At 42.6% G+C, this 569,852-nt stretch overlaps 163 non-coding genes across 163 annotated transcripts; all 163 read left to right on the forward strand.

Moving 5' to 3' along the window:
• Positions 1-202,128: 202,128 nt before the first annotated feature.
• TRNAK-UUU (transfer RNA lysine (anticodon UUU)) lies at positions 202,129-202,201 on the forward strand. Its single transcript has one exon. It is a non-coding gene; the product is annotated as a tRNA-Lys (tRNA).
• A 2,693-nt stretch (positions 202,202-204,894) lies between these two features.
• Positions 204,895-204,967, forward strand: TRNAK-UUU (transfer RNA lysine (anticodon UUU)). The gene has a single exon. It is a non-coding gene; the product is annotated as a tRNA-Lys (tRNA).
• Positions 204,968-205,816: 849 nt separating this feature from the next.
• Positions 205,817-205,889, forward strand: TRNAK-UUU (transfer RNA lysine (anticodon UUU)). Its single transcript has one exon. It is a non-coding gene; the product is annotated as a tRNA-Lys (tRNA).
• Positions 205,890-206,738: 849 nt separating this feature from the next.
• Positions 206,739-206,811, forward strand: TRNAK-UUU (transfer RNA lysine (anticodon UUU)). The gene has a single exon. It is a non-coding gene; the product is annotated as a tRNA-Lys (tRNA).
• Positions 206,812-207,660: 849 nt separating this feature from the next.
• Positions 207,661-207,733, forward strand: TRNAK-UUU (transfer RNA lysine (anticodon UUU)). The gene has a single exon. It is a non-coding gene; the product is annotated as a tRNA-Lys (tRNA).
• An 849-nt stretch (positions 207,734-208,582) lies between these two features.
• Positions 208,583-208,655, forward strand: TRNAK-UUU (transfer RNA lysine (anticodon UUU)). Its single transcript has one exon. It is a non-coding gene; the product is annotated as a tRNA-Lys (tRNA).
• An 849-nt stretch (positions 208,656-209,504) lies between these two features.
• TRNAK-UUU (transfer RNA lysine (anticodon UUU)) lies at positions 209,505-209,577 on the forward strand. Its single transcript has one exon. It is a non-coding gene; the product is annotated as a tRNA-Lys (tRNA).
• An 849-nt stretch (positions 209,578-210,426) lies between these two features.
• Positions 210,427-210,499, forward strand: TRNAK-UUU (transfer RNA lysine (anticodon UUU)). Its single transcript has one exon. It is a non-coding gene; the product is annotated as a tRNA-Lys (tRNA).
• Positions 210,500-212,270: 1,771 nt separating this feature from the next.
• On the forward strand, positions 212,271-212,343 carry TRNAK-UUU (transfer RNA lysine (anticodon UUU)). The gene has a single exon. It is a non-coding gene; the product is annotated as a tRNA-Lys (tRNA).
• Positions 212,344-213,192: 849 nt separating this feature from the next.
• On the forward strand, positions 213,193-213,265 carry TRNAK-UUU (transfer RNA lysine (anticodon UUU)). The gene has a single exon. It is a non-coding gene; the product is annotated as a tRNA-Lys (tRNA).
• An 849-nt stretch (positions 213,266-214,114) lies between these two features.
• TRNAK-UUU (transfer RNA lysine (anticodon UUU)) lies at positions 214,115-214,187 on the forward strand. The gene has a single exon. It is a non-coding gene; the product is annotated as a tRNA-Lys (tRNA).
• An 849-nt stretch (positions 214,188-215,036) lies between these two features.
• TRNAK-UUU (transfer RNA lysine (anticodon UUU)) lies at positions 215,037-215,109 on the forward strand. Its single transcript has one exon. It is a non-coding gene; the product is annotated as a tRNA-Lys (tRNA).
• Positions 215,110-215,958: 849 nt separating this feature from the next.
• On the forward strand, positions 215,959-216,031 carry TRNAK-UUU (transfer RNA lysine (anticodon UUU)). The gene has a single exon. It is a non-coding gene; the product is annotated as a tRNA-Lys (tRNA).
• An 849-nt stretch (positions 216,032-216,880) lies between these two features.
• Positions 216,881-216,953, forward strand: TRNAK-UUU (transfer RNA lysine (anticodon UUU)). The gene has a single exon. It is a non-coding gene; the product is annotated as a tRNA-Lys (tRNA).
• An 849-nt stretch (positions 216,954-217,802) lies between these two features.
• Positions 217,803-217,875, forward strand: TRNAK-UUU (transfer RNA lysine (anticodon UUU)). Its single transcript has one exon. It is a non-coding gene; the product is annotated as a tRNA-Lys (tRNA).
• Positions 217,876-219,646: 1,771 nt separating this feature from the next.
• Positions 219,647-219,719, forward strand: TRNAK-UUU (transfer RNA lysine (anticodon UUU)). The gene has a single exon. It is a non-coding gene; the product is annotated as a tRNA-Lys (tRNA).
• A 2,693-nt stretch (positions 219,720-222,412) lies between these two features.
• On the forward strand, positions 222,413-222,485 carry TRNAK-UUU (transfer RNA lysine (anticodon UUU)). Its single transcript has one exon. It is a non-coding gene; the product is annotated as a tRNA-Lys (tRNA).
• An 849-nt stretch (positions 222,486-223,334) lies between these two features.
• Positions 223,335-223,407, forward strand: TRNAK-UUU (transfer RNA lysine (anticodon UUU)). The gene has a single exon. It is a non-coding gene; the product is annotated as a tRNA-Lys (tRNA).
• An 849-nt stretch (positions 223,408-224,256) lies between these two features.
• TRNAK-UUU (transfer RNA lysine (anticodon UUU)) lies at positions 224,257-224,329 on the forward strand. The gene has a single exon. It is a non-coding gene; the product is annotated as a tRNA-Lys (tRNA).
• An 849-nt stretch (positions 224,330-225,178) lies between these two features.
• TRNAK-UUU (transfer RNA lysine (anticodon UUU)) lies at positions 225,179-225,251 on the forward strand. The gene has a single exon. It is a non-coding gene; the product is annotated as a tRNA-Lys (tRNA).
• An 849-nt stretch (positions 225,252-226,100) lies between these two features.
• Positions 226,101-226,173, forward strand: TRNAK-UUU (transfer RNA lysine (anticodon UUU)). The gene has a single exon. It is a non-coding gene; the product is annotated as a tRNA-Lys (tRNA).
• A 9,253-nt stretch (positions 226,174-235,426) lies between these two features.
• Positions 235,427-235,499, forward strand: TRNAK-UUU (transfer RNA lysine (anticodon UUU)). The gene has a single exon. It is a non-coding gene; the product is annotated as a tRNA-Lys (tRNA).
• An 849-nt stretch (positions 235,500-236,348) lies between these two features.
• On the forward strand, positions 236,349-236,421 carry TRNAK-UUU (transfer RNA lysine (anticodon UUU)). Its single transcript has one exon. It is a non-coding gene; the product is annotated as a tRNA-Lys (tRNA).
• An 849-nt stretch (positions 236,422-237,270) lies between these two features.
• TRNAK-UUU (transfer RNA lysine (anticodon UUU)) lies at positions 237,271-237,343 on the forward strand. The gene has a single exon. It is a non-coding gene; the product is annotated as a tRNA-Lys (tRNA).
• Positions 237,344-238,192: 849 nt separating this feature from the next.
• Positions 238,193-238,265, forward strand: TRNAK-UUU (transfer RNA lysine (anticodon UUU)). Its single transcript has one exon. It is a non-coding gene; the product is annotated as a tRNA-Lys (tRNA).
• An 849-nt stretch (positions 238,266-239,114) lies between these two features.
• Positions 239,115-239,187, forward strand: TRNAK-UUU (transfer RNA lysine (anticodon UUU)). Its single transcript has one exon. It is a non-coding gene; the product is annotated as a tRNA-Lys (tRNA).
• An 849-nt stretch (positions 239,188-240,036) lies between these two features.
• TRNAK-UUU (transfer RNA lysine (anticodon UUU)) lies at positions 240,037-240,109 on the forward strand. The gene has a single exon. It is a non-coding gene; the product is annotated as a tRNA-Lys (tRNA).
• Positions 240,110-240,958: 849 nt separating this feature from the next.
• TRNAK-UUU (transfer RNA lysine (anticodon UUU)) lies at positions 240,959-241,031 on the forward strand. The gene has a single exon. It is a non-coding gene; the product is annotated as a tRNA-Lys (tRNA).
• An 849-nt stretch (positions 241,032-241,880) lies between these two features.
• TRNAK-UUU (transfer RNA lysine (anticodon UUU)) lies at positions 241,881-241,953 on the forward strand. Its single transcript has one exon. It is a non-coding gene; the product is annotated as a tRNA-Lys (tRNA).
• Positions 241,954-242,802: 849 nt separating this feature from the next.
• TRNAK-UUU (transfer RNA lysine (anticodon UUU)) lies at positions 242,803-242,875 on the forward strand. Its single transcript has one exon. It is a non-coding gene; the product is annotated as a tRNA-Lys (tRNA).
• A 1,771-nt stretch (positions 242,876-244,646) lies between these two features.
• On the forward strand, positions 244,647-244,719 carry TRNAK-UUU (transfer RNA lysine (anticodon UUU)). The gene has a single exon. It is a non-coding gene; the product is annotated as a tRNA-Lys (tRNA).
• Positions 244,720-248,334: 3,615 nt separating this feature from the next.
• On the forward strand, positions 248,335-248,407 carry TRNAK-UUU (transfer RNA lysine (anticodon UUU)). The gene has a single exon. It is a non-coding gene; the product is annotated as a tRNA-Lys (tRNA).
• Positions 248,408-249,256: 849 nt separating this feature from the next.
• TRNAK-UUU (transfer RNA lysine (anticodon UUU)) lies at positions 249,257-249,329 on the forward strand. Its single transcript has one exon. It is a non-coding gene; the product is annotated as a tRNA-Lys (tRNA).
• An 860-nt stretch (positions 249,330-250,189) lies between these two features.
• On the forward strand, positions 250,190-250,262 carry TRNAK-UUU (transfer RNA lysine (anticodon UUU)). Its single transcript has one exon. It is a non-coding gene; the product is annotated as a tRNA-Lys (tRNA).
• An 849-nt stretch (positions 250,263-251,111) lies between these two features.
• TRNAK-UUU (transfer RNA lysine (anticodon UUU)) lies at positions 251,112-251,184 on the forward strand. Its single transcript has one exon. It is a non-coding gene; the product is annotated as a tRNA-Lys (tRNA).
• An 849-nt stretch (positions 251,185-252,033) lies between these two features.
• On the forward strand, positions 252,034-252,106 carry TRNAK-UUU (transfer RNA lysine (anticodon UUU)). The gene has a single exon. It is a non-coding gene; the product is annotated as a tRNA-Lys (tRNA).
• A 1,782-nt stretch (positions 252,107-253,888) lies between these two features.
• On the forward strand, positions 253,889-253,961 carry TRNAK-UUU (transfer RNA lysine (anticodon UUU)). The gene has a single exon. It is a non-coding gene; the product is annotated as a tRNA-Lys (tRNA).
• A 1,782-nt stretch (positions 253,962-255,743) lies between these two features.
• TRNAK-UUU (transfer RNA lysine (anticodon UUU)) lies at positions 255,744-255,816 on the forward strand. The gene has a single exon. It is a non-coding gene; the product is annotated as a tRNA-Lys (tRNA).
• Positions 255,817-257,587: 1,771 nt separating this feature from the next.
• On the forward strand, positions 257,588-257,660 carry TRNAK-UUU (transfer RNA lysine (anticodon UUU)). The gene has a single exon. It is a non-coding gene; the product is annotated as a tRNA-Lys (tRNA).
• Positions 257,661-258,509: 849 nt separating this feature from the next.
• TRNAK-UUU (transfer RNA lysine (anticodon UUU)) lies at positions 258,510-258,582 on the forward strand. Its single transcript has one exon. It is a non-coding gene; the product is annotated as a tRNA-Lys (tRNA).
• Positions 258,583-259,431: 849 nt separating this feature from the next.
• Positions 259,432-259,504, forward strand: TRNAK-UUU (transfer RNA lysine (anticodon UUU)). Its single transcript has one exon. It is a non-coding gene; the product is annotated as a tRNA-Lys (tRNA).
• Positions 259,505-260,353: 849 nt separating this feature from the next.
• Positions 260,354-260,426, forward strand: TRNAK-UUU (transfer RNA lysine (anticodon UUU)). The gene has a single exon. It is a non-coding gene; the product is annotated as a tRNA-Lys (tRNA).
• Positions 260,427-261,275: 849 nt separating this feature from the next.
• Positions 261,276-261,348, forward strand: TRNAK-UUU (transfer RNA lysine (anticodon UUU)). The gene has a single exon. It is a non-coding gene; the product is annotated as a tRNA-Lys (tRNA).
• An 849-nt stretch (positions 261,349-262,197) lies between these two features.
• On the forward strand, positions 262,198-262,270 carry TRNAK-UUU (transfer RNA lysine (anticodon UUU)). Its single transcript has one exon. It is a non-coding gene; the product is annotated as a tRNA-Lys (tRNA).
• A 1,782-nt stretch (positions 262,271-264,052) lies between these two features.
• On the forward strand, positions 264,053-264,125 carry TRNAK-UUU (transfer RNA lysine (anticodon UUU)). The gene has a single exon. It is a non-coding gene; the product is annotated as a tRNA-Lys (tRNA).
• An 849-nt stretch (positions 264,126-264,974) lies between these two features.
• On the forward strand, positions 264,975-265,047 carry TRNAK-UUU (transfer RNA lysine (anticodon UUU)). Its single transcript has one exon. It is a non-coding gene; the product is annotated as a tRNA-Lys (tRNA).
• A 1,771-nt stretch (positions 265,048-266,818) lies between these two features.
• Positions 266,819-266,891, forward strand: TRNAK-UUU (transfer RNA lysine (anticodon UUU)). Its single transcript has one exon. It is a non-coding gene; the product is annotated as a tRNA-Lys (tRNA).
• Positions 266,892-270,503: 3,612 nt separating this feature from the next.
• On the forward strand, positions 270,504-270,576 carry TRNAK-UUU (transfer RNA lysine (anticodon UUU)). The gene has a single exon. It is a non-coding gene; the product is annotated as a tRNA-Lys (tRNA).
• Positions 270,577-271,425: 849 nt separating this feature from the next.
• On the forward strand, positions 271,426-271,498 carry TRNAK-UUU (transfer RNA lysine (anticodon UUU)). The gene has a single exon. It is a non-coding gene; the product is annotated as a tRNA-Lys (tRNA).
• Positions 271,499-273,269: 1,771 nt separating this feature from the next.
• Positions 273,270-273,342, forward strand: TRNAK-UUU (transfer RNA lysine (anticodon UUU)). Its single transcript has one exon. It is a non-coding gene; the product is annotated as a tRNA-Lys (tRNA).
• An 849-nt stretch (positions 273,343-274,191) lies between these two features.
• On the forward strand, positions 274,192-274,264 carry TRNAK-UUU (transfer RNA lysine (anticodon UUU)). Its single transcript has one exon. It is a non-coding gene; the product is annotated as a tRNA-Lys (tRNA).
• A 1,771-nt stretch (positions 274,265-276,035) lies between these two features.
• Positions 276,036-276,108, forward strand: TRNAK-UUU (transfer RNA lysine (anticodon UUU)). Its single transcript has one exon. It is a non-coding gene; the product is annotated as a tRNA-Lys (tRNA).
• Positions 276,109-277,879: 1,771 nt separating this feature from the next.
• Positions 277,880-277,952, forward strand: TRNAK-UUU (transfer RNA lysine (anticodon UUU)). Its single transcript has one exon. It is a non-coding gene; the product is annotated as a tRNA-Lys (tRNA).
• A 1,770-nt stretch (positions 277,953-279,722) lies between these two features.
• TRNAK-UUU (transfer RNA lysine (anticodon UUU)) lies at positions 279,723-279,795 on the forward strand. Its single transcript has one exon. It is a non-coding gene; the product is annotated as a tRNA-Lys (tRNA).
• An 849-nt stretch (positions 279,796-280,644) lies between these two features.
• Positions 280,645-280,717, forward strand: TRNAK-UUU (transfer RNA lysine (anticodon UUU)). The gene has a single exon. It is a non-coding gene; the product is annotated as a tRNA-Lys (tRNA).
• A 4,733-nt stretch (positions 280,718-285,450) lies between these two features.
• TRNAK-UUU (transfer RNA lysine (anticodon UUU)) lies at positions 285,451-285,523 on the forward strand. Its single transcript has one exon. It is a non-coding gene; the product is annotated as a tRNA-Lys (tRNA).
• An 849-nt stretch (positions 285,524-286,372) lies between these two features.
• TRNAK-UUU (transfer RNA lysine (anticodon UUU)) lies at positions 286,373-286,445 on the forward strand. Its single transcript has one exon. It is a non-coding gene; the product is annotated as a tRNA-Lys (tRNA).
• Positions 286,446-288,216: 1,771 nt separating this feature from the next.
• On the forward strand, positions 288,217-288,289 carry TRNAK-UUU (transfer RNA lysine (anticodon UUU)). Its single transcript has one exon. It is a non-coding gene; the product is annotated as a tRNA-Lys (tRNA).
• An 849-nt stretch (positions 288,290-289,138) lies between these two features.
• Positions 289,139-289,211, forward strand: TRNAK-UUU (transfer RNA lysine (anticodon UUU)). Its single transcript has one exon. It is a non-coding gene; the product is annotated as a tRNA-Lys (tRNA).
• Positions 289,212-290,060: 849 nt separating this feature from the next.
• Positions 290,061-290,133, forward strand: TRNAK-UUU (transfer RNA lysine (anticodon UUU)). Its single transcript has one exon. It is a non-coding gene; the product is annotated as a tRNA-Lys (tRNA).
• Positions 290,134-290,982: 849 nt separating this feature from the next.
• Positions 290,983-291,055, forward strand: TRNAK-UUU (transfer RNA lysine (anticodon UUU)). The gene has a single exon. It is a non-coding gene; the product is annotated as a tRNA-Lys (tRNA).
• Positions 291,056-291,904: 849 nt separating this feature from the next.
• On the forward strand, positions 291,905-291,977 carry TRNAK-UUU (transfer RNA lysine (anticodon UUU)). Its single transcript has one exon. It is a non-coding gene; the product is annotated as a tRNA-Lys (tRNA).
• A 1,771-nt stretch (positions 291,978-293,748) lies between these two features.
• TRNAK-UUU (transfer RNA lysine (anticodon UUU)) lies at positions 293,749-293,821 on the forward strand. The gene has a single exon. It is a non-coding gene; the product is annotated as a tRNA-Lys (tRNA).
• An 849-nt stretch (positions 293,822-294,670) lies between these two features.
• On the forward strand, positions 294,671-294,743 carry TRNAK-UUU (transfer RNA lysine (anticodon UUU)). Its single transcript has one exon. It is a non-coding gene; the product is annotated as a tRNA-Lys (tRNA).
• Positions 294,744-295,592: 849 nt separating this feature from the next.
• Positions 295,593-295,665, forward strand: TRNAK-UUU (transfer RNA lysine (anticodon UUU)). The gene has a single exon. It is a non-coding gene; the product is annotated as a tRNA-Lys (tRNA).
• An 849-nt stretch (positions 295,666-296,514) lies between these two features.
• Positions 296,515-296,587, forward strand: TRNAK-UUU (transfer RNA lysine (anticodon UUU)). The gene has a single exon. It is a non-coding gene; the product is annotated as a tRNA-Lys (tRNA).
• An 849-nt stretch (positions 296,588-297,436) lies between these two features.
• Positions 297,437-297,509, forward strand: TRNAK-UUU (transfer RNA lysine (anticodon UUU)). Its single transcript has one exon. It is a non-coding gene; the product is annotated as a tRNA-Lys (tRNA).
• Positions 297,510-298,358: 849 nt separating this feature from the next.
• TRNAK-UUU (transfer RNA lysine (anticodon UUU)) lies at positions 298,359-298,431 on the forward strand. The gene has a single exon. It is a non-coding gene; the product is annotated as a tRNA-Lys (tRNA).
• An 849-nt stretch (positions 298,432-299,280) lies between these two features.
• TRNAK-UUU (transfer RNA lysine (anticodon UUU)) lies at positions 299,281-299,353 on the forward strand. The gene has a single exon. It is a non-coding gene; the product is annotated as a tRNA-Lys (tRNA).
• Positions 299,354-300,202: 849 nt separating this feature from the next.
• On the forward strand, positions 300,203-300,275 carry TRNAK-UUU (transfer RNA lysine (anticodon UUU)). Its single transcript has one exon. It is a non-coding gene; the product is annotated as a tRNA-Lys (tRNA).
• An 860-nt stretch (positions 300,276-301,135) lies between these two features.
• TRNAK-UUU (transfer RNA lysine (anticodon UUU)) lies at positions 301,136-301,208 on the forward strand. Its single transcript has one exon. It is a non-coding gene; the product is annotated as a tRNA-Lys (tRNA).
• A 2,693-nt stretch (positions 301,209-303,901) lies between these two features.
• TRNAK-UUU (transfer RNA lysine (anticodon UUU)) lies at positions 303,902-303,974 on the forward strand. Its single transcript has one exon. It is a non-coding gene; the product is annotated as a tRNA-Lys (tRNA).
• Positions 303,975-304,823: 849 nt separating this feature from the next.
• Positions 304,824-304,896, forward strand: TRNAK-UUU (transfer RNA lysine (anticodon UUU)). The gene has a single exon. It is a non-coding gene; the product is annotated as a tRNA-Lys (tRNA).
• An 849-nt stretch (positions 304,897-305,745) lies between these two features.
• TRNAK-UUU (transfer RNA lysine (anticodon UUU)) lies at positions 305,746-305,818 on the forward strand. Its single transcript has one exon. It is a non-coding gene; the product is annotated as a tRNA-Lys (tRNA).
• Positions 305,819-306,667: 849 nt separating this feature from the next.
• TRNAK-UUU (transfer RNA lysine (anticodon UUU)) lies at positions 306,668-306,740 on the forward strand. Its single transcript has one exon. It is a non-coding gene; the product is annotated as a tRNA-Lys (tRNA).
• An 849-nt stretch (positions 306,741-307,589) lies between these two features.
• On the forward strand, positions 307,590-307,662 carry TRNAK-UUU (transfer RNA lysine (anticodon UUU)). Its single transcript has one exon. It is a non-coding gene; the product is annotated as a tRNA-Lys (tRNA).
• A 2,692-nt stretch (positions 307,663-310,354) lies between these two features.
• TRNAK-UUU (transfer RNA lysine (anticodon UUU)) lies at positions 310,355-310,427 on the forward strand. Its single transcript has one exon. It is a non-coding gene; the product is annotated as a tRNA-Lys (tRNA).
• A 1,045-nt stretch (positions 310,428-311,472) lies between these two features.
• TRNAK-UUU (transfer RNA lysine (anticodon UUU)) lies at positions 311,473-311,545 on the forward strand. Its single transcript has one exon. It is a non-coding gene; the product is annotated as a tRNA-Lys (tRNA).
• Positions 311,546-312,394: 849 nt separating this feature from the next.
• Positions 312,395-312,467, forward strand: TRNAK-UUU (transfer RNA lysine (anticodon UUU)). Its single transcript has one exon. It is a non-coding gene; the product is annotated as a tRNA-Lys (tRNA).
• Positions 312,468-313,316: 849 nt separating this feature from the next.
• TRNAK-UUU (transfer RNA lysine (anticodon UUU)) lies at positions 313,317-313,389 on the forward strand. The gene has a single exon. It is a non-coding gene; the product is annotated as a tRNA-Lys (tRNA).
• Positions 313,390-315,159: 1,770 nt separating this feature from the next.
• TRNAK-UUU (transfer RNA lysine (anticodon UUU)) lies at positions 315,160-315,232 on the forward strand. The gene has a single exon. It is a non-coding gene; the product is annotated as a tRNA-Lys (tRNA).
• Positions 315,233-317,619: 2,387 nt separating this feature from the next.
• On the forward strand, positions 317,620-317,692 carry TRNAK-UUU (transfer RNA lysine (anticodon UUU)). Its single transcript has one exon. It is a non-coding gene; the product is annotated as a tRNA-Lys (tRNA).
• Positions 317,693-318,523: 831 nt separating this feature from the next.
• TRNAK-UUU (transfer RNA lysine (anticodon UUU)) lies at positions 318,524-318,596 on the forward strand. Its single transcript has one exon. It is a non-coding gene; the product is annotated as a tRNA-Lys (tRNA).
• A 2,674-nt stretch (positions 318,597-321,270) lies between these two features.
• Positions 321,271-321,343, forward strand: TRNAK-UUU (transfer RNA lysine (anticodon UUU)). The gene has a single exon. It is a non-coding gene; the product is annotated as a tRNA-Lys (tRNA).
• Positions 321,344-322,174: 831 nt separating this feature from the next.
• TRNAK-UUU (transfer RNA lysine (anticodon UUU)) lies at positions 322,175-322,247 on the forward strand. The gene has a single exon. It is a non-coding gene; the product is annotated as a tRNA-Lys (tRNA).
• A 1,771-nt stretch (positions 322,248-324,018) lies between these two features.
• On the forward strand, positions 324,019-324,091 carry TRNAK-UUU (transfer RNA lysine (anticodon UUU)). Its single transcript has one exon. It is a non-coding gene; the product is annotated as a tRNA-Lys (tRNA).
• An 849-nt stretch (positions 324,092-324,940) lies between these two features.
• On the forward strand, positions 324,941-325,013 carry TRNAK-UUU (transfer RNA lysine (anticodon UUU)). Its single transcript has one exon. It is a non-coding gene; the product is annotated as a tRNA-Lys (tRNA).
• A 1,752-nt stretch (positions 325,014-326,765) lies between these two features.
• Positions 326,766-326,838, forward strand: TRNAK-UUU (transfer RNA lysine (anticodon UUU)). Its single transcript has one exon. It is a non-coding gene; the product is annotated as a tRNA-Lys (tRNA).
• An 849-nt stretch (positions 326,839-327,687) lies between these two features.
• TRNAK-UUU (transfer RNA lysine (anticodon UUU)) lies at positions 327,688-327,760 on the forward strand. The gene has a single exon. It is a non-coding gene; the product is annotated as a tRNA-Lys (tRNA).
• Positions 327,761-328,591: 831 nt separating this feature from the next.
• Positions 328,592-328,664, forward strand: TRNAK-UUU (transfer RNA lysine (anticodon UUU)). The gene has a single exon. It is a non-coding gene; the product is annotated as a tRNA-Lys (tRNA).
• Positions 328,665-330,435: 1,771 nt separating this feature from the next.
• Positions 330,436-330,508, forward strand: TRNAK-UUU (transfer RNA lysine (anticodon UUU)). The gene has a single exon. It is a non-coding gene; the product is annotated as a tRNA-Lys (tRNA).
• Positions 330,509-333,201: 2,693 nt separating this feature from the next.
• TRNAK-UUU (transfer RNA lysine (anticodon UUU)) lies at positions 333,202-333,274 on the forward strand. The gene has a single exon. It is a non-coding gene; the product is annotated as a tRNA-Lys (tRNA).
• A 1,771-nt stretch (positions 333,275-335,045) lies between these two features.
• TRNAK-UUU (transfer RNA lysine (anticodon UUU)) lies at positions 335,046-335,118 on the forward strand. The gene has a single exon. It is a non-coding gene; the product is annotated as a tRNA-Lys (tRNA).
• A 1,781-nt stretch (positions 335,119-336,899) lies between these two features.
• Positions 336,900-336,972, forward strand: TRNAK-UUU (transfer RNA lysine (anticodon UUU)). The gene has a single exon. It is a non-coding gene; the product is annotated as a tRNA-Lys (tRNA).
• A 1,752-nt stretch (positions 336,973-338,724) lies between these two features.
• Positions 338,725-338,797, forward strand: TRNAK-UUU (transfer RNA lysine (anticodon UUU)). The gene has a single exon. It is a non-coding gene; the product is annotated as a tRNA-Lys (tRNA).
• A 1,770-nt stretch (positions 338,798-340,567) lies between these two features.
• TRNAK-UUU (transfer RNA lysine (anticodon UUU)) lies at positions 340,568-340,640 on the forward strand. The gene has a single exon. It is a non-coding gene; the product is annotated as a tRNA-Lys (tRNA).
• A 1,752-nt stretch (positions 340,641-342,392) lies between these two features.
• TRNAK-UUU (transfer RNA lysine (anticodon UUU)) lies at positions 342,393-342,465 on the forward strand. Its single transcript has one exon. It is a non-coding gene; the product is annotated as a tRNA-Lys (tRNA).
• A 2,673-nt stretch (positions 342,466-345,138) lies between these two features.
• On the forward strand, positions 345,139-345,211 carry TRNAK-UUU (transfer RNA lysine (anticodon UUU)). The gene has a single exon. It is a non-coding gene; the product is annotated as a tRNA-Lys (tRNA).
• Positions 345,212-346,982: 1,771 nt separating this feature from the next.
• Positions 346,983-347,055, forward strand: TRNAK-UUU (transfer RNA lysine (anticodon UUU)). The gene has a single exon. It is a non-coding gene; the product is annotated as a tRNA-Lys (tRNA).
• Positions 347,056-347,904: 849 nt separating this feature from the next.
• On the forward strand, positions 347,905-347,977 carry TRNAK-UUU (transfer RNA lysine (anticodon UUU)). The gene has a single exon. It is a non-coding gene; the product is annotated as a tRNA-Lys (tRNA).
• An 849-nt stretch (positions 347,978-348,826) lies between these two features.
• TRNAK-UUU (transfer RNA lysine (anticodon UUU)) lies at positions 348,827-348,899 on the forward strand. The gene has a single exon. It is a non-coding gene; the product is annotated as a tRNA-Lys (tRNA).
• Positions 348,900-349,748: 849 nt separating this feature from the next.
• On the forward strand, positions 349,749-349,821 carry TRNAK-UUU (transfer RNA lysine (anticodon UUU)). Its single transcript has one exon. It is a non-coding gene; the product is annotated as a tRNA-Lys (tRNA).
• Positions 349,822-350,670: 849 nt separating this feature from the next.
• TRNAK-UUU (transfer RNA lysine (anticodon UUU)) lies at positions 350,671-350,743 on the forward strand. The gene has a single exon. It is a non-coding gene; the product is annotated as a tRNA-Lys (tRNA).
• Positions 350,744-351,592: 849 nt separating this feature from the next.
• On the forward strand, positions 351,593-351,665 carry TRNAK-UUU (transfer RNA lysine (anticodon UUU)). The gene has a single exon. It is a non-coding gene; the product is annotated as a tRNA-Lys (tRNA).
• An 849-nt stretch (positions 351,666-352,514) lies between these two features.
• On the forward strand, positions 352,515-352,587 carry TRNAK-UUU (transfer RNA lysine (anticodon UUU)). The gene has a single exon. It is a non-coding gene; the product is annotated as a tRNA-Lys (tRNA).
• Positions 352,588-353,436: 849 nt separating this feature from the next.
• TRNAK-UUU (transfer RNA lysine (anticodon UUU)) lies at positions 353,437-353,509 on the forward strand. Its single transcript has one exon. It is a non-coding gene; the product is annotated as a tRNA-Lys (tRNA).
• An 849-nt stretch (positions 353,510-354,358) lies between these two features.
• TRNAK-UUU (transfer RNA lysine (anticodon UUU)) lies at positions 354,359-354,431 on the forward strand. Its single transcript has one exon. It is a non-coding gene; the product is annotated as a tRNA-Lys (tRNA).
• An 849-nt stretch (positions 354,432-355,280) lies between these two features.
• On the forward strand, positions 355,281-355,353 carry TRNAK-UUU (transfer RNA lysine (anticodon UUU)). The gene has a single exon. It is a non-coding gene; the product is annotated as a tRNA-Lys (tRNA).
• An 849-nt stretch (positions 355,354-356,202) lies between these two features.
• Positions 356,203-356,275, forward strand: TRNAK-UUU (transfer RNA lysine (anticodon UUU)). Its single transcript has one exon. It is a non-coding gene; the product is annotated as a tRNA-Lys (tRNA).
• Positions 356,276-357,124: 849 nt separating this feature from the next.
• TRNAK-UUU (transfer RNA lysine (anticodon UUU)) lies at positions 357,125-357,197 on the forward strand. Its single transcript has one exon. It is a non-coding gene; the product is annotated as a tRNA-Lys (tRNA).
• An 849-nt stretch (positions 357,198-358,046) lies between these two features.
• On the forward strand, positions 358,047-358,119 carry TRNAK-UUU (transfer RNA lysine (anticodon UUU)). The gene has a single exon. It is a non-coding gene; the product is annotated as a tRNA-Lys (tRNA).
• Positions 358,120-358,968: 849 nt separating this feature from the next.
• TRNAK-UUU (transfer RNA lysine (anticodon UUU)) lies at positions 358,969-359,041 on the forward strand. Its single transcript has one exon. It is a non-coding gene; the product is annotated as a tRNA-Lys (tRNA).
• An 849-nt stretch (positions 359,042-359,890) lies between these two features.
• TRNAK-UUU (transfer RNA lysine (anticodon UUU)) lies at positions 359,891-359,963 on the forward strand. The gene has a single exon. It is a non-coding gene; the product is annotated as a tRNA-Lys (tRNA).
• Positions 359,964-360,812: 849 nt separating this feature from the next.
• On the forward strand, positions 360,813-360,885 carry TRNAK-UUU (transfer RNA lysine (anticodon UUU)). The gene has a single exon. It is a non-coding gene; the product is annotated as a tRNA-Lys (tRNA).
• An 849-nt stretch (positions 360,886-361,734) lies between these two features.
• Positions 361,735-361,807, forward strand: TRNAK-UUU (transfer RNA lysine (anticodon UUU)). Its single transcript has one exon. It is a non-coding gene; the product is annotated as a tRNA-Lys (tRNA).
• An 849-nt stretch (positions 361,808-362,656) lies between these two features.
• On the forward strand, positions 362,657-362,729 carry TRNAK-UUU (transfer RNA lysine (anticodon UUU)). The gene has a single exon. It is a non-coding gene; the product is annotated as a tRNA-Lys (tRNA).
• An 849-nt stretch (positions 362,730-363,578) lies between these two features.
• TRNAK-UUU (transfer RNA lysine (anticodon UUU)) lies at positions 363,579-363,651 on the forward strand. The gene has a single exon. It is a non-coding gene; the product is annotated as a tRNA-Lys (tRNA).
• Positions 363,652-364,500: 849 nt separating this feature from the next.
• Positions 364,501-364,573, forward strand: TRNAK-UUU (transfer RNA lysine (anticodon UUU)). The gene has a single exon. It is a non-coding gene; the product is annotated as a tRNA-Lys (tRNA).
• Positions 364,574-365,422: 849 nt separating this feature from the next.
• Positions 365,423-365,495, forward strand: TRNAK-UUU (transfer RNA lysine (anticodon UUU)). The gene has a single exon. It is a non-coding gene; the product is annotated as a tRNA-Lys (tRNA).
• Positions 365,496-366,344: 849 nt separating this feature from the next.
• TRNAK-UUU (transfer RNA lysine (anticodon UUU)) lies at positions 366,345-366,417 on the forward strand. Its single transcript has one exon. It is a non-coding gene; the product is annotated as a tRNA-Lys (tRNA).
• Positions 366,418-367,266: 849 nt separating this feature from the next.
• Positions 367,267-367,339, forward strand: TRNAK-UUU (transfer RNA lysine (anticodon UUU)). Its single transcript has one exon. It is a non-coding gene; the product is annotated as a tRNA-Lys (tRNA).
• An 849-nt stretch (positions 367,340-368,188) lies between these two features.
• Positions 368,189-368,261, forward strand: TRNAK-UUU (transfer RNA lysine (anticodon UUU)). Its single transcript has one exon. It is a non-coding gene; the product is annotated as a tRNA-Lys (tRNA).
• Positions 368,262-369,110: 849 nt separating this feature from the next.
• TRNAK-UUU (transfer RNA lysine (anticodon UUU)) lies at positions 369,111-369,183 on the forward strand. The gene has a single exon. It is a non-coding gene; the product is annotated as a tRNA-Lys (tRNA).
• An 849-nt stretch (positions 369,184-370,032) lies between these two features.
• On the forward strand, positions 370,033-370,105 carry TRNAK-UUU (transfer RNA lysine (anticodon UUU)). Its single transcript has one exon. It is a non-coding gene; the product is annotated as a tRNA-Lys (tRNA).
• A 2,679-nt stretch (positions 370,106-372,784) lies between these two features.
• On the forward strand, positions 372,785-372,857 carry TRNAK-UUU (transfer RNA lysine (anticodon UUU)). The gene has a single exon. It is a non-coding gene; the product is annotated as a tRNA-Lys (tRNA).
• Positions 372,858-378,316: 5,459 nt separating this feature from the next.
• Positions 378,317-378,389, forward strand: TRNAK-UUU (transfer RNA lysine (anticodon UUU)). Its single transcript has one exon. It is a non-coding gene; the product is annotated as a tRNA-Lys (tRNA).
• Positions 378,390-379,239: 850 nt separating this feature from the next.
• On the forward strand, positions 379,240-379,312 carry TRNAK-UUU (transfer RNA lysine (anticodon UUU)). Its single transcript has one exon. It is a non-coding gene; the product is annotated as a tRNA-Lys (tRNA).
• An 853-nt stretch (positions 379,313-380,165) lies between these two features.
• Positions 380,166-380,238, forward strand: TRNAK-UUU (transfer RNA lysine (anticodon UUU)). The gene has a single exon. It is a non-coding gene; the product is annotated as a tRNA-Lys (tRNA).
• A 2,509-nt stretch (positions 380,239-382,747) lies between these two features.
• TRNAK-UUU (transfer RNA lysine (anticodon UUU)) lies at positions 382,748-382,820 on the forward strand. The gene has a single exon. It is a non-coding gene; the product is annotated as a tRNA-Lys (tRNA).
• An 849-nt stretch (positions 382,821-383,669) lies between these two features.
• On the forward strand, positions 383,670-383,742 carry TRNAK-UUU (transfer RNA lysine (anticodon UUU)). The gene has a single exon. It is a non-coding gene; the product is annotated as a tRNA-Lys (tRNA).
• Positions 383,743-384,591: 849 nt separating this feature from the next.
• TRNAK-UUU (transfer RNA lysine (anticodon UUU)) lies at positions 384,592-384,664 on the forward strand. Its single transcript has one exon. It is a non-coding gene; the product is annotated as a tRNA-Lys (tRNA).
• An 849-nt stretch (positions 384,665-385,513) lies between these two features.
• On the forward strand, positions 385,514-385,586 carry TRNAK-UUU (transfer RNA lysine (anticodon UUU)). Its single transcript has one exon. It is a non-coding gene; the product is annotated as a tRNA-Lys (tRNA).
• An 867-nt stretch (positions 385,587-386,453) lies between these two features.
• TRNAK-UUU (transfer RNA lysine (anticodon UUU)) lies at positions 386,454-386,526 on the forward strand. Its single transcript has one exon. It is a non-coding gene; the product is annotated as a tRNA-Lys (tRNA).
• Positions 386,527-387,375: 849 nt separating this feature from the next.
• On the forward strand, positions 387,376-387,448 carry TRNAK-UUU (transfer RNA lysine (anticodon UUU)). Its single transcript has one exon. It is a non-coding gene; the product is annotated as a tRNA-Lys (tRNA).
• An 849-nt stretch (positions 387,449-388,297) lies between these two features.
• On the forward strand, positions 388,298-388,370 carry TRNAK-UUU (transfer RNA lysine (anticodon UUU)). Its single transcript has one exon. It is a non-coding gene; the product is annotated as a tRNA-Lys (tRNA).
• An 848-nt stretch (positions 388,371-389,218) lies between these two features.
• TRNAK-UUU (transfer RNA lysine (anticodon UUU)) lies at positions 389,219-389,291 on the forward strand. The gene has a single exon. It is a non-coding gene; the product is annotated as a tRNA-Lys (tRNA).
• An 849-nt stretch (positions 389,292-390,140) lies between these two features.
• TRNAK-UUU (transfer RNA lysine (anticodon UUU)) lies at positions 390,141-390,213 on the forward strand. The gene has a single exon. It is a non-coding gene; the product is annotated as a tRNA-Lys (tRNA).
• An 849-nt stretch (positions 390,214-391,062) lies between these two features.
• TRNAK-UUU (transfer RNA lysine (anticodon UUU)) lies at positions 391,063-391,135 on the forward strand. The gene has a single exon. It is a non-coding gene; the product is annotated as a tRNA-Lys (tRNA).
• Positions 391,136-391,984: 849 nt separating this feature from the next.
• On the forward strand, positions 391,985-392,057 carry TRNAK-UUU (transfer RNA lysine (anticodon UUU)). Its single transcript has one exon. It is a non-coding gene; the product is annotated as a tRNA-Lys (tRNA).
• Positions 392,058-392,906: 849 nt separating this feature from the next.
• On the forward strand, positions 392,907-392,979 carry TRNAK-UUU (transfer RNA lysine (anticodon UUU)). Its single transcript has one exon. It is a non-coding gene; the product is annotated as a tRNA-Lys (tRNA).
• Positions 392,980-393,828: 849 nt separating this feature from the next.
• Positions 393,829-393,901, forward strand: TRNAK-UUU (transfer RNA lysine (anticodon UUU)). Its single transcript has one exon. It is a non-coding gene; the product is annotated as a tRNA-Lys (tRNA).
• Positions 393,902-394,750: 849 nt separating this feature from the next.
• TRNAK-UUU (transfer RNA lysine (anticodon UUU)) lies at positions 394,751-394,823 on the forward strand. Its single transcript has one exon. It is a non-coding gene; the product is annotated as a tRNA-Lys (tRNA).
• Positions 394,824-395,672: 849 nt separating this feature from the next.
• On the forward strand, positions 395,673-395,745 carry TRNAK-UUU (transfer RNA lysine (anticodon UUU)). Its single transcript has one exon. It is a non-coding gene; the product is annotated as a tRNA-Lys (tRNA).
• An 849-nt stretch (positions 395,746-396,594) lies between these two features.
• On the forward strand, positions 396,595-396,667 carry TRNAK-UUU (transfer RNA lysine (anticodon UUU)). Its single transcript has one exon. It is a non-coding gene; the product is annotated as a tRNA-Lys (tRNA).
• An 849-nt stretch (positions 396,668-397,516) lies between these two features.
• TRNAK-UUU (transfer RNA lysine (anticodon UUU)) lies at positions 397,517-397,589 on the forward strand. The gene has a single exon. It is a non-coding gene; the product is annotated as a tRNA-Lys (tRNA).
• An 849-nt stretch (positions 397,590-398,438) lies between these two features.
• TRNAK-UUU (transfer RNA lysine (anticodon UUU)) lies at positions 398,439-398,511 on the forward strand. The gene has a single exon. It is a non-coding gene; the product is annotated as a tRNA-Lys (tRNA).
• Positions 398,512-399,360: 849 nt separating this feature from the next.
• On the forward strand, positions 399,361-399,433 carry TRNAK-UUU (transfer RNA lysine (anticodon UUU)). The gene has a single exon. It is a non-coding gene; the product is annotated as a tRNA-Lys (tRNA).
• An 849-nt stretch (positions 399,434-400,282) lies between these two features.
• Positions 400,283-400,355, forward strand: TRNAK-UUU (transfer RNA lysine (anticodon UUU)). The gene has a single exon. It is a non-coding gene; the product is annotated as a tRNA-Lys (tRNA).
• Positions 400,356-401,204: 849 nt separating this feature from the next.
• TRNAK-UUU (transfer RNA lysine (anticodon UUU)) lies at positions 401,205-401,277 on the forward strand. Its single transcript has one exon. It is a non-coding gene; the product is annotated as a tRNA-Lys (tRNA).
• An 849-nt stretch (positions 401,278-402,126) lies between these two features.
• Positions 402,127-402,199, forward strand: TRNAK-UUU (transfer RNA lysine (anticodon UUU)). Its single transcript has one exon. It is a non-coding gene; the product is annotated as a tRNA-Lys (tRNA).
• Positions 402,200-403,048: 849 nt separating this feature from the next.
• TRNAK-UUU (transfer RNA lysine (anticodon UUU)) lies at positions 403,049-403,121 on the forward strand. Its single transcript has one exon. It is a non-coding gene; the product is annotated as a tRNA-Lys (tRNA).
• An 849-nt stretch (positions 403,122-403,970) lies between these two features.
• Positions 403,971-404,043, forward strand: TRNAK-UUU (transfer RNA lysine (anticodon UUU)). The gene has a single exon. It is a non-coding gene; the product is annotated as a tRNA-Lys (tRNA).
• An 849-nt stretch (positions 404,044-404,892) lies between these two features.
• On the forward strand, positions 404,893-404,965 carry TRNAK-UUU (transfer RNA lysine (anticodon UUU)). The gene has a single exon. It is a non-coding gene; the product is annotated as a tRNA-Lys (tRNA).
• An 849-nt stretch (positions 404,966-405,814) lies between these two features.
• TRNAK-UUU (transfer RNA lysine (anticodon UUU)) lies at positions 405,815-405,887 on the forward strand. Its single transcript has one exon. It is a non-coding gene; the product is annotated as a tRNA-Lys (tRNA).
• An 849-nt stretch (positions 405,888-406,736) lies between these two features.
• Positions 406,737-406,809, forward strand: TRNAK-UUU (transfer RNA lysine (anticodon UUU)). The gene has a single exon. It is a non-coding gene; the product is annotated as a tRNA-Lys (tRNA).
• An 849-nt stretch (positions 406,810-407,658) lies between these two features.
• On the forward strand, positions 407,659-407,731 carry TRNAK-UUU (transfer RNA lysine (anticodon UUU)). Its single transcript has one exon. It is a non-coding gene; the product is annotated as a tRNA-Lys (tRNA).
• Positions 407,732-416,873: 9,142 nt separating this feature from the next.
• Positions 416,874-416,946, forward strand: TRNAK-UUU (transfer RNA lysine (anticodon UUU)). The gene has a single exon. It is a non-coding gene; the product is annotated as a tRNA-Lys (tRNA).
• An 825-nt stretch (positions 416,947-417,771) lies between these two features.
• TRNAK-UUU (transfer RNA lysine (anticodon UUU)) lies at positions 417,772-417,844 on the forward strand. Its single transcript has one exon. It is a non-coding gene; the product is annotated as a tRNA-Lys (tRNA).
• Positions 417,845-418,663: 819 nt separating this feature from the next.
• On the forward strand, positions 418,664-418,736 carry TRNAK-UUU (transfer RNA lysine (anticodon UUU)). Its single transcript has one exon. It is a non-coding gene; the product is annotated as a tRNA-Lys (tRNA).
• Positions 418,737-419,585: 849 nt separating this feature from the next.
• TRNAK-UUU (transfer RNA lysine (anticodon UUU)) lies at positions 419,586-419,658 on the forward strand. The gene has a single exon. It is a non-coding gene; the product is annotated as a tRNA-Lys (tRNA).
• Positions 419,659-423,247: 3,589 nt separating this feature from the next.
• On the forward strand, positions 423,248-423,320 carry TRNAK-UUU (transfer RNA lysine (anticodon UUU)). The gene has a single exon. It is a non-coding gene; the product is annotated as a tRNA-Lys (tRNA).
• A 1,853-nt stretch (positions 423,321-425,173) lies between these two features.
• TRNAK-UUU (transfer RNA lysine (anticodon UUU)) lies at positions 425,174-425,246 on the forward strand. The gene has a single exon. It is a non-coding gene; the product is annotated as a tRNA-Lys (tRNA).
• Positions 425,247-426,647: 1,401 nt separating this feature from the next.
• Positions 426,648-426,720, forward strand: TRNAK-UUU (transfer RNA lysine (anticodon UUU)). The gene has a single exon. It is a non-coding gene; the product is annotated as a tRNA-Lys (tRNA).
• Positions 426,721-569,852: the final 143,132 nt, after the last annotated feature.

Below are 569,852 nucleotides of genomic sequence, written 5' to 3' on the forward strand. Positions count from 1 at the left end.
TACAAAATGAAAGTCATTAACCCCTTAAGGACTGAGCCAAATGTACACGTTGTGAACAAAACAAAACGTAAACAAAATCTGGCATTTGCGCTATATGTCTGTCCAACCGTAATTCACCTCTTTCATATTAAATGCACCCCCCCTTATTATATATCATTGTATTCAGGGGAACAGGGCTTTCATTTAATATCAAATGTTTAGCTATGAAACATAATTTAATATGAAACAAATGGGAGAAAATAAGAAATTTTGTTATTGTTTTAGTTCTACATGACATTTTAACTGTCAATGTCATAATACTGCTTGCTTTTACTGCAATAAAATACACATATTTGTATACAGCAAAGTCTCATGTATAAAACAGTACCCCCTATGTACAGGTTTTATGGTGTTTTGAAATATAGCACGTTACATTTGAAATTGAAATTTGCCAAATTGATTACGTTGCCTTTGGGACTGTATAATAGCCCAGGAATAACATTTACAGCCATAATGGCATGCCAGTTGCAATAGTAGACAGCCCAAGGTATTGCAAATGGGGTATGTCCAGTCTTTTTTAGTAGCCATTTGGTCACAAACACTGGTCAAAGTTAGTGTTAGTATTTGTTTGTGTGTGAAAAATGCAAAATATATATATATATTAATATCACAATACAGTTAGAACAAAATAACACACATCTATTATTTTTTTAATTTTATTTTTTTACGTATTTAAATTTTTTTATATTATATATAAATATATATATAACAATAATTATATATATATTTAATCAGTATCTGTCTACATGTAATTTGATATTAAATTTATATATATAATTATATATATATTAATAGTAAAATACACCTAGACAGCGTATGTGTGTGTATGTATATGTGTATATATATATATATATATATATATATATATATATATATATATATATATATATATGATCTAAGTATATATCTTGTTTTTACACTTATTTTACTTTACTTTATGTTAGTTCCAGCCAGCAGGGGGACTAGCTGTCATAACAGTTAGTCCCCCTGCTGGCAATGCCTGAGCCAGCTAACCCGGCCATGTGATTGTGAGGTCCTCGCAAGGACCTCACTCTCACATGGCCGGGGGGGTTGCTGGAGGATGGACGTGCCGCGGAGGGCTCCCTGGGAGTCCCCCCAACCACAATCCCACGCCGGCGACTGTGTAAGTAAAAAAAAAAACAGAGGGCCTACTATTATGCCCGGCGGCGTTTAGAGCCGCTTAAAATAGGGCGTAATAGTACGCCCTCCGGTCTTAAAGGGTTAAAAGAGAAGGCATAATGTACTATATTCACATGTATAAAATAATGTAAATGTTTACATTTAAATATTTAAAGAATATTCCTAATAAAAAAATATTGAGAAAGAGACATAGCTCCCATTCTGATGCAGTTAAAGGATCAAGTTCTGTATCGCTTGATCATTAAATACGCTGCAATCTGTTTCATATTTCCATTTAACAATCCCAAAAAATGTCTGGGCTTGGAACAAACTACCAAATCTACAATGCTGGGCTATCCCCATTGAGTAGCAGTCCCCAAGCTAAATATATACTAACCATTAAAATTTCAAACTAATTTGTTAAGATACATTTTTAATTTATTCTGCTGCACCTATATTTAAAATCTACTGCAATCAACTTTTTCTTATCTGCTTAGAATCTATGGTGTTTTGCACTTGTGTCTGAGAAACAGTCACAACCTATTTTTTTCTTATTGTCCTCTCTTTACCAATAATTCATACTTACTTCAAAGATGGCCTGATTTGTCTCCTGTGTTGTCTCTTATTCTGTGTTAGAACTTACATAGCATAGAATACATAACATAAATGCACACATTTAAAATACAATATGGTATATTCTCCTTCTCAGGCAGCATTTAGCACTGTGGAATACAATTGTAGAATATGCTAGCTTTAGTGTACCTATAATCTTAATTTTATTAATGACAAAGTCTCTCTTTGCTACAACTCCACAGCAGCACATTAACATAGAGAAAAAACAACCAATCAGAAAAAGAGTTAGGTTCAATAAAACTACCCCCCCCCCCACACACACACACTTTCAAGCTATGACAAAACAGAACAAAAGGCAATAAAAAACAATGTTGAGAAAATTTAAGTCCTAGGATATAATGAATGCAACAACATCCTCCATCCAAGAAGAAAAGTCATGGCATCATGGACAGACTCTAAGCTGAAACGAGAGAAACAGAATCGAAAGGGCTGGTTAGATGATGAAATGTACTCTGAACAAACATGCAGGCACCCAGTGCCACAACCAGAATAACCGTAATATACAGAGATCCCAACCCTTTATGTAAGAAGCGGTAACACGAACAAGTGACAGGAACCAGACGAACAAGGGTAGTGTAAATAGAGGTTGGAATGTGTATCTGAAGGTTTAATCATGGAAGAGCGATAAGAAGTCTAGATCCATGAGGTAATGGGAGCCTTTCTAACTGAAGATGAGCCGTCACTGGTTCTCTAACAAAAAAAAAATAGTATATGTGTTGCAATCGCCTGTAACCCAATAAAACTAAACATGGCTGCCAGTATCTCACGGAAGTGCGCAGTAGCCGAGATGGAGGAGGCGCTGGAGACCTTCTCTGTGGTCCTTGAGAGCCCGGGGAGTCAGAGGTGGCCAGTAGGAGAGGCTTCACAATGCCCGAGCAGGTGAATAGGACAAGTGTCACAAACAGAATAGTCGGGGCAGCACCCCATATATTACGGCAGTGGCAAGAAAGTGTATATAAATCTATGTATATAAATAGCCAAGCTAGGGTTGTCCATTGGCATTGGCCCAGTTAAAGCAGGCCAATCCTGGGGTACAGTCAATGCAGGCCAATCATGGGGAGCAGACAGAGCAGGCCAATCATGGGGCACAGTCAAAGCAGGCCAATTATAGGACAGTCAAAGCAGGCCAATTATGGGGCATAGAAAAGCAGGCCAATTATGAGGCACAGACAGAGCAGGCCAATTATGGGCAAATCTGAGCACCAACCTACAGGGGAAGCTATGCTCATATAGATTAGTGACCCCTTGGTGAATATATATGTCCCTCAAGGAGATATCCCAATTGTTGGGATGGGTGAGGAGGGTTAGGTGGGTGAGGGGGTGAAAGGGGGAGGGAGCACTATTAGTATATAGACTGTAATGAGTATAATAAACTAAGTTGCATTTTAATTTAAATGTAAACGAACAGAAGTTGTTCCTGAGTCACAAGAAATTGCTGACTTTCTTGTCAGTGTTGTTGAGAACACAGTGAGATTAACTAGGCCAAGCCAGAGGTAATAAAGAAAGCAGGGTTACTATACAGAAAAATACAGTACAAAGAAAAAACAGTGCCTGTTGGCACACAAGCCCCTCAGAAAACCAGACTACATCTAAGCTCCCAGTCAGGAGACAGATCCAGGGTGGGAAAAGCAGCCACGAGGCAACCTCACGTCCAAATGGATACTCCAGGACCTGCAGTTCCCATGTGGCGCCTTCGCTCCTCCCCCCTCCCCTTTGCACCAGGTGTAGGCAGGCTGCGGCAAATAAGCAAGATAATAAGCCGCGGGAGCCACACGTGGGGCTGCCTGAGACGTACTCCACGGCCCCGGCGCTCGGGGAATTGGGGGAGGCAGCTAGCCCGAGCAGGTACGAAATAACGGACACCATAAAATGCCAATGCAAAACACAGGATAGTAGGAACAGCGTTAGAAAATTGTGAATGAATGGACACAAAATAAAAACGCCAATGCAAAAAACAGGATAGTAGTAATAGCGTTACAAAAAATAAGAAGAGAAAACAGGAGAAGAAAAAAGGTGTAGGGTTAATTGTACTAAAGAGTGGGTTTCCCTCCTAATCTAGGGAAACACAAAAGGGAAAAGGTATACTACCAAATGACAGGTGTGTCACTAGAATAATAAAACTTAACTTTTAATAGTTATATAGACTAAAAAAGGTGAGGGTATTTGCTTATCACCCGTATGAAGTACATTTAAAAACGTCACATAGATATCTGTGTAGAACCCAACTGTAACCAAGGTCAAAAAGGTCAAAAGCTCATATCTGGTCAAAAGCTCATATCTTAATTAATATCCTGACAGTAATAGTCTTTGTTGTGTCATCTATGACCTGCACAATTCTAGGATACTTACCATACTTGTGATATATATTGTTCTAACGCTGTATTAACAGTACTAAGATTCCGTTATAATCGAGACTGAGTCTGCAGATAGCAAACTGTTCTTCAGCCATTTTTCTATACAACTGTACACTGCTGATATAGCTGCCAATTTCACGGAATTCTATTATAGATATCGTGTTCTATTTTAGTAACTTTAAAATATTAATAAATCATTTTTTGGTTACAGTTGGGTTCTACACAGATATCTATGTGCCGTTTTTAATCGTACTTCATACGGGTGATAAGCAAATACCCTCACCTTTTTAGTCTATATAACTATTAAAAGTTAAGTTTTATTATTCTAGCGACACACCTGTAATTTGGTAGTATACTTTTTCCCTTTTGCGTTTCCCTAGACTAGGAGAGAAACCCACTCTTTAGGACAATTCACTCTATTCCTTTTTTCTTCTCTTGTTTTCTCTTCTTATTTTTTTTGTAGATTTTTGGTGACGTTACTTCACTAGGGGTTAACTCCCACTTAGGAGAAACCTATTAGGTATCAGCTTACTTTTTGTTTTGTAGTAATAGCGTTAGAATAGTGATGAAAGAAAAATTATGGAAAATAGCTAACAGAAAAAAAGTAATTCCCAAGATGAGACACCAAACAACAGTCTCAAAAGAATATAGATTTAAATCAATCTTTAAAATAGAATAGAAACAATACAGGACAAAAGGAAAAAGTCACTAACATAAGGGATAAATCTATATAAATAATCACACAGCCACCCACTAAGAGCAGGAGCAGTGGTACTCTGACCTGTGCTTGATGTGGAGCAGCAAAGAAAGAGGGAGTTATGTGTGGGGAGGGGAGTTTTATTGTACCTAACTCTTTTTCTGATTGGTTGTTTTTTCTCTCTTTTAATGTGCTGCTGTGGAGTTCTAGTAAAGACAGACTTAAGCAAATGTGAAGCCTCCTGTCATGTTATAAAATTTTGAAGTTTCACTTGTAATAACAGTATAGTACAAAATAACAAGCAAGTTTAATATGTTATCTGTGAGATTTTTAAAACATGACATCATTGACACTGCATTTACTTGTATCTGTGTTGTTGCTTTTGTTGTTGTTTTGTTTATTTGTTTTACTCTTTTTCATCTTTCAAGAATTGCCATTAACCTTCAACTTGACATTGCAGTGCAATTTAAGTACAGTTTTATTGTCTCTTTTAGATGTACATTATTTTTTTATTTTTAGTGCAGCAATACAGATTTATTAGTACTGAGGGAAGATATATATTATATCATTATAGAGACAAATTAAAAAGACACATGGATAAACTGAAACCATGCAAGCCCCATTTTAGGAGATCTTATTTGGTACCTGTTTCACCACTGTTGAACTGTTGATCCATAAAACATATTATGATTATCGATAATAACAGCGTTTTACTTCAAGCTATTGCAGGACTGGTGAGCTTTCCTTTTTTATTTTTTATTTTTTTATTTTGCTTTTACAAATAAAACATCTTACATTGTGAACATTTGATAGATGAAAACAATATATAGCTTATACATCGTAGAGAAGCAAATGCCTATAATTTACATTTGTCACAAGTAGCCATACATGAATTTTTACATTAATTTTACATTTCTACACTTCTACAGTTGTATACTCCGGAGAAATGTTGTATTTGTATCTTGTATGTTGTACTTATTTTCCGTGTCACTCTCCTATTGTCTGTGTTTGCGTGTTTTTTCCCCTCCCTCGTGAGCCTTAATTAGTTTTTAGTTTTTAGAAAAGACTGCCACGGTTCCCAGGTGGCTGCGTAATGGTGTGATTTACCCAGCGTGGACATTCTCAGTTCTTCCATTCTGTTAATATTATCTATTTTCATGTACCATTCCCTTCTAGATGGTCTTTTGTTTGTTTTCCATTGACCCGCTATCACAGATTTCACAGCAGTTAGAAAGTAGAACATAAGTGAGCTTTTGAATTTGTTCAAGGATACAGGGATATTAAAAAATAATAGTGTTTCAGGGGTGAAGGATAGGGAGACACCACTGAGTTTTCCTGTGACCCTCGCCACTTCCCTACAGAATCCCTCTATCCTCCTGCATGTCCACCACATGTATTGGTACGTGCCTTGTTCCTTTTCGCATCTCCAACACATTGGTGAGTTGCTCGTGTTAAATTTGTTAGCATCTACGGGAGTGATATACCATTGTGTGAGAAACTTATTAGTTTCCTGCAACATTATGCTAGAATGTGATTTCATCATTTTAGTGAAAATCTTTAGCCAGATCTTGTCTTCTATCAGAGTCGAGAACCATGTTTGGTTCCTTATAGTGTACCAGGGGAGAGAGTGGTTTGTGCTTTCTTGTATTATTTGGTAACACGTGGTCACTATTTTAGTTTTTGGTGGGAGGGAGCACAGCTTCTCGAACTGCGTTTCCTCCCGGGGCCTCCATTGTAAAAGCCCTTCTTTGCTCAAGAAATGTTTTAGTTGGTGGTATTGGAAAGTTTGTGTCATTGTTGGGTGATTGGTGCCTGTTAGGTCCTTCAGAGGTACGATTCCATTTTCAGTGATTATGTCCCTTAATGTTACAATTTTGGCTCTTGACTTGGTAATATCAGTGCTTTGCATTATACCATCCCTGCCTGGTGGGAATATGGGGTTGTGGGATATGGGGTAGTTGGGTGAAGGGGTTGGTGTAAACTCCGTATGAAGGTGTATTTTTTTCCAAGTTTCAAGAGTAGCGGCTATTGTGGGGAGATCATGTGGTATTTTGCCCCCGCTGGTGGATAGGGTCCAGAGGAGTGCTTTTAGGGGTGTTTGTATTTGTGATTGTTCTATTTCGACCCACACCTTTTTGAATCCTTCTCTGGACCACTCTAATATCCTTCCCAAGTATATTGCCCTGTGATAGTTTTGGATGTTTGGACATCCCAAGCCTCCTTTCTCCTTGGGTTTAGTCAGTAAGTTGTGGCCTATCCGCGGACGTTTCTTTTGCCCAAATGAAAGATGTAAGCAATGTCTGGATCGTGCGGAAGAAGTCATTTGGAATGTGTATAGGGATAGTATTTAAGAGATACAGGATGCGTGGGAGTATATTCATTGAGATAATGTTTATACGTCCCATCCATCGGAAGTGGGGTTTATCCCATCTATCTAAGTCTTTCTTTATGGCTGATAGTAGGTCAGGGAAGTTCGCTTTATACAGAGTTTTGTATGTGTTGGTAATTTTTACCCCTAAATATTTAATGGAGTGATTTGCCTAGTGGAATGGGTATGCATGCCGCAGTCTTTGTACTTGATGGGAGGGTATGTTGATGTTTAGTATTTCACACTTGTCTATGTTGATTTTGAAGTTGGATAACTCGCTATATTTATTTAAGACCTTCGTTAAGTGGGGGAGACTGTTTAGTGGCTGTTCAATGGTGAATAATAAATCATCGGCAAAAGCCGAAACTTTGTACTCTTGTTTCTGGACCTTGATACCTTGTATGTTGGAGTGCTTGCGTACTGCCTGTAGGAGGGGTTCTAAGGATAAAATAAACAGGAGTGGTGATAACGGGCATCCCTGAAGGGTGCCATTGCTTATCTTGAATGGTCTGGAAAGTTGACCATTGACTTTTAGTCGGGCTGTGGGGTGGGAATATATTGCTTTGATCCATTGTAGCCATCTGTTTCCAAACCCCATCATCTCAAGTGTGGTTAAGAGGAAGGTCCAGTCCACCCTGTCAAAGGCCTTTTCTGCATCAATTGCCAGGAGTAAGGTCGGGATTTGTGTATGAGATGCGTGGTTAATCAAATTTATAATTTTGGAAGTGTTGTCTTTCGCTTCCCTTGCTGGAACAAAGCATGCCTGATTGGGGTGGACCATTCCTTGGAGAAAGGGTTTGAGCCTAGATGCCAGCATCTTAGTAAATATCTTGACGTCAACATTAATAAGAGATATCGGCCTATAGCTGGCGCAGTTCTCTAAGTCTTTCCCTGGTTTGGGCAAAAGTGGGATTTTTGCCTCTAATGCTTGGCTTGGTATATGATTGTGGTGTGGGATAGAGTTTATTGCCTCCAAAAGGTGTGAGTTAAGCTCAGTTTGGAGCGACTTGTAGTAGGTGGCTGAAAACCCGTCAGGGCCTGGACTTTTATTATGTGGGGTTTGTTTCAATGCCAGTCTAAGTTCATCTTGTTGCTATTGGGGGAAGTATTAAAGGGACACTATAGTCACCTGAACAACTTCAGCTTAATGAGGTTGTTCAGGTGAGTGCTACAGCTACCCGGAGCCTTTTTCTTACATTGGAAGCTTGGAACACCTCTTGTTGCAGTCAATCAGATGGCCACCAGAGGGACTTCCGAGTTCAGAGGCCCTAAAAAGGCCTCATTCACGTCTGATGTATTCACGCATGGGTGAATACTTCAGACGGGCTATCAGCACACAAAGCACTGTGAATGCACTTTGTGTGCTGAGGTTGTCAGCTCTGCTGTGGGAGTGGCTAGAGCTGGCAGCTGAAGCCCGAACCCACAGGGACTCTTTCTGTCCACAATAGTGGTTGAAGGGGGGGGGAGACCTACTCTCCTTCCCCCCGGCCCCCACCCCTGGGCGGCGGGTGGGGGCCATGAAGATAATGAGGGGGGGACCTACTGTCCTCCCCCTCTCCGGCCCCCACCCCTGTGTGGCGGGTGGGGGCCTTAAAAATAACAAAATTGGGGGGGACCTACTGTCCCCCCCGGCCCCCACCCCTGAGCGGTGGGTGGGGGCCCTAAAATTAAAAATAAGGGGGGGACCTACTGTCCCCCCCGGGCCCCCACCCCTGTGCGGTGGGTGGGGGCCCTAAAAATAACAATAGGGGGGTGACCTACTGTCCCCCCCACCCCTGAGCGGCGGGTGGGGGCCCTAAAATAAGAATAGGGGGGCCCTAAATTAAAAATAAGGACCTACTGTCCCACCCCTGTGTGGAGGAGAGCCGCGTGGTGAAGATGGCGTCGATTGGCTGTCTTCCAAGCCTTCACCGAGAACTTTCACTGTGTCTCGAAAGTATTTGTCCAGGCCGCCCGAGTTTTTGGGAGCTCCTTGATCCGGAGTGTTCAGGTTGGGGTTGGGTTTCTTTTTATTGCCCATTTTGTAGGTAAATGGAGGTTTTTAACCAGCTTTTTGTTGCCGCCGATGGGGAGCTTCGTTTATGTGCGTCCGCTCACATTAGGTGCTAGGCCACGCCCCCCCGACTGGTGAGCTTTCCTATCTGCTATTATGTAAAATAAGTAGAAACAGGAACATCTAGTTATCTTCCAAATTAAAGTTGTGTTATATTGAAAACCCCAATGGATCATTCTAACCATTAGTAACAATGCACAATATATTTCTTGCGAAGCTAAGACATAAATGTGTCACACTTAAGTTCAAGAAGCTCTAAATAAAATATATCAAGTAAGTTTGAATGTAAATTGTATACCACTTAGCACCTTAATTATATGAAATGTATCCCCAAAGAGAAATCAAGTGTAAATTGATTTTACATATAAGATGGTTGCTTAGATGAAAATATTTTCTCAACAAAGAAAATTTAAAAAATAAATTTCCTTTGCTAAGCAAATAGGTGGACTAAAAGATGTTTTTAATATATGAAAAAAATTGTTACATACTATTAGGTGGAACAAATTATTTTTAAATTGTTCATGACTCATTAATTTTAATCACATGCAATCTATTTTTATTTTTTTATTTTACTGGTTTAATACGTAAGGAATTATTGATTCTGCAAAGAAATATTGAGAGATGAAAGATGAATTGACTATTTCAATTTTGTGTAAGGGAAAATATTGAATGTATAGAGATGAAACCTAAGTTACAAAATTAGTTGATTTCTATTCCTAAATCAATAGAAAGGAATCCTTCAACATGACATGATTTTTAACCATGGTAATTTAGTACATTTTGCAAATTTCTGCTTACTATTTGCAAACATGCAGCCCTTGCTTTTTTATGAACTATAAATAAACAACAGGAACATAAATCTAAAGCTGATAATAAATGTGTAGAGTAGGATCAAAGAGGGGCCATACTAGACTGTGTCTTTAAAGCAGACAGCAGTTTAATAAAATCAATACTGATGGTGTCTTACAGTACTTTTTGTGTCTTTTATGGTACTCTAAAATTATGCCTTTCACTTACACCATTGCTTCTTTCATGTTTTACTTAGGCATAATGTAAAATTGATTTCCTCTGGGAATTCTCTTCATAGCATTAAAGAGTTTCAAAGCTATTATTATTTTTATGGTTTTTTTTTACACAATTTACTGTAAATATTGAATGATCTACTGTTTTATAGTAGAGCTTTTAATTTTAAAGGGTCAACTTCATGCCAAAAAATTTAATGTTAGATACTAGTCATCAGAAAAAAAGGTATTTTAAAGTATTTTCTTTTTAAAAAATTATGACAAAGAAAAACACTAACAGGTCAAACAAACTCTTGTGTGTGTTTAAATCTCTCTGATTTTCTTTTGTCACGTGATTTATTTTATTTTCTTCTACTGGGTGAGAATGAAAGAAAATGGCGCTGTGAATAAATATCATAAGGTGAAGAAAAAAAATTATAATTAGTTGTCTCACCACAGATATACAGATGAAACCTATGTTACGGAATTAGAAAATGTAATTATGTATTAGGAAGGTTAAATAAATAATATGAAGCAAAACTTGTTGCTGTCAAGAATCAAAACAATCTGCATTGCTGCAGCAGACTACTTTTTTGACAAATCCAGACATGTATTTTATATAGTAGAGAGTATAATGCAACAGCTTCAATAAAATTAATCATATTTGTCGTTATGTAAACTATTGTATTTGTTTGACATAATTATATGAATATGAATTATTATTGTTATGGTTACTGTATTATGGCTTTTTTACCTATGAAGCTAGCATTAAAGCAGAACTATAATTTCCATTCTTCTAAAATGACAATTCCATGCTCCTAGTCCACTTTTTTTTTATTTTTATTTTTTTTATTTTTTTTAAATAGCACAACCAACACAATGTTCCAGTGTCAAAGTATACACATAATTGATTTCCACTAAGTGGGTATCTCTACAATTCTGGTGTTTGTATTATGCTTCTGTCCTAGCTCAGCTCCCCTTGTCAGACTCAGATAGTGATTGGACATTCTGGTACTACAATGCCTGAAGATAAACCTAGAAGCCTTCATCTTGGCTCTTCCCAAATATTTGTTTTCTGCTATTTATTTCTGTAGCTCCTTACTAGTACTATATAACCGTGGCATATTCTCCAAACTACACACAAAATAGCTTGACCTGACCATTAGACTGTGTCTAGCCAATCCATACCTTATTCTGCACTTGTTGGCTCTAATGTATGTGATATGTGTGCATCCTCAAATTCATTGTATACATCATCCTTTTCAGTTGTTTTGTTTCTGATTAATGATTCCTCTAACTCCATATCTTAACTTAGTCCTTTTCTAGTAGTGGTTATTGCAAGTACACAAACTTCCCTATAACTGAATCTCATGAAACATTGCAGGCTTGTAGTCTCTTGATCTGTTGTGTCTGTAGCATGACAGTGTTGGATGTGGAAGGTGATTATGTGTTTATGATGATGACTCTTTGAGGGGTTGACTGTGACAGTATGAATGGGGGGTGACTGTGAAGGTTGGCTCTGACAGGGTGACCAGGTGTGCTTACTGTGTGAAGGTGAGTGTGGGGTTGGTAACCACGGCATTTTGAGTAAGTAAGTGTGTGAGGGGCAGGATAATTGTGCTGACTATGGCATGGTGAATGTGGAGGAGGAGTTCATGTGTGTGGAGAGACAGTCTTTTTGTGTCCACTCCCCCCACACACTATATTCATTTTTTTGCACACCTCCAGATTGCATTGTTTGAATGTAGGGGGCAATTATTAATTTATCTGTTGGTTCAATGAGCTTCCTGGTGGTTTGGTAGACCTAACTACAGATTGACACTTTCAGCTGAGTGAAGACTCATCTGAATTCACCCTTTTGGTCTCTGACCAGGAGGGAGTATCGTAAATAATCTGCACCCAGTGGGGGGTGCAGACCTGCTCTGAAAGCAACTCTGAAAGCAAGGAGCTCAGTAGATCATCCCACCAGCCCATGCAGCTACAGTGGGTCATAATAATTGAAATGGCTCTCCTATCTGGTACCCCAAATGAGTATATACAATGATTCTTCATTATATTTTAATAATTTCACAATTAGGAAATATAGAATTCTCCTATACTATTTAGGTATGTAATTAAACTGAAACATTGTAAATAACTATATAGTTATGGTCAGTGTTTACTTATGAAAAACTGCATACATTTAAACCTTTTGTGAAATGAATTTTTGACAAACATAATGGTAAACATACATTTAAAATTATATTCTAAGCACTGTAAATGTTTCATTACATCTATCTATCTGTCTGTCTGTCTGTCTATTTACATACGTGAAACCTTGCAGGAATTTTTGTTTTGTAGTTGATTAGAATATATTTAAACATGCAGCATCAGCACTTTATTATGTAGTGTCAGCATTCTCTCTTCTTTTTCCTTATTTATTTTGTATTCCTTGCTTTTTTTCATTAATTGCTGAATGTACCTGTACACATTGACCATTTGGATTAAATGCCTACATTTTCTTTGAAGTCCTTGAGTGCTAGCTTTTTTCTTGGAGGTTGTATCTATGTGCAGCTGAGCACCGGGCCAAAACTTAAAGAAGAGCTGGAGTTCAAAACTCCCATTGAACTGTATATATATATATATATATATATATATATATATATATATATACAGTTCAATAGTAAATATATAAATATAGAACATTTGGGAGATATAGCCTTTTTAGTAAAATAATGTTACAAAAAGGAGAAAGCATGGTTACAGTGATGGGGGGAATGGAGGGAATTTTTTTTATCTTCTCATTTTTCACAAACTCTGAGTGGACACCTGTATATTTTGTGTTTTTATATCTAGGAACAGTGTGTACCTGTAACATACCAGATAATGCTGCTAAATCTCACGGCCATTACTCTATCCAAATTCTCCTTGATCTTTCTCCTGGCTTTGACACTGTTGATCATCAACAGCGCTTTCTCATTCTCCATAATCTCGGTCTATCTGGATACTGCTCTCTCCTGGAGCTCCTCCTACATCTCCCAGCACGTTTTCAGTGTTTCTTTCTCTGGCTCTGCATCTTCTCCCTCTCTGTTGGCATTCCCCAAGATTCTCTCCTTGATCCCCTTCTGTTCTCTTGCTCCCTTGGTAAACTCATCAGCTCCTTTGACTTCCATTATCATTTATATATAGGTAACACACAAATCTACCTATCCTCTCCTAATCTCTCTCCGCCCATCTTGACTCGTGCCTCTGACTGCCTCTCCGCGATTTCCAACTGGATGGCTGCTCACTTCCCTAAACTCAACCTGTCCAAAACAGAACTTCTGGTCTTTCCTCCCTCAAGTGTTGCTACTCCCGTGTCTGTTTCCCTCCAAGTCAACAGCGCCACCATCACCTCTTTCTTGCAGGCTCGCTGCCTAGGTGTTCTCTTTGACTCTGACATCTCCTTCACCCCTCATGTCCAGTCAATCACCAAATCCTGCCTCTTCCATCTCAAAAACATAGCTTGCATCCTCCATGATTTTACACCAAACAAAGCTAAGGTGCTGGTCCATGCCATTGTTCTTTCTCGCCTTGACTACTGAAATCCCCTTCTCAGTGGTCTTACGTGTTACCAGATTGCACCGCATCAATTTATAATGAATGCGGCGGCACTGCTTATTTTCTTGTCCGCCCGCACTTCCCACGCCTCCCCCCTCTGTCAGTCCTGACATTGGCTTCCAGTTAGATTTAGGGCTCAATTTAAGATTCTGGTGCTTGCTTACAAGTCCCTAGATAATGCTGCTCCAACCTACCTATCCTCCCTAATACACAAATATGTCCCATTGAGGCCCCTGCGCTATGCCTAAGACCTATGCCCACATATTCCCACATCTGATGCTCACCTCCAAAACTTCTCTAGGGCTGCACATTTTCTGTGGAACTCCCTTCCCTTCTCCGTTAGCCTTTCACCCAGTCTTCAATCCTTCAAAAAATCTTTAAAAACACACTTCTTCAGGAAAGCATATCATAAACTGTTAGCGGGTTTTCATCCACCTCACCCCCCCATGACTTCTCTCCTGCAATTGTCAAAAATAACCTACTGAGTTCTTAGTGAATACTTTTCTAGCAACCTATTTTACTACCTTTACTTATATCCTTTGTGTCGCTATACCCCACTCCCTCTAGCATGTAAGCTCATTTAGCAGGGCCCTCAAACCCTCTGTTCCTGTGTGTCCATTTGTCTGGTTACAATTACATGTCTGGTAGTCCACCCATTGTACAGCATTATGGAATTTGCTGGTGCTATATAAATAATAAAATAATTATAACAGTTACAATTTGCCACAGAGTCTCCATGGTTGGCTGTCTGCTATAAAATGTTACAAGCAGGTAACAACAATTAGAAATAAGTACATTTCTGCATTTTGTATATATGTCCACTTTTGTGTGTGTCTCCATTTTAATGTACGTTTCTGCTGCTAGATAGTCTATGGATTCAAAGGACAACTGATATTGATATTAATTCATCAATCTAAGTCAATACCATAAACAATGTAATATACATGTTGAATGTTACTAAATATTGACATTTTGTTTCACTAATCCATCACAGTGATCTTTAAGCCTAGGCCTGGGATGTAGAATTGCTAACTCTGTAACCATCACAAGCTCCTAAACTATTTATTTATAAAATATTTTACCAGGAAAGATACATTGAGATTTCTCTCGTTTTCAAGTATGTCCTGGGTCCACAAATCATTGCATTGTTACAATTAGGGTACAATAAAATACAAAAACAATATTAATACAAAATAAATACAAAACTACTGAGAAACCTTCTCAACCATATACCTTAGATACAATATTAGGTATTTCTGTATTTGCCAGAATTTTCAGTTTGCGTCTTCTTACTGTAGTAGTGATGTATATGATTTATTATGTACCCCCACCTCTTATCTCTCTCTCTTAATAAAATACAGTAATATTACTGAGAAGTTATATTAGTAGAATAAACAATTCAATGTAGGTGGGCCACATGGGTACTCATGCAGGTAATGCACATGATTGGATTGGCAATTTAGATATTCATGCCTGGTCTGGAATGTGTGAGGTGGAGACCCAAAGTGCAACTAGCACAGTGACCACATTTGTGCATCACTTTTAGAGGAGTGAGCCAGTTCCTGTGTTCAACATTAGTTTAGATGGGCCACTCAACTCTTCACATTGTTTGATCTTTTATAAGTAATAATTGATTTTTCTTGGAACATATCCCAAATGTTTGGATCACCCTGCATAATTTTCTATTGCTTAAAATTGATGTACCTCAATTTACCTGCATGCTTTTATTAAGATGTAACAGACGATGTCCTGCCAGTCTTATGTTTTCTTCTCTGGGCCCACAGAAGCTCATCCTTAGTACATCTATGAACCCTATACACTATTTAATAATAATAACAAAGTATTTAACCAGGAAAGGTACGTTCAGATTACTCTGGTTTCCATGTACGTCCTGGGGATGTTACTTTTGAATAACATCCAGGGGGTGTTACTATTACTATTAACATTTGCTACATACATTCATTTTTGTACCCCCTAGTTACAAAATGTTTCTTTATCCTACTGACGTGGTGTACAAAAGTATCATTATCAGAGACAATTACTCTGATTACTAATTATAACTGACCCAAAACAACACATGAGAAAATAATGTATGCTCATGAACAAACACATTTTCAAACTGTGCCATATACAAATTGGCATACGAAGGAACAAATAATTTTGTTCTTCAAAATAAAACAAGTACTCTTTCTGATAGGGAACTCAAATACTACATTGTCTCAGACCCCAAGTTCAAGGTATTCAAAGCTTGCAGTGTAGCTTGGACAGCCCTATAATCTGGGATGTATACAGTCTGCTAACATCCATAGTAGAAAGGAAAACCATATCCAGGTAATTTGCAAATGACATCAGTTTGTCAATTAAATTTATTGTGTAATGGATAAAGGATCTCACATCAAACACCAGACTCTGCAAGAATCTGTCAACATAGATAAGAAGAGGTTGAAGCAATGGACCCCACTTTATATTTACTAATAAGGTGACCTTTGTGAAACTATGCAAAATGAATGTCAACAAAATAGTTCAGACATATAAAGAGAGAATTAATATTCCATTATATCATTGGGCTGGTTGTTCTTCCTTCTAGATCCCAACTTAGGAACTGATGAATGTTAGCAATGGATTGCTATTGTATGTATTTATTGCTGTTGTGTTAATATGTGATGGGATGAGTTTCAACTATTGGACAATAGAAATGTTCTTACTTTTTGGTGTGCTTCTTTGTGTATAATTGGTGAGATGGTATTATTTTTATAAACCTTTAAATAAAGATGTAATTGAAAGACGGCAACTTTAGACTTCATGTTTAAACCTGCCAGTGTTAATTACATAGACAGTGACTGACACTGTACCATCATAAGAACAATTAAGAATCTGACATGAAAATATATTGATTGTTCATGTTTAATGGAAATACAAAGGTCAGATGGCAATTGAAATTTTTCTCATACTAGCCTTGCCAAATCTATATAAATAGGTTGACAGGTCAGTTATTTTTTTTATTTAATGCAAGGTCAAGGCATACATTATTGTATATTGGTGTCTTATTTACTATGACCGAGTTTTATGATTTGATTTACACAAAAAATTCACACTAGCTCGAACATATTTGGCTTTTATCTAATCAACGCATAATGTAAAATTTGATATATTAATACATTTGTGTCATTCCTTTGATAAAATTTTATTTTTAAACATATTTAATTTTGTTTTACGCAATGACATATCCTGGTATTCTAAAGACAGCTTCTATTTGTAAAACATAGCTGTTCTAAATTTAGTCTGAGATTATGTGCATCTTGAAAGGTATAATTACAGTGCAGCAGTGTGATAATAAATGGTTATGCATGAACTCTTGACTGAAAAAGACCCCAGGGATTATGTTTTTGTGTAGTATTCATTCTTTTTTCCATTTGTTGAGAAACATATTTAACTTTCATTTTGTATATAAATATGGAAAATATTCAACTATACACATATACAATGTGTGATATACATTTTCCGTAAGAAAATATATGATATATTTAGCAGACAGATATGTTTTTTTCTCAGTTTTCATATGGTCATATTGAGCTGCAAAGTCAACACAGATAAAACAAAATGTATATGAAGAAATTAGATAGGTTTGAGCCAAAACTATAGTTTGTTATATAGAATAATGCTCATTAAGCAGATATACCCATGAGGGAAATAAAAGTATTTAGGTCTAGCTATGCCTTGTCCTTATCTGCCCCCCAAAACAACCAAACAGCCATACTTGTACTTTGATTTTTGTCCCTATGTAGACAAATGATCCACGTATTGAAACTCTATTCCAATGGCGGCTAGTTAACTTTATGCTGCTTTATTACACTAAATTGTTTTGGTGCCTAGAATGTTCCTTTAAGTTAGTTAAACTAGGGTAGGTGCATATTTCTAAAATCTGTGCTGTGAGTGATAAGCAGCACTATATAACTTTCTTATTCTTTATGCACATTTCTCATGTTCTTGAGTTCGTATAAGTTCTTATACGTTCTATAGTGAAACTGACAAGAAAAGACTAGGCTGCTTGTGTCAACTTTTGTAGCAGTATTTGATTATAAGGCTGTGTGGCAGTGGGTTTTCGGTCATTCATTACAATTATTGGTATAAGCAACGTCCTGCTACTCCTCCTTGTGGCCTTTTTCTTTGAGTTTTCAAATAAAACACACCTGCATCATTGATTGGAACAGTATGAGATTTGTTGAATGTCAGCTTGATCGTTGCTAGTGCTAACATAGATTACAGACAACACTTGCTACAAAAACAAGAAATACTTTACTTATTCAGATCACTTTATAACTAATCATATAAGTTACTACTATAATCGTGCTATCAATTGTAAGAAAGAAACAAAAAGATTGAGAGAAGAAATCAGCAAAATATTCACTGTTCAGCCACAACATTAAATCTGACTGAAATGCAACTTTGCACCTTGTTAGTGTAGGACCCACATAAGAGGTTTGCCTGACTCCCTCCTAAGAGTAGTGGGAGTTTGAGTGCAGGACTTATTTTTTGTGTATTTGATTTTCTTATTACAATAAATTAGGTAAGGTATATGAATGAGTGTGTTTTGTGTTAAGTAACACAACTTTATTTATCAAAAACACTTGCACTGCACATAGTGGAATGAACAAAATCTGGGATTTTCTTTCTCCAAATAGAAAACAAAATATATATGTATATTTACTGTCACCTCATCGGACCTTGACCAGTCTTTCTGTTGCTAAGCACTGGGCCATATTTTCAGCCTAATGTTATATTTCTGATTATACATTCAGCTCTTCTTTTACCAGATTAATATATTATATTCTCACCATTACAATTCTCACAGTATATAATTATGTATATGTGTTGTCTGTTATCACTACAATTGACCTCGTTCAGCCTTTTATGCTAGTAAGCACAGTGCTCAGGTTTTAACCTCACAACGTAATTGTGACAAACTTCCCTATGGGCCCTGCATGGAAACCTGTAAAACACTACCGAACTTGACCAACTGTTGGCACTAATTTCATAGAACTTCCATGGAAATCCCTAACCCCTGAACCAATCTGGGTGATTTTTGAATATGTTAGTAACCTAGATCGGGGCTATCAGGGGATGTAACTGTTGTAAGGTTTTCATGTGTTTGGGGGTATTTTGTTTTTTTTTGTTATATTGCCTGTTTCTGTACTGAGAGATAATTCAATTACATGTTTGTGTGCTCAGGTAATTATCTCTCAGGCACACGTGAGGAGTGTGTTAGATGTTTGTAACTAGTCTCCTCTCAGGCCTAGAGGGGAGGGATTATCCTGTTTTGTGTGGGTGTTATAGGCATGTTTGACTGTGTCTAAACTGTATAAAAGCAGGCCATCTGGCCAAATTAAAACATTCCAGCTTGTACTGCCAGAACTATGTGTTGTCTGGTTACTGGGAGAGGAAAGGGTTATTCTTTAGTCACTGTTCCAGTGTGGATGATTTAAGGGGAAAGTCCTTGTAAGGACTAGAGCTCCCAGGACTGAGTGTCATCCAGTGCCTGGTGGTGGATAGAGTGAGTTCCCCATTCGGCTCCAGGAGGGAGCGGTTCTAGGACCCCAGTCAAGCCACAGCGACTGTGGGCTGAAGTGCTGCTATTTGTCCCTTGTTCCAGCTAGGAAGCAGTCCTTGGCGGAAGGTACCCAGCCAGGGGTACAGGGAGCTTTGTTACAATAACATTCAGCACTCTTCACTGCAATAAAGGTATTGTATACTTGACATATAATTTGGGTTATGTAATCTTACTTAACCCTCACTAAAGTATAGGAATATGGGTGTTCATACCTTACCAAAGAACTTTATTCAACTTCTGTCGGTAAGCATTTGGTCCATGTTCAGTCACAAGACAGTTTTATTTATGTATCAAAGTTCAACCTTTGGTAGGCAATCCATATGTATTTTATTTTATATTCATCCACCACAGTGGTAATGTGGCAGGGGAGCTTACTCCTAATAGCATTGGAGTGGTACAAAAAAAACTCCCGTTATTTAAACATGCAGAGGGATTTGGGCTAGTGCGCATGTAACTCTTTTCTTTGGCTTTTATTGTATGTATTGGGGCTTATGTGTAGTATGGTCAATGCTGCCACCCAGGAGTAGTGGGACTCTGAGTGTAGGAATTATTTTTGTGAATATGTATTTGCTTTTGTATCACACAGTCATGATACAATACTGCTACCCACCAGTGGTGTATTCTGGTTTTGTGCTGCCCTAGGCATAACAAATTCGGCCACCCCTTCCAAATGTCTCTTCCTGACAGACACATGCCCTCATTGATGCATAGACTGACATACACTCACTTACAGATACACAGTCATTGTCACACACACTGTTTAACCAATACACACTTTCACTAAAAGGTACACATTCACACAGACATGCACACTCTCTCATTCACAGATACACTCACTCACAGTTACATACACACTCACATTCACCGACATACACACATTCACTGACAGACACATACACACTCACTGACAAGACACACATGCACATTCACTGACAGAAATGCATACACACTCACTGACAGATGCACACTCACTCAGTGTCAGACACACACACACTGGGGCACACATATACTCACTGACAGATACATACTGGCAAACACATATATACAACACTCACTGACAGACATATATGCACTCAGTGTCAGGCACACACATTGACTGACAGACACACATACACTAGCTGATAGACAGACACTAACAGATATACACATTCATTGACAGACGTACTCTCAGTGACAGACATACACTAACAGATATATACATTCACTGACAGACATACTCTCAGTGACAGACATGCATACACATACTGACAGACACACATACACACACTGACAGACACAGATACACATGCTGAAACACGGATACACACAATGACGCACGCATACACACACTGACAAATACACACTCTCAATGACAGATACACACTCACTGACAAGCACATATACACCCACTACACACACACAAACTCTCTAACACATACGCACACACTCACTAACACACTCTCACTAACAGACACACACTAACACAGTTACTAACAGACACACACTAACACACTCACCAACAGACACAAACACTAACACTCACTAACAGACACACACACACACACACACACACACACACAAACACACACAGTCATTGATCATTAGTGAGCATTGATTCTAGATCCCTTTATGTATGGCCTTAATGGTGGGGTTATATGATGAAACTAGTGGTACAAATATGTGTGTGTTTCTTTCTCTTTTTATTATAGTAGATACACATGTGATATTTGCAGAGCAGAGTGTATTTTCCTATTGATTGTCTTGGACTTACATAGTTTCTGTATGAATGACTAAGACATAGTTTTACGTGTTTATTGTGATTCTCAATGCAATAGAAGATGCAATGGTACCTTGAAGTTTGGTTGTGAAGGATACCTTTTTTGTATAAGATGGGTGGAAGCTGGAGCTATGTAAGTAGCTACGTATAGAAGTGGATTTTTTGCACACTGATGTATTAAGAGTGGAATTTAAGAATTCCATATCTAGTTATATTGATTGATGCAAAAATATATTTGTAACAGGGGCCCTCTGTATTCTCAGTGGTTATGGTGTTTCCCCTTGCTTCAGTGGTTATAGTGTGTTCCCCTTTTCTTGTTTTGTTGTAACAAAGGACTTTTTGTTACATTTAGTTTAGCCAAATGCTGCCAGTGGTGTTTTGCCGTTGAACGCCTGGAACCAAACTCGGACACTCAAAGGCACGAACACCGCTAGGACTTCCAGTGCATTCGGCTAAAACCCCACAAACAGAGTGCCGTTCGATATAAATAATCTACCGAACGCCCTTCAACACTACCTTGGCGCACAAATGGTTCTGTTCATCTATTCAGCCTCTATTTTAATCGTGGAAATAGACCAACCGCACAGCCCAATTCTCTAGAACTATTTGGGGCAGGAAAACATGTGTGTGGTTGGTCAAAGAGACTTCCATAAAATGTCCGAACCCCTGCTCTGATCTGGGTGAATTTGGGATATGTTGTTCACCCAGATAAGGGCTATCAGGGGGTGTACTATTTAGGAGGTTCACATATGTTTTTGGGGTGTTTTCAGAAAATAGATAAAAACTGTATTTTTCGTTTAGAGATAATTGAGTTGATACAGTAATTAACTCAAGTATCTCCTAAACAGAGGGGAGGGTTTGTGTACACTGTATGGGAGTGTCTACATGTAAGACTCTGAATTTATTGGTTTGTTAATTTTGTGTCCTGTGCCCCACAAGGTCCCCCTGGGCATCAGCCTTGTGGGGAAAAACGGTATAAAAACTCAAGCTGTTTAATAAACCTTCAGTCCTTCTTACCCTCAACTCACAGCCTTGTCTCATGTTGTAGGGAAATGCTATACCTGCTTTAATTACTAGCTCTTTTCAGAGCTCTGAAGAACTTGCTCCTCATAGCAAGCTACTAGGATGTCATATTGGTACTCCACAGCGCCCTTCCAGATTGGGGAAAAGGAAATCTAGGCGGTAAATACCCCGACTACTCCACGGGTGACCGTCACAATATTTAAAATCACTTTATTTCTTCTTTTCTTCATGCAAATGATGAATATGTCATTGATGTGGTGGTAGTATTTGTAAGTTTTGCAGTTTTGTGTTTAAGAAATATCTATCTCAAATCAGCCATGAACTGTTTGGCAGATTGTGGTGCCATTTTATGATTCATAGTGATGACTTGAGGGTCTATATGTTTTGTGCTAGTTATGAGTTAAGGGAAAATATGAATGTGAATTAATTCGATCTTCATGTGGGATGTTGCTTTACCAGGGTTCTACATCCATGGTTACAAGTAGGGTGGTGTCTGTAAGCTGTGTCATCTTGTTTGAAGCAGTTTGTTTTGGTGATCAGAGACTTGAGGATGATTTCCATGTCAGTCATTGTTTATTAAGTGCATCCATGCCTGTTTTTATAAATCTTCCTGGGTTTCCTTGATTATGAATTTTTAGTAACATATAGACGGTCCCCACGCAAGGATTTGTGGGTGCAAGCTGCTCACTCACAACTGGAGTTGGTGTTCGCATTGGAATTACATGGTGGGGATTGTGCAGTTCATGTTGGTAATTATTAGTTCTTAACATGTAGAAACCAGTATATGTTTTAAAAAAATGTATGAAATATTTTCCAATGGGGAAATAGTTGAAAACTGCCCATGTGGGTCACTGTGATCCCCACATTAGTATAAGAGAAATTTTATAGCTCATCCATCCACCCATTTGCTATATACCTTGAGTGAGGGCATGTTTGATAAAAAGGGCTTTTTCATGCTATGCAATATCAGTCAGAGGACTCTGACTGAACTTGCATAACACGGAGATTTCTCCACCTTACAAGCTCGTACTAAGCCAATCACCTAAGGGCTCATATGGATTATTTTGACTGTGTTTTTTTCCATATTTTTTATGCAATACATTTTTTATTTTGCATTTTAAAATTGTGGACAATATATATTTGTATGTTTGATTTGGTGGGCTGAAGAAAAGGAGATCAAAGAAGACACACAATATAAAGTGAGAAATTTAATTTTAAATGTCTACGTTTTTATACCAACTCACTATTATTAGGCTGAGGGGGTAGGAGATTCTACTTTCTCATTGTTTATTTTGATTATAGGGTCTTTGGCCAAGGCACAGAGGGGACACTATTTCCCCCCACATTATTATTTAAATGGAACCCTACCTTTAGGACATGCATGGAGGGTGTGCAGTGATCTGTGCACCCCATTTTAAATTTAATGGGGACAGGGGAGTATATGCTACTAGTGACTGGGCAGCAATAGCTGAACAGCCACTAGTCTTTAATTACAGCGAGCAGTCGCTGACTGCACACTGTTTATCACATTGCATACCACCACTTGCGACATGATAAGTGAGGGCCTGGGGAGGTCTAAAACCTTGTACCAATGTGACCCTCACAGGCTTATTTTTTAACTCTTTTATGTGGTGGCTGGCTAGCAAACCCTGTCTAGCATCCACATGACTAACCCCCGCAACACAGAAGTGTCCAGTTAAACAAATTTTATTTTGTTTACCGAATTTCAGCAGAACTTAGGTGGCACATTGCCTAATGTCAGAGATCACTAACAAAATTCTAAATCTGTATACATTGTATTCAGATGTACTGTAAAATATCTCTGTGCACACGTCTACCAATGATATGTATCAGCCTACATCAAATCCTCAAAGATTGTAAGCATGTTTGAGCAGGGCCTTTTTGCATATAAAATATCCCCTTTCTTCAATTGTAGAGTCCTGCAAAATATTTTTGCACCATATTAAATGCTAAAAAAAAAAATAACAATGATACATTTTAAAGCAAAATATATAAACGGGTTTATAAATTGTTTCAGGACAATACTTTTTTCTACATGACAATTCATCTTTAAATATCTTGGTAATCTAATCTGGCATGCATAAGAATCTTGGCATTATAACAGCTCTTAATTATGAGATGGTTTGACTCAAACTAAAATTCAAAATAACATGAAGATGTAAATGCAAGAATATGTCAGCATGAGAGATTCCAAACATGCCCAACATTGTCAGCTGAAGTTCAGTATCTCTTAACAACATTTTATAGATGCAGACTTGGCTGTCAAAGTATAATATGACCTCGTTGGCCAAAACAAGTGCAAATTATTCTATTTCTACAAACACAGATTTACTTTGCAGTGATTTACAAGTTGCCTTCAGTACACCTGTCAGAAGTTAAAAAAAACAAAAAGTAAACCTGCGGTTTGGGAGCATATTTTATGCTTGTGTTTCCATAGCAGTTGGTACTTAATTATATGCAAGTGCATGATTTGAGAACACATCCAATTTGTGAAGTAACAAATTGATTTTTATTTTAACTTATAAGACCTTATAAAACTGATTGACTGACTTTTTTATTTTTATTTTGAACTATAACTGTACATTAAACTGTCAATTTGATATGCTATTTTCTTTAGCTTATTCACGCTAAAATTGAACATTAACTCTTAATTAATCTGAATGTCAATTTAATATTATGCAAACTGTTACATTCCTGTTGATGATCAAAATCTAATATTAAACATTAATAAGTTTACAAAATCACAATTGTCCTTTAAGTAATTTCCTTTACATGTTATATGAGGCAAGAACCGCTTGCACCTCTATATTATAATTATATTGCAAATAGTTGATGGTAGAAATAATAAAGTCACTTCCATTACTATTATTGTTTTTTTTTTTTAATTATTATTATTATTATTATTATTATTATTATTATTATTATTACTTTTGATCAAACAGACAGAAATCCCTGCAGGCATGGAATAAAGTCAAAGTTTGGAGAACTGAATTCAAGTAATATAGCAATACTGGAGCATTAGTCTTACAGATTTGGGAATATTTGGAGAAACTTGTTCATTTCACTTATCTGTGGGTGGCTTCCACTCTGTTTTAATATAACTAGAAACTGACACATTGTCTCTGTAGGCAGAATTTTGTTCTTTTCTATCCCCTTATAATTTTCTTGTCACTGTTGTCCACTTGTCTACATTTCATATAATGCTTTAAGCTTAGACTGGATACAGGTCAAAATACTGACACTTAAGCTTTGTACTTTGAAAATTGTATTCACTCATGTTAATTTAAAACTAAGAAGTAACAAGATTTATTTAAGGTTAGTAATTTTCTGGTGTTGTGCTTTGAAGTCTCAATTTGTTTAACCCCTTAAGGACACATGACATGTGTGACATGTTATGATTCCCTTTTATTCCAGAAGTTTGGTCCTTAAGGGGTTTAACCCCTTAAGGACACATGACGTGTGTGACACGTCATGATTCCCTTTTATTCCAGAAGTTTGGTCATTAAGGGGTTAATAAAGTGTCATTTACTTATTGAAAAAAGTCCAAATATGGCCAGAATTGCTATTTCTAATGCTGAAGAGGCATTTCTGCTTTAGTGGTAACACAGAAAACAAAGACAGGCCATGAGGGATACAGGTAAGTGTCGAACTGTTCAAAAATGTTTTGACTCTTTACATTAGGACAGTTTCAGGAAACACCTGGCACCATAAACACTACAGTATTTACAGTTCCCCTCTACAGTATGGTTCTGTTTTACATAAGTAACTGAAGTGCTACAAGGAAATTAATCCTAGTGCTATACCATGAATAGTGTCTCAGAAGGGAAATAAACTATTATCGCCCCTCTGGATTTTTTAGCTTGTGCCGGTATTTTTATTTTCTGATTGAGAATGCACTGCAATACCGGCATGTGTATGGAGAAAGGCAGGGATAGGAAACAACATCTTATCCTTGCTTTTCTCTCTTGACTGAATCCACAGAGGAGTAGCACAAAATGCAGCCAGCAACTCCCAGATTGCAGAGACAGCCTACAGATCAGGTAAGTGAGGGAAGGAGGAGATAGCCTTCAGAACAGGTAAGTGAGGGATTGGTGGGTTGGAGACAGCCTACAGATCAGGTAAGTGGGGGATTGGGGGTGGAGATAGCCTACAGATCAGGTAAGTGAGGCATGAGGGGTGCAGTATACATATCAGGTAAGTGAGGGATGGGTGACAACCTACAGATCATGTAAGTGAGGCATGGGGGCAGCCTATAGATCAGGTAAGTGAGGGATGAGGGGAGCAGCCTACAGATCAGGTAAGTGAGAGATGGGGGGCAGCCTACAGATCAGATAAGTGAGGGATGAGGGGCAGTCTACAGATCAGGTAAGTTAGAGATGGGGCTGCAGCCTACATATCAGGTAATTGAAGGATGGGGTGGCAGCTTACAGATCATGTAAGTGAGGCATGGGGGGCAGCCTATAGATCAGGTAAGTGAGGGATGGGGGGTGCAGCCTACAGATCAGGTAAGTGAGAGATGGGGGGCAGCCTACAGATCAGGTAAGTGAGGTATGAGGGGGCAGCCTACAGATCAGGTAAGTTAGAGATGGGGTTGCAGCCTACAGATCATGTAAGTGAGGCATGGGGGGCAGCCTATAGATCAGGTAAGTGAGGGATGGGAGGTGCAGCCTACAGATCAGGTAAGTTAGAGATGGGGGATCCACCTACAGATCAGGTAAGTGAGGGATGGGGGAGGCAGCCTTTAGATCAGGTAAGTGAGGGATGGGGTGGAAGCCTACAGATCAGGTAAGTGAGGAATGGGGTGGCAGCCTACAGATCAGGTAAGTGAGGAATGGGGTGGCAGCCTACAGATCAGGTAAGTGAGGGATGGGGTGGCAGCCTACAGATCAGGTAAGTGAGGGATGGGGCCGACAGCCTACAGGAAAGGGCAGCAAGGAGTAGAAAGGTAAAGTAGGAGAAGAAGCACAAAGGAACAGAAATGAGCAGGAAGGGGCAGCAAAAAGTAGGAAGGGGCCGCAAGGAGCAGGAAGGGTCTGCAACGAACAGGAAGGGTCTGAAAGGAGCAGGAAGGGCCATCAAGGAGAAGGAAGGGTCAGCAAGGAGAAAGAAGGGTCAACAAGGAACAAGAAGGGCCAGCAAGGAGCAGGAAGGGGCAGCAGGAAAGGTCAGCAAGAAGTAGGAAGGGTCAGCAATGAGCTGGAAGGTAAAGCAGTAGAAAAGTAAAGTAGAAGGATCAGAAAGGAGTAGAAAGGGTCAGCAAGGAGCTGGAAAGGGCAACTAGGGGTAGGAAGGACAGAATAACACAAAGGTAAAGTAGGAGAAGGAGCAGAAAGAAGAAGGAACAGAAATGAGAAGGATGGGACATTAAGGAGCAGAAAGGGTCAGCGATGAGCTGGAAGGGGAAGAAGGAGCGCAAAGGTAAAGTAGAAGAAGGAGCAGGAAGGGACAGCAAGAAGCAAAAATGTAAAGTAGGAGAAGGAGCAGAAAGGGATCATAAAGATAAAGGAGCAGAAGGGTGCAAAAGAAGCAGAAAGTAGCAGAAAGCTAAAGGAGCCAATGATGAGAGAAAACAGTGTCAGAAGAAAAAGAAGACTGTGCCAAATTAAGGAGAAGAAAAGGAGATTGCAGCAGGAAGCACAAGTGAAGTGAACCCTCCACTTTATTATGGACACCACATCATAAAGCTTTGGTACCTGGGCCTGGCAAGGAAACTTTGGACCTTCTCATCTCCCCAGGTAAAAAAATATATCAGTTTTAATGGGTTTCCCTATTATTTAGGGAGTATCAGGAAGCACAGAGTGCCACTGGGTAGGGGTGCACTGATTGGCTAGAGCGATCAGCTGGCACTCTAAGCCAATCAGTAGCTCCCAATTCATAAAAAAAGTTAAACATTTTTATGAACTGGGAACTAGCGATTGGCTTAGAGTGTCAACTGACCACTATAGCCAATCTGCGGCACCCATGCCTGATGTCACTCTGCACTTCCTGATACTCCGTTTTGGAAGCCAAATACTACTGAGCGACCTGGAGATCTGGAGGTGGAGGAAGCCTTTGGGTTTAAACCATTTGAGAGCGGTTTAACCATATCCTAGCATTTTCATTTAGATGAAGTTGTTATGGTGACCAGAATGTTCCTTTAATTTGCTTAAATGAACACTATAGTGTCAGGAATACAAACATGTATTCCTGACAACATAGTTGGGAAAACGCTATTCACCCTGGCTTTATGTGATAATGACTATGTCCCTTCCCTTTCATGACACTGTCAAAAAAGGACCAAGCATGGATGTCATTACAATTATGCCCCTCTCCCCCCCTCCCCCTGGAAAAATTCAATGGCTTGGCTAGAAAAATTCAAATAGCCAATGGATATACATGTACATAAAAATATATATACTTAAAACTGTAGACCATTATAGGACATACAGAATATTAAAATAAAATCAATATAAAATAAGTTATATATAACAGTAGATACATAAAGCAATAAAACTGAGAAAGTAAGTATGGTTAATTATTGCTGTTTTTTATAAAAAATGTCTATGACTGATAGTTAAACTTAAAATGTATATGAATAGGAATAAATCATATAAAGGGGGGGTTAAAATATATATATATATTGAATAGGAAGGAATAGGATACATTCTTAAAAAGTTATAAAAAGTTAAAAAGGTCAAAATCTACATTCAGGCCTTTTGGGGACAGGGTTTTTAAATTAAAAACCCAATTCATTTTTTTTGGCCTACATTTTTTTTACGATCTCCACCTCTCCAAGGGATTTTTCATTTCTGAATTCCTATACATTTTAGATGCTTTGGATTTTTAGCATGGATTAGAAAAGGTTTTGATGCAGAGTGGTTGGGATAACCTTTGATAATATTGCGACAATGTTCTGCCAATCTTGTTTTTAAACATCGTGAGGTCATCCCAACGTATTGGAGGCCACAAGGGCACTCCAATAGGTATATTACATTTTTAGTAATACAACAGATGCGATCTCTAATTTCATAAGACATTTTAGTGTTAGTTGATATAAAGTGCCTAATTTTTTATTTTATAGTCTGATCTGTGCTTTTACATACCATACATTTATTACATTTAAAAAATACTTTGGCTTGTGGTAAGAAAGATGAGAAATGGCTGGTTTTAGTCTTAGTGTAGTTTGTGGTCAGAATAGATCTGAAATTTGGGGCACCTCTAAAAACGACATTAGGCTTATCTGGAAAAAAATCCTTTAAAATATCATCTGGTTTTAAAATGTGCCAAAGTTTATTAATGATTTTTCTCACATTATTACTTTGATTATCAAAATTAACAATGGACTCATATTGTTCTTAATTTATTTTATTCTAATTTTATTGTGTTTTGATCTCTTCTGGTCTTGTTACTCCAATTTGGAATTGTGTTGTTCTTTCCATGCTGCTTTGGAGTTCCACAGAGAGTGGAGATATGCTCAGAACTGCCTTCTGTTTGTAAGTGCATCCAATAAATCTCTTTTGTATTTTTATTACATACTTCACCATGTATGGCTTTCTTTATCCATTTCTTTAAAGATATATACCTACTTGAACTGTGCATTTGAAGCTACTATCAAGGTTCATACTTCATATACCCCAAGGGGGGTGAGAGGCCTGATTTGAACCTTTGTTTGTGAGTTTAATATCACTACCACCTATTCACTTATTGTATATCACAGTGTTATGCTATGATCTATATATTTTGTTTTTCTAGATTCTACTACAATTGTATATAGAATATTTCTACTCTGGTCTAATTTCCAGGTTGTATACATATGTTGTATGCTTATTGGATGTGGGTTCCACTTTGTCGTTTTTTGTTTCAAAATTAACAATGACTGGCATAAAAGTCGAGTTCTTATTATCTTTTACATTATAATCTAAGAGGTCTGATCTGTTTGTTTGGTAGATTGACGTTAAAGTTCTGTTCAAGTTATCTGCTGAATATTTTATAACAATACATTTTTCTTTAGGGTTCTGGGCTTGTTCTTTAAAATCTACTTCACATGAACAGTACCTTCTGAGATTGCTACTCCGGATAGTATATACTATCATCTTTTATTGGACTATCTATCTTGGACAGATATATTCAATAATTTATATTTTATTTTTTATTATTCTATGTATCTTATTTTATATTTATTTGCATTTTAGTACTCTTATTTTATCCCATTTTTTAAAAAAGTTTATCGAATTATTGAAGACCTATTTAAGGCATCTTATGTCGGTTTTAATATTCTCACCAGTGTCTTTTTAGAGTGGCACTAATCCTCTACATTTTTTTATATTTTGTACTTGCCTCCCTACTATAGGGATAGAGGGATCCCCTTCCTTTTGGAGGAAAGCTGCCTTAATTTCACTTTTTCCAGTTTGTTTTTATCAGCGCTGGTACAGATTGAGTATAGTGTACAGGAGGTTTATCTAATATTTTTAAATAATAAATTAATTTATTTTATTTTCTTTCATTTTCTTATTTATTCAATTTTCCTTCTCCAATTTGTGGAAGTAATTAGTTATTTTTTCCAATTTTCTATACCTGTGATTTTACATACCAGTCCATCTCCTATCATATTCAAGGCTTGACATATTTAACTTGGGTCTAAGAGACCAGACCCCAACTTAGGAGTTAGGATTGGTATTGCAAAAATTTCATGTGAGTGGGTGGAGCCAAGTGCCTGTGAAGCTCCCTATACTCGGCAACTAATCAGAGTTAATCTGAAGTCCAACAGAGCCATCCACGGATGTGAAAACTTGCCTCAACTCCCCTCAGTTGTGTACCACACGCTGATGCCATTTTCATACCAACAATCGGGTAAGAAAACCTGGCGAAGATCCAGAGCCTACCTTGAGCTCTGCACTGCAAGGGCCACACTGGCTGCACTGGAGGCAACAACAGCCACAGCTTCATATTCACCCCAGGCTCTGTGCATACTTTCCATGAAAGAAGTGGACACCATGGGCAGGAGATCTCAAAGGTCACAAACATTTGTGAACAAAGACACCCAGGATATTGGGGAAATGCTGCAATGCATGGCAACATCCTAGATGGCAGTCTCGCCAGACCACAGCTGAAGCCCCTGGAGAGGACATTCAAGACCTGAGGCAAGAGATACAGGGACTAAAAGAAACCATCCACACAATGCAGTTCTCTCCATCTTCTCTCACAACCATGGTGGGTTTATCTGACGATCAGTAATTTAAAGATAATCCAAGGTGAATTTCAAATTACAAATTTTCACAAATTTCACAAAACTGGTTCATGGATTGCAGGGTAAAACTTACCATGAAAAGTTAAAGGATCTTAACGTATAGCTTGGAGAAAAGACAAGACAGGGGGGATATGATATAAACATTTAAATATATGAAGGGAATCAAAACACTAAAGGAGGAGAGTATATCTAAAAGAAGAAAAACTACCACGACAAGAGGACATAGTCTTAAATTAGTGGAACAAAAGTTTAAAAATAATATCAGGAAGTATTATTATACTGAGAGAGTAGTAGATGCATGGAATAGCCATCCAGATGAAAAGATAGAGGTTAACACATTGAGGGAATTTAACCCCTTAAGGACCAAACCTCTGGAATAAAAGGGAATCATGACATGTCACACGTCATGTGTCCTTAAGGGGTTAAGCATGCATGGGATAGTTATATGGCTATCCTAGATACAAGAGATTAATGAAAGTATTAATAAATTTGGGCAGTGTAGATGGTCCAAATGGTCATTATCTGCCATCACTATTGATGTTTTTATGTTTAATTTTAACTCCAACATAGCTGATTTTGAAAAAAGTATTCAATTCAACTATTCTTCCATCTCATCTACTGAAACAAAAATTTTAAATTCACTTTGCATTCTTATTGAATTCCAGACAATTCTCACATTAGTATATAACCCTGTAAGATCCCTAATATATATGTTTGTATCATGCTTGTACATGTAATATAAAAAGGAAAAGGTTTGTTTTATATATTGCATTTCAATAAATGTTAATAGTTCTAATTTCCTTTCAATTTGTATTCTATGGTAAGACGTTTTGGTATGACATCATGAATTAAAAAATATAAAATAGCTTGTCATTCAAAAAGAACCTTTGAATAAATCTTTTTTAAGTCTCATACTTAATTTTTTTTGGAGGATTCCTTCAACAAATTGCAAGCTAAAACTGCAAGTAAAAAGTAAAGTAATCAATTTCATGGACTTCACAAAGCGGGTAATAGGTTCAAGAATTTCAATTCAAATAATCATCAACCAAATCTATGCCCTTGCTGTTGAAAAGGTTTATAACAAAAGATCTAAGTCCTTAGTTTGTATATTTTAATTCCCTTAATGGAGGCACAGATTTATTCAGAGAAATATGCACCTAACCTCTATTTGCATAATATGGAATATAATAGATTTAAAAATATATATATATAATTTCTTTACACAAGATATGCTTACAAATCAGTAACCTGTAAGTGGGCTTATTGTTATGAAAATTGAGAAAAATGCCTATCCTATAAAGACTTATAACATATTCACTTTTCTTTTGTTCTTTCTTAATTTAAAAATCTAGAACATTTTAACATTGTACATTTGTCATGCTTTATTTTGATGACTTTGCAGCACCCTATTTTGGTTAACCAGAAATGTGTCTATTTGCAGAATTATATATTTGGATTATTCGGGGTGTTATTATAGTTGCCCATTCTTCAATGCTATGTATGTTTATATGGTTGTAGAAAAGTCACTAAAGGTTAGTTGTAGATCAAATTAATGTATTTAGGGGTTTCCTTTCCAATACAATCTATGTTAATGAGAATAATCTTTGTAATAGAATCTTAGAAACTACTGTTAAGGACAGATTGATCAAATTGACAGTAAGCTGCAACCAGGGGTATGTGTTTGGGGGTCATTTCTGGGCTGGAGGACTAGACAACATCTGGCTCATTATACATTAAGATCCAGGAGATTTGGCATCTCTTGTACATATCAACCCACTCAAAGCCGGAGGGATAGGCACCATTATTGCAATTATCAGGTGAGGGTAGAGGGAAGGCCATCTACCAAGACTTACCTGATTTCATATGCGTCCTCTTTTTTAAGTTATTAACTTATTATTGATAGTGAGAGCTGATCAGATATTTCAGTAACATAGAGCAGATTGGCTGTCTCTAAGTATATGCTTGAGTCTCACAATCCCAAGCAGCCCTGTATTATTAAAGTATTTTACATTTTCTTTAAGGTCTATCAGTGTTATTTACTCATTGCCTTGGGCCCATGGTCTATGACACCCATATCTTTCAGTAACTTAACTTTGCTTAAACAATAATACCATGGTCAAATGGTCTGAATAATAATAAGATGCTTCAATGGAATGGGGGTTTTATTGCTGCACTTATGAGAGGCAATGTGATAAAAAGTTTGCTCAAAGGAAAATCTTTTAGCAATAAAACATCCTAATCTCCCCTTAGTTAGAGAAACTAAAACATTTTAAGAAAATAATTGTTGACTAAAGTTCTTTTTAGTGCTACTATCCATTTTCTTATTCTCTATTTCCTATTTATTATCAATTGTCTTAGTCTCATGAGTCTAGTAGAGAATCATTTGAATAGGATTCAGCAATAGTTTGAGTGTCACGTTGGGCAATAGAGGAGGAGAAAGAAAAATGTTTATAATAAGCTGTAAAATATTTAAACTGCAACTTCACATGTTACTTTTCTGTTTGCATTATCAGCATCAATGTATTTAATTTACCAAAGTCAGCATCATTTTATGTAGTGCTACAACACAGAATTTTTTTTTTTCTATTTTTAACAAGGACTTTTAATATATGCGAAAATTCACAGTATTTTTTTTTTTTTTCGGTAAGCCACAGGAAGAGATTTTCCTTTGCACAAAACTGAAAACCTGCTTCTCTTGAATGATCTTGAACAGGAGGGGGCTGTACAGCACAGCAGGGTTATGAATATAAAGGAGTATTGGTTCACCAGGACAATGTAAACGCAATTTCAAATAATATATGCCAAGGTAAGGAAAGAATTGCATAATCCTAATTGGTAGAATGTACATTGCCCCCCCCCCCAGACCATTTGTATCATAACAGAACATGTCTTAATAGAGCAATTGTAACATCAAGACAAAGATTTAAATATGTACACTTTTTAAAACTCTATACTGGTACGTAAGGGGGTGCTATATTGTAAAATAATCAATTATTAAATTAACTAAAAGAGCACTAATTTGTTCTCAAAAGGGCTAAGAGATTTACAAGACCCTTAGCTGTACTCATTGGATAAATTAACTGGCTACCAGACGGAAATACAATATAGCATCTGCCTTTAGTACTAGAAATGTACATACAATGTAGCAGTTAGATAGCCAGACTTTAGCTGAATCTCTAAAATAGAAACCTCCCTCTAACGTTAATGCAGAATAGACAAGGAGCTAGCTTCAATTTCAATACTACTGTGGGAATTGGGAAATATACAAAGGCTCAAATTGACCTACTAACATATGACTCATTGTGCACAGTATGTGAGATGCTACCTATATTGTACTACACTAGTGTTGTCGCGAACCCGAAATTTTCGGTTCGCGAACGGCGAACGCGAACTTCCTCAAATGTTCGCGAACCGGCGAACCGTGCGAACCGCCATTGACTTCAATGGGCAGGCGAATTTTAAAACCAACAGGGACTCTTTCTGGCCACAAAAGTGATGGAAAAGTTGTTTCAAGGGGACTAACACCTGGACTGTGGCATGCCGCAGGGGGATCCATGGCAAAACTCCCATGGAAAATTACACAGTTGATGCAGAGTCTGCTTTTAATCCATAAAGGGCAGAAATCACCTAACATTGACACCTGTCCTCAAAGCCCCTGATACACACTGACACAGAGCAGAATAGAGACTGTTCCCCGTCCTCAGAGACCATGATACACACTGACACAGAGCAGAATAGAGACTGTTACCCCTACATAGGGTCACTTGGCAGATATGGTGGGGTCGTGGGAGGGGGAGGATGACTTTCACCTCTTCCCCTGTTAGATTCCCGTTGTGCTGTGACATCACCCTTATACGCTGTGTAAAGCATACTATTTAATTTGATCAGCATGGCCACTTGAGTTTTTATAGTTTTCACGCTGCTTGTAGTTTATATATGGTTCACAAAAATCAAACAAACGATAAAGTAAACATGTAAGGATTCAGAATATTCTTTCAAACCCTTACACATTGTGTGTACATACTTTTTGTCTTAAGTTTGTGGCTTTAAAGAGGTTCACGTTGTTTCTATGATGTGCATAACATGTTCTTGTAAATGTTTGTTAAATTTTTCCTGGAATTGTAATTTTTGAATCTGAATAAAGATAGTCAAATCCCTGATACACACTGACACAGAGCGGAATAGAGACTGTTCCCCCTACATAGGAGCAGAATAGAGACTGTTCACCGTCCACAGAGACCATGATACACACTGACACAGAGCAGAATAGAGACTGTTCCCCCTACATAGGGTCACTTGGCAGATATGGATTGACACCTGTCCTCAGAGACCATGATACACACTGACACAGAGCAGAATAGAGACTGTTCCCCGTCCACAGAGACCATGATACACACTGACACAGAGCAGAATAGAGACTGTCCCCCCTACATAGGGTCACTTGGCAGGTATGGATTGACACCTGTCCTCAAAGCCCCTGATACACACTGACACAGAGCAGAATAGAGACTGTTCCCTGTCCACAGAGACCATGATACACACTGACACAGAGCAGAATAGAGACTGTTCACCGTCCACAGAGACCATGATATACACTGACACAGAGCAGAATAGAGACTGTTCCCCGTCCACAGAGACCATGATACACACTGACACAGAGCAGAATAGAGACTGTCCCCCCTACATAGGGTCACTTGGCAGGTATGGATTGACACCTGTCCTCAAAGCCCCTGATACACACTGACACAGAGCAGAATAGAGACTGTTCCCTGTCCACAGAGACCATGATACACACTGACACAGAGCAGAATAGAGACTGTTCACCGTCCACAGAGACCATGATACACACTGACACAGAGCAGAATAGAGACTGTTCCCCGTCCACAGAGACCATGATACACACTGACACGGAGCAGAATAGGGACTGTTCTCCCTACATAGGGTCACTTGGCAGGTATGGATTGACACCTGTCCTCAAAGCTCATGATACACACTGACACAGAGCAGAATAGAGACTGTTCCCTGTCCACAGAGACCATGATACACACTGACACAGAGCAGAATAGAGACTGTTCACCGTCCACAGAGACCATGATACACACTGACACAGAGCAGAATAGAGACTGTTCCCTGTCCACAGAGACCATGATACACACTGACACAGAGCAGAATAGGGACTATTCTCCCTACATAGGGTCACTTGGCAGGTATGGATTGACACCTGTCCTCAAAGCCCCTGATACACACTGACACAGAGCAGAATAGAGACTGTTCCCTGTCCACAGAGTCCATGATACACACTGACACAGAGCAGAATAGAGACTGTTCCCCGTCCACAGAGACCATGAAACACACTGACACAGAGCAGAATAGAGACTGTTCCCCGTCCACAGAGACCATGATACACACTGACACAGAGCTGAATAGGGACTGTTACCCCTACATAGGGTCACTTGGCAGGTATGGATTGACACCTGTCCTCAAAGCCCCTGATACACACTGACACAGAGCAGAATAGAGACTGTTCCCTGTCCACAGAGACCATGATACACACTGACACAGAGCAGAATAGAGACTGTTCACCGTCCACAGAGACCATGATACACACTGACACAGAGCAGAATAGAGACTGTTCCCCATCCACAGAGACCATGATACACACTGACACAGAGCAGAAAAGGGACTGTTCCCCCTACATAGGGTCACTTGGCAGGTATGGATTGACACCTGTCCTCAAAGCCCATGATACACACTGGGGGGAGCTACTGTCCTCCCCAACCACTGCGCGGTGGGTGGGGGCCATAAATCACAATGGGGGGACCTACTGTCCTCCCCCCCTCGGCCCCAACCCCTGCGCGGTGGGTGGGGGCCATAAATCACAATGGGGGGGCCTACTTTCCTCCCCCCGGCCCCCATCCCTGCGCGGTGGGTGGGGGGCATAAATCACAATGGGACGGACCTACAGATAGGAGTGGAGTATTGTTCATATCAGTTTAATACCTTCCGCATCTCCTATCAGTGGACGTGTATATGGCAGCCATTTTAGGAACCGCACACCTGGGACCCGAGCAAGGTCACCTCGTTCAAGCTGCTCTGGTTCCTTGATGAGCCAGCTGCCCATGAGTTAACATGTCCCGTGGAGAAGCACTCTGTCCTGTAAAGCCTCACCACAAAAAAATTAAATAAATAACAGCACTCGGAGTGGTGAGTTTAGTAAATGTTCATATCAGTTTAATACCTTCCGCGTCTCCTATCAGTGGACGTGTATATGGCAGCCATTTTAGGAACTGCACACCTGGGACCCGAGCAAGTTCACCTCGTTCAAGCTGCTCTGGTTCCTTGATGAGCCAGCTGCCCGTGAGTTAACATGTCCCGTGGAGAAGCACTCTGTCCTGTAAAGCCTCACCACAAAAAAATTTTATAAATAACAGCACTCGGAGTGGTGAGTTTAGTAAATGTTCATATCAGTTTAATACCTTCTGCGTCTCCTATCAGTGGACATGTATATGGCAGCCATTTTAGGAACCGCACACCTGGGACCCGAGCAAGGTCACCTCTTTCAACAGGCGACATGATTTGGCCCTGTAAAACTATCCTGGATATTCTCTACAAGTTCTATGGATATGGCATTGATTTATGTAACAGGGAGATGGAAGAAGATGCTTAGTCGGTCCTCTTACTTGAAATTTGTGGCACTGCGCGGGCAAGCTAATGTGCCACCAGATAGGAGTGGTGAGTTTAGTATTGTTCATATCAGTTTAATACCTTCCGCGTCTCCTATCAGAGGACATGTATATGGCAGCCATTTTAGGAACCGCACACCTGGGACCCGAGCAAGGTCACCTCTTTCAACAGGCGACATGATTTGGCCCTGTAAAACTATCCTGGATATTCTCTACAAGTTCTATGGATATGGCATTGATTTATGTAACAGGAAGATGGAAGAAGATGCTTGGTCGGTCCTCTTACTTGAAATTTGTGGCACTGCGCGGGCAAGCTAATGTGCCACCAGATAGGAGTGGTGAGTTTAGTATTGTTCATATCAGTTTAATACCCTCCGCTATCAGTGGACGTGTAAATGGCAGAGATTTTTAATTGTTGAATCACCTCCCCTTTTTAGGCCAAGGTGGGAAGATGCTTAGACCACTGGTATATTGGTGCCATCTTGGAGGATTTTTTTTTGGTTTGGTTTTTGAAGCCACAGTGCTGCACCAGTGGGCCTAAAAATTAGGCATGTACACATGCCTGAAAAATTTGGTATTGTTGCAGCCGCTGCTGTAGCAGCGGCCAGAAAAATTGATGTTTGTTTCACAGGCAGAAAGTGCCCTAAAACATGGCGGCTTGAACCCTAGTTGGTGGCGGATAAGTCACGCAAGTCAAACGTCATTCAGAGCTAAAATACAGCAGCGTGTGGACCATTTTTAGCCCAAGGCAGCTCATCTCATCAGGCCTTTTTTAATCGAATGTATCGCCCAGTGTCAGTCCCTTCGGGATCCATTCCTCATTCATCTTAATAAAGGTGAGGTAATCTAGACTTTTTTGACCTAGGCGACTTCTCTTCTCAGTGACAATACCTCCTGCTGCACTGAAGGTCCTTTCTGACAGGACACTTGAAGCGGGGCAGGCCAGAAGTTCTATCGCAAATTGGGATAGCTCAGGCCACAGGTCAAGCCTGCACACCCAGTAGTCAAGGGGTTCATCGCTCCTCAGAGTATCGATATCTGCAGTTAAGGCGAGGTAGTCTGCTACCTGTCGGTCGAGTCGCTCTCTGAGGGTGGATCCCGAAGGGCTGTGGCGATGCATAGGACTTAAAAAGGTCCGCATGTCCTCCATCAACAACACGTCTTTAAAGCGTCCTGTCCTTGCCGGCGTGGTCGTGGGAGGAGGAGGAGGATGACTTCCACCTCTCCCCCTGTTAGATTCCCGTTGTGCTGTGACATCACCCTTATACGCTGTGTAAAGCATACTTTTTAATTTATTTTGCAAATGCTGCATCCTTTCCGACTTGTTGTAATTCGGTAACATTTCCGCCACTTTCTGCTTATACCGGGGGTCTAGTAGCGTGGAAACCCAGTACAGGTCGTTCTCCTTCAGCCTTTTTATACGAGGGTCCCTCAACAGGCAGGACAGCATGAAAGACCCCATTTGCACAAGGTTGGATGCCGAGCTACTCATTTCCCGTTCCTCCTCCTCACTGATGTCATTGAAGGTATGTTCTTCCCCCCAGCCACGTACAACACCACGGGTACCAGATAGGTGACAACGAGCACCCTGGGATGCCTGTTGTGTTTGGTCTTGCTCCTCCTCCTCCTCCTCCTCAAAGCTACATTCCTCCTCTGACTCCTCTTCCTCACAATCCTCTTCCAGTGTTGCCGCAGTTCCAGCAAGCGATGCTGATAAGGCTGTTTCTGGTGGTGATGGTGACCACAACTCTTCCTCTTCCTCTTCACGCTCATCTACAGCCTGATCCAGCACTCTTCGCAGGGCACGCTCCAGGAAGAAAACAAATGGTATGATGTCGCTGATGGTGCTTTCGTTGCGACTGACTAGGTTTGTCACCTCCTCAAAAGGACGCATGAGCCTACAGGCATTGCGCATGAGCGTCCAGTAACGTGGCAAAAAAATTCCCAGCTCCCCAGAGGCTGTCATAGCACCCCGGTCATACAAATATTCATTAACAGCTTTTTCTTGTTGGAGCAGGCGGTCGAACATTAGGAGTGTGGAATTCCAACGTGTAGGGCTGTCGCAAATCAAGCGCCTCACTGGCATATTGTTTCGCCGCTGGATATCGGCAAAGTGAGCCATGGCCGTGTAGGAATGCCTGAAATGCCACACACCTTCCTGGCCTGCTTCAGGACGTCCTGTAAGCCTGTGTACTTATGCACAAAGCGTTGTACGATCAGATTACACACATGAGCCATGCTCGGCACATGTGTCAACTTGCCCAACTTCAATGCCGCTATCAAATTCTTTCCGTTGTCACACACCACTTTGCCGATATCCAGTTGCTGCGGAGTCAGCCACTTTTCCACCTGTGCGTTCAGGGTGGACAGGAGTGCTTGTCCGGTGTGACTCTCTGCTTTCAAGCAAGTCAAACCCAAGACGGCGTGACACTGCCGTATCCGGGATGTGGAATAGTACCTGGGGAGCTGGGAGGGTGCCGTTGATGTGGAGCAAGACGCAGCAGCACAAGAGGACTCAGCCGAGGAGGTTATGGAAGAGGATGGAGTAGGAGGAGTAGAGGAGGTGGCAGCAGGACTGCCTGCAATTCGTGGCGGTGTCACCAACTCCTCTGCAATGCCACGCATTCCTTGCTTGTCAGCCGTCAGCAGGTTTACCCAATGCGCAGTGTAGGTGATATACCTGCCCTGACCATGCTTTGCAGACCAGGTATCAGTGGTCAGATGGACCCTTGCCCCAACACTGTGTGCCAGACATGCCATGACTTCCTTTTGCACAATCGAGAACAAGTTGGGGATTGCCTTTTGTGAAAAGAAATTCCGGCCGGGTACCTTCCACTGCGGTGTCCCAATAGCTACAAATTTTTTGAACGCCTCAGACTCAACCAGATTGTATGGTAAAAGCTGGCGGGCTAATAGTTCGGACAAGCCAGCTGTCAGATGCTGTGCAAGGGGGTGACTTGGTGACATTGGCTTCTTACGCTCAAACATGTCCTTGACAGACACATGACTGTGGGCAGATGAGCGGGAACTGCTCAAGGCGGGAGACGGAGTGGCGGATGGTTGAGAGGGGGCAAGAAGGACAGCAGTGGTTGACGTGGCTGAAGATGCTAGACCAGGAGGAGGATGGTGGCTTAGAGTAGGCGTGCTGCTTGTACTCATGTGTTGATCCCATAGGCGTTTGTGATGTGAGATCATGTGCCTACGCAAAGCAGTTGTACCTAGGTGGGTGTTGGACCTCCCACGACTCAGTTTCCTTTGGCACAGGTTGCAAATGGCATTGCTGTTGTCCGAGGCAGACACACAAAAAAAATGCCACACTGCTGAGCTCTGCAATGACGGCATTCTGGTGGTGGACACAGCATGCGTTGATTGTCGTGCTGTCGGGCTAACACCGGGTGCCAATGCATGCTGTCTGACTGTGCCACTAGCTCCTTGCGACGACCCCCCCTGCTTCCAACTCATCTCCTCCTCCTCTCTGTCTCCCCATCTGAACTTTCGCCCTGTTCTTCTTCTTGCCGAGCGGGCACCCACGTGACATCCATGGACGCATCGTCATCATCAACCGCTTCGCTTGTATCTGACAACTCAGAAAAGGAAGCAGCAGCGGGTACAACATCATCATCATCACACCGTACCTCCATGTGTTTAATGCTGCCTGCCTGATACATATCCCTGTTATCTACATCCTCTAGCAATAATGGTTGCGTATCACTCATTTCTTCAAACGGGTGTGTGAATAACTCCTCTGACATACCAAGTAAAGCGGCTGTGGTGCTAGTTTTGGTGGTGGTGGCAGGCGGGTGAGTGGTATCTTGAGAGGTGCCTGAAGCTAAGCTGGAGGAGGATGGTGCGTCAAGGTTCCGAGCAGAGGCTGTACAAAATTGGGTGTCCTGTGTAAGCCAGTCAACTATGTCCTCAGAACTTTTCAAGTTCAGGGTACGTGGCTTCTGAAAACTGGGCATTATTCTAGGGCAAAAGGGAATCACAGCACCACGACCACGACGGCCCCTACGGGGTGGCCTGCCTCTGCCTGTCATTTTTTTTGGGATTAGTGGTACTATAAGTGCAAGCTACTGTGAGACCAGATATGATTGTCAATGTGCACTGGAACAGTTCTGCAGAGCACACACTGTAGGCCTGAGACACCCGCTTGAAGACAAGTAACTGCTATTCAATCTATAACAGTGAAAAACAAATTTTGGTTTTAAAAGCACGCTATAGAGACACCAGATATGATTGGCAATGTGCACTGGAACAGTTCTGCAGAGCACACACTGTAGGCCTGAGACACCCGCTTGAAGACAAGTAACTGCTATTCAATCTATAACAGTGAAAAACTAATTTTGTTTTTAAAAGCACGCTATAGAGACACCAGATATGATTGGCAATGTGCACTGGAACAGTTCTGCAGAGCACACACTGTAGGCCTGAGACACCCGCTTGAAGACAAGTAACTGCTATTCAATCTATAACAGTGAAAAACAAATTTTGGTTTTAAAAGCACGCTATAGAGACACCAGATATGATTGGCAATGTGCACTGGAACAGTTCTGCAGAGCACACACTGTAGGCCTGACACACCCGCTTGAAGACAAGTAACTGCTATTCAATCTATAACAGTGAAAAACAAATTTTGGTTTTAAAAGCACGCTATAGAGACACCAGATATGATTGGCAATGTGCACTGGAACAGTTCTGGAGAGCACACGCTGAAGGAAGGACTGACAGAGCCGCTTGAAGGACACTGACTGGCTGCTATTAGCTTACACTAGAAACCTTTTTTCTTTGTAAAAGCACGCTAAAGAGACACCAAATATGATTGGCAACTGTCAAAGCACGCTGGAACAGGTCTACAGAGCACACGCTGAAGTAGGCCTGACACCCAGACGCTTGCAGACAACTAACTGCTCTTCTATTACAGTGAAAAAAAAAGATTTCTTTTAAATCTAAAGCTTAAGCTATTGTAAAAACAGATATAAGTGGTGGCACTGGGCAAGAGGGCACAGTATCCACTGTGAACCTCACACAGAAGCTGGCAGGCAGGCAACTGCTCTTCTATTACAGTGGAAACAAAATTTTGGTTGTAAAAGCACGCTATAGAGACACCAGATATGAGTGGCAACTGTCAAAGTACGCTGGCAGGGTTGTGCAGGGCACACGCTGAAGGAAGGCCTGACAGAGCCGCTTGAAGGACACTGACTGGCTGCTATTAGCTTACACTGGAAACCTTTTTTCTTTGAAAAAGCACGCTATAAGAGACACCAGATATGAGTGGCAATTGTCAAAGTACGCTGGCAGGGTTGTGCAGGGCACACGCTGAAGGAAGGCCTGACAGAGCCGCTTGAAGGACACTGACTGGCTGCTATTAGCTTACACTGGAAACCTTTTTTCTTTGTAAAAGCACGCTATAGAGACACCAGATATGAGTGGCAATTGTCAAAGTACGCTGGCAGGGTTGTGCAGGGCACACGCTGAAGGAAGGCCTGACAGAGCCGCTTGAAGGACACTGACTGTCTGCTATTAGCTTACACTGGAAACCTTTTTTCTTTGTAAAAGCACGCTGAAGAGACACCAGATATGATTGGCAACTGTCAAAGCACGCTGGCACAGGTCTGCAGAGCACACGCTGAAGTAGGCCTGACACCCAGACGCTTGCAGACAACTAACTGATCTTCTATTACAGTGAAAAAAAATTATTTATTTTAAATCTAAAGCTTAAGCTATTGTTAAAACAGATATGAGTGGTGGCACTGGGCAAGAGAGCACAGTATCCACTGTGAACCTCACACAGAAGCTGGCAGGCAGGCAACTGCTCTTCTATTACAGTGGAAACAAAATTTTGGTTGTAAAAGCACGCTATAGAGACACCAGATATGAGTGGCAATTGTCAAAGTACGCTGGCAGGGTTGTGCAGGGCACACGCTGAAGGAAGGCCTGACAGAGCCGCTTGAAGGACACTGACTGGCTGCTATTAGCTTACACTGGAAACCTTTTTTCTTTGAAAAAGCACGCTATAGAGACACCAGATATGAGTGGCAATTGTCAAAGTACGCTGGCAGGGTTGTGCAGGGCACACGCTGAAGGAAGGCCTGACAGAGCCGCTTGAAGGACACTGACTGGCTGCTATTAGCTTACACTGGAAACCTTTTTTCTTTGTAAAAGCACGCTATAGAGACACCAGATATGAGTGGCAATTGTCAAAGTACGCTGGCAGGGTTGTGCAGGGCACACGCTGAAGGAAGGCCTGACAGAGCCGCTTGAAGGACACTGACTGGCTGCTATTAGCTTACACTGGAAACCTTTTTTCTTTGAAAAAGCACGCTATAGAGACACCAGATATGAGTGGCAAATGTCAAAGTACGCTGGCAGGGTTGTGCAGGGCACACGCTGAAGGAAGGCCTGACAGAGCCGCTTGAAGGACACTGACTGGCTGCTATTAGCTTACACTGGAAACCTTTTTTCTTTGTAAAAGCACGCTAAAGAGACACCAGATATGATGGGCAACTGTCAAAGCACTCTGGCACAGGTCTGCAGAGCACACGCTGAAGTAGGCCTGACACCCAGATGCTTGCAGACAACTAACTGATCTTCTATTACAGTGAAAAAAAATTATTTCTTTAAAATCTAAAGCTTAAGCTATTGTTAAAACAGATATGAGTGGTGGCACTGACTGTGCAAATGGGCAAGGCATCCAACCTGACACAGAAGCTGGCAGACAGGCAACTGCTCTTCTATTACAGTGAAAAAAATGATTTCTTTAAAATCTAAAGCTTAAGTTATTGTTAAAACAGATATGAGTGGTAGCACTGACTGTGCAAATGGGCAAGGCATCCAACCTGACACAGAAGCTGGCAGGCAGGCAAGTGCTCTTCTATTACAGTGAAAAAAAATGATTTCTTTAAAATCTAAAGCTTAAGTTATTGTTAAAACAGATATGAGTGGTGGCACTGACTGTGCAAATGGGCAAGGCATCCAACCTGACACAGAAGCTGGCAGGCAGGCAACTGCTCTTCTATTACAGTGAAAACAAATTATTTATTTTAAATCTAAAGCTTAACCAATTGTTAAAACAGATATGAGTGGTGGCACTGACTGTGCAAATGGGCAAGGCATCCAACCTGACACAGAAGCTGGCAGGCAGGCAACTGCTCTTCTATTACAGTGAAAAAATGATTTCTTTAAAATCTAAAGCTTAAGCTATTGTTAAAACAGATATGAGTGGTGGCACTGACTGTGCAAATGGGCAAGGCATCCAACCTGACACAGAAGCTAGCAGGCAGGCAACTGCTCTTCTATTACAGTGAAAAAAAATGATTTCTTTAAAATCTAAAGCTTAAGCTATTGTTAAAACAGATATGAGTGGTGGCACTGGGCAAGTAGGCACAGTATCCAATGTGAACCTCACACAGAAGCTGGCAGGCAGGCACCTGCAATTACATTACACAGGAAAAAAAAAAAGCAGCCTGATGTTATAGCCCTAAAAAGGGCTTTTTGGGGGGCTGTCCTTACAGCAGAGATCAGATGAGTCCTTCAGGATTGTAGTGGACACTGAATACCCTAGCCTAGCTATCAATTTCCCTATCTAATCAGCAGCAGCTAAACTTTCCCTCCTCTCACTAAGCATGCAGCTTCAGAATGAATCGAAAATGGATGCTGGGAGGGAGGTTGGAGGGTGTGGAAGGGAGGGAGTGCTGCTGATTGGCTGGAATGTGTCTGCTGACCAAGAGGCACAGGGTCAAAGTTTGCCCAATGATGACGAATAGGGGGCGGATCGAACCGCCCATGTGTTCGCCCGCGGCGGCGAACGCGAACACGCTAAGTTCGCCGGGAACTGTTCGCCGGCGGACAGTTCGGTACATCACTATACTACACATATTACATTCTGCCTGGGAGGTCTCACAATCTATTTGCCAAAGGATCTCCTTGTTGTGCAATTGAGCTCCCAAATTCTCCAAAATTATAACTTCCCACCCGTCAAAAAATCACTGCCTTTATGAACCCAAAGGACACACAATGCTTTGGTGGACATGGCTACCCAGACATTGCATTACCATTGCTAGGGAAGTCAGACCAGATCTACTATGGTAATAGTACCCCATTTTTGTTTTAATATTTTTAATTTATATATTCATATTTTGAGCTTTTTTAAGGTGCTCATTTCACAGGTAGAAGAGAATTAAAAAGGTATTATCTAACAATGCTGCAGTTGGTAAGTGACAGATTTATTTTAAACAAAATGGTTATTTATGCAAGAGGGTCCCAAAGACATCTACTCAGTGTTTATTTCCACCCCCATATGCTTCGAGTAGGTTACTAAAATGGTCAAAAGTTGAATTCTCCTATACGATTTACATGGGATTCTGAGAAAACCTGTTTGATTACTCCAGCCCTGGTTCCCTGCGCATTATGATTATAATAGATGGCATTCAAGTGGTCAAACGTATTCTGAAGAACTTTTTCTGCCATTTAGGAAAATGTTTATTTATGCTGCCTTAGCCACACTTGCTCTGGTTGTGATTTAGATCTCCCTACACCCTTCCTGAAAAAGAAGTCTAAAGATTTTTGGGTCACTTATTGCACAACGTGTTTGCTTTAGAAGAACTTATCTGCTGCTCTGTTAATTACCTGCCAGAATTAAAGTTCAATTAACATAGCAAGTGATTAAAAAAAAATTCTAAAGAAAACACACTGCTGTACGATAGGCTTGAAAATGAAACTTTGTTTTATGGAATCACATGTGGCAGTTCATGTGGCAGTTCAGCTCACCAAGTTTCAATTGCAGAAGAAGATTCAGAAGAAGATGCAGTTTACTGCAAAATATATACATATACAGAATATATATAGTACACTGGTAGGTGCCTTTTTACTGCCATTTAGTTTGCAGATCAAATGAGAAAAAGTTACCAATAGAAGGAAAAGAAGAGCAGTAATACATTTATATTTGAATATATTTATTAAATAATTAATATATACATATAAATTCATGTTTTACTGCTCCTAATTTTTTTCTCTCTCTTTCTTAAATTTTCTCACTTGATCTGTAAATAAAATCATCATTTAATGGCTGTCCCATACACATCAATCACAATCTTTCAAATAATTTGTCGCTTTTTTATAGCGCAGTGGGAATACCCCTGAATCATGCATCAAATGAACATGCTTATCCATTGCACAATAATTTGTTTTGTGACTAGTCTATATGGCAGTTTGGAGATTGGGAATTCAGACGCTCACCCGATCTGCCCAAATTCGGGTGAATTTCAGTTCACAACTAAATGAATCTCCATTTTTTAACAGTAAAACTGCGGGTGCATGTAAAATACGCTAAAACTGCAGCTGTAAGCTAAAGTAGCTTTGGTGTTTGAAGTAGCTCATTAAGATAGACAAAAACTGTTTAGTCAATTATTTTCTTCTCTCTTTCTCTCTCTCCCTAATATACAAATGTAGGCTTTTGACTACTGTATGTAATGAATTAAATTCCCTATGTTATGGCATTTTATTTTTTTATTTTTTTGTGAACTGAATAAATCAATTTGCAGCTTTGTTTGGTGGAGTGTGTAAATTGCTCTCTTGGTTCCATGCACTGCCATTTCATAAATCTGAGAATGATAGTAAAAAATCTTATACCAGACATTGAGGGGTATTGCTTCTGAAGATAAAATGACCTGATGTCTATTACATATAAAGATCACAACAATGAGTTTGATGAAAACTAATAATTTAAAAAAACATGAAAAAAAGAACCAATTTTAATCAAAACAAACAGTGTTCATCTACTTTATTAAATAATATAGCTATATCTCAGACACAGGACACCGAGGAGACTATTCATTTTTTATTTGTACATAAAAAAGTTCAGCAGTTTGACGTTTTTTAAGTTTTATGAACAAAATATTCGATATACGTTTACACCTAGGCATTCATAATAAAGTGATAAGAAAACCTGTTCTGCTTACTCTGTGATATAGAAAATAAACAGATTTTTGGTTGTGGTTCATCATTCATGCAAACCATCTGTCATCTTTGTTCTGCTGGCCCAAACAAAAATCTTGATGTTATTTGCATGTCTCTCATTAATGGATTTAAATCGAACTCTATGTATTTAAAGGGGAAAACAAACAGTTTAAGTTAGTTTATTTTGTATGAGCCATACATTTGTGTAATGCTGCTGTAAATGTAGGTAAAGGGGAACGTAAGGCAATGATTAGAGGATCGTTGATCTGGTTTTGAGATGCTGGTAGGACTGAAGGAATCAGAATAAAAAAAGGTTTGTAAGAAAAAATATTTATTAGTTTCACATTTAAAAACAATGAGTAGAATGATGACATGGGAGGACATGGGAGGAAAAAAACCATGCCCTATTGGATGATGAATAATAGGTGATCATTCCACTGTAATGGAACAAGAAAACATCTAAAAAGCCAATATGCTCTGAAATAGTCAAGAAACAAATTTATAATTATGATTATATGTGACGGTACTCACCATCACCAGGAACGTCAGACAGACTATTTATGTAGGTCAATGTACTATTCTTATGTTTTAGTCACACTTTTCTATGATAGATGCAGGGTGTTTGTAAACGTTTTACGATTGCTACCAACTAGGTGGACTTGGCTATGGAGTCTGTGTAGCGCCCTCTGTTGGTAGCAACGGCAATATGCACTAACTGAATAGCAAAGCTGGTTCTTTTGCATATTCTGCATGCTAGTTCCATTTGGAACTGGGTGTCCTGTGTGGATTATTCAGGATCCCAGTGACAGAGTCCACACACCTGTAGGCTGGTTGCAGGATCCCACTAGCCCTGGGATAAATCAAGTGAGCTAGGCATGAGAGCCTCGAGTGCCTTTGCAAAGGCAAATGCTATAATCACTGTAAGAAAAGCTGCAAAGGAATAGGTAGAGGGGACAATACTTGACTGTAAGAAGGGGTACATAAAAATAGGCATAGGGGATTATACCTGCCTTGAATAATGTCTGCAGCATAATAGGCAGAGGGGACAATACCTGCCTGGAAGGAGAGCTGTAGGGTGGATGGGTGGAAAAGCTCAAGGAAGGACCCCAGTCAAGCTGTGGTGACTGAGGCAGAAGCACTTCAGGATTTGGAGACAAACTGAATGTGAGGAGCAGAGGTACATATTTGATAGTAACTCCAAGGCCGTGAGCTTAAAGAGTTAATAAGCATCCCAATGAAATGCTGAGAGATTGGTAGTGGATGCATATTTCATGAAGGGAAAGATGAGGAGTTCAATTTTACAAAAAATAAGTTTTAGATAATGGGAAGACATCCAGTTAGAGATGGATGAGAGGTAGTTTGTAATGCAATCCAGAAGGCTAAGAGAGAAGTTAGGATAGGAAGGGTAAATCTGAGTATTGTAAGCATATTGATGGTATTGAAACCCAAAGCACTATTAAGGTTCCCAAGAGAGCAATGGAGAATAAAAGAGGACTTCGAATAGAACCTTGGGGAACAGTGGCAAGGAGGGGCACTGGTGAATGAGACAACTTAGAATTATAGCACAAAAATGTAAAACAGACAAAATAGCAATTGACAAAAAAGTGAAGGCAGCAGATATTGGATATAAAATATTGCATATAAACAAAAGCATGTGTAAAAGTATTAAAGCATTTGTGACGGACCATCTGCCAATCGATGCTCCTAGCGCTTACGAAGGCACCACACCGGATACCATAGCCACCGCAGACTCCACGAACCGCCGTAGCTTGGTTGGGGTCGCGCCGTCTCCTTCCCAACCTGGTCCAACCTCTGGACCTAGGACCGTGTGGGAAGGACCTCTCCTCCAGGAGGGTTTAGCTGAGAGAAGGACCTCTCCTACAGGAGGGTTTAGCTGAGAGAAGGACCTCTCCTACAGGAGAGTTTAGCTGTATAGCTGAAGAGAGAGCTCTTACAAGAGCTAGCAGTGTTATAGCAGGTATAGCTGTTCGCTACAACACGAGACGAGGCTGCGAGTTGAGGGTAAGAAGATCTGTTTAATGAGCACAAAGGCATTTCTTTTCTACACATTTTCAGGCCAGAGGCACACCCCCTGGACCTGATGGAACACAGGGACAAAAGGGACACAAACCAATGGAAACAATAATTAACACAGTAACACTCCCACATACAGTCAGCAAGCCCTCCCCTCCCCTGCCTGTGATATAATTAAGCTAGCTAATGGAATAACTTAATTATCCACAGGCAGAAAATGTAATTTTTTACCCTAAACACATAAAACACATATCCCCACAAATACATCCCTGGATAGCCCTGATCTGGGTGAACAACATATGCAAAAATCACCCAGATCAGTGCAGGGGTTCAAAAAAATTGTGGAAGTCACATTTGACCAACCGTACACACATTTTCATGCCCAAAACAGTTCCAGAGAATTAGGCTGTGCGGCCGGTCTATTTCCATTACTATGTTCCATTCGAATGCACGAACGGGGGCTGTTCGTACAAATAGTCAAAGTTAAAGTGGCGTTCGAATTGTCGAACGCACTTCGATTCTAACTGTTGAAGTTCCATAGAAGGTAAAGTGCAGCGGTGTTCGTGCCGTCGCGTGTCCGATTTGAGTTCCATGAACTCGACGGCAAAACACTGCTGGCCGCGTTCGGCTAAACAAGATGGCCGAAGTTTCCAAAATGCCATTTCAATAGTGCAAATCTTTTCCAATAATATTTAAAGGAGCATAAACAGTGTTTTAAAATCCAACATGCACAAACAGAGTTTTTAAACGGCAATACACCCCAGGGGCCATAGTCACAGGGCAGGAGGCTGGCAAGCAGGCCTCTCCAAAACCCAGTGGCGAAGTGCAATTCGTCACAGCATTATATAAAAGGCAATAGATCCATCATGTATGCATTTAGCCTGTTTTATGGCTTTCTTAAAGTGTGAACACCTATAAAAAATCTAAGGTATACTTAATTCACAAAGTTTTCTTTCCAACATGCTTGTTACATCAAGTACTTAATTAGTTAGAAGTAGAATTAATTAGCAGTGTATGCTAAATAGACATAACGTAAAATCAATAAGGTAATATAGTTCACAACTGGAAACCACTTTATCTTGTACTGCATTTTTCTAACCTCTCTGTTTCAGTGAATCACATCATTAAAAAGACATATATGTCAATAGGTTGATTCCAGTATCTCTCACAATCAGATTTCTTACAATCTGTATAGATTGATTGCGCAATATCAGCAAAAAAGGAACAGAGTAATCACTTGGACTAACTGTGATCATTGGCAGAAATATAAACTATATCTAACTGCTGGAGGAGGGTTTAGAGCACGTTTATCTCATTAATCGCAAATTAATCCTATGTGTACTTGCCTTAAATGTAAAATGTCTCTGCTTTTAGTAATTTATATATAAATAAAAAAAAATATTTTAGATTAAAAAAAGAAAATAAATTGGGGCCAAAGTTATCAAAGTGGGGCAATTAATATATGAAGAAACAAAAAATTTCGAACTAGCTTATTCTAAATATGAAGAATAAGGGGTGTAATACTAAAACAGCAATAATGAGCAATAAAAAGTAAAGCAAAGGGAGAAGTTAAAGACAAAAGAATGAAAAAAAAACATCTTATGGTTAATAAATGTGAGCAAAAGGGTAAGTCTGTTTTTTTTTTTTCCCAGTGTCGCATTATTTGTAGAGCTTTGCACCAAATAAAATCCACAATTTTAAAGCTCAGACACAATATAGACAAAATAGAGATGCTAAATATGAGTGCTTTCAATATAGACCATCATTTGTTTGTCAATCCTAAATTACATAGATGCATATCTTCCAACTGTCCCGAATTTGGCAGGACACTCCCAGATTCGTCCCTATGTCCATAACAATGCCCTCTTAAGCTGTCTCTCTTCTCTTCATAATAAAAATAATTATAGTTGGGAAGATTAATTTAGTACAATTTTTTACCAAATATGTTATACAATGGAAATAAAAGCAAACTACTGTTTTTTTTTTCTCTACTATCTTCCACTAGGTGTCCCCTCAACCTGAATTTAGACAAGAATATTTTTTTTTCCACATGGTTCATTTTATGAAACATTAAGAGGGTCATTCATTAAAGCGATAATATTCAGGAATTCAAAGTGAATTTCAAATGTAAGGCTAAAATAGTTAACCTTGAGAAATTCTCCATGTCAACAATACTTCTAGTTCAGCTACTTTGGCCTTAAATTTGAAATTCACTTTGAATTCCCAACAGTTCTCACCTTAGTGAACAACCCTGTAAGCAAAATAAAAGACCTGTTTCTTTTGTTTTTTACAATTGAGATGGATTGTCAAAAAAATTAATGTTCTGCTTTAAATGTTAACAATTTATTGATACAGTGCAGTTATTGCTTCTCTTGGTAAACCATATGTAAGCTTTAGCTTTACTGTGTGAAATATTTCCCCCTATTACAAATAATCATGTATATTTTCTTTGTTTGGTTAACAACTTCTCTTTGGCAGCGGCAGCCGATGCTTCAGGTGGATTTGCACTAGCAGCACTACCATTTTAAGCTGGGACAACTATAGCCTCTACTTTGTTACTAACTAAAACTCCTGGACCGCACTTGACTGCTCTACCTCCGTAGGTTCTTGACAGATAGACTAAACTGCAATGTTTTACATTGCAGGGTTAAAATGACAGGACCACTGCACTAAGACCACTTAAAGGCATACTCTGCTTTCCAAATACAAAATAAATAGACATCACTGTTTAGTAGATATTTTGTTCTTTGAGGGTATATCTAAAAACAGTTTGCAAAAGCTGCCAATCTGTTGTCTGCTGCCTTTAAAAGCCCTCCCCTTCTAACCCCGCCCAGACTTTCTGTGGTTATCCAAACACAGACATTGTAATGTGGCTCAATGAGAAGTCTTTGCAAGGCAGGTGCTTTGAGCAATTGCTGTTTCTTGAGTCTAGCTCCACTGAGCTAACCAAACCAGGAAGTAACAGGACTTGCTGTCTGTTTAAAAGCCAGGGGGTGTAACAATGTTCATTTATAAAAGTGTAAATTTTCATTGAAATCTAAATTTTTTTGAAAAATGAGAAAAATCGGGTGCACTCTTCACTCATCAAGCTTAACTGCTCTAAGGGCCTGGAATTTCCCTTTAATTGAGATGAAGTGGTCTGGGTGGCTTTAGTGGTCCTCTAGGGGAGCACTGTTAGCCTTGTTACCACTACTTATTGTGCACTTATGCACATCATCCTTAGTTTATGGCAAACTAATCACTGGTTTGGGAAGGAAAGAACATGGCTAAACTAATTCAGGTGGATAGTGCAGAAGTCTACTATGATTACGGTAAACTAATTACGTTTTAAAGATTGATTAATATATTTTAAGCCTTTACAGTAAGAATCTTGTAATGATCATATGTGTTCTAAAATGTTAAAAGAATTATGTACTGACAATCCTCAAATTGGATAAATGTATGGGATTACACAAATATCTTAACAATTTTTTTAAATGTTTCGTTTCTAAAAGAAACCAAAAAACAAACCAAATAAACAACAACAAAAACCATAGCAAACCACATTCTAGATTGGATTTGTCTTCTTCATAACTACATTCAGCATCTTCACAGCTGTTCGAAAAATAATCCCATTTGATTTTAAGATTACTCTATCCCACTGTAAATTGGAGTTGTTGCTTGGTAACATCATGCCATCTTGCTGGTAAGATGTTATTTTGGTGGATACATTTAAAGTGACACAAACAGTGATTACTATAGTTTCTCATCAGAAGTATAAATTTACTTTGGCTTTCTTGTGCTTTCATATAAATTTGAATCAGTGATAGAATAGTGTTCATTTCTTCTGTTGCAAAACCTGTTAAAACATCTGTAAGTTAAACTCTCTCTCTCTCTCTCTATATATATATATATACAAACACACATTATATATATATATATATATATATATATATATATATATATATACATATATACATAATACAAAACACTTGTTTCAATGTATATTTGTGCATGCAGGAAGTACACCCAAACATATAATTATAACTAATGTAATAAAAGTAACATTATATATATATATATATATATATATATATATAGAGCAAAAAAGTATTTATTAAAGTGATAAAACCGAACTTAATTAAACGGATACACTAATCACCAAAACAACTTCACTTAGTGAAGCTGTTTTAGTGTATATATCATGCCCCTACAGTCTCATTGCTCAGTTTCCTGCCATTTAGGATGTAAATAACTTTAGTTTTTTTTATTATAAAAATGTATATAATGCCAACATTTCCTGCAGCATTTTACAATCTTACGGCTCCCAACCTCACTCTGCGGCACGTGAGGGAGCTGAGCAGACAGTTCAGGGTGAGCTCTCCCTTGCCAGCCACCCGCCCGCCCTGCAACCAGCCCAGCAACCCGACTGGCAGCCCCACTAGACCCCGGGAGATAGAGAACCCCCCCAGCATAAATGTGTTAATGTGAGTGAGTGTGTGTGTGTGTGTGTGTGTATATGTCTGTCTGTTAGTGAGTGTGTCTGTTAGTGTGTATGAGCGTTAGTGTGTGAGTGTGTATGTCTGTTAGTGAGTGTGAGTGTGTCTGTTAGTTTGTGAGTGTGTGTATGTCTGTCTGTCCGTGTGTGTGTGTCTGTGTGTGTGTCTGTTAGTGAGTGTGTGTTTGTCTGTGTATGTGTATATGTCTGTATGTTAGTGAGTGTGAGTGTGAGTGTGTCTGTTATTAGTGTGTGTCAGTCTGTTAGTGTGTGTGTATATGTCTGTCTGTTAGTGTGTGTGAGTGTGTGTGTGTATGTCTGTTAGTGAGTGTGAGTGTGTCTGCTAGTGTGTGTGTGTCAGTCTGTTAGTGTGTGTGTGTGTGTGTGTGTATGTCTGTTAGTGAGTGTGTCTGTTAATGTGTGAGTGTGTGTATGTCTGTATGTTAGTGAGTGTGAGTGTGTCTTTTAGTGTGTAAGTGTGAGTGTTTCTGTTAGTGTGTGTGTGTGTGTGTATGTCTGTTAGTGAGTGTGTCTGTTAGTGTGTGAGTGTGTGTGTGTGTGTGTATGTCAGTGAGTGTGAGTGTGTCGGTTAGTGAGTGTGTGTGTCTGTTAGTGAGTGTGTGTGTTTCTGTTAGCTAATGTATGCGTATCTGTCAGTGAATGTGTGTATTTAGAAGGCGGGGTGGGGGGAAAGGTTGAGTGGGGGTGACAGGGGGGTGAGGGGGGCGACTGAGTTTTGTCCTGCCTAAGGCAGCACAAACCAGGATACACCACTGCACCTACCCACACAAAGATGGTGGTGCCCTGAATAAAGATCGGGGCATAAAATAAAGAATCAAAATAGGTAATATGGGGGGCTTAGGGGCATTTGGGGGTGACTAAGGGGTCAGTTGGATGTAGTGGAGGCGGGAGGGGGGTTAAAAAAAAAACGGGATTCGGCCATGACAGTGACGCTTTAACTGTAAAATATCAACTGCTGGATATTCGGATCACGTATTTAAGACATAGTTGTGCTTGCAACAAATAATACTCATTCTGTGGGGACCCATTTAGATTTACTTTTTTAGTATTCTTATTTTTTGTTATACATTTTAAAAAAAACATTTTCAATGTGTATATTTATATATTCTTTTTTTTTTTTTTACTAATTTTTCCAAATTTTTTGTATTTAGTATTTATATTATTATTTTTTTTATTTTTTTCTGCTTTCATTTTTTTTATTACTTTCATTTTTTTAATCTATTCTTCTTTTTCTTTTTCCAAATTCTTATGCCTTTATGGGACATGATGTTATACATTCCATTCCTTTTGGATATCCATGTATTTTTTTTAAATTGTACCACATTTATACTTAGATAGGAAAACATGTTATTACTAGCCTTTATGACATGCTGTGTATGTACAGGATCATGTTAGACTACCATGTCATACAATTATTGTATGTTCACAATTTGAATCTTTTGTGGTTATCTATGCTCAAGATGTTGACAATACACTGCTCTAATCTTTTTTCCATGCCTTTATGTTTACATTCAGTTGCTAGGGCAACCTTTGTAACCACTATTGGATTACTGGGAAATGTAGTTTGAGGAATTACTGCCCATTTTGAAATGTCCACCCATATTTAAGCGAGCATTTAATTGAGCAACGACCCCCATGAAAAAGGCTCCTGTTGCCAAAACAGTGGGTGTTATATGTGTCCCTCTCTCTCTCTCTCTGTGTTTACATAGACTAAGAGGCAAAACACTTTGTACAGTATCTTTTTTTTTGTATTTGCTTTGCATATTATTATTACTTTTGTTTACATTTTTGCAAATACTATATTGATTAATTTGTATTTGATTCCTTCGGTATTTAAGATGTATCTATTTGAAAAATAAATAAAAAATAAATAAAGTTTATTTTTATTTAAGCAAGTTGGTGTGCAGTTGGTATTTATTTGCATTAGTATATACATGTTTGACCACCAATACTACTGCATATTGTACTGGGTTGTGTGCCTCTATTTATGATAATTACTGTTTGCTAAGACTAAGGAATATAATTGGCCAATGAGACATTTAAACAACTTATAAACCATCACCTGTGTACACTCAAATATGAGAAATAATTTATAGACTAGTAAGGCCATTGTACTCTATTGTACTCCACGGAAACACTAAAACTAATGTAGAGACTGGTATTTTGGAGAGTTAGTGAAACTGATGCACTTTCAAACAAACAGGCAATATATATGAATTCAATGCTGTAAGGACACATGGCATGTGTTACATGTCATGATTCCCTTTTACTCCAGAAGTTTGGTCCTTAAGGGGTTAATGAATGTACACATAAATGATTGATAATCACAAACATGGGAACAAGATATGCTTTAATAATCTTTAAGAAATGATGCTTAATTGTTGCAATAATTCCTCGACCAATGCACTTTTCTGAGTGTGCTACAGGCATCATTTGGTCCTGGTTCACTTCTGCCTTATTGATCTGTGCTTGTATTTGAACTTTTTGAATGTGCTAACTGTGTCAATCGGAAGGCGAGTGATCTTAGAAAAAGGGGCGCTGCATGCTCGCTGTACTCCTCTACTTAAACAAATTTCCGCCTAACTTAGTTTCCTGTTCTGGCAGTGCCACATCATTAACCAGATTATATATACCCTTTTAGATGGAAAAGCTTTACACACCACTTGGTGAATAAACACTTATAGGATAACTTTACCTATATGTATCTCCCACAATGTAGAAAATAAAGGACTCCTCCTAGTCCTCACACAAATATAAACAAGATAAATATCTACAGAGGGGAAAATAAAAACAACTCATAGAGTAGTATATCAAAAACCAGTGAATTGTATGCTTTCAAGGTTGCACTCACATAGATTGATTGATTGCAGGCATGTCAAACAGTGTAAAGGTGATCTTCAAATAGTATGAACTACTCAGACTCCAAAAAGGGGGCATGTGGGAAATAAAAAATACACAATAATAAGTGCAGACTATAAGGACCAACAATTGCGCTGAATTAAATAGCACTTACAAACTAGAAGTGTCATTCAGGCATATAGAGATCTTAGAAGATTGTTGCTCCAGATATAGCAAAATGGCTTCTTGATGTAACAAACCAATTTATTGAGTACAAAAAAATAACAATAAAATCAAAATCAAAATCAAATAAACAAATAAAGATAAAAATTAAAAAGTCCCACAGGGGCCCAACCCTACGCGTTTCGTCCGGTGATCCGGACTTCCTCAGGGATATTGCAGTTAAGTCCTCACAGTGGAGTCAGTCTGATGCCTTTCTTTTTCGTCACGTCTTTTAAACCAGCGTTGCTGCTTTTTTTCGGGCAGTCAGCCAATCCCGCGTTGTGAAGCACAGCTGTGAATCATCACTCCGAGATTGGGTGACGTCACGCGTTGTTAGTGTGGATGGACGTGAGCGTATGCGTTCCATTCTTGCGTTCCACCCATATAAGGGTTCATACAGCGCATATTTATAATTAAGTTCATTCATACCTCTCCGAAATGTTTGCGGTTGGATAAAATATTACAAGAAAATAAAAGTTATTACAGTACAAATAAATTTAAGAATTCAATCTATTCTTTTAGACATGCACTAGTTTATAATCCGAGAAAAAGTATAAGTGGTCATTTTAGCTTTTACAGCTAATAGAAAATTTGTTTTTTGCAAAAAAGGTGCTCAAGTGATAATGAATTACAAAAGGTATAGTAAAAACAGCAATAGCAACAATAACAATGGATGATAATAGATAGCAGACCATGAATGACTGAATTTAAATGGAGAATCAATGGTAATTTAAATAAAAAACAATATAAAATGTATATTAAAATCTAATATTAAAAAATCTATATTAAAAAACTATGTTAAAAACTATATTAAAAAGCAGACCAAATCAAATTCAACGTTTAGGCCTCTGGGTTGTAAAGTTTTTAGTTTGTGGATCCAGTACCCTTCTCTTTTCCTTAACTTTAGCATAATGTCCCCCCCTCTCTCATCTAAAACAACTTGTTCTATAGCTAAAGAGAAGGGTACTGGATCCACAAACTAAAAAATTTACAACCCAGAGGCCTAAACGTTGAATTTGATTTGGTCTGCTTTTTAATATAGTTTTTAACATAGTTTTTTAATATAGATTTTTTAATATAGATTTTTTAATATTAGATTTTAATATACATTTTATATTGTTTTTTATTTAAATTACCATTGATTCTCCATTTAAATTCAGTCATTCATGGTCTGCTATCTATTATCATCCATTGTTATTGTTGCTATTGCTGTTTTTACTATACCTTTTGTAATTCATTATCACTTGAGCACCTTTTTTGCAAAAAACAAATTTTCTATTAGCTGTAAGAGCTAAAATGACCACTTTTTCTCAGATTTTTCTCGGATTATAAACTAGTGCATGTCTAAAAGAATAGATTGAATTCTTAAATTTATTTGTACTGTAATAACTTTTATTTTCTTGTAATATTTTATCCAACCGCAAACATTTCGGAGAGGTATGAATGAACTTAATTATATATATGCGCTGTATGAACCCTTATATGGGTGGAACGCAAGAATGGAACGCATACGCTCACGTCCATCCGCACTAACAATGCGTGACGTCACCCAATCTCGGAGTGATGATTCACAGCTGTGCTTCACAACGCCGGATTGGCTGACTGCCCGAAAAAAAGCAGCAAAGCTGGTTTAAAAGACGCGACGAAAAAGAAAGGCATCAGACTGACTCCACTGTGAGGACTTAACTGCAATACCCCTGAGGAAGTCCGGATCACCGGACGAAACGCGTAGGGTTGGAACCCTGTGGGACTTTTTATTTATTATCTTTATTTGTTTATTTGATTTTGATTTTGATTTTATTGTTATTTTTTTTACTCAATAAATTGGTTTGTTACATTAAGAAGCCGTTTTGCTATATCTGGAGCAACAATCTTCTGAGATCTCTATATGCCTGAATGACACTTCTAGTTTGTAAGTGCTATTTAATTCAGCGCAATTGTTGGTCCTTATAGTCTGCACTTATTATTGTGTATTTTTTGTTTCCCACATGCCCCCTTTTTGGAGTCTGAGGAGTTCATACTATTTGAAGATCACCTTTACACTGTTTGACATGCCTGCAATCAATCAATCTATGGTAGTGCCACATCATTGCTGCAAGCTCTTAATTAATATATAGAGAAATTGGTAGTAAATGCATGTACACTCACAAGCATAGAGTGGACGAAGTTCCACTAAGGACTATCCAGCTCTGGGAGGATCAGCCCGAGGTGAACGTGGGATCCACTGTGGATAAGTGGAAGGACTCACCACCACCAGCCGGTGACTCTCTAATTAGGCGGTTTAGGAGGATGCCTAAGGACTTGCACTGTCTGGGGCCTCGTGGCCATCTAAACTGCCTTAGGTCAGACTGTGTCGGGTCCTCGGTCAGTGACCGAGGACATAACACCAGGAGTGGGCCCGGCGTCTTGTTCTGTATGCCACTGGGTGCGAGGCCCCTCCAGTCTGCTTGGCTGGAGAGAGCCTGTGGCTGCCAGTCTGCAACTCTGCAGTGTGCAGAGCTGCAGACCATGTGCCTCGCGAGATTATCATTATTATATTGATATAGCACCAACAAATTCCATAGTGCTTTACAATGGGTGGACTAGCAAACATGTAACCAGAAAGTCTGACACACAGAAACAGAGGGGTTAAGGGCCCTACTCAATGAGCTTACATGCTAGAGGGAGTGGGGTAAAGTGACATAAAAGGTAAGGGAAGTATTAGGGAAGTAGATGGGTACAGTAGTATTCAATGAAGACATAGTGTGTTTTTTTTGAGCCATTAACAGTTTAATTGATATGCTTTTGTGAAATTGTGAGTTTTTAATGATTTTTTGAAGGAATAGCGACTGGGTGGGGGTTTAAAGGACAAGGGAAGGGAGTTCCCAATCAGAGCATTGCTGCGAGTTACCACGGCAACACACTAACTGGGTCTTGTGAGATACATATGCAAAATGCAGAGCTGCAGACCCGCGGGCATGGCCACCGTACCACCAGGGAGCCCACCGTACCACCAGGGAGCGTAAAAAATCCCCCCCCTCCCCGGAGAATTCCCCCTCTTTCACACTATCACCCACCTCCCACCTTTAAAAATCCAGACATTGTTAAATAGTATGATTTTTCAGTCCAAATGGCCTCGCAAACAGCCAGGCAGTTCTGCCCTTTTTAGTACAGGACAATTCAGACTTGTGAATTACCTCGTAATTGATGTAGGCTATTGTTTATAAGTTTGTTAGTGTTGACACTTTTCATTTGTGTCAAAAGTCTACTTTTACAACATATAATGGAATAGTCTTCATTTCATATGATGCAAAAACAGCAAGAAGGTCAAAACGAAGAGAAACACCTTTTTATTATAAAAGTGCTTGTTAAAGTGCTGCATAGAGAATGTTGAATTCACTTTCTGCTTGCTTTCATATTTGACTGATGATAGCGGAACAATCTATTAAATGAGGGAAGAGAAAACAATAGAAAATAACATCAAAAAATATGGGCAAGCTGGATGGAAAGATGAATATATTTTTTACAGCTGAAATGTGTCTTTAGCAGCTGCTACTGAAAAAACTACAAGGTGTCTAATTCATCCATATGCACCAGTTAATCTAAAAGCCTTTAAAAAAAAAAACATTTTTATTGTATTTTTGATAACTTTCATTGGCATTTCTTGCATTGTTTGTTATCCATGGATTTTTGTTTTATATTTGTGATATCAAAATATATATTTATCCTACCATATAAAGAAAATAAGTTGAGCTTGTACCTGCTTGAGAATTGTATTGTGTCACTATATTGTGTAGCAGAAATTATAATTGATGTCATCTAACTTATCTAAAAAACAAAGCAAATGCATACACTTAAACAATAGCCTTTGACCTCAAACAGAGAATTGTGTCACTAATTCAACTTCTTTTTTTCTAATATATGGGAAAACAAGGGTCTGGCTGCACTCACCTAAACATGCTTAAATGGGGTGCTGCTGGGGGCCAATAAGTACAGTAAAAATAGAAATCCAACGCACTCACTTAATAAACTAAACAGCTACTTTGATGCTGACAGATTTGACTAGTTTTATTAAAAACACGTAATCTAGGTAAAACATAATGGGGGTTTAGTTACACTATATGATCATACATTGCATAAGCCTGCCACAAACGTCAATGTACCCCATCTTTGGCAGGTCCTACTCTCACTGCCAACTGTCTACTAAATGAACTACTCACTTGGGGAAATCCTTCCATCTCGAGTTCTCTGCAGTACAAGGCTTAAATAGGGTCCTGAGATGAGACACCTGTGACAGGGGGCGGTGCAAAACCAAGGAGCTGGCTAGACTCCTAAATATATATATATGGGAAAACAAGGGGCTGGCTGCACTCACCTAAACATGCTTAAATGGGGTGCTGCTGGGGGCAAATAAGTACAGTAAAAATAGAAATCCAACGCACTCACTTATCAACTAAACAGCTACTTTGATGCTGACAAATTTGACTAGTTTTATTAAAAACACCTAATCTAGGCAAAAAATAATGGGGGTTTAGTTACACTATATGATCATACATTGCATAAGCCTGCCACAAACATCAATGTACCCCATCTTTGGCAGCCAGCTCCTTGGTTTTGCACCGCCCCCTGTCACAGGTGTCTCATCTCAGGACCCTATTTAAGCCTTGTACTGCAGAGAACTCGAGATGGAAGGATTTCCCCAAGTGAGTAGCTCATTTAATAGACAGTTGGCAGTGAGAGTAGGACCTGCCAAAGATGGGGTACATTGACGTTTGTTCTGGACCACCAAGGAAAATTTCTCCCCAGCATCCTCTCCGGCCAAGGATCAAGGTAAGGAAGAGGGATGGGGGAGTATGTAAGTTTTTGGGGTATTGTTCTGCCCCTTGTTTCCCTTCCTCACCCAGCAGTCCCTGCCCCTACCTCTTTTATACCCTGCAGTCCCTGCTCCCACCTCACCCAGAAGCCCCATGTCCCCACTCACGCCCTGCAGCCCCTGTCCCCCTCTCACCCTGCATCCCTTGCCCCCCTCTCAACCTGCAGCCTGTGCCCCCCTCTCACCATGCAGCCCCTGTCCCCCTCTTACACTGTAGCCCCTCCCCCTATTACCCTGCAGCCCCTGCCCTTCTCTTACCCTGCAACCCCTGCCCCCTATTACCCTGCAACCCCTGCAACCCCTGCCCCCTATTAGCCTGCAACCCCTGCCCCCCTTTTACCCTGCAGCCCTTAACCCCCTTTTACCCTGCAGCCCCTGCCCCATTTTACCCTGCAGCCCATGCCCCTCTTACCCTGCAGCCCCTGTCCCACTCATACGCTGCAGCCCCTGTCTCCCCTTCTCACCCAGCACCACCTGTCTACCCCTATCATCCAGCATCCCCTGTCTTCCCTTCTCACCCAGCATCCCCTGTATCCCCTTCTCACCTTGCAGCCCCTGACCCCCTCTTACTTTGCAGCCCCATGTCCCGATGCACTGCAGCCCCTGTCTCCCCCGCTCACCAAGCAGCCCCATGTCCCCTCTCACACCATGTAGCCCTATGGCCATTCTCACATTCTGCAACTCTTCCGCACTCTAGATCTCTTATTCTGCCCTCACACGACTTCCCCTATTGTCTCCCCCTCACACACACACGTGGCCTGCCTTGAGGGGTATTAAACAAATGTGCCCACTTTGGAGAGGCATGAATGTCATTGGTGATGACACAACATGCACCCTCTTGGGCCACGCCCCTCCTAGGGCTGCTCTGCATTTAAATGCCCAGGCTTAATATTTGTAACAAAAAAGAGAAAACACACCACTAATAATACATATACATGCAAACCTACTAGAAAAGTGTGCCCTCTAAAACACCAATAAAAAAGTAAAACAAAAACAGAAAAGTAGGAATGCCAAAAGAGTGAAGTAAGGTATAAATTAAAATATACAACCTTATATAATAACAGCGTAATGAACAATATCTGTAAAAAGATATATAAATCACACATAGAGTAATAAGAGTGTAAATGTATGGACACGCAGGATGTATATATTGAACTCACAAAATATAAGTGAATATTAGGCCCATCATCCTTAATCAGAAGTAGTCTTCAAAATAATATGTAGAAAATCTTCTTTAGTGCTTGTAAAATAAAGAAAACCAAGAGATAGTGCAGATGGTATTAAAACTTCAAAGAATTTATTACAAATTGCACTTACAAAGGTCCAAGTAAAAACAGCATATAATACACTGCAGGGTGGAGATAAGAGTACAGCAAGTAAGTCCCCAATGTAGTAATCCAACGCGTTTCGTCCACTGAACTTCCTCAGGGATTGTTGATATTCCTGGATTTGTACCAGTCCCTGCTCTCTTGTCTAGAACTAAAATAGAAAATAGAATAAATTATGAAGTTCTATTCAGGCTCAACAATAGCAAAAATGAAGAGTACTTTATATTAAAAAAAAAATGTATTGTGAGCCAAAGTAAAAAGAGAAAATAGTCTTAGTGCTCTTTTGTCTATTTTTTTAAAATCAGAAATCATCTGCACATGATTACAGAATTTCTTATTGTCCTTCAGGCTATATACATACAATATTGCAATTTCGATTAAAAGCATTTAGCCCTGTAAGTGCATATTTTATTTACACACATATTCTTATGCTTTATATATATATATATATAAATATATATATATATATATAATCTCAATGAGCAGGGATTGTTCTGCCCATTTTAAAGCTATGAGCAGCTCTGCACTTCTAACTTTTCACTATACCTTAAAGTGTTGCTGTTTGGAGCATTTTGCAGTATTCCAGGATATGCATAGTTTGTTGGGCGGGGGTGTTCTACTTGTGTGCTTTGAATAACTCTCTGTTTAAAAATAATTATGTGTATATAATCTGAATATTTAGAAAAAAAAGTATTTATTGATTGTCTGTATTTTACCATTTTAGCTTCACTTTCTTGGAGTCGGTAAAGCCTGCACTGGTGCTGAGAAAAAGATCCTCTGAACGAGCTGAATAACACTCAGTAACCAAAATATTATTATTATTATTATTATTATTATTATGTTATTATTTATATAGCGCCATCAAATTCCGCAGCGCTTTACAATGGGTGGACGAATGGACATGTAGTTGTAACCAGACAAGTTGGACACAAAGGAACAGAGGGGTTGAGGGCCCTGCTCAATGAGCTTACATGCTAGAGGGAGTGTGGTAAAGTGACACAAAAGGTAAGGATAGTATTAGACTAGTGACAGTTGCAAGAGATGAATCAGTTGGGAACTATTACCAGTTTAATTGATACGCTTTTATGAAGAATTAAGTAAAAATACTTAATTTTGAAGAAGTGGAGACTGGGTGAGCATCTAACGGAGGAGGGAAGCGAGTTCCACAGGAACGGTGCAGCCCTCGAGAAGTCTTGAAGGCGAGCATCAGAGGTGGGAGTACGGACAGAAGATAGATGTAAGTCTTCAGCAGATGGTAAGGGCCTAGAACTCTTAACTCACAACTCTTTTTACCAAAAGCATGGTTCATTACGCTGTTTAGTAGATTGAGATGATAGTGTGCAGACCTAACAATAATATGAAATCTTGCAGATATTTTCTAAACGAATACTAGGAATACAAGAAAGGCAGTTGCACTGGCTTGTGTGTCTTGAATGACAGACGGTAAATTAAAATGTACTATTTTACTAAAAATGTAAGCCAGAGGTCTAAGACACAACATAAGTATGTCAGCTAGGCCTGATTTGTGTGGTTAGCTGACCTAAAGTTAACAATGCAATCTAACAGATATGTTGCTAAAAGCAAGAGGACAGTGGTGGAACTGACAAGTGCAGATTACATTCAATAATTGTTTATTTATTCTATTGATAGAATAAATATACAGCAGACAAGCAAGGGAAAAGTATTGCATTCTTTTTTGCATGCAACAGTGTGAGCAACCGTATTTGCAGCTTAATTATTTTTTTATTAAGGTTATTCAAATACAATAGCTATGTTTTATTATTTGTGTAATATTATCATATTATTAGGTGAATTTAGAGGCTGCATGTTTATTTGACTTCTTTTATAATATGCTGGTGAAAGTGGAGTGACTCCCAGCATTCCTTCTACTATTAAGGAAAACTAAAGGTATCTTGTAAAATTAAAAAAGTAAACTTTGAATCTACCAAAAGAACTTGGCTTGCTGAAACATGACTGGTGCATAGTTGCCATTTGAGCATTCGAAACCTTGGACAAACCCCGCACATACCTTTCCCAATAAAACATGGACACTAGGGTATATGGGTAAAATTGTCCCCAGCTTTTATTAAATAGTAATAACTTAAAATAGAAAAAATAGGTCATTGCCCTATACCCCGCTTTCACATCCAAATCCTTCTGTTAGATATAAAAGGCAATGACCCCACTATAAATAACATATATATATTTATATATAACATTATTTGAACATGAACAAAAACTTAAAGTGCCATAATTTATTATAAATGAACCATGGTATGGGTATACCCAGATACCCCCACCCCACCAGGTTCTGAGCCACCAACAGGACTCGAAACCTACCAACTTACCAATAACCACGTTTAACCATTTCCATAACTTTCCCAATGGGGAGCCTAGTTCCTTTCTTTCAGCTCCCTATCCTGCCGCTGTGACAAAACAGGACAACCCAACTGTAAACCAAAACCCAAGGAGGGAGGGTGGGACAAACTCAGCCAGGTAGGCAAGTTAAAAGGGACGTTTCCAAGATGTCTACCTATTTATATAGCCCAACTCCTTACCCACAAGCAACCAATCCCAACTAGCTTCCTCCTATGCCCGCCTCCTAACCACTGTCAAGGCCCCTTTCCACTAAGCTGCGCTTTTGCTACATGGGGCTACATGACCGGTGTATAGTCGCCATGTGGGCATTCGGAACCTTGGACAAACCCCCCACATACCTTTCCCAATAAAACATGGACACTAGAGTATATGGGTAAAATTGTCCACAGCTTTTATTAAATAGTAATAACTTAACATAGAAAAATTAGGTCATTGCCCTATACCCGTCTTCATATCCGTATCCTTCTGTTAGATATAAAAGGTAATGACCCCACTATAAATAACATATATATATATAACATTATTCCAACATGAACAAAAACTTAAAGTGCCAACAATTTATTATAAATTAACCATGGTCAGGGTATAACCGGATACCCCTACCCCACCAGGTTCTGAGCCACCGACAGGACTCGAAACCTACCAACTTACCAATAACCACATTTACCCATTTCCATAACCTTCCTAATGGGGAGCCTATTTCCTCTCATTTCGCTCCCTATCCCACCACAAGCTCAGACCACCACGAAGAAACAGCACTTTCTGCAGCCCTTCCTGCCAACCCAGGTTCAGGAGGTCCCACCCCACTGCGGAGAGGTGAACTCCATCCGAATTATAGTACCCCCAACTCCCGATGCATTACTACCACCTCCCCCCCCCCCACTTTCTTAACAAAACTAGCCATCAAGCTATTTACCTTCCCCCGGCAGCGATCGATAGCCAAGGGTCGCACGCATGTCACCACTGCCGCCTATGCACCATCTCGGACCAGACCATCATTACCCCAGGAAGCATATTCCTCAGTCTATAAACGTACTGCTTCATACATTTTACCAGCTGACACTGCGGTATCAGGCCCAAATCATTCCCCCCTGCATGGAGAGCAAAAAAAAACAGACCTATCCCAACAGCTACCCTCCGAAACACAGCATCACATACATCCCCCCAATAACCAAACCATCGAAGTGCTAACTGGTCCATCAGAAAGCCCAACTGCTGCCCCTGAACTCAAGCTGCAGCCCTCCTCTTGGCCCAGAACACGAATGAATGCCCAATGATCCAGGTGACTTGTCCTAGGGAAACAAACAGAAACATCACCACCTACTCCCATCACCCTCAAGCTCCCCCCCATCTCAATCCAACATACCCAAACACACATATGAACTGAACCTGACCGAATCCCATCTCCCAATCCTTTTGACCCAAGCCCAACCGCGTGGCTTCCATAGCCACCCAATGCAGAAGGCATGAGTCCAAAAATGGCCAGCTTGTAACCCCAATTTCGCCAGTCCCAATCGAAAACCTTGGCAAACTGAAAGCGAGACAGGGAGGAACCGCATGAACGAGCAATTACCTTTCAACCGCGGGCCTCCTAGCTATGTACCGTGACACTGCGGTCACTGGGCATAATACAGAGTCCGGCAGTACACCCAGTGTCACATCCCTTCCCATGCCCCTGACATCGGTCTTGGACTGGGCCAAGAGAACAACGATCTTCCCTTCCTGCACGCGCACTCCAGACACCCTACCTCCTGTGCTCCAGGCACCACTGTCCGAAACCGGACCACTGCAATTGAGATAAAGCGTCAACTACCATGTTCAAATACCCTTGCACAGAAAACCACATTGAGCGACATGCAGAGCAAGACAAAGCGGCACAACAAACGTGCCACTGGCTTTGATGACGCAGACAGATTGTTTACCACGGGTATCACAGCCATGTTATCCGAGAGGAAGACTACCTTATGGTTTCGAAGCTTGTCACCCCATAACGCCAGCGCCACCACCAAAGGGAACAACTCAAAGAATGCCAAGTTACGAATGAGGGGGCTCTCACCCCATTCCGCCGGCCACCGCTCCGGTCACCAGAGGCCACCAAAATAAGCCCCAAAGCCCACGCTACCTGAAGCATCCGTGAAGAGCTTGAGCTCCTGAACCAAGACTCCCGCCTTCCGAAAGAACACGAACCATAAAAATCACGCAAAAATGCGTCCCACACTGTCAGATCAACCCGCATAAGTGACAACACCCTAATTAAATGGTGTTGTGACCGCACCCCCACTGTTGCCGTAGACAGACTCCGGCTAAAGATTCGCCTCATCGGAATCACCCAGGAGGCAAAGTTGAGCTTCCCGAGGAGTGATTGCAGTTGCTGAAGGGTCACCTCCGCAACGACTCCCCTCAGCCCCACTAGCATTTCCTGAGGCAGCCAACACTCCCCTCATACTGAATCAATTTCGAGACCCAAGAAACTGAGACACTCCGTCGGGCCCTCTGTCTTACCGGCCTCAAGCGGCACTCTGAACTGCCCCGCCACCCATTCGATGGTACGCAATAGGTAAAGACATGCCGATGAGTTTGCCGGTCCCACGCAGAAAAAAATCAACCAGGTAGTGCACCACCGACTTACTCCCTGCCTCCATCCTAACCACCCACTAAAAAAAAAAAAACTGAATGTCTCAGCAGCAGCACGAAATTGAACAGGCCATAGGAAGACACATGTTGATGAAATACCCCCCGTCAAAGTAACAACCCAGTAGGTGGTGACAGTCCAGGTGAACGGGAAGCAAGCGGAAAGCAGCCTCCACATCCACCTTGGCCATCAGGGCCCCAGGCCCAGCCTTCTTAACCAACTCGACTGCCTAGTCAAATGATGCATAGGAGACCGAGCACAGGTCCCTATCAATGTCGTCATTCACCGACCCTCCTTTCAGGTAGGGGAGTTGGTGAATGAGCCAAAATATCCCAGGCTCCTTCTTCGGAACCACCCCGAGAGGCGACACCCATAAGTTAGCCAGAGGAGGCACTACAAAAGGGCCCGCCATCCTGCCCAACTGCACCTCCTTCGCTAGCTTCTCCCACACCACCTCCGGGAACTACGCCACAGACTGTAGGTTGCACAACCCCTGTGACCGCTCTCTGTCCCGGAAAGGAATGAAGAAAGCCGATTTGAAACCTGCCCGCAGCAAGTCGGCCGCCACCTGATTACCGTAGCGGCTTAGCCACAGCACCAACGTGCCTAACTTTACTAGGGTTAGGCCCTAACACCCCCCACCGCTGCAGACCCCCATCATAGTACACTTGAAACATCTATTGAGTCCGTGCTTAAACCGACATGCGGACCCCCACTTGCATTGGCCCTTGTTAAAGAGCCAGCATAAGCCCTTTTGCAAGGCGGCCGAGGCAGACTGTCCCCTTGCGCCGTCTGTTGAAAGGGCTGCACCTTCTGCACCCTCATCAGCTTCATCCAGGGAGGCAGGTCCATCTGGTCCCACCTCATACCTGGATTAGCCGCCAGCCTCTGCCGAAACTGCTCGTCATACATACACCACACGATACCGCCGTATGTGCAGTAAGCTTCCCGCGGTAAGCTTCCCAGATGCCGTCCAAGTAGCAGAACAACGATGAACACAACCCTGGCGACTTCTAACCCAAGTTGCTGGCCAGGATGCAGAATGCCCTCAACCAATTCCCAAAGGATTTGGGTATCTTCCAAAACCTTTTCTGTTTTTCTTCCTCTTCCTTTTTCTCGTCTTTCTTGTTTTCATCCTTGAGCTTCTCCTCTAATGGGAGAAGCTAGAAAATTTAGCAAAACTCACCCTTCCATAATTTCTCCTTCACGTCCTGTTTCAGATGTACCTCTAATGGCCCCGCAAATGACACATACGCGTGCTTTCCCCCGTCAATTCGGCCCTCTCAGTCTCGACCTCAGCTGCCCCCACCTGGGCCATTCCCAGCACCTGATTCCGAGCTCGCCATGGCTCCCACCCCATGAGTCCACACCTGTCCCATGCAGCCCCCTGACTACCCCCCGCTCGCAAGTAAAGAAGCAGGGACTACAGTGTGTTCAGCAAAGTATGTGAATGAAGTGCAACGTCTGACTCACCATCCATGCCCCCTCCCGCCATGGATGGCCCAGGGGCTGCTCCACTGGATCAGGATGTGCCGCATCTGCTGCTTGTGTTTCAGCCGGGGAGTTCACCTGATGCCGAGACAGACCAGAAGAAGAATGACTCCGAGACCTGCAATGAAAATGAGAAGTCCTGGGCAGGGTGCACCGTTCCCAAGCAACCCCCCTGTCCAGGCTCTGTGAGCACCTGTCTGACACCAAGGCCTCCCGCTGGGAATCGATATACCTCCTCCCCCTGGGGCTACGGCTCCTGCCATCCTCCCTAGGAGACCAGCTCTGCCACCCCCGCCTGGGGTTCACAGAACATACGGATGCAGACCAGTGCTGCTGTGCAGAACCGGGAGAGGTACTGACACTCACCGACCCCCTATGGAACCTAACCCTGAGGGACCTACCATGTGACCGGCTCCTCCTGTGGCGCTGAGACCCACCTGCCAAAGTATGACCCATGGGGTCCACCTGCTCCCCAACCTGGCCCCTCGCTCCCCTGCCTGAGGCGCGGTCCAACTGACACGCCTGCCCCCAACCCTGGGCCATTGGCCCCTACCCATGGCCATCTGACCTTTCTCCCACCCGGTGATGTTCCCCCCTGCCTGAACCCCTCCCCAGCCTGTGGAGGGGGCTCACGCTGCACCCCCCCGCCTCACTGACAGAATCACTTTCCCCTTGGCCGGACGCCAAACTGCCCCCCCACTATACGCACTCACGGTTGCCAGCTGCCCCATTCCAGCTCCCCCTACTCCCAACCCGGCAAGATGGGACCCCCTGCCAACCCAGCCTCCCCCCACCCACCAGAGAGGACAACATAAGATCCCTTGGGGCCCTGAAACCTGCCCTCCCATCTACTCTCCCCAGGCACCCCCTTGACTCCCCCAGCCACACCAAGAGGACCACCAGAGAGAAACCCTGCCCTTGCCTGCCTGGTGGCTGGCCGTCTCCGGGTATACCTGGAACCGGAGGTAGCACCCGCACGGTCCTCTCTGTCTGGGGCAGCCGTCCCGGCTGGTGTTCCCGTGCCACGTGGTGATCCAGGGGGCCCTCCGGCACTCACGGAGGCCCCCACTCCAAGCACGGCACCAACACTCATGGAGGCCATGCTGCCTGTGTCCTGGGCCATAGTTCATCTGAAGGAGCCACTCCTAGGCTTCGGCGGCATGCCAAGAGGCAGAGCATCGACCATGCGGCCACCTCGCCTGCGTCCTGGTTCGTGGCCTGCTCCTGCCGCCTCCTCACCACCCTGTCTCACCATCTCAGGGGCCCGACCCCGGGCTTAGTCGACGTGGGGGCCTCCTGGCTCTGATAGGCCGACCGCCGCCATGTTCCTTTGCCTCCAGCACCGATCCCAGCTGGGCCCGAATCCACTCTGCTCCACGGTTCCTCGCCGTCATCCTGAGACCATCCATCCTGCAGGGGAGAGAAAAAGAAAAACCTACCAGGCCAAATGAGTGGACACACAAGGTGCACACAAACTCAGCCAGGTAGGCAAGTTAAAATTGACGTTTACAAGATGTCTACCTATTTATATAGCCACCAATCCCAACTAGCTTCCTCCTATGCCTGTCTCCTAACCGCTGTCAAGGCCCCTTTCCACTAAGCTGCGCTTTTGCTACATGGGGCTACAAGAGTGCTAAACTGTGAAATAATAAACAGCCCTACTAAATAGGCTGAATATGGCAATTTTGCAATGACAAGTATAGGACAAGTTTTGCTTTGTGAGCAAAGGCAAAAAATACAATACAGTACTACTGTATTATATTCTACACAAAATTAACTTGTAAAAGAGTGAGACAACTAACTCTCATAGAAACATTGCAATGTCATTTTTTGTCTTGTATGGTTTTTATTCTTGTATTTGCTGTAGACATAAAATGTAAAAGGCTTCTAAAATACATGGCTTCTCAAAGATAAAGTGAATACAAAGGATTGTATTTTTTAAGTAAATGTAACTTCATTGGCTTAGTATTGTAAAGCATTTCTTGTGGAAAATAGACCAATAAGGAATATTGATGAAATAATCTGTGGCTTTAAAGCTTGCTGAAGTGATTAATGTGTGAAGAGTTTCTTCCCTTTTTCCTTTTATAAAAGAGTCGATTTCAATGGAAATTGGCACTTTTATATTTTAGTCCTATTACACAACCAGGAGGTTATCTTCCTGCTTGTTTAACTCTGATGATATAAGCATGAGAGTTAGTTGCTTACTTAGAATAACTACCTTTGAAAAACATCTCAAATAACTTAATATGGACCAATGCCTCACCGAGAAGCCCATGAAAGGTTATTTGTGAGGATGTCTATGTGTGTATGAGGGTGATTGTCTGTAAGGTAGGTGACTGTGTTTAACCCCTTAAGGACACATGACGTGTGACATGTCATGATTCCCTTTTATTCCAGAAGTTTGGTCCTTAAGGGGTTAAAAAAGAATGCTTAAAATATTAAAATTGTACAGTTCCCATAGTAAAGGCATAGGCAAGCAACATACAAAATATATTGTATTTCAGTGATTATGGTGCTATAAAACTATGGATATCATTCCTCCTTATTGTATATTAAAATAATTTCATATAGTCTCCAATGGAGAGTTCTGTTTCTGGTTAGCTGGCCAAATCAAACATCTTCCAACTTATATTATTAGATATTTTTTGGAGGCACATGTAAAAGTGCTATCTATAATCCCTTTTTACACATGAATTTCAATATGAATACTTATTTGGAAAGTGATATCAATAAACCTAACACTAATAATTCCATTTGGATTATGCTTATTGGACATCCTCATCCATCCTTCAATCTCTATCTCTCTCTCTCTCTCTCTCTCTCTCTCTCTCTATCTCTGTAAAACAGCAATCTTTTGACAATTTACAATAACAATTAGTATTTTATTACTCCATGAATCAAAGGGCTTCATGCAGAAAATGCAATGCAAAGGCATAATAGTAAATGCAGCATGTCTTATGTTTACGGGTAGGTTGGCAGATATAAAATGAACAGAATTAAAACATAATCTGACAAATACTATTTCATTTTCCAAAAAATAATGCAATGGATTTCAGAGAACAATTGAAGAACAAAATAGATTGAGAGAAAACACTAGAAGTAGTTTCTTACCTAAAAGCAGAGGTTGGAAAACACCAGCATTTTATGTACTGTAGCAATGGACCCATTTTATTATTGCATGAGTGAGCCTGTAGGGTTACAGGGGAAAACAGCTTGACTCCAATGTAATGCATTTATTAACCCCTTAAGGACACATGACATGTGTGACATGTCATGATTCCCTTTTATTCCAGAAGTTTGGTCCTTAAGGGGTTAAAGGAATATGCAACTGGAGTTCAGGAATAATTTAATAATAATGCAAAGCAAAATAACTCACATGTTTGAGATTCAGAGGGCCAACAATAATCAGAAACAGTTATATTTTAAAGCCAACAAGATGGAATTATGACTTGGCAGAAATGTGAAATACATGTAAGAAAAAGAATCAAGAATAACACTGCTGTAGTAATGCTTAGCATTTCATAGTAGTGCTGAAGTCACATTAAATAGCCATGACTCCACATCATACTCAAGTATAGAGCAGACCAATTATTAGGTGGACATGACACAAGCGTCTTAATCATTAACATAACCATCAGAGCTGCCATCAGAAATTTTGGAACCCTTTACACAACTCAAATCCTGGACCCCCTTGAACGTCCTCCAAATCTGCTTACAGGCCAACTCCTTAGGTTGACCACAAAGATGCAGTGTATGTGTGTATTAGGGATACAGTGTGTGCATAGTGTATGCCGTGTTTGTAGAGTGTGTGTAGTGTGTATAGTGGATGCAGCATGTGTGTGTAGTTGATGCAGTATGTATGTGTATAGTGAGTACAGTGTCGGAGTATAGTAAATGTAGTGTGTGTATAGTCAGTGCAGTGTGTGTATAGTGGATGCAGTGTTTATGTGTGTAGTAGATGCAGTGTATGTGTGTGTGTGTAAGGAATGCAGTTTGTGTGTGTAGAGTTTATTTATGGTTTGTAGAGTGGGTGCACTTTGTGCATAGTGGATGTAATGTGTGTTTGTGAGGACCTGCCAGAGGTTGAAGTTAGGGTCTCCTGGGGTCTCACTATTCAGTCAGCTGTAGACCATGGATGCACATATATGTAGCAATATTTGCTATATACATATACCAGTATATGAACATTGAAAATTTAGGGTACTATGGGCAGCTTGGCCGCCATAAGGCTGCCTCTCAGCTTTACCCTCCTGATGGTGGCCCTGATCACTATCATAGAGCTATTTACACATTTTAAGTTGAATTTAAAATTTCAGGCCTTTGTAGGTAATTTGGAAAAAATCTGCAAGTCCAACATCTTTTCAGCTTATAACCAATATAAACTTTAGAACAGGCACTTTTCTTTTTAGAATACCAAATGGAATTTCTGTGAAGCAGCAACCCACGTGTGCACCCCAGCCTCCAGGGTATGTGTACAAACACAAAAACACCTTTAAAAAAAAAAGAAAAAAGAAAAAAGTGGAGCGCTTGTTAAATAACCCACAGGGTGGGGAAAAGTAACAGAATACCAATATTGCATATTTCCTCCAGTTCAATCTTTATACTTTTTTCTTAAAATTTATTTCAATCTTTTTTTGTACATGTGTGATTTCCCTTTAATAAACCAGTCCAGCAAATTCTATGCCGTGTGTTTCATAGTACATATGTAAAAGAAAAGATCAGAGAAACACACTCCCTAGTGCAAGTTTAAACACCATACAGGTAAATAATGTAACAGCAAAATTCACTTTTAAATGGAGTGATTTAAAACTGCTACACACAGTAAAATTGTGTTTTCTATAAGAGGTAGCACCTCCCCAAATTGATATAGACTCTCACAACTTTTATGTAGTAAATGATAACAGCACTTTATTACATTCAATGATTAAAAAAAGTCTTAGCAGCATACTTCTACGAGTATCACAGCATGTGCCAAGTCTCACAATAACAGCTTATAGTCCAAGGATGCGGCTCTTACTGCAGATACTGCACAGTTCCCAATCAGCTGCCCACATGGGATCACAAAAGAATACAAGACGCATTTCACCCTGTCCTGGACTTCTTTAGTTGTCATGTCACCCTTTGCCAGTTCTCTTCCTTAAATATGCCGATTTACTCCTCATAATTAAATATCCTAACTGGTGGTGTTTCTCATTTTTTCAGTTGCTGCTTAGTAACTATGTTCTAAAATGTATAATGTCCTTTGAATTCAGGTTGACTTCCTGACAATTCATAAATTAATATAATAAATAAATAAAGCTTTCTGCATATATTCTGCATTTTGCCAAAATATACATATAAATTAAAATATGTAAAATGTTTAACTCCTGCATTACAGCTACCATCAATTTCATTCACCAAACTACAATAACATGGCAGTCAAAAACTACAGAAACAGCAAACCTCATACATTTTACATACATATTATATTAATAAAGGTAGCTGAGGCAAGGTGCAATGAACTCAGTCAAACTAGATATTTTTTAAGCATGGCTGTTTTCACCTGAACGTTGTATCTGAGAAGTCAACTCCCAAGAATTCACTGTTTAATTAATAAAACACTTAGGCCAGGGGTGGCGAAAAGGTAGATACTCAGATGTTGCAGAACTACAACTCCCATGATGCTTTGCATGTCTTTAGAATGACAAAGCATCATGGAAGCTGTCGTTTTCAAACATCTGGGTATCTACCTTTTGTGTGCCCCTGTCTAAGGCATTATTATCCTTTCTTATCTCTTTCCATACAACATATTTTCTTTATAAAGTTCTCTTTCATGTCCCTGTATCTTCTAAAATTGTAATGTATTTCCAAATGTTTGCAATTCTGTTACAAGTTCTTTTCCTTTTTCTTTTAGAAGAATTTATGATGCTGCATCTAGTTGTTGGATTATGTCACATAAAAGTAATTTACACTAGAATTTCACGCTTTAGATGTTGATTTCTTTTGGGCAGCTTAGAATGATGATTTCTAATAGTATAGTTTTGTTGCATTACTATATTGAATGCAATCAACAAAGTAAAGCAAATATAGATATTTAAAATGCGTTTTTAAATGTTAGATATGTGTTTTATGATTGTAACACTATTAACATCATGTATTAAGATGTACTAATACGTTTCTTCTGCTGCAAAGTTATAATTTAATTTCCAGTGTTTATGCCTAGTTAAATTTATGCTTTGGGGTTAATAACGCATCCCAAATATGCTTAAGCAGAGAATAATTTTGAATGTAGTTTATGCAAATAGCGTCCTTTATATTAATAATCACTAACACCACAGACATATGCTTCAATCATGCATGTTCCATACAATAAAGGAAATAATATGCAGATGTAACTTTATTATAATTTGTTTTTACATACAATTTCAACATATTTGTTGTATTGTGATACAACAGTATACACCTTAGTATAAATTATATGTTTCAGTTGCCATCTTGCCCACTCACGTTTTGCTTGGCCTAGCAAGTGAGTGTCCTTCAGTGTGGAAAAAAAAACCTGTGCTCTATCATCTTCTTCCAACTGTTTCTGCAGAGGTAACAGGAAGATTAGGATCAGTTAGGCAGGTAAAAACACAATTAAAAGGTGTTTGAAAAAGGGGGAACAACGGCAGGGGTTATAAAATTGTATTATTTTTTTTTAGGATAGTGAACAAAAAGATGAGGACTAGTACCACAAACACATATTTGATTCATTCTTTTCTACGAAGAGTTAAAAAAAGACCTGCCACAGTTGGTGTGTAGCACTGTGTTCAAGCTGAGCGTTTCCTTTTGCCGACCTTTATTTCTGGTTTTATTCCCTGGGCGATGTAGATAGCTGTATATAAGTGTGATCGAGAATAAGTGGGGGCTTAGGTGGGTAGCTTAGCAGGTAGTCTGCTTTGAAACAGTATCTAGTGGTGAAACTGTATGGGTTTTTTTTCTATGTGGGAGTCAAGCTCTGGCTAGGTTGAAGGCTATGGGGAAGTTTCTTGCTCAGAGATAGGATACCTATATTGCGGTCCTAGTAGCAAGGGGGCAACTTGGTTTCATTTTCATCTCCATATATATCCTTTACTAGTTATATCAGATACCTGTCAGATTGCTATTACACAATATGGCAGTTCATTAAATAGGCTGCTCCACAGCTATGTTAAGAGGTAGAAGGTCTCTGAGTTTTAATTTAATTTTATTTACTTACTGAACCTTCTCTTTTATGTCATAGACAAGCTTTAGTTCACTATCTACGGCATTAGGGAGGTTCCATCAATATAGGGATATATACACTATGACTGTATCAGCAGGTGGGCGATCTGTGTTTACTCTAAGTTACTTAAATTAGCCCTATAAGATATCTGCAAGATAGTCTAATTTAGAGTGGAGTGCAGTGTTAGTCAACTACAGATTGAACTTTCTCTATATAATACTAAGATGTGAACTTATTGCCTCTCTAACTGAATCTTATCTGCCTATAACGACTACCCCCACCCTGCTAAGATTATTACTTCTCCTATAGTCTACTCTAGTTGAGGCTGGATGTTCAAATATATCTCTTTACATTGGGACTAGCTTATGAGCGTTCCTCCTAGTAACTGTATCCAAGTAGTTTACTTTAAACTTGGTCTTTATCAGTTACAAATGAGATACAATACATACCAGATCCTGACATGAGATTGTACACTGTGGTTTGGAGGGTTAGATTAATTTCTCTCACACTAAGCTATTATACAACTGCAAATACACACTACGTATATACCGTTTTCTTTAAAGATTTAATCAGGCATCTATCTATATGCAGAGTGTTTCTTCAATTCATATGTTTTGACCCCTGAAGCGTACTATTACTGATATATCGGTGTAGCAGTTTGATCTACCATACCCAGATTTTAAAGGTGTATTTTCACTTTGTTTTTTCACTCTTTGTTTTCACTGCTATCACAGCCACTATTTTTGTTTGTATGTCTATTCGGCTTAAATAAAGGTTATACCATTTATATATGAAGTTTTTATTTTGAAGGGATATACCTTGGTGGAGTGAATATCCACTCGTCCGTTTTCTGACGAGGTGGTCACTCCACTCTAGCTCTTTATTTTTGTTATAATTGTAATTCTGGGTTCACGCTCCTGGATATCTCCGTAACCTTAAAGGGATATCAGTGCGGACTCTGCACCGTAATCCCTTTCATCTTTTTATCTAAATCATGTAAACTAACACAACTTTATTCAGTAAAAATAGATGTTTGTGTTGGAAAATGGCCGAGGCTAGGCAAAAAAATACCATGGTCCCAAAAAGAAGGATTTTCTTTCCTTCAAAGAAAAAAAAAAAAAAAAAAACTTTAAATTGGTAAAATAGTCTCACTAGGATGAATAACAAAATACCTGCCAAGGGATAATCTTCTATCTCTTCTAGATACATAATAAAGCAAAAGGTAAAATCACACTGGGATCAATTACTCATGCTAGGCAAAAGGATTTTTCCCTTGACACCACAGTCCGCAAAGGAAGGATTTTTTTTCCGCCAGGCATACCTCCAAACAGTTAATAATAAAAAAATTAAAAATGTTTAAAAAACTTTTGTTTTAGGACAGTTCTTTTTTTTTTTATTGTGTGTTTTTTTTTTTTGTTTTTTTTTTTTTGCATGGTCCTGTTTATGAGTAGATTTACAGACAATAGTTTGCATTGGCCCCGAATATATATGTATAATGCTATCAAATCCCCTCTGAGGTACCATTTTTCAAAACTAAAGAGGTTAAATGTATTAACCTTTCTTCATAACTAAAATGTTCCATTCCTTTTTATTACTTTTGTTGCCTGTCTCTGCATTTTTTCTGTGCCATAATATTCTTCTTTAGAACAGGTGTCCAAAATTGGACAGCATATTCAAGGTGTGATCTTACCAGTGATTTAAAAAGAGGCAAAATTATATTGTCATCCTGAGAGTGAATGCTCATTTTTATACATGACAATACACTACTGGCCTAAGCCACTGCTGATTGACATTGCATATTGTTGATTAGTTTGTGGTCTATAACATTTCCCAAATCAATCTAGTGTGTTGTTATCCCTAATTCACTACCCTTTAGGGTGCACATTGCTTGTGCATTCTTTACCCTGAAGTGCATAACTTTGTGTTTACCTACCTACAATGTAATCTACAATGTGAGTGCCCAATCCCCCAATTTATGTAAATCCCTCTGCAGCAAAGTAATATCTTGCTCACATTGTATTGCTTTACAGAGTTTTGTGTTGTCTTCAAACACTAGAACATGACTTTCAATGCTTTATTTCAAGATCATTTATAAATATGATAAATAGAAGCAGCCAGTCCCAGAACAGAATGCTGAGTGACACCACTTCCCACTTTTGTCCAGCTTGAAAATATACCATTAATGACAACTATCTGTACTCTATTTTTAAGCCAATGTTCTACCCAATGAGAATACATTTCATTCTTTTAGTTTGAACTATTTCAAATTAACTTTCAATAGTTGCTGCACCTTGTCTTGAGTCATCAAATCACACTTTTTCTGCATTCTTTTAGTTTGAACTATTTCAAATGAACTTTCAATAGTTGCTGCACCTTGTCTTGAGTCATCAAATCACACTTTTTCTGCACATTTTTTGCAGCAAACATTTGCATATCTCTGGCCATAGGTTCTTCCTATAAAGTGTGGAGAAATAATTATTTCCTTTTCCATTACAAATATACAAAATATACATACATAAGGTGGAGCTGGTATAAATCTGTGAAAATAAAACAGCATAATCGTACAATATTGCCAGTACAGTTATATAAAGGTAATGAGATTTGGAGTGTCACTCACAAGTGAAGAGCCATTAGCTTCATATGGCTCTGATGGAAAGCGTAGTAGGACGCTTGGAAGAGGTCCAACTCCTATTACTCCTGGTCTGTGCTGTATACCTCTGGTAACCTGGACACAGGATGCTGGAGATATAGCTTGTAAAAGATGATAATTGTGAACATTGCTATCTGTGAAATATAACAATGTTTACATTTGTCAGTTATAATGTCTCAGTTAGACAACCACTAGAGGCACTTCTTTGTGATTACCTAATTTATTTAAAGTCTTCATGTTCAGTATTGCCAAATGCTATTAATATCTCTCTATGAGCACCTGGTTAGTTGAGTGTGGCAATAGTCAAGAAGGTGCTTTAGGTCTCCTATGCTTCTCTATGTATGGATTGGTCAAATATAACTCTTTAAAATAATCTCAAAACAGGCAAAGTGGGACCATGCTAGGTCAAACATGTATTTTATTTATTTTTTATTTTGAAAATTATGGCCAAATTATCTTAATAAGCACAGGGACATGTTAACATTACAAATACATATATTTATTATTAATGTATTTATTATTAGGTTAATGTGTCCCTTTAAAGCACTGAATGCTATAAATTCCACGGAGCACTGAAAATTAAGCATGATGGAAATGCAACATGTTATTGAGGCCACAAATTATCAATTAAATTAAGGATGTGTTGGAGGTCAGAGAAATGTGCAATGCAAGACTATAAAATCTGTTAAAGAAGCAGAACAGAAGGGATTGTATCACCTTATTTTGTTTATTAGTAAATCCCCATAGAAGAAGGCAATCTGAAATAGAAAAAGTCTAAAAAATAAGAACCTTTTGTCAGGAACATGGTAATTCTTCACAGAAGCTTTGATTAACAGGGTTGTGCTGCAGACATCTCCATAATGGCATTAAGTATTACCTAATTTAACATATTTAAGATACATGTATAAAGACAGAATATGATGGCAGCAGTTTTGTGGTGGGGAATATTCAGGGACCTCAAGGGGATTTGTTTATAAACTATTGCCAACAGAAGGGGTTTTGCACCTGTACTATGTTTTAAGCAAATTTTATGGTGTTCAGTCCCTGCTTAGATATTAATACCTATACACTTTTGTATGGAAGAGGATAAGACAAGAGTAAATAATGTGTTTCCTTGAATTATAAAATTCCTAAGCTACAACCAGGCCCGTCACTCCATGTGTTGAGCCTTGGCCGTGGCCATGCGGTATAACCACTGAGGCCACACGTTAAGGGGCCCATTGAGCGACCCATGCTCTTAGGGCCACTCCATGGCAATGAATTTCCAGGGGGCCTGGTCAACACTGTAGCGCTTTAAAAATGCGATCGGGCAACCTGTGATGAGGTCAGTGCTGGGAGCCGCGTGGGAGGAAGAGAGGAGGGAGTCAGAGTGGGAACTCTGACTCCCATCAGGCTGAGCCACCACTGGGCCCCAGGGAAGTCACCCTCCTGCATGTAAAAGGTAGGAAACAGGAGGGTGACTTTAACATTTTGCAAGTGTGTGTGTGTGTGTGTTAGTGTATGTGTGCGGGTGGGTCTCTGTGTATGTGTGTGTGTGTTTGTATGTGTGTGTGTGTGTATGTCTGTGTCTCTGTGTATGTATGTGTGTGTGTCTGTGTGTCTGTGTGTCTGTGTGTATGAGTTTGTGTTTGTTTGTATGAATGTGTGTGCATGTATGTATGTGTTTCTACATGTCTGTGTGTGTCTATGTGTGTCTGTATGTATGGGTCTATGTGTGTATGTGTGGGTGTTTGTATGTGTGTGTATGTGCGTCTATATGTATGTGTGTGTTTGTGTGTTTGCATGTTTCTGTGTATGTATGTATGTATGTATGTGTCTACATGTGTGTCTACATGACAGCTTGTGTGTCATGTGTGTGTCTATGTGTGGGGGTGGGGGTAGACGTATGGCGGGGCCCCGTGGTATCTAGTTATGCCTCTGGTGGTTTCATTGTATTGTTTGCTTATTTTTACTAGAAATTGTTAGCATTCTTATAACCAAATGCTCACTGTGTAACTATCTGTTAATTACCAGAATATAGATCATTTATATTACTACATATTTTAAATCTGACCCCCTTATCTTTTTACATATCACAATAAAATGCCCTAGTAACTACAAGAAAGCTCATAAACATTCAATTAACAAAACATTTACCTATTAAGCTTAATAGCCTGTGCATGTTCAACTTATCTTGTGAAGCAAATGTAAATTGTAGATTGTATGCATTTATGTTTTGTCACTATATAAATGTGACATAGTTATGTAAGCATTTATGCTACTCTATAAAATAAGAATATTCTTTGATTCATGTTTGAGGTACAAGTAACATGATCATGAATGTTAAAGAGCTAATTATTTAAGTTGTAATAGAAGGCACATTTTTGACAAACATAATTAATAGTAAAGAGCAACATTATTGCATGTTTAGCTGTGAAATTGAGTACATGATGCATTTGTGTATGTTCTCTTAAATTAGAGACCAAGGACAATTAACATAAAATCAAAGCCTATATATTCTTGATCATGCATTGGATGTCCAGTAAAATTAACACTTTATACTGATGATAACGAGGAAACCTGCTAGTAATAAGTAATCAGGATGCATGAAACCAGTAAATTAACTTTAAAGCTACTATTGTAGCAAGTGTTAAATAAATATGTTTGGAAATAATATTTTACCAATGTATAAACAAATCTAATGAGGATATTTGCAAAATATTTGTAGGATATTTTCAGCAGCTTTGAAACATGTATAGGATACATTTCAGTGGTTAAGTAGATTCTAATAAAAGCAAAATTAGGAATTCAGACACATAGTCGAACAGCATGTACTAACTCCAAAATCTGATAAGTGGAAAATGAAAAAAAGATATGTATAACACCCCTAGGGTAGATAAACTTAAAAGTTAATTTAATTTCTTATCTTTGAGATGCTAGAAAAATAAAAAAACGAGGATCATATCGTCAAAACAGTTTGACGACGACTGATGTTATTTTGAGAGCTCTTATTGGTATCTAAAATCAAATTATTATCAAATGAGACAATTATTGCAAAACAATTTTATTCCGCTAAAGCAGAAATTGCTTCAAGATAATATGAAAATACAGCATACTACATATTTCTAAATTTAATGGTATTACAATAATGCATTTCGGAATCTTTACAAATGTTTTGAAACGTTACTTCAATCCTTTTTTTTTTTTAATTGCTTTGCTTTAATGTGTAATGCCCTGATGTGCATTATACTTTAAGTCCCACTGATCACTTAAAAAAAAAAAAAAAGCTTAAAATAAACTTTTGCTTACCTGGAATCCAACGCAGGCAAAGCTAACGGGCTGCTCTCCACACCTCTTTGCAAAGTGTTTTCATAGAGATTTCTTAAAAAATAGCAGTAGCACACTATAAAATAACCCAATTGAAAAAAAAAAGGATATCCGGAAAACAAATCCCCTTGTAATGCAGACTTATTATAATACTGCGAGCAAGGCATGCCCACCATAATAAGAAGCAGTGACCAGAATTGTAGCAAACACATATCTGCACTGGGTATCAAACAAGAGTAGGGAGAGTAAAAAAAAAAACTAAATAAAACTGGGTTTTAAAGGACCACTCTAGGCACCCAGACCACTTCAGCTTAATGAGGTGGTCTGGGTGCCAGGTCCTTCTAGGGTTAACCCATTCTTTCATAAACATAGCAGTTTCAGAGAAACTGCTATGTTTATGAATGGGTTAAGCCTTCCCCCTATGTCCTCTAGTGGCTGTCTCACTGACAGCCGCTAGAGGCGCTTGCGTGATTCTCACTGTGAAAATCACAGTGAGAGCACGCAAGCGTCCATAGGAAAGCATTATGAATGCTTTCCTATGTGACCGGCTGAATGCGCGCGCAGCTTTTGCCGCGCGTGCGCATTCAGCCGACGGGGAGGATCGGAGGAGGAGAGCAGGAGGAGATCTCTCCGCCCAGCGCTGGAAAAAGGTAAGATTTAACCCCTTTCCCCTTTCCAGAGCCGGGCGGGAGGGGGTCCCTGAGGGTGGGGGCACCCTCAGGGCACTCTAGTGCCAGGAAAACGAGTATGCTTTCCTGGCACTAGAGTGGTCCTTTAAGAATCTGACATAACAATGCATGCCTGAATGGGTAATAAATCAATACAGGGAGTGCAGAATTATTAGGCAAGTTGTATTTTTGAGGATTAATTTTATTATTGAACAACAACCATGTTCTCAATGAACCCAAAAAACTCATTAATATCAAAGCTGAATATTTTTGGAAGTAGTTTTTAGTTTGTTTTTAGTTTTAGCTATTTTAGGGGGATATCTGTGTGTGCAGGTGACTATTATTGTGCATAATTATTAGGCAACTTAACAAAAAACAAATATATACCCATTTCAATTATTTATTTTTACCAGTAAAACCAATATAACATCTCAACATTCACAAATATACATTTCTGACATTCAAAAACAAAACAAAAACAAATCAGTGACCAATATAGCCGCCTTTCTTTGCAAGGACACTCAAAAGCCTGCCATCCATGGATTCTGTCAGTGTTTTGATCTGTTCACCATCAACATTGCGTGCAGCAGCAACCACAGCCTCCCAGACACTGTTCAGAGAGGTGTACTGTTTTCCCTCCTTGTAAATCTCACATTTGATGATGGACCAGAGGTTCTCAATGGGGTTCAGATCAGGTGAACAAGGAGGCCATGTCATTAGATTTTCTTCTTTTATACCCTTTCTTGCCAGCCACGCTGTGGAGTACTTGGACGCGTGTGATGGAGCATTGTCCTGCATGAAAATCATGTTTTTCTTGAAGGATGCAGACTTCTTCCTGTACCACTGCTTGAAGAAGGTGTCTTCCAGAAACTGGCAGTAGGACTGGGAGTTGAGCTTGACTCCATCCTCAACCCGAAAAGGCCCCACAAGCTCATCTTTGATGATACCAGCCCAAACCAGTACTCCACCTCCACCTTGCTGGCGTCTGAGTCGGACTGGAGCTCTCTGCCCTTTACCAATCCAGCCATGGGCCCATCCATCTGGCCCATCAAGACTCACTCTCATTTCATCAGTCCATAAAACCTTAGAAAAATCAGTCTTGTGATATTTCTTGGCCCAGTCTTGACGTTTCAGCTTGTGTGTCTTGTTCAGTGGTGGTCGTCTTTCAGCCTTTCTTACCTTGGCCATGTCTCTGAGTATTGCACACCTTGTGCTTTTGGGCACTGCAGTGATGTTGCAGCTCTGAAATATGGCCAAACTGGTGGCAAGTGGCATCTTGGCAGCTGCACGCTTGACTTTTCTCAGTTCATGGGCAGTTATTTTGCGCCTTGGTTTTTCCACACGCTTCTTGAGACCATGTTGACTATTTTGAATGAAACGCTTGATTGTTCGATGATCACGCTTCAGAAGCTTTGCAATTTTAAGAGTGCTGCATCCCTCTGCAAGATATCTCACTATTTTTGACTTTTCTGAGCCTGTCAAGTCCTTCTTTTGACCCATTTTGCCAAAGGAAAGGAAGTTGCCTAATAATTATGCACACCTGATATAGGGTGTTGATGTAATTAGACCACACCCCTTCTCATTACAGAGATGCACATCACCTAATATGCTTAATTGGTAGTAGGCTTTCGAGCCTATACAGCTTGGAGTAAGACAACATGCATAAAGAGGATGATGTGGTCAAAATACTCATTTGCCTAATAATTCTGCACTCCCTGTATATTCAAAATTAATGTTATTTAATAAATATATACACAACATATTCCAAGGTACATGTCTAATTGTTCACCCTATACAATCCTCTCAAGATACATGTCTAAGTATTAAACATACAACCATATATCGTACGTGTCTTCCTGAACATAAAAGACGTATTCTGTTCAACAGACATGGGAGGGATCCTATAGGGCGGGAAATATTCGCCTTCTGTCATTACTAAAATTAAGATTATTAGTACACTAAAGCTAATATAATCTTCAATTTTAGCACATAATATAATCTTCAATTTTAGCACATGACAGGAGGCTTCATATTTGCATTTTTAAAGCTTCGAATTGACTAATGTGAAGGAAGCATGAGATGTTTGTCGAAAGTAAAACGTCCTAAATGTATTCTCTCGCGTCCAATCTGTGCAGCGCATAATGTCGGTTAGGGAGGCGCCTGCCGTTAAGGCTTGGGAGGCTGCCGCCCCTCTGACCGAGTGCACTCCAAAGCAAGGTTCAACGCCGCTAACGATAATAGCCAGCGGACCCATCTAGCCAGTGTTGTCGTAGACACCGGTCCGTGAGGCCTTACGTATATCTCATTAGTGTCCTGACAACACCTAGTTTGGGGTCTGACCCAAAATACGGGTATGACACTGAAGATGAATCTGACTTAGTTCGTCTCGATATGGAAAAGGTAACTCCTTCCGGTGTGAGAGAGAAACCGCCCACCCGTCGAAACCTGCCACCCGTCGAAATGAGACGAGGCATAACCAGAGGGCCAGTTTGGCTGAGAGTTGTTTCATCGACAGATAGGGGTTGTCCGGCCATTCCCTAAGGAATTTCAGCACCACATCCACCTGCCAGAGGCGTGAATACTTGGGTGCTGGAGGTCTCGTTAATTTGGCACCCCGCAGTAGCCGACAAACCAGTGGATCTTGACCTACTGGTCTGCCTTGTACCAGAACGTGTGCCACCTATATGGCAGATCTGATCACATTGAGGGGTCGATATGATCGTCCCAGCGAAAGCAGATGAGATAGGTACTTAAGGATCAGTGAGACAGGGGCAGTAAAGGGACTGGAATCCCTTTCCACACACCAATCACTCCAGGTCGACCAGGCGGAAATATAGCATTTCCTGGTGCCGGGAGCCCATGAGTCCCATAGGAGGTCTTTAGTTGATTGTGATAGGCCGTGGACTGACCAGGATACCCTGAAATCGTCCAGGCCACTAGCGCCAGTTGTCCTTCCAGGACGAGGGAATGGGCGTCCCCTCGAGGTCTCGTCAGAAGTAGAGGGAAGGTAGGGAGTAGTAGGGGGTTTCCGTGAGACATCTCCAGGAGATCCGGGAACCACGGTTGGCTCTGCCAGAGGGGTGTTATGAGCAGGAGCGATATCTTGTGGGTGCGTGTGTATCGAAGCACCCTTGCTATCGTGGGATCCAGTGGTCGTATGAGTGACCGGTGCGTAGGTATCTCGCCTTCAGTCATTGCATTGCCCTGTAGTGTAGTGGGCCCGGGAATATCGCTTGTATGGAGGAGGATAGGAGTCCCACAATCCGGGCGAGTATCCTGAGAGGAATCGTATCCAACCTTAGAGCACGTCTGATATCTTTCCTTATAGAGGCGATCTTTGCAGTAGACAGACGCAGAACGCAGTTCTCCAAGTCGATGTCGAAACCGAGGAACTGGCCCGACTCAGAGGGAGAAGCGATCTTTGTCTGTGTACTACAAAACCCATGGATTCCAGAAAGTGAACGACAAATTTTGTCTGCAATCGTAGCCTGGATTCGCAAAGGATCAGCAAGTCTTCCAGGTATACGAGACATCGCACGCCCCAAATTTTCGCATGCGTGCCCTCACTGGTTTCAGTAACTTTGTGAGCACCACAGAGTCGTAAACTGCCATGTTTGTCCTCTCCACTGGAATCGGAGGAAACGTCGGCAATCTAGGGCAATGGATACTGACAAGTATGCGTCCTTGATGTCCAGATGTGTAAACCAGTCGTTATCGCTTAGGAGGTCTTGTAGAAGATGAATTTCCTCCATCTTGAAGTGTTTGTATACCATGTAGGAGTTCAATTGATGTAGTCTCCTAGCTTCTTCTTGGCCAGGAAAATATTGCTGAGAAAGCCTTCCCCTCCGGTGCATATTGAAATGCGCCATTCTTGAAGAGGGTGTGGATTTCCTTGTCCACGAGGCGTTCCTGTTCCTCCAGCATGCGTATTGGAGGTGAAGGGGCGACCTGAACAACTGTGATAAAAAACTCTATGACGTAGCCTTGTATTGTCTGGAGAACCCAGGCGTCTTTGGTAATTGTCTCCCAATTCTGTAAAACAGAGACAGGCTGCCGGTCATAAAATTGGAAATAGTTCGGTATGTAGGTGGACTCACTAGTAGATAAGCGGCCACGACCTCTGAAGCTTCTGGTTGTATCCGCGCCTCTGTAGGATGAGGTCCTTTGTGTAGTAGATGGGAGAAATATGAGGACTGTGTATACGATCTGGAACCTGTCGCCCAGAAGCGGCTGGTGGCTCGGTTCCGCTACCGACCAGTCCTCCCAAAAACACCTCTCCCCGTAGGGGTGTGGAAGACTTGTTTTAGCGAGGTTTGGGCTTAATTTAGTGTGGTGAAAAAATTCACATGTTTCTTGAGTTCTGCAATGAATGCTTCGTCAAATAGTAGGCCTTGTGCTTTTGGACCGAATTCTTTTGTTACTAAGTCCAAGAGTGTGTTGTCGATGCGGACCAGTGCAGGCTTGTGTCTTTCGGCGCATAGTGTGTCATTTGCGTTGCCCAGGAGGCATATCGAGCATTGAGCCCATTCTCTGATGGTGTTAGGGTTGAGTTGTGTACCCTGGTTGAGCGCCAGATCCGCAAAATAGAGCATCTTTGCAATTAGGCCTGGTAAATCAAGTACTTTATAGTGTGTCGACCTCAGGCCTTTCTCCCCACCATTGCGGGGGTTTTGTCCCGAGCGTGCAATGAAGACTACCACAGTGTTGTTGAACTCATGCGTAACTGCCACTTTGTCTGGTAGCAGTGGTCTGGGGTATTCAGCCTTGAGGCGTGCGCGTACTTCCATCTCCAGAGGGTTGCGCAGCCAATAGTGCACAAAACGTGCTAGGTGGTCCGGGAGGCTCCACTCTGAAGACCGCGGATGCAGGATGTTGCAGGGGTCGAAGAGTGGGGCCCCTTGTTCGTCCAGGAACGTTCCGTCTTCGGCTACTCTGGTTTAGTGCCGCTACTGCTATCTCTGCCTCAGCCGTCGTTACCGAGTAAGGTTTCCCTAACGTACTTCGAGGAAGTGTGGGGTAGGTCTTGCCATTCCTCTTCCTCAGATGGTGAGTCGTCTTCGTGCCACTCATCCACCATGTCCAAAGTGCGTGGTGGGTAATAGTCTTCTTTGTCGGAAGATTGTGGTGGATGGGGTTTGGATTCTCGGTGCTCCGTCCACTTGGTCTGTTCGATGGGCGTCTTGCCCTTGACCTTAGTGGCAGGGGGCTGGAGCCCTACCCTTGCCGTTTTGACTTGGAGACTTTTGGGCCTGAGGCCTCCATCAAGCAGTTTGGGGCAGAGCTCATAACAGAACCTTCTCCACTGAGGCCGCTACTGCAGCGTTTATCATTGCCTGGAAATCTTGGGAATTTATCATTGCCTGGAAAACATGACTCGTTCCCGTCCTGTTGGGAGATAGCGGCAGTCAGTGGGAGTAGTGTTGGAGGGTCAGCACGTAGGGGTGCTAGACTCCTGGTAGAACTGGGGATCACCCAGGTTAAATGGCTTGAATTGCCTGCTTTAGATTGTCTGAGTCTATGAATACTTGTGCCAAGTGTAGAGGGGTCACCTCTATTAGTTTAATCTGGCTACTGAGAGCCGTGGTGCAGGCATGACAGACTGGTAGTGGTCTGGTCTGTTGGTTTGTATGGAATGTTAGGGTATGAGTGCAAAGGTGTGTTTGCATGTAGTGTTGATGTTTGATTGCTTGGATATGTGCACATATACACTTACATATATATTTACACAGATACACAAACGCATTGAGACACACACACAGATACACAAACTGACACATTGACACACACACAGAAGCCTACTAACATACATAGATACACACTGACAAAACAGAGATTCATACTGACACTTACAAATGCATATAAACACACACACTGACATAGAAACACACTGACACACAGATACACACAGTGTAAATTAAAGGGCAATGACCTAAGTGCTGGTGTATTATTTTCTTTTCTACATACACACACACACACACACACACAGATACACACTGACACAAACACACAGATACACACTGATGCATACACATACAGATGTACACACATACACACAATTACATACACACACTGACACACAAAAACACATATAAACACAGTGACGCACATATACAAATACACATGTAAATATACTGACACAGAGATCACAGCCCCTCCATGTCATCCATTCCTTCCTCCCACAGCCCCTCCATGTGTCCTATTCTCTCCTCCCCCATCCTCTCTATGTGTCCCATTCCCTTCCCCCAACCCCTCCATGTGTCTCTCTTCCCTCCCCTCCCCTCCTGTACCTGCTCACTGCAATACTTGTCTGACCGGAAGTGCTCTATAAGTCACTTCAAGTCAGACAACTTGGCCACAGTACTCTTCTCCTGCTGGTAACCTGGCAACCAAGGGAACTGGGCATGTACAGCTTTACACTGGCCTTGAGGGTATGCCGGTGGCCCATTGTCGCAAGGGTAGCAGTTCCCTGTAGGTACACTACTGGGTGAGCCCCGGTGCAGCCACACAAGCTGCTTCAGTGGAATTCCCACCACTGCCAGTGGCAGCACTCTGACTCATTCAGTGAGTGATGGGAATTCGAGGCTGAATTTACCAAATGCTCTCTCATGAACTTTAACAGTTTTTAATCATTTAATTATTTAATATATTTCCAGAATGGCAAAGTCTTAAATTGTTATTTTGCAATGGTGGCCACTTGCTGGCTCCCACTCGTGATAGGAGGAATTCCAAAGCTCAATGGCAATTATAACAACTCTGGTATTTCTGCCAGTGGACAAACCGAAACACCACATGGATGAAATTTGGTTCGTCCAAAATGTTATTGTCAGATGGATTGATTTGGACACATTTTTTTTCTCTGTGCACAAATCTAGTGAGTAGTACAGCTGTGCTAGGTCTGATCTAATCTTTAGACATAAAGGTATCATAGATTAAGGTTAATGAATCTTGAATTCAGCAATAATGATGTTACTGTTAGATTGCTTTGTCAAAGATCTCTTCAACTTATGGTCCATTTTGTGAAAACATTTTATCTGCACTAGATGCTTACAGGATGAACAATCCAACAATTACATCTGGCTTGCTTTCACAATTTCAAACTCTAGCTTTTGTGTCTGTCCCTCTAGCTTTTGTGTCTGTGTATAACACACTGGAATATTTTAAGAAAATGCATGTGCTTGCCTAAGTACAACATCAGTCGTGTGTTGCTTGGCAGCATTTAGGCTTTAGGTGCTAATTTAATTTTGTCTCTTCAGCTCATTACAACATGTAGTCAAGTAGTGTTAAAATCAAGCTGGCATAGATGAACCTAATATGTAAATTTAAAGTGACAAACAGTTTCTTTCCTTTGGATTGCCCACCCCTTATGTTTTGATTTCTGTTGCCATTAGTCTGTTCATAAATATATTTGCCTTCCTTATCTGAAGATGTGACCAATAAAGTGTTTTACTTCATTTTTAATGATATTGCTTTCCTAAAGAGATGGGTTTTAAGGCACTTCTTAAACAATTGAAGACTAGGGGAGAGCTGGATGGCAGTAGGCAGGCTATTCAATAGAAAGGGAACAGCCCGCGAGAAGTCCTGCAAGTGTGAGTTGGCCGTACGGGTACAAGCAGTGGACAGGAGAGGATCATGGGCAGAGCGGAGAGACTGAGAAGGGGCATACCTATGGATCTGTGAAGAGATATAAGAGGCGCTAGAATTGTTCAGTGCTTCATAAGTATGGCTTGGCTCTTTAAGTTGACTCCTATAGGATACAGGAAGCCAATGTATATAATGTCTGCATTTGACTGCAGGGGTATGTTTGTATGGAATGTTAGGGTATGAGTGCAAGGGAGACAGAGGGGTGAGGTGTGAGAAGACTGAGGAAAATCAGTCTGGCGGCAGCATTCATTGCAGACTGTAGCGGGGCAATACGGCTTTTGGGAAAACCAATTAGGAGAGGGTTACAATAATATTACAATGATATAATTTGTATACTTGTGGATGGCAGTTTTTTGGTTCTTTTCAAAGAAAGGTTTTCAAATTGAACATTTTGTTTGACCATGTGCCAGATTGGTGCAGCTGAAATTCCATTGTAAAACCAAAATGTAACCGAACCGGGCAGCTTAATAGTGCAAAGGTTAACCGTGTGGATGCTGGCAAGAGCTTGATAGCACAAAAAAATAAATCAAAAAATATACATAAATAAATCAACATTTTAAAGAGCATGTGGGGGTCAATATGACTCCTACAATAGTAAAAGGAACGTGCCAAGTGACATGGTGTCTCCTTTAGTTCTGTGGTCAGTGGATGGGTGTCTGATTTATAAACCAGGCAGAACCTAATGTCTCCCCCAGCTCCCGCACATGGTTGCTGGGAGGGTTGATTATATTAATAACAATGGAGACCTCACTGGCAGAACTAAAATAGAGAAGGCACTGACGGACTCCCACAATGCTTTGCCAGCTGGCGATCAAGCATAGGCCCATCCTTGCAGGGTTGCATTTATCAGTGAGCAATGTTTGTATTTTTGAATGTAAGCATGTTTTTGTATGGAGTATGTGTGTGAATGTAGGGGTGTATTTGTGTGAAGTGTTGTATGATTTTATGTACTGTTGCCATTTGAAAGCAGTAGTTGACTTGTGTGTAGTGTTTGGTTTTGAATGTAGGGGTGAGTGTATGTAGTGTTGATGTTTGAATGCTGAGGTGTATTTGTGCATTTGAGTTTGAATTCTGAGATATATACTCATATATATATATATATATATATATATATATATATATATATATATATATATATATATATATATATATACACTGCCACACACACACTGATACACATGCACACACATATACAGACACACAGAAACACAAGGTTTCAAGTGTAGTGCCAATGTTACAGGGGATGGCACCACCCCAATGAAGATTCCTGAGGTTTCCCATCAGGGTAACCAACATCTTTCAACATTGTGAGGTATGAAATAGGGGTTGGATGCATGCCAGTTTTGCAATGAGTGGAAGTAGTGATGTGAGACATACTGGATAGCTCTCCTGATATTTGACCACAGACAGAATGTTTCCAAAGTGCTCTCAAGCAGACAGAACATTGTGATTTTATTTTTTTGCTGTGTGAGCAGATCCCATGATGTACTTAAACTACACTTATTTGGTCCTGTCTTTGGTGTTCCCAGAACTGGGACACCAGAGAACAGCCATTTAAATATCCTGTCAAGTCAAAGACAGTTAGTGATCGAGATCTAAGCATATTATCCTTCAAAGGTCAATAAAGTAAATGCAATTTAATTGTTTTATTAACATCTTAAAGCTAGGTCATACTTGAAAATGCCAAAAATATCATATTGTATACATGAATACCTGTATATACCATACCATGTAATGATGAAGAATAAATGAGGAGAAACTGATCAGTTAAACGCTAAACAGGCTCCATTATCAACACACTTTTCCCTATTTTTTTTTAAATAGTTAAGCATTCTGGACTTGATAACTTCTAATCATCTTTCACAAATTAATTTGAATTTATTTCCTGTTTTGAAGAATTATAAATATTACTTTAACCCCTTAAGGACACATGACATGTGTGACATGTCATGATTCCCTTTTATTCCAGAAGTTTGGTCCTTAAGGGGTTAAAGGAACTTGGAAAAAATGCACCCTTTATCTTTGAGTAGGGAAGAGATAGGAAGCATATATATAAACAAAAAAAAGAGATGCACTCTAAGGACTTATCAAGTGAAAAAAAGGGGGATTTATTCCAGTAGGTTTAACATAAAAAATTAACCAACGTTTCGAAACATCGGTTATTTTTTGATGTTATACCTACTGAACTAAATCCTCTTTTTTCACTTGATAAGTCCTCAGAGTGCATCTCTTTATTTTTGTTTATATATCTTCAACGTGGGATTACACTTAGGCAAAAAATTTGGATGATTTGTATATGTGTATATGTATATATATATATGTATATATATATATGTATCTAGAACACAGATGGAGAGCACACAATTTGTCAATGTACAATCTAAGTATATCCTAACATATCCTGCAAAGAATGAACATTTGCATTTGCTTGTTTTTGGCTTGTTAAAGAGTACATTTGGGCAGTTCAAATCAAAAGTCAGGAGAGATAATATTTCCACAGGGAAGTTTCAGGAGGAAAGCTTGTTTATCTGAAAATGTGTTTCATTCACTTCGAGGCATATTAGTCCAAGTTTTGTTGATGCACATGTTGTGAAGTTGACTTTCAAATAATTCTAAAAGAGAATTGCTATAAAATTAAATAAGAGCCCAAGTAGACAAACAGGCAATTTGCTAATTTACTAAATTATGTCAAGTTGTATTTATACTAATGCAAACACATGAAAATTTGTTGAAAATTTGATAAATTATCATTGAATAATAATATAAAAAAATATCCTAACAAGAAAATCATTAAACGTATGCAAGCAATGGCATACTTCACTCTATCTGGTAAATATCAAGGGGATATAAAACTAAACAACCTTTATTACTTAAAATTAATATGAAAGCATTAGATGATTTGTCTCACAGATCAGAGAGTATTTAAATGGTATTTACTTCATTATCAGATCCTCCTGCTAACAAATCTATAGGTGGTACAAAAGGTCATATCTTTAATAAAAAGCAAAAAATAATTTAAAAAAAAAAAAGGTGATTCAGTAAAAAGAAAATGTCAAAAATGTAATGGACACCTATATCTTAATCAATAATGTATTAGTGTGTTATGAACTTACCTTTGTAAAACTACAATTAGATAGAATTATCTAAAATATTTAGAATTAGAATCAGCTCAGCAGAAGCCAGAGACCAGAGGTCCAGCAGGGACTACGTAAGATAGCAAACTATTACTAAATGGTGTGTCCCATTCGGATTCACTTCCTGGCAGATTCACTTCCTCAGAGCTTCATACAGAGCACCGCACTGGAGACAGGAGCATAAATGAGAATACAAAGCCAAAGTGTCAGGATATCCAGAAATACAGATAGTCGGAACAAGTCAAGATCAAAAAACAGAAAATAATAAATAGAACGCGCTCTCGGATAATCTAAGTAAGTGCAAACCACCACAGGGCACAATACACTAGCAGGTTTGGGTTTGGCCCTGCTCATTGGCCAGAATGGGTCCTATGATGCCAGAAGGTGTGTGTGTGTCGAAAACGTGACGCTGCTTGCATGCTTACATCACAAGATTTTGTAGCGCTGTTCTGCAGTGGCCGGCTACCTCCGTTACATTGAACCCAGCCGCTACACCAGACGAAGCTCGAGGAAGAGGCACTGCAGATTAGGTGAGTAACCTCTCCCTTCTGCAGCATGACTGCACCATTCGGTGCGGCCACATAGCAGTTGCCAATCGGATGGGGATCTGTGCAAAAGCACTGTCAAATTACTGTCCAATCTCCTGATAAATGTAGATATTAATATATTTTCCTAAATTTGGCAGAGAGTCTCAAATCAGTTATTAGAACTTCTCCTTGGAACTTATTCATAAAGATCAAACACAGTTTGTCCCAAGGAGAGACATTGTGTGCAAAATGTTGAATATGATTAATCATCTAAATGCACAAACAGTACAATCAACATGCTTAGCTTTAGATGCTGAAAAAGCTTTCAACATGGTGGACTGGAGGTTTCTGGACTTGGTTTTGGAGAATTTTGGTCTGATTGGATTTTTTAAGGAAAGTACAATGATATTGTAATCAAATCCACAAGCTAGAGTAGTGGGGTATGTCACAGTATCTAACTGGTTTGATATAAGGAATGGGGCTCACTAAGTGTGTCCCCCGACACCACCTCTATATATCTTGACAATAGAACTTGTAGCAGCTGCAATTAGACTGAATTAATTAATGTATGGCTTGGAAAAATTTTAGGAGCACCATAAAATCAGCCTTTATGCAGATGATATCATTCTTACATTGACTAAGCCAACTGAGTCTAATCCACAGGTTTTAAAATTAATTACTGAATTTGGTAGGTACTCTGCTTATAAATTAAACATGCATAAAAGTAAAAAAAAAACATTTTTCATTTCCTTATTTATTATTTTTTGAAAATTTATCACAATAGACAATAAAGACTTACATTTAAAAAATATAAACAAAAGACAATATAACAATAAATACATTCCGACAGTTCTAGCACTCTAAGATACCAAATTTTTAATTGATTATCCTTAATTATCACCTTATTTATAAATTTGATGACATACCAAATTTAGTGTCTTCACTTTGACTTGAAAGAACCTTAAATAGCTTTTCACTGTCTATGACAAACCATGTAAACATAAAAACAAACAAACATAAAGTCATACTGTGAAGAGATCTATAAATCCTAACAGATAGTGCCTTACAATAGGGCTTGATATTTTCCCCTTTTCTTTTCCTTTTCTGCTACTTTCTCTCTTTTCTTCTCCCTTTTTAAAAAAAAATTAAATTACGCTATAAATAGCCAAAAGACGGCTTTATATAGAGATGCAAAATATAAAAACATTACAACCTTATGAATATATCAACAGTGTTAGCTCTCTAAGATGTAAAATTATTAAGACATTTTTCTAATCTGTCTCTATATTCATTAGTTATTTGTCATACTAAGTTAATCATCTTTGATTCTTCTCAAAAAAATGTTTTATTATTATTCACTACTTGTATTTAACAGTAATGTCCAATATACATACTGTTCTAAGATCGAATAATAGATACTATTATTTTCCTTATGTAGGGCTTAATTTTTTTACCCTTTCCTCCCATTGTTCTATTCTATAATTAGTATAGTTATCTTGTCTCAGGATTCCAATCTCCATTTTGCAATGGTTCAGGACCTGATAGTTTATCATATCCCAAGAGGGGGAATCAGATAATTTCCAGTATCTCGCTAATGTTGCTTTAGTCTCCGTTAAGATGTGAATCACTATATCTTTTTTGCTTCTTGAAATTCCTGGCCAACCCAGATGTAGTACAAAAGACCTACAGGTAAAGTCAAGATCTACTTTTATCACCTTTTGACCAAATTTTGCTACTTTATTCCATAGTTGACATAGTTGGGCAAGACCACCAGATGTGGACATAGTCTGCTCTAGATGAGCCACATCTCCAACACTTATATTGAGAGGATGGGTACATTTTTGCCAATTTAGTGGGGACATAATGCCATCTATTAATGATCTTATAATGACTTTCAGTTGAACACAATCAATTTTTTAGACTTAGAGATCAATATAATAGACACCAAAATTATAACTAAGAACCATTTCAAAGAAGTTGATGCTAATGGATACATCGGTAAGGAAAGCTGCCATCATGCCCCTTGGCTAATGAATGCCCCTAGGGGTCAATCCTGAGAATTAGGCAAAATTGCACAAATGATCAGGACTACATAACACAAGCAAACAAAATCAAAAAGCAGTTTCTACAAAAAGGATATGAGAAAATAAAACTCCAGACAGCTTTAGAAGATGAACTAAAAATTCCCAGAGAAAATACCTTGATCTATAAGGATAAGAAGAAAAATACAAAATGGGATGGTAACAATGTTCCATTTATATGTAGTTTTAAAGGAAACAATAGAAAAATAAACAATATTATCAATAGACATTGGCACATTCTGAAAGACGACCCTGTTCTGAAAAATATTTTACCAGATAAACCCAAAATAATTTACAGAGGGGCTAGAAATTTAAAAAGCACTTTAGTACAAAGTTGCAATAAAAATAAAACACCAGCCAATAAAACTTTTCTAAATATGAGTAAAGGTTTGTACGGATGCGGACAATGTCTGGCATGCAAAAAGCAAGAGAAGACATATCATAGATATGGAACACATTATAAACCAAAAATTCCAGATAAAAGATCATCTAACCTGTCACTCAAAGGGAGTAATCTATATTTTAAAATGCCCATGCAATCTCCTATATGTATGAACAATTCGCAATTTAAACACAAGAGTGGCCGAACATGAAAGAAACGTAAAGAATGGTGTAGAGACACATAGTGTCTCAAATCACTTTAAGAGAGCTCACAATTCAAACCCTGAGGGAATGTTCTTCAGTGCGATTAAACTGGTAAAAAAAAGATTGGAGAGGGGAGACTACATCAAAAAAATAGGAAGGGAGGAAATGAAATTCATTTATAACTTTAATACAATGATTCCACATGGATTGAACAATGATTTGAATTATGTCATTTTATGAACTAATATTGCTCTTCAAATATGCTTCTTCCCCCCTTATTAACTAGTTCTATCTAATTTTCTTTTTCTTTTTATAACAACTTTGCAATTTCTTAATTAACACCACTTTTTAAATGATGTATTCCGCTTTTTTAACTGAATTCCGTTTATATGCTCTTTTATTTCCAAGTTTTACAAAGAGTTAGCATTATGTTATTTTATGAATTACTGTTTTTTATATACTTATTTATTTCTTCAAAATGAAGATTAAAATGAATTTTATATGCCATCCACAATAGCCAAGAAATTGCAGCACTAATACAGCCTGCGTCATGCTGATTGAAAAAATAAATAAAATTGCACTGTATTGCTAACTGTAACAAATTGTATTCTGCAAATAAAGTTTAGCACAAACGCTGGAACGCACTTGCGTTCCACCGGAATGACGAATGCAGAAGTTGACATCCACACAATGAAACGCTGGAACGCACGTGCGTTCCACCGGAGTGACGAACGCGGAAGTCGATATACATGCTGGAACACACATTGTGTTCCACGAAACGCAACCCGGAAGCGGAAGTGAGGCGCACTGAACCTGGCAAGCGGGCAATTTAAAGCAAGAAGAGGAGAAAGGAAAACATCTGACAGCCAACTGAGGAAGCCTTTTTATAAGGCGAAACGCGTATTGGACTACTGTTATTGACTATCCAGTCTATCCAGACATTAATCTGGTACAAATTCTTTGATTTTACTTTATATCTTGATTTTTATTATTAATAAAGCACCTTTTTGGAACCAACCCCTCTGGATCTGGCATTATTATTGAGAGCCAGCCAAAAAAGGAAAAAGGGGCCACCAAATACTCCAAGAAAGGGAGCACAAAGCACAAAGCACAAAGCACTTTTAAAGAAACCACCAAGCCTTTAAGGAAAGAAAAAGGATTTGGACATCCTTGAATGGTCCAGAGGCGCATACCACCTGAGTCATATGAGGGTATGACTCTAGGCTTGTGAGTTATATTATCCTATTTTACATACTTTAATTTCTTGTTTACTGTGTTGCACTATTGCCTGTATAATTTTGTTTTACAGAACATTGACCGTATTGAATTTCTAGGAGCACCACCTTTTTATGTATGTATAAATCTTCTATATTGACTGTCAAAATATTGAAAGGTATATCCGTAATAATTGTATCCAGTATCTTAAGTCTCTTTTTCCAATTTTTCCACTGCAATAATAAATTATCCATAATTAGGCCTATGTTTATGTTATTTCTCTTTTGTAGACTCCAAAATATAGATAATAACTCTGGAGATCCCAGTCTTGTAGCTTATATTTTTGCCCAGGCTTCCTCTGTGGAGCTCTCCTTTAACGATATAATTAAATGAGCCAATGCGCATGTCTCATATGCCTCTAGAATATCTGGGACCCCCAACCCACCCTTTTTGGAATTCATATTTAGTATTTTTTTATTCACCCTCAGGTTTTTTTCCAGCCATATAAACTTCTCAAAAGCTGTCTGTATCATTGTAAGCCATGGTTTTGGAATTTTAAGAGGTATCATGCGGAATATATAGCTCCATTTGGGCATTAAGTATGATTTTACAACATTTATTCTCCCAATACATGATATCTCTGCAGTTCTTAAGTCTTTAAGTTGTTTATTTATTTGTTTCATCATAGGGAGAATATTGTTCTCTATGATTTTATTTGGGTTACTTGCTATTTTAATACCTAGATATTGCAAATGTTTCTTAGCCCAAGCGAAGTCATATTTATTCCCAATCTTGCCTCTATCTTCCTTACTTAGATTTTTTGCTAATATAGTTGTTTTATCTACATTCAACTTGAGATTGGAGTAACTAACAAATTCAGTTATAACTTTCATCAATTCATCCAATGATGGTACAGGATCTGTAATGGAGATTAGGACATCGTCCACATATAGTGATAATTTGTAGTCTTCTTGACCTATTCTGACTTCTTTAATCTTTAGGTTTTCCCTAATTTCACAGGCTAGAGGTTCGATATATAACAAATAAAGCAGCGGCGAGAGAGGGCATCCCTGTCGCGTCCCGTTGCTTATTTTAAACCAGTCAGATATTATACCTCTCCCTATAGTTCTAGCCCTTGGGTAAGAATATAAGGCCATTACAGCGTCCATTAGCCACCACCAAAACCAAAAGCCTTCATAGATGCTATCAGGAAGTCCCACTTGACCCTATCAAAGGCCTTCTCTGCGTCCAATGACAGGGCCAGAAATGGGACTCCTGAGTCGTTAGTGCTGTCTAGAATATCGATTATGTTTCTCACACTATTGCTGGAGAGTCTACCTTTTATGAAACCGACCTGATCTTTATGAATTAAGTAAGGTAAGACGGTTGGCATCCTGTTAGCTAGGATGCTAGCATATATCTTTATATCCGAATTTAGCAGAGAAATAGGTCTATAACTTCTTACTTGATCTGGTGGTTTATCTGGCTTATGTATAGGGATTATATTTGCATATAGCATTTCCTCCGGGATGACCTTTTCCTCCACAATTTTATTAAATACATTTTTCAAATGGACCACCAATTCTTCCTTAAATTGCTTATAAAATATATTAGGATAGCCATCCGGGCCTGGAGTTTTATTCTTTTTTAACGTGTCTATTGCCTCATTTATCTCTAATTCAGTGAAAGGTTTGTTGATACTATTAACCTGTTCTGCTGATAGCTGTTTCATCTTTTTATTTTTAAAATATGTTTCTGGATTGTTAAGTTGGTTAGGTAAGTTATATAGCTCTTGATAAAAATAGTTAAATGCTTTACCAACTTTTTCAGGGGTTAATTGTGGCCCTTCCTCAGTTATAATTTTCTGTATCATCGTGGTCATTCTATATCCTTTCACTTTATTTGTGAGCATTTTATTTGCCCCGTTACCTCTGTAATACCATTTTATTCTTAAGCGTTTTTTGGAGGTTTGCTGCCATAGAATTTAATTAATATTATCTTTAATTTTATCTATTTTCTCACTAATTTGTTTGGAGGGATTATCTTTATTAAGCCTTGTTAAAGCATTTAAAGAGATATGTAGGTCTGTCAAGGAGGAACTTCTACTCTTATTTCTTATTGAAACCATTTTGATAAAGTGCCCTCTCAGAACTGCCTTATAGGTGCAGCATACTATTAAATCTGATGTACCTTTATTTTGGTTATCTTCAAATAAACATTTTGTTAATTCTTTTACTTTCTCTATTTCTTGAGGATTTTTTTTAATAAGAGATCATTTAGCCTCCAACTGTTCCTTATTTTATTATCTGGGCTTATATTAAGGTCTAATATAACCGGGTTATGGTCTGACCAAGTGACTTCCTGAATTAGAACCTTCTTTATCTTAAGTGATATCTCTACTGTACCCAAGAATAGATCTAACCTTGAATATGTATAATGAACTTTTCAAAAGCAAGTAAAGTCCTTTTCTTGGGGGTGGTAAATTCTCCATATATCTAACAAACCATGTCTACCTACTAAAAGTTTAAGCTGGTTTGATGTTTTTTTACTTTTTTTATTTTGGATAACCCCTCCAAGTGAATTTCTATCTAGCATTTCATCCATAATGCAATTAAAGTCTCCCCCTATAAGGACCTTTCCTTTTTTAATATTATCTATTTTGTTTATTACCATTTGTATAAAACCAATAGGTTTAACATTAGGTGCATATAAATTTGCTATTGTATATACTTCATTTTGTATTTTACATATTACTATAGTGTATCTTCCGTTTTTATCTATGTCCTGATACATAATCTGTGTGTCTATATCACTGGTTACAAAAATGGCAACCCCACATTTTCTTTTATCCTCTAATGAAGAACATATTTTGATATTAAAAGTATTAGGAATAAATCTTTTAATATCTTTCCTTAACCAATGAGTTTCTTGCAACAATACTATTTTTGCTCTCTCTTTTTTAATATATTCAAATACCATGGATCTTTTATATGGATTATTTAAACCCTGTACGTTAAGTGTCAGAATTTTAACCATTGGGAGAGAGTAGGAGAATAGGACAAAGTCTCGGCACAGTCAACACAACAAAGAAAAAAAACCAACAACATATAGAACATAATAAAAACCATAATCCCTCATGTAGAAAATACATGAAACATCCCATCTCCAACCCCCTTTGTTGGGGACAGGAATCCACAACCTATTCCCTATGGTGCGGCATCCAAACTCCATCTAATGTTGGAGTAATATGGGGTTTAAGCCTCACCTCAGACTAGCGAGATGCAGTGTATCAGAGTTCAGAAGAGGATATCACAATGTAACGAGTAGGGATATAAAAGGGGATAGAGAGAGGGTAGGGGAGAAAAAGAAGTTCTTTCTACATTATATATTGTACAGCTTTATTAACTTATATATTTATATGCTATGATTATTTTCTTAACTTCAGAATGAACTATTTTATGATACTTCCTGTGTATTATCTTTATTAACAATAGCTTTTATTGTGACTATTTTCTTCTCCCTTTGCACCAACTCTGATTCCCTTTTATGTCTAATTCCTTAATTTAGTGTCAAACTATTTATTATTTCACAAGTTGATCACACTTATTGTCAAATTTTAACTCTTAACGTGTCCCCTGATCAAATGAAGCTCTTAAAATAGAGGTATGACTGGAACAATAACAAGATTGAATATCAAGGCATTTGAATTAAATCAGATTTAAATAAATTAATTGAAGCAAATAACAAATCATTATTAACACAATTTAAAGAAAATTTCCAGAAATGGAAAGGAAAATCTGGCTGGGCAGATTAAATACAATCTCAACATATCTAGTACCTAAATTAATGTACCTGTTTCACTCAATACCAGTGCCATCATCCTTACTTTCCCAGTTTAAAAAAAAAAAACTGTCTTTGTGTTGCGAGGTTAAATACCCAGAGTGTCATATAATACATTAATGAAAAAAGTTAAAGATTGAGGAATACATTTTCCAGATATATTCGACCCAAGCTGGAAGGCAATGGAAGATAAATCTAGCCCCAAAATATCATAGGACATGAGGACTGGTGTATGTTGCTATTGACCTGGCAGCAATAGCTACCCAGTTGCTAGTTTTTTTTTTATCATTAAAGCGAGCAGCCACTGGTTGCTCGTTGTTTAGTATACATGCTCACACTCATGTCATTTTGAGCAAAAACATAGGACAGGTATTTTATACCTCTCCATGACCATGCTTGTTTTGTTGTAAGTTGGGGCATGTATGCTAAACAGCAAACAGTCAACTTTGACAAATTTTGTTTAAGAAAAAAAGATTAAAAAATAAATTAACCAAACAAACCAAAAGGACACAAAATGGGCCAATCAATGTACTGCAAAATACATGCATGATTTTAAATCTAATTTATATATTTGAAAACCTTGTTTCTCAACCAGTGGTATGTGTAACCCGATTGTTTTGTGCACCAAAGGCAGAAGTTACACCAAGAGCTGGCTTGCTGGCCACGTTAGGGTCCTCCAAGAGATGGCCAACTCTGCGCAAAGGCAGAATAGGCACATGCTTACCCTGACAGCTGGTGCTTACTCTGACAAAATACAGCAAGGGAGAATGGTGGTGAAGGCGGTGAGGGAACTGTAATCTCCATGATCTTTCATCACTGCTCCCTTGCACATCCAGAGTGTCATCACTCTGACCCCAGTATCATGTGAAGCCCCACACTGGACCTCATGGAAAGGATCCCCACTGTACTCCAGGTAAAGGATTCACTCCACCTATTCTAAAGGTAGGCAAGCTGGGTAGACTTAAATAAAAAATAAATAAATTGTGAGTGGATGTGAGAGAATGTGTCAGTCAGAAAGTGTGTGCCTATCAGTAAATGTGTGTATTTATCAGTTTGTGTTAAAGCAGTGTTTGTCAATGAGTGTGTCTGTCAGTGTGTGTCAAATCAATGTATGTGTCAGTCAGTGAATGTGTATGTGTCTGGGAGTGTGTGTCAGCCAGTGAATACATGTGTTTATCAGTGTGTGTCAAATCAGTGAGAATGTGTATCAGTGGGTACTTTTTATTTAGGAAGGTAAGAAAAAACAAGAAGGGTTGTGGGCAGGGCCAGACTGGGGATACAAACCAGCCCTGGAAAAACAAAATCTATACCAGCCCCGCAGCACGGCGTGGGAAATAAAGGTTTTTAAACACACACAGACACACACATGCACCATGACAGACACAGACACACACATATACCATGACAGATGACAGATACACACACACCATGACAGACACACATACCATGACAGGCACACACACCATGACAGACACACACACATACCATGACAGACACACACATATCTTGACAGACACACACATTTATTGACAGACACACACGTCTTGACAGACACACACGTCTTGAGAAACACACACACACCTTGGCAGACACACACCATGACACATACACCTTGACAGAGACAGACACACACATCATGACACAGACACACCACATGACAGACAGACACACACACAAGGTGAGTAAAAACACTATTTTTAAACACACACAGACACCACGACAGATGACAGACACACACACTCCATGACAGACACACGCCTTGACACACACACACACGTAAACACCTTGGCAGACACACACACACCTTGACAGACACACACCATGACACAGACATACCATGACACAGACACATACACACACCATGACAGACAGACACACAAACACAAGGTGAGTAAAAACACTATTTTTAAACACACACAGACACACACACACACCATGACAGACACAGACACACACATATACCATGACAGATGACAGACACACACACACACACACACCATGACACAGACAGATTATGACACAGACACATACACCTTGACACAGACAGGCACACACACACACACCATGACACAGACAAACACACACACACACACCTTGACACACACACACACCATGACAGACACACACACACACACACCATGACAGACATACACACACCATGACAGACAGACAGACACACACCATGGCACAGACACAGACACACACTGACAGATTGAAATAATATAGCTACCTGTGAGGGACAGGAGTCTTGCAGAGCTGACAGCTAGGTCAGGTGTGCTGGCAGCCGCAGGGGGAGCTGGCTGTTCCGGTGCCCGCAGGGGGAAGTTGGCTCTTGGCTGTTCTGGCGGCCGCAGGGGGGAGCTGGCTGTTCCGGTGGCCGCAGGGGGAAGTTGGCTCCTGGCTGTTCCGGCGGCCGCAAGGGGGAGCTGGCTGTGTTGGCTCTGCTCCCACCGCGCAGTTTAATGAGACCGGATATTCCAGCACCGGTCTCATTAAGTAGCGCGTGAGGGCGGGGGAGCAGAGCCAACATGTATTCCTGACCTTATAGTGTTAACACCACCATTTAGCCCCCTCCATAAATATAGCAAAATCTTACTGTATTCAAGCCTGAAGCTGTATATCTGCATTCTGTTTGCCTCAGAAAAGCAAGCAGTCTGCTGACATCATCAGAAGTGGTAGTCTGATCCAATCACAGTGCTTCCCCATAGGATTGGCTGGGACTGCCAAATAGGCAGATCAGGGGCAGAGCAAGCACAATTCAAACAGAGCCCTGGCCAATCAGCATCTCCTCATAGAGATTAATTGAATCAATGAATCTCTATGAGGTAAGTTCAGTGTCTGCATGCAGAGGGAAGAGACAATGAATGTTTGGATGCATTTTATGCAGCCATGACCCAGGAAGGATCTCTAACAGCTACCTGAGGAGGGACCAGTGAAGTTATAACTAGGCTGTAAAAACCCTAAAATTAATTATTCTACTCACCAGAACAAATTCAATAAGCTGTAGTTGTTCTGGTGACTATAGTGTCCCTTTAAGTACCAGGAAAAGAAAAATAATGTAAAAATTATTTTACTAGTGAAGGAACTCATTTTATTCTTTATGTTGGTTTTTATAGTACACTAATAAATCGAGGAATGTACATTTAAAAAAATCGTTGACATTATTGCGGCACTGAAAAAATGAAAATTTAAATTCCTTTAATCAAAACATAGATATCTCTCTCCTTTTTTGTTTACTCTATATATTTCATCAACATTCTCCACTCTGTTCTAAAGGTTTTGTTTCAGGAATGTACTTAAACCTCTATACATAGTAAGACTATTTTCTTAGAAAACTGTCATGGGAACTGATAATTCAGAAAGGATATGCAGTCATTGGGTTCTGGTTTGATGTTCAATCTGTCACAAAGGACTTGTACTCTCTTATGTTCCCCAAGATAAAGAAAGCGTCCTGTTAAATATTGGTAATATATTACCTTGTTTTTCTTATTTTATGTGTGTATTCCTTTTATTCTTATAATTTGTTTGTCTTTTTCTTTTCTTTTTTTTTTATGACTTCCTTTATTACCAATTAACTATATAATTTGTTTGTACTTTTCGTGGAATGTGTGTTTATAAATGAATTACAATATTAGATTAGCACACTGGAGTTTGTATGGTTAATTAGAACTATGTGATTTACCAGGCAGACTAGATTTAGATAATGATTAATCAGTATGATAGAAAACTAGAGGATTCAAGGCTCTGTTTTACTTAATGCAAAAGAAATTCAGATGCATACTGAGAACAAATTTTAATTACTTTAAGTTCAAGAGAGAACTTAAACCCACTCAAAGAACAGTCAATGCTAACTCACTGTATGTAAGTGAAATTTCAAATTTAGAGGCAAAACAGCCCTATTTGAAAAAAAAACACTAAGTCAACTATGCTTGTTCAGCTATAAGGGTACAGGGTGCAAGAATATGGAGCAAATATAACAACTTCACTGAGGATTGAATCAGATCGGGACCATTTATATGCTGATGACTCCAAAGCTCCAAAATCAAGTGTCATAGAAAGTGGCTGAGCATTTTATTTCATGCCTGTATGTTTTATAAAATGTACCCAAATAAAAGCTTATTGGCTTTTACGTTGACCATTTGGTACTACCTGTCTGCTTCATTGTGCTACTGATTCTAAACATATGATTATTTGTAAGCTTTACCGTTGAATTAATTTAAACTACTGTATATAAATTACAAAATATTTTACAGCAGTGCCAATTAATTGGAATACAATTTTTCCTCCCAATTAGCACAATTTGTTGACAGTAAAAATGGGAACAGATTCATGCATCATTAGTTGGCAAGAGTTCTTGAAAACATTAATCACATGTAGTGAAATTTGATGCACATTGTCTTATGATGTGCATACAGTTTATTTGTTATTTGCCTTCCAAATAAACTTTTGTAGACAAGAAAGGATACATCTTAACTAAAAAAATATTTATGTTTCATGTTAGTAAATTTATACCTTAAAAATATTTTACCACTTCAAGGTTTTTTTTTGCTTTTTGTATATATATGTGTCAATAGAAATAAATTGGTTTGCCGAAGATAACAAATAGTGCACTGAGAACTTGTGTATCCTTCTTAGTCATGCTTGTCAACAGAAACAGTGGAGCCCATTTCTGAATTTTTACACACTCGTGGTTACACTCTTGTGCAGAATCACACTCCACTATTGCCTAGGATATTTTGGATAGTGCTTATTTATGTGAATGTATGCTGTGTTTGAGTAGAGTGTCAGCTATTAAATGCAAGGGTGTCATTTTTTATGTACCAGTATGTATGTGTATTTGTGTATATGAATAAAATGTGTATACACAGTGGGGTTTTTGTACAGGGTCACTGTGTGCATGTGAGAATATAGCTGTGTGTTAGTGTCAGAAGACTTGTGCATGCATGCAGATGTGTTTCTGTACTGCATGCATTTGCCTATCCCTGTCTTTCACTACTAGTGCACATCTTCCCATCTGCCCTCTTAGATCCCTTTTTATTTAGTAAATTTAGTAAACCAAGTTTAGCTGCCTCTATTTCTTTGGTTGTGCCTTGCTTCCATAAAAGATAATTAATAGCATTGTTATTGGCATAATGTATTTTATGTGTATCTGGGGTGGACAGATAACTCACAAGGCCTCCAGGCAACAGGTGACCAAGGGCCCCCCATTTGCCCTGCTCACATGTGCTCACCACCTACATACAAGCAATGCTGACATATACATATACATATACATCTGTCAAGGGTTTGTGAGTCTATTGCTGTTATTCATTCAATCCACTAGTCCTACTTCCAGATGTGCTGAATATAGTATTCCCTTTATGTAGAATTTTCCCAATATAATGGACGCAACGAGTCAGTATTCCCTTTATGTAGAGTTTTCCCAATATAATGGATGCAACCAGTCATATTTGGTAAAAGCAGCAATCTGAACTTTATTAGGCCACACTCAGATTTTTATGCAGTGCCCCTAGCATGGGGTTGCTAATACAAACTCACAGGGGCTTCCTTCCCACAAGCCATTATGTTTGAGAGATAATTGAGCTCCAATTAAGCTAATCCAATTATCTCTCAAATAGGAAAACTTACATACAATTTTTACATATCACAAAATTACATGACAACAGCATCGGAACCCTACAAAAAGTATATTCCCGATTAGCCTTGTTCTGAGCACACAACATATCAAAAAAGCACTCAGATCGGTTCAGTAAAACAAAAGTTATGTTCGTGCATATATAAACTGGCTGCCTGGTAGAGGTGGTATTGTCAATTTCAAAAGGGGTTAATTTTATTGTATGGGAGGGCAGCGTTTACAACCTAAATTTCTCTTTGTAGCTGGGACCCCAGCAGAGCTACTCTGTAAGGTGTGAGAAGTCGCACATAAGTGGCCTTGAAATCTGGTTTCAATATAAACTAACTCTCTTATTTGCCATTGTCTTGATTCCCTCTTAGATAAGGAGTCCTTTGATATGATCAAGCCTTGTGTTCCAATATCATATCCTAAAGAGATATTAATACCTATCCACAGATTTTATACTAATTTTATACTCAAGCCTCATTTTTATCAATTTTAGAATAAGACAAGCTCAATCTTCCAACCAAGCCTCAACATGATTTGCGAACAAGGGGACTCCATAGAATCTGTTGGGAATAATTCCATTCGAATGCAGGGAAACATTAGATGATACAAAGTATAATTAAGGGAACACGTGCGAGGAGTCCCATCTCCTGTCACAACCACCAATACAAATCAGACTTGAACCCTGGACTCTCAGATTAAAAGTTTGATGCTCTTCCGACAGAGATATACAGGATCCTGCTGAGTGTGTGGCTGCAGGTGCTCCATCCGTGCCTGGTAACATGTTGAAAAGCTACTCTCAGGTGATTAAAAAAGAGCCTCACAAACGGAAAACTACTTAGATTCACTTGCTTTAAATTTAATCTCATCTCTTCTGCTGGCTTACACACAAATTGCTGCAAATCATTATCATTTTGCACACCTTTAATCCTCAAGGTATCCAGGAGGTCTCCTTCCTCTTTGTGTATGTTGCTGGAAATGTCCTCTACGCAATCTATGCTTTCAGCTGCTCTGGACTTCAAATTCTCCCTTTAGTGAATAGCCTCTCTTGGGTGTACAAGAACTTTTTAAGCTTAAACCACACCTTTTCCCCTTGCTTTAAAGCAGGCTTCCCTAAACTCCAGCCATTCAGCAACATCTGGAGTTTGGGGAGCCTGCTTTAAAATGTCACTTTTAATTGGAGAAGAGTTGCTTACTCTGCACCAAATATTCATGTGTTCGTTATCTAAAAATCAAGAGAGTACTTAAGCAGGGGCTCAAACCCCAGACCCTCAGAATTTCTGATGAGTTTCCAACTGAGCTATCTGGAATCCTGCTGTGTATTGAAAAGTTACTTTCAGCTGATTGAAAAAGTAGGACTCAAATGTTAGAGCCCAAAACACTTCTATTTGCCAAAAGGAAGTTGGTGATGTTGAAAATGGACTCCAACACTAAAGTGAGTATTCCAAATGAAGTTCACATTTGTGGTTAAAAGAGCCAATCTGGAAATGTTCTCTAACTGCTTGTAAATGGAAGCTTTTCGGCCAGCTTACACACAAATTGCTGCAAATTTCTGTATTTCTGCACACCTTCACCCTTTGCTTGAGTGCTGACAAGTTGTTTCAAAGTATCTGGGAGGTTTATTTCCTCCTTTATGTATGATGCTGACTTCACATCCATTTCAAGGGGACAATTGGCCCTAGCCTTGCATGACTTTGTATTTTTCTTAAAGCACATTACTAGATCAGAATGACACTAAATCTGCCTTGAACAAGTAGACTTCCGTGTTTCAAGGTGAATGTCACATTTGCCATCCAAATAGTCAAACTGAAAATGTTCTCTTCGTTTTTAATTCAGCTACTCTGCCCCTAAATTTGAAATTTACTTGGAATTGTCACTTTAGTGAATAGTCCACCTTGGGTGTACCTTAACTTTTTAAGCTTAGACCAAGCTTTTTCCTCTTGCTTTCACCCTGCATCAAAAGCTCAAGTGTCGAAAGACTTGCAAGTGACATTTCTTAATATTGGTTATCTAAATATCATGAGAGTGCTCAAATAAGGAAATTATTTAATACATCCCTATGAGGAAAGTTCAGTGTCTCTATGCAGAGGGTGGAGACACTGAATGTCATCCCAGAAAGCACCTATAATAGCCATTTGAGGAGTGGCCTGTGGTGATAACTATAGGCTGTAATGTAAACACTGAATTTTCTCTGAAACACAGTGTTCACTGCAAAAAGTCTGAAGGGAATGATTGTGCTCACCAAAACAAATACAATAAGCTGCAATTGTTCTAGTGTTTATATTGTCCCTTGTCAGTATATTTATACTGGCAGACATTTTGTGTTATGACAAAAATTAAAAGTGTATACTGCCAGTCACCCTCAGAAAAGAGGTGACTCCATTTTGTAACAGAATGCTAAGACAGGCACAATATTTCTCTCTCTATCACTCTATTCATTCAAGTCTGAGCTAAAGAATTCAACTTAGGTATTAATCATATATAATTAGTACTATGTTAATAATATAGAATATTCATGGATATAATATCAATGAAGAAATTTCATATTATTACTAACGTTAGTGGAATATGTGTAATAGACATATGTGTAATCTTATAAAATAAAAAATAAAAGCTGCGCCAATAAAAAATGAGAGTCAGTCAATAAAAATAAAATAGTCCAAATAAAAGAGAAAGTCCAAATAAAATAAGTAAAGTCTTAGCTGAATAGATCTTCTTTAGATAAGATAGTCTATACAATGATGGATGGGGAACAGTGTCCTTGTTATCCTTCCTCAGGCAAATCCAATGATATGAAAAGATAAAACAAATAACCAAAATAGTGTAATATGTTCACTAGAGTGTAACAAATAAAGAAAGAATAGTATAGCACTCACATTTGATAGAGCTATAACTAGCTCTAGTATAGAAAGCGTACAGCGGTTTGGATCCCCGCTTGTAGGATATAATGCAGCTTTTCTTTTCTTCAAAGAAAAAATGCCACTCAAAGAGAATAAAAAGACACAACCAATAGTGTTCTCTGTATAAAATTGTGAAGAAATAAAATAAATAAATGAAATGGTACTCACAAGAATGGAGCAGGCTGACTGCTCCTTGATGATAGCGTAGGTGGAGTAATCCCCACCAAGGATTGCTTGGAGTCCAGAGGGAGAAAATGCCAGGTAAAAATAGAGTGTATATAAAGATTATTGGCACAAATGAAAAAGTGACCAAAAGAATCTTTAATATATAAAATGCACAATTTAAATGTCCATAAACGCGTTTTGCCTATAATGGCTTTATCAATATGGAATAAAACATATAACCTGGCAGGGTGACTTTAAATAGGGGTACAGATGTTTAGAAATGGCACCTAAAACAGAGGTTAGCCAATCAGATTGCAAGAAAATGAAATAAAAGAAAACATGAATAAATACACTTAAAATACACATGTAATGCTAGTATTCACTAATAAGTATTAGTGGCACTTTAATGCAAGTACCAAGCGTCAAAAACGAGTGTTATTTAACTTGGTAATTAATTTTGATGTGCGGTCACGTGGTCCGCTAGCCGCTATGGTTTATGGGGATTGAATTGTTATCAAGCGCATGCGCGCATGCGCACTTACGTGCGCGCGCATAACCGAATAGCCGGCTATATGGGGAGGAGAGCACACATTGGTGCGAACGCCGACCGCCAATGGCAAAAGGGTGGGTGGGGGTTATGTAAATAAGGTATCGGCTCGCACAGTAGCTGCGGCTGATAGGAATAGTAAAATTAAACCAACATATTAATGTGGGGAGGCAAATGAATAATATGGGGATAAGGATAAAGAGGATAAAATAAAGGGTAAATAAAAAGGTAAATAAATAAAAATACAAAAGCAAAAATAAAGGTACAGGAAATACTAATCACACATATGGGTAAAAATAAGTAAACAGTAATATAGAAAAAAAACTTATATAAAACATAGGATAAAACATTAACCCCTTAAGGACACATGACATGTGTGACATGTCATGATTCCCTTTTATTCCAGAAGTTTGGTCCTTAAGGGGTTAAAAAATATATTGGAAACCATAAGAACTAATAATACCATAAGAAGAAGCAAGATAAAAAGTCACAGAATAGCAAATAAAATTGAACAAATCAAAATCTGAATTTAAACCTTGGGGTATTAAGCTCATATATCCATTTCATTTCTATTCGTCCCAAGATGTTTTTAATGTCTCCTCCTCTCCAGGGGACAGAACATTTCTTGATACCCATACATTTTAACATTTTAGGATCTTTATTATGTTTAAGAAAATTTTTGGACACTGAATGATTCAGATATCCACTTTTAATGTTTCTGCAGTGTTCACTTATTCCTGTTGAACATATTGGAGGCCACAAGGGTATTCAAGCAGATAAATCATTTTTTGTAGTACAGTTGATAAAATCATCAATTTTGTAAACCTTATTTGTTACTTTGGAGGTAAATTCAGTTATTTTGGATGGTAGTGATGAATCAGTAGTTCTACAAACTATACATGATTTGCATTTGCAGAAACCTTTGATTTTAGGGAACAGGGATAAAGCCGGTTTCGTTTTTGTTTCTCTAGTAAAATTTTTAGTCAGGAAGGATTTAAAATTAGGAGCTCCTCTGAATACTATCTTAGGGCGTTCTGGTAAAATTTTATTAAGGGTGTCATCTTGTTTGAAAATATGCCAATGTTTTTCTATAATCTTTTTTATATTGCCACTTTTATTGTTAAAATCAAAAATAATAGGAAGGGGCATAGGTTCACCTGTATCTTTAGTTTTATATATTAAAAGTTCATCTCTGTCTTTGTGTTGAATATGATTGATTGCGTCTGTTAAGATTGATTCAGAGTAATTCTTTTCAATAAACTTAGTTTTAAAAAATGTGCTTGCTCATTAAAATCTTTCAAATCTGAACAGTTTTTGTGTAATCTTAAAATTTGGCTCTTGGGAGCACTATCCAGCCATGGTTGGTAATGACAACTGGATTTCTCAATTGCAGTGTTTACACAAACTTTCTTAAAAAATGTTTTAGTATGTATTTGTCCATTATTGCTAAAAATATTAAGATCTAAAAAATTGATTTGTTCTTTACTATATCCGTACGTTAAAATAATTCCTCTATTATTGATGTTAAGATAATTAATAAAAGAAATAAGACCATCTTCTGGACCTTCCCAGATAAAAAAGAGGTCATCAATGTATCTAAAATAGGAGACTAGGTTTGCCCTCCATGCATGATCACCAAAAATGGCTTCAGACTCCCAGTGTGCCATAAACAAATTTGCGTAGCTGGGGGCAAACCTAATCCCCATAGTTGTTCCCCTTTTTTGGAGATAAAAAGAGTTAAGAAACCAAAAATAGTTATTCTTTAAAATAATATTAATACCTTCAAGAATAAAATCTATTTGCATATCTGCTATCTTTCCTTCTGCTGTTAAAATCTCTTTAATTGCTTGTCAACCAATGTTATGAGGTGTAATAGTATAGAGAGATTGGACGTCACATGTAACAAGGATAAAATTAGATTTCCATTTACATTTTTTTAAAAAACTTTAGTAATGACATGGAGTCTTGTAGGTAAGATTTTAAATTTTCCAGTGCCATTCTATGAGGTCCCCCAGGACTTGAGAATAAAGACCACCTGCCTCCTCTCCCGGTAACTCTGGCTGAAGCATACCGGCTGCCACATCCTGCTCTGATCTGCGGAGATGTCTGGCCTTGGCTTCTGATATCCAGTACTCTTTTTACAATTCTTGTTTAGTTTTCTTGTTTCTGGTTTCTATTCCATGTCTGTTTTTCTTTATGCTGGGTTTTCTGGGTTAATTCCTTTATTCCGTTCCTGGAATTCCCAGTCTCTTGGATTCCTTTAAATGTTTGTTTTATGTTGCCACACCCGTTCATTTTCTATTAATCTTTTTGTTTCAGTTGGTTCCTGCAGGCAGTTGTTCCAAGTCCTCTGAACCTTTCTTGCAGGGAAGTGCTGTGTGTGTTTTATTATTGTTTATTTAGTCATGCATATCTAGGCAGATAGGAACCCACCTTAATTGGAGTACTTTGGTGCAGTGGTGGGCTGCATACATCTTGGCCATTTATGTATGTCTAAATCTCCAATGATTAACATATATAGCACTTAATTATGTCTCCTCTTGTTTTGCCTTGTATCTCTTGTCTTGTATTCCCAGTACATGTACAGTCCTGTCCTGCCCTGTTCTTGTTTTCCTCATGTCTTGTGTACATGTTCTGGGTTCTGTTTTCTGTCCTGCTTCGGTTCTGGGTTCTCCCAGTTTTGTTCTGTTTTCTTGTTTGGTGTCTATTCTAGTCTTACCTTGTTTCTGTACTGGATACATGTCTGCTGCAGAACCTCCTAATCCAGTTCCTGGGAGGTTTGCATATTGTCATCTGGCACCTGGAATCCATAGAAGCTGCATCAGGGCCGTGGTATGTGGCCACACAAATGCTGGTGCTCAACACCAGGGGGCATGTGGTTACCCTGCACCAGGCCCTGATAATCCAATCCCACTCAGTGACTCCTACTATCAAGATCAGGCATACTGGGTCCCGGTTATCGGACCACCACCCCTGACACCAGCGACGGTTTAGGGAGTCAAAGAGGAAAGGAGATTCTTATTCCGAGTGGGCCTGCAATTTGCACCAAACTGCATCGCATTGGGTGGAGGGTTGTCAAGCCGCAACAGGGGAAGAGGTTCTGCAGCTTTTTCTACTAGAACATTTCCTAGGATCCTTACAAGTGGGCCTGAAAGAGTGAGTTCGGGATAGATGACCACTCACCTTGCAGGCCGCAGTTCACTTGCCTGATGAATATACTGATTCCAGGGGCCAAGAACTGACTGCTGTGCGCCTTCGCCCCGAGCCGGCCCCTGTAAGACCCCCTCCTAGACCAAAATTCTGTGCTCCGGTTCCTACAGCCCCTGCCCGCTGTAGACCTCCTAGATCCCAGCAGAACCAATCCAGGATCAGGTGCCATGGCTGCCAACAATTGGGACACATCCAGAACAATTGTCCCCTTAAACCACTCAGATCCAACTGGGGGGCGATCACCAGCCCGGTTCCAACCTACCCCAGCTGCCCACTGTTTGTCTTCTTTATTCAAGTCCGAGGAATATCTAGGGGTCTTATATGAGGCTGACCCCATCCAGGTGTCGGCTCAGGACAATAGGCAACACCACCACCAAGAGGTCCTTGTCAACGGGCAACCAGCCCAGGGCCTACGAGACACTGGGGCCACGTTAACCCTTCTATAGCGACACTTGGTCTGCAACAATGACCGCACCAGAAAAACTGTTGCTGTCCGAGTAGCCCGAGGGGCCATCTATCGGCTTCCCACTGCCTGGGTTCATCTGAACTGGGGGGCCGGATCTGGCACTGTGCATGTGGGGATCATGGACAATCTACCAGCGGAAGTACTGTTGGACAACGACGTTGGGCCACTCACCTCTGCCTATGCTCCTGTCGCATCCGCCAATCCCGTCACCACCCGTGCCCAAGCCCCCACCGGTCAGGTAAGACAAAACTTGATGAAAACCATAGCCATGACGACCTTAGATGGGATACCCCAGAGGAGTTTGGAAGGGAGACTAGGACAGGCCCCTCCCTCCATAAGTATATATGTATATATGGGAAGGTATATATGGGAACAGGATAAGTTATATCGGGTGTCAAAAACCCGTAGCTCTGGAGTCACCCACTCACAGAAGCGCCAGTTGGTAGTCCCAAAGAAATACCGACTGGAGCTCCTCCAAATTGGGCATGACATCCCATTAGCAGGACACTTGGGAATGACTCGCACATCCCATCGAGTAACCCAGCACTTCTTTTGGCCGGGGTCTCCACGGATGTGTGACACTATTGTTAGACCTGCAATGCTTGTCAGAGGGTAAGGAAGTGGGGAGATCACCCCAAAGCAAAACTGCTATCTATGCCAATCATAGAAGAGCCGTTCAGCCGGATAGCAGTTGACCTGGTGGGGCCCCTCAAAAGACCTAGTTCATCCGGTAAACAATTTATACTTACCATGGTGGACTATGCCACCCGCTACCCCGAAGCCGTCGCTCTGCCCAATATCCAGGCGGACACTGTTGCCAGTGCATTAGTCGGAATATTCACCAGAGTGGGGTTTCCTAAAGAAATTCTATCAGACCAAGGGACCCAGTTAACCACCGAACTTACCCACTAGTTGTGCAAGGTCTGTAAGATTAAGTCCCTACTTAGTTCACCGTACCACCCCCAGACTAATGGCCTCTGTGAATGTTTCAACGCTACCCTTAAACAGATGTTGAAAACGTTCACAGATGAATACTGCGACTGGGAGTGATTTCTGCCTCATCTCATGTTTTATAATCGAGAGGTGCCACAGGAGTCCACTGGGTTTTCACCGTTCAGGCTGCTATATGGGCACTGGGAGGGAGCACTGGGAGGGAGACACAGAATGGGAGGGAACCCCCATAGTATCATTAGTATCATATGTAGTGGAGCTTCGGGACCGCATGGATTAGCTGACACAGATGGTTAAGAAAAACCTCCAGGCGGCCCAGGGGCGACAGAAGGTATGGTACGATCAGGGTGCCCGCCAACGTACGTTCCAGGTGGTGCAAAAGGTCTTAGTATTAAAACCCAACAAACAAGACAAACTGCAGGCAGCTTGGCAGGGTCCTTACAAGGTGGTAGACCAGCTCTGGGATACCACCTATGTAATTGCCAGTGACAAAGATGAGAGGGTTCATAAAGCCTTCCATGTCAACATGCTCAAGGAGTATCAAGAATGGCCGGAAGATATAACGGCCGTATGCGCCCCAGCCACAGACGATCCAGACAGCCTACCTTTACCCGATCTATTGAAAAGGAAGCCACAGACCGATCCCCTCAGTCAGCTAAAACTAGGGGACAGGCTAACACCCACAGAGAGGGAGCAAGTAAGCTAACTAATCACCAGTAAGAGCCCAACGTTCTCCCAAGAACCAGTTTTCACCATGCTAGCCTACCATCGGGTAGAGACCCCCGGACAAGCCCCACTCAGACAGCCCCCCTACCAGATCCCTGAAGCCGGAATGAGGGAAGAGATACAGGAAATGTTAAGGTTAGGGGTCATTGAACCCTCTGATAGTCCATGGGCCTCCCCAGTAGTCCTGGTACCAAAGAAAGATGGAACCACCCGGTTCTGTGTGGACTATCAGTGGTTAAATGACAAGACAGTGACCGATGCCTACCCTATGCCCAGAGTGGATGAATAACTAGATCATATCACCAGGGGATGATATCTGACCACCATTGACCTCTGCAAAGGGTACTGGCAGATTCCCCTGGCCGAGAAGGCTATTCCCAAGTCAGCCTTTGTTACCCCGTTTGGCTTGTACCAATTTAGAGTTATGCCATTCGGGATGGAAAACGCCCCAGTCACTATCCAACGCTTGGTGGATAGACTCCTTCATGGCTTCCAGGATTTTGCCTGTGCGTACCTGGACGACATCGCGATCTATAACGAGACCTGAGTGGAACACTTAAGGCAGATAGGGCCAGTGCTGGGTCAGATTTGGGCCGCTGGCCTAACTCTGAATCCAGAAAAATGTAATCGAGGCATGGCAGAAGTCCAATACTTGGGGCACCGGGTAGGGTGTGGGCAGCAGCGGCCAGAGCCCGCCAAGATAAAAGCTGTCGCTAACTGGCCCACACCCCCGACCAAGACCCAGGTCCTTGCCTTCCTAGGGACAGCCGGGTATCATAGATGTTTTGTACAGGACTACAGCACCCTAGCTAAACCCTTGACTGACCTCACGAAAAATAACTTACCCAGACAAGTCCTGTGGTCTCCCGCCTGTGAAACTGCCTTTCAAGCATTCAAATATGCTCTTGTACATGTCCCTGTCTTGGCTGCCACAGTCCCTAACAAACGTTTTATCATCCACACAGACGCTTCCATGTTCGGACTGGGGGCAGTCCTAAGCCAAGTTGGAGAGGATGGAGGAGAACACCCTGTCAACTATATCAGCCGAAAACTACTAACTCGGGAGGTGAGCTATGTGGCAGTTGAAAAGGAGTGCTTGGCTTTATTGTTGGCCCTGAAAAAGCTCACCCCATACTTGTACGAGCAAGAATTTACGCTAATAACAGTCCACAACCCATATGTCTTGTTGAATCGGGTTGCAGGAGACAATGGACGATTGCTGAGATGGAGCTTAGCGCTGCAGCCCTATAACTTCAACATCCAATACCACCCCGGTAAACTAAATGGCAACACCGATGGGTTGTCCCACCAGACAGAACTCAGAACTTAGTACCTAACCAGACGTCTGGACATCCTCAAGTTGACCCGAAAAGGATCAAACCGGGTCTGCCGGGGTGTTCCACAAGGAGGGAGCAATGAGGGAGCAATGTGATAGACCCTCTATCCCTAAATTTTAAACTTTTACACTCTTGTTCGTCTAAACCATTCGTCTGTAACAGATTCACATTTATTGTACTAATGGCCAGCCTTTTGTCTTGTGATTATGGCCCCTGTGACTCGTTTGGCTCTAAGGCACTGCTTCTGCCTCTTTAAATACTGTGGGAACAGATCTACATTTTTGAAGTGGCACTTCATATACAGCCGAAGTAGTCGAAGTGGCCGGCATTCGACCACGTGGCGGCGGCCATTTTATTCTGTCGAATGAGGTCAGCTAAAATTTACCTTCTCTGGACTTAGACTCTTCGACTGGAGTCGAACGCTGTTTGACAATTAGAATGGTACTTCAACATGGACTTTATGCACAAACTGCACCTGTTCGTGCATTCAAAGGGAACTTAGACATTGAAAATAAACCGGCCGCACAACCTAATTCTCTGGAACAGTTTTGGGCGTGAGAATGTGCGTGTGGTTGGTCAAAAGAGACTTCCAGGAATTTCCTGAACCCCTGTTCTGATCTGGGTGATTTTTAGATTTGTTCACCCAGATCAGGGCTATCGGGAGATGTAATATTTATGGGGATATGTTATGTTTTAGGATGTTTTCTGTACTTTGGGTAAAAACTTGTGTTTTTCGTTTGGAGATAATTGAGTTGATGCAGCAATTAACTTAATTATCTCCCAAAGAGAGGGGAGGGTTTGTGTACAGTATCTGGGGGTGTTCAAGTGCCCCACCCATTACTTTACCCTCAATCTAGAGTCTTGTCTCTTATTGGGGGAAACTGCTATACAGCTATCACACTAGCTCTTGTAAGAGCGTCTCTACTTGGATGCCTGCTGAAATGCTGTGAATACCCCTCACACTCGGGAGAAGGACACCCTCTAGTGGTGGGAACCCCTCTACTCATCGGGGTAAGTGCTACAGTGAGCACTAGGAGCATCGATTGTCGGAGGCGGTCCATCACACTCAATGACAGGCTTTTTCAGACAATGATCCTCCTTCACTACTCCGTTTGTATTTGGTGGAAATATGCCACCTCTCACATATAATGGGATGATCTTTTTGCAGGTAATTTCATAATCAAATAGCTATCTCAACTGAGAAAGCAGATTTCAGATGGAACCTGTACTGAATAAACTTTTGATTTTATCTTGCAGCATATTAGTAACTGCAGCTCATTCATTGTATTTTACTTGTTCTTATACGTATTAAGTGATGTAATAAAACTCCCCAAGAACAGGAATATTTGGAGTGATCAAGGTCTCTCTTTTATTCAAAGAGCATGGTTTCACTGCCATATATAGTGAGGAAAAAAGTATTTGATCCCCTGCAGATTTTGAATGTTTGTCCTCCTAATCTCAGCTCGTTACCTGTATAGAAGACAGAGGCAATCAATCAATCAGATTCCAAACTCTCCACCATGGCAAAGACCAAAGAGCTGTACAAGGATGTCAGGGACAAGATTATAAACCTACAGAAGGCTGGAATGGGCTACAAGACCATCGCCAAGCAGCTTGGAGAGAAGGTGACAAGAGTTGGTGCATTTATTTGCAAATGGAAAAAACACAAAATAACTGTCAGTCTCCCTTGTCACCTTCTGGTGCTTCATGCAAGATCTAACCTTGTGGAGTTTCAATGATCATGAAAACGATGAGGAATCAGCCCAGAACTACATGGGACAATCGTTTTAATGATCTCAAGGCAGCTGGGACCATAGTCACCAAGAAAACAATTGGTAACACACTACGCTGTGAATGACTGAAATCCTGCAGCGTCGGCAAGGTCCCTCTGCTCAAGAAGGCACATGTACAGGTCTGTCTGAAGATTGACAATGAACATCTGAATGATTCAGAGGAGGACTGGGTTAAAGTGTTGTGGTCAGATGAGACCAAAAGCAAGCTCTTTGGCATCAACTCAACTCGCTGTGTTTGGAGGAGGAGAAATGCTGTCTACAACCCCAAGAACACCATCACCAGCGTCAAATATAAAGGTGGAAACATTATGCTTTGGGGGTGTATTTCTGTTAATGGGACAGGACAACTGCACCGCATCAAAGAGATGATGGAAGGGGCCATGTACCATCAAATCTTGAGTGAGAACCACCCTCCCTCAACCTGGGCATTGAAAATAGGTTGTGGATGGGTATTTCAGCAAGAAAATGACCCAAAACACACAGCCAAGGCAACAAAGGAGTGGCTCAAGAAGAAGAACATTAAGGTCATGGAGTGGACTATCCAGTCTCTATACCTTAATCCCATAAAAAAAATCTGTGGTGGGAGCTGAAGGTTCGAGTTGCCAAACGTCAGCCTCGAAACCTTAATGACTTGGAGAGGATCTACAAAGAGGAGTGGGACAAAATCCCTCCTGAGATGTGTGCAAACCTGGTGGCCAACTACAAGAAACATCTGACCTCTGTGATTTCCAACAAGGGTTTTGCCACCAATTTTAAAGTCGAAGGGGTCAAATACTTATTTCACTCATTGACAGGCAAATCAATTTATAACTTTTTTTACATTCTTTTTTTGCGTTTTTTCAAGTTTTTTTTGTTATTCTGTCTCTCACTGTTAAAATACACCTACCATTAAAATGATAGACTGATCATTTATTTGTCGATGGGCAAACGTTCAAAATCAGCAGGGGATCAAATACTTTTTTCCCTCTTAGATATTTTGAGCAGTATTCAAATGTTCCCGTTGGTACGTGGCTACATAAGCTCTCAAATGTGTGAGAAGGAATATGATTCCCTATATTAGTATTTTTTTCTTACCATAACTTTATTACACTATATGTTTTTTTTCTCTTACATGTATATTGAATGAGAACTTAAAGAGAAATACCTGTTTGTTTTTATATTGATAAATGCATGAATAATCCTTCACACCAGTGTTTTTCCAAACAGTGCTCTACTTTTTTTTTTTCTGATACTGTAACAATATTTCTTCTAACAATCAGTCAACGTCTAACATAGACATGTTTAGCCTTTACACAATAAGTAAAATATGGTTATATACATATATCAATTCATTAATCAGTGATAGACATTACTCATACATAAAAGATAATAAATCTTCAAAAATGAATTACCAGGGAATCTTTTGTCCCTATTGGATTAATTTGATTTGATATTAATCAACTTTTCAATTATTTGAAATTCACCTTTATTTAAGATACATCTGAATGTATGCAGGTGAGATGGAATATTCCCGAGAAATAGCATTTCTTAAAAGGAAATGTATTTTAAAAGAAATGTTTCCCACAGGATCAATCCATCTTTTAAAAGGGCTGCTTTGTATCAAGGGGAAATATATTTTTGAGGTTTCAATGAGAGAGAACACATATTCTCTTGCATAGTTTTATCCTTTCAAATGCTTCTTTATTTCCCTATAGCTTCAAGCACAGCAATATTTATGGTGAAGTTCAATAATAATTATCCATACTAACACAAGGGACTAGACGTGATCTCTAAAGTTCTTATTCATAGCTGCAAATTAATATATGTTTAAAGAGTGTGTACTTCTTACCACTAGATGGTGCAATTCAGTCTTTTTTCAATATGAGTACTGAATAAGAAATGACCAGAAACCTGATTAAATAACTTCAAGAAAGTACACATTTCACCTCTAAGGTACACATGCAAAATATTTATTTTGCTGTTTTGGATATCTGTGGAACTATTTAACTTTTAATGATTTACATTCAATTTTGAGTTTAATTTGCACAACAAAGATTTTGCTTTGGAGTTGAGAAACACTTCATGCTGATGGAGTTTTCAAGTGAAGCTAAAATGTATGAACCTTCTATTGAGCAATCACAATAACTTTTGTTATATGCATGTATACCTCCCAGTTGTACCTATTTAGGAAGAAAAGTCAATATTGTGGACCTAAATCTCCCTGTCCCTCTTTTCCATTTTAATGTCCCTAGGAGCTCCATATTGTTGGTGTGTCTTAGTGTATAATAGAGCTTCACAGCAATAATACTCACAGTAATGTGTCTGTAAGCTACAATAAATGTGTTCAGAAATCAGTCAGTGTCAATAAGATACCTTAGTAGGTCATCTACAATTTTTCATAACAGCCCAGTCCATGACCACATGCCCGCTGCTAAAATTAGTGTCTCTCTTTGTCTATTTCAAATGTTAGGAGCTACGTGCATGAATCTTATAGTTTTATTAGTTGTAAAAAAAAAATCCTTTTGTGCGCACCACTATGGCCAAGATAAAGCAAATAAAGCTTAACAGAGCACATCTATGTTCAAAAACTTAAATAAATCAAATATGTTATGATGGTACAGCAAGTTTGAATAATGTTTTTTTTTAATATTAATTCAAAATTTCAGCAAATTGCACTTTCAGGAACAGCAAAATTTACTTAAATTGTTGGCCATCAGCAAGGTTTTTAAAGTAGACTTGTGCCAAACTATAATTCATCCAAAATCAGGCTGATCAGGCTGATCAGGCTAAAAGGACGACATTTCACTTTTTTTGAACGATCACACACCGGAATTTAATGGAAACTGGCTCACGTAAGCTAGAACATGCTACTTTAAATCGTACTTCAATGTGCCATTCCTGGTACCAGAAAAAGGGCGAATGGAATGGAGAAATGGGAGCAAATCAGCTTGTTTATTTACCTTGACAGACAAAAGAGTCTGCCTAAATGTGGGCTGGAACTCCTGTCCAACTAATAGGAAAAAGAAGAGGATGGTTAGGGGACAGCCACTAAATGTTGACAACTGACCAAGTGACAACTGACCAAGTGACAACTGACCAACAGAGGGAAAAAAGGAGCAGCAGTAAAACAATCTATACTTCCAAGAAGGATTCTTCTAAACAGTTTGACTGCAACTACTGAGGGAGATAGACCAGCAGTTATATTATTTGTATTATTCTTATTGTCCCTTGTGAGATAGCCTGGGTCATTGACACCTCTGTCGTCTGTCATTTTCACATATATAACATCTATAAATTCACCCCTCCTGAATTTCTCTTCTGCAAAAATCCTTATCCACTTCTCCTCATCTTCACCAGGCTTGATTATTGTAACTTGGCCTTCCACAACACTCCATTACTCTGAATAAACAAATCCAAAATGCTGCTGCTAATTTATTCTTTAACAAGCCCCATACAGCTGATGCCTGACTTCTTCTTCAAAAACTCAACTGTCTTCTGGTATGTCAGAGGTCTCTTATCAAATGTCTTATTGTCATGTTCAAAATCCTCCATAACTTTACTCCTTTTTTCCTCTCCTCACTCATGCTGCACTACAACGTCTTTTCCACTCGCCCAACTCTATTTTCCTTACCCAATCCCTACAGCCATGCACTCCTTCATGACTATACTTATTTCCCTCTTATCCCCATACCACATGCAATCTGCCACCTCACTTTCATCTTTCCACAAACTTCTAAAGGCACACCATCATTGCTCCATATATATTTGACCATACCACCCTGACATTTTTCCATCATCCTCAGCAGTGTGGCCATTACCCAGGCTCCTTCCTATTCCCCTGATGCAACTCCCTCATACAAATGCAAATTGCTTTCAGGCATATGACCCAACTATGTAAATTTAATTCACAATAAACAATATTTTCTTCAATTATCATCTTCCCTTCTCTTTATGGTTTTGACCAAGGGGCCCTCATGCTTATTATTGACTTTTTGTTATTCTATACTTGACGTACTATATTTGTCAGGGTGGCGGTCCGATGTCCGGAACCAAGACACAGTGTCCAGGCGGCGGAGCAGGACTGGGACCCAGTATGCCTGATGTTCAGAGTAGGAGTCACAGTGTGGAGGTGTATTAGCAGGGTCTGGTGCAGGGTAACCGCATGCCCCCTTGTGTTGAGCACCAGCGTTTGTGCAGCCACATACCAAGACCCTGAATCAGCTTCAGCGGATACCAGGAACTAGGAGCATGGAAATTAAGCAGACCTCCCAGGAGCTGAATAGGGAGGCTCTGCAGCAAGATTGTATCCAGTACTAGAAACAAGGCAAGACTAGAGATAGGCACCAAACATGAAAACAAGACAGAACTAATAGAACCCAGAACCAGAGAAGGCTAGTAAGCTAAACCCAAAACATATACACAAGACATGAGGAAAACAAACATAACATGGGCATGACTAGACAGGACTGTACATGGACTGGGATACAAACTAAAACAAGACAAGATAACATAGGCAAAACAAGAGGAGAATTAACTAAGTACTACATATGGAAATCATGGAGATTTAGTCACACTATATGATCATACATTGCATAAGCCTGCCAACAACGCCAATGTACCCCATATCTGGCAGGTCCTACACTGCCTAATGTATGCTAAAACAACCAAAAGACATATATAGCACTTACCTGCAAGAAAGGGCAGAAGCCTTGAGGAGCTGCCTGCAGGAACACTGAAACTGAGTGAATGATGGAAAACAAACGGGTGTGGCAACATAAAACAAACATTTAAATGAAACCTGGAGACTGGGAAATCCAGGGACAAACTATAGGAATGAACCCAGAAATCCCAGCATAAAGAAAACCAGACACAAACTAGAAAACAAAAAACCAAGAAAAACTAAACAAGAATTGTAACAAGAGTACTGGATACTAGAAGCCAAGGCCAGACATCTCCACAGAACAGAGCAGGACGTGACAATATTGAATTACTTTTATTTACTCATTGTTTTATATTTACTCCACGTTTAATGCATAGTGACTACAGAGCATTGCTTCTATTTACCATTTGCATTATATTTAAAGGGTACAATATAATGATTATTAAACAGTACTCCTCATAGTACTCCTGTTTTATTTTTTTATTATCTGTTTGGAGAAAGAAAAACCTTATTTAGTGATTGTGGTGGACTGTATCAAAGAAAAACATGCTCCTTTTACCTTGCCTGATTTATTGATTCTTTCGTGACACTAGGATTACCTGCTGTATCTGTGCTGAAACACACTAATGTGTTACAAGTGTTATATGCGTTCCACAGTGGAACTCACGCTATCAGCTGCCGCAAGTTTTCATTAAAATGATGTCAGTATATAAGAAGACACTCCGACGGATCAAGGTTATACATCCCTGAGGAAGCCCAGAACGGGACAAAACGCGTAGGATTTTAGGATTTCAACTTTTACTTGTCCACAGACTTTTTATTCCTTTTATTTTGGATCTGTGATCCTGATTGCTGCTGTATTATCTCTGGAAAATCTGGTTACCACTGTAACGTGGAGACATGCAATTAATCTTTTGATACATTGTAAGTGCAACTTGTAGAATACATTTGTTATATCTTTATACAGTCTACACTATCTCTCTTCTCTCCTTATATTTTGAGTTACTCAAGAAGACACACTTATACCAAGATCTCTAAGGCTGGAAGATTCCTTGTATTTATGCAATTACCCTAATATTGAGGGAGACACGCCTGAATTTACTACTTTCTAGTGAGTTTTCTACCACCCCACACCCTCTGCTTGTGCTTATTGTATTGCACCATATTTGTGTTTTATTCCACCAGATTTATGGTGCTTATGGTAGATTCTGCCGACTACTATACAGGTTGTATGATTTGTTACCACTTCTGGTGATTGTACACACATTTTTCCTTTTGGTTTTTCTCTTTGTATTACTTGTAACTTTGAGTGTCTCTAGGGAACACTTTAACCTAAGATGTCTTGTGTGCCTCAGAGCATACAGTTACCATTTTCTGTGTTTAATATACAGAATGCCTGAATTCCCATCTAAGAGTTACAGGATATGCAAGAAGGCCTATGTCCAGCATACATACTCACACTCATGTACATTTACAGGTCTCCGACTCTGTAGCTCAGATTATCACCAGGTAAGCAGCATTAGCAGCAGAAGCTCATGCAAGGCACACCTTGCCAGCTTGCAGTCCAAACTCCACCCCTATTTATTTTGTATGTATTTTTTTTGTAACAAAAAACATAAGTTAGAAATGTCCCACACTTCTCTTTACATTCTTTTTTTCCTTTTTCTTCCTTTTCTTTTTATCTTTATTTTGTTTTAAGTTTAAACACCATTGCCAAAAAGATAAAAAATGTATAAAAGATACAATTATATCCCATATTTCATTACTAATCAGCAGAAAGGTCGTTAATGACCAATGTATAAATATGACATATTATTAGGCAATAGACATGTAACATAACAAAAAAAAGAACAAACATATATAGGAACTGCAGTGAATAGGGCTCGATATCAAGTATGAGGAATTATATATCCAAGGGATTCCTATCTGACCTAGATGATATATGGAGGACATCTAATTACCCTAAACTGATAGGTTATCCTTATGTCAAACTATTTAAATTGTGTCTATAAAGCGCCCAAGGATGCCAGAAGTCACGGTAGGAAATAAACTGTCCAGAAGTGGTAATAAAATTACATTCCATTGTATATTGATAATCTATTTGTTTAAAGGTTTCTTTCCATGAAGGAGGAAGGGTAGATTTCCAGTTACGAGCTATAGATATCTTAAAGGCATAAAGTATATGAGTAATTGGATATCTGTGTTTTATCTCCATTATCAGGGAAATCTAAATTAAATAAGAGAAGAGGAGGAGTAAGTATTATGGTTTCATGAATTAAATCAGATATCAAAGATACTATAAGTGATTTGGTATCATTTAGTAGAGAACAAGTATACAATATATGAAGTGTTGTGCCAATCTCTTTCTGACATCACCAGCATATAGGTGAAGATGCTCCATACATTTTATGTAATTTGGAAGGAACCTGGAATCATCTATATAAAATCTTTAGATAGAGTTCTAACAAGGATATACAATGTATATATTTTTTTAAGTTGGATAGTATTTTGGTACCATTCATAAGGGGTATAATTTATATTAAGATCCTTTTCCCATTTCTCTATTGGTGAGATTTAATTTCGCAACTAAGCATGTTTGATGTAACCTTGCGATATCTGGAAATGAGATACTGCCTTTGTCGTATTTATTCTATAGGATCTTTTGGGATATTCTTGGGCGTTTATTTGCCCAAATAAAATTAGAAAATAATCTTTGAGATTGTAATATCTGATCATTTCCTATTCTAAAAGGTAGAGATCTGAATAAAAATAACAGTTTCGAAATAGAATACGCATTCACTACGTTCAGACACCCCAGCCATGAGATCTCAATTTTGCTCCACTTAGTCAGTTGTTTATGAATTAGAAAGTACAAATCTTCATAGTTAGGGTTTATTATTTTCTGACTACTAAAAGATAGTTTAATACCCAATACTCAATATATTCCAGGTTCCAATTAAATCGAAATTTAGATTTGAGTTGAGGTAGTTCAGCCTTGGATAGGTTTAAAACCATGATTTGAGTTTTCTTTATGTTTATTTTATAGTTTGAAATGTTTCCATAAGTTTCAATTACATTTAAAACTTCTGAAATAGAGGTTGAGGGCTTCACCAGGGACAGAAGTGCATCATCAGCAAATAAAGAGATTTTATAGTCACTTTATATTCTTTATCTTTGTTCCTAAGTTATTGTCTCTGCTTAAAAACTGTTTCATAGAAATAATTTGAGAAGAAATCACCAAATTTCTTGCCACAGCCCACCTTTACCCGAATACCCACTTCTCCATATGATGCTTAATACAAAGCAACTGTTATTTTTAAAAACTGTTCAGGGCACGTAAACATTACTTAGATACAGGTAAAAATCCAGTTTTATCTTTTAATTGCAAATTTTGATGAACAATTTCTAATATGACTCAGGATTGCAATTTGAGTATTCGCATAAAGCAAGTTTCCTCACTCATAACTGCCATTAATATTGCCCATTTAATTTTTATAACTTTTAAATTATACTATCTATGATAAAATAATGCATGTATTGCTTCCTAGTCCTCTTTAAACAAATCTACTAGGAATATTACTGAATGGAACGGCTTTAATTGGCTTTCTAAACTCTTGCAGAATTAATAGCCACAAGTCAAGGTTTTGTTTATCATCAATAAACAAAAAAATATTTTATAGCACTATGTTGTTTGTCGAATGTGCATTTATTTTATAAATAGCAGGTGAAATAGCTATGCCAAGGACTTTACAGAACTTCAGTATAGATGCAATATGAAAGAAAAACTCTTACATAACTTAGCCTTCTTAGCCTGCAGACTCACATTTTATTTCCTTCAAGACAAACATGTTGACATCAAAGACATTTTTCTTTTTTCTGACATCAAAGACTTTTCTTTGGTATAATTATAGTAACGTGCTATAATGTCAAGTGTAGACCATGTTAGATTCATTACTAATTGTCACATAAGATTTTGATTTTGTTACAAAAATTATGGTCATCTTGCTTTCTTCTGAAATGTTTATCATAACACAATGAAGATCACTTATTAAATCATTTTTTTCCAAAATGCTTGCAAGACTACTCACTTAAATCTGATTAGCATTTACAGTACAGACAGAAAATGAGTTGGAAGTGCCAATCTCTTTTCTAAAAAAACGGACACCATTAGAGACAGATTCACATTATTATTACTTATATAAAAAATAAACCACACTTAAATTGTAAAGTTTTAAACTATACTATGCATTCTATTTACCCACCAATGTGCACTGCAGGATGTACATTAATGATTATGTACCTTATTACAGTATACACCATACACCATATTCTATGTTGGTATGATCAAATGGTTAACCCCTTAAGGACACATGACATGTGTGACATGTCATGATTCCCTTTTCTTCCAGAAGTTTGGTCCTTAAGGGGTTAAAACAGGTTTTATTTACATTTTCAAAACACAAGTTAGAATTTTCTCAGTTAACCAAGTGGCAGTTAGTTTTATTTTATTTTTTTTATTATACAGAGTGACTCAATTTCAAAGTACAGTTTGAGAAGTCAACAACTTTTTAATAAATGTACCAATTTCAACTATATCAATGATATAAAATTAATGCTTAACAAATAGAGATTAGTGTGACCAGGTACAGAAGATTACATCTATTTGATGAGCTCCAGAGCTGTGAGTTTCACAAAGGCAGGCATTGCATTGTTCATAATGTTAGTAAATGTTTGAGGCTCTAACGCTTGAATGTCTGCACATATAGTCTCCTTGAGCTGCTCAAGTGTACATGGTTTGATCATGCACACCTTTTCCTTCAGATATCCCTACAGGAAGTAATCAGGAGCTGAAAAGTTGGGTGAATATGGCAGTCAATTAATCTGGGAATTTCTTGAAATTATCCCTCGCTGAACAGTTGTCTCAGGGGGTCCGTTGTGGCCCTGGATGTATGGGCAGTAGCCCCATCCTGATTAATTGTTTCAGGATTATTTTCTCATTGCCATTTTGAAAATAAATCTCTTCTCTTTGTACTCACTGTTTCTTCATTAAATTACCCAGGATTAATCTCCCAAGACTCCGTTATAATATATTCCTACAACAACAAAAATTAAACACTAACAAATGAGTAACTTACTTGTCAAATCCTACTCTGAAGTTGGGCCCACTGTGTAGTATCCATGAGCTCAGTTGAGGTGTTAAGGCAGAAGCTGATTAGATAGTCCATGGAGACAGGCTGAGATCTTTAACTGGGAAGTCAATTCATCATGAGTGAGTTATACAGGAGAAGAAGGTCGATCAGAAAAAAACAGTGGGGCCTAGCAGAACCTGTAGAAAAGAAATCACAGAAAAGCAAACCACATTAGGTTTTGACACATTAACAGTGCGAGGATGCATGCAAATTCACATGCATTATGTCCATCAGTGTCTTTTAAAGCTACATCCCAATAACATAATTATATTTTTATAAAAATATATCCATCAATCGTCTTTTCTTCCTATCAATCATCTCTTTTTTTTTTTTGGTGCCATATACGGAATTGAAAATCACTTAAAGGGAAACTCCAGTGCCAGGAAAACAATCCGTTTTCCTGGCACTGCAGGTTCCCTCTCCCTCCCACCCCCCAATCCCCGGTTGCTGAAGGGGTGAAAACCCCTTCAGTAACTTGCCTGAGGCAGCGACGATGTCCCACGTCGTAGCTTCTCCCTCCGCGCCGCTCCTCCTTCTGACTGCATCGGCCTGTGGGCGAGACTGATCCCGCCCACCGGCCGGGGAGACCTAATGCACATGCGCGGCAATGCCGCGCATGCGCATTAGCGCTCCCCATAGGAAAGCATTGAAAATGCATTTCAATGCTTTCCTATGGGAAAATGAGCAACGCTGGAGGTCCTCACACAGCGTGAGGACGTCCAGCGATGCTCCTGTGCTAGGAACCAGGAAGTGCCCTCTAGTGGCTGTCTAGCAGACAGCCACTAGAGGTGGAGTTAACCCTGCAAGGTAATTATTGCAGTTTATAAAAAAACTGCAATGATTACACTTGCAGGGTTAAGAGTAGTGGGAGTTGGCACCCAGACCACTCCAATTGGCAGAAATGGTCTGGGTGCCTGGCTTGTCCCTTTAATGAAATGGACATGCTCAGCAATTTCATGCTTTGGCTGGTTCGGGATTTAGCTACATTTCAGCTCAGAGTTCAGAAACTTGATAGAACAATCTGATCAGACCAAATTCAAAAAAGTTCAGCTCTGACTGAAATGAATCTCCAAGTCTAATAAATATTAAGATTTGTTCTGGACAGGAAAACTCAAAACATTTATGTTATACTGTTATATTGTATATCTTGCTACTCTAAGTGTATCAGAAGGGGAAAGGTCACACATAATGCATTTCAGACCTGCAGATTCTTAGACAACCTTTTATTGTGATGTATTACATAAAAAAAAGTGTTTTATATTTATCTATGCAAATATTATAACTTGTATGAAGTATTACTGAATAATGTCTAACACTATGTATCGTCTCAAATATGTACAAAGGATAAATGAATAAATGTCAATGACAAAATGTCCTTTAATTCACATCATTTTAGTTTTGTATGCATTTCCACAAGCAAAATGAAAATTGTGCCCCTTTATAATTCGTATGCATCAAGATGTTTCCAATACATGTCAAGTCTTGCTTTGGGGGAAATAACTTGGTAAAAAAAAAAAAAAGAGGTTAAATTGTAACCACATACAGGTCCTGATTATGAATGTTATTTAGCTGTTTCTGCTCTACACAGTTAAGCAATCATGATTACAATGTTCACCCTTAGTATGCTTTGCTTTAATTAAAAGGTATCATAAGATGGGCTGTTTGCTGTTCATCTGCAACAAATTAGTTAACTTAAACTATATAAACAAAGGAAGCAGAAAAGAACACAATTGGACTGATGTTTTAATTTAACTTTTAAAACTGCATTATCTCTGTGTCTTTGTGTAATTTGCCTAAATCTCCTCAATAAGACAGAAGGCATTCACAGATGCAGACCAAGTGGGTTGAATTGATAGAACGTGGTTGGCAGACAAGGTGCCATTCCTCTTTTTCCCCACCTGTGCTGAATCAGACGTCTTCTCTATGGAAACAGCTGCTGACATCAATATTTTAGCACTAACAGCCATTATAGGATTTACATGCCTAATGTCATCTTGTCTAATTTAAAGAACAGCAGTGTTAAACAGCAACTATTATTTTACATACTCCTTGCTCAAATATATCAATTTAGCTCAGCACATCAAATGTAAAAATCTTCACAGTTATAATACAAATGAATTAACTTAATAAACATTTGAATATGCAGGATACAATTAAATGGGAAATGTCTCTTTATTATGGTTATGTATTATTATATTTAATAGATATGTATTTGTGACATATTAAAAAGAAATCCACACCTTTATAATCTAACTAGGTGATTTCCTCTTAGCTACCTGTTAATCATTGTTATGAGCTTTCTCCTTTGCACCTGGTAATCAGCATATAGAGGAGAAGTTAAACAATTTGGAATGCTTGCTCTGTCTTTGCCTTGTTTGAACTGGATATAACATATTTTTGACACTTTTACATGTAAATTTCATAATTTGTTTGCCTCTTTTCTACCTTAATCATCATGTTTACATTTTCACAATTTTATAGCAATGTGATGGATTGGCGGGTGTGCTATGCCATCCTTGGGGACCCAGCTCTAAATGTAGGCAGACGGCATAGCACATCCCCGCCGTCCAGGGTATTTACCCGGTTGCCAGCAATCCCACATCAGTGATCACGGTTGGGGGACTCACCTGGCATCCCAGGGAGTCCCCCTGCTGCCATTCCAGCCATCCCGTGCCATGTGACCGTGAGGTCCTTGAGAGGACCTGATGATCACATTGACTGCATAGTCGTCCACAGCAGTGCCAGCAGGGGGAGTGCCAGGAATGACAGGTAGTCATATATATATTGATATCAAAATACATGTAGAACAAAATAATATATCTATATACATAAGTACACAAATATAGAAGAATCCATGCACTCTTGCTTAAAGTTAATAAATTGTATTAGTGATACTTGCCGGGTGCCAATTCCCATGGGGATGTAGATAGAACAAAAACAGAAGTAGCAGGGCTGCACTCACGGTCTTCAGTAGAAAAAGTATAAATTTATTCCATAAATTATAGCAAAATCGACGTTTCGGTCCACACAGGGACCTTCCTCAGGATCAAATGACATACATACAATAGACAAATATCGCCAATATATAGCAATGTTCTGGGCTTGATCAATACATCAGCTGGTTTCCACACTCCCTCCACGGATAGGTACTTTCCAGTTTAAAGTGCAAAAGGTACCTATCCGTGGAGGGAGTGTGGAAACCAGCTGATGTATTGATCAAGCCCAGGCAGGGGCACCACAAAGCGTTTGTGAGTAGCAGCTGGGTCTGCATATGCTCACTTTCTTAATCTTGTAAGAGGCTATTTTTACTATTATTGTTTTATCTAGGACTCCAACCCTTGAATGTGGCTAGGAGTGTTTTATGTCTAGGGTGCATAATAAATGTATTGAAGTGTTACTGTGCTTCACTATCATATGTTTTTATTTCCATATACATCTGAGTTGAAGTAATCCCAAGATCCTTCTGGGAGTTTGGATTTGATTTGCGCTCCACCTGCATAAGTATATTGTGTATTACAACGTAAGTGAAAGTGAAATTTTCTGCATTTTGTACACACACTAACACTTACACTAACGATATAATTGTTGTGATACATTTTACAGTTTTGAAACACTAATATTTGTGTTCAGCGAAGTCTCCCGAGTATAACAGTACCCCTCATGTAAAGGTTTTATGGTGTTTTCAAAAGTTACAGAGTCAAATATAAGGCTTGCGTTTCAGTTTTTTCACATTGAAATTCGCAGGTTGGTTACGTTGCCTTTGAGACCGTATGGTAGTCCATGATTGAAAATTACCCCCACGATGGCATACCATTTGCAATAGTAGACAACCCAAGGTATTGCAAATGGAACATGCCCAGTCTTTTTAAGTAGCCAATTAATCGCAAACACTGGCCAAAACTGACGTTCACATTAGTTTTTTGCATTTTTCACACACAAACAAATATTATCACTAACTTTGGCCAGTGTTTGTAACCAAGTGGCTTCTAAAAAAGACTGGACATACCCCATTTGCAATACCTTGGGTTGTCTACTATTGCAAATGGTATGCCATCATGGAGGTAATTTTCAATCATGGATTACCATACGGTCTCAAAGGCAACGTAACCAATCTGCGAATTTCAATGTGAAAAAAATGAAATATTTACCATGCTATATTTGACCCTGTTACTTTCCAAAATACCATAAAACCTGTACTTAGGGGGTACTGTTTTACACATGAGACATCGCTGAATACAAATATGTGTATTTTGTTGCAGTAAAACCAAACAGTATTATGACAATCACAGTTACAATGTCACGTAGAACTAAAAAATTTTTTCTTAAATTCAAATTTTCTCCAATTTTTAACATTTTATTCATATTATATTATGTTTCATACCAAAATATTTGATGTTAAATGAAATCCCTGTTTCCCCTGAATAAAATTATATATAATAAGTGTGGGTACACTTAATACGAGGTGAATTACATTTGAACAGACATATAATCAAATTCCAGATTTTGTTTATGTTTTGTTTTGATCACAACATGTACATTTGACTCAGTCCTTAAGGGGTTAATCTGTATATCGCATTTTACATTTCTCATTTTTTCATGTGTGTGTTTGCATGTATCATTAAGTTTGTTTGTGCGCATGGATCATGGTGTTTATTATTGCAAATTAAACAGGAAAAAACATATCACATTGACATAAGTATTCAGACACTTAACTCAGTGCTTAGTTGAAGCATCCTTGGCAGCAATTACAGCCCCTAGTCTTTTTTTGGTATGATTCAATAAGCTTTGCACACCTGGATTTTGGTTTCTGCCAGTAATCTCTGAAGATTCTTCCTAGCTATCATTGGTCTTTTGTTTCAGGTATTGTACCGGAGGATTGGAGGAAGGCAGATGTTGTTCCTATATTTAAAAAGGGTTCAAAATCCTTGCCTGGAAATTATAGACCTGTGAGCTTAACTTCTGTGACTGGGAAATTATTTGAAAGGCTATTAAGGGATAATATTCAGGAATTCATTGGGAATAACTGTGTTATTAACAATAATCAACATGGTTTTATGAAACATAGGTCATGTCAAACTAACCTAATTGCATTCTACGAAGAAGTAAGTAGAAATATAGATCAGGGTGTTGCAGTGGATGTGATCTACTTGGATTTTGCCAAGGCATTTGATACGGTTCCTCACAATAGGTTAGTCTGCAAACTAAAAGAAATTGGTCTAGATGAATATTCTTGTTCTTGGGTAGAACATTGGCTTAAGGATAGAGTACAGCGAGTTGTCATAAAAGGTAAATTTTCAAGCTGGACAAAAGTGGTAAATGGTGTCCCTCAGGGTTTTGTTTTGGGACCGCTTCTATTTAACATATTTATAAATGATCTTGAAATGGGCATTGAAAGCCATGTATCAGTGTTTGCAGATGACACAAAACTTTGTAAAGTAATAAAATGTGAGCAGGATATTGCCTTGCTGCAGAGGGCTTTGGATAGATTGGGGGACTGGGCACTAAAATGGCAGATGAAATTTAACGTAGAAAAATGCAAAGTTATGCACTTCGGGGTTAAGAATGCACAAGCAATTTACACCCTAAATGGTAGTGAACTAGGGATAACCACACACGAGAAGGATTTGGGAATTGTTATAGACAACAAATTAGGTAGCAATATGCAATGTCAATCTGCCGTTGCTAAGGCCAGTAAGGTTTTGTCATGTATAAATAGGGGCATAAATTCTCAAGATGAAAATATAATTTTGCCTCTTTATAAATCGCTGGTAAGACCACACCTTGAATATGCTGGGCAATTTTGGGCACCTGTTCTAAAGAAGGATATCATGGCACTAGAAAAAGTGCAGAGACGAGCTACAAAATTGATAAAAGGAATGGAGCATTTTAGTTATGAAGAAAGGTTAAAAAAATTAAATCTCTTCAGTTTGGAAAAACGGCGCCTTAGAGGGGATATGATAACATTATACAAATATATTCGGGGCCAGTACAAACCATTATCTGGAAATCTATTCATAAACAGGGCTATACATAGGACACAAGGTCACACATTTAGGCTTGAAGAAAGGAGATTTCATCTAAGGCAAAGAAAAGTTTTTTTTACAGTAAGAGCAATAAGGATATGGAATTCATTGCCGGAAGAGGTGGTTTTGTCAGAGTCTATACAGATGTTTAAATTGCAATTGGATAAATACTTGCAAAAACATAACATACAGGGATACAATTTCTAATTAGTGGGCTAATAGCTGCTTGATCCAAGGAGACATCTGACTGCTATTTTGGGGTCAAGAAGGAATTTTTTCCTAGTTTGTTGCAAAATTGGAAGTGCTTCAGACTGGGTTTTTTGCCTTCTTTTGGATCAACAGCAAAAGCATATGTGAGGAAGGCTGAACTTGATGGACGCAAGTCTCTTTTCAGCTATGTAACTATGTGACTATATGTGACTATGTGACTATGTGACACCATTTTCTGGTCTCTCCAGAGATGTGTGATGGTGTCCCAGTCTGTTCTCTGGCTGGGTAACTCAAGGGAATTAATTGAGTTGTCCCTAAACCACTCTTGCATTGTCTTAGCTTTGTGCTTGTGGTCATTGTCCTGTTAAAAGGTGACCTGTTGACAGAGTCTAAAGGTTCTGAGCACTCTGGAACATTTGTCACTAAGAATATTTCTATATTTTGCTGTGTTCTGTTTTCACTCAACCCTGGCCAGTCTACTAGGCCTTGCTACTGAAAAACACTGCAAAGCTTCATCGTTGTATAGTATTGCACAGGTGATGTGTGGTGCCTGATTTCCTCCAGACATGATGCTTTTTTTTCCATGTCTCGATTTTATTACTTTTTTCAGTAAAAGACCTAGAAAATGTGTACAAGAATGATATGTGCCACGATGGAGTAAATAACATTGTGCCAACATTGTAACTATCACAAAATGGGTTCCAATACAATTGTGCAAAGGATTTACAAGAAATACATTTGTAAAGTGAATAAAAGAGTAGTTGTCTTATACATTTAGCATAAGACACATATTGAAAACAGCATGGATACTAATAAACTTAAAGTTAGAGCAATTATTTGTATTATTATTATTTATAAAGCGCCAACAAGTTCTGTAGCGCTGTACAATGGGTGGACTAGCAGACAAGTATTTTTAACCAGACAAGTTGGGCACACAGGAACACAGTTATTGAGGGCCCTGCTCAATGAGCTTACATGCTAGAGGGAGTGGGGTAATGTCACACAAAAGGTAAGGGTAGGGTAGAAAAATAGGTTGCTAGGATATTCATTGAGGGCTTAGTGTTTTGTTTTGATGACAGTTGCAGGAGCGGAATCAGGGTGCAGGGAGGGAAAGCTGTTATTATTATTATTATTGTATTAATTATATAGCGCCAGCTGTACAATAGGTGGACCAATAGATACGTATTTGTAACCAGACAAATGGACGCACAGGAACAGAAGGGTTGAGGGCCCTGCTTAATGAGTGTAGCAGATGCTACCAGGGGTGTCCTAAAAGACTGTAATAATATTAAAATTTGTGTGTTGTTTCTGTTTCTATGGTTAAAATGTATGTGGGATTCGTATGATTGTTCGGTAGTTTCCATCCGTGCTCCATACGAATGTAAACTTCCGAACCAATAGACCACTCCAGAGAGAAGTGTGTACCTTATTAAGCGTTCACACTTCTCTAACCGCAGGTTAATCGGTACTTTAGTGATGTGTCTGGGTGGCCGCCGTTCGGTATACGAACACGTGGCGCGGCCATCTTTCGCACGAAAATCTCAGCGGTGCTTGGTCGTCGAGTGTCTGGAACTCAAATTGGACACTCAATTACCTGAACACCGCTGAGACCTCCATGGCTCCATAACTCCCGAACGGGAAGGCTAATCAACCTCCCTTTCGGTAGGTTCAAAGTACCGAACAAGGGGATTCATACGAATACAAGATTAATTGTGGATGGCAGTATTTGATGTGTGTTTTACCTCCCGAACGAAGACCGACAGCAGGACCAAAACCCATGGAACTCTTTTCGGATACCACCTCGTGTGCGGTCGGTCAAATTACAGCCTCCAGCTAACTCCCGAACCCCTGGTCCGATCTGGGTGATTTTGGGATATGTTAGTCAACCAGACCAGGGCTACCAGGGGGTACCCCCAGTATTATTGTAATTGCTTGTTTTGGGGTACATTCAGAACTTGGGGAAAACTACAGTATGTATAATGGGATTAAGTGTCATACTGAGGGGAGGAGATGTGTGGGAGGTAACGGTTACACTATTGGATACTGTACTGATTAATGTGAATCCCTCCCTTGCATGGGAGAATGCTTTATAAAGAGACTGTGTGGATTAAAAGTCAGTTCTGCTCCTGATGCTGTGTGTCATTCAGTCATTGGGATCTGTATGGGGATATTCATGGATTACTTTGTTTGCTGGAATTACTGCTTTATGGTGTTTTTACTACTTGTTCCTGAGCCTCACTGGGATCTATAGTGGAGTTAACCTGTGGAATACCAGGCCTCCGCTACAATGAGCTTACATGCCAGAGGGCATGAGGTATAGTGACACAAAGGGTATAAGTAGGGGTAATGAAATAGGTTGAGATGCCACACGTGCTAGAGGTGGGTGTGTCCGAAATGGAGATGAAGAAGACGAGCGTGGAGACAAGCTAACCACGCTGAAACTATCCAGCTGGATATGAAACTCGAGAGATCATAATAGTATTACAGCAATTCAAACAACACAAGCAAGTACTGACAGTATAACGATATATCGGACGCAGAGCTCCTTCGTAGGTTAAAGCATTTTCCTTTGGAAGTTACTGCTGGACGAGCATACAAGAGTATACAAAAAAAAAAAAACCCAGAAGGTCTTTCAAAGGATTATTGTAAAGTGGAAAAATCATGAGTACCACTGAATATACTGCAATACATCTGCATATAAATATTGGTCTTAGACAAAGCATATACAACAATTAGTTATAACTGAAAGCCATAATTTTTCAATGCATTTACTTAACTGTTAAGAAACGGTCGAAATTTAGATGAAAGTAATTTAATTAAGGCTACAATTAATCTAATCACCATAAGGCAGCAAAACTGATATTTGACAATTAAAACACAACATCAGAAGTTGTCAATTACTGAGAAAATAAGATGGTATTATTGAAATAAGAGAAAGCAAGAAGAAAAAGAAGATGTAAAGAGAGAAGAGGAGAAAATATTAACGAATTGAAATAAACCTCTTGAAGATTTGAAACTATTTTTACTTTTAGTAACAATAAATAAGGTTGATTATGATTTAATTAAAGCCCTATTGTTGTAGCTTCATCTAAGAAATAAAATGGCAACTACAAAAACTACTACGGAAAAAAAGAAGGAAATTAAATCAGTTCAGCCAACAGAAAAGAGACTATCTGGCTTTTTTACAACTCCTTCTAAAGATTCACAGGAACAGAAAATTGAATACTTGACACACCCGGTGAATACCTCCAATATTAATTTGGAAACTCCAACTGTTCAAACGCCATTACAATCTCATGTAACTGTTACAAGCAGTACACAAGATCAACTTAAACAATTGCTGGAGTCACAACTCAACATATCAAAACAAGATATGCTTAGAAGTTTTAACAATATCAAACAAGATATTAAAAAATTGCAGTATCAGTGGAAGAAGTGGAAAAAAAAATTGAAATGTTTGGGACTCAAATAAGTACAATTAAGACAACAATGCAGTGTTTATCAAACAATACTGAAAATGTTGAACAAAAAATAGCAGCTTTAGAAGATAGATCAAGAAAAAGTAACATAAGACTCAGAGGCGTGCCTGAAGACATTACTACAGAAAAATTAAAAGATTATCTATGTAACTTATTTAAAGAGGTTCTTCCTGAAATGTCTACAGTCGACTATCAAATAGAACATTTTCATTGAATTCGTAAACCTAATATAATTGCTTCGCATCTTCCAAGAGATGTGATAGTGAGTTTTTGCTCACTATCAGTAAAATATAATCTAATTAAAGCCAGCCGTACAAAACCCTGAACAAATCTTATCTCCAAAGACATAATTTTTTTGCAAGACTAATCTCATTTTACTAGGACTTGGAGAAAATCCTTCTCAACATTAACAGATTTCTTAAGAAAAAACGACATTAGATTCCAATGGGGCTTCCCGGCATCTTTAAAATTTATTTGGAGACAAGAAAAAATTTCATTTACTAACGTAAATGAAGCAAAGAGCTGGTAAGCCAAAATTAAAGATGAAAAATAAAAAGACTGCTGTGAGAGAAGAAACAAAGAACTTTTTTTTTTATGGTTCGCACCTATGGTAATGGAAGTATAAATTGTGTAAACTTCTCTTTTTGAATGGTGCAATATAAAGATTAGAGCTTTGAGCTCTTAACGATAAGGTTATAAGGTTGCTAAAACATAATTTTTTTGTGTATAAACGGTTAGACCACAAATATTGTTTTTATTTATGTATAAAGGGAGTTTCTAATTTACACACAATTAATTATTAAGGTCTGAAGGTTTCAATTGCAAAGTTGCACCTGTATAGTTGACACGCTGATAGTAAAATATAAAAAATTAACACAAAGAAAAGTTTGATGGGATAATAATTTATTAAAGGTTATATAATCAAAAAAATATAGACACTAATATAAATGAAGTTTAAAATTTAAAATAATAGTCTAACACAGGGGTAGGCAACCTACGGCACTAGTGCCATGCACGGCACTCGAGGTGTCTTTCCACGGCACTCAAGGCTGCTAGAGCCAAACAGGGTCTGGCCTATCAGGAGTCTCAGTGAAACTTCAGATATCTGCTAATACAAAGAGTTAGTGAAGGACAATCCTCAATTTATGCATTGCAGCACGTACAGGTAGTGATCTCAGATCACTTCCTCCCAGCACTTGTGAATGGGAATCCACACTGTAGTAGAGCAGCCCACAGCTGATGTTGCAGCTCCTGTCCTTGACCTGTACCTGCCCAAGCTGGTCCCCACCGGAACCCAGGGAAGCCACCCACACTGCTAGATATACACAGACCTGCAGAATAAGCCTTCCCTCATACAAATAATACAAACAGCCCACACACAAACATACACACAATCCCCACAAACGCAACACCACTAACAATCTACATACATGCACACAATCCCACATGCAGCCTCTCACATGCAAAACCCCAAACAGCCCCCATACACTACCTAACACACAATGTGACATATCCATCTACACACAATTCCACAAGCAGCCCTCATACACAGCCCACATTCATATGTATCATACACGATACCATAAACTACTAATGAACATATACAATATAATAGCTCATATACGCACAAATACAACAATACAAAGCAATTACAGTATAAATAACACAAGCAGAATACGGCAGCACACACACCTCAATTTAAAAAAATAGGATCGGCAGGGCCCTTTGAAGGAATTTGGGGGCCCCAAGCAAAATGGACATGGTGCCCTCCCCCCCCCCCCGCACGCAAAGCCTACAGGAACCACAGCATAGCCATACAGTTTAAGTTCACCCACACTTTATATAAATAAAAAAGGTTTACAGTGTAAATACTGCTGTTGCATATAATGTGCATAAAACTTGAACATTTTCAACAATTAAAAATTCCCTGTGTTCTCCTCATCTCCCCTTCTCCTCACCCCCCTCCCTGTGTTCTCCTCACCCCCCTCCCTGTGTTCTCCTCATCTCCCCTTCTCCTCACCCCCTCCCTGTGTTCTCCTCATCTCCCCTTCTCCTCACCCCCTCCCTGTGTTCTCCTCATCTCCCCTTCTCCTCACCCCCTCCCTGTGTTCTCCTCATCTCCCCTTCTCCTCAACCCCCTCCCTGTGTTCTCCTCATCTCCCCTTCTCCTCACCCCCTCCCTGTGTTCTCCTCATCTCCCCTTCTCCTCACCCCCCTCCCTGTGTTCTCCTCATCTCCCCTTCTCCTCACCCCCCTCTGTTCTCCTCATCTCCCCTTCTCCTCACTCCTAATCTCCCCTTCTCCTCACCTCCCCCTCCCTGTGTTCTCCTCATCTCCTCACCCCCCCCGTGTTCTTCTTACTCCTCCCCCTCCCTGTGTTCTTCTTACTCCTTCCCCCTCCCTATGTTCTTCTTTCTGCCCCATGTTCTTCTTACTCCTCCCCCTCCCTATGTTCTTCTTACTACTCCCCCCCATGTTCTTCTTACTACTTCTTACTTACTCCCCTCCCACCCTCCCTGTGTCCTTCTTATTCCCCTCCCCCTGTGTCCTTCTTATTCCCCTCCTCCTGTGTCATTCTTACTCCCCTCCCCGTGTCCTTTTTACTCCCCTCTCCGTGTCCTTTTTACTCCCCTCCCCCGTGTATGTTCTTTTTACTCCCCCCCCCACCCTCCGTTCTTCTCACCTCCCCTTCCCTGTAGCGTGGCCGAGCTCAGGGTGCACTTCCTGTCAGTCCGTCCGGGAACAAGAAACTGAATCTCCTGTACCGCGTGGTACTCGGCCGGACTGACAGGAGGAAGAGGAGCTCGGCCACGCTACAGGGAAGGGGAGGTGACAAGAGAGGCAGTGCTGCAGCCGCCTGAGGCTCTCTATAGAGCGCTCAGGTGGCTGCAGCCTTATAGGAAGCGCCGGCCCTGCTTGGGGGCCCAGGCCAGCTCGGGACCCAAAGCAATTGCTTGGTTAGCTTGCCTGGTAGCGACGAGCCTGAGGATCGGCACGCTACGGGACATAACAATCCTATATCGGCACAGTGCTGCTAAAAGGTTGCCTACCCCTGGTCTAACAAATACTATTTATTGCACAGTTAAAATAACCCAAATAGACTCACATTTTAGTAAAAGATAATAAGGTTAAATACATCCATAACTGCAATTATGGCAAACACTGATAAAATTGTTTTAATTTATGGTTGATGCACGCAAAGATATTATAAGATGAAAAGATACTTAACCCCTTAACCCCTTCAGGACCGGCCTGTTTTTGCGATGTTTGTACGTTAAGGACCAGAGCAGTTTTAACACTTTTGTGGTGTTTGTGTTTAGCTGTAATTTTACGCTCTCTCATTTACGGTTCCCATACAAGTTATATATTGTTTTTTTCAGGACAAAAGGGGCTTTCTTTACATACCATTATTTGTATTATGTCCAATATTGTATTTAAAAAAAATAATAAAATATGGTGAAAAATTAAAAAAAAAAACATGTTTTTGGACTTTTACTTGAAAAATCTTTTACTTATCTACAAAAGCTAATGAAAAAAACTGCTAAATAGATTCAAAATTTTGTCCCGAGTTTAAAAACACCCAGTGTTTACATGCTTTATTGCTTTTTTTTGCAAGTTATAGGCCTATAAATACAAGTAGGAAATTGCTGTTTCAATATATATATATTTTAAATGTATCAATAGTGACCTTGTAACACCGTTATCTGTCATAAATCCCCGATACACACCTAACATGTACATATTTTTTTTAAAGTAGACAACCCAGGGTATTCAAAATTGGGTATGTCCAGTTTTTTTTAGTAGCCACTTAGTCACAAACACTGGCCAAAGTTAGCATTTATATTTGTTTGTGTGTTAAAAATGCAAGAAACGCTAACTTTGGCCGGTGTTTGTGACTAAGTGGCTACTAAAAAAGGCTGAACATACCCCATTTGCAATACCTTGGGTTGTCTTCTTTTGCAAATGGTATGCAATCATGGGGCTAATTCTCATTCCTTGGCTACCATACACTCTCAAAGGCAACCTAACCAATCCGACAAATTTCAACAACAAAAAAAAGTAAAATCAAGCCTTATATTTGACCCTGTAACTTTCACAAACACTATAAAACCTCTACATGTGGGGTACTGTTATACTCAGGAGACTTCGCTGAACACAAATATTAGTGTATCAGAACAGTAAAATGTATCACAGCAATAATATCCTCAGTGAAAGTGCTGTTTGTGTGTGAAAAATGCAAAAAACTTCACTTTCACTGACAATATCATCGCTGTGATATGTTTTACTGTTTTGAAACACTAATATTTGTGTTCAGCGAAGTCTCCCGAGTAGAACAGTACCCCCATGTACAGGTTTTAGGGTGTCATAGAAAGTTACAGGGTTAAACACAGTGCTAGCAAATTAAATTATCTGGACTTTCGGCCTGGGTTGGCAGGCAGGTCCCTCAAATTGCAATCATTAAAATTACTTAATTAGGTAAAAATATTACATAAATACACATGTAGAATTTTAATATATATACATATTTATATATTTGACGTCTACGTGTATATTTATGAAATTATTTATGTAATTATGTATATGGACATATGTATATTTCGTATTGTTTTTATTTATTTATTTATACATAGATATATATATCATTACATTCTAAGTATATTTTGATATAAATATATATATATATATATCAAAATACTGTTAGAATAAAATTGCATATATAAATATTTTTTTATAATTATGAAAAATTATTTTTATTTTTTGTTATTTATTTTTATTAACATATTATTTGTATTTTATAATAATATATATATACCATATATATATTGTTTATATTCGTGTGTAATTTAAATATAAGTGTATTTTTATATTAATATACGTATATATAAATATAAAAATACACTTAATATGACATTATATATATATGATACATATACATATATTATATATAGATATAATACATGTGTATACATATCATATATATATATATATATATATACACATTTTATTTATTTTTACACTGATTTTACACTGTTTTTTTTTTTACTTTATTTTTTGGATTTTTCACTTGCAGGGAGACTGCCTGTCAGCACAGACAGTCCCCCTGCAGGCAGATACACAGACACCTATTGCGGTCATGTGATCGAGTGATCACATGGCCGTGGGGTCCTGATCTGCCGAGGGGGGACTGCCCGGGCAGACAGGCAGTCCCCCTGGACCGGGTGGAGCACTGATCGCCGCCGTGGGACCGACGGCGATCAGGTAAGTAGCCCCAGACCGTTATGACGGTTCAGGACCGTCAGCGGTCCAAACGCACGTTTTACCGCTGACGGTCCTGAACCGTCAGCGGTCCTGAAGGGGTTAAGGACCGGCCTGCTTTTGCGATGTTTGTACGTTAAGGACCAGAGCAGTTTTAACACTTTTGTGGTGTTTGTGTTTAGCTGTAATTTTCCGCTCTCTCATTTATGGTTCCCATACAAGTTATATATTGTTTTTTTCACGACGAGAAGGGCTTTCTTTACATACCATTATTTATATTATGTCATATATTGTATTTACAAAAATTTTTTTAAAAAATGGTGAAAAATTAAAAAAAAACCATATTTTTGGACTTTTACTTGAAAAATCTTTTACTTATCTACAAAAGCTAATGAAAAAAACTGCTAAATAGATTAAAAATGTTGTCCCGAGTTTAAAAACACCCAGTGTTTACATGCTTTATTGCTTTTTTTACAAGTTATAGGCCTATAAATACAAGTAGGAAATTGCTGTTTCAATATATATATATTTTAAATGTATCAATAGTGACATTGTAACACCGTGATCTGTCATAAATCCCCGAAACACACCAAACATGTACATATTTTTTTAAAGTAGACAACCCAGGGTATTCAAAATGGGGTATGTCCAGTCTTTTTTAGTAGCCACCTAGTCACAAACACTGGCCAAAGTTAGCATTTATATTTGTTTGTGTGTTAAAAATGCAAAAAACGCTAACTTTGGCCAGTGTTTGTGACTAGGTGGCTACTAAAAAAGGCTGAACATACCCCATTTGCAATACCTTGGGTTGTCTTCTTTTGCAAATGGTATGCCATCATGGGGCTAATTCTCATTCCTTGGCTACCATACGCTCTCAAAGGCAACTTAACCAATCTGACAAATTTCAATAAAAAAAAAAAGTAAAATCAAGCCTTATATTTGACCCTGTAACTTTCACAAACACTATAAAACCTCTACATGTGGGGTACTGTTATACTCAGGAGACTTCGCTGAACACAAATATTAGTGTATCAGAACAGTAAAATGTATCACAGCAATAATATCCTCAGTGAAAGTGCTGTTTGTGTGTGAAAAATGCAAAAAACTTCACTTTCACTGACAATATCATCGCTGTGATATGTTTTACTGTTTTGAAACACTAATATTTGTGTTCAGCGAAGTCTCCCGAGTAGAACAGTACCCCCATGTACAGGTTTTAGGGTGTCATAGAAAGTTACAGGGTTAAACACAGTGCTAGCAAATTAAATTATCTGGACTTTCGGCCTGGGTTGGCAGGCAGGTCCCTCAAATTGCAATCATTAAAATTACTTAATTAGGTAAAAATATTACATAAATACACATGTAGAATTTTAATATATATACATATTTATATATTTGACGTCTACGTGTATATTTATGAAATTATTTATGTAATTATGTATATGGACATATGTATATTTCGTATTGTTTTTATTTATTTATTTATACATAGATATATATATCATTACATTCTAAGTATATTTTGATATAAATATATATATATATATCAAAATACTGTTAGAATAAAATTGCATATATAAATATTTTTTTATAATTATGAAAAATTATTTTTATTTTTTGTTATTTATTTTTATTAACATATTATTTGTATTTTATAATAATATATATATACCATATATATATTGTTTATATTCGTGTGTAATTTAAATATAAGTGTATTTTTATATTAATATACGTATATATAAATATAAAAATACACTTAATATGACATTATATATATATGATACATATACATATATTATATATAAATATAATACATGTGTATACATATCATATATATATATATATATATATACACATTTTATTTATTTTTACACTGATTTTACACTGTTTTTTTTTTTACTTTATTTTTTGGATTTTTCACTTGCAGGGAGACTGCCTGTCAGCACAGACAGTCCCCCTGCAGGCAGATACACAGACACCTATTGCGGTCATGTGATCGAGTGATCACATGGCCGTGGGGTCCTGATCTGCCGAGGGGGGACTGCCCGGGCAGACAGGCAGTCCCCCTGGACCGGGTGGAGCACTGATCGCCGCCGTGGGACCGACGGCGATCAGGTAAGTAGCCCCAGACCGTTATGACGGTTCAGGACTGTCAGCGGTCCAAACGCACGTTTTACCGCTGACGGTCCTGAACCGTCAGCGGTCCTGAAGGGGTTAAGGACCGGCCTGCTTTTGCGATGTTTGTACGTTAAGGACCAGAGCAGTTTTAACACTTTTGTGGTGTTTGTGTTTAGCTGTAATTTTCCGCTCTCTCATTTATGGTTCCCATACAAGTTATATATTGTTTTTTTCACGACGAGAAGGGCTTTCTTTACATACCATTATTTATATTATGTCATATATTGTATTTACAAAAATTTTTTAAAAAAATGGTGAAAAATTAAAAAAAAACATATTTTTGGACTTTTACTTGAAAAATCTTTTACTTATCTACAAAAGCTAATGAAAAAAACTGCTAAATAGATTAAAAATGTTGTCCCGAGTTCCAGTGTTTACATGCTTTATTGCTTTTTTTTACAAGTTATAGGCCTATAAATACAAGTAGGAAATTGCTGTTTCAATATATATATATTTTAAATGTATCAATAGTGACATTGTAACACCGTGATCTGTCATAAATCCCCGAAACACACCAAACATGTACATATTTTTTTAAAGTAGACAACCCAGGGTATTCAAAATGGGGTATGTCCAGTCTTTTTTAGTAGCCACCTAGTCACAAACACTGGCCAAAGTTAGCATTTATATTTGTTTGTGTGTTAAAAATGCAAAAAACGCTAACTTTGGCCAGTGTTTGTGACTAGGTGGCTACTAAAAAAGGCTGAACATACCCCATTTGCAATACCTTGGGTTGTCTTCTTTTGCAAATGGTATGCCATCATGGGGCTAATTCTCATTCCTTGGCTACCATACGCTCTCAAAGGCAACTTAACCAATCTGACAAATTTCAATAAAAAAAAAAAGTAAAATCAAGCCTTATATTTGACCCTGTAACTTTCACAAACACTATAAAACCTCTACATGTGGGGTACTGTTATACTCAGGAGACTTCGCTGAACACAAATATTAGTGTATCAGAACAGTAAAATATATCACAGCAATAATATCCTCAGTGAAATAGCTGTTTGTGTGTGAAAAATGCAAAAAACTTCACTTTCACTGACAATATCATCGCTGTGATATGTTTTACTGTTTTGAAACACTAATATTTGTGTTCAGCGAAGTCTCTCGAGTAAAACAGTACCCCCATGTACAGGATTTAGGGTGTCATAGAAAGTTACAGAGTTAAACACAGTGCTAGCAAATTAAATTATCTGGACTTTCGGCCTGGGTTGGCAGGAAGGTCCCTCAAATTGCAATCATTAAAATTACTTTATTAAGTAAAAAATATTACATAAATACGCACGTATAATTTTAATATATATATACATATTTATATATTTGACGTCTACGTGTATATTTATGAAATTATTTATGTAATTATGTATGTGGACATATGTATATTTCGTATTATTTTTATTTATTTATTTATACATAGATATATATATATATCATTACATTCTAAGTGTATTTTGATATAAATATATATATATATATCTATATCAAAATACTGTTAGAATAAAATTGCATATATATATATAATTTTTTTTAATTATTAAAAATTATTTAAATTTTTTGTTATTTATTTTTATTAACATATTATTTGTATTTTATAATAATATATATATTCGTGTGTAATTTAAATATAAGTGTATTTTTATATTAATATACGTATATATAAATATAAAAATACACTTAGTATGACATTATATATATATGATATATATATGCATATATTATATATAGGTATCTATAGATATAATACATGTATGTATATATATCATATATATATATATATATATATATATATATATATATATATATATACATATTATTATATATTTTTTTTACACTGATTGCTATTTTTTTTTTACTTTATTTAATGATTTTTCACTTGCAGGGAGACTGCCTGTCAGCACAGACAGTCCCCCTGCAGGCAGACACATGGACCCCTATTGCGGTCATGTGATCGAGTGATCACATGGCCGTGGGGTCCTGATCTGCTGAGGGGGGACTGCCCGGGCAGACAGGCAACCCCCCTGGACCGGGAGGAGAGCTGATCGCCGCCGTGGGACCGACGGCGATCAGGTAAGTAGCCCCAGACCGTTATGACGGTTCAGGACCGTCAGCGGTCCAAACGCACGTTTTACCGCTGACGGTCCTGAACCGTCAGCAGTCCTGAAGGGGTTAAAGCCAAAGTGGAGCACAATGTGTTGATATTTTTTTTTCTTTTTTTTTTTATGATAAGTGGTATGAATATCAAATAGTATCATCTCATTCCGGACACATCTACTTAGTGTCTAAAATTAATAGACACAGTAAAGACTGATTCTCTAAATGAGAATTTATTGTCTTGTGCTATAAAAGGAGGATTTCCTCCTAAGATTTTAAATATATGTTTTTTATGTTACTATGTGTATGTTTTTGCAACAATGAGGAAAGACACTAGAGATTAAGGGGTAGAGAAGGATGCAAAGATGATTCGAGAAATAACATGATAAAAATGCTCACACTTAATGTTCAAGGTATGAACATGATAGCAAAAAGAGCTCTATTATATAAATTTTGAGTGAAAAGCAATTAGACTTATTATTTTTACAGGAAACCCACTGAAGGCAAACAGATAAACAAAATTGGGGAGAAAAAAGATTCCCGCTTATAATACATGCTTCTGATAAAGATAAAAAGAAATGTGGAGTTGCTATAGTATTTGGAGAAAAAATCAAGGTAGAAATTATTCATCAAGTACAAGATGTTAAAGGTAGATTTCTGGTGATATTATGTAAAATTAAACTCCATTTTCTTAACACTCTGAAACGTGTATCTTCCAAATTATTCACCAGCTTCCTATTTAAGAACTGTATTAGAAAAAATAGATGAAATTAAAGTGGGAAATGTAATATTAGCAGGAGACTTTAATGCAGTTTTAGATCCACAGATAGACAAAAAATTAATGAAAGGAAATAAACTAAATCAAATGGTGATGAAACAAGCTAACGCTTTAAGGAAAATTAAAGATGAATATAATTTATTTGACATTTGGAGAATCTATGACCCTAATGAAATGGACTATACGCATTTTTCTAGAGTCCACTTCTCCTACTCAAGATTAGACATGATCTGGGTAGATCCAAGTCTTATTGATATGATTAAAAACAAACATCCATGAAATAGTATGGACAGATCATAGTGGAGTGTTGTGTGAAATAGGTGTTTGTAAAGTTAAGAGGGAAACATATACCTGGTGCTTAAATGATAGTCTGCTCTGTTCTGAAATAAATAACATTTACATAGATAATCAATAATATAAAAAATTACTTTAAAGAAAATATCTCAGAAAATATTGATCCACCCACTTTTTGGTGCACCGTTAAGGCTGTAATAAGGGGTAATTTTATTAAGCTACAGAGTCAAGTTGACAAAAACACAATTTTATCTTACTTACACACTCAATTAAGAAATTTGATTCAAATTAATAAACAATCTCTGTCCCCTGATAACTATGAGAAAATATCAGTAGTGAAAGAAAACATAAAGCAAAAACTAATGGAAAGAACTGTTAAAAGCTTGGATAGATTAAAATTAAAATACTATTCTAAAGGCAATAAAGCTGATAAAATGCTATCCCAAAAACAAAAGGGACAGAATAAAGTGGAGAAACTAATAAATAATGGAAAATTAGCAACAACTCCTAAATAAATAGGAATGAATTTGACAGCAATTTATATAACATACCTCAAACCTCTACAGATGAAAATGCTGAAAGATATCTAGAAAGTATAAATAAGTTTCAACTAACAGTACCAGAGAATGAACTATTAAATAAGGACATAACTATGGATGAGATTATGAAAGTTATAAATGGGCTAGAAAGATCTAAAACACCAGGTCCAGATGGGTTCAGCAATTTGTTTTATAAAACATTTAAAGAATTACTTTGTCCTCATTTGATAAATGCTTTCAATACAGCTGCAAGTAGAGGATTCCTCCCAGCAGAGATGTTGAAAGCTAATATTTTGCCATTCTTAAAATATGATAAAAATCCTACCGACGGGGCGGGGCCGGGCCGCCGAGCTGAGCGGTCGCAAGACAGCTCGGCTCCTGCAACTGAGGCACAAATAGCCTATATACCGAGATTTTGGGGGAGATTTGCCGACACCTACCTGCGATCCTCGATGGAACCGGGCTACCTAGGATGAGGAGAGGCTTGCTCTCGAAGTTTAAGTCCCTCGGAGGCTGGGGCCCGCTGCGACAGGCGGGACCCATGCTGGCGGTGAGTGAAGCGGACGGCCGCCGCAACACTATCCTGCCCGACGGAGCCCGACATGCGTGGATCACAAGCGGGCCCGGTCCTGTTCCCCCCCCTCTGGACCGGGGGGGTGATCCCGGTCCAAGCCAAGCGAAGCCAAATTACGCTATGCAGCTCCCTGTGGAAGCGATGACAAGCAGACCCGAGACCCGATCACAAGATGGCGGAGACCATGTGCGCAGGACCAGCAATCTTGAGCACAGGGAGACCGACAACCACCATCTAATCCTGCACACGGGGTAATAAGGTTCACAAGCCCATTTCCATTAGCATTAATCATCCAAGTGCTAGGGTTGCAACAAATTCCACTGCCACTGATGCAAATCCACCATCATCTTCAGCAGATGCAAGTTTGGAGGCTAGCGTATCGCAACAACAAAGTAAAGTTCAGGATAACTGTGCGTGCCTTTAAGAATTTTAAATTTTATTTAAAGACAGATTTTTTGCTTTACAGTGTTCTTCTGTGCTACTGCTTGTATTTTGGAAATTGCAAGCTTTAGTATGTGGCTGCAGTTTACTGTACGGAGTGCACAGTGCCAAGGCACTCTTTGGATAGAGGCACATCAGTAGGGAGTGCAGCACTAGGCACCACCCCTTGCATTAGGCTCCACCTATGCGCCTCGCATTTAACTTTGCCTATCATACTCGGCGTCTTGGACAAAGCTAGCCCTGCTCAGGGGTAGACAAAGTAGCCCATCTGCCACTGAACCACCAGAGAAAAGGATTCTCCCTTCCCTAGCTCAAGGTAAACCTCAGGAAGGGGAGAATAATTTAGTGTGTTTTTATTTCAGTCTCTATCCCCCCCTGGAAGCCCCTATGTCCTAATAACCCTACCACAGCCCCTAGGCCCTGCTACAGCTCCTAAACCCCTACCACAAACCATATGCCCTACCACAGTACCTATGCCATACTTCAGCCCCTAACCCCCATACCCCAGCTCCTATGCCCCACTACAGCCCAGAACCACGCAATACCAACCCTTATACTACAGCTCCTATCTCCTTACTGCAGCCCATATACCCTGTCCATATATCCCTATGACTTACTACAGCTCCTATGCCCTACTACATACCCTAACTCACCTGTCAATGCCCCATGCCCTTCTACAGCTCCTAAACACCCAATACCAACCCCTCTACTTCAGCTGTTAACTCCTTACTGCAGCCCCTATCCCCCCTACTGCAGCCTTTTTAACCTTGCTGCAGCCCTTAACCCCCAATTGTAGCCCATATGCCCTACTACAACCATTTACCCCTACAACAGGACCTAACACTCCCCCTACTACAGTCCTTATGCCCCACTACTGCCCCTAAACACCAACTATCCCTATGCCCTATTACAGCACCTAACCTCCCTATGCTCCACTACAGCCCTTAACTACCTATACTACAGATCCTAACACCTTACTACATTCCTTAACCCCCTACTACAGCCTTTTTAAACAAACAGCATTATTATCCCAATTGCAGCCCATATCCCCATATGCCCGGATTCCACCAACTTCAGATCCAAACCACCCCACTCCAGACTGTATTTCCCCTACTACTGTCCCTTATGCCATACTACAGCCCTTATAATCAACACCAGCCACTATTGGTCCCCAGTGGGGGCCATACCACAGCTGCAATGGCCTACTACAGCCCCTTTACACCCAATACCCCCCAATACATTATGTATTTCCTTAATACAATCCATTACTCCCTACTACAGCCCCTATCACCCCACTACAGCTCACTACCAGTACCCCTCTTGAGATTAGGTCCTGGATCTACCCCTGGCACTGATAAGCTAGTTGAGCACAAATATGGCACTAATAAGCTATTTGGACACAAAGATGACACTAATTAGCTATTTCGAGACAAAGATGGCACTGATTAGCTATTTTGGGACAAAGATGGTGCTGGGAAGCTCTGTGGGGACAAAGATGGCACTGAGGACTTGGGCACAAAGATGATATCTATAAGCTTTTTGTTGGCAAATCAGGCTCTGTATGAAGTAGGTGACATGTTATCTGGTGAAGTTGGGGGGAAAAGAGGTGGAGTGGTTTTCATAGAAAATGGATGTGTCTAGAAGTGTTATGTTTGTGAAGGGGAGGGGTTAACAATATAGCCACACACACACACACACACCTGGGGGCAGGGATTTATTTACCACAAGGCAAACAAGGCATTTGCCTAGGGTGGTGCTTTCAGGGGGGCACCAAAAAATGCCACCCCAAGCTCCCAGACAAATGCCTGCTTGCCTTGTGTTCTAGGGCTGTCCACCTTACTGTGAGTGAGTGAGTGAGTGTAGCTGTCAGTGTGTGTCTGTGAAGGTGTGTGTGTCTTTCAGTGAAAATGGGTGTGCCTGTGAGTGTGTGTATGTCATTTTATGTGTATCTGAGTGTGTGCCTGTCAGTGAGTGGGTGTGTCAGTGTGTGTCTGTCAGTGAAAGTGTGTGTTGGTTAAACAGTGTGTGCTTATGACTGTATGTGTGTGCCAATGACTGTGTATCTGTCAGTGAGTGTATATCAGTGCATGTATCGATGAGGGCATGTGTCTGTCAGTTAAAAAAGTGGCCTTGACACGAATTGGGGGGGTCAAATTTAGATTTTGGGGGTGCCCGAATTTAGTCGTGCCTAGGGCAGCACAAATCCAAAATACACCACTGCCTGAGGGGCACCAAACATATTTTTGCACCTAGGTGTCAGTGACCCTGAATTGGTCCTGACTGCCAAGTCTACAATATGTGCCTGTTACCACCACAGATGCAGTTGGGAGATGCTGGCAGGGCATTGCTTTTACCTTCTGAAGGATGGTCACTACTTTTTCTGAGTGAAAAAAGAATAGACACTGGGCAAGTGACAACTTTGATAAATATTTTTGACAACATAATTAAATAAAAAAATTAGTTAAGTTTTCTCTTTTTTTAATTTAGATATATAAGGTCAATCTGGCATCACAGAAGTCGGAATTGGCATTGCAAAAATGGCTGCTATTGTGGAGAAGACAAGACCAGACAATATTGTAGCCCTTTTTTTTGTATGTCAGCACAATCATAGCATCAGGTTTCTGCTGTTCTGGCTGTCTGAATGGCTGTCCTAAATACGTTTTGTAACTGAAATTATGACAAAATGAACAGCAACATGAACTAAATTCTGTCCCAAAAAAATCTGTCAAAGTGCTTTGGAAGAACCAAAATGTTTTGCCTTACACAAGTCTAATATTCAAACAACATGAGCTAAGAAACAGATAGCTAATTGAGCTTTATTGCTTATGTTGTAAGGCCTGTACAGTGAACATATTATTCTATAATTTGGAATGACTAACAAAAGTATTTATTTTCCATACTAGGAACCTACATAGGATTACACAAAGTGTTGTGTGCATTCATTCTAATTCAGCCCATACGTGTTATGCTAAATAAACATCTCAAGTAAAAGAGATGAATAGTCATCCATGCATACAATGTATCTATATAATTTTAAATTGTTTATTTATTTTGATAGTTTTTGTTTTACATGATCTGCGTCATTATAATTGTCCCATTATTATTTTCTGAGAACAATCAGGCTGCAATGCATGTACTGTTATTTAATTTGTAAATAATTTACCCCACACAATCAATAAAAAAAAAGGTTTCTATGGAAGCAATTAGTAAATTAGTGTAGATGAAAGTTTTCTAAAAAGTCATTAAAAAGAAATAATTGACTGTGAAAACTGCTGGTGTGGAATCTCGTTAGAACTAAAATTGGATACTGTGTCATCCCATTTAATGTTGTTTGTTATATGTTAATGTCTCTTTGTCATTATAATGGAAAAGTATGCATTATGGGAAGATTATGTCATGAAGTGGTTTTGGAAGCAAACGTTATAAAACACAGGTGCAGTGGAGTATGGGTTAAACAGGGGAGACACTTTGTGCCCTGCCACTCTAGCTGCATACTTTGCATATGCTCTCAAATATTTATACTGGCCACTTAAAAAAAAAAAAAAAAACACAGGCAAACAAACATATACTAATAAAAGAAAATAGGAGTAAAACCACTATTTCATATGCACAACACCCTGTGTCTAAAATTGTAGATTATGCTAGCTTTAGTGTACCTATAATCTTAATTTTATTAATGACAGGAGGCGAGTATTTGCTTAAGTCTCTCTTTACTAGAACTCCACAGCAGCACAGAAAAACAACCAATCAGAAAAAAGTTAGGTACTATAAAACTCCCCTCCTCATGCATGATTTCCTCTTTCAAGCTGCAACAAAAACAGAACAAAAAGCAGAAAACATAATGGGGAGAAACGAAGTCCTAGATACGATGAATACAACGATGTCCACCATCCGAGAAGAACTGCCAAACCAGATAGTGTTGATGGACTGTAAACTGAAATGAGAGAAAAAAACAGAACCAAACAGGTTGATTATCCAATGAAAAAGTACTCTGAATAAACATGTGTGCACCCAATGTAAGAACCAAAATTACCTTAAAATGAAGATATCCCAACCCTACTTATGAAAATAAACATAGATATAAGAACAGGCGACAGGTAGCAGAGACAACAAAAAGAGTTGCATACGTACCTGATTAATCCAATTTTTTAACATAAAACAAGGGTGGGAAAAGAATGGGTGGGAAATACTCGCCTCCTGTCATTAATAAAATTAAGATTATAGGTACACTAAAGCTAGCATAATCTACAATTTTATAACATGACAGGAGGCTTCGTATTTGCTGTTTTAACGCTCAGTCAACAAATCCAATGCTGTTTGTTTTGCTGGTACCTATTCTCGGAGCTACCCGAGCAATCCTAAATGGACTTTCCAACTGCGATAGATGACAATACACCTATCGATGGAGACGCCAGCTGATGAAGTATCCCAAAAACTGAAAAAACATCGTCCGTTGACAGATCCATTAGACGTGGGGACGTAACCTGTTGCCTACCAGCTGGTCCATGAGCTGACAAGCCGCCCTATTAGCCATTTCCTTGCAGTTAAAAAAAGTCAAAAGTCGTATGCGGACTTAGGGCCGCGATAAGACACTGCCACCTTGTCTCAACTCTTGATGTGCAAGGTTGCTCCACCGATCGTGCCAGGGTCACCCGGCAACGCGGCCTTGCAGGTAGATCTTCAATCTCAAGGAATGTGCCTAAGTCCACCACCAAATCGCAATAGAACCAAGTAGGATCTTTCGTTCCCTCCTGGCCTACCTGGTGAGATGTCTCATCCGAGAAAACATTTCTAATGCACGCCAGAGTGTGGTCAAACTAGCCGTATCCTAAGTGATTCCAATATTCCAAGTGGACTGTGTAATCCTCGGATGCGGAAGGGGAAAGACTCCAAAAGGACGTCCATTCAGGGTTCCGAATTGATCACGTGAGAAGGAACGGTGGTCGATAGTGTTGTCGCGAACTCGAAATTTTCGGTTCGCGAACGGCGAACGTGAACTTCCGCAAATGTTCGCGAACCGGCGAACCGCGCGAACCGCTATTTACTTCAATGGGCAGGCGAATTTTAAAAACAACAGGGACTCTTTCTGGCCACAATAGTGATGGAAAAGTTGTTTCAAGGGGACTAACACCTGGACTGTGGCATGCCAGAGGGGGATCCATGGCAAAACTCCCATGGAAAATTGCACAGTTGATGCAGAGTCTGCTTTTAATCCATAAAGGGCAGAAATCACCTAACATTGACACCTGTCCTCAAAGCCCAGCCCTGATACACACTGACACAGAGCAGAATAGAGACTGTTCCCCCTACATAGGGTCACTTGGCAGATATGGATTGACACCTGTCCTCAAAACCCCTGATACACACTGACACAGAGCAGAATAGGGACTGTTCCCCCTACATAGGGTCACTTGGCAGATATGGATTGACACCTGTCCTCAAAACCCCTGATACACACTGACACAGAGCAGAATAGGGACTGTTCCCCCTACATAGGGTCACTTGGCAGATATGGATTGACACCTGTCCTCAAAACCCCTGATACACACTGACACAGAGCAGAATAGGGACTGTTCCCCCTACATAGGGTCACTTGGCAGATATGGATTGACACCTGTCCTCAAAACCCCTGATACACACTGACACAGAGCAGAATAGGGACTGTTCCCCCTACATAGGGTCACTTGGCAGATATGGATTGACACCTGTCCTCAAAACCCCTGATACACACTGACACAGAGCAGAATAGGGACTGTTCCCCCTACATAGGGTCACTTGGCAGATATGGATTGACACCTGTCCTCAAAACCCCTGATACACACTGACACAGAGCAGAATAGGGACTGTTCCCCCTACATAGGGTCACTTGGCAGATATGGATTGACACCTGTCCTCAAAACCCCTGATACACACTGACACAGAGCAGAATAGAGACTGTTCCCTGTCCACAGAGACCATGATACACACTGACACAGAGCAGAATAGAGACTGTTCACCGTCCACAGAGACCATGATACACACTGACACAGAGCAGAATAGAGACTGTCCCCCCTACATAGGGTCACTTGGCAGGTATGGATTGACACCTGTCCTCAAAGCCCCTGATACACACTGACACAGAGCAGAATAGGGACTGTTCCTCCTACATAGGGTCACTTGGCAGGTATGGATTGACACCTGTCCTCAAAACCCCTGATACACACTGACACAGAGCAGAATAGGGACTGTTCCCCCTACATAGGGTCACTTGGTGTCAGGATCGGGACAGGGATCCAACACGCAGAGTACAAACAGTAGCCAGATACGTATACCGGACCTTAGAATGGCCGGACTAACGTAAGTAGTACAGTATAGAATGGTCAAAGACAAGCCGAGGTCGAGGGTAACAGAAGACAGGTAAGCGAGAGACAAGCCGAATCAAGGGTAACAGAGATAAGCAGAGTAAGGTAAACATGCCGGGTCAAAACCAAAAGGGATAATAGAATACACAAGCACTGAGTGACTAGAACAAGCTAGAACCACGACAGGGCAATGAGCTAATGAAATAAGCTCTGTTAAATACCCTGTTCAGAACAGTAACCACGCCTCCGAGGCGTCCTGATTGGTCCTGCAGCAATTGAGTGACAGGTCGTTCCGGAGGAGTGTCCTGATGACAACTTCCTGCCTAGATGCTGTAAAAGGCAGTCACTCCCTCGCGGCCGGCCTTGCATGACCGGATAGACCGTGGGGAAGAGAGCCATCAGGCCGTCTGGATGAAGGAACAGCTAAGTCTCTACCTCTTTCGGAGGTAGAGACCACAGGTACCCTGACACTTGGCAGATATGGACTGACATCTGTCCTCAAAACCCCTGATACACACTGACACAGAGCAGAATAGGGACTGTTCCCCCTACATAGGGTCACTTGGCAGATATATATTGACACCTGTCCTCAAAACCCCTGATACACACTGACACAGAGCAGAATAGGGACTGTTCCCCCTACATAGGGTCACTTGGCAGATATGGATTGACACCTGTCCTCAAAACCCCTGATACACACTGACACAGAGCAGAATAGAGACTGTTCCCTGTCCACAGAGACCATGATACACACTGACACAGAGCAGAATAGAGACTGTTCACCGTCCACAGAGACCATGATACACACTGACACAGAGCAGAATAGAGACTGTCCCCCCTACATAGGGTCACTTGGCAGGTATGGATTGACACCTGTCCTCAAAGCCCCTGATACACACTGACACAGAGCAGAATAGGGACTGTTCCTCCTACATAGGGTCACTTGGCAGGTATGGATTGACACCTGTCCTCAAAGCCCCTGATACACACTGACACAGAGCAGAATAGGGACTGTTCCTCCTACATAGGGTCACTTGGCAGATATGGATTGACACCTGTCCTCAAAACCCCTGATACACACTGACACAGAGCAGAATAGGGACTGTTCCCTGTCCACAGATTCCATGATACACACTGACACAGAGCAGAATAGAGACTGTTCCCCGTCCACAGAGACCATGATACACACTAGTAGGGACTGTTACCCCTACATAGGGTCACTTGGCAGGTATGGATTGACACCTGTCCTCAAAGCCCCTGATACACACTGACACAGAGCAGAATAGGGACTGTTCCTCCTACATAGGGTCACTTGGCAGGTATGGATTGACACCTGTCCTCAAAGCCCCTGATACACACTGACACAGAGCAGAATAGGGACTGTTCCTCCTACATAGGGTCACTTGGCAGATATGGATTGACACCTGTCCTCAAAACCCCTGATACACACTGACACAGAGCAGAATAGGGACTGTTCCCTGTCCACAGATTCCATGATACACACTGACACAGAGCAGAATAGAGACTGTTCCCCGTCCACAGAGACCATGATACACACTAGTAGGGACTGTTACCCCTACATAGGGTCACTTGGCAGGTATGGATTGACACCTGTCCTCAAAGCCCATGATGCACACTGGGGGGAGCTACTGTCCTCCCCAACCCCTGCGCGGTGGGTGGGGGCCATAAATCACAATGGGGGGACCTACTGTCCTCCCCCCCTCGGCCCCAACCCCTGCGCGGTGGGTGGGGGCCATAAATCACAATGGGGGGACCTACTGTCCTCCCCCCCTCGGCCCCCACCCCTGCGCGGTGGGTGGGGGCCATAAATCACCCCACAGTGTTTGGTTCTAATGAGTGCAACGTAAATGGCTGCACAGGAGCTGGCCAACTGGAGAATTCAAAAGAGAAAACATGCACTGGAACTAATCGAGAAAGAGGAAAGACAGCCATACCAGATTCAGATGACAAAGCTGACACACAAGGGGTTAATTGAAATTGATACCGTGCCCGATCAGAACTTGACCCTAGAGGATCTGTCTGATTCTGTGTGGCAGCCTCAGGATTCTCAGCAGGATTGCATCTCAGAGAAAAGGGACACAACATCCCAACACAAGAGCCACCTTTTAGATCAGGACTGCCTTATATGCAAAGGGATGATAAACCCCCCAGGTGATGCTGACTTAAGCCAATGGGTAATTACCAAGAAACCAGAGAAAATATGGAAACACCATATAACTAATGGCAATCAACATTCTTCATGCATTGAAAAGAAGAACAAGAAATTGTATGATCCAGATACTAGACTCACAGATCCAGCAGACTCAAGTGTGTGGAAGGGATTCCTTCACATGTTCTCTATAAAGCAGTTTAAAGTTACAGCCACGCCAGAGTCTGGTTGTAGCAGTCATCTTTGCCAGGATTTAACAAAGGTGTTAACATCCGAAGGATGCATTTTGCAAGAGTCTGTTTGGGAATATGTGGATCGTATCTGGCCAGAGTGCACCAAGGACATGTGTGTGATCCGACTGAATCAAAGAACGTCAAGTGATGCAGTTTCATATGCTCGGCTGTATTCTTATCTTAATCGGAAGCTGAGATATGCAATCATCAGAAGTCATGGCATGGAGGCGTTCCTAGTGCCTCTACCTGCCGGCCAACCCATCCCTCAAAGATTGCGTCCTTTGGGAGGTCCAGGTTTGGAAGACAACCATCCTATTCTGCTTCTGATCTTGCTTCTTCCAAGCCATCCTTCCTGGACAGCTTATCCCAAAAAATCTTCCAAGAAACATAAAGAAGGTTTGGATATCCCAGATGATATTTTCTCTGACATATTAGCAGATGTTGAACAAGAGGAGAGACAAATGGCCGAGCAAGGGCTCCCTCCTCCAGGTTTCCCAAATTTTGAGCAGTGGAATCAGAATTCTGAGGATACAGGAGAGGAAGTTGGCATGCCTGAGATCATGAATATGCTCCAAAATTTGAGCAATGGCCTTCAGTTCCCAGGAGAATTCTCTGTAATTATAGGAGAGAGTCAGGGTGCTAATATTATGCCACCTCTCCATGTGCCAAATACTGTTCCAGCAGGTCTCCCATATCCCTCTTTTCCATTGTATCCAGAAGCAGCCTACCCTGGCTGGCATGGTATGTTGCCCCCTACTCATGCAGTAAATCCATTGTCCATTGACCCAGCCAATCTCTTCTCTTACCCGCTTTCACAAATAATACCACCTAACTTCTTATCTGATCAACATTTTACTGCAGGACCTCAACCTTTTGCATAAATGTTGTAGTTTTGTTATATTTACGTTTTTTGTTTTTTTTTAACTGTTATGTTTTAGCGAAATATTGAAAAAAATACATGTAATGTGCTGAACATCAAAGCTGAAATTTTAATTTGTCTCAGTAAATTGAAAGCCATACTTTCTATGGGAGTTTCAAATGTTCAATAATTGTTTTCTGAAGAAAGCATAACTGTTTGTTTTTAGCAAGCAACAACCCCATATTAAGCTATTTATTCACTGAACATCTATTTGTACTGAATTGAAAACTGAATGACAAAATGTAGGCAGAAAACGAATGATTTGAATATATTCTTCAAATACCAGAATTTTTTAATTTTTAGTTCACTACTATTCTGTGTTTAGTAATGTATAAGTGTGCCAGATGTGACAAGTTTACATAGGTTAATTATAGCCACTGTTATATCTGGGCTACAAATACATGCATTTTGGCAAACACCTCAAAGCCCATGTAAGCTTTGTGTTGTTGAATTTCAGTGATTTCTTTTATGTTGCATGTGTACAGTTGTACAGTAAAATGGGTAAAGCATGGGATATGTTTTTACATTTGTATACTAAAAATGTTAATATACGTTGAAAAAAAAAAAAAAAGGACGCATGAGCCTACAGGCATTGCGCATGAGCGTCCAGTAACGTGGCAAAAAAATTCCCAGCTCCCCAGAGGCTGTCCTAGCACCCCGGTCATACAAATATTCATTAACAGCTTTTTCTTGTTGGAGCAGGCGGTCGAACATTAGGAGTGTTGAATTCCAACGTGTACGGCTGTCGCAAATCAAGCGCCTCACTGGCATGTTGTTTCGCCGCTGGATATCGGCAAAGTGAGCCATGGCCGTGTAGGAACGCCTGAAATGGCCACACACCTTCCTGGCCTGCTTCAGGACGTCCTGTAAGCCTGTGTACTTATGCACAAAGCGTTGTACGATCAGATTACACACATGTGCCATGCACGGCACATGTGTCAACTTGCCCAACTTCAATGCCGCTATCAAATTTTTTCCATTGTCACACACCACTTTGCCGATATCCAGTTGCTGCGGAGTCAGCCACTTTTCCACCTGTGCGTTCATGGCGGACAGGAGTGCTTGTCCGGTGTGACTCTCTGCTTTCAAGCAAGTCAAACCCAAGACGGCGTGACACTGCCGTATCCGGGATGTGGAATAGTACCTGGGGAGCTGGGGGGGTGCCGTTGATGTGGAGCAAGAAGCAGCGGCACAAGAGGACTCAGCCGAGGAGGTTATGGAAGAGGATGGAGTAGGAGGAGTAGAGGAGGTGGCAGCAGGACTGCCTGCAATTCGTGGCGGTGTCACCAACTCCTCTGCAATGCCACGCATTCCTTGCTTGTCAGCCGTCAGCAGGTTTACCCAATGCGCAGTGTAGGTGATATACCTGCCCTGACCATGCTTTGCAGACCAGGTATCAGTGGTCAGATGGACCCTTGCCCCAACACTGTGTGCCAGACATGCCATGACTTCCTTTTGCACAATCGAGTACAAGTTGGGGATTGCCTTTTGTGAAAAGAAATTCCGGCCGGGTACCTTCCACTGCGGTGTCCCAATAGCTACAAATTTTTTGAACGCCTCAGACTCAACCAGATTGTATGGTAAAAGCTGGCGGGCTAATAGTTCGGACAAGCCAGCTGTCAGACGCTGGGCAAGGGGGTGACTTGGTGACATTGGCTTCTTACGCTCAAACATGTCCTTGACAGACACATGACTGTGGGCAGATGAGCGGGAACTGCTCAAGGCGGGAGACGGAGTGGCGGATGGTTGAGAGGGGGCAAGAAGGACAGCAGTGGTTGACGTGGCTGAAGATGCAGGACCAGGAGGAGGATGGCGGCTTAGAGTAGGCGTGCTGCTTGTACTCATGTGTTGATCCCATAGGCGTTTGTGATGTGAGATCATGTGCCTACGCAAAGCAGTTGTACCTAGGTGGGTGTTGGACCTCCCACGACTCAGTTTCCTTTGGCACAGGTTGCAAATGGCATCGCTGTTGTCAGAGGCAGACACACAAAACAATGCCACACTGCTGAGCTCTGCAATGACGGCGTTCTGGTGGTGGACACAGCATGCGTTGATTGGCGTGCTGTCGGGCTGACCCTGGGTGCCGATGCATGCTGTCTGACTGTGCCACTAGCTCTTTGTGACGACCCCCCCCTGCTTCCAACTCGTCTCCTCCTCCTCTCTGTCTCCCCATCTGAACTTTCGCCCTGTTCTTCTTCTTGCCGAGCGGGCACCCACGTGACATCCATGGACGCATCGTCATCATCAACCGCTTCGCTTGTATCTGACAACTCAGAAAAGGAAGCAGCAGCGGGTACAACATCATCATCATCACACCGTACCTCCATGTGTTTAATGCTGCCTGCCTGAGACATATCCCTGTTATCTACATCCTCTAGCAATAATGGTTGCGCATCACTCATTTCTTCAAACGGGTGTGTGAATAACTCCTCTGACATACCAAGTAAAGCGGCTGTGGTGCTAGTTTTGGTGGTGGCGGCAGGCGGGTGAGTGCTATCTTGAGAGGTGCCTGAAGCTAAGCTGGAGGAGGATGGTGCGTCAAGGTTCCGAGCAGAGGCTGTACAAAATTGGGTGTCCTGTGTAAGCCAGTCAACTATGTCCTCAGAACTTTTCAAGTTCAGGGTACGTGGCTTCTGAAAACTGGGCATTATTCTAGGGCAAAAGGGAATCACAGCACCACGACCACGACGGCCCCTGCGGGGTGGCCTGCCTCTGCCTGTCATTTTTTGGCGGATTAGTGGTACTATGCGTGCAAGCTACTGTGAGACCAGATATGATTGGCAATGTGAACTGTAACAGTTCTGCAGAGCACACACTGTAGGCCTGAGACACCCGCTTGAAGACAAGTAAATGCTATTCAATCTATAACAGTGAAAAATAAATTTTGGTTTTAAAAGCACGCTATAGAGACACCAGATATGATTGGCAATGTGCACTGGAACAGTTCTGCAGAGCACACACTGTAGGCCTGAGACACCCGCTTGAAGACAAGTAACTGCTATTCAATCTATGACAGTGAAAAATAAATTTTGGTTTTAAAAGCACGCTATAGAGACACCAGATATGATTGGCAATGTGCACTGGAACAGTTCTGCAGAGCACACGCTGAAGGAAGGACTGACAGAGCCGCTTGAAGACAAGTAACTGCTATTCAATCTATAACAGTGAAAAACAAATTTTGGTTTTAAAAGCACGCTATAGAGACACCAGATATGATTGGCAATGTGCACTGGAACAGTTCTGCAGAGCACACACTGTAGGCCTGAGACACCCGCTTGAAGACAAGTAACTGCTATTCAATCTATAACAGTGAAAAACAAATTTTGGTTTTAAAAGCACGCTATAGAGACACCAAATATGATTGGCAACTGTCAAAGCACGCTGGAACAGGTCTACAGAGCACACGCTGAAGTAGGCCTGACACCCAGACGCTTGCAGACAACTAACTGATCTTCTATTACAGTGAAAAAAAATGATTTCTTTAAAATCTAAAGCTTAAGCTATTGTTAAAACAGATATGAGTGGTGGCACTGACTGTGCAAATGGGCAAGGCATCCAACCTGACACAGAAGCTGGCAGGCAGGCAACTGCTCTTCTATTACAGTGAAAAAAAATTATTTATTTTAAATCTAAAGCTTAACCAATTGTTAAAACAGATATGAGTGGTGGCACTGGGCAAGTGGGCACAGTATCCAATGTGAACCTCACACAGAAGCTGGCAGGCAGGCAACTGCTCTTCTATTACAGTGAAAAAAAATATATATATTTTTTTAATATTTAGTTTTTATTGAAGGTTTTCAAGGTTATGATTCCAGTACATAGTTGGTTCATATAAGAAACATAACTGAGTATACAAAAGATGTATGGTTTGAGTTTTACAGTGGTTAGTAAAGTATCACAATGTCTATGTCTGTTTTAATTTACACTTTAACATTTCACTCTCATTGCACTGTGGTGGTCTGTTATTTCCTTCAGTAGGATATGTGGTAATATGAAAAATTAACTCAACAAATGTATTTACACAAACAGATTTTCAGACAACCACAGAGATTCCTCTTTAACGCTGTTATATATGTTGTTTCCTGTCAGGGTATAAAAATTCCTTTCTTGCACCAATCCCTCTTTTGGTACCTCTTATGTCTCTCGAGATTTCCCTCCCCTGTACCACTTATTCCAAACATCCCATACCTCTCTAAACTTTTCTGTGGCTTTAGCGGACTCAGTGGACATTTTCTCATAGATATAGAATTGTTGGACCTTGTCTATTAGTTGTTGTTTATTTGGGCACCTGTGTGATTTCCAATTTAAGGCAATTAGGTGTCTGGCAGCCATGAAGATTATACCTACTAGTTGGGTATGGTTCTGGTGGGTGTTATCGGGAAATCGCAATAGCAGGCAGGATGCCATGTCCATGGGGAAGTTGTTAATTGCGAGTTCAGTTAATAGGGTTTGAACGTCCCCCCAGAGCGGTTGTATCCCCTCACATTTCCACCATACGTGTGGCAAAGTCCCTTCTTCTATATCGCATCTCCAGCATTTGGATGAGACATCTGGATATATTTTGTGTAGCCTATCGGGGGTCATATACCACCTATAAAGTAATTTGCGGTGTGCTTCAATATGTGAGTAACACTTGGTCCACTTTCTGATCGCATTGAGGGCAAGAAGCCACTCCTCCTCAGTTAATGTGATTCCCCCCTCTGCTTCCCAATGTTGTTTGCATGCCAGTGGTTTCTGTGGGACTAGTTCTAGCAATGCCTTGTAGCAAAGTGAGAGGGCCTTGGGTTTCATTGGGGCAGTCCAACATCTGTGAGGTATTAATCTAGCTGCAATCGTAGTGGCAAGTGAGGTGGGTGCTGTAGTCTGAACGTGGGCTGTAATAGTGTGTTTCAATTGTAAGTAGGGGAAGATATCCTTTTCTGGGATTCCCCATTTAGCTTGTATATCGGGGAAGTCCATGATTTGTTGACTTTTACATATTTTATGAATTTGGGATATGCCCAACCGTGTCCATCTAGCTAGAGGAATTGTGGGGTTCACCGCTTGAAGTGCGGTTAGGGGAGCTTCTGGGTGGAAGAGCTTCTTCCAGCCCAGGGAGGACATGTAGATATCCCATACTCTGATCGATGCTTTTGTGGTAGGGTAAAGATCTACTTTAGGGCCTCTTAGGGAGCGTGGTGTCCACATGTAATTAGTTAGGGATGTGTGTTGGACTTGATCTTGTTCCATATCTACCCACTGTGTTGTTCCTCTTTGGGCGTGTAGGTGGATGTTCGTTGCGAGTAGAGAGGCTTTGTAATAAAGTCCAATGTTAGGTAGTCCTATTCCTCCCCTTTTTGTCGTCTGCTGTAAAAGGCCCAGGGGTAGTCTGGGTCTTTTGCCTCCCCAAATGAAGGAGCTACAAGTGGCCTGCAGTACTTTAAAGATTACAGTTTGGACCTCTATTGTGAGCATGCGGAATATGTACAATAACCTCGGTAGGAGCATCACCTTATAAGCATTTACACGGCCTAGCCATGACATTTTTGCGTTCTTCCATTTGTGCAATTCTGTATTGCACATATGTATGAGGGGCTTGTAATTGAGTTTTATTATATTGCTAACAGAGGTGGCGATTTTAACTCCTAAATATGTTATGGATGTCGACCTCCAGTCCAGGTCAAAGGAATTTTTAAGCGCAGTTACGGTCAGGTTTGATAAGTTGATCGGTAAGGCTTGCGTTTTTTCTTTGTTTAGGCGGTAATAAGAGACTGTACCGAAGTCGGTCAGTAATGTCAGCAGTTGGGGTAATGATTGTTCAGGATGTGAGATAGTAACAAAGATGTCGTCTGCGAACATCGCTAGACAGTATTCCCTGTCTTTCAGTTTGATGCCTGATATGGAGTGGTGTTGTCTTATCTTCCAAGCTAATGGTTCTAGGGAAAGTATGTATAGTAAAGGGGACAATGGGCATCCCTGACGTGTCCCATTTGTTATGTGGAATATTCGCGATAGGAAGCCTCCATGAGAGACCCTAGCGCTGGGTTTCGCGTATAGCGCCATTATCCCCTTGATAGCCCCTTCGGGGAATTGATATTTGCGTAATACCTCCGTCATGTACTGCCAGTTTAGCCTATCGAAGGCCTTTTCGGCGTCTAACGCTAGGAAAAGACCTCCGAGGCGCCCCTTTTCCATTCCCGCTATGATATTTAATACTTTCCTTGAGTTGTCGGAGCCCTGTCTACCCCTTACGAATCCCGACTGGTCATTGTGCACTAATTTTTGTAGGAGCGGTGCCAGCCGTTCGCTAAACAGTTTGGCATAGATTTTGGCATCACTATTAAGCAGTGAAATAGGCCTGAAGTTCTTACATTGGTCTTTGCTTTTGCCTGGTTTAGGAAGCGTGGATACGTGTGCCATTGTCACTTCTTCAGGCAATGCTCCCTCTTCTCTGCAGTGATTGAATATTGCCTGGAGAGGTTGAATTAGCGTGGGTAGGAAAGTACGATAATATATATTAGATAGACCATCAGGGCCTGGAGATTTGTGTGGTGGGAGTGCGGAGACCACTGAAGTGATCTCTTCTAATGTGAAGGGCTTATCAAGCTGTTCTGTGTCTGTGATAGATAGAGTTGGGAGGTCTATGCCTAATAGGAAGGTGTCAATGTCTGCTTTGGAGGGGCGGATGGTCTGTTGGTCATCTTTCAGGTTATAAAGTTTCTCATAATAGTGTGCAAATTCGTCTACTATTCCTTGTGGGTTTAGGATGGTGGCACCTTTGGGGTTTTTTATGGATGCTATCTTGGAGCTAGCAGCCCTCTGTTTTAATTGGGCGGCCAGCTTGGCTCCGGCTTTATTATCTGCTGCAAAAAAGCCATGTTTGTGCCTGTGTGTGAGAAAGGTCGTTTTTGCTCATTCCAGATCCCGTAATTGTGATTGTAATGATAATAGTTTAGCGTGAGTGGTTGCTGTGGGAGAATGCTTGTTCGAGTGTGTTAGGGCGGTTAATTCTGAAAGTATGGCCGTGTATGCTGCGAGCCTCTTTTTTTTTGCAAAGCTAGCATGCTTTATCAAACAGCCTCTTATGAAGGCTTTGTGTGCCAACCAGATTTGGGGGAGAGGAGAGTCCGGAGTCTTGTTCTCTTTAAAATAAAACTGTAGATCCTGTTCTATTTGCTTGACAATGTCAGGGTCTGTTAGTAGTCGTTCATTTAGTCTCCAGCTGGACCTTCCTGTGTTTGGGAATTGTTCTCTGAAATGTAACGTAATAGGGGCATGATCGGACCAAGTGATTAATCCTATATCGGTATGTTCAACTTTCATAAGGGAAGAGGAGTGTAATAGGAATCTATCAATTCTCGAGTAGCTATTATGAGCTGCGGTATGGCATGTATAATCCCTTTCCGTGGGATGATTAATTCGCCACGGATCTACGAGGTTGTGTGCATTTAATTTGTTGCGTATTGCCGTGGTCAGTTTGGACCTGCTCTTTAGTGTTTGTGCGGTCAGGTTCGGGCCTCCCGAGGAGTCTAAATCGCTATCCAACAAGAAGTTCGTGTCACCCCCAATTATTACTTCCCCTAGTGAGTGAGCATACATCAATCCCATCAAAACATCAACAAAATCACCTTGGTTAACATTAGGACCATAGACATTAATTATAGTGTATACATTATTATTCAAAGAGCATTGTAGGATAAGATAACGTCCTTGTTTATCCCCAATTTTGCGTATTAAGGAGAAGGCCACCTCTTTACTGATGAGGATAGATACTCCTCTCTTTTTCGCGGAGTAGCAGGAGTGGAAATCTATGGGATACTGTGGGGAATTAAATTTCGGTTGTTTACTCCATAAAAAATGGGTTTCTTGGTACAGCATTACATGGGCACCCAGTGATTTGGCTTCGCGTAAGGCTAAGCGGCGTTTATAAGGGGAATTTAACCCTTTGGCATTCAGGGAGCATATTTTGAGTGCCATCTAGGTGGTGGGTTTGGTTGTGGCCGTTCTGGTAGCTGGGGTGTCTTTTTTTTTTTTTTTTTTTTACGGTCATACCCCTGTCTATGGAGCCAGCTGGTGGTAGCGGCATGGGACTGATTATCCGTGGGTCTGATTTTGAAAGAAATAATATGCAAAAGGAAAAAAAAATCAATAAAACACTTGGACCTTAGGTCAACTATGTACATTATTCCGTTCACTGCGCCCTGGTAGTGCAGTGTCACTTATAACGGATTCTCTAGTGGCTCTGAGTCGCAGCCACTTGGGGTAAAGAATTTTGAATATCAGGTTTAACAGCAACAAAGGTAAAACGGTTGCTAAGTGTCGTAGGTTAGCTCTCGACAGGTGCGAGTAAGCTATAAGTCCGGCATGGTAGAATAAGGAAAGGATATGTGTGAATACAGTTTATGTATACGACCTGTCCTTTATATATGCAGTACAGTCCATGGGCAGTTAGGTGTCCTGGGCCTTCTTGTGGTAACTGTGTGAGCTCGTGGAGCGCAGCCTTTTCTGCCACTCGTTGTGGAGCTTGATTGTAGATCCGTTTTCTGTGGATCGGAGGTGGACATCGGGTAGAGGGATGTTCCAATCCTGCAACTGTTCCTTGCCCGATTCCGGATCAAGGATCTGGTTTTCTATGCCATTACGTTTGACCAGTAGTTTAGTCGGGAAGCCCCATTTATATTGCACCTCCGCTGCCCTTAGGGCCGCTGTAATGTGCGCAAAGGAGCGCCTTTTGATCATGGTTGCAGAGGATAAATCAATAAACAATTTAATTTGGGAGAATTGTCCAGGAGGCTGTGTCTGGCGTCTGGATGCTTGCATGATGCGCTCTTTCGTGGTAAAATAATGAATGCGTGTAATAACATCTCTCGGTATCGTTGTTGGCAGGTGCTTTGGCTTGGGGAGACGGTGTGTTCTATCCAAAATCAGTTCACTGTCAGTCAGAGTAGGGACATATGCCTTAAAGAGATCTTGCACATATTGGGACAGCTCCTGGGAGCTGATTGATTCTGGTACTCCCCGAATCCGAATGTTGTTACGGCGGTCTCTATCTTCGTGATCTGCAATTTTAGCTTCTAGGCGTTGAACTTTATCGCAGAGTGCTGTATGGGCTTCAGATAGACCATTATGTGCGTCAATTATGTCCTCTGCCTGTTCCTCCAGGCGAGCTGTCCTTTCACCCAGTGCATGTATGTCTGCCCTGATTTCTGCAGCAACTTGTTGTAAGTCTGTCTTAAAGGAGCATTGAAAGCCAGAGAGCATGTCATGTAGGGAGGCATTGGTGACCGGAGTGTGCATGTTGTCAGTGGTGTGATTAGACTCACCCATTGTTGCACACGTGGCTGGGGATTGAGGCCGGCCGGCGCCATTTTGTTCCTCTGCTCCACTCTTCGGCGACGCTGCTACTTGTAGTTGAAGCGTTTTCTGCTTGAATTTTTTGGCGACTTTAGTGGACATGGTGTTGTGAAGGTATACCTTCGTTTTGGGCTTGGTTGCCGGTAATTAAACGCTGTATTTTCACGCTGTTGCACCCGTCGACGGGAGAGCTCCGTGATCAGGCGACTGCTCTCATTCGCCGCTAAGCCACGCCCCCAAAAATATTTATTTTAAATGTAAAGCTTAACCAATTGTTAAAACAGATATGAGTGGTGGCACTGGGCAAGTAGGCACAGTATCCAATGTGAACCTCACACAGAAGCTGGCAGGCAGGCAACTGCTCTTCTATTACAGTGAAAAAAAAAAATTATTTTAAATGTAAAGCTTAACCAATTGTTAAAACAGATATGAGTGGTGGCACTGGGCAAGTAGGCACAGTATCCAATGTGAACCTCACACAGAAGCTGGCAGGCAGGCAACTGCTCTTCTATTACAGTGGAAACAAAATTTTGGTTGTAAAAGCACGCTATAGAGACACCAGATATGAGTGGCAACTGTCAAAGTACGCTGGCACAGGTCTGCAGAGCACACGCTAAAGTAGGCCTGACACCCAGACGCTTGCAGACAACTAACTGATCTTCTATTACAGTGAAAAAAAATGATTTCTTTAAAATCTAAAGCTTAAGCTATTGTTAAAACAGATATGAGTGGTGGCACTGACTGTGCAAATGGGCAAGGCATCCAATCTGACACAGAAGCTGGCAGGCAGGCAACTGCTCTTCTATTACAGTGAAAACAAATTATTTATTTTAAATCTAAAGCTTAACCAATTGTTAAAACAGATATGAGTGGTGGCACTGGGCAAGTGGGCACAGTATCAAATGTGAACCTCACACAGAAGCTGGCAGGCAGGCAACTGCTCTTCTATTACAGTGAAAAAAATTATTTATTTAAAATCTAAAGCTTAACCAATTGTTAAAACAGATATGAGTGGTGGCACTGGGCAAGTGGGCACAGTATCCAATGTGAACCTCACACAGAAGCTGGCAGGCAGGCAACTGCTCTTCTATTACAGTGAAAAAAATTATTTATTTAAAATCTAAAGCTTAACCAATTGTTAAAACAGATATGAGTGGTGGCACTGACTTTACAAATGGGCAAGGCATCCAACCTGACACAGAAGCTGGCAGGCAGGCAACTGCTCTTCTATTACAGTGAAAACAAATTATTTATTTTAAATGTAAAGCTTAACCAATTGTTAAAACTGATATGAGTGGTGGCACTGGCCAAATAGGCACAGTATCCAATGTGTACCTCACACAGAAGCTGGCAGGCAGGCACCTGCAATTACATTACACAGGAAAAAAAAAGCAGCCTGATGTTATAGCCCTAAAAAGGGCTTTTTGGGGTGCTGTCCTTACAGCAGAGATCAGATTAGTCCTTCAGGATTGTAGTGGACACTGAATACCCTAGCCTAGCTATCAATTTCCCTATCTAATCAGCAGCAGCTAAACTTAATTAGACCATATTAATCAAAGGGTTCACTATAGCATGGACACGATGTACTTGGCTCCAAACAAAGTAGAGGAGAGGATGGTTGAAAAAAAAAGGGGGGGGGGGCTTGTCTAAAAATGGTACATTTAGGGGCAATACCGCCAAAATGGGCTGAAGTGTTAGAATCGCTACACACAAGTAACTATCCAGCTTGTTGTATATTGTAGCTGTTATGTAAGCATCAAATGCTTCAAAGAACTAACTGCCAAATCATTCAATTACCAAAGTTATAGAAGTATGTTAAAAAACAATATCCGGTCACACAGTCACAGGCTGCCACTAACCTGTTAATGATTCCAAAACCCCTATATCCTGATGATGCTTCAAGGCAGCCTGCCTCGTAAACCCCACTTCCACGTCAAATAAAACAACCTCTTGCAGACTAACTCTCCCAGAACCTAAAATCAAATGTAGAACATCGGCACCAAAAGCGCTCGACAAGCGTTTCGGCTTAAGAATACGTCTTTGTTGAGAGCTAAGTGTCAAGTGCAGAAAATTGGACTAGTGGTTCAGATGGAGAATAACATGTATAAAAAGGGAGGGGGTCCTACCTTTATTGAACCTAAAGGGAAACAAAAATAGAAGGAATAAATAATAGAGAAGTAATGGCAAAAAATGATGTCTATCCAAATCATACACAAGGACATATATATATATATATATATATATATATATATATATATACAAACAGCAAAAAATCTGTATAAAGTCCAGCTAAACAAGCTGAAAAAATAATAAAGATGTTCACCTGCCTAAACAGTTGGCTGGCATCTACAGAGGTAAAACGTCAAGGGAGGGGAGACACAGAAAGGACCCCCCTCATTCCCTACTGCCGAACTCAAAGGTAAAGGCTATCCCTGTAATACCTCGGCACTGTGGGGCAGCCACCGGTCTCACGTCACTTGAAGCTTTATCATGCAAACTCCTCTAATCATATTCCACAACCCCAACGCAAAGGTGATTGGTACCACAAACTCAAATAGCATGAATCCTATTGGATCTATAAATTAAAAACCCTCTCTCCGCAGGGCTTGAATGAGGGCTTCTCCTTTTCTGATTTCCTATAGCCCATATAATTCTCTGATGGTGGTTCCTTTTGGGACATTATCCCTATACACCATTATTTTTAGAAACTGTAAATAGTCGATGCTTTGATGATAGACAAAGAAAGAGACGAGAAAAGATGGAGCCTTTAATGACTGGTATCTCCGTGTGGGGGTAACCCCTGTATAAAGTAGAATAGAAAAAAAAAGGAGAAAATTGGAGGTAACAGTACTAAATGGTTAAAAAACCGGGGAATCACTTTGATGGTATGGAAAATAAAGAAATGGATGGAATAAAACATCACTTTTAATCTTGTAGCTAAAAACCCTTAAATATAAGGGCTAGATATATATCTATTTAACACACTGGCACTCAAATACTAAATAAAGAAAATTAAGGTGAATAACATAAACTCAAATTGTGTAAATTGTAATGTCCAGAGATCGTCTTATTGCAGGACTTAACAATATTGTTTGCAGTTTAATACTGAAAAGTAAGTCTGGAATACAATTGTTATATAAATTCTTCAATATAACCTAAGTGGACAAAAGTAAGCAACTAAGAACAGGACTGTAATGTGGTAGTTAAATGGTTAACCACACTATCTAAAGGGTTTGTGTGTAAAACACACATTGTTCCAAGCAAGGAGATACTTTTAGCGAGGAACAGTGTCTAAATATTTATAACTCTAATGTCGGTCTGCTAGGTTGGCAACGGAATGTGAGGTTTCGTCAGGATAGCTTAAATCACTGATAGTTTAGTGTCCACGTAAACTGCCAGATAATTGATAACATTATCAGCCATAGAATGTGTGCACTGGCTACCGATATTTATACCTAAGAGCAGTCTGTCACAGCTATCTCTAGAGGTAACTGTGTAGCAGATACAGCTGATAGATTCAAGATGAATAGTATCAAAGAAATTGTAACAATATTGTTAAGACACTCACAGCTTAAACCGCCATTTAGCCGATCTTCCCCCTTTCAGAGACACAGGCTCTATTACAGTGGACCGCCAAACTCCCGAACAGAGTGCAAGGTAATGCGGTAAATCCACGAACAAAGAATCAGCCGAACTCCTTCCACGGCTAAAACAGGCAAAATAAATACTTCCAAGTAGCAATCCCCCCATACATGAGACCAAGCTCCGTCTTGAGGGTAAAACAGGAATCTGATTTAATGAGGGCTACCTGCCCGTTATTTATGCAGGTCTCCCACCTGGTGGACACTCCCCTAGGGGACCAGATGGAAGACTGGGACACATATCTTACAGTAGCCAATCACAGTGGCCCGGGTTTAAACACTCCCCTTTACACAAGTAAATCCCTCCTCTCTATCCTGGAGATAATTGGGAAGAAATCCAATTATCTGCAAGGATAGAGGCAAACCGCCATCTTACATTTTATATAAAAAAACACATAAAAAGGGGCGTGGCCGGACGCGGAGCTGAATGGACGTGCACTAATCCAGCTCCCTGAGCCCTGAGATACAATCCACAGCCCAAATAAGCATAACTCTTCACAAGGGGCTGTCCACAAGACACCAGGATCGAAATCTGGACCGCTTACCCGTTATTTCCGCGATTCCTCAGACCACAAGGACGAAACCGCGAGCCTCAAAATGGCGGCGGAATCAGAACCCACTAGCCCTGCTTCGTCTGTGGGCTCATGCAACACACAAACGCCCATACAGGACCAGGAGATAAAAGAACTACTGAGGAATCTACCTTCCAAAGCAGACCTGGCCAACATGATTGGGAAATTGGAGGCCTCCTTCCAGGCAAAGGTAGACGCAGTGGGGGCAGACATACAGCAAGTAAGCCTTAAAGTCACAGACCCCGAAGAGGAGAGGGATGTGATGCAAGCCCAAATTACAAATAACTCCTCTACACTGGAGGCTCACTCCCACACTCTATCTGCCTTTCAAAGACAACTAGATGACTTAGACAATAGGAGCCGCAGAAATAACTTAAGAATCAGGGGTCTCCCGGAAATACAGGGGGAAGATATAATGGCCACCCTGACAGACCTATTCAATCTTATCATAGGGGATCCCACTGATACCACCATTATAATGGACAGAGCACACAGATCACTACGTCCAAGAGGGGCTGTTTCTGAAGCACCACGCGATGTCATCTGCAAGCTTCACTACTTTACAGTAAAGGAGACCATAATCAGGGCACTCAGAGACACCTCCCAGCCTCTGCTTTTTCATGAACATCATATACAGATCTTTCCGGACCTTTCCTGGTTCACACTCCAAGCGAGGCGAGCCCTGAAACCCATTACAGAACACCTGCGCAACCGTAATATACGTTATAGATGGGGCTACCCCTTTGCTCTTATAGTTAATAGCAAGGGGACTACATATTCCATCGCATCCCACCAAGATGTCAGACCATTCTTACAGGCACTAGACTTACTGGATATAAATATCCTGGACTGGTATGTCCCACAACCTAACCAAGACGCTACCATCTTGCCCCAAAGACAAAGGTGGAACACTCCGGCTAAAAGGCGAAGAGCGGACCAGCGGTTCTTCTCCTCCAGAGGGCGAACTGCAGGGCCTCCAGGCAGGGACCTGCAACAAAATGCATAAGAACATCCACACACTGCTACTCCCCTTCCCCATACCTGACCGCCACTTATCCCTTCACAGATAATGGCAGCACAGAACAACGATACGCCCAAGATATGGTCACATAATAACGCAGGAGTGGCAGTGAATGCGGACGGAGAACTCCTAACTAGCGGACTTTGAACCGGACTCCCCCCTTCCTCCTCATTGCTACATCTACATTCCCCCAGGACACCGGGGACTACACCACATGGAGACAAAGGCAGAGATTACATATAGGAAGGCTTCAATGCCCCTGGGACTTTCACCACCAGCCATATGGACCGCCCCTGAAATAACTACCTACGCATGAAGGAGAGCACTTTGGATCACTCTATGAGCTTATCTTTCTGTCATGGGGGACACTGGCAGGTCACGGACTGATTCGTAAATAGCACACTAAGGGGATCCTGACACCCGACGGTTTCGTTTGGGACGAACATCAGGTCGTATGTCCCATCGCACCCTTACACTTAAAAGTGCAATTAACTACTGTATATAATGGTCGGACGTGTTGAATAGTTCACACCCGTCTGCATTTACTGTCACAACCTATAAATGGTATCTGTTGTTTTGGACCTGCTGTTACCCCAAACCTACCCCCTCCCTCTCTCGTTCCCTTTCCCCCTCCCCCCTCCACTCCCCCCCTCTATTTTCCTTGCCCTTTCCTTGTACCCCTTAACCCATGACCTCTTAAAGAAAATGCTTAACTTTTAAGGATTGTAATCTCGGGTTCTAGCCTAGCTACCTACCCGAATAGTTTGTGTGTCCTGACTCTTGCACAGAGACAGGATAAATATTGTACAAAGGTTTACCTTTTATTCAACACATTATATAGTTGTTGAATTAGCGTGGGTAGGAAAGTACGATAATATATATTAGATAGACCATCAGGGCCTGGAGATTTGTGTGGTGGGAGTGCGGAGACCACTGAAGTGATCTCTTCTAATGTGAAGGGCTTATCAAGCTGTTCTGTGTCTGTGATAGATAGAGTTGGGAGGTCTATGCCTAATAGGAAGGTGTCAATGTCTGCTTTGGAGGGGCGGATGGTCTGTTGGTCATCTTTCAGGTTATAAAGTTTCTCATAATAGTGTGCAAATGTGTCTACTATTCCTTGTGGGTTTAGGATGGTGGCACCTTTGGGGTTTTTTATGGATGCTATCTTGGAGCTAGCAGCCCTCTGTTTTAATTGGGCGGCCAGCTTGGCTCCGGCTTTATTATCTGCTGCAAAAAAGCCATGTTTGTGCCTGTGTGTGAGAAAGGTCATTTTTGCTAATTCCAGATCCCGTAATTGTGATTGTAATGATAATAGTTTAGCGTGAGTGGTTGCTGTGGGAGAATGCTTGTTCGAGTGTGTTAGGGCGGTTAATTCTGAAAGTATGGCCGTGTATGCTGCGAGCCTCTTTTTTTTTGCAAAGCTAGCATGCTTTATCAAACAGCCTCTTATGAAGGCTTTGTGTGCCAACCAGATTTGGGGGAGAGGAGAGTCCGGAGTCTTGTTCTCTTTAAAATAAAACTGTAGATCCTGTTCTATTTGCTTGACAATGTCAGGGTCTGTTAGTAGTCGTTCATTTAGTCTCCAGCTGGACCTTCCTGTGTTTGGGAATTGTTCTCTGAAATGTAACGTAATAGGGGCATGATCGGACCAAGTGATTAATCCTATATCGGTATGTTCAACTTTCATAAGGGAAGAGGAGTGTAATAGGAATCTATCAATTCTCGAGTAGCTATTATGAGCTGCGGTATGGCATGTATAATCCCTTTCCGTGGGATGATTAATTCGCCACGGATCTACGAGGTTGTGTGCATTTAATTTGTTGCGTATTGCCGTGGTCAGTTTGGACCTGCTCTTTAGTGTTTGTGCGGTCAGGTTCGGGCCTCCCGAGGAGTCTAAATCGCTATCCAACAAGAAGTTCGTGTCACCCCCAATTATTACTTCCCCTAGTGAGTGAGCATACATCAATCCCATCAAAACATCAACAAAATCACCTTGGTTAACATTAGGACCATAGACATTAATTATAGTGTATACATTATTATTCAAAGAGCATTGTAGGATAAGATAACGTCCTTGTTTATCCCCAATTTTGCGTATTAAGGAGAAGGCCACCTCTTTACTGATGAGGATAGATACTCCTCTCTTTTTCGCGGAGTAGCAGGAGTGGAAATCTATGGGATACTGTGGGGAATTAAATTTCGGTTGTTTACTCCATAAAAAATGGGTTTCTTGGTACAGCATTACATGGGCACCCAGTGATTTGGCTTCGCGTAAGGCTAAGCGGCGTTTATAAGGGGAATTTAACCCTTTGGCATTCAGGGAGCATATTTTGAGTGCCATCTAGGTGGTGGGTTTGGTTGTGGCCGTTCTGGTAGCTGGGGTGTCTTTTTTTTTTTTTTTTTTTACGGTCATACCCCTGTCTATGGAGCCAGCTGGTGGTAGCGGCATGGGACTGATTATCCGTGGGTCTGATTTTGAAAGAAATAATATGCAAAAGGAAAAAAAAATCAATAAAACACTTGGACCTTAGGTCAACTATGTACATTATTCCGTTCACTGCGCCCTGGTAGTGCAGTGTCACTTATAACGGATTCTCTAGTGGCTCTGAGTCGCAGCCACTTGGGGTAAAGAATTTTGAATATCAGGTTTAACAGCAACAAAGGTAAAACGGTTGCTAAGTGTCGTAGGTTAGCTCTCGACAGGTGCGAGTAAGCTATAAGTCCGGCATGGTAGAATAAGGAAAGGATATGTGTGAATACAGTTTATGTATACGACCTGTCCTTTATATATGCAGTACAGTCCATGGGCAGTTAGGTGTCCTGGGCCTTCTTGTGGTAACTGTGTGAGCTCGTGGAGCGCAGCCTTTTCTGCCACTCGTTGTGGAGCTTGATTGTAGATCCGTTTTCTGTGGATCGGAGGTGGACATCGGGTAGAGGGATGTTCCAATCCTGCAACTGTTCCTTGCCCGATTCCGGATCAAGGATCTGGTTTTCTATGCCATTACGTTTGACCAGTAGTTTAGTCGGGAAGCCCCATTTATATTGCACCTCCGCTGCCCTTAGGGCCGCTGTAATGTGCGCAAAGGAGCGCCTTTTGATCATGGTTGCAGAGGATAAATCAATAAACAATTTAATTTGGGAGAATTGTCCAGGAGGCTGTGTCTGGCGTCTGGATGCTTGCATGATGCGCTCTTTCGTGGTAAAATAATGAATGCGTGTAATAACATCTCTCGGTATCGTTGTTGGCAGGTGCTTTGGCTTGGGGAGACGGTGTGTTCTATCCAAAATCAGTTCACTGTCAGTCAGAGTAGGGACATATGCCTTAAAGAGATCTTGCACATATTGGGACAGCTCCTGGGAGCTGATTGATTCTGGTACTCCCCGAATCCGAATGTTGTTACGGCGGTCTCTATCTTCGTGATCTGCAATTTTAGCTTCTAGGCGTTGAACTTTATCGCAGAGTGCTGTATGGGCTTCAGATAGACCATTATGTGCGTCAATTATGTCCTCTGCCTGTTCCTCCAGGCGAGCTGTCCTTTCACCCAGTGCATGTATGTCTGCCCTGATTTCTGCAGCAACTTGTTGTAAGTCTGTCTTAAAGGAGCATTGAAAGCCAGAGAGCATGTCATGTAGGGAGGCATTGGTGACCGGAGTGTGCATGTTGTCAGTGGTGTGATTAGACTCACCCATTGTTGCACACGTGGCTGGGGATTGAGGCCGGCCGGCGCCATTTTGTTCCTCTGCTCCACTCTTCGGCGACGCTGCTACTTGTAGTTGAAGCGTTTTCTGCTTGAATTTTTTGGCGACTTTAGTGGACATGGTGTTGTGAAGGTATACCTTCGTTTTGGGCTTGGTTGCCGGTAATTAAACGCTGTATTTTCACGCTGTTGCACCCGTCGGCGGGAGAGCTCCGTGATCAGGCGACTGCTCTCATTCGCCGCTAAGCCACGCCCCCAAAAATATTTATTTTAAATGTAAAGCTTAACCAATTGTTAAAACAGATATGAGTGGTGGCACTGGGCAAGTAGGCACAGTATCCAATGTGAACCTCACACAGAAGCTGGCAGGCAGGCAACTGCTCTTCTATTACAGTGAAAAAAAAAAATTATTTTAAATGTAAAGCTTAACCAATTGTTAAAACAGATATGAGTGGTGGCACTGGGCAAGTAGGCACAGTATCCAATGTGAACCTCACACAGAAGCTGGCAGGCAGGCAACTGCTCTTCTATTACAGTGGAAACAAAATTTTGGTTGTAAAAGCACGCTATAGAGACACCAGATATGAGTGGCAACTGTCAAAGTACGCTGGCACAGGTCTGCAGAGCACACGCTAAAGTAGGCCTGACACCCAGACGCTTGCAGACAACTAACTGATCTTCTATTACAGTGAAAAAAAATGATTTCTTTAAAATCTAAAGCTTAAGCTATTGTTAAAACAGATATGAGTGGTGGCACTGACTGTGCAAATGGGCAAGGCATCCAATCTGACACAGAAGCTGGCAGGCAGGCAACTGCTCTTCTATTACAGTGAAAACAAATTATTTATTTTAAATCTAAAGCTTAACCAATTGTTAAAACAGATATGAGTGGTGGCACTGGGCAAGTGGGCACAGTATCAAATGTGAACCTCACACAGAAGCTGGCAGGCAGGCAACTGCTCTTCTATTACAGTGAAAAAAATTATTTATTTAAAATCTAAAGCTTAACCAATTGTTAAAACAGATATGAGTGGTGGCACTGGGCAAGTGGGCACAGTATCCAATGTGAACCTCACACAGAAGCTGGCAGGCAGGCAACTGCTCTTCTATTACAGTGAAAAAAATTATTTATTTAAAATCTAAAGCTTAACCAATTGTTAAAACAGATATGAGTGGTGGCACTGACTTTACAAATGGGCAAGGCATCCAACCTGACACAGAAGCTGGCAGGCAGGCAACTGCTCTTCTATTACAGTGAAAACAAATTATTTATTTTAAATGTAAAGCTTAACCAATTGTTAAAACTGATATGAGTGGTGGCACTGGCCAAATAGGCACAGTATCCAATGTGTACCTCACACAGAAGCTGGCAGGCAGGCACCTGCAATTACATTACACAGGAAAAAAAAAGCAGCCTGATGTTATAGCCCTAAAAAGGGCTTTTTGGGGTGCTGTCCTTACAGCAGAGATCAGATTAGTCCTTCAGGATTGTAGTGGACACTGAATACCCTAGCCTAGCTATCAATTTCCCTATCTAATCAGCAGCAGCTAAACTTAATTAGACCATATTAATCAAAGGGTTCACTATAGCATGGACACGATGTACTTGGCTCCAAACAAAGTAGAGGAGAGGATGGTTGAAAAAAAAAGGGGGGGGGGGCTTGTCTAAAAATGGTACATTTAGGGGCAATACCGCCAAAATGGGCTGAAGTGTTAGAATCGCTACACACAAGTAACTATCCAGCTTGTTGTATATTGTAGCTGTTATGTAAGCATCAAATGCTTCAAAGAACTAACTGCCAAATCATTCAATTACCAAAGTTATAGAAGTATGTTAAAAAACAATATCCGGTCACACAGTCACAGGCTGCCACTAACCTGTTAATGATTCCAAAACCCCTATATCCTGATGATGCTTCAAGGCAGCCTGCCTCGTAAACCCCACTTCCACGTCAAATAAAACAACCTCTTGCAGACTAACTCTCCCAGAACCTAAAATCAAATGTAGAACATCGGCACCAAAAGCGCTCGACAAGCGTTTCGGCTTAAGAATACGTCTTTGTTGAGAGCTAAGTGTCAAGTGCAGAAAATTGGACTAGTGGTTCAGATGGAGAATAACATGTATAAAAAGGGAGGGGGTCCTACCTTTATTGAACCTAAAGGGAAACAAAAATAGAAGGAATAAATAATAGAGAAGTAATGGCAAAAAATGATGTCTATCCAAATCATACACAAGGACATATATATATATATATATATATATATATATATATATATATATATATATATATATACAAACAGCAAAAAATCTGTATAAAGTCCAGCTAAACAAGCTGAAAAAATAATAAAGATGTTCACCTGCCTAAACAGTTGGCTGGCATCTACAGAGGTAAAACGTCAAGGGAGGGGAGACACAGAAAGGACCCCCCTCATTCCCTACTGCCGAACTCAAAGGTAAAGGCTATCCCTGTAATACCTCGGCACTGTGGGGCAGCCACCGGTCTCACGTCACTTGAAGCTTTATCATGCAAACTCCTCTAATCATATTCCACAACCCCAACGCAAAGGTGATTGGTACCACAAACTCAAATAGCATGAATCCTATTGGATCTATAAATTAAAAACCCTCTCTCCGCAGGGCTTGAATGAGGGCTTCTCCTTTTCTGATTTCCTATAGCCCATATAATTCTCTGATGGTGGTTCCTTTTGGGACATTATCCCTATACACCATTATTTTTAGAAACTGTAAATAGTCGATGCTTTGATGATAGACAAAGAAAGAGACGAGAAAAGATGGAGCCTTTAATGACTGGTATCTCCGTGTGGGGGTAACCCCTGTATAAAGTAGAATAGAAAAAAAAAGGAGAAAATTGGAGGTAACAGTACTAAATGGTTAAAAAACCGGGGAATCACTTTGATGGTATGGAAAATAAAGAAATGGATGGAATAAAACATCACTTTTAATCTTGTAGCTAAAAACCCTTAAATATAAGGGCTAGATATATATCTATTTAACACACTGGCACTCAAATACTAAATAAAGAAAATTAAGGTGAATAACATAAACTCAAATTGTGTAAATTGTAATGTCCAGAGATCGTCTTATTGCAGGACTTAACAATATTGTTTGCAGTTTAATACTGAAAAGTAAGTCTGGAATACAATTGTTATATAAATTCTTCAATATAACCTAAGTGGACAAAAGTAAGCAACTAAGAACAGGACTGTAATGTGGTAGTTAAATGGTTAACCACACTATCTAAAGGGTTTGTGTGTAAAACACACATTGTTCCAAGCAAGGAGATACTTTTAGCGAGGAACAGTGTCTAAATATTTATAACTCTAATGTCGGTCTGCTAGGTTGGCAACGGAATGTGAGGTTTCGTCAGGATAGCTTAAATCACTGATAGTTTAGTGTCCACGTAAACTGCCAGATAATTGATAACATTATCAGCCATAGAATGTGTGCACTGGCTACCGATATTTATACCTAAGAGCAGTCTGTCACAGCTATCTCTAGAGGTAACTGTGTAGCAGATACAGCTGATAGATTCAAGATGAATAGTATCAAAGAAATTGTAACAATATTGTTAAGACACTCACAGCTTAAACCGCCATTTAGCCGATCTTCCCCCTTTCAGAGACACAGGCTCTATTACAGTGGACCGCCAAACTCCCGAACAGAGTGCAAGGTAATGCGGTAAATCCACGAACAAAGAATCAGCCGAACTCCTTCCACGGCTAAAACAGGCAAAATAAATACTTCCAAGTAGCAATCCCCCCATACATGAGACCAAGCTCCGTCTTGAGGGTAAAACAGGAATCTGATTTAATGAGGGCTACCTGCCCGTTATTTATGCAGGTCTCCCACCTGGTGGACACTCCCCTAGGGGACCAGATGGAAGACTGGGACACATATCTTACAGTAGCCAATCACAGTGGCCCGGGTTTAAACACTCCCCTTTACACAAGTAAATCCCTCCTCTCTATCCTGGAGATAATTGGGAAGAAATCCAATTATCTGCAAGGATAGAGGCAAACCGCCATCTTACATTTTATATAAAAAAACACATAAAAAGGGGCGTGGCCGGACGCGGAGCTGAATGGACGTGCACTAATCCAGCTCCCTGAGCCCTGAGATACAATCCACAGCCCAAATAAGCATAACTCTTCACAAGGGGCTGTCCACAAGACACCAGGATCGAAATCTGGACCGCTTACCCGTTATTTCCGCGATTCCTCAGACCACGAGGACGAAACCGCAAGCCTCAAAATGGCGGCGGAATCAGAACCCACTAGCCCTGCTTCGTCTGTGGGCTCATGCAACACACAAACGCCCATACAGGACCAGGAGATAAAAGAACTACTGAGGAATCTACCTTCCAAAGCAGACCTGGCCAACATGATTGGGAAATTGGAGGCCTCCTTCCAGGCAAAGGTAGACGCAGTGGGGGCAGACATACAGCAAGTAAGCCTTAAAGTCACAGACCCCGAAGAGGAGAGGGATGTGATGCAAGCCCAAATTACAAATAACTCCTCTACACTGGAGGCTCACTCCCACACTCTATCTGCCTTTCAAAGACAACTAGATGACTTAGACAATAGGAGCCGCAGAAATAACTTAAGAATCAGGGGTCTCCCGGAAATACAGGGGGAAGATATAATGGCCACCCTGACAGACCTATTCAATCTTATCATAGGGGATCCCACTGATACCACCATTATAATGGACAGAGCACACAGATCACTACGTCCAAGAGGGGCTGTTTCTGAAGCACCACGCGATGTCATCTGCAAGCTTCACTACTTTACAGTAAAGGAGACCATAATCAGGGCACTCAGAGACACCTCCCAGCCTCTGCTTTTTCATGAACATCATATACAGATCTTTCCGGACCTTTCCTGGTTCACACTCCAAGCGAGGCGAGCCCTGAAACCCATTACAGAACACCTGCGCAACCGTAATATACGTTATAGATGGGGCTACCCCTTTGCTCTTATAGTTAATAGCAAGGGGACTACATATTCCATCGCATCCCACCAAGATGTCAGACCATTCTTACAGGCACTAGACTTACTGGATATAAATATCCTGGACTGGTATGTCCCACAACCTAACCAAGACGCTACCATCTTGCCCCAAAGACAAAGGTGGAACACTCCGGCTAAAAGGCGAAGAGCGGACCAGCGGTTCTTCTCCTCCAGAGGGCGAACTGCAGGGCCTCCAGGCAGGGACCTGCAACAAAATGCATAAGAACATCCACACACTGCTACTCCCCTTCCCCATACCTGACCGCCACTTATCCCTTCACAGATAATGGCAGCACAGAACAACGATACGCCCAAGATATGGTCACATAATAACGCAGGAGTGGCAGTGAATGCGGACGGAGAACTCCTAACTAGCGGACTTTGAACCGGACTCCCCCCTTCCTCCTCATTGCTACATCTACATTCCCCCAGGACACCGGGGACTACACCACATGGAGACAAAGGCAGAGATTACATATAGGAAGGCTTCAATGCCCCTGGGACTTTCACCACCAGCCATATGGACCGCCCCTGAAATAACTACCTACGCATGAAGGAGAGCACTTTGGATCACTCTATGAGCTTATCTTTCTGTCATGGGGGACACTGGCAGGTCACGGACTGATTCGTAAATAGCACACTAAGGGGATCCTGACACCCGACGGTTTCGTTTGGGACGAACATCAGGTCGTATGTCCCATCGCACCCTTACACTTAAAAGTGCAATTAACTACTGTATATAATGGTCGGACGTGTTGAATAGTTCACACCCGTCTGCATTTACTGTCACAACCTATAAATGGTATCTGTTGTTTTGGACCTGCTGTTACCCCAAACCTACCCCCTCCCTCTCTCGTTCCCTTTCCCCCTCCCCCCTCCACTCCCCCCCTCTATTTTCCTTGCCCTTTCCTTGTACCCCTTAACCCATGACCTCTTAAAGAAAATGCTTAACTTTTAAGGATTGTAATCTCGGGTTCTAGCCTAGCTACCTACCCGAATAGTTTGTGTGTCCTGACTCTTGCACAGAGACAGGATAAATATTGTACAAAGGTTTACCTTTTATTCAACACATTATATAGTTGTTCACTTGAACCTGACTTTAGCAACCGAGGGTAAACAACTTTGGAGCATCGGAGGGGAGGGTACGACAGGCCAACATCTCTCGATTTGAGGGTTGCTTGGCAAGAGCGCGTCCCTCCTCCGGCTCTACCTGTTAGACCATAAATAATTAGCAGTGGTGTCATTTACTTACAAGTTAACCACAAGGTAACACACACTGACTCACTAACTATATCACCCGCTTCCAACGTAGAACGACAGACAACTAGAATTCCACAAAAATAATTGACACAAAACAGCTTGCCATACCGATATCTAAATAACCGAATATAGAAATATGGCATCGATTAGAATTCACACACATAACGCCAGGGGATTGAACATCCCAGAGAAAAGAAAATTTGCACTCGCAGACTTTCAAAGACATAAAGCAGACATAGTATTTGTTCAGGAAACCCATTTCCGCAAGAACAACACTCCATCGTTACGAAATCGCAAATATCCATTAGGCTTTTTCAGTCACTACACGGAGGCAAAGGCAAGGGGGGTAGCCATCCTGTTAGGGAGGCAGGTTCCATTCCAGTTTACGGCTCAACAAACGAATGACTCAGGCAGATACATATTCCTTAAAGGGACACTGGGCAATACCAAGATCACTTTAGCCAACATTTACCTCCCCAATAAGAAACAATGCCAGGCATTAAGAAAAATAATCCGCAAGCTCTCAGACTTCCAGGAAGGTGTTTTAATACTGGGAGGAGATTTTAACATCTCCCCAGACAACACTTTAGACACTTCAGCCACCTCCACTTCCTACCTAGAACCAACCCGTAGACATCTAACAGAAATACTCCACCAAGCCAGACTCTATGACAGCTGGAGAGCATTGCACCCTACAGACAGGGATTATTCCTTTTGCTCCCCTCCTTCAGGTTCATACACCAGAATAGACATTATCTATATCCAACACAAACATCTCAGTTTAATTAAAGCAGCAAACTATGGCCTGATCACGTGGTCAGATCACGCCCCGCTAACTCTGGACCTAACAATTCCCACCATCCCACAGACCCAACCACAATGGAAACTAAATGACCTCCTTCTAAACAAACAGGATGTATTAGAAAAACTGAAGGTATGTGTTGAGGAGTATCTTGCAGATAACGCAAGAGAAGACACAAGACCCGAAATTGTCTGGGAAGCACACAAATGTGTGCTTAGAGGGGAATTAATTAAAATAGCAAAAGCCCAGAACAAATTACCAGAAGCCCGAATACGATCTCTAACCCGAGATATTCAAATTCTAGAAACCACACACCAGGCAGATATGTCATTACAAACATATAAAACACTGACCTCAAAAAGGACAGAATTGACTACCACGCTACAACTACACGCGAAACAATCACTTCGTAAAACTAGACACACATACCACACTCAAGGGGGAAAAAGTGGACGCCTACTGGCACAAGACTTATTACAACAAAGACAATCTACATTTATCTCAGACATAAGACGCCCTGACGGCTCTCTGAGCCAGAGGATGCCAGAAATAATGTCAACCTTTCATAGCTTCTACTCATCACTATACAATCTGAGGGACACACCAACACCCACGGACAAAATTCAAGAATTCCTCGCTAACAGAATAAAAAACACTATATCACGGAATATGGTAGAATTCCTGGATGGCCCTATAACAAAGGAAGAATTCCTGTCTGTGGTTAAACAAATACCCACTGGCAAAAGCCCTGGCCCGGATGGGTTCACGGGCAAATACTATAAGGTGATGGCACAGATGTTGGTAGAACCCTTCATCAGAGCATTCAACGCAAAAATTGACCCTTTAGCCGTCCCAACGGGATCCCTAGATGCTACCATAACCTTAATACCGAAGCCAGGTAAAGACCCCATGAATTGTGCGAGTTATAGACCAATATCCTTTATGAACGTGGACCTAAAACTCTTTACAAAAATGTTGGCGACTAGGTTAAAACCATTATTACCAGAACTCATTCACCCAGACCAAGCTAGGTTCGTGCCGGGGAGGGAGGCAAAAAATAACACCACTAAAATCATAAATATAATGCATTGGGCCAAAAAATTCAGAGTGCACTGCTAGCCATTGACGCTGAAAAGGCATTTGATAGAGTGGACTGGTCCCTAATGCAATCCACGATGGTTGGCATGGATAGACAGATTATACTCATCTACTACAGCCCGTATTCGCATAAATGGCCAACTAACAGAGGCAGTTAACATCAGGAATGGTACCAGGCAGGGATGCCCGCTATCACCGTTGATATTTATTTTGACTTTAGAACCATTCCTACAAGGCATACGAGACCACCCTCACATTAGGGGGATAACGATTGGGGAGGCGGAATGACTTACTTTTTACAATATCACATCCAACTCATACAATCCCACAGATCCTAACCGAGATGGAAATATACAGTGAAATATCTAACTTCCAAGCCAACCTAACGAAATGCGAGATTCTCCCCATATTCACCACACAAACCACAGACATATATCTCCAACAAAACTTTCATTTTACATGGACAACTAAATCAATTCAATATCTGGGGGTACACCTTCCCCATCACACTGGACAGCTATATGACCTAAATTTCCCACCACTCATGACCGCTATATCGAAAGACCTACAGACATGGCATAAGCCATGCTTTGTCTGGTTCTGTAGAATCAATATAATTAAAATGAATATCTTACCACGATTACTCTATTTGATGCAAACATTGCTGGTGATACTACCAAAAATATTCTTCACCAAAATCAAAGGCATCATCCAAGCTTTCATATGGGCACAAACAAAACCACGCTTAGCACACAAATTCTTAACAAAACCAAGGGAACGAGGGGGTATGGGTGTCCCAGACATAGAAGCATATCATGATGCCATACACATGACTAGGATATTTGAATGGACAAAGAAGCAGACAACACAACAATGGGTAGCGATAGAACAATCATATTCCACCGTGCCACTAGCCTCCCTTCCCTGGTATGAATCACACAGCACTCCTATGACGCAGAAACACCATCCCACAATTGTGGCCACTCTAAAAAGTTGGAAACGTATTAACAATACCGTACCTATATCCCCATACCACTCCCCACTTTACTACCTGACAAAAAAAAAACCTACTCCCGATGGGCTTTCCGAGACGCTTATATGAAATATACCAGAATGTATATCCCGTTACATTACAGGAGATAACGAGAGATAATTCCCTCATTCCACTGAGAGATCTTACACTTGGGAAACCTCCTACGGCTCTACAACAAATGCACTACGCATTACTACACTTTATGAAGGGACAACACTTAATTCCAGGGGGCAATAGGGAGCATACAGCTTTTGAAATCTTATGCACAACCCATCCTTTAAAACATAAATTGCTATCCACCATGTACAAGATGATTACAAACATAAGTGCCCCAAACAAACTAGACACACCAGATTATTCCTCGAATTTGGCAAATTAATTACAAATAAACTTAACAGGAGATCAATGGAAAATATTTTTACTAGAGCGCACAAAACTTCCATAGCCACTGTTTCCCAAGAAAGCAATTACAAGCGCATCACAAGATGGCATTACACTCCCTCGAAACTGAGCAAGATGTATCCGGAATCCAAAGATATATGTTGGAGGTGCAGCCAGTCGGGGGCAAATCACTCATATATCTGGTGGAAATGTCCGATTATAGAAAGGTATTGGGTCAGAATACATACACTTATACAGAGCATCACGAATGCCAAAATCCCCTTTACACCGGAACATTTGATTTTTCTCTTACCACCCCCAAACATAAGTTATAATAAATAGAATAAGCTAATCTCACAAATACTTATGGCAGCTAATCTTCTTATTCCAATTTACTGGAAACAAGCTAAAGCTCCTTCCATCAGGGAATGGATTGAAAAAGTGGAGGGCATTAAACAGATGGAGGAGTTCACTTATGCCGTGGTAAAAAAATTCTCTCAATACACACGAACCTGGCATCCTTGGATTTCCTTCATGGAAAAGGGCAAAAAGACAAAATAATCTCACTTTGAATGGGAAGGTAAACATAAGGTTGCACTGCTACACGCGTAACCATTGCGATTAAACGCAATTACACACACACGGAAACCACACATGACACGACACTTCTCAATAAGATAACTGGGATATGACCTGATGTTACTGATATATGTTGTATTTTATATAGCGACACCACTTAATATAGAGGAAATGATAATTAGAATGTGATATCACAATACCGATGATAGCACTTGAGATACTATGTAAATAAAATTACACCAAGTCTAGGAATGTACGCTGTTATCAAACGAATTTGAAAATATTTACAAACAGTTTAGTAAGTTAGAAATATGCATGTTATCTATATATCAATACTTGACTTTAAATATAATTTGTATGATGTTATGTCTGTACCTTACATATGACAATGTAACTCTTTACTTAAAAAACGAATAAAAAAATGTAAATACAAAAAAAGTAGTGGGTGGTGGGTGGTGGAGTTCCGTGCGGCAGACGGAGTGCTGTGGGAGAATTTATTGGTGCATGGAGGCTGTCGGGGAAGGCACATGGAATATAGAATTGTGGTGATGGCTGCGGTTGTGGTGGTCCCAGGGAGGGTGGCGAGTGGGGTCGGCATCGGTGCCGGGTGTGTCGGGGTGGAATCCGATGGGTGTTGGGGGATGTGGAGGCCACTTGTTGGCGGGCCGGGCTGGGGTGGGTGGGGGCTCCCTCGTGCTGGGTGTCGCTGGGTTCTAGCCGCGTGCGTTCCGCTGCGGCTCAGGGTGCGTTTCGGGGGTGCTTGCTCTCGGGAAACAGTGTGTGAAGATGCCGGCTTCGCGCGGCGATTCCTGGGGGCGGGCGCCTTTGGGGTGCATCCTGGGCCGCGGTGGGGCGCGTGCGGCCGGGGTCCGGTGGCATTCGGCACGGGGGGTCCTTGTTCGCTTCGGTCCGGCCAGCGGATGGTTTTTGCATCTTTTGGCACCCTTTGGACTCCGGTCCGGTGTGCCTGGTGCTGATGCTGGTTTTGTTTGCTGCCTTCTTTGGGACTATTGCAATTGTGGTTATTTTTATAGTTTTGTGTTCTGTGTGCCTTTTTTGACAGTTTTGTGTGCTGGTGGGTTTTCCTGTGGTGCTCTGTCTGTTGCGCAGAGTTTTGCTGCTCATCACTTATTATTTAACCCTTTGTGGGATTCTACATTTTGTATTGGTTCTTGCATTGCAGTAGTTCAGTAACCTTTACTAGAGTATTATCTCAGCAACCTGTGGACTCTACCTTCCTTAGATTATAGGAGGTAATGACCTGATTAGCTGATACATTTAAGAAGCGATCTTATATATCTTTATCCACATTTCTATTTCTATTTTTATTTTTTTCTTCACCTCTATTTTCCTTTTTTCTTTTATATTTGCCTGTCCACTGAGTCCTGTATATATTATTGATTCATTTCAATAAGCATTTCCTATAAACCATAATGCATGTATGCTCAGGTGGTTCTATAAACCATAATGCATGTATGCTCAGGTAGTCCTATAAACCATAATGCATGTATGCTCAGGCGGTTTTATAAACCATAATGCATGTATGCTCAGGCGGTTCTATAAACCATAATGCATGTATGCTCAGGTGGTCCTATAAACCATAATGCATGTATGCTCAGGTGGTTCTCTTTATTCTATAAATTATATTGGAGTCTGGTCCTTTAACTGTCACAAGTGCCTCATTACTGAGCCCTATTCAACCAGTGTACTGTAGAGAGCTGTGGAAAAATAAATGCTGCATGTAAGAGTTATTTAAAAAAAAACCAAAAAAAAAAAACAAAGAGCAGTCATTAGATTATTATTTCATGTTAGGTGCTTTTAAAATATTTCTGGGCTTTAAGGCCAGTTTGAAGTCAAATTCATTGTACTTTGTATAATACACATTTGTTTATATGTATAACCTCTTTTTTTCTGTGAAGTTTGATTTTTTTTCAAATACAGTTTTAATAATTCCGATATCAATCGTATACAAGAGGAATTTTGCTATGTACTATATATACTTACATCACCATGGATATAGGTTATATGAAGTAGTACGTATATGATGCTCACCTTTAATGTCGGGGATGACCCAACATTAGTGAAGTACCGAACTGTTCGCTGGCGAATAGTTCCCGGCGAACATAGCGTGTTCGCGTTCGCCACGGCGGACGCGAACATAGCGTGTTCGCGTTCGCCACGGCGGGCGAACACATGCGCGGTTCGATCCGCCCCCTATTCGTCATCATTGAGCAAACTTTGACCCTGTTCCTCACGGGCAGCAGACACATTCCAGCAAATTAGCAGCAGACCCTCCCTTCCAGACCCTCCCACCTCCCTCCCAGCATCAATTTTAGATTCATTCTGAAGCTGCATTCTTAGTGAGAGGAGGGAAAGTGTAGCTGCTGCTCATTAGATAGGGAAATTGATAGCTAGACTAGGGTATTCAGTGTCCACTACAGTCCTGTAGGACTCATCTGATCTCTGCTGTAAGAACAGCACCCCAAAAAGCCCTTTTTAGGGCTAGAACATCAGTCTGCTTTTTTTTTTTCTGTGTAATGTAATTGCAGTTGCCTGCCTGCCAGCTTCTGTGTCAGGCTCACAGTGGATACTGTGCCCACTTGCCATGTGCCACCACTCATATCTGGTGTCACAATAGCTTAAGCTTGCATTTAAAAGCAACAACAAAAAATTTCACTGTAATAGATTGAAGAGCAGTTAGTTGTCTGCCAGCTTCTGTGTCAGGCTCACAGTGGATACTGTGCCCACTTGCCCAGTGCCACCACTCATATATGGTGTGACTATAGCGTGCCTTTAAAAACAAAAAATGTTTTTCACTGTAAGCTAATAGCAGTTAGTTGTCTGCAAGCGTCTGGATGTCAGGTCCTCAGCGTGTACTCTGCCAACCTCAGCAAGTGCACTTTGCCACTCATATCTGGTGTGAATATAGCGTGCTTTTAAAAAGAAAAAAAGTGTTTCCACTGTAATAGATTGAATAGCAGTTAGTTGTCTGCCAGCTTCTGTGTCAGGCTCACAGTGGATACTGTGCCCACTTGCCCAGTGCCACCACTCATATCTGGTGTGACTATAGCGTGCCTTTAAAAACAAAAAAAAGTTTTTCACTGTAAGCTAATAGCAGTTAGTTGTCTGCAAGCGTCTGGGTGTCAGGCCTTCAGCGTGTACTCTGTCAACCTCAGCAAGTGCACTTTGCCACTCATATCTGGTGTGACTAAAGCGTGCCCTTAAAAACAAAAACAGTTTTTCACTGTAAGCTAATAGCAGTTAGTTGTCTGCCAGGTTTTGTGTCAGGCTCACAGTGGATACTGTGCCCACTTGCCCAGTGCCACCACTCATATATGGTGTGACTATAGCGTGCCTTTAAAAACAAAAAAAATTTTCACTGTAAGCTAATCGTAGTTAGTTTTCTGCAAGCGTCTGGGTGTCAGGCCTTCAGCGTGTACTCTGCCAACCTCAGCAAGTGCACTTTGCCACTCATATCTGGTGTGACTATAGCGTGCCCTTAAAAACAAAAAAAGTTTTTCACTGTAAGCTAATAGCAGTTAGTTGTCTGCCAGCTTCTGTGTCAGGCTCACAGTGAATACTGTGCCCACTTGCCCAGTGCCACCACTCATATATGGTGTGACTATAGCGTGCCTTTAAAAACAAAAAAAATTTTCACTGTAAGCTAATCGTAGTTAGTTTTCTGCAAGCGTCTGGGTGTCAGGCCTTCAGCGTGTACTCTGCCAACCTCAGCAAGTGCACTTTGCCACTCATATCTGGTGTGACTATAGCGTGCCTTTTAAAACAAAAAAAGTTTTTCACTGTAAGCTATTAGCAGTTAGTTGTCTGCAAGCGTCTGGGTGTCAGGCCTTCAGCGTGTACTCTGCCAACCTCAGCAAGTGCACTTTGCCACTCATATCTGGTGTGACTATAGCGTGCCCTTAAAAACAAAAAAAGTTTTTCACTGTAAGCTAATAGCAGTTAGTTGTCTGCCAGCTTCTGTGTCAGGCTCACAGTGAATACTGTGCCCACTTGCCCAGTGCCACCACTCATATATGGTGTGACTATAGCGTGCCTTTAAAAACAAAAAAAATTTTCACTGTAAGCTAATCGTAGTTAGTTTTCTGCAAGCGTCTGGGTGTCAGGCCTTCAGCGTGTACTCTGCCAACCTCAGCAAGTGCACTTTGCCACTCATATCTGGTGTGACTATAGCGTGCCTTTTAAAACAAAAAAAGTTTTTCACTGTAAGCTATTAGCAGTTAGTTGTCTGCAAGCGTCTGGGTGTCAGGCCTTCAGCGTGTACTCTGCCAACCTCTGCCAGTCCACTTTGCCACTCATATCAGGTGTGATAATAGCGTGCTTTTAAAAAGAAATTTTTTTTTTCCACTGTAATAGATTGAATAGCAGTTAGTTGTCTTCAAGCGGGTGTGTCAGGCCTACAGCGTGTACTCTGCCAACCTCTGCCACTGCACAGTGCCACTCATATCTGGTCTATGTCTCAGGCAGGCAGCATTACACACATGAACATACGGTGTGATGATGATGATGTTGTACTCGCTGCTGCTACCTTTGCTGAGTTGTCAGATACAAGTGAAGCGGTTGATGATGACGATGCGTCCATGGATGTCACGTGGGTGCCCGCTCGGCAAGAAGAAGAACAGGACAAAAGTTCAGATGGGGAGACAGAGAGGAGGAGGAGGAGACGAGTTGGAAGCAGGGGGAGGTTGTCGCAAGGAGCTAGTGGCACAGTCAGACAGCATGCATCGGCACCCGGGGTCAGCCCGACAGCACGCCAATCAACGCATGCTGTGTCCACCCCCAGAATGCCGTCATTGCAGAGCTCAGCAGTGTGGCATTTTTGTGTGTGTCTGCCTCTGACAACAGTGATGCCATTTGCAACCTGTGCCAAAAGAAACTGAGTCGTGGGAAGTCCAACACCTACCTAGGTACAACTGCTTTGCGAAGGCACATGATCGCACATCACAAACACCTATGGGATCAACACATGAGTACAAGCAGCACACAAACTCAAAGCCGCCATCCTTCTCCTGGTCCAGCATCTTCAGCCACGTCAACCATTGCTGTCCTCCTTGCCCCCTCTCAACCATCCGCCACTCCGTCTCTCGCCTTGAGCAGTTCCCGCTCATCTGCCCACAGTCAGGTGTCTGTTAAGGACATGTTTGAGCGTAAGAAGACAATGTCAGAAAGTCACCCCCTTGCCCAGCGTCTGACAGCTGGCTTGTCCGAACTATTAGCCCGCCAGCTTTTTTTTCTTTTTTTAATTCTTTATTTTTGCAGTGCAAAAAATCATAACAGCAGGCGTGTGGTGCGTGTGGTTTTCATAAATCCGTGCACATTTTTTAGTTAAATATGTCGAGATTGTCCACGTTTACACATTACACTGAGTATACAATTAAAATGTGGTCCTAGTTTAGCTGAGCAGGTCTAACGAAACCTTGGCCGCACAAAGCGTTATAAACTTGAATAGAAAACATCTTTAAGCCAACTATGTTTTCACTAAGCTTAGTGAATAACTAACATTAACGAGTCAGATTAAACGCACTCTGCACTCGAGGTATGATCTGTTTAAATGACCCCACTCTGGGCCCTAAATGGTAAAACGTTTCACATGGGCATACGAAAGGTACACATGGCAATTAAAATCAGAAAATATGTAAAACATTTTTAGATATACTGGAAATTAGTACACCAATACGATTAAGCACGTTGATTAATAAAATAAAGAAATGTTAATCTATCAAAGCGGCTTGAGAAAATATATGTTTAAAAAGATACAAAAATATCAAAATCTGCTTATAAAAAAGAAATACTGCCTTAAAATTCAAAATGCAAGTATGAATATTAGCACGCACAAGCTATCTACCAAATGTGAAAATTATTATTTAGCTTTTCTGGCAACTAAATGTAACATACTAAAGAGTTTACTATATTCAGTGCAATATCTCAAGGAAGTACTGGCTAAAAAATTAAATGCAAAACTAGCAAAGTTATAAAAAACTGTATTAAGTCGGTTGTTTTCTTTTTATCTGGTGAATAAAATGTTTCTACATTATATCACACAGCTATTTGTCGTCTTCAAAAAATTCTTCTTGTGGTTTTGTCTTTCTGTACTTTCAGGATTCATGTTTGCACGTTTTTTTAAAGAATTTGCCAGGAAGTTATTCCCCTCCTCTTGACACGATCAATGACCTGAGAGTCTCCGTAAGCAGGGTTGACCTGTTAGTCCCGTTTTCCATTCAAGTTGCACATGATGTCCCGGCTAGGTTTCTAGGGACAAATGTTGGAGCCTCGGCGTTGCCCCAATATGGAGGGAGCATGGAGTTTGTTGGAGGCTTCGATGTGAGTAGCGAGTCTGGGGGGAGACCCAGTTGCCCCAGGATTCCCTCTGCCTCCTGCATGTTGCGTACGGTATGCCTGGCGTACGCATGGCGACTTCTCGCTTCAGTAGTTAGGACACGCCCCCCCTAGCCCACCAGCTTTTACCATACAAGCTGGTGGAGTCTGAGGCGTTCAAAAATTTTTTAGCTATTGGGACACCGCAGTGGAAGGTACCTGACAAAATTTCTTTGCACAAAAGGCAATCCCCAACCTGTACTCGATTGTGCAAAAGGAAGTAATGGCATGTCTGGCACACTGTGTTGGGGCAAGGGTCCATCTGACCACTGATACCTGGTCTGCAAAGCATGGTCAGAGCAGGTATATCACCTACACTGCGCATTGGGTAAACCTGCTGATAGCTGCCAAGCATGGAATGCGTGGCTCTGCAGAGGAGTTGGTGACACCACCACGACTTGCAGGCAGGCCTGCTGCCACCTCCTCTACTCCTCCTACTCCATCCTCTTCCATAACCTCCTTGGCTAAGTCCTCTTCTGCTGCTGCGTCTTGCTCCACATCAACGGCACCCCCCAGCTCCCCAGGTACTATTCCACATCCCTATTCTGCTCTGTGTCAGTGTGTCTCAGGGGCTCTGAGGACAGGTGTCAATCCATATCTGCCAAGTGAACCTATGTAGGGGGAACAGTCTCTATTCTGCTCTGTGTCAGTGTGTATCATGGTCTCTGAGGACAGGTGTCAATCCATATCTGCCAAGTGACCCTATGTAGGCGGAACAGTCTCTATTCTGCTATGTGTCAGTGTGTATCAGGGATCCTTAGGATAGGTGTCAATCCATATCTGCCAAGTGACCCTATGTAGGAGGAACAGTCCCTATTCTGCTCTGGGTCAGTGTGTATCAGGGATCCTTAGGATAGGTGTCAATCCATATGACAAGTGACCCTATGTAGGGGGAATAGTCCCTATTCTGCTCTGTGTCAGTGTGTATCAGGGATCCTTAGGATAGGTGTAAATCCATATCTGCCAAGTGACCCTATGTAGGGAGAACAGTCCCTATTCTGCTCTGTGTCAGTGTGTATCAGGGATCCTTAGGATAGGTGTCAATCCATATATGACAAGTGACCCTATGTAGGGGGAATAGTCCCTAATCTGCTCTGTGTCAGTGTGTATCAGGGTCTCTGAGGACAGGTGTCAATCCATATGTCAAGGTGTCAATATGTCATATGTCAGGTGTCAATCCATATCCATTGTGATTTAGGAATGTTAGGTGATTTATGCCCTTTATGGATTAAAACCAGACTCTACATCAACTGTGGCATTTTCCATGGGAGTTTTGCCATGGATCCTGTCCAGAGTTCAAGTCCCTGTTTGGGCGCTCCCATGATTTTTAGATCACCAATGTTAAGAGGGGCTACCTGCAATTCTGTCGGCACTTAAGCGTTTGGTGCAGGTTAAGCCATTCTTCTCCACTGAAAAGTGACAATTCAAAGCAAGGGGAAAAAACATGGTCTAAGCTTAAAAAATGTTCTGGTTCACCAAATACATTTTAAATTTAAGGCAAGAGTAGCTGAATGGAAAACATAGGTTACTTAGAGAACATTTGTAGAAAATATTTCCAGTTTGGCTAATTTGACCGCAAGTTTGAAATTCACCTTGAATTCTTACTTTAGTGTTGAAGTCCATTTTCAACGTCGCCAACTTCCTTGTGGCAAATAGAAGGGTTTTGGGTCTACCGTTTAAGTCATGCGCGCTTAGATTTTCTCTCAGCACCCACATTCCAAACGCCTCACTTGCCACGCCTACCTTTATTTTTCCCACTGTCAAACATTCCTGTCTGCTCAAGCGCTGGGATCTACTTGTTCCAGACAGATTCAGTGTCTTTCTGATCTAGAAACGTGCTTTGAGAAAATGCAAAGTCAATTGTCTCCTTGAAATGGATGTGAAGTCAGCATCATACGCAAAGAGGAATTAGACCTCCTGGATACCTTGAAACAGCTTGTCAGCACTCAAGCAAGGGGTGAAGGTGTTGAAACTGACAATGATTTGCAGCAATTTGTGTGTAAGCCGGGAGAAGAGATTCAATTTACAAGCAGGTGAGCAGTGCAGCGCACAGTAGTTTTCTGGTTGACAGGCAGTGCTACGTTTTCAATCAGCCGAAAGTAGCTTTTCAATTGGACCATATTACCAGGCACGCACGGAGCGCCAGCAGAGCGACGCTCCAAGAGCCCGGATAGCTCAGTCGGTAGAGCATCAGACTTTTAATCTGAGGGTTCAAGTCCCTGTTCGGGTGCTCCTGTGATTTTTAGCTCACCAATGTAAAGAGGGGCTACCTGCAATTCTGTCGGCACTTAAGCGTTTGGTGCAGGTTAAGCCATTCTTCTCCACTGAAAAGTGACAATTCAAAGCAAGGGGAAAAGACATGGTCTAAGCTTAAAAAATGTTCTGGTACACGCAAAGGGGGTTATTCACCAAATACATTTTAAATTTAAGGCAAGAGTAGCTGAATGGAAAACATAGGTTACTTAGAGAACATTTGTAGAAAATATTTCCAGTTTGGCTAATTTGACCGCAAGTTTGAAATTCACCTTGAATTCTTACTTTAGTGTTGAAGTCCATTTTCAACGTCGCCAACTTCCTTGTGGCAAATAGAAGGGTTTTGGGTCTACCGTTTGAGTCATGCGCGCTTAGATTTTCTCTCAGCACCCACATTCCAAACGCCTCACTTGCCACGCCTACCTTTATTTTTCCCACTGTCAAACATTCCTGTCTGCTCAAGCGCTGGGATCTACTTGTTCCAGACAGATTCAGTGTCTTTCTGATCTAGAAACGTGCTTTGAGAAAATGCAAAGTCAATTGTCTCCTTGAAATGGATGTGAAGTCAGCATCATACGCAAAGAGGAAGGAGACCTCCCGGATACCTTGAAACAGCTTGTCAGCACTCAAGCAAGGGGTGAAGGTGTTGAAACTGACAATGATTTGCAGCAATTTGTGTGTAAGCAGGGAGAAGAGATTCAATTTACAAGCAGGTGAGCAGTGCAGCGCACAGTAGTTTTCTGGTTGACAGGCAGTGCTACGTTTTCAATCAGCCGAAAGTAGCTTTTCAATTGGACCATGTTACCAGGCACGCATGGAGCGCCAGCAGAGCGACGCTCCAAGAGCCCGGATAGCTCAGTCGGTAGAGCATCAGACTTTTAATCTGAGGGTCCAGGGTTCAAGTCCATGTTCGGGCGCTCCCATGATTTTTAGATCACCAATGTTAAGAGGGGCTACCTGCAATTCTGTCGGCACTTAAGCGTTTGGTGCAGGTTAAGCCATTCTTCTCCACTGAAAAGTGACAATTCAAAGCAAGGGGAAAAGACATGGTCTAAGCTTAAAAAATGTTCTGGTTAACCAAATACATTTTAAATTTAAGGCAAGAGTAGCTGAATGGAAAACATAGGTTACTTAGAGAACATTTGTAGAAAATATTTCCAGTTTGGCTAATTTGACCGCAAGTTTGAAATTCACCTTGAATTCTTACTTTAGTGTTGAAGTCCATTTTCAACGTCGCCAACTTCCTTGTGGCAAATAGAAGGGTTTCGGGTCTACCGTTTGAGTCATGCGCGCTTAGATTTTCTCTCAGCACCCACATTCCAAACGCCTCACTTGCCACGCCTACCTTTATTTTTCCCACTGTCAAACATTCCTGTCTGCTCAAGCGCTGGGATCTACTTGTTCCAGACAGATTCAGTGTCTTTCTGATCTAGAAACGTGCTTTGAGAAAATGCAAAGTCAATTGTCTCCTTGAAATGGATGTGAAGTCAGCATCATACGCAAAGAGGAAGGAGACCTCCCGGATACCTTGAAACAGCTTGTCAGCACTCAAGCAAGGGGTGAAGGTGTTGAAACTGACAATGATTTGCAGCAATTTGTGTGTAAGCCGGGAGAAGAGATTCAATTTACAAGCAGGTGAGCAGTGCAGCGCACAGTAGTTTTCTGGTTGACAGGCAGTGCTACGTTTTCAATCGGCCGAAAGTAGCTTTTCAATTGGACCATGTTACCAGGCACGCACGGAGCGCCAGCAGAGTGACACTCCAAGATCCCGGATAGCTCAGTCGGTAGAGCATCAGACTTTTAATCTGAGGGTCCAGGGTTCAAGTCCCTGTTTGGGCACTCCCATGTTTTTTAGATCACCAATGTTAAGAGGGGCTACCTGCAATTCTGTTGGCACTTAAGCGTTTGGTGCAGATTAAGCCATTCTTCTCCATTGAAAAGTGACAATTCAAAACAAGGGGAAAAGACATGGTCTAAGCTTAAAAAATGTTCTGGTTCACCAAATACATTTTAAATTTAAGGCAAGAGTAGCTGAATGGAAAACATAGGTTACTTAGAGAACATTTGTAGAAAATATTTCCAGTTTGGCTAATTTGACCGCAAGTTTGAAATTCACCTTGAATTCTTACCTTCTATTTGCCACAACGTCGCCAACTTCCTTGTGGCAAATAGAAGGGTTTCAGGTCTACCGTTTGAGTCATGCGCGCTTAGATTTTCTCTCAGCACCCACATTCCAAACGCCTCACTTGCCACGCCTACCTTTATTTTTCCCACTGTCAAACATTCCTGTCTGCTCAAGCGCTGGGATCTACTTGTTCCAGACAGATTCAGTGTCTTTCTGATCTAGAAACGTGCTTTGAGAAAATGCAAAGTCAATTGTCTCCTTGAAATGGATGTGAAGTCAGCATCATACGCAAAGAGGAAGGAGACCTCCCGGATACCTTGAAACAGCTTGTCAGCACTCAAGCAAGGGGTGAAGGTGTTGAAACTGACAATGATTTGCAGCAATTTGTGTGTAAGCCGGGAGAAGAGATTCAATTTACAAGCAGGTGAGCAGTGCAGCGCACAGTAGTTTTCTGGTTGACAGGCAGTGCTACGTTTTCAATCAGCCGAAAGTAGCTTTTCAATTGGACCATGTTACCAGGCACGCACGGAGCGCCAGCAGAGCGACGCTCTAAGAGCCCGGGTAGCTCAGTCGGTAGAGCATCAGACTTTTAATCTGAGGGTCCAGGGTTCAAGTCCCTGTTCGGGCGCTCCCATGATTTTTAGATCACCAATGTTAAGAGGGGCTACCTGCAATTCTGTTGGCACTTAAGCGTTTGGTGCAGGTTAAGCCATTCTTCTCCACTGAAAAGTGACAATTCAAAGCAAGGGGAAAAGACATGGTCTAAGTTTAAAAAATGTTCTGGTTCACCAAATACATTTTAAATTTAAGGCAAGAGTAGCTGAATGGAAAACATATGTTACTTAGAGAACATTTGTAGAAAATATTTCCAGTTTGGCTAATTTGACCGCAAGTTTGAAATTCACCTTGAATTCTTACTTTAGTGTTGAAGTCCATTTTCAACGTCGCCAACTTCCTTGTGGCAAATAGAAGGGTTTCGGGTCTACCGTTTGAGTCATGCGCGCTTAGATTTTCTCTCAGCACCCACATTCCAAACGCCTCACTTGCCACGCCTACCTTTATTTTTCCCACTGTCAAACATTCCTGTCTGCTCAAGCACTGGGATCTACTTGTTCCAGACAGATTCAGTGTCTTTCTGATCTAGAAACGTGCTTTGAGAAAATGCAAAGTCAATTGTCTCCTTGAAATGGATGTGAAGTCAGCATCATACGCAAAGAGGAAGGAGACCTCCCGGATACCTTGAAACAGCTTGTCAGCACTCAAGCAAGGGGTGAAGGTGTTGAAACTGACAATGATTTGCAGCAATTTGTGTGTAAGCCGGGAGAAGAGATTCAATTTACAAGCAGGTGAGCAGTGCAGCGCACAGTAGTTTTCTGGTTGACAGGCAGTGCTACGTTTTCAATCAGCCGAAGGTAGCTTTTCAATTGGACCATGTTACCAGGCACGCACGGAGCGCCAGCAGAGCGACGCTCCAAGAGCCCGGATAGCTCAGTCGGTAGAGCATCAGACTTTTAATCTGAGGGTCCAGGGTTCAAGTCCCTGTTCGGGTGCTCCCATGATTTTTAGATCACCAATGTTAAGAGGGGTTACCTGCAATTCTGTCGGCACTTAAGCGTTTGGTGCAGGTTAAGCCATTCTTCTCCACTGAAAAGTGACAATTCAAAGCAAGGGGAAAAGACATGGTCTAAGCTTAAAAAATGTTCTGGTTCACCAAATACATTTTAAATTTAAGGCAAGAGTAGCTGAATGGAAAACATAGGTTACTTAGAGAACATTTGTAGAAAATATTTCCAGTTTGGCTAATTTGACCGCAAGTTTGAAATTCACCTTGAATTCTTACTTTAGTGTTGAAGTCCATTTTCAACGTCGCCAACTTCCTTGTGGCAAATAGAAGGGTTTCGGGTCTACCGTTTGAGTCATGCGCGCTTAGATTTTCTCTCAGCACCCACATTCCAAACGCCTCACTTGCCACGCCTACCTTTATTTTTCCCACTGTCAAACATTCCTGTCTGCTCAAGCGCTGGGATCTACTTGTTCCAGACAGATTCAGTGTCTTTCTGATCTAGAAACGTGCTTTGAGAAAATGCAAAGTCAATTGTCTCCTTGAAATGGATGTGAAGTCAGCATCATACGCAAAGAGGAAGGAGAACTCCCGGATACCTTGAAACAGCTTGTCAGCACTCAAGCAAGGGGTGAAGGTGTTGAAACTGACAATGATTTGCAGCAATTTGTGTGTAAGCCGGGAGAAGAGATTCAATTTACAAGCAGGTGAGCAGTGCAGCGCACAGTAGTTTTCTGGTTGACAGGCAGTGCTACGTTTTCAATCAGCCGAAAGTAGCTTTTCAATTGGACCATGTTACCAGGCACGCACGGAGCGCCAGCCGAGCGACGCTCCAAGAGCCCGGATAGCTCAGTCGGTAGAGCATCAGACTTTTAATCTGAGGGTCCAGGGTTCAAGTCCCTGTTCGGCCGCTCCCATGATTTTTAGATCACCAATGTTAAGAGGGGCTACCTGCAATTCTGTCGGCACTTAAGCGTTTGGTGCAGGTTAAGCCATTCTTCTCCACTGAAAAGTGACAATTCAAAGCAAGGGGAAAAGACATGGTCTAAGCTTAAAAAATGTTCTGGTTCACCAAATACATTTTAAATTTAAGGCAAGAGTAGCTGAATGGAAAACATAGGTTACTTAGAGAACATTTGTAGAAAATATTTCCAGTTTGGCTAATTTGACCGCAAGTTTGAAATTCACCTTGAATTCTTACTTTAGTGTTGAAGTCCATTTTCAACGTCGCCAACTTCCTTGTGGCAAATAGAAGGGTTTCGGGTCTACCGTTTGAGTCATGCGCGCTTAGATTTTCTCTCAGCACCCACATTCCAAACGCCTCACTTGCCACGCCTACCTTTATTTTTCCCACTGTCAAACATTCCTGTCTGCTCAAGCGCTGGGATCTACTTGTTCCAGACAGATTCAGTGTCTTTCTGATCTAGAAACGTGCTTTGAGAAAATGCAAAGTCAATTGTCTCCTTGAAATGGATGTGAAGTCAGCATCATACGCAAAGAGGAAGGAGACCTCCCGGATACCTTGAAACAGCTTGTCAGCACTCAAGCAAGGGGTGAAGGTGTTGAAACTGACAATGATTTGCAGCAATTTGTGTGTAAGCCGGGAGAAGAGATTCAATTTACAAGCAGGTGAGCAGTGCAGCGCACAGTAGTTTTCTGGTTGACAGGCAGTGCTACGTTTTCAATCAGCCGAAAGTAGCTTTTCAATTGGACCATGTTACCAGGCACGCACGGAGCGCCAGCAGAGCGACGCTCCAAGAGCCCGGATAGCTCAGTCGGTAGAGCATCAGACTTTTAATCTGAGGGTCCAGGGTTCAAGTCCCTGTTCGGGCGCTCCCATGATTTTTAGATCACCAATGTTAAGAGGGGCTACCTGCAATTCTGTCGGCACTTAAGCGTTTGGTGCAGGTTAAGCCATTCTTCTCCACTGAAAAGTGACAATTCAAAGCAAGGGGAAAAGGCATGGTCTAAGCTTAAAAAATGTTCTGGTTCACCAAATACATTTTAAATTTAAGGCAAGAGTAGCTGAATGGAAAACATAGGTTACTTAGAGAACATTTGTAGAAAATATTTCCAGTTTGGCTAATTTGACCGCAAGTTTGAAATTCACCTTGAATTCTTACTTTAGTGTTGAAGTCCATTTTCAACGTCGCCAACTTCCTTGTGGCAAATAGAAGGGTTTCGGGTCTACCGTTTGAGTCATGCGCGCTTAGATTTTCTCTCAGCACCCACATTCCAAACGCCTCACTTGCCACGCCTACCTTTATTTTTCCCACTGTCAAACATTCCTGTCTGCTCAAGCGCTGGGATCTACTTGTTCCAGACAGATTCAGTGTCTTTCTGATCTAGAAACGTGCTTTGAGAAAATGCAAAGTCAATTGTCTCCTTGAAATGGATGTGAAGTCAGCATCATACGCAAAGAGGAAGGAGACCTCCCGGATACCTTGAAACAGCTTGTCAGCACTCAAGCAAGGGGTGAAGGTGTTGAAACTGACAATGATTTGCAGCAATTTGTGTGTAAGCCGGGAGAAGAGATTCAATTTACAAGCAGGTGAGCAGTGCAGCGCACAGTAGTTTTCTGGTTGACAGGCAGTGCTACGTTTTCAATCAGCCGAAAGTAGCTTTTCAATTGGACCATGTTACCAGGCACGCACGGAGCGCCAGCAGAGCGACGCTCCAAGAGCCCGGATAGCTCAGTCGGTAGAGCATCAGACTTTTAATCTGAGGGTCCAGGGTTCAAGTCCCTGTTCGGGCGCTCCCATGATTTTTAGATCACCAATGTTAAGAGGGGTTACCTGCAATTCTGTCGGCACTTAAGCGTTTGGTGCAGGTTAAGCCATTCTTCTCCACTGAAAAGTGACAATTCAAAGCAAGGGGAAAAGACATGGTCTAAGCTTAAAAAATGTTCTGGTTCACCAAATACATTTTAAATTTAAGGCAAGAGTAGCTGAATGGAAAACATAGGTTACTTAGAGAACATTTGTAGAAAATATTTCCAGTTTGGCTAATTTGACCGCAAGTTTGAAATTCACCTTGAATTCTTACTTTAGTGTTGAAGTCCATTTTCAACGTCGCCAACTTCCTTGTGGCAAATAGAAGGGTTTCGGGTCTACCGTTTGAGTCATGCGCGCTTAGATTTTCTCTCAGCACCCACATTCCAAACGCCTCACTTGCCACGCCTACCTTTATTTTTCCCACTGTCAAACATTCCTGTCTGCTCAAGCGCTGGGATCTACTTGTTCCAGACAGATTCAGTGTCTTTCTGATCTAGAAACGTGCTTTGAGAAAATGCAAAGTCAATTGTCTCCTTGAAATGGATGTGAAGTCAGCATCATACGCAAAGAGGAAGGAGAACTCCCGGATACCTTGAAACAGCTTGTCAGCACTCAAGCAAGGGGTGAAGGTGTTGAAACTGACAATGATTTGCAGCAATTTGTGTGTAAGCCGGGAGAAGAGATTCAATTTACAAGCAGGTGAGCAGTGCAGCGCACAGTAGTTTTCTGGTTGACAGGCAGTGCTACGTTTTCAATCAGCCGAAAGTAGCTTTTCAATTGGACCATGTTACCAGGCACGCACGGAGCGCCAGCAGAGCGACGCTCCAAGAGCCCGGATAGCTCAGTCGGTAGAGCATCAGACTTTTAATCTGAGGGTCCAGGGTTCAAGTCCCTGTTCGGGCGCTCCCATGATTTTTAGATCACCAATGTTAAGAGGGGCTACCTGCAATTCTGTCGGCACTTAAGCGTTTGGTGCAGGTTAAGCCATTCTTCTCCACTGAAAAGTGACAATTCAAAGCAAGGGGAAAAGACATGGTCTAAGCTTAAAAAATGTTCTGGTTCACCAAATACATTTTAAATTTAAGGCAAGAGTAGCTGAATGGAAAACATAGGTTACTTAGAGAACATTTGTAGAAAATATTTCCAGTTTGGCTAATTTGACCGCAAGTTTGAAATTCACCTTGAATTCTTACTTTAGTGTTGAAGTCCATTTTCAACGTCGCCAACTTCCTTGTGGCAAATAGAAGGGTTTCGGGTCTACCGTTTGAGTCATGCGCGCTTAGATTTTCTCTCAGCACCCACATTCCAAACGCCTCACTTGCCACGCCTACCTTTATTTTTCCCACTGTCAAACATTCCTGTCTGCTCAAGCGCTGGGATCTACTTGTTCCAGACAGATTCAGTGTCTTTCTGATCTAGAAACGTGCTTTGAGAAAATGCAAAGTCAATTGTCTCCTTGAAATGGATGTGAAGTCAGCATCATACGCAAAGAGGAAGGAGACCTCCCGGATACCTTGAAACAGCTTGTCAGCACTCAAGCAAGGGGTGAAGGTGTTGAAACTGACAATGATTTGCAGCAATTTGTGTGTAAGCCGGGAGAAGAGATTCAATTTACAAGCAGGTGAGCAGTGCAGCGCACAGTAGTTTTCTGGTTGACAGGCAGTGCTACGTTTTCAATCAGCCGAAAGTAGCTTTTCAATTGGACCATGTTACCAGGCACGCACGGAGCGCCAGCAGAGCGACGCTCCAAGAGCCCGGATAGCTCAGTCGGTAGAGCATCAGACTTTTAATCTGAGGGTCCAGGGTTCAAGTCCCTGTTCGGGCGCTCCCATGATTTTTAGATCACCAATGTTAAGAGGGGCTACCTGCAATTCTGTCGGCACTTAAGCGTTTGGTGCAGGTTAAGCCATTCTTCTCCACTGAAAAGTGACAATTCAAAGCAAGGGGAAAAGACATGGTCTAAGCTTAAAAAATGTTCTGGTTCACCAAATACATTTTAAATTTAAGGCAAGAGTAGCTGAATGGAAAACATAGGTTACTTAGAGAACATTTGTAGAAAATATTTCCAGTTTGGCTAATTTGACCGCAAGTTTGAAATTCACCTTGAATTCTTACTTTAGTGTTGAAGTCCATTTTCAACGTCGCCAACTTCCTTGTGGCAAATAGAAGGGTTTCGGGTCTACCGTTTGAGTCATGCGCGCTTAGATTTTCTCTCAGCACCCACATTCCAAACGCCTCACTTGCCACGCCTACCTTTATTTTTCCCACTGTCAAACATTCCTGTCTGCTCAAGCGCTGGGATCTACTTGTTCCAGACAGATTCAGTGTCTTTCTGATCTAGAAACGTGCTTTGAGAAAATGCAAAGTCAATTGTCTCCTTGAAATGGATGTGAAGTCAGCATCATACGCAAAGAGGAAGGAGACCTCCCGGATACCTTGAAACAGCTTGTCAGCACTCAAGCAAGGGGTGAAGGTGTTGAAACTGACAATGATTTGCAGCAATTTGTGTGTAAGCCGGGAGAAGAGATTCAATTTACAAGCAGGTGAGCAGTGCAGCGCACAGTAGTTTTCTGGTTGACAGGCAGTGCTACGTTTTCAATCAGCCGAAAGTAGCTTTTCAATTGGACCATGTTACCAGGCACGCACGGAGCGCCAGCAGAGCGACGCTCCAAGAGCCCGGATAGCTCAGTCGGTAGAGCATCAGACTTTTAATCTGAGGGTCCAGGGTTCAAGTCCCTGTTCGGGCGCTCCCATGATTTTTAGATCACCAATGTTAAGAGGGGCTACCTGCAATTCTGTCGGCACTTAAGCGTTTGGTGCAGGTTAAGCCATTCTTCTCCACTGAAAAGTGACAATTCAAAGCAAGGGGAAAAGACATGGTCTAAGCTTAAAAAATGTTCTGGTTCACCAAATACATTTTAAATTTAAGGCAAGAGTAGCTGAATGGAAAACATAGGTTACTTAGAGAACATTTGTAGAAAATATTTCCAGTTTGGCTAATTTGACCGCAAGTTTGAAATTCACCTTGAATTCTTACTTTAGTGTTGAAGTCCATTTTCAACGTCGCCAACTTCCTTGTGGCAAATAGAAGGGTTTCGGGTCTACCGTTTGAGTCATGCGCGCTTAGATTTTCTCTCAGCACCCACATTCCAAACGCCTCACTTGCCACGCCTACCTTTATTTTTCCCACTGTCAAACATTCCTGTCTGCTCAAGCGCTGGGATCTACTTGTTCCAGACAGATTCAGTGTCTTTCTGATCTAGAAACGTGCTTTGAGAAAATGCAAAGTCAATTGTCTCCTTGAAATGGATGTGAAGTCAGCATCATACGCAAAGAGGAAGGAGACCTCCCGGATACCTTGAAACAGCTTGTCAGCACTCAAGCAAGGGGTGAAGGTGTTGAAACTGACAATGATTTGCAGCAATTTGTGTGTAAGCCGGGAGAAGAGATTCAATTTACAAGCAGGTGAGCAGTGCAGCGCACAGTAGTTTTCTGGTTGACAGGCAGTGCTACGTTTTCAATCAGCCGAAAGTAGCTTTTCAATTGGACCATGTTACCAGGCACGCACGGAGCGCCAGCAGAGCGACGCTCCAAGAGCCCGGATAGCTCAGTCGGTAGAGCATCAGACTTTTAATCTGAGGGTCCAGGGTTCAAGTCCCTGTTCGGGCGCTCCCATGATTTTTAGATCACCAATGTTAAGAGGGGCTACCTGCAATTCTGTCGGCACTTAAGCGTTTGGTGCAGGTTAAGCCATTCTTCTCCACTGAAAAGTGACAATTCAAAGCAAGGGGAAAAGACATGGTCTAAGCTTAAAAAATGTTCTGGTTCACCAAATACATTTTAAATTTAAGGCAAGAGTAGCTGAATGGAAAACATAGGTTACTTAGAGAACATTTGTAGAAAATATTTCCAGTTTGGCTAATTTGACCGCAAGTTTGAAATTCACCTTGAATTCTTACTTTAGTGTTGAAGTCCATTTTCAACGTCGCCAACTTCCTTGTGGCAAATAGAAGGGTTTCGGGTCTACCGTTTGAGTCATGCGCGCTTAGATTTTCTCTCAGCACCCACATTCCAAACGCCTCACTTGCCACGCCTACCTTTATTTTTCCCACTGTCAAACATTCCTGTCTGCTCAAGCGCTGGGATCTACTTGTTCCAGACAGATTCAGTGTCTTTCTGATCTAGAAACGTGCTTTGAGAAAATGCAAAGTCAATTGTCTCCTTGAAATGGATGTGAAGTCAGCATCATACGCAAAGAGGAAGGAGACCTCCCGGATACCTTGAAACAGCTTGTCAGCACTCAAGCAAGGGGTGAAGGTGTTGAAACTGACAATGATTTGCAGCAATTTGTGTGTAAGCCGGGAGAAGAGATTCAATTTACAAGCAGGTGAGCAGTGCAGCGCACAGTAGTTTTCTGGTTGACAGGCAGTGCTACGTTTTCAATCAGCCGAAAGTAGCTTTTCAATTGGACCATGTTACCAGGCACGCACGGAGCGCCAGCAGAGCGACGCTCCAAGAGCCCGGATAGCTCAGTCGGTAGAGCATCAGACTTTTAATCTGAGGGTCCAGGGTTCAAGTCCCTGTTCGGGCGCTCCCATGATTTTTAGATCACCAATGTTAAGAGGGGCTACCTGCAATTCTGTCGGCACTTAAGCGTTTGGTGCAGGTTAAGCCATTCTTCTCCACTGAAAAGTGACAATTCAAAGCAAGGGGAAAAGACATGGTCTAAGCTTAAAAAATGTTCTGGTTCACCAAATACATTTTAAATTTAAGGCAAGAGTAGCTGAATGGAAAACATAGGTTACTTAGAGAACATTTGTAGAAAATATTTCCAGTTTGGCTAATTTGACCGCAAGTTTGAAATTCACCTTGAATTCTTACTTTAGTGTTGAAGTCCATTTTCAACGTCGCCAACTTCCTTGTGGCAAATAGAAGGGTTTCGGGTCTACCGTTTGAGTCATGCGCGCTTAGATTTTCTCTCAGCACCCACATTCCAAACGCCTCACTTGCCACGCCTACCTTTATTTTTCCCACTGTCAAACATTCCTGTCTGCTCAAGCGCTGGGATCTACTTGTTCCAGACAGATTCAGTGTCTTTCTGATCTAGAAACGTGCTTTGAGAAAATGCAAAGTCAATTGTCTCCTTGAAATGGATGTGAAGTCAGCATCATACGCAAAGAGGAAGGAGACCTCCCGGATACCTTGAAACAGCTTGTCAGCACTCAAGCAAGGGGTGAAGGTGTTGAAACTGACAATGATTTGCAGCAATTTGTGTGTAAGCCGGGAGAAGAGATTCAATTTACAAGCAGGTGAGCAGTGCAGCGCACAGTAGTTTTCTGGTTGACAGGCAGTGCTACGTTTTCAATCAGCCGAAAGTAGCTTTTCAATTAGACCATGTTACCAGGCACGCACGAAGCGCCAGCAGAGCGACGCTCCAAGAGCCTGGATAGCTCAGTCGGTAGAGCATCAGACTTTTAATCTGAGGGTCCAGGGTTCAAGTCCCTGTTCGGGTGCTCCCACGATTTTTAGATCACCAATGTTAAGAGGGGCTACCTGCAATTCTGTCGGCACTTAAGTGTTTGTTGCAGGTTAAGCCATTCTTCTCCACTGAAAAGTGACAATTCAAAGCAAGGGGAAAAGACATGGTCTAAGCTTAAAAAATTTTCTGGTTCACCAAATACATTTTAAATTTAAGGCAAGAGTAGCTGAATGGAAAACATAGGTTACTTAGAGAACATTTGTAGAAAATATTTCCAGTTTGGCTAATTTGACCGCAAGTTTGAAATTCACCTTGAATTCTTACTTTAGTGTTGAAGTCCATTTTCAACGTCGCCAACTTCCTTGTGGCAAATAGAAGGGTTTCGGGTCTACCGTTTGAGTCATGCGCGCTTAGATTTTCTCTCAGCACCCACATTCCAAACGCCTCACTTGCCACGCCTACCTTTATTTTTCCCATTGTCAAACATTCCTGTCTGCTCAAGCGCTGGGATCTACTTGTTCCAGACGGATTCAGTGTCTTTCTTATCTAGAAACGTGCTTTGAGAAAATGCAAAGTCAATTGTCTCCTTGAAATGGATGTGAAGTCAGCATCATACGCAAAGAGGAAGGAGACCTCCCGGATACCTTGAAACAGCTTGTCAGCACTCAAGCAAGGGGTGAAGGTGTTGAAACTGACAATGATTTGCAGCAATTTGTGTGTAAGCCGGGAGAAGAGATTCAATTTACAAGCAGGTGAGCAGTGCAGCGCACAGTAGTTTTCTGGTTGACAGGCAGTGCTACGTTTTCAATCAGCCGGAAGTAGCTTTTCAATTGGACCATGTTACCAGGCACGCATGGAGCGCCAGCAGAGCGATGCTCCAAGAGCCCGGATAGCTCAGTCGGTAGAGCATCAGACTTTTAATCTGAGGGCCCAGGGTTCAAGTCCCTGTTCGGGCGCTCCCATGATTTTTAGATCACCAATGTTAAGAGGTGCTACCTGCAATTCTGTCGGCACTTAAGCGTTTGTTGCAGGTTAAGCCTTTCTTCTCCACTGAAAAGTGACAATTCAAAGCAAGGGGAAAAGACATGGTCTAAGCATAAAAAATGTTCTGGTTCACCAAATACATTTTAAATTTAAGGCAAGAGTAGCTGAATGGAAAACATATGTTACTTAGAGAACATTTGTAGAAAATATTTCCAGTTTGGCTAATTTGACCGCAAGTTTGAAATTCACCTTGAATTTTTACTTTAGTGTTGAAGTCCATTTTCAACGTCGCCAACTTCCTTGTGGCAAATAGAAGGGTTTCGGGTCTACCGTTTGAGTCATGCGCGCTTAGATTTTCTCTCAGCACCCACATTCCAAACGCCTCACTTGCCACGCCTACCTTTATTTTTCCCACTGTCAAACATTCCTGTCTGCTCAAGCACTGGGATCTACTTGTTCCAGACAGATTCAGTGTCTTTCTGATCTAGAAACGTGCTTTGAGAAAATGCAAAGTCAATTATCTCCTTGAAATGGATGTGAAGTCAGCATCATACGCAAAGAGGAAGGAGACCTCCCGGATACCTTGAAACAGCTTGTCAGCACTCAAGCAAGGGGTGAAGGTGTTGAAACTGACAATGATTTGCAGCAATTTGTGTGTAAGCCGGGAGAAGAGATTCAATTTACAAGCAGGTGAGCAGTGCAGCTCACAGTAGTTTTCTGGTTGACAGGCAGTGCTACGTTTTCAATCAGCCGAAAGTAGCTTTTCAATTGGACCATGTTACCAGGCACGCACGGAGCGCCAGCAGAGCGACGCTCCAAGAGCCCGGATAGCTCAGTCGGTAGAGCATCAGACTTTTAATCTGAGGGTCCAGGGTTCAAGTCCCTGTTCGGGCGCTCCCATGATTTTTAGATCACCAATGTTAACAGGGGCTACCTGCAATTCTGTCGGCACTTAAGCGTTTGTTGCAGGTTAAGCCATTCTTCTCCACTGAAAAGTGACAATTCAAAGCAAGGGGAAAAGACATGGTCTAAGCTTAAAAAATGTTCTGGTTCACCAAATACATTTTAAATGTAAGGCAAGAGTAGCTGAATGGAAAACATATGTTACTTAGAGAACATTTGTAGAAAATATTTCCAGTTTGGCTAATTTGACCGCAAGTTTGAAATTCACCTTGAATTTTTACTTTAGTGTTGAAGTCCATTTTCAACGTCGCCAACTTCCTTGTGGCAAATAGAAGGGTTTCGGGTCTACCGTTTGAGTCATGCGCGCTTAGATTTTCTCTCAGCACCCACATTCCAAACGCCTCACTTGCCACGCCTACCTTTATTTTTTCCACTGTCAAACATTCCTGTCTGCTCAAGCACTGGGATCTACTTGTTCCAGACAGATTCAGTGTCTTTCTGATCTAGAAACGTGCTTTGAGAAAATGCAAAGTCAATTATCTCCTTGAAATGGATGTGAAGTCAGCATCATACGCAAAGAGGAAGGAGACCTCCCGGATACCTTGAAACAGCTTGTCAGCACTCAAGCAAGGGGTGAAGGTGTTGAAAGTGACAATGATTTGCAGCAATTTGTGTGTAAGCCGGGAGAAGAGATTCAATTTACAAGCAGGTGAGCAGTGCAGCGCACAGTAGTTTTCTGGTTGACAGGCAGTGCTACGTTTTCAATCAGCCGAAAGTAGCTTTTCAATTGGACCATGTTACCAGGCACGCACGGAGCGCCAGCAGAGCGACGCTCCAAGAGCCCGGATAGCTCAGTCGGTAGAGCATCAGACTTTTAATCTGAGGGTCCAGGGTTCAAGTCCCTGTTCGGGCGCTCCCATGATTTTTAGATCACCAATGTTAAGAGGGGCTACCTGCAATTCTGTCGGCACTTAAGTGTTTGTTGCAGGTTAAGCCATTCTTCTCCACTGAAAAGTGACAATTCAAAGCAAGGGGAAAAGACATGGTCTAAGCTTAAAACATTTTCTGGTTCACCAAATACATTTTAAATTTAAGGCAAGAGTAGCTGAATGGAAAACATAGGTTACTTAGAGAACATTTGTAGAAAATATTTCCAGTTTGGCTAATTTGACCGCAAGTTTGAAATTCACCTTGAATTTTTACTTTAGTGTTGAAGTCCATTTTCAACGTCGCCAACTTCCTTGTGGCAAATAGAAGGGTTTCGGGTCTACCGTTTGAGTCATGCGCGCTTAGATTTTCTCTCAGCACCCACATTCCAAACGCCTCACTTGCCACGCCTACCTTTATTTTTTCCACTGTCAAACATTCCTGTCTGCTCAAGCGCTGGGATCTACTTGTTCCAGACAGATTCAGTGTCTTTCTGATCTAGAAACGTGCTTTGAGAAAATGCAAAGTCAATTGTCTCCTTGAAATGGATGTGAAGTCAGCATCATACGCAAAGAGGAAGGAGACCTCCCGGATACCTTGAAACAGCTTGTCAGCACTCAAGCAAGGGGTGAAGGTGTTGAAACTGACAATGATTTGCAGCAATTTGTGTGTAAGCCGGGAGAAGAGATTCAATTTACAAGCAGGTGAGCAGTGCAGCTCACAGTAGTTTTCTGGTTGACAGGCAGTGCTACGTTTTCAATCAGCCGAAAGTAGCTTTTCAATTGGACCATGTTACCAGGCACGCACGGAGCGCCAGCAGAGCGACGCTCCAAGAGCCCGGATAGCTCAGTCGGTAGAGCATCAGACTTTTAATCTGAGGGTCCAGGGTTCAAGTCCCTGTTTGGGCGCTCCCATGATTTTTAGATCACCAATGTTAACAGGGGCTACCTGCAATTCTGTCGGCACTTAAGCGTTTGTTGCAGGTTAAGCCATTCTTCTCCACTGAAAAGTGACAATTCAAAGCAAGGGGAAAAGACATGGTCTAAGCTTAAAAAATGTTCTGGTTCACCAAATACATTTTAAATTTAAGGCAAGAGTAGCTGAATGGAAAACATATGTTACTTAGAGAACATTTGTAGAAAATATTTCCAGTTTGGCTAATTTGACCGCAAGTTTGAAATTCACCTTGAATTTTTACTTTAGTGTTGAAGTCCATTTTCAACGTCGCCAACTTCCTTGTGGCAAATAGAAGGGTTTCGGGTCTACCGTTTGAGTCATGCGCGCTTAGATTTTCTCTCAGCACCCACATTCCAAACGCCTCACTTGTCACGCCTACCTTTATTTTTTCCACTGTCAAACATTCCTGTCTGCTCAAGCACTGGGATCTACTTGTTCCAGACAGATTCAGTGTCTTTCTGATCTAGAAACGTGCTTTGAGAAAATGCAAAGTCAATTGTCTCCTTGAAATGGATGTGAAGTCAGCATCATACGCAAAGAGGAAGGAGACCTCCCGGATACCTTGAAACAGCTTGTCAGCACTCAAGCAAGGGGTGAAGGTGTTGAAACTGACAATGATTTGCAGCAATTTGTGTGTAAGCCGGGAGAAGAGATTCAATTTACAAGCAGGTGAGCAGTGCAGCGCACAGTAGTTTTCTGGTTGACAGGCAGTGCTACGTTTTCAATCAGCCGAAAGTAGCTTTTCAATTGGACCATGTTACCAGGCACGCACGGAGCGCCAGCAGAGCGACGCTCCAAGAGCCCGGATAGCTCAGTCGGTAGAGCATCAGACTTTTAATCTGAGGGTCCAGGGTTCAAGTCCCTGTTCGGGCGCTCCCATGATTTTTAGATCACCAATGTTAAGAGGGGCTACCTGCAATTCTGTCGGCACTTAAGCGTTTGGTGCAGGTTAAGCCATTCTTCTCCACTGAAAAGTGACAATTCAAAGCAAGGGGAAAAGACATGGTCTAAGCTTAAAAAATGTTCTGGTTCACCAAATACATTTTAAATTTAAGGCAAGAGTAGCTGAATGGAAAACATAGGTTACTTAGAGAACATTTGTAGAAAATATTTCCAGTTTGGCTAATTTGACCGCAAGTTTGAAATTCACCTTGAATTCTTACTTTAGTGTTGAAGTCCATTTTCAACGTCGCCAACTTCCTTGTGGCAAATAGAAGGGTTTCGGGTCTACCGTTTGAGTCATGCGCGCTTAGATTTTCTCTCAGCACCCACATTCCAAACGCCTCACTTGCCACGCCTACCTTTATTTTTCCCACTGTCAAACATTCCTGTCTGCTCAAGCGCTGGGATCTACTTGTTCCAGACAGATTCAGTGTCTTTCTGATCTAGAAACGTGCTTTGAGAAAATGCAAAGTCAATTGTCTCCTTGAAATGGATGTGAAGTCAGCATCATACGCAAAGAGGAAGGAGACCTCCCGGATACCTTGAAACAGCTTGTCAGCACTCAAGCAAGGGGTGAAGGTGTTGAAACTGACAATGATTTGCAGCAATTTGTGTGTAAGCCGGGAGAAGAGATTCAATTTACAAGCAGGTGAGCAGTGCAGCGCACAGTAGTTTTCTGGTTGACAGGCAGTGCTACGTTTTCAATCAGCCGAAAGTAGCTTTTCAATTGGACCATGTTACCAGGCACGCACGGAGCGCCAGCAGAGCGACGCTCCAAGAGCCCGGATAGCTCAGTCGGTAGAGCATCAGACTTTTAATCTGAGGGTCCAGGGTTCAAGTCCCTGTTTGGGCGCTCCCATGATTTTTAGATCACCAATGTTAAGAGGGGCTACCTGCAATTCTGTCGGCACTTAAGCGTTTGGTGCAGGTTAAGCCATTCTTCTCCACTGAAAAGTGACAATTCAAAGCAAGGGGAAAAGACATGGTCTAAGCTTAAAAAATGTTCTGGTTCACCAAATACATTTTAAATTTAAGGCAAGAGTAGCTGAATGGAAAACATAGGTTACTTAGAGAACATTTGTAGAAAATATTTCCAGTTTGGCTAATTTGACCGCAAGTTTGAAATTCACCTTGAATTCTTACTTTAGTGTTGAAGTCCATTTTCAACGTCGCCAACTTCCTTGTGGCAAATAGAAGGGTTTCGGGTCTACCGTTTGAGTCATGCGCGCTTAGATTTTCTCTCAGCACCCACATTCCAAACGCCTCACTTGCCACGCCTACCTTTATTTTTCCCACTGTCAAACATTCCTGTCTGCTCAAGCGCTGGGATCTACTTGTTCCAGACAGATTCAGTGTCTTTCTGATCTAGAAACGTGCTTTGAGAAAATGCAAAGTCAATTGTCTCCTTGAAATGGATGTGAAGTCAGCATCATACGCAAAGAGGAAGGAGACCTCCCGGATACCTTGAAACAGCTTGTCAGCACTCAAGCAAGGGGTGAAGGTGTTGAAACTGACAATGATTTGCAGCAATTTGTGTGTAAGCCGGGAGAAGAGATTCAATTTACAAGCAGGTGAGCAGTGCAGCGCACAGTAGTTTTCTGGTTGACAGGCAGTGCTACGTTTTCAATCAGCCGAAAGTAGCTTTTCAATTGGACCATGTTACCAGGCACGCACGGAGCGCCAGCAGAGCGACGCTCCAAGAGCCCGGATAGCTCAGTCGGTAGAGCATCAGACTTTTAATCTGAGGGTCCAGGGTTCAAGTCCCTGTTCGGGCGCTCCCATGATTTTTAGATCACCAATGTTAAGAGGGGCTACCTGCAATTCTGTCGGCACTTAAGCGTTTGGTGCAGGTTAAGCCATTCTTCTCCACTGAAAAGTGACAATTCAAAGCAAGGGGAAAAGACATGGTCTAAGCTTAAAAAATGTTCTGGTTCACCAAATACATTTTAAATTTAAGGCAAGAGTAGCTGAATGGAAAACATAGGTTACTTAGAGAACATTTGTAGAAAATATTTCCAGTTTGGCTAATTTGACCGCAAGTTTGAAATTCACCTTGAATTCTTACTTTAGTGTTGAAGTCCATTTTCAACGTCGCCAACTTCCTTGTGGCAAATAGAAGGGTTTCGGGTCTACCGTTTGAGTCATGCGCGCTTAGATTTTCTCTCAGCACCCACATTCCAAACGCCTCACTTGCCACGCCTACCTTTATTTTTCCCACTGTCAAACATTCCTGTCTGCTCAAGCGCTGGGATCTACTTGTTCCAGACAGATTCAGTGTCTTTCTGATCTAGAAACGTGCTTTGAGAAAATGCAAAGTCAATTGTCTCCTTGAAATGGATGTGAAGTCAGCATCATACGCAAAGAGGAAGGAGACCTCCCGGATACCTTGAAACAGCTTGTCAGCACTCAAGCAAGGGGTGAAGGTGTTGAAACTGACAATGATTTGCAGCAATTTGTGTGTAAGCCGGGAGAAGAGATTCAATTTACAAGCAGGTGAGCAGTGCAGCGCACAGTAGTTTTCTGGTTGACAGGCAGTGCTACGTTTTCAATCAGCCGAAAGTAGCTTTTCAATTGGACCATGTTACCAGGCACGCACGGAGCACCAGCAGAGCGACGCTCCAAGAGCCCGGGTAGCTCAGTCGGTAGAGCATCAGACTTTTAATCTGAGGGTCCAGGGTTCAAGTCCCTGTTCAGGTGCTCCCATGATTTTTAGATCACCAAGGTTAAGAGGGGCTACCTGCAATTCTGTCGGCACTTAAGTGTTTGGTGCAGGTTAAGCCATTCTTCTCCACTGAAAAGTGACAATTCAAAGCAAGGGGAAAAGACATGGTCTAAGCTTAAAAAATGTTCTGGTTCACCAAATACGTTTTAAATTTAAGGCAAGAGTAGCTGAATGGAAAACATAGGTTATTTAGAGAACATTTGTAGAAAATATTTCCAGTTTGGCTAATTTGACCGCAAGTTTGAAATTCACCTTGAATTCTTACTTTAGTGTTGAAGTCCATTTTCAACGTTGCCAACTTCCTTGTGGCAAATAGAAGGGTTTCGGGTCTACCGTTTGAGTCATGCGCGCTTAGATTTTCTCTCAGCACCCACATTCCAAACGCCTCACTTGCCACGCCTACCTTTATTTTTCCCACTGTCAAACATTCCTGTCTGCTCAAGCGCTGTGATCTACTTGTTCCAGACAGATTCAGTGTCTTTCTGATCTAGAAACGTGCTTTGAGAAAATGCAAAGTCAATTGTCTCCTTGAAATGGATGTGAAGTCAGCATCATACGCAAAGAGGAAGGAGACCTCCCAGATACCTTGAAACAGCTTGTCAGCACTCAAGCAAGGGGTGAAGGTGTTGAAACTGACAATGATTTGCAGCAATTTGTGTGTAAGCCGGGAGAAGAGATTCAATTTACAAGCAGGTGAGCAGTGCAGCGCACAGTAGTTTTCTGGTTGACAGGCAGTGCTACGTTTTCAATCAGCCGAAAGTAGCTTTTCAATTGGACCATGTTACCAGGCACGCACGGAGCGCCAGCAGAGCGACGCTCCAAGAGCCCGGATAGCTCAGTCGGTAGAGCATCAGACTTTTAATCTGAGGGTCCAGGGTTCAAGTCCCTGTTCGGGCGCTCCCATGATTTTTAGATCTTTTAGATCACCAATGTTAAGAGGGGCTACCTGCAATTCTGTCGGCACTTAAGCAGGTTAAGCCATTCTTCTCCACTGAAAAGTGACAATTCAAAGCAAGGGGAAAAGACATGGTCTAAGCTTAAAAAATGTTCTGGTTCACCAAATACATTTTAAATTTAAGGCAAGAGTAGCTGAATGGAAAACATAGGTTACTTAGAGAACATTTGTAGAAAATATTTCCAGTTTGGCTAATTTGACCGCAAGTTTGAAATTCACCTTGAATTCTTACTTTAGTGTTGAAGTCCATTTTCAACGTCGCCAACTTCCTTGTGGCAAATAGAAGGGTTTCGGGTCTACCGTTTGAGTCATGCGCGCTTAGATTTTCTCTCAGCACCCACATTCCAAACGCCTCACTTGCCACGCCTACCTTTATTTTTCCCACTGTCAAACATTCCTGTCTGCTCAAGCGCTGGGATCTACTTGTTCCAGACAGATTCAGTGTCTTTCTGATCTAGAAACGTGCTTTGAGAAAATGCAAAGTCAATTGTCTCCTTGAAATGGATGTGAAGTCAGCATCATACGCAAAGAGGAAGGAGACCTCCCGGATACCTTGAAACAGCTTGTCAGCACTCAAGCAAGGGGTGAAGGTGTTGAAACTGACAATGATTTGCAGCAATTTGTGTGTAAGCCGGGAGAAGAGATTCAATTTACAAGCAGGTGAGCAGTGCAGCGCACAGTAGTTTTCTGGTTGACAGGCAGTGCTACGTTTTCAATCAGCCGAAAGTAGCTTTTCAATTGGACCATGTTACCAGGCACGCACGGAGCACCAGCAGAGCGACGCTCCAAGAGCCCGGATAGCTCAGTCGGTAGAGCATCAGACTTTTAATCTGAGGGTCCAGGGTTCAAGTCCCTGTTCAGGCGCTCCCATGATTTTTAGATCACCAAGGTTAAGAGGGGCTACCTGCAATTCTGTCGGCACTTAAGTGTTTGGTGCAGGTTAAGCCATTCTTCTCCACTGAAAAGTGACAATTCAAAGCAAGGGGAAAAGACATGGTCTAAGCTTAAAAAATGTTCTGGTTCACCAAATACGTTTTAAATTTAAGGCAAGAGTAGCTGAATGGAAAACATAGGTTATTTAGAGAACATTTGTAGAAAATATTTCCACTTTGGCTAATTTGACCGCAAGTTTGAAATTCACCTTGAATTCTTACTTTAGTGTTGAAGTCCATTTTCAACGTCGCCAACTTCCTTGTGGCAAATAGAAGGGTTTCGGGTCTACCGTTTGAGTCATGCGCGCTTAGATTTTCTCTCAGCACCCACATTCCAAACGCCTCACTTGCCACGCCTACCTTTATTTTTCCCACTGTCAAACATTCCTGTCTGCTCAAGCGCTGGGATCTACTTGTTCCAGACAGATTCAGTGTCTTTCTGATCTAGAAACGTGCTTTGAGAAAATGCAAAGTCAATTGTCTCCTTGAAATGGATGTGAAGTCAGCATCATACGCAAAGAGGAAGGAGACCTCCCAGATACCTTGAAACAGCTTGTCAGCACTCAAGCAAGGGGTGAAGGTGTTGAAACTGACAATGATTTGCAGCAATTTGTGTGTAAGCCGGGAGAAGAGATTCAATTTACAAGCAGGTGAGCAGTGCAGCGCACAGTAGTTTTCTGGTTGACAGGCAGTGCTACGTTTTCAATCAGCCGAAAGTAGCTTTTCAATTGGACCATGTTACCAGGCACGCACGGAGCGCCAGCAGAGCGACGCTCCAAGAGCCCGGATAGCTCAGTCGGTAGAGCATCAGACTTTAAATCTGAGGGTCCAGGGTTCAAGTCCCTGTTCGGGCGCTCCCATGATTTTTAGATCTTTTAGATCACCAATGTTAAGAGGGGCTACCTGCAATTCTGTCGGCACTTAAGCAGGTTAAGCCATTCTTCTCCACTGAAAAGTGACAATTCAAAGCAAGGGGAAAAGACATGGTCTAAGCTTAAAAAATGTTCTGGTTCACCAAATACATTTTAAATTTAAGGCAAGAGTAGCTGAATGGAAAACATAGGTTACTTAGAGAACATTTGTAGAAAATATTTCCAGTTTGGCTAATTTGACCGCAAGTTTGAAATTCACCTTGAATTCTTACTTTAGTGTTGAAGTCCATTTTCAACGTCGCCAACTTCCTTGTGGCAAATAGAAGGGTTTCGGGTCTACCGTTTGAGTCATACGCGCTTAGATTTTCTCTCAGCACCCACATTCCAAACGCCTCACTTGCCACGCCTACCTTTATTTTTCCCACTGTCAAACATTCCTGTCTGCTCAAGCGCTGGGATCTACTTGTTCCAGACAGATTCAGTGTCTTTCTGATCTAGAAACGTGCTTTGAGAAAATGCAAAGTCAATTGTCTCCTTGAAATGGATGTGAAGTCAGCATCATACGCAAAGAGGAAGGAGACCTCCCGGATACCTTGAAACAGCTTGTCAGCACTCAAGCAAGGGGTGAAGGTGTTGAAACTGACAATGATTTGCAGCAATTTGTGTGTAAGCCGGGAGAAGAGATTCAATTTACAAGCAGGTGAGCAGTGCAGCGCACAGTAGTTTTCTGGTTGACAGGCAGTGCTACGTTTTCAATCAGCCGAAAGTAGCTTTTCAATTGGACCATGTTACCAGGCACGCACGGAGCGCCAGCCGAGCGACGCTCCAAGAGCCCGGATAGCTCAGTCGGTAGAGCATCAGACTTTTAATCTGAGGGTCCAGGGTTCAAGTCCCTGTTCGGGCGCTCCCATGATTTTTAGATCACCAATGTTAAGAGGGGCTACCTGCAATTCTGTCGGCACTTAAGCGTTTGGTGCAGGTTAAGCCATTCTTCTCCACTGAAAAGTGACAATTCAAAGCAAGGGGAAAAGACATGGTCTAAGCTTAAAAAATGTTCTGGTTCACCAAATACGTTTTAAATTTAAGGCAAGAGTAGCTGAATGGAAAACATAGGTTACTTAGAGAACATTTGTAGAAAATATTTCCAGTTTGGCTAATTTGACCGCAAGTTTGAAATTCACCTTGAATTCTTACTTTAGTGTTGAAGTCCATTTTCAACGTCGCCAACTTCCTTGTGGCAAATAGAAGGGTTTCGGGTCTACCGTTTGAGTCATGCGCGCTTAGATTTTCTCTCAGCACCCACATTCCAAACGCCTCACTTGCCACGCCTACCTTTATTTTTCCCACTGTCAAACATTCCTGTCTGCTCAAGCGCTGGGATCTACTTGTTCCAGACAGATTCAGTGTCTTTCTGATCTAGAAACGTGCTTTGAGAAAATGCAAAGTCAATTGTCTCCTTGAAATGGATGTGAAGTCAGCATCATACGCAAAGAGGAAGGAGACCTCCCAGATACCTTGAAACAGCTTGTCAGCACTCAAGCAAGGGGTGAAGGTGTTGAAACTGACAATGATTTGCAGCAATTTGTGTGTAAGCCGGGAGAAGAGATTCAATTTACAAGCAGGTGAGCAGTGCAGCGCACAGTAGTTTTCTGGTTGACAGGCAGTGCTACGTTTTCAATCAGCCGAAAGTAGCTTTTCAATTGGACCATGTTACCAGGCACGCACGGAGCGCCAGCAGAGCAACGCTCCAAGAGCCCGGATAGCTCAGTCGGTAGAGCATCAGACTTTTAATCTGAGGGTCCAGGGTTCAAGTCCCTGTTCGGGCGCTCCCATGATTTTTAGATCACCAATGTTAAGAGGGGCTACCTGCAATTCTGTCGGCATTTAAGCGTTTGGTGCAGGTTAAGCCATTCTTCTCCACTGAAAAGTGACAATTCAAAGCAAGGGGAAAAGACATGGTCTAAGCTTAAAAAATGTTCTGGTTCACCAAATACATTTTAAATTTAAGGCAAGAGTAGCTGAATGGAAAACATATGTTACTTAGAGAACATTTGTAGAAAATATTTCCAGTTTGGCTAATTTGACCACAAGTTTGAAATTCACCTTGAATTCTTACTTTAGTGTTGAAGTCCATTTTCAACGTCGCCAACTTCCTTGTGGCAAATAGAAGGGTTTCGGGTCTACCGTTTGAGTCATGCGCGCTTAGATTTTCTCTCAGCACCCACATTCCAAACGCCTCACTTGCCACGCCTACCTTTATTTTTCCCACTGTCAAACATTCCTGTCTGCTCAAGCGCTGGGATCTACTTGTTCCAGACAGATTCAGTGTCTTTCTGATCTAGAAACGTGCTTTGAGAAAATGCAAAGTCAATTGTCTCCTTGAAATGGATGTGAAGTCAGCATCATACGCAAAGAGGAAGGAGACCTCCCGGATACCTTGAAACAGCTTGTCAGCACTCAAGCAAGGGGTGAAGGTGTTGAAACTTACAATGATTTGCAGCAATTTGTGTGTAAGCCGGGAGAAGAGATTCAATTTACAAGCAGGTGAGCAGTGCAGCGCACAGTAGTTTTCTGGTTGACAGGCAGTGCTACGTTTTCAATCAGCCGAAAGTAGCTTTTCAATTGGACCATGTTACCAGGCACGCACGGAGCACCAGCAGAGCGACGCTCCAAGAGCCCGGATAGCTCAGTCGGTAGAGCATCAGACTTTTAATCTGAGGGTCCAGGGTTCAAGTCCCTGTTCGGGCGCTGCCATGATTTTTAGATCACCAATGTTAAGAGGGGCTACCTGCAATTCTGTCGGCACTTAAGCGTTTGGTGCAGGTTAAGCCATTCTTCTCCACTGAAAAGTGACAATTCAAAGCAAGGGGAAAAGACATGGTCTAAGCTTAAAAAATGTTCTGGTTCACCAAATACATTTTAAATTTAAGGCAAGAGTAGCTGAATGGAAAACATAGGTTACTTAGAGAACATTTGTAGAAAATATTTCCAGTTTGGCTAATTTGACCGCAAGTTTGAAATTCACCTTGAATTCTTACTTTAGTGTTGAAGTCCATTTTCAACGTCGCCAACTTCCTTGTGGCAAATAGAAGGGTTTCGGGTCTACCGTTTGAGTCATGCGCGCTTAGATTTTCTCTCAGCACCCACATTCCAAACGCCTCACTTGCCACGCCTACCTTTATTTTTCCCACTGTCAAACATTCCTGTCTGCTCAAGCGCTGGGATCTACTTGTTCCAGACAGATTCAGTGTCTTTCTGATCTAGAAACGTGCTTTGAGAAAATGCAAAGTCAATTGTGTCCTTGAAATGGATGTGAAGTCAGCATCATACGCAAAGAGGAAGGAGACCTCCCGGATACCTTGAAACAGCTTGTCAGCACTCAAGCAAGGGGTGAAGGTGTTGAAACTGACAATGATTTGCAGCAATTTGTGTGTAAGCCGGGAGAAGAGATTCAATTTACAAGCAGGTGAGCAGTGCAGCGCACAGTAGTTTTCTGGTTGACAGGCAGTGCTACGTTTTCAATCAGCCGAAAGTAGCTTTTCAATTGGACCATGTTACCAGGCACGCACGGAGCGCCAGCAGAGTGACGCTCCAAGAGCCCGGATAGCTCAGTCGGTAGAGCATCAGACTTTTAATCTGAGGGTCCAGGGTTCAAGTCCCTGTTCGGGCGCTCCCATGATTTTTAGATCACCAATGTTAAGAGGGGCTACCTGCAATTCTGTCGGCACTTAAGCGTTTGGTGCAGGTTAAGCCATTCTTCTCCACTGAAAAGTGACAATTCAAAGCAAGGGGAAAAGACATGGTCTAAGCTTAAAAAATGTTCTGGTTCACCAAATACATTTTAAATTTAAGGCAAGAGTAGCTGAATGGAAAACATAGGTTACTAAGAGAACATTTGTAGAAAATATTTCCAGTTTGGCTAATTTGACCGCAAGTTTGAAATTCACCTTGAATTCTTACTTTAGTGTTGAAGTCCATTTTCAACGTCGCCAACTTCCTTGTGGCAAATAGAAGGGTTTCGGGTCTACTGTTTGAGTCATGCGCGCTAAGATTTTCTCTCAGCACCCACATTCCAAACGCCTCACTTGCCACGCCTACCTTTATTTTTCCCACTGTCAAACATTCCTGTCTGCTCAAGCGCTGGGATCTACTTGTTCCAGACAGATTCAGTGTCTTTCTGATCTAGAAACGTGCTTTGAGAAAATGCAAAGTCAATTGTCTCCTTGAAATGGATGTGAAGTCAGCATCATACGCAAAGAGGAAGGAGACCTCCCGGATACCTTGAAACAGCTTGTCAGCACTCAAGCAAGGGGTGAAGGTGTTGAAACTGACAATGATTTGCAGCAATTTGTGTGTAAGCCGGGAGAAGAGATTCAATTTACAAGCAGGTGAGCAGTGCAGCGCACATTAGTTTTCTGGTTGACAGGCAGTGCTACGTTTTCAATCAGCCGAAAGAAGCTTTTCAATTGGACCATGTTACCAGGCACGCACGGAGCGCCAGCAGAGCAACGCTCCAAGAGCCCGGATAGCTCAGTCGGTAGAGCATCAGACTTTTAATCTGAGGGTCCAGGGTTCAAGTCCCTGTTCGGGCGCTCCCATGATTTTTAGATCACCAATGTTAAGAGGGGCTACCTGCAATTCTGTCGGCACTTAAGCGTTTGTTGCAGGTTAAGCCATTCTTCTCCACTGAAAAGTGACAATTCAAAGCAAGGGGAAAAGACATGGTCTAAGCTTAAAAAAATTTCTGGTTCACCAAATACATTTTAAATTTAAGGCAAGAGTAGCTGAATGGAAAACATAGGTTACTTAGAGAACATTTGTAGAAAATATTTCCAGTTTGGCTAATTTGACCACAAGTTTGAAATTCACCTTGAATTTTTACTTTAGTGTTGAAGTCCATTTTCAACGTCGCCAACTTCCTTGTGGCAAATAGAAGGGTTTCGGGTCTACCGTTTGAGTCATGCGCTCTTAGATTTTCTCTCAGCACCCACATTCCAAACGCCTCACTTGCCACGCCTACCTTTATTTTTTCCACTGTCAAACATTCCTGTCTGCTCAAGCACTGGGATCTACTTGTTCCAGACAGATTCAGTGTCTTTCTGATCTAGAAACGTGCTTTGAGAAAATGCAAAGTCAATTATCTCCTTGAAATGGATGTGAAGTCAGCATCATACGCAAAGAGGAAGGAGACCTCCCGGATACCTTGAAACAGCTTGTCAGCACTCAAGCAAGGGGTGAAGGTGTTGAAACTGACAATGATTTGCAGCAATTTGTGTGTAAGCCAGGAGAAGAGATTCAATTTACAAGCAGGTGAGCAGTGCAGCGCACAGTAGTTTTCTGGTTGACAGGCAGTGCTAAGTTTTCAATCAGCCGAAAGTAGCTTTTCAATTGGACCATGTTACCAGGCACGCTCGGAGCGCCAGCAGAGAGACGCTCCAAGAGCCCGGATAGCTCAGTCGGTAGAGCATCAGACTTTTTTATCTGAGGGTCCAGGGTTCAAGTCCCTGTTCGGGCGCTCCCACGATTTTTAGATCACCAATGTTAAGAGGGGCTACCTGCAATTCTGTCGGCACTTAAGTGTTTGTTGCAGGTTAAGCCATTCTTCTCCACTGAAAAGTGACAAGGGGAGAAGACATGGTCTAAGCTTAAAACATTTTCTGGTTCACCAAATACATTTTAAATTTAAGGCAAGAGTAGCTGAATGGAAAACATAGGTTACTTAGAGAACATTTGTAGAAAATATTTCCAGTTTGGCTAATTTGACCGCAAGTTTGAAATTCAACTTGAATTCTTACTTTAGTGTTGAAGTCCATTTTCAACGTCGCCAACTTCCTTGTGGCAAATAGAAGGGTTTCGGGTCTACCGTTTGAGTCATGCGTGCTTAGATTTTCTCTCAGCACCCACATTCCAAACGCCTCACTTGCCACACCTACCTTTATTTTTCCCATTGTCAAACATTCCTGTCTGCTCAAGCACTGGGATCTACTTGTTCCAGACAGATTCAGTGTCTTTCTGATCTAGAAACGTGCTTTGAGAAAATGCAAAGTCAATTGTCTCCTTGAAATGGATGTGAAGTCAGCATCATACGCAAAGAGGAAGGAGACCTCCCGGATACCTTGAAACAGCTTGTCAGCACTCAAGCAAGGGGTGAAGGTGTTGAAACTGACAATGATTTGCAGCAATTTGTGTGTAAGCCAGGAGAAGAGATTCAATTTACAAGCAGGTGAGCAGTGCAGCGCACAGTAGTTTTCTGGTTGACAGGCAGTGCTACGTTTTCAATCAGCCGAAAGTAGCTTTTCAATTGGACCATGTTACCAGGCACGCATGGAGCGCCAGCAGAGCAATGCTCCAAGAGCCCGGATAGCTCAGTCGGTAGAGCATTAGACTTTTAATCTGAGGGTTCAGGGTTCAAGTCCCTGTTCGGGCGCTCCCATGATTTTTAGTTCACCAATGTTAACAGGGGCTACCTGCAATTCTGTCGGCACTTAAGCGTTTGTTGCAGGTTAAGCCATTCTTCTCCACTGAAAAGTGACAATTCAAAGCAAGGGGAAAAGACATGGTCTAAGCTTAAAAAAATTTCTGGTTCACCAAATACATTTTAAATTTAAGGCAAGAGTAGCTGAATGGAAAACATAGGTTACTTAGAGAACATTTGTAGAAAATATTTCCAGTTTGGCTAATTTGACCGCAAGTTTGAAATTCACCTTGAATTCTTACTTTAGTGTTGAAGTCCATTTTCAACGTCGCCAACTTCCTTGTGGCAAATAGAAGGGTTTCGGGTCTACCGTTTGAGTCATGCGCGCTTAGATTTTCTCTCAGCACCCACATTCCAAACGCCTCACTTGCCACGCCTAACTTTATTTTTCCCACTGTCAAACATTCCTGTCTGCTCAAGCGCTGGGATCTACTTGTTCCAGACAGATTCAGTGTCTTTCTGATCTAGAAACGTGCTTTGAGAAAATGCAAAGTCAATTGTCTCCTTGAAATGGATGTGAAGTCAGCATCATACGCAAAGAGGAAGGAGACCTCCCGGATACCTTGAAACAGCTTGTCAGCACTCAAGCAAGGGGTGAAGGTGTTGAAACTGACAATGATTTGCAGCAATTTGTGTGTAAGCCAGGAGAAGAGATTCAATTTACAAGCAGGTGAGCAGTGCAGCGCACAGTAGTTTTCTGGTTGACAGGCAGTGCTACGTTTTCAATCAGCCGAAAGTAGCTTTTCAATTGGACCATGTTACCAGGCACGCACGGAGCGCCAGCAGAGCGACGCTCCAAGAGCCTGGATAGCTCAGTCGGTAGAGCATCAGACTTTTAATCTGAGGGTCCAGGGTTCAAGTCCCTGTTCGGGTGCTCCCACGATTTTTAGATCACCAATGTTAAGAGGGGCTACCTGCAATTCTGTCGGCACTTAAGTGTTTTGAGAGAAAAAACGGGTCGCAAGAGTATTCTGAGAACGGACAGCAACTGAAATAGCCTGCCCTTCGGTAGGTCCCCGCTCAGAACTCAAGCTGGTTTTAGCTCATCTTGTGCCATTACAGAGAGAACATATCTGAAGCATATCAGACTGGTCCCACCCATACGGGTAGTCCAGATCGGAAATGCCAGCAAGTTCTCTCTGCACGAGAGATACAGCAACCCCAGACGATCGTTTCAGCCTTGTTAGGCATCATCAGTGAGGCATAGCTAATATCTCTCTAGGCACCGTGAGCAAGGGGTCCACGTCTGGATTACCCTTTAAACTTATGGAGAGAAAAAACGGGTCGCAAGAGTATTCTGAGAACGGACAGCAACTGAAATAGCCTGCCCTTCGGTAGGTCCCCGCTCAGAACTCAAGCTGGTTTTAGCTCATCTTGTGCCATTACAGAGAGAACATATCTGAAGCATATCAGACTGGTCCCACCCATACGGGTAGTCCAGATCCGAAATGCCAGCAAGTTCTCTCTGCACGAGAGATACAGCAACCCCAGACGATCGTTTCAGCCTTGTTAGGCATCATCAGTGAGGCATAGCTAATATCTCTCTAGGCACCGTGAGCAAGGGGTCCACGTCTGGATTACCCTTTAAACTTATGGAGAGAAAAAACGGGTCGCAAGAGTATTCTGAGAACGGACAGCAACTGAAATAGCCTGCCATTCGGTAGGTCCCCGCTCAGAACTCAAGCTGGTTTTAGCTCATCTTGTGCCATTACAGAGAGAACATATCTGAAGCATATCAGACTGGTCCCACCCATACGGGTAGTCCAGATCCGAAATGCCAGCAAGTTCTCTCTGCACGAGAGATACAGCAACCCCAGACGATCGTTTCAGCCTTGTTAGGCATCATCAGTGAGGCATAGCTAATATCTCTCTAGGCACCGTGAGCAAGGGGTCCACGTCTGGATTACCCTTTAAACTTATGGAGAGAAAAAACGGGTCGCAAGAGTATTCTGAGAACGGACAGCAACTGAAATAGCCTGCCCTTCGGTAGGTCCCCGCTCAGAAGTCAAGCTGGTTTTAGCTCATCTTGTGCCATTACAGAGAGAACATATCTGAAGCATATCAGACTGGTCCCACCCATACGGGTAGTCCAGATCCGAAATGCCAGCAAGTTCTCTCTGCACGAGAGATACAGCAACCCCAGACGATCGTTTCAGCCTTGTTAGGCATCATCAGTGAGGCATAGCTAATATCTCTCTAGGCACCGTGAGCACTGATGATGCCTTACAAGGCTGAAACGATCGTCTGGGGTTGCTGTGTCTCTCGTGCAGATCGAACTTGCTGGCATTTCGGATCTGGACTGCCCGTATGGGTGGGACCAGTCTGATATGTTTCAGAGAAGTTCTCTCTGTAATGGCACAAGATGAGCAAAAAACAGCTTGAGAACTGAGCGGTGACCGACCGAAGGGCAGGCTATTTCAGTTGCTGCCCGTTCTCAGTATTCTCTTGCGACCCATTTTTTACTCTCCACAAGTTTAAGGGATAATCCAGACGTGGACCCCTTGCTCACGGTGCCTAGGGAGATATCAGCTATGCCTCACTGATGATGCCTTACAAGGCTGAAACGATCGTCTGGGGTTGCTGTGTCTCTCGTGCAGAGGGAACTTGCTGGCATTTTGGATCTGGACTGCCCGTATGGGTGGGACCAGTCTGATATGTTTCAGAGAAGTTCTCTCTGTAATGGCACAAGATGAGCAAAAAACAGCTTGAGAACTGAGCGGTGACCGACCGAAGGGCAGGCTATTTCAGTTGCTGCCCGTTCTCAGTATTCTCTTGCGACCCATTTTTTACTCTCCACAAGTTTAAGGGATAATCCAGACGTGGACCCCTTGCTCACGGTGCCTAGGGAGATATGAGCTATGCCTCACTGATGATGCCTTACAAGGCTGAAACGATCGTCTGGGGTTGCTGTGTCTCTCGTGCAGAGGGAACTTGCTGGCATTTCGGATCTGGACTGCCCGTATGGGTGGGACCAGTCTGATATGTTTCAGAGAAGTTCTCTCTGTAATGGCACAAGATGAGCAAAAAACAGCTTGAGAACTGAGCGGTGACCGACCGAAGGGCAGGCTATTTCAGTTGCTGCCCGTTCTCAGTATTCTCTTGCGACCCATTTTTTACTCTCCACAAGTTTAAGGGATAATCCAGACGTGGACCCCTTGCTCACGGTGCCTAGGGAGATATCAGCTATGCCTCACTGATGATGCCTTACAAGGCTGAAACGATCGTCTGGGGTTGCTGTGTCTCTCGTGCAGAGGGAACTTGCTGGCATTTCGGATCTGGACTGCCCGTATGGGTGGGACCAGTCTGATATGTTTCAGAGAAGTTCTCTCTGTAATGGCACAAGATGAGCAAAAAACAGCTTGAGAACTGAGCGGTGACCGACCGAAGGGCAGGCTATTTCAGTTGCTGCCCGTTCTCAGTATTCTCTTGCGACCCATTTTTTACTCTCCACAAGTTTAAGGGATAATCCAGACGTGGACCCCTTGCTCACGGTGCCTAGGGAGATTTCAGCTATGCCTCACTGATGATGCCTTACAAGGCTGAAACGATCGTCTGGGGTTGCTGTGTCTCTCGTGCAGAGGGAACTTGCTGGCATTTCAGATCTGGACTGCCCGTATGGGTGGGACCAGTCTGATATGTTTCAGAGAAGTTCTCTCTGTAATGGCACAAGATGAGCAAAAAACAGCTTGAGAACTGAGCGGTGACCGACCGAAGGGCAGGCTATTTCAGTTGCTGCCCGTTCTCAGTATTCTCTTGCGACCCATTTTTTACTCTCCACAAGTTTAAGGGATAATCCAGACGTGGACCCCTTGCTCACGGTGCCTAGGGAGATATCAGCTATGCCTCACTGATGATGCCTTACAAGGCTGAAACGATCGTCTGGGGTTGCTGTGTCTCTCGTGCAGAGGGAACTTGCTGGCATTTCGGATCTGGACTGCCCGTATGGGTGGGACCAGTCTGATATGTTTCAGAGAAGTTCTCTCTGTAATGGCACAAGATGAGCAAAAAACAGCTTGAGAACTGAGCGGTGACCGACCGAAGGGCAGGCTATTTCAGTTGCTGCCCGTTCTCAGTATTCTCTTGCGACCCATTTTTTACTCTCCACAAGTTTAAGGGATAATCCAGACGTGGACCCCTTGCTCACGGTGCCTAGGGAGATATCAGCTATGCCTCACTGATGATGCCTTACAAGGCTGAAACGATCGTCTGGGGTTGCTGTGTCTCTCGTGCAGAGGGAACTTGCTGGCATTTCGGATCTGGACTGCCCGTATGGGTGGGACCAGTCTGATATGTTTCAGAGAAGTTCTCTCTGTAATGGCACAAGATGAGCAAAAAACAGCTTGAGAACTGAGCGGTGACCGACCGAAGGGCAGGCTATTTCAGTTGCTGCCCGTTCTCAGTATTCTCTTGCGACCCATTTTTTACTCTCCACAAGTTTAAGGGATAATCCAGACGTGGACCCCTTGCTCACGGTGCCTAGGGAGATATCAGCTATGCCTCACTGATGATGCCTTACAAGGCTGAAACGATCGTCTGGGGTTGCTGTGTCTCTCGTGCAGAGGGAACTTGCTGGCATTTCGGATCTGGACTGCCCGTATGGGTGGGACCAGTCTGATATGTTTCAGAGAAGTTCTCTCTGTAATGGCACAAGATGAGCAAAAAACAGCTTGAGAACTGAGCGGTGACCGACCGAAGGGCAGGCTATTTCAGTTGCTGCCCGTTCTCAGTATTCTCTTGCGACCCATTTTTTACTCTGCACTTAAGTGTTTGTTGCAGGTTAAGCCATTCTTCTCCACTGAAAAGTGACAATTCAAAGCAAGGGGAGAAGACATGGTCTAAGCTTAAAAAATTTTCTGGTTCACCAAATACATTTTAAATTTAAGGCAAGAGTAGCTGAATGTAAAACATAGGTTACTTAGAGAACATTTGTAGAAAATATTTCCAGTTTGGCTAATTTGACCGCAAGTTTGAAATTCAACTTGAATTCTTACTTTAGTGTTGAAGTCCATTTTCAACGTCGCCAACTTCCTTGTGGCAAATAGAAGGGTTTCGGGTCTACCGTTTGAGTCATGCGCGCTTAGATTTTCTCTCAGCACCCACATTCCAAACGCCTCACTTGCCACACCTACCTTTATTTTTCCCATTGTCAAACATTCCTGTCTGCTCAAGCACTGGGATCTACTTGTTCCAGACAGATTCAGTGTCTTTCTGATCTAGAAACGTGCTTTGAGAAAATGCAAAGTCAATTGTCTCCTTGAAATAGATGTGAAGTCAGCATCATACGCAAAGAGGAAGGAGACCTCCCGGATACCTTGAAACAGCTTGTCAGCACTCAAGCAAGGGGTGAAGGTGTTGAAACTGACAATGATTTGCAGCAATTTGTGTGTAAGCCAGGAGAAGAGATTCAATTTACAAGCAGGTGAGCAGTGCAGCGCACAGTAGTTTTCTGGTTGACAGGCAGTGCTACGTTTTCAATCAGCCGAAAGTAGCTTTTCAATTGGACCATGTTACCAGGCACGCATGGAGCGCCAGCAGAGCGACGCTCCAAGAGCCCGGATAGCTCAGTCGGTAGAGCATCAGACTTTTAATCTGAGGGTCCAGGGTTCAAGTCCCTGTTCAGGTGCTCCCATGATTTTTAGATCACCAATGTTAAGAGGGGCTACCTGCAATTCTGTCGGCACTTAAGCGTTTGTTGCAGGTTAAGCCATTCTTCTCCACTGAAAAGTGACAATTCAAAGCAAGGGGAGAAGACATGATCTAAGCTTAAAAAAATTTCTGGTTCACCAAATACATTTTAAATTTAAGGCAAGAGTAGCTGAATGGAAAACATTTGTAGAAAATATTTCCAGTTTGGCTAATTTGACCGCAAGTTTGAAATTCAACTTGAATTCTTACTTTAGTGTTGAAGTCCATTTTCAACGTCGCCAACTTCCTTGTGGCAAATAGAAGGGTTTCGGGTCTACCGTTTGAGTCATGCGCGCTTAGATTTTCTCTCAGCACCCACATTCCAAACGCCTCACTTGCCACGCCTACCTTTATTTTTCCCACTGTCAAACATTCCTGTCTGCTCAAGCGCTGGGATCTACTTGTTCCAGACAGATTCAGTGTCTTTCTGATCTAGAAACGTGCTTTGAGAAAATGCAAAGTCAATTGTCTCCTTGAAATGGATGTGAAGTCAGCATCATACGCAAAGAGGAAGGAGACCTCCCGGATACCTTGAAACAGCTTGTCAGCACTCAAGGTGAAGGTGTTGAAACTGACAATGATTTGCAGCAATTTGTGTGTAAGCCAGGAGAAGAGATTCAATTTACAAGCAGGTGAGCAGTGCAGCGCACAGTAGTTTTCTGGTTGACAGGCAGTGCTACGTTTTCAATCAGCCGAAAGTAGCTTTTCAATTAGACCATGTTACCAGGCACGCACGAAGCGCCAGCAGAGCGACGCTCCAAGAGCCTGGATAGCTCAGTCGGTAGAGCATCAGACTTTTAATCTGAGGGTCCAGGGTTCAAGTCCCTGTTCGGGTGCTCCCACGATTTTTAGATCACCAATGTTAAGAGGGGCTACCTGCAATTCTGTCGGCACTTAAGTGTTTGTTGCAGGTTAAGCCATTCTTCTCCACTGAAAAGTGACAATTCAAAGCAAGGGGAGAAGACATGGTCTAAGCTTAAAAAATTTTCTGGTTCACCAAATACATTTTAAATTTAAGGCAAGAGTAGCTGAATGGAAAACATAGGTTACTTAGAGAACATTTGTAGAAAATATTTCCAGTTTGGCTAATTTGACCGCAAGTTTGAAATTCAACTTGAATTCTTACTTTAGTGTTGAAGTCCATTTTCAACGTCGCCAACTTCCTTGTGGCAAATAGAAGGGTTTCGGGTCTACCGTTTGAGTCATGCGCGCTTAGATTTTCTCTCAGCACCCACATTCCAAACGCCTCACTTGCCACACCTACCTTTATTTTTCCCATTGTCAAACATTCCTGTCTGCTCAAGCACTGGGATCTACTTGTTCCAGACGGATTCAGTGTCTTTCTTATCTAGAAACGTGCTTTGAGAAAATGCAAAGTCAATTGTCTCCTTGAAATGGATGTGAAGTCAGCATCATACGTAAAGAGGAAGGAGACCTCCCGGATACCTTGAAACAGCTTGTCAGCACTCAAGCAAGGGGTGAAGGTGTTGAAACTGACAATGATTTGCAGCAATTTGTGTGTAAGCCAGGAGAAGAGATTCAATTTACAAGCAGGTGAGCAGTGCAGCGCACAGTAGTTTTCTGGTTGACAGGCAGTGCTACGTTTTCAATCAGCCGGAAGTAGCTTTTCAATTGGACCATGTTACCAGGCACGCATGGAGCGCCAGCAGAGCGATGCTCCAAGAGCCCGGATAGCTCAGTCGGTAGAGCATCAGACTTTTAATCTGAGGGCCCAGGGTTCAAGTCCCTGTTCGGGCGCTCCCATGATTTTTAGATCACCAATGTTAAGAGGTGCTACCTGCAATTCTGTCGGCACTTAAGCGTTTGTTGCAGGTTAAGCCTTTCTTCTCCACTGAAAAGTGACAATTCAAAGCAAGGGGAAAAGACATGGTCTAAGCATAAAAAATGTTCTGGTTCACCAAATACATTTTAAATTTAAGGCAAGAGTAGCTGAATGGAAAACATATGTTACTTAGAGAACATTTGTAGAAAATATTTCCAGTTTGGCTAATTTGACCGCAAGTTTGAAATTCACCTTGAATTTTTACTTTAGTGTTGAAGTCCATTTTCAACGTCGCCAATTTCCTTGTGGCAAATAGAAGGGTTTCGGGTCTACCGTTTGAGTCATGCGCTCTTAGATTTTCTCTCAGCACCCACATTCCAAACGCCTCACTTGCCACGCCTACCTTTATTTTTCCCACTGTCAAACATTCCTGTCTGCTCAAGCACTGGGATCTACTTGTTCCAGACAGATTCAGTGTCTTTCTGATCTAGAAACGTGCTTTGAGAAAATGCAAAGTCAATTATCTCCTTGAAATGGATGTGAAGTCAGCATCATACGCAAAGAGGAAGGAGACCTCCCGGATACCTTGAAACAGCTTGTCAGCACTCAAGCAAGGGGTGAAGGTGTTGAAACTGACAATGATTTGCAGCAATTTGTGTGTAAGCCAGGAGAAGAGATTCAATTTACAAGCAGGTGAGCAGTGCAGCTCACAGTAGTTTTCTGGTTGACAGGCAGTGCTACGTTTTCAATCAGCCGAAAGTAGCTTTTCAATTGGACCATGTTACCAGGCACGCACGGAGCGCCAGCAGAGCGACGCTCCAAGAGCCCGGATAGCTCAGTCGGTAGAGCATCAGACTTTTAATCTGAGGGTCCAGGGTTCAAATCCCTGTTTGGGCGCTCCCATGATTTTTAGATCACCAATGTTAACAGGGGCTACCTGCAATTCTGTCGGCACTTAAGCGTTTGTTGCAGGTTAAGCCATTCTTCTCCACTGAAAAGTGACAATTCAAAGCAAGGGGAAAAGACATGGTCTAAGCTTAAAAAATGTTCTGGTTCACCAAATACATTTTAAATGTAAGGCAAGAGTAGCTGAATGGAAAACATATGTTACTTAGAGAACATTTGTAGAAAATATTTCCAGTTTGGCTAATTTGACCGCAAGTTTGAAATTCACCTTGAATTTTTACTTTAGTGTTGAAGTCCATTTTCAACGTCGCCAACTTCCTTGTGGCAAATAGAAGGGTTTCGGGTCTACCGTTTGAGTCATGCGCTCTTAGATTTTCTCTCAGCACCCACATTCCAAACGCCTCACTTGCCACGCCTACCTTTATTTTTTCCACTGTCAAACATTCCTGTCTGCTCAAGCACTGGGATCTACTTGTTCCAGACAGATTCAGTGTCTTTCTGATCTAGAAACGTGCTTTGAGAAAATGCAAAGTCAATTATCTCCTTGAAATGGATGTGAAGTCAGCATCATACGCAAAGAGGAAGGAGACCTCCCGGATACCTTGAAACAGCTTGTCAGCACTCAAGCAAGGGGTGAAGGTGTTGAAAGTGACAATGATTTGCAGCAATTTGTGTGTAAGCCAGGAGAAGAGATTCAATTTACAAGCAGGTGAGCAGTGCAGCGCACAGTAGTTTTCTGGTTGACAGGCAGTGCTACGTTTTCAATCAGCCGAAAGTAGCTTTTCAATTGGACCATGTTACCAGGCACGCACGGAGCGCCAGCAGAGCGACGCTCCAAGAGCCCGGATAGCTCAGTCGGTAGAGCATCAGACTTTTAATCTGAGGGTCCAGGGTTCAAGTCCCTGTTCGGGCGCTCCCACGATTTTTAGATCACCAATGTTAAGAGGGGCTACCTGCAATTCTGTCGGCACTTAAGTGTTTGTTGCAGGTTAAGCCATTCTTCTCCACTGAAAAGTGACAATTCAAAGCAAGGGGAGAAGACATGGTCTAAGCTTAAAACATTTTCTGGTTCACCAAATAAATTTTAAATTTAAGGCAAGAGTAGCTGAATGGAAAACATATGTTACTTAGAGAACATTTGTAGAAAATATTTCCAGTTTGGCTAATTTGACCGCAAGTTTGAAATTCACCTTGAATTTTTACTTTAGTGTTGAAGTCCATTTTCAACGTCGCCAACTTCCTTGTGGCAAATAGAAGGGTTTCGGGTCTACCGTTTGAGTCATGCGCTCTTAGATTTTCTCTCAGCACCCACATTCCAAACGCCTCACTTGCCACGCCTACCTTTATTTTTTCCACTGTCAAACATTCCTGTCTGCTCAAGCACTGGGATCTACTTGTTCCAGACAGATTCAGTGTCTTTCTGATCTAGAAACGTGCTTTGAGAAAATGCAAAGTCAATTGTCTCCTTGAAATGGATGTGAAGTCAGCATCATACGCAAAGAGGAAGGAGACCTCCCGGATACCTTGAAACAGCTTGTCAGCACTCAAGCAAGGGGTGAAGGTGTTGAAACTGACAATGATTTGCAGCAATTTGTGTGTAAGCCAGGAGAAGAGATTCAATTTACAAGCAGGTGAGCAGTGCAGCTCACAGTAGTTTTCTGGTTGACAGGCAGTGCTACGTTTTCAATCAGCCGAAAGTAGCTTTTCAATTGGACCATGTTACCAGGCACGCACGGAGCGCCAGCAGAGCGACGCTCCAAGAGCCCGGATAGCTCAGTCGGTAGAGCATCAGACTTTTAATCTGAGGGTCCAGGGTTCAAGTCCCTGTTTGGGCGCTCCCATGATTTTTAGATCACCAATGTTAACAGGGGCTACCTGCAATTCTGTCGGCACTTAAGCGTTTGTTGCAGGTTAAGCCATTCTTCTCCACTGAAAAGTGACAATTCAAAGCAAGGGGAAAAGACATGGTCTAAGCTTAAAAAATGTTCTGGTTCACCAAATACATTTTAAATTTAAGGCAAGAGTAGCTGAATGGAAAACATATGTTACTTAGAGAACATTTGTAGAAAATATTTCCAGTTTGGCTAATTTGACCGCAAGTTTGAAATTCACCTTGAATTTTTACTTTAGTGTTGAAGTCCATTTTCAACGTCGCCAACTTCCTTGTGGCAAATAGAAGGGTTTCGGGTCTACCGTTTGAGTCATGCGCTCTTAGATTTTCTCTCAGCACCCACATTCCAAACGCCTCACTTGTCACGCCTACCTTTATTTTTTCCACTGTCAAACATTCCTGTCTGCTCAAGCACTGGGATCTACTTGTTCCAGACAGATTCAGTGTCTTTCTGATCTAGAAACGTGCTTTGAGAAAATGCAAAGTCAATTATCTCCTTGAAATGGATGTGAAGTCAGCATCATACGCAAAGAGGAAGGAGACCTCCCGGATACCTTGAAACAGCTTGTCAGCACTCAAGCAAGGGGTGAAGGTGTTGAAACTGACAATGATTTGCAGCAATTTGTGTGTAAGCCAGGAGAAGAGATTCAATTTACAAGCAGGTGAGCAGTGCAGCGCACAGTAGTTTTCTGGTTGACAGGCAGTGCTACGTTTTCAATCAGCCGAAAGTAGCTTTTCAATTGGACCATGTTACCAGGCACGCACGGAGCGCCAGCAGAGCGACGCTCCAAGAGCCCGGATAGCTCAGTCGGTAGAGCATCAGACTTTTAATCTGAGGGTCCAGGGTTCAAGTCCCTGTTCGGGCGCTCCCACGATTTTTAGATCACCAATGTTAAGAGGGGCTACCTGCAATTCTGTCGGCACTTAAGTGTTTGTTGCAGGTTAAGCCATTCTTCTCCACTGAAAAGTGACAATTCAAAGCAAGGGGAGAAGACATGGTCTAAGCTTAAAACATTTTCTGGTTCACCAAATACATTTTAAATTTAAGGCAAGAGTAGCTGAATGGAAAACATATGTTACTTAGAGAACATTTGTAGAAAATATTTCCAGTTTGGCTAATTTGACCGCAAGTTTGAAATTCACCTTGAATTTTTACTTTAGTGTTGAAGTCCATTTTCAACGTCGCCAACTTCCTTGTGGCAAATAGAAGGGTTTCGGGTCTACCGTTTGAGTCATGCGCTCTTAGATTTTCTCTCAGCACCCACATTCCAAACGCCTCACTTGCCACGCCTACCTTTATTTTTTCCACTGTCAAACATTCCTGTCTGCTCAAGCACTGGGATCTACTTGTTCCAGACAGATTCAGTGTCTTTCTGATCTAGAAACGTGCTTTGAGAAAATGCAAAGTCAATTATCTCCTTGAAATGGATGTGAAGTCAGCATCATACGCAAAGAGGAAGGAGACCTCCCGGATACCTTGAAACAGCTTGTCAGCACTCAAGCAAGGGGTGAAGGTGTTGAAACTGACAATGATTTGCAGCAATTTGTGTGTAAGCCAGGAGAAGAGATTCAATTTACAAGCAGGTGAGCAGTGCAGCGCACAGTAGTTTTCTGGTTGACAGGCAGTGCTACGTTTTCAATCAGCCGAAAGTAGCTTTTCAATTGGACCATGTTACCAGGCACGCACGGAGCGCCAGCAGAGCGACGCTCCAAGAGCCCGGATAGCTCAGTCGGTAGAGCATCAGACTTTTAATCTGAGGGTCCAGGGTTCAAGTCCCTGTTCGGGCGCTCCCACGATTTTTAGATCACCAATGTTAAGAGGGGCTACCTGCAATTCTGTCGGCACTTAAGTGTTTGTTGCAGGTTAAGCCATTCTTCTCCACTGAAAAGTGACAATTCAAAGCAAGGGGAGAAGACATGGTCTAAGCTTAAAACATTTTCTGGTTCACCAAATACATTTTAAATTTAAGGCAAGAGTAGCTGAATGGAAAACATATGTTACTTAGAGAACATTTGTAGAAAATATTTCCAGTTTGGCTAATTTGACCGCAAGTTTGAAATTCACCTTGAATTTTTACTTTAGTGTTGAAGTCCATTTTCAACGTCGCCAACTTCCTTGTGGCAAATAGAAGGGTTTCGGGTCTACCGTTTGAGTCATGCGCTCTTAGATTTTCTCTCAGCACCCACATTCCAAACGCCTCACTTGCCACGCCTACCTTTATTTTTTCCACTGTCAAACATTCCTGTCTGCTCAAGCACTGGGATCTACTTGTTCCAGACAGATTCAGTGTCTTTCTGATCTAGAAACGTGCTTTGAGAAAATGCAAAGTCAATTATCTCCTTGAAATGGATGTGAAGTCAGCATCATACGCAAAGAGGAAGGAGACCTCCCGGATACCTTGAAACAGCTTGTCAGCACTCAAGCAAGGGGTGAAGGTGTTGAAACTGACAATGATTTGCAGCAATTTGTGTGTAAGCCAGGAGAAGAGATTCAATTTACAAGCAGGTGAGCAGTGCAGCGCACAGTAGTTTTCTGGTTGACAGGCAGTGCTACGTTTTCAATCAGCCGAAAGTAGCTTTTCAATTGGACCATGTTACCAGGCACGCACGGAGCGCCAGCAGAGCGACGCTCCAAGAGCCCGGATAGCTCAGTCGGTAGAGCATCAGACTTTTAATCTGAGGGTCCAGGGTTCAAGTCCCTGTTCGGGCGCTCCCACGATTTTTAGATCACCAATGTTAAGAGGGGCTACCTGCAATTCTGTCGGCACTTAAGTGTTTGTTGCAGGTTAAGCCATTCTTCTCCACTGAAAAGTGACAATTCAAAGCAAGGGGAGAAGACATGGTCTAAGCTTAAAACATTTTCTGGTTCACCAAATACATTTTAAATTTAAGGCAAGAGTAGCTGAATGGAAAACATATGTTACTTAGAGAACATTTGTAGAAAATATTTCCAGTTTGGCTAATTTGACCGCAAGTTTGAAATTCACCTTGAATTTTTACTTTAGTGTTGAAGTCCATTTTCAACGTCGCCAACTTCCTTGTGGCAAATAGAAGGGTTTCGGGTCTACCGTTTGAGTCATGCGCTCTTAGATTTTCTCTCAGCACCCACATTCCAAACGCCTCACTTGCCACGCCTACCTTTATTTTTTCCACTGTCAAACATTCCTGTCTGCTCAAGCACTGGGATCTACTTGTTCCAGACAGATTCAGTGTCTTTCTGATCTAGAAACGTGCTTTGAGAAAATGCAAAGTCAATTATCTCCTTGAAATGGATGTGAAGTCAGCATCATACGCAAAGAGGAAGGAGACCTCCCGGATACCTTGAAACAGCTTGTCAGCACTCAAGCAAGGGGTGAAGGTGTTGAAACTGACAATGATTTGCAGCAATTTGTGTGTAAGCCAGGAGAAGAGATTCAATTTACAAGCAGGTGAGCAGTGCAGCGCACAGTAGTTTTCTGGTTGACAGGCAGTGCTACGTTTTCAATCAGCCGAAAGTAGCTTTTCAATTGGACCATGTTACCAGGCACGCACGGAGCGCCAGCAGAGCGACGCTCCAAGAGCCCGGATAGCTCAGTCGGTAGAGCATCAGACTTTTAATCTGAGGGTCCAGGGTTCAAGTCCCTGTTTGGGCGCTCCCATGATTTTTAGATCACCAATGTTAACAGGGGCTACCTGCAATTCTGTCGGCACTTAAGCGTTTGTTGCAGGTTAAGCCATTCTTCTCCACTGAAAAGTGACAATTCAAAGCAAGGGGAAAAGACATGGTCTAAGCTTAAAAAATGTTCTGGTTCACCAAATACATTTTAAATTTAAGGCAAGAGTAGCTGAATGGAAAACATATGTTACTTAGAGAACATTTGTAGAAAATATTTCCAGTTTGGCTAATTTGACCGCAAGTTTGAAATTCACCTTGAATTTTTACTTTAGTGTTGAAGTCCATTTTCAACGTCGCCAACTTCCTTGTGGCAAATAGAAGGGTTTCGGGTCTACCGTTTGAGTCATGCGCTCTTAGATTTTCTCTCAGCACCCACATTCCAAACGCCTCACTTGTCACGCCTACCTTTATTTTTTCCACTGTCAAACATTCCTGTCTGCTCAAGCACTGGGATCTACTTGTTCCAGACAGATTCAGTGTCTTTCTGATCTAGAAACGTGCTTTGAGAAAATGCAAAGTCAATTATCTCCTTGAAATGGATGTGAAGTCAGCATCATACGCAAAGAGGAAGGAGACCTCCCGGATACCTTGAAACAGCTTGTCAGCACTCAAGCAAGGGGTGAAGGTGTTGAAACTGACAATGATTTGCAGCAATTTGTGTGTAAGCCAGGAGAAGAGATTCAATTTACAAGCAGGTGAGCAGTGCAGCGCACAGTAGTTTTCTGGTTGACAGGCAGTGCTACGTTTTCAATCAGCCGAAAGTAGCTTTTCAATTGGACCATGTTACCAGGCACGCACGGAGCGCCAGCAGAGCGACGCTCCAAGAGCCCGGATAGCTCAGTCGGTAGAGCATCAGACTTTTAATCTGAGGGTCCAGGGTTCAAGTCCCTGTTCGGGCGCTCCCACGATTTTTAGATCACCAATGTTAAGAGGGGCTACCTGCAATTCTGTCGGCACTTAAGTGTTTGTTGCAGGTTAAGCCATTCTTCTCCACTGAAAAGTGACAATTCAAAGCAAGGGGAGAAGACATGGTCTAAGCTTAAAACATTTTCTGGTTCACCAAATACATTTTAAATTTAAGGCAAGAGTAGCTGAATGGAAAACATATGTTACTTAGAGAACATTTGTAGAAAATATTTCCAGTTTGGCTAATTTGACCGCAAGTTTGAAATTCACCTTGAATTTTTACTTTAGTGTTGAAGTCCATTTTCAACGTCGCCAACTTCCTTGTGGCAAATAGAAGGGTTTCGGGTCTACCGTTTGAGTCATGCGCTCTTAGATTTTCTCTCAGCACCCACATTCCAAACGCCTCACTTGCCACGCCTACCTTTATTTTTTCCACTGTCAAACATTCCTGTCTGCTCAAGCACTGGGATCTACTTGTTCCAGACAGATTCAGTGTCTTTCTGATCTAGAAACGTGCTTTGAGAAAATGCAAAGTCAATTATCTCCTTGAAATGGATGTGAAGTCAGCATCATACGCAAAGAGGAAGGAGACCTCCCGGATACCTTGAAACAGCTTGTCAGCACTCAAGCAAGGGGTGAAGGTGTTGAAACTGACAATGATTTGCAGCAATTTGTGTGTAAGCCAGGAGAAGAGATTCAATTTACAAGCAGGTGAGCAGTGCAGCGCACAGTAGTTTTCTGGTTGACAGGCAGTGCTACGTTTTCAATCAGCCGAAAGTAGCTTTTCAATTGGACCATGTTACCAGGCACGCACGGAGCGCCAGCAGAGCGACGCTCCAAGAGCCTGGATAGCTCAGTCGGTAGAGCTTCAGACTTTTAATCTGAGGGTCCAGGGTTCAAGTCCCTGTTCGGGTGCTCCCACGATTTTTAGATCACCAATGTTAAGAGGGGCTACCTGCAATTCTGTCGGCACTTAAGTGTTTGTTGCAGGTTAAGCCATTCTTCTCCACTGAAAAGTGACAATTCAAAGCAAGGGGAGAAGACATGGTCTAAGCTTAAAAAAATTTCTGGTTCACCAAATACATTTTAAATTTAAGGCAAGAGTAGCTGAATGGAAAACATATGTTACTTAGAGAACATTTGTAGAAAATATTTCCAGTTTGGCTAATTTGACCGCAAGTTTGAAATTCACCTTGAATTTTTACTTTAGTGTTGAAGTCCATTTTCAACGTCGCCAACTTCCTTGTGGCAAATAGAAGGGTTTCGGGTCTACCGTTTGAGTCATGCGCTCTTAGATTTTCTCTCAGCACCCACATTCCAAACGCCTCACTTGTCACGCCTACCTTTATTTTTTCCACTGTCAAACATTCCTGTCTGCTCAAGCACTGGGATCTACTTGTTCCAGACAGATTCAGTGTCTTTCTGATCTAGAAACGTGCTTTGAGAAAATGCAAAGTCAATTATCTCCTTGAAATGGATGTGAAGTCAGCATCATACGCAAAGAGGAAGGAGACCTCCCGGATACCTTGAAACAGCTTGTCAGCACTCAAGCAAGGGGTGAAGGTGTTGAAACTGACAATGATTTGCAGCAATTTGTGTGTAAGCCAGGAGAAGAGATTCAATTTACAAGCAGGTGAGCAGTGCAGCGCACAGTAGTTTTCTGGTTGACAGGCAGTGCTACGTTTTCAATCAGCCGAAAGTAGCTTTTCAATTGGACCATGTTACCAGGCACGCACGGAGCGCCAGCAGAGCGACGCTCCAAGAGCCCGGATAGCTCAGTCGGTAGAGCATCAGACTTTTAATCTGAGGGTCCAGGGTTCAAGTCCCTGTTCGGGCGCTCCCACGATTTTTAGATCACCAATGTTAAGAGGGGCTACCTGCAATTCTGTCGGCACTTAAGTGTTTGTTGCAGGTTAAGCCATTCTTCTCCACTGAAAAGTGACAATTCAAAGCAAGGGGAGAAGACATGGTCTAAGCTTAAAACATTTTCTGGTTCACCAAATACATTTTAAATTTAAGGCAAGAGTAGCTGAATGGAAAACATATGTTACTTAGAGAACATTTGTAGAAAATATTTCCAGTTTGGCTAATTTGACCGCAAGTTTGAAATTCACCTTGAATTTTTACTTTAGTGTTGAAGTCCATTTTCAACGTCGCCAACTTCCTTGTGGCAAATAGAAGGGTTTCGGGTCTACCGTTTGAGTCATGCGCTCTTAGATTTTCTCTCAGCACCCACATTCCAAACGCCTCACTTGCCACGCCTACCTTTATTTTTTCCACTGTCAAACATTCCTGTCTGCTCAAGCACTGGGATCTACTTGTTCCAGACAGATTCAGTGTCTTTCTGATCTAGAAACGTGCTTTGAGAAAATGCAAAGTCAATTATCTCCTTGAAATGGATGTGAAGTCAGCATCATACGCAAAGAGGAAGGAGACCTCCCGGATACCTTGAAACAGCTTGTCAGCACTCAAGCAAGGGGTGAAGGTGTTGAAACTGACAATGATTTGCAGCAATTTGTGTGTAAGCCAGGAGAAGAGATTCAATTTACAAGCAGGTGAGCAGTGCAGCGCACAGTAGTTTTCTGGTTGACAGGCAGTGCTACGTTTTCAATCAGCCGAAAGTAGCTTTTCAATTGGACCATGTTACCAGGCACGCACGGAGCGCCAGCAGAGCGACGCTCCAAGAGCCTGGATAGCTCAGTCGGTAGAGCTTCAGACTTTTAATCTGAGGGTCCAGGGTTCAAGTCCCTGTTCGGGTGCTCCCACGATTTTTAGATCACCAATGTTAAGAGGGGCTACCTGCAATTCTGTCGGCACTTAAGTGTTTGTTGCAGGTTAAGCCATTCTTCTCCACTGAAAAGTGACAATTCAAAGCAAGGGGAGAAGACATGGTCTAAGCTTAAAAAAATTTCTGGTTCACCAAATACATTTTAAATTTAAGGCAAGAGTAGCTGAATGGAAAACATAGGTTACTTAGAGAACATTTGTAGAAAATATTTCCAGTTTGGCTAATTTGACCGCAAGTTTGAAATTCAACTTGAATTCTTACTTTAGTGTTGAAGTCCATTTTCAACGTCGCCAACTTCCTTGTGGCAAATAGAAGGGTTTCGGGTCTACCGTTTGAGTCATGCGCGCTTAGATTTTCTCTCAGCACCCACATTCCAAACGCCTCACTTGCCACACCTACCTTTATTTTTCCCATTGTCAAACATTCCTGTCTGCTCAAGCACTGGGATCTACTTGTTCCAGACGGATTCAGTGTCTTTCTGATCTAGAAACGTGCTTTGAGAAAATGCAAAGTCAATTGTCTCCTTGAAATGGATGTGAAGTCAGCATCATACGTAAAGAGGAAGGAGACCTCCCGGATACCTTGAAACAGCTTGTCAGCACTCAAGCAAGGGGTGAAGGTGTTGAAACTGACAATGATTTGCAGCAATTTGTGTGTAAGCCAGGAGAAGAGATTCAATTTACAAGCAGGTGAGCAGTGCAGCGCACAGTAGTTTTCTGGTTGACAGGCAGTGCTACGTTTTCAATCAGCCGAAAGTAGCTTTTCAATTGGACCATGTTACCAGGCACGCATGGAGCGCCAGCAGAGCGACGCTCCAAGAGCCCGGATAGCTCAGTCGGTAGAGCATCAGACTTTTAATTTGAGGGTCCAGGGTTCAAGTCCCTGTTCGGGCGCTCCCACAATTTTTAGATCACCAATGTTAAGAGGGGCTACCTGCAATTCTGTCGGCACTTAAGTGTTTGTTGCAGGTTAAGCCATTCTTCTCCACTGAAAAGTGACAATTCAAAGCAAGGGGAGAAGACATGGTCTAAGCTTAAAAAATTTTCTGGTTCACCAAATACATTTTAAATTTAAGGCAAGAGTAGCTGAATGGAAAACATAGGTTACTTAGAGAACATTTGTAGAAAATATTTCCAGTTTGGCTAATTTGACCGCAAGTTTGAAATTCAACTTGAATTCTTACTTTAGTGTTGAAGTCCATTTTCAACGTCGCCAACTTCCTTGTGGCAAATAGAAGGGTTTCGGGTCTACCGTTTGAGTCATGCGCGCTTAGATTTTCTCTCAGCACCCACATTCCAAACGCCTCACTTGCCACACCTACCTTTATTTTTCCCATTGTCAAACATTCCTGTCTGCTCAAGCACTGGGATCTACTTGTTCCAGACAGATTCAGTGTCTTTCTGATCTAGAAACGTGCTTTGAGAAAATGCAAAGTCAATTGTCTCCTTGAAATGGATGTGAAGTCAGCATCATACGCAAAGAGGAAGGAGACCTCCCGGATACCTTGAAACAGCTTGTCAGCACTCAAGCAAGGGGTGAAGGTGTTGAAACTGACAATGATTTGCAGCAATTTGTGTGTAAGCCAGGAGAAGAGATTCAATTTACAAGCAGGTGAGCAGTGCAGCGCACAGTAGTTTTCTGGTTGACAGGCAGTGCTACGTTTTCAATCAGCCGAAAGTAGCTTTTCAATTGGACCATGTTACCAGGCACGCATGGAGCGCCAGCAGAGCGACGCTCCAAGAACCCGGATAGCTCAGTCGGTAGAGCATCAGACTTTTAATCTGAGGGTCCAGGGTTCAAGTCCCTGTTCAGGCGCTCCCATGATTTTTAGATCACCAATGTTAAGAGGGGCTACCTGCAATTCTGTCGGCACTTAAGCGTTTGTTGCAGGTTAAGCCATTCTTCTCCACTGAAAAGTGACAATTCAAAGCAAGGGGAGAAGACATGGTCTAAGCTTAAAAAATGTTCTGGTTCACCAAATACATTTTAAATTTAAGGCAAGAGTAGCTGAATGGAAAACATAGGTTACTTAGAGAACATTTGTAGAAAATATTTCCAGTTTGGCTAATTTGACCGCAAGTTTGAAATTCACCTTGAATTCTTACTTTAGTGTTGAAGTCCATTTTCAACGTCGCCAACTTCCTTGTGGCAAATAGAAGGGTTTCGGGTCTACCGTTTGAGTCATGCGCTCTTAGATTTTCTCTCAGCACCCACATTCCAAACGCCTCACTTGCCACGCCTACCTTTATTTTTTCCACTGTCAAACATTCCTGTCTGCTCAAGCACTGGGATCTACTTGTTCCAGACAGATTCAGTGTCTTTCTGATCTAGAAACGTGCTTTGAGAAAATGCAAAGTCAATTATCTCCTTGAAATGGATGTGAAGTCAGCATCATACGCAAAGAGGAAGGAGACCTCCCGGATACCTTGAAACAGCTTGTCAGCACTCAAGCAAGGGGTGAAGGTGTTGAAACTGACAATGATTTGCAGCAATTTGTGTGTAAGCCAGGAGAAGAGATTCAATTTACAAGCAGGTGAGCAGTGCAGCGCACAGTAGTTTTCTGGTTGACAGGCAGTGCTACGTTTTCAATCAGCCGAAAGTAGCTTTTCAATTGGACCATGTTACCAGGCACGCACGGAGCGCCAGCAGAGCGACGCTCCAAGAGCCCGGATAGCTCAGTCGGTAGAGCATCAGACTTTTAATCTGAGGGTCCAGGGTTCAAGTCCCTGTTTGGGCGCTCCCATGATTTTTAGATCACCAATGTTAAGAGGGGCTACCTGCAATTCTGTCGGCACATAAGCGTTTGTTGCAGGTTAAGCCATTCTTCTCCACTGAAAAGTGACAATTCAAAGCAAGGGGAGAAGACATGGTCTAAGCTTAAAAAAATTTCTGGTTCACCAAATACATTTTAAATTTAAGGCAAGAGTAGCTGAATGGAAAACATAGGTTACTTAGAGAACATTTGTAGAAAATATTTCCAGTTTGGCTAATTTGACCGCAAGTTTGAAATTCAACTTGAATTCTTACTTTAGTGTTGAAGTCCATTTTCAACGTCGCCAACTTCCTTGTGGCAAATAGAAGGGTTTCGGGTCTACCGTTTGAGTCATGCGCGCTTAGATTTTCTCTCAGCACCCACATTCCAAACGCCTCACTTGCCACACCTACCTTTATTTTTCCCATTGTCAAACATTCCTGTCTGCTCAAGCACTGGGATCTACTTGTTCCAGACAGATTCAGTGTCTTTCTGATCTAGAAACGTGCTTTGAGAAAATGCAAAGTCAATTGTCTCCTTGAAATGGATGTGAAGTCAGCATCATACGCAAAGAGGAAGGAGACCTCCCGGATACCTTGAAACAGCTTGTCAGCACTCAAGCAAGGGGTGAAGGTGTTGAAACTGACAATGATTTGCAGCAATTTGTGTGTAAGCCAGGAGAAGAGATTCAATTTACAAGCAGGTGAGCAGTGCAGCGCACAGTAGTTTTCTGGTTGACAGGCAGTGCTACGTTTTCAATCAGCCGAAAGTAGCTTTTCAATTGGACCATGTTACCAGGCACGCACGGAGCGCCAGCAGAGCGACGCTCCAAGAGCCCGGATAGCTCAGTCGGTAGAGCATCAGACTTTTAATCTGAGGGTCCAGGGTTCAAGTCCCTGTTTGGGCGCTCCCATGATTTCTAGATCACCAATGTTAAGAGGGGCTACCTGCAATTCTGTCGGCACTTAAGTGTTTGTTGCAGGTTAAGCCATTCTTCTCCACTGAAAAGTGACAATTCAAAGCAAGGGGAGAAGACATGGTCTAGGCTTAAAACATTTTCTGGTTCACCAAATACATTTTAAATTTAAGGCAAGAGTAGCTGAATGGAAAACATAGGTTACTTAGAGAACATTTGTAGAAAATATTTCCAGTTTGGCTAATTTGACCGCAAGTTTGAAATTCAACTTGAATTCTTACTTTAGTGTTGAAGTCCATTTTCAACGTCGCTAACTTCCTTGTGGCAAATAGAAGGGTTGCGGGTCTACCGTTTGAGTCATGCGCGCTTAGATTTTCTCTCAGCACCCACATTCCAAACGCCTCACTTGCCACACCTACCTTTATTTTTCCCATTGTCAAACATTCCTGTCTGCTCAAGCACTGGGATCTACTTGTTCCAGACAGATTCAGTGTCTTTCTGATCTAGAAACGTGCTTTGAGAAAATGCAAAGTCAATTGTCTCCTTGAAATGGATGTGAAGTCAGCATCATACGCAAAGAGGAAGGAGACCTCCCGGAGACCTCCCGGATACCTTGAAACAGCTTGTCAGCACTCAAGCAAGGGGTGAAGGTGTTGAAACTGACAATGATTTGCAGCAATTTGTGTGTAAGCCAGGAGAAGAGATTCAATTTACAAGCAGGTGAGCAGTGCAGCGCACAGTAGTTTTCTGGTTGACAGGCAGTGCTACGTTTTCAATCAGCCGAAAGTAGCTTTTCAATTGGACCATGTTACCAGGCACGCACGGAGCGCCAGCAAAGCGACGCTCCAAGAGCCCGGATAGCTCAGTCGGTAGAGCATCAGACTTTTAATCTGAGGGTCCAGGGTTCAAGTCCCTGTTTGGGCGCTCCCATGATTTTTAGATCACCAATGTTAAGAGAGGCTACCTGCAATTCTGTCGGCCCTTAAGCGTTTGTTGCAGGTTAAGCCATTCTTCTCCACTGAAAAGTGACAATTCAAAGCAAGGGGAGAAGACATGGTCTAAGCTTAAAAAATTTTCTGGTTCACCAAATACATTTTAAATTTAAGGCAAGAGTAGCTGAATGGAAAACATAGGTTACTTAGAGAACATTTGTAGAAAATATTTCCAGTTTGGCTAATTTGACCGCAAGTTTGAAATTCAACTTGAATTCTTACTTTAGTGTTGAAGTCCATTTTCAACGTCGCCAACTTCCTTGTGGCAAATAGAAGGGTTTCGGGTCTACCGTTTGAGTCATGCGCACTTAGATTTTCTCTCAGCACCCACATTCCAAACGCCTCACTTGCCACACCTACCTTTATTTTTCCCATTGTCAAACATTCCTGTCTGCTCAAGCACTGGGATCTACTTGTTCCAGACAGATTCAGTGTCTTTCTCATCTAGAAACGTGCTTTGAGAAAATGCAAAGTCAATTGTCTCCTTGAAATGGATGTGAAGTCAGCATCATACGCAAAGAGGAAGGAGACCTCCCGGATACCTTGGAACAGCTTGTCAGCACTCAAGCAAGGGGTGAAGGTGTTGAAACTGACAATGATTTGCAGCAATTTGTGTGTAAGCCAGGAGAAGAGATTCAATTTACAAGCAGGTGAGCAGTGCAGCGCACAGTAGTTTTCTGGTTGACAGGCAGTGCTACGTTTTCAATCAGCCGAAAGTAGCTTTTCAATTGGACCATGTTACCAGGCACGCACGGAGCGCCAGCAGAGCGACGCTCCAAGAGCCCGGATAGCTCAGTCGGTAGAGCATCAGACTTTTAATCTGAGGGTCCAGGGTTCAAGTCCCTGTTTGGGCGCTCCCATGATTTTTAGATCACCAATGTTAAGAGAGGCTACCTGCAATTCTGTCGGCTCTTAAGCGTTTGTTGCAGGTTAAGCCATTCTTCTCCACTGAAAAGTGACAATTCAAAGCAAGGGGAGAAGACATGGTCTAAGCTTAAAAAATTTTCTGGTTCACCAAATACATTTTAAATTTAAGGCAAGAGTAGCGGAATGGAAAACATAGGTTACTTAGAGAACATTTGTAGAAAATATTTCCAGTTTGGCTAATTTGACCGCAAGTTTGAAATTCAACTTGAATTCTTACTTTAGTGTTGAAGTCCATTTTCAACGTCGCCAACTTCCTTGTGGCAAATAGAAGGGTTTCGGGTCTACCGTTTGAGTCATGCGCGCTTAGATTTTCTCTCAGCACCCACATTCCAAACGCCTCACTTGCCACACCTACCTTTATTTTTCCCATTGTCAAACATTCCTGTCTGCTCAAGCGCTGGGATCTACTTGTTCCAGACAGATTCAGTGTCTTTCTGATCTAGAAACGTGCTTTGAGAAAATGCAAAGTCAATTGTCTCCTTGAAATGGATGTGAAGTCAGCATCATACGCAAAGAGGAAGGAGACCTCCCGGATACCTTGAAACAGCTTGTCAGCACTCAAGCAAGGGGTGAAGGTGTTGAAACTGACAATGATTTGCAGCAATTTGTGTGTAAGCCAGGAGAAGAGATTCAATTTACAAGCAGGTGAGCAGTGCAGCGCACAGTAGTTTTCTGGTTGACAGGCAGTGCTACGTTTTCAATCAGCTGAAAGTAGCTTTTCAATTGGACCATGTTACCAGGCACGCACGGAGCGCCAGCAGAGCGACGCTCCAAGAGCCCGGATAGCTCAGTCGGTAGAGCATCAGACTTTTAATCTGAGGGTCCAGGGTTCAAGTCCCTGTTCGGGCGCTCCCATGATTTTTAGATCACCAATGTTAACAGGGGTTACCTGCAATTCTGTCGGCACTTAAGCGTTTGTTGCAGGTTAAGCCATTCTTCTCCACTGAAAAGTGACAATTCAAAGCAAGGGGAAAAGACATGGTCTAAGCTTAAAAAAAAATCTGGTTCACCAAATACATTTTAAATTTAAGGCAAGAGTAGCTGAATGGAAAACATATGTTACTTAGAGAACATTTGTAGAAAATATTTCCAGTTTGGCTAATTTGACCGCAAGTTTGAAATTCACCTTGAATTCTTACTTTAGTGTTGAAGTCCATTTTCAACGTCGCCAACTTCCTTGTGGCAAATAGAAGGGTTTCGGGTCTACCGTTTGAGTCATGCGCGCTTAGATTTTCTCTCAGCACCCACATTCCAAACGCCTCACTTGCCACGCCTACCTTTATTTTTCCCACTGTCAAACATTCCTGTCTGCTCAAGCACTGGGATCTACTTGTTCCAGACAGATTCAGTGTCTTTCTGATCTAGAAACGTGCTTTGAGAAAATGCAAAGTCAATTGTCTCCTTGAAATGGATGTGAAGTCAGCATCATACGCAAAGAGGAAGGAGACCTCCCGGAGACCTCCCGGATACCTTGAAACAGCTTGTCAGCACTCAAGCAAGGGGTGAAGGTGTTGAAACTGACAATGATTTGCAGCAATTTGTGTGTAAGCCAGGAGAAGAGATTCAATTTACAAGCAGGTGAGCAGTGCAGCGCACAGTAGTTTTCTGGTTGACAGGCAGTGCTACGTTTTCAATCAGCCGGAAGTAGCTTTTCAATTGGACCATGTTACCAGGCACGCATGGAGCGCCAGCAGAGCAACACTCCAAGAGCCCGGATAGCTCAGTCGGTAGTGCATCAGACTTTTAAACTGAGGGCCCAGGGTTCAAGTCCCTGTTCGGGCGCTCCCATGATTTTTAGATCACCAATGTTAAGAGGGGCTACCTGCAATTCTGTCGGCACTTAAGCGTTTGTTGCAGGTTAAGCCTTTCTTCTCCACTGAAAAGTGACAATTCAAAGCAAGGGGAAAAGACATGGTCTAAGCTTAAAAAATGTTCTGGTTCACCAAATACATTTTAAATTTAAGGCAAGAGTAGCTGAATGGAAAACATAGGTTACTTAGAGAACATTTGTAGAAAATATTTCTAGTTTGGCTAATTTGACCGCAAGTTTGAAATTCACCTTGAATTTTTACTTTAGTGTTGAAGTCCATTTTCAACGTCGCCAACTTCCTTGTGGCAAATAGAAGGGTTTCGGGTCTACCGTTTGCGTCATGCGCTCTTAGATTTTCTCTCAGCACCCACATTCCAAACGCCTCACTTGCCACGCCTACCTTTATTTTTTCCACTGTCAAACATTCCTGTCTGCTCAAGCACTGGGATCTACTTGTTCCAGACAGATTTAGTGTCTTTCTGATCTAGAAACGTGCTTTGAGAAAATGCAAAGTCAATTATCTCCTTGAAATGGATGTGAAGTCAGCATCATACGCAAAGAGGAAGGAGACCTCCCGGATACCTTGAAACAGCTTGTCAGCACTCAAGCAAGGGGTGAAGGTGTTGAAACTGACAATGATTTGCAGCAATTTGTGTGTAAGCCAGGAGAAGAGATTCAATTTACAAGCAGGTGAGCAGTGCAGCGCACAGTAGTTTTCTGGTTGACAGGCAGTGCTACGTTTTCAATCAGCTGAAAGTAGCTTTTCAATTGGACCATGTTACCAGGCACGCACGGAGCGCCAGCAGAGCGACGCTCCAAGAGCCCGGATAGCTCAGTCGGTAGAGCATCAGACTTTTAATCTGAGGGTCCAGGGTTCAAGTCCCTGTTCGGGCGCTCCCATGATTTTTAGATCACCAATGTTAACAGGGGTTACCTGCAATTCTGTCGGCACTTAAGCGTTTGTTGCAGGTTAAGCCATTCTTCTCCACTGAAAAGTGACAATTCAAAGCAAGGGGAAAAGACATGGTCTAAGCTTAAAAAAAAATCTGGTTCACCAAATACATTTTAAATTTAAGGCAAGAGTAGCTGAATGGAAAACATATGTTACTTAGAGAACATTTGTAGAAAATATTTCCAGTTTGGCTAATTTGACCGCAAGTTTGAAATTCACCTTGAATTCTTACTTTAGTGTTGAAGTCCATTTTCAACGTCGCCAACTTCCTTGTGGCAAATAGAAGGGTTTCGGGTCTACCGTTTGAGTCATGCGCGCTTAGATTTTCTCTCAGCACCCACATTCCAAACGCCTCACTTGCCACGCCTACCTTTATTTTTCCCACTGTCAAACATTCCTGTCTGCTCAAGCACTGGGATCTACTTGTTCCAGACAGATTCAGTGTCTTTCTGATCTAGAAACGTGCTTTGAGAAAATGCAAAGTCAATTGTCTCCTTGAAATGGATGTGAAGTCAGCATCATACGCAAAGAGGAAGGAGACCTCCCGGAGACCTCCCGGATACCTTGAAACAGCTTGTCAGCACTCAAGCAAGGGGTGAAGGTGTTGAAACTGACAATGATTTGCAGCAATTTGTGTGTAAGCCAGGAGAAGAGATTCAATTTACAAGCAGGTGAGCAGTGCAGCGCACAGTAGTTTTCTGGTTGACAGGCAGTGCTACGTTTTCAATCAGCCGGAAGTAGCTTTTCAATTGGACCATGTTACCAGGCACGCATGGAGCGCCAGCAGAGCAACACTCCAAGAGCCCGGATAGCTCAGTCGGTAGTGCATCAGACTTTTAAACTGAGGGCCCAGGGTTCAAGTCCCTGTTCGGGCGCTCCCATGATTTTTAGATCACCAATGTTAAGAGGGGCTACCTGCAATTCTGTCGGCACTTAAGCGTTTGTTGCAGGTTAAGCCTTTCTTCTCCACTGAAAAGTGACAATTCAAAGCAAGGGGAAAAGACATGGTCTAAGCTTAAAAAATGTTCTGGTTCACCAAATACATTTTAAATTTAAGGCAAGAGTAGCTGAATGGAAAACATAGGTTACTTAGAGAACATTTGTAGAAAATATTTCTAGTTTGGCTAATTTGACCGCAAGTTTGAAATTCACCTTGAATTTTTACTTTAGTGTTGAAGTCCATTTTCAACGTCGCCAACTTCCTTGTGGCAAATAGAAGGGTTTCGGGTCTACCGTTTGCGTCATGCGCTCTTAGATTTTCTCTCAGCACCCACATTCCAAACGCCTCACTTGCCACGCCTACCTTTATTTTTTCCACTGTCAAACATTCCTGTCTGCTCAAGCACTGGGATCTACTTGTTCCAGACAGATTTAGTGTCTTTCTGATCTAGAAACGTGCTTTGAGAAAATGCAAAGTCAATTATCTCCTTGAAATGGATGTGAAGTCAGCATCATACGCAAAGAGGAAGGAGACCTCCCGGATACCTTGAAACAGCTTGTCAGCACTCAAGCAAGGGGTGAAGGTGTTGAAACTGACAATGATTTGCAGCAATTTGTGTGTAAGCCAGGAGAAGAGATTCAATTTACAAGCAGGTGAGCAGTGCAGCGCACAGTAGTTTTCTGGTTGACAGGCAGTGCTACGTTTTCAATCAGCCGAAAGTAGCTTTTCAATTGGACCATGTTACCAGGCACGCACGGAGCGCCAGCAGAGCGACGCTCCAAGAGCCCGGATAGCTCAGTCGGTAGAGCATCAGACTTTTAATCTGAGGGTCCAGGGTTCAAGTCCCTGTTTGGGCGCTCCCATGATTTTTAGATCACCAATGTTAAGAGAGGCTACCTGCAATTCTGTCGGCTCTTAAGCGTTTGTTGCAGGTTAAGCCATTCTTCTCCACTGAAAAGTGACAATTCAAAGCAAGGGGAGAAGACATGGTCTAAGCTTAAAAAATTTTCTGGTTCACCAAATACATTTTAAATTTAAGGCAAGAGTAGCTGAATGGAAAACATAGGTTACTTAGAGAACATTTGTAGAAAATATTTCCAGTTTGGCTAATTTGACCGCAAGTTTGAAATTCAACTTGAATTCTTACTTTAGTGTTGAAGTCCATTTTCAACGTCGCCAACTTCCTTGTGGCAAATAGAAGGGTTTCGGGTCTACCGTTTGAGTCATGCGCGCTTAGATTTTCTCTCAGCACCCACATTCCAAACGCCTCACTTGCCACACCTACCTTTATTTTTCCCATTGTCAAACATTCCTGTCTGCTCAAGCACTGGGATCTACTTGTTCCAGACAGATTCAGTGTCTTTCTGATCTAGAAACGTGCTTTGAGAAAATGCAAAGTCAATTGTCTCCTTGAAATGGATGTAAAGTCAGCATCATACGCAAAGAGGAAGGAGACCTCCCGGATACCTTGAAACAGCTTGTCAGCACTCAAGCAAGGGGTGAAGGTGTTGAAACTGACAATGATTTGCAGCAATTTGTGTGTAAGCCAGGAGAAGAGATTCAATTTACAAGCAGGTGAGCAGTGCAGCGCACAGTAGTTTTCTGGTTGACAGGCAGTGCTACGTTTTCAATCAGCCGAAAGTAGCTTTTCAATTGGACCATGTTACCAGGCACGCATGGAGCGCCAGCAGAGCGACGCTCCAAGAGCCTGGATAGCTCAGTCGGTAGAGCATCAGACTTTTAATCTGAGGGTTAAGGGTTCAAGTCCCTGTTTGGGCGCTCCCATGATTTTTAGATCACCAATGTTAACAGCGGCTACCTGCAATTCTGTCGGCACTTAAGCGTTTGTTGCAGGTTAAGCCATTCTTCTCCACTGAAAAGTGACAATTCAAAGCAAGGGGAAAAGACATGGTCTAAGCTTAAAAAAATTTCTGATTCACCAAATACATTTTAAATTTAAGGCAAGAGTAGCTGAATGGAAAACATAGGTTACTTAGAGAACATTTGTAGAAAATATTTCCAGTTTGGCTAATTTGACCGCAAGTTTGAAATTCACCTTGAATTCTTACTTTAGTGTTGAAGTCCATTTTCAACGTCGCCAACTTCCTTGTGGCAAATAGAAGGGTTTCGGGTCTACCGTTTGAGTCATGCGCGCTTAGATTTTCTCTCAGCACCCACATTCCAAACGCCTCACTTGCCACACCTACCTTTATTTTTCCCATTGTCAAACATTCCTGTCTGCTCAAGCACTGGGATCTACTTGTTCCAGACAGATTCAGTGTCTTTCTCATCTAGAAACGTGCTTTGAGAAAATGCAAAGTCAATTGTCTCCTTGAAATGGATGTGAAGTCAGCATCATACGCAAAGAGGAAGGAGACCTCCCGGATACCTTGGAACAGCTTGTCAGCACTCAAGCAAGGGGTGAAGGTGTTGAAACTGACAATGATTTGCAGCAATTTGTGTGTAAGCCAGGAGAAGAGATTCAATTTACAAGCAGGTGAGCAGTGCAGCGCACAGTAGTTTTCTGGTTGACAGGCAGTGCTACGTTTTCAATCAGCCGAAAGTAGCTTTTCAATTGGACCATGTTACCAGGCACGCACGGAGCGCCAGCAGAGCGACGCTCCAAGAGCCCGGATAGCTCAGTCGGTAGAGCATCAGACTTTTAATCTGAGGGTCCAGGGTTCAAGTCCCTGTTTGGGCGCTCCCATGATTTTTAGATCACCAATGTTAAGAGAGGCTACCTGCAATTCTGTCGGCTCTTAAGCGTTTGTTGCAGGTTAAGCCATTCTTCTCCACTGAAAAGTGACAATTCAAAGCAAGGGGAGAAGACATGGTCTAAGCTTAAAAATTTTTCTGGTTCACCAAATACATTTTAAATTTAAGGCAAGAGTAGCTGAATGGAAAACATAGGTTACTTAGAGAACATTTGTAGAAAATATTTCCAGTTTGGCTAATTTGACCGCAAGTTTGAAATTCAACTTGAATTCTTACTTTAGTGTTGAAGTCCATTTTCAACGTCGCCAACTTCCTTGTGGCAAATAGAAGGGTTTCGGGTCTACCGTTTGAGTCATGCGCGCTTAGATTTTCTCTCAGCACCCACATTCCAAACGCCTCACTTGCCACACCTACCTTTATTTTTCCCATTGTCAAACATTCCTGTCTGCTCAAGCGCTGGGATCTACTTGTTCCAGACAGATTCAGTGTCTTTCTGATCTAGAAACGTGCTTTGAGAAAATGCAAAGTCAATTGTCTCCTTGAAATGGATGTGAAGTCAGCATCATACGCAAAGAGGAAGGAGACCTCCCGGATACCTTGAAACAGCTTGTCAGCACTCAAGCAAGGGGTGAAGGTGTTGAAACTGACAATGATTTGCAGCAATTTGTGTGTAAGCCAGGAGAAGAGATTCAATTTACAAGCAGGTGAGCAGTGCAGCGCACAGTAGTTTTCTGGTTGACAGGCAGTGCTACGTTTTCAATCAGCTGAAAGTAGCTTTTCAATTGGACCATGTTACCAGGCACGCACGGAGCGCCAGCAGAGCGACGCTCCAAGAGCCCGGATAGCTCAGTCGGTAGAGCATCAGACTTTTAATCTGAGGGTCCAGGGTTCAAGTCCCTGTTCGGGCGCTCCCATGATTTTTAGATCACCAATGTTAACAGGGGTTACCTGCAATTCTGTCGGCACTTAAGCGTTTGTTGCAGGTTAAGCCATTCTTCTCCACTGAAAAGTGACAATTCAAAGCAAGGGGAAAAGACATGGTCTAAGCTTAAAAAAAAATCTGGTTCACCAAATACATTTTAAATTTAAGGCAAGAGTAGCTGAATGGAAAACATAGGTTACTTAGAGAACATTTGTAGAAAATATTTCTAGTTTGGCTAATTTGACCGCAAGTTTGAAATTCACCTTGAATTTTTACTTTAGTGTTGAAGTCCATTTTCAACGTCGCCAACTTCCTTGTAGCAAATAGAAGGGTTTCGGGTCTACCGTTTGCGTCATGCGCTCTTAGATTTTCTCTCAGCACCCACATTCCAAACGCCTCACTTGCCACGCCTACCTTTATTTTTTCCACTGTCAAACATTCCTGTCTGCTCAAGCACTGGGATCTACTTGTTCCAGACAGATTTAGTGTCTTTCTGATCTAGAAACGTGCTTTGAGAAAATGCAAAGTCAATTATCTCCTTGAAATGGATGTGAAGTCAGCATCATACGCAAAGAGGAAGGAGACCTCCCGGATACCTTGAAACAGCTTGTCAGCACTCAAGCAAGGGGTGAAGGTGTTGAAACTGACAATGATTTGCAGCAATTTGTGTGTAAGCCAGGAGAAGAGATTCAATTTACAAGCAGGTGAGCAGTGCAGCGCACAGTAGTTTTCTGGTTGACAGGCAGTGCTACGTTTTCAATCAGCCGAAAGTAGCTTTTCAATTGGACCATGTTACCAGGCACGCACGGAGCGCCAGCAGAGCGACGCTCCAAGAGCCCGGATAGCTCAGTCGGTAGAGCATCAGACTTTTAATCTGAGGGTCCAGGGTTCAAGTCCCTGTTTGGGCGCTCCCATGATTTTTAGATCACCAATGTTAAGAGAGGCTACCTGCAATTCTGTCGGCTCTTAAGCGTTTGTTGCAGGTTAAGCCATTCTTCTCCACTGAAAAGTGACAATTCAAAGCAAGGGGAGAAGACATGGTCTAAGCTTAAAAAATTTTCTGGTTCACCAAATACATTTTAAATTTAAGGCAAGAGTAGCTGAATGGAAAACATAGGTTACTTAGAGAACATTTGTAGAAAATATTTCCAGTTTGGCTAATTTGACCGCAAGTTTGAAATTCAACTTGAATTCTTACTTTAGTGTTGAAGTCCATTTTCAACGTCGCCAACTTCCTTGTGGCAAATAGAAGGGTTTCGGGTCTACCGTTTGAGTCATGCGCGCTTAGATTTTCTCTCAGCACCCACATTCCAAACGCCTCACTTGCCACACCTACCTTTATTTTTCCCATTGTCAAACATTCCTGTCTGCTCAAGCACTGGGATCTACTTGTTCCAGACAGATTCAGTGTCTTTCTGATCTAGAAACGTGCTTTGAGAAAATGCAAAGTCAATTGTCTCCTTGAAATGGATGTAAAGTCAGCATCATACGCAAAGAGGAAGGAGACCTCCCGGATACCTTGAAACAGCTTGTCAGCACTCAAGCAAGGGGTGAAGGTGTTGAAACTGACAATGATTTGCAGCAATTTGTGTGTAAGCCAGGAGAAGAGATTCAATTTACAAGCAGGTGAGCAGTGCAGCGCACAGTAGTTTTCTGGTTGACAGGCAGTGCTACGTTTTCAATCAGCCGAAAGTAGCTTTTCAATTGGACCATGTTACCAGGCACGCATGGAGCGCCAGCAGAGCGACGCTCCAAGAGCCCGGATAGCTCAGTCGGTAGAGCATCAGACTTTTAATCTGAGGGTTCAGGGTTCAAGTCCCTGTTCGGGCGCTCCCATGATTTTTAGATCACCATTGTTAACAGCGGCTACCTGCAATTCTGTCGGCACTTAAGCGTTTGTTGCAGGTTAAGCCATTCTTCTCCACTGAAAAGTGACAATTCAAAGCAAGGGGAAAAGACATGGTCTAAGCTTAAAAAAAATTCTGATTCACCAAATACATTTTAAATTTAAGGCAAGAGTAGCTGAATGGAAAACATAGGTTACTTAGAGAACATTTGTAGAAAATATTTCCAGTTTGGCTAATTTGACCGCAAGTTTGAAATTCACCTTGAATTCTTACTTTAGTGTTGAAGTCCATTTTCAACGTCGCCAACTTCCTTGTGGCAAATAGAAGGGTTTCGGGTCTACCGTTTGAGTCATGCGCGCTTAGATTTTCTCTCAGCACCCACATTCCAAACGCCTCACTTGCCACACCTACCTTTATTTTTCCCATTGTCAAACATTCCTGTCTGCTCAAGCACTGGGATCTACTTGTTCCAGACAGATTCAGTGTCTTTCTCATCTAGAAACGTGCTTTGAGAAAATGCAAAGTCAATTGTCTCCTTGAAATGGATGTGAAGTCAGCATCATACGCAAAGAGGAAGGAGACCTCCCGGATACCTTGGAACAGCTTGTCAGCACTCAAGCAAGGGGTGAAGGTGTTGAAACTGACAATGATTTGCAGCAATTTGTGTGTAAGCCAGGAGAAGAGATTCAATTTACAAGCAGGTGAGCAGTGCAGCGCACAGTAGTTTTCTGGTTGACAGGCAGTGCTACGTTTTCAATCAGCCGAAAGTAGCTTTTCAATTGGACCATGTTACCAGGCACGCACGGAGCGCCAGCAGAGCGACGCTCCAAGAGCCCGGATAGCTCAGTCGGTAGAGCATCAGACTTTTAATCTGAGGGTCCAGGGTTCAAGTCCCTGTTTGGGCGCTCCCATGATTTTTAGATCACCAATGTTAAGAGAGGCTACCTGCAATTCTGTCGGCTCTTAAGCGTTTGTTGCAGGTTAAGCCATTCTTCTCCACTGAAAAGTGACAATTCAAAGCAAGGGGAGAAGACATGGTCTAAGCTTAAAAATTTTTCTGGTTCACCAAATACATTTTAAATTTAAGGCAAGAGTAGCTGAATGGAAAACATAGGTTACTTAGAGAACATTTGTAGAAAATATTTCCAGTTTGGCTAATTTGACCGCAAGTTTGAAATTCAACTTGAATTCTTACTTTAGTGTTGAAGTCCATTTTCAACGTCGCCAACTTCCTTGTGGCAAATAGAAGGGTTTCGGGTCTACCGTTTGAGTCATGCGCGCTTAGATTTTCTCTCAGCACCCACATTCCAAACGCCTCACTTGCCACACCTACCTTTATTTTTCCCATTGTCAAACATTCCTGTCTGCTCAAGCGCTGGGATCTACTTGTTCCAGACAGATTCAGTGTCTTTCTGATCTAGAAACGTGCTTTGAGAAAATGCAAAGTCAATTGTCTCCTTGAAATGGATGTGAAGTCAGCATCATACGCAAAGAGGAAGGAGACCTCCCGGATACCTTGAAACAGCTTGTCAGCACTCAAGCAAGGGGTGAAGGTGTTGAAACTGACAATGATTTGCAGCAATTTGTGTGTAAGCCAGGAGAAGAGATTCAATTTACAAGCAGGTGAGCAGTGCAGCGCACAGTAGTTTTCTGGTTGACAGGCAGTGCTACGTTTTCAATCAGCTGAAAGTAGCTTTTCAATTGGACCATGTTACCAGGCACGCACGGAGCGCCAGCAGAGCGACGCTCCAAGAGCCCGGATAGCTCAGTCGGTAGAGCATCAGACTTTTAATCTGAGGGTCCAGGGTTCAAGTCCCTGTTCGGGCGCTCCCATGATTTTTAGATCACCAATGTTAACAGGGGTTACCTGCAATTCTGTCGGCACTTAAGCGTTTGTTGCAGGTTAAGCCATTCTTCTCCACTGAAAAGTGACAATTCAAAGCAAGGGGAAAAGACATGGTCTAAGCTTAAAAAAAAATCTGGTTCACCAAATACATTTTAAATTTAAGGCAAGAGTAGCTGAATGGAAAACATATGTTACTTAGAGAACATTTGTAGAAAATATTTCCAGTTTGGCTAATTTGACCGCAAGTTTGAAATTCACCTTGAATTCTTACTTTAGTGTTGAAGTCCATTTTCAACGTCGCCAACTTCCTTGTGGCAAATAGAAGGGTTTCGGGTCTACCGTTTGAGTCATGCGCGCTTAGATTTTCTCTCAGCACCCACATTCCAAACGCCTCACTTGCCACGCCTACCTTTATTTTTCCCACTGTCAAACATTCCTGTCTGCTCAAGCACTGGGATCTACTTGTTCCAGACATATTCAGTGTCTTTCTGATCTAGAAACGTGCTTTGAGAAAATGCAAAGTCAATTGTCTCCTTGAAATGGATGTGAAGTCAGCATCATACGCAAAGAGGAAGGAGACCTCCCGGAGACCTCCCGGATACCTTGAAACAGCTTGTCAGCACTCAAGCAAGGGGTGAAGGTGTTGAAACTGACAATGATTTGCAGCAATTTGTGTGTAAGCCAGGAGAAGAGATTCAATTTACAAGCAGGTGAGCAGTGCAGCGCACAGTAGTTTTCTGGTTGACAGGCAGTGCTACGTTTTCAATCAGCCGGAAGTAGCTTTTCAATTGGACCATGTTACCAGGCACGCATGGAGCGCCAGCAGAGCAACACTCCAAGAGCCCGGATAGCTCAGTCGGTAGTGCATCAGACTTTTAAACTGAGGGCCCAGGGTTCAAGTCCCTGTTCGGGCGCTCCCATGATTTTTAGATCACCAATGTTAAGAGGGGCTACCTGCAATTCTGTCGGCACTTAAGCGTTTGTTGCAGGTTAAGCCTTTCTTCTCCACTGAAAAGTGACAATTCAAAGCAAGGGGAAAAGACATGGTCTAAGCTTAAAAAATGTTCTGGTTCACCAAATACATTTTAAATTTAAGGCAAGAGTAGCTGAATGGAAAACATAGGTTACTTAGAGAACATTTGTAGAAAATATTTCTAGTTTGGCTAATTTGACCGCAAGTTTGAAATTCACCTTGAATTTTTACTTTAGTGTTGAAGTCCATTTTCAACGTCGCCAACTTCCTTGTGGCAAATAGAAGGGTTTCGGGTCTACCGTTTGCGTCATGCGCTCTTAGATTTTCTCTCAGCACCCACATTCCAAACGCCTCACTTGCCACGCCTACCTTTATTTTTTCCACTGTCAAACATTCCTGTCTGCTCAAGCACTGGGATCTACTTGTTCCAGACAGATTTAGTGTCTTTCTGATCTAGAAACGTGCTTTGAGAAAATGCAAAGTCAATTATCTCCTTGAAATGGATGTGAAGTCAGCATCATACGCAAAGAGGAAGGAGACCTCCCGGATACCTTGAAACAGCTTGTCAGCACTCAAGCAAGGGGTGAAGGTGTTGAAACTGACAATGATTTGCAGCAATTTGTGTGTAAGCCAGGAGAAGAGATTCAATTTACAAGCAGGTGAGCAGTGCAGCGCACAGTAGTTTTCTGGTTGACAGGCAGTGCTACGTTTTCAATCAGCCGAAAGTAGCTTTTCAATTGGACCATGTTACCAGGCACGCACGGAGCGCCAGCAGAGCGACGCTCCAAGAGCCCGGATAGCTCAGTCGGTAGAGCATCAGACTTTTAATCTGAGGGTCCAGGGTTCAAGTCCCTGTTCGGGCGCTCCCACGATTTTTAGATCACCAATGTTAAGAGGTGCTACCGGCAATTCTGTCGGCACTTAAGTGTTTGTTGCAGGTTAAGCCATTCTTCTCCACTGAAAAGTGACAATTCAAAGCAAGGGGAGAAGACATGGTCTAAGCTTAAAACATTTTCTGGTTCACCAAATACATTTTAAATTTAAGGCAAGAGTAGCTGAATGGAAAACATAGGTTACTTAGAGAACATTTGTAGAAAATATTTCCAGTTTGGCTAATTTGACCGCAAGTTTGAAATTCAACTTGAATTCTTACTTTAGTGTTGAAGTCCATTTTCAACGTCGCCAACTTCCTTGTGGCAAATAGAAGGGTTTCGGGTCTACCGTTTGAGTCATGCGCGCTTAGATTTTCTCTCAGCACCCACATTCCAAACGCCTCACTTGCCACACCTACCTTTATTTTTCCCATTGTCAAACATTCCTGTCTGCTCAAGCACTGGGATCTACTTGTTCCAGACAGATTCAGTGTCTTTCTGATCTAGAAACGTGCTTTGAGAAAATGCAAAGTCAATTGTCTCCTTGAAATGGATGTAAAGTCAGCATCATACGCAAAGAGGAAGGAGACCTCCCGGATACCTTGAAACAGCTTGTCAGCACTCAAGCAAGGGGTGAAGGTGTTGAAACTGACAATGATTTGCAGCAATTTGTGTGTAAGCCAGGAGAAGAGATTCAATTTACAAGCAGGTGAGCAGTGCAGCGCACAGTAGTTTTCTGGTTGACAGGCAGTGCTACGTTTTCAATCAGCCGAAAGTAGCTTTTCAATTGGACCATGTTACCAGGCACGCACGGAGCGCCAGCAGAGCGACGCTCCAAGAGCCCGGATAGCTCAGTCGGTAGAGCATCAGACTTTTAATCTGAGGGTTCAGGGTTCAAGTCCCTGTTCGGGCGCTCCCATGATTTTTAGATCACCAATGTTAACAGCGGCTACCTGCAATTCTGTCGGCACTTAAGCGTTTGTTGCAGGTTAAGCCATTCTTCTCCACTGAAAAGTGACAATTCAAAGCAAGGGGAAAAGACATGGTCTAAGCTTAAAAAAATTTCTGGTTCACCAAATACATTTTAAATTTAAGGCAAGAGTAGCTGAATGGAAAACATAGGTTACTTAGAGAACATTTGTAGAAAATATTTCCAGTTTGGCTAATTTGACCGCAAGTTTGAAATTCACCTTGAATTCTTACTTTAGTGTTGAAGTCCATTTTCAACGTCGCCAACTTCCTTGTGGCAAATAGAAGGGTTTCGGGTCTACCGTTTGAGTCATGCGCGCTTAGATTTTCTCTCAGCACCCACATTCCAAACGCCTCACTTGCCACGCCTACCTTTATTTTTCCCACTGTCAAACATTCCTGTCTGCTCAAGCGCTGGGATCTACTTGTTCCAGACAGATTAAGTGTCTTTCTGATCTAGAAACGTGCTTTGAGAAAATGCAAAGTCAATTGTCTCCTTGAAATGGATGTGAAGTCAGCATCATACGCAAAGAGGAAGGAGACCTCCCGGATACCTTGAAACAGCTTGTCAGCACTCAAGCAAGGGGTGAAGGTGTTGAAACTGACAATGATTTGCAGCAATTGGTGTGTAAGCCAGGAGAAGAGATTCAATTTACAAGCAGGTGAGCAGTGCAGCGCACAGTAGTTTTCTGGTTGACAGGCAGTGCTACGTTTTCAATCAGCCGAAAGTAGCTTTTCAATTGGACCATGTTACCAGGCACGCACGGAGCGCCAGCAGAGCGACGCTCCAAGAGCCTGGATAGCTCAGTCGGTAGAGCATCAGACTTTTAATCTGAGGGTCCAGGGTTCAAGTCCCTGTTCGGGTGCTCCCACGATTTTTTGATCACCAATGTTAAGAGGGGCTACCTGCAATTCTGTCGGCACTTAAGTGTTTGTTGCAGGTTAAGCCATTCTTCTCCACTGAAAAGTAACAATTCAAAGCAAGGGGAGAAGACATGGTCTAAGCTTAAAAAAATTTCTGGTTCACCAAATACATTTTAAATTTAAGGCAAGAGTAGCTGAATGTAAAACATAGGTTACTTAGAGAACATTTGTAGAAAATATTTCCAGTTTGGCTAATTTGACCGCAAGTTTGAAATTCAACTTGAATTCTTACTTTAGTGTTGAAGTCCATTTTCAACGTCGCCAACTTCCTTGTGGCAAATAGAAGGGTTTCGGGTCTACCGTTTGAGTCATGCGCGCTTAGATTTTCTCTCAGCACCCACATTCCAAACGCCTCACTTGCCACACCTACCTTTATTTTTCCCATTGTCAAACATTCCTGTCTGCTCAAGCACTGGGATCTACTTGTTCCAGACAGATTCAGTGTCTTTCTGATCTAGAAACGTGCTTTGAGAAAATGCAAAGTCAATTGTCTCCTTGAAATGGATGTGAAGTCAGCATCATACGCAAAGAGGAAGGAGACCTCCCGGATACCTTGAAACAGCTTTTCAGCACTCAAGCAAGGGGTGAAGGTGTTGAAACTGACAATGATTTGCAGCAATTTGTGTGTAAGCCAGGAGAAGAGATTCAATTTACAAGCAGGTGAGCAGTGCAGCGCACAGTAGTTTTCTGGTTGACAGGCAGTGCTACGTTTTCAATCAGCCGAAAGTAGCTTTTCAATTGGACCATGTTACCAGGCACGCACGGAGCGCCAGCAGAGCGACGCTCCAAGGGCCCGGATAGCTCAGTCGGTAGAGCATCAGACTTTTAATCTGAGGGTCCAGGGTTCAAGTCCCTGTTCGGGCGCTCCCATGATTTTTAGATCACCAATGTTAAGAGGGGCTACCTGCAATTCTGTCGGCACTTAAGCGTTTGTTGCAGGTTAAGCCATTCTTCTCCACTGAAAAGTGACAATTCAAAGCAAGGGGAGAAGACATGGTCTAAGCTTAAAAAAATTTCTGGTTCACCAAATACATTTTAAATTTAAGGCAAGAGTAGCTGAATGGAAAACATAGGTTACTTAGAGAACATTTGTAGAAAATATTTCCAGTTTGGCTAATTTGACCGCAAGTTTGAAATTCAACTTGAATTCTTACTTTAGTGTTGAAGTCCATTTTCAACGTCGCCAACTTCCTTGTGGCAAATAGAAGGGTTTAGGGTCTACCGTTTGAGTCATGCGCGCTTAGATTTTCTCTCAGCACCCACATTCCAAACGCCTCACTTGCCACACCTACCTTTATTTTTCCCATTGTCAAACATTCCTGTCTGCTCAAGCACTGGGATCTACTTGTTCCAGACAGATTCAGTGTCTTTCTGATCTAGAAACGTGCTTTGAGAAAATGCAAAGTCAATTGTCTCCTTGAAATGGATGTGAAGTCAGCATCATACGCAAAGAGGAAGGAGACCTCCCGGATACCTTGAAACAGCTTGTCAGCACTCAAGCAAGGGGTGAAGGTGTTGAAACTGACAATGATTTGCAGCAATTTGTGTGTAAGCCAGGAGAAGAGATTCAATTTACAAGCAGGTGAGCAGTGCAGGGCACAGTAGTTTTCTGGTTGACAGGCAGTGCTACGTTTTCAATCAGCCGAAAGTAGCTTTTCAATTGGACCATGTTACCAGGCACGCACGGAGCGCCAGCAGAGCAACGCTCCAAGAGCCCGGATAGCTCAGTCGGTAGAGCATCAGACTTTTAATCTGAGGGTAAGGGTTCAAGTCCCTGTTCGGGCGCTCCCATGATTTTTAGATCACCAATGTTAAGAGGGGCTACCTGCAATTCTGTCGGCACTTAAGCGTTTGTTGCAGGTTAAGCCATTCTTCTCCACTGAAAAGTGACAATTCAAAGCAAGGGGAGAAGACATGGTCTAAGCTTAAAAAATTTTCTGGTTCACCAAATACATTTTAAATTTAAGGCAAGAGTAGCTGAATGGAAAACATAGGTTACTTAGAGAACATTTGTAGAAAATATTTCCAGTTTGGCTAATTTGACCGCAAGTTTGAAATTCAACTTGAATTCTTACTTTAGTGTTGAAGTCCATTTTCAACGTTGCCAACTTCCTTGTGGCAAATAGAAGGGTTTAGGGTCTACCGTTTGAGTCATGCGCGCTTAGATTTTCTCTCAGCACCCACATTCCAAACGCCTCACTTGCCACACCTACCTTTATTTTTCCCATTGTCAAACATTCCTGTCTGCTCAAGCACTGGGATCTACTTGTTCCAGACAGATTCAGTGTCTTTCTGATCTAGAAACGTGCTTTGAGAAAATGCAAAGTCAATTGTCTCCTTGAAATGGATGTGAAGTCAGCATCATACGCAAAGAGGAAGGAGACCTCCCGGATACCTTGAAACAGCTTGTCAGCACTCAAGCAAGGGGTGAAGGTGTTGAAACTGACAATGATTTGCAGCAATTTGTGTGTAAGCCAGGAGAAGAGATTCAATTTACAAGCAGGTGAGCAGTGCAGGGCACAGTAGTTTTCTGGTTGACAGGCAGTGCTACGTTTTCAATCAGCCGAAAGTAGCTTTTCAATTGGACCATGTTACCAGGCACGCACGGAGCGCCAGCAGAGCAACGCTCCAAGAGCCCGGATAGCTCAGTCGGTAGAGCATCAGACTTTTAATCTGAGGGTAAGGGTTCAAGTCCCTGTTCGGGCGCTCCCATGATTTTTAGATCACCAATGTTAAGAGGGGCTACCTGCAATTCTGTCGGCACTTAAGCGTTTGTTGCAGGTTAAGCCATTCTTCTCCACTGAAAAGTGACAATTCAAAGCAAGGGGAGAAGACATGGTCTAAGCTTAAAAAATTTTCTGGTTCACCAAATACATTTTAAATTTAAGGCAAGAGTAGCTGAATGGAAAACATAGGTTACTTAGAGAACATTTGTAGAAAATATTTCCAGTTTGGCTAATTTGACCGCAAGTTTGAAATTCAACTTGAATTCTTACTTTAGTGTTGAAGTCCATTTTCAACGTTGCCAACTTCCTTGTGGCAAATAGAAGGGTTTAGGGTCTACCGTTTGAGTCATGCGCGCTTAGATTTTCTCTCAGCACCCACATTCCAAACGCCTCACTTGCCACACCTACCTTTATTTTTCCCATTGTCAAACATTCCTGTCTGCTCAAGCACTGGGATCTACTTGTTCCAGACAGATTCAGTGTCTTTCTGATCTAGAAACGTGCTTTGAGAAAATGCAAAGTCAATTGTCTCCTTGAAATGGATGTGAAGTCAGCATCATACGCAAAGAGGAAGGAGACCTCCCGGATACCTTGAAACAGCTTGTCAGCACTCAAGCAAGGGGTGAAGGTGTTGAAACTGACAATGATTTGCAGCAATTTGTGTGTAAGCCAGGAGAAGAGATTCAATTTACAAGCAGGTGAGCAGTGCAGGGCACAGTAGTTTTCTGGTTGACAGGCAGTGCTACGTTTTCAATCAGCCGAAAGTAGCTTTTCAATTGGACCATGTTACCAGGCACGCACGGAGCGCCAGCAGAGCAACGCTCCAAGAGCCCGGATAGCTCAGTCGGTAGAGCATCAGACTTTTAATCTGAGGGTAAGGGTTCAAGTCCCTGTTCGGGCGCTCCCATGATTTTTAGATCACCAATGTTAAGAGGGGCTACCTGCAATTCTGTCGGCACTTAAGCGTTTGTTGCAGGTTAAGCCATTCTTCTCCACTGAAAAGTGACAATTCAAAGCAAGGGGAGAAGACATGGTCTAAGCTTAAAAAATTTTCTGGTTCACCAAATACATTTTAAATTTAAGGCAAGAGTAGCTGAATGGAAAACATAGGTTACTTAGAGAACATTTGTAGAAAATATTTCCAGTTTGGCTAATGTGACCGCAAGTTTGAAATTCAACTTGAATTCTTACTTTAGTGTTGAAGTCCATTTTCAACGTCGCCAACTTCCTTGTGGCAAATAGAAGGGTTTCGGGTCTACCGTTTGAGTCATGCGCGCTTAGATTTTCTCTCAGCACCCACATTCCAAACGCCTCACTTGCCACACCTACCTTTATTTTTCCCATTGTCAAACATTCCTGTCTGCTCAAGCACTGGGATCTACTTGTTCCAGACAGATTCAGTGTCTTTCTGATCTAGAAACGTGCTTTGAGAAAATGCAAAGTCAATTGTCTCCTTGAAATGGATGTGAAGTCAGCATCATACGCAAAGAGGAAGGAGACCTCCCGGATACCTTGAAACAGCTTGTCAGCACTCAAGCAAGGGGTGAAGGTGTTGAAACTGACAATGATTTGCAGCAATTTGTGTGTAAGCCAGGAGAAGAGATTCAATTTACAAGCAGGTGAGCAGTGCAGGGCACAGTAGTTTTCTGGTTGACAGGCAGTGCTACGTTTTCAATCAGCCGAAAGTAGCTTTTCAATTGGACCATGTTACCAGGCACGCACGGAGCGCCAGCAGAGCGACGCTCCAAGAGCCTGGATAGCTCAGTCGGTAGAGCATCAGACTTTTAATCTGAGGGTCCAGGGTTCAAGTCCCTGTTCGGGCGCTCCCATGATTTTTAGATCACCAATGTTAAGAGGGGCTACCTGCAATTCTGTCGGCACTTAAGCGTTTGTTGCAGGTTAAGCCATTCTTCTCCACTGAAAAGTGACAATTCAAAGCAAGGGGAGAAGACATGGTCTAAGCTTAAAAAAATTTCTGGTTCACCAAATACATTTTAAATTTAAGGCAAGAGTAGCTGAATGGAAAACATAGGTTACTTAGAGAACATTTGTAGAAAATATTTCCAGTTTGGCTAATTTGACCGCAAGTTTGAAATTCAACTTGAATTCTTACTTTAGTGTTGAAGTCCATTTTCAACGTCGCCAACTTCCTTGTGGCAAATAGAAGGGTTTCGGGTCTACCGTTTGAGTCATGCGCGCTTAGATTTTCTCTCAGCACCCACATTCCAAACGCCTCACTTGCCACACCTACCTTTATTTTTCCCATTGTCAAACATTCCTGTCTGCTCAAGCACTGGGATCTACTTGTTCCAGACAGATTCAGTGTCTTTCTGATCTAGAAACGTGCTTTGAGAAAATGCAAAGTCAATTGTCTCCTTGAAATGGATGTGAAGTCAGCATCATACGCAAAGAGGAAGGAGACCTCCCGGATACCTTGAAACAGCTTGTCAGCACTCAAGCAAAGGGTGAAGGTGTTGAAACTGACAATGATTTGCAGCAATTTGTGTGTAAGCCAGGAGAAGAGATTCAATTTACAAGCAGGTGAGCAGTGCAGGGCACAGTAGTTTTCTGGTTGACAGGCAGTGCTACGTTTTCAATCAGCCGAAAGTAGCTTTTCAATTGGACCATGTTACCAGGCACGCACGGAGCGCCAGCAGAGCGACGCTCCAAGAGCCTGGATAGCTCAGTCGGTAGAGCATCAGACTTTTAATCTGAGGGTCCAGGGTTCAAGTCCCTGTTCGGGCGCTCCCATGATTTTTAGATCACCAATGTTAAGAGGGGCTACCTGCAATTCTGTCGGCACTTAAGCGTTTGTTGCAGGTTAAGCCATTCTTCTCCACTGAAAAGTGACAATTCAAAGCAAGGGGAGAAGACATGGTCTAAGCTTAAAAAAATTTCTGGTTCACCAAATACATTTTAAATTTAAGGCAAGAGTAGCTGAATGGAAAACATAGGTTACTTAGAGAACATTTGTAGAAAATATTTCCAGTTTGGCTAATTTGACCGCAAGTTTGAAATTCAACTTGAATTCTTACTTTAGTGTTGAAGTCCATTTTCAACGTCGCCAACTTCCTTGTGGCAAATAGAAGGGTTTCGGGTCTACCGTTTGAGTCATGCGCGCTTAGATTTTCTCTCAGCACCCACATTCCAAACGCCTCACTTGCCACACCTACCTTTATTTTTCCCATTGTCAAACATTCCTGTCTGCTCAAGCACTGGGATCTACTTGTTCCAGACAGATTCAGTGTCTTTCTGATCTAGAAACATGCTTTGAGAAAATGCAAAGTCAATTGTCTCCTTGAAATGGATGTGAAGTCAGCATCATACGCAAAGAGAAAGGAGACCTCCCGGATACCTTGAAACAGCTTGTCAGCACTCAAGCAAGGGGTGAAGGTGTTGAAACTGACAATGATTTGCAGCAATTTGTGTGTAAGCCAGGAGAAGAGATTCAATTTACAAGCAGGTGAGCAGTGCAGCGCACAGTAGTTTTCTGGTTGACAGGCAGTGCTACGTTTTCAATCAGCCGAAAGTAGCTTTTCAATTGGACCATGTTACCAGGCATGCACGGAGCGCCAGCAGAGCGACGCTCCAAGAGTCCGGATAGCTCAGTCGGTAGAGCATCAGACTTTTAATCTGAGGGTCCAGGGTTCAAGTCCCTGTTCGGGTGCTCCCATGGTTTTTAGATCACCAATGTTAAGAGAGGCTACCTTCAATTCTGTCGGCACGTAAGCGTTTGTTGCAGGTTAAGCCATTCTTCTCCACTGAAAAGTGACAATTCAAAGCAAGGGGAAAAGACATGGTCTAAGCTTAAAAAATGTTCTTGTTCACCAAATACATTTTAAATTTAAGGCAAGAGTAGCTGAATGGAAAACATACGTTACTTAGAGAACATTTGTAGAAAATATTTCCAGTTTGGCTAATTTGACCGCAAGTTTGAAATTCAACTTGAATTCTTACTTTAGTGTTGAAGTCCATTTTCAACGTCGCCAACTTCCTTGTGGCAAATAGAAGGGTTTCGGGTCTACTGTTTGAGTCATGCGCGCTTAGATTTTCTCTCAGCACCCACATTCCAAACGCCTCACTTGCCACACTTACCTTTATTTTTCCCACTGTCAAACATTCCTGTCTGCTCAAGCACTGGGATCTACTTGTTCCAGACAGATTCAGTGTCTTTCTGATCTAGAAACGTGCTTTGAGAAAATGCAAAGTCAATTGTCTCCTTGAAATGGATGTGAAGTCAGCATCATACGCAAAGAGGAAGGAGACCTCCCGGATACCTTGAAACAGCTTGTCAGCACTCAAGCAAGGGGTGAAGGTGTTGAAACTGACAATGATTTGCAACAATTTGTGTGTAAGCCAGGAGAAGAGATTCAATTTACAAGCAGGTGAGCAGTGCAGCGCACAGTAGTTTTCTGGTTGACAGGCAGTGCTACGTTTTCAATCAGCCGAAAGTAGCTTTTCAATTGGACCATGTTACCAGGCACGCATGGAGCGCCAGCAGAGCGACGCTCCAAGAGCCTGGATAGCTCAGTCGGTAGAGCATCAGACTTTTAATCTGAGGGTCCAGGGTTCAAGTCCCTGTTCGGGCGCTCCCATGATTTTTAGATCACCAATGTTAACAGTGGCTACCTGCAATTCTGTCGGCACTTAAGCGTTTGTTGCAGGTTAAGCCATTCTTCTCCACTGAAAAGTGACAATTCAAAGCAAGGGGAAAAGACATGGTCTAAGCTTAAAAAATGTTCTGGTTCACCAAATACATTTTAAATTTAAGGCAAGAGTAGCTGAATGGAAAACATATGTTACTTAGAGAACATTTGTAGAAAATATTTCCAGTTTGGCTAATTTGACCGCAAGTTTGAAATTCACCTTGAATTCTTACTTTAGTGTTGAAGTCCATTTTCAACGTTGCCAACTTCCTTGTGGCAAATAGAAGGGTTTCGGGTCTACCGTTTGAGTCATGTGCTCTTAGATTTTCTCTCAGCACCCACATTCCAAACGCCTCAATTGCCACGCCTACCTTTATTTTTCCCACTGTCAAACATTCCTGTCTGCTCAAGCACTGGGATCTACTTGTTCCAGACAGATTCAGTGTTTTTCTGATCTAGAAACGTGCTTTGAGAAAATGCAAAGTCAATTATCTCCTTGAAATGTATGTGAAGTCAGCATCATACGCAAAGAGGAAGGAGACCTCCCGGATACCTTGAAACAGCTTGTCAGCACTCAAGCAAGGGGTGAAGGTGTTGAAACTGACAATGATTTGCAGCAATTTGTGTGTAAGCCAGGAGAAGAGATTCAATTTACAAGCAGGTGAGCAGTGCAGCTCACAGTAGTTTTCTGGTTGACAGGCAGTGCTACGTTTTCAATCAGCCGAAAGTAGCTTTTCAATTGGACCATGTTACCAGGCACGCACGGAGCGCCAGCAGAGCGACGCTCCAAGAGCCCGGATAGCTCAGTCGGTAGAGCATCAGACTTTTAATCTGAGGGTCCAGGGTTCAAGTCCCTGTTCGGGCGCTCCCATGATTTTTAGATCACCAATGTTAACAGGGGCTACCTGCAATTCTGTCGGCACTTAAGCGTTTGTTGCAGGTTAAGCCATTCTTCTCCACTGAAAAGTGACAATTCAAAGCAAGGGGAAAAGACATGGTCTAAGCTTAAAAAATTTTCTGGTTCACCAAATACATTTTAAATTTAAGGCAAGAGTAGCTGAATGGAAAACATATGTTACTTAGAGAACATTTGTAGAAAATATTTCCAGTTTGGCTAATTTGACCGCAAGTTTGAAATTCACCTTGAATTTTTACTTTAGTGTTGAAGTCCATTTTCAACGTCGCCAACTTCCTTGTGGCAAATAGAAGGGTTTCGGGTCTACCGTTTGAGTCATGCGCGCTTAGATTTTCTCTCAGCACCCACATGCCAAACGCCTCACTTGCCACGCCTACCTTTATTTTTCCCACTGTCAAACATTCCTGTCTGCTCAAGCGCTGGGATCTACTTGTTCCAGACAGATTCAGTGTCTTTCTGATCTAGAAACGTGCTTTGAGAAAATGCAAAGTCAATTGTCTCCTTGAAATGGATGTGAAGTCAGCATCATACGCAAAGAGGAAGGAGACCTCCCGGATACCTTGAAACAGCTTGTCAGCACTCAAGCAAGGGGTGAAGGTGTTGAAACTGACAATGATTTGCAGCAATTTGTGTGTAAGCCGGGAGAAGAGATTCAATTTACAAGCAGGTGAGCAGTGCAGCGCACAGTAGTTTTCTGGTTGACAGGCAGTGCTACGTTTTCAATCAGCCGAAAGTAGCTTTTCAATTGGACCATGTTACCAGGCACGCATGGAGCGCCAGCAGAGCGACGCTCCAAGAGCCTGGATAGCTCAGTCGGTAGAGCATCAGACTTTTAATCTGAGGGTCCAGGGTTCAAGTCCCTGTTCGGGTGCTCCCACGATTTTTAGATCACCAATGTTAAGAGGGGCTACCTGCAATTCTATCGGCACTTAAGTGTTTGTTGCAGGTTAAGCCATTCTTCTCCACTGAAAAGTGACAATTCAAAGCAAGGGGAGAAGACATGGTCTAAGCTTAAAAAATGTTCTGGTTCACCAAATACATTTTAAGTTTAAGGCAAGAGTAGCTGAATGGAAAACATAGGTTACTTAGAGAACATTTGTAGAAAATATTTCCAGTTTGGCTAATTTGACCGCAAGTTTGAAATTCAACTTGAATTCTTACTTTAGTGTTGAAGTCTATTTTCAACGTCGCCAACTTCCTTGTGGCAAATAGAAGGGTTTCGTATCTACCGTTTGAGTCATGCGCGCTTAGATTTTCTCTCAGCACCCACATTCCAAACGCCTCACTTGCCACACCTACCTTTATTTTTCCCATTGTCAAACATTCCTGTCTGCTCAAGCACTGGGATCTACTTGTTCCAGACAGATTCAGTGTCTTTCTGATCTAGAAACGTGCTTTGAGAAAATGCAAAGTCAATTGTCTCCTTGAAATGGATGTGAAGTCAGCATCATACGCAAAGAGGGAGGAGACCTCCCGGATACCTTGAAACAGCTTGTCAGCACTCAAGCAAGGGGTGAAGGTGTTGAAACTGACAATGATTTGCAGCAATTTGTGTGTAAGCCAGGAGAAGAGATTCAATTTACAAGCAGGTGAGCAATACAGCGCACAGTAGTTTTCTGGTTGACAGGCAGTGCTACGTTTTCAATCAGCCGAAAGTAGCTTTTCAATTGGACCATGTTACCAGGCACGCATGGAGCGCCAGCAGAGCGACGCTCCAAGAGCCCGGATAGCTCAGTCGGTAGAGCATCAGACTTTTAATCTGAGGGTCCAGGGTTCAAGTCCCTGTTCGGGCGCTCCCATGATTTTTAGATCACCAATGTTAACAGGGGCTACCTGCAATTCTGTCGGCACTTAAGCGTTTGTTGCAGGTTAAGCCATTCTTCTCCACTGAAAAGTGACAATTCAAAGCAAGGGGAAAAGACATGGTCTAAGCTTAAAAAAATTTCTGGTTCACCAAATACATTTTAAATTTAAGGCAAGAGTAGCTGAATGGAAAACATATGTTACTTAGAGAACATTTGTAGAAAATATTTCCAGTTTGGCTAATTTGACCGCAAGTTTGAAATTCACCTTGAATTTTTACTTTAGTGTTGAAGTCCATTTTCAACGTCGCCAACTTCCTTGTGGCAAATAGAAGGGTTTCGGGTCTACCGTTTGAGTCATGCGCGCTTAGATTTTCTCTCAGCACCCACATGCCAAACGCCTCACTTGCCACGCCTACCTTTATTTTTCCCACTGTCAAACATTCCTGTCTGCTCAAGCGCTGGGATCTACTTGTTCCAGACAGATTCAGTGTCTTTCTGATCTAGAAACGTGCTTTGAGAAAATGCAAAGTCAATTGTCTCCTTGAAATGGATGTGAAGTCAGCATCATACGCAAAGAGGAAGGAGACCTCCCGGATACCTTGAAACAGCTTGTCAGCACTCAAGCAAGGGGTGAAGGTGTTGAAACTGACAATGATTTGCAGCAATTTGTGTGTAAGCCGGGAGAAGAGATTCAATTTACAAGCAGGTGAGCAGTGCAGCGCACAGTAGTTTTCTGGTTGACAGGCAGTGCTACGTTTTCAATCAGCCGAAAGTAGCTTTTCAATTGGACCATGTTACCAGGCACGCATGGAGCGCCAGCAGAGCGACGCTCCAAGAGCCTGGATAGCTCAGTCGGTAGAGCATCAGACTTTTAATCTGAGGGTCCAGGGTTCAAGTCCCTGTTCGGGTGCTCCCACGATTTTTAGATCACCAATGTTAAGAGGGGCTACCTGCAATTCTATCGGCACTTAAGTGTTTGTTGCAGGTTAAGCCATTCTTCTCCACTGAAAAGTGACAATTCAAAGCAAGGGGAGAAGACATGGTCTAAGCTTAAAAAATGTTCTGGTTCACCAAATACATTTTAAGTTTAAGGCAAGAGTAGCTGAATGGAAAACATAGGTTACTTAGAGAACATTTGTAGAAAATATTTCCAGTTTGGCTAATTTGACCGCAAGTTTGAAATTCAACTTGAATTCTTACTTTAGTGTTGAAGTCTATTTTCAACGTCGCCAACTTCCTTGTGGCAAATAGAAGGGTTTCGTATCTACCGTTTGAGTCATGCGCGCTTAGATTTTCTCTCAGCACCCACATTCCAAACGCCTCACTTGCCACACCTACCTTTATTTTTCCCATTGTCAAACATTCCTGTCTGCTCAAGCACTGGGATCTACTTGTTCCAGACAGATTCAGTGTCTTTCTGATCTAGAAACGTGCTTTGAGAAAATGCAAAGTCAATTGTCTCCTTGAAATGGATGTGAAGTCAGCATCATACGCAAAGAGGGAGGAGACCTCCCGGATACCTTGAAACAGCTTGTCAGCACTCAAGCAAGGGGTGAAGGTGTTGAAACTGACAATGATTTGCAGCAATTTGTGTGTAAGCCAGGAGAAGAGATTCAATTTACAAGCAGGTGAGCAATACAGCGCACAGTAGTTTTCTGGTTGACAGGCAGTGCTACGTTTTCAATCAGCCGAAAGTAGCTTTTCAATTGGACCATGTTACCAGGCACGCATGGAGCGCCAGCAGAGCGACGCTCCAAGAGCCCGGATAGCTCAGTCGGTAGAGCATCAGACTTTTAATCTGAGGGTCCAGGGTTCAAGTCCCTGTTCGGGCGCTCCCATGATTTTTAGATCACCAATGTTAAGAGGGGCTACCTGCAATTCTGTCGGCACTTAAGCGTTTGTTGCAGGTTAAGCCATTCTTCTCCACTGAAAAGTGACAATTCAAAGCAAGGGGAAAAGACATGGTCTAAGCTTAAAAAATGTTCTGGTTCACCAAATACATTTTAAATTTAAGGCAAGAGTAGCTGAATGGAAAACATATGTTACTTAGAGAACATTTGTAGAAAATATTTCCAGTTTGGCTAATTTGACCGCAAGTTTGAAATTCACCTTGAATTCTTACTTTAGTGTTGAAGTCCATTTTCAACGTCGCCAACTTCCTTGTGGCAAATAGAAGGGTTTCGGGTCTACCGTTTGAGTCATGCGCTCTTAGATTTTCTCTCAGCACCCACATTCCAAACGCCTCACTTGCCACGCCTACCTTTATTTTTCCCACTGTCAAACATTCCTGTCTGCTCAAGCACTGGGATCTACTTGTTCCAGACAGATTCAGTGTCTTTCTGATCTAGAAACGTGCTTTGAGAAAATGCAAAGTCAATTATCTCCTTGAAATGGATGTGAAGTCAGCATCATACGCAAAGAGGAAGGAGACCTCCCGGATACCTTGAAACAGCTTGTCAGCACTCAAGCAAGGGGTGAAGGTGTTGAAACTGACAATGATTTGCAGCAATTTGTGTGTAAGCCGGGAGAAGAGATTCAATTTACAAGCAGGTGAGCAGTGCAGCGCACAGTAGTTTTCTGGTTGACAGGCAGTGCTACGTTTTCAATCAGCCGAAAGTAGCTTTTCAATTGGACCATGTTACCAGGCACGCACGGAGCGCCAGCAGAGCGACGCTCTAAGAGCTCGGTAGCTCAGTCGTTAGAGCATCAGACTTTTAATCTGAGGGTCCAGGGTTCAAGTCCCTGTTCGGGTGCTCCCAAGATTTTTATATCACCAATGTTAAGAGGGGCTACCTGCAATTCTGTCAGCACTCAAGCGTTTGTTGCAGGTTAAGCCATTCTTCTCCACTGAAAAGTGACAATTCAAAGCAAGGGGAAAAGACATGGTCTAAGCTTAAAAAATGTTCTGGTTCACCAAATACATTTTAAATTTAAGGCAAGAGTAGCTGAATGGAAAACATATGTTACTTAGAGAACATTTGTAGAAAATATTTCCAGTTTGGCTAATTTGACCACAAGTTTGAAATTCACCTTGAATTCTTACTTTAGTGTTGAAGTCCATTTTCAACGTCGTCAACTTCCTTGTGGCAAATAGAAGGGTTCCGGGTCTACCGTTTGAGTCATGCGCGCTTAGATTTTCTCTCAGCACCCACATTCCAAACGCCTCACTTGCCACACCTACCTTTATTTTTCCCATTGTCAAACATTCCTGTCTGCTCAAGCACTGGGATCTACTTGTTCCAGACAGATTCAGTGTCTTTCTGATCTAGAAACGTGCTTTGAGAAAATGCAAAGTCAATTGTCTCCTTGAAATGGATGTGAAGTCAGCATCATACGCAAAGAGGAAGGAGACCTCCCGGATACCTTGAAACAGCTTGTAAGCACTCAAGCAAGGGGTGAAGGTGTTGAAACTGACAATGATTTGCAGCAATTTGTGTGTAAGCCAGGAGAAGAGATTCAATTTACAAGCAGGTGAGCAGTGCAGCGCACAGTAGTTTTCTGGTTGACAGGCAGTGCTACGTTTTCAATCAGCCGAAAGTAGCTTTTCAATTGGACCATGTTACCAGGCACGCACGGAGCGCCAGCAGAGGGACACTCCAAGAGCCCGGATAGCTCAGTCGGTAGAGCATCAGACTTTTAATCTGAGGGTTCAGGGTTCAAGTCCCTGTTCGGGCGCTCCCATGGTTTTTAGATCACCAATGTTAAGAGAGGCTACCTTCAATTCTGTCGGCACTTAAGCGTTTGTTGCAGGTTAAGCCATTCTTCTCCACTGAAAAGTGACAATTCAAAGCAAGGGGAAAAGACATGGTCTAAGCTTAAAAAATTTTCTTGTTCACCAAATACATTTTAAATTTAAGGCAAGAGTAGCTGAATGGAAAACATACGTTACTTAGAGAACATTTGTAGAAAATATTTCCAGTTTGGCTAATTTGACCGCAAGTTTGAAATTCAACTTGAATTCTTACTTTAGTGTTGAAGTCCATTTTCAACGTCGCCAACTTCCTTGTGGCAAATAGAAGGGTTTCGGGTCTACTGTTTGAGTCATGCGCGCTTAGATTTTCTCTCAGCACCCACATTCCAAACGCCTCACTTGCCACACTTACCTTTATTTTTCCCACTGTCAAACATTCCTGTCTGCTCAAGCACTGGGATCTACTTGTTCCAGACAGATTCAGTGTCTTTCTGATCTAGAAACGTGCTTTGAGAAAATGCAAAGTCAATTGTCTCCTTGAAATGGATGTGAAGTCAGCATCATACGCAAAGAGGAAGGAGACCTCCCGGATACCTTGAAACAGCTTGTCAGCACTCAAGCAAGGGGTGAAGGTGTTGAAACTGACAATGATTTGCAGCAATTTGTGTGTAAGCCAGGAGAAGAGATTCAATTTACAAGCAGGTGAGCAGTGCAGCGCACAGTAGTTTTCTGGTTGACAGGCAGTGCTACGTTTTCAATCAGCCGAAAGTAGCTTTTCAATTGGACCATGTTACCAGGCACGCACGGAGCGCCAGCAGAGCGACGCTCCAAGAGCCTGGATAGCTCAGTCGGTAGAGCATCAGACTTTTAATCTGAGGGTCCAGGGTTCAAGTCCCTGTTCGGGCGCTCCCATGATTTTTAGATCACCAATGTTAACAGCGGCTACCTGCAATTCTGTCGGCACTTAAGCGTTTGTTGCAGGTTAAGCCATTCTTCTCCACTGAAAAGTGACAATTCAAAGCAAGGGGAAAAGACATGGTCTAAGCTTAAAAAATGTTCTGGTTTACCAAATACATTTTAAATTTAAGGCAAGAGTAGCTGAATGGAAAACATATGTTACTTAGAGAACATTTGTAGAAAATATTTCCAGTTTGGCTAATTTGACCGCAAGTTTGAAATTCACCTTGAATTCTTACTTTAGTGTTGAAGTCCATTTTCAACGTTGCCAACTTCCTTGTGGCAAATAGAAGGGTTTCGGGTCTACCGTTTGAGTCATGCGCGCTTAGATTTTCTCTCAGCACCCACATTCCAAACGCCTCACTTGCCACACCTACCTTTATTTTTCCCACTGCCAAACATTCCTGTCTGCTCAAGCACTGGGATCTACTTGTTCCAGACAGATTCAGTGTCTTTCTGATCTAGAAACGTGCTTTGAGAAAATGCAAAGTCAATTGTCTCCTTGAAATGGATGTGAAGTCAGCATCATACGCAAAGAGGAAGGAGACCTCCCGGATACCTTGAAACAGCTTGTCAGCACTCAAGCAAGGGGTGAAGGTGTTGAAACTGACAATGATTTGCAGCAATTTGTGTGTAAGCCAGGAGAAGAGATTCAATTTACAAGCAGGTGAGCAGTGCAGCGCACAGTAGTTTTCTGGTTGACAGGCAGTGCTACGTTTTCAATCAGCCGAAAGTAGCTTTTCAATTGGACCATGTTACCAGGCACGCATGGAGCGCCAGCAGAGCAACGCTCCAAGAGCCCGGATAGCTCAGTCGGTAGAGCATCAGACTTTTAATCTGAGGGTCCAGGGTTCAAGTCCCTGTTCGGGTGCTCCCATGATTTTTATATCACCAATGTTAAGAGGGGCTACCTGCAATTCTGTCAGCACTCAAGCGTTTGTTGCAGGTTAAGCCATTCTTCTCCACTGAAAAGTGACAATTCAAAGCAAGGGGAAAAGACATGGTCTAAGCTTAAAAAATGTTCTGGTTCACCAAATACATTTTAAATTTAAGGCAAGAGTAGCTGAATGGAAAACATATGTTATTTAGAGAACATTTGTAGAAAATATTTCCAGTTTGGCTAATTTGACCACAAGTTTGAAATTCACCTTGAATTCTTACTTTAGTGTTGAAGTCCATTTTCAACGTCGTCAACTTCCTTGTGGCAAATAGAAGGGTTCCGGGTCTACCGTTTGAGTCATGCGCGCTAAGATTTTCTCTCAGCACCCACATTCCAAACGCCTCACTTGCCACACCTACCTTTATTTTTCCCATTGTCAAACATTCCTGTCTGCTCAAGCACTGGGATCTACTTGTTCCAGACAGATTCAGTGTCTTTCTGATCTAGAAACGTGCTTTGAGAAAATGCAAAGTCAATTGTCTCCTTGAAATGGATGTGAAGTCAGCATCATACGCAAAGAGGAAGGAGACCTCCCGGATACCTTGAAACAGCTTGTCAGCACTCAAGCAAGGGGTGAAGGTGTTGAAACTGACAATGATTTGCAGCAATTTGTGTGTAAGCCAGGAGAAGAGATTCAATTTACAAGCAGGTGAGCAGTGCAGCGCACAGTAGTTTTCTGGTTGACAGGCAGTGCTACGTTTTCAATCAGCCGAAAGTAGCTTTTCAATTGTACCATGTTACCAGGCACGCATGGAGCGCCAGCAGAGCGACGCTCCAAGAGCCTGGATAGCTCAGTCGGTAGAGCATCAGACTTTTAATCTGAGGGTCCAGGGTTCAAGTCCCTGTTCGGGTGCTCCCACGATTTTTAGATCACCAATGTTAAGAGGGGCTACCTGCAATTCTGTCGGCACTTAAGTGTTTGTTGCAGGTTAAGCCATTCTTCTCCACTGAAAAGTGACAATTCAAAGCAAGGGGAAAAGACATGGTCTAAGCTTAAAAAATGTTCTGGTTCACCAAATACATTTTAAATTTAAGGCAAGAGTAGCTGAATGGAAAACATATGTTACTTAGAGAACATTTGTAGAAAATATTTCCAGTTTGGCTAATTTGACCGCAAGTTTGAAATTCACCTTGAATTTTTACTTTAGTGTTGAAGTCCATTTTCAACGTCGCCAACTTCCTTGTGGCAAATAGAAGGGTTTCGGGTCTACCGTTTGAGTCATGCGCGCTTAGATTTTCTCTCAGCACCCACATGCCAAACGCCTCACTTGCCACGCCTACCTTTATTTTTCCCACTGTCAAACATTCCTGTCTGCTCAAGCGCTGGGATCTACTTGTTCCAGACAGATTCAGTGTCTTTCTGATCTAGAAACGTGCTTTGAGAAAATGCAAAGTCAATTGTCTCCTTGAAATGGATGTGAAGTCAGCATCATACGCAAAGAGGAAGGAGACCTCCCGGATACCTTGAAACAGCTTGTCAGCACTCAAGCAAGGGGTGAAGGTGTTGAAACTGACAATGATTTGCAGCAATTTGTGTGTAAGCCGGGAGAAGAGATTCAATTTACAAGCAGGTGAGCAGTGCAGCGCACAGTAGTTTTCTGGTTGACAGGCAGTGCTACGTTTTCAATCAGCCGAAAGTAGCTTTTCAATTGGACCATGTTACCAGGCACGCATGGAGCGCCAGCAGAGCGACGCTCCAAGAGCCTGGATAGCTCAGTCGGTAGAGCATCAGACTTTTAATCTGAGGATCCAGGGTTCAAGTCCCTGTTCGGGTGCTCCCACGATTTTTAGATCACCAATGTTAAGAGGGGCTACCTGCAATTCTGTCGGCACTTAAGTGTTTGTTGCAGGTTAAGCCATTCTTCTCCACTGAAAAGTGACAATTCAAAGCAAGGGGAGAAGACATGGTCTAAGCTTAAAAAATGTTCTGGTTCACCAAATACATTTTAAGTTTAAGGCAAGAGTAGCTGAATGGAAAACATAGGTTACTTAGAGAACATTTGTAGAAAATATTTCCAGTTTGGCTAATTTGACCGCAAGTTTGAAATTCAACTTGAATTCTTACTTTAGTGTTGAAGTCCATTTTCAACGTCGCCAACTTCCTTGTGGCAAATAGAAGGGTTTCGGATCTACCGTTTGAGTCATGCGCGCTTAGATTTTCTCTCAGCACCCACATTCCAAACGCCTCACTTGCCACACCTACCTTTATTTTTCCCATTGTCAAACATTCCTGTCTGCTCAAGCACTGGGATCTACTTGTTCCAGACAGATTCAGTGTCTTTCTGATCTAGAAACGTGCTTTGAGAAAATGCAAAGTCAATTGTCTCCTTGAAATGGATGTGAAGTCAGCATCATACGCAAAGAGGGAGGAGACCTCCCGGATACCTTGAAACAGCTTGTCAGCACTCAAGCAAGGGGTGAAGGTGTTGAAACTGACAATGATTTGCAGCAATTTGTGTGTAAGCCAGGAGAAGAGATTCAATTTACAAGCAGGTGAGCAATACAGCGCACAGTAGTTTTCTGGTTGACAGGCAGTGCTACGTTTTCAATCAGCCGAAAGTAGCTTTTCAATTGGACCATGTTACCAGGCACGCATGGAGCGCCAGCAGAACGACGCTCCAAGAGCCCGGATAGCTCAGTCGGTAGAGCATCAGACTTTTAATCTGAGGGTCCAGGGTTCAAGTCCCTGTTCGGACGCTCCCATGATTTTTAGATCACCAATGTTAAGAGGGGCTACCTGCAATTCTGTCGGCACTTAAGCGTTTGTTGCAGGTTAAGCCATTCTTCTCCACTGAAAAGTGACAATTCAAAGCAAGGGGAAAAGACATGGTCTAAGCTTAAAAAATTTTCTGGTTCACCAAATACATTTTACATTTAAGGCAAGAGTAGCTGAATGGAAATCATATGTTACTTAGAGAACATTTGTAGAAAATATTTCCAGTTTGGCTAATTTGACCGCAAGTTTGAAATTCACCTTGAATTCTTACTTTAGTGTTGAAGTCCATTTTCAACGTCGCCAACTTCCTTGTGGCAAATAGAAGGGTTTCGGGTCTACCGTTTGAGTCATGCGCTCTTAGATTTTCTCTCAGCACCCACATTCCAAACGCCTCACTTGCCACGCCTACCTTTATTTTTCCCACTGTCAAACATTCCTGTCTGCTCAAGCACTGGGATCTACTTGTTCCAGACAGATTCAGTGTCTTTCTGATCTAGAAACGTGCTTGTGGCAAATAGAAGGGTTTCGGATCTACCGTTTGAGTCATGCGCGCTTAGATTTTCTCTCAGCACCCACATTCCAAACGCCTCACTTGCCACACCTACCTTTATTTTTCCCATTGTCAAACATTCCTGTCTGCTCAAGCACTGGGATCTACTTGTTCCAGACAGATTCAGTGTCTTTCTGATCTAGAAACGTGCTTTGAGAAAATGCAAAGTCAATTGTCTCCTTGAAATGGATGTGAAGTCAGCATCATACGCAAAGAGGAAGGAGACCTCCCGGATACCTTGAAACAGCTTGTCAGCACTCAAGCAAGGGGTGAAGGTGTTGAAACTGACAATGATTTGCAGCAATTTGTGTGTAAGCCAGGAGAAGAGATTCAATTTACAAGCAGGTGAGCAATACAGCGCACAGTAGTTTTCTGGTTGACAGGCAGTGCTACGTTTTCAATCAGCCGAAAGTAGCTTTTCAATTGGACCATGTTACCAGGCACGCATGGAGCGCCAGCAGAGCGACGCTCCAAGAGCCCGGATAGCTCAGTCGGTAGAGCATCAGACTTTTAATCTGAGGGTCCAGGGTTCAAGTCCCTGTTCGGGCGCTCCCATGATTTTTAGATCACCAATGTTAAGAGGGGCTACCTGCAATTCTGTCGGCACTTAAGCGTTTGTTGCAGGTTAAGCCATTCTTCTCCACTGAAAAGTGACAATTCAAAGCAAGGGGAAAAGACATGGTCTAAGCTTAAAAAATGTTCTGGTTCACCAAATACATTTTAAATTTAAGGCAAGAGTAGCTGAATGGAAAACATATGTTACTTAGAGAACATTTGTAGAAAATATTTCCAGTTTGGCTAATTTGACCGCAAGTTTGAAATTCACCTTGAATTCTTACTTTAGTGTTGAAGTCCATTTTCAACGTCGCCAACTTCCTTGTGGCAAATAGAAGGGTTTCGGGTCTACCGTTTGAGTCATGCGCTCTTAGATTTTCTCTCAGCACCCACATTCCAAACGCCTCAATTGCCACGCCTACCTTTATTTTTCCCACTGTCAAACATTCCTGTCTGCTCAAGCACTGGGATCTACTTGTTCCAGACAGATTCAGTGTCTTTCTGATCTAGAAACGTGCTTTGAGAAAATGCAAAGTCAATTATCTCCTTGAAATGGATGTGAAGTCAGCATCATACGCAAAGAGGAAGGAGACCTCCCGGATACCTTGAAACAGCTTGTCAGCACTCAAGCAAGGGGTGAAGGTGTTGAAACTGACAATGATTTGCAGCAATTTGTGTGTAAGCCGGGAGAAGAGATTCAATTTACAAGCAGGTGAGCAGTGCAGCGCACAGTAGTTTTCTGGTTGACAGGCAGTGCTACGTTTTCAATCAGCCGAAAGTAGCTTTTCAATTGGACCATGTTACCAGGCACGCACGGAGCGCCAGCAGAGCGACGCTCCAAGAGCCCGGATAGCTCAGTCGGTAGAGCATCAGACTTTTAATCTGAGGGTCCAGGGTTCAAGTCCCTGTTCGGGCGCTCCCATGATTTTTAGATCACCAATGTTAACAGTGGCTACCTGCAATTCTGTCGGCACTTAAGCGTTTGTTGCAGGTTAAGCCATTCTTCTCCACTGAAAAGTGACAATTCAAAGCAAGGGGAAAAGACATGGTCTAAGCTTAAAAAATGTTCTGGTTCACCAAATACATTTTAAATTTAAGGCAAGAGTAGCTGAATGGAAAACATATGTTACTTAGAGAACATTTGTAGAAAATATTTCCAGTTTGGCTAATTTGACCGCAAGTTTGAAATTCACCTTGAATTCTTACTTTAGTGTTGAAGTCCATTTTCAACGTTGCCAACTTCCTTGTGGCAAATAGAAGGGTTTCGGGTCTACCGTTTGAGTCATGCGCGCTTAGATTTTCTCTCAGCACCCACATTCCAAACGCCTCACTTGCCACACCTACCTTTATTTTTCCCACTGCCAAACATTCCTGTCTGCTCAAGCACTGGGATCTACTTGTTCCAGACAGATTCAGTGTCTTTCTGATCTAGAAACGTGCTTTGAGAAAATGCAAAGTCAATTGTCTCCTTGAAATGGATGTGAAGTCAGCATCATACGCAAAGAGGAAGGAGACCTCCCGGATACCTTGAAACAGCTTGTCAGCACTCAAGCAAGGGGTGAAGGTGTTGAAACTGACAATGATTTGCAGCAATTTGTGTGTAAGCCAGGAGAAGAGATTCAATTTACAATCAGGTGAGCAGTGCAGCGCACAGTAGTTTTCTGGTTGACAGGCAGTGCTACGTTTTCAATCAGCCGAAAGTAGCTTTTCAATTGGACCATGTTACCAGGCACGCACGGAGCGCCAGCAGAGGGACACTCCAAGAGCCCGGATAGCTCAGTCGGTAGAGCATCAGACTTTTAATCTGAGGGTCCAGGGTTCAAGTCCCTGTTCGGGTGCTCCCATGGTTTTTAGATCACCAATGTTAAGAGAGGCTACCTTCAATTCTGTCGGCACTTAAGCGTTTGTTGCAGGTTAAGCCATTCTTCTCCACTGAAAAGTGACAATTCAAAGCAAGGGGAAAAGACATGGTCTAAGCTTAAAAAATGTTCTTGTTCACCAAATACATTTTAAATTTAAGGCAAGAGTAGCTGAATGGAAAACATACGTTACTTAGAGAACATTTGTAGAAAATATTTCCAGTTTGGCTAATTTGACCGCAAGTTTGAAATTCACCTTGAATTCTTACTTTAGTGTTGAAGTCCATTTTCAACGTTGCCAACTTCCTTGTGGCAAATAGAAGGGTTTCGGGTCTACCGTTTGAGTCATGCGCTCTTAGATTTTCTCTCAGCACCCACATTCCAAACGCCTCAATTGCCACGCCTACCTTTATTTTTCCCACTGTCAAACATTCCTGTCTGCTCAAGCACTGGGATCTACTTGTTCCAGACAGATTCAGTGTCTTTCTGATCTAGAAACGTGCTTTGAGAAAATGCAAAGTCAATTATCTCCTTGAAATGGATGTGAAGTCAGCATCATACGCAAAGAGGAAGGAGACCTCCCGGATACCTTGAAACAGCTTGTCAGCATTCAAGCAAGGGGTGAAGGTGTTGAAACTGACAATGATTTGCAGCAATTTGTGTGTAAGCCGGGAGAAGAGATTCAATTTACAAGCAGGTGAGCAGTGCAGCGCACAGTAGTTTTCTGGTTGACAGGCAGTGCTACGTTTTCAATCAGCCGAAAGTAGCTTTTCAATTGGACCATGTTACCAGGCACGCATGGAGCGCCAGCAGAGCGACGCTCCAAGAGCCCGGATAGCTCAGTCGGTAGAGCATCAGACTTTTAATCTGAGGGTCCAGGGTTCAAGTCCCTGTTCGGGCGCTCCCACGATTTTTAGATCACCAATGTTAAGAGGGGCTACCTGCAATTCTGTCGGCACTTAAGTGTTTGGTGCAGGTTAAGCCATTCTTCTCCACTGAAAAGTGACAATTCAAAGCAAGGGGAAAAGACATGGTCTAAGCTTAAAAAATGTTCTGGTTCACCAAATACATTTTAAATTTAAGGCAACAGTAGCTGAATGGAAAACATAGGTTACTTAGAGAACATTTGTAGAAAATATTTCCAGTTTGGCTAATTTGACCGCAAGTATGAAATTCACCTTGAATTCTTACTTTAGTGTTGAAGTCCATTTTCAACGTCGCCAACTTCCTTGTGGCAAATAGAAGGGTTTCGGGTCTACCGTTTGAGTCATGCGCGCTTAGATTTTCTCTCAGCACCCACATTCCAAACGCCTCACTTGCCACACCTACCTTTATTTTTCCCACTGTCAAACATTCCTGTCTGCTCAAGCACTGGGATCTACTTGTTCCAGACAGATTCAGTGTCTTTCTGATCTAGAAACGTGCTTTGAGAAAATGCAAAGTCAATTGTCTCCTTGAAATGGATGTGAAGTCAGCATCATACGCAAAGAGGAAGGAGACCTCCCGGATACCTTGAAACAGCTTGTCAGCACTCAAGCAAGGGGTGAAGGTGTTGAAACTGACAATGATTTGCAGCAATTTGTGTGTAAGCCAGGAGAAGAGATTCAATTTACAATCAGGTGAGCAGTGCAGCGCACAGTAGTTTTCTGGTTGACAGGCAGTGCTACGTTTTCAATCAGCCGAAAGTAGCTTTTCAATTGGACCATGTTACCAGGCACGCACGGAGCGCCAGCAGAGGGACACTCCAAGAGCCCGGATAGCTCAGTCGGTAGAGCATCAGACTTTTAATCTGAGGGTCCAGGGTTCAAGTCCCTGTTCGGGCGCTCCCATGATTTTTAGATCACCAATGTTAACAGTGGCTACCTGCAATTCTGTCGGCACTTAAGCGTTTGTTGCAGGTTAAGCCATTCTTCTCCACTGAAAAGTGACAATTCAAAGCAAGGGGAAAAGACATGGTCTAAGCTTAAAAAATGTTCTGGTTCACCAAATACATTTTAAATTTAAGGCAAGAGTAGCTGAATGGAAAACATATGTTACTTAGAGAACATTTGTAGAAAATATTTCCAGTTTGGCTAATTTGACCGCAAGTTTGAAATTCACCTTGAATTCTTACTTTAGTGTTGAAGTCCATTTTCAACGTTGCCAACTTCCTTGTGGCAAATAGAAGGGTTTCGGGTCTACCGTTTGAGTCATGCGCGCTTAGATTTTCTCTCAGCACCCACATTCCAAACGCCTCACTTGCCACACTTACCTTTATTTTTCCCACTGTCAAACATTCCTGTCTGCTCAAGCACTGGGATCTACTTGTTCCAGACAGATTCAGTGTCTTTCTGATCTAGAAACGTGCTTTGAGAAAATGCAAAGTCAATTATCTCCTTGAAATGGATGTGAAGTCAGCATCATACGCAAAGAGGAAGGAGACCTCCCGGATACCTTGAAACAGCTTGTCAGCACTCAAGCAAGGGGTGAAGGTGTTGAAACTGACAATGATTTGCAGCAATTTGTGTGTAAGCCAGGAGAAGAGATTCAATTTACAAGCAGGTGAGCAGTGCAGCGCACAGTAGTTTTCTGGTTGACAGGCAGTGCTACGTTTTCAATCAGCCGAAAGTAGCTTTTCAATTGGACCATGTTACCAGGCACGCATGGAGCGCCAGCAGAGCGACGCTCCAAGAGCCCGGATAGCTCAGTCGGTAGAGCATCAGACTTTTAATCTGAGGGTCCAGGGTTCAAGTCCCTGTTCGGGCGCTCCCACGATTTTTAGATCACCAATGTTAAGAGGGGCTACCTGCAATTCTGTCGGCACTTAAGCGTTTGTTGCAGGTTAAGCCATTCTTCTCCACTGAAAAGTGACAATTCAAAGCAAGGGGAAAAGACATGGTCTAAGCTTAAAAAATGTTCTGGTTCACCAAATACATTTTAAATTTAAGGCAACAGTAGCTGAATGGAAAACATAGGTTACTTAGAGAACATTTGTAGAAAATATTTCCAGTTTGGCTAATTTGACCGCAAGTATGAAATTCAACTTGAATTCTTACTTTAGTGTTGAAGTCCATTTTCAACGTCGCCAACTTCCTTGTGGCAAATAGAAGGGTTTCGGGTCTACCGTTTGAGTCATGCGCGCTTAGATTTTCTCTCAGCACCCACATTCCAAACGCCTCACTTGCCACACCTACCTTTATTTTTCCCACTGTCAAACATTCCTGTCTGCTCAAGCACTGGGATCTACTTGTTCCAGACAGATTCAGTGTCTTTCTGATCTAGAAACGTGCTTTGAGAAAATGCAAAGTCAATTGTCTCCTTGAAATGGATGTGAAGTCAGCATCATACGCAAAGAGGAAGGAGACCTCCCGGATACCTTGAAACAGCTTGTCAGCACTCAAGCAAGGGGTGAAGGTGTTGAAACTGACAATGATTTGCAGCAATTTGTGTGTAAGCCAGGAGAAGAGATTCAATTTACAATCAGGTGAGCAGTGCAGCGCACAGTAGTTTTCTGGTTGACAGGCAGTGCTACGTTTTCAATCAGCCGAAAGTAGCTTTTCAATTGGACCATGTTACCAGGCACGCACGGAGCGCCAGCAGAGGGACACTCCAAGAGCCCGGATAGCTCAGTCGGTAGAGCATCAGACTTTTAATCTGAGGGTCCAGGGTTCAAGTCCCTGTTCGGGCGCTCCCATGATTTTTAGATCACCAATGTTAACAGTGGCTACCTGCAATTCTGTCGGCACTTAAGCGTTTGTTGCAGGTTAAGCCATTCTTCTCCACTGAAAAGTGACAATTCAAAGCAAGGGGAAAAGACATGGTCTAAGCTTAAAAAATGTTCTGGTTCACCAAATACATTTTAAATTTAAGGCAAGAGTAGCTGAATGGAAAACATATGTTACTTAGAGAACATTTGTAGAAAATATTTCCAGTTTGGCTAATTTGACCGCAAGTTTGAAATTCACCTTGAATTCTTACTTTAGTGTTGAAGTCCATTTTCAACGTTGCCAACTTCCTTGTGGCAAATAGAAGGGTTTCGGGTCTACCGTTTGAGTCATGCGCGCTTAGATTTTCTCTCAGCACCCACATTCCAAACGCCTCACTTGCCACACTTACCTTTATTTTTCCCACTGTCAAACATTCCTGTCTGCTCAAGCACTGGGATCTACTTGTTCCAGACAGATTCAGTGTCTTTCTGATCTAGAAACGTGCTTTGAGAAAATGCAAAGTCAATTATCTCCTTGAAATGGATGTGAAGTCAGCATCATACGCAAAGAGGAAGGAGACCTCCCGGATACCTTGAAACAGCTTGTCAGCACTCAAGCAAGGGGTGAAGGTGTTGAAACTGACAATGATTTGCAGCAATTTGTGTGTAAGCCAGGAGAAGAGATTCAATTTACAAGCAGGTGAGCAGTGCAGCGCACAGTAGTTTTCTGGTTGACAGGCAGTGCTACGTTTTCAATCAGCCGAAAGTAGCTTTTCAATTGGACCATGTTACCAGGCACGCATGGAGCGCCAGCAGAGCGACGCTCCAAGAGCCCGGATAGCTCAGTCGGTAGAGCATCAGACTTTTAATCTGAGGGTCCAGGGTTCAAGTCCCTGTTCGGGCGCTCCCACGATTTTTAGATCACCAATGTTAAGAGGGGCTACCTGCAATTCTGTCGGCACTTAAGCGTTTGTTGCAGGTTAAGCCATTCTTCTCCACTGAAAAGTGACAATTCAAAGCAAGGGGAAAAGACATGGTCTAAGCTTAAAAAATGTTCTGGTTCACCAAATACATTTTAAATTTAAGGCAACAGTAGCTGAATGGAAAACATAGGTTACTTAGAGAACATTTGTAGAAAATATTTCCAGTTTGGCTAATTTGACCGCAAGTATGAAATTCAACTTGAATTCTTACTTTAGTGTTGAAGTCCATTTTCAACGTCGCCAACTTCCTTGTGGCAAATAGAAGGGTTTCGGGTCTACCGTTTGAGTCATGCGCGCTTAGATTTTCTCTCAGCACCCACATTCCAAACGCCTCACTTGCCACACCTACCTTTATTTTTCCCACTGTCAAACATTCCTGTCTGCTCAAGCACTGGGATCTACTTGTTCCAGACAGATTCAGTGTCTTTCTGATCTAGAAACGTGCTTTGAGAAAATGCAAAGTCAATTGTCTCCTTGAAATGGATGTGAAGTCAGCATCATACGCAAAGAGGAAGGAGACCTCCCGGATACCTTGAAACAGCTTGTCAGCACTCAAGCAAGGGGTGAAGGTGTTGAAACTGACAATGATTTGCAGCAATTTGTGTGTAAGCCAGGAGAAGAGATTCAATTTACAATCAGGTGAGCAGTGCAGCGCACAGTAGTTTTCTGGTTGACAGGCAGTGCTACGTTTTCAATCAGCCGAAAGTAGCTTTTCAATTGGACCATGTTACCAGGCACGCACGGAGCGCCAGCAGAGGGACACTCCAAGAGCCCGGATAGCTCAGTCGGTAGAGCATCAGACTTTTAATCTGAGGGTCCAGGGTTCAAGTCCCTGTTCGGGTGCTCCCATGGTTTTTAGATCACCAATGTTAAGAGAGGCTACCTTCAATTCTGTCAGCACTTAAGCGTTTGTTGCAGGTTAAGCCATTCTTCTCCACTGAAAAGTGACAATTCAAAGCAAGGGGAAAAGACATGGTCTGAGCTTAAAAAATGTTCTTGTTCACCAAATACATTTTAAATTTAAGGCAAGAGTAGCTGAATGGAAAACATACGTTACTTAGAGAACATTTGTAGAAAATATTTCCAGTTTGGCTAATTTGACCGCAAGTTTGAAATTCAACTTGAATTCTTACTTTAGTGTTGAAGTCCATTTTCAACGTCGCCAACTTCCTTGTGGCAAATAGAAGGGTTTCGGGTCTACTGTTTGAGTCATGCGCGCTTAGATTTTCTCTCAGCACCCACATTCCAAACGCCTCACTTGCCACACTTACCTTTATTTTTCCAACTGTCAAACATTCCTGTCTGCTCAAGCACTGGGATCTACTTGTTCCAGACAGATTCAGTGTCTTTCTGATCTAGAAACGTGCTTTGAGAAAATGCAAAGTCAATTATCTCCTTGAAATGGATGTGAAGTCAGCATCATACGCAAAGAGGAAGGAGACCTCCCGGATACCTTGAAACAGCTTGTCAGCATTCAAGCAAGGGGTGAAGGTGTTGAAACTGACAATGATTTGCAGCAATTTGTGTGTAAGCCGGGAGAAGAGATTCAATTTACAAGCAGGTGAGCAGTGCAGCGCACAGTAGTTTTCTGGTTGACAGGCAGTGCTACGTTTTCAATCAGCCGAAAGTAGCTTTTCAATTGGACCATGTTACCAGGCACGCATGGAGCGCCAGCAGAGCGACGCTCCAAGAGCCCGGATAGCTCAGTCGGTAGAGCATCAGACTTTTAATCTGAGGGTCCAGGGTTCAAGTCCCTGTTCGGGCGCTCCCACGATTTTTAGATCACCAATGTTAAGAGGGGCTACCTGCAATTCTGTCGGCACTTAAGTGTTTGGTGCAGGTTAAGCCATTCTTCTCCACTGAAAAGTGACAATTCAAAGCAAGGGGAAAAGACATGGTCTAAGCTTAAAAAATGTTCTGGTTCACCAAATACATTTTAAATTTAAGGCAACAGTAGCTGAATGGAAAACATAGGTTACTTAGAGAACATTTGTAGAAAATATTTCCAGTTTGGCTAATTTGACCGCAAGTATGAAATTCACCTTGAATTCTTACTTTAGTGTTGAAGTCCATTTTCAACGTCGCCAACTTCCTTGTGGCAAATAGAAGGGTTTCGGGTCTACCGTTTGAGTCATGCGCGCTTAGATTTTCTCTCAGCACCCACATTCCAAACGCCTCACTTGCCACACCTACCTTTATTTTTCCCACTGTCAAACATTCCTGTCTGCTCAAGCACTGGGATCTACTTGTTCCAGACAGATTCAGTGTCTTTCTGATCTAGAAACGTGCTTTGAGAAAATGCAAAGTCAATTGTCTCCTTGAAATGGATGTGAAGTCAGCATCATACGCAAAGAGGAAGGAGACCTCCCGGATACCTTGAAACAGCTTGTCAGCACTCAAGCAAGGGGTGAAGGTGTTGAAACTGACAATGATTTGCAGCAATTTGTGTGTAAGCCAGGAGAAGAGATTCAATTTACAATCAGGTGAGCAGTGCAGCGCACAGTAGTTTTCTGGTTGACAGGCAGTGCTACGTTTTCAATCAGCCGAAAGTAGCTTTTCAATTGGACCATGTTACCAGGCACGCACGGAGCGCCAGCAGAGGGACACTCCAAGAGCCCGGATAGCTCAGTCGGTAGAGCATCAGACTTTTAATCTGAGGGTCCAGGGTTCAAGTCCCTGTTCGGGCGCTCCCATGATTTTTAGATCACCAATGTTAACAGTGGCTACCTGCAATTCTGTCGGCACTTAAGCGTTTGTTGCAGGTTAAGCCATTCTTCTCCACTGAAAAGTGACAATTCAAAGCAAGGGGAAAAGACATGGTCTAAGCTTAAAAAATGTTCTGGTTCACCAAATACATTTTAAATTTAAGGCAAGAGTAGCTGAATGGAAAACATATGTTACTTAGAGAACATTTGTAGAAAATATTTCCAGTTTGGCTAATTTGACCGCAAGTTTGAAATTCACCTTGAATTCTTACTTTAGTGTTGAAGTCCATTTTCAACGTTGCCAACTTCCTTGTGGCAAATAGAAGGGTTTCGGGTCTACCGTTTGAGTCATGCGCGCTTAGATTTTCTCTCAGCACCCACATTCCAAACGCCTCACTTGCCACACTTACCTTTATTTTTCCCACTGTCAAACATTCCTGTCTGCTCAAGCACTGGGATCTACTTGTTCCAGACAGATTCAGTGTCTTTCTGATCTAGAAACGTGCTTTGAGAAAATGCAAAGTCAATTATCTCCTTGAAATGGATGTGAAGTCAGCATCATACGCAAAGAGGAAGGAGACCTCCCGGATACCTTGAAACAGCTTGTCAGCACTCAAGCAAGGGGTGAAGGTGTTGAAACTGACAATGATTTGCAGCAATTTGTGTGTAAGCCAGGAGAAGAGATTCAATTTACAAGCAGGTGAGCAGTGCAGCGCACAGTAGTTTTCTGGTTGACAGGCAGTGCTACGTTTTCAATCAGCCGAAAGTAGCTTTTCAATTGGACCATGTTACCAGGCACGCATGGAGCGCCAGCAGAGCGACGCTCCAAGAGCCCGGATAGCTCAGTCGGTAGAGCATCAGACTTTTAATCTGAGGGTCCAGGGTTCAAGTCCCTGTTCGGGCGCTCCCACGATTTTTAGATCACCAATGTTAAGAGGGGCTACCTGCAATTCTGTCGGCACTTAAGCGTTTGTTGCAGGTTAAGCCATTCTTCTCCACTGAAAAGTGACAATTCAAAGCAAGGGGAAAAGACATGGTCTAAGCTTAAAAAATGTTCTGGTTCACCAAATACATTTTAAATTTAAGGCAACAGTAGCTGAATGGAAAACATAGGTTACTTAGAGAACATTTGTAGAAAATATTTCCAGTTTGGCTAATTTGACCGCAAGTATGAAATTCAACTTGAATTCTTACTTTAGTGTTGAAGTCCATTTTCAACGTCGCCAACTTCCTTGTGGCAAATAGAAGGGTTTCGGGTCTACCGTTTGAGTCATGCGCGCTTAGATTTTCTCTCAGCACCCACATTCCAAACGCCTCACTTGCCACACCTACCTTTATTTTTCCCACTGTCAAACATTCCTGTCTGCTCAAGCACTGGGATCTACTTGTTCCAGACAGATTCAGTGTCTTTCTGATCTAGAAACGTGCTTTGAGAAAATGCAAAGTCAATTGTCTCCTTGAAATGGATGTGAAGTCAGCATCATACGCAAAGAGGAAGGAGACCTCCCGGATACCTTGAAACAGCTTGTCAGCACTCAAGCAAGGGGTGAAGGTGTTGAAACTGACAATGATTTGCAGCAATTTGTGTGTAAGCCAGGAGAAGAGATTCAATTTACAATCAGGTGAGCAGTGCAGCGCACAGTAGTTTTCTGGTTGACAGGCAGTGCTACGTTTTCAATCAGCCGAAAGTAGCTTTTCAATTGGACCATGTTACCAGGCACGCACGGAGCGCCAGCAGAGGGACACTCCAAGAGCCCGGATAGCTCAGTCGGTAGAGCATCAGACTTTTAATCTGAGGGTCCAGGGTTCAAGTCCCTGTTCGGGTGCTCCCATGGTTTTTAGATCACCAATGTTAAGAGAGGCTACCTTCAATTCTGTCAGCACTTAAGCGTTTGTTGCAGGTTAAGCCATTCTTCTCCACTGAAAAGTGACAATTCAAAGCAAGGGGAAAAGACATGGTCTGAGCTTAAAAAATGTTCTTGTTCACCAAATACATTTTAAATTTAAGGCAACAGTAGCTGAATGGAAAACATAGGTTACTTAGAGAACATTTGTAGAAAATATTTCCAGTTTGGCTAATTTGACCGCAAGTATGAAATTCAACTTGAATTCTTACTTTAGTGTTGAAGTCCATTTTCAACGTCGCCAACTTCCTTGTGGCAAATAGAAGGGTTTCGGGTCTACCGTTTGAGTCATGCGCGCTTAGATTTTCTCTCAGCACCCACATTCCAAACGCCTCACTTGCCACACCTACCTTTATTTTTCCCACTGTCAAACATTCCTGTCTGCTCAAGCACTGGGATCTACTTGTTCCAGACAGATTCAGTGTCTTTCTGATCTAGAAACGTGCTTTGAGAAAATGCAAAGTCAATTGTCTCCTTGAAATGGATGTGAAGTCAGCATCATACGCAAAGAGGAAGGAGACCTCCCGGATACCTTGAAACAGCTTGTCAGCACTCAAGCAAGGGGTGAAGGTGTTGAAACTGACAATGATTTGCAGCAATTTGTGTGTAAGCCAGGAGAAGAGATTCAATTTACAATCAGGTGAGCAGTGCAGCGCACAGTAGTTTTCTGGTTGACAGGCAGTGCTACGTTTTCAATCAGCCGAAAGTAGCTTTTCAATTGGACCATGTTACCAGGCACGCACGGAGCGCCAGCAGAGGGACACTCCAAGAGCCCGGATAGCTCAGTCGGTAGAGCATCAGACTTTTAATCTGAGGGTCCAGGGTTCAAGTCCCTGTTCGGGTGCTCCCATGGTTTTTAGATCACCAATGTTAAGAGAGGCTACCTTCAATTCTGTCAGCACTTAAGCGTTTGTTGCAGGTTAAGCCATTCTTCTCCACTGAAAAGTGACAATTCAAAGCAAGGGGAAAAGACATGGTCTGAGCTTAAAAAATGTTCTTGTTCACCAAATACATTTTAAATTTAAGGCAAGAGTAGCTGAATGGAAAACATACGTTACTTAGAGAACATTTGTAGAAAATATTTCCAGTTTGGCTAATTTGACCGCAAGTTTGAAATTCAACTTGAATTCTTACTTTAGTGTTGAAGTCCATTTTCAACGTCGCCAACTTCCTTGTGGCAAATAGAAGGGTTTCGGGTCTCTTGTTTGAGTCATGCGCGCTTAGATTTTCTCTCAGCACCCACATTCCAAACGCCTCACTTGCCACACTTACCTTTATTTTTCCAACTGTCAAACATTCCTGTCTGCTCAAGCACTGGGATCTACTTGTTCCAGACAGATTCAGTGTCTTTCTGATCTAGAAACGTGCTTTGAGAAAATGCAAAGTCAATTGTCTCCTTGAAATGGATGTGAAGTCAGCATCATACGCAAAGAGGAAGGAGACCTCCCGGATACCTTGAAACAGCTTGTCAGCACTCAAGCAAGGGGTGAAGGTGTTGAAACTGACAATGATTTGCAGCAATTTGTGTGTAAGCCAGGAGAAGAGATTCAATTTACAAGCAGGTGAGCAGTGCAGCGCACAGTAGTTTTCTGGTTGACAGGCAGTGCTACGTTTTCAATCAGCCGAAAGTAGCTTTTCAATTGGACCATGTTACCAGGCACGCACGGAGCGCCAGCAGAGCGACGCTCCAAGAGCCCGGATAGCTCAGTCGGTAGAGCATCAGACTTTTAATCTGAGGGTCCAGGGTTCAAGTCCCTGTTCGGGCGCTCCCATGATTTTTAGATCACCAATGTTAACAGTGGCTACCTGCAATTCTGTCGGCACTTAAGCGTTTGTTGCAGGTTAAGCCATTCTTCTCCACTGAAAAGTGACAATTCAAAGCAAGGGGAAAAGACATGGTCTAAGCTTAAAAAATGTTCTGGTTCACCAAATACATTTTAAATTTAAGGCAAGAGTAGCTGAATGGAAAACATATGTTACTTAGAGAACATTTGTAGAAAATATTTCCAGTTTGGCTAATTTGACCGCAAGTTTGAAATTCACCTTGAATTCTTACTTTAGTGTTGAAGTCCATTTTCAACGTTGCCAACTTCCTTGTGGCAAATAGAAGGGTTTCGGGTCTACCGTTTGAGTCATGCGCGCTTAGATTTTCTCTCAGCACCCACATTCCAAACGCCTCACTTGCCACACCTACCTTTATTTTTCCCACTGCCAAACATTCCTGTCTGCTCAAGCACTGGGATCTACTTGTTCCAGACAGATTCAGTGTCTTTCTGATCTAGAAACGTGCTTTGAGAAAATGCAAAGTCAATTGTCTCCTTGAAATGGATGTGAAGTCAGCATCATACGCAAAGAGGAAGGAGACCTCCCGGATACCTTGAAACAGCTTGTCAGCACTCAAGCAAGGGGTGAAGGTGTTGAAACTGACAATGATTTGCAGCAATTTGTGTGTAAGCCGGGAGAAGAGATTCAATTTACAAGCAGGTGAGCAGTGCAGCGCACAGTAGTTTTCTGGTTGACAGGCAGTGCTACGTTTTCAATCAGCCGAAAGTAGCTTTTCAATTGGACCATGTTACCAGGCACGCATGGAGCACCAGCAGAGCGACGCTCCAAGAGCCCGGATAGCTCAGTCGGTAGAGCATCAGACTTTTAATCTGAGGGTCCAGGGTTCAAGTCCCTGTTCGGGCGCTCCCATGGTTTTTATATCACCAATGTTAAGAGAGGCTACCTGCAATTCTGTCGGCACTTAAGCGTTTGTTGCAGGTTAAGCCATTCTTCTCCACTGAAAAGTGACAATTCAAAGCAAGGGGAAAAGACATGGTCTAAGCTTAAAAAAATTTCTTGTTCACCAAATACATTTTAAATTTAAGGCAAGAGTAGCTGAATGGAAAACATACGTTACTTAGAGAACATTTGTAGAAAATATTTCCAATTTGGCTAATTTGACCGCAAGTTTGAAATTCAACTTGAATTCTTACTTTAGTGTTGAAGTCCATTTTCAATGTCGCCAACTTCCTTGTGGCAAATAGAAGGGTTTCGGGTCTACCGTTTGAGTCATGCGCGCTTAGATTTTCTCTCAGCACCCACATTCCAAACGCCTCACTTGCCACACCTACCTTTATTTTTCCCACTGTCAAACATTCCTGTCTGCTCAAGCACTGGGATCTACTTGTTCCAGACAGATTCAGTGTCTTTCTGATCTAGAAACGTGCTTTGAGAAAATGCAAAGTCAATTGTCTCCTTGAAATGGATGTGAAGTCAGCATCATACGCAAAGAGGAAGGAGACCTCCCGGATACCTTGAAACAGCTTGTCAGCACTCAAGCAAGGGGTGAAGGTGTAGAAACTGACAATGATTTGCAGCAATTTGTGGGTAAGCCAGGAGAAGAGATTCAATTTACAAGCATGTGAGCAGTGCAGCGCACAGTAGTTTTCTGGTTGACAGGCAGTGCTACGTTTTCAATCAGCCGAAAGTAGCTTTTCAATTGGACCATGTTACCAGGCACGCACGGAGCACCAGCAGAGCGACGCTCCAAGAGCCCGGATAGCTCAGTCGGTAGAGCATCAGACTTTTAATCTGAGGGTCCAGGGTTCAAGTCCCTGTTCGGGCGCTCCCATGATTTTTAGATCACCAATGTTAACAGGGGTTACCTGCAATTCTGTCGGCACTTAAGCGTTTGGTGCAGGTTAAGCCATTCTTCTCCACTGAAAAGTGACAATTCAAAGCAAGGGGAAAAGACATGGTCTAAGCTTAAAAAATGTTCTGGTTCACCAAATACATTTTAAATTTAAGGCAAGAGTAGCTGAATGGAAAACATATGTTACTTAGAGAACATTTGTAGAAAATATTTCCAGTTTGGCTAATTTGACCGCAAGTTTGAAATTCAACTTGAATTCTTACTTTAGTGTTGAAGTCCATTTTCAACGTCGCCAACTTCCTTGTGGCAAATAGAAGGGTTTCGGGTCTACCGTTTGAGTCATGCGCGCTTAGATTTTCTCTCAGCACCCACATTCCAAACGCCTCACTTGCCACACATACCTTTATTTTTCCCACTGTCAAACATTCCTGTCTGCTCAAGCGCTGGGATCTACTTGTTCCAGACAGATTCAGTGTCTTTCTGATCTAGAAACGTGCTTTGAGAAAATGCAAAGTCAATTGTCTCCTTGAAATGGATGTGAAGTCAGCATCATACGCAAAGAGGAAGGAGACCTCCCGGATACCTTGAAACAGCTTGTCAGCACTCAAGCAAGGGGTGAAGGTGTTGAAACTGACAATGATTTGCAGCAATTTGTGTGTAAGCCAGGAGAAGAGATTCAATTTACAAGCAGGTGAGCAGTGCAGCGCACAGTAGTTTTCTGGTTGACAGGCAGTGCTACGTTTTCAATCAGCCGAAAGTAGCTTTTCAATTGGACCATGTTACCAGGCACGCACGGAGCGCCAACAGAGCGCCAACAGAGCGACGCTCCAAGAGCCCGGATAGCTCAGTCGGTAGAGCATCAGACTTTTAATCTGAGGGTCCAGGGTTCAAGTCCCTGTTCGGGCGCTCCCATGGTTTTTAGATCACCAATGTTAAGAGAGGCTACCTTCAATTCTGTCGGCACTTAAGCGTTTGTTGCAGGTTAAGCCATTCTTCTCCACTGAAAAGTGACAATTCAAAGCAAGGGGAAACGACATGGTCTAAGCTTAAAAATTTTTCTTGTTCACCAAATACATTTTAAATTTAAGGCAAGAGTAGCTGAATGGAAAACATACGTTACTTAGAGAACATTTGTAGAAAATATTTCCAGTTTGGCTAATTTGACAGCAAGTTTGAAATTCAACTTGAATATTTAATTTAGTGTTGAAGTCCATTTTCAACGTCGCCAACTTCCTTGTTGCAAATAGAAGGGTTTCGGGTCTACTGTTTGAGTCATGCGCGCTTAGATTTTCTCTCAGCACCCACATTCCAAACGCCTCACTTGCCACACTTACCTTTATTTTTCCCACTGTCAAACATTCCTGTCTGCTCAAGCACTGGGATCTACTTGTTCCAGACAGATTCAGTGTCTTTCTGATCTAGAAACGTGCTTTGAGAAAATGCAAAGTCAATTGTCTCCTTGAAATGGATGTGAAGTCAGCATCATACGCAAAGAGGAAGGAGACCTCCCGGATACCTTGAAACAGCTTGTCAGCACTCAAGCAAGGGGTGAAGGTGTTGAAACTGACAATGATTTGCAGCAATTTGTGTGTAAGCCAGGAGAAGAGATTCAATTTACAAGCAGGTGAGCAGTGCAGCGCACAGTAGTTTTCTGGTTGACAGGCAGTGCTACGTTTTCAATCAGCCGAAAGTAGCTTTTCAATAGGACCATGTTACCAGGCACGCACGGAGCGCCAGCAGAGCGACGCTCCAAGAGCCTGGATAGCTCAGTCGGTAGAGCATCAGACTTTTAATCTGAGGGTCCAGGGTTCAAGTCTCTGTTCGGGCGCTCCCATGATTTTTAGATCACCAATGTTAACAGGGGCTACCTGCAATTCTGTCGGCACTTAAGCGTTTGTTGCAGGTTAAGCAATTCTTCTCCACTGAAAAGTGACAATTCAAAGCAAGGGGAAAAGACATGGTCTAAGCTTAAAAAATGTTCTGGTTCACCAAATACATTTTAAATTTAAGGCAAGAGTAGCTGAATGGAAAACATATGTTACTTAGAGAACATTTGTAGAAAATATTTCCAGTTTGGCTAATTTGACCGCAAGTTTGAAATTCACCTTGAATTCTTACTTTAGTGTTGAAGTCCATTTTCAACGTCGCCAACTTCCTTGTGGCAAATAGAAGGGTTTCGGGTCTACCGTTTGAGTCATGCGCGCTTAGATTTTCTCTCAGCACCCACATTCCAAACGCCTCACTTGCCACACCTACCTTTATTTTTCCCACTGCCAAACATTCCTGTCTGCTCAAGCACTGGGATCTACTTGTTCCAGACAGATTCAGTGTCTTTCTGATCTAGAAACGTTCTTTGAGAAAATGCAAAGTCAATTGTCTCCTTGAAATGGATGTGAAGTCAGCATCATACGCAAAGAGGAAGGAGACCTCCCGGATACCTTGAAACAGCTTGTCAGCACTCAAGCAAGGGGTGAAGGTGTAGAAACTGACAATGATTTGCAGCAATTTGTGTGTAAGCCAGGAGAAGAGATTCAATTTACAAGCATGTGAGCAGTGCAGCGCACAGTAGTTTTCTGGTTGACAGGCAGTGCTATGTTTTCAATCAGCCGAAAGTAGCTTTTCAATTGGACCATGTTACCAGGCACGCATGGAGCGCCAGCAGAGCGACTCTCCAAGAGCCCGGATAGCTCAGTCGGTAGAGCATCAGACTTTTAATCTGAGGGTCCAGGGATCAAGTCCCTGTTCGGGCGCTCCCATGGTTTTGAGATCACCAATGTTAAGAGGGGCTACCTGCAATTCTGTCGGCACTTAAGCGTTTGGTGCAGGTTAAGCCATTCTTCTCCACTGAAAAGTGACAATTCAAAGCAAGGGGAAAAGACATGGTCTAAGCTTAAAAAATGTTCTGGTTCACCAAATACATTTTAAATTTAAGGCAACAGTAGCTGAATGGAAAAAATAGGTTACTTAGAGAACATTTGTAGAAAATATTTCCAGTTTGGCTAATTTGACCGCAAGTATGAAATTCAACTTGAATTCTTACTTTAGTGTTGAAGTCCATTTTCAACGTCGCCAACTTCCTTGTGGCAAATAGAAGGGTTTCGGGTCTACCGTTTGAGTCATGCGCGCTTAGATTTTCTCTCAGCACCCACATTCCAAACGCCTCACTTGCCACACCTACCTTTATTTTTCCCACTGTCAAACATTCCTGTCTGCTCAAGCACTGGGATCTACTTGTTCCAGACAGATTCAGTGTCTTTCTGATCTAGAAACGTGCTTTGAGAAAATGCAAAGTCAATTGTCTCCTTGAAATGGATGTGAAGTCAGCATCATACGCAAAGAGGAAGGAGACCTCCCGGATACCTTGAAACAGCTTGTCAGCACTCAAGCAAGGGGTGAAGGTGTTGAAACTGACAATGATTTGCAGCAATTTGTGTGTAAGCCAGGAGAAGAGATTCAATTTACAAGCAGGTGAGCAGTGCAGCGCACAGTAGTTTTCTGGTTGACAGGCAGTGCTACGTTTTCAATCAGCCGAAAGTAGCTTTTCAATTGGACCATGTTACCAGGCACGCACGGAGCACCAGCAGAGCGACGCTCCAAGAGCCCGGATAGCTCAGTCGGTAGAGCATCAGACTTTTAATCTGAGGGTCCAGGGTTCAAGTCCCTGTTCGGGCGCTCCCATGGTTTTTATATCACCAATGTTAAGAGAGGCTACCTGCAATTCTGTCGGCACTTAAGCGTTTGTTGCAGGTTAAGCCATTCTTCTCCACTGAAAAGTGACAATTCAAAGCAAGGGGAAAAGACATGGTCTAAGCTTAAAAAATTTTCTTGTTCACCAAATTCATTTTAAATTTAAGGCAAGAGTAGCTGAATGGAAAACATACGTTACTTAGAGAACATTTGTAGAAAATATTTCCAGTTTGGCTAATTTGACCGCAAGTTTGAAATTCAACTTGAATTCTTACTTTAGTGTTGAAGTCCATTTTCAACGTCGCCAACTTCCTTGTGGCAAATAGAAGGGTTTCGGGTCTACCGTTTGAGTCATGCGCGCTTAGATTTTCTCTCAGCACCCACATTCCAAACGCCTCACTTGCCACACCTACCTTTATTTTTCCCACTGTCAAACATTCCTGTCTGCTCAAGCACTGGGATCTACTTGTTCCAGACAGATTCAGTGTCTTTCTGATCTAGAAACGTGCTTTGAGAAAATGCAAAGTCAATTGTCTCCTTGAAATGGATGTGAAGTCAGCATTATACGCAAAGAGGAAGGAGACCTCCCGGATACCTTGAAACAGCTTGTCAGCACTCAAGCAAGGGGTGAAGGTGTAGAAACTGACAATGATTTGCAGTAATTTGTGGGTAAGCCAGGAGAAGAGATTCAATTTACAAGCATGTGAGCAGTGCAGCGCACAGTAGTTTTCTGGTTGACAGGCAGTGCTACGTTTTCAATCAGCCGAAAGTAGCTTTTCAATTGGACCATGTTACCAGGCACGCATGGAGCGCCAGCAGAGCGACGCTCCAAGAGCCCGGATAGCTCAGTCGGTAGAGCATCAGACTTTTAATCTGAGGGTCCAGGGTTCAAGTCCCTGTTCGGGCGCTCCCATGATTTTTAGATCACCAATGTTAAGAGGGGCTACCTGCAATTCTGTCGGCACTTAAGCGTTTGGTGCAGGTTAAGCCATTCTTCTCCACTGAAAAGTGACAATTCAAAGCAAGGGGAAAAGACATGGTCTAAGCTTAAAAAATGTTCTGGTTCACCAAATACATTTTAAATTTAAGGCAAGAGTAGCTGAATGGAAAACATATGTTACTTAAAGAACATTTGTAGAAAATATTTCCAGTTTGGCTAATTTGACCGCAAGTTTGAAATTCACCTTGAATTCTTACTTTAGTGTTGAAGTCCATTTTCAACGTCGCCAACTTCCTTGTGGCAAATAGAAGGGTTTCGGGTCTACCGTTTGAGTCATGCGCGCTTAGATTTTCTCTCAGCACCCACATTCCAAACGCCTCACTTGCCACACCTACCTTTATTTTTCCCACTGCCAAACATTCCTGTCTGCTCAAGCACTGGGATCTACTTGTTCCAGACAGATTCAGTGTCTTTCTGATCTAGAAACGTTCTTTGAGAAAATGCAAAGTCAATTGTCTCCTTGAAATGGATGTGAAGTCAGCATCATACGCAAAGAGGAAGGAGACCTCCCGGATACCTTGAAACAGCTTGTCAGCACTCAAGCAAGGGGTGAAGGTGTAGAAACTGACAATGATTTGCAGCAATTTGTGGGTAAGCCAGGAGAAGAGATTCAATTTACAAGCATGTGAGCAGTGCAGCGCACAGTAGTTTTCTGGTTGACAGGCAGTGCTACGTTTTCAATCAGCCGAAAGTAGCTTTTCAATTGGACCATGTTACCAGGCACGCACGGAGCGCCAGCAGAGCGACGCTCCAAGAGCCCGGATAGCTCAGTCGGTAGAGCATCAGACTTTTAATCTGAGGGTCCAGGGTTCAAGTCCCTGTTCGGGCGCTCCCATGATTTTTAGATCACCAATGTTAACAGGGGTTACCTGCAATTCTGTCGGCACTTAAGCGTTTGGTGCAGGTTAAGCCATTCTTCTCCACTGAAAAGTGACAATTCAAAGCAAGGGGACAAGACATGGTCTAAGCTTAAAAAATGTTCTGGTTCACCAAATACATTTTAAATTTAAGGCAAGAGTAGCTGAATGGAAAACATATGTTACTTAGAGAACATTTGTAGAAAATATTTCCAGTTTGGCTAATTTGACCGCAAGTTTGAAATTCAACTTGAATTCTTACTTTAGTGTTGAAGTCCATTTTCAACGTCGCCAACTTCCTTGTGGCAAATAGAAGGGTTTCGGGTCTACCGTTTGAGTCATGCGCGCTTAGATTTTCTCTCAGCACCCACATTCCAAACGCCTCACTTGCCACACATACCTTTATTTTTCCCACTGTCAAACATTCCTGTCTGCTCAAGCGCTGGGATCTACTTGTTCCAGACAGATTCAGTGTCTTTCTGATCTAGAAACGTGCTTTGAGAAAATGCAAAGTCAATTGTCTCCTTGAAATGGATGTGAAGTCAGCATCATACGCAAAGAGGAAGGAGACCTCCCGGATACCTTGAAACAGCTTGTCAGCACTCAAGCAAGGGGTGAAGGTGTTGAAACTGACAATGATTTGCAGCAATTTGTGTGTAAGCCAGGAGAAGAGATTCAATTTACAAGCAGGTGAGCAGTGCAGCGCACAGTAGTTTTCTGGTTGACAGGCAGTGCTACGTTTTCAATCAGCCGAAAGTAGCTTTTCAATTGGACCATGTTACCAGGCACGCACGGAGCGCCAGCAGAGCGACGCTCCAAGAGCCTGGATAGCTCAGTCGGTAGAGCATCAGACTTTTAATCTGAGGGTCCAGGGTTCAAGTCCCTGTTCGGGCGCTCCCATGATTTTTAGATCACCAATGTTAACAGTGGCTACCTGCAATTCTGTCGGCACTTAAGCGTTTGTTGCAGGTTAAGCCATTCTTTTCCACTGAAAAGTGACAATTCAAAGCAAGGGGAAAAGACATGGTCTAAGCTTAAAAAATGTTCTGGTTCACCAAATACATTTTAAATTTAAGGCAAGAGTAGCTGAATGGAAAACATATGTTACTTAGAGAACATTTGTAGAAAATATTTCCAGTTTGGCTAATTTGACCGCAAGTTTGAAATTCACCTTGAATTCTTACTTTAGTGTTGAAGTCCATTTTCAACGTTGCCAACTTCCTTGTGGCAAATAGAAGGGTTTCGGGTCTACCGTTTGAGTCATGCGCGCTTAGATTTTCTCTCAGCACCCACATTCCAAACGCCTCACTTGCCACACCTACCTTTATTTTTCCCACTGCCAAACATTCCTGTATGCTCAAGCACTGGGATCTACTTGTTCCAGACAGATTCAGTGTCTTTCTGATCTAGAAACGTGCTTTGAGAAAATGCAAAGTCAATTGTCTCCTTGAAATGGATGTGAAGTCAGCATCATACGCAAAGAGGAAGGAGACCTCCCGGATACCTTGAAACAGCTTGTCAGCACTCAAGCAAGGGGTGAAGGTGTTGAAACTGACAATGATTTGCAGCAATTTGTGTGTAAGCCAGGAGAAGAGATTCAATTTACAAGCAGGTGAGCAGTGCAGCGCACAGTAGTTTTCTGGTTGACAGGCAGTGCTACGTTTTCAATCAGCCGAAAGTAGCTTTTCAATTGGACCATGTTACCAGGCACGCACGGAGCGCCAGCAGAGCGACGCTCCAAGAGCCCGGATAGCTCAGTCGGTAGAGCATCAGACTTTTAATCTGAGGGTCCAGGGTTCAAGTCCCTGTTCGGGCGCTCCCATGGTTTTTAGATCACCAATGTTAAGAGAGGCTACCTTCAATTCTGTCGGCACTTAAGCGTTTGTTGCAGGTTAAGCCATTCTTCTCCACTGAAAAGTGACAATTCAAAGCAAGGGGAAAAGACATGGTCTAAGCTTAAAAAATTTTCTTGTTCACCAAATACATTTTAAATTTAAGGCAAGAGTAGCTGAATGGAAAACATACGTTACTTAGAGAACATTTGTAGAAAATATTTCCAGTTTGGCTAATTTGACCGCAAGTTTGAAATTCAACTTGAATTCTTACTTTAGTGTTGAAGTCCATTTTCAACGTCGCCAACTTCCTTGTGGCAAATAGAAGGGTTTCGGGTCTACTGTTTGAGTCATGCGCGCTTAGATTTTCTCTCAGCACCCACATTCCAAACGCCTCACTTGCCACACTTACCTTTATTTTTCCCACTGCCAAACATTCCTGTCTGCTCAAGCACTGGGATCTACTTGTTCCAGACAGATTCAGTGTCTTTCTGATCTAGAAACGTGCTTTGAGAAAATGCAAAGTCAATTGTCTCCTTGAAATGGATGTGAAGTCAGCATCATACGCAAAGAGGAAGGAGACCTCCCGGATACCTTGAAACAGCTTGTCAGCACTCAAGCAAGGGGTGAAGGTGTAGAAACTGACAATGATTTGCAGCAATTTGTGTGTAAGCCAGGAGAAGAGATTCAATTTACAAGCATGTGAGCAGTGCAGCGCACAGTAGTTTTCTGGTTGACAGGCAGTGCTACGTTTTCAATCAGCCGAAAGTAGCTTTTCAATTGGACCATGTTACCAGGCACGCATGGAGCGCCAGCAGAGCGACGCTCCAAGAGCTCGGTAGCTCAGTCGGTAGAGCATCAGACTTTTAATCTGAGGGTCCAGGGTTCAAGTCCCTGTTCGGGTGCTCCCATGATTTTTATATCACCAATGTTAAGAGGGGCTACCTGCAATTCTGTCGGCACTTAAGCGTTTGTTGCAGGTTAAGCCATTCTTCTCCACTGAAAAGTGACAATTCAAAGCAAGGGGAAAAGACATGGTCTAAGCTTAAAAAATGTTCTGGTTCACCAAATACATTTTAAATTTAAGGCAAGAGTAGCTGAATGGAAAACATATGTTACTTAGAGAACATTTGTAGAAAATATTTCCAGTTTGGCTAATTTGACCGCAAGTTTGAAATTCACCTTGAATTCTTACTTTAGTGTTGAAGTCCATTTTCAACGTCGCCAACTTCCTTGTGGCAAATAGAAGGGTTTCGGATCTACCATTTGAGTCATGCGCGCTTAGATTTTCTCTCAGCACCCACATTCCAAACGCCTCACTTGCCACGCCTACCTTTATTTTTCCCACTGTCAAACATTCCTGTCTGCTCAAGCACTGGGATCTACTTGTTCCAGACAGATTCAGTGTCTTTCTGATCTAGAAACGTGCTTTGAGAAAATGCAAAGTCAATTGTCTCCTTGAAATGGATGTGAAGTCAGCATCATACGCAAAGAGGAAGGAGACCTCCCGGATACCTTGAAACAGCTTGTCAGCACTCAAGCAAGGGGTGAAGGTGTTGAAACTGACAATGATTTGCAGCAATTTGTGTGTAAGCCGGGAGAAGAGATTCAATTTACAAGCAGGTGAGCAGTGCAGCGCACAGTAGTTTTCTGGTTGACAGGCAGTGCTACGTTTTCAATCAGCCGAAAGTAGCTTTTCAATTGGACCATGTTACCAGGCACGCATGGAGCGCCAGCAGAGCGACGCTCCAAGAGCCTGGATAGTTCAGTCGGTAGAGCATCAGACTTTTAATCTGAGGGTCCAGGGTTCAAGTCCCTGTTCGGGTGCTCCCACGATTTTTAGATCACCAATGTTAAGAGGGGCTACCTGCAATTCTGTCGGCACTTAAGTGTTTGTTGCAGGTTAAGCCATTCTTCTCCACTGAAAAGTGACAATTCAAAGCAAGGGGAGAAGACATGGTCTAAGCTTAAAAAATGTTCTGGATCACCAAATACATTTTAAGTTTAAGGCAAGAGTAGCTGAATGGAAAACATAGGTTACTTAGAGAACATTTGTAGAAAATATTTCCAGTTTGGCTAATTTGACCGCAAGTTTGAAATTCAACTTGAATTCTTACTTTAGTGTTGAAGTCCATTTTCAACGTCGCCAACTTCCTTGTGGCAAATAGAAGGGTTTCGGATCTACCGTTTGAGTCATGCGCGCTTAGATTTTCTCTCAGCACCCACATTCCAAACGCCTCACTTGCCACACCTACCTTTATTTTTCCCATTGTCAAACATTCCTGTCTGCTCAAGCACTGGGATCTACTTGTTCCAGACAGATTCAGTGTCTTTCTGATCTAGAAACGTGCTTTGAGAAAATGCAAAGTCAATTGTCTCCTTGAAATGGATGTGAAGTCAGCATCATACGCAAAGAGGGAGGAGACCTCCCGGATACCTTGAAACAGCTTGTCAGCACTCAAGCAAGGGGTGAAGGTGTTGAAACTGACAATGATTTGCAGCAATTTGTGTGTAAGCCAGGAGAAGAGATTCAATTTACAAGCAGGTGAGCAATACAGCGCACAGTAGTTTTCTGGTTGACAGGCAGTGCTACGTTTTCAATCAGCCGAAAGTAGCTTTTCAATTGGACCATGTTACCAGGCACGCATGGAGCGCCAGCAGAGCGACGCTCCAAGAGCCCGGATAGCTCAGTCGGTAGAGCATCAGACTTTTAATCTGAGGGTCCAGGGTTCAAGTCCCTGTTCGGGCGCTCCCATGATTTTTAGATCACCAATGTTAAGAGGGGCTACCTGCAATTCTGTCGGCACTTAAGCGTTTGTTGCAGGTTAAGCCATTCTTCTCCACTGAAAAGTGACAATTCAAAGCAAGGGGAAAAGACATGGTCTAAGCTTAAAAAATGTTCTGGTTCACCAAATACATTTTAAATTTAAGGCAAGAGTAGCTGAATGGAAAACATATGTTACTTAGAGAACATTTGTAGAAAATATTTCCAGTTTGGCTAATTTGACCGCAAGTTTGAAATTCACCTTGAATTCTTACTTTAGTGTTGAAGTCCATTTTCAACGTCGCCAACTTCCTTGTGGCAAATAGAAGGGTTTCGGGTCTACCGTTTGAGTCATGCGCTCTTAGATTTTCTCTCAGCACCCACATTCCAAACGCCTCACTTGCCACGCCTACCTTTATTTTTCCCACTGTCAAACATTCCTGTCTGCTCAAGCACTGGGATCTACTTGTTCCAGACAGATTCAGTGTCTTTCTGATCTAGAAACGTGCTTGTGGCAAATAGAAGGGTTTCGGATCTACCGTTTGAGTCATGCGCGCTTAGATTTTCTCTCAGCACCCACATTCCAAACGCCTCACTTGCCACACCTACCTTTATTTTTCCCATTGTCAAACATTCCTGTCTGCTCAAGCACTGGGATCTACTTGTTCCAGACAGATTCAGTGTCTTTCTGATCTAGAAACGTGCTTTGAGAAAATGCAAAGTCAATTGTCTCCTTGAAATGTATGTGAAGTCAGCATCATACGCAAAGAGGAAGGAGACCTCCCGGATACCTTGAAACAGCTTGTCAGCACTCAAGCAAGGGGTGAAGGTGTTGAAACTGACAATGATTTGCAGCAATTTGTGTGTAAGCCAGGAGAAGAGATTCAATTTACAAGCAGGTGAGCAATACAGCGCACAGTAGTTTTCTGGTTGACAGGCAGTGCTACGTTTTCAATCAGCCGAAAGTAGCTTTTCAATTGGACCATGTTACCAGGCACGCATGGAGCGCCAGCAGAGCGACGCTCCAAGAGCCCGGATAGCTCAGTCGGTAGAGCTTCAGACTTTTAATCTGAGGGTCCAGGGTTCAAGTCCCTGTTCGGGCGCTCCCATGATTTTTAGATCACCAATGTTAAGAGGGGCTACCTGCAATTCTGTCGGCACTTAAGCGTTTGTTGCAGGTTAAGCCATTCTTCTCCACTGAAAAGTGACAATTCAAAGCAAGGGGAAAAGACATGGTCTAAGCTTAAAAAATGTTCTGGTTCACCAAATACATTTTAAATTTAAGGCAAGAGTAGCTGAATGGAAAACATATGTTACCTAGAGAACATTTGTAGAAAATATTTCCAGTTTGGCTAATTTGACCGCAAGTTTGAAATTCACCTTGAATTCTTACTTTAGTGTTGAAGTCCATTTTCAACGTCGCCAACTTCCTTGTGGCAAATAGAAGGGTTTCGGGTCTACCGTTTGAGTCATGCGCTCTTAGATTTTCTCTCAGCACCCACATTCCAAACGCCTCACTTGCCACGCCTACCTTTATTTTTCCCACTGTCAAACATTCCTGTCTGCTCAAGCACTGGGATCTACTTGTTCCAGACAGATTCAGTGTCTTTCTGATCTAGAAACGTGCTTTTAGAAAATGCAAAGTCAATTATCTCCTTGAAATGGATGTGAAGTCAGCATCATACGCAAAGAGGAAGGAGACCTCCCGGATACCTTGAAACAGCTTGTCAGCACTTAAGCAAGGGGTGAAGGTGTTGAAACTGACAATGATTTGCAGCAATTTGTGTGTAAGCCGGGAGAAGAGATTCAATTTACAAGCAGGTGAGCAGTGCAGCGCACAGTAGTTTTCTGGTTGACAGGCAGTGCTACGTTTTCAATCAGCCGAAAGTAGCTTTTCAATTGGACCATGTTACCAGGCACGCACGGAGCGCCAGCAGAGCGACGCTCCAAGAGCCCGGATAGCTCAGTCGGTAGAGCATCAGACTTTTAATCTGAGGGTCCAGGGTTCAAGTCCCTGTTCGGGTGCTCCCAAGATTTTTATATCACCAATGTTAAGAGGGGCTACCTGCAATTCTGTCAGCACTCAAGCGTTTGTTGCAGGTTAAGCCATTCTTCTCCACTGAAAAGTGACAATTCAAAGCAAGGGGAAAAGACATGGTCTAAGCTTAAAAAATGTTCTGGTTCACCAAATACATTTTAAATTTAAGGCAAGAGTAGCTGAATGGAAAACATATGTTACTTAGAGAACATTTGTAGAAAATATTTCCAGTTTGGCTAATTTGACCACAAGTTTGAAATTCACCTTGAATTCTTACTTTAGTGTTGAAGTCCATTTTCAACGTCGTCAACTTCCTTGTGGCAAATAGAAGGGTTCCGGGTCTACCGTTTGAGTCATGCGCGCTTAGATTTTCTCTCAGCACCCACATTCCAAACGCCTCACTTGCCACACCTACCTTTATTTTTCCCATTGTCAAACATTCCTGTCTGCTCAAGCACTGGGATCTACTTGTTCCAGACAGATTCAGTGTCTTTCTGATCTAGAAACGTGCTTTGAGAAAATGCAAAGTCAATTGTCTCCTTGAAATGGATGTGAAGTCAGCATCATACGCAAAGAGGAAGGAGACCTCCCGGATACCTTGAAACAGCTTGTAAGCACTCAAGCAAGGGGTGAAGGTGTTGAAACTGACAATGATTTGCAGCAATTTGTGTGTAAGCCAGGAGAAGAGATTCAATTTACAAGCAGGTGAGCAGTGCAGCGCACAGTAGTTTTCTGGTTGACAGGCAGTGCTACGTTTTCAATCAGCCGAAAGTAGCTTTTCAATTGGACCATGTTACCAGGCACGCATGGAGCGCCAGCAGAGCGACGCTCCAAGAGCCCGGATAGCTCAGTCGGTAGAGCATCAGACTTTTAATCTGAGGGTCCAGGGTTCAAGTCCCTGTTCGGGCGCTCCCATGATTTTTAGATCACCAATGTTAAGAGGGGCTACCTGCAATTCTGTCGGCACTTAAGCGTTTGGTGCAGGTTAAGCCATTCTTCTCCACTGAAAAGTGACAATTCAAAGCAAGGGGAAAAGACATGGTCTAAGCTTAAAAAATGTTCTGGTTCACCAAATACATTTTAAATTTAAGGCAACAGTAGCTGAATGGAAAACATAGGTTACTTAGAGAACATTTGTAGAAAATATTTCCAGTTTGGCTAATTTGACCGCAAGTATGAAATTCAACTTGAATTCTTACTTTAGTGTTGAAGTCCATTTTCAACGTCGCCAACTTCCTTGTGGCAAATAGAAGGGTTTCGGGTCTACTGTTTGAGTCATGCGCGCTTAGATTTTCTCTCAGCACCCACATTCCAAACGCCTCACTTGCCACACTTACCTTTATTTTTCCCACTGCCAAACATTCCTGTCTGCTCAAGCACTGGGATCTACTTGTTCCAGACAGATTCAGTGTCTTTCTGATCTAGAAACGTGCTTTGAGAAAATGCAAAGTCAATTGTCTCCTTGAAATGGATGTGAAGTCAGCATCATACGCAAAGAGGAAGGAGACCTCCCGGATACCTTGAAACAGCTTGTCAGCACTCAAGCAAGGGGTGAAGGTGTAGAAACTGACAATGATTTGCAGCAATTTGTGTGTAAGCCAGGAGAAGAGATTCAATTTACAAGCATGTGAGCAGTGCAGCGCACAGTAGTTTTCTGGTTGACAGGCAGTGCTACGTTTTCAATCAGCCGAAAGTAGCTTTTCAATTGGACCATGTTACCAGGCACGCATGGAGCGCCAGCAGAGCGACGCTCCAAGAGCTCGGTAGCTCAGTCGGTAGAGCATCAGACTTTTAATCTGAGGGTCCAGGGTTCAAGTCCCTGTTCGAGTGCTCCCACGATTTTTAGATCACCAATGTTAAGAGGGGCTACCTGCAATTCTGTCGGCACTTAAGTGTTTGTTGCAGGTTAAGCCATTCTTCTCCACTGAAAAGTGACAATTCAAAGCAAGGGGAGAAGACATGGTCTAAGCTTAAAAAATGTTCTGGTTCACCAAATACATTTTAAATTTAAGGCAAGAGTAGCTGAATGGAAAACATACGTTACTTAGAGAACATTTGTAGAAAATATTTCCAGTTTGGCTAATTTGACCGCAAGTTTGAAATTCAACTTGAATTCTTACTTTAGTGTTGAAGTCCATTTTCAACGTCGCCAACTTCCTTGTGGCAAATAGAAGGGTTTCGGGTCTACTGTTTGAGTCATGCGCGCTTAGATTTTCTCTCAGCACCCACATTCCAAACGCCTCACTTGCCACACTTACCTTTATTTTTCCCACTGTCAAACATTCCTGTCTGCTCAAGCACTGGGATCTACTTGTTCCAGACAGATTCAGTGTCTTTCTGATCTAGAAACGTGCTTTGAGAAAATGCAAAGTCAATTGTCTCCTTGAAATGGATGTGAAGTCAGCATCATACGCAAAGAGGAAGGAGACCTCCCGGATACCTTGAAACAGCTTGTCAGCACTCAAGCAAGGGGTGAAGGTGTTGAAACTGACAATGATTTGCAGCAATTTGTGTGTAAGCCAGGAGAAGAGATTCAATTTACAAGCAGGTGAGCAGTGCAGCGCACAGTAGTTTTCTGGTTGACAGGCAGTGCTACGTTTTCAATCAGCCGAAAGTAGCTTTTCAATTGGACCATGTTACCAGGCACGCACGGAGCTCCAGCAGAACGACGCTCCAAGAGCCCGGATAGCTCAGTCGGTAGAGCATCAGACTTTTAATCTGAGGGTCCAGGGTTCAAGTCCCTGTTCGGGCGCTCCCATGATTTTTAGATCACCAATGTTAACAGGGGCTACCTGCAATTCTGTCGGCACTTAAGCGTTTGTTGCAGGTTAAGCCATTCTTCTCCTCTGAAAAGTGACAATTCAAAGCAAGGGGAAAAGACATGGTCTAAGCTTAAAAAATGTTCTGGTTCACCAAATACATTTTAAATTTAAGGCAAGAGTAGCTGAATGGAAAACATATGTTACTTAGAGCACCCACATTCCAAACGCCTCACTTGCCACACCTACCTTTATTTTTCCCACTGTCAAACATTCCTGTCTGCTGAAGCACTGGGATCTACTTGTTCCAGGATACCTTGAAACAGCTTGTCAGCACTCAAGCAAGGGGTGAAGGTGTTGAAACTGACAATGATTTGCAGCAATTTGTGTGTAAGCCAGGAGAAGAGATTCAATTTACAAGCAGGTGAGCAGTGCAGCGCACAGTAGTTTTCTGGTTGACAGGCAGTGCTACGTTTTCAATCAGCCGAAAGTAGCTTTTCAATTGGACCATGTTACCAGGCACGCACGGAGCGCCAGCAGAGCGACGCTCCAAGAGCTCGGTAGCTCAGTCGGTAGAGCATCAGACTTTTAATCTCAGGGTCCAGGGTTCAAGTCCCTGTTCGGGTGCTCCCATGATTTTTATATCACCAATGTTAAGAGGGGCTACCTGCAATTCTGTCGGCACTTAAGCGTTTGTTGCAGGTTAAGCCATTCTTCTCCACTGAAAAGTGACAATTCAAAGCAAGGGGAAAAGACATGGTCTAAGCTTAAAAAATGTTCTGGTTCACCAAATACATTTTAAATTTAAGGCAAGAGTAGCTGAATGGAAAACATTTGTAGAAAATATTTCCAGTTTGGCTAATTTGACCACAAGTTTGAAATTCACCTTGAATTCTTACTTTAGTGTTGAAGTCCATTTTCAACGTCGCCAACTTCCTTGTGGCAAATAGAAGGGTTCCGGGTCTACCGTTTGAGTCATGCGCGCTTAGATTTTCTCTCAGCACCCACATTCCAAACGCCTCACTTGCCACACCTACCTTTATTTTTCCCATTGTCAAACATTCCTGTCTGCTCAAGCACTGGGATCTACTTGTTCCAGACAGATTCAGTGTCTTTCTGATCTAGAAACGTGCTTTGAGAAAATGCAAAGTCAATTGTCTCCTTGAAATGGATGTGAAGTCAGCATCATACGCAAAGAGGAAGGAGACCTCCCGGATACCTTGAAACAGCTTGTCAGCACTCAAGCAAGGGGTGAAGGTGTTGAAACTGACAATGATTTGCAGCAATTTGTGTGTAAGCCAGGAGAAGAGATTCAATTTACAAGCATGTGAGCAGTGCAGCGCACAGTAGTTTTCTGGTTGACAGGCAGTGCTACGTTTTCAATCAGCCGAAAGTAGCTTTTCAATTGGACCATGTTACCAGGCACGCACGGAGCGCCAGCAGAGTGACGCTCCAAGAGCCCGGATAGCTCAGTCGGTAGAGCATCAGACTTTTAATCTGAGGGTCCAGGGTTCAAGTCCCTGTTCAGGCGCTCCCATGGTTTTTAGATCACCAATGTTAAGAGAGGCTACCTTCAATTCTGTCGGCACTTAAGCGTTTGTTGCAGGTTAAGCCATTCTTCTCCACTGAAAAGTGACAATTCAAAGCAAGGGGAAAAGACATGGTCTAAGCTTAAAAAATGTTCTTGTTCACCAAATACATTTTAAATTTAAGGCAACAGTAGCTGAATGGAAAACATATGTTACTTAGAGAACATTTGTAGAAAATATTTCCAGTTTGGCTAATTTGACCGCAAGTTTGAAATTCACCTTGAATTCTTACTTTAGTGTTGAAGTCCATTTTCAACGTCGCCAACTTCCTTGTGGCAAATAGAAGGGTTTCGGGTCTACCGTTTGAGTCATGCGCGCTTAGATTTTCTCTCAGCACCCACATTCCAAATGCCTCACTTGCCACACCTACCTTTATTTTTCCCACTGCCAAACATTCCTGTCTGCTCAAGCACTGGGATCTACTTGTTCCAGACAGATTCAGTGTCTTTCTGATCTAGAAACGTGCTTTGAGAAAATGCAAAGTCAATTGTCTCCTTGAAATGGATGTGAAGTCAGCATCATACGCAAAGAGGAAGGAGACCTCCCGGATACCTTGAAACAGCTTGTCAGCACTCAAGCAAGGGGTGAAGGTGTAGAAACTGACAATGATTTGCAGCAATTTGTGTGTAAGCCAGGAGAAGAGATTCAATTTACAAGCATGTGAGCAGTGCAGCGCACAGTAGTTTTCTGGTTGACAGGCAGTGCTACGTTTTCAATCAGCCGAAAGTAGCTTTTCAATTGGACCATGTTACCAGGCACGCATGGAGCGCCAGCAGAGCGACGCTCCAAGAGCCCGGATAGCTCAGTCGGTAGAGCATCAGACTTTTAATCTGAGGGTCCAGGGTTCAAGTCCCTGTTCGGGCGCTCCCATGATTTTTAGATCACCAATGTTAAGAGGGGCTACCTGCAATTCTGTCGGCACTTAAGCGTTTGTTGCAGGTTAAGCCATTCTTCTCCACTGAAAAGTGACAATTCAAAGCAAGGGGAAAAGACATGGTCTAAGCTTAAAAAATGTTCTTGTTCACCAAATACATTTTAAATTTAAGGCAAGAGTAGCTGAAAGGAAAACATTTGTAGAAAATATTTCCAGTTTGGCTAATTTGACCACAAGTTTGAAATTCACCTTGAATTCTTACTTTAGTATTGAAGTCCATTTTCAACGTCGCCAACTTCCTTGTGGCAAATAGAAGGGTTCCGGGTCTACCGTTTGAGTCATGCGCGCTTAGATTTTCTCTCAGCACCCACATTCCAAACGCCTCACTTGCCACACCTACCTTTATTTTTCCCATTGTCAAACATTCCTGTCTGCTCAAGCACTGGGATCTACTTGTTCCAGACAGATTCAGTGTCTTTCTGATCTAGAAACGTGCTTTGAGAAAATGCAAAGTCAATTGTCTCCTTGAAATGGATGTGAAGTCAGCATCATACGCAAAGAGGAAGGAGACCTCCCGGATACCTTGAAACAGCTTGTCAGCACTCAAGCAAGGGGTGAAGGTGTAGAAACTGACAATGATTTGCAGCAATTTGTGTGTAAGCCAGGAGAAGAGATTCAATTTACAAGCATGTGAGCAGTGCAGCGCACAGTAGTTTTCTGGTTGACAGGCAGTGCTACGTTTTCAATCAGCCGAAAGTAGCTTTTCAATTGGACCATGTTACCAGGCACGCATGGAGCGCCAGCAGAGCGACGCTCCAAGAGCCCGGATAGCTCAGTCGGTAGAGCATCAGACTTTTAATCTGAGGGTCCAGGGTTCAAGTCCCTGTTCGGGCGCTCCCATGGTTTTTAGATCACCAATGTTAAGAGAGGCTACCTTCAATTCTGTCGGCACTTAAGCGTTTGTTGCAGGTTAAGCCATTCTTCTCCACTGAAAAGTGACAATTCAAAGCAAGGGGAAAATACATGGTCTAAGCTTAAAAAATGTTCTTGTTCACCAAATACATTTTAAATTTAAGGCAAGAGTAGCTGAATGGAAAACATACGTTACTTAGAGAACATTTGTAGAAAATATTTCCAGTTTGGCTAATTTGACCGCAAGTATGAAATTCAACTTGAATTCTTACTTTAGTGTTGAAGTCCATTTTCAACGTCGCCAACTTCCTTGTGGCAAATAGAAGGGTTTCGGGTCTACCGTTTGAGTCATGCGCGCTTAGATTTTCTCTCAGCACCCACATTCCAAACGCCTCACTTGCCACACCTACCTTTATTTTTCCCACTGTCAAACATTCCTGTCTGCTGAAGCACTGGGATCTACTTGTTCCAGACAGATTCAGTGTCTTTCTGATCTAGAAACGTGCTTTGAGAAAATGCAAAGTCAATTGTCTCCTTGAAATGGATGTGAAGTCAGCATCATACGCAAAGAGGATGGAGACCTCCCGGATACCTTGAAACAGCTTGTCAGCACTCAAGCAAGGGGTGAAGGTGTTGAAACTGACAATGATTTGCAGCAATTTGTGTGTAAGCCAGGAGAAGAGATTCAATTTACAAGCAGGTGAGCAGTGCAGCGCACAGTAGTTTTCTGGTTGACAGGCAGTGCTACGTTTTCAATCAGCCGAAAGTAGCTTTTCAATTGGACCATGTTACCAGGCACGCACGGAGCGCCAGCAGAGCGACGCTCCAAGAGCTCGGTAGCTCAGTCGGTAGAGCATCAGACTTTTAATCTCAGGGTCCAGGGTTCAAGTCCCTGTTCGGGTGCTCCCATGATTTTTATATCACCAATGTTAAGAGGGGCTACCTGCAATTCTGTCGGCACTTAAGCGTTTGTTGCAGGTTAAGCCATTCTTCTCCACTGAAAAGTGACAATTCAAAGCAAGGGGAAAAGACATGGTCTAAGCTTAAAAAATGTTCTGGTTCACCAAATACATTTTAAATTTAAGGCAAGAGTAGCTGAATGGAAAACATTTGTAGAAAATATTTCCAGTTTGGCTAATTTGACCACAAGTTTGAAATTCACCTTGAATTCTTACTTTAGTGTTGAAGTCCATTTTCAACGTCGCCAACTTCCTTGTGGCAAATAGAAGGGTTCCGGGTCTACCGTTTGAGTCATGCGCGCTTAGATTTTCTCTCAGCACCCACATTCCAAACGCCTCACTTGCCACACCTACCTTTATTTTTCCCATTGTCAAACATTCCTGTCTGCTCAAGCACTGGGATCTACTTGTTCCAGACAGATTCAGTGTCTTTCTGATCTAGAAACGTGCTTTGAGAAAATGCAAAGTCAATTGTCTCCTTGAAATGGATGTGAAGTCAGCATCATACGCAAAGAGGAAGGAGACCTCCCGGATACCTTGAAACAGCTTGTCAGCACTCAAGCAAGGGGTGAAGGTGTTGAAACTGACAATGATTTGCAGCAATTTGTGTGTAAGCCAGGAGAAGAGATTCAATTTACAAGCAGGTGAGCAGTGCAGCGCACAGTAGTTTTCTCGTTGACAGGCAGTGCTACGTTTTCAATCAGCCGAAAGTAGCTTTTCAATTGGACCATGTTACCAGGCACGCACGGAGCGCCAGCAGAGTGACGCTCCAAGAGCCCGGATAGCTCAGTCGGTAGAGCATCAGACTTTTAATCTGAGGGTCCAGGGTTCAAGTCCCTGTTCAGGCGCTCCCATGGTTTTTAGATCACCAATGTTAAGAGAGGCTACCTTCAATTCTGTCGGCACTTAAGCGTTTGTTGCAGGTTAAGCCATTCTTCTCCACTGAAAAGTGACAATTCAAAGCAAGGGGAAAAGACATGGTCTAAGCTTAAAAAATGTTCTTGTTCACCAAATACATTTTAAATTTAAGGCAACAGTAGCTGAATGGAAAACATATGTTACTTAGAGAACATTTGTAGAAAATATTTCCAGTTTGGCTAATTTGACCGCAAGTTTGAAATTCACCTTGAATTCTTACTTTAGTGTTGAAGTCCATTTTCAACGTCGCCAACTTCCTTGTGGCAAATAGAAGGGTTTCGGGTCTACCGTTTGAGTCATGCGCGCTTAGATTTTCTCTCAGCACCCACATTCCAAATGCCTCACTTGCCACACCTACCTTTATTTTTCCCACTGCCAAACATTCCTGTCTGCTCAAGCACTGGGATCTACTTGTTCCAGACAGATTCAGTGTCTTTCTGATCTAGAAACGTGCTTTGAGAAAATGCAAAGTCAATTGTCTCCTTGAAATGGATGTGAAGTCAGCATCATACGCAAAGAGGAAGGAGACCTCCCGGATACCTTGAAACAGCTTGTCAGCACTCAAGCAAGGGGTGAAGGTGTAGAAACTGACAATGATTTGCAGCAATTTGTGTGTAAGCCAGGAGAAGAGATTCAATTTACAAGCATGTGAGCAGTGCAGCGCACAGTAGTTTTCTGGTTGACAGGCAGTGCTACGTTTTCAATCAGCCGAAAGTAGCTTTTCAATTGGACCATGTTACCAGGCACGCATGGAGCGCCAGCAGAGCGACGCTCCAAGAGCCCGGATAGCTCAGTCGGTAGAGCATCAGACTTTTAATCTGAGGGTCCAGGGTTCAAGTCCCTGTTCGGGCGCTCCCATGATTTTTAGATCACCAATGTTAAGAGGGGCTACCTGCAATTCTGTCGGCACTTAAGCGTTTGTTGCAGGTTAAGCCATTCTTCTCCACTGAAAAGTGACAATTCAAAGCAAGGGGAAAAGACATGGTCTAAGCTTAAAAAATGTTCTTGTTCACCAAATACATTTTAAATTTAAGGCAAGAGTAGCTGAAAGGAAAACATTTGTAGAAAATATTTCCAGTTTGGCTAATTTGACCACAAGTTTGAAATTCACCTTGAATTCTTACTTTAGTGTTGAAGTCCATTTTCAACGTCGCCAACTTCCTTGTGGCAAATAGAAGGGTTCCGGGTCTACCGTTTGAGTCATGCGCGCTTAGATTTTCTCTCAGCACCCACATTCCAAACGCCTCACTTGCCACACCTACCTTTATTTTTCCCATTGTCAAACATTCCTGTCTGCTCAAGCACTGGGATCTACTTGTTCCAGACAGATTCAGTGTCTTTCTGATCTAGAAACGTGCTTTGAGAAAATGCAAAGTCAATTGTCTCCTTGAAATGGATGTGAAGTCAGCATCATACGCAAAGAGGAAGGAGACCTCCCGGATACCTTGAAACAGCTTGTCAGCACTCAAGCAAGGGGTGAAGGTGTAGAAACTGACAATGATTTGCAGCAATTTGTGTGTAAGCCAGGAGAAGAGATTCAATTTACAAGCATGTGAGCAGTGCAGCGCACAGTAGTTTTCTGGTTGACAGGCAGTGCTACGTTTTCAATCAGCCGAAAGTAGCTTTTCAATTGGACCATGTTACCAGGCACGCATGGAGCGCCAGCAGAGCGACGCTCCAAGAGCCCGGATAGCTCAGTCGGTAGAGCATCAGACTTTTAATCTGAGGGTCCAGGGTTCAAGTCCCTGTTCGGGCGCTCCCATGATTTTTAGATCACCAATGTTAAGAGGGGCTACCTGCAATTCTGTCGGCACTTAAGCGTTTGGTGCAGGTTAAGCCATTCTTCTCCACTGAAAAGTGACAATTCAAAGCAAGGGGAAAAGACATGGTCTAAGCTTAAAAAATGTTCTGGTTCACCAAATACATTTTAAATTTAAGGCAACAGTAGCTGAATGGAAAACATAGGTTACTTAGAGAACATTTGTAGAAAATATTTCCAGTTTGGCTAATTTGACCGCAAGTATGAAATTCAACTTGAATTCTTACTTTAGTGTTGAAGTCCATTTTCAACGTCGCCAACTTCCTTGTGGCAAATAGAAGGGTTTCGCGTCTACCGTTTGAGTCATGCGCGCTTAGATTTTCTCTCAGCACCCACATTCCAACCGCCTCACTTGCCACACCTACCTTTATTTTTCCCACTGTCAAACATTCCTGTCTGCTCAAGCACTGTGATCTACTTGTTCCAGACAGATTCAGTGTCTTTCTGATCTAGAAACGTGCTTTGAGAAAATGCAAAGTCAATTGTCTCCTTGAAATGGATGTGAAGTCAGCATCATACGCAAAGAGGAAGGAGACCTCCCGGATACCTTGAAACAGCTTGTCAGCACTCAAGCAAGGGGTGAAGGTGTTGAAACTGACAATGATTTGCAGCAATTTGTGTGTAAGCCAGGAGAAGAGATTCAATTTACAAGCAGGTGAGCAGTGCAGCGCACAGTAGTTTTCTGGTTGACAGGCAGTGCTACGTTTTCAATCAGCCGAAAGTAGCTTTTCAATTGGACCATGTTACCAGGCACGCACGGAGCGCCAGCAGAGAGACGCTCCAAGAGCCCGGTTAGCTCAGTCGGTAGAGCATCAGACTTTTAATCTGAGGGTCCAGGGTTCAAGTCCCTGTTCGGGCGCTCCCGTGATTATTAGATCACCAATGTTAAGAGAGGCTACCTGCAATTCTGTTGGCACTTAAGCGTTTGTTGCAGGTTAAGCCATTCTTCTCCACTGAAAAGTGACAATTCAAAGCAAGGGGAAAAGACATGGTCTAAGCTTAAAAAATGTTCTGGTTCACCAAATACATTTTAAATTTAAGGCAAGAGTAGCTGAATGGAAAACATATGTTACTTAGAGAACATTTGTAGAAAATATTTCCAGTTTGGCTAATTTGACCGCAAGTTTGAAATTCAACTTGAATTCTTACTTTAGTGTTGAAGTCCATTTTCAACGTCGCCAACTTCCTTGTGGCAAATAGAAGGGTTTCGCGTCTACCGTTTGAGTCATGCGCGCTTAGATTTTCTCTCAGCACCCACATTCCAACCGCCTCACTTGCCACACCTACCTTTATTTTTCCCACTGTCAAACATTCCTGTCTGCTCAAGCACTGTGATCTACTTGTTCCAGACAGATTCAGTGTCTTTCTGATCTAGAAACGTGCTTTGAGAAAATGCAAAGTCAATTGTCTCCTTGAAATGGATGTGAAGTCAGCATCATACGCAAAGAGGAAGGAGACCTCCCGGATACCTTGAAACAGCTTGTCAGCACTCAAGCAAGGGGTGAAGGTGTTGAAACTGACAATGATTTGCAGCAATTTGTGTGTAAGCCAGGAGAAGAGATTCAATTTACAAGCAGGTGAGCAGTGCAGCGCACATTACTTTTCTGGTTGACAGGCAGTGCTACGTTTTCAATCAGCCGAAAGTAGCTTTTCAATAGGACCATGTTACCAGGCACGCACGGAGCGCCAGCAGAGCGACGCTCCAAGAGCCTGGATAGCTCAGTCGGTAGAGCATCAGACTTTTAATCTGAGGGTCCAGGGTTCAAGTCCCTGTTTGGGCGCTCCCATGATTTTTAGATCACCAATGTTAACAGGGGCTACCTGCAATTCTGTCGGCACTTAAGCGTTTGTTGCAGGTTAAGCCATTCTTCTCCACTGAAAAGTGACAATTCAAAGCAAGGGGAAAATACATGGTCTAAGCTTAAAAAATGTTCTGGTTCACCAAATACATTTTAAATTTAAGGCAAGAGTAGCTGAATGGAAAACATATGTTACTTAGAGAACATTTGTAGAAAATATTTCCAGTTTGGCTAATTTGACCGCAAGTTTGAAATTCACCTTGAATTCTTACTTTAGTGTTGAAGTCCATTTTCAACGTCGCCAACTTCCTTGTGGCAAATAGAAGGGTTCCGGGTCTACCGTTTGAGTCATGCGCGCTTAGATTTTCTCTCAGCACCCACATTCCAAACGCCTCACTTGCCACACCTACCTTTATTTTTCCCACTGTCAAACATTCCTGTCTGCTCAAGCACTGGGATCTACTTGTTCCAGACAGATTCAGTGTCTTTCTGATCTAGAAACGTGCTTTGAGAAAATGCAAAGTCAATTGTCTCCTTGAAATGGATGTGAAGTCAGCATCATACGCAAAGAGGAAGGAGACCTCCCGGATACCTTGAAACAGCTTGTCAGCACTCAAGCAAGGGGTGAAGTTGTTGAAACTGACAATGATTTGCAGCAATTTGTGTGTAAGCCAGGAGAAGAGATTCAATTTACAAGCAGGTGAGCAGTGCAGCGCACAGTAGTTTTCTGGTTGACAGGCAGTGCTACGTTTTCAATCAGCCGAAAGTAGCTTTTCAATTGGACCATGTTACCAGGCACGCACGGAGCGCCAGCAGAGCGACGCTCCAAGAGCCCGGATAGCTCAGTCGGTAGAGCATCAGACTTTTAATCTGAGGGTCCAGGGTTCAAGTCCCTGTTCGGGCGCTCCCATGATTTTTAGATCACCAATGTTAACAGGGGCTACCTGCAATTCTGTCGGCACTTAAGCGTTTGTTGCAGGTTAAGCCATTCTTCTCCACTGAAAAGTGACAATTCAAAGCAAGGGGAAAAGACATGGTCTAAGCTTAAAAAAATTTCTGGTTCACCAAATACATTTTAAATTTAAGGCAAGAGTAGCTGAATGGAAAACATATGTTACTTAGAGAACATTTGTAGAAAATATTTCCAGTTTGGCTAATTTGACCGCAAGTTTGAAATTCACCTTGAATTCTTACTTTAGTGTTGAAGTCCATTTTCAACGTCGCCAACTTCCTTGTGGCAAATAGAAGGGTTCCGGGTCTACCGTTTGAGTCATGCGCGCTTAGATTTTCTCTCAGCACCCACATTCCAAACGCCTCACTTGCCACACCTACCTTTATTTTTCCCATTGTCAAACATTCCTGTCTGCTCAAGCACTGGGATCTACTTGTTCCAGACAGATTCAGTGTCTTTCTGATCTAGAAACGTGCTTTGAGAAAATGCAAAGTCAATTGTCTCCTTGAAATGGATGTGAAGTCAGCATCATACGCAAAGAGGAAGGAGACCTCCCGGATACCTTGAAACAGCTTGTCAGCACTCAAGCAAGGGGTGAAGGTGTTGAAACTGACAATGATTTGCAGCAATTTGTGTGTAAGCCAGGAGAAGAGATTCAATTTACAAGCAGGTGAGCAGTGCAGCGCACAGTAGTTTTCTGGTTGACAGGCAGTGCTACGTTTTCAATCAGCCGAAAGTAGCTTTTCAATTGGACCATGTTACCAGGCACGCACGGAGCGCCAGCAGAGCGACGCTCCAAGAGCCCGGATAGCTCAGTCGGTAGAGCATCAGACTTTTAATCTGAGGGTCCAGGGTTCAAGTCCCTGTTCAGGCGCTCCCATGGTTTTTAGATCACCAATGTTAAGAGAGGCTACCTTCAATTCTGTCGGCACTTAAGCGTTTGTTGCAGGTTAAGCCATTCTTCTCCACTGAAAAGTGACAATTCAAAGCAAGGGGAAAAGACATGGTCTAAGCTTAAAAAATGTTCTTGTTCACCAAATACATTTTAAATTTAAGGCAAGAGTAGCTGAATGGAAAACATTTGTAGAAAATATTTCCAGTTTGGCTAATTTGACCACAAGTTTGAAATTCACCTTGAATTCTTACTTTAGTGTTGAAGTCCATTTTCAAGTCGCCAACTTCCTTGTGGCAAATAGAAGGGTTCCGGGTCTACCGTTTGAGTCATGCGCGCTTAGATTTTCTCTCAGCACCCACATTCCAAACGCCTCACTTGCCACACCTACCTTTATTTTTCCCATTGTCAAACATTCCTGTCTGCTCAAGCACTGGGATCTACTTGTTCCAGACAGATTCAGTGTCTTTCTGATCTAGAAACGTGCTTTGAGAAAATGCAAAGTCAATTGTCTCCTTGAAATGGATGTGAAGTCAGCATCATACGCAAAGAGGAAGGAGACCTCCCGGATACCTTGAAACAGCTTGTCAGCACTTAAGCAAGGGGTGAAGGTGTTGAAACTGACAATGATTTGCAGCAATTTGTGTGTAAGCCAGGAGAAGAGATTCAATTTACAAGCAGGTGAGCAGTGCAGCGCACATTACTTTTCTGGTTGACAGGCAGTGCTACGTTTTCAATCAGCCGAAAGTAGCTTTTCAATAGGACCATGTTACCAGGCACGCACGGAGCGCCAGCAGAGCGACGCTCCAAGAGCCTGGATAGCTCAGTCGGTAGAGCATCAGACTTTTAATCTGAGGGTCCAGGGTTCAAGTCCCTGTTTGGGCGCTCCCATGATTTTTAGATCACCAATGTTAACAGGGGCTACCTGCAATTCTGTCGGCACTTAAGCGTTTGTTGCAGGTTAAGCCATTCTTCTCCACTGAAAAGTGACAATTCAAAGCAAGGGGAAAAGGCATGGTCTAAGCTTAAAAAATGTTCTGGTTCACCAAATACATTTTAAATTTAAGGCAAGAGTAGCTGAATGGAAAACATATGTTACTTAGAGAACATTTGTAGAAAATATTTCCAGTTTGGCTAATTTGACCGCAAGTTTGAAATTCACCTTGAATTCTTACTTTAGTGTTGAAGTCCATTTTCAACGTCGCCAACTTCCTTGTGGCAAATAGAAGGGTTCCGGGTCTACCGTTTGAGTCATGCGCGCTTAGATTTTCTCTCAGCACCCACATTCCAAACGCCTCACTTGCCACACCTACCTTTATTTTTCCCATTGTCAAACATTCCTGTCTGCTCAAGCACTGGGATCTACTTGTTCCAGACAGATTCAGTGTCTTTCTGATCTAGAAACGTGCTTTGAGAAAATGCAAAGTCAATTGTCTCCTTGAAATGGATGTGAAGTCAGCATCATACGCAAAGAGGAAGGAGACCTCCCGGATACCTTGAAACAGCTTGTCAGCACTCAAGCAAGGGGTGAAGGTGTTGAAACTGACAATGATTTGCAGCAATTTGTGTGTAAGCCAGGAGAAGAGATTCAATTTACAAGCAGGTGAGCAGTGCAGCGCACAGTAGTTTTCTGGTTGACAGGCAGTGCTAAGTTTTCAATCAGCCGAAAGTAGCTTTTCAATTGGACCATGTTACCAGGCACGCACGGAGCGCCAGCAGAGCGACGCTCCAAGAGCCCGGATAGCTCAGTCGGTAGAGCATCAGACTTTTAATCTGAGGGTCCAGGGTTCAAGTCCCTGTTCGGGCGCTCCCATGATTCTTAGATCACCAATGTTAACAGGGGCTACCTGCAATTCTGTCGGCACTTAAGCGTTTGTTGCAGGTTAAGCCATTCTTCTCCACTGAAAAGTGACAATTCAAAGCAAGGGGAAAAGACATGGTCTAAGCTTAAAAAATTTTCTTGTTCACCAAATACATTTTAAATTTAAGGCAAGAGTAGCTGAAAGGAAAACATTTGTAGAAAATATTTCCAGTTTGGCTAATTTGACCACAAGTTTGAAATTCACCTTGAATTCTTACTTTAGTGTTGAAGTCCATTTTCAACGTCGCCAACTTCCTTGTGGCAAATAGAAGGGTTCCGGGTCTACCGTTTGAGTCATGCGCGCTTAGATTTTCTCTCAGCACCCACATTCCAAACGCCTCACTTGCCACACCTACCTTTATTTTTCCCATTGTCAAACATTCCTGTCTGCTCAAGCACTGGGATCTACTTGTTCCAGACAGATTCAGTGTCTTTCTGATCTAGAAACGTGCTTTGAGAAAATGCAAAGTCAATTGTCTCCTTGAAATGGATGTGAAGTCAGCATCATACGCAAAGAGGAAGGAGACCTCCCGGATACCTTGAAACAGCTTGTCAGCACTCAAGCAAGGGGTGAAGGTGTTGAAACTGACAATGATTTGCAGCAATTTGTGTGTAAGCCAGGAGAAGAGATTCAATTTACAAGCAGGTGAGCAGTGCAGCGCACAGTAGTTTTCTGGTTGACAGGCAGTGCTACGTTTTCAATCAGCCGAAAGTAGCTTTTCAATTGGACCATGTTACCAGGCACGCACGGAGCGCCAGCAGAGCGACGCTCCAAGAGCCCGGATAGCTCAGTCGGTAGAGCATCAGACTTTTAATCTGAGGGTCCAGGGTTCAAGTCCCTGTTCGGGCGCTCCCATGATTTTTAGATCACCAATGTTAAGAGGGGCTACCTGCAATTCTGTCGGCACTTAAGCGTTTGGTGCAGGTTAAGCCATTCTTCTCCACTGAAAAGTGACAATTCAAAGCAAGGGGAAAAGACATGGTCTAAGCTTAAAAAATGTTCTGGTTCACCAAATACATTTTAAATTTAAGGCAACAGTAGCTGAATGGAAAACATAGGTTATTTAGAGAACATTTGTAGAAAATATTTCCAGTTTGGCTAATTTGACCGCAAGTATGAAATTCAACTTGAATTCTTACTTTAGTGTTGAAGTCCATTTTCAACGTCGCCAACTTCCTTGTGGCAAATAGAAGGGCTTCGAGTCTACCGTTTGAGTCATGCGCGCTTAGATTTTCTCTCAGCACCCACATTCCAAACGCCTCACTTGCCACACCTACCTTTATTTTTCCCACTGTCAAACATTCCTGTCTGCTCAAGCACTGGGATCTACTTGTTCCAGACAGATTCAGTGTCTTTCTGATCTAGAAACGTGCTTTGAGAAAATGCAAAGTCAATTGTCTCCTTGAAATGGATGTGAAGTCAGCATCATCCGCAAAGAGGAAGGAGACCTCCCGGATACCTTGAAACAGCTTGTCAGCACTCAAGCAAGGGGTGAAGGTGTTGAAACTGACAATGATTTGCAGCAATTTGTGTGTAAGCCAGGAGAAGAGATTAAATTTACAAGCAGGTGAGCAGTGCAGCGCACAGTAGTTTTCTGGTTGACAGGCAGTGCTACGTTTTCAATCAGCCGAAAGTAGCTTTTCAATTGGACCATGTTACCAGGCACGCACGGAGCGCCAGCAGAGAGACGCTCCAAGAGCCCGGTTAGCTCAGTCGGTAGAGCATCAGACTTTTAATCTGAGGGTCCAGGGTTCAAGTCCCTGTTCGGGCGCTCCCATGATTTTTAGATCACCAATGTTAAGAGAGGCTACCTGCAATTCTGTTGGCACTTAAGCGTTTGTTGCAGGTTAAGCCATTCTTCTCCACTGAAAAGTGACAATTCAAAGCAAGGGGAAAAGACATGGTCTAAGCTTAAAAAATGTTCTGGTTCACCAAATACATTTTAAATTTAAGGCAAGAGTAGCTGAATGGAAAACATATGTTACTTAGAGAACATTTGTAGAAAATATTTCCAGTTTGGCTAATTTGACCGCAAGTTTGAAATTCAACTTGAATTCTTACTTTAGTGTTGAAGTCCATTTTCAACGTCGCCAACTTCCTTGTGGCAAATCGAAGGGTTTCGCGTCTACCGTTTGAGTCATGCGCGCTTAGATTTTCTCTCAGCACCCACATTCCAACCGCCTCACTTGCCACACCTACCTTTATTTTTCCCACTGTCAAACATTCCTGTCTGCTCAAGCACTGTGATCTACTTGTTCCAGACAGATTCAGTGTCTTTCTGATCTAGAAACGTGCTTTGAGAAAATGCAAAGTCAATTGTCTCCTTGAAATGGATGTGAAGTCAGCATCATACGCAAAGAGGAAGGAGACCTCCCGGATACCTTGAAACAGCTTGTCAGCACTCAAGCAAGGGGTGAAGGTGTTGAAACTGACAATGATTTGCAGCAATTTGTGTGTAAGCCAGGAGAAGAGATTCAATTTACAAGCAGGTGAGCAGTGCAGCGCACATTACTTTTCTGGTTGACAGGCAGTGCTACGTTTTCAATCAGCCGAAAGTAGCTTTTCAATAGGACCATGTTACCAGGCACGCACGGAGCGCCAGCAGAGCGACGCTCCAAGAGCCTGGATAGCTCAGTCGGTAGAGCATCAGACTTTTAATCTGAGGGTCCAGGGTTCAAGTCCCTGTTTGGGCGCTCCCATGATTTTTAGATCACCAATGTTAACAGGGGCTACCTGCAATTCTGTCGGCACTTAAGCGTTTGTTGCAGGTTAAGCCATTCTTCTCCACTGAAAAGTGACAATTCAAAGCAAGGGGAAAAGACATGGTCTAAGCTTAAAAAATGTTCTGGTTCACCAAATACATTTTAAATTTAAGGCAAGAGTAGCTGAATGGAAAACATATGTTACTTAGAGAACATTTGTAGAAAATATTTCCAGTTTGGCTAATTTGACCGCAAGTTTGAAATTCACCTTGAATTCTTACTTTAGTGTTGAAGTCCATTTTCAACGTCGCCAACTTCCTTGTGGCAAATAGAAGGGTTCCGGGTCTACCGTTTGAGTCATGCGCGCTTAGATTTTCTCTCAGCACCCACATTCCAAACGCCTCACTTGCCACACCTACCTTTATTTTTCCCACTGTCAAACATTCCTGTCTGCTCAAGCACTGGGATCTACTTGTTCCAGACAGATTCAGTGTCTTTCTGATCTAGAAACGTGCTTTGAGAAAATGCAAAGTCAATTGTCTCCTTGAAATGGATGTGAAGTCAGCATCATACGCAAAGAGGAAGGAGACCTCCCGGATACCTTGAAACAGCTTGTCAGCACTCAAGCAAGGGGTGAAGGTGTTGAAACTGACAATGATTTGCAGCAATTTGTGTGTAAGCCAGGAGAAGAGATTCAATTTACAAGCAGGTGAGCAGTGCAGCGCACAGTAGTTTTCTGGTTGACAGGCAGTGCTACGTTTTCAATCAGCCGAAAGTAGCTTTTCAATTGGACCATGTTACCAGGCACGCACGGAGCGCCAGCAGAGCGACGCTCCAAGAGACCGGATAGCTCAGTCGGTAGAGCATCAGACTTTTAATCTGAGGGTCCAGGGTTCAAGTCCCTGTTCGGGCGCTCCCATGATTTTTAGATCACCAATGTTAACAGGGGCTACCTGCAATTCTGTCGGCACTTAAGCGTTTGTTGCAGGTTAAGCCATTCTTCTCCACTGAAAAGTGACAATTCAAAGCAAGGGGAAAAGACATGGTCTAAGCTTAAAAAAATTTCTGGTTCACCAAATACATTTTAAATTTAAGGCAAGAGTAGCTGAATGGAAAACATATGTTACTTAGAGAACATTTGTAGAAAATATTTCCAGTTTGGCTAATTTGACCGCAAGTTTGAAATTCACCTTGAATTCTTACTTTAGTGTTGAAGTCCATTTTCAACGTCGCCAACTTCCTTGTGGCAAATAGAAGGGTTCCGGGTCTACCGTTTGAGTCATGCGCGCTTAGATTTTCTCTCAGCACCCACATTCCAAACGCCTCACTTGCCACACCTACCTTTATTTTTCCCACTGTCAAACATTCCTGTCTGCTCAAGCACTGGGATCTACTTGTTCCAGACAGATTCAGTGTCTTTCTGATCTAGAAACGTGCTTTGAGAAAATGCAAAGTCAATTGTCTCCTTGAAATGGATGTGAAGTCAGCATCATACGCAAAGAGGAAGGAGACCTCCCGGATACCTTGAAACAGCTTGTCAGCACTCAAGCAAGGGGTGAAGGTGTTGAAACTGACAATGATTTGCAGCAATTTGTGTGTAAGCCAGGAGAAGAGATTCAATTTACAAGCAGGTGAGCAGTGCAGCGCACAGTAGTTTTCTGGTTGACAGGCAGTGCTACGTTTTCAATCAGCCGAAAGTAGCTTTTCAATTGGACCATGTTACCAGGCACGCACGGAGCGCCAGCAGAGTGACGCTCCAAGAGCCCGGATAGCTCAGTCGGTAGAGCATCAGACTTTTAATCTGAGGGTCCAGGGTTCAAGTCCCTGTTCAGGCGCTCCCATGGTTTTTAGATCACCAATGTTAAGAGAGGCTACCTTCAATTCTGTCGGCACTTAAGCGTTTGTTGCAGGTTAAGCCATTCTTCTCCACTGAAAAGTGACAATTCAAAGCAAGGGGAAAAGACATGGTCTAAGCTTAAAAAATGTTCTTGTTCACCAAATACATTTTAAATTTAAGGCAACAGTAGCTGAATGGAAAACATATGTTACTTAGAGAACATTTGTAGAAAATATTTCCAGTTTGGCTAATTTGACCGCAAGTTTGAAATTCAACTTGAATTCTTACTTTAGTGTTGAAGTCCATTTTCAACGTCGCCAACTTCCTTGTGGCAAATAGAAGGGTTTCGGGTCTACCGTTTGAGTCATGCGCGCTTAGATTTTCTCTCAGCACCCACATTCCAACCGCCTCACTTGCCACACCTACCTTTATTTTTCCCACTGTCAAACATTCCTGTCTGCTCAAGCACTGGGATCTACTTGTTCCAGACAGATTCAGTGTCTTTCTGATCTAGAAACGTGCTTTGAGAAAATGCAAAGTCAATTGTCTCCTTGAAATGGATGTGAAGTCAGCATCATACGCAAAGAGGAAGGAGACCTCCCGGATACATTGAAACAGCTTGTCAGCACTCAAGCAAGGGGTGAAGGTGTTGAAACTGACAATGATTTGCAGCAATTTGTGTGTAAGCCAGGAGAAGAGATTCAATTTACAAGCAGGTGAGCAGTGCAGCGCACATTACTTTTCTGGTTGACAGGCAGTGCTACGTTTTCAATCAGCCGAAAGTAGCTTTTCAATAGGACCATGTTACCAGGCACGCACGGAGCGCCAGCAGAGCGACGCTCCAAGAGCCTGGATAGCTCAGTCGGTAGAGCATCAGACTTTTAATCTGAGGGTCCAGGGTTCAAGTCCCTGTTCGGGCGCTCCCATGATTCTTAGATCACCAATGTTAACAGGGGCTACCTGCAATTCTGTCGGCACTTAAGCGTTTGTTGCAGGTTAAGCCATTCTTCTCCACTGAAAAGTGACAATTCAAAGCAAGGGGAAAAGACATGGTCTAAGCTTAAAAAATTTTCTGGTTCACCAAATACATTTTAAATTTAAGGCAAGAGTAGCTGAATGGAAAACATATGTTACTTAGAGAACATTTGTAGAAAATATTTCCAGTTTGGCTAATTTGACCGCAAGTTTGAAATTCACCTTGAATTCTTACTTTAGTGTTGAAGTCCATTTTCAACGTCGCCAACTTCCTTGTGGCAAATAGAAGGGTTCCGGGTCTACCGTTTGAGTCATGCGCGCTTAGATTTTCTCTCAGCACCCACATTCCAAACGCCTCACTTGCCACACCTACCTTTATTTTTCCCACTGTCAAACATTCCTGTCTGCTCAAGCACTGGGATCTACTTGTTCCAGACAGATTCAGTGTCTTTCTGATCTAGAAACGTGCTTTGAGAAAATGCAAAGTCAATTGTCTCCTTGAAATGGATGTGAAGTCAGCATCATACGCAAAGAGGAAGGAGACCTCCCGGATACCTTGAAACAGCTTGTCAGCACTCAAGCAAGGGGTGAAGGTGTTGAAACTGACAATGATTTGCAGCAATTTGTGTGTAAGCCAGGAGAAGAGATTCAATTTACAAGCAGGTGAGCAGTGCAGCGCACAGTAGTTTTCTGGTTGACAGGCAGTGCTACGTTTTCAATCAGCCGAAAGTAGCTTTTCAATTGGACCATGTTACCAGGCACGCACGGAGCGCCAGCAGAGCGACGCTCCAAGAGACCGGATAGCTCAGTCGGTAGAGCATCAGACTTTTAATCTGAGGGTCCAGGGTTCAAGTCCCTGTTCGGGCGCTCCCATGATTTTTAGATCACCAATGTTAACAGGGGCTACCTGCAATTCTGTCGGCACTTAAGCGTTTGTTGCAGGTTAAGCCATTCTTCTCCACTGAAAAGTGACAATTCAAAGCAAGGGGAAAAGACATGGTCTAAGCTTAAAAAAATTTCTGGTTCACCAAATACATTTTAAATTTAAGGCAAGAGTAGCTGAATGGAAAACATATGTTACTTAGAGAACATTTGTAGAAAATATTTCCAGTTTGGCTAATTTGACCGCAAGTTTGAAATTCACCTTGAATTCTTACTTTAGTGTTGAAGTCCATTTTCAACGTCGCCAACTTCCTTGTGGCAAATAGAAGGGTTCCGGGTCTACTGTTTGAGTCATGCGCGCTTTGATTTTCTCTCAGCACCCACATTCCAAACGCCTCACTTGCCACACTTACCTTTATTTTTCCCACTGCCAAACATTCCTGTCTGCTCAAGCACTGGGATCTACTTGTTCCAGACAGATTCAGTGTCTTTCTGATCTAGAAACGTGCTTTGAGAAAATGCAAAGTCAATTGTCTCCTTGAAATGGATGTGAAGTCAGCATCATACGCAAAGAGGAAGGAGACCTCCCGGATACCTTGAAACAGCTTGTCAGCACTCAAGCAAGGGGTGAAGGTGTTGAAACTGACAATGATTTGCAGCAATTTGTGTGTAAGCCAGGAGAAGAGATTCAATTTACAAGCAGGTGAGCAGTGCAGCGCACAGTAGTTTTCTGGTTGACAGGCAGTGCTACGTTTTCAATCAGCCGAAAGTAGCTTTTCAATTGGACCATGTTACCAGGCACGCACGGAGCGCCAGCAGAGCGACGCTCCAAGAGCCCGGATAGCTCAGTCGGTAGAGCATCAGACTTTTAATCTGAGGGTCCAGGGTTCAAGTCCCTGTTCGGGCGCTCCCATGGTTTTTAGATCACCAATGTTAAGAGAGGCTACCTTCAATTCTGTCGGCACTTAAGCGTTTGTTGCAGGTTAAGCCATTCTTCTCCACTGAAAAGTGACAATTCAAAGCAAGGGGAAAAGACATGGTCTAAGCTTAAAAAATGTTCTGGTTCACCAAATACATTTTAAATTTAAGGCAAGAGTAGCTGAATGGAAAACATATGTTACTTAGAGAACATTTGTAGAAAATATTTCCAGTTTGGCTAATTTGACCGCAAGTTTGAAATTCAACTTGAATTCTTACTTTAGTGTTGAAGTCCATTTTCAACGTCGCCAACTTCCTTGTGGCAAATAGAAGGGTTTCGGGTCTACCGTTTGAGTCATGCGCGCTTAGATTTTCTCTCAGCACCCACATTCCAAACGCCTCACTTGCCACACCTACCTTTATTTTTCCCACTGTCAAACATTCCTGTCTGCTCAAGCACTGGGATCTACTTGTTCCAGACAGATTCAGTGTCTTTCTGATCTAGAAACGTGCTTTGAGAAAATGCAAAGTCAATTGTCTCCTTGAAATGGATGTGAAGTCAGCATCATACACAAAGAGGAAGAAGACCTCCCGGATACCTTGAAACAGCTTGTCAGCACTCAAGCAAGGGGTGAAGGTGTTGAAACTGACAATGATTTGCAGCAATTTGTGTGTAAGCCAGGAGAAGAGATTCAATTTACAAGCAGGTGAGCAGTGCAGCGCACAGTAGTTTTCTGGTTGACAGGCAGTGCTACGTTTTCAATCAGCCGAAAGTAGCTTTTCAATTGGACCATGTTACCAGGCACGCACGGAGCGCCAGCAGAGCGACGCTCCAAGAGCTCGGTAGCTCAGTCGGTAGAGCATCAGACTTTTAATCTGATGGTCCAGGGTTCAAGTCCCTGTTCGGGCGCTCCCATGGTTTTTAGATCACCAATGTTAAGAGAGGCTACCTGCAATTCTGTCGGCACTTAAGCGTTTGTTGCAGGTTAAGCCATTCTTCTCCACTGAAAAGTGACAATTCAAAGCAAGGGGAAAAGACATGGTCTAAGCTTAAAAAATGTTCTGGTTCACCAAATACATTTTAAATTTAAGGCAAGAGTAGCTGAATGGAAAACATACGTTACTTAGAGAACATTTGTAGAAAATATTTCCAGTTTGGCTAATTTGACCGCAAGTTTGAAATTCAACTTGAATTCTTACTTTAGTGTTGAAGTCCATTTTCAACGTCGCCAACTTCCTTGTGGCAAATAGAAGGGTTTCGGGTCTACTGTTTGAGTCATGCGCGCTTAGATTTTCTCTCAGCACCCACATTCCAAACGCCTCACTTGCCACACTTACCTTTATTTTTCCCACTGCCAAACATTCCTGTCTGCTCAAGCACTGGGATCTACTTGTTCCAGACAGATTCAGTGTCTTTCTGATCTAGAAACGTGCTTTGAGAAAATGCAAAGTCAATTGTCTCCTTGAAATGGATGTGAAGTCAGCATCATACGCAAAGAGGAAGGAGACCTCCCGGATACCTTGAAACAGCTTGTCAGCACTCAAGCAAGGGGTGAAGGTGTTGAAACTGACAATGATTTGCAGCAATTTGTGTGTAAGCCAGGAGAAGAGATTCAATTTACAAGCAGGTGAGCAGTGCAGCGCACAGTAGTTTTCTGGTTGACAGGCAGTGCTACGTTTTCAATCAGCCGAAAGTAGCTTTTCAATTGGACCATGTTACCAGGCACGCACGGAGCGCCAGCAGAGCGCCAGCAGAGCGACGCTCCAAGAGCCCGGATAGCTCAGTCGGTAGAGCATCAGACTTTTAATCTGAGGGTCCAGGGTTCAAGTCCCTGTTCGGGCGCTCCCATGGTTTTTAGATCACCAATGTTAAGAGAGGCTACCTTCAATTCTGTCGGCACTTAAGCGTTTGTTGCAGGTTAAGCCATTCTTCTCCACTGAAAAGTGACAATTCAAAGCAAGGGGAAAAGACATGGTCTAAGCTTAAAAAATGTTCTGGTTCACCAAATACATTTTAAATTTAAGGCAAGAGTAGCTGAATGGAAAACATATGTTACTTAGAGAACATTTGTAGAAAATATTTCCAGTTTGGCTAATTTGACCGCAAGTTTGAAATTCAACTTGAATTCTTACTTTAGTGTTGAAGTCCATTTTCAACGTCGCCAACTTCCTTGTGGCAAATAGAAGGGTTTCGGGTCTACCGTTTGAGTCATGCTCGCTTAGATTTTCTCTCAGCACCCACATTCCAAACGCCTCACTTGCCACACCTACCTTTATTTTTCCCACTGTCAAACATTCCTGTCTGCTCAAGCACTGGGATCTACTTGTTCCAGACAGATTCAGTGTCTTTCTGATCTAGAAACGTGCTTTGAGAAAATGCAAAGTCAATTGTCTCCTTGAAATGGATGTGAAGTCAGCATCATACGCAAAGAGGAAGGAGACCTCCCGGATACCTTGAAACAGCTTGTCAGCACTCAAGCAAGGGGTGAAGGTGTTGAAACTGACAATGATTTGCAGCAATTTGTGTGTAAGCCAGGAGAAGAGATTCAATTTACAAGCAGGTGAGCAGTGCAGCGCACAGTAGTTTTCTGGTTGACAGGCAGTGCTACGTTTTCAATCAGCCGAAAGTAGCTTTTCAATTGGACCATGTTACCAGGCACGCACGGAGAGCCAGCAGAGCGACGTTCCAAGAGCTCGGTAGCTCAGTCGGTAGAGCATCAGACTTTTAATCTGAGGGTCCAGGGGTCAAGTCCCTGTTCGGGTGCTCCCATGATTTTTATATCACCAATGTTAAGAGGGGCTACCTGCAATTCTGTCGGCACTTAAGCGTTTGTTGCAGGTTAAGCCATTCTTCTCCACTGAAAAGTGACAATTCAAAGCAAGGGGAAAAGACATGGTCTAAGCTTAAAAAATGTTCTGGTTCACCAAATACATTTTAAATTTAAGGCAAGAGTAGCTGAATGGAAAACATTTGTAGAAAATATTTCCAGTTTGGCTAATTTGACCACAAGTTTGAAATTCACCTTGAATTCTTACTTTAGTGTTGAAGTCCATTTTCAACGTCGCCAACTTCCTTGTGGCAAATAGAAGGGTTCCGGGTCTACCGTTTGAGTCATGCGCGCTTAGATTTTCTCTCAGCACCCACATTCCAAACGCCTCACTTGCCACACCTACCTTTATTTTTCCCATTGTCAAACATTCCTGTCTGCTCAAGCACTGGGATCTACTTGTTCCAGACAGATTCAGTGTCTTTCTGATCTAGAAACGTGCTTTGAGAAAATGCAAAGTCAATTGTCTCCTTGAAATGGATGTGAAGTCAGCATCATACGCAAAGAGGAAGGAGACCTCCCGGATACCTTGAAACAGCTTGTCAGCACTCAAGCAAGGGGTGAAGGTGTTGAAACTGACAATGATTTGCAGCAATTTGTGTGTAAGCCAGGAGAAGAGATTCAATTTACAAGCAGGTGAGCAGTGCAGCGCACAGTAGTTTTCTGGTTGACAGGCAGTGCTACGTTTTCAATCAGCCGAAAGTAGCTTTTCAATTGGACCATGTTACCAGGCACGCACGGAGCGCCAGCAGAGCGACGCTCCAAGAGCCCGGATAGCTCAGTCGGTAGAGCATCAGACTTTTAATCTGAGGGTCCAGGGTTCAAGTCCCTGTTCGGGCGCTCCCATGGTTTTTAGATCACCAATGTTAAGAGAGGCTACCTGCAATTCTGTCGGCACTTAAGCGTTTGTTGCAGGTTAAGCCATTCTTCTCCACTGAAAAGTGACAATTCAAAGCAAGGGGAAAAGACATGGTCTAAGCTTAAAAAATGTTCTGGTTCACCAAATACATTTTAAATTTAAGGCAAGAGTAGCTGAATGGAAAACATACGTTACTTAGAGAACATTTGTAGAAAATATTTCCAGTTTGGCTAATTTGACCGCAAGTTTGAAATTCAACTTGAATTCTTACTTTAGTGTTGAAGTCCATTTTCAACGTCGCCAACTTCCTTGTGGCAAATAGAAGGGTTTCGGGTCTACCGTTTGAGTCATGCGCGCTTAGATTTTCTCTCAGCACCCACATTCCAAACGCCTCACTTGCCACACCTACCTTTATTTTTCCCACTGTCAAACATTCCTGTCTGCTCAAGCACTGGGATCTACTTGTTCCAGACAGATTCAGTGTCTTTCTGATCTAGAAACGTGCTTTGAGAAAATGCAAAGTCAATTGTCTCCTTGAAATGGATGTGAAGTCAGCATCATACGCAAAGAGGAAGAAGACCTCCCGGATACCTTGAAACAGCTTGTCAGCACTCAAGCAAGGGGTGAAGGTGTTGAAACTGACAATGATTTGCAGCAATTTGTGTGTAAGCCAGGAGAAGAGATTCAATTTACAAGCAGGTGAGCAGTGCAGCGCACAGTAGTTTTCTGGTTGACAGGCAGTGCTACGTTTTCAATCAGCCGAAAGTAGCTTTTCAATTGGACCATGTTACCAGGCACGCACGGAGCGCCAGCAGAGCGACGCTCCAAGAGCTCGGTAGCTCAGTCGGTAGAGCATCAGACTTTTAATCTGATGGTCCAGGGTTCAAGTCCCTGTTCGGGCGCTCCCATGGTTTTTAGATCACCAATGTTAAGAGAGGCTACCTGCAATTCTGTCGGCACTTAAGCGTTTGTTGCAGGTTAAGCCATTCTTCTCCACTGAAAAGTGACAATTCAAAGCAAGGGGAAAAGACATGGTCTAAGCTTAAAAAATGTTCTGGTTCACCAAATACATTTTAAATTTAAGGCAAGAGTAGCTGAATGGAAAACATACGTTACTTAGAGAACATTTGTAGAAAATATTTCCAGTTTGGCTAATTTGACCGCAAGTTTGAAATTCAACTTGAATTCTTACTTTAGTGTTGAAGTCCATTTTCAACGTCGCCAACTTCCTTGTGGCAAATAGAAGGGTTTCGGGTCTACTGTTTGAGTCATGCGCGCTTAGATTTTCTCTCAGCACCCACATTCCAAACGCCTCACTTGCCACACTTACCTTTATTTTTCCCACTGCCAAACATTCCTGTCTGCTCAAGCACTGGGATCTACTTGTTCCAGACAGATTCAGTGTCTTTTTGATCTAGAAACGTGCTTTGAGAAAATGCAAAGTCAATTGTCTCCTTGAAATGGATGTGAAGTCAGCATCATACGCAAAGAGGAAGGAGACCTCCCGGATACCTTGAAACAGCTTGTCAGCACTCAAGCAAGGGGTGAAGGTGTTGAAACTGACAATGATTTGCAGCAATTTGTGTGTAAGCCAGGAGAAGAGATTCAATTTACAAGCAGGTGAGCAGTGCAGCGCACAGTAGTTTTCTGGTTGACAGGCAGTGCTACGTTTTCAATCAGCCGAAAGTAGCTTTTCAATTGGACCATGTTACCAGGCACGCACGGAGCGCCAGCAGAGCGACGCTCCAAGAGCCCGGATAGCTCAGTCGGTAGAGCATCAGACTTTTAATCTGAGGGTCCAGGGTTCAAGTCCCTGTTCGGGCGCTCCCATGGTTTTTAGATCACCAATGTTAAGAGAGGCTACCTTCAATTCTGTCGGCACTTAAGCGTTTGTTGCAGGTTAAGCCATTCTTCTCCACTGAAAAGTGACAATTCAAAGCAAGGGGAAAAGACATGGTCTAAGCTTAAAAAATGTTCTGGTTCACCAAATACATTTTAAATTTAAGGCAAGAGTAGCTGAATGGAAAACATATGTTACTTAGAGAACATTTGTAGAAAATATTTCCAGTTTGGCTAATTTGACCGCAAGTTTGAAATTCAACTTGAATTCTTACTTTAGTGTTGAAGTCCATTTTCAACGTCGCCAACTTCCTTGTGGCAAATAGAAGGGTTTCGGGTCTACCGTTTGAGTCATGCTCGCTTAGATTTTCTCTCAGCACCCACATTCCAAACGCCTCACTTGCCACACCTACCTTTATTTTTCCCACTGTCAAACATTCCTGTCTGCTCAAGCACTGGGATCTACTTGTTCCAGACAGATTCAGTGTCTTTCTGATCTAGAAACGTGCTTTGAGAAAATGCAAAGTCAATTGTCTCCTTGAAATGGATGTGAAGTCAGCATCATACGCAAAGAGGAAGGAGACCTCCCGGATACCTTGAAACAGCTTGTCAGCACTCAAGCAAGGGGTGAAGGTGTTGAAACTGACAATGATTTGCAGCAATTTGTGTGTAAGCCAGGAGAAGAGATTCAATTTACAAGCAGGTGAGCAGTGCAGCGCACAGTAGTTTTCTGGTTGACAGGCAGTGCTACGTTTTCAATCAGCCGAAAGTAGCTTTTCAATTGGACCATGTTACCAGGCACGCACGGAGAGCCAGCAGAGCGACGCTCCAAGAGCTCGGTAGCTCAGTCGGTAGAGCATCAGACTTTTAATCTGAGGGTCCAGGGTTCAAGTCCCTGTTCGGGTGCTCCCATGATTTTTATATCACCAATGTTAAGAGGGGCTACCTGCAATTCTGTCGGCACTTAAGCGTTTGTTGCAGGTTAAGCCATTCTTCTCCACTGAAAAGTGACAATTCAAAGCAAGGGGAAAAGACATGGTCTAAGCTTAAAAAATGTTCTGGTTCACCAAATACATTTTAAATTTAAGGCAAGAGTAGCTGAATGGAAAACATTTGTAGAAAATATTTCCAGTTTGGCTAATTTGACCACAAGTTTGAAATTCACCTTGAATTCTTACTTTAGTGTTGAAGTCCATTTTCAACGTCGCCAACTTCCTTGTGGCAAATAGAAGGGTTCCGGGTCTACCGTTTGAGTCATGCGCGCTTAGATTTTCTCTCAGCACCCACATTCCAAACGCCTCACTTGCCACACCTACCTTTATTTTTCCCATTGTCAAACATTCCTGTCTGCTCAAGCACTGGGATCTACTTGTTCCAGACAGATTCAGTGTCTTTCTGATCTAGAAACGTGCTTTGAGAAAATGCAAAGTCAATTGTCTCCTTGAAATGGATGTGAAGTCAGCATCATACGCAAAGAGGAAGGAGACCTCCCGGATACCTTGAAACAGCTTGTCAGCACTCAAGCAAGGGGTGAAGGTGTTGAAACTGACAATGATTTGCAGCAATTTGTGTGTAAGCCAGGAGAAGAGATTCAATTTACAAGCAGGTGAGCAGTGCAGCGCACAGTAGTTTTCTGGTTGACAGGCAGTGCTACGTTTTCAATCAGCCGAAAGTAGCTTTTCAATTGGACCATGTTACCAGGCACGCACGGAGCGCCAGCAGAGCGACGCTCCAAGAGCCCGGATAGCTCAGTCGGTAGAGCATCAGACTTTTAATCTGAGGGTCCAGGGTTCAAGTCCCTGTTCGGGCGCTCCCATGGTTTTTAGATCACCAATGTTAAGAGAGGCTACCTTCAATTCTGTCGGCACTTAAGCGTTTGTTGCAGGTTAAGCCATTCTTCTCCACTGAAAAGTGACAATTCAAAGCAAGGGGAAAAGACATGGTCTAAGCTTAAAAAATGTTCTGGTTCACCAAATACATTTTAAATTTAAGGCAAGAGTAGCTGAATGGAAAACATATGTTACTTAGAGAACATTTGTAGAAAATATTTCCAGTTTGGCTAATTTGACCGCAAGTTTGAAATTCAACTTGAATTCTTACTTTAGTGTTGAAGTCCATTTTCAACGTCGCCAACTTCCTTGTGGCAAATAGAAGGGTTTCGGGTCTACCGTTTGAGTCATGCGCGCTTAGATTTTCTCTCAGCACCCACATTCCAAACGCCTCACTTGCCACACCTACCTTTATTTTTCCCACTGTCAAACATTCCTGTCTGCTCAAGCACTGGGATCTACTTGTTCCAGACAGATTCAGTGTCTTTCTGATCTAGAAACGTGCTTTGAGAAAATGCAAAGTCAATTGTCTCCTTGAAATGGATGTGAAGTCAGCATCATACGCAAAGAGGAAGGAGACCTCCCGGATACCTTGAAACAGCTTGTCAGCACTCAAGCAAGGGGTGAAGGTGTTGAAACTGACAATGATTTGCAGCAATTTGTGTGTAAGCCAGGAGAAGAGATTCAATTTACAAGCAGGTGAGCAGTGCAGCGCACAGTAGTTTTCTGGTTGACAGGCAGTGCTACGTTTTCAATCAGCCGAAAGTAGCTTTTCAATTGGACCATGTTACCAGGCACGCACGGAGCGCCAGCAGAGCGACGCTCCAAGAGCTCGGTAGCTCAGTCGGTAGAGCATCAGACTTTTAATCTGAGGGTCCAGGGTTCAAGTCCCTGTTCGGGTGCTCCCATGATTTTTATATCACCAATGTTAAGAGGGGCTACCTGCAATTCTGTCGGCACTTAAGCGTTTGTTGCAGGTTAAGCCATTCTTCTCCACTGAAAAGTGACAATTCAAAGCAAGGGGAAAAGACATGGTCTAAGCTTAAAAAATGTTCTGGTTCACCAAATACATTTTAAATTTAAGGCAAGAGCAGCTGAATGGAAAACATATGTTACTTAGAGAACATTTGTAGAAAATATTTCCAGTTTGGCTAATTTGACCGCAAGTTTGAAATTCAACTTGAATTCTTACTTTAGTGTTGAAGTCCATTTTCAACGTCGCCAACTTCCTTGTGGCAAATAGAAGGGTTTCGGGTCTACCGTTTGAGTCATGCGCGCTTAGATTTTCTCTCAGCACCCACATTCCAAACGCCTCACTTGCCACACCTACCTTTATTTTTCCCACTGTCAAACATTCCTGTCTGCTCAAGCACTGGGATCTACTTGTTCCAGACAGATTCAGTGTCTTTCTGATCTAGAAACGTGCTTTGAGAAAATGCAAAGTCAATTGTCTCCTTGAAATGGATGTGAAGTCAGCATCATACGCAAAGAGGAAGGAGACCTCCCGGATACCTTGAAACAGCTTGTCAGCACTCAAGCAAGGGGTGAAGGTGTTGAAACTGACAATGATTTGCAGCAATTTGTGTGTAAGCCAGGAGAAGAGATTCAATTTACAAGCAGGTGAGCAGTGCAGCGCACAGTAGTTTTCTGGTTGACAGGCAGTGCTACGTTTTCAATCAGCCGAAAGTAGCTTTTCAATTGGACCATGTTACCAGGCACGCACGGAGCGCCAGCAGAGCGACGCTCCAAGAGCTCGGTAGCTCAGTCGGTAGAGCATCAGACTTTTAATCTGAGGGTCCAGGGTTCAAGTCCCTGTTCGGGTGCTCTCATGATTTTTATATCACCAATGTTAAGAGGGGCTACCTGCAATTCTGTCGGCACTTAAGCGTTTGTTGCAGGTTAAGCCATTCTTCTCCACTGAAAAGTGACAATTCAAAGCAAGGGGAAAAGACATGGTCTAAGCTTAAAAAATGTTCTGGTTCACCAAATACATTTTAAATTTAAGGCAAGAGTAGCTGAATGGAAAACATTTGTAGAAAATATTTCCAGTTTGGCTAATTTGACCACAAGTTTGAAATTCACCTTGAATTCTTACTTTAGTGTTGAAGTCCATTTTCAACGTCGCCAACTTCCTTGTGGCAAATAGAAGGGTTCCGGGTCTACCGTTTGAGTCATGCGCGCTTAGATTTTCTCTCAGCACCCACATTCCAAACGCCTCACTTGCCACACCTACCTTTATTTTTCCCATTGTCAAACATTCCTGTCTGCTCAAGCACTGGGATCTACTTGTTCCAGACAGATTCAGTGTCTTTCTGATCTAGAAACGTGCTTTGAGAAAATGCAAAGTCAATTGTCTCCTTGAAATGGATGTGAAGTCAGCATCATACGCAAAGAGGAAGGAGACCTCCCGGATACCTTGAAACAGCTTGTCAGCACTCAAGCAAGGGGTGAAGGTGTTGAAACTGACAATGATTTGCAGCAATTTGTGTGTAAGCCAGGAGAAGAGATTCAATTTACAAGCAGGTGAGCAGTGCAGCGCACAGTAGTTTTCTGGTTGACAGGCAGTGCTACGTTTTCAATCAGCCGAAAGTAGCTTTTCAATTGGACCATGTTACCAGGCACGCACGGAGCGCCAGCAGAGCGACGCTCCAAGAGCCCGGATAGCTCAGTCGGTAGAGCATCAGACTTTTAATCTGAGGGTCCAGGGTTCAAGTCCCTGTTCGGGCGCTCCCATGATTTTTAGATCACCAATGTTAAGAGGGGCTACCTGCAATTCTGTCGGCACTTAAGCGTTTGGTGCAGGTTAAGCCATTCTTCTCCACTGAAAAGTGACAATTCAAAGCAAGGGGAAAAGACATGGTCTAAGCTTAAAAAATGTTCTGGTTCACCAAATACATTTTAAATTTAAGGCAACAGTAGCTGAATGGAAAACATAGGTTACTTAGAGAACATTTGTAGAAAATATTTCCAGTTTGGCTAATTTGACCGCAAGTATGAAATTCAACTTGAATTCTTACTTTAGTGTTGAAGTCCATCTTCAACGTCGCCAACTTCCTTGTGGCAAATAGAAGGGTTTCGGGTCTACCGTTTGAGTCATGCGCGCTTAGATTTTCTCTCAGCACCCACATTCCAAACGCCTCACTTGCCACACCTACCTTTATTTTTCCCACTGTCAAACATTCCTGTCTGCTCAAGCACTGGGATCTACTTGTTCCAGACAGATTCAGTGTCTTTCTGATCTAGAAACGTGCTTTGAGAAAATGCAAAGTCAATTGTCTCCTTGAAATGGATGTGAAGTCAGCATCATACGCAAAGAGGAAGGAGACCTCCCGGATACCTTGAAACAGCTTGTCAGCACTCAAGCAAGGGGTGAAGGTGTTGAAACTGACAATGATTTGCAGCAATTTGTGTGTAAGCCAGGAGAAGAGATTCAATTTACAAGCAGGTGAGCAGTGCAGCGCACAGTAGTTTTCTGGTTGACAGGCAGTGCTACGTTTTCAATCAGCCGAAAGTAGCTTTTCAATTGGACCATGTTACCAGGCACGCACGGAGCGCCAGCAGAGAGACGCTCCAAGAGCCCGGTTAGCTCAGTCGGTAGAGCATCAGACTTTTAATCTGAGGGTCCAGGGTTCAAGTCCCTGTTCGGGCGCTCCCATGATTTTTAGATCACCAATGTTAAGAGAGGCTACCTGCAATTCTGTTGGCACTTAAGCGTTTGTTGCAGGTTAAGCCATTCTTCTCCACTGAAAAGTGACAATTCAAAGCAAGGGGAAAAGACATGGTCTAAGCTTAAAAAATGTTCTGGTTCACCAAATACATTTTAAATTTAAGGCAAGAGTAGCTGAATGGAAAACATACGTTACTTAGAGAACATTTGTAGAAAATATTTCCAGTTTGGCTAATTTGACCGCAAGTTTGAAATTCAACTTGAATACTTACTTTAGTGTTGAAGTCCATTTTCAACGTCACCAACTTCCTTGTTGCAAATAGAAGGGTTTCGGGTCTACTGTTTGAGTCATGCGCGCTTAGATTTTCTCTCAGCACCCACATTCCAAACGCCTCACTTGCCACACTTACCTTTATTTTTCCCACTGTCAAACATTCCTGTCTGCTCAAGCACTGGGATCTACTTGTTCCAGACAGATTCAGTGTCTTTCTGATCTAGAAACGTGCTTTGAGAAAATGCAAAGTCAATTGTCTCCTTGAAATGGATGTGAAGTCAGCATCATACGCAAAGAGGAAGGAGACCTCCCGGATACCTTGAAACAGCTTGTCAGCACTCAAGCAAGGGGTGAAGGTGTTGAAACTGACAATGATTTGCAGCAATTTGTGTGTAAGCCAGGAGAAGAGATTCAATTTACAAGCAGGTGAGCAGTGCAGCGCACAGTAGTTTTCTGGTTGACAGGCAGTGCTACGTTTTCAATAAGCCGAAAGTAGCTTTTCAATAGGACCATGTTACCAGGCACGCATGGAGCGCCAGCAGAGCGACGCTCCAAGAGCCTGGATAGCTCAGTCGGTAGAGCATCAGACTTTTAATCTGAGGGTCCAGGGTTCAAGTCCCTGTTCGGGCGCTCCCATGATTTTTAGATCACCAATGTTAACAGGGGCTACCTGCAATTCTGTCGGCACTTAAGCATTTGTTGCAGGTTAAGCCATTCTTCTCCACTGAAAAGTGACAATTCAAAGCAAGGGGAAAAGACATGGACTAAGCTTAAAAAATGTTCTGGTTCACCAAATACATTTTAAATTTAAGGCAAGAGTAGCTGAATGGAAAACATATGTTACTTAAAGAACATTTGTAGAAAATATTTCCAGTTTGGCTAATTTGACCGCAAGTTTGAAATTCACCTTGAATTCTTACTTTAGTGTTGAAGTCCATTTTCAACGTCGCCAACTTCCTTGTGGCAAATAGAAGGGTTTCGGGTCTACCGTTTGAGTCATGCGCGCTTAGATTTTCTCTCAGCACCCACATTCCAAACGCCTCACTTGCCACACCTACCTTTATTTTTCCCACTGCCAAACATTCCTGTCTGCTCAAGCACTGGGATCTACTTGTTCCAGACAGATTCAGTGTCTTTCTGATCTAGAAACGTTCTTTGAGAAAATGCAAAGTCAATTGTCTCCTTGAAATGGATGTGAAGTCAGCATCATACGCAAAGAGGAAGGAGACCTCCCGGATACCTTGAAACAGCTTGTCAGCACTCAAGCAAGGGGTGAAGGTGTAGAAACTGACAATGATTTGCAGCAATTTGTGTGTAAGCCAGGAGAAGAGATTCAATTTACAAGCATGTGAGCAGTGCAGCGCACAGTAGTTTTCTGGTTGACAGGCAGTGCTATGTTTTCAATCAGCCGAAAGTAGCTTTTCAATTGGACCATGTTACCAGGCACGCATGGAGCGCCAGCAGAGCGACGCTCCAAGAGCCCGGATAGCTCAGTTGGTAGAGCATCAGACTTTTAATCTGAGGGTCCAGGGTTCAAGTCCCTGTTCGGGCGCTCCCATGGTTTTGAGATCACCAATGTTAAGAGGGGCTACCTGCAATTCTGTCGGCACTTAAGCGTTTGGTGCAGGTTAAGCCATTCTTCTCCACTGAAAAGTGACAATTCAAAGCAAGGGGAAAAGACATGGTCTAAGCTTAAAAAATGTTCTGGTTCACCAAATACATTTTAAATTTAAGGCAACAGTAGCTGAATGGAAAACATAGGTTACTTAGAGAACATTTGTAGAAAATATTTCCAGTTTGGCTAATTTGACCGCAAGTATGAAATTCAACTTGAATTCTTACTTTAGTGTTGAAGTCCATTTTCAACGTCGCCAACTTCCTTGTGGCAAATAGAAGGGTTTCGGGTCTACCGTTTGAGTCATGCGCGCTTAGATTTTCTCTCAGCACCCACATTCCAAACGCCTCACTTGCCACACCTACCTTTATTTTTCCCACTGTCAAACATTCCTGTCTGCTCAAGCACTGGGATCTACTTGTTCCAGACAGATTCAGTGTCTTTCTGATCTAGAAACGTGCTTTGAGAAAATGCAAAGTCAATTGTCTCCTTGAAATGGATGTGAAGTCAGCATCATCCGCAAAGTGGAAGGAGACCTCCCGGATACCTTGAAACAGCTTGTCAGCACTCAAGCAAGGGGTGAAGGTGTTGAAACTGACAATGATTTGCAGCAATTTGTGTGTAAGCCAGGAGAAGAGATTCAATTTACAAGCAGGTGAGCAGTGCAGCGCACAGTAGTTTTCTGGTTGACAGGCAGTGCTACGTTTTCAATCAGCCGAAAGTAGCTTTTCAATTGGACCATGTTACCAGGCACGCACGGAGCACCAGCAGAGCGACGCTCCAAGAGCCCGGATAGCTCAGTCGGTAGAGCATCAGACTTTTAATCTGAGGGTCCAGGGTTCAAGTCCCTGTTCGGGCGCTCCCATGGTTTTTATATCACCAATGTTAAGAGAGGCTACCTGCAATTCTGTCGGCACTTAAGCGTTTGTTGCAGGTTAAGCCATTCTTCTCCACTGAAAAGTGACAATTCAAAGCAAGGGGAAAAGACATGGTCTAAGCTTAAAAAAAATTCTTGTTCACCAAATACATTTTAAATTTAAGGCAAGAGTAGCTGAATGGAAAACATACGTTACTTAGAGAACATTTGTAGAAAATATTTCCAATTTGGCTAATTTGACCGCAAGTTTGAAATTCAACTTGAATTCTTACTTTAGTGTTGAAGTCCATTTTCAATGTCGCCAACTTCCTTGTGGCAAATAGAAGGGTTTCGGGTCTACCGTTTGAGTCATGCGCGCTTAGATTTTCTCTCAGCACCCACATTCCAAACGCCTCACTTGCCACACCTACCTTTATTTTTCCCACTGTCAAACATTCCTGTCTGCTCAAGCACTGGGATCTACTTGTTCCAGACAGATTCAGTGTCTTTCTGATCTAGAAACGTGCTTTGAGAAAATGCAAAGTCAATTGTCTCCTTGAAATGGATGTGAAGTCAGCATCATACGCAAAGAGGAAGGAGACCTCCCGGATACCTTGAAACAGCTTGTCAGCACTCAAGCAAGGGGTGAAGGTGTAGAAACTGACAATGATTTGCAGCAATTTGTGGGTAAGCCAGGAGAAGAGATTCAATTTACAAGCATGTGAGCAGTGCAGCGCACAGTAGTTTTCTGGTTGACAGGCAGTGCTACGTTTTCAATCAGCCGAAAGTAGCTTTTCAATTGGACCATGTTACCAGGCACGCACGGAGCACCAGCAGAGCGACGCTCCAAGAGCCCGGATAGCTCAGTCGGTAGAGCATCAGACTTTTAATCTGAGGGTCCAGGGTTCAAGTCCCTGTTCGGGCGCTCCCATGATTTTTAGATCACCAATGTTAACAGGGGTTACCTGCAATTCTGTCGGCACTTAAGCGTTTGGTGCAGGTTAAGCCATTCTTCTCCACTGAAAAGTGACAATTCAAAGCAAGGGGAAAAGACATGGTCTAAGCTTAAAAAATGTTCTGGTTCACCAAATACATTTTAAATTTAAGGCAAGAGTAGCTGAATGGAAAACATATGTTACTTAGAGAACATTTGTAGAAAATATTTCCAGTTTGGCTAATTTGACCGCAAGTTTGAAATTCAACTTGAATTCTTACTTTAGTGTTGAAGTCCATTTTCAACGTCGCCAACTTCCTTGTGGCAAATAGAAGGGTTTCGGGTCTACCGTTTGAGTCATGCGCGCTTAGATTTTCTCTCAGCACCCACATTCCAAACGCCTCACTTGCCACACATACCTTTATTTTTCCCACTGTCAAACATTCCTGTCTGCTCAAGCGCTGGGATCTACTTGTTCCAGACAGATTCAGTGACTTTCTGATCTAGAAAGGTGCTTTGAGAAAATGCAAAGTCAATTGTCTCCTTGAAATGGATGTGAAGTCAGCATCATACGCAAAGAGGAAGGAGACCTCCCGGATACCTTGAAACAGCTTGTCAGCACTCAAGCAAGGGGTGAAGGTGTTGAAACTGACAATGATTTGCAGCAATTTGTGTGTAAGCCAGGAGAAGAGATTCAATTTACAAGCAGGTGAGCAGTGCAGCGCACAGTAGTTTTCTGGTTGACAGGCAGTGCTACGTTTTCAATCAGCCGAAAGTAGCTTTTCAATTGGACCATGTTACCAGGCACGCACGGAGCGCCAACAGAGCGACGCTCCAAGAGCCCGGATAGCTCAGTCGGTAGAGCATCAGACTTTTAATCTGAGGGTCCAGGGTTCAAGTCCCTGTTCGGGCGCTCCCATGGTTTTTAGATCACCAATGTTAAGAGAGGCTACCTTCAATTCTGTCGGCACTTAAGCGTTTGTTGCAGGTTAAGCCATTCTTCTCCACTGAAAAGTGACAATTCAAAGCAAGGGGAAAAGACATGGTCTAAGCTTAAAAATTTTTCTTGTTCACCAAATACATTTTAAATTTAAGGCAAGAGTAGCTGAATGGAAAACATACGTTACTTAGAGAACATTTGTAGAAAATATTTCCAGTTTGGCTAATTTGACCGCAAGTTTGAAATTCAACTTGAATACTTAATTTAGTGTTGAAGTCCATTTTCAACGTCGCCAACTTCCTTGTTGCAAATAGAAGGGTTTCGGGTCTACTGTTTGAGTCATGCGCGCTTAGATTTTCTCTCAGCACCCACATTCCAAACGCCTCACTTGCCACACTTACCTTTATTTTTCCCACTGTCAAACATTCCTGTCTGCTCAAGCACTGGGATCTACTTGTTCCAGACAGATTCAGTGTCTTTCTGATCTAGAAACGTGCTTTGAGAAAATGCAAAGTCAATTGTCTCCTTGAAATGGATGTGAAGTCAGCATCATACGCAAAGAGGAAGGAGACCTCCCGGATACCTTGAAACAGCTTGTCAGCACTCAAGCAAGGGGTGAAGGTGTTGAAACTGACAATGATTTGCAGCAATTTGTGTGTAAGCCAGGAGAAGAGATTCAATTTACAAGCAGGTGAGCAGTGCAGCGCACAGTAGTTTTCTGGTTGACAGGCAGTGCTACGTTTTCAATCAGCCGAAAGTAGCTTTTCAATAGGACCATGTTACCAGGCACGCACGGAGCGCCAGCAGAGCGACGCTCCAAGAGCCTGGATAGCTCAGTCGGTAGAGCATCAGACTTTTAATCTGAGGGTCCAGGGTTCAAGTCCCTGTTCGGGCGCTCCCATGATTTTTAGATCACCAATGTTAACAGGGGCTACCTGCAATTCTGTCGGCACTTAAGCGTTTGTTGCAGGTTAAGCAATTCTTCTCCACTGAAAAGTGACAATTCAAAGCAAGGGGAAAAGACATGGTCTAAGCTTAAAAAATGTTCTGGTTCACCAAATACATTTTAAATTTAAGGCAAGAGTAGCTGAATGGAAAACATATGTTACTTAGAGAACATTTGTAGAAAATATTTCCAGTTTGGCTAATTTGACCGCAAGTTTGAAATTCACCTTGAATTCTTACTTTAGTGTTGAAGTCCATTTTCAACGTCGCCAACTTCCTTGTGGCAAATAGAAGGGTTTCGGGTCTACCGTTTGAGTCATGCGCGCTTAGATTTTCTCTCAGCACCCACATTCCAAACGCCTCACTTGCCACACCTACCTTTATTTTTCCCACTGCCAAACATTCCTGTCTGCTCAAGCACTGGGATCTACTTGTTCCAGACAGATTCAGTGTCTTTCTGATCTAGAAACGTTCTTTGAGAAAATGCAAAGTCAATTGTCTCCTTGAAATGGATGTGAAGTCAGCATCATACGCAAAGAGGAAGGAGACCTCCCGGATACCTTGAAACAGCTTGTCAGCACTCAAGCAAGGGGTGAAGGTGTAGAAACTGACAATGATTTGCAGCAATTTGTGTGTAAGCCAGGAGAAGAGATTCAATTTACAAGCATGTGAGCAGTGCAGCGCACAGTAGTTTTCTGGTTGACAGGCAGTGCTATGTTTTCAATCAGCCGAAAGTAGCTTTTCAATTGGACCATGTTACCAGGCACGCATGGAGCGCCAGCAGAGCGACGCTCCAAGAGCCCGGATAGCTCAGTCGGTAGAGCATCAGACTTTTAATCTGAGGGTCCAGGGTTCAAGTCCCTGTTCGGGCGCTCCCATGGTTTTGAGATCACCAATGTTAAGAGGGGCTACCTGCAATTCTGTCGGCACTTAAGCGTTTGGTGCAGGTTAAGCCATTCTTCTCCACTGAAAAGTGACAATTCAAAGCAAGGGGAAAAGACATGGTCTAAGCTTAAAAAATGTTCTGGTTCACCAAATACATTTTAAATTTAAGGCAACAGTAGCTGAATGGAAAACATAGGTTACTTAGAGAACATTTGTAGAAAATATTTCCAGTTTGGCTAATTTGACCGCAAGTATGAAATTCAACTTGAATTCTTACTTTAGTGTTGAAGTCCATTTTCAACGTCGCCAACTTCCTTGTGGCAAATAGAAGGGTTTCGGGTCTACCGTTTGAGTCATGCGCGCTTAGATTTTCTCTCAGCACCCACATTCCAAACGCCTCACTTGCCACACCTACCTTTATTTTTCCCACTGTCAAACATTCCTGTCTGCTCAAGCACTGGGATCTACTTGTTCCAGACAGATTCAGTGTCTTTCTGATCTAGAAACGTGCTTTGAGAAAATGCAAAGTCAATTGTCTCCTTGAAATGGATGTGAAGTCAGCATCATCCGCAAAGTGGAAGGAGACCTCCCGGATACCTTGAAACAGCTTGTCAGCACTCAAGCAAGGGGTGAAGGTGTTGAAACTGACAATGATTTGCAGCAATTTGTGTGTAAGCCAGGAGAAGAGATTCAATTTACAAGCAGGTGAGCAGTGCAGCGCACAGTAGTTTTCTGGTTGACAGGCAGTGCTACGTTTTCAATCAGCCGAAAGTAGCTTTTCAATTGGACCATGTTACCAGGCACGCACGGAGCACCAGCAGAGCGATGCTCCAAGAGCCCGGATAGCTCAGTCGGTAGAGCATCAGACTTTTAATCTGAGGGTCCAGGGTTCAAGTCCCTGTTCGGGCGCTCCCATGGTTTTTATATCACCAATGTTAAGAGAGGCTACCTGCAATTCTGTCGGCACTTAAGCGTTTGTTGCAGGTTAAGCCATTCTTCTCCACTGAAAAGTGACAATTCAAAGCAAGGGGAAAAGACATGGTCTAAGCTTAAAAAATTTTCTTGTTCACCAAATTCATTTTAAATTTAAGGCAAGAGTAGCTGAATGGAAAACATACGTTACTTAGAGAACATTTGTAGAAAATATTTCCAGTTTGGCTAATTTGACCGCAAGTTTGAAATTCAACTTGAATTCTTACTTTAGTGTTGAAGTCCATTTTCAACGTCGCCAACTTCCTTGTGGCAAATAGAAGGGTTTCGGGTCTACCGTTTGAGTCATGCGCGCTTAGATTTTCTCTCAGCACCCACATTCCAAACGCCTCACTTGCCACACCTACCTTTATTTTTCCCACTGTCAAACATTCCTGTCTGCTCAAGCACTGGGATCTACTTGTTCCAGACAGATTCAGTGTCTTTCTGATCTAGAAACGTGCTTTGAGAAAATGCAAAGTCAATTGTCTCCTTGAAATGGATGTGAAGTCAGCATTATACGCAAAGAGGAAGGAGACCTCCCGGATACCTTGAAACAGCTTGTCAGCACTCAAGCAAGGGGTGAAGGTGTAGAAACTGACAATGATTTGCAGTAATTTGTGGGTAAGCCAGGAGAAGAGATTCAATTTACAAGCATGTGAGCAGTGCAGCGCACAGTAGTTTTCTGGTTGACAGGCAGTGCTACGTTTTCAATCAGCCGAAAGTAGCTTTTCAATTGGACCATGTTACCAGGCACGCACGGAGCGCCAGCATAGCGACGCTCCAAGAGCCCGGATAGCTCAGTCGGTAGAGCATCAGACTTTTAATCTGAGGGTCCAGGGTTCAAGTCCCTGTTCGGGCGCTCCCATGATTTTTAGATCACCAATGTTAAGAGGGGCTACCTGCAATTCTGTCGGCACTTAAGCGTTTGGTGCAGGTTAAGCCATTCTTCTCCACTGAAAAGTGACAATTCAAAGCAAGGGGAAAAGACATGGTCTAAGCTTAAAAAATGTTCTGGTTCACCAAATACATTTTAAATTTAAGGCAAGAGTAGCTGAATGGAAAACATATGTTACTTAAAGAACATTTGTAGAAAATATTTCCAGTTTGGCTAATTTGACCGCAAGTTTGAAATTCACCTTGAATTCTTACTTTAGTGTTGAAGTCCATTTTCAACGTCGCCAACTTCCTTGTGGCAAATAGAAGGGTTTCGGGTCTACCGTTTGAGTCATGCGCGCTTAGATTTTCTCTCAGCACCCACATTCCAAACGCCTCACTTGCCACACCTACCTTTATTTTTCCCACTGCCAAACATTCCTGTCTGCTCAAGCACTGGGATCTACTTGTTCCAGACAGATTCAGTGTCTTTCTGATCTAGAAACGTTCTTTGAGAAAATGCAAAGTCAATTGTCTCCTTGAAATGGATGTGAAGTCAGCATCATACGCAAAGAGGAAGGAGACCTCCCGGATACCTTGAAACAGCTTGTCAGCACTCAAGCAAGGGGTGAAGGTGTAGAAACTGACAATGATTTGCAGCAATTTGTGTGTAAGCCAGGAGAAGAGATTCAATTTACAAGCATGTGAGCAGTGCAGCGCACAGTAGTTTTCTGGTTGACAGGCAGTGCTATGTTTTCAATCAGCCGAAAGTAGCTTTTCAATTGGACCATGTTACCAGGCACGCATGGAGCGCCAGCAGAGCGACGCTCCAAGAGCCCGGATAGCTCAGTTGGTAGAGCATCAGACTTTTAATCTGAGGGTCCAGGGTTCAAGTCCCTGTTCGGGCGCTCCCATGGTTTTGAGATCACCAATGTTAAGAGGGGCTACCTGCAATTCTGTCGGCACTTAAGCGTTTGGTGCAGGTTAAGCCATTCTTCTCCACTGAAAAGTGACAATTCAAAGCAAGGGGAAAAGACATGGTCTAAGCTTAAAAAATGTTCTGGTTCACCAAATACATTTTAAATTTAAGGCAACAGTAGCTGAATGGAAAACATAGGTTACTTAGAGAACATTTGTAGAAAATATTTCCAGTTTGGCTAATTTGACCGCAAGTATGAAATTCAACTTGAATTCTTACTTTAGTGTTGAAGTCCATTTTCAACGTCGCCAACTTCCTTGTGGCAAATAGAAGGGTTTCGGGTCTACCGTTTGAGTCATGCGCGCTTAGATTTTCTCTCAGCACCCACATTCCAAACGCCTCACTTGCCACACCTACCTTTATTTTTCCCACTGTCAAACATTCCTGTCTGCTCAAGCACTGGGATCTACTTGTTCCAGACAGATTCAGTGTCTTTCTGATCTAGAAACGTGCTTTGAGAAAATGCAAAGTCAATTGTCTCCTTGAAATGGATGTGAAGTCAGCATTATACGCAAAGAGGAAGGAGACCTCCCGGATACCTTGAAACAGCTTGTCAGCACTCAAGCAAGGGGTGAAGGTGTAGAAACTGACAATGATTTGCAGTAATTTGTGGGTAAGCCAGGAGAAGAGATTCAATTTACAAGCATGTGAGCAGTGCAGCGCACAGTAGTTTTCTGGTTGACAGGCAGTGCTACGTTTTCAATCAGCCGAAAGTAGCTTTTCAATTGGACCATGTTACCAGGCACGCACGGAGCGCCAGCATAGCAACGCTCCAAGAGCCCGGATAGCTCAGTCGGTAGAGCATCAGACTTTTAATCTGAGGGTCCAGGGTTCAAGTCCCTGTTCGGGCGCTCCCATGATTTTTAGATCACCAATGTTAAGAGGGGCTACCTGCAATTCTGTCGGCACTTAAGCGTTTGGTGCAGGTTAAGCCATTCTTCTCCACTGAAAAGTGACAATTCAAAGCAAGGGGAAAAGACATGGTCTAAGCTTAAAAAATGTTCTGGTTCACCAAATACATTTTAAATTTAAGGCAAGAGTAGCTGAATGGAAAACATATGTTACTTAAAGAACATTTGTAGAAAATATTTCCAGTTTGGCTAATTTGACCGCAAGTTTGAAATTCACCTTGAATTCTTACTTTAGTGTTGAAGTCCATTTTCAACGTCGCCAACTTCCTTGTGGCAAATAGAAGGGTTTCGGGTCTACCGTTTGAGTCATGCGCGCTTAGATTTTCTCTCAGCACCCACATTCCAAACGCCTCACTTGCCACACCTACCTTTATTTTTCCCACTGTCAAACATTCCTGTCTGCTCAAGCGCTGGGATCTACTTGTTCCAGACAGATTCAGTGTCTTTCTGATCTAGAAACGTGCTTTGAGAAAATGCAAAGTCAATTGTCTCCTTGAAATGGATGTGAAGTCAGCATCATACGCAAAGAGGAAGGAGACCTCCCGGATACCTTGAAACAGCTTGTCAGCACTCAAGCAAGGGGTGAAGGTGTTGAAACTGACAATGATTTGCAGCAATTTGTGTGTAAGCCAGGAGAAGAGATTCAATTTACAAGCAGGTGAGCAGTGCAGCGCACAGTAGTTTTCTGGTTGACAGGCAGTGCTACGTTTTCAATCAGCCGAAAGTAGCTTTTCAATTGGACCATGTTACCAGGCACGCACGGAGCGCCAACAGAGCGACGCTCCAAGAGCCCGGATAGCTCAGTCGGTAGAGCATCAGACTTTTAATCTGAGGGTCCAGGGTTCAAGTCCCTGTTCGGGCGCTCCCATGGTTTTTAGATCACCAATGTTAAGAGAGGCTACCTTCAATTCTGTCGGCACTTAAGCGTTTGTTGCAGGTTAAGCCATTCTTCTCCACTGAAAAGTGACAATTCAAAGCAAGGGGAAAAGACATGGTCTAAGCTTAAAAATTTTTCTTGTTCACCAAATACATTTTAAATTTAAGGCAAGAGTAGCTGAATGGAAAACATACGTTACTTAGAGAACATTTGTAGAAAATATTTCCAGTTTGGCTAATTTGACCGCAAGTTTGAAATTCAACTTGAATACTTAATTTAGTGTTGAAGTCCATTTTCAACGTCGCCAACTTCCTTGTTGCAAATAGAAGGGTTTCGGGTCTACCGTTTGAGTCATGCGCGCTTAGATTTTCTCTCAGCACCCACATTCCAAACGCCTCACTTGCCACACATACCTTTATTTTTCCCACTGTCAAACATTCCTGTCTGCTCAAGCGCTGGGATCTACTTGTTCCAGACAGATTCAGTGTCTTTCTGATCTAGAAACGTGCTTTGAGAAAATGCAAAGTCAATTGTCTCCTTGAAATGGATGTGAAGTCAGCATCATACGCAAAGAGGAAGGAGACCTCCCGGATACCTTGAAACAGCTTGTCAGCACTCAAGCAAGGGGTGAAGGTGTTGAAACTGACAATGATTTGCAGCAATTTGTGTGTAAGCCAGGAGAAGAGATTCAATTTACAAGCAGGTGAACAGTGCAGCGCACAGTAGTTTTCTGGTTGACAGGCAGTGCTACGTTTTCAATCAGCCGAAAGTAGCTTTTCAATTGGACCATGTTACCAGGCACGCACGGAGCGCCAACAGAGCGACGCTCCAAGAGCCCGGATAGCTCAGTCGGTAGAGCATCAGACTTTTAATCTGAGGGTCCAGGGTTCAAGTCCCTGTTCGGGCGCTCCCATGGTTTTTAGATCACCAATGTTAAGAGAGGCTACCTTCAATTCTGTCGGCACTTAAGCGTTTGTTGCAGGTTAAGCCATTCTTCTCCACTGAAAAGTGACAATTCAAAGCAAGGGGAAAAGACATGGTCTAAGCTTAAAAATTTTTCTTGTTCACCAAATACATTTTAAATTTAAGGCAAGAGTAGCTGAATGGAAAACATACGTTACTTAGAGAACATTTGTAGAAAATATTTCCAGTTTGGCTAATTTGACCGCAAGTTTGAAATTCAACTTGAATACTTAATTTAGTGTTGAAGTCCATTTTCAACGTCGCCAACTTCCTTGTTGCAAATAGAAGGGTTTCGGGTCTACTGTTTGAGTCATGCGCGCTTAGATTTTCTCTCAGCACCCACATTCCAAACGCCTCACTTGCCACACTTACCTTTATTTTTCCCACTGTCAAACATTCCTGTCTGCTCAAGCACTGGGATCTACTTGTTCCAGACAGATTCAGTGTCTTTCTGATCTAGAAACGTGCTTTGAGAAAATGCAAAGTCAATTGTCTCCTTGAAATGGATGTGAAGTCAGCATCATACGCAAAGAGGAAGGAGACCTCCCGGATACCTTGAAACAGCTTGTCAGCACTCAAGCAAGGGGTGAAGGTGTTGAAACTGACAATGATTTGCAGCAATTTGTGTGTAAGCCAGGAGAAGAGATTCAATTTACAAGCAGGTGAGCAGTGCAGCGCACAGTAGTTTTCTGGTTGACAGGCAGTGCTACGTTTTCAATCAGCCGAAAGTAGCTTTTCAATAGGACCATGTTACCAGGCACGCACGGAGCGCCAGCAGAGCGACGCTCCAAGAGCCTGGATAGCTCAGTCGGTAGAGCATCAGACTTTTAATCTGAGGGTCCAGGGTTCAAGTCCCTGTTCGGGCGCTCCCATGATTTTTAGATCACCAATGTTAACAGGGGCTACCTGCAATTCTGTCGGCACTTAAGCGTTTGTTGCAGGTTAAGCAATTCTTCTCCACTGAAAAGTGACAATTCAAAGCAAGGGGAAAAGACATGGTCTAAGCTTAAAAAATGTTCTGGTTCACCAAATACATTTTAAATTTAAGGCAAGAGTAGCTGAATGGAAAACATATGTTACTTAGAGAACATTTGTAGAAAATATTTCCAGTTTGGCTAATTTGACCGCAAGTTTGAAATTCACCTTGAATTCTTACTTTAGTGTTGAAGTCCATTTTCAACGTCGCCAACTTCCTTGTGGCAAATAGAAGGGTTTCGGGTCTACCGTTTGAGTCATGCGCGCTTAGATTTTCTCTCAGCACCCACATTCCAAACGCCTCACTTGCCACACCTACCTTTATTTTTCCCACTGCCAAACATTCCTGTCTGCTCAAGCACTGGGATCTACTTGTTCCAGACAGATTCAGTGTCTTTCTGATCTAGAAACGTTCTTTGAGAAAATGCAAAGTCAATTGTCTCCTTGAAATGGATGTGAAGTCAGCATCATACGCAAAGAGGAAGGAGACCTCCCGGATACCTTGAAACAGCTTGTCAGCACTCAAGCAAGGGGTGAAGGTGTAGAAACTGACAATGATTTGCAGCAATTTGTGTGTAAGCCAGGAGAAGAGATTCAATTTACAAGCATGTGAGCAGTGCAGCGCACAGTAGTTTTCTGGTTGACAGGCAGTGCTATGTTTTCAATCAGCCGAAAGTAGCTTTTCAATTGGACCATGTTACCAGGCACGCATGGAGCGCCAGCAGAGCGACGCTCCAAGAGCCCGGATAGCTCAGTCGGTAGAGCATCAGACTTTTAATCTGAGGGTCCAGGGTTCAAGTCCCTGTTCGGGCGCTCCCATGGTTTTGAGATCACCAATGTTAAGAGGGGCTACCTGCAATTCTGTCGGCACTTAAGCGTTTGGTGCAGGTTAAGCCATTCTTCTCCACTGAAAAGTGACAATTCAAAGCAAGGGGAAAAGACATGGTCTAAGCTTAAAAAATGTTCTGGTTCACCAAATACATTTTAAATTTAAGGCAACAGTAGCTGAATGGAAAACATAGGTTACTTAGAGAACATTTGTAGAAAATATTTCCAGTTTGGCTAATTTGACCGCAAGTATGAAATTCAACTTGAATTCTTACTTTAGTGTTGAAGTCCATTTTCAACGTCGCCAACTTCCTTGTGGCAAATAGAAGGGTTTCGGGTCTACCGTTTGAGTCATGCGCGCTTAGATTTTCTCTCAGCACCCACATTCCAAACGCCTCACTTGCCACACCTACCTTTATTTTTCCCACTGTCAAACATTCCTGTCTGCTCAAGCACTGGGATCTACTTGTTCCAGACAGATTCAGTGTCTTTCTGATCTAGAAACGTGCTTTGAGAAAATGCAAAGTCAATTGTCTCCTTGAAATGGATGTGAAGTCAGCATCATCCGCAAAGTGGAAGGAGACCTCCCGGATACCTTGAAACAGCTTGTCAGCACTCAAGCAAGGGGTGAAGGTGTTGAAACTGACAATGATTTGCAGCAATTTGTGTGTAAGCCAGGAGAAGAGATTCAATTTACAAGCAGGTGAGCAGTGCAGCGCACAGTAGTTTTCTGGTTGACAGGCAGTGCTACGTTTTCAATCAGCCGAAAGTAGCTTTTCAATTGGACCATGTTACCAGGCACGCACGGAGCACCAGCAGAGCGATGCTCCAAGAGCCCGGATAGCTCAGTCGGTAGAGCATCAGACTTTTAATCTGAGGGTCCAGGGTTCAAGTCCCTGTTCGGGCGCTCCCATGGTTTTTATATCACCAATGTTAAGAGAGGCTACCTGCAATTCTGTCGGCACTTAAGCGTTTGTTGCAGGTTAAGCCATTCTTCTCCACTGAAAAGTGACAATTCAAAGCAAGGGGAAAAGACATGGTCTAAGCTTAAAAAATTTTCTTGTTCACCAAATTCATTTTAAATTTAAGGCAAGAGTAGCTGAATGGAAAACATACGTTACTTAGAGAACATTTGTAGAAAATATTTCCAGTTTGGCTAATTTGACCGCAAGTTTGAAATTCAACTTGAATTCTTACTTTAGTGTTGAAGTCCATTTTCAACGTCGCCAACTTCCTTGTGGCAAATAGAAGGGTTTCGGGTCTACCGTTTGAGTCATGCGCGCTTAGATTTTCTCTCAGCACCCACATTCCAAACGCCTCACTTGCCACACCTACCTTTATTTTTCCCACTGTCAAACATTCCTGTCTGCTCAAGCACTGGGATCTACTTGTTCCAGACAGATTCAGTGTCTTTCTGATCTAGAAACGTGCTTTGAGAAAATGCAAAGTCAATTGTCTCCTTGAAATGGATGTGAAGTCAGCATTATACGCAAAGAGGAAGGAGACCTCCCGGATACCTTGAAACAGCTTGTCAGCACTCAAGCAAGGGGTGAAGGTGTAGAAACTGACAATGATTTGCAGTAATTTGTGGGTAAGCCAGGAGAAGAGATTCAATTTACAAGCATGTGAGCAGTGCAGCGCACAGTAGTTTTCTGGTTGACAGGCAGTGCTACGTTTTCAATCAGCCGAAAGTAGCTTTTCAATTGGACCATGTTACCAGGCACGCACGGAGCGCCAGCATAGCGACGCTCCAAGAGCCCGGATAGCTCAGTCGGTAGAGCATCAGACTTTTAATCTGAGGGTCCAGGGTTCAAGTCCCTGTTCGGGCGCTCCCATGATTTTTAGATCACCAATGTTAAGAGGGGCTACCTGCAATTCTGTCGGCACTTAAGCGTTTGGTGCAGGTTAAGCCATTCTTCTCCACTGAAAAGTGACAATTCAAAGCAAGGGGAAAAGACATGGTCTAAGCTTAAAAAATGTTCTGGTTCACCAAATACATTTTAAATTTAAGGCAAGAGTAGCTGAATGGAAAACATATGTTACTTAAAGAACATTTGTAGAAAATATTTCCAGTTTGGCTAATTTGACCGCAAGTTTGAAATTCACCTTGAATTCTTACTTTAGTGTTGAAGTCCATTTTCAACGTCGCCAACTTCCTTGTGGCAAATAGAAGGGTTTCGGGTCTACCGTTTGAGTCATGCGCGCTTAGATTTTCTCTCAGCACCCACATTCCAAACGCCTCACTTGCCACACCTACCTTTATTTTTCCCACTGCCAAACATTCCTGTCTGCTCAAGCACTGGGATCTACTTGTTCCAGACAGATTCAGTGTCTTTCTGATCTAGAAACGTTCTTTGAGAAAATGCAAAGTCAATTGTCTCCTTGAAATGGATGTGAAGTCAGCATCATACGCAAAGAGGAAGGAGACCTCCCGGATACCTTGAAACAGCTTGTCAGCACTCAAGCAAGGGGTGAAGGTGTAGAAACTGACAATGATTTGCAGCAATTTGTGTGTAAGCCAGGAGAAGAGATTCAATTTACAAGCATGTGAGCAGTGCAGCGCACAGTAGTTTTCTGGTTGACAGGCAGTGCTATGTTTTCAATCAGCCGAAAGTAGCTTTTCAATTGGACCATGTTACCAGGCACGCATGGAGCGCCAGCAGAGCGACGCTCCAAGAGCCCGGATAGCTCAGTTGGTAGAGCATCAGACTTTTAATCTGAGGGTCCAGGGTTCAAGTCCCTGTTCGGGCGCTCCCATGGTTTTGAGATCACCAATGTTAAGAGGGGCTACCTGCAATTCTGTCGGCACTTAAGCGTTTGGTGCAGGTTAAGCCATTCTTCTCCACTGAAAAGTGACAATTCAAAGCAAGGGGAAAAGACATGGTCTAAGCTTAAAAAATGTTCTGGTTCACCAAATACATTTTAAATTTAAGGCAACAGTAGCTGAATGGAAAACATAGGTTACTTAGAGAACATTTGTAGAAAATATTTCCAGTTTGGCTAATTTGACCGCAAGTATGAAATTCAACTTGAATTCTTACTTTAGTGTTGAAGTCCATTTTCAACGTCGCCAACTTCCTTGTGGCAAATAGAAGGGTTTCGGGTCTACCGTTTGAGTCATGCGCGCTTAGATTTTCTCTCAGCACCCACATTCCAAACGCCTCACTTGCCACACCTACCTTTATTTTTCCCACTGTCAAACATTCCTGTCTGCTCAAGCACTGGGATCTACTTGTTCCAGACAGATTCAGTGTCTTTCTGATCTAGAAACGTGCTTTGAGAAAATGCAAAGTCAATTGTCTCCTTGAAATGGATGTGAAGTCAGCATTATACGCAAAGAGGAAGGAGACCTCCCGGATACCTTGAAACAGCTTGTCAGCACTCAAGCAAGGGGTGAAGGTGTAGAAACTGACAATGATTTGCAGTAATTTGTGGGTAAGCCAGGAGAAGAGATTCAATTTACAAGCATGTGAGCAGTGCAGCGCACAGTAGTTTTCTGGTTGACAGGCAGTGCTACGTTTTCAATCAGCCGAAAGTAGCTTTTCAATTGGACCATGTTACCAGGCACGCACGGAGCGCCAGCATAGCAACGCTCCAAGAGCCCGGATAGCTCAGTCGGTAGAGCATCAGACTTTTAATCTGAGGGTCCAGGGTTCAAGTCCCTGTTCGGGCGCTCCCATGATTTTTAGATCACCAATGTTAAGAGGGGCTACCTGCAATTCTGTCGGCACTTAAGCGTTTGGTGCAGGTTAAGCCATTCTTCTCCACTGAAAAGTGACAATTCAAAGCAAGGGGAAAAGACATGGTCTAAGCTTAAAAAATGTTCTGGTTCACCAAATACATTTTAAATTTAAGGCAAGAGTAGCTGAATGGAAAACATATGTTACTTAAAGAACATTTGTAGAAAATATTTCCAGTTTGGCTAATTTGACCGCAAGTTTGAAATTCACCTTGAATTCTTACTTTAGTGTTGAAGTCCATTTTCAACGTCGCCAACTTCCTTGTGGCAAATAGAAGGGTTTCGGGTCTACCGTTTGAGTCATGCGCGCTTAGATTTTCTCTCAGCACCCACATTCCAAACGCCTCACTTGCCACACCTACCTTTATTTTTCCCACTGTCAAACATTCCTGTCTGCTCAAGCGCTGGGATCTACTTGTTCCAGACAGATTCAGTGTCTTTCTGATCTAGAAACGTGCTTTGAGAAAATGCAAAGTCAATTGTCTCCTTGAAATGGATGTGAAGTCAGCATCATACGCAAAGAGGAAGGAGACCTCCCGGATACCTTGAAACAGCTTGTCAGCACTCAAGCAAGGGGTGAAGGTGTTGAAACTGACAATGATTTGCAGCAATTTGTGTGTAAGCCAGGAGAAGAGATTCAATTTACAAGCAGGTGAGCAGTGCAGCGCACAGTAGTTTTCTGGTTGACAGGCAGTGCTACGTTTTCAATCAGCCGAAAGTAGCTTTTCAATTGGACCATGTTACCAGGCACGCACGGAGCGCCAACAGAGCGACGCTCCAAGAGCCCGGATAGCTCAGTCGGTAGAGCATCAGACTTTTAATCTGAGGGTCCAGGGTTCAAGTCCCTGTTCGGGCGCTCCCATGGTTTTTAGATCACCAATGTTAAGAGAGGCTACCTTCAATTCTGTCGGCACTTAAGCGTTTGTTGCAGGTTAAGCCATTCTTCTCCACTGAAAAGTGACAATTCAAAGCAAGGGGAAAAGACATGGTCTAAGCTTAAAAATTTTTCTTGTTCACCAAATACATTTTAAATTTAAGGCAAGAGTAGCTGAATGGAAAACATACGTTACTTAGAGAACATTTGTAGAAAATATTTCCAGTTTGGCTAATTTGACCGCAAGTTTGAAATTCAACTTGAATACTTAATTTAGTGTTGAAGTCCATTTTCAACGTCGCCAACTTCCTTGTTGCAAATAGAAGGGTTTCGGGTCTACTGTTTGAGTCATGCGCGCTTAGATTTTCTCTCAGCACCCACATTCCAAACGCCTCACTTGCCACACTTACCTTTATTTTTCCCACTGTCAAACATTCCTGTCTGCTCAAGCACTGGGATCTACTTGTTCCAGACAGATTCAGTGTCTTTCTGATCTAGAAACGTGCTTTGAGAAAATGCAAAGTCAATTGTCTCCTTGAAATGGATGTGAAGTCAGCATCATACGCAAAGAGGAAGGAGACCTCCCGGATACCTTGAAACAGCTTGTCAGCACTCAAGCAAGGGGTGAAGGTGTTGAAACTGACAATGATTTGCAGCAATTTGTGTGTAAGCCAGGAGAAGAGATTCAATTTACAAGCAGGTGAGCAGTGCAGCGCACAGTAGTTTTCTGGTTGACAGGCAGTGCTACGTTTTCAATCAGCCGAAAGTAGCTTTTCAATAGGACCATGTTACCAGGCACGCACGGAGCGCCAGCAGAGCGACGCTCCAAGAGCCTGGATAGCTCAGTCGGTAGAGCATCAGACTTTTAATCTGAGGGTCCAGGGTTCAAGTCCCTGTTCGGGCGCTCCCATGATTTTTAGATCACCAATGTTAACAGGGGTTACCTGCAATTCTGTCGGCACTTAAGCGTTTGGTGCAGGTTAAGCTATTCTTCTCCACTGAAAAGTGACAATTCAAAGCAAGGGGAAAAGACATGGTCTAAGCTTAAAAAATGTTCTGGTTCACCAAATACATTTTAAATTTAAGGCAAGAGTAGCTGAATGGAAAACATATGTTACTTAGAGAACATTTGTAGAAAATATTTCCAGTTTGGCTAATTTGACCGCAAGTTTGAAATTCAACTTGAATTCTTACTTTAGTTTTGAAGTCCATTTTCAACGTCGCCAACTTCCTTGTGGCAAATAGAAGGGTTTCGGGTCTACCGTTTGAGTCATGCGCGCTTAGATTTTCTCTCAGCACCCACATTCCAAACGCCTCACTTGCCACACATACCTTTATTTTTCCCACTGTCAAACATTCCTGTCTGCTCAAGCGCTGGGATCTACTTGTTCCAGACAGATTCAGTGTCTTTCTGATCTAGAAACGTGCTTTGAGAAAATGCAAAGTCAATTGTCTCCTTGAAATGGATGTGAAGTCAGCATCATACGCAAAGAGGAAGGAGACCTCCCGGATACCTTGAAACAGCTTGTCAGCACTCAAGCAAGGGGTGAAGGTGTTGAAACTGACAATGATTTGCAGCAATTTGTGTGTAAGCCAGGAGAAGAGATTCAATTTACAAGCAGGTGAGCAGTGCAGCGCACAGTAGTTTTCTGGTTGACAGGCAGTGCTACGTTTTCAATCAGCCGAAAGTAGCTTTTCAATTGGACCATGTTACCAGGCACGCACGGAGCGCCAACAGAGCGACGCTCCAAGAGCCCGGATAGCTCAGTCGGTAGAGCATCAGACTTTTAATCTGAGGGTCCAGGGTTCAAGTCCCTGTTCGGGCGCTCCCATGGTTTTTAGATCACCAATGTTAAGAGAGGCTACCTTCAATTCTGTCGGCACTTAAGCGTTTGTTGCAGGTTAAGCCATTCTTCTCCACTGAAAAGTGACAATTCAAAGCAAGGGGAAAAGACATGGTCTAAGCTTAAAAATTTTTCTTGTTCACCAAATACATTTTAAATTTAAGGCAAGAGTAGCTGAATGGAAAACATACGTTACTTAGAGAACATTTGTAGAAAATATTTCCAGTTTGGCTAATTTGACCGCAAGTTTGAAATTCAACTTGAATACTTAATTTAGTGTTGAAGTCCATTTTCAACGTCGCCAACTTCCTTGTTGCAAATAGAAGGGTTTCGGGTCTACTGTTTGAGTCATGCGCGCTTAGATTTTCTCTCAGCACCCACATTCCAAACGCCTCACTTGCCACACTTACCTTTATTTTTCCCACTGTCAAACATTCCTGTCTGCTCAAGCACTGGGATCTACTTGTTCCAGACAGATTCAGTGTCTTTCTGATCTAGAAACGTGCTTTGAGAAAATGCAAAGTCAATTGTCTCCTTGAAATGGATGTGAAGTCAGCATCATACGCAAAGAGGAAGGAGACCTCCCGGATACCTTGAAACAGCTTGTCAGCACTCAAGCAAGGGGTGAAGGTGTTGAAACTGACAATGATTTGCAGCAATTTGTGTGTAAGCCAGGAGAAGAGATTCAATTTACAAGCAGGTGAGCAGTGCAGCGCACAGTAGTTTTCTGGTTGACAGGCAGTGCTACGTTTTCAATCAGCCGAAAGTAGCTTTTCAATAGGACCATGTTACCAGGCACGCACGGAGCGCCAGCAGAGCGACGCTCCAAGAGCCTGGATAGCTCAGTCGGTAGAGCATCAGACTTTTAATCTGAGGGTCCAGGGTTCAAGTCCCTGTTCGGGCGCTCCCATGATTTTTAGATCACCAATGTTAACAGGGGCTACCTGCAATTCTGTCGGCACTTAAGCGTTTGTTGCAGGTTAAGCAATTCTTCTCCACTGAAAAGTGACAATTCAAAGCAAGGGGAAAAGACATGGTCTAAGCTTAAAAAATGTTCTGGTTCACCAAATACATTTTAAATTTAAGGCAAGAGTAGCTGAATGGAAAACATATGTTACTTAGAGAACATTTGTAGAAAATATTTCCAGTTTGGCTAATTTGACCGCAAGTTTGAAATTCACCTTGAATTCTTACTTTAGTGTTGAAGTCCATTTTCAACGTCGCCAACTTCCTTGTGGCAAATAGAAGGGTTTCGGGTCTACCGTTTGAGTCATGCGCGCTTAGATTTTCTCTCAGCACCCACATTCCAAACGCCTCACTTGCCACACCTACCTTTATTTTTCCCAATGCCAAACATTCCTGTCTGCTCAAGCACTGGGATCTACTTGTTCCAGACAGATTCAGTGTCTTTCTGATCTAGAAACGTTCTTTGAGAAAATGCAAAGTCAATTGTCTCCTTGAAATGGATGTGAAGTCAGCATCATACGCAAAGAGGAAGGAGACCTCCCGGATACCTTGAAACAGCTTGTCAGCACTCAAGCAAGGGGTGAAGGTGTAGAAACTGACAATGATTTGCAGCAATTTGTGTGTAAGCCAGGAGAAGAGATTCAATTTACAAGCATGTGAGCAGTGCAGCGCACAGTAGTTTTCTGGTTGACAGGCAGTGCTATGTTTTCAATCAGCCGAAAGTAGCTTTTCAATTGGACCATGTTACCAGGCACGCATGGAGCGCCAGCAGAGCGACGCTCCAAGAGCCCGGATAGCTCAGTCGGTAGAGCATCAGACTTTTAATCTGAGGGTCCAGGGTTCAAGTCCCTGTTCGGGCGCTCCCATGGTTTTGAGATCACCAATGTTAAGAGGGGCTACCTGCAATTCTGTCGGCACTTAAGCGTTTGGTGCAGGTTAAGCTATTCTTCTCCACTGAAAAGTGACAATTCAAAGCAAGGGGAAAAGACATGGTCTAAGCTTAAAAAATGTTCTGGTTCACCAAATACATTTTAAATTTAAGGCAACAGTAGCTGAATGGAAAACATAGGTTACTTAGAGAACATTTGTAGAAAATATTTCCAGTTTGGCTAATTTGACCGCAAGTATGAAATTCAACTTGAATTCTTACTTTAGTGTTGAAGTCCATTTTCAACGTCGCCAACTTCCTTGTGGCAAATAGAAGGGTTTCGGGTCTACCGTTTGAGTCATGCGCGCTTAGATTTTCTCTCAGCACCCACATTCCAAACGCCTCACTTGCCACACCTACCTTTATTTTTCCCACTGTCAAACATTCCTGTCTGCTCAAGCACTGGGATCTACTTGTTCCAGACAGATTCAGTGTCTTTCTGATCTAGAAACGTGCTTTGAGAAAATGCAAAGTCAATTGTCTCCTTGAAATGGATGTGAAGTCAGCATCATCCGCAAAGTGGAAGGAGACCTCCCGGATACCTTGAAACAGCTTGTCAGCACTCAAGCAAGGGGTGAAGGTGTTGAAACTGACAATGATTTGCAGCAATTTGTGTGTAAGCCAGGAGAAGAGATTCAATTTACAAGCAGGTGAGCAGTGCAGCGCACAGTAGTTTTCTGGTTGACAGGCAGTGCTACGTTTTCAATCAGCCGAAAGTAGCTTTTCAATTGGACCATGTTACCAGGCACGCACGGAGCACCAGCAGAGCGACGCTCCAAGAGCCCGGATAGCTCAGTCGGTAGAGCATCAGACTTTTAATCTGAGGGTCCAGGGTTCAAGTCCCTGTTCGGGCGCTCCCATGGTTTTTATATCACCAATGTTAAGAGAGGCTACCTGCAATTCTGTCGGCACTTAAGCGTTTGTTGCAGGTTAAGCCATTCTTCTCCACTGAAAAGTGACAATTCAAAGCAAGGGGAAAAGACATGGTCTAAGCTTAAAAAATTTTCTTGTTCACCAAATTCATTTTAAATTTAAGGCAAGAGTAGCTGAATGGAAAACATACGTTACTTAGAGAACATTTGTAGAAAATATTTCCAGTTTGGCTAATTTGACCGCAAGTTTGAAATTCAACTTGAATTCTTACTTTAGTGTTGAAGTCCATTTTCAACGTCGCCAACTTCCTTGTGGCAAATAGAAGGGTTTCGGGTCTACCGTTTGAGTCATGCGCGCTTAGATTTTCTCTCAGCACCCACATTCCAAACGCCTCACTTGCCACACCTACCTTTATTTTTCCCACTGTCAAACATTCCTGTCTGCTCAAGCACTGGGATCTACTTGTTCCAGACAGATTCAGTGTCTTTCTGATCTAGAAACGTGCTTTGAGAAAATGCAAAGTCAATTGTCTCCTTGAAATGGATGTGAAGTCAGCATTATACGCAAAGAGGAAGGAGACCTCCCGGATACCTTGAAACAGCTTGTCAGCACTCAAGCAAGGGGTGAAGGTGTAGAAACTGACAATGATTTGCAGCAATTTGTGGGTAAGCCAGGAGAAGAGATTCAATTTACAAGCATGTGAGCAGTGCAGCGCACAGTAGTTTTCTGGTTGACAGGCAGTGCTACGTTTTCAATCAGCCGAAAGTAGCTTTTCAATTGGACCATGTTACCAGGCACGCACGGAGCGCCAGCAGAGCGACGCTCCAAGAGCCTGGATAGCTCAGTCGGTAGAGCATCAGACTTTTAATCTGAGGGTCCAGGGTTCAAGTCCCTGTTCGGGCGCTCCCATGATTTTTAGATCACCAATGTTAAGAGGGGCTACCTGCAATTCTGTCGGCACTTAAGCGTTTGGTGCAGGTTAAGCCATTCTTCTCCACTGAAAAGTGACAATTCAAAGCAAGGGGAAAAGACATGGTCTAAGCTTAAAAAATGTTCTGGTTCACCAAATACATTTTAAATTTAAGGCAAGAGTAGCTGAATGGAAAACATATGTTACTTAGAGAACATTTGTAGAAAATATTTCCAGTTTGGCTAATTTGACCGCAAGTTTGAAATTCAACTTGAATTCTTACTTTAGTGTTGAAGTCCATTTTCAACGTCGCCAACTTCCTTGTGGCAAATAGAAGGGTTTCGGGTCTACCGTTTGAGTCATGCGCGCTTAGATTTTCTCTCAGCACCCACATTCCAAACGCCTCACTTGCCACACCTACCTTTATTTTTCCCACTGTCAAACATTCCTGTCTGCTCAAGCACTGGGATCTACTTGTTCCAGACAGATTCAGTGTCTTTCTGATCTAGAAACGTGCTTTGAGAAAATGCAAAGTCAATTGTCTCCTTGAAATGGATGTGAAGTCAGCATCATACGCAAAAAGGAAGGAGACCTCCCGGATACCTTGAAACAGCTTGTCAGCACTCAAGCAAGGGGTGAAGGTGTTGAAACTGACAATGATTTGCGGCAATTTGTGTGTAAGCCAGCAGAAGAGATTCAATTTACAAGCAGGTGAGCAGTGCAGCGCACAGTAGTTTTCTGGTTGACAGGCAGTGCTACGTTTTCAATCAGCCGAAAGTAGCTTTTCAATTGGACCATGTTACCAGGCACGCACGGAGCGCCAGCAGAGCGACGCTCCAAGAGCCCGGATAGCTCAGTTGGTAGAGCATCAGACTTTTAATCTGAGGGTCCTGTTCGGGCGCTCCCATGATTTTTAGATCACCAATGTTAAGAGAGGCTACCTGCAATTCTGTCGGCACTTAAGTGTTTGTTGCAGGTCAAGCCATTCTTCTCCACTGAAAAGTGACAATTCAAAGCAAGGGGAAAAGACATGGTCTAAGCTTAAAAAATGTTCTGGTTCACCAAATACGTTTTAAATTTAAGGCAAGAGTAGCTGAATGGAAAACATATGTTACTTAGAGAACATTTGTAGAAAATATTTCCAGTTTGGCTAATTTGACCGCAAGTTTGAAATTCAACTTGAATTCTTACTTTAGTGTTGAAGTCCATTTTCAACGTCGCCAACTTCCTTGTGGCAAATAGAAGGGTTTCGGGTCTACCGTTTGAGTCATGCGCGCTTAGATTTTCTCTCAGCACCCACATTCCAAACGCCTCACTTGCCACACCTACCTTTATTTTTCCCACTGTCAAACATTCCTGTCTGCTCAAGCACTGGGATCTACTTGTTCCAGACAGATTCAGTGTCTTTCTGATCTAGAAACGTGCTTTGAGAAAATGCAAAGTCAATTGTCTCCTTGAAATGGATGTGAAGTCAGCATCATACGCAAAGAGGAAGGAGACCTCCCGGATACCTTGAAACAGCTTGTCAGCACTCAAGCAAGGGGTGAAGGTGTTGAAACTGACAATGATTTGCAGCAATTTGTGTGTAAGCCAGGAGAAGAGATTCAATTTACAAGCAGGTGAGCAGTGCAGCGCATAGTAGTTTTCTGGTTGACAGGCAGTGCTACGTTTTCAATCAGCCGAAAGTAGCTCTTCAATTGGACCATGTTACCAGGCACGCACGGAGCGCCAGCAGAGAGACGCTCCAAGAGCCCGGTTAGCTCAGTTGGTAGAGCATCAGACTTTTAATCTGAGGGTCCAGGGTTCAAGTCCCTGTTCGGGCGCTCCCATGATTTTTAGATCACCAATGTTAAGAGGGGCTACCTGCAATTCTGTCGGCACTTAAGCGTTTGGTGCAGGTTAAGCCATTCTTCTCCACTGAAAAGTGACAATTCAAAGCAAGGGGAAAAGACATGGTCTAAGCTTAAAAAATGTTCTGGTTCACCAAATACATTTTAAATTTAAGGCAAGAGTAGCTGAATGGAAAACATATGTTACTTAGAGAACATTTGTAGAAAATATTTCCAGTTTGGCTAATTTGACCGCAAGTTTGAAATTCAACTTGAATTCTTACTTTAGTGTTGAAGTCCATTTTCAACGTCGCCAACTTCCTTGTGGCAAATAGAAGGGTTTCGGGTCTACCGTTTGAGTCATGCGCGCTTAGATTTTCTCTCAGCACCCACATTCCAAACGCCTCACTTGCCACACCTACCTTTATTTTTCCCACTGTCAAACATTCCTGTCTGCTCAAGCACTGGGATCTACTTGTTCCAGACAGATTCAGTGTCTTTCTGATCTAGAAACGTGCTTTGAGAAAATGCAAAGTCAATTGTCTCCTTGAAATGGATGTGAAGTCAGCATCATACGCAAAAAGGAAGGAGACCTCCCGGATACCTTGAAACAGCTTGTCAGCACTCAAGCAAGGGGTGAAGGTGTTGAAACTGACAATGATTTGCGGCAATTTGTGTGTAAGCCAGCAGAAGAGATTCAATTTACAAGCAGGTGAGCAGTGCAGCGCACAGTAGTTTTCTGGTTGACAGGCAGTGCTACGTTTTCAATCAGCCGAAAGTAGCTTTTCAATTGGACCATGTTACCAGGCACGCACGGAGCGCCAGCAGAGCGACGCTCCAAGAGCCCGGATAGCTCAGTTGGTAGAGCATCAGACTTTTAATCTGAGGGTCCAGGGTTCAAGTCCCTGTTCGGGCGCTCCCATGATTTTTAGATCACCAATGTTAAGAGAGGCTACCTGCAATTCTGTCGGCACTTAAGTGTTTGTTGCAGGTCAAGCCATTCTTCTCCACTGAAAAGTGACAATTCAAAGCAAGGGGAAAAGACATGGTCTAAGCTTAAAAAATGTTCTGGTTCACCAAATACGTTTTAAATTTAAGGCAAGAGTAGCTGAATGGAAAACATATGTTACTTAGAGAACATTTGTAGAAAATATTTCCAGTTTGGCTAATTTGACCGCAAGTTTGAAATTCAACTTGAATTCTTACTTTAGTGTTGAAGTCCATTTTCAACGTCGCCAACTTCCTTGTGGCAAATAGAAGGGTTTCGGGTCTACCGTTTGAGTCATGCGCGCTTAGATTTTCTCTCAGCACCCACATTCCAAACGCCTCACTTGCCACACCTACCTTTATTTTTCCCACTGTCAAACATTCCTGTCTGCTCAAGCACTGGGATCTACTTGTTCCAGACAGATTCAGTGTCTTTCTGATCTAGAAACGTGCTTTGAGAAAATGCAAAGTCAATTGTCTCCTTGAAATGGATGTGAAGTCAGCATCATACGCAAAGAGGAAGGAGACCTCCCGGATACCTTGAAACAGCTTGTCAGCACTCAAGCAAGGGGTGAAGGTGTTGAAACTGACAATGATTTGCAGCAATTTGTGTGTAAGCCAGGAGAAGAGATTCAATTTACAAGCAGGTGAGCAGTGCAGCGCATAGTAGTTTTCTGGTTGACAGGCAGTGCTACGTTTTCAATCAGCCGAAAGTAGCTCTTCAATTGGACCATGTTACCAGGCACGCACGGAGCGCCAGCAGAGAGACGCTCCAAGAGCCCGGTTAGCTCAGTTGGTAGAGCATCAGACTTTTAATCTGAGGGTCCAGGGTTCAAGTCCCTGTTCGGGCGCTCCCATGATTTTTAGATCACCAATGTTAAGAGAGGCTACCTGCAATTCTGTTGGCACTTAAGCGTTTGTTGCAGGTTAAGCCATTCTTCTCCACTGAAAAGTGACAATTCAAAGCAAGGGGAAAAGACATGGTCTAAGCTTAAAAAATGTTCTGGTTCACCAAATACATTTTAAATTTAAGGCAAGAGTAGCTGAATGGAAAACATATGTTACTTAGAGAACATTTGTAGAAAATATTTCCAGTTTGGCTAATTTGACCGCAAGTTTGAAATTCAACTTGAATTCTTACTTTAGTGTTGAAGTCCATTTTCAACGTCGCCAACTTCCTTGTGGCAAATAGAAGGGTTTCGGGTCTACCGTTTGAGTCATGCGCGCTTAGATTTTCTCTCAGCACCCACATTCCAAACGCCTCACTTGCCACACCTACCTTTATTTTTCCCACTGTCAAACATTCCTGTCTGCTCAAGCACTGGGATCTACTTGTTCCAGACAGATTCAGTGTCTTTCTGATCTAGAAACGTGCTTTGAGAAAATGCAAAGTCAATTGTCTCCTTGAAATGGATGTGAAGTCAGCATCATACGCAAAGAGGAAGGAGACCTCCCGGATACCTTGAAACAGCTTGTCAGCACTCAAGCAAGGGGTGAAGGTGTTGAAACTGACAATGATTTGCAGCAATTTGTGTGTAAGCCAGGAGAAGAGATTCAATTTACAAGCAGGTGAGCAGCGCAGCGCACAGTAGTTTTCTGGTTGACAGGCAGTGCTACGTTTTCAATCAGTCGAAAGTAGCTTTTCAATTGGACCATGTTACCAGGCACGCACGGAGCGCCAGCAGAGCGACGCTCCAAGAGCCCGGATAGCTCAGTCGGTAGAGCATCAGACTTTTAATCTGAGGGTCCAGCGTTCAAGTCCCTGTTCGGGCGCTCCCATGATTTTTAGATCACCAATGTTAAGAGAGGCTACCTGCAATTCTGTCGGCACTTAAGCGTTTGTTGCAGGTTAAGCCATTCTTCTCCACTGAAAAGTGACAATTCAAAGCAAGGGGAAAAGACATGGTCTAAGCTTAAAAAATGTTCTGGTTCACCAAATACGTTTTAAATTTAAGGCAAGAGTAGCTGAATGGAAAACATATGTTACTTAGAGAACATTTGTAGAAAATATTTCCAGTTTGGCTAATTTGACCGCAAGTTTGAAATTCAACTTGAATTCTTACTTTAGTGTTGAAGTCCATTTTCAACGTCTCCAACTTCCTTGTGGCAAATAGAAGGGTTTCGGGTCTACCGTTTGAGTCATGCGCGCTTAGATTTTCTCTCAGCACCCACATTCCAAACGCCTCACTTGCCACACCTACCTTTATTTTTCCCACTGTCAAACATTCCTGTCTGCTCAAGCACTGGGATCTACTTGTTCCAGACAGATTCAGTGTCTTTCTGATCTAGAAACGTGCTTTGAGAAAATGCAAAGTCAATTGTCTCCTTGAAATGGATGTGAAGTCAGCATCATACGCAAAGAGGAAGGAGACCTCCCGGATACCTTGAAACAGCTTGTCAGCACTCAAGCAAGGGGTGAAGGTGTTGAAACTGACAATGATTTGCAGCAATTTGTGTGTAAGCCAGGAGAAGAGATTCAATTTACAAGCAGGTGAGCAGCGCAGCGCACAGTAGTTTTCTGGTTGACAGGCAGTGCTACGTTTTCAATCAGTCGAAAGTAGCTTTTCAATTGGACCATGTTACCAGGCACGCACGGAGCGCCAGCAGAGCGACGCTCCAAGAGCCCGGATAGCTCAGTCGGTAGAGCATCAGACTTTTAATCTGAGGGTCCAGCGTTCAAGTCCCTGTTCGGGCGCTCCCATGATTTTTAGATCACCAATGTTAAGAGAGGCTACCTGCAATTCTGTCGGCACTTAAGCGTTTGTTGCAGGTTAAGCCATTCTTCTCCACTGAAAAGTGACAATTCAAAGCAAGGGGAAAAGACATGGTCTAAGCTTAAAAAATGTTCTGGTTCACCAAATACGTTTTAAATTTAAGGCAAGAGTAGCTGAATGGAAAACATATGTTACTTAGAGAACATTTGTAGAAAATATTTCCAGTTTGGCTAATTTGACCGCAAGTTTGAAATTCAACTTGAATTCTTACTTTAGTGTTGAAGTCCATTTTCAACGTTGCCAACTTCCTTGTGGCTAATAGAAGGGTTTCGGGTCTACCGTTTGAGTCATGCGCGCTTAGATTTTCTCTCAGCACCCACATTCCAAACGCCTCACTTGCCACACCTACCTTTATTTTTCCCACTGTCAAACATTCCTGTCTGCTCAAGCACTGGGATCTACTTGTTCCAGACAGATTCAGTGTCTTTCTGATCTAGAAACGTGCTTTGAGAAAATGCAAAGTCAATTGTCTCCTTGAAATGGATGTGAAGTCAGCATCATACGCAAAAAGGAAGGAGACCTCCCGGATACCTTGAAACAGCTTGTCAGCACTCAAGCAAGGGGTGAAGGTGTTGAAACTGACAATGATTTGCGGCAATTTGTGTGTAAGCCAGCAGAAGAGATTCAATTTACAAGCAGGTGAGCAGTGCAGCGCACAGTAGTTTTCTGGTTGACAGGCAGTGCTACGTTTTCAATCAGCCGAAAGTAGCTTTTCAATTGGACCATGTTACCAGGCACGCACGGAGCGCCAGCAGAGAGACGCTCCAAGAGCCCGGTTAGCTCAGTTGGTAGAGCATCAGACTTTTAATCTGAGGGTCCAGGGTTCAAGTCCCTGTTCGGGCGCTCCCATGATTTTTAGATCACCAATGTTAAGAGAGGCTACCTGCAATTCTGTTGGCACTTAAGCGTTTGTTGCAGGTTAAGCCATTCTTCTCCACTGAAAAGTGACAATTCAAAGCAAGGGGAAAAGACATGGTCTAAGCTTAAAAAATGTTCTGGTTCACCAAATACATTTTAAATTTAAGGCAAGAGTAGCTGAATGGAAAACATATGTTACTTAGAGAACATTTGTAGAAAATATTTCCAGTTTGGCTAATTTGACCGCAAGTTTGAAATTCAACTTGAATTCTTACTTTAGTGTTGAAGTCCATTTTCAACGTTGCCAACTTCCTTGTGGCTAATAGAAGGGTTTCGGGTCTACCGTTTGAGTCATGCGCGCTTAGATTTTCTCTCAGCACCCACATTCCAAACGCCTCACTTGCCACACCTACCTTTATTTTTCCCACTGTCAAACATTCCTGTTTGCTCAAGCACTGGGATCTACTTGTTCCAGACAGATTCAGTGTCTTTCTGATCTAGAAACGTGCTTTGAGAAAATGCAAAGTCAATTGTCTCCTTGAAATGGATGTGAAGTCAGCATCATACGCAAAAAGGAAGGAGACCTCCCGGATACCTTGAAACAGCTTGTCAGCACTCAAGCAAGGGGTGAAGGTGTTGAAACTGACAATGATTTGCGGCAATTTGTGTGTAAGCCAGCAGAAGAGATTCAATTTACAAGCAGGTGAGCAGTGCAGCGCATAGTAGTTTTCTGGTTGACAGGCAGTGCTACGTTTTCAATCAGCCGAAAGTAGCTCTTCAATTGGACCATGTTACCAGGCACGCACGGAGCGCCAGCAGAGAGACGCTCCAAGAGCCCGGTTAGCTCAGTTGGTAGAGCATCAGACTTTTAATCTGAGGGTCCAGGGTTCGAGTCCCTGTTCGGGCGCTCCCATGATTTTTAGATCACCAATGTTAAGAGAGGCTACCTGCAATTCTGTTGGCACTTAAGCGTTTGTTGCAGGTTAAGCCATTCTTCTCCACTGAAAAGTGACAATTCAAAGCAAGGGGAAAAGACATGGTCTAAGCTTAAAAAATGTTCTGGTTCACCAAATACGTTTTAAATTTAAGGCAAGAGTAGCTGAATGGAAAACATATGTTACTTAGAGAACATTTGTAGAAAATATTTCCAGTTTGGCTAATTTGACCGCAAGTTTGAAATTCAACTTGAATTCTTACTTTAGTGTTGAAGTCCATTTTCAACGTTGCCAACTTCCTTGTGGCTAATAGAAGGGTTTCGGGTCTACCGTTTGAGTCATGCGCGCTTAGATTTTCTCTCAGCACCCACATTCCAAACGCCTCACTTGCCACACCTACCTTTATTTTTCCCACTGTCAAACATTCCTGTCTGCTCAAGCACTGGGATCTACTTGTTCCAGACAGATTCAGTGTCTTTCTGATCTAGAAACGTGCTTTGAGAAAATGCAAAGTCAATTGTCTCCTTGAAATGGATGTGAAGTCAGCATCATACGCAAAGAGGAAGGAGACCTCCCGGATACCTTGAAACAGCTTGTCAGCACTCAAGCAAGGGGTGAAGGTGTTGAAACTGACAATGATTTGCAGCAATTTGTGTGTAAGCCAGGAGAAGAGATTCAATTTACAAGCAGGTGAGCAGTGCAGCGCACAGTAGTTTTCTGGTTGACAGGCAGTGCTACGTTTTCAATCAGTCGAAAGTAGCTTTTCAATTGGACCATGTTACCAGGCACGCACGGAGCGCCAGCAGAGCGATGCTCCAAGAGCCCGGATAGCTCAGTCGGTAGAGCATCAGACTTTTAATCTGAGGGTCCAGGGTTCAAGTCCCTGTTTGGGCGCTCCCATGATTTTTAGATCACCAATGTTAAGAGAGGCTACCTGCAATTCTGTCGGCACTTAAGTGTTTGTTGCAGGTCAAGCCATTCTTCTCCACTGAAAAGTGACAATTCAAAGCAAGGGGAAAAGACATGGTCTAAGCTTAAAAAAATGTTCTGGTTCACCAAATACATTTTAAATTTAAGGCAAGAGTAGCTGAATGGAAAACATAGGTTACTTAGAGAACATTTGTAGAAAATATTTCCAGTTTGGCTAATTTGACCATAAGTTTGAAATTCAACTTGAATTCTTACTTTAGTGTTGAAGTCCATTTTCAACGTCGCCAACTTCCTTGTGGCAAATAGAAGGGTTTCAGGTCTACCGTTTGAGTCATGCGCGCTTAGATTTTCTCTCAGCACCCACATTCCAAACGCCTCACTTGCCACACCTACCTTTATTTTTCCCACTGTCAAACATTCCTGTCTGCTCAAGCACTGGGATCTACTTGTTCCAGACAGATTCAGTGTCCTTCTGATCTAGAAACGTGCTTTGACAAAATGCAAAGTCAATTGTTTCCTTGAAATGGATGTGAAGTCAGCATCATACGCAAAGAGGAAGGAGACCTCCCGGATACCTTGAAACAGCTTGTCAGTACTCAAGCAAGGGGTGAAGGTGTTAAAACTGACAATGATTTGCAGCAATTTGTGTGTAAGCCAGGAGAAGAGATTCAATTTACAAGCAGGTGAGCAGTGCAGCGCACAGTAGTTTTCTGGTTGACAGGCAGTGCTACGTTTTCAATCAGCCGAAAGTAGCTTTTCAATTGGACCATGTTACCAGGCACGCACGGAGCGCCAGCAGAGCAATGCTCCAAGAGCCTGGATAGCTCAGTCGGTAGAGCATCAGACTTTTAATCTGAGGGTCCAGGGTTCAAGTCCCTGTTTGGGCGCTCCCATGATTTTTAGATCACCAATGTTAAGAGGGGCTACCTGCAATTCTGTCGGCACTTAAGCGTTTGTTGCAGGTTAAGCCATTCTTCTCCACTGAAAAGTGACAATTCAAAGCAAGGGGAAAAGACATGGTCTAAGCTTAAAAAATGTTCTGGTTCACCAAATACATTTTAAATTTAAGGCAAGAGTAGCTGAATGGAAAACATATGTTACTTAGAGAACATTTGTAGAAAATATTTCCAGTTTGGCTAATTTGACCGCAAGTTTGAAATTCACCTTGAATTCTTACTTTAGTGTTCAAGTCCATTTTCAACGTCGCCAACTTCCTTGTGGCAAATAGAAAGAAGGGTTTCGGGTCTACCGTTTGAGTCATGCGCGCTTAGATTTTCTCTCAGCACCCACATTCCAAACGCCTCACTTGCCACGCCTACCTTTATTTTTGCCACTGTCAAACATTCCTGTCTGCTCAAGCGCTGGGATCTACTTGTTCCAGACAGATTCAGTGTCTTTCTGATCTAGAAACGTGCTTTGAGAAAATGCAAAGTCAATTGTCTCCTTGAAATGGATGGGAAGTCAGCATCATACGCAAAGAGGAAGGAGACCTCCCGGATACCTTGAAACAGCTTGTCAGCACTCAAGCAAGGGGTGAAGGTGTTGAAACTGACAATGATTTGCAGCAATTTGTGTGTAAGCCAGGAGAAGAGATTCAATTTACAAGCAGGTGAGCACTGCAGCGCACAGTAGTTTTCTGGTTGACAGGCAGTGCTACGTTTTCAATCAGCCGAAAGTAGCTTTTCAATTGGACCATGTTACCAGGCACGCATGGAGCGCCAGCAGAGCAACGCTCCAAGAGCCCGGATAGCTCAGTCGGTAGAGCATCAGACTTTTAATCTGAGGGTCCAGGGTTCAAGTCCCTGTTCGGGCGCTCCCATGATTTTTAGATCACCAATGTTAACATGGGCTACCTGCAATTCTGTCGGCACTTAAGCGTTTGTTGCAGGTTAAGCCATTCTTCTCCACTGAAAAGTGACAATTCAAAGCAAGGGGAAAAGACATGGTCTAAGCTTAAAAAATGTTCTGGTTCACCAAATACATTTTAAATTTAAGGCAAGAGTAGCTGAATGGAAAACATATGTTACTTAGAGAACATTTGTAGAAAATATTTCCAGTTTGGCTAATTTGACCGCAAGTTTGAAATTCAACTTGAATTCTTACTTTAGTGTTGAAGTCCATTTTCAACGTCGCCAACTTCCTTGTGGCAAATAGAAGGGTTTCGGGTCTACCGTTTGAGTCATGCGCGCTTAGATTTTCTCTCAGCACCCACATTCCAAACGCCTCACTTGCCACGCCTACCTTTATTTTTCCCACTGTCAAACATTCCTGTCTGCTCAAGCACTGGGATCTACTTGTTCCAGACAGATTCAGTGTCTTTCTGATCTAGAAACGTGCTTTGAGAAAATGCAAAGTCAAGTGTCTCCTTGAAATGGATGTGAAGTCAGCATCATACGCAAAAAGGAAGGAGACCTCCCGGATACCTTGAAACAGCTTGTCAGCACTCAAGCAAGGGGTGAAGGTGTTGAAACTGACAATGATTTGCAGCAATTTGTGTGTAAGCCAGCAGAAGAGATTCAATTTACCAGCAGGTGAGCAGTGCAGCGCACAGTAGTTTTCTGGTTGACAGGCAGTGCTACGTTTTCAATCAGCCGAAAGTAGATTTTTCAATTGGACTATGTTACCAGGCACGCTGTTCGGGTGCTCCCATGATTTTTATATCACCAATGTTAAGAGGGGCTACCTGCAATTCTGTCGGCACTTAAGCGTTTGTTGCAGGTTAAGCCATTCTTCTCCACTGAAAAGTGACAATTCAAAGCAAGGGGAAAAGACATGGTCTAAGCTTAAAAAATGTTCTGGTTCATCAAATACATTTTAAATTTAAGGCAAGAGTAGCTGAATGGAAAACATATGTTACTTAGAGAACATTTGTAGAAAATATTTCCAGTTTGGCTAATTTGACCGCAAGTTTGAAATTCAACTTGAATTCTTACTTTAGTGTTGAAGTCCATTTTCAACGTCGCCAACTTCCTTGTGGCAAATAGAAGGGTTTCGGGTCTACCGTTTGAGTCATGCGCGCTTAGATTTTCTCTCAGCACCCACATTCCAAACGCCTCACTTGCCACACCTACCTTTATTTTTCCCACTGTCAAACATTCCTGTCTGCTCAAGCACTGGGATCTACTTGTTCCAGACAGATTCAGTGTCTTTCTGATCTAGAAACGTGCTTTGAGAAAATGCAAAGTCAAGTGTCTCCTTGAAATGGATGTGAAGTCAGCATCATACGCAAAAAGGAAGGAGACCTCCCGGATACCTTGAAACAGCTTGTCAGCACTCAAGCAAGGGGTGAAGGTGTTGAAACTGACAATGATTTGCAGCAATTTGTGTGTAAGCCAGCAGAAGAGATTCAATTTACCAGCAGGTGAGCAGTGCAGCGCACAGTAGTTTTCTGGTTGACAGGCAGTGCTACGTTTTCAATCAGCCGAAAGTAGATTTTTCAATTGGACTATGTTACCAGGCACGCTGTTCGGGTGCTCCCATGATTTTTATATCACCAATGTTAAGAGGGGCTACCTGCAATTCTGTCGGCACTTAAGCGTTTGTTGCAGGTTAAGCCATTCTTCTCCACTGAAAAGTGACAATTCAAAGCAAGGGGAAAAGACATGGTCTAAGCTTAAAAAATGTTCTGGTTCATCAAATACATTTTAAATTTAAGGCAAGAGTAGCTGAATGGAAAACATATGTTACTTAGAGAACATTTGTAGAAAATATTTCCAGTTTGGCTAATTTGACCGCAAGTTTGAAATTCAACTTGAATTCTTACTTTAGTGTTGAAGTCCATTTTCAACGTCGCCAACTTCCTTGTGGCAAATAGAAGTGTTTCGGGTTTACCGTTTGAGTCATGCGCGCTTAGATTTTCTCTCAGCACCCACATTCCAAACGCCTCACTTGCCACACCTACCTTTATTTTTCCCACTGTCAAACATTCCTGTCTGCTCAAGCACTGGGATCTACTTGTTCCAGACAGATTCAGTGTCTTTCTGATCTAGAAACGTGCTTTGAGAAAATGCAAAGTCAATTGTCTCCTTGAAATGGATGTGAAGTCAGCATCATACGCAAAGAGGAAGGAGACCTCCCGGATACCTTGAAACAGCTTGTCAGCACTCAAGCAAGGGGTGAAGGTGTTGAAACTGTCAATGATTTGCAGCAATTTGTGTGTAAGCCAGGAGAAGAGATTCAATTTACAAGCATGTGAGCAGTGCAGCGCACAGTAGTTTTCTGGTTGACAGGCAGTGCTACGTTTTCAATCAGCCGAAAGTAGCTTTTCAATTGGACCATGTTACCAGGCACGCACAGAGCGCACGCAGAGCGATGCTCCAAGAGCCCGGATAGCTCAGTCGGTAGAGCATCAGACTTTTAATCTGAGGGTCCAGGGTTCAAGTCCCTGTTCGGGCGCTCCCATGATTTTTAGATCACCAATGTTAACAGGGGCTACCTGCAATTCTGTCGGCACTTAAGCGTTTGTTGCAGGTTAAGCCATTCTTCTCCACTGAAAAGTGACAATTCAAAGCAAGGGGAAAAGACATGGTCTAAGCTTAAAAAAATTTCTGGTTCACCAAATACATTTTAAATTTAAGGCAAGAGTAGTTGAATGGAAAACATATGTTACTTAGAGAACATTTGTAGAAATTATTTCCAGTTTGGCTAATTTGACCGCAAGTTTGAAATTCACCTTGAATTCTTACTTTAGTGTTGAAGTCCATTTTCAACGTCGCCAACTTCCTTGTGGCAAATAGAAGGGTTTCGGGTCTACCGTTTGAGTCATGCGCGCTTAGATTTTCTCTCAGCACCCACATTCCAAACGCCTCACTTGCCACGCCTACCTTTATTTTTCCCACTGTCAAACATTCCTGTCTGCTCAAGCGCTGGGATCTACTTGTTCCAGACAGATTCAGTGTCTTTCTGATCTAGAAACGTGCTTTGAGAAAATGCAAAGTCAATTGTCTCCTTGAAATGGATGTGAAGTCAGCATCATACGCAAAGAGGAAGGAGACCTCCCGGATACCTTGAAACAGCTTGTCAGCACTCAAGCAAGGGGTGAAGGTGTTGAAACTGACAATGATTTGCAGCAATTTGTGTGTAAGCCGGGAGAAGAGATTCAATTTACAAGCAGGTGAGCAGTGCAGCGCACAGTAGTTTTCTGGTTGACAGGCAGTGCTACGTTTTCAATCAGCCGAAAGTAGCTTTTCAATTGGACCATGTTACCAGGCACGCACGGAGCGCCAGCAGAGCAACGCTCCAAGAGCCCGGATAGCTCAGTCGGTAGAGCATCAGACTTTTAATCTGAGGGTCCAGGGTTCAAGTCCCTGTTCGGGCGCTCCCATGATTTTTAGATCACCAATGTTAAGAGGGGCTACCTGCAATTCTGTCGGCACTTAAGCGTTTGGTGCAGGTTAAGCCATTCTTCTCCACTGAAAAGTGACAATTCAAAGCAAGGGGAAAAGACATGGTCTAAGCTTAAAAAATGTTCTGGTTCACCAAATACATTTTAAATTTAAGGCAAGAGTAGCTGAATGGAAATCATAGGTTACTTAGAGAACATTTGTAGAAAATATTTCCAGTTTGGCTAATTTGACCGCAAGTTTGAAATTCACCTTGAATTCTTACTTTAGTGTTGAAGTCCATTTTCAACGTCGCCAACTTCCTTGTGGCAAATAGAAGGGTTTCAGGTCTACCGTTTGAGTCATGCGCGCTTAGATTTTCTCTCAGCACCCACATTCCAAACGCCTCACTTGCCACGTCTACCTTTATTTTTCCCACTGTCAAACATTCCTGTCTGCTCAAGCGCTGGGATCTACTTGTTCCAGACAGATTCAGTGTCTTTCTGATCTAGAAACGTGCTTTGAGAAAATGCAAAGTCAATTGTCTCCTTGAAATGGATGTGAAGTCAGCATCATACGCAAAGAGGAAGGAGACCTCCCGGATACCTTGAAACAGCTTGTCAGCACTCAAGCAAGGGGTGAAGGTGTTGAAACTGACAATGATTTGCAGCAATTTGTGTGTAAGCCGGGAGAAGAGATTCAATTTACAAGCAGGTGAGCAGTGCAGCGCACAGTAGTTTTCTGGTTGACAGGCAGTGCTACGTTTTCAATCAGCCGAAAGTAGCTTTTCAATTGGACCATGTTACCAGGCACGCACGGAGCGCCAGCAGAGCGACGCTCCAAGAGCCCGGATAGCTCAGTCGGTAGAGCATCAGACTTTTAATCTGAGGGTCCAGGGTTCAAGTCCCTGTTCGGGCGCTCCCATGATTTTTAGATCACCAATGTTAAGAGGGGCTACCTGCAATTCTGTCGGCACTTAAGCGTTTGGTGCAGGTTAAGCCATTCTTCTCCACTGAAAAGTGACAATTCAAAGCAAGGGGAAAAGACATGGTCTAAGCTTAAAAAATGTTCTGGTTCACCAAATACATTTTAAATTTAAGGCAAGAGTAGCTGAATGGAAAACATAGGTTACTTAGAGAACATTTGTAGAAAATATTTCCAGTTTGGCTAATTTGACCGCAAGTTTGAAATTCACCTTGAATTCTTACTTTAGTGTTGAAGTCCATTTTCAACGTCGCCAACTTCCTTGTGGCAAATAGAAGGGTTTCAGGTCTACCGTTTGAGTCATGCGCGCTTAGATTTTCTCTCAGCACCCACATTCCAAACGCCTCACTTGCCACGCCTACCTTTATTTTTCCCACTGTCAAACATTCCTGTCTGCTCAAGCGCTGGGATCTACTTGTTCCAGACAGATTCAGTGTCTTTCTGATCTAGAAATGTGCTTTGAGAAAATGCAAAGTCAATTGTCTCCTTGAAATGGATGTGAAGTCAGCATCATACGCAAAGAGGAAGGAGACCTCCCGGATACCTTGAAACAGCTTGTCAGCACTCAAGCAAGGGGTGAAGGTGTTGAAACTGACAATGATTTGCAGCAATTTGTGTGTAAGCCGGGAGAAGAGATTCAATTTACAAGCAGGTGAGCAGTGCAGCGCACAGTAGTTTTCTGGTTGACAGGCAGTGCTACGTTTTCAATCAGCCGAAAGTAGCTTTTCAATTGGACCATGTTACCAGGCACGCACGGAGCGCCAGCAGAGCAACGCTCCAAGAGCCTGGATAGCTCAGTCGGTAGAGCATCAGACTTTTAATCTGAGGGTCCAGGGTTCAAGTCCCTGTTCGGGCGCTCCCATGATTTTTAGATCACCAATGTTATGTCGGCACAGACATATTGGTTTAGATCACCAATGTTATGTCGGCACTTAAGCGTTTGGTGCAGGTTAAGCCATTCTTCTCCACTGAAAAGTGACAATTCAAAGCAAGGGGAAAAGACATGGTCTAAGCTTAAAAAATGTTCTGGTTCACCAAATACATTTTAAATTTAAGGCAAGAGTAGCTGAATGGAAAACATAGGTTACTTAGAGAACATTTGTAGAAAATATTTCCAGTTTGGCTAATTTGACCGCAAGTTTGAAATTCACCTTGAATTCTTACTTTAGTGTTGAAGTCCATTTTCAACGTCGCCAACTTCCTTGTGGCAAATAGAAGGGTTTCGGGTCTACCGTTTGAGTCATGCGCGCTTAGATTTTCTCTCAGCACCCACATTCCAAACGCCTCACTTGCCACGCCTACCTTTATTTTTCCCACTGTCAAACATTCCTGTCTGCTCAAGCGCTGGGATCTACTTCTTCCAGACAGATTCAGTGTCTTTCTGATCTAGAAATGTGCTTTGAGAAAATGCAAAGTCAATTGTCTCCTTGAAATGGATGTGAAGTCAGCATCATACGCAAAGAGGAAGGAGACCTCCCGGATACCTTGAAACAGCTTGTCAGCACTCAAGCAAGGGGTGAAGGTGTTGAAACTGACAATGATTTGCAGCAATTTGTGTGTAAGCCGGGAGAAGAGATTCAATTTACAAGCAGGTGAGCAGTGCAGCGCACAGTAGTTTTCTGGTTGACAGGCAGTGCTACGTTTTCAATCAGCCGAAAGTAGCTTTTCAATTGGACCATGTTACCAGGCACGCACGGAGTGCCAGCAGAGCGACGCTCCAAGAGCCCGGATAGCTCAGTCGGTAGAGCATCAGACTTTTAATCTGAGGGTCCAGGGTTCAAGTCCCTGTTCGGGCGCTCCCATGATTTTTAGATCACCAATGTTAAGAGGGGCTACCTGCAATTCTGTCGGCACTTAAGCGTTTGGTGCAGGTTAAGCCATTCTTCTCCACTGAAAAGTGACAATTCAAAGCAAGGGGAAAAGACATGGTCTAAGCTTAAAAAATGTTCTGGTTCACCAAATACATTTTAAATTTAAGGCAAGAGTAGCTGAATGGAAAACATAGGTTACTTAGAGAACATTTGTAGAAAATATTTCCAGTTTGGCTAATTTGACCGCAAGTTTGAAATTCACCTTGAATTCTTACTTTAGTGTTGAAGTCCATTTTCAACGTCGCCAACTTCCTTGTGGCAAATAGAAGAGTTTCGGGTCTACCGTTTGAGTCATGCGCGCTTAGATTTTCTCTCAGCACCCACATTCCAAACGCCTCACTTGCCACGCCTACCTTTATTTTTCCCACTGTCAAACATTCCTGTCTGCTCAAGCGCTGGGATCTACTTGTTCCAGACAGATTCAGTGTCTTTCTGATCTAGAAATGTGCTTTGAGAAAATGCAAAGTCAATTGTCTCCTTGAAATGGATGTGAAGTCAGCATCATACGCAAAGAGGAAGGAGACCTCCCGGATACCTTGAAACAGCTTGTCAGCACTCAAGCAAGGGGTGAAGGTGTTGAAACTGACAATGATTTGCAGCAATTTGTGTGTAAGCCGGGAGAAGAGATTCAATTTACAAGCAGGTGAGCAGTGCAGCGCACAGTAGTTTTCTGGTTGACAGGCAGTGCTACGTTTTCAATCAGCCGAAAGTAGCTTTTCAATTGGACCATGTTACCAGGCACGCACGGAGCGCCAGCAGAGCGACGCTCCAAGAGCCCGGATAGCTCAGTCGGTAGAGCATCAGACTTTTAATCTGAGGGTCCAGGGTTCAAGTCCCTGTTCGGGCGCTCCCATGATTTTTAGATCACCAATGTTAAGAGGGGCTACCTGCAATTCTGTCGGCACTTAAGCGTTTGGTGCAGGTTAAGCCATTCTTCTCCACTGAAAAGTAACAATTCAAAGCAAGGGGAAAAGACATGGTCTAAGCTTAAAAAATGTTCTGGTTCACCAAATACATTTTAAATTTAAGGCAAGAGTAGCTGAATGGAAAACATAGGTTACTTAGAGAACATTTGTAGAAAATATTTCCAGTTTGGCTAATTTGACCGCAAGTTTGAAATTCACCTTGAATTCTTACTTTAGTGTTGAAGTCCATTTTCAACGTCGCCAACTTCCTTGTGGCAAATAGAAGGGTTTCGGGTCTACCGTTTGAGTCATGCGCGCTTAGATTTTCTCTCAGCACCCACATTCCAAACGCCTCACTTGCCACGCCTACCTTTATTTTTCCCACTGTCAAACATTCCTGTCTGCTCAAGCGCTGGGATCTACTTCTTCCAGACAGATTCAGTGTCTTTCTGATCTAGAAATGTGCTTTGAGAAAATGCAAAGTCAATTGTCTCCTTGAAATGGATGTGAAGTCAGCATCATACGCAAAGAGGAAGGAGACCTCCCGGATACCTTGAAACAGCTTGTCAGCACTCAAGCAAGGGGTGAAGGTGTTGAAACTGACAATGATTTGCAGCAATTTGTGTGTAAGCCGGGAGAAGAGATTCAATTTACAAGCAGGTGAGCAGTGCAGCGCACAGTAGTTTTCTGGTTGACAGGCAGTGCTACGTTTTCAATCAGCCGAAAGTAGCTTTTCAATTGGACCATGTTACCAGGCACGCACGGAGCGCCAGCAGAGCGACGCTCCAAGAGCCCGGATAGCTCAGTCGGTAGAGCATCAGACTTTTAATCTGAGGGTCCAGGGTTCAAGTCCCTGTTCGGGCGCTCCCATGATTTTTAGATCACCAATGTTAAGAGGGGCTACCTGCAATTCTGTCGCACTTAAGCGTTTGGTGCAGGTTAAGCCATTCTTCTCCACTGAAAAGTGACAATTCAAAGCAAGGGGAAAAGACATGGTCTAAGCTTAAAAAATGTTCTGATTCACCAAATACATTTTAAATTTAAGGCAAGAGTAGCTGAATGGAAAACATAGGTTACATAGAGAACATTTGTAGAAAATATTTCCAGTTTGGCTAATTTGACCGCAAGTTTGAAATTCACCTTGAATTCTTACTTTAGTGTTGAAGTCCATTTTCAACGTCGCCAACTTCCTTGTGGCAAATAGAAGGGTTTCAGGTCTACCGTTTGAGTCATGCGCGCTTAGATTTTCTCTCAGCACCCACATTCCAAACGCCTCACTTGCCACGCCTACCTTTATTTTTCCCACTGTCAAACATTCCTGTCTGCTCAAGCGCTGGGATCTACTTGTTCCAGACAGATTCAGTGTCTTTCTGATCTAGAAACGTGCTTTGAGAAAATGCAAAGTCAATTGTCTCCTTGAAATGGATGTGAAGTCAGCATCATACGCAAAGAGGAAGGAGACCTCCCGGATACCTTGAAACAGCTTGTCAGCACTCAAGCAAGGGGTGAAGGTGTTGAAGCTGACAATGATTTGCAGCAATTTGTGTGTAAGCCGGGAGAAGAGATTCAATTTACAAGCAGGTGAGCAGTGCAGCGCACAGTAGTTTTCTGGTTGACAGGCAGTGCTACGTTTTCAATCAGCCGAAAGTAGCTTTTCAATTGGACCATGTTACCAGGCACGCACGGAGTGCCAGCAGAGCGACGCTCCAAGAGCCCGGATAGCTCAGTCGGTAGAGCATCAGACTTTTAATCTGAGGGTCCAGGGTTCAAGTCCCTGTTCGGGCGCTCCCATGATTTTTAGATCACCAATGTTAAGAGGGGCTACCTGCAATTCTGTCGGCACTTAAGCGTTTGGTGCAGGTTAAGCCATTCTTCTCCACTGAAAAGTGACAATTCAAAGCAAGGGGAAAAGACATGGTCTAAGCTTAAAAAATGTTCTGGTTCACCAAATACATTTTAAATTTAAGGCAAGAGTAGCTGAATGGAAAACATAGGTTACTTAGAGAACATTTGTAGAAAATATTTCCAGTTTGGCTAATTTGACCGCAAGTTTGAAATTCACCTTGAATTCTTACTTTAGTGTTGAAGTCCATTTTCAACGTCGCCAACTTCCTTGTGGCAAATAGAAGAGTTTCGGGTCTACCGTTTGAGTCATGCGCGCTTAGATTTTCTCTCAGCACCCACATTCCAAACGCCTCACTTGCCACGCCTACCTTTATTTTTCCCACTGTCAAACATTCCTGTCTGCTCAAGCGCTGGGATCTACTTGTTCCAGACAGATTCAGTGTCTTTCTGATCTAGAAATGTGCTTTGAGAAAATGCAAAGTCAATTGTCTCCTTGAAATGGATGTGAAGTCAGCATCATACGCAAAGAGGAAGGAGACCTCCCGGATACCTTGAAACAGCTTGTCAGCACTCAAGCAAGGGGTGAAGGTGTTGAAACTGACAATGATTTGCAGCAATTTGTGTGTAAGCCGGGAGAAGAGATTCAATTTACAAGCAGGTGAGCAGTGCAGCGCACAGTAGTTTTCTGGTTGACAGGCAGTGCTACGTTTTCAATCAGCCGAAAGTAGCTTTTCAATTGGACCATGTTACCAGGCACGCACGGAGCGCCAGCAGAGCGACGCTCCAAGAGCCCGGATAGCTCAGTCGGTAGAGCATCAGACTTTTAATCTGAGGGTCCAGGGTTCAAGTCCCTGTTCGGGCGCTCCCATGATTTTTAGATCACCAATGTTAAGAGGGGCTACCTGCAATTCTGTCGGCACTTAAGCGTTTGGTGCAGGTTAAGCCATTCTTCTCCACTGAAAAGTGACAATTCAAAGCAAGGGGAAAAGACATGGTCTAAGCTTAAAAAATGTTCTGGTTCACCAAATACATTTTAAATTTAAGGCAAGAGTAGCTGAATGGAAAACATAGGTTACTTAGAGAACATTTGTAGAAAATATTTCCAGTTTGGCTAATTTGACCGCAAGTTTGAAATTCACCTTGAATTCTTACTTTAGTGTTGAAGTCCATTTTCAACGTCGCCAACTTCCTTGTGGCAAATAGAAGGGTTTCGGGTCTACCGTTTGAGTCATGCGCGCTTAGATTTTCTCTCAGCACCCACATTCCAAACGCCTCACTTGCCACACTTACCTTTATTTTTCCCACTGTCAAACATTCCTGTCTGCTCAAGCACTGGGATCTACTTGTTCCAGACAGATTCAGTGTCTTTCTGATCTAGAAACGTGCTTTGAGAAAATGCAAAGTCAATTGTCTCCTTGAAATGGATGTGAAGTCAGCATCATACGCAAAGAGGAAGGAGACCTCCCGGATACCTTGAAACAGCTTGTCAGCACTCAAGCAAGGGGTGAAGGTGTTGAAACTGACAATGATTTGCAGCAATTTGTGTGTAAGCCAGGAGAAGAGATTCAATTTACAAGCAGGTGAGCAGTGCAGCGCACAGTAGTTTTCTGGTTGACAGGCAGTGCTACGTTTTCAATCAGCCGAAAGTAGCTTTTCAATAGGACCATGTTACCAGGCACGCACGGAGCGCCAGCAGAGCGACGCTCCAAGAGCCTGGATAGCTCAGTCGGTAGAGCATCAGACTTTTAATCTGAGGGTCCAGGGTTCAAGTCCCTGTTCGGGCGCTCCCATGATTTTTAGATCACCAATGTTAACAGGGGCTACCTGCAATTCTGTCGGCACTTAAGCGTTTGTTGCAGGTTAAGCAATTCTTCTCCACTGAAAAGTGACAATTCAAAGCAAGGGGAAAAGACATGGTCTAAGCTTAAAAAATGTTCTGGTTCACCAAATACATTTTAAATTTAAGGCAAGAGTAGCTGAATGGAAAACATATGTTACTTAGAGAACATTTGTAGAAAATATTTCCAGTTTGGCTAATTTGACCGCAAGTTTGAAATTCACCTTGAATTCTTACTTTAGTGTTGAAGTCCATTTTCAACGTCGCCAACTTCCTTGTGGCAAATAGAAGGGTTTCGGGTCTACCGTTTGAGTCATGCGCGCTTAGATTTTCTCTCAGCACCCACATTCCAAACGCCTCACTTGCCACACCTACCTTTATTTTTCCCACTGCCAAACATTCCTGTCTGCTCAAGCACTGGGATCTACTTGTTCCAGACAGATTCAGTGTCTTTCTGATCTAGAAACGTTCTTTGAGAAAATGCAAAGTCAATTGTCTCCTTGAAATGGATGTGAAGTCAGCATCATACGCAAAGAGGAAGGAGACCTCCCGGATACCTTGAAACAGCTTGTCAGCACTCAAGCAAGGGGTGAAGGTGTAGAAACTGACAATGATTTGCAGCAATTTGTGTGTAAGCCAGGAGAAGAGATTCAATTTACAAGCATGTGAGCAGTGCAGCGCACAGTAGTTTTCTGGTTGACAGGCAGTGCTATGTTTTCAATCAGCCGAAAGTAGCTTTTCAATTGGACCATGTTACCAGGCACGCATGGAGCGCCAGCAGAGCGACGCTCCAAGAGCCCGGATAGCTCAGTCGGTAGAGCATCAGACTTTTAATCTGAGGGTCCAGGGTTCAAGTCCCTGTTCGGGCGCTCCCATGGTTTTGAGATCACCAATGTTAAGAGGGGCTACCTGCAATTCTGTCGGCACTTAAGCGTTTGGTGCAGGTTAAGCCATTCTTCTCCACTGAAAAGTGACAATTCAAAGCAAGGGGAAAAGACATGGTCTAAGCTTAAAAAATGTTCTGGTTCACCAAATACATTTTAAATTTAAGGCAACAGTAGCTGAATGGAAAACATAGGTTACTTAGAGAACATTTGTAGAAAATATTTCCAGTTTGGCTAATTTGACCGCAAGTATGAAATTCAACTTGAATTCTTACTTTAGTGTTGAAGTCCATTTTCAACGTCGCCAACTTCCTTGTGGCAAATAGAAGGGTTTCGGGTCTACCGTTTGAGTCATGCGCGCTTAGATTTTCTCTCAGCACCCACATTCCAAACGCCTCACTTGCCACACCTACCTTTATTTTTCCCACTGTCAAACATTCCTGTCTGCTCAAGCACTGGGATCTACTTGTTCCAGACAGATTCAGTGTCTTTCTGATCTAGAAACGTGCTTTGAGAAAATGCAAAGTCAATTGTCTCCTTGAAATGGATGTGAAGTCAGCATCATCCGCAAAGTGGAAGGAGACCTCCCGGATACCTTGAAACAGCTTGTCAGCACTCAAGCAAGGGGTGAAGGTGTTGAAACTGACAATGATTTGCAGCAATTTGTGTGTAAGCCAGGAGAAGAGATTCAATTTACAAGCAGGTGAGCAGTGCAGCGCACAGTAGTTTTCTGGTTGACAGGCAGTGCTACGTTTTCAATCAGCCGAAAGTAGCTTTTCAATTGGACCATGTTACCAGGCACGCACGGAGCACCAGCAGAGCGATGCTCCAAGAGCCCGGATAGCTCAGTCGGTAGAGCATCAGACTTTTAATCTGAGGGTCCAGGGTTCAAGTCCCTGTTCGGGCGCTCCCATGGTTTTTATATCACCAATGTTAAGAGAGGCTACCTGCAATTCTGTCGGCACTTAAGCGTTTGTTGCAGGTTAAGCCATTCTTCTCCACTGAAAAGTGACAATTCAAAGCAAGGGGAAAAGACATGGTCTAAGCTTAAAAAATTTTCTTGTTCACCAAATTCATTTTAAATTTAAGGCAAGAGTAGCTGAATGGAAAACATACGTTACTTAGAGAACATTTGTAGAAAATATTTCCAGTTTGGCTAATTTGACCGCAAGTTTGAAATTCAACTTGAATTCTTACTTTAGTGTTGAAGTCCATTTTCAACGTCGCCAACTTCCTTGTGGCAAATAGAAGGGTTTCGGGTCTACCGTTTGAGTCATGCGCGCTTAGATTTTCTCTCAGCACCCACATTCCAAACGCCTCACTTGCCACACCTACCTTTATTTTTCCCACTGTCAAACATTCCTGTCTGCTCAAGCACTGGGATCTACTTGTTCCAGACAGATTCAGTGTCTTTCTGATCTAGAAACGTGCTTTGAGAAAATGCAAAGTCAATTGTCTCCTTGAAATGGATGTGAAGTCAGCATTATACGCAAAGAGGAAGGAGACCTCCCGGATACCTTGAAACAGCTTGTCAGCACTCAAGCAAGGGGTGAAGGTGTAGAAACTGACAATGATTTGCAGTAATTTGTGGGTAAGCCAGGAGAAGAGATTCAATTTACAAGCATGTGAGCAGTGCAGCGCACAGTAGTTTTCTGGTTGACAGGCAGTGCTACGTTTTCAATCAGCCGAAAGTAGCTTTTCAATTGGACCATGTTACCAGGCACGCACGGAGCGCCAGCATAGCGACGCTCCAAGAGCCCGGATAGCTCAGTCGGTAGAGCATCAGACTTTTAATCTGAGGGTCCAGGGTTCAAGTCCCTGTTCGGGCGCTCCCATGATTTTTAGATCACCAATGTTAAGAGGGGCTACCTGCAATTCTGTCGGCACTTAAGCGTTTGGTGCAGGTTAAGCCATTCTTCTCCACTGAAAAGTGACAATTCAAAGCAAGGGGAAAAGACATGGTCTAAGCTTAAAAAATGTTCTGGTTCACCAAATACATTTTAAATTTAAGGCAAGAGTAGCTGAATGGAAAACATATGTTACTTAAAGAACATTTGTAGAAAATATTTCCAGTTTGGCTAATTTGACCGCAAGTTTGAAATTCACCTTGAATTCTTACTTTAGTGTTGAAGTCCATTTTCAACGTCGCCAACTTCCTTGTGGCAAATAGAAGGGTTTCGGGTCTACCGTTTGAGTCATGCGCGCTTAGATTTTCTCTCAGCACCCACATTCCAAACGCCTCACTTGCCACACCTACCTTTATTTTTCCCACTGCCAAACATTCCTGTCTGCTCAAGCACTGGGATCTACTTGTTCCAGACAGATTCAGTGTCTTTCTGATCTAGAAACGTTCTTTGAGAAAATGCAAAGTCAATTGTCTCCTTGAAATGGATGTGAAGTCAGCATCATACGCAAAGAGGAAGGAGACCTCCCGGATACCTTGAAACAGCTTGTCAGCACTCAAGCAAGGGGTGAAGGTGTAGAAACTGACAATGATTTGCAGCAATTTGTGTGTAAGCCAGGAGAAGAGATTCAATTTACAAGCATGTGAGCAGTGCAGCGCACAGTAGTTTTCTGGTTGACAGGCAGTGCTATGTTTTCAATCAGCCGAAAGTAGCTTTTCAATTGGACCATGTTACCAGGCACGCATGGAGCGCCAGCAGAGCGACGCTCCAAGAGCCCGGATAGCTCAGTTGGTAGAGCATCAGACTTTTAATCTGAGGGTCCAGGGTTCAAGTCCCTGTTCGGGCGCTCCCATGGTTTTGAGATCACCAATGTTAAGAGGGGCTACCTGCAATTCTGTCGGCACTTAAGCGTTTGGTGCAGGTTAAGCCATTCTTCTCCACTGAAAAGTGACAATTCAAAGCAAGGGGAAAAGACATGGTCTAAGCTTAAAAAATGTTCTGGTTCACCAAATACATTTTAAATTTAAGGCAACAGTAGCTGAATGGAAAACATAGGTTACTTAGAGAACATTTGTAGAAAATATTTCCAGTTTGGCTAATTTGACCGCAAGTATGAAATTCAACTTGAATTCTTACTTTAGTGTTGAAGTCCATTTTCAACGTCGCCAACTTCCTTGTGGCAAATAGAAGGGTTTCGGGTCTACCGTTTGAGTCATGCGCGCTTAGATTTTCTCTCAGCACCCACATTCCAAACGCCTCACTTGCCACACCTACCTTTATTTTTCCCACTGTCAAACATTCCTGTCTGCTCAAGCACTGGGATCTACTTGTTCCAGACAGATTCAGTGTCTTTCTGATCTAGAAACGTGCTTTGAGAAAATGCAAAGTCAATTGTCTCCTTGAAATGGATGTGAAGTCAGCATTATACGCAAAGAGGAAGGAGACCTCCCGGATACCTTGAAACAGCTTGTCAGCACTCAAGCAAGGGGTGAAGGTGTAGAAACTGACAATGATTTGCAGTAATTTGTGGGTAAGCCAGGAGAAGAGATTCAATTTACAAGCATGTGAGCAGTGCAGCGCACAGTAGTTTTCTGGTTGACAGGCAGTGCTACGTTTTCAATCAGCCGAAAGTAGCTTTTCAATTGGACCATGTTACCAGGCACGCACGGAGCGCCAGCATAGCAACGCTCCAAGAGCCCGGATAGCTCAGTCGGTAGAGCATCAGACTTTTAATCTGAGGGTCCAGGGTTCAAGTCCCTGTTCGGGCGCTCCCATGATTTTTAGATCACCAATGTTAAGAGGGGCTACCTGCAATTCTGTCGGCACTTAAGCGTTTGGTGCAGGTTAAGCCATTCTTCTCCACTGAAAAGTGACAATTCAAAGCAAGGGGAAAAGACATGGTCTAAGCTTAAAAAATGTTCTGGTTCACCAAATACATTTTAAATTTAAGGCAAGAGTAGCTGAATGGAAAACATATGTTACTTAAAGAACATTTGTAGAAAATATTTCCAGTTTGGCTAATTTGACCGCAAGTTTGAAATTCACCTTGAATTCTTACTTTAGTGTTGAAGTCCATTTTCAACGTCGCCAACTTCCTTGTGGCAAATAGAAGGGTTTCGGGTCTACCGTTTGAGTCATGCGCGCTTAGATTTTCTCTCAGCACCCACATTCCAAACGCCTCACTTGCCACACCTACCTTTATTTTTCCCACTGTCAAACATTCCTGTCTGCTCAAGCGCTGGGATCTACTTGTTCCAGACAGATTCAGTGTCTTTCTGATCTAGAAACGTGCTTTGAGAAAATGCAAAGTCAATTGTCTCCTTGAAATGGATGTGAAGTCAGCATCATACGCAAAGAGGAAGGAGACCTCCCGGATACCTTGAAACAGCTTGTCAGCACTCAAGCAAGGGGTGAAGGTGTTGAAACTGACAATGATTTGCAGCAATTTGTGTGTAAGCCAGGAGAAGAGATTCAATTTACAAGCAGGTGAGCAGTGCAGCGCACAGTAGTTTTCTGGTTGACAGGCAGTGCTACGTTTTCAATCAGCCGAAAGTAGCTTTTCAATTGGACCATGTTACCAGGCACGCACGGAGCGCCAACAGAGCGACGCTCCAAGAGCCCGGATAGCTCAGTCGGTAGAGCATCAGACTTTTAATCTGAGGGTCCAGGGTTCAAGTCCCTGTTCGGGCGCTCCCATGGTTTTTAGATCACCAATGTTAAGAGAGGCTACCTTCAATTCTGTCGGCACTTAAGCGTTTGTTGCAGGTTAAGCCATTCTTCTCCACTGAAAAGTGACAATTCAAAGCAAGGGGAAAAGACATGGTCTAAGCTTAAAAATTTTTCTTGTTCACCAAATACATTTTAAATTTAAGGCAAGAGTAGCTGAATGGAAAACATACGTTACTTAGAGAACATTTGTAGAAAATATTTCCAGTTTGGCTAATTTGACCGCAAGTTTGAAATTCAACTTGAATACTTAATTTAGTGTTGAAGTCCATTTTCAACGTCGCCAACTTCCTTGTTGCAAATAGAAGGGTTTCGGGTCTACCGTTTGAGTCATGCGCGCTTAGATTTTCTCTCAGCACCCACATTCCAAACGCCTCACTTGCCACACATACCTTTATTTTTCCCACTGTCAAACATTCCTGTCTGCTCAAGCGCTGGGATCTACTTGTTCCAGACAGATTCAGTGTCTTTCTGATCTAGAAACGTGCTTTGAGAAAATGCAAAGTCAATTGTCTCCTTGAAATGGATGTGAAGTCAGCATCATACGCAAAGAGGAAGGAGACCTCCCGGATACCTTGAAACAGCTTGTCAGCACTCAAGCAAGGGGTGAAGGTGTTGAAACTGACAATGATTTGCAGCAATTTGTGTGTAAGCCAGGAGAAGAGATTCAATTTACAAGCAGGTGAGCAGTGCAGCGCACAGTAGTTTTCTGGTTGACAGGCAGTGCTACGTTTTCAATCAGCCGAAAGTAGCTTTTCAATTGGACCATGTTACCAGGCACGCACGGAGCGCCAACAGAGCGACGCTCCAAGAGCCCGGATAGCTCAGTCGGTAGAGCATCAGACTTTTAATCTGAGGGTCCAGGGTTCAAGTCCCTGTTCGGGCGCTCCCATGGTTTTTAGATCACCAATGTTAAGAGAGGCTACCTTCAATTCTGTCGGCACTTAAGCGTTTGTTGCAGGTTAAGCCATTCTTCTCCACTGAAAAGTGACAATTCAAAGCAAGGGGAAAAGACATGGTCTAAGCTTAAAAATTTTTCTTGTTCACCAAATACATTTTAAATTTAAGGCAAGAGTAGCTGAATGGAAAACATACGTTACTTAGAGAACATTTGTAGAAAATATTTCCAGTTTGGCTAATTTGACCGCAAGTTTGAAATTCAACTTGAATACTTAATTTAGTGTTGAAGTCCATTTTCAACGTCGCCAACTTCCTTGTTGCAAATAGAAGGGTTTCGGGTCTACTGTTTGAGTCATGCGCGCTTAGATTTTCTCTCAGCACCCACATTCCAAACGCCTCACTTGCCACACTTACCTTTATTTTTCCCACTGTCAAACATTCCTGTCTGCTCAAGCACTGGGATCTACTTGTTCCAGACAGATTCAGTGTCTTTCTGATCTAGAAACGTGCTTTGAGAAAATGCAAAGTCAATTGTCTCCTTGAAATGGATGTGAAGTCAGCATCATACGCAAAGAGGAAGGAGACCTCCCGGATACCTTGAAACAGCTTGTCAGCACTCAAGCAAGGGGTGAAGGTGTTGAAACTGACAATGATTTGCAGCAATTTGTGTGTAAGCCAGGAGAAGAGATTCAATTTACAAGCAGGTGAGCAGTGCAGCGCACAGTAGTTTTCTGGTTGACAGGCAGTGCTACGTTTTCAATCAGCCGAAAGTAGCTTTTCAATAGGACCATGTTACCAGGCACGCACGGAGCGCCAGCAGAGCGACGCTCCAAGAGCCTGGATAGCTCAGTCGGTAGAGCATCAGACTTTTAATCTGAGGGTCCAGGGTTCAAGTCCCTGTTCGGGCGCTCCCATGATTTTTAGATCACCAATGTTAACAGGGGCTACCTGCAATTCTGTCGGCACTTAAGCGTTTGTTGCAGGTTAAGCAATTCTTCTCCACTGAAAAGTGACAATTCAAAGCAAGGGGAAAAGACATGGTCTAAGCTTAAAAAATGTTCTGGTTCACCAAATACATTTTAAATTTAAGGCAAGAGTAGCTGAATGGAAAACATATGTTACTTAGAGAACATTTGTAGAAAATATTTCCAGTTTGGCTAATTTGACCGCAAGTTTGAAATTCACCTTGAATTCTTACTTTAGTGTTGAAGTCCATTTTCAACGTCGCCAACTTCCTTGTGGCAAATAGAAGGGTTTCGGGTCTACCGTTTGAGTCATGCGCGCTTAGATTTTCTCTCAGCACCCACATTCCAAACGCCTCACTTGCCACACCTACCTTTATTTTTCCCACTGCCAAACATTCCTGTCTGCTCAAGCACTGGGATCTACTTGTTCCAGACAGATTCAGTGTCTTTCTGATCTAGAAACGTTCTTTGAGAAAATGCAAAGTCAATTGTCTCCTTGAAATGGATGTGAAGTCAGCATCATACGCAAAGAGGAAGGAGACCTCCCGGATACCTTGAAACAGCTTGTCAGCACTCAAGCAAGGGGTGAAGGTGTAGAAACTGACAATGATTTGCAGCAATTTGTGTGTAAGCCAGGAGAAGAGATTCAATTTACAAGCATGTGAGCAGTGCAGCGCACAGTAGTTTTCTGGTTGACAGGCAGTGCTATGTTTTCAATCAGCCGAAAGTAGCTTTTCAATTGGACCATGTTACCAGGCACGCATGGAGCGCCAGCAGAGCGACGCTCCAAGAGCCCGGATAGCTCAGTCGGTAGAGCATCAGACTTTTAATCTGAGGGTCCAGGGTTCAAGTCCCTGTTCGGGCGCTCCCATGGTTTTGAGATCACCAATGTTAAGAGGGGCTACCTGCAATTCTGTCGGCACTTAAGCGTTTGGTGCAGGTTAAGCCATTCTTCTCCACTGAAAAGTGACAATTCAAAGCAAGGGGAAAAGACATGGTCTAAGCTTAAAAAATGTTCTGGTTCACCAAATACATTTTAAATTTAAGGCAACAGTAGCTGAATGGAAAACATAGGTTACTTAGAGAACATTTGTAGAAAATATTTCCAGTTTGGCTAATTTGACCGCAAGTATGAAATTCAACTTGAATTCTTACTTTAGTGTTGAAGTCCATTTTCAACGTCGCCAACTTCCTTGTGGCAAATAGAAGGGTTTCGGGTCTACCGTTTGAGTCATGCGCGCTTAGATTTTCTCTCAGCACCCACATTCCAAACGCCTCACTTGCCACACCTACCTTTATTTTTCCCACTGTCAAACATTCCTGTCTGCTCAAGCACTGGGATCTACTTGTTCCAGACAGATTCAGTGTCTTTCTGATCTAGAAACGTGCTTTGAGAAAATGCAAAGTCAATTGTCTCCTTGAAATGGATGTGAAGTCAGCATCATCCGCAAAGTGGAAGGAGACCTCCCGGATACCTTGAAACAGCTTGTCAGCACTCAAGCAAGGGGTGAAGGTGTTGAAACTGACAATGATTTGCAGCAATTTGTGTGTAAGCCAGGAGAAGAGATTCAATTTACAAGCAGGTGAGCAGTGCAGCGCACAGTAGTTTTCTGGTTGACAGGCAGTGCTACGTTTTCAATCAGCCGAAAGTAGCTTTTCAATTGGACCATGTTACCAGGCACGCACGGAGCACCAGCAGAGCGATGCTCCAAGAGCCCGGATAGCTCAGTCGGTAGAGCATCAGACTTTTAATCTGAGGGTCCAGGGTTCAAGTCCCTGTTCGGGCGCTCCCATGGTTTTTATATCACCAATGTTAAGAGAGGCTACCTGCAATTCTGTCGGCACTTAAGCGTTTGTTGCAGGTTAAGCCATTCTTCTCCACTGAAAAGTGACAATTCAAAGCAAGGGGAAAAGACATGGTCTAAGCTTAAAAAATTTTCTTGTTCACCAAATTCATTTTAAATTTAAGGCAAGAGTAGCTGAATGGAAAACATACGTTACTTAGAGAACATTTGTAGAAAATATTTCCAGTTTGGCTAATTTGACCGCAAGTTTGAAATTCAACTTGAATTCTTACTTTAGTGTTGAAGTCCATTTTCAACGTCGCCAACTTCCTTGTGGCAAATAGAAGGGTTTCGGGTCTACCGTTTGAGTCATGCGCGCTTAGATTTTCTCTCAGCACCCACATTCCAAACGCCTCACTTGCCACACCTACCTTTATTTTTCCCACTGTCAAACATTCCTGTCTGCTCAAGCACTGGGATCTACTTGTTCCAGACAGATTCAGTGTCTTTCTGATCTAGAAACGTGCTTTGAGAAAATGCAAAGTCAATTGTCTCCTTGAAATGGATGTGAAGTCAGCATTATACGCAAAGAGGAAGGAGACCTCCCGGATACCTTGAAACAGCTTGTCAGCACTCAAGCAAGGGGTGAAGGTGTAGAAACTGACAATGATTTGCAGTAATTTGTGGGTAAGCCAGGAGAAGAGATTCAATTTACAAGCATGTGAGCAGTGCAGCGCACAGTAGTTTTCTGGTTGACAGGCAGTGCTACGTTTTCAATCAGCCGAAAGTAGCTTTTCAATTGGACCATGTTACCAGGCACGCACGGAGCGCCAGCATAGCGACGCTCCAAGAGCCCGGATAGCTCAGTCGGTAGAGCATCAGACTTTTAATCTGAGGGTCCAGGGTTCAAGTCCCTGTTCGGGCGCTCCCATGATTTTTAGATCACCAATGTTAAGAGGGGCTACCTGCAATTCTGTCGGCACTTAAGCGTTTGGTGCAGGTTAAGCCATTCTTCTCCACTGAAAAGTGACAATTCAAAGCAAGGGGAAAAGACATGGTCTAAGCTTAAAAAATGTTCTGGTTCACCAAATACATTTTAAATTTAAGGCAAGAGTAGCTGAATGGAAAACATATGTTACTTAAAGAACATTTGTAGAAAATATTTCCAGTTTGGCTAATTTGACCGCAAGTTTGAAATTCACCTTGAATTCTTACTTTAGTGTTGAAGTCCATTTTCAACGTCGCCAACTTCCTTGTGGCAAATAGAAGGGTTTCGGGTCTACCGTTTGAGTCATGCGCGCTTAGATTTTCTCTCAGCACCCACATTCCAAACGCCTCACTTGCCACACCTACCTTTATTTTTCCCACTGCCAAACATTCCTGTCTGCTCAAGCACTGGGATCTACTTGTTCCAGACAGATTCAGTGTCTTTCTGATCTAGAAACGTTCTTTGAGAAAATGCAAAGTCAATTGTCTCCTTGAAATGGATGTGAAGTCAGCATCATACGCAAAGAGGAAGGAGACCTCCCGGATACCTTGAAACAGCTTGTCAGCACTCAAGCAAGGGGTGAAGGTGTAGAAACTGACAATGATTTGCAGCAATTTGTGTGTAAGCCAGGAGAAGAGATTCAATTTACAAGCATGTGAGCAGTGCAGCGCACAGTAGTTTTCTGGTTGACAGGCAGTGCTATGTTTTCAATCAGCCGAAAGTAGCTTTTCAATTGGACCATGTTACCAGGCACGCATGGAGCGCCAGCAGAGCGACGCTCCAAGAGCCCGGATAGCTCAGTTGGTAGAGCATCAGACTTTTAATCTGAGGGTCCAGGGTTCAAGTCCCTGTTCGGGCGCTCCCATGGTTTTGAGATCACCAATGTTAAGAGGGGCTACCTGCAATTCTGTCGGCACTTAAGCGTTTGGTGCAGGTTAAGCCATTCTTCTCCACTGAAAAGTGACAATTCAAAGCAAGGGGAAAAGACATGGTCTAAGCTTAAAAAATGTTCTGGTTCACCAAATACATTTTAAATTTAAGGCAACAGTAGCTGAATGGAAAACATAGGTTACTTAGAGAACATTTGTAGAAAATATTTCCAGTTTGGCTAATTTGACCGCAAGTATGAAATTCAACTTGAATTCTTACTTTAGTGTTGAAGTCCATTTTCAACGTCGCCAACTTCCTTGTGGCAAATAGAAGGGTTTCGGGTCTACCGTTTGAGTCATGCGCGCTTAGATTTTCTCTCAGCACCCACATTCCAAACGCCTCACTTGCCACACCTACCTTTATTTTTCCCACTGTCAAACATTCCTGTCTGCTCAAGCACTGGGATCTACTTGTTCCAGACAGATTCAGTGTCTTTCTGATCTAGAAACGTGCTTTGAGAAAATGCAAAGTCAATTGTCTCCTTGAAATGGATGTGAAGTCAGCATTATACGCAAAGAGGAAGGAGACCTCCCGGATACCTTGAAACAGCTTGTCAGCACTCAAGCAAGGGGTGAAGGTGTAGAAACTGACAATGATTTGCAGTAATTTGTGGGTAAGCCAGGAGAAGAGATTCAATTTACAAGCATGTGAGCAGTGCAGCGCACAGTAGTTTTCTGGTTGACAGGCAGTGCTACGTTTTCAATCAGCCGAAAGTAGCTTTTCAATTGGACCATGTTACCAGGCACGCACGGAGCGCCAGCATAGCAACGCTCCAAGAGCCCGGATAGCTCAGTCGGTAGAGCATCAGACTTTTAATCTGAGGGTCCAGGGTTCAAGTCCCTGTTCGGGCGCTCCCATGATTTTTAGATCACCAATGTTAAGAGGGGCTACCTGCAATTCTGTCGGCACTTAAGCGTTTGGTGCAGGTTAAGCCATTCTTCTCCACTGAAAAGTGACAATTCAAAGCAAGGGGAAAAGACATGGTCTAAGCTTAAAAAATGTTCTGGTTCACCAAATACATTTTAAATTTAAGGCAAGAGTAGCTGAATGGAAAACATATGTTACTTAAAGAACATTTGTAGAAAATATTTCCAGTTTGGCTAATTTGACCGCAAGTTTGAAATTCACCTTGAATTCTTACTTTAGTGTTGAAGTCCATTTTCAACGTCGCCAACTTCCTTGTGGCAAATAGAAGGGTTTCGGGTCTACCGTTTGAGTCATGCGCGCTTAGATTTTCTCTCAGCACCCACATTCCAAACGCCTCACTTGCCACACCTACCTTTATTTTTCCCACTGTCAAACATTCCTGTCTGCTCAAGCGCTGGGATCTACTTGTTCCAGACAGATTCAGTGTCTTTCTGATCTAGAAACGTGCTTTGAGAAAATGCAAAGTCAATTGTCTCCTTGAAATGGATGTGAAGTCAGCATCATACGCAAAGAGGAAGGAGACCTCCCGGATACCTTGAAACAGCTTGTCAGCACTCAAGCAAGGGGTGAAGGTGTTGAAACTGACAATGATTTGCAGCAATTTGTGTGTAAGCCAGGAGAAGAGATTCAATTTACAAGCAGGTGAACAGTGCAGCGCACAGTAGTTTTCTGGTTGACAGGCAGTGCTACGTTTTCAATCAGCCGAAAGTAGCTTTTCAATTGGACCATGTTACCAGGCACGCACGGAGCGCCAGCAGAGCAACGCTCCAAGAGCCCGGATAGCTCAGTCGGTAGAGCATCAGACTTTTAATCTGAGGGTCCAGGGTTCAAGTCCCTGTTCGGGCGCTCCCATGATTTTTAGATCACCAATGTTAAGAGGGGCTACCTGCAATTCTGTCGGCACTTAAGCGTTTGGTGCAGGTTAAGCCATTCTTCTCCACTGAAAAGTGACAATTCAAAGCAAGGGGAAAAGACATGGTCTAAGCTTAAAAAATGTTCTGGTTCACCAAATACATTTTAAATTTAAGGCAAGAGTAGCTGAATGGAAAACATAGGTTACTTAGAGAACATTTGTAGAAAATATTTCCAGTTTGGCTAATTTGACCGCAAGTTTGAAATTCACCTTGAATTCTTACTTTAGTGTTGAAGTCCATTTTCAACGTCGCCAACTTCCTTGTGGCAAATAGAAGGGTTTCGGGTCTACCGTTTGAGTCATGCGCGCTTAGATTTTCTCTCAGCACCCACATTCCAAACGCCTCACTTGCCACGCCTACCTTTATTTTTCCCACTGTCAAACATTCCTGTCTGCTCAAGCGCTGGGATCTACTTGTTCCAGACAGATTCAGTGTCTTTCTGATCTAGAAACGTGCTTTGAGAAAATGCAAAGTCAATTGTCTCCTTGAAATGGATGTGAAGTCAGCATCATACGCAAAGAGGAAGGAGACCTCCCGGATACCTTGAAACAGCTTGTCAGCACTCAAGCAAGGGGTGAAGGTGTTGAAACTGACAATGATTTGCAGCAATTTGTGTGTAAGCCGGGAGAAGAGATTCAATTTACAAGCAGGTGAGCAGTGCAGCGCACAGTAGTTTTCTGGTTGACAGGCAGTGCTACGTTTTCAATCAGCCGAAAGTAGCTTTTCAATTGGACCATGTTACCAGGCACGCACGGAGCGCCAGCAGAGCGACGCTCCAAGAGCCCGGATAGCTCAGTCGGTAGAGCATCAGACTTTTAATCTGAGGGTCCAGGGTTCAAGTCCCTGTTCGGGCGCTCCCATGATTTTTAGATCACCAATGTTAAGAGGGGCTACCTGCAATTCTGTCGGCACTTAAGCGTTTGGTGCAGGTTAAGCCATTCTTCTCCACTGAAAAGTGACAATTCAAAGCAAGGGGAAAAGACATGGTCTAAGCTTAAAAAATGTTCTGGTTCACCAAATACATTTTAAATTTAAGGCAAGAGTAGCTGAATGGAAAACATAGGTTACTTAGAGAACATTTGTAGAAAATATTTCCTGTTTGGCTAATTTGACCGCAAGTTTGAAATTCACCTTGAATTCTTACTTTAGTGTTGAAGTCCATTTTCAACGTCGCCAACTTCCTTGTGGCAAATAGAAGGGTTTCGGGTCTACCGTTTGAGTCATGCGCGCTTAGATTTTCTCTCAGCACCCACATTCCAAACGCCTCACTTGCCACGACTACCTTTATTTTTCCCACTGTCAAACATTCCTGTCTGCTCAAGCGCTGGGATCTACTTGTTCCAGACAGATTCAGTGTCTTTCTGATCTAGAAACGTGCTTTGAGAAAATGCAAAGTCAATTGTCTCCTTGAAATGGATGTGAAGTCAGCATCATACGCAAAGAGGAAGGAGACCTCCCGGATACCTTGAAACAGCTTGTCAGCACTCAAGCAAGGGGTGAAGGTGTTGAAACTGACAATGATTTGCAGCAATTTGTGTGTAAGCCGGGAGAAGAGATTCAATTTACAAGCAGGTGAGCAGTGCAGCGCACAGTAGTTTTCTGGTTGACAGGCAGTGCTACGTTTTCAATCAGCCGAAAGTAGCTTTTCAATTGGACCATGTTACCAGGCACGCACGGAGCGCCAGCAGAGCGACGCTCCAAGAGCCCGGATAGCTCAGTCGGTAGAGCATCAGACTTTTAATCTGAGGGTCCAGGGTTCAAGTCCCTGTTCGGGTGCTCCCATGATTTTTAGATCACCAATGTTAAGAGGGGCTACCTGCAATTCTGTCGGCACTTAAGCGTTTGGTGCAGGTTAAGCCATTCTTCTCCACTGAAAAGTGACAATTCAAAGCAAGGGGAAAAGACATGGTCTAAGCTTAAAAAATGTTCTGGTTCACCAAATATATTTTAAATTTAAGGCAAGAGTAGCTGAATGGAAAACATAGGTTACTTTGAGAACATTTGTAGAAAATATTTCCAGTTTGGCTAATTTGACCGCAAGTTTGAAATTCACCTTGAATTCTTACTTTAGTGTTGAAGTCCATTTTCAACGTCGCCAACTTCCTTGTGGCAAATAGAAGGGTTTCGGGTCTACCGTTTGAGTCATGCGCGCTTAGATTTTCTCTCAGCACCCACATTCCAAACGCCTCACTTGCCACGACTACCTTTATTTTTCGAACTGTCAAACATTCCTGTCTGCTCAAGCGCTGGGATCTACTTGTTCCAGACAGATTCAGTGTCTTTCTGATCTAGAAACGTGCTTTGAGAAAATGCAAAGTCAATTGTCTCCTTGAAATGGATGTGAAGTCAGCATCATACGCAAAGAGGAAGGAGACCTCCCGGATACCTTGAAACAGCTTGTCAGCACTCAAGCAAGGGGTGAAGGTGTTGAAACTGACAATGATTTGCAGCAATTTGTGTGTAAGCCAGGAGAAGAGATTCAATTTACAAGCAGGTGAGCAGTGCAGCGCACAGTAGTTTTCTGGTTGACAGGCAGTGCTACGTTTTCAATCAGCCGAAAGTAGCTTTTCAATTGGACCATGTTACCAGGCACGCACGGAGCGCCAGCAGAGCAACGCTCCAAGAGCCCGGATAGCTCAGTCGGTAGAGCATCAGACTTTTAATCTGAGGGTCCAGGGTTCAAGTCCCTGTTCGGGCGCTCCCATGATTTTTAGATCACCAATGTTAACAGGGGCTACCTTCAATTCTGTCGGCACTTAAGCGTTTGTTGCAGGTTAAGCCATTCTTCTCCACTGAAAAGTGACAATTCAAAGCAAGGGGAAAAGACATGGTCTAAGCTTAAAAAATGTTCTGGTTCACCAAATACATTTTAAATTTAAGGCAAGAGTAGCTGAATGGAAAACATATATTACTTAGAGAACATTTGTAGAAAATATTTCCAGTTTGGCTAATTTGACCGCAAGTTTGAAATTCAACTTGAATTCTTACTTTAGTGTTGAAGTCCATTTTCAACGTCGCCAACTTCCTTGTGGCAAATAGAAGGGTTTCGGGTCTACCGTTTGAGTCATGCGCGCTTAGATTTTCTCTCAGCACCCACATTCCAAACGCCTCACTTGCCACACCTACCTTTATTTTTCCCACTGTCAAACATTCCTGTCTTCTCAAGCGCTGGGATCTACTTGTTCCAGACAGATTCAGTGTCTTTCTGATCTAGAAATGTGCTTTGAGAAAATGCAAAGTCAATTGTCTCCGTGAAATGGATGTGAAGTCAGCATCATACGCAAAGAGGAAGGAGACCTCCCGGATACCTTGAAACAGCTTGTCAGCACTCAAGCAAGGGGTGAAGGTGTTGAAACTGACAATGATTTGCAGCAATTTGTGTGTAAGCCAGGAGAAGAGATTCAATTTACAAGCAGGTGAGCAGTGCAGCGCACAGTAGTTTTCTGGTTGACAGGCAGTGCTACGTTTTCAATCAGCCGAAAGTAGCTTTTCAATTGGACCATGTTACCAGGCACGCACGGAGCGCCAGCAGAGCGACGCTCCAAGAGCCCGGATAGCTCAGTCGGTAGAGCATCAGACTTTTAATCTGAGGGTCCAGGGTTCAAGTCCCTGTTCGGGCGCACCCATGATTTTTAGATCACCAATGTTAACAGGGGCTACCTGCATTTCTGTCGGCACTTAAGCGTTTGTTGCAGGTTAAGCCATTCTTCTCCACTGAAAAGTGACAATTCAAAGCAAGGGGAAAAGACATGGTCTAAGCTTAAAAAAATTTCTGGTTCACCAAATACATTTTAAATTTAAGGCAAGAGTAGCTGAATGGAAAACATATGTTACTTAGAGAACATTTGTAGAAAATATTTCCAGTTTGGCTAATTTGAACGCAAGTTTGAAATTCAACTTGAATTCTTACTTTTGTGTTGAAGTCCATTTTCAACGTCGCCAACTTCCTTGTGGCAAATAGAAGGGTTTCGGGTCTACCGTTTGAGTCATGCGCGCTTAGATTTTCTCTCAGCACCCACATTCCAAACGCCTCACTTGCCACACCTACCTTTATTTTTCCCACTGTCAAACATTCCTGTCTGCTCAAGCGCTGGGATCTACTTGTTCCAGACAGATTCAGTGTCTTTCTGATCTAGAAACGTGCTTTGAGAAAATGCAAAGTCAATTGTCTCCTTGAAATGGATGTGAAGTCAGCATCATACGCAAAGAGGAAGGAGACCTCCCGGATACCTTGAAACAGCTTGTCAGCACTCAAGCAAGGGGTGAAGGTGTTGAAACTGACAATGATTTGCAGCAATTTGTGTGTAAGCCAGTAGAAGAGATTCAATTTACAAGCAGGTGAGCAGTGCAGCGCACAGTAGTTTTCTGGTTGACAGGCAGTGCTCCGTTTTCAATCAGCCGAAAGTAGCTTTTCAATTGGACCATGTTACCAGGCACGCACGGAGCGCCAGCAGAGTGACGCTCCAAGAGCCCGGATAGCTCAGTCGGTAGAGCATCAGACTTTTAATCTGAGGGTCCAGGGTTCAAGTCCCTGTTTGGGTGCTCCCGTGATTTTTAGATCACCAATGTTAAGAGGGGCTACCTGCAATTCTGTCGGCACTTAAGCGTTTGTTGAAGGTTAAGCCATTCTTCTCCACTGAAAAGTGACAATTCAAAGCAAGGGGAAAAGACATGGTCTAAGCTTAAAAAATGTTCTGGTTCACCAAATACATTTTAAATTTAAGGCAAGAGTAGCTGAATGGAAAACATATGTTACTTAGAGAACATTTGTAGAAAATATTTCCAGTTTGGCTAATTTGACCGCAAGTTTGAAATTCAACTTGAATTCTTACTTTAGTGTTGAAGTCCATTTTCAACGTCGCCAACTTCCTTGTGGCAAATAGAAGGGTTTCGGGTCTACCGTTTGAGTCATGCGCGCTTAGATTTTCTCTCAGCACCCACATTCCAAACGCCTCACTTGCCACACCTACCTTTATTTTTCCCACTGTCAAACATTCCTGTCTGCTCAAGCGCTGGGATCTACTTGTTCCAGACAGATTCAGTGTCTTTCTGATCTAGAAACGTGCTTTGAGAAAATGCAAAGTCAATTGTCTCCTTGAAATGGATGTGAAGTCAGCATCATACGCAAAGAGGAAGGAGACCTCCCGGATACCTTGAAACAGCTTGTCAGCACTCAAGCAAGGGGTGAAGGTGTTGAAACTGACAATGATTTGCAGCAATTTGTGTGTAAGCCAGGAGAAGAGATTCAATTTACAAGCAGGTGAGCAGTGCAGCGCACAGTAGTTTTCTGGTTGACAGGCAGTGCTCCGTTTTCAATCAGCCGAAAGTAGCTTTTCAATTGGACCATGTTACCAGGCACGCACGGAGCGCCAGCAGAGCGACGCTCCAAGAGCCCGGATAGCTCAGTCGGTAGAGCATCAGACTTTTAATCTGAGGGTCCAGGGTTCAATTCCCCATTCGGGCGCTCCCATGATTTTTAGATCACCAATGTTAACAGGGGCTACCTGCAATTCTGTCGGCACTTAAGTGTTTGTTGCAGGTTAAGACATTCTTCTCCACTGAAAAGTGACAATTCAAAGCAAGGGGAAAAGACATGGTCTAAGCTTAAAAAATGTTCTGGTTCACCAAATACATTTTAAATTTAAGGCAAGAGTAGCTGAATGGAAAACATATGTTACTTAGAGAACATTTGTAGAAAATATTTCCAGTTTGGCTAATTTGACCGCAAGTTTGAAATTCACCTTGAATTCTTACTTTAGTGTTGAAGTCCATTTTCAACGTCGCCAACTTCCTTGTGGCAAATAGAAGGGTTTCGGGTCTACCGTTTGAGTCATGCGCGCTTAGATTTTCTCTCAGTACCCACATTCCAAACGCCTCACTTGCCACGACTACCTTTATTTTTCCCACTGTCAAACATTCCTGTCTGCTCAAGCGCTGGGATCTACTTGTTCCAGACAGATTCAGTGTCTTTCTGATCTAGAAACGTGCTTTGAGAAAATGCAAAGTCAATTGTCTCCTTGAAATTGATGTAAAGTCAGCATCATACGCAAAGAGGAAGGAGACCTCCCGGATACCTTGAAACAGCTTGTCAGCACTCAAGCAAGGGGTGAAAGTGTTGAAACTGACAATGATTTGCAGCAATTTGTGTGTAAGCCAGGAGAAGAGATTCAATTTACAAGCAGGTGAGCAGTGCAGCGCACAGTAGTTTTCTGGTTGACAGGCAGTGCTACGTTTTCAATCAGCCGAAAGTAGCTTTTCAATTGGACCATGTTACCAGGCACGCACGGAGCGCCAGCAGAGCAACACACCTAGAGCCCGGATAGCTCAGTCGGTAGAGCATCAGACTTTTAATCTGAGGGTCAAGGGTTCAAGTCCCTGTTCGGGCGCACCCATGATTTTTAGATCACCAATGTTAACAGGGGCTACCTGCAATTCTGTCGGCACTTAAGCGTTTGTTGCAGGTTAAGCCATTCTTCTCCACTGAAAAGTGACAATTCAAAGCAAGGGGAAAAGACATGGTCTAAGCTTAAAAAATGTTCTGGTTCACCAAATACATTTTAAATTTAAGGCTAGAGTAGCTGAATGGAAAACATATGTTACTTAGAGAACATTTGTAGAAAATATTTCCAGTTTGGCTAATTTGACCGCAAGTTTTAAATTCACCTTGAATTCTTACTTTAGTGTTGAAGTCCATTTTCAACGTCGCCAACTTCCTTGTGGCAAATAGAAGGGTTTCGGGTCTACTGTTTGAGTCATGCGCGCTTAGATTTTCTCTCAGTACCCACATTCCAAACGCCTCACTTGCCACGACTACCTTTATTTTTCCCACTGTCAAACATTCCTGTCTGCTCAAGCGCTGGGATCTACTTGTTCCAGACAGATTCAGTGTCTTTCTGATCTAGAAACGTGCTTTGAGAAAATGCAAAGTCAATTGTCTCCTTGAAATGGATGTAAAGTCAGCATCATACGCAAAGAGGAAGGAGACCTCCCGGATACCTTGAAACAGCTTGTCAGCACTCAAGCAAGGGGTGAAGGTGTTGAAACTGACAATGATTTGCAGCAATTTGTGTGTAAGCCAGGAGAAGAGATTCAATTTACAAGCAGGTGAGCAGTGCAGCGCACAGTAGTTTTCTGGTTGACAGGCAGTGCTACGTTTTCAATCAGCCGAAAGTAGCTTTTCAATTGGACCATGTTACCAGGCACGCACGGAGCGCCAGCAGAGCGACACTCCTAGAGCCCGGATAGCTCAGTCGGTAGAGCATCAGACTTTTAATCTGAGGGTCAAGGGTTCAAGTCCCTGTTCGGGCGCACCCATGATTTTTAGATCACCAATGTTAACAGGGGCTACCTGCAATTCTGTCGGCACTTAAGCGTTTGTTGCAGGTTAAGCCATTCTTCTCCACTGAAAAGTGACAATTCAAAGCAAGGGGAAAAGACATGGTCTAAGCTTAAAAAATGTTCTGGTTCACCAAATACATTTTAAATTTAAGGCTAGAGTAGCTGAATGGAAAACATATGTTACTTAGAGAACATTTGTAGAAAATATTTCCAGTTTGGCTAATTTGACCGCAAGTTTGAAATTCAACTTGAATTCTTACTTTAGTGTTGAAGTCCATTTTCAACGTCGCCAACTTCCTTGTGGCAAATAGAAGGGTTTCGGGTCTACCGTTTGAGTCATGCGCGCTTAGATTTTCTCTCAGCACCCACATTCCAAACGCCTCACTTGCCACGCCTACCTTTATTTTTCCCACTGTCAAACATTCCTGTCTGCTCAAGCGCTGGGATCTACTTGTTCCAGACAGATTCAGTGTCTTTCTGATCTAGAAACGTGCTTTGAGAAAATGCAAAGTCAATTGTCTCCTTGAAATGGATGTGAAGTCAGCATCATACGCAAAGAGGAAGGAGACCTCCCGGATACCTTGAAACAGCTTGTCAGCACTCAAGCAAGGGGTGAAGGTGTTGAAACTGACAATGATTTGCAGCAATTTGTGTGTAAGCCAGGAGAAGAGATTCAATTTACAAGCAGGTGAGCAGTGCAGCGCACAGTAGTTTTCTGGTTGACAGGCAGTGCTACGTTTTCAATCAGCCGAAAGTAGCTTTTCAATTGGACCATGTTACCAGGCACGCATGGAGCGCCAGCAGAGAGACGCTCCAAGAGCCTGGATAGCTCAGTCGGTAGAGCATCAGACTTTTAATCTGAGGGTCCAGGGTTCAAGTCCCTGTTCGGGTGCTCCCGTGATTTTTAGATCACCAATGTTAAGAGGGGCTACCTGCAATTCTGTCGGCACTTAAGCGTTTGTTGCAGGTTAAGCCATTCTTCTCCACTGAAAAGTGACAATTCAAAGTAAGGGTAAAAGACATGGTCTAAGCTTAAAAAATGTTCTGGTTCACCAAATACATTTTAAATTTAAGGCAAGAGTAGCTGAATGGAAAACATATGTTACTTAGAGAACATTTGTAGAAAATATTTCCAGTTTGGCTAATTTGACCGCAAGTTTGAAATTCAACTTGAATTCTTACTTTAGTGTTGAAGTCCATTTTCAACGTCGCCAACTTCCTTGTGGCAAATAGAAGGGTTTCGGGTCTACCGTTTGAGTCATGCGCGCTTAGATTTTCTCTCAGCACCCACATTCCAAACGCCTCACTTGCCACACCTACCTTTATTTTCCCCACTGTCAAACATTCCTGTCTGCTCAAGCGCTGGGATCTACTTGTTCCAGACAGATTCAGTGTCTTTCTGATCTAGAAACGTGCTTTGAGAAAATGCAAAGTCAATTGTCTCCTTGAAATGGATGTGAAGTCAGCATCATACGCAAAGAGGAAGGAGACCTCCCGGATACCTTGAAACAGCTTGTCAGCACTCAAGCAAGGGGTGAAGGTGTTGAAACTGACAATGATTTGCAGCAATTTGTGTGTAAGCCAGGAGAAGAGATTCAATTTACAAGCAGGTGAGCAGTGCAGCGCACAGTAGTTTTCTGGTTGACAGGCAGTGCTCCGTTTTCAATCAGCCGAAAGTAGCTTTTCAATTGGACCATGTTACCAGGCACGCACGGAGCGCCAGCAGAGCGACGCTCCAAGAGCCCGGATAGCTCAGTCGGTAGAGCATCAGACTTTTAATCTGAGGGTCCAGGGTTCAATTCCCCATTCGGGCGCTCCCATGATTTTTAGATCACCAATGTTAACAGGGGCTACCTGCAATTCTGTCGGCACTTAAGTGTTTGTTGCAGGTTAAGACATTCTTCTCCACTGAAAAGTGACAATTCAAAGCAAGGGGAAAAGACATGGTCTAAGCTTAAAAAATGTTCTGGTTCACCAAATACATTTTAAATTTAAGGCAAGAGTAGCTGAATGGAAAACATATGTTACTTAGAGAACATTTGTAGAAAATATTTCCAGTTTGGCTAATTTGACCGCAAGTTTGAAATTCACCTTGAATTCTTACTTTAGTGTTGAAGTCCATTTTCAACGTCGCCAACTTCCTTGTGGCAAATAGAAGGGTTTCGGGTCTACCGTTTGAGTCATGCGCGCTTAGATTTTCTCTCAGTACCCACATTCCAAACGCCTCACTTGCCACGACTACCTTTATTTTTCCCACTGTCAAACATTCCTGTCTGCTCAAGCGCTGGGATCTACTTGTTCCAGACAGATTCAGTGTCTTTCTGATCTAGAAACGTGCTTTGAGAAAATGCAAAGTCAATTGTCTCCTTGAAATTGATGTAAAGTCAGCATCATACGCAAAGAGGAAGGAGACCTCCCGGATACCTTGAAACAGCTTGTCAGCACTCAAGCAAGGGGTGAAAGTGTTGAAACTGACAATGATTTGCAGCAATTTGTGTGTAAGCCAGGAGAAGAGATTCAATTTACAAGCAGGTGAGCAGTGCAGCGCACAGTAGTTTTCTGGTTGACAGGCAGTGCTACGTTTTCAATCAGCCGAAAGTAGCTTTTCAATTGGACCATGTTACCAGGCACGCACGGAGCGCCAGCAGAGCAACACACCTAGAGCCCGGATAGCTCAGTCGGTAGAGCATCAGACTTTTAATCTGAGGGTCAAGGGTTCAAGTCCCTGTTCGGGCGCACCCATGATTTTTAGATCACCAATGTTAACAGGGGCTACCTGCAATTCTGTCGGCACTTAAGCGTTTGTTGCAGGTTAAGCCATTCTTCTCCACTGAAAAGTGACAATTCAAAGCAAGGGGAAAAGACATGGTCTAAGCTTAAAAAATGTTCTGGTTCACCAAATACATTTTAAATTTAAGGCTAGAGTAGCTGAATGGAAAACATATGTTACTTAGAGAACATTTGTAGAAAATATTTCCAGTTTGGCTAATTTGACCGCAAGTTTTAAATTCACCTTGAATTCTTACTTTAGTGTTGAAGTCCATTTTCAACGTCGCCAACTTCCTTGTGGCAAATAGAAGGGTTTCGGGTCTACTGTTTGAGTCATGCGCGCTTAGATTTTCTCTCAGTACCCACATTCCAAACGCCTCACTTGCCACGACTACCTTTATTTTTCCCACTGTCAAACATTCCTGTCTGCTCAAGCGCTGGGATCTACTTGTTCCAGACAGATTCAGTGTCTTTCTGATCTAGAAACGTGCTTTGAGAAAATGCAAAGTCAATTGTCTCCTTGAAATGGATGTAAAGTCAGCATCATACGCAAAGAGGAAGGAGACCTCCCGGATACCTTGAAACAGCTTGTCAGCACTCAAGCAAGGGGTGAAGGTGTTGAAACTGACAATGATTTGCAGCAATTTGTGTGTAAGCCAGGAGAAGAGATTCAATTTACAAGCAGGTGAGCAGTGCAGCGCACAGTAGTTTTCTGGTTGACAGGCAGTGCTACGTTTTCAATCAGCCGAAAGTAGCTTTTCAATTGGACCATGTTACCAGGCACGCACGGAGCGCCAGCAGAGCGACACTCCTAGAGCCCGGATAGCTCAGTCGGTAGAGCATCAGACTTTTAATCTGAGGGTCAAGGGTTCAAGTCCCTGTTCGGGCGCACCCATGATTTTTAGATCACCAATGTTAACAGGGGCTACCTGCAATTCTGTCGGCACTTAAGCGTTTGTTGCAGGTTAAGCCATTCTTCTCCACTGAAAAGTGACAATTCAAAGCAAGGGGAAAAGACATGGTCTAAGCTTAAAAAATGTTCTGGTTCACCAAATACATTTTAAATTTAAGGCTAGAGTAGCTGAATGGAAAACATATGTTACTTAGAGAACATTTGTAGAAAATATTTCCAGTTTGGCTAATTTGACCGCAAGTTTGAAATTCAACTTGAATTCTTACTTTAGTGTTGAAGTCCATTTTCAACGTCGCCAACTTCCTTGTGGCAAATAGAAGGGTTTCGGGTCTACCGTTTGAGTCATGCGCGCTTAGATTTTCTCTCAGCACCCACATTCCAAACGCCTCACTTGCCACGCCTACCTTTATTTTTCCCACTGTCAAACATTCCTGTCTGCTCAAGCGCTGGGATCTACTTGTTCCAGACAGATTCAGTGTCTTTCTGATCTAGAAACGTGCTTTGAGAAAATGCAAAGTCAATTGTCTCCTTGAAATGGATGTGAAGTCAGCATCATACGCAAAGAGGAAGGAGACCTCCCGGATACCTTGAAACAGCTTGTCAGCACTCAAGCAAGGGGTGAAGGTGTTGAAACTGACAATGATTTGCAGCAATTTGTGTGTAAGCCAGGAGAAGAGATTCAATTTACAAGCAGGTGAGCAGTGCAGCGCACAGTAGTTTTCTGGTTGACAGGCAGTGCTACGTTTTCAATCAGCCGAAAGTAGCTTTTCAATTGGACCATGTTACCAGGCACGCATGGAGCGCCAGCAGAGAGACGCTCCAAGAGCCTGGATAGCTCAGTCGGTAGAGCATCAGACTTTTAATCTGAGGGTCCAGGGTTCAAGTCCCTGTTCGGGTGCTCCCGTGATTTTTAGATCACCAATGTTAAGAGGGGCTACCTGCAATTCTGTCGGCACTTAAGCGTTTGTTGCAGGTTAAGCCATTCTTCTCCACTGAAAAGTGACAATTCAAAGTAAGGGTAAAAGACATGGTCTAAGCTTAAAAAATGTTCTGGTTCACCAAATACATTTTAAATTTAAGGCAAGAGTAGCTGAATGGAAAACATATGTTACTTAGAGAACATTTGTAGAAAATATTTCCAGTTTGGCTAATTTGACCGCAAGTTTGAAATTCAACTTGAATTCTTACTTTAGTGTTGAAGTCCATTTTCAACGTCGCCAACTTCCTTGTGGCAAATAGAAGGGTTTCGGGTCTACCGTTTGAGTCATGCGCGCTTAGATTTTCTCTCAGCACCCACATTCCAAACGCCTCACTTGCCACACCTACCTTTATTTTCCCCACTGTCAAACATTCCTGTCTGCTCAAGCGCTGGGATCTACTTGTTCCAGACAGATTCAGTGTCTTTCTGATCTAGAAACGTGCTTTGAGAAAATGCAAAGTCAATTGTCTCCTTGAAATGGATGTGAAGTCAGCATCATACGCAAAGAGGAAGGAGACCTCCCGGATACCTTGAAACAGCTTGTCAGCACTCAAGCAAGGGGTGAAGGTGTTGAAACTGACAATGATTTGCAGCAATTTGTGTGTAAGCCAGGAGAAGAGATTCAATTTACAAGCAGGTGAGCAGTGCAGCGCACAGTAGTTTTCTGGTTGACAGGCAGTGCTACGTTTTCAATCAGCCGAAAGTAGCTTTTCAATTGGACCATGTTACCAGGCACGCACGGAGCGCCAGCAGAGCTCCAAGAGCCCGGATAGCTCAGTCGGTAGAGCATCAGACTTTTAATCTGAGGGTCCAGGGTTCAAGTCCCTGTTCGGGCGCTCCCATGATTTTTAGATCACCAATGTTAAGAGGGGCTACCTGCAATTCTGTCGGCACTTAAGCGTTTGTTGCAGGTTAAGCCATTCTTCTCCACTGAAAAGTGACAATTCAAAGCAAGGGGAAAAGACATGGTCTAAGCTTAAAAAATGTTCTGGTTCACCAAATACATTTTAAATTTAAGGCAAGAGTAGCTGAATGGAAAACATATGTTACTTAGAGAACATTTGTAGAAAATATTTCCAGTTTGGCTAACTTGAATTCTTACTTTAGTGTTGAAGTCCATTTTCAACGTCGCCAACTTCCTTGTGGCAAATAGAAGGGTTTCGGGTCTACCGTTTGAGTCATGCGCGCTTAGATTTTCTCTCAGCACCCACATTCCAAACGCCTCACTTGCCACACCTACCTTTATTTTTCCCACTGTCAAACATTCCTGTCTGCTCAAGCACTGGGATCTACTTGTTCCAGACAGATTCAGTGTCTTTCTGATCTAGAAACGTGCTTTGAGAAAATGCAAAGTCAATTGTCTCCTTAAAATGGATGTGAAGTCAGCATCATACGCAAAAAGGAAGGAGACCTCCCGGATACCTTGAAACAGCTTGTCAGCACTCAAGCAAGGGGTGAAGGTGTTGAAACTGACAATGATTTGCAGCAATTTGTGTGTAAGCCAGGAGAAGATATTCAATTTACCAGCAGGTGAGCAGTGCAGCGCACAGTAGTTTTCTGGTTGACAGGGAGTGCTACGTTTTCAATCAGCCGAAAGTAGCTTTTCAATTGGACCATGTTACCAGGCACGCACGGAGCGCCAGCAGAGCGACGCTCCAAGAGCCCGGATAGCTCAGTCGGTAGAGCATCAGACTTTTAATCTGAGGGTCCAGGGTTCAAGTCCCTGTTCGGGCACTCCCATGATTTTTAGATCACCAATGTTAAGAGCGTTTGTTGCAGGTTAAGCCATTCTTCTCCACTGAAAAGTGACAATTCAAAGTAAGAGTAAAAGACATGGTCTAAGCTTAAAAAATGTTCTGGTTCACCAAATACATTTTAAATTTAAGGCAAGAGTAGCTGAATGGAAAACATATGTTACTTAGAGAACATTTGTAGAAAATATTTCCAGTTTGGCTAATTTGACCGCAAGTTGGAAATTCAACTTGAATTCTTACTTTAGTGTTGAAGTCCATTTTCAACGTCGCCAACTTCCTTGTGGCAAATAGAAGGGTTTCGGGTCTACCGTTTGAGTCATGCGCGCTTAGATTTTCTCTCAGCACCCACATTCCAAACGCCTCACTTGCCACACCTACCTTTATTTTTCCCACTGTCAAACATTCCTGTCTGCTCAAGCGCTGGGATCTACTTGTTCCAGACAGATTCAGTGTCTTTCTGATCTAGAAACGTGCTTTGAGAAAATGCAAAGTCAATTGTCTCCTTGAAATGGATGTGAAGTCAGCATCATACGCAAAAAGGAAGGAGACCTCCCGGATACCTTGAAACAGCTTGTCAGCACTCAAGCAAGGAGTGAAGGTGTTGAAACTGACAATGATTTGCAGCAATTTGTGTGTAAGCCAGGAGAAGAGATTCAATTTACAAGCAGGTGAGCAGTGCAGCGCACAGTAGTTTTCTGGTTGACAGGCAGTGCTACGTTTTCAATCAGCCGAAAGTAGCTTTTCAATTGGACCATGTTACCAGGCACGCACGGAGCGCCAGCAGAGCGATGCTCCAAGAGCCCGGATAGCTCAGTCGGTAGAGCATCAGACTTTTAATCTGAGGGTCCAGGGTTCAAATCCCTGTTCGGGCGCTCCCATGATTTTTAGATCACCAATGTTAAGAGGGGCTACCTGCAATTCTGTCGGCACTTAAGCGTTTGTTGCAGGTTAAGCCATTCTTCTCCACTGAAATGTGACAATTCAAAGCAAGGGGAAAAGACATGGTCTAAGCTTAAAAAATGTTCTGGTTCACCAAATACATTTTAAATTTAAGGCAAGAGTAGCTGAATGGAAAACATAGGTTACTTAGAGAACATTTGTAGAAAATATTTCCAGTTTGGCTAATTTGACCGCAAGTTTGAAATTCACCTTGAATTCTTACTTTAGTGTTGAAGTCCATTTTCAACGTCGCCAACTTCCTTGTGGCAAATAGAAGGGTTTCGGGTCTACCGTTTGAGTCATGCGCGCTTAGATTTTCTCTCAGCACCCACATTCCAAACGCCTCACTTGCCACGCCTACCTTTATTTTTCCCACTGTCAAACATTCCTGTCTGCTCAAGCGCTGGGATCTACTTGTTCCAGACAGATTCAGTGTCTTTCTGATCTAGAAACGTGCTTTGAGAAAATGCAAAGTCAATTGTCTCCTTGAAATGGATGTGAAGTCAGCATCATACGCAAAGAGGAAGGAGACCTCCCGGATACCTTGAAACAGCTTGTCAGCACTCAAGCAAGGGGTGAAGGTGTTGAAACTGACAATGATTTGCAGCAATTTGTGTGTAAGCCAGGAGAAGATATTCAATTTACCAGCAGGTGAGCAGTGCAGCGCACAGTAGTTTTCTGGTTGACAGGGAGTGCTACGTTTTCAATCAGCCGAAAGTAGCTTTTCAATTGGACCATGTTACCAGGCACGCACGGAGCGCCAGCAAAGCAACGCTCCAAGAGCCCGGATAGCTCAGTCGGTAGAGCATCAGACTTTTAATCTGAGGGTCCAGGGTTCAAGTCCCTGTTCGGGCACTCCCATGATTTTTAGATCACAAATGTTAAGAGCGTTTGTTGCAGGTTAAGCCATTCTTCTCCACTGAAAAGTGACAATTCAAAGCAAGGGGAAAAGACATGGTCTAAGCTTAAAAAATGTTCTGGTTCACCAAATACATTTTAAATTTAAGGCAAGAGTAGCTGAATGGAAAACATATGTTACTTAGAGAACATTTGTAGAAAATATTTCCAGTTTGGCTAATTTGACCGCAAGTTTGAAATTCACCTTGAATTCTTATTTTAGTGTTGAAGTCCATTTTCAACGTCGCCAACTTCCTTGTGGCAAATAGAAGGGTTTTGGGTCTACCGTTTGAGTCATGCGCGCTTAGATTTTCTCTCAGCACCCACATTCCAAACGCCTCACTTGCCACGCCTACATTTATTTTTCCCACTGTCAAACATTCCTGTCTGCTCAAGCGCTGGGATCTACTTGTTCCAGACAGATTCAGTGTCTTTCTGATCTAGAAACGTGCTTTGAGAAAATGCAAAGTCAATTGTCTCCTTGAAATGGATGTGAAGTCAGCATCATACGCAAAGAGGAAGGAGACCTCCCGGATACCTTGAAACAGCTTGTCAGCACTCAAGCAAGGGGTGAAGGTGTTGAAACTGACAATGATTTGCAGCAATTTGTGTGTAAGCCAGGAGAAGAGATTCAATTTACCAGCAGGTGAGCAGTGCAGTGCACAGTAGTTTTCTGGTTGACAGGCAGTGCTACGTTTTCAATCAGCCGAAAGTAGCTTTTCAATTGGACCATGTTACCAGGCACGCACGGAGCGCCAGCAGAGTGACGCTCCAAGAGACCAGATAGCTCAGTCGGTAGAGCATCAGACTTTTAATCTGAGGGTCCAGGGTTCAAGTCCCTGTTCGGGTGCTCCCGTGATTTTTAGATCACCAATGTTAAGAGGGGCTACCTGCAATTCTGTCGGCACTTAAGTGTTTGTTGCAGGTTAAGACATTCTTCTCCACTGAAAAGTGACAATTCAAAGCAAGGGGAAAAGACATGGTCTAAGCTTAAAAAATGTTCTGGTTCACCAAATTCATTTTAAATTTAAGGCAAGAGTAGCTGAATGGAAAACATATGTTACTTAGAGAACATTTGTAGAAAATATTTCCAGTATGGCTAACTTGAATTCTTACTTTAGTGTTGAAGTCCATTTTCAACGTCGCCAATATTTCCAGTTTGGCTAATTTGACCGCAAGTTTGAAATTCAACTTGAATTCTTACTTTAGTGTTGAAGTCCATTTTCAACGTCGCCAACTTCCTTGTGGCAAATAGAAGGGTTTCGGGTCTACCGTTTGAGTCATGCGCGCTTAGATTTTCTCTCAGCACCCACATTCCAAACGCCTCACTTGCCACACCTACCTTTATTTTTCCCACTGTCAAACATTCCTGTCTGCTCAAGCACTGGGATCTACTTGTTCCAGACAGATTCAGTGTCTTTCTGATCTAGAAACGTGCTTTGAGAAAATGCAAAGTCAATTGTCTCCTTAAAATGGATGTGAAGTCAGCATCATACGCAAAAAGGAAGGAGACCTCCCGGATACCTTGAAACAGCTTGTCAGCACTCAAGCAAGGGGTGAAGGTGTTGAAACTGACAATGATTTGCAGCAATTTGTGTGTAAGCCAGGAGAAGATATTCAATTTACCAGCAGGTGAGCAGTGCAGCGCACAGTAGTTTTCTGGTTGACAGGGAGTGCTACGTTTTCAATCAGCCGAAAGTAGCTTTTCAATTGGACCATGTTACCAGGCACGCACGGAGCGCCAGCAGAGCGACGCTCCAAGAGCCCGGATAGCTCAGTCGGTAGTGCATCAGACTTTTAATCTGAGGGTCCAGGGATCAAGTCCCTGTTCGGGCGCTCCCATGATTTTTAGATCACCAATGTTAAGAGAGTTTGTTGCAGGTTAAGCCATTCTTCTCCACTGAAAAGTGACAATTCAAAGTAAGGGTAAAAGACATGGTCTAAGCTTAAAAAATGTTCTGGTTCACCAAATACATTTTAAATTTAAAGCAAGAGTAGCTGAATGGAAAACATATGTTACTTAGAGAACATTTGTAGAAAATATTTCCAGTTTGGCTAATTTGACCGCAAGTTTGAAATTCAACTTGAATTCTTACTTTAGTGTTGAAGTCCATTTTCAACGTCGCCAACTTCCTTGTGGCAAATAGAAGGGTTTCGGGTCTACCGTTTGAGTCATGCGCGCTTAGATTTTCTCTCAGCACCCACATTCCAAACGCCTCACTTGCCACACCTACCTTTATTTTTCCCACTGTCAAACATTCCTGTCTGCTCAAGCGCTGGGATCTACTTGTTCCAGACAGATTCAGTGTCTTTCTGATCTAGAAACGTGCTTTGAGAAAATGCAAAGTCAATTGTCTCCTTGAAATGGATGTGAAGTCAGCATCATACGCAAAGAGAAAGGAGACCTCCCGGATACCTTGAAACAGCTTGTCAGCACTCAAGCAAGGGGTGAAGGTGTTGAAACTGACAATGATTTGCAGCAATTTGTGTGTAAGCCAGGAGAAGAGATTCAATTTACAAGCAGGTGAGCAGTGCAGCGCACAGTAGTTTTCTGGTTGACAGGCAGTGCTACGTTTTCAATCAGCCGAAAGTAGCTTTTCAATTGGACCATGTTACCAGGCACGCATGGAGCGCCATCAGAGAGACGCTCCAAGAGCCCGGATAGCTCAGTCGGTAGAGCATCTGACTTTTAATCTGAGGGTCCAGGGATCAAGTCCCTGTTCGGGCGCTCCCATGATTTTTAGATCACCAATGTTAAGAGCGTTTGTTGCAGGTTAAGCCATTCTTCTCCACTGAAAAGTGACAATTCAAAGTAAGGGTAAAAGACATGGTCTAAGCTTAAAAAATGTTCTGGTTCACCAAATACATTTTAAATTTAAAGCAAGAGTAGCTGAATGGAAAACATATGTTACTTAGAGAACATTTGTAGAAAATATTTCCAGTTTGGTTAATTTGACCGCAAGTTTGAAATTCAACTTGAATTCTTACTTTAGTGTTGAAGTCCATTTTCAACGTCGCCAACTTCCTTGTGGCAAATAGAAGGGTTTCGGGTCTACCGTTTGAGTCATGCGCGCTTAGATTTTCTCTCAGCACCCACATTCCAAACGCCTCACTTGCCACGCCTACCTTTATTTTTCCCACTGTCAAACATTCCTGTCTGCTCAAGCGCTGGGATCTACTTGTTCCAGACAGATTCAGTGTCTTTCTGATCTAGAAACGTGCTTTGAGAAAATGCAATGTCAATTGTCTCCTTGAAATGGATGTGAAGTCAGCATCATACGCAAAGAGGAAGGAGACCTCCCGGATACCTTGAAACAGCTTGTCAGCACTCAAGCAAGGGGTGAAGGTGTTGAAACTGACAATGATTTGCAGCAATTTGTGTGTAAGCTGGGAGAAGAGATTCAATTTACAAGCAGGTGAGCAGTGCAGCGCACAGTAGTTTTCTGGTTGACAGGAAGTGTTATGTTTTCAATCAGCCGAAAGTAGCTTTTCAATAGGACCATGTTAACAGGCACGCACGGAGCGCCAGCAGAGCGACGTTCCAAGAGCCCGGATAGCTCAGTCGGTAGAGCATCAGACTTTTAATCTGAGGGTCCAGGGTTCAAGTCCCTGTTCGGGCGCTCCCATGATTTTTAGATCACCAATGTTAAGAGGGTCTACCTGCAATTCAGTCGGCACTTAAGCGTTTGGTGCAGGTTAAGCCATTCTTCTCCACTGAAAAGTGACAATTCAAAGCAAGGGGAAAAGACATGGTGTAAGCTTAAAAAATGTTCTGGTACACGCAGAGGAGGTTATTCACCAAAAACATTTTAAATTTAAGGCAAGAGTAGCTGAATTGAAAACATACGTTACTTAGAGAACATTTGTAGAAAATATTTCCAGTTTGGCTAAATTGACCGCAAGTTTGAAATTCACCTTGAATTCTTACTTTAGTGTTGAAGTCCATTTTCAACGTCGCCAACTTCCTTGTGGCAAATAGAAGGGTTTTGGGTCTACCGTTTGAGTCATGCGCGCTTAGATTTTCTCTCAGCACCCACATTCCAAACGCCTCACTTGCCACGCCTACATTTATTTTTCCCACTGTCAAACATTCCTGTCTGCTCAAGCGCTGGGATCTACTTGTTCCAGACAGATTCAGTGTCTTTCTGATCTAGAAACGTGCTTTGAGAAAATGCAAAGTCAATTGTCTCCTTGAAATGGATGTGAAGTCAGCATCATACGCAAAGAGGAAGGAGACCTCCCGGATACCTTGAAACAGCTTGTCAGCACTCAAGCAAGGGGTGAAGGTGTTGAAACTGACAATGATTTGCAGCAATTTGTGTGTAAGCCAGGAGAAGAGATTCAATTTACCAGCAGGTGAGCAGTGCAGTGCACAGTAGTTTTCTGGTTGACAGGCAGTGCTACGTTTTCAATCAGCCGAAAGTAGCTTTTCAATTGGACCATGTTACCAGGCACGCACGGAGCGCCAGCAGAGCGACGCTCCAAGAGACCAGATAGCTCAGTCGGTAGAGCATCAGACTTTTAATCTGAGGGTCCAGGGTTCAAGTCCCTGTTCGGGTGCTCCCGTGATTTTTAGATCACCAATGTTAAGAGGGGCTACCTGCAATTCTGTCGGCACTTAAGTGTTTGTTGCAGGTTAAGACATTCTTCTCCACTGAAAAGTGACAATTCAAAGCAAGGGGAAAAGACATGGTCTAAGCTTAAAAAATGTTCTGGTTCACCAAATACATTTTAAATTTAAGGCAAGAGTAGCTGAATGGAAAACATATGTTACTTAGAGAACATTTGTAGAAAATATTTCCAGTATGGCTAACTTGAATTCTTACTTTAGTGTTGAAGTCCATTTTCAACGTCGCCAATATTTCCAGTTTGGCTAATTTGACCGCAAGTTTGAAATTCAACTTGAATTCTTACTTTAGTGTTGAAGTCCATTTTCAACGTCGCCAACTTCCTTGTGGCAAATAGAAGGGTTTCGGGTCTACCGTTTGAGTCATGCGCGCTTAGATTTTCTCTCAGCACCCACATTCCAAACGCCTCACTTGCCACACCTACCTTTATTTTTCCCACTGTCAAACATTCCTGTCTGCTCAAGCGCTGGGATCTTCTTGTTCCAGACAGATTCAGTGTCTTTCTGATCTAGAAACGTGCTTTGAGAAAATGCAAAGTCAATTGTCTCCTTGAAATGGATGTGAAGTCAGCATCATACGCAAAAAGGAAGGAGACCTCCCGGATACCTTGAAACAGCTTGTCAGAACTCAAGCAAGGGGTGAAGGTGTTGAAACTGACAATGATTTGCAGCAATTTGTGTGTAAGCCAGGAGAAGATATTCAATTTACCAGCAGGTGAGCAGTGCAGCGCACAGTAGTTTTCTGGTTGACAGGGAGTGCTACGTTTTCAATCAGCCGAAAGTAGCTTTTCAATTGGACCATGTTACCAGGCACGCACGGAGCACCAGCAGAGCGACACTCCAAGAGCCCGGATAGCTCAGTCGGTAGAGCATCAGACTTTTAATCTGAGGGTCCAGGGTTCAAGTCCCTGTTCGGGCGCTCCCATGATTTTTAGATCACCAATGTTAAGAGCGTTTGTTGCAGGTTAAGCCATTCTTCTCCACTGAAAAGTGACAATTCAAATTAAGGGTAAAAGACATGGTCTAAGCTTAAAAAATGTTCTGGTTCACCAAATACATTTTAAATTTAAGGCAAGAGTAGCTGAATGGAAAACATATGTTATTTAGAGAACATTTGTAGAAAATATTTCCAGTTTGGCTAATTTGACCGCAAGTTTGAAATTCAACTTGAATTCTTACTTTAGTGTTGAAGTCCATTTTCAACGTCGCCAACTTCCTTGTGGCAAATAGAAGGGTTTCGGGTCTACCGTTTGAGTCATGCGCGCTTAGATTTTCTCTCAGCACCCACATTCCAAACGCCTCACTTGCCACACCTACGTTTATTTTTCCCACTGTCAAACATTCCTGTCTGCTCAAGCGCTGGGATCTACTTGTTCCAGACAGATTCAGTGTCTTTCTGATCTAGAAACGTGCTTTGAGAAAATGCAAAGTCAATTGTCTCCTTGAAATGGATGTGAAGTCAGCATCATACGCAAAGAGGAAGGAGACCTCCCGGATACCTTGAAACAGCTTGTCAGCACTCAAGCAAGGGGTGAAGGTGTTGAAACTGACAATGATTTGCAGCAATTTGTGTGTAAGCCAGGAGAAGAGATTCAATTTACAAGCAGGTGAGCAGTGAGCAGTGCAGCGCACAGTAGTTTTCTGGTTGACAGGCAGTGCTACATTTTCAATCAGCCGAAAGTAGCTTTTCAATTGGACCATGTTACCAGGCACGCACGGAGCGCCAGCAGAGCGATGCTCCAAGAGCCCGGATAGCTCAGTCGGTAGAGCATCAGACTTTTAATCTGAGGGTTCAGGGTTCAAGTCCCTGATTTTTAGATCACCAATGTTAAGAGGGGCTACCTGCAATTCTGTCGGCACTTAAGTGTTTGTTGCAGTTTAAGACATTCTTCTCCACTGAAAAGTGACAATTCAAAGCAAGGGGAAAAGACATGGTCTAAGCTTAAAAAATGTTTTGGTTCACCAAATACATTTTAAATTTAAGGCAAGAGTAGCTGAATGGAAAACATATGTTACTTAGAGAACATTTGTATGGATGTGAAGTCAGCATCATACGCAAAGAGGAAGGAGACCTCCCGGATACTTTGAAACAGCTTGTCAGCACTCAAGCAAGGGGTGAAGGTGTTGAAACTGACAATGATTTGAGGCAATTTGTTTAAGCCGGCAGAAGAGATTAAATTTACAAGCAGGTGAGCAGTGCAGCGCACAGTAGTTTTCTGGTTGACAGGCAGTGCTACGTTTTCAATCAGCCGAAAGTAGCTTTTCAATTGGACTATGTTACCAGGCACGCACGGAGCGCCAGCAGAGTGACGCTCCAAGAGCCCGGATAGCTCAGTCGGTAGAGCATCAGACTTTTAATCTGAGGGTCCAGGGTTCAAGTCCCTGTTCGGGCGCTCCCATGATTTTTAGATCACCAATGTTAGGAGGGGCTACCTGCAATTCTGTCGGCACTTAAGCGTTTGTTGCAGGTTAAGCCATTCTTCTCCACTGAAAAGTGACAATTCAAAGCAAGGGGAAAAGACATGGTCTAAGCGTAAAAAATGTTCTGGTTCACCAAATACATTTTAAATTTAAGGCAGGAGTAGCTGAATTGAAAACATACGTTACTTAGAGAACATTTGTAGAAAATATTTCCAGTTTGGCTAATTTGACCGCAAGTTTGAAATTCAACTTGAATTCTTACTTTAGTGTTGAAGTCCATTTTCAACGTCGCCAACTTGCTTGTGGCAAATAGAAGGGTTTCGGGTCTACCGTTTGAGTCATGCACGCTTAGATTTTCTCTCAGCACCCACATTCCAAACGCCTCACTTGCCACACCTATCTTTATTTTTCCCACTGTCAAACATTCCTGTCTGCTCAAGCACTGGGATCTACTTGTTCCAGACAGATTCAGTGTCTTTCTGATCTAGAAACGTGCTTTGAGAAAATGCAAAGTCAATTGTCTCCTTTAAATGGATGTGAAGTTAGCATCATACGCAAAGAGGAAGGAGACCTCCCGGATACCTTGAAACAGCTTGTCAGCACTCAAGCAAGGGGTGAAGGTGTTGAAACTGACAATGATTTGCGGCAATTTGTGTGTAAGCCGGCAGAAGAGATTCAATTTACAAGCAGGTGAGCAGTGCAGCGCACAGTAGTTTTCTGGTTGACAGGCAGTGCTACGTTTTCAATCAGCCGAAAGTAGCTTTTCAATTGGAACATGTTACCAGGCACGCATGGAGTGCCAGCAGAGCGACACTCCAAGAGCCCGGATAGCTCAGTCAGTAGAGCATCAGACTTTTAATCTGAGGGTCCAGGGTTCAAGTCCCTGTTCGGGCGCTCCCATGATTTTTAGATCACCAATGTTAAGAGGGGCTACCTGCAATTCTGTCGGCACTTAAGCGTTTGTTGCAGGTTAAGCCATTCTTCTCCACTGAAAAGTGACAATTCAAAGCAAGGGGAAAAGACATGGTCTAAGCTTAAAAAATTTTCTGGTTCACCAAATACATTTTAAATTTAAGGCAAGAGTAGCTGAATGTTTACTTAGAGAACATTTGTAGAAAATATTTCCAGTTTGGCTAATTTGACCGCAAGTTTGAAATTCAACTTGAATTCTTACTTTAGTGTTGAAGTCCATTTTCAACGTCGCCAACTTCCTTGTGGCAAATAGAAGGGTTTCGGGTCTACCGTTTGAGTCATGCGCGCTTATATTTTCTCTCAGCACCCACATTCCAAACGCCTCACTTGCCACGCCTACCTTTATTTTTCCCACTATCAAACATTCCTGTCTGCTCAAGCGCTGGGATCTACTTGTTCCAGACAGATTCAGTGTCTTTCTGATCTAGAAACGTGCTTTGAGAAAATGCAAAGTCAATTGTCTCCTTGAAATGGATGTGAAGTCAGCATCATACGCAAAGAGGAAGGAGACCTCCCGGATACCTTGAAACAGCTTGTCAGCACTCAAGCAAGGGGTGAAGGTGTTGAAACTGACAATGATTTGCGGCAATTTGTGTGTAAGCCGGCAGAAGAGATTCAATTTACAAGCAGGTGAGCAGTGCAGCGCACAGTAGTTTTCTGGTTGACAGGCAGTGCTACGTTTTCAATCAGCCGAAAGTAGCTTTTCAATTGGACCATGTTACCAGGCACGTACAGAGCGCCAGCAGAGCGATACTACAAGAGCGCGGATAGCTCAGTCGGTAGAGCATCAGACTTTTAATCTGTGGGTCCATGTTCAAGTCCCTGTTTGGGCGCTCCCATGATTTTTAGATCACCAATGTTAAGAGAGGCTACCTGCAATTCTGTTGGCACTTAAGCGTTTGGTGCAGGTTAAGCCATTCTTCTCCACTGAAAAGTGACAATTCAAAGCAAGGGGAAAAGACATGGTCTAAGCTTAAAAAATGTTCTGGTACACACAAAAAGGGGGTTATTCACCAAATACATTTTAAATTTAAGGCAAGAGTAGCTGAATGGAAAACATAGGTTACTTAGAGAACATTTGTAGAAAATATTTCCAGTTTGGCTAATTTGACCGCAAGTTTGAAATTCACCTTGAATTCTTACGTTAGTGTTGAAGTCCATTTTCAACGTCGCCAACTTCCTTGTGGCAAATAGAAGGGTTTCGGGTCTACCGTTTGAGTCATGCGCGCTTAGATTTTCTCTCAGCACCCACATTCCAAACGCCTCACTTGCCACGCCTACCTTTATTTTTCCCACTGTCAAACATTCCTGTCTGCTCAAGCACTGGGATCTACTTGTTCCAGACAGATTCAGTGTCTTTCTGATCTAGAAACGTGCTTTGAGAAAATGCAAAGTCAATTGTCCCCTTGGAATGGATTTGAAGTCAGCACTGTTTAAACATTCCTGTCTGCTCAAGTGCTGGGATCTAGTCTGCCGCCACTTAAGCATTTGGTGCAGGGTGGTTATGGGCAAATGCAAATATTACAAGTTTTAGAATGAAAATGTTTTTTTCTTAAACTGTGTACTTTGTCTGAGATATTGCAAACTGACAAGGTGTTAGAAATGGAACATATTGTTTTTCATAACTGTTTCTTTAAGCAATTACCTCTTACCTAATATAGCAATAATATGTTTACGCCATTTTGTCCCAGACAAAATACAATGACAATAATGCATAAACAAGGCTATGCTATGACTCTTTTTGAACACAATATACTGTGGTAACCCTAAGTAGATAAGGATGTTCAGACTTTAAGATGCCATCTTGAACTAAGTTAGGAAAATTTCCATGACATATACACCCTTTAGTTATGGCCTTGTATGTTTGCCAAATTTAGGGAGGTCCTAAAATGAATAAAGTAAAAGAAGTGTTACTTTTTCATAGATGAACTACGGTGACCCTAAAATGAAGACACCTAAGGTATAAATAGGTGTACTTTTAAAATGTTGAGAAAGAGAGGAGAGACTTGGAGATAGACGCTGCTCCATCTTAAAATGACAGAAAGGATGACATGATGACATGTTCAGAAGGGTATGTTAACCTATTAATGATATTTGCAACATTTAATCTTATAAATTCTGCTATAATTGATTTTATATGGCTATATTTATATTTTTATATAATAAATATCTAAAAGACAAAACTTTATTGCTTCCAAGACAATCCTTATTTTATATTGTATTTTCAATTATTTATATATGTTAAATAGAGGATCTCTTACACTAACTATATAAGATTATGGCTAAAATATCTGTATGGTTAGCCTTACTAAGTTCTATGCTTTAAATCGTTATAGTGGTAAATAAGGGAACCAGCCGCGGTTACAGAGTAAGCAATTATTCTCCACTGCATAGTATAGCATGTAAGAGCAGAATCCTCATTTACTAATACTTAGTATTCTTTTACTTTAGCTTTTTAGTAGATAGCTCTCTTATACTATGGGAATTAGGGAGCTGTATACTAAGTGGCTGCAATGTGCAGCTGTGGCACTGATTGGATCATAATTTAATTCATGCAAAATATAGACAAAATTCACAAATTTCATCCTAACATGAATGGGCAAACTGTACTCTTTCTAATAGGAAGAAATTCTGTGGTTTCACATGCGTCCTTTTTATATAACGGGACATTTGAATGTTGTATGAAGCAACACGGGAACACGGAGGAAAGGATGAATATTGTGGGAAATTTTCATTGACCACAGGAAATGGAGCGGACTTTACCTTCTCCTTGAGTCACAGATGGTCAAGCGTAGGAAAAATACATAAAACAAAGTAATCCCGTAGTTTATGTTTTAAATAAAACTAGAAAAGAAAGGAAGAAAAGAAGAACAGATTCTGAAAGAAAAAGAGAAGAGGAATCAATAGGAGAAAGATAATTTCGGCATTACAGTACCTCTTTAAGTATTTGTACTGCTTAGAGTATTCCTTTAGTTTTACTTAATCTCAAAATTTTCAAATTCTGATTTAAATGAAGAGAAAATTATGTTACACTTCTTATTTTAGAAGACTACTTTGAGAATATTTTCAACTACATTTACTTTACTGCTCTTTGTAAAGAAAATAATAAACAAGAAATAGAGTTACTAATTTGAACTACATTCTTTACTGCCACCAGGTGCACAGGTTTATGTAATACATGTAAACCAGCACTTAGCTGTTTGGTTTGTGTATTCAGGGGCGGACTGACCGGTCGGGCACTTCGGACATGGTCCGAGGGCCCGGCCGGGAGGGGGGCCCGCCATCAGGGGGCCCGGCCGCCCCTTTAAATGCTGCAGCCGCCTGAGCGCTCTCTTAAGAGCGCTCAGGCAGCTGCAGCTTCTCACCTCCCCTCCCCGTAGCGTGGCCGAGCTGCTCTGCGTCCGCGGTGCCGGCCGGATTGATAGGAAGGTGCACACACACTGAGTGTGCACCTTCCTGTCAGTCCGGCCGGGTACAGGAAACAGAAGCTCCTGTTCCGCGCGGAACAGGAGTTTCTGTTTCCTGTACCCGGCCGGACTGACAGGAAGGTGCACACTCAGTGTGCACCTTCCTATCAATCCGGCCGCCACCGCGGACGCAGAGCAGCTCGGCGCGGGGGGTTAAAAGAAAGAGAGAGGTAGGGGTTAAAAGAGAGAGGTAGGGGTTAAAAGAGAGAGGGAGGGGTTAAAAGAGAGGGGGGGTAAAAAGAGAGAGGGGGGGAAGAGAGATGGAGGGGGAGGGTTAAAAGAGGGAGGGGGGGGAGAGAGTGAGGGGGGTTAAAAGAGGGAGGGGGGGAAGAGAGAGAGGGAGGGGGGTTAAAAGAGATAGGGAGGGGGGTTAAAAGAGGGAGGGGGGTTAAAAGAGGGAGGGGGGTTAAAAGAGAGAGGGGGGGAAGAGAGATGGAGGGGGGAGGGTTAAAAGAGAGAGGGGGGAAGAGAGAGAGGGAGGGGGGTTAAAAGAGATAGGGAGGGGGGGTTAAAAGAGGGAGGGATGGTTAAAAGAGAGAGGGAGGGGGTTAAAAGAGAGAGAGAAAGAGGGGGGTTGTTAAAAGAGATGGGGGTTATAGAGAGGGGGAAGAGAGAGAGGGAGGGGGGTTAAAAGAGATAGGGAGGGGGGGTTAAAAGAGGGAGGGGGGGTTAAAAGAGGGAGGGGGGGTTAAAAGAGGGAGGGAGGGTTAAAAGAGGGAGGGAGGGTTAAAAGAGAGAGGGAGGGGGGTTAAAAGAGAGAGAGAAAGAGGGGGGGTTGTTAAAAGAGATGGGGGTTAGAGAGAGGGAGGGGGGTTTAAAAGAGGGAGGGAGGGTTAAAAGAGAGAGTGGGGGGGGGGTTAAAAGAGAGAGGGGGGTTGTTAAAAGAGAGAGGGAGGGGGGTTTAAAAGAGGGAGGGGGTTAAAAGAGAGAGGGAGGGGGGTTTAAAAGAGGGAAGGGGTTAAAAGAGAGAGGGGGGTTAAGAGAGAGGGGGTTAAAAGAAAGAGGGGGGTTAAAAGAGAGAGGGGGTTGTTAAAAGAGAGATGGAGGGGGGTTAAAAGAGAGAGGGAGGGGGGTAAAAAAAGAGAGGGGAGTAGGGGGGGTAAAAAGAGAGAGGGAGGGGGGTAAAAAGAGAGAGAGGAGTAGGGGGGGTAAAAAGAGAGAGGGAGGGGGGTAAGAAGAGAGAGGGAGGGGAGGTAAGAAGAGGGGGGTAAGAAGAGAGAGGGAGGGGGGTAAGATGAGGGAGGGGGGTAAGAAGAGAGGGGGGTAAGAAGAGGAAGGGGGTAAGAAGAGAGGGTGGGGGGTAAGAAGAGAGGGGGTAAGAAGAGAGGAGGGGAGAGTAAGAAGGGGTAAGAAGAGGGGGAGGGGGGAGTAAAAGAGGAAGGGGGGAGTAAGAAGAGGGGGAGGGGGAAGTAAGAAGAGGGGGGAGGGGGGTAAGAAGAGGGGAGAGTAAGAAGAGAGGGGGGAGTAAGAAGGGGGTAAGAAGAGGGGGAGGGGGGTAAGAAGAGGGGGAGGGGGGAGTAAGAGGAGGGCAATTGCCCCCTCCCCTGTCCGCAGGCACCGTGCGGGCAGCCGGCAGGGGAGGGAGGAAGAGAGGACCCGGGAGCTCAGCCTGCAGCTCCTCTGGGTCCTTCTTGCGTGAGCACAGATCGTTGCCGCGGTAACCACGGCAACGTTACGGCTCTTATGAGAGTAAACTCTAGCCCTGGAGCTACGGGCTAGAGTTCACTCTCAACACCGTGACCACCAGGTATTCCTGGTGGTCGCAGTGGTGAGAGTGAACTTTAGCCCCATAAACACACTGCCCCCATACACCATACACATTCACACACTGCCCCCCATACACACACACTGCCCCCACACACACCATACACATTTACACACATTGCCTCACACACACACACATACACTGCCCACCCACACACACACAGCCCCCCATACTAACATTGCCACACACATACACAGCCCCCTCGTACACACATTGCCCCACACACCCTACACATTCACACACTACACCCCCTCACACACACTGAACCTTTCACACACACTGCACCCCTTACACATTGCACCACTGCTCCTATACCCTACTACAGCCTCATATCCCAGCAGACCCCAGGTAAGTTGTCAAACTGTTCTTAAACGGTTTGACTACTTACTCTGGGAGGGGGGCCCGGCCCTCCTGGCACCATAACGACTACACAGAGTAGTAGTGGTTATTGTGCATGGATTATTTCTTTAAATAATCTACGAGTGCCCCAGTAGCCAGCAAGCCAGCCAGCCCACAGGCCAGCCAGCCCACAGGCTGGCCAGCCAGCCCACAGGCTGGCCAGTAGACACCCAGCCAGCCTACAGGCCACCAGTTAGGCTTAAGGCCAGCAAACCCACAGCCTGCCAACCTCAGCCAGCAAGCCACAGCCTGCCAGCCAGCAAGCCACAGCCTGCCAGCCGCAGCCAGCAAGCCAACAGCCTGCCAGCTGCAGCCAGCAAGCCCACAGCCTGCCAGCAGTAGCCAGCAAGCCCACAGCCTGCCAGCAAGCCCACAGCCTGCCAGCCGCAGCCAGTAAGCCCACAGCCTTCCAGCAAGCCCAGAGACTGCCAGCCAGCAACAGTAATTAAGGTAAGAGGAGCCAACTCGGCCTAGGTATCAGCTATGTTGTGTTGCTATATTGTGAATAGGAACCAGAGTGTTGGAGAGACCCCCCTCCAGGCCCCATTAGACTCCATTGTAGTCTCTAATGGGACCTGGAGGAAATTCTTTCTAACACACTCTCTAAAGGACACTGAGATAGCCTCTGCTAGAATGCTCCCCCCCCCCTCCATGGCCCATTAGCCCTCAATTGTAGTCTCTACTGGGGCCTGGAGGCGACTGTTTCCAGCAGGGACACTGAGATGGCCTCTGTTAGAAAGACCCCCTTCCAAGCCTATTAGACTCCATTGTAGTCTCTAATAGGGCCTGGAGGGGATTCTTTCTAACACACTCTCTAAAAGACACTGAGATAGCCTCTGCTAGAAAGACCCCCCTCCATGGCCCATTAGCCCTCAATTGTAGTCTCTACTGGGGCCTTGAAGGGATTATTGCACTTTTGCTCCTTGTGTCTAAAGATTGTGTAGGGTGTGGCTGGAGGCGTGCATGGAGGCGGGACATGGGTGGCGCTTGCTGCGGAGTATGGGTGGGGCCTGTAAGGGGGCCCTTGATTTATTTTGCCCGGGGGCCCTGAGGGTTCTCAGTCCGCCCCTGTGTGTATTCATGTACCAAAATCATTTTAAATGTACTCTTTGCTTCATGTTATCATTCTCATTCATTCTGGGACACATCATGCTTTGTCCAAATTCTTTTTGATTCATTGATTTATCAAATTAAGTAATAATAAAATGATGCACAGATTAAAAGAACTGATAACTCGGTCAAATCAATTTGTTCAGTTTGACTTTTCATTTTTTTTGTGACTGTACAGGGGAAGGGAAGAGGGAAGTAGATGATATCCTTGGCCTATCAGTTCATTCATTTCCAGTGATATGCAAGTTATGTGTTCATTCATGTTTTCACCATTCCCTGTCCAATTCTGACACAGGACAGCCATGATTGATTTTAAGTACAACCACTAAATGCAGATTTTAGCACTTTGGCAAAAGCTATTTGAAAACAGTAGTGATATTTTGTGTCACTGTGTCTTATGAGCTATGATCAGTGATGTTGGATTGTTATTCATGTAGTGTTTCTCAGAGAGAAAGCCGGACTTATTCACTAAAGTTCAAATAGCCCTGTACTGAATGGCACAAAACTATCTGACTGCATACCTGGCATTACAGACTGCAAAGCTCAGACATTATTCATACTATTCAGTAATGTATATATGGGTCTTGATGTCAGCTGGATTGAACATCACTGGAAGACTGAAAGTTAGACTGACTGCTTCAGATCCGGGCCCAGGTGTTTGAAGTTAATTACATGGCACCTGGTAAGAGATTGCAAGCCACATTAAATAACTAAATAATCCTATGGAGTCAGTAAGTCCCCCATACTACTCTAAACCTTTCCATGCCCTTATCTGCCATGTTGCAGGTGGGGGTATATCTACTAAATGTATACACTGCAAGCTAGGCAGCCATTGCTACCCAGTTGCTAGAAATGTCTCATCCAATAGGGATTAGGCCTGTGAAATAACAGAGGGGAAGAACATAGTCTCCCCATTCATTTGCATTGGGTGGGTGATATTAAAATAATTAATGTGGTGTGATCTGAGGGCTGGTGGGGGCATGGGGAGGTTTAAAGTCTCCCTACTAGTAATACAAGTGTCTTATCCAGCCCCATAGGGTTTTATTTTTATTTTTTACTTTTTAATATGGCGGGTGACTAGCAAGCACCTAGTTTTTTACTATCAGAGTGCTAGCGCTGCTTGTATCTTGCTGGATGCATTCCGTTGCCCATTTTAGTTAAGCTTTATGAATTTTCAAAATCCTATACTTTGTAAAAGGTACAGTTGTGAAAGCAGTGATTTTAATCTGTATATGGAATGCATTCGAGAGGTTGCTGCAAGTTCACTCGGGTTGACAGAATTCCAACTGGAATTGGCTTTAGCTGGTATGCAAATTGTCATTGCAGTTTGGAATGTGGTAATTTCCGCTGGATGTTGCCTTCCTGGAAAAAAATGCTGTGTTTCCAAAATACAGATTAAAGCATACACAAATATACAGTTGTACATTTTACAAGGATTGTTAAAATCTCCTCTATCTAGGCAAACAAATATGGGGATTCAATTCCCCCATATGGCCATATTGTGTAAAACCCACCAATACTTGAAGTGGCCTTTGAGACTACTTTACCCAAAATTTTAAAGGTGTATTATCACTCTGTTTATTCACAATGTCACATTTGTTTGGGTTTTGGTTTTTCACATAGAACCTACTATTCTAGTTAGGCTCTTTATATTTTAAAATCCTAATATTCGGCTTTAATAAAGGTTTATACCACTTATACAAACTTTTACTTTTAAAGGTACTTCTTTTGGTTGAGTGGGAGTCCGCACACTTTAAGGGAGCAGTCTTCCCATACCACTTTATTTTTCGTCTATACCAAAGACTTTTACCATATTTATGGATACTTAATTCGTTTAGAGGTTCTCACTTATGGAGGAGGGACCCCCCACATATTTGTGAGGAGTTATCCTGACTCCATTTAGTAGTGTTTTTTTGTTCAAGTTACATTTGTAGTTTTTTGTTTTTTTATTATTTTGTATTTACTGTTATACTGCAAAAAAACATAAATTGCACATACATTTTTTTAAAAAAAAATAATATATTTTTTTTTAAGCGCATGTTTATAGCAAGAATAGTGGTACATACATTTATAGATTGTAATTAGATGTATGTTGTAAACAGCATGTTTTCATAAATTATAACAAGAGGTACCTAATGCAGAGCTGTATAGACAAGATAAAGAGTAATGAGTAGAGCTTAAGCACTGCATATATGATCAACTTAACATAGTTAAGACTGATAGTAGCAGGAGCCATCTCCACTGAGTGCAGCCTACAACATAAGAGAATACCCCAGACTGCTTAGGCTCACTCAACACCCAACCTTTAAGGTTTGTGACATGACAGGAGTGAGTCCCGCATGATTTGTGCTGAAAGAGGGGAGAAGATGGGTGAGTGCACACCAGACGTGTGATCCCTTGCTTGTTCCCGATCTTTGCAGGTTTAAGCTGGAAAGAAGGAGTACTGTGCAGGCTGGCAGGGGCAGTGGCATGAATTGAGGAGTGATTGGGTAGGGAGTCCCAACCATATCGCACAGCAGGAGCCGGGGGGTCCGGTGGGGTCCTCCATGATTAAATTGGTCTGTGAGTAGTGGCGAAGCTGCGTTGATGAGCTCCTCTGCCTTTCCATCATTCTTCTCAAAAAAGCTGTGAGATTGTAGCTGTTAAGTGCTGGACTCTGGCAGTGCCGCCATCGCAGGTTCGCCTATCACCGTCACCATTTTGGGCATAAAGAGCCCTTGTTGGTGTAAGTGCCGCTGATCATGAAGACAGTATCCTGGGACCAGGATGACCCCTACTGGCCTGGGGGGGGGGGGGGTGTGAGATCCCAGACACCAGCCTTCAGCCTTCTGTGGGAGCAGAAGAGTGCCGTCCCCCCACACCATTCATTCTTGTAGACCACAGAGCTAGTGATGTCCCGAACTGTTCACTGGCGAATAGTTCCTGGCGAACATCACTTGTTCGCGTTCGCCACGGATGGCGAACATATGCGCTGTTCGGTCCGCCACCTATTCGTTATCATTAAGTAAACTTTGACCCTGTACCTCACAGTCAGCAGACACATTCCAGTCAATCAGCAGCAGACCCTCCCTCCCAGACCCTCCCACCTCCTGGACAGCACCCATTTTACATTCATTGTGAAGCTGCATTCTTAGTGAGAGGAGGGACAGTGTAGCTGCTGCTGATTTAATAGAGAAATTGATAGCTAGGCTAGTGTATTCAGTGTCCACTACAGTCCTGAAAGACTCATCTGATCTCTGCTGTAAGGACAGCACCCCAAATAGCCCTTTTTAGGGCTAGAACATCAGTCTGCTTTTTTTTCTGTGTAATGTAATTGCAGTTGCCTGCCTGCCAGCCTGTGTGTCAGGCTCACAGCATATACTGTGCCCATTTGCCCAGTGCCACCACTCACTCACTGGTGTCACAATAGCTTGCATTTAAAACTAAACTTTTTTGACTGTAATATAATAGCAGTCAGTTTCCTTCACGCGTGTGCGTTTCAGGGCCTGCCAGGGCACAGTGTCACACCAGTGCAACTCATATCTGGTGTAACAGTAGTGTACATTTAAAAAAAAAAAAATTGACTGTAATAGATTGAATAGCAGTTATCTGTCTGCCAGCGTGTGTGTCAGGCTCACAGCGTATACTGTGCCCACTTGCCCAGTGCCACCACTCATATCTGGTGTCCCAATAGCTTGCATTTAAAAAAAACAAAAGTTTTGGACTGTAATATAATAGCAGTCAGTTTTCTTCACGAGTGTGCATTTCAGGGCCTGCCCAGTGCCACCACTCACTCATATCTGGTGTCTCAATAGCTTGCATTTAAAAAAAAAAACGAAACTTTTTGACTGTAATATAATAGCAAAAAGTTTCCTTCACGCGTGTGCGTTTCAGGGCCTGCCCAGTGCCACCACTCACTCACTGGTGTCCCAATAGCTTGCATTTAAATAAAACTAAACTTTTTGGACTGTAATATAATAGCAGTCAGTTTCCTTCACGCGTGTGCGTTTCAGGGCATGGCAGGGCACAGTGTCACACCAGTGCAACGCATATCTGGTGTAACAGTAGTGTACATTTAAAAAAAAAAAAAATCTATTTTGACTGTAATAGATTGAATAGCAGTTAGTTGTCTGCCAGCGTGTGTGTCAGGCTCACAGCGTATACTGTGCCCACTTGCCCAGTGCCACCACTCATATCTGGTGTCACAATAGCTTGCATTTAAAAAAAAAAAACTAAACTTTTTGGACTGTAATATAATAGCAGTCAGTTTCCTTCACGAGTGTGCGTTTCAGGGCCTGCCCAGTGCCACCACTCACTCACTGGTGTCACAATAGCTTGCATTTTAAAAAAAACTAAACTTTTTGGACTGTAATCTAATAGCAATCAGTTTCCTTCACGAGTGTGCGTTTCAGGGCCTGCCCATTGCCACCACTCACTCATATCTGATGTCCTAATAGCTTGCATTTAAAAAAAACAAAACGTTTTTGACTGTAATATAATAGCAGTCAGTTTCCTTCACGCGTATGCATTTCAGGGCCTGCCAGGACACAGTATCACACCAGTGCAATTCATATCTGGTGTAACAGTAGTGTACATTTAAAAAAAAAAAAAAATACAATTTTGACTGTAATAGATTGAATAGCAGTTAGTTGTCTGCAAGCGTGTGTGTCAGGCCTACAGCGTCTACTCTGCCAACTTCTGCCACTGCACAGTGCCACTCATATCTGTTGTCACAGTAGCTTGCATGCATAGTAGCACTAATCGAAAAAAAAATGACAGGCAGAGGCAGGCCACCCCGCAAGGGCTGTCGTGGTCGTGGTGCTGTGATTCCCTTTGGCCCTAGAATAATGCCCAGTGTTCAGAGGCCACGTACCCTGAACTTGAAAAGTTCTGAGGACATAGTTGACTGGCTAACACAGGACACCCAATCTTCTACAGCTTCCGCTCGGAACCTTGACGCACCATGCTCCTCCAGCTTAGCTTCGGGCACCTCTAAAGTTACCACTCGCATGCCTGCCGCCACCACCAACACTAGCACCACAGCTGCTTCACTTGATCTGTCAGAGGAGTTATTTACACATCAGTTGGAAGAAATGAGTGATGCGCAACCATTATTGCCAGAGGATGTAGATAACAGGGATATGTCTCAGTCAGGCAGCATTACACACGTACGGTGTGATGACGATGATGTTGTACCCGCTGCTGCTTCCTTTGCTGAGTTGTCAGATACAAGTGAAGCGGTTGATGATGACGCGTCCGTGGATGTCACGTGGGTGCCCGCTAGAAGAGAAGAAGAACAGGGGGAAAGTTCAGATGGGGAGAAAGAGAGGAGGAGGAGGAGACGAGTTGGAAGCAGGAGGAGGTCGTCACAAGGAGCTAGTGGCACAGTCAGACAGCATGCATCGGCACCCGGGGTCAGCCAGACAGCACGCCAATCAACGCATGCTGTTGCCACCACCAGAATGCCGTCATTGCAGAGCTCAGCAGTGTGGCACTTTTTTTTTGTGTGTCTGCCTCTGACAACAGCGATGCCATTTGCATCGTGGGAAGTCGTGGGAAGTCCAACACCCACCTAGGTACAACTGCTTTGCGAAGGCACATGATCGCACATCACAAACGCCTATGGGATCAACACATGAGAACAAGCAGCACACAAACTCAAGGCCGCCATCCTCCTCCTGGTCCAGCATCTTCAGCCACGTTAACCACTGCTGTCCTCCTTGCCCCCTCTCAACCATACGCCCCTCCGTCTCTCGCCTTGAGCAGTTCCTGCTCATCTGCCCACAGTCAGGTGTCTGTCAAGGACATGTTTGAGCATAAGAAGCCAATGTCACAAAGTCACCCCCTTGCCCGGCGTCTGACAGCTGGCTTGACTGAACTCTTAGCCCGCCAGCTTTTACCATAAAAGCTGGTGGAGTCTGAGGCGTTCAAATTTTTTTTAGCTATTGGGACACCTCAGTGGAAGGTACCCGGCCAAAATTTCTTTGCACCACTGATACCTGGTCTGCAAAGCATGGTCAGGGCAGGTATATCACCTACACTGCGCATTGGGTAAACCTGCTGACGGCTGCCAAGCATGGAATGCCTGGCTCTGCAGAGGAGTTGGTGACACCGCCACGACTTGCAGGCAGGCCTGCTGCCACCTCCTCTACTCCTCCTACTCCATCCTCTTCCATAACCTCCTCGGCTGAGTCCTCTTCTGCTGCTGCGTCTTGCTCCACATCAACGGCACCCTCCCGGCTCCCCAGGTACTGTTCCACATCCCGGATACGGCAGTGTCACACCGTCTTGGGGTTGACTTGCCTGAAAGCAGAGAGTCACACCGGACCAGCACTCCTGTCCGCCATGAATGCACAGGTGGATCAGTGGCTGATTCTGCACCAACTGGAGATCGGCAAAGTGGTTTGTGACAATGGAAGAAATTTGTTGGCGGCATTGCATTTGGGCAAGTTGACACATGTGCCGTGCATGGCACATGTGTGTAATTTGATCGTACAACGCTTTGTGCATAAGTACCCAGGCTTACAGGATGTCCTTAAGCAGGCCAGGAAGGTGTGTGGCCATTTCAGGCGTTCCTACATGGCCATGGCGCACTTTTCCAATATCCAGCGGCGAAACAACATGCCAGTGAGGCGCTTGATTTGCGACAGCCCGACACGTTGGAATTCAACACTCCTAATGTTCGACCGCCTGCTCCAACAAGAAAAAGACGTTAATGAGTATTTGTATGGCCGGGGTGCTAGGACAGCCTCTGCGGAGCTGGGAATTTTTTTTGCCACGTTACTGGACGCTCATGCGCAATGCCTGTAGGCTCATGCGTCCTTTTGAGGAGGTGACAAACCTAGTCAGTCGCACCGAAGGCACCATCAGCGACATCATACCATTTGTTTTCTTTCTGCAGCGTGCCCTGCAAAGAGTGCTGGATCAGGCCGTAGATGAGCGTGAAGAGGAAGAGGAAGAGTTGTGGTAACCATCACCACCAGAAACAGCCTTATCAGCATCGCTTGCTGGACCTGCGGCAACGCTGGAAGAGGATTGTGAGGAAGAGGAGTCAGAGGAGGAATGTGGCTTTGAGGAGGAGGGGGAAGACCAACCACAACAGGCATCCCAGGGTGCTCGTTGTCACCTATCTGGTACCCGTGGTGTTGTACGTGACGGGGGGGAAGAACATACCTTCAGAGAGATCACTGAGGACGAGGAACAGGACATAAGTAGCTCGGCATCCAACCTTGTGCAAATGGGGTCTTTCATGCTGTCGTGCCTGTTGAGGGACCCTCGTATAAAAAGGCTGAAGGAGAACGACCTGTACTGGGTGTCCACGCTACTAGACCCCCGGTATAAGCAGAAAGTGCCTGAAATGTTACCGAATTACGGCAAGTCGGAAAGGATGCAGCAGTTCCAAAATTAAAAAGTATGCTTTACACAGCGTATAAGGGTGATGTCACAGCACAACGGGAATCTAACTGGGGAAGAGGTGAAAGTAATCCTCCTCCTCCCACAACCACGCTGGCAAGGACAGGATGCTTTACAGATGTTTTGTTGAGGGAGAACATGCGGAGCTTTTTAAGTCCTACGCATCGCCACAGCCCTTCGGGGTCCACCCTCAGAGAACGACTCGACCGACAGGTAGCAGACTACCTCGCCTTAACTGCAGATATCGACACTCTGAGGAGCGATGAACCCCTTGACTACTGGGTGTGCAGGCTTGACCTGTGGCCTGAGCTATCCCAATTTGCGATAGAACTTCTGGCCTGCCCCGCTTCAAGCTTCCTGTAAGAATGGACCTTCAGTGCAGCAGGAGGTATTGTCACTGAGAAGAGAAGTCGCCAAGGTCAAAAAAGTCTAGATTACCTCACCTTTATTAAGATGAATGAGGGATGGATCCCGAAGGGACTGACAGTGGGCGATACATTTGACTAAAAAAGGCCTGATGAGGGGGACGTAACAGGGTGTCGCGGCTGCCGGCCCGCCGCGTGATATTTAAATCCCTAGCTCCCCCCAGTACCTTGCCCTGTCATGGTTTCCTGTTCCTGGTTTCCTGAGAGTGCTTTATCATTGTAAATCTGATTTCCTGGTTTCCTGATCTTGGCTTTTCCCTGGTTATTCTGAATTCTGGTTTCCCTGACTTGGCTTGTGTAAATGGTATTGTGTATTTTCTGGCTTCCTTGACCTCGGCTTTCCCTTTGACCATTCTCTGTCTCTAGCGTATTAGTCCGGCCATTCTAAGGTCCGGTTTACGCTCTGTCCTTTTATTTTCCTTTTCTTGCCTATGTATATGTTTACATAGTTTCTGCGTGCTGGACCACACTAGTAGTCGTGACATTGGGATTAAACTGATAAGAATAGTACTACTTAACACACCACTCCTATCTGGTGGCACATTAGATTGCACGCGCAGTGCCCCAAATTTGAAGTAGGAGGACCGACCAAGCATCTTTTTACATCTCCCGGTTCCTAAAATCGATGCCTTATATACACGTCCCCTGATAGGGGACGTAACAGGGATTAAACTGATAAGAATAGTACTACTTAACACACCACTCCTATTTGGTGGCACATTAGATTACACGCGCAGTGCCCCAAATTTGAAGTTGGAGGAATGAACCAAGCATCTTTTTCCATCTCCCGGTTCCTAAAATCGATGCCTTATATACACGTCTGTTGGAAATTGGCATTCCGTGAGATCTTTGTTTGTCACATATCAGTTTTCTTAACAATCGAATCAGAGTGTCTTGCAGTTAAAACTTATGTTTATTAAAACATACACATCATCCGGTAACAACATAAGTCATTAACAGTCTTTGTCCAATACAGATCAATGTTCCAGATGTTATCCATTCTTGATGTTAAAGGTATTGGCCACGAATTCTAAACTACAATCAGTTTTATGGATTTAATATTCAGTTACAGAGAGTAGAGGGAGTATACATAAGATTGCCTTACTTTAAAATAAGTGGCTATCTTAGAAAGAGGGGAGTTACTTAGCATAATTTGAAATCTATGATTAAAGCCATACGTTATATTTTTGGCGGTAAGCTACACAAAGAAGTTATATATGCATGGTAAATGAATAGATGCCTTTAGAAACGTGAGACATCCCAGGGAGTCTATCTTGCAAAGCTTAGGTCAAAGGTTATTATAAACAGGCCCTTCAACATCACTCTTAAAGTGAACCAGATGTGGTCTCCATTCCTATACAATGATAGTCTGTAATACTATAGGCCTAGGTATGGCTTCTCAATTTCAGTGTTCTGGAAGCAATCTGAATAAAACTTATAATATTTATATCAACAAATTAAATACATTTAAAGTTCATAAAAATATATTTCAACGTCTCCTGATAGGGGACGTAACAGGGATTAAACTGATAGGAATAGTACTACTTAACACACCTTATAATAACACAGATAGAGGCAATGCAGAGAGAGGAGTCTGAAGAAGAGGAGTCAAAGGAGGAAGGTGGCTTTGAGGAGGTGGAAGACCAAACACAGCAGGCATCCCAGGGGGCTTGTTGTCACCTTTCGGGGACTCTTGGTGTTGTACGTGGCTGGGTGGAGGAAGAGAGACCTTCAATGACATCAGTGAGGACAAGGAACGGGACATGGCTAGCTTGGTATCCAACCTTGTGCAAATGGGAAGTTTGCGTTTGTGCAAATGGACTGTTTGCGGTTGTTTGCGGTGCGTTAAACGGGGAGTTTGTTCTGTCACTGTGAAGCAGGCGTAACCCTTACACTACCTGATCTATACAACATCATACCTGATGTTTTAAAGCACGTTATTCCAAACAATTTAGGAATATTAAGTGATTTATGGCCTTTATGGATTAAAACCAGACTCTGCATCAACTATGTAATTTTCCATGGGAGTTTTGCCATGGATCCCCCTCCGGCATGCCACAGTCCAGGTGTTAGTCCCCTTGAAACAACTTTTCCATCACTATTGTGGCCAGAAAGAGTCCCTGTGGGTTTTAAAATTCGCCTGCCTATTGAAGTCTATGGCGGTTCGCCGGGTTCGCCGGTTCGCGAACATTTGCGGAAGTTCGCGTTCGCCATTCGCGAACCGAAAATTTTATGTTCGCGACATCACTACACAGAGCCAAATCAAGCTTTTCTTCAGGAATGGCAGCAGAAAAGGTATCTCTGTTTGCACCGCATTGTCCTTTAGCAAGTAGTAGATAAGCCAGATCATGCTATTTATCCGCAGATAATCAATATAATTAGATTTAAATGTGCAGGAGCTACCGTGGCTTGCGTCTGCTCGACTCTGTGGTCTGCCCTCCCCATCCATTTCTTTTTTTTATTAGCAATGCTAACAAAATATTATTGAAAACATAATATTGTGGTGGAATCTCGGTAAAAATAAATTTAGTAGGCCGAGATTACCACGTGGCATGTGTACGTGCATATGCTGACGTATCGATCAGTTGGTTGCACGAGGCAAGATACGATCAGTAGTGTACGGAGCATGTGCAAGAATACAGGATGTAGTATTCCCCTCCTCCATTGTGCTGGACAGGCCATGCGGTCAAGCAGGAAGTTAATTCTTATTTGTATTGATTGGTCAAGAGAATGTGCGGGTGGAGCTTAATATGGGAGGAGTTATGTGCCTATATAAGGAGTCTGCACTATTGTCCGGGGCTCAGAACTTGCTGTATTTTGGTGACATTAGTCCCTCTGAGTCCCGATCGGTGATCCAATAAAGAATCTCTTCCTTCCTGAAGAAACCTGTGTCCATCTCTCTGTGCTTGGCTTCCGTCAGTTTCTTCGGTATCATTTGGTGCATTGGCCGGGAAGCTCATCGTTCAACGGTAGCTGAGAGGCAGAGGCGTGAGACGGTCTATCTTTGCCCACGTTCTCTACGGCTGCACCCCTGAACTTCTGCGTGGACCTCCCTTCGTCTCGGCGCCACTGGTCTGTTGTCCAGGAGATCATCGTAAGAAGTCCCCGTCGATGAGTGTGAACTCAGGTTCAGGAACGAGGAGGTAAGACAACTGCTGTTTTAGACGGCAGACCCACTAGGGGTATACCGATTGTGCGGTAGGCCCATAAGGGGTTTGAATTGTGTATGGAATCTGCCCCCTCTGTCGGAGGGAAGGAGCGAAGGCGCACCGCTCAATCGAACGCTCTTTAGTCAGACCGTTTGATTTGGTTAGTCAGGCGGGGTTCTGGTGTAAATAGCCCTAGCCGGACACCGGTGTCTTGTCTAGACTAGCGTTCTAGGGTGTATATTACATTCGCTAGGTCGGAGGGACCGGGAGACTAAGCGGCACCTGTGTAAATTCGGTTCGCTAGCTCTCAACCTATCTTGGCTAAGTGGGAAGGCGTGTAAATTTGGAACCCACTAGATTTTTGATAGTAATCGACTAAGAGGCGCCTGTGTAAATTCGGTCCTCTAGCTCGCTATATGTGGTGCTTGGGCAGTGTGGCTAACCAAAACGGGTGTACATAGTTTTAGGTAGTCCATTCAAGGTACTGTCCAATAGTTTAGTTGGGAATTGTAAATGTGTTAAAGATTGTTTAGTAAAGTGTATATCTTGTTAGAAAGCACGAGCTCAGACGTCTAGCGAGAGTGTTAATAGTGTGTTGCTGTATCATAGTGCACGGTACCATAACCCTGTATATTTACTGACACTGTATATAAGTACTAATCATTGTCGTCTATTGCATGTTTAACACCATAACCACTAATAATTGTATTGTGACCTTAAATTGTGCTTTGACCTATGCTAACCGTACTTTAACCGCTATTTGTAAAAGACGATGTTACTGGGGTGTGTTATAGACGGGTAATTCATATATAGAGAATTATAGCGTGGGTGACTGTATAGTTTCGCCAAAGGGCATAATATTGATTATCTAGTGACTGGTGTAACAGCTGTGTGTGTACGGGAATTCCCTGAGTGTTTATTGTGTTATTGTGTACGTTTCACTTGGTAACCGTACCACGTGGTGCTGTTGCCAGAGGAAACGGGTGTGACTGTTGAAAAGTACGTGTGCATAGTATTCGTTGTCAACGACGTTCCATTGATAAGTATGGGCGCGTCGGAGTCAACGATTCCGGATCCCTTAGGTTGTATGGTAAAGAATTTTAAAAAGGGATTCAAAACATGTGATTTTGGGGTTAAAATGTCTCCTGTACGTCTGGTCACTTTGTGTAATAGGGAGTGGACTACTTTGGTTGCGGCATGGCCGCCACGTGGCAGTTTGGATCCAACTCTGGGACAGCGCGTACACGTGGCTGTATCGGGTAGGCCTGAACTTTACGGGCAGTTTCCTTATATTGATTGTTGGAGACAGGCCGTAAATGACTCGCCAAAATTGATTCAGACATGCCACAAGGAGCAATGTCGCCTCATGGTGGCTAGGACTTGTTTGTCCACTAGGACTGGTGTTAGGCCCATTTTGGACACGCCCCCTGAGTCCGAGATCCCTTTGCCGCCCCCTTACTTTCCTTTAAGAGGAAGTGACGCGAATGCAGGAAGTCCTGCACCCCTTCCCCCATTACCCCCATCCACTTCCGCTTCCTCCTCCAGTACAGAATCCACCCCCTCTCGTACTAAATCTCCTCTTCCGGAACCAGAACCAACCCCCATTAGATCTGAATATCCTGATTTGGCGCCACTTCAGACTTCCGGTCAAGCTTCTTCTAGCTCGGCTCGAAGTGTTCTATTTACTAACTTTTCCCAAAACCAAGCTCCCACAACCTCATGCTTTATTGCCCCCCGACCGGAACCTCTAACTGACGCCCCTCCACGTAGCCCCATACTAACCCGACAACTGACCGGTACCCAACAATTAAAACATTATCAGATGCCTCTTCGTCTGAATCCCGGGTCAGCCTATATCGATGCCGCAGGTCAAATGGCACATGCTGACCCAGTCTTCGTATATGTCCCGTTCACGACTACCGATCTCTTGAATTGGAAGACCCACAATTCCTCGTACACTGTGAAACCACAAGCTATGACCGATCTGTTCACCTCGATAGTTCAGACACATAACCCGACATGGGCTGATTGCCAGCAGTTATTAATTACTTTGTTCAATAATGAGGAAAGGACAAGGATTAATCAAGCGGCCATTAAAGCGCTAGAGGATAGAGCCAATCCAGCAGCATGGGCCGCAACACATTATCCTAACACCGATCCCGACTGGAATGTAAATGGCGCAGATATGGTTCAACTCAGAGCCTATAGAGACGCTATAATTGCTGGCATGAAAGCCGGAGGAAAGAAAGCTATTAACATGTCGAAGACAGTTGAGGTGATTCAGAAAAGTGATGAAGCGCCCAGTGTCTTTTATGACCGATTATTGGAGGCATACCGCTTGTATACCCCCTTTAATCCGGAAGACGCAGATAATTCCCGAATGGTGAACTCCGCCTTTGTCAGCCAAGCTTACGGAGATATTAAGCGCAAGCTACAGAAGTTAGAAGGGTTTGCAGGTATGTCTATCACCCAACTAATGGAGGTAGCGAATAAAGTATATATGAACAGGGAAACAGAGACTAAGAAAGAGGAAGAGCGCAAGATGCGTAGAAAGGCAGATATGCTAGCAGTAGCGATCGCAGGCGTAGATAGACGGGGCCCAGATAGAGGCGATAGTAGATAGAATAGGGAGCCTTTGAGTAGGAATCAGTGCGCGTATTGCAAGGAAGAAGGGCATTGGAGGAACGAGTGTCCACAAAGAGAGCAGTACGAGAGAGACCAACCCAGGGCAGGTTACGGAAACTTTAGAGGCAGAGCGAGAGGTAGAGGAGGCCCCGGAGGGAGTAATGGTAATAGAGGGAGCAATGGGAACAGAGGAAGTGTTAGGGAAGATAGGTATTTTCCAGCAGCGCAAAGGTCCCGCGATAGAGAAGGTAGGGACTTTGTAGGATTGGCTGACACGGTCATGGAGGACTATTGATACCGACCGGGCTCCATCCCCCTTGGTCGAGCGGAGCCTATGGTCGATGTATCAATAGGGGGAAAAAGGAGTGCGTTCATGATCGACACTGGTGCTGAACATTCGGTGGTGACTAATCTAGTTGCTCCTCCATCTGGAAGAACTATTACTGCAATAGGAGCAACTGGAAGAAGTGCTGAAAAACCGGTTCTTAAAAGTCGACTCTGTACATTGGGAGGCCACGTAGTAAAACATCAATTCCTTTATATGCCTGAATGTCCAGTCCAATTGCTGGGACGTGATATGCTATCTAAATTACAAGCGCAGATTACGTTCCTACCAAATGGAACAACATCCTTAAAGTTTAATGGACCTTCAGGTATTATGACATTATCCGTACCAAAGGAAGAAGAGTGGCGACTTTATACAGCGTTGACTAGCCAAAACCCTAGGAGTGATGAGTCCTTATTCAACATACCAGGAGTTTGGGCAGAGAACAACCCACCAGGACTGGCCCGCAATATTCCACCTATTAAAATCGAACTAAAACTTGGGGTCTATCCAGTGAGCCTAAGACAATATCACATCCCGCAGAAGGCTAAGAAGAACATCCAATCTTATCTGGATAAGTTCATACGGTATGGTATCCTAAAATTCTGTACTTCCCCCTGGAACACCCCATTGCTGCCTGTTCAAAAGCCCGGTACAGATGAGTATCGACCTGTGCAGGACTTGAGAGCAGTCAATGATGCGGTTGTTAGTATACATCCAGTTGTGCCCAATCCATATAACCTGCTTGCTTTAATTCCGGGCGGGGCTACCTATTTTACAGTCTTAGACCTCAAAGATGCCTTCTTTTGCCTCCGAATTGCCGCAGAAAGTCAATGTATCTTCGCTTTCCAATGGGAAAACGCTGTAACGGGCTCAAAAGGCCAAATGACCTGGACAAGACTGCCCCAAGGGTTTAAAAATTCACCTACCCTATTTGGTTCAGCTCTAAGTCAAGATTTATTGGATTTCGAGTCCATCCCAGGAGAGTGTGTATTGTTACAATATGTAGATGACTTGTTGATAGCAGCAGTTACAAAGGAAATATGTCAGCAGGCAACGCATGATCTACTACACATTCTCTGGAAGGCAGGATACAAGGTGTAACAGATCCCTACCAACCTCTGGTGGATGTGAAACAAACAAGGGAATTACAACTTACACATCCATTCGTTCCATTCCTCTGTTCGTCTGGTTCCGTGCGAATTTCACGTGTAATGCAGAGGTGGCCGCCATTTCGGGACTTTCCACGTGTTCGCGGCCATCTTGTGTGCGAACAGCGGTGTTTGCCTGTAACCGCATGGAACTGAAAACGGATACGCAAACAGGCGAACACCGCTGAATCCTCCAGACCTCCATAAGTTCGTACGGAAACTACCGAACGTCCCCTCGTTCGGTAGTTATATGCAATCATCTATGGGGATTCCAGCGAACCCCGCGATTCGCATGGATGGCCAGAGTATCATACCTTTTTACCGTGCGAACGGAGACCGACCGCAAGGCCAAAACTCATGGAACTAATTTCGGCTAGTTGGTCTGTGCGGTCGGTCAAAACTTTGGAACGTTGTATCTCCCGAACTGTACATCCGAATGGGGTGATTTTTGGATATATTGTCCCCCTGAAGGAGAGCTATCCAGCGCTACCGGATTTAAAGCTGTACCCCCTGTTTTTGGGGTACATCCAGAACTGGTGGAAAAATGTGGACATTTTAATTGGGTTATGTAGTTATCTGAGGGGAGGAGACGTGGGGGTGTTACCATCTGCATTATTGGTTGTTTTCATCCTCCCCCTGGGAGTGTTCTGTGTGTATCTATTTCTAATAAAAAGCAGGCTGGGTGTTCCAGTCCTCAGTTCATCTTGACCCTTCAAAACGTAGCCTCGTCTCGTTCTTGGAAGGGGATTATTTGGGAATATTATTCTGCTCCTGTTTACAGCTGAACCTGCTCCTCACTCTGGATATCGTGGATGGGATTACATCAGCCTACTTCTCCACAGCAGCTTGCAGGGAAAAAGGACACCTTCAACGGCAGAAACCCTCTCTCTATCTGGGTAGCCGTTACATTGGTTGGCAGCGGTGGGATGGTTCTTTTTGCCCAAGGAGCAAGTGCTGAATGGAGTCTCAGTATGCCAAGCTGAAAAGACCCACACTGAAAGATCTATTGGAAAATCGTGGTAGGAGTGCTAGTAACAGACCAAGGAGAGAGCTGATAGCTGACCTACTGGAGCTGGACGAAATGGATAGATCCATGGAGGTAACTGAACCTATTGCACCGGTCAGCGAGAACGATGTACTCACTGCTATTGTACAGCGAAGATTAGCATTATATCCGGAAAAGACCACGGAGCTATTAGACAGACTGTTCAAGAACGCAAAAGAGGAGATCGAGACTAAGAGGAGGCAAGACACGGAACATGTATTGGCGCAACAAGCTAGTACACATATAGTTCCTACTCCTCCTCCCGTTGCTGCAGGGAGGAAAATACCATTTACTGCATTTAAAGCGTTTGCAGAAAATGAGGAAGAGATTGATGGGTATTTGGCAGATTTTGAGCGGCAGTGCTCACTGCACCAGATACCCCCAGACCAATGGGTTACTATTCTGGCTGGAAAACTTTCAGGAAAAGCAAATGAGGCTTTTCGGGCACTCACGGCCGAAGATATCACACAATATCAGCGGGTGAAAGCCGCACTACTCACCCGATACGCAGTCACCCCAGAGGCGTATCGCCGTCGCTTCCGGGAGTCCAAAAAGAAGGCAGCGGACTCCCACATGGAATGGGCAAACAAGCTACAAAGGGTGGCATCACATTGGATGCAAGGGTGCAATGCTAACACCGGAGAAGAAGTGCTACAATTGTTCTTGATGGAACATTTCTTCCAAGATTTGGCGGCAGATACACAGGATTGGGTGAGAGATCGCCGCCCAGCCAACTTAAATGAGGCAGCACGACTAGCGGACGAATATGTGGAAACGAGAAAAGTGAGCCAAGGTACTACGCGACCAGCACCTAGAACAGAGGCCCGCAACCCAACCTACGCTGCACGCACAGAATTCCGGGCCCCGGTACCCCCAGGACCTCCACGTCCTCAAGGGTCTAACAACCAGCCCCGGGAATCCTACAGAGTGACGTGTCATCGCTGCGGCAACCTGGGACATATTGCCCGTGTTTGCCCGTTGGGATCAGCCAATAATAATTGGAGGCGCACATCTAACACCGAAAGCCCATCTTCACGCCCCGCTGCTGCTCATTGCCTGGAGATTGAAGGGAGCCCTGAGGAATGCCTGGGAATATTATATGAGGCCAACCCCATACAAGCGGCTTCCCCAGATAATCGCCAGCACCACCGTCAGGAGGTGCGTGTAAATGGACAGATAGCACAAGGCCTAAGGGACACTGGCGCTACCATCACTTTAATACAAAAGCATCTGGTGAAACCAGAACTTGTGTCTAACCGTACTGTTGCTGTTCGGGTCGCAGGGGGGGCTGTTTTTCGCTTACCCACCGCCCGGGTACACTTGGATTGGGGAGTCGGGTCAGGAAAGACCACGGTGGGCATTATGGACAACCTACCCGCTGAGGTCGTGTTGGGCAATGATATTGGCCCTCTAGCCTCGGCCTTTTTACCCACTACTGCTGCGGCTTGCCCCGTGACCACCCGCTCACAGACCCGTATCGAGGACGATCCGCCAACAGGTCGGGAGACCCAGGTAAGCCACCGACAGACACCTAGCAGTGACACTACAGATAGACCGCTAGCTTGGGACACCCCAGAGGAGTTTGGGAGGGAAACTAGACAGGACCCCACCCTCCGAAAGTACCGAGAACTAGCTGACAATAGAGGGGATGAGCGGGAACGTTTTATATGGGAGGGGGACCGATTATACAGATTAACCGAAGGCAGGAAGAGAGGCTGTGCTCCTTCGCAGAAGCGCCAATTAGTGGTACCTAGAAAGTACCGATTGGAGCTTCTCCGAATTGGCCACGACATTCCGTTAGCAGGACATCTAGGGGGTAACCGCACAACCTACAGAATCACTCAGACCTTCTTTTGGCCAGGAATCTCGAAGGACGTGCACCGTTACTGTAGCACGTGTGATGTATGCCAGAGGGTGGGGAAGAGAGGGGATCATCCGAAAGCTCGACTGTCCCCTATGCCTGTGATCGAGGAACCATTTAGCAGGGTGGCAGTCGATCTAGTAGGACCCCTACCTAACCCCAGTCCCTCTGGTAAGAAATACATTCTTACCGTGGTGGACTATGCCACCCGCTACCCAGAAGCCGTCGCTCTGACGAATATCCAGGCTGACACTGTCGCCAGTGCGCTAGTCGGGATATTCACCAGAGTAGGATTTCCCCAGGAAATCTTGTCGGACAGAGGGACCCAGTTTACCGCAGACTTAACCCAGCAGTTGTGGAAGGTCTGTGGTATTAAGCCCCTACTTAGTTCACCGTACCACCCCCAGACTAACGGTCTCTGTGAACGCTTTAATGGTACCCTAAAGCAATTGCTACGGACCTTTACGGCGGAATACAGAGACTGGGAGCGATTTTTGCCACACCTCCTGTTTGCTTACCGGGAGGTACCGCAGGAGTCCACTGGGTTCTCTCCCTTTGAACTGCTCTATGGACGGAGGGTGCGAGGCCCTCTCGACCTCATCCGAGAGCACTGGGAGGGAGAGACGGAACACGAAGGTGTCCCCATCGTACCATATGTGCTAGAAATGCGGGACCGTATGGAACAGTTAGCCCGGATGGCCCGGGATCATCTCCATGCGGCCCAGAGTCGGCAGAAACATTGGTACGATCGGAACGCTAGGCTGAGAACATTCCAGGTAGGACAGAAAGTTCTAGTACTTAAACCCGTTCGAGGAAATAAATTGCAGACCTCCTGGCAAGGCCCCTACAAAGTAGTAGCCCAGGTCTGTGACACCACCTATATCATTGCCAGTAGCAAGGACGAAAAGATACAGAAGTCCTTTCATATAAACCTATTAAAGGAATACCAAGAACGGCCCGAAGACATAGCCGCCATATGCATCCCCGCCACTGAGGACCCTGACAGTCTCCCCATCCCTGATCTATTAGCCAACCCCGAGTCCAAAACTCTGCTTAATACAGTACAGCTAGGGGAGCGATTAACTCCCCCAGAACGAGAACAACTCCAGCAACTACTAGTTGAAAAGAGATTAACCTTTTCCCAGGAGCCAGGTTACACACCTGTAGCGACCCATTACGTAGAAACCCCAGGACAAGCCCCGCTCCGACAAACTCCCTATAGAATTCCCGAGGCTGTAAAAGAAGAGATGAGGAAGGAGATTCAGGAGATGTTAAAACTAGGGGTTATAGAGCCATCCGACAGTCCCTGGGCATCTCCCGTCGTCCTAGTCCCCAAAAAGGACGGGACGACCCGGTTCTGTGTCGATTACCGACGCCTCAACGACCGGACTGTGACAGACGCATACCCCATGCCCCGAGTAGACGAGCTATTGGATCGCATTGCCAGGGGACGCTATCTGACCACCATTGACTTGTGCAAGGGGTACTGGCAGATTCCCCTGGCCAAGGACGCTATCCCTAAGTCGGCGTTTGTCACCCCGTTTGGCCTGTACCAGTTTAAGGTCATGCCTTTCGGGATGAAAAACGCCCCAGCTACTTTTCAGCGCTTAGTGGACCGCCTCCTTGATGGCTTCCAGGACTTCGCTTGCGCATACCTGGATGACATTGCGATCTATAGCGAGACTTGGGGGGAACACCTACAACACATAGAGACTGTGTTGGATCAGATTAGGGCCGCCGGCCTAACTCTAAAGCCGGAGAAGTGTAACTTTGGCATGGCTGAAGTCCAGTATTTGGGACACCGGGTGGGGTGTGGGAAACAACGACCAGAACCCGCTAAAGTAGAGGCCGTAGCCAATTGGCCCACACCCCACACTAAGACACAAGTGTTAGCATTTTTAGGGACAGCAGGGTACTACAGGAGATTTGTCCCTGACTACAGCGCCATCGCCAAACCCTTGACAGATTTAACAAAGAAGAATTTACCTAGAGTAGTCCTGTGGTCTCCCGCCTGTGAAACAGCATTCCAAACCTTGAAACAAGCCTTGATCAATGCACCTGTTTTATCTGCCCCCGTCCCTAACAAAAGATTTGTCGTCCACACAGATGCGTCCATGTACGGACTGGGGGCAGTGCTAAGCCAGGTCGGCGAAGACGGGGGCGAACACCCTGTCGCGTATCTCAGCAGAAAACTGTTACCTAGAGAAGTGAGTTACGCGGCAGTGGAAAAAGAGTGCTTAGCCCTGGTCTGGGCCCTAAAGAAATTAACCCCATATCTGTACGGTCAAGAATTCACCTTAATTACTGATCATAACCCCCTTGTATGGCTGAACAGAGTAGCTGGAGATAATGGACGCTTACTGAGATGGAGTCTCGCACTACAGCCATACAATTTCTCCATCCAATACCGCCCTGGCAAGTTTAATGGGAACGCGGACGGTCTGTCCAGACAAACAGAACTATTGCCCTAACAAAGGACCGGACAGCCCCAAGTTGACCCGAAAAGGATCAATCCGGGTCTGCCGGAGTGTTCCACAAAAGGGGAGCAGTGTAACAGATCCCTACCAACCTCTGGTGGATGTGAAACAAACAAGGGAATTACAACTTACACATCCATTCGTTCCATTCCTCTGTTCGTCTGGTTCCGTGCGAATTTCACGTGTAATGCAGAGGTGGCCGCCATTTCGGGACTTTCCACGTGTTCGCGGCCATCTTGTGTGCGAACAGCGGTGTTTGCCTGTAACCGCATGGAACTGAAAACGGATACGCAAACAGGCGAACACCGCTGAATCCTCCAGACCTCCATAAGTTCGTACGGAAACTACCGAACGTCCCCTCGTTCGGTAGTTATATGCAATCATCTATGGGGATTCCAGCGAACCCCGCGATTCGCATGGATGGCCAGAGTATCATACCTTTTTACCGTGCGAACGGAGACCGACCGCAAGGCCAAAACTCATGGAACTAATTTCGGCTAGTTGGTCTGTGCGGTCGGTCAAAACTTTGGAACGTTGTATCTCCCGAACTGTACATCCGAATGGGGTGATTTTTGGATATATTGTCCCCCTGAAGGAGAGCTATCCAGCGCTACCGGATTTAAAGCTGTACCCCCTGTTTTTGGGGTACATCCAGAACTGGTGGAAAAATGTGGACATTTTAATTGGGTTATGTAGTTATCTGAGGGGAGGAGACGTGGGGGTGTTACCATCTGCATTATTGGTTGTTTTCATCCTCCCCCTGGGAGTGTTCTGTGTGTATCTATTTCTAATAAAAAGCAGGCTGGGTGTTCCAGTCCTCAGTTCATCTTGACCCTTCAAAACGTAGCCTCGTCTCGTTCTTGGAAGGGGATTATTTGGGAATATTATTCTGCTCCTGTTTACAGCTGAACCTGCTCCTCACTCTGGATATCGTGGATGGGATTACATCAGCCTACTTCTCCACAGCAGCTTGCAGGGAAAAAGGACACCTTCAACGGCAGAAACCCTCTCTCTATCTGGGTAGCCGTTACACAAGGTGTCTAGAAAGAAGGCTCAGTTGTGTTTGCCAACTGTCAAATATCTGGGATTCCATATCTCTGAAGGTCAAAGAATTATGGGGCCAGAGAGAAAAGAAGCTGTGTGCCAAATACCGATACCCAAGAATAGAAGACAAGTGCGAGAATTCTTGGGGGCAGCAGGCTTCTGTAGGATATGGATTCCCAGCTAAGCGATACTGGCAAAACCTCTGTATGCAGCTATCAAAGGTACAGAGCACGACCCCTTCTTATGGACTCAAGAACAGCAAACGGCATTTGAAGATGTGAAGAAGGCTTTGATGAGTGCCCCAGCATTAGGTCTACCTGATCACACACAACCATTCTACCTGTATGTACATGAGCAAAGAAGAATGGCTGTGGGAGTATTGACACAATACTTGGGATCATGGCAAAGACCTGTTGCCTACATGTCTAAGCAACTGGATGCAGTGACCAGCGGACTTCCACCTTGTCTAAGAGCAGTAGCTGCAGCCGCCCTGCTAGTAGCTGAAGCCGATAAACTCACTCTGGGTCAAGAACTTTATGTACGAGTCCCACATGCAGTACAGACGTTGTTGGATTACAAAGGAAATCATTGGTTCAGTAATAGCCGTATGACCAAGTATCAAGCAATGTTGTGTGAAAACCCAAGAGTGCATTTAGAGACTGTAAACACCTTAAATCCAGCTACCCTTTTGCCACAACCTACTGAAAGTCAACATGATTGTTTGGAAGTAATGGATGAAGTATTTTCAAGTAGACCAGATCTTCGTGATTTTCCCATCCAGAACCCCGATGTTCAATATTATACCGACGGCAGTAGTTATGTGAAAGAAGGGATCCGCTATGCAGGATATGCAGTAACAACAATAGACAAGGTGATAGAAGCTCGGCCACTGGCAAAAGGAACATCAGCACAAAATGCAGAATTGATAGCACTGACACGAGCATTACAATTGGCTGAAGGTTTAAGAGTGAACATCTACACGGACTCCAAGTATGCGTTTTTAACCACTCATGCCCACGGAGCTTTGTATAAAGAAAGAGGACTATTGAATTCAGAAGGCAAATAAATCAAGTATGCAGCTGAAATCCTACAACTATTGGAAGCAGTGTGGGAGCCGAAAGAAGTCGGTATCATACATTGTCGAGCGCATCTGAGAGGAGATGGTGATGTAACTAAAGGAAATCGGATGGCAGACAGTACAGCTAAGCGTGCCGCTGAATCGGGAAGACAGGAGTATGTGGGGCATATAGCTGCTCTTATACCAACTCCACTGTCTCAATGGACTCCAGTTTATACAGCTCAAGAAGAGGAGTGGTTAAAGACTGAACCTGGAAAGTATTTGGAGAACAAATGGTATCAGCTAGAAGATGGAAGAATAGTTATTCCAGCGTCACTAGCGGTAGAAATTGTCCAAAACTACTACAACGGGATACATTCTGGGAGAGACAGCACAGAAGAATCTCTCAGAAAACATTTCTACATACCAAGATTGTCCAACTTGACTCAGGCCATTGTACGAAGATGTGTAACGTGTGCTAAAAATAATGCAAGGCAAGGACCAGTAAAGCCACCAGGAGTCCAGTTTATGGGGGGACTCCCCATGTCCGATTTACAAATTGACTATACAGTGATGCCTAAATCGGGTGGACATCGTTACCTGTTGGTAATTCAGGCTGGGTAGAAGCATGTCCTACTCGTACAGAGAAAGCAGGAGAAGTTGTGAGATTCCTGCTACGAGAAATAATACCCCGATATGGACTACCCTGCTCTATAGGATCGGACAATGGTCCAGCTTTTGTTTATCAGTGCCTACAACAACTGACTCATATGCTTGGTATAAAGTGGAGGCTTCATACGGCATATAGACCCCAGAGTTCTGGTAAGGTAGAGAGAATGAATAGAACTATTAAGAATCAGTTGGCTAAAATGTGTCAGGAAACCCAACTTAAGTGGAACGTTCTCTTACCCATAGCTCTATTGCGAATCCGCAGTACACCTACCAGAAGGATGGGCCTCTCTCCTTTTGAAATCATGTATGGGCGACCACCTCCCGTACTTGGTAACTTAAGGGGGGATTTGAGTCAGTTGGGAGAAGGAATTACCCGGCAGCTGGTTGTAGAGTTGGGTAAGACTATGGAGGAGGTACAGAAATGGGTACAAGATAGATTACCTGTGAATATTTATCCCCCAGTTCATAGTTACCACCCAGGAGACCAAGTGTGGATTAAAGAGTGGAATAATGTACCATTAGGGCCCAAGTGGAGAGGTCCTTATGTTGTTCTTTTGTCTACCCCTACAGCGATAAAAGTAGCCGAAGTGACTCCGTGGATACATCACTCCAGGGTTAAACCAGCAGCAGTCGATTCTTGGCAAGTTACAGCAGATCCAGAGAATCCCTGCAAGATCCGGTTAAAGCGCACGACTCAGTCGGAGTGACGAGGAACTTTGTGGATTACAAAATTTTATTGTTTCAGAGATTTAATAAGTGAGTGAGAGGGCCATAATAAAGCCTGTCCGCTCACCGACGTATAGTATATAAGCCAGGAAAAGTCTCGAAGGGACTCCTGTGAAGACGAGCAGAACTCCATTCCCTGCAGCCCTTACATTCTGGAAGCTGAGGTGCCTTCGCACGGACGAAGACTGAGGATGACGACGAAAGATGTGTTTATGATAATGTTTTTATATGTGTATTTTTATGTTCAGGAAGGTAGAGGTACCGACACTCCTAGCTGTGAGGTATGCATTAAGACTACAAGAACAGGTAACCATATTTCCCAAACCCTAATTTGGCATTCACAATACGAGTGTAAAGGAGATGTATCAAGATGTAGATACCTAAATATAGAATATAGTGTGTGCCATTTAGGAGTAGGAGAACCTAAGTGCTTCAGTCCGGAGTATCAACCTCGTACAATTTGGTTGACTCTCAGGAATGGAGATCCTCAGGGGACCCTAATTAATAAGACGGTGTTAGAATCCGTACATTCTTCGGGTGTTCTACTATTTGATGCGTGTAAGGCGATATCAGGTGGTAGAAAGCCGTGGAATGTATGTGGGGATCTTAGATGGGAGAGGACGTATGGGTCTAACGATAAATATATTTGTCCCAGTAGTAAAAATAAATATGTGAGTCCTAGATGCCCAAATAGAGATTATAACTTTTGCCCATATTGGTCTTGTGTGGGGTGGGCAACTTGGGGACAGACAGTAGACAAGGACATGATTGTGACCAAGTTGCCTACCAGCCCATATTGTAAGTCTATGGAATGCAATCCAGTCCATATACTTATAAATAACCCCGACAAGTTCTTAGATAAATATGGTCATTTATTTGGGTTTCAAATATATGGGAAGGGTTTAGATACTGGGACAGTATTGTTTATAGGGATAGAGACTGATACAGTATCCTCCCAGACTCATCAAGTATACCATTCCTTTTATGAAGAGATGAGCATAGATAATAAGATCCCCCATAATGCTAAAAACCTGTTTATTGATTTAGCCGAAAGTATTGCCGGTAGTCTTAATGTTACCAACTGCTATGTGTGTGGAGGTACTAACATGGGAGACCAATGGCCTTGGGAAGCAAAGGAGGTAATGTCCGGTTCTGAGGCAGTTGACCAATTAATATCTACACAAGCCGATTATCATATGAGTGTTAGAGGTAAATCATAGGTTATGTTTGCATAGCAAGGAAAGGAATGATGTATAATACTTCTGTAGGATAATTAACTTGTCTAGGGCAAAAAGCTTATGATGATGATACAAAGAATACAACTTGGTGGTCGGCTTCAAATGTCTCAGAACCATCTAACCCGTTTGCTAGATACGCCAATTTAAAGGATGTGTGGTTTGATCTATCCATCACATCTACCTGGAGAGCCCCAGCAAATTTGTACTGGATCTGTGGTAAGAAAGCCTATTCGGAGTTGCCACAGGACTGGGAAGGGGCATGTGTGTTGGGTATGCTCAAACCATCCTTCTTCTTGTTACCTATTGAAACAGGTGAGACTTTAGGTGTTAAAGTGTATGATGTGAATCATAGGAAGAAAAGGGGACCCATAGAGATAGGCGCCTGGGAAGATAATGAATGGCCTCCCCAGATTATTATGGGCCAGCCACGTGGGCAGAAGATGGTACCTTTGGTTATAGAACCCCTATTTATATGCTCAACCGTATTATACGATTACAGGCAGTGGTTGAGATCATTACTAACGAGACATCACAAGCGCTCAATCTTCTAGCGAAGCATAATACCAGGATGAGGACAGCAGTATACCAAAATAGATTAGCCTTGGATTACCTTTTGGCAGTAGAGGGAGGTGTATGTGGGAAGTTTAACCTGAGCAATTGCTGTCTTCAAATAGATGACGAAGGGCAAGCAATAGCTGAGCTTACTAGCCATATGGTTAAACTAGCGCATGTGCCTACTCATATATGGAAAGGTATGGTATGGAAAGGGTATAATCCAAGCAGTTGGTTTGGTAGCTGGTATGAGTGGTTTGGAGGGCTTAAGGCAGTGGTAGGTGGAGTCCTACTGATTTTAATGTTGTGTCTACTCCTGCCGTGTCTTATACCCTTAGTAGTTAGGTCTGTGCAAAGCCTGATAGAAAATATAGCAGAGAGGAAGGCTGCTGCACAGATAATGGCAATTTATAAATATAAGGCTCTAGATCAGGGAGAATGCAGGAAGATGAGTGTTGAAGATTCACATCATAAGATAAGTCTGGTCTGGTTCAAGGTAACTTGCGGTGTATGCAAACCAAGGTTAAGTGATGCCTCAAGTAATTGTGAAATATCAAGAGGCATCAAAGGGGGGAATGTGGTGGAATCTCGGTAAAAATAAATTTAGTAGGCCGAGATTACCACGTGGCATGTGTACGTGCATATGCTGATATGCTGACGTATCGATCAGTTGGTTGCACGAGGCAAGATACGATCAGTAGTGTACGGAGCATGTGCAAGAATACAGGATGTAGTATTCCCCTCCTCCATTGTGCTGGACAGGCCATGCGGTCAAGCAGGAAGTTAATTCTTATTTGTATTGATTGGTCAAGAGAATGTGCGGGTGGAGCTTAATATGGGAGGAGTTATGTGCCTATATAAGGAGTCTGCACTATTGTCCGGGGCTCAGAACTTGCTGTATTTTGGTGACATTAGTCCCTCTGAGTCCCGATCGGTGATCCAATAAAGAATCTCTTCCTTCCTGAAGAAACCTGTGTCCATCTCTCTGTGCTTGGCTTCCGTCAGTTTCTCCGGTATCAATATGATTTTTAAATGATACTCAAAATTAGACAGTTATTAATAAAAATTATTTATTAATAAGGTTATTTAGTAAAGTGATAATTGTCAGGAATTTAAAGGGGCTCTTCAGTGCCAGGAAAACAAACCCATTTTCCTGGCACTGCAGAATCCTGCAGTGCCCCTCTCTCTCCCATCCCCCATCCCATGTTGCTTACCTGAATCCAGCACCAATGTCCCTCGGCACTGGGTCAGGCTCTGCCCACGCTCCTCCCCCGACGACGTCAGCCGGCAGGGGAGACCTAATTTGCATGCGCGGCAATGGCCGCGCACGCGCTTTAGACCTCCCCATAGGAAAGCGTTATTCAATGCTTTCCTATGGGGATTCTGGCGACACTGGAGGTTCTCATGCATAGCTTTTCGTGTTTTAAGAACCCGGTAGTCCCTCTAGTGGTATTTTTATTCTATATATTTTTTTTATTACATTTTATTCCCATTTTTCTCTTTAATATTCCTACTCTCTCTCTCTCAGTCATTTAGTTCGATATAACAGTCACTTTTAATATGTATTCACAATGCTTAATGTTACCCTTTTTTACTTTTTAATTATGTATGCATTAACTTAATATTGCTTTTTGTTAATCATTTGTTTCTTCTGTGATATATTTATATTTATTTATTATAGACTAAATGGACTCTTGTATCCGTAATGTGAATGGAACGCATTTACGAGCATGGAACGCATACCGGCAAAAGATGACATCAGATTATAGATGGAACCCCACACTTGGAATGCAAGTCTCAGAACAGCGAGATGGCTCTGATGGCAACCCGTGGGAACTTTTCAATGTATTTAAAACGTTCCACAGACCCCTACGGATCAGACTACCATAAGGAGATGTACTGATGCCTTATTTTCCCTGAAGAAGTTCATAATTTGAACAAAACATGTAGGGCTTTCTTGTTACGTGCTATTAGAGTTTCTTTTGTTTAATTTTTATTGTATTTCATTCTGGCACTTTGAAAAGGATTTTAGTAGACCCTATATTCCAACAGTGGGAGTTCCTGCTTTCTTACATCGAGCAATTTCCTTGAGATGTGCCTATCTTTGCTTTTATCTTGTAAGTGCAAAGTTTATTAAAAGGTTTACCCTGTTATAGAAACTCTGCACCATTATCTTTTTATTTTTCTCCTATATGCTTTGATATCGATATGAAGATACCCTTCAATTAGGCATGCACCGAAATGAAAATTTAGGGCCAAAACCGAAAATACAGGATGCCCTTGGCCGAAAACCAAAAATGACTTTTCCCCCCTAAATGATTTAAAAAAGTTTTTTTTCCTATAATTTTATTAATATTATAATTTTTTATGAATTTTATCTAATATGAAAAACACCCCTTCTCCCTTCTCTTTTAGTGGTCCCCCCGCTTAATGTTCCTCTCTCCCCCTGCTTAGTGTTCTTTCCCCTCTCCTCCCCGTCCCATAGTTTTTTCCCCACTCACCTGTCCCATAGTGTTCTTTCCCCCCTCACCTGTCTCATAGTGTTCTTCCCCCCACCTGTCCCATAGTGTTCTTCCCCCCCTTACCTGTCCCATAGTGTTCTTGCCCACCTCACCTGTCCCATAGTGTTCTTTCCCCCCCACCTGTCCCATAGTGTTCTTTTCCCCACCCTCACCTGTCCCATAGTGTTCTCCCCCCCCCTCACCTGTCCCATAGTGTTCTTTCCCCCCTCCCCTGTCCCACAGTGTTCTCCCCCCTCCTGTTCCACAGTGTTCTTTCCCCCATCCCAAAAAACAAATATATATATATATATATATATATATATATATATATATATATATATATATATATATTAAAAAAATGGCAAATTTGAGCCATTTTCATCTGAAAAGGAATAGGCCCATTTCCGGTCGAAAATTTCGTGCATTCCCTAATATTGATTTGCCTACAATCAATTTGGGTTTGTGAGTGCGTTTTTATAGATCTCAAATTTATACCTTACATTGGCTATATTGCCCTATGTTATTCTCTTTTTATTTCTGCATTGTAAATACCTGTTTTTTGGTATGTGTATTTTCCCTCTCGTGGCTGTCTGATAGACACCCACTAGAGGATGACTTAACCCTGCAAGGTAATTATTGCAATTTATAAAAACTTCAATAATTACACTTGCTGAGTTAAGGGTGATGGGTGTTGGCACCCAGACCACTCAAATGGGCAGAAGTGGTCTGGTTGCCTGGAGTGTCCCTTTAAAGTACATTTAAAATTAAGGCCAAAATAGCTAGAATGTAAAGTCAACTATGCTTTTAGTTAATTTATTTTAGCTTTAAATTTGAAATTAATTTTGAATTATCTTTGAATTCCCAACAATTCTCACTCTCATAATATTTTTTTTTTTTTTTTTTAAACGACAATTTGTCCATGAATAATGGTCTTTACATCTCATTGTTTAAAGCAATATAAAATGAATCATGGAAAATCTTGCTAATCATCACTTAAATAAACAGACATAAGAAAATTTAATTAAACGTACGTACAAGATAAATCATTGCTGTGAGAGTAATTTAATAATTATGTGATAACATTTCTATTCAGGCTTTATCTAATGAAAATAATTGAAATGTGTGAATGAGACACAAGTTATCAAAATCAATCGAACAGTACTCCCAGTTACCGTAAGAAATAACCTACATGTCTTTTTTTGCACAAAGCAATTAGAATGACTGACAGAAAGTATTTGTCTCGGTTATCAGTAAGTGTATTTAATGAGTGGAGAGAAGTGAGGAATACAAAAAACATAATATGGAAACATACATTTTGTGGTGAAAAGAGACCAATGGATATTACAAGTATTAGAATGGGCATTCAAGATTGTTTTTTAATTATAAAAGAAACCCGCTGAGATCTTCTTAAGGATCAAGAACGTAACTAACATATAAACATAGAAAACCAATGTGACTCCAGGAGCAAATTATCAACAAAGTTTCTAAAAAGTAATCACCAAGAATATTTAAATCTTTTAGATTTAAAAATGTAGCAACTAATACGCAGTAGTCAAAAAGTGGTATTGTACTTGAATACGTAAGTCTGATTCTGGATATATCAAGGCTTGGCAAATTTGCTTTAAATCTAAGAACCAGTTAAAAAAGTTAGTAGCTAGTTTTTTTTTCCAGTTCCGAAATACAATTCTTAAAGGAAAACTATAATCACCAAAATCACTACAGCCTAATGTAGTGGCTCTGGTGTCTGTACCTTGTCCCTGCAGGCTTTTCAATCTAGACACTGCTTTTTCAGAGCTGCGGCTGATTAGAGTGGGGTGCCGCTCTGTTCAGACTCCCCCTCCTCCTCTTGTATCTCTGATCGCCAGGAGGAAGAGAACTGTGCTTACTTTTTCCTTGCACTGAGGTTGCGCAGGGAAAGGGGCGGGGCAGCCGGCTCTGCAGAATGGGGGCAGACCAGAGGCGTGCTCTGCAGAATGGGAGCGGGCCGGAGGTGTGCACTGCAGAATGGGCCCTGGGCCGGAGGCATGCTCTGCAGAATGGGGCCGGGCCAGAGGCATCTCTGCAGAATGGGGGCGGGCCGGAGGCATGCTCTGCAGAATGGGGGCAGGCCGGAGGCATGCTCTGCAGAATGGGGGTGGGCCGAAGGCGTGTTCTGCAGAATGAGTGCGGGCTGGAGGAGTTCTCTACAAATTGGGGCGGGCAACAAACAGTGCCAATTTTACCAGGTGTCCTTCCAGTTTGTGGTTTCTCTGCGCGGCCTGAGAGCCAGAAAAAATTAAAGTTTCCTTCACTTTCTCCCAATGAACGGGCGGACAGAGAGCTTTAACGGGATTTAGACAGGAGGAGGAAAAGGACTGAACAATCCCAGGTGACAGGGCATAATTCTTAGTCGTCATGGCGACCTGGCACATGGAATTTGTTGAGCCCTGGGATACATAGTAATGCATCTCTTTCCACTTGGGTGTTTACCCAATATTTCGACAGAGCAACGTTGGTTGGAAAGTAATCACTGGACTAATTTAAAAAAATCTCCAAAAAACATTTGTCTTATCTACTGTGATTGCAAGAAATGTATTGTTTGTATGTTTCTAACATTTTTTTAATTCATAGATACATATTTCATCATTCACTGAGCTTTAATCATATACCATAAGGTGTGTATAAGCCATGTGAGAAGAAGAGGAAGCAATCTCTTGATAAGTAAATCTAATTCTTTCTATGTGTTTTTCATTATTTTACAGGCAGATTATAACGATTAAATGCACACCCAACAGGCTGTTCCCAACCTGATATAATGAAAGCATTAAAAAGAACAAAAAACATATAGGTGTGCATATGGGTGCCTGTTCACTACTTTGCTATAAATCGAGTAATATATCATGTTATTATTATCATTTATATCGTGACAACATATTCTGCTGCCCTTTACAACTATAGAATGGGAATATCTGACAAGAAGTAATTGACATGCAAAAACAATGACAGAGGCAAGATGTGAAGAAAGATTTGCTCAAAGAGGCTTACAATCTATAATATATAATCATTTTATACACTATTATCTGGGAAAGGGGTCTGGTCGAACCACCATGTTAAAATACTGTAATAATGCAATCAAGATGACACTTACCCTTCATGAATAATGCTTATACCCTCTGATTTGAAATCCATGAGAGCAAGTTTGTCCCCGTGCTGTAAGACACTTAAAATAAACTCAGAGAAGTATCTACTATGGGAATAGGTCCACTTTAGTACTGGAGTTTGAGTGAAGTTCTGTACAAGGATCAATCTTTTCTTTGTGATCGCCACTCTGAAACTTGATCTGCTGTATGTTCAAATAGGATGGACATGGGTTATAAAACAAAATAAACAAGTATGGCTAATTGATCAGTCTATATCTATTAATGTATAATTGTATAGCGTCTTAGGAAAAATGGCTTACATAAGCAAAATGTAGCACAACCTTTTGCCCCAAAATAAACTTTCTTTCTAAAGATATTCATTTATCAGACAGTGCTCTGATTAGTTCCTTTATCTGTCACATACAGAAACCGTTAGGATTAATGATGAACACTGTAAGCACAGTACGGCTATTATAAGAGGAAATTAACTGTGAGACAGTAAATAAAGGACCTTGATGGCGTCAATTCTCCTTTAAAAATATTAACCCCTTAAGGACCGCAGATGTACTAGGTACGTCTGACAAAAAACGGTCCTTAAGGACAAATATTGTTATTATTATTATTTTATTATTTATATAGCGCCAACAAATTCCGTAGCGCTGTACAATGGGTGGACTAACAGACACATAATTGAGATCAGACCACTGGACGTACAGGAACAGAGGGGGTTGAGGGCCCTGCTCAATGAGCTTACATGCTAGAGGGAGTGGGGTATAGTGACACAAAGGGTTAAAGTAGGGGGATTAAATAGTTTGTTAGAGAAGGGTTTATTGAGTGCTTGGTAGGTCATTTTTGACAGTTGCAGGAAAGGAGTCATGGGGTGGGGGATGAGAAGCCTGCTGACAGTTTAATTGATACGTTTTAATGAAGAAGTGAGTTTTCAAAGATTTTTTGAAGGAATGGAGGCTGGGTGAAAGTCTGATTGAGGAGGGAAGGGAGTTTCACAGAATAGGTGCAGCCCTAGAGAAGTCTTGAAGGCGAGCGTCAGAGGTGGGGATCTGGGCAGAGGATAGGCGTAGGTCTTTGGATGAGCGCTGGGGTCTCGACGGGACATACTTGTGTATGAGGGAGGATAGGTATGTTGGAGCAGCATTATGTAGGGATTTGTAAGCAAGCGCCAGAATTTTGAATTGGGCCCTATATCTAACTGGGAGCCAATGCAGGGACTGACAGAGCGTGGAGGTGTGGGAGGTGCGACTGGACAGGAAAATAAGCCTCGCAGCCGCATTCATTATAGATTGCAGCGGTGCAAGCTGGGAACATGTAAGACCGGTGAGAAGGGGGTTGCAGTAGTCGAGGCGAGAGAGAACAACAGCATGAACCAGTATCTTAGCTGCGTCTGGCGTTAGATATGGGTGGATGCGCGCTATGTTCTTGAGTTGGAAGCGACAGGATTTGACTATCGATTGGACATGGGGAGTAAAAGAGAGGTCAGAATCGAAAAGAACCCCTAGGCAGCGAGCCTGCGAGGTAGAGGTGATAGTAGCGCCGTTGACTTGGATGGAGACAAGAGGAGTAGCAGCACTTGAGGGAGGAAGAACTAGAAGTTCTGTTTTGGACAGGTTGAGTTTAAGGAAGTGAGCAGCCATCCAGTTGGAAATAGCAGAGAGGCATATAAGCGCTTCCAGCGCTCAAATATGAGCGCTGGAAGCGACCGTGATTGCTTCTAGCCACTCTAAGGGTATTGATGCAATGCCTCGATGTCAAGGCATCCTGCAATACCTCTCCTGACTGCCGGGCCGCCGAGTGATCACTTCCGAGTTGCCCCACGTGGCGACCGGCAGTGTAGCAGCATCGGAAGCCATTTGGCAGACTTCCGATGCTCTGCCTGTGTGCTGAGTGCCTACAGGGGTCAGGGCACTCAGTGAAGATTTAAATGAATAAAATAAATAAAATCAATTTAAAAAAATGAAGAAACAAATGTATTACTCCCCCCCCCCCCCCCAGCCATGTGGCTTCAAATTTGGCGCTGCCTTTCCATCATAGAGGCAGGCTAGGGTCATCCAATCAGAGCTTGCCCCTATATTAATATTTATTATTTCTATGATCCCCATTTGTCTGGTCAGGTCAATATTGACTCTGATCAGTGTGAATCTCCCTCCCTCTCTTCACTTGTGTTTTAGTAAGAGAGAGAGATTTTTCTTTAGGTAGAGAGATTTAGATCGTTTTAGGTAGGGATTTGTAAAATTGTGAGGCCCAAAGGCTCTTTTCAGAGCCATTAACCTCTATCTTGACAGTGATCACTATAAATTACTGGTTCTTGCACAGCAGCACTTTTTTGCTGTCTGTGAATTTTTTTAGGTGTTCAATATTTTACTTACCGTATATACTCGTGTATAAACCGACTTTTTCAGCACACTTTTTTATGCTGAAAAAGCCCCCCTCGGCTTATACTCAAGTGAGCAGGGCCGGCGCTTCCTATAAGGCAAGCTAGGCAGGGGGAGGTGAGGAGAACAAACAAGGGGGGGGGGAGGTGAGGAGGACAAACAAGGGGGGGGTGAGGAGAACAAACAAGGGTGTGTGTGAGGAGAACAAACAAGGGGAGGGGGTGAGGAGTGTTACAAACTATGCTCCGCCACTGGCTTTTGGAGAGGCCTGCTTGCCAGCCTCTTGCCCTGTGACTATACCCCCTGGGGTGTATTGCCGTTTAAGCAGTCTATTTGGGCTTATTGCATTTTAAAACCCTTTTTAATCCATGTGTAAATGTGTCTCTTCCCCTCCCCCTTTTTCCTGTCCTATTGTTTCTCCAGTAGGGTGTTGTCTCAGGGAAACTGCTAGACCAGTTTAAACTGGCTGCTTTGTCCCTCCTCAATCTCCCATCAGCCCTTGCTATTTTCTGATCTCACCCTTCCTTGTACTATAGGGCACTTTAAACATATTGAGCGCTCAGATCCAGCTATCTGGGTATATGTTGGACATATAGGTTAAACATTGTATTATATGAGTTATGTATTTTTATGTAGTTTTGTAACAGTTTTTGGACTTAGAGATATTTCCTGTACCTAGAGATAATTAAGTTACCACAGCCACTTAAGTCAATTATCTCCAGGATAGAAAGAAGATAGACCAGCTGCACAGCCTAAATCTGTGGAACTATTTTGGGCATGAAAGCCATGCTTGTGGTCGGTCAAATGTGACTTCCATAAAACTTTTGAACCCCTGCTCTGATCTCTGTGATTTGTGGGGGTATGTTGTTGTTTTGGGTAAAACTGGATATTTTCTGCCTGTGGTAATTGAGTGTCAGGATCGGGACAGGGATCCAACACGCAGAGTACAGAGAGTGGAAAGGTACGTATACCGGGCCTTAGAATGGCCGGACTAACGTACCGAGAGTAATAGAGAATAGTCAGAGACAAGCCGAGGTCGAGGGAACGAGAAGACAGATAAGCGAGAGACAAGCCGGGTCAAGGGATAACAGAGAAGCAGGGAAGTACAACAAGCCGAGTCAAAACCAAATAGAGCAAACTAGAATACCAGAGCACTGAGTGACTAGACAAGCTAGAACCACGACAGGGCAATGAGCAGAAGCGAGGAGTAAGCTTAAATACCCTGGCTCTGGATGGTAAGCACGCCTCTGACAAGTACCGATTGGATATCGGACACTTGAGTGACAGGTCGCTCGTAATAGCGTCATGACGTCACGTATTGAGCGTCCTGCTAGAAAAGGACGTGGATTCCTCGCGGCCGGTGTTTAAGTGAGTGGATGAACCGCGAGGAACGAAGGAGACAGCTCGCCTGGACGGACAAACCACCAAGTCTCTACCTCCCTTAGAGGTAGAGGCCTCAGGTACCCTGACAGTACCCCCCCTCTCAGATACGCCCACCGGGCGGAAGGAACCGGGGCGAGATGGGAAGCGGAGGTGAAATGCTCTGCGAAGGCGAGAAGCGTGAACATCCTCCTGAGGTACCCAACTCCTCTCCTCAGGACCATATCCCCTCCAGTTGACCAGATATTGCAATTTTCCCCTTGAGATTCTGGAATCAATGATGGAGCTGACCTCGTACTCCTCCCGACCCTCCACCTGAACAGGGCGAGGCGAGGAGACCTTAGAGGAGAATTTGTTGCAAATAAGAGGTTTCAACAAGGATACATGAAAAGAGTTAGGAATGCGTAAGGCAGGTGGCAGAGCAAGGCGATACGCAACCGGATTGATACGAGTGAGAACCCTGTAAGGACCTATGTAGCGAGGAGCAAATTTCATAGATGGGACTTTTAGGCGAATATTCTTAGTACTCAACCATACCCTATCCCCAGGAACAAAAACAGGAGCCGCTCTTCTATGTTTGTCAGCGTGTTTCTTGAACAACGAAGAACTATGTAACAGAATTTGCCGAGTCTGATCCCATAATTTCTTCAGGTTGGCGACATGATCATCAACCGACGGTATCCCCTGAGAAGAGGAAACCGAAGGAAAAATCGAAGGATGAAAGCCATAGTTCATGAAGAAAGGGCTAGAGCGAGTTGAATCACAAACAAGGTTATTGTGTGCGAACTCCGCCCAAGGAATCAGACCGACCCAATCGTCCTGGTGTTCGGAAACAAAGCAACGCAGATACTGTTCGATCTTTTGATTGGTACGTTCAGCAGCTCCGTTAGACTGAGGGTGATAGGCAGAGGAGAAGTTCAATTTGATGCCCATTTGAGAACAAAAGGATCTCCAGAAACGTGAGACAAATTGAGAACCTCTATCAGAAACAATCTCCGAAGGAATCCCATGTAGGCGAAAAACCTCTCTCGCAAAAATCTCCGCCAATTCAGGAGAAGTCGGAAGTTTGGGTAGTGGCACGAAATGAGCCATCTTAGTAAATCTATCCACCACCGTGAGAATAACAGTCTGTCTCTTGGAAGCAGGTAAATCAACGATAAAGTCTATGGACAGACAGGACCAAGGTTTCTCAGGAATGTCCAAGGGGTGTAACAGGCCACATGGAGATGCATGAGGTAGTTTAGTCTTGGCACAAGTCTCACAAGCTGCGACGAACTCCTCAATATCTTTTCGAAGTGAAGGCCACCAGAAATCCTTGGATATCAGAGAGTATGTCTTGCGAATACCAGGATGACCAGCTATTTTACTTTCGTGAAAACATTGTAAGAGCTCCAGTTGAAGTTCAGGAGGAACAAAGTTTCTTCCCTCAGGAGTGTCTCCGGGAGCCAGATGTTGTGACTTCAGGATCTGGTCAAGTAGCGGAGAATGAATTTTCAGACTGGTATTAGCAATAATATTGCATTTGGGTACAATGGAGGACAAAAGTGGTTCAACAGAAGCAGAAGGCTCAAATTGGCGAGATAGCGCATCGGCTTTAGAATTCTTTGAGCCAGGTCTGTAAGTCAGAACGTAATTGAAATGGGTAAGAAACAACGACCAACGAGCCTGCCTGGACGACAAACGCTTGGCCTCTCCGATATAAGACAAGTTTTTGTGGTCTGTTAGAATGGTAACGGGATGTAAAGTACCTTCCAATAAATGTCTCCACTCTTTCAAAGCCTTGATAACCGCTAGTAATTCTCTGTCACCAATGTCATATCTGCTCTCAGTACCGGACAATTTTTTAGAGAAAAATCCACATGGATGTAATGGTTTATCAACACCCAACCTTTGAGATAAGACAGCACCTACACCAGTCTCTGATGCGTCTACCTCAAGTAGAAAAGGCAGGGAAGTGTCGGGGTGAACTAAAATTGGAGCGGAAGCGAAAAGCTCCTTGAGAGTTTTGAACGCAAGAAGAGCTTCAGTAGTCCAATTCTTAGTATCAGCCCCCTGTTTGGTCATATTAGTGATAGGTGCGATGATTGAAGAATAGCCCTTAATAAAGCGCCTATAATAATTGGAAAAACCAATAAATCTCTGTACGGCTTTAAGACCTTTGGGTAAAGGCCACTCTAGAATGGACTGGAGTTTATCCGGATCCATCTTAAATCCTTCCCCAGAGATCACATAGCCGAGAAAGGTTACCTGGGTTTGATCAAAGCTACATTTCTCCAACTTGCAGTACAAGCCATGCTGGAGAAGCTTGTGCAAAACCCTCCTGACTTGCTTGTGATGAGTTTCAATCTCACTAGAATGTATAAGTATATCATCTAGGTATACAATGACGCAATCTTGCTGAAATTCCCTAAGGACCTCATTTATCAGATCCTGGAAAACAGCTGGAGCATTGCATAACCCAAAAGGCATGACTGTATATTCATAGTGGCCATAGCGAGTATTGAAAGCCGTCATCCACTCATGTCCCTGCTGGATTCTCACCAAGTTATATGCCCCTCTGAGGTCTAACTTGGTGAAAATTGTAGAGCCCTTCAAACGATCGAAGAGTTCGGTGATCAAGGGAATCGGGTAGGCATTTTTAATGGTTATCTTATTTAGGCCTCGATAATCAATGCAAGGTCTCAAAGAACCATCCTTCTTTTGAACAAAAAAAAATCCAGCCCCGGCAGGGGAGGATGACCTCCTAATGAATCCCTTGGCTAAATTTTCGTGAATATACTCCTCTAGAACTGAGTTCTCTTTCGTAGATAATGGGTATACATGACCTCTGGGGGGCATGGTACCAGGGAGTAGGTTAATTTTGCAATCAAAGGACCTGTGTGGGGGTAAGGTATCGGCTTTCTTTTTGTCAAATACTGCCTTTAAATCTAGATACTGAGGCGGAATTTGTGTCTCTGTAGGATTGTCGGAGTTAGCCGATGTGTTGGTTAATCCGAGAGGTGAGACCTTCCGCAAGCATTTTCCTTGACAATTCTGTCCCCACGAAACTATCTCCCCTGACTCCCAATTAATAATAGGGTTATGTCTCCTCAACCAGGAGTACCCCAGAACTACGGGAATAGACGGAGAAGAAATGAGCAGTAAGGATATGTCCTCTCTATGTAGGATGCCAACAGTTAAGTTAATCGGTATGGTCTCATGGAAAATAACAGGCTCAAGTAACAGTCTACCATCAATGGCCTCAACAGCCAGTGGTGTCTCTTTTAACTGGGATGGAATAGCATGCTTGGCAGCAAAACCCTGATCTATAAAGCTCTCCGCAGCTCCAGAATCGATTAGTGCCATAGTCTTAACTACTCCCCTCTCCCACTTTAGAGAAACGGGTAACAGAAGCCTGAGCTCTTTGTAGTTGTGAATAGAGGACAAAGTAGAAACACCCAAGGCCTGTCCTCTAGAGAAACTTAGGTGCGAGCGTTTCCCGAACGATTGGGACAATTTAGGCGTAAATGACCTCTGACTCCACAATACATACATAAACCCTCCCTTCTCCTGTACTGTCTCTCCCTCTCTGTGAGATGAGTACTGCCTATCTGCATAGGTTCAGGAATACGTAAGTCTTCGAACTCAGAATTTTGAAAGGTAGGCGCTAATTTAAAGGAGGGTCTACGGGTCCTATCTCGAGTGTTCTGCCTCTCTCTTAAGCGTTCATCAATACGAGATATAAAAGAAATTAAATCCTCCAAATTCTCAGGGAGTTCTCTAGTAGCGACCTCGTCAAGAATTACATCTGATAACCCATTCAGAAACACATCTATATAAGCCTGTTCGTTCCACTTAACTTCTGCCGCCAAGGACCTGAACTCTAGTGCATAATCCACAAGTGTTCGATTGTCCTGTCTAAGGCGCAACAGTAATCTAGCTGCATTGACCTTTCTACCAGGAGGGTCAAAAGTTCTTCTAAACGCAGCTACAAAGGCATTATAATTGTAGACTAGTGGATTATCATTCTCCCATAAAGGATTGGCCCATCTCAGAGCTTTCTCAATGAGTAAAGTAATAATAAATCCAACCTTCGCTCTATCTGTAGGATAAGAGCGGGGTTGTAATTCGAAATGGATGCTAATCTGGTTCAGAAAGCCACGACACTTCTCCGGTGACCCGCCATAACGTACTGGTGGGGTAATCCGGGAAGAAGCACCTACAGTGGCTACCTCTAGACCTGAGACTGCAGGAGAAATAGAAGGAGTACGTGTCTCCTCAGGTGGATTATTAGTACGAGACAAAAGTGCCTGTAGTGCCAAAGCCATCTGATCCATTCTATGCTCCATGGCGTCAAACCTGGGATCCGAAGAACCAAGCTGACTGTTTGTACCTGCAGGATCCATTGGCCCTGTCGTAATGTCAGGATCGGGACAGGGATCCAACACGCAGAGTACAGAGAGTGGAAAGGTACGTATACCGGGCCTTAGAATGGCCGGACTAACGTACCGAGAGTAATAGAGAATAGTCAGAGACAAGCCGAGGTCGAGGGAACGAGAAGACAGATAAGCGAGAGACAAGCCGGGTCAAGGGATAACAGAGAAGCAGGGAAGTACAACAAGCCGAGTCAAAACCAAATAGAGCAAACTAGAATACCAGAGCACTGAGTGACTAGACAAGCTAGAACCACGACAGGGCAATGAGCAGAAGCGAGGAGTAAGCTTAAATACCCTGGCTCTGGATGGTAAGCACGCCTCTGACAAGTACCGATTGGATATCGGACACTTGAGTGACAGGTCGCTCGTAATAGCGTCATGACGTCACGTATTGAGCGTCCTGCTAGAAAAGGACGTGGATTCCTCGCGGCCGGTGTTTAAGTGAGTGGATGAACCGCGAGGAACGAAGGAGACAGCTCGCCTGGACGGACAAACCACCAAGTCTCTACCTCCCTTAGAGGTAGAGGCCTCAGGTACCCTGACATTGAGTTAGTCCATTGAGTTTGGTAATTGTATCACAGGCAGAGGGGAGGGTTTGCGTACATTAGCTGGGAGTGTCTAACTGTACAATACTGCGTTGATTGGCTGTTGTGACTTTGTGTTCAGTGCTCCACAAGGTCGACGTGGGTGTTAACCTTGTGGGTAAAACTGTATATAAGAAATGCCTTTGAGCTCATTAAACCAGTTCTACTTCACCCTCAATCTAGAGTCCTGTCTCTTAATGGGGGGGAGGGGATCTGCTACAAGGAATTGCTATGCTCTTCATATTCCCTTGCTATAATAACCAAGTTCTTTTAAGAGCTTGTTCCTGTTCCTGCTTCACTCTCTGGGGAAAGAGAGGTTCACCCACTGGAACCTGGAGCCTTGTTGTAGGTCCAGGGTGGGTAGGAGACGGCGAGACCCCAACCAAGCTGCAACGGTTCATGGGGTCTGCAGTGCTTATGGTGTCAAGTGGAGTGCTTGGAGCCCTTGGGAAGCACTAAGAGCATCCATCAATGGAGGTACCTAGTCGGGGTGCCAGGTGATCAGTGGTGGGATGGCGTCCTAGTGCGAGGAGATGCAGCTCGGAGACACTGGTAACGTTATGGATTTATAATGGAGGGATAGAGCTAGCTACCGTGCAGCGTCCCTATCTACAGCGATATGGAACCAGCTGGTCCCCGGACAACGATCAAAGTGAAGGAGGAGTTTCATTGGAAGTTGCAGGAGCTCTTGACCCTGCAGGATGGGGCTATATCAGAAGAGGCCATGATGGACTACCAAGAGGCCACCAGAAAGGAACTTTGGGATGAAGCCTTGGAGGATGTACAGCGTCAGCGGGGCGAGAGGCTCCCCAGTGAAGAACAGCGGCAACAGAGGCAAGTGGCTCTACAAATTCCTTTCCTAGGAGAGCAGCCCCTGGACGAGTGGGTAACGGAGCTCAATAAACTAGTATTGAAGGAGATTTGGCTGGAGGATGCCTACCAGGTCCTATGTTGGTATATGGTGCAGCATACCCCCGGGATGGATGAGCTCGACAGGCCCGAGGGGGATGAGTACGATGGCCCCGCTCTACTATTGCATGCCCTGGAGGAGGACCATGAGTTCCGCAGCACGGAGGAGTTTAGATTTAGGGACATCCTTGACTATAGGATGGGCATGCATGTTTGGGCTGATGACGATGAGGTGAAACCAGACATGATCCACCTGGTAATAAAAAAATAAGACAAGGTGGGCATACTCGACTAAACGTTGAATTAGCCCCAGGAAAAATGCTAATGTAATATATGCTGGGTGCTCACCCACACGGGGCTCTATCCCCTGAGGAACCCAAAGAACATGACAATGTGAATAGAGTAAGGAGCACACCAAAAATCTTTATATATATGAAATGAACAAACTTTATTTACATGGGTATATACTCTGGGTCTGTCTCTTTAAATAGTATCCACAGAAATAAAAAGTCATGCTATAATAAAGCATTTACCAAAACAGCATATGTATACAAACACATATGAACACGCAATGAGTGGTATATAAATGACAGCAATATCATACAAACAGACCACTATAGTATAAAGTATAAACAAAACCCAAACATATAAAAAAATAGCAAAAAACCATACCAAGATAAGTGAGAAGCAGGAACAGAGTCAATCAAAAAAAAAACAAAGTTTCGGCTGAAAAGCCTATGTCAAGGGAGCATGTTGAGAAACTAAGTTCTCACCTTATATACCCACCAGATATATGATCCACCTGGTAATCATGGAGTGGGAGCTGGAGCAGGCCTACCAACGCCTGCTCTGCTCGATTCAGCCCCCATCTACCCTCCAGGCAGAGCTGGGTGACAGACCCAGACCTACACCCTTTCAGCTGGAGAGACACCATAGATTGGTCCTGGGAAGACTCCCAGATGACAGGTGTAGATGGGACCGAGGTCTCTCTACCAGCCCTATCGTGATGCTGGGCAGCCAGCCTAGATCCACAGGGGAGTTTTTCTTGCAGGGAGAGGAGACAACCGGTCTCTCTCCCCAGCATCAGTGTGACCCGCAGGGAGCCGAAGGTGCGGCAGTATGTGTTACAGGGAGCCGAAGGTGCCGTCCTTCCTCCCCAGCGGCAGTCTTCCTTGCAGGGAGAGGAGACAATCAGTCTCTCTCCCCAGTGGCAGTGTGCCCCGCAGGGAGCCAAAGGTGTCATCCTTTCTCCCCAGCGGCAGTATGTGTTACAGGGAGCCGAAGGTGCCGTCATTCCTCCCCAGCGGCAGATTTCCTTGCGGGGAGAGGAGACAACAAGTCTCTCTCCCCAGCGGCAGTGTAAATTGCAGGGAGAGGAGGCAGCCGGCCTCTCTCCTCAGCGGCCATGTACCCCACAGGGAGTGGAGACAACCGGTCTCACTCCCCAGCAGCAGGGTGAGTTTCAGGGAGAGGAGACAACTGGTCTCTCTCCCCAGCGGCGGTGTGAGTTTCAGGGAGAGGAGACAATCGGTCTCACTCCCCAGCGGCAGTGTACAGTACTGGGAGCAGAAGGTGCTATTCTTCCTCCCCAGCAGCAGCTTATCTTTCAGGGAGAGGAGACAACCGGTCTCTCTCCCCAGCAGCAGTACATCCTTCAAGGAGAGGAGACAACCAGTCTCTCTCCCCAGCGGCAGCAGTAGTACCAGGAGGAGGAGGTAAGCAATCCCTCCCCTCCACAACTAATGCCTAACCTAGTGCCTGCAGCGGAGACCAGCCGGCGGGGGAGACCTAATGCGCATGGCAATGGCCGCGCACGCGCATTAGACCTCCCCATAGGAAAACATTATTCAATGCTTTCCTATGGGGATTTAGGCGATGCTGGAGATCCTCACATAGCGTGAGTATGCCCAGCGTTGTATAACACACTTTTCGTGTTCTAAGAGCACGGAAGTCCCTCTAGTGGCTGTCTGATAGACAGCCACTAGAGGAGGACTTAACCCTGCAAGGTAATTATTGCAGTTTTAAAAACTGCAATAATTACCTTGCAGGGTTAAGGGAGGTGGAAGTTGGCACCCAAACCACTCCAATGGGCAGAAGTGGTCTGGGTGCCTGGAGTGTCCCTTTAAAGCAGATTGAAACCCACAACGCTTTTTTGTTGTTCAAAAAAGCAAACCTTGTAATAAAACTGACTTTTTTTACAGTTTCAGCTGCAGATCATTTAGTGTATTTTGTACCAAGATGCACCTGCTCCCCGGGTGGAGATGGGAGAGAGCAGTGTTTTTAATTTTAAAATCCCCTCTCCTCGGCAAAGCAGAATCCTCAAAAAAGATGCCTGAACTCTGCTGGGGACTACTTCAAGCAATATCACACACTGGTCATTTTGAATTTTTTTTTTTACATTTGCCATTCAGTTGTTTTGTTTTTTGGGGGTTACGTTTACTGTTCCTGAGTTTTTTGTCTTTTTTACTTTTACTGCGTCAGACTTTTTTTATGATCAAGTTCAACCTATGCATTGGGGCATGAGTATACATGGGGGCATGAGTGTACTTAGGAGGCCTTGCAAAAACAACCTGGAGTGTTTTGCAATAACCAACAACAGGCTCCCCTAAATCACATACAAATGTGTGTGTAAAAATGAAAATTGAAAAATTACCACCAAACATTTTCTCCAATTTTTTGGCTAAAACAGTTGCATCAAAGGTATCAAAACACTCCATTTACAATACCTTGGGCTATGAACTTTTCAAATAAATGTACGTTCATGGCAAGAAAATACATTGGGATATGTAAAAAGGCACCCAAAAATAAGATAGGCAAATAAGATATGTCAAATTTGAAAAACACATGTCAGAGGTTTGGCATTGCACTCCCCAAACAACTCAACAAACCTATGCATTTTTTTCTGTAAAATATAATGTTGTCAGGTAGAGGCAGAGTTGTCTATGGGTGGAGGAAATTGGTAAGGAATAAGAAGGGAGGAAGCATATAAAGGATATAGATATGGTGGTGGGGAGATGGAAGAATGAGTAGTGGATAGAGTGAGAGGGAAGAAGGTGGAGTAGGAGGAGGAGAAGGAGGAATAGAGGAGAAGTAGGAGGAGAGAGGAGAAGGTGGAGTGGAAGGAGAAAGTGGAGTAGAGGGAGGAGTAGGAGGAGGAGTAGAGGAGAAGTAGGAGGAGAGAGGAGAAGGTGGAGTAGAAGGAGAAAGTGGAGTAGAGGGAGGAGTAGGAGGAGGAGAAGGAGAAATAGAGGGAGGAGTAGGAAGAGGAGGGAGGAGTAAGAGCAGGAGGAAAGGATGGGGGGGGTAGAGGAGAAGGAGGAGGAAAGAGGAGAAGGTGGAGTAGAGGAAGAAGTAGGAGGAGAAAGCGGAGTAGAGGGAGGAGTAGGAAGAGGAGGGAGGAGTAAGAGCAGGAAGAAGGAGTAGGAGGAGGAGAAGGTGGAGTAGAGGGAGGAGTAGGAGGAGAGAGTGGAGTAGAGGGAGGAGTAGGAAGAGGAGGGAGGAGTAAGAGCAGGAAGAAGGAGTAGGAGGAGGAGAAGGTGGAGTAGAGGAAGGAGTAGGAGGAGAAAGTGGAGTAGAGGGAGGAGTAGGAAGAGGAGGGAGGAGTAAGAGCAGGAAGAAGGAGTAGGAGGAGGAGAAGGTGGAGTAGAGGGAGGGGCAGTAGGGGAAAGTGGGGGACTGTAGATGAAGGGGAGGGATCGGTGGGAGGAATAAGCGGGGGTGGGCAGGTAAGGGAGGAGACAGGTGATGTAGCAATGGAGGAGACATCAGAAATCAAGACTAGGTAGAAATGCAATGGAGGCTGCAAATAGCCCATGTACAACAACTATTAACTGGCCCTATGCTTTCCCTAGAGAAAAATAATAAAAGGCTAACATGCTCATCTTGTCTCCACAAGCCTCGAACGTTTCACTCCCATGGGTGGCCCATGATGGCTTGCCCACCACTTCTCCACACGGGGCCTTGTGCCCGCGGAGACAGACGCTATCCCTGACTCTCGTTCTTAATTTAATAATTTATATCTAACATCTCAAAATGTAATTTCTACTTATATCACAAATATACATTATCACAATTTTATGTCTCGTAAATGGGATAAAATTTATTCTACTCTTTACTGATAATGTATTTTTAAAACATACAAAATAGACAAATAACATTGCCTTCTGCAAAATAAATGGAAAAGATAATGGAGATTTTGTTAAGCTTATAAATGGCTATACATTAATTCACATTTCTTGTTCTCCAGTTTCTGGCTGTTAATGACAATGTACAATGTAATAGAGCAGCAGGGAATGCTAGCAGAATGCTTGGTTGCATAGGGAGAGGTATTAGCAGTAGGAAGAGGGAAGTGCAGAGTACTGGATACAGTACTGGAGACCATATCTTCAGAAGGATATGGATACCTTAGAGAGAGTTCAAAGAAGGGCTATTAAACTGGTTCATGGATTGCAGGGTAAAATTCACCAGGAAAGGTGAAAGGATCTTGACAGGTATAGCTTGGTGAAAAGATGATAAAAGCATTTTAAATACATAAAGGGAAACAACACAGTAAAAGTGGAGACTATATTTAAAAGAAGGAAAACTACCATAACAAGAGGACATAGTCTCAAAAATAGAGGGACAAAGGTTTAAAAATGATATCAGGAAGCATTACATTACTGAGAGGGTAGTGGATACATGGAATAGCCTTCCAACTGTAGTGGTAGAGGTTAACTCAGTAGAAGTGTTTAGGCATGCGTGGGATAGGCATAAGGCTAAGCACTTGCTGCTAGTAACAGATCTAGAATTAATATACTATAATGCCCGAAGTCTCAATTCCTATGCATATGCAATAATAAAATATCTGGGCTTACAACAAAAATTATGTTAGTCAGTCTTTAAACTTGGCTTATTCATTTGTTCAAGAAATCTTGGTTTATTAGAACTTTCTTTTAGTAAATGTTCTTTAAGATAACCCTTCTTTCAGCATGTTATCAATCTTTGTACACAAAGCTAAAACACACTTGTTACTTATACGTGAAACGATAGACATATATATTCTATCTACATATTAACCATTACTTGTCACAGACACTTTCCTGATATAGGGAAACTAATAGTAGGATAATTTTAGTAATTGTAACTTTTTTGTTCATAATATATGGGAATTAAGGAAGACAGCATGTCTTTAAGATAGGATGAGCATGACACAATACACGGGCGGATATGTCACTGATATGGTAAGGGCAGAGTGAGGGCAGGAGGAGGCGTGGGTACTAAGGACAACCTTCTTTTGTTCTAGGGGCCATTTTCTTTTAGGGCATTTCAGCTGACAAATGAAAGCATTATACATTTAACAGCCCGTGAAGCTTTGAAATAACATGGTGCAAAAATAAATAGACTCACGGAATGCAAACAATATACCTACAGCCATTAATCACTTTTCCTCTTCACAATCTAGCTTAACAACTTTGCATATTCCCTCTATCCACATTGCATAGTAATGCAACAAATCACACTTGCCTTTACATTTTTAACTCGTCCAAATAATTCTCTATTCCTGCATCAGATTCACTTTCCTAACCTTCGTAATAAACACTGAGCTACATCCCTGACTCCTTATCTTATACAACAGTCTTGGAGAAAATACTTTGTTCCATTGCTAAATCTTATCATTAGTTTCTGAATAATTTTACTGAACGCAGAACTGAAAAACCAGGAATGTCACCCCTCCCTCTCCCCCCTCGCGTCTCACAGAAGGCAAGGAGAGAGCCAGCATGAAGTTTTTTAACCATGTCAGCGCTGGAAAGACAGTTACGTTACAATTATTGCAAAAGCAAAGAGACACAAAAACACAACATTTAATAATACTCTTCAGTGAAACTCAATACAAAACCCCCACCCTCTACCAGGGTAATGGCTAACACAAAATACAAAAACAATTATTATAATATACATACATTCTTAACCCTTTGTGATCTAGTTCTTCCTCAACCCTACCTTCCTGCTGAATAGCATTGCTACTCTGTACCAGTAAGCTTGCTTTCTTCTCTGTCAGTAATCTACCACATGAAGGCACAGCAATTTTACACACTTTAGCAATCTCTATCTTCAACTAGATCACACGCGCTAGCCAGCCCTTATTGGGCTTTTCTAACCCTGTTCCATTCCCCTCCTATACAGGCGTCCCAGATATAGGGGGAAAGGGTTTTAAACAGTGTCTACAATGGTGGACTGACACTCGAGAGGGGTGGGTCCCCCCCAGTGCGTCTTCCCAAAACGTAGACTAGTCACTAATTGGAGGTGAGAAGTGTGTGACCAATCACTTCTCTCACAATAGAAATAGGAGAGGATAGAATAATAATATAGGAAGTATAGAAAAGGTAAAGAGTAAGGAAAAATCCTTAGGGACAGACACAGGAGTTTAAATAACTCCTAATTACACAAACAAAACAACAGTACAATTGAAATACAGTGCATGCATCACAGTTCAAATGAAATCAACAGTAATTCCTTTCCTTTACTCGTGTGCTTACTCCAAAGTCACCTCCCTCAACCTCGTAGTGTCCCCGCTCGGAGAACGACTTTCGTAAGTCTCACTACCAGCGGCCACGGAAAACAACTGACACCGGTCCGAGTTCCGTCAGCCTCCCTCTGCACAGCAGTCCACAAGAATGTGGCCACCTCTATCCTCACTCCCGTAGTGCCCCTATAAAACCCACTTATAAGTCTCACTACCACGTGATGCGGAAAACAAGCAATGCCTACTTGAATCCCCCCAGGAAACAGAGTCCCCTGCCACAAGACTAAGTCCCCTACCACAAATAAACAGAAAACTGGAATTCCACCAGCCCCAGCGCTCAGGGTTGTGGTTACCAAAAGAAAACTGGAATCCCCCCAGCCGAAGTTGAGGTTTACCAAAACTGGAATCCCCCCAGCCGAAGCTGAGGTTTACCAAAACTGGAATCCCCCCAGCCTCAACACTCGGGGCAGTGGTTACCAAACTTGGAATTCCACTAGCCCCAGTACTCGAAACTGTGGGTTACCACGTGCACAATCAGGCTAGCTGGGCTCTCAAAGTGTCACAAGAAGGATCACAGGAAATTATGAGTCTACACAAAATCCACAGTTCCAACAATCCTCTTTTTCCTTACAGCCACAGCCACGAGGCTCCTAAAAGAGGTAAACAGGCAAAGAAGACCCCCAGGAACGCATCCACAGGTCAACCCCCCTTTTTCCCTACAACCACAGCACCGTGGTTCCTAAAAGGAGTAAAACAGGTAACAGAAGACCCCCAGGAACGCATCCACAGGTCCACCCCCCTTTATCCCAAAAGGGGTAAAATACAAACAGATAAACAGACAAACTGAAGACCCAGGCAAGTCCCCTCAGGTCCACCCCCCTTTATCCCAAAAAGGGGAAAACAAGCAAGACAGAACCCCAGGCAAATCCCCTGCAGGTCCACCCCCCCTTTATCTCAAAATGGGGAAACAGGCAAACAATTCAAACACACCCAGGCAACAGATAGACTAAAATGCAGGTAAACAAGTGAGTAACGAGACACCGGGCAAGATATTACCTGTCTTTGATGTCCTCCCGGGAAGCAGTCACAGACACGTGGACGGGTCAATCAAAGGGGCCGGAACATACCGGTGGCTCTGCAGAAGTCTCTACCGTGTACCTGGAGGTGATCAATCTCCTTTCCTACCCCCAGGATTCCCCCGTCCAACCTTGTCTTCCTTAGGACGGCTCACCGGCCAGAGGTCATAGCCCGATGCCCCACGTTGGGCGCCAAATTGATGTGGATTAATTTAGAAATAAACAAATATGTTTAAATGTCTATCTGTTCCTGTCCAAATCTGAGATGATTAAATTGCGTATACGCAGAAGTAAGCTCACACTGACACATGGAGTTCAGGTTAAAAGCACTTCAGAAAATTTAATACAATCTGGTTGGAAAACAGTTGTGCAGATCTTTTTAAAAGCAAAATGACATCATCATTGAATATCAGATAATAACAAATAAACATCATTAATTGGATTAAACGTTATGTGACTATATCAGTGTCCACCCATCAATATTATTAATTGGCTCAGGGATTTGAGTGACCAGCTAGGTGTCCTCCCACCGGGAGGTGGTATTGTTCTGGACAAGGGTGTGGACAGAAGGCTCAGGCGCCATCTTTCCCAGCATGAGGTTTACTCGGTGGAAAGGGGGGCTTGAGCGTCATTTTACACAGTCAGTGATATCGGGCCTCATGTCCAGGTGCAAGGTCTCTTATGAATAGAACATTTCATTACTACTGTGTTCTCGTGGCCTTCAAATTATACTATGTTGCAAGTTAGGGGAAAGTCAGTAAAGTCAGCAGTTCCTGAGTTAATCATGTCTTTATAGAGAATACAGTCTTTGTCTATTGTATTAGATGTGCTGGGAAATTCTGTCATGTAATGTAGTTTTGAAATGAACAAGTTAGGTTATGAGGACAAAATGGAGGATTGAAGAAGTCAGGTTAGGAGGACAAAATGGAGGATTCACAGTATGCAGTTAAAATGGAGTTAGTACAATAATTCAATACAAGTTCAATAAAGATTTTTAATAATTCTACATCAGTATCACTGTACTCAGGAGATGTTGCTGAACACATATTGGAGTGTTCATTGTCAGTAACACATAACAGGAACTGGGAATCCATGCCTAAAGTACAATGTGAGAGGAAAATAACATTAAAAAAATTACCACCCAGGGGCGTGTCTGGCTTCCGGTGAGAGCGGACGCATGGCATAGGAGCTCCGCCGATATCCCGACCTTAAGCGCATAATTGCACGGCATTCAGCGACTAATTGAGCGAAACCCTCTACCCTGGATTCACCGGAGTATTCTGCCACCCTAATATGGCTCCTCCTAAGCAAATAAAGTTGTCGGACATGACAAAATCGAGAAAAGCGGACCGTCGCAGAGAAGTCCAAGATGGCGACGATGCATCCAACTTCTCTGATGGGCCTTCAGACTGCGAGCAGAGCTCTAAATATTCTGAAGCTCCGATAACGGAACGCAGTCTTCATAAAATGTTACAAGAGCTCAGAACTACCATTAATGCAGATTTTCATCGAATTACCAGCGATCTGAGAAAGGAAATTTCTAACATCGGCGACAGAACAAACCATCTGGAAAATAAAACTGATGAGCTCTGTTTGGCACATAATGAAGTGGTGGACAAAGTTCAGAAATTGTCAGAAGAAAACTCTTTATTAAAAGACAAGCTTGCGGACATGGAGGATAGGTCTAGAAGGCAAAATATAAGATTCAGGGGAATACCGGAGGATGTTACTCAAGCTGCATTACCAGCTTACATTTTATCTATATGCAAAGCCCTGGTCTCGGGCCTACCTGATTCCGCGTGGGCTTATGACCGCATGCACAGACTCCCAAAACCTGCTCGTCTATCCAATGAAGTCCCTAGGGATGTCATTGTAAGATTTCATTATTTTGCACATAAGGACACCCTACTAGCAGCGGCGAGGAAAACCACACCTCTTCCAGAACCGCATCAAAAGATTGCCCTTTTTGCTGACTTATCAGCAGCCACGATGGAAAAGAGAAGAGGATTTATAACAGTGACTAAAACGCTACGGAACAACAACGTGGCTTACAAATGGGGATATCCCACGAAATTGATCATATGGCGACAGGGCCGCAACCATATAGCGACTGACCCGGCGGAAGGTATGAAGTTGATCGTTTCCTGGGGACTATGGTCTGAGACCCCTCATCCCCAAAATGGATCGAACAATGCCTCCCCAAGAAAACTTCAAGCAGATTGGCAAATGGCGAAATCACCAGCCGCCACTCCATGATCCTTTTTGCTCACGTGTGTCTACACATGGACATGTTGATAAGTACCCTTTGTGTCATGCGTTAGTTATGTATTCGAGTATATTGCTTCATTATGTTGTTATACGCCTGCATTTCACATAACGTGTCAGAGATAATGTTAGTGTAAGCTCTGTAAATTTTATAGCGTATTACTGTGTCATCCTGTAATATGCTAATATTGACACGGTATATATAGGTTTCGGGTGGGGATGTATACTAACTGGCTAGCAGTCATGATAGACATGTAAACTGTAAATACGGGAGCCCTTCCTTGTTCCATTCTGTTGGAAGTACCCGATGTGGTTGTCTTGTATGTGACTTGTATCACCGGTCCCCCGGATCACCTTTCTTAATTCTGACTTTAGAATAATTTGATTTGTGGAGCATAGGGCACAGAAGGAAAATTATTATTTTTTTTTTTTTCTTTCTCTGATGCCTAGTAATAGCCCTCATAAGGTACGGAGAACGTGTCTGTCCGTAACAACGTATAATGGTTGCTTAAAGTTTCCTTAGTAGAATAGAAGCTGTATGAGCATTAAACCCTGATATAATCTGTTCCTTCCAGTGAGGGAGAAGATTTAAATTTCATGTATATGGGTATACTGCAGTTTGTGGGGTATTTCCTCTCCGGTGCTAGGGCTCTAGTTCCGGGGATCGTTATACTGCCGTGAGCTGAAAGATCACTACCAATACAGCCACACGTTCCTGAATGAGCAGCCATGATATACGAGGCACTCAAATAACAATGCCGAATGCTGCTACTGCCACTCGGCGTAACAGTATAATACATACACGCATGAGGAAGCATATCCTGCGTGCTATCTACATTTTTTTTTTTTTTTTTTTTTGTCTTGTTCTTATTTTCTCTTTCTTTCTATTTTTATTACTATGGCTGGGATAATAACATCACTCGTTTAATGCGAGGGTACCACTATATCATTTCCGTGGACTGTTAAACTTGAAATTGTATTAGGCAGCAATTATTAGGTGTCATTGGTCGGGAGGAGCCCATATTTCCCCCCTAGGTCGTCATGGGATATGTTCCTGCATATCCTGTGGAGGACGGTTTAAGTGAAACCCATCATGGGTTTCTATTGTTTATACTTCTGTTAATGTTAATGTTTTTACCCCTCTGGTTCCCTCCCTCATGCCCTCCCCCTCCCTTTCCTTTTTCATGTAAGAGCACTTTTGATAGCACCGCACCGAAACCTCTCACGAGCCTTGAGAATACCTGCGGCATAGGAAATATTGAGCGTATTTCTGTTTCAATTTGTATCCATTGCTTCCAAATTGGGCGCTGCTGCATACCTCTATTGATGCTCTACGCTTGGTACCGCGTTAAGATGCCACGATTGTCCATATTCCCACTCTCTATAAGAAATTAATGCCGCCTAACACACTACAAATCCTCTCCCTTAATGTAAAGGGTCTCAATAGCCCCTACAAGCGTAAGCAACTGTTGAAGGACATGCACAAAGCAAAAACAGCGATTGTCTGTGTCCAAGAGACGCACCTCGCGAAACATAACCCCCCTCAGATTCGCTCTTCACTGTATCCACAGGTGTATCACGCTTATTCACCAAATAAGTCCAAGGGTGTGGCGATTTTTTTTCACAAAGATTGGCTTTATACAGCCTATAAACAACTCACCACTCCAGATGGTCGTTTATTAATTTTAGTAGGCGAACTCAATGGTATTCAATTAACTGTGGTGTCGCTATACGCTCCTAATGAGGCCCAATTTTCGTTTCTCAACAAAGCAATCAGGAAAATAAATTCCGTCAAACAGGGCCATGTTATCATTTGTGGAGATTGCAACTGTACCCTTGCGCCCTCTCTGGACATACAACGCGTTAACAATAAACCTCCCAATAAATTATCTATTCACTATAGTAAGCTATTCTCTAAACTTCTCTTTGAACAAGATCTATTTGATACTTGGAGGAATTTATTCCCAACAGCACGGAATTATACATACTTCTCACAGGTCCATTTAACATATTCTCGTATTGACCTATGCTTAGTGGATAAGCAAACCCTCCCACATCTTCTGGACCAATCCATCGGGCTTCGGACATGGTCCGATCATGCCCCAATACTGATCACACTAGCAGTACCACATCCTACATCGGGGAGAGGTAAATGGCGCCTGAATGAAACTTTACTTGACAATACGGTAAACACTCAACACATTTCCACGGTTCTGGATGATTATTTTACAGTTAATTCCACGACAGATACCACAGTTGAAACTCAATGGCTGGCTCATAAAGCAGTTGTCAGGGGCCACTTTATTAAATTGGGTTCCATAGCTAAAAAGAGTTATGTATCTAAGGAGTCCGCACTTCGCCAAACCCTTCAGAAACTAGAGGATTCCAACAAATTATCCCCATCTAGGGCAATCACACGTCAAATCACCAAAGTACAGCAAGATATTCATCTTCTTCAAACACAATCTTATATCATTCAAGCGCGTAAAACTCGACAAACATTTTACATCTCAGGTAATAAGGCAGGTAAAATATTGGCTAGCCAACTGAAAGCGAAATATCTACAAACCAAAATTCCATATTTATACTCCAAAGATCACGTAAGAATCTATAATCCGGACAAAATCGTAGAAGAACTAGCCAGCTTCTATGAAGACCTTTATAATCTTAGCGATAGCTCACACACTACAACCCCTACAACATCAGACATATCACAATATTTATCTCGAATCGTACTCCCTAAAATATCATCACATCATAGCAGTGTTTTAGATGCCCCCTTCACTGAGATCGAAGTGGCTAATACTATCAAGTCATTACCAAAACATAAAGCACCAGGACCTGACGGCCTCTCTAATTATTACTATTTAACGATGGTTTCACATCTAACACCACACCTCACAAAATTATTTAATACAATTAGATCAACAGGTAAATTCCCGCAAGAGATGCTGGAGGCCTACATTATTACGTTGCCTAAACCAAATAAACCACCAACAATATGCAGTAACCTTAGGCCAATTTCGCTACTTAATGCCGATGTTAAGTTGTACGCCAAGCTGCTTGCCAACAGGATCCGCCCCCTGTTGTCCGAGTTAGTCTCGGAGGAGCAGGCGGGTTTTGTTCCTGGCAGGCAGGTTGGGGATAACACCAGATACTGTATGGACTTGATTGATTGGGTCAACTCTAGGGGCGCATCGGGTGCCTTGTTGGCCTTGGATGCGGAGAAGGCATTCGATCGCCTCAATTGGAGTTATATGTCCGCAACCTTGTCGGCCTTTGGTTTCTCCAATTCTTTCATTACTAGCATCATGGCCTTATACTCCGCCCCGTCTGCCAAGGTGTTTAGTTCTGGTTTCGCATCTAGGAACTTTCGCATTACTAATGGCACGAGACAGGGGTGTCCCTTGTCGCCTTTAATATTCATTTTATGTTTAGAACCCCTAGTTAGGACGATAAAGCTCGAAACGGCATTACCCGGCGTTATTACTCCAGCGGGAGAAAAAAAGTTAGCACTTTTTGCAGACGATGTAATCATTTTTCTAGCCAATCCATCTGCATCCATTCCACATCTATTACACACACTGACCACATATGGAGACGTCTCTTATTATAAAAATAACGTGAACAAAACCCAGATATTACCTATAAGACTTGATACACTTGTGTTGAGTGAACTGAAAAATACATACCAGTTCACATGGCAGTCTAAAGCAATCTCATACCTTGGCATCAAACTGACACACTCTAAATCCCTAATTATTAAGGAAAATCATATAGCGGTATTACATAAAATTTCCAAACAAATGGATTCTTGGGCCACTCACCATACATCATGGTTTGGCAGAATAAACTCTGTCAAGATGATGATTTTACCACACATACTATATTTGTTCAGGACGATACCTATCGCTTTACCCAATTCGCTTATTAAACGGTTCCAAGGGGTGATTAACGCTCATATTTGGAAGAAAAAACCCCCACGAGTCTCCTTCCACTCCCTATGGCATCCACACAAGAAGGGTGGCCTTAATGTTCCTAACATCCTGTTCTACTATAAAGCAACCTTGTTGTCGCAAGGCCTCAATGTTATATTGGGCATTCACAAACCAGTATGGATGGAACTAGAATCCGCATGTGGAGGTTCGCATTCTCTCTACAATGCACTATGGTCATCCATCCCATTAACATCAACCTCCTCGCTCCCGGCATCACATTATCTTACAAAATCTTGGTCCGCGTGGAATGTAGCCCTGTGGCCAAGAACAGAATTACTGTACCTCGCACCATTGTCAGCCCTGTCTGCATTTTCTCCCGATCTCCAAACATCTAGATGGTCGTCCCTAGGAATCACTCATGTACATCAAATGTTTAGCCCAGAGGGCATCCATCCTTTCCCAATATTGCAGGAACGATATAATTTGCCTTCAAAAGACATTTTCATGTATTTACGTGTCAAAAATATATTGGCATCGCAATCGATAAGGTTCATCGACCCACTGTCACTTAGCAAGTTAGGAGCACATTGTTACCATGCCAGATTACGTCGTCCTTCTTGCAAAACTCTATCCCTGTGTTATCTGCTGTTGTCTACTAACCACGACTCCCCCAAGCTACCATATATGGAACAGTGGGAGACATCGTTGGGAATTTCCCCAACACTTTTAGAATGGGAACAAGCCATTACATACACTAAAAAATCCTCGAACTGTGTTATACTTTGGGAAGCCTACTTTAAAGTGTTAATGAGATGGTATCTGGTTCCGTCCAGGATTCACAAAATATACCCCTTATCTTCCCCAACCTGCTGGCGTTGCAATGCTGATGTGGGTTCCATAGATCATATATTTTGGCATTGTCCAAACTTGCAAAACTTTTGGAAGGCCATACAATCAACCATTCGGGCATTAAGTGGGATTACTCTTCCGCTATCTCCGGAGATTTATCTACTCCATATTATCCCAAACTTACGTGACATACCGTCAAGAAATGCAGTGTTAAACATCTTAGTGGGTGCAAAAATTAGCATCGCATCCCATTGGAAAGAAGTTATATCTCCCTCATTGAAGGATGTTCTACACAGGGTGCAGGACATATATCACCATGAACATGAGTGGGCGAAAGGGGGTAATAATCCACACTTTTCGCATACATGGCAAAACTGGGAGTCCTTTGTAGATTCTCAGGCTCTGCTGTAATTACGTTGCATTTGTGAGTTACAGGTCGGGTGGGATGCAACTAGGGGACTGAAATTCGCAAGGTATTCCACATTCAGTAGGTTTATTTTAATGTAAGTTGCTCTGATATTCTCCCAGGCTTTTTCTAGCCCTTACACAACACTTATGTAAAGGACTATGCTATACCATATTGTAGCGCAAATCACCACGTATTAAACTGTGACTATCGCTCACCCCCACCTCCCATTCCTCCCCTTTTCTGTCCCCAGGGATGTTTATGTCTTTTTTAACTCTTATTTTATGTTAATGTTTATAATATGTTGTTCTTATCCATGATTAGTATATGGTTCACAGCTACTGGCTACAGCAGCAGGAGAGCGTGGGTGGTATGGTCACAATCCTACCTATGAGAATCTTAAGACCATGGTCACAGCTCAGTTTAATTCTCTGAAACACCACAATACCAAGCAGCGACCAACTCGTTTATAAGTGGTCCAGAAATGTATCCACAGTGGATTTTCATTTTCATTATTTTTATTTATTTTAAATTTTTAGAATCGATACTCGCTCTCCTGGTGCTGTGTATTGTGTAATAGATGCATACGTCATGCAGATACTTATGCTGTGGAAGTGGATGGCGGTTTAAAGCAGCTGTGTCCACAACATTGTACCAGATGTCTAGCTTTCAAGGTTATGATGGCAATATATCTACATGGGTATCCTAATATATTACTAAGGCGTTAGAAGGTTGAGTTCCCATGTAGATGGTAAATATATACAATCCTGGACTTACGTGATAAAACAGCACTGGCACTGTACATGTTATCACCATATACTGTGTACTACTTTGTGTATTACTTTGGACAATCCTGAAAAATATTGTAATGCATTGTATGTTAAGTTGACTCTGTATTGTCACTTTTTTTTTTTTCCAAAACAATAAAAACTATATATTGAAAAAAAAAAAAAAAAATTACCACCCAAACGTTTGACAAACACTGGTGGTAGAACACCACCATTTGATATACCCTAGGGTGTCTACTTTTCAAAAATATATGGTTTGATGGGGTAAATTACATTGACCGGCTTAAGAAATGTCCCAAATAGGACATGGCTGCATGATGACCAGCTGTGAAAACTCCAAGTTGCAAAACTAGAATGTGCACCCTCCAAATAAGGTCTTTTAGCCCCCAGAGAACCAGACACACCTATACATAGGTAGCACCACTGTACTCAGGAGATGTTGCTGAACACATATTGGGGTGTTCTTTGGCAGTAATCCTTAAAGTTCTCCATACATGTATTTTTAAACTGCTATTGGTGACAAAAAAATCACCAACTATTATTTTGATTTTAAATTTGGCATAGATTGGTGGTAAAATGGTTGCGTGAAAAGAGTCAAAATACCCCAAGTTTAATACCTTAGGTTTTCTTCTTTTAAAAAAATATATACATGTGAAGGGTTATTCAGGGATTTCTGACAGATATCAGTGTTACAATGTAATTTTTGTTAATTTTGAGAAACAATGGTTTGGAAATAGCAAAGTGCTACTTGTACTTATTTCCCTATAACTTGAAACAAAAAAGAACATGTTAACATTGGGTAATTTTAGACTCAGGACAAAATTTAGAAACTATTTAGTACGGGTGTTTTTTGGCGGTTGTAGATGCACAACAGATTTTGGGCGTCAAATTTAGAAAATGTGTGTGTTTTTTTTCATCATATTTTATAAAATTTTTTACAGTAAATTATATGATGAAAATAATTGTATCTTTAGAACGACCATTTAATGGCGAGAAAAACTGTATATAACTGGTCACTATAACTGGTCACTAAAGGGTTAAAGTAACACTTTCACAGCACACAATAAATTGAACAGAGGGAAAAAAATTAAAGAACCACTATAGTGCCAGGAAAACATACTTATTTTCCTGGCACTATTGGGTCTCTAAGTCCCCTCCACCCCCAGGGTCCCCCCTCCCGCTGGGCTCTAGGGTGAGGAAGGGGTTAAACACATACCTTTTCTCCACCGCCAGGCTCCCTCAGTGCTGGGGACTCTCCGCCTCCTTTCCTGTCATCGTCTGAATGCGCATGCGCGGCATGAGCCGCGCGCGCATTCAGCCACTCCATAGGAAAGCATTCTCAATGCTTTCCTATGGACGCTGGCGTCTTCTCACTGTGAAAATCAATGAGACAGCCACTAGAGGCTTGTTAACAAATAGGTAAACATAGCAGTTTTTCTGAAACTGCTATGTTTACAGCAGAAAGGGTTAATCCTAGATGGACCTTGCACCCAGACCACTTCATTGAGCTTTAGTGTCAGGGTGCCTATAGTGGTCCTTTAACTGTACACTGTTAACCTAGTCTCAAAATGGCATCTTCTATCTCCCACTCAATGTTGTTTTAAACGCCCCTGACAGTAGCTAGACAAAGCAGCAAGCTTTACTGAATACCACACTCCCCAGGAGAGGATTTTGTTTCTCCAAAAAGGGTAAAAAAGCTCTTAACCAATGTATATGGGTAACCTAGTAAGACTAGGGTAAGACTAGGATCACTAGTGACCGGGCTGCCTCCTATATCCCATTTAACATTGGTTAAAAAGCCTATGACCATAGCAACTATACCTTTAACAACTCGGTATAGCTTATGCCAAGTTCCACACTATTCACAATGACTCAGACTAGGCAAGAGGAACTGTTGTCTCTTTTTTACTGAACACCATATGCTACCCCTAAAAAAAGATTTTCTTTCTCCAAACACTAAACAAAAAAATTCAGCTACTATTGTATTACTAACTTAGACTTACACTAAGATCAATGATAAAATAGTGATCACCCATCTCCTAATCAAAGTTGTTTCAAGGACCACAGGCAGAAAGTAGCTAGCTAGACACAACAGCAAGCCAAACCTAGTCTCAAACTAGAACCAATAACCTAGGCTATCTCCCACTCCCACACAAGCACAGCAAGTGTAAGATACAGTATCATTGCTGGTGTGTCTCTGTCAGTGTAAGGGCTCCTGTACTAAAGGAGTTGCTCTGTTGATCAGCTGTTGCTCTGATCCAGCGGACAGACAGTTCTGGGCCTCCTGCCCGATCTGACAGCCCATTGGACCACTGTGCACATGCCCGTATTACTGATGCAGCACACGTGATTGACGTTATTGGGGCCAAACCCACTAGAAACCACTCCCATGTTTTGGGAGAGTGGTTACACAAGACATGCCCCCAACCATATAAAATCTGATTTAGCCCAGTACACTGTGCCATGTTGTTGTTTCTAGGTGTCCAGTGTCCCAAGAGTGAGTAATATAGCTCTGTATGTTGTCTTTTTGGTATTTGATTTGGCTTTTCCCTGACTATTTAGTTTTTTGGCTTCCTTGACCTGACTTTGACACTCATTCTTGTGATTTTCTTGCTCTTTTTTACCTTGGCTCATTCGGTCATTCCTTTATTATTTTTTATTTTGTTCTATTTAGTCTATCCACTCTATGGACTGGTATATGTACTTTCAGGGGCGGGCTGGGATGGGGGGCAGGGATGCAATTGCCCCCCCCCGGGCCACCCTAAATCCAGGGCTGCCCACATCCAGCAAAAATTCAAATCCCCTGCCTTTAGCTGCAGACTCAGATTTTTCAACTTACCCTCCCTGCAGCCTGCAGCCAGTCGAGTCGGCGGCCTCTCCTGATGATGTCTGGAGGAGGGGGTGTGACTTTCACTGCTCTTCTCCCAGGACCGCTGGGGAGTATGTTAGAAGAGCAGAAGAAGTCACGGCCCCTCCTCCTGACATCACCAGGAAAGGCCGACTTCACTGGCTGCAGTATGCTGTATGCTGACTCCTGCCCACCCCTCCCTGGCCTAAGGTAAGACTCAGCCCTGTCCCCTTGCTTAGCCCCTGTCACTTTGCTCAGCCCGCTCCCTCTTCCTCAGGCCCTGTTCCCCTTCCTTAGCCCCTGTCCCCTTGCTTAGCCCCTGTCACTTTGCTCAGCCCGCTCCCTCTTCCTCAGGCCCTGTTCCCCTTCCTTAGCCCCTGTCCCCTTGCTCAGCCCCTGTTCCCCTTGCTCAGCCCCTGTCCCCCTTCCTCAGCCCCTGCCCCTCCTCCTCAGCCCCTGTCCCCCCCTCTCAGCTCCTGTTCTACCTCTTAGCCCCATGCCCCCCCACCATAGCCCCCATAACATCCCCACTACAGCTCCACACTACAATTGCCACCCATATCACCCACACCACAGCCTCTTTCCCAAATTGTAGCCATTAACTTACTTCAGCCCCTATCCCCCACTACATTTCCTAACCCCCCCAATTAGAGCTCATGCCCTCCACTGCAGCCCATGTCCCCCTACTACAGCCTTGTCCCCTTACTCAGCCCATGTTTACCGACTTTAAAAGTGTAAAGTGTGTGTGTGTGTGTGTCAGTATGTGTGTTTGTCAGTATGTCTGTGTGTGTGTTGTCAGTATGTCTGTGTGTGTGCTAGTATGTCTGTCTGTTTGTCAGTATGTATGAATTAGGGATAACAACACACGAAAAGGACTTGGGGATTGTTATAGACAACAAACTATACAACAATGTGCAATGTCAATCAGTAGTGGCTAAGGCCAGTAAGGTATTCTCATGCATGAAAAAGGGCATTCATTCTCGGGATGAGAATATCATTTTGCCTCTTTATAAATCACTGTTAAGACCACATATTGAATATGCTGTGCAATTTTGGGTACCTGTTCTAAAGAAGGATGTTATGGCACTAGAAAAAGTGCAGAGGCAGGCTACAAAATGAATAAAAGGAATGGAATATATCAGCTATGAAGAAAAGTAAACAAATTTAAACCTCTTTAGTTTAGAAAAATGTCGCCTGAGAGGGGATATGATAACATTATACAAATATATTCGGGGCCAATACAAACCATTGTGTGGAAATCTATTCACAAACTGGACTTTACATAGGACACGAGGTCATGAGTTTAGACTGGAAGAAAGAATATTTTCTCTAAGGCAAAGGATTTTTTTTTTTTTTACTGTAAGAACAATAAGGATGTGGAATTCTCTGCCTGAAGAAGTGGTTTTATCAGAGTCCATACAGATGTTCAAACAGCAACTAGATGCATTTTTGCAAAAACAGAATATTCAAGGATATAATTTTTTTAATGTAGGGTAATAGCTGCTTGATCCAAGGATAAATCTGACTGCCTTTCTGGGGTCAAGAGGATTTTTTTTCCTAGTTTGTTGCAAAATTGGAGGTGCTTCAAACTGGTTTTTTTTTGCCTTCTTTTGGATCAACAGCAAAATACAAATGCGAGGAAGGCTGAACTTGATGGACGGTCCAAATCACAAGTCTTCCAATTTAGGTTGATTGGGTGATGAGACAAATTACCAAACTTTGAACTAAAATATACTAATATCATGAACCACCCAAAATATGCAATGGATGAACAGGTCAATAGGTATGCAGCAAAAACATATACTGCTGCATACCTATTTTGACATTGTCTATTTTTTTAAATTCTTTATTTAACCCCTTAACACCGCAGCCAAATGTACAAGTTGTGAACAGAACAAAACGTAAACAAAACCTGGCATTTGCGCTATATGTCTGTCCAACCGTAATTCACCTCTTTCATATTAAATGCATCCCCCCTTATTATATATCATTTTATTCTGGGGAAACAGGGCTTTTATTTAACATCAAATATTTAGGTATTGAACATAATTTAATATAAAAAATATATTAAAAAAATGGGAGAAAAAATAATTTTTACATTTTTTTTAGTTCTATGTGACATTTTAACTGTGGATGTCAAAATACTGTTTGCTTTTACTGCAATAAAATACACATATTTGTATTCAGCGATGTCTCACGTGTAAAACAGTACCCCCTATGTACAGGTTTTATGGTGTTTTGGGAAGTTACAGGGTCAAATATAGCGTGTTACATTTGAAATTGAAATTCGCCAGATTGGTTACGTTGCCTTTGAGACTGTACAGTAGCCCAGGAATTAAATTTACACCCATAATGGCATACCATTTGCAATAGTAGACAACCCAAGGTATTGCAAATGGGGTATGTCCAGTCTTTTTTAGTAGCCATTTGGTCACAAACACTGGCCAAAGTAAGCGTTAGTATTTGTTTGTGTGTGAAAAATGAAAAAAACGCCAATTTTGGCCAGTGTTTGTGACTAAGTGGCTACTAAAAAAGTCTGGACAAACCCCATTTGCAATACCTTGGGTTGTCTACTATTGCAAATGGTATGCCATCATAGGGGTAATTTTCATTCTTGGGCTACCATAGGGTCACAAAGGCAACGTAAGCAATCTGGCGAATTTTAATGTGAAAAAAATGAAACACAAGCCTTATATTTGATGCTGTAACTTTTGAAAACACCATAAAACCTGTACATGTGGGGTACTGTTGTACTCGGGAGACTTCGCTCAACACAAATATTTGTATTTCAAAACAGTAAAAAGTATTGCAGCAATAATATCGTCCGTGTAAGTGCTGTTTGTGCGTGAAAAATGCAGAAAACGTCACTTTTACTGGCGATATCATCATTGTAATACATTTTACTGTTTTGAAACACTAATATTTGTGTTCAGCAAAGTCTCCCGAGTAAAACAGTACCCCCCATGTACAGGTTTTATGGTGTCTTGGAAAGTTATAGGGTTAAATATAGTGCTAGCAAATTAAATTCCCTATACTTTCGGCATGGGTTGTCAGGCAGGTCCCGCTAATTGTAATTAATTAGGATACCTAATTATGTAAAATTATTACATAAATATATGTGTAGAATTAATATATGTATATATATACATATGTGTATATATACGTATATATATAATTTTTTTAAAATATTTTTATTTATATATAGGTATATATAGTGATATATACGTATATATTTATGTATATAGATATATATATTATGATATATATATTATTTTGTTATATGTGTATTTTGATATAAATATATATATATATATTAATATCACAATACAGTTAGAACGAAATAACACACATCTATATATTTTTTAATTATTTATTTTTAAATATTTTTTTAATTTTATTTTTTTACGTATTTACATATATATTTTTTTATATTATATATAAATATATATATAACAATAATTATATATATATATTTAATCAGTATCAGTCTACGTGTAATTTGATATTAATATATATATATATATATATTAATATTTAAATACACGTCGTGTATGTGTAAATGTGTGTATGTGTATATATATATACTTACAAAAAGAGAAAGGGGACTGTCCCTAAATAGCGAGAGATATCAAGAAAATGAATATACTTTAATAAATTGAGATAAAAACACACACACCAAAGACTAACAAAGTAGCTATGTACTACTGCCTCAATAATGGATAATTGGGGCAGGCGAGATGACTATGACTACAATTGCTGGGTGTGCATAAACGGAAAGACAGTGAACAATCAAAAAGGACACACATATATATAAAAACATGAGCTGATATCACCCTTAGGAATACACCTGTGTGAAGGAGTGTGTGTATAGAACAGGGTCCCAATGGGTATATAGTATGATATAGCTCAACAAACAGCACGTTGCTAATATGAGAAGAGTATGTTAACGGTCTAAACAATTCCCATAGTAAACATAGCTAGTATGGCTGGTATGTGCCTTGGTGAGCACTTCGCTAGAATAGCGATAAAGTTGTACAGTAGCTAGTATCAATGGCTGCAAGGGCTAACAACCTCCTAGGTAATTTCCCTGTGTAGCAATAACGTGCAGCAGGGACCCCAATGGATATGCAGGAGGGTAGAGCCAAAAAATTAATAATGATAAGTAAGCAGCTAATGTTAGGTATACAAGACTTGGTATAGTCACACTGGTTGTCAGGCTATCAACCCCCTAGGGAATACCACAGCGTATGTACAGAGTACAACAGGGTCCCAATAAGTATGCAGGGGGGTATAGTCAAAGTAAGCACTATAGTGGCAATGCTGTACAATAGTTAGTGGCTAGCTGTAATAGCAAACCTGTACGTTGGTTAGCAGTAATCCTGAACTGTGCCTTCATGGGCACCTAGTATAAGGAAAGATATATATAGGTTAATCTATTGCTAATAAGTGCCCTGAGCTGTGCCTTCAAGGGCACCTGGCAGTGAAGTAATTAGCCCACTAACGTGCTAAGATAAAGTATACAGGCTTTTGCCCTAATCTGTGCCTTCGTGGGCACCTAGCAATGAGGGTAATCAGCTCACTAACGTGCTAAAATAAAGTCTCCAAGCAAATGAATAACCTAATCTGTGCCTTCGAGGGCACCTAGCCGTGAGAATAGAAAGCTTGCTAACGTGCTGAGTAGAACTGTTAATCTGATGTTACGAGATTAAGAGAGGAGAGGTCCAAAGATCCTGGGCAGAGCAAAGATAAGTGCAATGTCTCTGTGCATGATAGCACCAAAATCAACTTAAAGTAAGTTGCACAGAACCAAACATCGAGCCCCGATATATAATATATATGATCTAAGTATATTTTATTTGTAACTGTCATTTATTTCTTTTTACTCATTTTTTATTTTTATTACAGGACAGGGGGCAGAGACAGTGTCAGCCAGTGATTTCACATCACTGGCTGACACACAGGATCAGTGATCACAGTGACTGCCTGTCACTGTGATCACCTCCTGCAGATTGGGTAATTGACCACAGGGGGGAGTGCCTGGGTGGTACAAGCACTCCCCCCTTCCAATCTGCAGGGGGATCACTGTGCCAGTTACATGTGTCAGCCAATAGGCTGACACATGTAACACTGATCGCAGTGACAGGCTGTCACTGCGATCAGAGCGCTCTGAGATCGCAGTGACAGCCTGTCACTGCGATCAGAGAGCTCTGAGATCGCTGTGACAGCCTGCCACTGCGATCTCAGACTTAGCAGATCGCGGTCACTGACCCCAGGGGGACTACCGCGATCTGCAGTAGGGGAAAGCCGCCGGCCGCATGTGTCAGCCGATGGGCGGCCATTATGGCGAGGGCGTACTATTACGCCTGCCGGCGTTTAGAGCCGGTTCCTGCAGGGCGTAATAGTACGCCCTCCGGATTTAAAGGGTTAAAGGATCACTATAGGGTCAGGAACACAAACATGTATTCCTGACCCTATAGTGTTAAAACCATCATCTAGCCCCCCTGGGCCCATCATGCCTCCATAAATATAGTAAAAATCTTACTGTATTCAAGCCTGAAGCTGCTGGCTCTGCCCTGTCTGCCTCAGAAAAAACAAGAAGTCTACCAGAAGTGGTAGCCTGATCCAATCACAGTGCTTCTCCATAGGATTGGCTGAGACTGACAAAGAGGTAGCATGATTCAAACACAGCTCTGGCCAATCAGCATATCCTCATAGAGATGAATTGAATCAATGAATCTCTATGAGGAAAGTTCAGTGTCTGCATGCAGATGGTGGAGATACTGAATGTTTGGATGCATTTTAGGCAGCCATGACCCAGGAAGGATCTCTAACAGCTATCTGAAGAGTGGCCAATGAAGTTATCACTAGGCTGTAATGTAAACACTGCATTTTCTCTGAAAAGACAGTGTTTACAGCAAAAAGCCTGAAGGTAATGATTCTACTCACCAGAACAAGTTCAATAAGCTGTAGTTGTTCTGGTTACTATAGTGTCCCTTTAACTAATATTTTAAAGTACAGAACATGCATATAATGTGGAATGAAATTAGGAATGAAAAACTAGATAATGTGAAGCACATTTGTGGAGGGTGTCATTGACCACTGCTGTCATTTTGTTAAGTTTCATTGCTTCATTAATTTTACTAATATTCATAGTTATACTAGGGAGTTTGGTAGTATTTAATGAAATTTGGCAATTCCAAGTCTCCTTTCTTAGTATGTGTATACATAGTGGAGGGGCTAGCATGTTTTTTGCATCTCCAAATAAAACAACCACTCTGGGACTGGAGAGAAGCAAAGTCCAATCTGCGAGGAATATGAAAAGCTTAAAAAAGATAAAGAAATCATGGAAGGAAGTTGATTGCATGGAGGCTATACCTCTCAGTCATGACACAGTTAAATCCTTCCAATTTTTTAAGTCTGTATGAGATTTAGAAAGAAGGGGTATATAGGCGAGAGAGTGAAATTTGTGATTATTAGATAGTTCTATGCCAAAATATCAAACATTTCTCGTATTTCAAGAAAGGTAAGCACATAAAGTAGAGCATAAATTAACCATTTCAAATTCTAAAACCCCTTCAATCCCCAGTACTGTTTTGTGAGTTAAATGGAAGTACATACTGCCAACAAGTCATCCTGTTATTTGTATCAATATTATGTATATTGAACTACGATTACACCTATTTGAATAGATCCAAGAATTTAAAGCTGCCCTCACAACTGACACTTTATTAAATTCTATAATTGTTAATTTTTTTGTCATTCTTAAAGTTTACTATTATATGCATTCTCATCATTTGCCAATAATTTCCACAGGTTGCATGTACTTCATACAATTTACTTTCAATATTTGTATTGTGTTGGAACTGGAGCTATGCTACTGGCTCTGCAATTGACCATAATAATTACATATGATTACTAATGATGCATATACATATAGTTTATTTAATAATTTGTAAACATATGTAGTAGGTAGGGCATTAAACTTTGCACATTGTTTTTTACATGTCTATCATAAATGTGTGAATTTTAATTAAAAAATCAAGATGATTTTTGTAAATGGTTTCAACCCATGCTTCTCTAAACCTTGTTATTCACAAACCGCTATTTTTATTTTTTTCTGTTTATAACTCATTTCTAAATCTAGTATGCAACTGATTTGAATACATATTTTACAGATTACAACATTAGTCACTAAGGCTTTCAAAGATGAACATTTTATGAACATCGTATATGTGCTGATGTGCAGGCATAGTGTCACTGTATATAGCAGATGTAGGTTATGTATGATTTACGGTTTCAACAAACTCCATATATGTGACTGTGTTTAAGGTTTAACACCCACAATATATGTGATTAGTATGTTTAATGTATGCAGTTGATCTAAGGTCTGTGTTTTGCGCTAAAATGTGATATAGCCCAATTATACCAAAAAACAAATGCACTGTTGTACTGGCTAAGTAACCATTACATACTGTGGATTTTCTATTTCAGTTTTTTTAAATAAGTAGGTAAGGGGAACATACTGCCTTTTGGCTTTGCATTTGATTTCTTCACCCGCAGGTGCCTCAGGATAAGCAATTGACACAATTAACCACTTCAGATAGATTGCAGGTGTTACTGACCCTGTTTCTGTGCCTCTCCCAGGAGAGAAGGAGACCTGATTTCCAAAATGGAGCATGGTAATGTTCAACAGAGTTAATGCTTTTTAGTGTGCACACCTATATATTTACACATGAGACAATTCTATAAGGTACCATATAGAAAGGAATATAGTCTGGGCTATTCAATGTCAATGTCATAATATGGTTTGATTTTACTGCAATAAAATACACATATTTGTATTCAGCAAAGTCACACGTGTAAAACAGTACCCCCTATGTACAGGTTTTATGGTATTTTGGCAAGTTACAAGGTCAAATATAGCACGTTATATTTGAAATTGAAATTTGACAGATTGGTTACGTTGCCATTGAGACTGTATAGTTTGCCCAGGAATTAAATTTACACCCATAATGGCATACCATTTGCAATAGTAGACAACACAAGGTATTGCAAATGGGGCATGTCCAGTCTTTTTAGTAGTAGTTTTTTTTCCCAAACACTTGCCAAAGTTAGCGTTAATATTTATGTGAAAAATGCAAAAAAACGCCAATTTTGGCCAGTGTTTGGGGCTAAGTGGCTACTAAAAAAGACTGGACATACCCCATTTGCAATACCTTTTGTTGTCTTCTTTTGCAAATGGTATGCCATCATAGGGGTAATTTTCATTCTTGGGCTACCATATGGTCTCAAAGGCAAAGGCAAGGTAATATTTCCTGTTTACAGAGAGAATATATATATATATATATATATATATATATATATATATATATATATATATATATCTCCATGGCAGCACTGTGTATGGGTATAGCTCCTCCCCTTCTTAATTGGACAGGAACAACTCCTAATTAATAAAAGAGACCCTTCTATGCCTTCTCAGTCTTTTTTTCCTGTCCACTTCTCATGGACACTGGATGTCTCATCTCCTATTTATTTTTTATGGCTTATTCGGGTCTAATTGTACCCCTTGCCCATGGGGAATTCAGCCTCTCTCCCCATGGAAGCCTCAGGACACGGCACCTCACCAAGGGCAACCCCCTGGAGGATTCTCCCCTCAGCGACCAGGGAGCTATGCAGCAGTGACCCTATAGGTAGCAGCTGGATGTGCCAGACCCATTGAGGTGGTAATTCCCGAAGAAGGGTTCACCTACTTGCTGCATAACATTTGGGCTTCTTGACTTTCCCACTAAGCCTGTTCTATCCTCAGGATGTAAGTGGCAGTGAATTTCAAAGCTTACCTGACCGGGGGGGGGGGGGCTTTTTCTTGTCTCTGGTTTCAGCCTTTCCTTGTTTCTTATCCGTTCCGGTTATGGAACGCATGGTGGAACGCATGCCAATATCGCGTGTTCACCTTTGGCACTTCCGGGTAGGCACTTCTGGTTTTCTCGGCCTATCGCTTCCCTCACTCAGGCCGTGGAACGCACGCCAGAGTGAGCCCTGCAGCAAGGGGATTTACTTCTGGGTTAGGTGTCCTATATTTAAAAGGAATACATCACTTTAAAATTGTTTTTTTTTGTCTTTTTTTCAAAGTAATAGATTTCTTTGGTTGCTAGAAATTTTATTTCTATTTTCTAGCTGTCCATACTATGGATTCCCTCGGTCAGGCTTCAAAAAATAGGTCGCAATCTAGAGGTTCTGAGTAGGTCACTTTTTTTTTTTCTTTTATTACTATACATACAAAAAGCGTGCATTTCAGCCTTCTAACTGGAGGAATTTCAGTTCTGCCTACAGATCCTCATACAAGAAAAAGAAGGATAAAAACCCCCTTTTGCGAAGCTTGTGACGACAAGGTGCTGCCTGGGAAAAGGCTTTGTTTAGCTTGTCTTAAAGCAGCGGCAGGCCATGCTGAACTGGATCCAGATGTCCTCTCTTACATCCATCAAGCAGTTTCAGAGGGTCTTCGGCAGTCTGAGATGGCAAAGAAAAGATGTAGCTCTTTTAGCCCAGAGGAATACTTAAGCTCTGACGAATATATGCCCCCGGTATTTGAGCAAGACGAGTTTTCATCTCAAGATGAAGAGTCTGGGGCCTCTCCTATCTTTATAGACAATGTGAAAATGGAAGCTTTAATCAAAGCAGTTCGTGATACCTTGGACCTTAGTGATAAGAGAGAGGAAGAACCAGCTTCCAGTAAGCATTTTGCAGACCTGAGAAGGCGCAATCCTACTTTTCCATTGCATGAGACCATTGAAGACCTCTTTAAGCAAGAATGGAAGAAGGCTTAGAAAAGAGTTTTTCTATTTGGGGTCGTTTTTCTAAACTATACCCTTTTAAATCTGATGACAGTAGTTGATGGGACCTTGCCCCCAAAGTGGATGCAGCAATTGTCCGACTAGCCAAAAAGACCACTGTAACAGCACCCCCAGGCATAAAAGGGGTTAAAAGCCCTTTAGGAGATATTCCCTTCCAGATATACAGGCAGCTACTGTAGACACCAATCCATCGAACCAGAGAAGCATACAAATGCTCTCAAACATACGAATGCTGTAAACAGCCGAATAGGAAAAAACATACGAAAGGTTTACACTCCTAGCAGTCGAACTGGAACAGCATAAATGAATCCCCCCCTCCCCCAAGAATTAGACAAGGCTCCGTGTTGAGGGTCAAAACAGGAATAGACTGAGCTGTGTCTTTATTGGCCTTATATACACATTTTACAGACAAAGTCCCACCCATAGGGTTTTGTGGAACATCCAATCAAAACATACGACACAGATAAGCACTCCCACAATTACATCACAATCCCTCCTCTCTATCCTGGAGATAATTGGAAAGTAATCCAATTATCTCCAAGAACAGAGGCTAAACTCCATTAAGCACATGGCAGTAAAAAGACAGTGTGGCGAAACCAACCTCGCCACTGGGCATTGGAGAATCCTGTTTGTCCGCCTCCTGCCTGCTGACTATGGCCCCTGGGAGATTTGGCCCTTTAAATACAGTATTTGGGCATATTGTATTTTATTATGCTGCTGCTGGCTCTTTAAGAACCATCTGGAGACATACTGTGACTTTTGGGAACAATGCCCCTTTAAGACGGTGTCCCCAGTGTCCCCAGACCTATTTGTGACAATGCTCCTTTAAGACTGTCCCCAGTGTCCCCAGACTGTTAATATACTGTGTTCCTGGCTTTCTCTCACTTGGTTCAGTAAATGGGGCTTACTGAACCAAGTGCCACACAGGCGGACCACCCAGAAGTGGAAGTGTGCCGGCAACTTACCTCCCAGGCTGGGAGTCTGCTGTAGGTAAATTGCCATCCGCTGAAGTTTTACCTTCTCCAGACTTTAATGCATTCGACAGTTCGAACTTCGTTCGACACTTCATTCGACAGTTCGACTATTCGAATGGTTGTCATTCGTGTGTTTGAACTGACTTTAACATGGGAAATAGACCGACCGCACAGCCTGATTCTCTGGAACTGTTTTGAAAATGTGCTTGTGGTCGGTCAAATAGGACTTTCCCTTAACTTTTTAACCCCTGAACCGATTGCCCTGATTTTTGAGTATGTGTATATTTCAAGCATGCTGACTCTGAAAATGTATGTGAATGGCATGTATATTTTGTAAGTTATTAATATTTTGTAAAAACTGTATTTCTCTGCCTGTGATAATTATATTAACGATTGTGTTCAGTAATTATATCACAGACAGAGGGGAGGATTTTGTGTGGGAGTGTCTGTGTGTATTGTACGGATTGATTGGTTGTATTTTAAAACCCTGTGGGCAGTACTATGTTTGTGGATTGTGAATAAAAGAGGCTGTATGTGCCAGTACAATCAGTTCTGCTTGATCCTCAAACGAAGTGTCGTCTCGTTCTTGGGGGGAATTGGATTGCATGTTGATTGCCAGGAGTGTAAGCTGATTGTATGCTTTTCCTGTTCAGTGGTTTACAGCATTCATATGTTTGAGAGCATTCGTATGCTTCTCCGGTTCGGTGGTTGTGGTGTCTGCTAGAGTGCTTGGAGCCCTCAGGAAGCGCTAGGAGCATCCTTCAATGGAGGTACCCAGTCGGGTTGCCCGTCGATCCGTTACAGACAGTAACATTAAATAAAATACACAAGGTTGCATTTATTACATAAAATACAGACATGCAACATATCCCCAGATAGCTTAGGTCTGAGCGCCATTCAATAATAATGTACAGTTCAATTGCCATGGAGCCAAAGTTTTTAATTACACGAATAGGCTCAATGGCATAGCTATCTGGGTTAAATGAGTTCAATCAGTAAATCCGTGAATGAACCGGCCGCGTGTGAACTGCAGACTGCTGCCATCCAGTGTTCAGTATGCGTAGCCGCGGCCACCCAGTATAGTCAATTAAGCTGCGGCTAATCGCGGCTTCAGGGCGGCCAATTAACGGCACCTGCCAGCTAACCGCGGCTCTTGGGAGGCCAATAGACGGCTGTTTGTTCGGTAGATAGAATCTACCGGACGCCCGGGCAGAAATACATGAATAGACCTTTCTGCATAGGAAAATAAAGTATTTAAATGCCGGTCCATAGTCAAAAGGCAGCAGGCAGGCAACCAGGCTCCTCCAATGCACAGTGGCGACATTGATCACGTCACAACCACCCTTCCATTGGATGATGCAGGTATTTTAAGCGATCCAATGGATAAACTTATGGATTCAAATTTGTCCAAAGCCTATATAGCCTCTGGCTCTGGGCTTTGTCCTGCTGTAGCTTTGACATCTGTCTCCAGGGCCTTAAAGCAGTGGATGGATGACCTCGAAGAGGACATTTCAAGTGGAGTCAGTAGATCTAGGCTGTTGGAATCCTTAAGGAAAGTTCAACTGGCTATTGATTTTTCATCAGAATCTTCTATAGATTGTTGAAAACCATCTCCAGAAGCATGGTCCTGACAGTAGCATCAAGATGTGCTCTTTGGCTACGTAATTGGGTGGCAGATACCTTTTAAAAAATAGCCTGTGTTCCCTCCCTTTTCAAGGGGATATGCTCTTTGGGGAAATATCTGGACGAAAGTATCAAAAAGGCAGTAGAAAAATGCTTCTTCCTCAAGATAGACATCCTAAAAGATCCTTTCCACAAGACAGACATTCCTTTCGGGATAAGGAATTTAGACAATACAGGCCTGGTAGAGAATTTTCTAGATGCCAATACTGAAAAGGTTGATTCTCCTCTTCCAAAACCTCCCGAGGATGAGGTGGCAATACTAAACCTTCAAAGCAATTATGATGGGACATCAGTCCAACCCTTGGGAGTGGGAGCAAGACTTCTTCACTTCTAGGTCTGGGCTCTAGCAATACAAAACAAGTGGGTGTTGAAGTCCCTAAAATCCGGCTACTACCTGGAATTCTCGACTGTTCCTTATCCCTGGTTCATGTCTACAAGCATTCCTCTGGAACCAGAAAAAGCAGTGGCTATTCATTTTTTTCTTCCCTTTCAGCAGAAGGAGTCATATGTCCTGGTCCTGCAAAAGAAAGAGGATTGGTAGTCTATTCCAGACTATTCCTCACTCCAAAGGCATCAGGAGAATGGAGACCGATTTTTGGATCTTCACAAACTAAACAAAGATCTGTATGTGAGGAAATTCATGATGGAATCAGTAAGTTCCATTATCAAAGTCATCTCCCCAAGCAACTGGTTAATATCCATCAACCTTCGAGATGCTTACTATTGCTCCACAACACCAGAAGTTCCTGAGATTTGAGATTCACCATCAGCATTTTCAATTTCTGGCTCTTTCCTTTGGCCTGAGCACAGCTCCCAGGACTTTCTCAAAAATCCTGGTTGCCTTAATAGCACACATACGTTTGGAAGGCATTTTAATATTCCATTATCTCGACATCTTGATCCTCTCACACAGCAGAGATCTTCTCCTTGTTCGAGATTGGGTTCTTTTTATTCTTCAAAAATTTGGATGGTTGATAAACCTCAAGAAGAGTCAACTTTCTCCCTCTCAAGTTATGATATACTTAGGGGCAAGATTCGACACAATTCAGTCACAAGTCTCCGTATCCTTGGACAGAGGGCTTCGTATTCAATCAAAGATTCTTCATCTTCTGCCTCTGAACTCCACCCCGGCCAGGGAATTCATGAGCCTTCTGGGAAGCTTGTCCTCTACAATAGGCCTTACAAGATGGGCCCAGTGGCATATTATGATTCCACAAGACGGGTTTCTATCCCAGTTTGCAAACAAGGATCTGAACCAAGCAATCTCTTTGTCATCAGAGATCAAGAAGGAGCTGTAATGGTGGCTGATAGACAAGAATTTATATCAAGGGTTTCCTCTAAACAATATCCCTTGCGTCACTCTCACTACGGATGCATTTCAATCAGGTTGGGGAGCTCATTTGGACCTTCTTCATGTACAGGGTCAGTGGAAAAACAAACAGTATCTTCTATCCTCGAATGTTTTAGAGTTTCAAGCAGTCTTCCAGGCTCTCCTGCACTTTCCTTCTCTGAAGCAAAATTGGGCGAGCGTAAGAATAGACAATACTTCCACAGTAGCATACATCAACCACCAGGGGGGGTACGAAGAGCAAATGTTTAATGAAAGTGTTGACTCCACTGATGTCCTGGTCGGAAATAATTTGAAGGGGATCAAGGCAGTTTACCTTCCGGGAAATAACAATCCAGTTGCGGATTTCTTAAGCCGAGTAACTCTGGATCCCACAGAATGGGAGTTATCCCCTCAGGCAAAATGGATACCGAATAAGATTCTTAGATGTTCCAAGGCCAAGTTTCCTTGTCTCCTCCTACCAGTTGAAATTAAAAAAACAAGCCCTTTTTTTCTGCCACTGTCTCCCTATTAAGAAAAGGTGTTGTAGAAAGGGTTCCAAATTCCCAAGTTTTTCAAGGGGTATACTCCCGTTTGTTCCTAGTACCAAAACCGGACATGTCTTTTCGTCCAATCTTAGACCTAAAAACCCTGAACAAGCTCATCCCTTACCAACACTTCAGAATGGAGACTATAGCGTCTGTCACTCATATCCTTTGGAAAGGAGATTTCATGGCTACTTTGGATCTAAAGGATGCCTATCGGCATGTTCCTATGGATGTGAGCTCAAGAAAATACCTAAAGGTTTGCTATATGGAAAGCGAAAACTATCCATCATTTCCAATTCAGAGCCCTTCCATTCGGGCTAGCTTCTGCACCCAGGATTTTTACAAAGGTCCTCACACCGGTCACGGCTCTTTTAAGGTTGCAAGGAATCACAGTAGTACCATGCTTGGATGACTGGTTGATAAAGGCAGATTCAAGATGCGCTCTAGAATCAGATGTGGCCTATACACTAGAAATCCAGAAAGAACATGGTTGGATTATAAACCTAGAAAAATCACACCTTACCCCTACAAGGTCTATCCTGTTTCTAGTTTTTTTTTTATCAAGTCAGACACGCTGTCGATTCATCTGACAAGAGGAAAGAGGAAAAATATCAGTATTTTGATAAAGAAACTTCTTCAGTTGTCAGAATTGTGACGGAACCAATCTCACCACATTGTTTTGGAGGAGCCTGATTGCCCGCCTGCTGCCTTTGGACTATGGCCCTGGGAGATTGGGCCCTTTAAAAACAGTATTCGGCCATACCAGAGTGTATGTCACTCATTCTGGCCCTTTACATACAGTGGGGTCATTTGGTACTTGCCCTGTGTGAGCTGTGGTAACCCAGATAGCTATGCCATGGAGCCTATTCGTGTGATTAAAGACTTTGGCTCTATGGCGATTAAACTGTATTCGGTTGGTCTGAGTGCCATTCACCTAATAATGTGCACTCAGACCTGAGCTATCTGGGGATATGTGAAATGTCTGTGTGTTATGTGTAAAATGTGACTTTATGTATTTTAAAGTGTTTTATGTCGTTTTGCAACCATGTGGTTAATGGAGTCTGCCTCTAGTCCTGGATAATTGGATTACCTCTCCAATTATCTCCAGGGCAGAAGGGAGGAAACCGGGATGCATTGTGGGGATGTTTTTCTTCTGTTTGAGCCAGATTTTGCCATGCTGCAAGCCAGGGCCCAAAAGATACTTTTACTAACTTTTGAACCCCTGGTCTGATTCATGCAATTTTTGAGTATGTTGTTCCCCCGAATGGATTGATTGTGAATATGTATTTTTATGTGAATGTGATGTATGGTTTTAAAGTTATGAAAGTTGTGTAAAAGTATATTTTGAACTGTATGCATAATGGGATTATGTGTCACACTAAGGGGAGGGGATGTGTGGGATGTAACATCTGTCATTGGTTATTTTATGCCTCCCCCTGGGTGTGGCCTGTATGTGTACTCATGTAATAAAAACCAGGCTGGGTGCCCCAGCACCTCAGACCACTGCTTGACCCTCAACACGGAGCCTTGTCTCGTTCTTGGGGGGGATTCACTGTATGCTGCTGGAGATTGACTGCTAGGAGTGTAAGCTGATGTCTGCTTTTCCTATTCATCTGCTAGCAGCTATTCGTGAGGTTCCAGCTTGGAGTGCTATCTTATTCCCTGGTATGCAGTTCGGGAGTTTGATGCATTCACCTATATCCAATTCGTGAGTTTTGATGTTCTGCAGTAGCTGTGCCTTTCTGAGAAAAGGGGATTATCGCCTAAACGGATTTTAACCCCTCATATGCTGAAACGGTCCGTTACAAGAATGTTCGGTGAGGAAAGCCATGCAGCTTTTAGGTCATCTGACCTCTACAATCCCGGCAGTAAAATGGGCCATAGCAGAATCAAGGCCTTTACAGAGTCCAATGGTCAAAGAAGGAAGACGACTTGGATGCAATTATGAACATATCAGATCATACAAAAGAAAAAATCTCTTGGTGGCTGGAGGAAAAATTATTTTCAGAAGGCCTGTCCTTCCAAAATCTTGGATCGTGATTTCAACAGACGCATCAAACACAGGTTGGGGAGCTCACCTCTTGTACCACTTAAGACAAGGTGTTTGGTCAAAAAATGAAACAAAGGAATCTTCAAATTTCAAGGAGTTGTTAGCAGTAGTTGTTAGCAGTACTCTACACTCTTCAGCAGTTCAAAGTTTTCATTGTGGGGTACAAGAGTAAAGAAATTGTATCTCCTTTGCTCACAGATTATGTCCTGGGCGACATTTCAGCTGTTAACATTCGGGGTATAGACAACGTGGTAGCAGATGATTTGAGCAGATCAAAATGGTCCCAGAACGAGTGGTCTCTCAATCAAGAAATTTTCGCTCAGCTGGTGGAGAGATTCAGTCTTCCAGTCATAGACCTTATGGCAAGAAGATCCAATGCAAAAGTGAGTTTGTTTGCCTCCCTCTTCAAGGTAGACAGGCCTCTTATAATGGATGGTCTTTCGATCCAATGGGAGTTTCCCCTCTCTTACATTTTTCCCCCAGTAAGTCTAATCCCGAGAATTCTGCAAAAAGTGACATCAGATCAAGCACGTCTTCTAGCCATAATGCCGTACTGGCCGAACCGCAGCTGGTTCTCTGTTTTGAAGAAAATAGCTTTAAAGTACTGGATTCTTCCGGTAACACCGGATCTTCTGGAAAACGAGGGGATTCCGGTGGGAATTTTGAACATGTTCAAATTGACAGCCTGGCTGCTGCAAGGCTAATTCTGCATAATCAGGTTATTAAGAAAGAGAGGTTTTGATTACTATTAAGTTCTACCAGGAGCTCTACCTCTTCTATATACTTGAAAATTTGGACGAGATTTCTTCACTGGTGCATTTCTAATCGTTGCATAAGATCCTCTCCTTCTACTGATACTATCCTTCATTTTTTACAAGATGGTTTTGATCAGGGTTTTAGTCTGTCTACCCTCAAAGTCCAAGTGTTTGCTCTAAGTCATTTTTTGGTAAAAAATTGGGCTTCTAATCCTCAGAATTAGGAGATTTTTTAAAGCGGTAAGGCTTTTAAAGCCTCCTAAGAAAATCTTTTTTCCCTCTTGAGATTTGTCTTTGGTTTTGAAATATCTGTGTACTCAGCCTTTTGAACCTTTGGAAAAAGCTTTGTTGAAGAATCTGTCCCTGAAGACCGTGTTTTTTAGTGGACATCACTTCAGCTAAGAGAATAGGAGAACTCCAGGCCCTTTCTTCGTCTCCTGACTTTACAAAATTTTTTCCGGAGAAAGTGGTTATGTTCCCTAAACCTTCCTTTCTTTCAAAAGTCATCTCCAAGGCTATCAACCATCATATTTTTCTTCCTTCCTTTATTGGTCCATCTAAGCCAGATTTGGAATTTGATTGGAACCTACTAGATGTGGGTAGGTTTCTGAAAATCCACTTAGACCGCTCCTCTGCATATAGGATGACTGATCATCTATTCGTGAATTTCTTTGGAAAATTTAACCCCTTAAGGACCAAACTTCTGGAATAAAAGGGAATCATGACATGTCACACATTTCATGTGTCCTTAAGGGGTTAAAGGCAAAGTTAGCAAGATGGCTGGTGGATGCTATAAAAATGGCTTATTCTTCCTCGAGTCTTCCTCTGCCTGCCTCCTTAAAAGTGCATTCTACTAGAGCCATGGCTGCCTCTTGGGCCGAAAAAGCATGTGCCTCTCCGGAAGATATATGCAAAGCGGCTACGTGGTCTTCTTTCAACACTTTTGTCAAACATTACAGACTAGATGTATTCTCTGCCTCTGACGCTGCTTTCTGGCACAAGGTGTTACAAGCTGCTATTGCCTAAATTCCCGCCCTTAGTCTGGGATCTCGATATATCCCTATTGTACTGCCACCATATGTCAGGAAAATCTGCAATTTTACTCACCGTAAATTCCTTTTTCCTTAATATGGTGGCAGTACAGTATTCCCTCCCTTTATGTATATATTTAATGTTGGTGTTCTATGGATCCACTGTGGTGTTCTTGGTACGTACTAAGGTCCTAGGGCTGATGGGGTCTCTTATACCTGGTAAGTGGAGGAACTTTTTATGTTAATTTATTTCAGATGCTTGTCCCGAGGGAAGAGTACATCCCTATTGTACTGCCACCATATTAAGGAAAAAGGAATTTATGGTGAGTAAAATTGCAGTTTTTTGTACCCTTTCAGTGCTAATCACAGTATTAACCATGTGATTAGAGTTTTCCTTTGTAAAGTCACATTTTACCAAGTACTACAAATGTAATATTTTGAGTTGTGTGGTATGGCTAAGGTAAACAGGGACAGACCAAGGTCAGGGAAATCCAGAAGTCAGAGTAGTTGGTAAAACAAGCCAACGGGTCGGTACAGGCAGCTCACAAAGCGTAGTCAGGACAAGCCGAGGTCAGGGAATCCCAGGGAAATCAAGCAAACAAACTGCCAAAGTACCATACAGAGTGATTTTAGTAGTTCAGCTCTGTATGGTAGACTTTGAAAAGTCTGTTATGCAGAGGGCGGGTAGGGATGGACAGGAGGGGCAATAACAGGAGTCCTTTTGGACTCCTCTTTTCCAGCAAACATGGCATTTTCGTTGGAGTGAGGGGGGGATTCGGGAGGGGAAATGTTTGCTGAAAAGTATTTGGACATCTTTGGATTCCAAAGAAGGGTTAGGATTGGGTACCTGGGCAAATAACATTTATGACAAAATTTGGACCATAAACTCTAGAAGTGGGTATAGTCTACCTAATGGTTTCCTTTTTATAAAGCACATAGGAGTTGAAAATTGCAATCTGGGTTATGTAGATTGCAATTTTCTTGTACCAGGTCCTACTCTTTTGGTTTCTCCAGAAAGGGCTGAATGGCCCGGAGTGGTTGGTCCAGCTGGGTAGGGAGACGTCCTCTCCTTGGTCTGATACATGTGACTTGCATTAACTGGCATCTCTTTAAATACCACGATGGTGAAGAGCTTAGCAACGTATGAGATGGTGAGGCCCTGCTAATTGCCAAGTGGCTGATACAAGTGCTCTCTATGATTTGACCCTGTGCCATTAAAACGGAGGCAGGGTGTTGACCTCTAGGGAACTTTATAAAAAAGGATAAGGATGCCCTTTCTACACCTCTTAGCAGAGTGTTGCGACCGATGGGCAAAAATACCTCCATGTGAGGTTGGGTGCTGGTCTCGTGGAAGTTCAAAAGTATTTTTTAACCTATATACGTGGCCATTCCAGTATCCCAGCTGACAGTTAATAATGCGTGGGGTAAAAGGTATAAAGGATATAGCATACCTGTTAACTTTATAAAGTGGTCTTACGACTTGATGTGATGTCTGACTTTATAAGTATGTACCACTTATTGATAACCAAACTGTGGTAGGTAACTTCACCATAAATGTTTAAGAGATTAATATTGGTTAAAAGTGATACATAGCTGAGTATATCAATTCTCCTCTTAAGGGTTGTAACTATGGTTGGGATACTTCTGTACATAACAGATTGAGAGATTGAAATGAAGCTTATGATTTTATTACATAATGCCTATGTTTGATAATAAATAAAAAGTGTGTGCACAGCCTTTTTAATTTTTTTTTATAATGCCTATGTTTACCTGGTATGTAGTGTTGTTTAGTTTTTTTGTACTTATGACATAATTTGAGCTGTGTGCAAACGTTTGATGTTAATTTGTGATTGTCAGCTCCAGTTATTGTATAACCTGATTACATGTAATATGTAGTTGATTATAGAGCGAAGTATGCTTGTGATTTTAGGTCTGTGTTAGCTTACGTGCATTAATATGTAGGCTCTTCTATTTAATGGTATTCCTAGGGTAATATGGATAATTTTACTTAACATTTGATTTGTGTGTAGCTCTCTCTAGTGGCCGTGTTATGTTGATGCCAGACACATGTGAATATGGAAAGTAACTTACACGATTGTATATTTGTGGTACAGATCGCATTTTCGGTTAGATGCATTGTACCCATTTTAACAGATACTGAAGACTGATAGTAGCTCCGACTGGATTTTACCAAATAATATGTCAAGACTAGAGTTGAGCGAACCCGAACTATAAAGTTCGGGTTCGTACCGAACATTAAGATTTTTTTTGACCCAGAACACGAACATTTCAGTAACAGTTCGTGTTCGGTGATTTAATGGCGCGTTTTGAAAAGCTGCAGGGCAGCCAATCAACAAGCGTGTAACTCGTGTAATGGCATGACTGTGATTGGCCAGTGCAGCATGTGACCCAGCCTCTAGCGCCGCACGTCACATGAGCTCTTATTAGTGTACGACCGACTCAATTGGGCATACATGCAAAGGGTATTACAAAAATGTGGTTCCCCCACCGAATTTATCAAAGGGATTATGGCACTATATATGACACCAGCGGACAAAGTTGCTCATGGTGACTTCATCTCTACCTCCTTCCACATATCCAACGGAACACGACAGGGTGCCCCCTGTCTCCCCTACTCTACATTTTATCCCTAGCACAAAAAATAAGAAATGATCACAGCATACAAGGTGTCAAAATCTTGGGTAACGAATACAAATTAGCACTATTCGCAGACGATATTTTAATAACACTAGAAAATCCTCAAATGTCAGTACCACCCCTGAAGGAGACCTTGGCGAGATTCGGGGACATATCACACTACCGTCTAAACCAAGACAAAACCCAAACACTACCTATTAAACTCCCCTTGACCACCATGTCCACACTGAAAGAGAAGTACCTCTTCGATTGGAGGACATCCTTGCTTACTTACCTTGGCATAAAAATTGCATCTTCTATACCGGAGGTACTAAAATTAAACTCACACTTCCACAACAATGCAAAAAATAAATACACACATGGTCACATTCACACATTTCCTGGTTATGCAAAATAAATGCATATAAGATGGTGATTTTACCAAAAATACTTTATATATTTAGAATGCTCCCCCTCCAAGTCCCACAAACACTCATAAAAACACTACAAACCATATGCAATGCATTCATTTGGGGAAACAAAAAACAACACATAGCAAGTACAATACTATACAAACACTCAAAACATGGCGGAGTGGGGTTACCCAACATAGGCCTATATTATAAAGCATCGTCCATAGCAACGGGGATATTGCTACATACCGCTGAAGGGATCATACAATGGGTAGACATGGAGAGAGCCCGATTCAGCAATAACTCGGCACTAGCACACCTGTGGACACCAAGAAAGTTAAGGTAATTAAAGTCTGACCTACTACCCACCACAAAACTTACTATCCAATTCTGGACGGCATTTTTGGAAGCCGTGGGGGATAAGAATACATTCCATGTAGGGGCACCATTGACGGCCTTAAAGGCTATTTCACCAGACATACGCTTTCAGAAGTGGTCGCTGGCAGGAATAACACACATACACCAACTGCTCCAACCTCAAGGAATGATGCCATTCCCTGAAATACAACAAAAATGGGAGTTACCCAATGACGCTATTTTCACATACTTACAACACAAGGGAATCATCACCACACATGTATATAAACAACTACAAAGCCCAACCCAAACATCCCCACCAACAAAGGCGATAATGGAAAGGTGTTGGAAACGCCTCACAAAACAAAAAAACATTTCCCTGTGCTACAAAGCTTGGGAGAACACTACACCCAACACGTCACAGCATTGCAAAACATTATGGGAAATAGACTGTGCCATCTAAATTACAGACGAAGAATGGATACATGTATTAAACGACCTATCTAAATGGACAAAATGCTACACACATATAGAAGCGCACAGAAAACTACTTTACAGATGGTATCTAACCCCACACAAGCTTCACAAAATATACCCAAATTCAACCCCACTATGCTGGAGATGCTCTGCAGCAGAGGGTACACTTATACATGTCTGGTGGACTTGCCCCAACATCCAGCCGTGATGGACAGAAATACACAATACGTTTCGCGCCCTCAACATCCCAGATACCCAAAATACACCTGAAACTTACTTACTTATGAGGTTCCCTCCGACATTCGAAAACTCACACAAACAACTATGTGCCATCACCATCCTGGCAGCTCGCAGTCTATTGGCTTTCCACTGGAAATCCACAACATGCCCAAACAAAACCCAATTATGGTACAAAATACACCAATTCTACATCTATGAACGAATGGCCGCACCTGATACCAAAACGGCACAGATGTTTCACATGATATGGTCCCAATGGGTAGAGCTGTATAACCGTCATATAACTAGATAGAGCCACAATGGTGAGGATATTTATTAGCCCCTTATAACTATAAGTAACTATAAGTATGAATTACTGAGGAGCATAAAGACACATACAGCTATCCACCACCTGATACGCACAAACAGGTCAAATGTTGGACTGGCTTTATGAGCAATGACTGTATAAGCGGCTATGTATAACGATCCATGTTACCTAACTGTACATGTTCCCACCCACACCTCAACTTTAATGTTTCACTTGTTTTTGTACTACTTCAAATTGTATCACTGGCTCAAACTGTATCACTGATGATGAAAACTCAATAAAAAATATATTGACAAATAAGTGTATGTCATCTCATTTTGTTGCATGTACTGGAAAGTATATACAACCTGCAAACATCAAAATGAAAAGTGACATTTTAATGTACTCACTTGCATGCATGTACATTAAATTTAACCCCTTAAGGACCAAACTTCTGGAATAAAAGGGAATCATGACATGTCACACATGTCATGTGTCCTTAAGGGGTTAAAGTATGTTGGAATACTCTTGTATGTATTTACCTGTTGCACTAGAAACATGTCTTGTGATGTACAATTACTGAATTAGAAACCAGTGATCTAAATAACTTACCAATAACAGACTAATAAAAGTCAATCAATTTGTTTTCTTAGAATTTTTAGAAAATTTATCTAATCCACATTCAATAAACTCAAATCTTTTCAATAAAAATTCACTGCTATATCAGTTCTCGACATTAATTTAAAATGTAAGTTGTCAGGTATGTATGATTTTGCCCTCGACTAAATTTTTATTCCGTGTCACTTTAAGTTGCCTTACAAAAGTTTTCTTTTTTTTTTTTTTTTTTTTTTATAATTTGCATGGATGTAATTACTTAACTCCCACTAGATACTTGCATTAATGGCTTCCACACCACAAACAAATAAGGTCATTTAGCTGTTTAATGAATTACATCCCCTTGATATTATAACAAATGTGTACAACATAAAGTCCATCATTTAGTTTAAACAGGTGTCCTTATCCCAATGCACAACATACTGCTATTTCCTTTAATTATCTAATTAGGCCACATACTTTCATATTAAAAGTAGCCAAAACACTTTTATTATTATGGGTATCAGGGCAAGTATGTATTTAAAAATATGCCCTGCTAGTATATTATTTTTTTTTCCTCTACAATTAGTAGTTGTGATTGTAATAATGAGAAAGCTAACTTTCTTATTTAAGAGCTTTCTGTAGTACGTTAATTTAATTACAATAAAAGACATATTGAATGTTAAACAAATATGATTTTATGTTTTCAGGTATGTAATAGTAATAGTAATATTAATAATAATAATAACAATATTAACCCTGAAAGACAGAAGCAATAGTGTCTGTTTAACCATAACTTGCATATTAAGTGCACCCACCCTTATTATACATAATTTTGTTCAGGAGAAAAAGGGCTTTAATTTCAAATAAAATATTTATAGATGAAGAATATACATTTTTATTTATATTTTATTTAAAATTATAACAATTTGAAAAATGTAAGTTATTTTCCAAGTTCTGCATGACATTTTAATCGTGAATGTCATAGTACTGTTGGCATTTACTGCAATAGTATACACATATTTGTGTCCAGTAATGTCTCATGAGTACAAATGTAAGCCACATGTACAGGTTTTATGGGGCTTTGGAAAGTTGCAAGGTTAAATATATAAGGTCAAAAAGAACATCACAATATCAGAACACCCTCTGGTGAACTAGTATTTGGCTTCGACTGTGCTAAGTTCCGCTTGCGAGTGCCCATGGTGATGTTACTGTATTGTTCACACATCTCTGAAATGTGAATACTCCATACAGGCGGACCAAAGAAGCACTTGATTACGTGGATATTGATCTAAATCCGAGTAACAAACAGTGTTAACCATATATAATTTGTAAAAAAACCAAAGAAAAATTTGCCACCTATGCCTCAATTAAAGGACCTTCTATGATCCCCTTGAAGGTTCTTTAATTGTGGCATAGGTGCCAAATTATGTATGTTTTATGGTTTCTAAGGTTCGTGAATAGTCTTAAAGACTCCAATCTCAATGGGTCAACCTACTAGATAACTTGCCATTACACACAAACTTGGGTGTATGAGCCAGTCCGTTGGATTTCAAAAAATGAGAATACATTAGAATGGTCGAGAAGTGACTGGAGTCTTGTATGGAAATGATCTGGAAGAAATTGCACACTAAAGCATGCCTACAGCCTGTGTGTTTAAGAAAGGTGTAGGTGACAGGATTTTATGAGAGAAGGGGCAATACAACATGTTTAATGATTTAGTTATATAGAGCTATTGGAGGTTTCTGTTAAGTGAAGCCTAGTGCAGGCGAAATAATATTTCACTTGCATATATCAAACATAAAAATTGCACATATAAACATGCCTACTTTATTGATAAAGAGAGGGAGAGCTAATATGGGTAAGGGTAAAAGTGAGATAAAGTATGTTCCAGTACCCAAGAGTTTTAAATCCATTTTAAAATTGTGAATAAAGAATTTAAAAAAGTTGTGAAAGTCCTCTCCGAAGAGAGAGAGAAAAAAAGTTGCACGTATGATAGTGCCTTAGAATTTACAAACATGATGTCTATAAAACCTTAGTGTCTGGTATATGCCAGTTTCCTCAGCGAATTTTGTGTAACTAGAAAAATTAATTGTTCCAGCGGTCGCTGCAGTAACCATGGTTCCATGTGCTTTGTTCGATGTCTGTTGCTCGCTAGTATTTAATCAGTTTCCATTTCTGAGGAAGTACTTCAGGAGCTCTCAACTCAGCTAGGGAGACATCCAGATGTAAGTCATATCAGTAAATTAAGAAAAGAAAGAGGCTGTGCAATCAGCTCCAGAGTCCAGAGTGCACCAGAGTCCATTTATTTAAAGTACATATATAAAACAAACATTTTGTGGTAATCTCTTTGTCAGGGCATCATGTTCCTCAACCATAAAGAGCACTCACCCATTTAAATAGAAAATACAAATGATTAGTGACTCCATAGCCACCCCCTCTGCCCAAAGTTGAGATGGGGGGTCCTCCTGGTGTCTGGTCGCCATCTTGCCACATCTCGCGTGAGAAAATTAATCTAAAATATATAGACATAGTAAAACCTTCTCAAAATAGACAAGGGGGCACCCCACATCCAGGTAATGTGTGAAATACAAGTATGCTCAATCAAGCAATATATAAAAAAGTGCAGACAAAACCGTTATATATACATATATACATACTGGAAACACTTTACTACCTGTTATGATACCAGAGAATGTATAGGTAACAACCCAATCATACAAAATGGATAGGCATAAAAGAAAACCTTCCAGCAGAGAAAAGACAGGTGGCAAAAATAGGGTCTTAACGGTACAGAAGGTATATCACAAAGTTACTTAATCAAGTATCTAGTGTGCATCACAGTTAATAAAAACTACTCAGAAAGAGCTAAATAAAATACTAGAAGTGTCATACTTAAGAGACTCACCATCCGGAGGGTGCAATGTGACCTTTAAGTCTCACCTGTGTAGTATCTTAACACCATCTTACACATTAAAATACAAACACAACAAAGAAATTGTGGATCGGCGCTTAATACCAAAGGATAGGCAACTACCCCCAGTGCCCAAAATCACTAAATGGCACTCAGATACAAAGTAAGAGAAATGAGTATAAGGGGGGTGCAAAGAAATATACAATACTTGGCTGTATAATTAGTATAGTGAGTTGAACTTCTCCTCGTCCTCCTATAATAAAAACATAAACATATGCATAGTATAATACTGTAACATAAGGAAAAATGATCAATTATGAAGGTATTGGGTCACTCACAATATGCAGACCAACATAAAGCTGGCTCTGACTTCGCAGGCAGATGAATAATAAGCTTATTCTGGCTTTCGGATTCCTAAGCAGGATAGCTCTTTTCCAGCCCCTCAATGAATTTCAGGATATCCAATATGATGAAAAAGAAATAAACTTTACTGGATACAAAATAACACTGGAAACAAAAGTAAGCTTAAAATAACATAAAATAAATAGTCCACAACACTAACGCGTTTTGACCTCCAGGTCTTTGTCAAAGTGTATAGTGGATGCTGGTCTTCTTCTCTTTAAATAGTTGTATTAAATGTCCAATTTCGCGCCGTTTGCCGGCGTCCGTCTTCACTTCCGGATTCGTTGGACTTCTGCATCATGTAACTTGATGTCCGATCACATGATTCTGACGTCGGCGTCTGGCGTATTGATGTCATTTCCGGGTTCTCAATGTTTTCTTTTGAATTCCCTAGACACAAATAGCACTAGCAATTTCGCCATTTTTAAAGTGGGAAAGAACCTAGCTGTATACAAATAAACTTTAAATAAAAACAATACATATAATAACCCAACTTGATGTTGTTCTTTCTTTCTATTGAAAGAAACAATAGGCATAATTAGTATATTATATTAAAACATATTACAAGAGAACATTCTCCCAAATATAAAATATTTGGTTAATAATAAACATCTATAATATAAGGAGGAGGATCCTCTTAAAGTGAAACACACTTATAGTAGGAACTTAATTTTTTGCTTATAACTGCAAATTGAGGCTACAGAAAAATATCAGAAATTTAAATAAGGTAATAAAATGTATATAATACATATAAAAATATAAAAATCTATATATAAAAAACTATGTATAAAAATTGGGAATAAGGTACAAAAATAATAAATAAATGATATGAAAGAGCTAAATAAAATACTAGAAGTGTCATACTTAAAAGACTCACCATTCGGAGGGTGCAATGTGACCTTTAAGTCCCACCTGTGTAGCATCTTAACACCATCTTACACATTGTAGATAAAGGTAGTTTGGCCATTGTGGTTTACCAGTAAATGATTGTGGAATCCCCATCTATGGAGGATCGTTTTTTTCCTGAGAGATCAATAGAGCAAAGCTTTACCTCAAAGCTAAAGTGGAGGAAGATATATATCCACAAAAACATGAATGCCTTGATATTCGCTAGGTAAGTCAGATCTCCTTGCCCGCATGATTATCTCTTTCACATGGTGGCAATGTGCCCTGAGGAGCTCATCTCTGGGTGCTGATGCTGGGGCTGTCTTGGCTTTGGCCACTCTGTCAATTCGGTCTAATAGGAATATGTCTGTTGGCGTGTCAGGACGCAAAGCCTTAAATAGGCTGCATGCAAATGCTGGTAAAATCAGTAGTGTGATCACTTCGGGACCCCACTCAGTCGGAGGTTGTTTCTGCTGGAATGATTCTCTAAATCTATGATCTTAGTCTCGCTGGTAGAGAGCTGAGATTCCAAATGTTGCTAAACATAATTGCCTAATTATGCACACCCTTATTGCCTAATTATGCACACCTCTGAAAGTCTCAATTTCTATTTGCAAGCATATATAAACCCTTGCTTTGTTGTAATAAATTGGCACGCTTTGAATGTTCATCTTGTCTAGTGTCTCTGTTTATTGGGTACCCTGATGCCTTAGGTGAACAAATTTGGCTGGACAGAACCAAAAAGTCCATGGCAGAGGAGGGTGGTTCCCTATAGCTATAGTGATCACTAGGAAATGTTCCAACAGGGGGTCATTCTCTAAAGTAAGAATTGTGGAAAATTGTGGGGATGTCCTGAATTAAATTAAATTATTCCATCTTGTATTCAAGAGCAGAGGTCCTTTTTCCAATGTCTTGTATATCTTTTTTTCAGGTATTTTCTTGTATTGAAGATTGGTACTTCATTATCAGTTTTTCTGCTTGCACAGATACTGTCCACGGTCGCCATCTTGTAGGCCTTTTTGGTTAAGTTTCAGTTTAGTCTGAGTTCTAACCCATAGAAGGAGGATTTATCCACCTGACGCTTCACTTTATGGTGGGACATCGTTTCTTTTGAGCGCAGGTGTTGAGAGTCACTTTTAACTCGGGGAATTCAGCTGTATTTGGTTCATCTGTTTGGAGCTCAGATCATATATGCTGCCATTCCATTTGGTGCTTAGCTCTGCCCCCTAAACCACTCATATTTACAGGTTGTAAATCAGTCAAGTAGTCATTCCGATCGGATCCAGCAAAAAAAAATGAGTATCCACGCTGCAGTGAGGTCCCGATTTGTTGGGGCGAGCTATGTCGCCGTAAAGGCATAAAGCCTTCCTTTTGTAGGATGGCTAGCACATCCCTAATGTAGGGAAGGAGTTAACAACAATAATAAGAGGGATTAAACATAATGCAGAGAGAAAGCTTATATAATTTAATGTAAATCTTTTCCAAAAATTTAAATTATATTCAGAACAATTAATTCATTCAGAACCAGGTTTAGACAAACCACGTTTTATCACAAGTATTCTATTTTCTACTGTGGGATGAAATGTGTTGACCTTCCTGTGCTACTTAGACAATATTTTTATTCATATGTTTGGGTTTTTATAGAAGCGAAAGCTGTACCTTTTTAATGTACATTGATAAAAACTATGTGTATCAGTGTTCGTTTGTTTGTTCGGTTTATTACAAGGAGGGAGCTACCGGCGTGCAGCTCCCTCCTTGCAATATGTAAAGACAGAAGCGGCAGGGAGCAGTGCTCCCCACCACTCCATAAGCCCCCCAGGTCCCCTCCTCACTCTATGGGGGTCAATATGACCCCCATAATAGCACAAGGGAGATTAAAATCTCCCCAATGCCCCTACTCGCTATACCGCGAGTAGGGGCATGTCCACTAAACAGTGAGCAGCCTGTGGCTGCTCACTGTAAAAAAAAAAAAAAGGGTAATAAGGGGGGGACGGCCCCCTGGGCGGCGGGTGGGGGTGGGGGCGGGTGGGGGTCATAATAGGCCATAATAGTAATAGGGGGGGGACCTACTGTCCTCCCCCCCGGCCCCCACCCCTGGGCGGTGGGTGGGGGCCATAATAGTAATAAGGGGGGGGACCTACTGTCCTCCAGCCCCCGGCCCCCAACCCTGGGCGGCGGGTGGGGGCATAACGATAATGGGGGGGACCTACTGTCCTCCCCCCGCCCCCACCCCTGGGCGGCGGGTGGGTGCACTAAGTAAATCCCCCCCCCATCAAGGTGACTAGGGGTGCCCAAGCCCCTAGTCACCCACCCCCCACCCAAATAAAAAATGCCCCTACCTACCCCCCTCACCCTAAAAAATAGTGAGGGGGGAATAAAATTGCTAACCTGTAAAGTAAAATTAAACTTACCATTCGACGTCTTCTTTTTTCTAAAATCTTCATTTTCAGCCCCAAAAAAGGCCAAATAAAAAACCATCATAGCCGTCGAACTAAAAATAAAATAAAAAACCCGAGCGCAAAAAAAAACCCGACAAAAAAGAAAAAACCCGAGCGCACAAAAAAATAATCCATCTTCACCCATGGAGGGCTCCGCGCAGACTGAGCTCCGCAGGGCGGGGCAAGGCTTATAAAGCCTTGCCCCGCCCTGCAATTAGCCTAAGAACACTCTGATTGGTGGGTTTAAGCCAATCAGAGTGCTCTTTGTCATTTTACAAGCGTGGGAAAGTTCTTTGGAATTTTCCCACGCTTGTAAAATGACACAGAGCACTGTGATTGGATGGCTTGAAATCCATGCAATCACAGTGCTCTGTGTCATTTTACAAGCGTGGGAAAGTTCTTTGGAATTTTCCCACGCTTGTAAAATGACACAGAGCACTGTGATTGGATGGATTTCAAGCCATCCAATCACAGTGCTCTGTGTCATTTTACAAGCGTGGGAAAATTCCAAAGAACTTTCCCACGCTTGTAAAATGACACAGAGCACTGTGATTGGATGGATTTCAAGCCATCCAATCACAGTGCTCTGTGTCATTTTACAAGCGTGGGAAAATTCCAAAGAACTTTCCCACGCTTGTAAAATGACACAGAGCACTGTGATTGGATGGATTTCAAGCCATCCAATCACAGTGCTCTGTGTCATTTTACAAGCATGGGAAAATTCCAAAGAACTTTCCCACGCTTGTAAAATGACACAGAGCACTGTGATTGCATGGATTTCAAGCCATCCAATCACAGTGCTCTGTGTCATTTTACAAGCGTGGGAAAATTCTCTGTGAAAGTGCTCTGTGATTGGATGGCTTGAAATCCATCCAATCGGGGGCGTGGCCGACCACGGAGCTACATGGACGCACATTGACTTAGCTCCTGAGGAACCGGGCTCAATCCATGATAATCTGAGACTTTCTTAAGACATGGGTAATCACAAGAAGCAGGGTTCAACACAAGGACAATCGGGGAGGACTCCCTCAACAAAACCGGGAGCCCTGACCCGTTACTTCAAGGAAAACTCAAACCGCGAGGAGGAGGCCGCAACCATAGCTGGCGTAATGGCGGATCCAGACCCACATCCGACTAGCCCATCGGCCTCAGAAATCTCACAAACCTCGACGGAATTAACAATCGATGCAGATTTAAAATCAATACTGAGGAACTTACCTTCCAAAAATGATCTCCACAGCATGAAAAGCGATCTTCAGAGCTCGATTGATAAATTGGAAGCCTCATTCCACAAGAAAATGGAAGGTATAGGAACGGAAGTTCGGCAGTTGAACCTCAGAGTGGTAGACCTGGAGGAGGAGAGGGATATAACTCAGGCCCAACTGACAAACTTATCGACGACATTAAACTCCTATGCATATAATATGGCAGCCACACAAAGACACATAGATGATCTGGATAACCGCGGGAGGAGGAACAATCTACGGATTAGAGGCCTACCAGAATCCCAAGGTGAGAGCTTGGACCCTATCTTGTCTGAACTTTTTAATCTCATTCTGGGGGAACAAAGCGATAACGTAATCTTGCTTGACAGAGCTCACCGCTCATTACGCCCCAGAGGCCTAACTCCTGATACCCCTAGAGATGTAATCTGCAGAATTCATTATTTCTCAATCAAGGAAAATATCCTCAAATCACTCAGGGATACTTCCCAACCCCTCCTCTTCCACGGTCACCCCATACAGATTTACCCGGATCTATCTCGTTACACTTTACAAGCTCGAAGGGCCCTAAAACCCATCACCGAACATTTAAGGAACAGGAATATCAGGTATCGCTGGGGATTCCCTTTCGCCCTAATTGTTAACCACAAAGGCATGCTTCTAACGATATCCTCCATCCTAGACGTCCCTCCATTCCTTCAGGCACTAGATTTACCGAATACCACAGTCTTAGACTGGAACGGGCAGCAACCCCAACAAGATACAGCAAGCCTTCCCCAGAGACAACGCTGGATTACGCCTGCTAAAAAGAGAAGAAATGACCAACGATTTATTTCGCCGACACAAAGATCAAAATTACCTTCGGACGATTTAACCCGCAGGAATCTACAATCTCCGGAATAAGTGACCGTTTTCACCCTCAACAAGAATCAATACTTTACGACTCACGACCCATACTACTCTATGATCAACTAGATGACGACAACTACCGTATATACTCGAGTATAAGCCGAGTTTTTCAGCCCATTTTTTGGGCTGAAAAACCCCAACTCGGCTTATACTCGAGTCACTGTCTGTATTATGGCAATTTGCATTGCCATAATACAGACCGGGGGAGAGGGGTGCTGGCAGAGCTGTAACTTACCTGTCCTGCAGCTCCTGTCAGCTCTCTCCTCCTCTGCGCCGTCCGTTCAGCACCTCGGTCAGCTCCCAGTGTAAGTCTCGCGAGAGCCGCGGCTCTCGCGAGACTTACAGTGTGAGCTGATAGAAGGAGCTGCACGGACGGCGCGGAGGAGGAGAGAGCTGACAGGAGCTGCAGAACAGGTAAGTTACAGCTCTGCCAGCACCCCTCTCCCCCCCACTGAACTGCCACTGGACCACCAGGGAAGGAGCCCCCCTCCCTGCCATATATCAAGCAGGGAGGGGGGACGAAAAAAAATAAATATATAAATAAAATTAAAAAAAATAATAAAAAAAAAAATTAATAACAAAAAAAAGGGGGATAAGGACCACTATGGGAGGGAGGGGGGGTATAAGGACCACTATGGGAGGGGGGGGGGGGGTAAGGACCACTATTGGAGGGAGGAGGGTATAAGGACCACTATGGGAGGGAGGGGGGGTATAAGGACCACTATGGGAGGGGGTGGGATAAGGACCACTATGGGAGGGGGGTATAAGGACCACTATGGGAGGGAGGGGGGTATAAGGACCACTATGGGAGGGAGGGGGGGGGGGTATATGGACCACTATGGGAGGGATGGGGGGGGATAAGGAACATTATGGGAGGGAGAAGGGGGATAAGGGCCACTATGAGAGGGAGGGGGTGGGATAAGGACCACTATGGGAGGGGAGGGGGAAGTAAGGACCACTAGGGGAGGGGAGGGTAAGGACCACTAGGGGAGGGGAGGGTAAGGACCACTAGGGGAGGGGTGAGTCAGGACCACTGGGGGGGGGGGGTGAAGGAACACGGGGGTGGGGAGGTAAGGACCACTGAGGGAGGAGGAGGGGAAGTCAGGACATATGGGGGGGGGGAGGGGGCGGCAAAAAATGTTTTGCCTACGGCGGCAAATATCCTTGCACCGGCCCTGCACACACTGCATTCACACACTGCATTCATACACACACACACTGCATTCATGCACACACACACTGCACTCATACACACACACACTGCACTCATACACACACTGCACTCATACACACACGCTGCACTCATACACACACGCTGCACTCATACACACACGCTGCACTCATACACACACACATACGCACACACTGCATTCATTATACACACACTGTAAATAAATATTCAATTAATATATTTTTTTTAGGATCTAATTTTATTTAGAAATTTACCAGTAGCTGCTGCATTTCCCACCCTAGTCTTATACTCGAGTCAATAAGTTTTCCCAGTTTTTTTGGATAAAATTAGGGGCCTCGGCTTATATTCGGGTCGGCTTATACTCGAGTATATACGGTACATGCTACTCAAACCTCCCTTGGAAGCGGACACTGAACACTCCTCTCAACCCTATACTCCCTACCTTATACCCTGTCAAAGCGGAACCAAAAACTCTCTTAATTAACAGTTTATTTTTCCTTAGCTTTCCTTCAGAGGACAATTTGGGACTTCCGAGATAGATGAAGGTAAAGCAGACAGTATGAGAGAGACACCTGAATTATCAGCGGGTACAACCAGACTCAACAAGCACCCTCCATCTTCTCTCATCAGGTCGAATTTGCCTGCCTGCTCAATACACAGGTCGTATCCAAAATACTATGAACTGTACATTTTGTGTTATATGCAAAATTTGTTAATCCACACCACTAGTGAGACCTGCTTATTCGAGGCCGCTATCACAAACGAAATAATAAGTACATGTATTGCCTACATACCTCTAATAACTTGAATGTAGTTCCTTGTATGACAATATCCCCTCCCCCCACCCCCCCCCCCTAACTACTCACCTTCCATCCTCCTTGTAGTCTCACACCATCTTCCTTCCTGTTCTCTTCCCTTCCCCCCCCCCCCCCCTATATCCGCTCCATTAAGTCTCTGGTATCGGATCCGATCTCTTTTCATGTCTCCCAAGATAAATAAATAACTATCCATATCAAAGGATTGCCACACCCGGGATCCTTAGTCACACCACGGATCTCCCCAATTATAAAAGGGTATCTATCGGTTGCGCCTAGATAGATCACCCATTCTCTCTCATTACTCGAGAGAAAACCCCTATTGTAAGGGGTAAGGTACGTTTAATTAATACAGAACCCCGTCCAAGCTAAACTACCGCTTGGCCACTGGAAAGTGGGTTCTGAGCCCTGGTGGTACTGATCCGGCAGCAGCCCCACGGACCACCAGTGCTACTAAAGTAGACCTGTAAATCAGACTACTTTCTAAGACTTATTTTCCATTCATTGTACGACAGGGTAGCTATTTTCACATATATTACTACTGTTTATCCTTTAAATTGTTAAATTTGTACTTGTCTTTTCGCTGTTCATTTTTCTTTTTTCGTTACTGTTAACGAGTGATTATATAACATTTTACAAATCTGACTGTTACTTCTGCACGTGGACGTGCATCTCATCTAAACGTATATTGAAGTGTATACATATCACCACAAGATAAGGAAGTTCAACCATAACTTTGTAACAGACTCCATTCCAGCACACACACCTAATAATGACAACTCTAACGCTATTAACACAAAATGCCAAAGGCCTAAACACCCCTGAGAAAAGATCACTAGCTCTGTCTGACTTCCGCAGACAGAGGGCGGACATAGTTTTTGTCCAAGAGACACACCTCCGCAAGGGTACAAATGTAAAATTACGCAATAAAGATTACCCGCAGGGATACTATGGCCATTTCTCAGAATCCAAATCTAGAGGGGTGGCGATATTGATAGGGAAACATTCCCCATTCACTATTCGAGAACATCTCACAGACGATTCAGGTAGATTTTTGTTTGTGAAAGGGACATTAGGCTCAACTATGGTAACGCTGGCCAACCTATACGTACCTAACAAAAACCAGAACCAATTTCTGAACAAAGTTCTACAGAAACTATCAGAGTTCCAGGAAGGTATCCTAATATTAGGGGGAGACATGAACATTTCCTTAGATGGAAAACTAGACTCCACAGCTAAATCACAACCACACCTGACGCAAATTAGAAAAAAGATAAACTCTACCCTATACGAAGCACAATTGTTTGACTGCTGGAGGTTGCTTCATCCTTCCCGTAGAGATTTCTCTTTTTACTCTCCACCAGCAGGCACATATTCCCGAATCGACTCACTATTTCTTCAACACAGGTATCTGTCCCTAGTGACTGCGGCCGCTTACGGTCCGATCACTTGGTCTGACCATGCCGCAATGACAATGACACTAACAATACCACATCTGCCACACCCCTCCACTCAGTGGAAATTAAATGACCTACTCCTTAATGACGCAGACACCATATCACATATAGACAAAGCAATAAATACATACTTTGAAGAGAACACAAATCCAGTCACCACACTACCTCTCCTATGGGAAGCACACAAAGCAGTCATAAGAGGGGAATTCATCAGAATTGCCTCCTCAGTCAAAAGAAGCAGAGAACGAAGAGTGGCCCAATTAACGAGGGAACTAAAAACACTAGAATCTACACACCACGATCAGGACCCATCCCTTGACAAGTACAAACTAATTCTATCAAAAAGAGCTGAACTCACGACAACTCTACATCTCCATGCTAGACGCAAGGTTACTTTGACGAAACACCTCTACTATACCAAGGGGGGTAAGGCGGGGAGACTGCTAGCGCAAGCATTAAAGCCAGATAAACAAACCACATTCATCTCAGAAATTAAAACAACCGCTGGGAAATTAACAAAAAACATGCCTGAAATTAGCAGAGAATTCCATAAATTCTATACTAGCCTTTACAACATCGCAAAAGTGCAACCAACTAACGAACAGATATGCACATACTTACAACCGAGGATTCAAAGAACAATCCCACCCAACGAATTAGCGTTCTTAGATGAACCCATCTCAATAGAGGAGTTTCATAGTGTAGTCCGATCACTGCCTTCAGGTAAAAGCCCGGGGCCAGACGGCTACACGGGGAAATATTATAAAACTTTTTCATCTACTTTAGCACGACCATTCATAGAGGCATATAACACACAAAAATTATCAAACCAAATCCCCAATTCTGCATTGGAGGCAACCATCACACTCATCCCAAAACCGGGCAAAGACCCAACTGAGTGTGGAAATTATAGACCAATATCTTTGATAAATATAGATCTGAAGATTTTAACGAAGATTATGGCGAACAGACTTAAAGCTTTTCTCCCAAACATAATTCATACTGATCAAGCGGGCTTCGTGCCCGGTAGGGAAGCAAAAAATAACACAACGAAAATCCTAAACCTGATTCACTGGGCCCAATCACACAAAATCCACAGCACACTCCTTGCAATAGATGCCGAAAAGGCATTTGATAGGGTCAACTGGTCTCTCATCACACATACGATGCAAGCCCTGGGCTTTGGCCCACGATGGATGGAATGGTTGGCAGCAATCTATTCCAGACCAACGGCACGCATACGTATTAACGGCCAACTATCACAGCAGGTCCCAATTACCAACGGGACGAGGCAAGGATGTCCACTCTCACCCCTACTATTCATACTAGTTCTAGAGCCATTTCTCCAAGGAATAAGAGACAACCCAAACATTAGAGGCATTCAAGTGAAGGACCATGAATATAAAGTCATGGCATTTGCTGACGACCTCCTTTTTACAATAGCAAACCCGCTAACCTCCATACCAAAAATCATCTCAGAAATGGAACTATACGGCAAAATCTCCAACTTTCAAGCAAATATATCTAAATGTGATTTGATGCCTATCCATTCTACCAAATACCTGAACACTCAACTCAAGAACAGGTTCCAATTCACTTGGCAACCCATTTCTATCAAATATTTGGGAGTACACATACCACAAACACGTAAACTTATCTTCAGCCTCAACTTCCTCAAATTGCTAGACAACATCACCACTGACTTACACAACTGGCACAAACCATGCTTCGGTTGGTTCAGTAGAATCAACATCATCAAAATGAACGTTCTCCCACGCCTACTCTACACTCTTCAAGCCCTTCCGATCCAATTAAACACCAATTTCTTCTCCAAAATTAGGAAGACATTCACTAGCTTCATATGGTCAAACTCACAACCTAGAATTGCATACGAAACACTTATAAAAAACAAAGACAAAGGGGGGTTGAAATTTCCAGATATTGTCTCATACCACAAAGCTGTCCACTTAAGCAGGATCTATGAATGGACAAGGCCTGTGCCAGCGTGCCAGCCCACCACTGGGTCCAGATAGAGAATGAATTCTCAGTCATTCCCTTAAAAGACCGTCCTTGGCTAGCGAATCCACCAGCCCAATGCGGAACACTCAATGGTCCTCATCCTACCATCACACCTACATTACAACTATGGCACAAACTGACACGAACTACCGAAATATCCCCCTATCCCTCACCATTATACCCACTCACCAATAATCCTAACTTCCAGGGAGGCCATTCAGGGGGGGCCTATGCTAACTATCACTGCGGCTCCACGCTACGGTTACGTGATATGGTTACTAATAACACACTGAAATCAATACAGCAATTTTTCCCCTCCAATCCCCCGACCGGTAACCAAATACTACACTACACCCAACTAAAACAGTTTATCACATCCAACGAACTTCTACCAGTGGGTAACCGCCCCTTGACTGAGTTCGAAAACATCTGTGAGAAACACAAAATCACGAAAAAACTATTATCCTCTCTTTATCAAACAATCAGGGACTCACAACCACTAGAACTCCCAAAATATACGCAAAAATGGTCGCAAGAATTACAAATAGAGATTTCCCCCAAACAGTGGCAAGCTATTTTCACTTCCACGCATAGAACTTCCACTTCTCTACTAACGCAAGAAAGTAATTTCAAACGTATATCTAGATGGCACTACACACCAGAGAAAATCCACCAAATACACGGTAATGAGAAAGCTAAATGCTGGAGATGTGACAATACCACGGCACATCATGCCCACGTCTGGTGGCAATGCCCAGTTATACACAAATATTGGAGTAGAATACACACTCTTATCCAGTCCCTAATGAATATTACTTTCCCACTAGCCCCATTACAGTTCATCTTCCAAGAACCTCCCCCAAACCTCACTCTAAATAAACCACAGCGCACACTGTTTAAACTTTTGACCATGACAGCAGCTCAATTGATCCCTAAATATTGGAATCAACCACAAGCTCCCACGATTAGGGAATGGATCAGGCGAGTAGAAAATATCAAACAAATGGAACTAATAACGTATGCCATTTCGAAAGAATTCAAAACATTCACCGCTACCTGGGAACCCTGGACACGATTCATGGTTTTAACTAGTGCAACAAACTCCAGTCATACAACATCTCTCCCCTCTCTCCATGATCACACTTCTTAGAGAAATCATTTACACCGCCCTCAAGTCCAAACTAACCACCCATCACACAAGACACTTCATCACCTTGTAGACAGTTTACAATGACTCTAACTATTATATCTAAATAATCTACGAGGTGGCACGTTTAGAAATGTTGGGATAGAAAAAACTTACCGTTAGAATTATTTTGTCTATTTTCTTTTTGATTTATCCTTTTTTATCCTGTAACCACAAAATGTAATCACTTGTCATCAATGAATGTTATAACACATATACCATGTCGTACTGGATTATAATTTCTTTGTAACAGTGAAAATTTGTTCCATGAAACTTATGATTTCCTGTAAAATGTATGCTTATAAAAGAATAAAAAACTTACAAATTAAAAAAAAAAAAAAAAAAAAAAAGAAATCCATCCAATCACAGTGCTCTGTGTCATTTTACAAGCGTGGGAAAATTCCAAAGAACTTTCCCACGCTTGTAAAATGACAAAGAGCACTCTGATTGGCTTAAACCCACCAATCAGAGTGTTCTTAGGCTAATTGCAGGGCGGGGCAAGGCTTTATAAGCCTTGCCCCGCCCTGCGGAGCTCAGTCTGCGCGGAGCCCTCCATGGGTGAAGATGGATTATTTTTATGTGCGCTCTGGTTTTTTCTTTTTCGTCGGGTTTTTTTTTTTTGCGCTCGGGTTTTTAATTTTATTTTTAGTTCGACGGCTATGATGGTTTTTTATTTGGCCTTTTTTGGGGCTGAAAAATGAAGATTTTAGAAAAAAGAAAACGTTGAATGGTAAGTTTAATTTTACTTTACAGGTTAGCAATTTTATTCCCCCCCCCACTATTTTTTAGGGTGAGGGGGGTAGGTAGGGGCATTTTTTATTTGGGTGGGGGGTGGGTGACTAGGGGCTTGGGCACCCCATGTCACCTTGATGGGGGGGGGAATTTACTTAGTGCCCCCCCCTCCTTATTACTATGATGGCCCCACCCGCCGCCCAGGGGTGGGGGCCGGGGGGGAGGACAGTAGGTCCCCCCCCTCTTATTACCATTATGGTCCCCACCCGCCGGCCAGGGGTGGGGGCCGGGGGGAGGACAGTAGGTCCCCCCCCTACTATTAGGGCCCCCACCCGCCGCCAAGGGGTGGGGGCCGGGGGGGGAGGACAGTAGGTCCCCCCCCACTACTATTATGGCCCCCACCCGCCCCCAGGGGTGGGGGCCGGGGGGGGGGAGGACAGTAGGTTCCCCCCCCTCTTACTACCATTATGGCCCCCACCCGCCGGCCAGGGGTGGGGGCCGGGGGGGAGGACAGTAGGTCCCCCCCCTACTACTATTATGGCCCCCACCCACCGCCCAGGGGTGGGGGCCGGGGGGGGAGGACAGTAGGTCCCCCCCCTCTTATTACCATTATGGCCCCCACCCGCCGCCCAGGGGTGGGGGCCGGGGGGGGAGGACAGTAGGTCCCCCCCCCTCTTATTACCATTATGGCCCCCACCCGCCGGCCAGGGGTGGGGGCCGGGGGGGAGGACAGTAGGTACAAAGTACCGAATTGCATCCTAACACCAATGGAGAAACAGTGCTCATTCTGTTAGGATGCAATTCGGCAGTTTTGCCGGCGTTCTGTCTAAGTTACAGGACGTTCGGCAATACTGACAGAAAGCATTGTGGGAACTGGGAGGAAAGCTAGGGATCATGGGAAAATTGGTCTGACCAGCGGAAATGAAGCACACTTTGCTCCTCCGCTGGTCAGAGCTGGTCAAGCGGAGGAATCCTCCATAAGACAGAGTCCCTACTTTGACTTATGATTTTAAAGAAAACTAAAGAAGACAGGAAGAAAAGAATAACAGATCCCGAGAGAGGGGGAGAAGAGGAAGAGATTGAGGAAAGGTAAGTTCGGCATGACAGTGCCGCTTTAAAAGCTTTGACTATTTCTTAAATGATCCTATAAAAAAAAAATATATATATATATATATATATATATATATATATATATATATATATATATATAAATAAAATAATTACCTAGTTCTAGACAAATGTGTTATTGTTTTTTGCATTTAAACTGCAGAAGTGTATTAACCTGGCTCGCATACACCATCTTTATTCCTAAAATGTAATGTTCATGAAAAGGATAATTTTATTTTATTTAAAATATTCATAAATGTGCACCAGGAAATGTTAATGTGTATCAGAAAATGTTGGCATTACAATCCATTAAAACTTATATTTCAGACTTCTGTTTTTAATGTTTTTTTTAAATTACTTCAATGTTATTCAAGCAGTGAATATGCATTGCATTAAATTACTTTAAGCGATACACCATCATTAAAGGCATACTACACAATTTTGAGATGTAGGACCTCCTCTGTGTAATATGCCCTATTTGGCACAATGTGTAAGTTCCTCTATCCATTTGCACTAAAACCTGCAAAAGAAGAAGTTTTACTAATTTGGAATCCTGTGTGGGGGGAAGCTTCCAGTGATTACTTCCAAGCCCACTCCTGACACCATGACAAGGGCCTCATGCATTCCAGTCACAAGCTTCTTATAGAGAAGCCTGTGATTGGACCATTTTTCCAGCTCAGAGTGCATGCACGCACTCTGGGCCGACAATGGGAGGAAGTGGACCGACACATAATATGCACAGAATTGACACACAGTTACAGGTTACCTAACTTATCTATGCAATTAGCCCTGAACACGCAATTAACAATAACTCTGCATGTGCATTGTTTAAAGTAGAAACACTGCACATACATACACCTACCACGATGACCACTTCAAAATACTGTTAGAAATAAACAATAACTTTGTAGATTCTAAAATCATTTCAACAATACAGGTCAATTGACTTGATGTAGAACTCATTATGGCAAAAGTATTTAAGGCAGATATTAGCTGTCTTAAATATATAGTTTATTTTTATAAAGTCATCAAATTCTATAGAGCTACATATAGAAATTGAAAATAGTTTATCATTTGACAGACGGAGACACCTTACATATCGATATCAATTTACATATTGATGATCAATGTACAACTCATTGAAAACACTTATTTTGACTATTTCTACAACTCTAAGTTTTCCAAAAACACTTACAGCTTATTCTAAATACACAAAATTAACAACATTCTGGAAGAAGGTAGTATGGTAGTAAAGTCATCAAGCTTAAAGGGACACTATAGTCACCACAACAACTACAGTTTAATGTAGTTGTTCTGGTGAGTATAATCATTGCCTTCAGGCATTGGCTAAAAATCTGCAATTCTGATGTCATCAAGGAGGCTGATTCGGGGGTGAGGCCAACGCCGACGGACCCATGCGGTGCTGGAAATAAGGTAAGTTTTTATTATTTTTAAGGGGGCTGAGAGGGGGTAAGCAATCTAAATGATGGGTTTAACACTATAGGGTCAGGAATACATGTTTTAAATGAAACGTAGCTCTGGCAAACATGGAGGCATTCAATGATTTCCTCAGACTAGTCAAAATAACAGGTGGTTGTTTGTTTTTAGACATGACAGAAAATAATAAATATATAATTGATCGATCAGATCTTTAAGGAAAGAAAAAGGAAGGAAAAGTAAGGGATTTGAGCTAGATATAATCTAAGTACAGTGGAAAAGTAAAGCAAATGTATAAGCCTTTGTAATGTTCAATTCGAGCATTAATGTTTGCTAAAATTAGATTTTGTATTCACCTAGAGATAGGACCACTATTAATGTATTCTCACATGTAATGGTTAATATAATTCACATGCTAAAAGGTATATTAGAAAACCTAAAATAAGTAGATCTAAAATGTTTAGTGATATTCACTAAAGCTGAACTTGAGTAGAAATGTGGAGGATTGTAAAGTTGCAAATTGGAGGCTAAACAAAAGGACTGCAGGGAAAAAAAAAACTTTTGCAATTTTAGAATAAAATTAATAAAACTCTTCAATTTCCTGTTCCTTGAATTATCTTAGTTGCATTGACACAACACTCCCACATTGCCATGCAATGCTCTAATGAGCATGTCTTAATTCCAGCAAACATTTGTGTAGGGTCCCTTAGTAATAGCTTGCTACATAATGCACAGCCACCAATTGGTATTAGAACAAAACCACCTCTAATACCACCAACACACCAGTTAAACTCACAAAACACCATATTAAAAACAAATAAAACATAAACTGTGTGGTGATATAGCATGCAATAAAATCAATAATTCTCTATTGGTTTTTATAGTGAGGAAATTGAGCTTACATGTATAAGCAATATTCACTGAGATATAAATCCAATGATATAACAGATGTGAGTAGAATTAATTTATAAATCTGTAAAAACTGTAATTACTTGTAAACGTAAGTAACAAACATAATGTAAAACTATTTGCAATGGATGTAGTAGATGGAATACTCAAAACATGCACAAACACATAGCCACCAAAGTGGCTGAATAGGCACTTAAAAAGGTTCCAAAGACAAACCTAAATGGCACTGGGAATTTGCCAGAGGTTCCTCACCACCCTGCCTCAGGCAAAGATTCCTGGCAGAAGGTGTCGTTCTTCCCTGGTGTAGTCCTATGCCGAAATTAGGAAGCTCAGTGTCTGACCGGTTTTGTCTGCTATAGACTTAAAGAACATCTGGAGTGCCACAGGTTACTACCCATGGTTTAGACCTTCTAGGTTGATTAGCGCACTGCTGACTTGGACCATAAAGCTACATTTTATAATGAATAGATATGTCTACTGGAAAGTTTGAAAATCTAGATAATTCTTGTTAAATTGCAAAATGTAATTCCTTCAGTCATTTACCTGAGGCAGCGACGATGTCCCTCGTCGCTGTCTCCTCCTCCGCGCCGCTCCTCCTCCGCGCCACTCCTCCTACTGTCTCCGTTGGCCGGTGGGCGAGACTGATCCTGCCCACCGGCCGAGGAGACCTAATGCGCATGCGCGGCAAAAACGATTTTCAATGCTTTCCTATGGGGAATTGAGCGACGCTGGAGGTCCTCACACAGCGTGAGGACGTCCAGCGACGCTCTAGCACAGGTTTTCTGTGCTATAGAGCAGGAAGTTCCCTCTAGTGGCTGTCTAGTAGACAGCCACTAGAGGTGGAGTTAACTCTGCAAGGTAATTATTGCAGTTTATAAAAAACTGCAATAATTACACTTGCAGGGTTAAGATTAGTGGGAGTTGGCCCCCAGACCACTCCAATGGGCAGAAGTGGTCTGGGTGCCTGTAGTGTCCCTTTAAACTCTGTAACATAAAAGAGATTTTACGTGTAATCAAGTTATACTGTTACTGGAGTCTAATACAAACTTACATCACCACACAAACATACAAGGATGACATTAACAGAGTATCATCAAGCGCTGGTACACATTATAAGAATTTCATAGTGTGATAAAGTGCAGGGTGAGATCCATGAAGGAATCTCTATTCCCCCTAGATTTATAGAAATGCATGTAACCCCAGGAGAAGTACATATTGTGTGCAACAAAAAATGATGTTTAGTTATGGGCCCCTGGCGTGGAGCATTTGGAGAGCAGGGTGGGACAGTGTTCCACTCCGCTGTTTGTTTTTGAGACATAAGTCCAGACCAGGTATTCGGGCTGTCTACAACCTATTGCTCAGCTGGAGGCAATCAGATACAGCAGTGGGAATTCCCACCCCCCCCCACACTAGGGGTGCTGGTAGCTATGGACAAAACAGTAGGTCTCACAACCAAACTGACATTTCTAGGCATATGCCTAGACTCAGTCACAATGCAAGCGAGTCTCCCCGTTGACAAAGTTCAGAGAATCAAGGAATAAGTTAAACTATTGCTCATTAGAGGTTCTGCATCTCGGAAAGACCTCCAATCCCAACTAGGTTCTCTGTACTTCGCCATGAAAATAATTCCATAAGGTCGCGTGTTTGTTTCCAGACTACTTAGTCTGTTACCAAATCTACCAAGCAATGAAAGCGTAGTCACATTGAACGGACAGGCTAGGGCAGATCTGTTTATATGGCTCACTGGGACAGCATAAACATGTTCATCCCACCTTTTACAGCAAACTCCCCAGTATTATGGACAGACACGGCAGCCCACACAGGGTTCGCAGACATTTTGGAGAATAATAGAGACATTAATAGAGACATTAAATTTGTCATTGTTCAACAGTACCTCTGCCCTTTTCGAAATTGACACCATAGTGGCAGCAGCCCAAATGTTGGGTCACCTTTGGAAAAGACAGACAGTAAAATGTTACACATATAACACGGCGGCATGCAACATAATTAACAGGGGCAGGTCCTCATCCCTCATAATCATGAGTCTAGTCAGGAGACTCACGTGGGTGGCAGCAACACAACACTTCCACTTGATTTGCGAACACATACTGGGTAATCTCAACATAGCAGCTGATGCTCTCTCTTGTTCTAACCTACAGGTTTTCTACCAATTACATCCCACAGCAGAGAGAATCCTGAACAAACACCGCTATTCCAGGAACTCATCCTGGACTAGCAATAATCATGGCACTTGGGAGAATGCTAGCACAAACGGCGCTCTCAGCTAACACCAGATGCTCGTATTGTCGAGCTCTAACTATCTTCAACAGGTTTGTTACAGAATACAAAATCACAAACCCATTGTCATTAGATACTCTGGTGGCATTTACATATTTTTGCCACCTGTATCTAAAACTTGCATACAATACAATAAAACTATATCTAACACATCTCCCAGCCACAGTACCTTAATGTCTTCAAACCCAATAAAGAAAATCTTAAAAGGAATCTTATAGGTTGTCACAAACCCACGAAGCGACAACCTATAGACGGTAACAAGTTCAGAGCATTATCCAACATATTGGATACTCAACCATTTGAAACAGAAACAAACAACACGATCAAAACCGCTATATTTCTGGCCTGCTATGGGTCCTTACGACCAAATGAATTCACAGTAGAAAAGACAAATGATACCACCAACATGCTAAAAATAGCTGACCTAAACAGTAGGGGACCACAATGTCCTAACACTACGGCAATCCAAAACAAATCAAATGGGCCACCTGGGACATACCACTATACCCCACAGGCAACAAATGGTGCCCAGTTCGATTACTTGACAATTTTCAACTGACCCTAATAAGTAAAGATAAAATTAAAGTTGCTTTGTTATATCTTTTTTGCCCTCTTTATTTACAGACCTGCCCATACGCCGGTATTGGCACACCACAATCGTATTTAGTAAATATTATGTTTAGCGCATACCCAATTTTTTCCCTGACCAAAAATGGGAAGGCAGAGCCTGAAGTAGTGGGAAGGGATGATCCGGCCTATATAAGCCCAAACCTAGCTCCATACCGGGCTGACGTTGATTGGTCACCCCACCCACGACTCCCTTTATATATACAAATTTAATCTTGGTGGGCCCTCTTTATTTACAGGCCTGCCCGTACATCAGTTTCGGCACACCACAACCGTATTTAGTGAATATAATGGTTAAAGCTTACTCTGTTCTTTTTTCCCTGACCACAATATATTATTGAGAGATAATCTTGGCATTCACCACTTAATTCTCAATAATGTGGTACTTGCCTCGGTGCAACCTGCGTCCATATGTAAACTAAAAGCAAGGAGGTGCACTCAGCGGTCTTTTTCAATCTGCCCATTTAGAAAGACCGCTGAGTGCACCTTCTTGCTTTAAGTTTGTTATATATATGTAAGAAAACAGATAAAATCTCGTAATACACTTTTTTTTTTGGCAAGCGGTCATTACTTCCAATGGCCATTGGAGTAACTAAATGACTTCCATTTGTTTAATTATACATAGGGATTCAGGAGAGAGCGCAGGTAACTTTTTCTTTGTTTTTTACTATTTGTATGGTGGCTGATGTGTACTGTGGTCGTTGCTGCCACCCAGGAGTGATGGAAATGAGCGCAGGACTTTTTGTATTTGTATTCACTTTTTGTATCACAAAGCTTTGTTACAATACTGCTGCCCATCCCATGTGTTCCCTATTAAGGGTTAATAAATATATGGGGTGTATATAAAAAATACCCCTCTCTTTCTCATTAGAGATATCTTTTGTCAGAAGTAGAGTAGGACCCACCTGGGGGGGTCTGCCTTGACGTTGGCAGACAGGCATTCCTTCCAATGGCCATTGAAGTAACTAAATGACCTCCATTTGTTTAAACATACATAGGGATTCAGGAGAAAGCGCAGGTAACTTTTTATGTTTTATATATTTTTTATATATATAATTATATTTTCTTTTAATATTATTCACATACAGAGTTGACATATCAGAGATTTATTAATCTATAACATTATATTATAAGTACAATTCTCCAACTATACAAAACCAAGCTGCCTAGACAATATTTTCATGACGAGCTTTCGGGAGAACCTCCCTTTCTCAAGTCTAAAGCATTTCTCAATGAAATGAAAGTGAGATGCTTTAGACTTGAGAAAGGGAGGTTCTCCCAAAAGCTTGTCATTAAAAAATTGTTAGTCCAATAAAAAATGTATTCCAATTAGTGATGTACCGAACTGTTCGCTGGAGAATAGTTCCTGGCGAACCTCGCTTGTTCGCGTTCGCCACGGAAGGCGAACATATGCGCTGTTCGGTCCGCCCCCTATTCGTCATCATTGAGTAAACTTTGACCCTGTACCTCACAGTCAGCAGACACATTCCAGTCACTCAGCAGCAGACCCTCCCTCCCAGACCCTCCCACCTCCTGGACAACATCCATTTTACATTCATTGTGAAGCTGCATTCTTAGTGAGAGGAGGGACAGTGTAGCTGCTGCTGATTTGATAGGGAAATTGATAGCTAGGCTAGTGTATTCAGTGTCCACTACAGTCCTGAAGGACTCATCTGATCTCTGCTGTAAGTACAGCACCCCAAAAAGCCCTTTTTAGGGCTAGAACATCATTCTGCTTTTTTTTTTCTGTGTAATGTAATTGCAGTTGCCTGCCTGCCAGCCTGTGTGTCAGGCTCACAGCATATACTGTGCCCACTTGCCCAGTGCCACCACTCACTCACTGGTGTCACAATAGCTTGCATTTAAAAAAACAAAACTTTTTTGACTGTAATATAATAGCAATCAGTTTCCTTCACTAGTGTGCGTTTCAGGGCCTGCCCAGTGCCACCACTCACTCACTGGTGTCACAATAGCTTGCATTTTAAAAAAAACTAAACTTTTTTGACTGTAATATAATAGCAATAAGTTTCCTTCACTAGTGTGCGTTTCAGGGCCGACCCAGTGCCACCACTCACTCACTGGTGTCCCAATAGCTTGCATTTAAAAAAAACAAAACTTTTTTGGCTGTAATATAATAGCAGTCAGTTTCCTTCACGAGTGTGCGTTTCAGGGCATGCCAGGGCACAGTGTCACACCAGTGCAACTCATATCTGGTGTAACAGTAGTGTACATTTAAAAATAAATAAATTTTTTACTGTAATAGATTGAATAGCAGTTAGTTGTCTGCCAGCGTGTGTGTCAGGCTCACAGCGTATACTGCGCCCACTTACCCAGTGCCACCACTCATATCTGGTGTCACAATAGCTTGCATTTAACAAAAAAACTATTTTTTGGACTGTAATATAATAGCAGTCAGTTTTCTTCACTAGTGTGCATTTCAGGGCCTGCCCAGTGCCACCACTCACTCATATCTGGTGTCACCATAGCTTGCATTTAAAAAAAAAACTAAACTGGGGGGCGTGGCCTAACGCTGGAGCTGAACGGACGCATGTAGGAGCACTCCCAGCACCGAAACTGAAACGGAGCTAATATAATCGGCATAACGAGCGAAACAGCAAGTATACAGGGGGGGAAAACGAGCATAATGTCTCAACGCCCCAAATCCAAGTCCGGGAAAGCAGATAAAGCCTCATTTTTCGGGGCAAAAATCGCGGCCTCCAAGTACCGCGAGGATGCTGAGCCTGCGCAAGATGGCGGCGTCCCGAAACCGCGGGAGAACTCCCTCTCACCCCCTTCATCTCCCACACACAGAACAGACGACCAGCCTCCTATGATGAGAGGCATAAGAGACCTGATGGCAGAATTCTCTAACACCATACAGAAAAATCTGCAGCTGCAAATAAAGACCATGACAGCAGACCTGCAAAAAGACATACAGGACATTGGGAACCGCACAGCACAAATAGAATCCAAGATGGACAAGTATGCTGAAGCACACAACAGTCTAGCTGATAAATTCCAAGAATTTGAGGCCACATTGGAATCACACCGGCTAAAATTAGCTGACATGGAGGACAGAGCGAGGAGGAACAATCTCCGGTTCAGGGGAATACCTGAGACCATTACAAACGCTGAACTGCATAACTATCTCTCTACTATGTTCCAGAGCCTGGTACCAGAAATACACCCAGACCAGCTGTTAATTGAAAGAGCACATAGGCTGCGCAGACCGAAACATCTGCCGCAAACCGCTGTCAGAGATGTAATCGCTAGAATACACTTTTTCCACGCGAAAGACAAGATCATGAGAGTCAGCAGAAACTCCAACATGCCAAAAGAATATAGCTCCATCAAAATATTTGCGGACCTATCCGCCGACACGCTGCAGTTCAGGAAATCGATGGCGCCGATTACCTCTATTCTACGCGAGCACAACCTGAACTACCGTTGGGGATTCCCGGCTAAACTTCTAATCTCCCATCAAGATGCGATACACTCCATCACGACTCTGACACAGGGCACTCAGAAACTAAAAGACTGGGGGCTACCAGAGCTGGCCAAGCAGACGGGAGTGCCCAGGTTGTCGCCAGAATGGACCGCCAAATGAAGGACTATTATCCTCCTGGAAGATGCGTAAATATTCTAATACTATGGTGCAATACTAAATAATATGATTTTATTTCAGACTAATCATAGGTGCAATTAGAATGTAAATGTTTAATGTTGCTGTCTAGGCCTCATAATAAGCAGCAGCATATGCTGGCTAGACTATGCCACTGCCCGCTAAACAATCCAATCCCCATACTCATGGGGCCATGCACCATATGTAAGCTTTGCTCCACAGGATAATGTTAGACAGTGAGGATACGCTTAACCACCTGTTGAAATATGTTAATGTTGTTTCTTTTTCTACTTTAGCACCCTATTGGTACGATTAATCTTTATGTTACAAATGCTCCTAAGGTTTCACGGTGAAAGTCCAACCACTACCCCCATTAGACGTGCCTACCCGATAGGCAGAGTCTCAAGGCCCTATATTGTGGAGCCGACTTGGGTGTGTCACCCACCTGTCCCTATAACCCCGTCCCACCCTACACACAGCCCTACCCTTGTTCTTATTAGTCACGAACCTAAAAACACGCAACAGCAGCACTACTCTGAAGGTTGGATGTTGCATTCTGGTAACAGACCGAAAGCCCCTGCTGGACTACTGTCCAAACTGATAGCAGCTCTCACCTCCCTATGTTCTAATGGTTAAAATACTAACGTATAATGTAAAAGGCCTAAACTCCCCCGGCAAACGCAGGCTGTTACTACAAGACCTTAAGAAAGGCGGGATAGACATAGCGTGTATACAGGAGACACATTTCACGAAAGCTCGAACTCCTGCTGTGTTTACTAAACTCTATCCCACACAGTACCATGCCCTCTCTGACAACAAGACGAAGGGTGTCTCTATCCTTATACATAAAGACATAGCGTTTCAGGAACAAGCCCTTTCCGTGGACCCTCAGGGGAGGTATATTATTTTAGTGGGACTTTTCAATAATGTTCAATACACGTTGGCTTCGGTGTACTTCCCCAACACAGGGCAGGAAAAATTCCTACGACACATACTCAACGAGATAGACAAATTGAAACAGGGAGGATTGACATTGTGCGGGTGTCAGGATCGGGACAGGGATCCAACACGCAGGTAGGTAAGGGAATGAAGTGAGCCATTTTAGTAAATCTGTCTACCACAGTGAGGATGACAGTCTGCTTTTTAGAGATAGGCAAATCAACAATGAAGTCCATTGCCAGGCAGGACCAAGGCTTTTCAGGAACCTCTAAAGGGTGCAGAAATCCGCATGGAAGCGAATGGGGTAGCTTGGTCTTGGTACAAACTTCACATGCCCCGATGAATTCTTTAATATCCTTGCGTAAGTCAGGCCACCAAAAATATTTAGAGACCAGCGCATAAGTCTTGCGGATGCCAGGATGCCCAGCCACCTTGCTGTTATGGAGACAGCGTAGCACATCCAGTTGGAGAGCTGCAGGAACGAAGTGTCGATCCCCAGGGGTCTGTTTGGGTGCCAAATGCTGATCTCAGAAAGCAATGGAGAGTGAATCCTGAGATTCGTGTTCGCGATGATATTCCCCTTAGGAACTATGGAGGACAGAAGTGGTTCAGTTATAGTGGATGGTTCATATTGACGAGACAAAGCATCGGCTTTAGAGTTCTTAGAACCAGGTCTATACGTAAGTACATAATTAAAGTGAGTGAGGAACAAGGCCCAGCGAGCCTGCCTGGCGGACAAGCGCTTAGCCTCCCCAATATAAGACAAGTTCTTATGATCCGTTAGAATAGTAACAGGGTGTAGTGTCCCTTCCAGTAAATGTCTCCACTCCTTTAAAGCCTTAATGACCGCTAACAGTTCCCTCTCCCCGATGTCATATCTGCTCTCAGGCCCAGAAAATTTTTTAGAGAAGAAACCACAAGGGTGTAACGGTTTATCCACCCCTAACCTTTGAGACAGAACAGCCCCAACTCCTGTCTCAGAAGCATCGACCTCGAGCAAGAAAGGCAGAGGATGAACTAGAGGATCGTATCAGGATGAACTAGAATGGGAGCTGAGGCAAAAAGTTCCTTGAGAATCTTAAAAGCACCAAGAGCTTCCTCAGACCAGAACTTAGTATCAGCCCCTTGTTTGGTCATATTGGTAATAGGCGCAATGATAGAGGAGTAACCCTTAATGAAGCGCCTATAGTAGTTGGAAAAACAAATAAACCTTTGGATAGCCTTGAGTCCTTTGGGCAAAGGCCAGTCTAAAATAGATTGGAGGATCCATTTTAAAACCTTCCCCAGAAATAACGTACCCAAGAAAGTCTACCTGAGACTGATCAAAACTGCACTTCTCCAATTTGCAGTGTAGACCATGTTGCAGAAGTTTGTGTAACACCTTTCTGACCTGTCTATGGTGAGTCTCAATCTCCTTAGAGTGTATTAGTATGTTGTCCAGGTAAACAATAACACAATCATGCTGAAACTCCCTAAGTACCTCATTAATCAAATCCTGAAATACTGCAGGAGCATTGCATAGTCCAAATGGCATAACAGTGTATTCGTAATGGCCATACCGGGTATTGAATGCCGTCATCCACTCGTGACCTTGCTGGATTCTCACCAAATTGTAAGCCCCTCTGAGATCTAACTTGGTGAAGATTTTGGAGCCCTTAAGACGATCAAATAACTCGGTAATCAGTGGGATAGGATAGGCATTTCTGACAGTTATTTTATTCAAGCCTCGGTAATCGATACAAGGTCTCAGCGTGCCATCCTTCTTCTTAATGAAAAAGAACCCCGCCCCGGCCGGAGAAGAAGACCTCCTGATGAATCCCTTTTCTAAATTCTCCTGAATATACTCTTCTAGAACCGAGTTTTCCTGAACAGACAAAGGATATACATGGCCCCTCGGAGGCATAGTCCCGGGTAGAAGCTTAATTTTACAGTCAAATGACCTGTGTGGCGGCAAAGAATCGGCATTCTTCTTGTCAAACACTGCCCTTAAGTCTAGGTAAAGGTCTGGTATTTGTCTTTCTGTGGACTGAGTAGGATTCTCCTGTATGTTAATATTAGCTAATGGAGAAACCTTGCACAAACACCGATCCTGGCAGCCCTGGCCCCACGAGAGTATCTCCCCTAACTCCCAATCGATAATAGGGTTATGTTCTTTCAACCATGGATACCCCAGAACTATGGGAACGGAAGGAGACGAAATGAGCAGAAGAGATAACTTCTCCACGTGTAGGATACCAACATTTAAATCAATGGGTATGGTCTCACGAAAGATAACAGGGTCTAGTAGTGGTCTACCATCTATGGCCTCAACGGCCAAGGGTGTCTCCCTTAGCTGGGATGGGAAATTGTTTTTACTAGCAAAGGCTTGGTCGATAAAATTCTCAGCAGCACCGGAATCTATCAAAGCCTGAAACAAGAAACTGGTAGCAGAAGCCTGTGATCTTTATAATTAGGAGTAGAGGACAATATAGAAACACCCAAGGCCTGTCCTCTAGAGAGACTTAGGTGCGAGCGTTTCCCGGGCGGTTAGAACAGTTCGAGAGTAAATGACCCTTAGCTCCACAATACATACACAAACCCTCTCTTCTCCTGTACTGTCTTTCCTCCTCAGAGAGGCGGGTATACCCTATCTGCATAGGTTCAGGAAGCAAAGATACCGTGGAGTCAGGACTTGGAAAAGCGGGGGCTAACCTAAAAGAAGGTCTCCGGTTCCTCTCTCGAGTGTTCTGTCTCTCTCTTAAACGTTCATCTATACGAGAGATGAACGAAATTAAATCCTCTAAATTCTCGGGGAGTTCTCTGGTAGCAACCTCATCAAGGATTACTTCAGATAAGCCATTCAAAAATACATCCATATACGCCTGCTCATTCCACTTGACCTCTGACGCCAGAGACCTGAACTCTAGTGCATAATCCACCAGTGTTCGGTTCTCCTGTTTCAGATGCAACAGTAATCTGGCTGCATTAACCTTTCTACCTGGAGGGTCAAATGTTCTTCTAAAAGCAGCTACAAAGGCGTTATAGTTATAAACTAATGGGTTATCGTTCTCCCATAATGGGTTGGCCCATCTCAGAGCTCTCTCAATAAGTAGGGTGATAATAAATCCTACCTTTGCCCTATCTGTAGGATAAGAGCGAGGTTGCAATTCAAAGTGGATACTAATTTGGTTTAAGAAACCACGACACTTCTCAGGAGCCCCACCATAGCGTACTGGGGGGGTAATGCGAGAAGAAGCACCCACTGTGGCTACCTCTAGACCTGAACCGACAGGAGAAACAGGGGTATTACGTATCTCCTCTGGTGGGTTATTGGCACGAGATAACAGAGCCTGTAGCGCAAGCGCCATCTGATCCATTCTGTGATCCATGGCTTCAAACCTAGGATCAGGAGAAGCCAGCTGACTGTTTGTACTTGCAGGATCCATTGGCCCTGTCGTAATGTCAGGATCGGGAAAGGGATCCAACACGCAGAGTACAAACAGTAGCCAGATACGTATACCGGACCTTAGAATGGCCGGACTAACGTAAGTAGTACAGTATAGAATGGTCAAAGACAAGCCGAGGTCGAGGGTAACAGAAGACAGGTAAGCGAGAGACAAGCCGAATCAAGGGTAACAGAGATAAGCAGAGTAAGGTAAACAAGCCGGGTCAAAACCAAAAGGGATAATAGAATACACAAGCACTGAGTGACTAGAACAAGCTAGAACCACGACAGGGCAATGAGCTAATGAAAGAAGCTCTGTTAAATACCCTGTTCAGAGCAGTAACCACGCCTCCGAGGCGTCCTGATTGGTCCTGCAGCAATTGAGTGACAAGTCGTTCCGGAGGAGTGTCCTGATGACAACTTCCTGCCTAGATGCTGTAAAAGGCAGTCACTCCCTCACGGCCGGCCTTGCATGACCGGATAGACCGTGGAGAAGGGAGCCATCAGGCCGTCTGGATGGAGGAACAGCTAAGTCTCTATCTCTTTCAGAGGTAGAGACCACAGGTACCCTGACAGCGGGGACTTTAACTTTATAACCTCAACAGACATAGATACAACTGCAACCCCCAAAGGGACCAGACGAGCAAGCACAATATCCATGAGCAAAAAACTGTCTAGATTACTCATGCTCCATAACCTATATGATAGTTGGAGAGTACTCCATCCAACAGAACAAGATTATTCCTTCCACTCCAAGGTGCATAACACCTACACCCGCATAGATACCTTCTACGTGGAACAACCCACATTGGCACAGATATCAGGGTGTGTTATGGGCGACATCACCTGGTCGGACCATAGCCCGGTATTCCTGGAACTGTATCATAGATTCCAGTTCAAAGGGAGAGGGAACTGGCTGTAGCGGATTGGTACCGGGCTGTCCCACGACATGTATGAGAATAAGTGTATTTGGTCATATGGCTGGTTTAATGTGTATGAACATGTATAGAAATCATGGTATCCGGTTATAATGACAGTTAAATGTATGTAAAGAATTGTATTCCTCTAGTTGTTCGGTAGAATCATTCAAATAAAACAAGGGAATGAAACTACCGAACAACCAGACCACCCCGTGTAAAGTGTGCCTTCAATTACCGTTTGCAACAATGTTGCAAACGGGTAATTACCTATTCCTGCAGTGTGGTCTTTGTTCTCTGGGTGGCCACCATTCGGGATGCGAACACGTGGCGGCGGCCATCTTAAACTGCCGAACAGCGGTGTTTTGCCGTCGAGTGTCTGGAACCAAAATCGGACACTTGACTAGGCAAACACCGCTGAGACCTCCAGACTCCTAATACTTCGTGGGGAAACTACCGAACGGCCCGCCGTTCGGTAGAAAGAACCCCACAAACTAGGGGATTCATCCGAATCCCAGTCAGGCCACTTAGCAGTAATATTTCACCCCTTTGCATTCGCCTGTTTGTGACCGACCGCAGGGCCAGAATACATGGAACTGTTTTCGGATACTTTACCTCTGCGGTCGGTCCAAACTTCAAAGTCCCATAACTCCCGAACGCTTCATCCGAATGGGCTAATTTTTAAGTATGTTGGTCCCCCAGAATAGAGCTATCTGGGGATGTTGGATTTGTGGATGTACCCCAAGTATTTAGGGTACATCCAAAACTCGGGGAAAACTGTGTACACGATAAGGGGATTATGATGCTAGAGGAGGGGAGGAGATCTGTGGGAGGTTACTACTTAGAGATTGGATAATGTCTTAAGTGATAGAACCTCCTCCCTTGCATGGGAGAGGGCTTTATAAGGAACTGTGGAATAAAGCTTGTCAGTTCTACTCCTGAAACTGTGTGTCGTCCAGTTATTGGGATTGCGATGGGGATACTGCTGTATTACTTTACCTGCTGGAAACCTTGCCTGTGGACTTAACATCACCTTGTTCCTGAGCCTCACTGGGATCTCTAGTGGAGAATAGCTGTGCAAGATCGGCTCTCCGCTACACTGGCGACTAAATGAATCCTTATTACAAGATAAGACTTTTGTGGACCAAATAACAGCTGAACTTTCATATTACTTCCAGACAAATTCTGAGGGGGGGACCCCTGACGATATAGTATGGTCGGCTCACAAAGCTGTAGTAAGAGGACTGTTTATTAGACACTACTCATACCTTAAAAAAAACAGACAAGCGACTACATTAGACTGCCAAAAACAACTGGCAACCTTGACCGCCCAAAATAAACAAGCCCCTTCACAAAACTTAGCGCGACAAATCCAGACCATAACAGACAAACTCGCAGAATTACAAGCAGCCAAAACCTCCTACTTCCTACAGAAGTTGAAAGCGACCCATTATCACCATAGTGGAAAAGCCACCAAACAACTAGCTGCTAGGCTCAGGGAGAAACTAGCAGCGGCTAAAGTAGCATACTTACAAGGCCCGGACGGCCACAAAATACAAAACCCAGAGGACATTACTCAGGAATTTGCAAAGTACTATTCGGGGTTGTATAACCTGAGAGACAAACCAGGCACCCCTCCCATACAGGAGGAAAATATCAAGAGATTCCTGGCCCGACTCCCCCTCCCTAGGCTACATCAGTCCCATCTGGACTCACTGCTTCAACCCATTACCCTACCAGAAGTACTACGCACGATAAAACTCCTCCATCCAGGGAAGTCACCGGGGGCGGACGGTCTATCCAACTCATAAAACATTTGCAGACGTCTTGGGCCCTAGACTTGTCCGAGTGTTCCAGGCAGCCACAGTCAAAGGGGAACTTACACCTGAGATGTTACTAGCGATGATAGTTACTCTGCCAAAGCCAGGGAAATCCCCAGACCAATGTAAGAACTTCCGGCCTATTTCCCTGTTAAACACAGATGCTAAGATATACGCAAAAATCTTGGCCACTAGACTGAGCACGATACTACCCTCACTCATTGGTGACGATCAGACAGGGTTTGTACTAGGACGACAAGGACTTGACAATACCCAGAAATTATCCCTACTAATGGAGAAGTTGAGGGGGACCGGCCCAGGTGGGTTGCTCTTGGCTCTAGACGCGGAAAAAGCGTTTGACCGCCTGAGCTGGTCCTTCCTACGGCAGGTCCTATTGACATTCGGATTCCCACAACAGTTCGTCCAACAAATATTTGCCTTGTACTCCCACCCTAGAGCCCAGGTCATGCAAGCGGGATTTAAATCTGACACATTCACAATTACAAATGGCACCAGACAGGGCTGCCCCCTGTCACCCCTGTTGTACGTACTGGCATTAGAGCCATTACTTGTAGCGATTAGAACACATCCACATATAAAAGGTATGGACTGGCATGGACAACAAGTCAAAGTTGGTGCGTTTGCAGACGATATCCTACTGTATGTCTGTGCCAACCCGATAAATCTCTATCACACATAATGCAACTCATCAAGGAATATGGGGACATCTCCTATTATTCCTTGAACACTTCCAAGACACAAGCGCTAGGGCTACGCTTAGACCCACAGATACTGGCACAATTACACAACACCTACCAATTTGAATGGAGAAAAAACGACATTAAATACTTGGGTCTGACATTCACTAAGAAAGCCTCTCAATTGTTCCCTATGAACTACACTAGAGTGTGGACCGAATGCGTGTCCATGATGCGGGGTTGGGGGAAGCTGTTCCTTACTTGGACAGAACGCATTGTTGCAATTAAGATGTCTATATTACCGAAGTTACAATACGTGTTCAGGAACCTCCCCCTGAGGGCTCCACAATCCTACTTTAAACTCATACAATCTAAACTACTTCAGTTTGTCTGGGGGACAGGTCAGGCAAAGATTTCTAGCAAACTGCTGATGGCTCCAGTGATCCACGGAGGCATGGCATTTCCAAACGTAAAATCCTATTACCAAGCCGCGACTCTGACGCCACTATTGACACACATGGTGAAGGGGACCCAGCCACAATGGGTGACGTTAGAAAACTTGGCTATTAAGCCCTTTCTGGCCACTAACCCGATATGGTTAAATAAAACTAATAGACCAAAAACCCAGTTAATGCCTCTGCAACTACAATTAGCGTTACAAATCTGGGATGCGCACCACGTAAAACTTGAGACTGCTGATCCCCTCTCTATGGCAACTCCCATTGACGCCATAACATACTGCATCCCAACGTTTCATGCCAAGCCATGGATTGAGAAAGGTGTCTCTTGCTTAGCTCAGGTATTTGATTCGGGTGAGCTAATGAGTTTCGAGTATCTCAGCAAAAAGTATGATATACCACGCACGTCACAGTACTCTTACATACAGCTTAAGTCCTTCCTGCACAAACGTAACAAAACTAGTAAAGTAACTCCCACTAGACAGAGGGCACTATGGGAGCAAATAGGAATCGCAGGTCCGCCCCAAGGTTCAAACCACTCTCTTAGAGCTATAAGCTCATACTGCTATACCAGCCTTTTGCTGGCTCCACACAGGCAAACCAATGGGAGCTGGACCTCCAGACCCCCATCATTGCACACCAATGGAAGAATATAGCATATTCTCCCAGGAAGTTGATCAAGTCTGCCCCTCTTATGGAGCAGCATCAAAAAATGATGTATAGGTGGTATATGGTACCAACACGCTTACACAAATTATATCCTCACACATCTCCGACGTGTTGGAGATGCAAACAAGACATTGGCTCGGTCCTCCACATTTGGTGCCCACGCTTAATCAGATACTGGATAGATATCCAAAATATCATTGCTGCAGTTACAAACATTAACCTAGCCCTTGATCCCATGACATTTTTGCTGCTGGGGGTTCCCAAGGGCACAACCGAGGAAACTGATATATCATGTCCTATTAACAGCACAAAAACAGATAGCAAGATCATGGAAGACCACGGGGGCCCCAGGAATACCACTCCTTCTCCAAGAAATAGATAACCAAGCGGTCTATGAAACAAATTTCTCCGGGGCGCGCTCTGGAGCACACCGCATGAGCGGTGCATGGGACCAGTGCCGAGCTTGGAGAACGACCAACCCATAACCCCCAGGCAAAACACAAGGGCAGATTTGGTCTGGTAGGTTGATAAGGAGGACAGCGGGTGGCAAGAGGAGAGCAGTCAGGCTAGAATTCGGAACCATGTCTAGCGAGCAGGACTAGTGAGGATGTTTGGTACTGTAAAGAAACTGAGTGCGGTGCAACACCGAACTAATGTAACTGTATGTAATTGTTTGTTAACACTAATTCATTGGAAAACATGTACTTCATTGTATCGTGACTATATTTCCCCCTCCCCAATCCCCGCCCCCACCACCTGTCTTCCTTCTGTACCCTCTCCCCCCCTCCCCTTATGTTTATGATATGAAAAAACTAATAAAATACAAATTAAAAAAAAAACTAAACTTTTTTGACTGTAATATAATAGCAGTCAGTTTCCTTCACTAGTGTGCGTTTCAGGGCCTGCCTAGTGCCACCACTCACTCATATCTGGTGTCACAATAGCTTGCATTTAAAAAAAAACTAAACTTTTTTGACTGTAATATAATAGCAGTCAGTTTCCTTCACGCGTGTGCATTTCAGGGCCTTCCAGGGCACAGTGTCACACCAGTGCAACTCATATCTGGTGTAACAGTAGTGTACATTTAAAAAAAAAATACAATATAATTTTGACTGTAATAGATTGAATAGCAGTTAGTTGTCTGCAAGCGTGTGTGTCTGCCAGCTTCTGCCACTGCACAGTGCCACTCACATCTGTTGTCACAGTAGCTTGTACGCATAGTACCACTAATCGAAAAAAAAATGACAGGCAGAGGCAGGCCACCCCGCAGGGGCCGTCGTGGTCGTGGTGCTGTGATTCCCTTTGGCCCTAGAATAATGCCCAGTGTTCAGAGGCCACGTACACCCAATCTTCTACAGCTTCCGCTCGGAACCTTGACGCACCATCCTCCTCCAGCTTAGCTTCGGGCACCTCTCAAGTTACAACTCGCCCGCCTGCCGCCACCACCAACACTAGCACCACAGCCGCTTCACTTGGTATGTCAGAAGAGTTATTTACACATCAGTTGGAAGAAATGAGTGATGCGCAACCATTATTGCCAGAGGATGTAGATAACAGGGATATGTATCAGTCAGGCAGCATTACACACGTACGGTGTGATAAAGATGATGTTGTACCCACTGCTGCTTCTTTTGCTGAGTTGTCAGATACAAGTGAAGCGGTTGATGATGACGATGCGTCCGTGGATGTCACGTGGGTGCCCGCTAGAAGAGAAGAAGAACAAGGGGAAAGTTCAGATGGGGAGACAGAGAGGAGGAGGAGGAGACGAGTTGGAAGCAGGGGGAGGTCATCGCAAGGAGCTAGTGGCACAGTCAGACAGCATGCATCGGCACCCGGGGTCAGTTAGACAGCACGCCAATCAACGCATGCTGTTGCCACCACCAGAATGCCGTCATTGCAGAGCTCAGCAGTGTGGAATTTTTTTTGTGTGTCTGCCTCTGACAACAGCGATGCCATTTGCAACCTGTGCCAAAAGAAACTGAGTCGTGGGAAGTCCAACACCCACCTAGGTACAACTGTTTTGCGAAGGCACATGATCGCACATCACAAATGCCTGTGGGATCAACACATGATTACAAGCAGCACACAAACTCAAAGCCGCCATCCTCCTCCTGGTCCAGCATCTTCAGACACGTTAACCACTGCTGTCCTCCTTGCCCCCTCTCAACCATCCGCCCCTCCGTCTCTCGCCTTGAGCAGTTCCTGCTCATCTGCCCACAGTCAGGTGTCTGTCAAGGACATGTTTGAGCGTAAGAAGCCAATGTCACAAAATCACCCCCTTGCCCGGCGTCTGACAGCTGGCTTGACTGAACTCTTAGCCCGCCAGCTTTAACCATACAAGCTGGTGGAGTCTGAGGCATTCAAAAAATTTGTCGCTATTGGGACACCGCAGTGGAAGGTACCCGGCCGAAATTTCTTTTCACAAAAGGCAATCCCCAACCTGTACTAGATTGTGCAAAAGGAAGTAATGGCATGTCTGGCACACAGTGTTGGGGCAAGGGTCCACCTGACCACTGATACCTGGTCTGCAAAGCATGGTCAGGGCAGGTATATCACCTACACTGCGCAATGGGTAAACCTGTTGACGGCTGCCAAGCATGGAATGCGTGGCTCTGCAGAGGAGTTGGTGACACTGCCATGACTTGCAGGCAGGCCTGCTGCCACCTCCTCTACTCCTCCTACTCCATCCTCTTCCATAACCTCCTCGGCTGAGTACTCTTCTGGTGCTGCGTCTTGCTCCACATCAACGGCACCCCCCCAGCTCCCCAGGTACTGTTCCACATCCCGGATACCGCAGTGTCACGCCGTCTTGGGGTTGACTTGCCTGAAAGCAGAGAGTCACACCGGATCAGCACTCCTGTCCACCCTGAACGCACAGGTGGATCAGTGGCTGACTCCGCACCAACTGGAGATCGGCAAAGTGGTTTGTGACAACGGAAGAAATTTGTTGGCGGCATTGCATTTGGGCAAGTTGACACATGTGCCGTGCATGGAACATGTGTGTAATCTGATTGTACAACGCTTTGTGCATAAGTACCCAGACTTACAGGACATCCGTAAGCAGGCCAGGAAGGTGTGTGGCCATTTCAGGCGTTCCTACACAGTCATGGCGCACTTTTCCAATATCCAGCGGCGAAACAACATGCCAGTGAGGCGCTTGATTTGCGACAGCCCGACACGTTGGAATTCAACACTCCTAATGTTCGACCGCCTGCTCCAACAAGAAAAATACGTTAATGAGTATTTGAATGGCCGGGGTGCTAGGACAGCCTCTGCGGAGCTGGGAATTTTTTGCCACGTTACTGGACGCTCATGCGCAATGCCTGTAGGCTTATGCGTCCTTTTGAGGAGGTGACAAACCTAGTCAGTCGAACCGAAGGCACCATCAGCGACATCATACCATTTGTTTTACATAGAAACATAGAAACATAGAATGTGACGGCAGATAAGAACCATTCGGCCCATCTAGTCTGCCCAGTTTTCTAAATACTTTCATTAGTCCCTGGCCTTATCTTATAGTTAGGATAGCCTTATGCCTATCCCACGCATGCTTAAACTCCTTTACTGTGTTAACCTCTACCACTTCAGCTGGAAGGCTATTCCATGCATCCACTACCCTCTCAGTAAAGTAATACTTCCTGATATTATTTTTAAACCTTTGTCCCTCTAATTTAAGACTATGTCCTCTTGTTGTGGTAGTTTTTCTTCTTTTAAATATAGTCTCCTCCTTTACTGTGTTGATTCCCTTTATGTATTTAAATGTTTCTATCATATCCCCCCTGTCTCGTCTTTCCTCCATGCTATACATGTTAAGATCCTTTAACCTTTCCTGGTAAGTTTTATCCTGCAATCCATGAACCAGTTTAGTAGCCCTTCTTTGAACTCTCTCTAAGGTATCAATATCCTTCTGAAGATAGGGTCTCCAGTACTGTGTACAGTACTCCAAGTGAGGTCTCACCAGTGTTCTGTACAATGGCATGAGCACTTCCCTCTTTCTACTGCTAATACCTCTCCCTATACAACCAAGCATTCTGCTAGCATTTCCTGCTGCTCTATTACATTGTCTGCCTACCTTTAAGTCATCAGAAATAATCACCCCTAAATCCCTTTCCTCAGATGTTGAGGTTAGGACTCTATCAAATATTCTGTACTCTGCCCTTGGGTTTTTACGTCCAAGATGCATTATCTTGCACTTATCCACATTAAATGTCAGTTGCCACAACTCTGACCATTTTTCTAGTTTACCTAAATCATTTTCCATTTGGCTTATCCCTCCTGGAACATCAACCCTGTTACATATCTTAGTATCATCCGCAAAAAGACACACCTTACCATCAAGACCTTCTGCAATATCACTAATAAAAATATTAAAGAGAATGGGTCCAAGTACAGATCCCTGAGGTACCCCACTGGTGACAAGCCCAAGCTTCGAATATACTCCATTGACTACAACCCTCTGTTGCCTGTCACTCAGCCACTGCCTTACCCATTCAACAATATTGGAATCCAAACTCAAAGATTGTAGTTTGTTGATAAGCCTTCTATGTGCAACAGTGTCAAAAGCCTTACTGAAAGTTTTCTTCCTGGAGCGTGCCCTGCGAAGAGTGCTGGATCAGGCCGTAGATGAGCATGAAGAGGAAGAGTTGTGGTCACCATCACCACCAGAAACAGCCTTATCATCATTGCTTGCTGGACCTGCGGTAACGCTGGAAGAGGATTGTGAGGAAGACGAGTCAGAGGAGGAATGTGGCTTTGAGGAGGAGGAGGAAGATCAACCACAACAGGCATCCCAGGGTGTTCGTTGTCACCTATCTGGTACCCGTGGTTTTGTACATGGCTGGGGGGAAGAACATACCTTTAGAGAGATCACTGAGGACGAGGACATGAGTAGCTCGGCATCCAACCTTGTGCAAATGGGGTCTTTCATGCTGTCGTGCCTGTTGAGGGACCCTCGTATAAAAAGGCTGAAGGAGAACGACCTGTACTGGGTGTCCACGCTACTAGACCCCCGGTATAAGCAGAAAGTGCCTGAAATGTTACCGAATTACGGCAAGTCGGAAAGGATGCAGCAGTTCCAAAATCAATTAAAAAGTACGCTTTACACAGCGTAAAACGGTGATGTCACAGGACAACGGGAATCTAACAGGGGAAGAGGTGAAAGTAATCCTCCTCCTCCCACGACCATGCCGGCAAGGACAGGGCTTTACAGACATGCTGTTGATGGAGGACATGCAGAGCTTTTTAAATCCTACGCATCGCCACAGCCCTTCGGGGTCCACCCTCAGAGAACGATTCTACCGACAGGTAGCAGACTACCTTGCCTTAACTGCAGATATCGACACTCTGAGGAGCGATGAACCCCTTGACTACTGGGTGTGTAGGCTTGACCTGTGGCCTGAGCTATCCCAATTTGCAATAGAACTTCTGGCCTGCCCCGCTTCAAGTGTCCTGTCAGAAAGGACCTTCAGTGCAGCAGGAGGTATTGTCACTGAGAAGAGAAGTCACCAAGGTCAAAAAAGTCTAGATTACCTCACCTTTATTAAGATGAAAGAGGGATGGATCCCGAAGGGACTGACAGTGGGCGATACATTCGACTAAAAAAGGCCTGATGAGGGGGACGTAACAGGGTGTCGCGGCTGCCGGCCCGCCGCGTGATATTTAAATCCCTAGCTCACCCCAGTACCTTTCCCTGTCGTGGTTTCCTGTTCCTGGTTTCCTGAGAGTGCTTTATCATTGTGAATCTGATTTCCTGGTATCCTGATCTTGGCTTTTCCTTTTGACCATTCTTTGTCTCTAGCGTATTAGTCCGGCCATTCTAAGGTCCGGTTTACGCTCTGTCCTTAAATTTTCCTTTTCTTGCCTATGTATATGTTTACATAGTTTCTGCGTGCTGGACCACACTAGTAGTCGTGACATTGGGATTAAACTGATAAGAATAGTACTACTTAACACACCACTCCTATCTGGTGGCACATTAGATTGCACGCGCAGTGCCCCAAATTTGAAGTAGGAGGACCGACCAAGCATCTTTTTCCATCTCCCGGTTCCTAAAATCGATGCCATATACACGTCCCGTGATAGGGGACTTAACAGGGATTAAACTGATAGGAATAGTACTACTTAACACACCTTATAATAATGCAGAGAGAGGCAACGCAGAGAGAGGAGTCTGAAGAAGAGGAGTCAGAGGAGGAAGGTGGCTTTGAGGAGGTGGAAGACCAAACACAGCAGGCATCCCAGGGGGCTTGTTGTCACCTTTCGGGGACCCTTGGTGTTGTACGTGGCTGGGTGGAGGAAGAGAGACCTTCAATGACATCAGTGAGGACAAGGAACGGGACATGGCTAGCTTGGTATCCAACCTTGTGCAAATGGGGAGTTTGCGGTTGTGCAAATGGACTGTTTGCGGTTGTTTGCGGTGCGTTAAATGGGGAATTTGGTCTGTCACTGTGAAGCGGGCGTAACCCTTACACTACCTGATCGATACAACATCATACCTGATGTATTAAAGCACGTTATTCCAAACAATTTAGGAATGTTAGGTGATTTATGCCCTTTATGGATTAAAACCAGACTCTGCATCAACTATGTAATTTTCCATGGGAGTTTTGCCAAGGATCCCCCTCCAGCATGCCACAGTCCAGGTGTTAGTCCCCTTGAAACAACTTTTCCATCACTATTGTGGCCAGAAAGAGTCCCTGTGGGTTTTAAAATTCGCCTGCCTATTGAAGTCTATGGCGGTTCGCCCGGTTCGCCCGTTCGCGAACAATTGCGGAAGTTCACGTTCGCCATTCGCGAACCGAAAATTTTATGTCCGCGACATCACTAACTCCAATATACAAATTGTATCTGTTTTTTACATCACTGGACTAATACGGCTACAATCTCTACTTGAACATGTATGTATGTGTATGTATGTATCTACACACATTTATATAAATATGTACTATTAGCAGTTTCAGAATATAGGCAATATCTAACTGGATAATAAATCTGATTCCTTAATGTAATATAACAGTACCCATTTTCAGAGCAATTTAACAAAATACCTCAAAGAGATTTGGTTACCTAAAAAAATGAAAAACAATTCAATATATCAATAAAAAAAACTGCACAGGTTCTCAAAATGTTGCACAATGACTAAGAGGACCATAGGTACCCATTTATTTTAAAGGACCAGCACTGTCAATTATCCTTTAAGTGGCATTTGATATATTTCTCTGAAGAGCTCATGTCATTATACCATATACCAACATTTTATAGATCTATGAAACACATCTAAATCACTTCAATACTTTTATAATCTCACTTTTTAGATACTGTGCAACTTCCAAGACTTGACTGGTTAACTTAGTATGCTAATAATATTATGATTATAGCTCTTGTACTCCTCCAACTTGCTTTAATTTGTGGTGAACGTGCAATAAAACCTTCACTGCATTAGGTATTTTGAAAGGTCAGTGACTTTAAATGTCACCCATTCAAATATTAATACCGACCTGTGAGCTCAGTTTACTGAACCCCTTACCATTGGATATTGTTTCAAGAAGTTCCATGATATTTACTGTCACAAAGCATGAGTTGACTACAGAGCTCATCAATTTTCAAATAAAATGATTTATGCATTATACAAATCTAATGTATATATTTTGCCGTACAACATTTTCCTGATGTTTGCCTCACATATAAAGTGAGAAATGAGCAGAAGAGCTAAAGAAGGAGTAGGAAAAAGTCTATATTTATATAGTACATTTTTATTCATGCATATAACATACAAATATCTTATTTTTTATTTTTTTATTTTTTACCTTTCCTTAATTTCCCCCTCTCTTGGACACGTCCCACTAAAAGCAACATTTAGTGACTATCCTGTAGCCATAATTTTTTTTCCCATCACTCGTTTCTGGTTTTGGTGCCACTGGTGAAAAACAAAACCGTGAATCAAAACGAATATATTCTTGTCCACAACACGTTTTGTTTGGTACGTGATTAGGCTACATTTCAGCACAGAGTATGGGAATTAAAATGATGAACCCAAAGTCAGATAAATTTGTTTGTAACAAAACAAATCTCCAATTATAATAACTGATAAATCTAGGGACTATCTAAGAGGTTGCAAACCAATGGGAACATCTTTTCTTCAGGCAGTTTTTAAAGCAATGACCCATCTATTATTAATTCTAAAAAAACAATATATTTAATATGCTGTATTGATATTGGAACCTCGATGGCTTGGTACCCATTCCTTTTCAATGTTAATTTATAATTGGACTGTGCTCTTTCATTGCTGCAGCAGATAATTGTACTTTGTTACACTATACTGACATAAAAGGTTAATGCTGTGACAGCTTGGCAGCAAGCACATGTTACTGATCGTTTGGACATGTTTTCAAGTGATAGGTATATGGAGCAGGTTAGCACAGACTCTCATATGACACATACACGCGTGTTTTGAAATATATTTTAATCATGTAGAACGTAGCATAGGGTTTTTGTTTTACTGACAGCATAAATTAAATAAACCCCTGTGTTTAGATGTTTGAGCTCAAAATCTTTCTGAATACTGATAGGACCTTTAACATTTCATAACACAATTTTCTGACTTATGTTGTTTTAAATTGCACCACTAGAGAGAGCCATTGCTATGTCAGATTCACACACAACAGTACTATTTTAATATTGAAGCTATGGCATGATTAATCCTTGCTGTTTGTTTTCTATATTCAGTACACACACAGGAAACTGTGCAGAAAATTCCCCACATTTTTAATTTTAAATACAATTATTAGTTACTCATATTTTTTATTGTCTAAATATAATTTTGCCTGATAAATGTATATTTCATGTCAGACATGTTTAATTCATAATATTTGCCAGACTACTGATCATACCATTAAGCAATTTCTCAACATTTGGAAGCCTTGAATCCTCTAAGAAGAAATTCATGGCCTTTCCTCTGTCTTGATCCTAACGTGGCTGTTTATCAAGACTATTTTCAGTCACTACTACTCATGGGTTACTTGTAGACTTTTGCACATTGAGTAATTTGAGTACTGAATATAAATATATAGATTTTTAGTGTTTAAGAATTTTATGTTGTTGGCATGAACTAATGAAATTAGCCTAGAGTGCCAGAGTATAAAATTATTGTGCACACATATATTGCATGTGCTTTTCTGCATGTGCCATTAATCAATTGATCTTTTATTCTATCTGTATACAGTGTATATCAGGTGGGAAACTGCATTTCTTGAACTCATGACTCATAACGCTTTGATTCATTTGAGAACCTTATTATACAAAAAAAATATATATATATTTTGCTTGCCTTTAAAGTGTTACATTATTTTCTATGTTTATTATTGCATGAACTTTTTTGGGGGGGAAACAAAAATACAAACCTAAAACAATGTATCTGATAGAATATGCAGCATAAGTATACCAATCTTAATTGAACATATGAAAGATGAAATTAAACTATACATTTCATTAGACTATCAGTTGCATAATATTATGTTGCTGATATACAGTCTCCATAATGTTTTAATAATGAAAGCTATCTGTTATTTTAGGATTGCTGTGTTGAGATAATATCATATGCAGCACCACTGCTAGTGAGACAATGCAAGATATTTATTACTGTATGCTGCTTCTACACTAGATGTCAACATTCTCCACATTGGAATATACTGTATGATCTTTACCGAACAAGCTTTATTATAATCACTTTGGCTCATCTTCAGATTCTATACAGATAACGGCAATAATTATTTAACCTACAACAATATGATACTACAAAGTTAGCATCATTATGTCATTTTCTATATCTACTCAGTATTGCAAACATTATCAAATATTTTCCCCAAACAATATTCTAATAGAATACGAAAGGTAAACTTTGTTGATGCATTTACTAGACTGTTTTATTGTATTGCTCATAAAACAAACAGGCATATCAATATAGTAAGCATGTCATATATCATTAATTTTTAATCCATCTATATGTTAGATTTGAGTTTTTTTTTTTTTTTTTTTTTTTACATTAGTTTTTTTTTATTTCAACCTCCAAACTAGTTTATTAAAATAAAAATATGTCATCTTCTAGAAATGGAACATTTTAAAACTAAACTTAGCATTTTAAAGACCATCCAAGTTTATATGTTTGCCTGCAAGGTGACACTCAGAGTAGGGGGAGAAGTAGATACCTGAACTTAAGTTAAGTGTATTTTATATTCCATAAAATGTCCTTAAGTTGCCATCATTTTATTTTTGGCTCACAGAAGCTTCATGTGTGGTACGGCCATACTCTCACACATGCTGTAGTGTACAAAACTTGACAGATACAAAAATGTTACAAATTCTGTATCAGTGTTGAGCAATCCCATCTGAAACTGCATTCACAAAATTGTGAATGAAGCTGTAGTCCAGCTGATGGAGAAACTGTCGAGCACTAAACTGTATATTTCATAAGCCTTTGTAGAACATGGCCCAGCTACAACTAAAAATGATAATATCATAATGCAAATATGGTGCAGGACACTAAGCTACAAATTTACTATAAATACTTTGTGTCTCAATATAAATACTACAATTTTGTTGTCAAATAGTTGTCACTTATTTATAGAAACAGATTTTTAAAAATAGAAGTCAATGTGGGGTTTTCAGTTTAAAATAGTCTTACCAGTTATATTAGTGATTTTACCAAATTTGTTTTTTTTTACTAAAATGATACCCTTGACCTTATAGAATAAGTAGCATTCTTTGATTGCAAAATTAACTTAGAGACTCGTTATGCAAATGTAATATACATTTACTAAAATTAGACAACTTCTATGTTCATAAATGTATACAAAAATACCAATGTTACATTTTTGTTAAAGTCCACATGACTTAAGATTTTAAATTTAAGCTCCTTTACAACAGTATTTTGCATATACAAAACTATAGAGAATTTAAGATCTTCATTCATAGAACTTACATTTCATATCTGTACCATGAAGAAATCAAAATGGAAAATCAATTATATCTTTATTACTGCCTTTTCCTGTCACTCAATCAACCTCAATCACATAATAGAGAGATAGTACACAGAAAATACTCAGGCAACAAAATAATCTAAAAATGGAGACAGGGCCGCCACCAGAAATTTTGGGGCCCCTGACAAAGCACAAAGTCTGGGCCCCCCACACCCCACCCACCGCCCGGCCGGCCTCCCCCCCCCCCCCCCCGCAATGAATGCAGTGTGTGTTAGTGTAATGAATGCAGTGTGTGTGTTAGTGTAATGAATGCAGTGTGTGTGTCAGTGCAATGAATGCAGTGTGTGTGTCAGTGCAATGAATGCAGTGTGTGTGTGTCAGTGCAATGAATGCAGTGTGTGTGTTAGTGTAATGAATGCAGAGTGTGTGTCAGTGTAGTGGATGCAGTGTGTGTGTCAGTGTAATTAATGCATAGTGTGTGTTAGTGTAATGAATGCAGAGTGTGTGTCAGTGTAGTGGATGCAGTGTGTGTGTCAGTGTAATGAATGCAGAGTGTGTCAGTGTAATGAATGCAGAGTGGGTGTCAGTGCAATGAATGCAGTGTGTGTGTTAGTGTAATGAATGCAGAGTGTGTGTCAGTGTAGTGGATGCAGTGTGTGTGTCAGTGTAATGAATGCAGAGTGTGTGTCAGTGTAATGAATGCAGAGTGTGTCAGTGTAATGAATGCAGAGTGTGTGTCAGTGCAATTAATGCAGAGTGTGTGTCAGTGTTGTGGATGCAGTGTGTGTGTGTTAGTGTTGTGGATGCATTGTGTGTGTCAGTGTAGTGAATGCAGAGTGTGTGTTAGTGTAGTGAATGCAGAGTGTGTGTTAGTGTTGTGGATGCAGTGTGTGTTAGTGTAGAGAATGCAGTGTGTGTTAGTGTAGTGAATGCAGAGTGTGTGTTAGTGTTGTGGATGCAGTGTGTGTTAGTGTTGTGGATGCAGTGTGTGTGTTAGTGTTGTGAATGCAGAGTGTGTGTTAGTGTAGTGAATGCAGAGTGTGTGTTAGTGTTGTGGATGCAGAGTGTGTGTTAGTGTTGTGGATGCAGTGTGTGTTAGTGTTGTAGATGCAGTGTGTGTGTTAGTGTTGTGGATGCAGTGTGTGTGTTAGTGTTGTGGATGCAGTGTGTGTGTTTAGTAGTGTATGCATGTAAATGTAATACAAGTTATTCCCCCTCCCTGTTTCTTACCTGGTTCAGGGAGGGGGGAAGATTCTTTGATCCCTGGTGGTCCGGTCCGGTGCCATTGTGGGGCCCCCCCGGCTCGCTATACTTGCAGAGGGGGCCCAGCGGACTGCAGCTGTACTATACAGCATTTCCCTCTCTCTCTCACTCCCGCGAGATGTGGTGTGCGCGCTGCGCGGAGCGTTGCCATGGCAACGCTTTAACGGCCGCACATCTCGCGGGAGTTAGAGAGAGAGGTCCGCTGGGCCCCCTCTGGAGTCCGCTGGGCCCCCTCTGCAAGTATAGGGAGCCGGGGGTCCCACGGCTGCACCTATATATAGCGATCATCGCTATATATAGGTGCAGAAAGTAATTGTGGGGCCCTGGACTGCCAAAGCAGTCCGGGCCCCCCAGGACCGCCGGGCCCGTGACAACCGTCTGGTTGTCACCACCTGATGGCGGCCCTGAATGGAGATAATATCACAATTGCTATTAATTATGTTTGTCAAGTGTGACATGTTTGTAAACTGCCAAATGGACAATGTTAGAATATCAGCGCTATTATTACAGCATTTTTCTCCTCTGTAGCTCTGGACAAAATATACTCCCAAACACCTTGAATTCCCATCAAAGGCAGACAACATATCATATTGGCAAATACTAATGCATTACTGAATCTTGTTTATATTGTGTAGACGAGCATTGTGGAGATCATGGGTACACAGGTAACCCAGGTAATTGTCAAACTATTCACAAATGCAAGAACTGACACAAGGGAATGCCTAGCACCATAACCACTACAGCAAACTACAGTGTGTTCCTTTGAATATAAAATGCATAGTGAAATATATCACCTATTTTTTAAACAAATACTGTAGTACATTTGCTCTATTACACTAAAATGTACTGCTAAAATATTTGTCATTGTCCAAAAAAAAAGGATCAATAGATAGATTTTGTTTATAACTGCAAGTGTTTATTCCTATTGAAATGGAGGTAAGATAAATGTGCATTTTAGGTGCCAAAATTACAACACATATCCTTGTTCTCCAGTTTGTGTAAACATATCTTTAAATCTGGCAGTGATTGATTGGTCAAGCAAAACAACATTGAGACTGCATCTAGACAGGATCTATGGGATATTAGAGAAACTGCACAGGTCCATGTTGTGTAATAAGCCCACACATCTCCTTATGAATGTGATCCTGGACTACAGTGTTGCTGTGCAATGTGCTCTATTCATTGTCTATATTGAACCCTGGTGTATAAAAAGTTAGCATATTCACAACTCGCATTTACATGCTGGGGATAGCTTGGATATCTGAGTCACACAGAACATTGTGGCAAGTGGAATTTAGGAAAGAGCAACACATGTATATTGTAGCTCCAGGGCATCTGGTAAATAATTCAAACTTTATTTGGTGTAGTTAAAAGAATTACCTAAAAACTCACTAGGTACCAGCATGAAGCTTTAATGCCCTTAGTATCCTTTTAACCAAATCCGTTATTTTGGAAAAGAGTCAATGAATAAACCACAAGATTGTGCTTTTTAACTCTGTTACAATTTTTGCTCCAATGTGTTATATTAAATATATGCATCTGTAATAGTCAAGCAGGAGCTGCAAACACGTCTTAAGAGCAAGAGACATGGTAAATGATCATCAGTCTATTTGCAAGTGTGAGCATCTTGAGTTTAATCAGAATGTTTTGCTGGACTACAAAAAATGTCCATACATCTTAAAGAAACATATAAATAACGTAAAGGCATATATTCTAATCCATGAACAGATTGGCAGTTATAGCAAACTCATGTAAAGGTAAAAAACAGATACAATGTATAAGAATTTATAAAATGAATTTTTGACATCTTACATTAACACACAAGACCAATGCATATTACCCTATGCTTACTGTAGCGGAACGCAGTAAGCCTGTCCTGCAAAATGCCTGTGTGACTATATTCGTTATAATTTTGCCTGTGTTGAATTGCTATTCGTCTATTTAAAGTGTGAATTGTGTGTTATTCGGTAGTTTCCATCCGTACTAATTGCTTATGGAAACTACCGAATAGAGGGACCACCCCGGAGAGAGAAGTGTGCCAGCAATTAAGGTTCACATTCTTTCCAAACCGCAAGTTAACCGGCTCATTAACATTGTATCTGGGTGGCCGCCATTCGGCATGCGTACACGTGGCGGCGGCCATCTTACGCATGAAAATCTCAGCGGTGTTTGGTCGTCGAGTGTCTGGAACTCAAATCGGACACTCAAACAACCAAACACCGCTGAGACCTCCAGAGCTCCGTAACTGCCGAACGGAGAGACATAACGAATCCCCATTCGGTAGTAACAAAGTACCGAATGCGGGAATCACTATCTAGGTGAATTAAAGTATGGATGGCAGTTATAAATGTCTGTTTTAACTGCCGAACGGAGACCGACCGCAGGGCCCATTCTCATGGAACCCTTTTCGGATACCAACTCGTGTGCGGTCGGTCAAACTTCACCTTCCTGTAACTACCGAACCACTGGTCCGATCTGGGTGAATTTTGGATATTATATTCACCCAGATCAGGGCTACCTAGCGGTACCCTAATATTAAGGATATGTGATGGTTTAGGGGTACATCTAAGTTTGGGGTAAAGTACTGTACAAGTTAAGGGGATTATGACTCACTCTGAGGGGAGAAGATGTGTGGGAGGTAACAAGCACTGCATTGGTTACTGTCATAATTACTGTAGTTCCCTCCCTATCATGGGAGCAGGCTTTATAAGAAACCTTGGAATAAACGATTGTCAGTTCTACTCCTGAAACTGTGTGTCGTCCAGTTATTGGGAGTGCTGTGGGGATATTGCTGTACCTTTTTACCTGTTGGAAACTCTGCTGTGGATTTACTAATGACTTGTTCCTGAGCCTTCCTTGGATCTAAAGTGGAGAATAGCTGTGAGAAATCAGCTCTCCGCTACACTTACATACCCATTTGTTGTATCAAATGTCTTCCAATTGTTGCTCTTTTTCACTTTAATTGAAAAAATGTATTTCCCTTAGAGAGAGCCTACTTTATGTAAAGATCTATTTTAGTAATTATAATTGGATTATTGATTGAGCTTAAATATTCTTCCATCATAAATTAGAATTGTATGGAATATTTTGAATGGCTGTGAAAATATGAAATGCATTATACAGGGAACATTGCGTTTCATATAGTCAAAAAAAAAATCTTATTGTAAATACACTTGTCTTGTGGAAGGCAAATAAAAGTAGTTTTTTCTAAAACAATTCAGAAAAAAACTATTTTTCAAGTCCCCAGAATTTAGTTTATTTAGCTCTTTGGTTCAGGTTATGTTTTTTTAAGCGAAAATAGTTCTGAAAAAAATCATAGTGGAGCATTTGTAAATGTAGGCGCATACATGGCTGCATTCACAGTATGTTAGAGTATGGGAGAACGGTGTGTTAGGATGGTATGTTAATCATTGCATGCATGGTATGTTAGGACATATGTTCGGTATGAAGGCAAGGACATGCAGGCCCAGCTCTCCTACCTAGAGGGCTTGGAAGCATGGCTTGAAATTGCATTTACAAGTTTTCTAATTACTAAAATATTTAGATTTGGAATCACTAAGGAGGGGGGAACAAATGTAGGCACTATAACTTCATATGCCAGTTACTGCATTGGTTTCCCATAAGATATAGGGCTTAATTTAAAATTCTGGTTATTGCTTTCAAATATCTGGTCTTTGCAGCGCCCCCCCACCTCCCGTCATTCTTTTTATAGTGTATTAAATAATGATTTAAAAACAATATTAATTCCTCCTTTACTGTTGTAAGCTCAGAAGGGGATAAAAAACGTTTAGGCGATAATCCACTTTCCCATAGACCCACAGCTACTGCAAGCACCAATCTCCTGAACTGCAAAATGTACGAATCTTCCAACTCCCTAACTGGAAACACACGAATCCTGGAATCAGCCGAACAGGAAAAGCATACAATCCGCTTACATTCCTGGCAGTCAGCATACAATCCGCTTACATTCCTGGCAGTCAGCATACAATCCAATTCCCCCAAAAACGAGACGACACATCGGTTTGAGGGTCAAGCAGAATCTGAGGTGCTGGCACACCCAGCCTGGTTTTTATTACAGTTGTTGCAAATACAGGTCCGCCCACAGGGAGGCATAAAACAACTAATCACATCACAGTTACATCCCACATATTCCCTCCCCTTATCCTGAGAGGAAACTCAATTACACATACAGTTAAAACATACTTTCTACCCAACTTTCATAACTCTAAAACCATACATCATATTCACATAAAAATCACATATTCACAATCAATCCATTCAGGGGAACAACATATTAAAAAAATGGCATGAATCAGACCAGGGGTTCAAAAGTTAGTAAAATATCTTTTGGGCCCTGGCTGGCACATGGCTATCTGGCTCAGACCGGTTTTACAGAGCCCTCTCTCCTGGAGACAATGGAGAAGTAATCCAATTGCCTCCCAGGACAGAGACCAGACTCCATTATGCACATGGGGACACAAAGACAGTAAAACACTTTAAAATACATAAAGTCACCTTTTACACATAACACACAGACATTTCACATATCCCCAGATAGCTGGGATCTGAGCGCACAAAACTACCGAATAGCGCTCAGATCCTATTCACACAGTTCAATTGCCATGGAGCTAAAGTCTTTCCCATAGTCTTTCATTATATGAATGGGCTCCATGGCATAGCTATCTGGGGTATCACCGCTCACACAGGGCAAGTACCGAATGACCCCACTGTATTTATTGGGCCAGAATGAGTGACATGCACTCTGTTAGGGCCGAATAAGTTTTTTTTTTTTAAAGGGCCCAATCTCCCAGGGCCATAGTCAAAAGGCAGCAGGCGGGCAACCAGGCTTCTCCAGTTCATAGTGGCGAGGTTGGTTTCGCCACATTACCTAGTTGGGAGAGGGGCATGCTGATCTGAATCTAGTCTGCCACTCCACTGGGTGCAGACCATGCATAACTGTCTCGCAAGCTCAGGGACTTGCAGTGTCCTGTGGTAATCTGCGGCAGTGTTCTGATTGGCCTGAGCTAGGAAGTAAGCTACTTATGGTCTGCAGCCAACAGATGTGCATGCCAGATGTGTCAGACTGCAGAGTCACATGCACACAGTTCCACAGTCAGATGCACACA

This window comes from Pelobates fuscus, chromosome 9 (assembly GCF_036172605.1).
Source record: "Pelobates fuscus isolate aPelFus1 chromosome 9, aPelFus1.pri, whole genome shotgun sequence".
NCBI classification, from domain to species: domain Eukaryota; kingdom Metazoa; phylum Chordata; class Amphibia; order Anura; family Pelobatidae; genus Pelobates; species Pelobates fuscus.